This window comes from Equus przewalskii, chromosome 10 (assembly GCF_037783145.1).
Source record: "Equus przewalskii isolate Varuska chromosome 10, EquPr2, whole genome shotgun sequence".
Taxonomy (NCBI): domain Eukaryota; kingdom Metazoa; phylum Chordata; class Mammalia; order Perissodactyla; family Equidae; genus Equus; species Equus przewalskii.
This window is the reverse complement of record NC_091840.1, coordinates 17283002-17859717: the sequence shown is the minus strand read 5'-3', so window position 1 is coordinate 17859717 and position 576716 is coordinate 17283002. Positions and strand designations below refer to the sequence as shown.

Below are 576716 nucleotides of genomic sequence, written 5' to 3'. Positions count from 1 at the left end.
GTACCTGCCTTGTGAGAGGGTTGTAAGGATTAGATGAGATGACGCATGTAAATGTTTACATCATTCCTGGCAAAGAATTAGTGCTAATAAATAGCAGCTGTTCCAGTCTTTTCATTCCATCTTGGCATTAGATTCACTTCTGTGCCTTCCATAGCGTTCTGTGTGATATGCTTAGCAAAGTCAGACGCAGAAACCCAAGTGGAAGATAGAGGGCATTCCAGGCACGAGGAAAGATTGAGGAAAGGCCCTGAGGTGGGAATGATGGAGCTGTGATGAGATGTGGCTCTGAGGACCCACTCAAATGCCACCAGCCCTGCTTGTCTCCTGCCTCCCAGGACCTCTCCCCCGCCCCTAGCTCCTGGGCTCTGCTCCACTGCAGGTGGAGTTCTCACTGTATCCTGTTGGTTTGGGAACATGGCCTCAGTGTGAGGACAGGCATACCATTTACATTGTAGCCCCCATGGTGCCTACGACCCTGCATGACACACAGTAGGGATAGCCAGTCAGGCTGAAGAGAAAGTGACTTCTAATAAACAAGTAAGAGAGACAGGGCAGGGAGGGCGGAGTCAGGAAGGCTGAGAAGCTTCCGTTTGATGCAATGGGAAACAAGAAGCTGTGGTTGGACAAGCAGGGACTTGTAAACAGGAGCCTCCCAGGGGTTCCTGGGGACCCTGTACTGTTATGTACTGCTCTGGGAGGAGAGGTGCCTTGCCCTTGGCTGGGATGGCAGTGCTTCCCTACCCATCACTGTCACACCCTTCCTCTCCTCCCCCACAGCTTGCAGTCCATCCCCTCGCTCACTGCCAAGGCTGGGCCTAGGGTGCCTGAGGCCCTGGCGGCCGCTCTGCCTGACAGTGCTGGGCAGCCTGCCCAGGGCCCGGGGAGGGGTGCGGAGGAGAGGACAGGCTTGGGAGAGGCCAGGGCTTCTCTGTGTCCTCGCACGCTGCTCTCTGCAATGGGAGAGCCAGTGGGCCCGGAAGGGAACCGGTGCAGTCGACTTGGGGTCTACCCAACGAGGCCAGAGATGATCATAACTGCATTCAGAGTCCTGATGTCACCCTCTGCATCTGTAATAACCAGCAGAAGAATGTGGACAAAGTGCTTCCCTGTGACTTGTCTCATTCAGGATCTCAGGCCGTTCTCTTAACCTTGTTGGTTACTTTCTCCGGGCTGCGAGATCGTTTCCCAAGTGGGCCACCCGGGGAAAAGGTGTTGGCTTTTCAGCTGGTGCTAATGGGCCCTAACGTACCCATGCCTGACTTACCCAATCAAGATAAAGAGGGCAGAAGGGCCCCGGTCCCCTGGCTCTCCTGTGGTTCCCCCGGGATTGAAGTGTCGTTGGGGTGGGACATGGAGCATGCTGTGTGATTTTCCTCCAGGGCTGCAAACCCAGCCTGGGGGTGCCACTCATTCTCTGAGCTTTAAGGCTTGTCCCCCGCCATGGACTCCCTCCCTGGCTAGTGTCCGCTCCATCCTCAGTCCCCCTTGGGTGGAGAGGCTGCGGGATCCGTCTGGATACAGACAGCGTGGGATTGATGTGCTGTTTTTAGTTCCGTGGGAGAAGTCACAACACGGGGTTGTAATTTCTCTGCAGTTTCTCTCCTCAACAAGGCATCTGTGGAGTGCTACAAGGAGATTCTCATCCAAACAGACAGGGCCTGTGACTGGAGCCAGCCTCATGAGTGTGCCTGGGCCCCGTGGCCCCTTCCGCCTCCCAGAGGTAGTTGGCTTTGCTCTGAATTGGGGAGTCCTTTAGGCGCCTGTCATCTTCTCTCCCTCCATCTCTGGCTGACTCACACACCCTGAGTGGCACCTGTCCACGCCTTGGTCACCTCTTGTTTCATGTTCTGTCTGAGCTGACTGGTCTCCTCGATGCCACCCCTGATGCCCAGCACATCTGGTCAGCTCAGTCACCACTGTGACCCTGTGCCAACTCCTGTGCTATGTCTGCAGATCCAGAGATAAAGAGGGTCACGCCCTGCACTTGGGAAGCTGGCTGCCCGGACAGGAGGGGAGGCTCAGAGACTAACACGGGATGCTTGCTCTAATGGCAGAGCACCCACAGAGGGAAACCCTCATCTCCTGGGGGAGTGACTGGCACAGCTGGAACTCAGATAACTGGGGTTTTGCCCTAGACCAGCCAAATATAGAGAGGGCGACATTTGGGGAAAAAATGCTTTTAGATTTTGTAACGAAAAATGTTGCTCAGTTTACCTGATGATAAGACATGCCTTCTACACAGCAAGATGCTAATAGGAAGAATGATTATTTAAAATAGGATGCTTCCAAGTACCTACTTAGTATCCAGCTCCTCACTCCCCCAGCCACCGTAGGCACTACCAAGCCACTCCCTGTCCTTGCCCTGGACATCAGGACTGCCAATCACAGCTCTGGTGGTCAAGCGTGCTCCAGCGTGCAGGTGCTGCTGGAGCTGAGTCTTGATGGGCCGGCAGGACTTCACCAGGCGGGTGAGGGAGGGAAGTGGAGGGAGACCCAGCTGGCGGATGGAGGCGTGAAGGTGTGCACCGTATTCAGAAGAGTATACATGGTTTGGCCGGGCAAGGGGGACTGCGTTCTTATTTTGCACTCTAGGGACCTTCCTTGCCTCACCCTAGACCTGGCCCTGCTCGGGAGAAAGGTCACATTCTGTAAATCTTTGTATCCCTATGGCCTACAACAGTGTCCACCACAGTAGATCAGTAAATGCTTATTGAATGAATGAATGAATGAACGAATGAATGCTTTTTTCTCTGGATTGTGCTTGCCTTCCTCATGGCCAATCAAGGTGTGTCATTTCTTTTACTGCTGGCCTCTTCCTTGCAGCCCCTCCAGATAGCCCTCTCTGAGTCCTCAGCTCTTACATTGTGCACGTTCCATCTCCCAAACAGATCGTGTTGTTCTGTCTTGCAAAAAGATGTAGACACAGTCAGTGGTCACAGTGGGGGCATAATCAAACCTCAGAACCCTCCCTGGGCAGGCTCAGTAGTTCTAGAATATCCTGGCCCCTTGGATGGGAAGGACCAGCTGCTGCTGCTGCTGCTGAAGTTTGGGGTCTCCTTCCTTCCCCTCTCCTTCCTTCCTTTTCAAGGGGCCAGACTCAGAGAAGGTTTTGGAGGCAGTGTCGCCAAACTGCCCCTCCACAGTACTGCCTGCTTCCCCAGCCTGCTTCCCCTGCTCATGATCTTTGGACCATTCCCTGCTGGCTGCTGCTCATGCAATTACTCCAGAGGCCTTCTGATATACCCATCCCTCCCCGCCCTTCCCACTGACGGCACCACTCCTCAGCGATGTGGAACCCATGGGGTCTCAGCTAAGAAAGGAGGTTAAACATGAAACTTGCTGGGCTCTTGGAGCTGGAGGACCATTAATGATGCTACTCAGGAAGGGCGAGACATTGTGCATTTCTGTCCGGCAGAGGCTCTATTCCAATCAGGAAGTTACTCTTGCTGCCCAGAGAAGCAGATCAGTCCCCTCCCACGCTCACTTCCTGCCGAAGGGAGGCCGGGCTCGCAGCATTGTGTGGGCAGTGCAATCACAGAGCACCCAGGTGGGAGAGCTGAGTGGGCGCACCAAGAAGGGGGCTGCTGCCCCGCATACCTCAGGAGCTGGCGTCCTGCAGACTGCGTCTCAAAGGGCACCAACCTCTCAGGAATGTTGTTGTTGACGCATCTGTGCTCAGGTGAACTTTGAGCAGCTGCAGACAGAGGATGAGACGATGTGCAAATAGCAACAAAGGGCTGGAGACAATGCCAAGCCCCAAACCTCCTGTACAGTGAAAACAGCACGGGGCCTCAGGAGAGGCCCAAGATTCGAAAAATAAAGAAAAAATTCTGCTTCAATCGGGAAAGAACTGGAGGATTCTGTTAGCCAGTCATGACCATAGGTTTCTTACTAGCTGCTATGGTTGTTAATTGCGCTTGAGGGGCAGTGTAGGGTACCAGCCATGAGCTCTGCCATCTTCCAGCTACTTAACCTTGCTGGGACTTAGTTTCTTCCTCTGTAAAATGGAGGTAATAACTGTATCTAGCCCATGAAGTTGTGATGATTAAATAAGCCCTCAGACGAGGCCTGGCACACAGTGGATGCTGGGTAAGTATTGGCCAATATTGACAATCAAAATATTTTCTGCATAAGTGATTGTGTTGACCTCTCATTCTAAGCCTGGAAGGGTTCAGTCACTTGAAATATCAGTTCTTTGTCCTTTTCATGAAGTCCAAATTCAAGAATGTTTCTAGGTGTTTTGGATACTTGGGCCAAGTGGGCCCTTCCTGACTTTGAGAGCCAAGATTCTGGAGCCTAGAAAGGCAGAACCAGGTAAGCAGCACCCCCTCCTTCCTGGATCCCATCCGCCTGACAGCCGTCCCTGTGTACTTGGTTCAAGTCACACAGACAGAGCCCACCCTGGCCTTTTGGACCAGGCTGAAGGCAGCCGTGGACCCCACTGGGAGGACCCTGCGTCCCAGTTCTGAGTGTCTGCTTCTCTTAGTGATGGCAGAGAACTTCATCTCCCCTGCTGTGGGCACTGGCAGAGTGAAAAGAAGGAAAGTTCCATATCCGGCTGGGATGTGTTTCTTTCCCATTCCCCTGTGCAAGACTGGGAAGAGCAGGCTCAGGATGGATTTCATGTCCTCACTGCTCAGGGTCTCGGAGCCAGGGCGGCATGGCATTCCTGCCCTGCCTGGCAGCTGAAGGTGAGAACACAATAATCAAGCAGCTGCTGGAGGGGCGGTGGGAGGAGGGGCAGGTGGGGATGGGGTGGTTTGAAGAGCGGGTCTGAACTTGATCTGGGCCCTGCTGACCCTGGCCAGGGCAGCAGCTCTGTAAGAGCAATCTGCGAGTAGCCAGGACGAGCTCCCCCTCCTGAGTACTTGCACTATCGTCCTATTTGTTGTATTGTAACTGTTGGTGGAGGGATGTGCTAGATTGTGGGGGTTACTGATTGAGTCTGCCCCCAAAGGCTTCCCACCCTCTTCTTCACTGATCGGACTTTGCTCTCCTGGCCACAGGAGGCCCTGTGCACCGCATCTCATCCCCTTGGCCCAGTTCTGATTCACCTGCTGCCGTGTGGACAGTTCTGTCCATCTCAAGTGGCTGCCACCTTGCCTTGAAGCCCTGGGAGCTGGCTCAGCCCTGGCATGGGGACAGCCTGGAAGGGTAGGGAAAGGGAAGCAGCAGTCCTCAACCACTGGGGGACAAGGATGGGGGAGAAGTGCTTCAGCCTCCTGTCCTTCAGGGGTCAATCTTGTGATGTACTTTACATGGCCTCAGTGCTAACCAGCTGGGCAACTCACCCTGCACTGGCTTTCCCACACGCCATTTTACTCTCCCGATTCTTGCTTCCTGCAGCCCCCTCCCAAATGAATTACCTGCATCTCAGTTGTCCCCAGCTCCAGCTCTAAATGCGAGCGCATATAGCACGTGACTACCTATCCTGGCAAAGGTGATTGGTCCAAAAGGTGGGCGTGTCACCCAAGCAGGGCCAATCAGAATCCTTGCCTGGGAGAACATGAAGCTCTCCTCTGTGAAAGCTACAGAGGTGTTGCCAGGGTCAAGTGCCCGGACCTGACCGTGGAGAAAGCTGATCTGCTCTGTGAGAGACCGAGGCCCCCGTGAAAGGAGGAGAGAGAGGCAGAGATGAGAGAGGGCTGGGGAGAGTCTTGCGGTTTTGAGCCTCTAGTGTGAACTCCGGAGGTTCCATTTCCTGTCGCTGATCCTCAGCGCTGGGAGCCAGGAGCCTTCCCAGCAACCGAGGCAGTAAACGTCCCGGCGCTGGTGTGAACTGGGCTTCTGTTCCTTGTAAGTGGAAGAGGCCTGGCTAATAGAAAGATTCTGTGTCCTCCACGGGAATGAGAGCTCCTTGAGCTCCTGGAATCTCCTCCATCGCTAAGATCCCAGCACAGGGCCTGAAGGCATTAGGTGCTCAGGAAACTGGGCTGAATAGCTGGACGCCCAAATGAGCGTGGGTCATCACAGATGCCCTCGCTGTTCTTTCTCCCTGCCTTCAGTGGCCCTACCTACAACAGCCTCTTTTCCAATGAAATGAAACAAGATAATTAGGCTTTAGATTGTGTAGAAATTGAGTAAAAAATTGAGTAAATGATTCAGGTGCCTCGTAGAGCAGAAAAGGTGGAGTTAAGGAAGGGAACTAAATTTACTTACTATTTACTACAAGCTGTTCTCAATACATTATTTCATAAGATGTTGACAACAACCCCACAAAATGGGCGTTATCACTATCTTAAAACCGTGTAAACTAAGGCACGGGGTGGTTAAGCATGTTGCCAGAGCTTTTGCAAACGGTAATCAGTAGACCCAGTAGGTATCTGGTGATATCTTGTGGTTTTAATTTGCATATTCCTAATATTGAGCATCTTCTCAAATGTTTATTTGCCATTTCTATCTCTTCTTTGTTGAATGTCTGTTCAAATTTTTTGTCCATTTAAAAAAAAATCGGTGGTTTGTTGGGTTGGGTTTTTTTATTGGCTTGTTATGAGTTTTGAGAGTTCTTTTTATATCCTGAATACCAGTCTCTCATCACATACATGCTTTGCAGATATTTCCTATAAGTCTTCTGCTTGTCTATTTTCATAATAATATCTCTTGAAGAACAGAAGTTTTTTTATTTTGATATAGTTTATCTTACCAATTTTTCTTTTATACTTGGTCTTTTTTGGTGCCCTGGACCCAGAATTTGCACCCAGATCTGTGGGCATCAAAGTCCTTCCTCTGGTTACATTTAATGCAGTATTTCCTCAAAATCTATCCTCAGTCCAGTGCCAGGAGGGTACCACCAGAATCGCCCGAGGAGCTTGCTAAAAATACAGAGTCCTGAGTCCCCACCTGAGCAAATGTGCTTCTATGGGCTCAAGTACTCCTGGGAATCTGTATATTTGACAACTCCCCGGGTGACTGGGGACCAGCCAGGTGTGGAATGGGTTTTAGTGCAGGGCCCCTGGCAGCCCTGAGCCTGTAGACTCGGTTACTTCTTGGCTTCTAGTTGGGTCCTGCAGAGTGCCGCTGGTAGTGGCGTTTCTTGGTCTGTTTCTCATTGTGTCCCCTCCTCTTCGTTCTTCCCCATCTCCTTAGCACAATATTTAACATTCAGCAGATGATCAAGTCGTTCTTCTGAACTAACCAACCTACTCTCTACCCGTAGGGGAGAGAGGCAGCCCCGCTGCCCAGCTGGCAGTAAGTGGAGCCGAGTAGAAACCATGTAATTACTGACCTTGGTGTGAAGTGCTCATATGCAGGCCCCTGAGCCATGGGTGGCCACTTAAGCCAGTTTCCTCAACCTCCAGCCCAGCCAGAGGGTTCCCCACCCAGAGAGACTGTTATTTTAAAGTAGCTCCAAGATCAGCTCATTGGAGTTGAGAAGGACACTTCTGCAAGTGAACAATTGTGCCAGCCTCCAAATAAAAAAACCGTATTCATTTGCAGCAGGGGGTGGGGTTGGGGAAATGGAGCGTATTTTGGTTTAAGAGCAAAACAAGCATCTAGAGGTTTTAGCAACTTTCTCTGGCATGTCAGCTGTGACCTGCTTTCCCTGAGCAGACAGAGTTCGCAGGGGGCAGAAATGATGTTCTCCCTCAAACCATGGGTGCCCACAGTGGGTAGTGGGTAAGGAAACTAAGATCTGTTGAGCCCCTACTCTGAGCCAGGGCTTTTTAATCCTTCCAATAATACATAAAGTCAATATTATTATTTGTGTTTTACAGAGGGGGAAACTGAGGCTCAGTGAGGTTGTAGAACAGCCAGGAAATGTTGGCTTGAGGAGTTAGAATATAGCTGAAGCTGAGCTACTGTAATAAAAAGGCCTCAACACATGTGGCTTAAAGAATGTTGACTTTTTTTTTCCCTATAGAATAGCCCAGGTCAGTGGGAAAGCTCTGCTCCAGGCAGTCACTCAGAGACCCAGGATCCTGCCATCTGTGGCTTCACAGGTCCCTGCAACTGGAGTTGGCAAACTTTTTCTGTAAAGAGCCGTATAGTGAACATTTTAGGCTATGCAAGGCCTATGGTCTCGTCTTTACTACTCAGCTCTGTTGTGTCGTGAAAGCAGCCATAGACAATATGTAAATGAATGGGTGTGGCTGTGTTTCAATAAAACTTTATTTACAAAAGCAGGCCACGGGCTGCATTCAGCCCAAGGGCCAACCCTTACTCTAGAACAATGGTTCTCAAAGTGTAGTCCCAGGAAACCAGTAGTATCAGCAGCATCTGGAAACTCGTAAGAAATGCAACTTCTTAAGTCAGTCCCCAGACCTGCTGACTTAGAAACTCTGGGGGTGGGGCCCAGCAACCTGTATTTTAACAAGCCCTCTAGGTGATTCTTATGCGTGTTGAAGTTTAAGAACTACTATCGTAGAGCCCTGACTCTCAGCCCTGGCTGCACATGAGCATCACCTAGGGAGCTTTCAAAGCTCTCAATTCTCAGGCATATCAGGGACAATTGTATTAGATCCTTGGGGTGGGACCCTGGCATCAGCATTTGTAAGGCTCCTGGCTGATTCTAAGGTACAGCCAGTGTTGAGACGCACTGTCCTGGAGCACTGTTACCATCTGCACGGTCAGAGCTGCCTCGCCACCTGGTCTATTCCACACCTGCCTCTCCAAGGGGGACACCCTGTGCTCCCTAAGATCTGGGTTTTGGTCTCTTCCTTTGTCTTGCCTCCCAACCCCCCAGCACCCTGGCCCCTTCTTGGGGACCCCGTGTGGGGCTTCATGATATGGGAGGATCTTGGTTCAGTTTTGTTAAACTAACCGATCTCTGGCAGGAGTGGGGCGGGAGGAGGGGATGACTTTGTTGGGGGCGAGAGGATGTAGAATGGAAACAAACCAGGAGAAAGAGAACCAGGACTGGGAGGAGGGAGGTGTCAGAGCAGGAGGAAGAATTGGGTGGAAACACCCAGCACAGTGGCCTGTCCTGGGGCTCAGTGCAGGCCACGTCCCTTCCCCACCCATGCTATCGGGTGACAAAGAGCAGTCTCCGGGGATCCCTGAGACTTCCTCTATGTGGCGAGCACTTCCATGGCACTTCCTGTGTGCCTGGTGGTGCTCTAAGTTCTTCACATAGATTAACTCACTGCCTCCTCACAGAAGCCCTGGGGGGCAGGGACTATCATTACTCCCATTTTATAGATGGGGAGACTGAGGCTTTAAGGGGTTAGGCGACCTGCACAAGGTTACACACCTAGTGAGTGGCAGAGCTGGGATTCAATTCAGGAAGTCTGGCTCCAGAGCCGAGCGTTGGCCGCTATGCTCTGCTACCTATCTTCATAAGAGCCACAATGACATTATTATTCCCATTTCACAGATGAGGAAACTGAGGCCATGTAGTGTGCTCAAGGTCACGGAGCCAGGAGGTGGTGGAGGCAGGATCTCAACCCTGGTCTTTCTGCCACCAAAGCCGTTGGATTTGCCAATTTGCCCCACAGCCTGGTTTGGATTCCCCTCCCATCTTACTGCCATCTGTGCACCCGGCATATTCTGGGTTTGCACGTGTGGGGCTGACTCACAGGGGAGCGGGAGAGCCCATCCTCTGGAGTGAGAAGGCAGATTTTATTTCTGTTCAGAGCCATCTTGGGTTGGTGCTGGGAGAGCTGCCAAGCCCAGCTGACACATTTTCCCTCACCCAAGTTTCCAAGTGGGTGGGCAGCCCCAGGGGGCCCCGTGACACCAGCTCCTCAGATGAGTCTCAGCACCCGAAGGAAAGACGGGCATGCCTCTTTGTCTGCCTTAACTACAATCTCTTTCCCCGAGGGAGGTTACTGGTTCCACCCGCTGGAGTCCCTTTCACTGTTGTTTATTCCAGGCGTGCCTTTAGGCAATCAAGATAATCCTGGTTATTCCCATTTTACAGATTCAGTAATTGAAGCTGGCTGTGGCTCCTACTTGGATTGTCCTCTTTCTGTCAGCCCTACAGTTTCCCAAATGTCCCTGGTGAAGAGTCACCGGGGGCACTTGTCAACTGTCTAGATCACTAGTCCTCTGTTCTGAAAATTCTGACTCAGTAGGTGTCAGCTGGGGCCCAGGAGTCTGCCTGTTAGCAGGTGCCCCAGGTGATTCTCATCATCAGGGGTGATGGGAAATACTGGCAAAGTGGGACCCCTAATGGGTGCAGGGATTCTCCCCCATTTCAGGGGCAGGACCCTGACTGGCTCAGCCTCAGCTATGCTCAAAATTATAACAATTGTCCCTGAAACTTGAATGAGTCTTATGGGTTTGGCTGCTTGCATAGCAACGTTTTCCTCCCGGTCCAACTCAGGAAATCAGGAAGGGTTGGGGGATGGTGTGGGTGGTGCCTCCAACCTCTCTGGCCACTTCTGCTGTGTCCTCCAGAGGATGTTTGCTGAGGATCATCAGAGACCTCCCAAGTGTCCTCAGATGGATGAATATTTTATCCTTGCTTCAACCAAACCCTCCAGATGCCCATTTGTTTCTGGTCTATGTGGAAAAACCCAAAAGGCACTGGAGTTTGTTTCAAGGTGTGGTGATTTTAAAATACATATGCGAACCCTTTGATACTCCTCGCTGGAGAGGTGGAGGCTGATTCCTCTCCCCTCCAGTGTGGGTGGACTTAGTGACTTCTTTCTAATGCGTAGAACAAAGCTGAAATGGCAGTATGCGACTTCTGAGACTAGGTCATAAAAGGCACTATGGTTGCCTTCTCTTTCTCGGATTACTCACGCTGAGGGAAAGCTAGATGCCTGGTTGTGAGGACACTCAAGCAACCCAATGGAGAGATGGCCAGAAACTCTTGCATGGTGAGAAATGGAGGCCTCCTGCCAGCAGCTAGCAGAGAACTGAGGCCTTTGGCCAGTAGCCATGTGAATAAGCCATCTTGCAAGCAGAGCCCCCAGCCCCAGTCAAACCTTCAGATGACTGCAACCGGGCTGATGTTTGTCTGTAACCTCATGAGAGGCCTCGAGCCAGTACCCCCCAGCCAAGCTGTTTCTGAATTTCTGACTGCAGAAGCTGTGAGACAATCAATGTTTGTGGTTGTGAAATAATAGAAAATATGTATATTGGTCTCTGCCCCCAGTTCCTGGCACAGAGCTCCTAAAACCCTTGTAATTTCGTAAGTGATGAGAGCACTAGAAGCATCTTTTTTTCTGACATTTGGTCTCTGATCTTGTTTCCTAAATCTTGGAATTTCTTGGGTGATAGGAGTGTCTTTTGTTCTAATGAGGTGACTCTTGGTGGGGTCCTAGATAGTTTCAGGATGGGGGCTTGTCACCAGAAAGACCAGCCGTGATTAGAAGCTTGGTTCTTTCAGCCCCATCCCCATCCTCTGGGACGGGGGGAGGGGCTGGAGATTGAGTTAATGACTGATCGTGCCTATGCGATGAAAACTCCATAAAAATCCCCAAAATATAGGGTTTAGAGAGCTTCCGGTTGGTGAACACACCCATGTGCCAGGAGAGTGGCTTGCCCCAACTCCTTGAGGACAGAAGCTCCTGAGCTCTGGACCCTTCCAGACCTTGGCTTATTTATCTCTTCATCTGGCTGTTCATCTGTGTCCTTTGTCATGTCCTTTATTATATAACAAACCAGTAAACACAAGTAAGTGTTTCTCTGAGTTCTGTGAGCCATTCTAGCAAATTATGGAAGTGGAGGACCAAGAAGGGGGTTATAGAAACCCTGATTGATAGCCAGCTGGTCAAGAAGTATAGGTGACAACCTGAGACTTGCAATCGGCATTTGGATTGGAGGGGTGGCAGTCTTATAGGACTGAGCCCTTAACCTGTGGGGTCTGACAGTATCTCCAGGTAGTGTCAGAACTGAGCTAAACTGTGGGACACCCACCTGGTTTTGGAGGATCGCTTGAAGCGTGGAAACAGGCCCCACACATTGGTGAATGGAAGCGGAGTGTAGCGGTAGCATGTGAGAAAGAAGAAATGCAGGAGTGTTTTCTTACGCAGTTATTTTAAACTACTTTTGGACAATTTTTTAATAGAGAATAGCAATAGATAACTAACACGTCAAGCGAACGCAGGAAGCTTCATGAAGGGGCAGGGGAGAGAACCCGGGCAGGTGTGACACCCAGAGACCCACCACCACTTGGTAGACAGACCAGCATTTGTGGGGATGGCGCCCTGTGCATTCAGGCGTGCCCTTGCGTGTGCTGTGGGTGGTATTGTTCTCCTCGTTGTGCATGTGAGGAAATGGGCTCAGTAGGTCAGACCCTGACCAGGGCTGCAGGCTGGTAGGTGGTGGAGCCAGGACTCAAGCCTAGCTCGTCTGCCCTTGTCCGTGCTCTCCCACTCTTCCACGCCGCTTCAGTGATCTTGGTGACCTTGAGTAAGCCCCTGTCCTTCTGAGAGTTTTTCGCAGAACTCGAACAGGTCCCTTGCGTGTCCATGAGAAGACTGAGCCTCGTGCTCCCTGACCCTGGGTGCTCTGATGCAGGGACGTGAGCACTGCCCCAACAGCCTGTGCTGTGTCGGGTGCCTGGAACAGGGCAGCCCTGCGTGCTGAAGATGTAGTGTGCCAAGGATGAGGGCCTGCAGTTCGGCTTTGGGGGCCCCATGCAAACTTCAGAGCCCTCAGCAGCACTCCCCACACCACCCCTGCTTTCCCCGCTGGCCACACAGACGAACATACCCCGGCCTGCTTGCCATTATGCTGTCATCAGCAACCCTGTCCTTGGCCTAGCCCCTCTCTTCACCTCCCCCCACACAGATGCCATCACTGGGCATTTGTTCAAGAAACATTGCTCAGGGTGACAAATCAAAGTGATGAGCCATGCTGTCACCTGGAGCCTCAGGCGTGAGGCTCTCACCACTTACAGGGACATCATGTGGGAAGTACTGGCCGAGGGGCAAACCCAGCCCTGGGGTGGGGAGAGTCAGATCGGGAGCATAGGGCTGGAAACAAGGATCTGGAAAAGTCTTGGGAGGTTGGCTGCTTAGCAGTTGCCAGAAGTTCCTATCTGTTTCCTGGGGCCTTGGGCATCACTATTGACATCCAAACTCTTTCTTCCACACCTCCTTCTGCAGGCCAGGACAGATGCCACTCCGGAGTGCCTCCTCCACAGCTCCATCCAGGCCCTCGCTGGGACACTCCTCAGCCACATCTCTCTGATCCGCGGCTTCCATCGGAGCCATGACCCCAGCCCCCACCTCACTGCCCTCCTCACAGCTCATACGCAGGTAGGTGAGCTGCCCCACGGAGCTTCCTGCAGCTCCTCATCCTGCCCCACCCTCTTCCTGAAGGACTCCCATGGGCTCCTTGGTGCTCACCGTGAGACCCTCCAAATTGGGCCGTGTACTGCCTCATCCCTTTCAACAGTGGGCTCTCTCTAAGTGGTTTGAGTTGGGGGTGCCCAGACATCCTAGGACTAAAACCCTTTCCGTAGACACCCCCACTCCCCTGCACCCATTTCCACACCATGAGTAGAGGAAAGGCAGATGGATAAGGGTGTCTTCCCAGCTTGAGGGGCAAGGCGTGGGGACAGGCAGATAGAGCAGGCCCCAGGATGGACAGATGGACAAGGCATGCAGCTCTCCCCCATCCTGAATGGCCACGGGAAGAATGAGGTCGCCGCCCCACGCCTCTCACCGAGGTGCTGAGAGTGTGAATGAGAGCAGCTTGTGAGGGGCTCTGATGGGCACGGCCTGGGGAGGAGACCTTTTGTAACCTTCCGGACCTGGCACGGAACCAAAGGACAAGTCATGTGACCCAGGTTGCTATGCCCTTTTGGCCTTCCTGGTTCACGTCCCAAATGCCCCTACACTCTGCAGGGGCTCTTTAATCGGGGGAACACGTGCATTTGTCCCGGGAGGGGCGGCGGTCCTGGGATGCATAGTGGATGTTAAATCCTGTGGGTGTGTGCACATATACATTTTTTTTCCCTGGAGTGTCTGCAGCTTCTCAAAGGGGTCTGTGACCCATAATAGTGTCTAACTTGGTACCAGGCTATCCAGGCTGGACCCACATGGATGTTTGCTCCCAGCAAATCTGGTTTGCAAGTTTAAGGGCTGTCAGCATTCACCCTGAAGAAGTGCTCACCTCTTCACTCTGCAACCCTAACAGTTAACCTGCTTCGGGGAGGTTTGAGGTCAGAGCTGCCGGGTAGGTGCATCCTCCATCCTTCTCTTCCTCCCAGGCAGACCTCAGTGTTCCCGCACCTAAAAGTGGGCCACGCCCCAGGCTACAGGTGATGTTCTCAGCGACAGGGAAGCCATCTGCCTCACGCAGACATCCTGCGTCTGAGCAGTCCGTTCCCAAAGGCTTCTTAAAAAATTTCACTTAAATGAGTGAGCTTCTGCCTTGTGTAGGAGTTTTCATGTGTTTCCTAGAACAGAACTCAGCTTCCTAACATGACGTGCAAACAGAGTTGTTCACGTGCTCATGGCCTTGCTTGTGGCAAAAATGTCTTCTGTCTTGGTCTTGTCTAAATTTCTCCTCAATCCTGCTTTAACTTGAGGTCTGAAAGCTGACTGCAGGGTGCTCATGAGAAGCCAAGTGCTACAGACAGGGAGGTTTGCTCAAGGATTGCCTTTTCCCAGTAGAACTTCACCTTATTTTTTTACATGTAATAAGTTCCTGAAAGTGTCTATAAATATCAAATGTATCAAAGGTGGATGATGATCTTATGCAATACAAGAGGCAGTGTTGCCTGATGGTTAAGGACACGGACAATGACCCAGGGGGCATGGGCATAAATCCGCCACTTCTTGGTGTATGGCTGAGAGCTCTCTGTGCCTCAGATGGGAACCCTTGTTAGGTGCTTGTGCAAATTAAGTGATTTAATATATTTAAAGCACTAGAACAGATGCTCTTATGCTCTATCTGTGTTAACGATTATTGTCGTACGTTTTAAGGTGGGTTCTGTACTCAGAGAGCTGAAAAGAGTGATTGTCTCACTAATGATATTTTGCCTCTAAGACACAGTCAGTGACAATCCATTTCTAAGACTTTGTTTTCTTTTCCTCCCAAGTGAATCCAGTCAACCAGCTCAAGACCAATGAACACTTGGCTGAAGGTAAAGATTTGCCACTTTCAGTGTCCTAATGAATTTCATCTTAGTTTAAATTGTATTGTTTGTCAGAACTTTTGTTCCTTGTTACAAATACTTGCACTTTATTTTCCTGTTTTTGCTCATCTTTTCCATCAACAAACACAACTACATATCAAACAATTGCACCACCATATTGTATGGTACAGGCCAAATGGAATGGCAGAGCTTCAAAAATGGGACCGTTGGCTGGTGGCTTGTGTCACCTTATGACATCTCAATATGTTTGCTTGCTGATGTGCAAAAGTCCAAATTTGTTGAAGGAAAATCAATTTAGGGATGTCAAAGCCCAATGTATGATGGTGGCGATGGTTTGACAGCCAAAGGTCATTGAGGCTGGGACATATTTCTGGGTTCAGGTCATGATCTGCTTCTTGAAAGGGCAATTTGTTACCATGAAGTTGGAGACAGGCATCCTTCACTTTAATAGCGAGCCCTTCCAAGAGGGCTGGCTATAAAGCAACTGTTCATAACATGAGTCATATTTTTTCAAAATTCCTTTATGAAATTAAGATGGTCTGCTACAGGAAAATGGATGGCTTTGAAAAGTTTTGGTGATGGAGCCAGGTCTATGTCGTGCTGGGACTGTGGTGAGAGAGATCGGAAGGCACTTTTAGTAATTGCTGTTCCTTCCTGTGCCAGAAGCTTGAAAGGAAGATTCTTAAATCTTGAAAGGGGAGCCTCTTAAATGGAATTGTGGTGCATTCTGCTGTGCACTCTGCTTAAGAAGCTACTGGGAATAGCAGATGCTCAAGGCTGCCTCCTCACTGTGGCCTGGGGCCCTCCCCGCTTTGTTCTCCTGGAGGAGAGTGTCTTGAATTATAGCTGATAACTCTCACTAACATCTCCATTCTTTATCCCACATTTCTTTGTCTCCTTTCGATTGGGGTTAGTTAGATAGAGTTCTTCACTTTCCTTACAGTTCAGGTTTATGTAATCTTGGGTTTCTTCTTACCTCGATGGCTAGATTCTAGAAATTGGAGAGGACACTTGTGACTGAGCAGCATGTCTGGCAATGAGACATCAAGAGAGTCCTGACGCTGATGGAGGCCTTCACCTGTTGACAGGATGGCTCTGTGTCATCCCAGAGAGGGATGCCATCACCAGAGAGCACGTCATAAGGACAAAACACTACTTCCTTCCTTCTTCTCTCATGGTAATGCCCCCTGCTTTTTAATTCTAAGATGTGAGTTGTTTTAGTGGTGGTGGCTTGCTAAATTGACAGGGGTTGGCGACTGTTATAATGTCCAGTGGTGTTTGGACCTTACAAACATTTTTGAACATTTTTTTCTATTTCTATCCCCTATTCCTGTTATCCCAGTGGGCATATGAGGTCAATAATGCCTTTTAAGCTTCTAGGTCAGCCTGGCTGCCACTGTCCCTATCTGATCCTGGGGACTCCAAAAAGGTTTCAGAGACAGAGGAGAGTCCAGTCCTGTGGTCCTGGCCAGACGAGGATTTCACCATTGACCTTGCATCCTTATGCTTCTCCAGACTGTAAGGGTTCCTGCCGCCCTGGGAGACCTCAGCTGTATCCTCACAGCTTTCATGAACCTCAGGGGCTCATCAAGTTTTCAGATTGGGCGGTTCCAGGAACTGATGCCTCTCTCCTCTCTCCCAGATCCCGTGCTGTTGTCTTGGCTGGAAGCACAGGATGCCATGTCACATTCCACTGTGGGAACAGGCATTCAATGTGTACAGTGCTTCCCTTAACTCGAGAGTTCTAGAAAATAAACTATTGCCCACCTTTTTCAATCCTGGAAGCTCATATTTTAGTAAAGTTAATTTACTTCAAAGAAGTTGTGATAAAATTATTCAGGCCCACTTGGAAATCCACTACAAAGAGTTCTGGCATTTAAAATTTTTTATTATTTGCCTAATTATGAGGGTAATACATTCTCCTTGCAAAGAATTAAGAAAATACAGAAAGCTATGTAGAAATAAAATCTCCTAGAATCTTATCTCTCAGAAATAACCATTATTAGCTTTTAATGTGCCACCTTTTTCTTCTGTCCACAACTATTTATAAAATTAGGTGGTACTTTATATACAATTTTGCGTCTTGTTTTTTTCACTTTATACAACTGGAACATTCCCCAATGTCATTCTCTATTCTTTGAAAACACCATTTTAATGACTACATAATATTTCATTGTCTGGTTGCACCAGAATTTATATGGCCGTCTCTATTTTCGGGCATCTGAGAGTTTCCTAGTTTTCATCAGTATAAATGATGCTGTAGTGAATATTCTTGTCCAGGAAATCTTCATCTGAGTTTCTGAAAATTTCCTTAGAAGAAATTCTTAGAAGGGAAATTACGGAGTCTCAACTCCGCTGGCCCCTCTCTCCTTATGGATTCCTGAGGAGGCGAGTGGCTCCTGTCACCCCTTGACTCAGTGGTCATTGCTGCCTCTGAGGTCTGGACGAGAGGATCTTTATTTGTGCCGGAGGGAGACACAAAGGGGACCCCGCAGCCTCCCCAGGCTACTCCCCTGAACCCCTCCGTGCAAGGCAGAGCTTCCCCCGTAGGAATCATTTCATAATTAACTTAGAGACTAAAGCATATTTAATTAACCATGGAAACCCTCCCAGCCATCTGCCTCCGTTTTTATTTTGAGGCAAATGGAGACCTTTTTTTCCCTCAGCTCCCTCTTTTTGGGGCTGGAGCTCATTTCCAGCATCTCGGTTCTCATATGGAGCAGGCAGTGCCCCAGAGCGGCCGAGTCGGGGTTTAGCTGGAGGGGGCAGCTCAGGCCGCTGCCTGGGGGCAGGCGAGGCCAGGCAAGAGCAGCACCTGCTCCAGCAGAGCCCCAGCCATTTGAGGGCCCCAGCCTCTTCCTCTCAGCCGCTGTCCTAAAATCACAGGTCTGTGGATCGTTCGTATGGGAAGGAAACTAAGAGGAAAAGTCCTTTGCTCTCATGTCTCAGGGGAGGAAGCCGAGCCCAGAGAGGTTCAGGACCTGCCTGAGGATGCAGAATCTGGGGCCCCTCCTTCCTCCCTCCTCTGCTGCAACCTCCTGGGCGGCAGCCTGGCTTTGCTTTGAGCTGCCTTCCGTGGCCAGAGGATTAAATGGAATCCTAAGAGCTGCGATGGCCCACAGTGTCAGAGCACATTCCCAGATCACACCTCCTGGAGAAACACCTCAGCCCCAGAGGAGCATTGGAGGGAGACTCAGGGGTCACGTGACTCGTCTGTAGTCACACAGCCGGTGAGTGAGTGTTGAGGCTGAGACGGAAACAGTAAGTGCTTTGATCTGAACTACTAATATATGAAAATGCCCTTTATTTCCTTGGTATTCCTCAGAGAGCCCTGACTGGGCGCTCACTGAGCAAGGGTCCAACAGAACATTGGTCCAGTTATTTCCCGTGGCATGACCTCCTCCAGGAAGCCTTCTTGGGCCCTGCCCCCCAGGCTGAGTTGGATGGAGGATTGATCTCTGCCCCTTTGCCACCCCACATGTACCTCAGTGTTATACCCTAAGGCTCTAAACCTCGTGCTGGACCCTCCTTCCAGCAAAGGGCCTGACTTCTACTAGTTGGTCAATAAGTGATACTGAATTCGATGAGACTGAATGTGGACACAGGTTTGATTGCCTCAGCAGCCTCCCTTTCTCCTTCCCTTTCACTTTGGCAGGCGGTCATCTGCGATCCCTCTAGGGGGTGAATGTCATGTGTGCCTTGGGATGGTCCCCAAGGGTGGCCATATGGACCCACTTGTGCTGCCAGGCTGGCCATGTGCCCCAGAGCCTGGAGCTGTTGGCAGAGTTGGGGATCTAGCCCAGATCCCAGCTAGGTAGCATTACCTTTAAGAGATGTGCAGACAGGCCTGGAGGGGCACTGGGGACATCTGCCACCAGGTAGCCTTGTGCTTTTGTGCGATTCATTTCCACCCTCTGAGACTCACTTTCTCCTCTGTAAGATGAGGCAATTTGACTGGATCCTTCCATCCTGATATTCCAGGTCCTGTGACTCTATTTATAATGACCCCAGGCACGGGCCAGGAGTGGCAGGATGAGGACGAGGGCAAAAAGACAGAGGGTCAACTTCAGCAAGAGGTGGGGACACTGGGCCCAATAGCCAGGCTAACATGCAGCCTCCATATCAAAGGCTTGAGCAAAACAGAAAAGTGCGAAGCTTTGGAGAGCTCCTGGATCTACTTTCATGTTCCTGCCAGGCTGAAAATCTCTCTCCTTTTAAGATGTAAAAGATTTGCTCCCTGAGACTTGTCTTCAATCATTTTCAATCCCTCTCTGGCCACTACAGGCAGCAGCAGCGAAGGCAAGGGAATCTGTGGTGATGAATATTCCTCCAGAGCTGCGTGTGTTAGACCCAAAGCAGATCTGGGCTCCACTGAAATCAGATTAACCAAGAAAACCCCCTACGGCAGGGCCCTGGGTGTGCCCGCCGGGAGCCCGGCCGCAGTCCCCCCCGGCACCACCTGCCTCGGTGCCCTGCACCCCACCTGGGCCGGCTTTTCTCTGAAATACAGTGAAACAAGGGTGGAGAGCTTATTTTTTTCTATGAAGGGCATGACCCACAGAATAGAAAAATAAATCAATAGAGGAAGATGAAAGTAAAATGCAAGGAGCTTTAGGGCGAGAGAAATAGAAAAGGTTTCAGTCATTTGCTTTTGAAAATCAAGAAAGAGGAGCATGTGACTCTGTCAGGGAGATATAACCAGTAATAAAAATACGCTTTGGTTATATATTGTGGCCGGTTATGGAAGAGAGGCTGAAGGGGGAGGGGGAGAAAGGGGCTCAAGGAATGCGGGAGGGAGGGAGAAGCAGAGTCAGAAACAGGTGACTAGAAATAAGGAGAAAAACAAAACTCAGAGAGAGAGGGAGCACGGGGGCAAGAGATCCACACTGGAAAAAACAAAAATGCAGACAAAAAAGGAGAATCATGCACACACAACGCAGACACAGACACTCGATGTGAAGAGAGCCGGAGATGGAGAGGCCAGACAAGAGACCCATGAAGAGGAGCACGGAGAAGACAGTGGAGACGGCGGAGCCCGAGCTGCTGCCGGAAAACAGCTCCTTAACATAAGTGACAGAGCCGCCAAGGGTTGATTTTTCTAAGAGACAAACATTACCAGAATTACTTGTTCTTTTTTCAGAATTATTTTGTAATGTGTTGTCGTTCCCATCTAACTTGAGAAGCACAGGCATTCTTCAGAATCCGTTTTCCTCATTTGCCAAGGCAGGAGGCCTCATGCGGGGGGTTCTGGAAGGAAGACGTCACACCTCGTGTGGTAGCCTTTTACGACGATGCCACTGAAAACCTTTAATCTACTTTTGTGTTTTCACAGCTGCAGCTTGGGGGTCCCACCTTTCGGTGCAGCTAAATGGCCACGTTCAGCTCGACCCTATGTGACCCTTGAAGTGTACCTCCTTTGTTCAGAGACCAATTCGGAATCGGGCATGATCCGACCCTGGCCAGAGTGACCGTGCCACTCTGCTTGGCGACAGAGTTTGCCCATCAAATGAGTAATGAAAATAAGGTGGCAGCAGACGTGTTGAGTGAATGAAAAGAACGAGTGCCAGGCACGGGCCGCATCGCATGGGCAGCAGCTTCCCGAACCTGCCAAGCCCTCTCCCGGCTCGCTGGCAGGAACGCCGCCTCTCTCCTCCGTGCCTCGGCCTGGTAAAGTCCTTCCTGTCCGTCACTCACCAATCAGTCCACACGTATTAAGCGTCTCCTCTGTGAACAGTTCTCCAATAACCCCTTCTCCCTGGGGGTTGATCATCTTCTGTTGGTCCCGTCACCACCACTGGCTGTTGCAATGCTGTGGGTCTTAGTGAACTCCATTACAGCAGGCTTTCTCAACCTCGGAACTGTTATTTGGGGCTGGGTACTGCTGTGTTGTGCAGGGCTGTCCTGTGCATTGTAGGATGTTTAGCAGCATCCCTCATGTCTACCCACGAGAGGCCAGTAGCCCCATCACCCCAGCTGTGACAACTGAAAATGTCTCCAGTTATAGTCAAGTGTCCCTGAGGGGGAAAATCGCACCCAAGGACACTGCATTAGATTGAGCTGTTTGGGTGTGTCAACCTTCAGAGAGGGTGCACCCTCTGGACCCTCAGTGCTAGAATGGTGCCTGGCACAGAGGGGGCCCCTGGATTCTGTGGAGGAAGAATCTAGACACTTGGACTGTGCCCATAGGCAGGCAGACATGAATTGGCCAGTTGCACATATGGGCCATGTTGATCATTGAAACAGGAGCGTGTTGGCACGTGAGGTCTGTAACCACATCCACAGGTCTCTATTGAACGCTAACCTTCTATGAGCTGTGGGCCACATGCACGAGGAATATAAAAGAAAGCTTCTACGTTTAGGGCACTTGTGATGATCTAGTTTGTCAGAAAAGGCCTGCGGCCACGGGACACTGATGCAGGAATCCCAGGCAGCTTGGAGTGATGCTCTGAAGCAGGTGGGCTCCTCCATGAGGGGTTGGGGTTTGGAGAAGGGAAGCCAGAGTTGGCTGCTCTTCCTGTGGAGGGCTTAGGGGCGACATAGAACTCGACCTGGGCCTTTACAGAAGGTGGGACTCGGATGAGCACAGTGGAGTGGGGGTAAGTGTGGTGTGGCCTGAGCAGGGAGAGCCCACCCCGTGGGGCAGATCCAGTCCGCCGGGCCCAGGAGTTAGGTCTTGATTCAGGGAGGCCAAGCGTCTCCAAGTGTGTCCTGAATAGCCTTCGTCAGGGTCACCTGGGATGCTGGTCACAAGTGCCGATTCCTGGACCATCCAGGCTTAGGCATCAGTTTCCCTGGGGGGAGCCCAGGACTCTGCCTTTTTCACACACCCGAGATGACTCCGGTGCTTGGTGAAGTTTGAGGCCTACATCCTTGGCGGGGAGCATGGAACTGTCCCAGTAATAACTTCAGTCTTCCGCTGTGTGCGGTGTGCAGGGTTTACACAGTGGACCAGAGTGGTCGAGCACACAGCCAGTGGAGCCAGACCGCCAGGGTTCAAACCCTGGTTCTGCCATTTCTAGCTGTGCAGCCTTGGGCAATGGAAACTTCTGCACCTCAATCTTCTCATCTGTGAAATGAGACAATATCCCTGCCTCATGGGATCTTTGTGACGATTAAATAAGTCAAAACATACAAATGCTTAGAGTGGTGCCTGGCAGATAGGAAATGCTTGCTCAATACACGTCAGTTGTCATCATCGTCATTATTGTAGCATTTGATGCTTGCCGAAGGTTTGAAGGGCCTGAAGTCATCTTTCTTTAAAACATGATCTGTCCCCCGCAGTCCTGCTCTGCTCTGTCACTTTACTTCCAGTTACTCCCAAACCTGAAGTTTGATGGGCCCCTCCCTCCCCCAGGAGGAAGGTGCCCGAGGCTCTCTGAGTGAGGGGAGAGGCTGTATTGGGACGCAACGGAGTGTCCTGGCAGGTCAGTCCCTCTCGGTCTGCACCTCTGAGAGGAGATAGTTCTTGCCCCTCCAGCTCTGCGGTGGACATATTGGAGGCCCAGAACCTCCTCTTGTCATTGCCAGATGGCAGTGTCGCTCCTCAGCAACTCTCTCCCTGAGGACCCCTGAGCTGGAGCAGACAGGAAGAGAGGGCAGAAAGGGCTCCATCTGTATGAAGGGCCATGGCCCCAGCCGGCCTGTTTGTAACGGCATGGTGCTGGGTCCAAAACCCGGCACACACGGCCTCCCCTGAGCCTCTCGGTGACCCTGCAAAATGGGTGGGGAGGCCTTGCCCACCCCATTTAAAAAATAACAGCTTTATTGAGCTAAAATTCGCACACCATTCAATTCACCCTTTTGAAGTGTATAATTTAATGATTTATAGCATATTCCAAGAGTTGTGCAACCATCACTACTACCTAATTTTAGAACATTTCATCACCCCAAAAAAGAACATTTTCATCACTCGCATCCCCTCCCACCCCCAGCCCCTGGCAACCACTGATCTCCTCTCTGTCTCTATGGATTTGCCTGTTCTGGACGTTTCATATAAATAGGTTCCTACAACATGTGGTCCTTTGTGTCTGCTTCTCACTTAGCAGCGTGTTTTCAAGGCTCACCCATGTTGTAGACGTATCAGTACTTCTTTCCTTTTTATTGCCAAATAATATTCCGTTGTGTGAGCACACCACATATTGTTTACCCATTCTTCAGTTGATGGACATTTGGGTTGTTTCCATTTGTTGGCTGTCATGAACATTTATGTACATGTTTCTGCGTGGACATACGTTTTCGCTTCTTTGGGTAGATCTCTAGGAATAGAATTGCTGGATCACATGGTAACTCTATGTTTAAACTTTTGAACAATTGCCAGATTGTTTTCCAAAGTGGCTGCTCCATTCTGCACTCTTTCCAAAGCATTTAAGGGTTCCAATTTCTCCACATCCTTGCCAACACTTACTATCTGTCTTTGATTACAACCATCCTAGTGAGTGTGAATTGGCGTCTCATTGTAAGCTCTTCTCACTTTATAGGTGAGGAAATGAAGGCTCCAGGAGGTGAAGCGACTTGTCCAAGGACTCAGGTGGCTGGAGGTGAAGTCAAAAGTCAAACCAGGCATGGCCCACTCCCAAGTCCAAGTGTTTTCCTGTTACATCAGGCAGCCCTCCGACAGGACGACTCTGTCTGGGCCTGCCCAGTCCCTGAGTCCAGGTGGTCTTGGGGTTCACCTGGGTCACAGGACAGGGACACTCTGGCCATGAGGTGGTCATCGTTCACTTTTCCAGCCAGTCTACCGGCCAATGCTCATCAAGCTCCCTCCTCGGGCCCAGGCCAGGGGGTGTAAACAGCATCCAGAAGGCACGATTCCTGCTCTCAAAATGGACCGATTTCTCAAGATGCTTCATCAAATGAAAGACGGGTTTTTTAGCCTCTAGATTTACAACGTGCCAGCGAAGGGCTGCAAGCTGGCCCGGCGGACACGCAGGCAAAGCAGAATGGGAAGAGACCCCTGGCAGGAGGCTTGCGGGACGATGGTCTGTGCCCGTTTGAGGAGGATTCAGTGCCAACACTGAGGGGCATGGCCAGACAGGAGAGGGCCAGGCTAGAGAAGCAGGTTGGACTGCTTTCGAGGGTGGGGTTTGGCAGGTAACTGAGGAGCGATTAAGAGGGAGAAATAAAGAAGAGTGTCAGAAGGAGGAGGGGAGAAAGAGTGAGGGCTGCTCAGTATAATACCAAATAGATACCTTCCGTCTAGCAAGCACTCCAGGGCCAGGCACTGTGATGAGGGTTTTGCATATCCTACAAGGTAAATGTTAATATTCTTATTTTACAGATGAGGAAACCAAGGTTCAGAGAGATTAAGTACTTCAGCTGAAGACACACAGCTGGTAAAAATCAGTCTGACTTCAAACCCCATCCTCTTAACCACTGAAATATCTGCTGAGTGAAGAAGTGAGAGATCTTGTGGCGGAACGTGCTGTCAGGGGTGCTGGAAATGGGAAGCTGGCTCCACCTCCCCTCTGGACGGCTGGTATCTTTGGAAATAGAGATGCTCTGGAGCTGATGGCTTTTCCTGTAATGGTTTCGGCCTGTTTGGGCTTTCACACTTCAGACTACAGCCTCAGCCACTGATGTTTGCTCACTTATCTACTCTTTTTACAGGAAAAATGCCAATGAATTTTTAATCAAATTGAGCTTGAGTGTTTGACCAGTGAATCAGAAAGGCTTCCAAGTCTTAGGATGGTGGTGGTTGTGGGGGAGAAATTCATCCCCATCTGCCCGGAAGGAGGCGGTGCTGCCCGGAGTGGGCTCCTGGGGCTCCCCCCACCCGACACACACCTCCAGCCCCACCCTAGGGTCTGGCACAGGAGGGCGGACCCATCCCACAGGCCTTCCTGGAGGCTCGCCCAGCTCTCTGGGTAATCGTGTCTCTCAGGGGGCAGCAGCTGGTGCGGGCGCTGCTGGGGGACAAAATCCAGCTGCATGAGGATGGTCTGGCCCGAGAGGTGGTCACACTTCTCCTGTGAGGGGCTCTGTCCCGTGCTCCTGCCCTCCTCCGTCCCCTCCCCCTCCTCTTTCTCTTTCCTTTTCTTCTTGTCCTCCTCCTCCTCCTTCTCCTTCTTTCCCTCTTCCTCCTCCTCCTCCTCCTTTTCCTTCTTCTTCTCCTTCTCCTTCTATAATCATGGAAAAATATAAAAACCATTCTTTGCTTGTGGGCTATGCAAAAAGAGACTGTGGGCCAGATTTGCCTGTGGGCCGTAGTTTTCCAACCCCTGGTCTAGATGTATTTTGGAAAGTCGCTTGGATGAATCCCTTAACCTCTCGGAGCTCCATGTAATACATTTATTGAACACCTACTGTGTGCATACCTTCACACCAAAGGACATTCATGTTCTTTGCAATGGAAGCAACATGAAGATAAATTAAGAAGATTAGGTCTAGTCGCTGTGGGTCTGAGGCAGGATGGACAGCAGTGGGCCTGGGGTGAGAAGTCCTGGGTGCCTGGCCTAATTTGGTCCCCAAGGAACTGGCAGTACCACATCTATAAAATGGGGACAGTAATGCATCTTTGCAAGATTAGATAAGCTCAGGAGTAAAATAATTTTGAAAAGCATATATAATAGCTATATTTAGAGAGTTGGGGCTGCACATCCCGTGAATGGGGTTAACTGATACTACAAAGCTTGCATAAAGCTATAATGCCAGAGATGTCACACGCTAGCAGAGAAAACAGATTGACTGAGATGCTAGCGTTTGGGATTTACTATGCCAGGCACTTTCACCAGTGTGAGTTTGTGAACAATTTAGGTACTGTATCAATTAGGATTGGGTTTGGCTACTTCCTACAGGAAACCCAAAGTAACAGTGGCCTAAAGGAGATAGAAGTATGTCTCTCTCTCATTTACACTGCAGAGACAGGCAGTCCAGAACGTGTAGGGTAGTCCTACAGCAGGATATTTCTCCTTTTGCTCCATCATCCTTGCATAGCTCTCATTTCATAAGATCATCTCATGGTCCCAAAGGGCTGCTAAAGCTCCAGCCATTACGTTTGCCTTCCAGACATGTGAAAGGAAGAGGGAGCAAAGAGGAAGGGGGCTAAAGGACACACACTAGCAGCCTTTAAAGGAACATTCTCGGAAGCTGGCTCCAACTACTGCTGTTTATATCTAATTGGCCAGACCCAGCAGCAAAGGAGGCTATGAAAATCAGTCTTTACCCTGAGTGGCCAAGTGCCCAGCTAAAACTAAGAGGTTCTGTTTTTAAAGGAGATAATGAATACTGGGATATGCAACTAGCTATGGCTACCAAAAGTAGCAAGTTCACAGAGAGGACAGGTGCCTGGGTGGCCGGATCAGGGAGGCCTTCCTCAGGGCGCGAGATTGAGCCTGGCCTTCAAGAAATACATTGTGTTCTACGTGGTAGGCCTGAGTGGAGAGGGCGTTCCAGGCAGGGCAGTGATGGAAGCAAAGGAGAATCACTCAGTATGGTGGAAGATGGTGGGCAAACTAGCCTAGCCTGGAGCACTCTGGTAAAGGAGATTGGAGAATTAGCCCTGGAAAAGATAATAAAAATTAATCAGTCGGGGACCCTACCACCTTGGGTGACGTGCCACTCCTGAACCACTGTGTGACTCCTCAGAAGCTCCTCCCTTCATCCTCCCCTCCCTTTAATATCACCCACGCAGCCGCCTTCTGCCAAGGCTGCCTTCCCCCAGGAGGTGGTCCTCAGGGCCTCTTGGGAGGGCCCTCTCAACACAGCTCTAGTCTGTCCACCTTCCCCTGCATCCGCCCAGTCCTCAGAGAAACTTGGTACCTCTGCCCCACCAACCTCTACCTGTGGGGATTGTTCCCTGCTCGATGCTCTCTCTCTCTCAGCTACTGACACAGGCTGCTCCGGTTGGTCTCTTGACTTTAGACTTTTACAGGGGTGAATTGAGTTCTAGTCTCTGTGTTCTCCCAGCTCTGGGGGTCACAGGTCAGGTTTTCCCAAGATATGCCTCATTCCGGCACCATGGTGGTGTCCAGCTGCTGGAACCCCCTCACTTGGCTTGGGGAGATAGAGACAGGTAGGCCTGGCATCACCCCAGCCCTCACCATTAGCTGAGAAGTCGAAGAAAACCCAGCTCCCTCCAGTGGCCTCGGTCACCCTCTAGTCTTTTCTTCTGCATAGGCTGAGATGCGTAATGGGGCAGGGGTTGCAGAACAGCTTGGGGCCAGTCTTAGCAGGTCCTGCCTAGATGGTCTGGCATCTCCCTTCAGAATGTGTGGGCATTTCACACCTGGATTTCTCAGCCTTGGGGCCTCAGGTGAGATCCCAAAACAGCAGGGCAAGTCCTCAGTGACCCTCCTGTTCAATATGTGACATTTATTGACAACTAACCATGTGTCAGGCACTGATAGCCCATTACCCATGAGGCTGTTACAGGTGAAGAAACTGACAGTAGAAGTGAGTGAGGACTGGAATACCCTGGAAAAAAAAGTCATGAGAAATGAGGCCAGAAAAGAGAGGTGGGGCCCGATGGCAGAGGCTTTAGCGCCTGGCTCAGAAGAACTGGGCTTCTCCTCTGAGCGTGTGCAAGGATTTTGAGTGGGTAGTGATGTGGCTGCAGTTGTTTTTTTTTTTTTTTTTTTAAAGATTTTACTTTCCCTTTTTCTCCCCAAAGCCCCCCAGTACATAGTTGTGTATTTTTAGTTGTGGGTCCTTCTAGTTGTGGTGTGTGGGACACCACCTCAGCATGACTTCATGAGAGGTGTCATGTCTGTGCCCGGGATCCGAACTGGCAAAACCCTGGGCCACTGAAGCAGAGCACGTGAACTTAACCACTCGGCCACGGGGCTGGCCCTCAGTTGTGCTTTTGAAAATTCGATCTCAAAGCAAAGTGTGGGATGGATTGGAGAGAGGGACAGTCTTCCTCTTAGAGTGTGAGTCCTGGGAAGGGCGGGGGTATGCGAAAGAGGAGGAAGAGAAGGAGGGAAGGTAGAGGAGAAGAGAGGAAGGAGGCAGGAAAGGGGACAAGGGGGAGGGAGAAGAAAGGATTTGGCACTCCATTTCTTTCTTCATTTGCTTGGTGGGAATCATGCAATTCCTGAGCTCCCACCATGTGTGGGAGGGGCTCATAAAAACAATGCAAGGACCACCCGAGGTCCTTGCAGGAGCTCACGTAGTGGAAGGGAGGAGAGTGCCAGTGGACAAATGCAGAGCCCTTTGGGCTTACAAGGGCTTTCGTAAATAGTATCTCACTTGATCCCTACGCCTGTCCTGTGAAGTAAGCAGGACAGATAATCATGCCCATTTCATAGACGAGAAAACTGAGGCCAAACAGGTTCACTTGCTCACAGTCATACAGCTGGTGGGGGCGGGGGTGGAGGGCAGAGCTGGGACTCAAATCCAGTGCTCTTTCTGCTACATCAGGCATGTACAGGAAAGGCACCCAGAGCTCTGGGGGACATGGACCTCGGCAGAATGGTTAAGCGCTGGGTTCTAGAGTCGGACTGCCTGGCTCCATCTCCAACTAGCTATGTAAACCTTAAGAAACTTAAGTAAATTTCTTAACCTCTCTGTGCTTTAGCTCCTGCATCTGTAAAATGGGAAGACCGGTGCCTGTTGCTTAAGGTTCACAGGAGATGCTGCATGTAAAGTGCTCAGCACAGGCCTGGCCCAAAGTAAGCAGTCTGTGAGCAGTTCTACCATTACTGTCATACTTTGAGGTGGGTGGGACAGGCAGGGCACAGCAGGCAGAAACAAGCAACCACCTCTGAGGGATGTGGCAGGGACCAGGCCACTGTTAGGACCTCCTTTCTATGTCCAGACCCCCTATAATACCCTGTACCTAATCTTTGCTTCCTCTTTTGCATCCTTCTCCCATCCTCCTCTTCCTTTCCCTTTCTTTGTCCCATCAATTTTTCCCTTTCTTCCCTACTGCTCCTTGCTCAGTTTTGCTGGGAGCCCTGGGGGCTAAAGACTTTGCTGAAACCTCCCCACCCCCTCCATGTGACTGTGGGCCAAGAGCCAGCCTTCCAAATTGCTTCGACATCCACTGAGGAGCACATTCCAGAAATATCAGCTGTTCACCAGGTCTGCTAAAGGACATGGCCGGAGCATCTGCCTTTTCCTGGGGGGAGAGGCTTCTGCAGGCAAATATCTCCTCCTCCTTGTGCCAGCTCTCCTGATCCTTAGTCCAAACGGTCTTCTTTTTATTAAAAGGAGAGACAGGGGGAGAGGGAGAGAGGGGGATATTACTACAACCTGCACCCTGGTTTCACGGAAGGTAATCAGGACAGAGATGAAGGGAGAGCTGGGCTCTGTGGTTATCAGTGCTATTAGTGGGGGAGTATTTGCTCATCAGCCTGTAAAAAGTTCCCAGCCTTGGCTGAGGTAATTATCAGCCTACTTAGCTGGCCAGTTTGGGGCACAGGGGAGGTGAGGCTGTCATTTCCAATTCACCAGCCTCCATTTGCTGCTTGGTCAAGGGGTTCAAATAAAAAGGTTAATTAAGAATCAGGGGATTTGCTCATCAGGGTAAGTCATGTATACACAGCACAAAGGCCGTGTCTATACATGATAATTACTTCAAAAAACCAATTCAGTTCTACATGCATTTATTGACACAAGCATCACCTCCTCTACCTCCACCCCCAACACAGTCCCATCATCTCTGGACCAGGTGTGTGCTAGGCTTCGTTTGTTCTGGGGCATAGGAGAGCAGGTGAGGCAAAGGTGCTGCCCTTTTGGTGCTTGCTTGGGAAACGGGGCTCACACCACAAACCTGTGGGCTCTTTCCACACTAGCCTGCTGTGTGTCTCTGGGCAAATCACCTCCTTTGTCTCAGGGCAGGTTCGGTATATCAGCAATATTGAATTATGATGGTCTGTGGGACCATCTTGGACAACTCTTTAAACTATGTCCCCTCTGATTCTGATATGTGCCCTAAATGTCATCCAAGTTTGTTGGTACGTGTAGTAGATGTTGTGGGATGTCACCTCGATCCCTCCTTCAGGACCAAGGTCCTCATTCCTCTAGCTGCTGGGAGTGTTGGCAGATGATGACTCTACGCTGAGTCCTCTCCAGGAATTGCCCTCAGCCAAGACAGCCATCTCAGCCAAGGTCACGCCACCTTCCTGGGGGCAGCCAGCATCCAACTATGGATGTTAGGGTGTAAATACCTATCCCTTTTGCCTCAGAACAGGACAGCTCAGAGGGGTCATGCCAGCTCCAGAGCTTTCTGTAGGACTGGCCGAAAACTTTGTTGAGACTTCACCCCAGTTCATCTCCTTTCTCTGCCCAGTCCCATTTCCTTCACTCTCCTCCCCCTCCTTCACTCCCAGTTGTTGATGCCCAAAGCACCCTCAATAAATTTCCCTCATGCAAATCTCCATTTCAGAGTCTGTTTCCCAGGTAACCCAACCTACAGCAGTACAAAAACCTCAAGGATCACCGGATCTGACTATCACCAGGGCCAGCCATCCATTCAGCAAACAAGCATTTGGTACCTATGACAACTCCAGCCCTAGAAGTCTCCTGGATGAGGAAAGATTCCAAGTGGACCTTGAAGGGGGAGCAGAATGTGGAAGGAGGAGGAGAGGCAATGAACTTAATGGAATTGTGTGTTTTAGTGGTCACTATTGTTCTATCTCAGCTTCTGGAGCATCTACCACAGTGGAGATACAGAAAGTGAGTGAATTTTTAAAATTATCATGAATTGCCAAATTCACTAATTCCAGCTCTGGGGTGGCACTATCTGACCTCTAATGAGTGCAGGATTATTGCCCGTTGAAAATTCTATCTTGTTCTTGCCACAAGATGTATCCCATTGGCACCCTGCACTTTCAAAGTGTTGACCTGTCTCCACCCCACAGCCAACATCAAACAAGAGGAAGCTCTTAGACCCATGGTATTATTTGCAGCCTTTGTCTTGAACCCACCACATCATTGTGCTTTGAATCTTCTCTGAATTGTCCCTGGAGGCCTCAGGTGCTGGCCCCTTGCCCTGCCCCTGACCAGGGCCTTGCAGACTCTCCTTGACTCTGATGATTGATATTGCCCTCCCAACTCTCAGCCTTTGACTCCTTCCTCATTTACAGCCCAGCCATGGTCTTCATCTCATCTGTTTCCTGCCATGCCAGGGTCTCCCCAGCCCAGCCCAGCTCAAGCTCTGTCCCAGCATTGTCCCTGGTGGCCAACTGTCCTGCTGGCCTAGAACCCAGTGACCACAGACCAAGTTCAGCATTATTAGGAAGGGTATCTTCACTTCTTGAGGGAGCTGGGGACTGTGGCTCTGGCTGGGGCACATGACTGAGATGATCTCATTCTAAGCACAACAAGAAATGCTGTAAAGTCCCCTCCTTCCCAGAGTCCTTCATCTCTGCTCCCACCTGGCATGGTTTAGCTTCTGGCTCCTGCTGCAGTTCCCCCAAGAGAAAGGCAAGTTTTAGTGGAGCAGAGCCCTCAGTGAGACAGCTGGAGGCTTTGCTTTGAAGGAAATCAGGAGGGAGAGATGCGAAATAGAAAACAGCCTGGGAGGAGGAGGAACGGGAGGAGAGGTTCTGTCCATGGTGCTGAACAACAATCCCAGCAATAATTAGTTGCTGAGCTTCTGTTTGAGGCTCAGCACTCAGCCATGTACTGTAAAGAATCCAAAGGACGTATGGAACTCAGCTCCTGTCATAAAGGGACTTTAAATCAAGTTGGAGACAATACAACACCCATGTGAGAGCACACAGGAATAATCCTAAACAGTCCATATAATGATGGGTCCCAGAAAACTGCTCAGGGGAAAATGACCTGGCTGTCTTGACAAAGGGGTCCCTGAGGTATGCCCCAGTTTAGGGTCTGTGCCCTTTAAATATAAAACAACTTTATAAGGAAATGTTCTTTCTTTAGTCACCATATCATTCCCTAGAGTATTTAAAGCCTAAGGGTCTTGGATATACAACTAGTTGATCTAACTGCAGCCTTGCAGCAGTGTAAATTTAGGTGCTAATGCTATGTTTGAGATGTAAGCATGTGACTGGCTTTTTAGTTATGTCTTTAAAAAGGATTGGTGAGTAATTTTGTCTGGGTGCCCATCCCCAGACCATGTGGCTGTGGTCTCTCAACGCCTGCCTGTTACAGTTACTCCCAGCTGGCCCTGTAGGCAGGAGGCTCCAGAGGCTCACTGCTGAGGGGGTGCTGTCCCACCTCGGTCTCTCCTCTGCCCTCAGTGCTCTCAGGACCGGAGCCTGTTGGGACTAGGCATATCCTTCTTCTCTGCTCTCGGCACGTGCCCTCCTTTGCCTTGAATGAGGAGAGGCTGCGACTTTGGACTCCCTCTTTAGCTAGGGACCTCCCTGCATTTCACACAAGGTCTCAGGAGGGACAGGAAGCAGTAGCTTGCCTGTAACTTCATCCAGACTGTATCTTTTTGAAGGTCCACTACTCACAGAGGAAAGGAATTTCTCTCATTGAAATTGGAAAAATTACTATTTCATCAGAGCAATGCACTGATCCCTGACTAACTTGCTGTATGAGGGGCAGGTCACATGTCTATTGATCTCAGTTTTTCCTTTAAAGCAAGAAGAGCTGACTGGATGGTTGAGCAGTGTTCCTGCTGGCTCATCCTCACAGTCTCTGAATCAGAAGGTGTTGGCTGGATCCTTACTTAGCTTGGACATATATGCACCTCATCCATCCACCTCACTTCCTGAAGTCTTAACTCCCTGAGAGCTAATACTCATGGAATTCTCCATCCATGGGCACACTATTCTCATGTGAGACTGTTGCTTTCAATTTTATTTTGCTTCTTACCAACAGAGCTGGGATAGACAACATGGACCCTAGAGGAACCCTTCACCCATCTCTCCTCTGAGACCTTAAACAGAGCCAGACTCACTAGTAAGGTCCTTCTTTAGTTTCCATTAACTCTCAAGAGAAAAGGCAGGGGGCATGACCAGCTCCAAAGCCTTACCACCTTGGAAGGAGAAAAGAAAAGGGAGAAGAAAGAACAGATTTTCATTCCTCCAGACAAAGATTCAATCTCAAGCCTTCAGGAAGGGACAGGGTGATACCAAGAGGAGGCTGGTGCAGATGCGAAGGTGGGGATAAGACAAAACCTCAATTTAGTGCATGATAAAGATTCCCAAGAAGGCTTCTCCAGAGAAGCTTTTAGAAGAGGTTTGAATCAAGATTTGCAGAGATGGGGATAATCCTATGTTGTCAAGACAGAAGCAGTAACTGGAAAGTTGAATGTTTCTAGGGGAGAAGAGAGCTCAGTGGGCTCCTGCAGGCCAGCTGAAGGGAGTGTGAGATGTGTGTGGTGAGATGCAAGGCTGTGGGGGAGAAGACGACCAGGGCTTTTCATGCTGGAGTCTAGACTTGCTTCCATAGGAACAAGAGAGATATTGGTCCTGATGCTGGGTCTCTGTAGGTTGAGTTTTTCTCTTGGGACTCCCAAACTTGGGGATACTTTAGAGCTCAGACATTAGTTGGTATGAGTGTGTGAATATGTGTGGTGGAGATGGTGGAGATGGAATTCATTTGGGTCATTATGGCTTGATCCAAATTAGTTTTAATTTGGTCAAGACTATTAATTCGCTGTTTATTAGTAATTGGTAATTAGCTCCAACTCAGTGCAGGCCCCAGGGACCGGTTGTCAGGCTGCGTAATTGCTTCCCTGCCAGGAGAAAAGAGAATGGGCTTCAGCGTTTGGTAAATACCAGGTTGGGGAAGAGAAATGGATTCTTTTCTCTTCAGTCCATCAGTTTTGTTATTCTCAATTGCTGTCCCAGTAGATCTTGCATCCTCCACACATCCCTGAAAATTCTGTCACATCTGACATGGCTGGGGACAGGAGATGAAATGCTGGGAGGGGTACCTGGAGGAGAGTCTGGGGCCCTCCTTAGAAGGAAGTTCACCCATATCTGGATGGGCAGTGGGACTGAACCAGCCATGTAGATCCAACCATCTCTCACATCTTGCCTCCAGCCCCAGTTTCTATCTTACTTTCCAGATGTTATGTCACCTTTAGCAGAAATCCAAGGCCCCCCCCTCCCCTTTCAGGGGCTCCAGGGGCTTCCTTTCCAGGTCTCCCTCTTGCTCCCTCCCCAGCAGTATCAACACTGGAGCCAGTGCTGGGTTTCACCACTCCTTGCCCCTACTAGTCTCATCTGCACCAGGGGCCAGTCTTGGGAGCTGCAGGAAGGGTGGGGAGAGCATGTTGGGTTTGTTGACATGAGTGAGTCACTCTGAGTGGGAGTGGATGACAGAAAGACTATGACTCAGTGAAGGGAATACAATGTGGGTGCAGGCAAGGGGGTTGCACATCTTTACCGGACCAAGGAAATATGAAAACTTGGGGGCCTTGGAGTGGGAGCAGCTGGTGCCCATTGATGCCATGTTGGCTTGATGGCCCTGCCATTCTCAGGTCTTTCTTTGAGTCACCCATGTGTATGGTATTGTCTTCCTGATTTTGTCCCATCTGCATTCTTTGGTGCATCCCTGTGTATTTTGTCTTGGTCCCTTTAGCCCTTCTTACCCAATGAGGTTGGTGAACAGAAGTTTCAGAGAATCTTCAGCCAATGGCCTGCAAGTTACTGGGTCTACATCCATCAGAGGGGGATGGAGCTAGTGGCCAGTGTCCTGGACTGAGTTTTGGAGCAGAGTCTGCCATGTGGAAAGACTCTTAAGGGTCTGTCTTAGTTGCTTGACATGGCAATGGCCTGTGTGGGCCTCTCTTTTTGGAAAATGGAGGGAGGGATATTATCCTAGCTGTCTGGGCTGCTGCTTTCCTTCTGTGGCCAGCATCTTGAAAGGAGCAGGAGGGCAAAGTGGTCTGAGGAGGCCAATATATACAGTGAAAAAAGCAGGGAGTGCTGCCAAAAGCCACACAGGACTGGCAATCACTTGACTCAGGGCCTTTGCACATGCTATTTCCTTCTCGTGGAAGGCTCCTCCCCCATATATCTGGATGGCCAACTCCCTCACCTCTTTTAGTTCTTTGCTCACATATGACCTTCTCAGTGAGGCCTTCCTGACCACGCTATTTAAAAATGTCATCCTGCTCCCAGCATTTTCTGTCCTCCATTCCTGCCTTATTTTTTCCATATTACTTATCACCATCTAACATATGGTATCTTTTACTTATTTACTATGTTTATTGGATGACTCCTTCCACTAGAATGCAGGCTGCATGAGGGTCGGGATTTTTGTCTGTTTTATTCATTGCAGTATCTCCTGTATCTAGAAAAGCACCTGGCTTGAAAAAGGTGCTCACATAATCTCAGCTGAATTAACGAATCAACAAAGACAACGCTGCGTGCTGTTAGGACGGGTTGTGTGCCCGGCAATGGGTTACCCCCTGTAGGGGAGGAAGTGGACAAGATCTCAGACTAGGAGTGGGGAGAGCTGGGCTCGAGCCCCAGCCCTGCCCCTCACCAGCAGGAAAGTGGAGATTGGGCAGCCCCTTCGCATCCCTCCAGGGAGCTGTGAAACTCAGGCCAGGTAATGGAAATAAAAGCACACCGTGAATTACGAAGGGCCGCCCCTCATGGCCCTCCCCATCCTGATTCTACCATTTTGTCCGGGGATGACCCAAGTGACAGTGTGGTCCGTTGAGGCTGGTGTAACTAGAGATTTCTTGGAGAAAGTGAGTCCTGAGCTGGGCTCTAAATGTACAGGGAACAACACTGGCAAAGGCCCAGAGGAACAAGGAATTTGGGGTGGGGGAGGCAGAGCCTCTCTGGAGATCGTTTCTGATGCTAATTCAAGACACAAGAGCCCAGGGGAGCTTCTGCCTGCTGTGGCCACCACTTCTCAGGACAGTTGCCCTGGCTGAGCTGTATTCTACTCAAAGCGTGCTTGTCACCAGGAACTGGGACCCACCGCACTGCTGTGGTGTGTCGCCGGTTGGCAAAGATAACAGGCAGCCTCCAGGCAGCGGAGATTGGGCCTCAGAGGCTGGAGCTGGAGGGTCAGGGACTCCAGCCCTCTCCTGGGGCCTCACAGCTCACCCACCTTGCACAAGGGCCAACTGAGCTGCTCCCGCCTTCTCCCCGTGTTACAGCTTTTTGGTTCAGCCCCTTTTCCTGACTACAGTTTCTAAGTGTCTTAGTGACACATAGCATTTCTGGTGTCCTTGAATCAGCCTAGGGACGGAGCAGTCACTTGCCTACCCCACATCCAGCCCCTGTGGCCAGGAGGGGACCAAAGTCACGTGGTCACAGTGGGAGTGGGGTCCCCCTCTGATGTCAGGGGGCAAGGAGAATTGATCTAGAAAGGCAGTTGGGCAGGGAAGGTCAAATGGCTGAAGTTTGAGTACAAGTCTTCAATACCATCTTGCAGGCTGGGCCCCTCAGGGTGGATTCTGGGAGAAAGAAACAGGCCCATTTCCGTGGGGACCCTGCCTGAACGGTAAGCTTTTCCTTCACTGTCGCTTCACTCACTCACCAACCCCCAATGCCCACCGCTGCCCGCGCCGTCTCCCTGCCCGGCTGTCTTCCATTGATTCAAATCCCACCCATCCTTCGAAGCTCAGACGTGCCCCATCTCCTGCCAGAAAACTTCCTTAATCACTCCAGCCCTTTGGTCTCCACGCCCCCCCCCCCCCCCCCGCCCCTTCAAGTTCATTCCCAGCCCCAATGGCCCTTAGTGTGAACTTTCTGGTGACAGATGGCCTTGTAGGGCCATCTTGTATTGCTCTTTAATTCTAGGAACTTTTTATGCCTTATCTTTACAATTGGTGGGCAGCATGACTAGCATGCACCCCACCCCCAGGCCTTTGCTGGGCACACAAGGATCCTCATAGAAGTGCACAGTCATTTACCCTCAGGGCTGGGAGGGGTCTTAAACATCTTCAGGTCAAATCTCCCCATGTTAGAGACGAGGAAATGGAGGTCCAGAGAAGAGGAATGTTTTGCCCAAAATCACATAGTCAGGGGCAGAGCCGGGACTGGAATTCAGGTCTCTTGACTCTTCGCCTAGGCAAGAAGGATGGTAAGGAAGGGGCTTTGGCTGTGAAGTTGGTACCACAAGGCTACAAAGTAGACCAGAGCCAGGGTCGCCAGCAGCAGTCGGAGAGGCCTCACGCATCAGGGAGTAAGTGGCTGCCCACCTGGGGTGACGCAGAGGCCGCAAGTTCCCCTCCTCCCTGCAGGAGCCGGAGCCTGGTACCCTATCAGGAGCCGTCTGCACCTTTGTGGACAGGCATTTCTGCCCCATTTCCTCTTTTAAAGTGCAGACCCTGAGAGATGGGCTGAAGGGCACAGGCTGGCAGAGAGCTCCTGGCAAGGAAAGGGAAGGGTGGCAGTGGAGGAGCCTTACAATTTCCTCTATTTCTCAACCTGGCTCTGGCGGTGGCCATGGTATGTGTTTCCTGATTGATGGGTGATCCAAATAAAAGCCAGCGGGGGGATCCGGGGAGAATGTGCTCCAGTGGAGTGTCTCTGAGCTGCATTCTGCTGCTCTGTAAGGGAGACGCAGGATAAGCTGACAAACAGCAGGCGAGTGGGCCTGAGCTTTTCCCAGCCCCCAGGGAGCACTGAGCTTCAGGGCCTGATGCTCCAGGCCTCCAGGCAAGGGCACCGCTGCAATCCTGTCTGATCTCGCCCTGTTTCATCTGCTCCCTGTGGAGAGCTCCCTGGAAGACTTGGAGGAGAGAAGGGATGTGTGACTACCCCCATTTGCAAGTGAGAAGAGTGAGACCCACAGCGGCTAAGTGGGTGCTGAGAGAATGTCGAAGCAGGAGAGGAGCTGGATTGCGATTTGGACTCTGGTCCAGGCTCCACCCTGACAGGCTGTGTGATGTTGTCCAAATCTGTAACCCTTTTGGGGTTTCTTCACTCAGTGGTGGAGGTTGGACCAGATCAATGAGTCTCAGACGATTTTTTCCATCCGTGACCGTGCATGTGCTTGCCCTTTTTTGTGCACTACTTCAGGACCGCTCCAGGGTATTGCGGGCATACCCTTGCACCTGTCCTAATTTATACAACAAATCAAAGCTTCGGCCCTTGATGTTTAGGAATGAATGATCTGCCCAGCACCTGGGTCACTGTCTTGAGAAAGTCCAGTCTTCCCAGGTCCCTCTGCTCAGGGACTAAGACACCCTGATTCTGGGTTTCTGGGTGTGCCTAAGGACTCATCCACTCAGCGGGAGGCAAAGCTGGGTCAGGACTGTGTGTCTAGCCTCCATGCCCCTCACCGATCAGGGGCCGCTGTGGCCCCTATCACCACCTTCCCTTTGCGTGGACACCAGGTGATGGTTGGGAAAAGGAGTCAAATGCCCAGATTGCTCCACTTGGCTTAGGCAAATCCAGCCCAGCGCGCTCCACAGTCCTGCTCCCTGGAGCTCTGAGCGCATCTCTCCACATCTCCGGGCCCCTTTCTCTGTGTCTCCAGTGAATACTGCCATACAGGGAGCCTGATTTACCATGGCTTGCGGAGTCAAGAGATGCTAATAGGTCCCCTGGGGCTGACAGGCTGGGGCGGAGGCTGGCACAGGGAAGGCAGACTGCACTGTCTCCCACCTAAGCGCTGAGCACTGCTGAGACCCTTGATCAAGGTCACTCCTGCCTCCGAAGGACAAGCAGGGCCAAGGGCACTGCTGAATTGCCCTGTGGGGGCCTCTAGGCAGCACAGAGGGCCTCCCCTTGAACCAGGGTTGGGAATTCTCGCCCAATCCAATACTGATTTCAGAGTCTGAATGTGGCAGCTGCAAGTGCAGGAGCACCATTCTGATGGAACCTGAAGCCAGAGGAAGAAGGAAGAAAATTACCACTTCTTAGGACCTAGCGGACGATGGTGACTTCTTCAGGCATCATCTCATTTATTCCTCACCTCCCAGCAGCCCTGCGCTGCAGGCAGCAATGCTCCACTTACAGGCACATAGACTGCAGCTCAGAGAGGCCAAGCAGCTGGCCCAGGGTTACACAGCTGGCAGGAGGCAGAGCAGGAATTGCACCAGGCCCATGGCCTAGGTGGGGGTGAAGAAAGCCAGGAATTGGAATCCAGTTTAGGGGTAGACAAAACGGGGCCCTGTTTCTTCCTTCCCTTGCCCTGGGTGGGTGAAGACCCTTTTCCTGCACACCCCCCCCCCCCGCGCCCCGCCCCCCCGCCACTTGCCTCTCCTCCTGAGCTCTCAGCCAGGGCAATGCCTTTTCTGTTCTAGAAGGAAGAGAATCCTCATCTCTTGCCAGCAGAAATCAATAATTTATGAAGTACTGCTCCAGCCAGAGCAGAGAGCAATTTTTTTTAATGCTTCTTAAAATACAGTATTAACAAGTCTTCTAAAGGGTGAAAATATTTGAGTTAGGGTAAATGAATGTTTTATGAGCTGGCTGGGGAGCAGTCTCCTGAGATGGGCAGAGGGGTGGCTGAGGAGGCAGGAGAGAGCCTTGCATTCGAGCTGGCTCAGTGTCCTGAGGTTCTGGGCCCAGGCCACTGGTACTTGTCAGGGGATGGCCACGTGTGCCCAGGTCCAAGACTACTGTGAATCTTAAATTCTGGCCTCTGGAGACCTGCTGCCCTAGAATGGTCCTCCAGGCCTCCCTGCGCAGCTGGCTGTAGGCAGACTCACCTTCTGCGGTGGACTGTGAGACTGTTCAGTGAATATTTACTCTCCCCTCCTTGCTGCACGGCCTTGTATCTGCGCTGCCCCTGGATTCTGGCTTTGCCGATGGAACGTAGGGGGACATGACTCATGGCTCATCCAAGCTGAGGCTCAAATGTGCTCTCGTGAATGGCTTGCCCTCTTGGGCTCCAGCCCTGCGCCCTCATGCAGCCGCTCTTCCTTCAACCTGGGCCCTGGGATGAGAGACATGTGGAGCGGGGCTGTATCCCACCCTCAGCAGGAGCCATCACCACAGCCAGCATGCAGACGCAGGAGCTCACTGTTGTAAGACCCTGAGATTTGGGGGTTGTTTGTCACACAGCATCCATAGAAAAGTAGACACGTCCTCCCGGCCCCCCGCCCCCCACCATGTTGAAGCATCTCATTGCCCCTCATCCAGGGCCCCCACTGTCAGATTTCTTCTCTCTGAAGAGTGCCTGCTTTCCTCCTAGACATGCTCCCACCACGGAGGACAGAGCAAGCCCCCCAGCTTGTTCCATTATGAAAGCCCTTTTACGGCATCGACCCACGTCTCAGAGCTCCCAGGCTCACGGTTGATTGGGCCCAGGTTGCAGGGAGGGACACAGTGACTTAAAAAAAGCAACTGTAGAATACTAGTCAGCCATAAAAAAGGATGCAATCGTCCCATTCACAACAACATGGATGGACCTGGAGGGAATTATGTTAAGTGAAATAAACCAGATAGAGAAAGACAATCTCTGTATGACTCCACTCATATGTGGAAGATAAACATGTAGACAAAGAGAACAGATCAGTGGTTACCAGGGGAAAGGGGGTGTGGGGGGTGGGCACAAAGGGTGAAGTGGTGTACCTGCAACATGACCGACAATAATGTACAACTGAAATTTCTCAAGGTTGTAAACTATCATAATCTCAATAAAAAGTTTTAAAAAAAGCAACTATGAATTCGTTACCCTTTGAAATTGATGATATTTTAATGCACGTTTTATCCACTGTAACAGGCGCTGACAAACATTTGAAAGCAGGATACAGACGTGAAAGGTGTAGCATTTATTCTACTACTGCCTGATGCACTGTGGATCTGAGGATTCCTTGCAACCCAAGACTCTGAGGCCCTGAGGAGAGCGCAGGGATTTTGCTGTAGACAGACCGTTCCCAGCAAGCTTCTTAAGCTGTCTGGAACTCAGTTTTTTCTTCTGTAAAATGGTGATAAACACACCCAGGCTGCAGGGTTTTCGTAAATATGGAGGTAAAAACACGGATTTGCACTTGGCGGACGTGGGAGTTGATCCTTCTTTCTGTCCTGTCTTCGCTGCGAGCTCGGGCCAGATGTAATGCTGACTCTCGGCCTCAGGCTCCTCGCCTGCAGAATGGAGAGCAGGACCCCGACCTCAGAGCACTGTCGGGGGCGGGTCCCGAGTCCTGGATGTGAACGAACCTGGTGCACAGCAGGTACTAAAAGAATTTTCTCCTTTCTTTCTTCCCTGCCATCCCCATATATCTTTTCTCATGACCACGTGCAAGTCATACCTTCTCCAGACAGCTTTCCCAAGACCCCTACTCAGCTCAGGAGCCCCCTTAAGACACAGCTCTCCTCCAGGAAAGCATTGGTCACAAGCTAAAGACCCAACAGCTGATGTCAGTAACAGAGAAGACCTAATCGCAAATTAATTTCAGATCCTGTTTACACGGCTCAGCCGTGATCACGGACTCCTTTGACCTACCGTCCTGCCCCTTAATTAAAGCAATTAGCGCACTGCATTGAGTGACAGTGGGGATTTCTCAGGCCTCTGCCAGTTTCACACTCGCCTGCACACCCCGAGGACAGGCGGGGTCAGCCTGTCCACACCTGGCATTCGTGATGTGGCCAGGCTCTTGCCTAAGCGTCTCGATTACTCTCCCTAAGGGAACTGGAAATAGATTCCCACCAGGCAGGGACAAAACAAGGCAGGAGTGTGTTTGGCTGAAGCAGGGAACATACTCTTTTTAATTTTTTTTAGCAGAGACTTCCTATTTTCACATCAGTCCCTTGGCCACGGTGACCCACATCTTCTCCCCGCCCACACGCCCTTGCCTCTACCTTCTTGCTGTGGACACGGCTCTCTGTTCTGAGGACAGCGGAGGGATATGGCTATTACTAACAGCTAGGACTGGCTGAGCATCATTTGTGCTGGACACAGCACTGAAAGGCGGTTTCAGGGTGTGGAGGAGAGCTCCAGTCCTGGGCTTGGGTTCCAACTCGGCTGTGACCTTGGACAAATTATTGAACTTCTATGAGTCTCAGTTTTCTCATCAGTATAATGGGGCTGCAATAGGACCAGCTGGTAGATCTATTGTGGGGGCTAACGGAGTTAATTAATGCTTGTAGAGTGCTCAGTGCAGTGACAGGCACATCAGAAGAGCTCAAGAATTGTCAGATATCACTATGCTTTGATGATGAGATGACTTCTCCCAATAACCCCATGGAGTAGCTGACCTCATCTTCCTTTTACAGATAAGGAAATGGAGACTCAGAGAAGTTAAGTAACTTGCCCAAGGTCACACAGCAAATGAGAGGCATTGAGCCCAGCTCTGTGTAGCTCCAAAGCTCTTGCTTGCAACTGTAGGTAGAAAGCCACTCTGTGTCAATGAAGAAACAAGTGCCTCTTGGGTGTCCACAGTGGAGCCCCGTCCGATGCCTATTGTCTTCAGTGGCTCACACTGAGGTGTGAGGCCCATGGGGAAGCAGTGGGGCTGTGAAAGGACTGGGTTCAGAGCCACATCTCACGGGGTCAACCGACCAGCTCCCTGCCTCGCTGACTTTGGGCCTTTGCAAGTTCTCGGCATTCCTCTGCCTCAGGTTCCTCCTCGGTACAATGGGTGTGAACGACGCCCACCTGTGACGAAGATTACAGGACACTGGGTGCGAGGCCGTGCAGCACAGTGCGTGGCAGAGTAGACGCCCAAGAAGCGGAACTCCTCTTTCTGCTCCACTCAAGGTTTTGGAGTCGTGGGTCCCTCCAGTCCCTCTCCACCTGGGCCACCTCCCACTCTGCTGGCGCATGGGGCTGGTCCAAAGCGAGTCCAGCAGTCCATCGGTTCCCGGCCCTTCTGCAGTGTCTTTGCTCTGTGCTTGATCTTCACGCAGCACGGGCTGGAGGTGGGTGACACTACCAGCTCCTCTCTAGCTCTCTGGGTGGCCGTGGTAAATCACTTCTTCTCTATGGGACTCAGTTTCCTCATCTGTCCCATAAATGGCTTGGCCTAGATCAGGGACCTCAGACAGCACCTCTTGGATAGGCTGCATTAGAATCATCGAGAAAAATATTTTAAAATATGAATTAATATGTAAAATATTAACAAATAAATAAAACATTTAAATAAATATTTAATAAAAACAAAATATTTAAAATGTTAATTAATTCATACGAAATATTAAAATATTTAAAAATATATCCCTGGCCCCACGCTCTGGAAGATCTACTCCAGGAGGTGGGAGGGGCCAGGAATCTGTATCTTTAAATGTTGCCCAGGTGATTCTGACGCTCAGTCAGGCTTGGGAGCCATCAGCCTGGTCTCTAAGCTCCTTGTAGCCCCCTAGGCTGCCATTCCGTGTGGGGACCACGCTGCCTGTCTCTCTGTTCTCCCCTCCCTCTGGCAGCACCACCTCGCTCTGCCTCCCAGCCTGGGCCAGTTGGAAGGAAGAACGACTTTCCGAGAGTCTAACAGGAATCTTGCCAGAAGCCTTGAGGCGATCACAAGCTCCATGGGAACTGCTCCCATTTTCTACTGGGGACGAGGCACTGCTCAGCCGGGGAGATTCAAGCTGATGTGGTTAGATTCCCTTTTTTCATCCTGCCCAGACCTCCCCCCCCCCCACACACACACACAGAGGAATCTAATCTGACGTGTTCAGGCCTTCGTTTTGCCCACACTTTGAAACAGCTGGGCGCATGGAAGTTGCTGGGATGGAGTTGGGGGAGGGGACAGCTAGACTTTTCCGTTTGTGTCCAGTGGGGCGTGGCTTCCTGTACCTGCTATGGGGGTGGGGGGAGCGTCTCATAGGAAATGTGCGCTTTTTATTTTTTGAGTAATGGGGATGGACCATCAGAATGGGCTTTGACATAAGAAGAGCAACACATGATCAGTGAGAAATGAGGGTCAACTATGACAGGAAAAAACTGTTTTGTTGTTTTTTTAAATGATTTTATTTGTTAGAATCAGAACAAAATCCAAAATTTACATAAGGGTATCCTGAGAAAATGCCCCCTTCACTCCACACACTCAGTCCCGCCCCGCAGGCAACCACGGCTCCGGCTCCGCTTTCTTACAGATCCTTCCAGATGGGCTGCGTGGATAGACGCATACACGAGAAAATTACTTTTGTTCTCCTTGAAAAGGTAACATACTATAAACTTTTTTGCCCCTGATTTTCCCACTTTACTTATCTTGAAGATCTTTCCATATCACCACATAGAGAATAGCCACATTTTTTTTTTAAGATTTCATTTTTTCCTTTTTCTCCCCAAAGCCCCCCGCTACATAGTTGTATATTTTAGTTGTGAGTCCTTCTAGTTGTGGCATGTGGGACGCTGCCTCAGCATGGCTTGACGAATGGTGCCATGTCCATGCCCAGGATCCAAACCTACGAAACCCTGGGCTGCCAAAGCAGAGCTCGAACTTAACCACTCGGCCACAGGGCCAGCCCCCAGCCACACTTTTTAAACAGTTGCTGGGATTCCGCTTTACAGACAATTTATTTAATTAATTCTCTATTAGCCATTTAGGTCATTTTCCAACTTTTTCTCTTACAAGAGGTGCTTCAATACAATAGCCCTGCAAGTCCGGAAGTCTATGTTGAACCCATGGGATAAACATCTAGGAGTAGCATTTTGGGGTCTGAGGACACATGAATTTTTAATTTTAGAAGGGCCAAATTGCCTTCCTCAGAGACGGTACCAATTTACACTCTCCCCAGCAATATGTAAAAGTGTTAGCAAATATTTTCTATCTTTGCTGATTTGATAGGTGAAAAAAAATGCTATCTCCTTGTAGCCTAATTTGCATTTCTTTGATGAGTGAGGCTGAGCATCTTCTCACGTGTCTGAGAACCATTAGACCTTCCTTCCCCGTGAACTGTCTGTCTATATTGTTTACTTGCTAGTTCTGCATCTGGATTGTTGTTCCTTTTTCTTACCGATTTGAGGAATCTTTACATATTGAGAAAACAATCCCTTTGCCCTTGCTAAGAGAGGCCAGTTTGTTGTTTACTTAGAGTATTTTTTCCATGGAAGTAATTTTATATAGTCAAATCTGTTAGCCTTTTGTTTATGGCTTCTAGTTTTCGTATCATATTTTAAAAGGCCTTCCTACCCCCCAAGTTAATTTTTTAAATCTTTTAACAGTATTTTTATGTTTTCATTTTTTATGTTTACACCTTCGATGCTTCTGAGACTTATTTTCGTGTGAGGTGTGAGGCAGGGATCACCTTTGTTTTCCAACTGTTCCATGCCAGTTAACAGACAACCCATCATAGCCCCAGTGATTTCAAACATGATCTTCCCCACACACCAAACTTCTGTTACTATTTGTTTTCATTCTAGAGTTTTTTCTATTCCACTGATGGTCTGTCTATTCATGTGGTTTTAATCACCATAGCTTTATACTATTTTAAATATCTGGTAGGTCTAGGCCCCTCGCTATTTTTTTTAGAAGGTTTCTGCCTATTCTTGCTTGGTCATTTTTCTGTATGAACTTTAGAATGAGCTTAACTAATTACGAAAGGAGGACACTCAGGCCGTGACCTGCCGGGCAGGGCACACCTCCTGCCTCCTGCCTCCTCTGGTCCCAACACCTCCAGCAGAGAAGGCGAGATGGTGCTGGGCAGTTACAGGTGACTTAAGGATGTTCTCTCCCTCCTCCCCCCGTAATCAAGGAGGGCTTTCTGGAGGAAGAGGAGGTGAAGAAGGCAGAGAAGGGGGAGAAGGAGTAGCATTAAAAGGAAAGATGGAAGAAAATCTCGCAGCAAGGAGGAAAAGAGGCCTCTTGGTGGAGAGGGTTAAAGACACTTCTCTCAGGGGCAGAAGAGACGAGCGAGATGAGGCCTTTTGGAAGAAGAGCCCAACCAAAGCTGCAGGGAGGCGTCCTTGTGGAGACGGGAGAGGAGTGGGTGGGCGAGGAGGTGGAGGCCAGTTGGGAGGCCTGAGCCCGGGAGGCCAGGGGTGGCCTGGAATTGATGAAAGACGCGGTTAGGAGACGGCTGGCCTGAGTCCCGCCCTCAGGGCTTTGGGGAGCAGGCTGCCCGGCTGAGTGGAAGACAGGCAGAATGCAATCAAAGCCGGAAAGGCCAATCGTCCCCCCAGGCCTATGGGTTCCCAGAGACCCCGTCTCATGTTCCTTCTGGTGACCAAGGTCCTTCCCTCCTGGGGACCCACGGCATGGGGTTTTGACTTGACTGCTGTGATCAAGTGGATGCGTTTTCCCAGGGAGGGGAGTCAGAAGCCGGCTTCCGGGAAGTCATGATGCAGTTGTGCATCCTGGGCTACAAGAGAAGCATGGTGGGGGTGTTGCCGTTTCATTAGCAGGTGCAATTCTCCAGACCAAAGAAGGCGGCAGGAGCTCAGTCCTGAGAACAGCGAGTGTAGAGTCAGGGAATGCGTCCCGATGGGGAGATGACTGTCACTGGGGAAAGAAAGGAGAGCTGTGTGTGTGTGTGTGCCGGAGCTCGGCGGCACTCACAGCCTTGTCAGATTCCAGAGAAGTGGATGAAGGAAATGAGTGCGTGGGTGAAAATGAGCCCGGAGGCTTCTCTATCTGCCCAAGGCCTCACTCCCCCAGCTGGAGGAATTCTCACCCCAGGAAGATGTCCCTGTGTGAGGACCCTCTCAGCCCAAGCAGGCCCGACCACACTGCTGGCAGACCACGTGCCATGAGCCACTTCTGCCCCGGGCGCAGCGCCCACCTTCAGAGCCCCCGTATAGAGTGGCTGAGACCCTCTCCTTCCCCTTCCCACCCTAAAGCTGGCTCTTCTCTCTGCTTCCTCCCGGGCTGGGCTGACCTGGGAGCAGGATCCCGACTGCCTGCCTGCCAGAGGACTTGACATGTTTCTTCTCTCGGCAGTTCAAATCACGGAATGTGATCAGTCTGACCCCCTCTGGAACTTTCCACCTGAAACACAGAGGCTCAGAGAAGGCACATGAGGTTGCCCCAGCCACACAGCAAACAAAGTTATCAGTGCAACCAGAATCCAGGTGGCCGGCCTCTAGCTGCAGGTCGTCCACCTGCTCTGACCCTCCTCCTCTGTGCTGTGGGGCACATTCAGCGTCCCAACCCTGGGATCCCTCCTCCTCCTGGAGAAGTCTGCCTGCATGAGGCCTGGGGTGGGGAGGACCTTCCTCCTGCAGCCGGGACACCCTGGTTTTAATAAGCTCAGGGGTCAGCGTTTTGAGGGGCTGTGTGTGTTTTCAGTGAGATTGGACAGAATGTTTGCTTTTTTAACACAAAATACATGCCACAGCTGTGAGGCCACCAATACAAACCTATAGGGAGCTAGTGGGGTTTGTAGAAAGTGTTCTTGCTGAGGAGCTGAGACTTAAGCTCTATCTGGAAGTCACTTCCTCTCTGGGGGCCTCAGTTTCCCATTCTGTAAACTGAGGGGGTTGGATTAAGGGGTCTCCCAAGGCCCTTCCTGCTCTGACCTGCTCTGATTTTCTTAAAGGGCTATAACGCCCATGAGACTGTGTCCCAGGCGCCCCCAAGGCGATGCGGTGAGGCCCTCAGAGCCTTTTCCCAGGGATGGGGGTTGGCTGGCGTGATTGGCATGAGACACTCTCTGGCCTCCCTAGGGGCCACCCCTGCGCTTCTGCTCAGCAGGTCTACCCACCAGGCACTTCACACGCATCTCATTCTCAGCAGGAATGTCGCTGCTGCAGAGGCTCCGGGGACCCAGCGTGAGGCCCCAGTCCAGCAGGGCAGACAGCACGGGACGGAAAGGGCCAGGGCAGCCGAAACCCTCCTCAGGCCAGGCCTGCTGGGCTCCTCCTGCCCCCAACACCTCCCTCCGTCGGGGAGCAGGGAGAGCATTTGCCCTCTCAACTCCTCAGAGGCAAAAACATGCTTCATGGCAGTTAGAAACATGCGAATTGTCAGAAGTAGATGAAATCAGTAACATAAGTTATGAAACAAAAGTCAAAGTTCCGTTTGTGATGAAATAGTGTAAAAAAAAAAAAAAAACTAAGAAAAACTATGAGCCCTGCAGCATAACACAGGTGACAATGACACCTCAACGATATCATCTCGGACAGACCTTGCAGACGCTCATGTGGACTTTTGGTCCATGTTAGTTTTGCAGAGCTCTGCGTTGTTAGGCACACGTATTTCTGACTCTCCCTCGATTGTAATCAGCTGTGTTTTTTCCTTGGTGTATTAGTTAGGAGAAGCTCAGGCTGCTGTAACAAAGAGACCCAACGATAACTCAGAAGATAGAAGTTTAACTGTCTCCTATAATGAGGAGAACATTCCAGGTTGGTGGGCAATTCTTCACACAGACATATAGGGACCTGGATTCCTTCTGTGGTGTGGCTCTGTTGACCCACAGCCTTGGGGTCAGTAGTCAAGGCTGGGTTTCATGGGGGCACACCCCTGTCATAGGGTCCCAGCCTGGAACTGAGCCCCTTTCTTTGCTCACATTCTACTGATGGACACTTAGCCCCAAGATCACACCTAATTGCAAAGGAGGCTGGTTAATGTGGGCCCTACCTAGGCTTTCATGTGCTCAGATCCAACTTTATTACTGAGGGAGGAGGGGATGTAAAATACGATGGGTCACTGGCAGTCTCTGGATCTTTGAAAACTGCCAAGCCAAGAAGTTTATATTTCCCTCTGACAGTCCCTTCATGAGATTATGCCTTTTTAGCATCATCTGTCCATTTATTACCGTCTCTCCCTCTTCTTTGCTCTTCCTTCCCCTCCCTCTCCCTCATCCCATCCCTCATCCTCATTCTTTCTTCCACCTCTTCCCTCGCCTGGCACAGATCTCCTAGGATAAGCAGGATGGAGCTTCCAGGTTCCGTGGGTCAGGGTGCACAGCTATGTCCCAGAGGGGCGGAGCTAAGGACAATGGTGTGCATGCCTGTCTTCTTTCCCACACTAGCCCATGACCACTTCACCTATGCTGAGCCATCCCTGGTCCAAGTGACCCTGGAGGGTGCATTTGAGAGACAGGTGGACTACACAAGAAAGAAGCACTGATTTTTCAGGCAGGAGACCTGGATTTCACGTCCTGACTCTGCCAGTTACTAATTCTGTGATCCTGAGCAGGTCACCTGGCCTCTGCTCTGAGTCTTTATCAAAAACACAGAGCAAATGCAACTTCACCTGCATACCCCAAAGAAGTCTTATGAGGCTGAAACAAAATACTGTTTGGGGAAGAGCTATGTATCTTTTTAAGTATTTTTCTTTAAATAACTTAAGCATGCTTGTTTATAGTCTGAATTTGATAATTCCAACATCTGAGGTCCTCTGGAGGTCTACTTCTGCTGTTTGTTTCATCCGCTGATTTTCACTCATGGTGGCTTATTTTCTTGTGTATCCTGTAATTGCAGGTTGTGAGCTCATGTTCACGTGGGCTTTCATTATCATTGGGAATCCAGGGAGGCCTAGGTTAAGAGTGTCAGCCCCAAAAAGGATTAGCATTAGCACCCCAAGGTGCTACTAATCTGGCCCCACTTTAGGTAAATTTCCCAGTTTTGGGTTTTCCAAATTACATAAGCAATGTACATTTGAACCCCAACCAGCAGAGGAGAGGAGCCTATGATTCCAAATTTTCAGGAGAGACTAACTTTTTTCAGCTCAGAGCCCAGTCCCAGACAGCCGTGTTTCCTTCAGTCTCTCTTTGCTGATGGGGACATCTTTTCACTCCAGATTTAGGTTTCATGCTGGGATCTCAATTCCAGCTTCCCACCTTGCTTGGGTCCCCATGTGGATTTTAAAATTCAAGACCCTATGTTAAGGAAGTGGGCTAATGCCCTGAGGGAAGCTGCCACCTTCGATGTCTTCCTAGCATTCCTACCTCCTGTCCTCTCTCATTTGGGGCCCCTGAGGACTGCCCTCACCTGCTGGGAATTCAGTGCTTCAGTGAAGGGTGTTTGTTGCATCTTGCCCAGCGTTTCTAGGTGTTGTCACTGGGAGAGGTTTTCTGGATAGCCAGTGACTCTGAAATCCCCCTGTCTTTCAGACTTTTTTTTATCCCCTTCTCCTCCCCTCTTTCCTTTTTTCCTCTTGTCTTCCCCCAAGTCTTTCGCTCCTTCTTTCCACTCTGAAGCTATGCTTGTCTACCAGATCTCAACTGTTTTCTTCGTGTGTCCAAAGGGAACATTCTGGCAGGTTTTCTTCAATGCTCCTGGTTGACCCTCCCCAGCTCCTCCTTTTGGTTCTCTAGCTCCAGCCCCTTAACGTGGCCAGTGAACAACCCCAGACACTCCCCTGCCACAGTGTGTGCCCTCGGGCTTTGTCTTCTGCACAGACTTGTCAGAATCCCTCTTTATTAATTCAAAGCTCTTCAACCCATCACTATTCAACATGTCAAAATGTGCTCAGCCAGAAGCAGGTTTAGGTCAGAGCTTTTTATAATCTCTTTGCAGCTTTTCTCCTTTGAATCACTGTGAACATTACGCATCAGAAAAACTCAGAGTTTTGATCCTTAGAGATTCAAATGTCAACACCCAGCCTTCACTCCCAGCTCTTCGCACTGGCAAGGTCCTAGCCTGTGAGGGCCAACTATGAGCTTGGAAGGGCCAGAATTTGGCCAACTTCTCCTTCTTGGAATGGATTCAAGGAATGTGAGAGAATTCTGGGGTGTGACAGTAGGCAAAATTACCCAGGAGAAAAAGAGGATCTTAGGTCCTAATTTGAAGGTCATTTTTCTTCCTGTTGGCACTCCTCTCCCTACAGACTGGGCCCTGGGACCCTCATCTAAGCAGGATTCTGGGGAGGGTTTGCAGAAGCCAGACCCCCAGAGGCAACTGACAGGGACTTTGGTGCGTGTTGCCTTTCCCAGGGGACTTTCCATGGTGATAGGAGGCAGAGCCTTAAGCCCAGGGGACAGGATCCCAGGCTTCCAGGAGAAGGAAAGCCAAACACTGGGGATCAGGGCCCTCTTCCCAAGGCTGACAGAACTACATCCAGAAAGTGGGCCCTGGATTATCCAGTGCAGTCACTGTGCCCCAGCACCACACTTCATATGCACTGTCTCATTTAATGCTCATGACCACCCTATGAGCTATGTGACATTATTATCACCGTTTTGTAGGAAGCTAAGGCTGAGTGAAGTAACAGAGGTCCTGTAACTGCCAAGTGCAGAGCTAGCATTCGACCCCAGGCCTGACTTACTCTGAAACCTGTCCTCTACCTACGGTGCTGAACTGTTTCCAGGAGGCCGAAAGACGGGTGGACATGCTGACTACTACAACAGTCCAGGTAAGAGCTGACATCTGTTCGTCACACCTCAGGAGGCAGGCAAACCCAGGTGTGAAGCCCAAGGGCTCCGGAGTCAGACTGGTTGAGCTTAAACTCCAGCTGTAGCACTGAACTAGCCAAGTGACTTATGGCGATTCTCTACTCCAGCCCCCACCCCTCGCCTCCCCTCCTCTGCAGTCAGAGTGAGCCTTTAAAACACAACTTGCATGATTTCACTTCTCTGTTCTCAACCTCCAAACAGCTTCTCATACTTACTTTCAGAATAAAATCCAAGCATCTCAGCAAGCCCCAGGGCCGAGGCAGCCAGCGCTCACCCAGCCCTTCATTCTCCTCCTGGTCCCAGACTCACTGCTGCAGGATCCTCAGGCTCCTTGTAAGGGTGGGGGGATGTGTGACGGTTCTTGCCAATGGAATGCGGTGGAGGTGACATGTGTGGCCAGGGGTGAGGCAGTTGAGGGGTGTGCTCTCTCCCCACTCTTTCCCCCTCTGCCAGCCAGATGTGGGGGATCCAGTGAGGCCTCTGAGAAGATGGTACAGCCCCAAGATGGAAGGTCCCTGGGTCCCTGGGCATGTGGAACAAAACCCCTCTACCCCAACTCTGATGACACTAACACAACTGTAACATAAGCAAAAAAAATGAACCTCTGTTGTATTAAACCATTGAAACTGGACTGCTATTTGTCATAGCAGCTGTAAGCAGGCTTCCCAACTAACACAAGGCCTCGCATGGTCTGGGCCCACTCCAAACTCACTCTCCTCCCTCCCTCTCCCTCCCTCTGCCCCAGCCACTCTGGCCTTCCTGCTGTTCCTAAGACACTCCAAGCCTGTTCCCGCCCCAGAGCCATGGCCACGCTTTGTTCCCTCCTCTTGGAATGTTCTTTTCCCCAAACTTTGCATGATGCTCTTTTTCACTTTATCCAGGTTTCTGATCATATATTACTTCCTCAGAGGGGGACCCCCTGACCACCCTTTTCAAGCCGTTCCGCCATCACTCTGCATCCCTGACTCTGCTCTGCTTTTTCTCCAGAGCAGTTGTTGTTGCTTAACATTGCATTGTGTGTATTTCTTTGTTGACATATCTATGATCTATCTCCTCCCTGTGTCTGCTGTCCCTGGTGCCTAGGACAGTGACTGGCACAGAGTAAGCATTCAATCTACCTTCTTTGAATGGACAAATGAACACTTTTCTCTCTGATTCTTTATCTGTTTCATTCTCCATTTCCTCATCCATGCAATGGCGGCTGTGTATGGAGGCCGGCAGGAGACAGTGCAGGTTGAGTGTGGAGCGCAGTGCCTGGCTCACAGACACCCCAGGAAGTACAACTTCTTTGTCCTTAGGAACCAGATGGCGGAGGCTGCAGAAAGAAAGGCTTGAATGGCGCAATGGCAGTAGGAGACCCAGTTCCTCCTCAACTCTCAAAGTTTTATGCATGCCCGCCCTCCACCCCTCTCTTGTCCCCTCCCCATGGCCATCAGAGGTCTGGAGCCTTGAGGCAGAGGTGAAGAATTCAGGTTAGACCCAGCACAGGAGGACCAGGCCAGCGCCATGGGCTGCCTAGAGCAGAGCCAATGAGGGTGATTTAGGCAGGAAGATTCTAGTCGATGCCCTTACAATAGAGGGAATGGGGCCAAACCAGCTAGCTCTGGATCCTTGGGCTGGCTGCCAGCCACCAGAGCCGCCAGCTGTGTGGAGCTTCACCGGCAGGTCCTTGAACTAATGGAGCGAAGTGATGGGAAGACCCAGGTTAGGCTGCACTTTGGGTGATGAGCCTCGGAATTGGCATCTGAGTGGCAGTAGCCATCGGGGTCAGGAATCCACCTGCCAGCACTGCAGCCTGCGGGAGGAGACCCAGGGGCCCCTGCACTTGTGGCCTGAGGGAGAGGGATGGCTTCTGGGGTGCCCTTGGGTGGGTGGAACTGGAGGAGGGCTTCCAAGGAGAGAAGAACACACACAAAGGCCAGGAGTTGAGAGACAACAGAAGAAGAGTGTGCAGGCCAGTTAGGATGGCGAGAGGGAGATGGTACGGGTGGCCTTAGGGTGATGGGTGGAGTCAGGACCTCACAAAAAGCCACATGTGGGGAAAGGTTGAGCACTGGGCTAAGAGCCAGGGGACCTGACTTTCAGATCCCAGGTCTGCCACGAACTGTGTATCCCCGAGCAGTTCATTTACAACCTCTGTGCCTCAGTTTCCTCATCTGTTGAACTGAAGATCGTACCCCTCACATGAGGTGAGGAGAAGAAAAAAGAGTGGATACCTGGCAATTTGCAAATTGCAAATTCAGTTCAGTTCTATAAAGTGGACCTCAGGGAGAGGTGGGGAGAGGGGAGGAGCTGGAAGTGGCTCAGCAGGAGACCACATGTGGCCAGTGGACAAGATCTTTGGCGTCTCAGGGCAGATTCAGTCCAGACTGGGTCCCTGTGCTTTTCAGTGGGCTGTGCACAAATATTCTGGTGTTCTCTCCAGAGAACATGGAGGTACATGGCAGTGACATCCTCCATGCCTTTGACGTTCTGCATGGCTATGTGACTTACTGTGGCCAACGACATGTGAGTGGAAGTGATGGTGTCCTCTTCCAGGTGGAAGCCTGAGGAGCCAGTGCCGTGACTCACGGTGGAGGCAGACTCCATCAGTGCCCCACCCCCAGCCCCTGGATCATCCTGCCAACTTCCACCTGCAGTATCTGTATCTCTGTGTCTGAGGGCTTTTTCCAGACCACAAAAGACAGCTCTGCCTCCATGCACAACAGGCTGGAAGCACCAGGGCATCACATCCCATCACCCCCATCAGCCCTCATCAATGACCGGGTAGTTGAGATATAAATACCCCAGCTCTCTCTCCCCTCAGGTGGGCTCACCTGTAGCATGTGTTCCTCACCACGGCCCTGGGATTTCCCATGGGATTAAGTTCATTCACTCACACTGGCGGCTACCTTGATATGCATCCTTTCTTGCTGCTTTCCTTCCCCTGTTGCATTTTCCAACTCCACACCAGTGTTCCTTGTCCCTCCCAGATAAACTTTTTTCACTCACAACATTGTTTCTGGATGGCCATGTTCCTCTTTCCAGCTGTCATGAAAACCCACTGGCCAAACAACTGGCAATTTCCCAGACAGTGGCTGCTGTGTCATCCCAGGCCTGGGGTGAGGACGACTAGAAGCTGAGCCCCCAGTGGACTCACCGTGGACAGGCAGTGGGAGCAAGAAACTCACTGAGATTTGGGGGCTGTTTGTTACTGTGGCATAACCCACTCTAACTGATACAGACCCCGTCTCCTCCCCACACACTGCAGAGACACACCTAATTCAAGGCATCTTACGAGAGAGAGACCAAGATAAAGAGAAAGCACACACGCATACATTTGCTCACAAGAAAGAGACAGTGTGACAGTGTGTGTGTGTGTGTGTGTGTGTGTGTGTGTTGGGGCAGAATGGAAGGGAAAGGGAGCGACCAGTTTGAAAGGAAGACTGGCGCAGGAAAAGAGGTGCTCAGGACCCTGGCTTTGGAGAGGCAGAGTTAGAAAGGATAAAAGATCAAAAGTGACAAGGGTCAAGGGTCACATGGCAAGTTGACGGCTGAACTAAGCCTAGGATTTGGGCTTCCTGACTCCAACCCAGTGCTCTTCCCTGTGAGCCCACTGCCTCCTCTAGGAGGCCAGGCTGGCACGTGCCTTCTCTCAGGCTCCCTGGGATTGCAGGAGAAGCACTCAGCAGGTGGCTCACAGGCTCCAAGCACCTCATGTCTGGAGGACGGAGGCACAGCTGCATTCAGTTCAGGCTACAGGCCGGCCCCCGACGGTGTGTGGGAAGGAGCATGTAAGCTCTTTTGCTTGGAAGCAACACAAATGGACTTTTGCCAGCTCAAGCCAAAAGGAGGAATGAATTGGGGAGATACTGGGGCTCCTAGCTAACAACATGGGCCTTGGGAGGAAGAGCAAGGAGAGGAGCATTGGGGACCGTGCCCTGTTCCACAGACTTTCTTTCCAGGGGGTCACCATTTATGCCTCCCACGTATTATTCCCTGAGGTAAAAGTTCAAATCCCTGGCAGAAAGAACCTGACTGGTTAGCTCCAGTCAGGTGTTCTTTGCTCCAATTAGCTAAATCCAGGAGTGAGGGTGAGCGGGGAGCACTCTGGGGCCCGAGCCTGAGGACGGCCAGTTCCTGGAGAAGGGGGGGCGTGGCGTGGAGAGCGGGGCAGGCTAGGGGAGTCAAGTTTATAGACGTAGTGCTCTCCTGACGTCAACTCCCACCTCTCTCAGAAGGTCCAGCTCTTCACTTTTCCAGAGAGCAAGGGTCTCGTCACTCATTCAACCCTCACTGAGGCGAGGCTCTAACTGCCGTCTCACAGGCACCTGGTGAAGCCCACCAACCTCAGCAACACAAGGCCGAGGGGCCTGGAGCCTCGGGAGAGCCCAACTGTGGGGGGGACCCATCACTGTGGGCTCCATATCTTGTCTCTTCCCCCAGCCAGGGGGTGCTTAGGAATGCTCAGCCTGAGCCTGTCAGCACAGTCACATGTGGACGGAAAGTGCCAGAAGGTGTTTTAACCTGCTCCCCAAGTTCCTGTGTGGAAGGCTTCAGGTTTGTCAGGCATTCCAGAGCTGGATTTCATTGACTCCTCATCCCCGAGGTTCTGTCGGGAGCTCTTCCTGGAGAGGGAGCCTGCCCTCTGACTCAGTGCAGAGCTGCCACCGCGGTCCCTCAGCCCCATCTCTCCCCCTGCCCGCTCCTCTCTCCGGGTGTCTCCATAACAAAACATCCCCCTGCTCCTTGAGGGAACCTGACCAGAGGCCCTGTTGTTATTTTCACTGCTGTTCTCATAACAGTCCCTCTGGAAGGGAAGAAAAATGTCACCTAGATAAAGACACAGAGCGTAAAGAAGAAAAAAACCAAAGGGTGACATTTGGGAAAGTTTAGACAAGAATGGCCTGGGTGGGGCTGAGCCTGGGAGGCGGGAGAAGGTCAGAGCCTGGGGGATTAGGGACGTCAGAAGGCTGACATGGTGACAGGAGATGTCTGGCCCTGGGCTCCTCTTTCATAATGATCATAGGTCACCCCCTGAGCTCTGTCAGAGCCCTTCCTATATAAGAAAGACCTTCCATCCATTGTCTCGCTTAAGCTACAGGACTACCCTACAAGGTCACTACTATTATTAACTGAAATGGAAGACGGGGAAACTGAGGTTCAGGGAGGGTAAGCAACTTTCCCAGGGTCCTATATCCAGCCTGGACACTGTCCCACATCCATCTGACACCAAATCCTGACCACTAATGTTTGCTGGGCGGGCCCCTGCTGCCCAGGACCCATGTGGTTTGTGGTTCAAGCAGCTGGGACATTGATGGTAAAAAGCTTTGGGTAATCTTTATCTAAGCAGATGAGACTTGCCAAGAGAGAGAAACCCTTGTGCTCCTGGAGAACAGTGTGGCGAACTGGAAAGAAACTAGCTTGGAAGTCAGACACAATTGAGTCCCAACCCAGGCTTTGCCTCTCACTATTGTGTGACCTTGAGCAACTTACTTTACTTTTGTGCGCCTCAGTTTCCTCACCTGTAAATGGACTAACATGCCTACGCTGTAGGGTGTGCATCTGGCACAGCTCATGTACTCAGTACACGGGAAGACTGTCCCTACATTACTGCTTCCTCAGCATCTTCTCCAGCGTGCAGGGTTTCAGAGCCTCAGCACAGCCCCTGATGACTTTTTCTGCCAGGGTCCATCAGATGGGACAGAACTTTCTGACTGGGAACCAGCTGCAAACCCACACAAGCCTCCCCCTCCCCCTGATACAGACTTAGCTTTGCTCCAGCCTCTGGAAAAGGGTAAAGAGGGCACTTACTGGCTCAAGTATCCAAACCACTGGCTGGGCAGGAATGCTGCCCGCCTCAGGGATGACTAGAACCACGGCCTCTGCGGCCACCAGGCCTCCCTCCGACTATCTTATCTCGGATCCTCTGGGAGTCCGCTCTGGCTCAGACAGCTTCTCCCACGCTGCTGTTCTAAGGCTTCAGATTCCCAGTTTGACCACTGAAAACCAAAACTCTTCTCTCCAATTCCAGTTACAAACAAACAAATAAGGAAAGACTCCAGTTGGGTAGGCTTGGGTTATCTATCACCTTCTGGACCAATTATTGAGACCGTGGTAGAAAAGTACCGTAATTGGCCAGGCTTGAATCAGGTGATCACACTTAGACCAATCATTTTTAGCAACATGGCCACTCCCATTCCGATACCCTAACTAGAGCAGGAATGGCAGTGCTTTGCTCAGAAAAAAGGGGGAGAAATGTTTTGGGCAAATTAATAAATATCTTTTATTTTTTCAAATCCCAGTTCTTTCTGCTTCTAGTCGTTTGCATCCAATACTGACGTGCCACTACAGAAATTTACATTCTGCCTCCTATCCTGGTGCCTAGGTTTCTGCTTTCTGCCCGCTGGGCACAGCTGGCATGATGAATCAGCCAGGTTTACAGGTCTGATGGGTTTTCCTGACTTCAAGGAAGCCCTCCCTTACTCTGAGTATCTTAAATGTCTTCCCTCCTCTGTGTGCTGTGTTAGCAATTTCACTATTAGAGATTCACTTTTTAGCTTAACTGGACTTGTTCCCATTAAAATCCACATCCTCTAGTGAGCAGGCACTCACTATCTGAACAGTTATCTATGATTTGAAACTAGAGGCTGTATCAGCTTTTTTCCATTTTGGCAGGAGAAAGAAGGGAGGGGGCTGGAGAGGACTCGCTCGAGGCTGTGTTGGAGAGAGGAAGAGACTGGATGCAAAATGAGGAAGCTGACCATTCTCCTGATTCAACGAGTCTGTTCTAGGTGAGTCCAGGTGCCTGTCTGGGAGCCTTGGCCATTCGTATTTCATCTTGGAGAAGCAGTAGCTGTTTCCCTTTTTTTCTCTCTCCCAAGTTTAAATTTACTTATTTAAACTTTTGTATTTTGAGATAACTGTAGATGTACATGCAGTTGTAAGAAATAATACAGAGAAATCCCATGTGCCCTTTGCCCAGTTCCCCCAACGGTAACGTCTTGCAGAACTACACCATAATCTCATAACCAGGATACTGACATTGATGCAGTCAAATACAGCACACTGCCGTCACCAGGGGGATCTTCATGTGGCCTTTTAGAACCACACCTACTTCCCTCTTGACCCTTCCCTCTCTTTCACTGGTGGCAACCACTAACCTGCTTTCCATTTCTATAATTTTGTCATTTCAAGGATGTTATACAAATGGAGTCACACAGTGTAACCTTTGGGGATTGGCTTATTTCACTCAGCATGGTTCTCTGGAGATTTATCCGGGTTGTTGTGTGCATCGATGGTTCATCCCTTCGTACTGCTGAGTACTATTTCATGGTAGGATATGCCACAGTTTATTTAAACACTCCTCTGTTGAAGGACAACTGAGTCATTTCCAGTTTGGTGCTGTTACAAATAAAGCTGCTATAAACATCTGTGCAGAGTTTTTTGTGTGGACGTAAGTCTTCATTTCTCTATGCAAAGGACCTGATACTAACTATTCTAAAATGATTAAAAATTATATATATAATAATTTGTCCAGCATCCATTTATGATAAAAACTCTCAATAAAATAGGTATAGAAGGAAAGTACCTCAATGTAATAAAGGCCATATATGACAAACCCACAGTCACTGTCATACTCAACGGTGAAAAACTGAAAGCCATCCCTCTGAGAACAGGAACAAGACAAGGGTGCCCACCCTCGCCACTCTTATTCAACATAGTACTGGAGGTTTTAGCCAGAGCAATTAGGCAAGAAAAAGAAATAAAAGGAATCCAAATTGCAAAGGAAGAAGTGAAACTCTCACTATTTGCAGATGACATGATTCATATATAGAAAACCCTAAAGAATCCAGTAGAAAACTATTAGAAATAATTAAATACAGCAAAGTGGCAAGATACAAAATCAAGATACAAAAATCAGTTGCATTTCTATATACTAATAACAAACTAGCAGAAAGAGAAGTCAAGAATACAATCCCTTTACAATTGCAACAAAAAGAATAAAATACCAAGGAATAAATGTAACCAAGGAGGTGACACATCTATATGATGAAAACTATAAGAGATTCTTGAAAGAAATCAAAGAAGACATAAAGAGATGGAAAGATATTCCATGCTCATGGTTTGGAAAAGTAAACATAGTTAAAATGTCCATATTACCTAAAGCAATCTACAGATTCAATGCAGTCCCAAGCAGAATCCCAATGACATTCTTCACAGAAATAGAACAAAGAATCCTAAAAGAAAAAATAAACAAACAGGACTACATCAGACTAAAAATCTTCTGCAAGGTAAAGGAAGCCATCAACAAAAACAAAAGACAATCCACCAACTGGGAGAAAATATTTGCAAATCATGTATATGATAAGGGGTTGATTTCCAAAATATACAAAGAACTCAGACAACTCAACAACAAAAAAATAAACAACCCGATCAAAAAATGGGCAGAGGATATGAACAGATATTTTTCCAAAGAAGATATACAGATGGCTAACAGGCACATGGAAAGATGTTCAACATCACTAATTATTAGGGAAATGCAAATCAAAACTACAATGAGATATCACCTTGCACCCATCAGAATGGCTATAATTAAGACAAGAAATAACAAGTGTTGGAGAGGATGTGGAGAAAAGGGAACTCTCATATACTGCAGGCGGGAGTGAAAACTGGTATAGCCACTATGGAAAACAGTATGGAGATTTCTCAAAAAACTAAAAATAGAAATACTATATAATTCAGCTATCCCACTACTGGGCATTTATCTAAAGAACATGAAATCAACAAGTCAAAGAGATTTATGCACCCCATGTCCATCGCAGCATTAGTCACAATAGCCAAGATGTGGAAGCAACCCAAGTGCCCATCAACAGATGAATGGATAAAGAAAATGTGATGTATACATACAATGGAATACTACTCAGCCATAAAAAAGGCAAAATCATGCCATTTGAGACAACATGGATGGACCTTAGGGTATTACATTAAGCGAAATAAGTCAGAGAGAGAAAGACAAACACCATATGATTTCATTCATATGTGGAAGATAAGTAAACACATGGATAAGGAGAATAGATTAGTGGTTACCAGAGGGGAAGGGGGTGAGGGCAGGGTGAAAGGGGTAAAGGGGCACATATGTATGGTGACAGTTAAAAACTAGACTACTGGTGGTAAACACGATGCAGTCGATACAGAAACTGATATATAATAATGTACACCTGAAATTTACATAATGTTATAAGCCAATATTACCTAAATAAAATAAAATAAAAACTTATATATAATAATATATAATATATTGTATGATATAATAATAAATTATACACATAATTTTTAATCGTTTTGGAATAATTTTAGATTTACAAAAAAGTTGCAAGAATAATACACAGTTCCCTGATGCCCCTCATCCAGTTTTCCCTGAGTAACATCTTCCATTGCCATGGCACATTTGTCACAACTAAGAGATGACATTAATACACTACTATTAATTAAACTCCAGACTTTATCTGGATTTTACCAGTTTGTCCACTGATGTCCTTTTTTCTGTTCCAGGAGCCATTCTTGGATCCCACATTGCATTTGGTCATGGTTTGGTTTTGTGGTTTTTGCACTAAAGCCTCAGGGATGTGGCAGAAAGCTAGAGTGGAGGTGAGAGAGACTTTTAGAAAACCTATGGTATAGTTTACCTTTAGTAGAATTCAGCCTTTATAGTGTACAGGACAGCGGGTTTTGATAAATGCACACAGTCATGTAGTCGCCACCACTATCATGATACAGAGCATCTCACCCCCAGCATTCCCACCTGCCCCTCAGTAGTCAACCCTTCCCCCGTCTTCAGCCCAGACAACCGCTGTTCCATTTTGATAGTTTTGCCTTTTCCGGAAAGTCATATAAATAGAATCACACAATATGTAGTCTTTTGGGGTCTGGCTTCTTTTCCTTATTAAAATGCATTTGAGATTCATCCTTGTTGCTGTTTGTATCAGAACTTCGTTTCTCTTTAGTGCGGAGCAGTGTTCCATTGTATGGATATGCTGGCTTGTTTATCTGTTTACCAGTTGAAAGACACTTGAGGGGCTCCCGGTGTTTGACAATTGTGAATAACGTCTCTACAAACATTCCCACACAGGTTTGTGTGTGTACATAGTTTGCCTTTCTCTTGGGTGAATACCTATGAGTAGGATTGCTGGGTTGTGTGGTGAGTGTATGTTTAACTTTATAAGAAAGTGACAAATTGTTTTCAAAACTGGCTGTACGACTTTGCATTCCCGAAAAGCAAGACGCATGAGTTCCAGTTGCTTGACTCAGTCAGCACTTGTTATTGTCAGGTTATAATTATTGCTGTTGTTGTTGGTATTTTAGCCATTCTTTTTGGTGTAAGTCTCAGAGTTTTATAGCCTTTCTTTCTATCTCTGCTGTCTCAGGATTCTCTGGGTACTAGAAACTTCAGGACTGCAGTTTTTAGGAAGGGTGACTGTCAGCAAGTGTGTTGAAGAGAATCAGGACAAGGCAAAGGCAGGCGGGCACTAGGGCACGGGGCTGGCAGTGGAGCGCCTGGGGGAGGCATCCAGGGTGGCAGGACCTGGAAGACCTGGCCTGTCCACTCAGGGCTTGTTGGTAGTGGGAAAGGGTCTCTCGGGGCCCAGGAGGAGGCCCCACTGCCTCGGCACCTCCCCAACCTTCCAGCCATTTCCCACAGAGAGAACGGCAATCTCCTGGGATCCCCACAGGCTTGAGCGGGGAGGAGGGGCCTGGGAACCAGAAGCCTGGCTTGCGGCCCAGTTGTGTGACACCTGAATCTTGGGGAGGGTGGCTGAGGGACCAGGTCCCTGGAGCCTCCAGGGACAACTGGGGACAGGGAGGGGCAGCTCAAGTTTCATCACTGCTTGGTGTGTGACCTGGGCTCTGACTGGGCAGCAGGATGATGCCAGGCCCTGGCCCCTGCGAAGAGACACCTTTCACCAGGAAACCACCGTCCTTTCCCAGCTCCACAGGCAGTGCCCCGGCCCAGACTTTAGGTCCTGTGGTCTAGAAGTGAAGGGACCAGAATTCAGTCAGGCCCCAGGACGGGAGCCTGGAGAGTTCAGGCGGGGGAGTGTGGGGTGTATGTGTGCCTCTGTGTCACAGGCGTCTGTGGCACCGGGAGGGTGTCGTGGAGGGACCAGTAATCTCCAAATATTTGTTTTCAGTTTGTGAGCTGTGTGACCTTGGATAAGTAATGTAGCCTCTTTGGGTCTTGGTTTTCCTTATTTTTGACTCAACGGTTTGGACTTGCATGATTTCCAAATTTCACTGAATATCAGCATCACTGGGATTTGTTTTAATAAACTACAGATTCCTAGACTCCACCACAGACCTACTGAATCAGCATCTCTGGGTCTGAGGCCCTGGCACGAAGGAGTTTAACAGTCTTCTCAAGTGCGTTTTCGAGAGGCCAGCAGGGAACGGACATCTCTCGAGAACCACGACCTAGAACTGCGCTAAATCCAGCCTGGGGCAGCTTGTGGCGGAAGTTACGGAGGCTGGTCCAGGGAGGTGGGAGGAGCCAGAGGAGGGGAGCCAATCAGTGACCTGACCAGGAGGGAGGCGGAGCCAGAGGGGGACCCAGTTAGGAGAAGGAGATGCAGCAGGCCTGGGATTCATCTTGTGAGGGAAACGCGGGGCGTATTCTGGTCAGGGAGAGAGGTGGGCTGGCGGCCAGGGAGAGAAGTTTCTGAGAAGAGAAGCCAAAGTACTTTGGCAACTGCCATCTGGATGTGGCTGCTTGCACCATGAGGCAGTGAGAAGGGCATCACGTTTGGGGTTCGGGAGGAGGAGGAGACAGTGGGGACAAGGGAAGGGGATGCGGGCATATGCCGTGTCTGCGTGGAGCCTCAGAGCAGGTCTAGGAGAAGCTGCCTCTGCCTTGAGGGGCACCATAAGCCCTCCAAACCCTGAATCGCTCCTGGGGATAAATGGCCTCTCGGGCCCTGGCTGGTCCACCCCCACTGACCCTGGCTCCACTTTGAGGACCCGAGTTCTGGTGTGCTGCTTCCTGGCTGTATGACTGAGGGCAAATCCCTCAACCTTTCTGCTTCTGTTGCCTCGTCTGTAGAATGGGGATAATAATGACACCTGCCCTACCCCTCACGGAGTTACTGTGGACATCACTTAAGATGAGGGAGGTGACAGTGCTCTGCCACCTGCAGCATGCTGTACAGTCAGCTGGGAGTGGACACTGACAGAACCCCAGGAAGGAGGGGTCCATGTCCCTCCTCTGCCATAGCTGCAGCGTCGGTACTTAAAGCCACACAAGTGACTCTCCTTTTAAGTTGTTATGGTCACAGATAATGTCCCTTTGGTGCCTCACCTCACTTGAGAGGGAACAGCTTTTGGGTTGATCCTTCCACACTTAAAATTTTTTTCACATGTATGCATGGGCCCATGGAGAATATGTGGTATTTTGTGAGTGCGAATGTGTGTGTGTGTGGCTTATTTTACATAAAGGGTATCACAGTAACATATCATTCAGCCAAATGCTTTTTTTAAACTCAAGACTTTATGTTTGAGATCTAACTGGGTCATCCTTTTGTCTATCCACCGTGTGTCTCTCCCATGTCCTCTGTTTTGCCAGATGTTAGTAGTTTCAAGAGCTCTTTTGTGCCTTTCTCGCCTGCGGCCATAAGCCTAGCAGGGTCAGTAGGAAGCCTGAGGCTGTCCAGGAAGCCTGAGTGTGAGTCAGCACCTCTGAGCCCAGAGGGAGCTTCCTCTCTGCCTGGCCCTGCATGCGTGGTTCATGCACACCTGCGGAAAGGAGAGAGAGAACAGGAGGGTGCCGCCCTGAGCTGACCTCACACCTGTCTGGGAAAAGTGGAGGGGGAAGAAGGAGGTGGGATCCCCCTCTTCTCAGGGAAGGGAACTGAGGCCCCTGCTGCCGGAGAAGACCTTGGGTGGCTATCCTCCCGGAGTACTAGCCCTGTCCCTCGGCCCCCTTCACCTGGAGCTTAGATCTTTGTCCGAAATGAGGACAGGCTATGTAATTTGCAAGGCCCAGTGCGAAATAAAAATGCAGGGCACTTGTTTAAAAGTATTCAGAATGCATTAAGCTGAAGACAGGCTCCTTCTAAGCGTGGGGCCCTGTGTGACTGCACAGGTGGCATACGCATGAAGCTGGAGCCGCCTGAAACTGTCCCCCTGGGGGGTGTGCTTAGGGTGGAGGGTGCAAAGGTGTGCCAAGGGAAATTGCTGTCATTTTTGAAGTGCTTGGGGTCTTCAAAATCAGATTGGAAAGCTCTGATTTGTCCTAACAAATAGGCCCCCTCACGACAGATAGGCCTCCATTCCTAGGATGGAGGCTGGAGACCAGAGAGGCTGCAGAGCCAGCAGGTAAATCAGAAGGCCGGGAGTGGATCCTCCCTCTGTCCCTGCTAAGCTGAACGAGGGTGGGTTTGTTGCTTAGCTTCTCTGTGCCTCAGTTTCTTTATCTCTGATAAGGTCCCCACTTCACAGGCTTAGAACAGTGCCTGGCTTGTGGGGAGGGCTTAGTCAAGGTTAGACATTCTTTTCTAGAAAGACAGAATTGGGAGTGGGGTGGACAAAGATGGAGAGCACTGGATCTAGAGTCAGGAGCCCTGGGTTCCAGCTCCGGCCCCACTGCTGACCACCTGTTGACCCAAGGCAGGCCACTGTCCATTCCGAGTCTCCCTTCTAAAATCCAAGGGTGTGTGAGTTGGTGGAAGGGGGATGGCTTGTCCCTTCCAGTTCCATGATTCTGTTTCCAAGGGTGTCCACCCGTCCCTCCCACTGGCTAATTCAATCACTTGTTTTCTCTGGGATGCAGGAAGTTCTTCCTCCCGGCTGACTGCAGATCTTTCTGCTTTAAAGTCCGTTTCTCCGAGTTCTGCCCTTCATGTGAAAACAGCTGGCCGGTGACTCATTTTATAGACTAAGAAACTGAGGCACGTGAGCCATCTGCTCTCCAGATGGAACAGTCCCCGTCCCCATCTTCGATTTCCCCTTTCACTGGCCTTTCACTGTACCGCCTCCCCTGGGAATCTCCGCCTCGGCCCACAGTTAGAGACCCACACAGGTCATCCCGCCAGCCAGGTGTGGAGCTACATCCTTCACGTGTGTCTCCCTGTTCAATCATCTCCTGAAGGGAAGCAGGTCTTGCTAATCTCGCTTTACAGCGGGAGAAGCACGCTCCTGGAGCCCAGCCTGGGAGGGGCCTTCGTAGGTGACTTACAAGACCCGCTTATGCAGTGAGGCTGAGCCCTGACCCTGTGGGGCCCCGCCTTCCCTGGAGAGAGCCTTCCCCTCAGCAGTCACAGCCTGCTCTCCCTGCTGCTGACACGGGGGATGTTGTCCCTGCTAAACCCGCCCCTTGGGCATGCACAGCTCTGGCCCGATGTTGTCCCTGCTAAACCCGCCCCTTGGGCATGCACAGCTCCGGCCAGCCGCTGCCGCTCAAGAGGAACCACGGGGATGCAGACAAGAGCCAGTGGCCTTGCCAGGGGTCTGAAGCCATGCCCCTCCCACCAGACCAGGCCAGGGCTCTGATCGCTCCAGCACTTTCACAATCCAGTTCCACATTTATTTACTGGGATTATTTGATGTCCATCTCCCGGCTAAAGCACAACTCTCGGGGCGGGGCCGGCATGGCTTGTTCACTGACGCAGGCCCAGCGCCTAACACGCCGCCTGGCACGTGGACGTGCTCAGGAATTTTCCACGGGTGAGCCAACAGATCTCCTGTGATTTCTTTAAAGTAAATGGCTGTAGGGGCTGACCCCGTGGCCGAGTGGTTAAGTTCACACGCTCTGCTTCAGCGGCCGAGGGTTTCGCCAGTTCGGATCCTGGGCACAGACCTAGCACCACTCATCAAGCCATGCTGAGGGGGCATCTCAAATAGCACAACCAGAGGCACTCACATCTAGAATATACAGCTATGTACTGGGGGGCTTTGGGGAGAAGAAGAAGAAGAAAAAAGGAAGATTAGCAACAGATGTCAGCTCAGGTGCCAATCTTCAAAAAATAAATAAGTAAAGTAAATGGCTTTAAAAGTGTATTTACTCTTTTTAACAAATTCCTAGACACACATCTCTCCCAGGGTCACCAGGAACTTGTACGGACTTGGAAAAGCGCTGTCTTGTGTATCGCGTTGCGAGGACGCAGTTGTTCAGTCAGTGAGTACTGAGCACCTGTGCTGGGGCTAGAGCGGGAGCCCAGCCAGGGTCCCTGTGCTCATGGAGGTCACTTCCTAGTGGGCAGACAGGTAAAGAGCAACACAGCTCACAGCTACACGATAATGTTGAGTGATGCTTTATCCTATGGAGAAAAAGCAGGGAAAGAGGAGGGAGAAAAGCGGGTGGGTGGGCTGCGATTTTAGACCCAAGGGTCCCCAAAGCCCGGCAGAAGAGCTGGTACTTGAATAGAGGCTGCCACTGAGAGGGAACTGGGGACTTGGGGCATCCCAGATGGAGAGCAGGATTCAGAAGGAATTCCTCGAGGTCTCAGGCTCCTCAAGGACCCAGTGGGGACACAATTGGCTCCCATCAAAGTGAGTTAAAAACGCATCTGGCCCAGAGCCTGTGCCAGAGTCATCGGGCTGCAGTGGCCTCTTTCAAAGAGAGTTTACCAAAAAAAGAGGGCCGCACAGCATCCTGATGAGGACAGGGGGTTTAGAGTTTTAGGCAGAAATATGTTGAAATCCCAGCTCCAGCAGGATGAAAGTTCGTTTCTTGATCACCCCATGCCTCGGTTTCTTCATCTGTGAATGGAGATAACAGTAGCGCCTCCCCGATAGGGCTGCTGTAAGGATTCAAAGAAACAGCTTGTGTAGACCGCTCAGCATGGCGCCTGGCATGGAAGGAGAGCTGGGTACACGGGGGCCTTTACTCCCCTCGAGGTCTCTTGGCTCCCGGTGGGGCTCTTTGCTTCTCACTCATTCACTCCACAGTTATTCCACCTCCTGGTTGCAGGTACCCAGAGGAGGAACACCTGAGCTGTCCAAAGGCGGGACAGAGAGAACACCAACCCGAGAGGCAGAGCCGTGGGCCTCCATCTGCCCTTCCCACCTGCGTGAACTTGGCTGTGTTGCTTTACCTCATTGGGCCTTAGTTTCCCCAACTGTTGATGGAGGGATCTGCCTGGCAATCGCTAGGTGATTCTGCTGCTGAGCTGCTGGGCTGAGGCTGGGGTACCACCAGAGCAGCCCTCTCCAGGCGACTGAGCTGCAGAGACCCTGGCCTGGCCTGCTTGCCCGATGCTCTGCTGGGAGTGGGGTTGGGCAGAAGCCCAGGTCTGGGAACGAGCCACGGTCACTGCTGGGGCTGTCCCCTCCAAGGACCACCCATGTTAGCCAAGGCCCCTCCTGGGGACAGGAGGGAGCAGCCTGCGCAGCAGGGCAAAGGGTCTGAATCCACCTTCACGGGAAGAGGCTGTGTGGGGAGCCTCGCAGGCGCGGAAGGCGACAGCGATTGTGAGGGGGGCCGTTGAAGGAGGAGGCCACTGTGGAGGTGCTCCAGTGGTGCCAGATTGAAGGTGGCGCCAGAGAAGGAGGACCTCTGGGAGAAGCGGCTTGTCTCATTTCCTCCCAAGTCCCGTTTTCACTTCCAGCTCTGGCAGTAATTATCAAGCTTGTCTTGGGGCCCCCGCACCTTTGCATGCCCTCTCCTCCTTCCCAGCCCCCTCTCCTCCGAGTGCCCTGGGCCCTGGTACTGTCCCCTTCTAATTCCTTCTCCTTCCTCCCACATCAAAACTTTCCCTCGGGGCTGTGGGGAACTAGGCTCTAAATAGTGTTAATGCATTTATTCCGAGAGCTTTTCATGAGTTCTGTGCCAGGAACTATTATTTGGGCGCTGATGACATAGTTGTGAACAAAACAAACAAAATCCCAGCCCTCTTGAAGCTTGCATTCTAGAAAGATAAGGGACAATAATGAGGTGGTGCAGCATCTTGTTAAAATGCAGATTCTCATCCAGTAGATCTGGGGTGAGGCCTGAGATTCTAACAAGTGATGCCCAATGTTGCTGACCACAGTTTGAATGGTAAAGATTTATGTGTTATCACTCTCAGGGGGTTAAAGTCTGAAAGAGAACTCCTTGAGATGGAATGACTCATCCAAAGGAATGACTACCTAATAGCGGAGCCCTGGATTGGTATAAGTGGTGGTAGGCGGGTACTTGAGGGCAGTAGGGCCACTGGACTGGTCTTCTGGGTGGCTGCTTTCTTTGTCTATGTATAAGGCTGGCTCAGCTTTCCAGCTTTGGCTCCTCAGCTCCCCATTGCTCCTGTTCAGCCGGGCTGTGGGTGAAAACATCTGGAAGGGATTCCCTGGAACTGGAGGGGATTTCCAGGCAATGAGGCTCTATGAGCCCAGCTGGGAACACCTGCCCTTGCCATCTGCTCCAGACGTCATTACAGAGTCTGTGTGAGAGGAAACCAGCAGTTCCAGCTCCTCCAAGGGAAGATCCGTGTCCTGCCCTGGGCACGTCAGGGGACTGCCCCTGCTACAGCGAGGGGCCTGCTGGGAGCCCAGGTTCCTGAGTGCGTGAAACAAGTGCCTTCCCGGTCTTTCTTTCTCCCTTTCCCTCGCGGGACGTAGGTGCCTTGGAATTCCAAAGATGCTCCGAGGGTCTTTCCAAGGACAGTGATGGAGGGGGAGGCTGCCCTGGTTGTCAGAAGCAGTGCCATCAGCCCAGAATTATCTCGTCTTCATTAGGTAACGTTTGTCCGACGCTGCCTGTGCTCTGCCCACGTGACATCTTAGCAATACCCGCTTCTGTGTGCTGATGGCCCTGTGTACTGGTGGCTTTACAGCTTGACCTCACTTGATCTGTCGGAAACTCTCTGAAACTCTTCTTATTCTCACCTTCCTACAGATAGGCATGTGGCAGCTCAGAGAGGTCAGGTTACCTGTAGGAAGTGGCAGAGCCAGGATTTACACCCAAAGTCGCCTGATACCAAAGACGAGTGTTAACCCTTCAGTGGCATTGCTTCCCTCCCTGTTCTCCTCAGAGTGGGCACTGGCCGAGATGGACGGCAGGGCTGGCCAGGAGCTCGTTCAGCTGAAAGTCTTGCCTCTCTCTCTTCTCCATCCCCACAGGTAGCTCCTTGCCCAGGGTTTAGGGTGGGCGTATCCAGCCATATTTGTCACCTGCACTGCAAAAGATCAGGCAGCACCTGTTAACAGGGGTGACGAATGACTGTCATCGAGTCTGGAAATAATTTAGAACCAAGGATGGGTCTCCTATTGTGACATCCTCACTGGCAGCAAATGCCAGAGCTGAACACCTTAGCCCAAACCGGGAGGCCTGGGCACTCACTTGGGAACTCCCAGGGAGTCCCGGGAACAGCTTGCCCAGTCACAGGGCAGAGGGGTGGGAGAGCCAGGGGTCTGCTCTTGCTGGGGGGCTCAAGCTGCAGCATCTCTACCCTCCATCCCCAAGCCCTGCTGCCATCTGGGGATATGGGGTGGGGGGCGGGTATCACCTGATGCTAAAGCTGGTGTTTATCCCTCTGCTATTCTGTCACGTTGCCCTCCTGCCACCTCCGCTCCTTCCTCCTAGCAGGGGTGCCCCTGGGCGCAGAGCCCTGGCTGAGTTGGCAGGTGGATAGCAAGTCTTGATGGGTAGAACTTGTGCCAACCACAGTGGGACAGACCCCCCCGCCCCTCCCAGCTGGCTGGGCCAGACCGCAAGACTAGACAGATGACACAATGGCTCTGTCTTCACCTGCTCAGCTGCCCTTTTGTCTGCGGTGCCCTCAGCTTTAAACCCGAAACGAAACAGGCAGGTGTGACCAGGGAGAGAGGGCTCCTTGACCATGATTGGCCGAGAGATTAAGGGCCCCTGAGGAAGGGCCTTTGTTTCTGTATTTTGGTTTCACAGCCTGGGGAGATAGGAGATAGCACACATTCCCCTGAGCGGACAGGCTGTGAAAGGTCCCATGAAAGCCAGTCCATGGACTCTTGCCCATGACTGGGAGGACAAACACAGTCATTTTAAGGGGATGCACCATCTCACCTGTGGGGGTGGAAAGAGAAGACAGGCTGTGGTCTCGCCCCAGGACGAGGCAGAGCCCGACGAGGACAATGGGGCAGGGAACGGAATCTCAGGATGCTTGCAGACAGCTGCTGGCGGTGGACTCGCTGAGTGTCTCCAGGCCAGCGAGGCACCCCTCTGGTCCTTGGATCTTGTGGAAAGAGGGAGGGAGTGATTTCAGAAGATGAGGGTGCAGAGTGTTGGTGAGGGAAGTAGGAGTGTTGGGGAGGTGGCCACAGGGTCGGGGGAAGAAGGAGGGGGCCGGGAAGTAGGTAGCGGGAGAGAGACAGGACAGGCCCGAGTGTGCTGTCCTCAGAGGCTGACAGGCCCCTTTCCACGGGCCTCCACCACGGCCTCCCGCTCCCTCCTCCTAGCCTGGGCACCCCTGTTCGGGAACTGTGCTGAGTTGGCAGGTGGATTAAGAAGTCTTGATGTGGAACTTGTGCCAGTCACAGTGACACAGACCCCCCAGGCCTCCACAGTCCCACCTGTCTCCCCGCTCTCCTGGCACTGCCCCCCACCAACCCACAACAGGGCTGTGAGGCCTCCACCTGCAGCATCCACCTCCCCAGGCTCTGCTTCTGATCCTTGTCCCAGACTGAGAATTTAAGGGGTCCTTAGACTCAGCATCAAGTGGCCTGCCATCTTCTTGGTCCCACTGGAATCCAGCCTTCGCCCTGGGCCAACTTCTAGTCATAGGTTTGGATCCCAGCTCCACAGCCTTGAGATCTGCACCTGCCTTCTGCCCTGAGTCCAAGCTCCCTCTTTTGTGAAATGAGCATAATGGTGCCTCGTTCCTAGTGCTCTCTGAGGATTAAATGAGCTCCCAGAGAAATGCCCAGACAGGGGAGGGGCTCCATGACTTGGATGGTTTCTCCTCACCCCTCTGGATCAGCTCCCTCAGGTCTTGCAGCTAAATGGGCTGTTTACAAGGGCCTTGGCCAGACAGCCCACCGCTCAGGTGCATGGAGCGATCGCCCGCTAGCACCATCAGCAACAAAGGTGAGGGGTGACGGGAGCGGGCCCTGCCTGAGTGCTTCCAGAGGGCCAGCCCCTTGGCCTGCAAAAGCTGCAACCCTCACATCGACCCCACGAGGAAGGGTTGTTGTCCCTGTTTCATAGATGAGGAAACAGAAGTTCTTGCTTCTTAAATATCCTGCCTGGGTCCCACAGCTCTTGAGTGGTGGAGTCTGCATTCGAATCCGGCCCCTGTTCCTGAGCTGGCTGGGCTTTCCCCATCACTGGGCTTTGTGAGACACAGTGTCACTCAGGTGATGGGTGGCTGAAGGCTGATGGGACCAGATGAGGAGCACTGATTCTAGAAGCAAAGTCCCCAGAATGCCAAGGCCAGGGCAGCGAGGAACGCTCAGGGGGACACAGAGACCAAGAGCAAGGCAAGGCAGGTGGCCCCGGGGACCCAGGACCTGGTGGGTTGGAGGACAGGCAGGCAGAACCCAAAGCAAAACAGTCCCCCAGGACACAGCTACGACTGCGGGGTGGCGAACGCTGGAAAGCTGGGGCCGCTGGGGCCGCTGGGAGCGCGGAGCAGCTCGTGCAATTCCTTCTGGATGACACTTTCTTTCCCAATCTAACAGCAGCCAATAGGAAAAACTATTTACTCTACAAAAATCCAACAGATAGGCAGGACCTTCCAGCATTTCACAGAGCCCTGAAACTCCATCATATTTTCAAACCAAGCTATTTCTCCCAGAATCCCACAAAAGGGCCAGGCACAGGGGTAACGCAGACTCGCCCAAGGTCAAAGACGCTATTCCAGGTATGAATTTTATTGCTGACCAGGCGACACTTGAAGAGGCTCAGAAATCTGGGCGAGAAAAAGTCCCTGGTTGTTATTGTTTCGAACGGCCTGAGAGGAAGAAAGGGCTCTTTGTGGAGCAATGGAAGGGATCCAGCCAGAGGCGAGCCCCTGCCCTCCTGGGTAGGAATCGTCTTTTCCATCAGCAGTTTCTGCTTTGCAGGCCCGTCTCACTGTTGGGCAGCATTCTGCCAGGGGCAAGAACACGTTTAGATGCACCCCTTTCTCAGCCCAGGCGCAGGTATTTCCACACAAGGACCTGAATGTTGATCTATTCCAGCCCATTCTAGCCATCGTTAGTTAGAAATATTTTGACAAATAGTTTCTTTAAAAGTACTATTATTCCCTCCCCTCTTTGTGTTGTTTCTCTTTTTTTTTCCTCCCAGAACAATGTAATTCTCTAACAAAATTTGCATGTGTAAGGCCACAACAACGTTAAATTGAAATGCAGCACTGGGTCCTCCTAGACACGGATGGCATGCGTGCGTGACAAGAGTGTAAATCCAGGTGGCCACCAGCACCTACGGCTCCTCCAGATCAGGCCTGCCATGGTCACGGCCCCCACGGTCACTGTCCTCCGGCTCTGTCTACCGCACACCTGTGTCTTCTTTCTCCATCTGTCCCAGCCCCCGAGCTGTGGTGTGAGTCAGTGAGACCTCTTCCCAGGCTGGGGGGCCAGGGGCCAGGATGCTCAGTAAGGATGTTCCCAGGAGCACTGAGGGGCCAGCGGCGGAAGGCTGATGGGACCAGCTGAGGAGCAGCGATTCAGAAGAGAAGCATCCAAATTGCTGAGGCTGGGGCAACAAGGCGTAAAGGGACATCTCAACTCTTGAGGGCTTCTGGCTAAGGAGGTAAGATAAGCTTTTCAAAGTGTCACTGAGGCTGTGGCCTCCGTGCAGAATGCAGTGACAGTGAGAGAAAGGTTGTTGGGTTGGCGAATGTGGGAGACTGTCCATTCCCTCCTTTTCTATGTACGCTTGTCAATCTCCCACCGAGAGGTGGAACCGCTTCCTGCCCTCCTCTTGCACCTGGGCTTTCCTTGGTGATTTGCTTGACCTGTAAAAGATGGTGGAAGTGACACTGGGGATTTCTAAGGCCAGATCCTAAGAACCTTGCTGCTCCTGTCTGAGCCTCTAGGGACTTGGGGCCTTGAGCTGCTGTGTAAGACCGACTTCTCTGAGGCTGCCATACAGTGAGGAAGCTCGAGGTGCCACGGGGAGACACCAAGCAGGGAGAGAGATCTGCAGCCCACCCTCCATCGGTTCCAGCCCCCAGCCATTGGAGTCATCAGAACTGCGGCCGCAAACCTCCTGGAGCAGAGTTGCCATCCCCTCCGTGCCCTGTCCAAAGGCCTGACCCACAGAATGGTGAGACATGGTGACAATTCCTTGTTGTTTTAAGCCACTTAGTTTTTGGGTTTGTGTCACGCATCAATAAATGAGCAGAACTGGGGGAGGGGCATGTGTAAGTGCCAGGGATCTCTGTTGACACAACCCATCCCTTAAGACAGTACCCGCCTTCTCTGTTCCCCTAGGCCTCCGCCACCATGGCCCTCCTAAGCCCTGGCAGTCCCATCCCCAGGCCAATCCCCATTCCTATCCAGTTTCCTTCTAGAAGCTCAGGTGGGGAATGAATTTGCTGCTTGATGGAGAACGAGGGAACACTGAGAGAAGGGCAAAGATTCCATGCAGCCTGTGTCTGGGGAGGGTCCTGGTGGCCTGGCTGGTGTCGGGGAGGGAGTGGGAGCCTGCGTGCTCGGTGGCTGTGAGACTCCTTCCAAGGAAGTGATGTTTTGAACTGAAGCTCGTTCCTGCCTCCCTTCCAGAACTCGTAGCCAGGGTCTCCAGCCATCTGCTGGACTCTGCTCAGAACCTCCCTCACGCCCCTCAAATCCAGCACATCCCAAACCAGAGCCTTCTCTACACCCACCTTAAGGCAATTTCTCATCCTCCCTTATCTCGGCCAGGGGTGCAGCAGTCACTGGGCCCACACAGCTGTGGACAACCGCCCTCCAAGGACAGAACCTGCCCACCTGAAGCTGGGGCCAGCGAGAACTTGCCCAAGTGGCTGGAGGTTGGTTCTAGGGGCCCCAAGTCGGGGCGGGGTTTAGGGCCCTCCGGGTAGGAGCCGAGGTGGAAGGATTGTGGAGAAGGAGCTGGGCAGATCCCAGCCCAGGTCGTAGGCAACCCCAGGGTTCCTCCTGGAGAGGAAAGTGGTCCTGAGGCTGAGTCGTGGGGGCTGGGAGATGCCCCCAGGAGGCTAAAAATTCCCGTCTCAGAATGCCCTCTGCCTCTTCCCTCCCCCACCTCCCACTCCCTCGTTTCTGGAGCAGCCATCAGGAAAGGCTGTGGCTTCCTGCTTCTTGGGTTCCTCGCATCCCTCCTTCCTTTTCTATTCCCTGGTCAGACCTGGCTCAGCTTGTCATCTTCTCATCCCGTGGCCCAGCCTCCCTCTGTTACCGCGCCAGGTTCATTTTTGCCCATTGCCTGGAAAGCCAAACACGGAGATGACAAGATGGCAGGAGAGAGAGGGTTAATCACAAGGCAGCCATGTGAGGAAACTGGAGAACGAGTCTCAAATCCACTTCCCCAAAAATGGGGGCTCAGGAACCCTCACGGGGTGGGGGGCAAGGTGGTCTGAAGTATGGAGAGAGGTGATTGGCGGCAAGGAACAGTGAGGTGATTGATGATCTGCGTGCGCAAGCGCAGTCAGACTCCACGCCTCTTCATAGCGCGCATGCTCACAAAATGGTGGTGTGAGCATGATCTGAGGGGGGAGTTTTTAGCCTCTTGACGTCAAAAGGTCACTCATCGGACACCTGTGTGATGGGTTGGTGGTCTCAACTGGCCTGAAGTGGACAAGAGGGTCCTAATTTCTGAAAAACAGCTCACACACCCATTACCATGGTGACCCAGGCTCCAGGGAGATGTTGTCTGTAGGAGCCTAGTGGGAGTTGGGTAGCATAGTCCCTAAGCAGCATAGTTAACAGTGGGTAAACAGCTAAAAGCTGTAATCAGTAATTGCAAAAAGGAAAAGAAACTTTAGTTCCTAGCTACTCAGTCATCAGTGGCTACCTGTTCACCAGTTTCCCCTCTAGTCCCGTCTTCACCACCCCCCTCCCCACCCCCCCGCCCAACATCACTCTTCTGAAGTCCCCTCTCATCACAGCATCCACCTGCCTGAAGACCTCCAGGTGCTTCCCACTGCCTTGGGATGAAGCCCCTCCGTGGCCCAGTGGCCCCAGACCTTTGACCCTGCCCATCCTTCCCACCGGGCCCCAGCACGAGCTCCTGGCTCCCGCTGCTCTGGCCTCCCCATGGGTCCCAGACCTCCTCCTCCGTGCAGTCCTCCTCTCTGCCTTTGCTGACCGCAAGTCTGCTGGGGCTTTCAGCTTCCTGTCCAGTCTGGTAGCCAGTTGCCCCCATGGTTGTTGAGCCCTGGGAATGTGGCTAGTGAGCCTGAGAAATAAAATTTTCATTTCATTTACATCAATTTAAATGTAAAAACTGATACTCGATTCAGTTATTGGAAAACTTTTAAATATGTTTGGAGCCATTTGAATGTGAACCTACCTTTTCAACTGTAAATTTAATGAAATCCAAAAGCAGATCTAATATATCCAGTGAAAAATACTTGTGTCTGAATGTAGCATCCACATTGAGATGTGCCGTAAGTGTAAAATACACGCTGGATTTTGAAGACTTCATACAAAATTAAAAAGGCATAAACTATCCAACAATTTTTATCAACTACATTTTGGAATAACCATATTTAGGATATTGAATTAATATAGACAGCAAAGAGCAAAAATATATCTTAAAATTAATTTCATCTTCTTTTATTTTTTACTCTTTTAATGTGGCTACTAGGAAATTTAAAATTATATGTGTGGCTTGAATTCCATTTCTATCGGATAGCACACAGGTAGACCACTGATTCAGCCTGTGATTGACAATTCAGCCCCGCTCTGTCCTCACCTCCCCAACACCCTCAGGCTCAAAAGCCGGCGTCTTGGGCTTATGTGTGGCCCATACCTAGCATGCTGATCTTGGGGTGACACGTGCATGTTTGTAAGTACATCTGTGTATCTGTGTGGCCTTGTGCACATAGGTCCCTACCCACACATGCGTGCATGTCTGCATCCAGACCTCTCCGTGTCTTCAGTGTGTGGGCACCCAGAGGGGCCCCCTGCATGAAGGCATGCACAGGCTGGTGTCTGAATGGAAGCCCAGTGCCCACGGGAGTTGATGTGGGGACAAGGCCTCAGGCTGGTTGTCCACCCCCGGGGATGCTGGAACAGACAGTGTTTCCTTGCCAACTTGATGACAATGTCATGTAGGACAGAACCAACAGCTTCCCTGAAATCAAGATAGATGACAGCTCCTTGTCGCCCCTCGCCGATGAGGCCCGTCATTCTATCACTGGGGAGGAAATTAAATTGGTCTGGCACAGTTTGCTGTTCCCAAAGCCAATTTGGTCATGGCTGTGTAGTGTGTTATGCACTTCTGGGTGGTGCCTAATTGATCATCTGGTTTACTGATAAATTTCCGAGGTATGGTCTGTAGAGCTAACCACACCACAGGAAGTCAGGAGGATGTCTTTGTTCCTTTTCTAAAGATAGCAAACAACCCATCCATCTCTCATCCATCCATCCACACATCCGTTCATCTGTTGAGTCCTTCAGTTATTCAGCCAGTGTATACTGAGCACCTACTGTGTGCTGGACAGTGTGCAGAATAAAAACAGCTGTGGGGTGAAAGTCTGGAACACCGGATTCCAACAGCAGTCCTTGGGCAGGTCTCTGCTTTCCCTGGGCCCCGGGTCCCCTCTGTAGAATGAGGGGGTTCACTGAAGATCTCGAGGCCCCTGCCGGCTCTGGCACCTCAGAGCAGGCCGATTTCCCGGGCAGAGAGTTCTCATTTCCAGGCAGTGGTCCTCTCCTAGACCCCGGCGCTGCTTGGGCGGTATACTGGCATGAGGGGAACACAGGACTCCGGGGTCTTGAGCACCGCTCCCTTCCACAGGCTGAGAGCCAGGAAGGGGGTGACCTTGAAACACAGAGGGTTCGGATTAAGTGGGTATTTGTGAGTTTGGTTGGACCTCAGAGCTCTGGAGGGACCAGGCTGAGCAGCAGTGGCTTAGTCCATTTGGGCTAAAACTATAGACTGGGCGGCTTACACAGCATTGATTTCTCACAGTTCTGGAGGCTGGGAAGTCTGGGATCAAGGTGCCAGCCAATTCTGTGTTACACACAAACATCGTCTTGCTGTGTCCTCACAAGGCAGAAGGGGCGAGGGAGCTCTCTGGAGTCTCTTATAGCGACTCTAACCCCATTCACGAAGGCTCCCAGAGGCCCCGCCTCCAAACACCATCACGTGGGGGATTAGGTTTCAACACACGAATTTTGGGGGGACAAAACATTCAGCCTCTAGCGAGCGGAACCTGGAATTGGTGCTTTGGCGGCTGTGGCTTGTGCCGTGGAGTCCCTCAGCCCCTGGAGCAGGCGGGGTCGCCCTTCTGGTTCCTAACCCTCTCCACAGGCAGCGTGTGTGTCTGGGCAATTCCAGGGCTCCTCTCCCTGTTACTGAATAAGCCCTCACCATTTGGGGCCCTGGCCTTCCTGCCTCGCGGCTGCCCTGCCACCCTGGGCTGGCCTTGTTTCTGCACCTGCTTCTCAGCGCCCTGCCCGTTGGCTGGAACGCCCACCCCTGGGGTTCTGGGGCATCTCATCCAGCTGGCTGTCCTAGGCCCCCGAGACCCCTTCCAGGGCCTCCTAGGAACCTTTTCCTCAGCCTGGCTGATGGGTGCAGAGTGATGGAGCTGTGCTGATGTGGCTATCGAGGACTCTAAATTCCTACCGCGAAAGTCAGACACAGCAGAAGCGTCCTCAGACCCGGCCCATGCTCATCAGTCTTCGTAATGAAGGTGCCTGATTGCAGGCTGTCTGGGTCGTAGTCGGGCGGAAGCAGAGGCGCAGGACGGGAGACGGGAGAAGCTTTGTCTCTGAGCTGTGGCTGCTTTGAAGCTGCCTACAAAGAGCAATTTCCTCCCGCTCCTCCTTCAACATTCAGATCCCTGCCGCCAAGCTCCCAAACTCGCAAACCAAAACCAAACGATGATGGCATGTTGGAAGGTCCCAGAACTCAGGAAAAGGGATAGGAGGAAAAGCGGGTGTTGAGAGCGTCTATACTTACCTCCCAGAAAACCCCTCTCCCAGCTAACCTCCTCTCCTCTGTAATTTAGGCCATGAAAGGCCTCTGATTTCTGCTGTATGCCCCGAGCCTACCTCAGTGTCTGGCATATAGTAGTTGCTCAATAAATACTGTTGACTAAGTGGATTTCCAGCCCAGGAATCACTCTAAGAAGACTTCTTGGTAATAAACCAGTTCAGGAGTGGCTGAGAGATCATCTTTTCATTCAATGAGCATTTGTTAGGCACCTGTGCCAGGTGCTAAGGGCAGAGATGACTAGACAATGAAGCTCTTCAACAATATGCACTGAGCTCCCACTGTGCACCAGGCATGTGCTGGGTTCTGGACAGAGAGGTGAATAAGATGATATTCCTATCTCCACAGAGTTCGTATGCTCCCCTCCACTGGACTTGTGTAAGCAAGTACACAATTAGTAAGCAAGATGATTCTAGATCATGTAGGTGCTCTAAAGGAAATATGTAGGTGTGGTGATGGAGAGCAATTGGGTGGCCTCCTTTCGATAGGGGCAGTCTGGGGAGGGGCTCTCTAGGACCTGAAGACCCAGGAGAAAGGACCAGGAGCCAGGGACTAGGAGCCAAGAGAGAGCATAGCAAGTGCAAAGGCCCTGGGGCTAGAAACAGCTCAGTGGGTTTGAGGACCAGAAAGAAGGCCAGTGCAGCAGGAGTGCAAGGGGGACAGAAGTACAAGATGAGGCTGGACAAGTCACTGCCCTCCAGTGGGAGAGGCAGACAGCAAACAATCAGAACAGAGTGGTAAATGCTGCAGTGGAGGCGGGAATGTGCAAGGAAGCCCTGAACTCAGCCTGGAGGAGGCAACATAGGCACCAAGTCTTGAGACGGCGCTTGAAACTCTCCCTGTGGTCCAGTGTGGCCTTCCATCCTTCTGTCTCCATAGACTTTGCCCCAAGACTCCTTCCTTTTCTCCGGCAGGAGCAGAGGCTCTGGGCTGGTGCCAGCTGCCCCTTGCTCCAGCCCAGAACTTGCCCCGACGACTTCCCTGACGTGAAGCTTCTCATACCCTCCTCTGATGCCACAGGAAGCTGCTGGGTGGTGGTGGCTGGAGTTCCCTGGGGTGAGCGCGTTTGGCAGATGTCACTGCGGCAGGGTAATATCACCAACACGGTGAGTCCCTTCCTTTCATCTCCCTGGTCTCCCTGGAGCTTTCGCTATCAGTGAGCCCAGCATCTAGCAAATAGCCTCATTGCTGCCTTTCGTCTGGCTGGCTTTCAACTTGAGACGCACTCTCCAGGGGACCTGCCTGGCCACAGCACTCTTCAGAACCACAGCCCTCAGAGCGGGCTGTGCCAGGTGTTTGAGTAATAAAAATAATAGCTAATGATGCGATAATAACTGTAACATCAGCTCCTCATTTACTAGAGTTCTGGGCATGCCAGGAGCTGTGCTAAATGCTTCACATGCACCATTTCATGTAATTCTCACAGCGTCTTATAAGGGAGGTGGTGGCATGAGGCTCAGAGAGGGTAGGTAGCTTGGCCACATTGCACAGCAAATAAATGCTGGAACTGACATTAGACCTAGGAAGGTCCAATTCCACAGACTCTTTCCTCTGTATAGTGGATCCCAGGTCCCAGCTGGCTGCATGGGAGTCATCAGGGGAGCTTGCTAGAAATTAAGATTTTTGGTCCCTCACCCTCAGAAATTCTGATTCTATAGGTTCGGAGTAGGGCCCAGGAGTCTGGTTTTATTTGTTTCTTTGTTTCTATTTTAACAGGTTCCCTCAGGAGATTCAGGTACAAGACCAGGTGTACACAGGTACACCTCCTGTGGGTGGATACTTAATCTTTGTGGGTAGGAGGCAGAGAGAAGAGGTGGGCTGGGGGAGGGGACGTCTCCCTGAGGGGCACAGCTGACTCCCCGCCCTAGTCAAGAGCTGGAAGCTGAACCTTGACCTTCCCCTTCTCGAACTCTCCTCTTTCTCCGCAGTGGGGACCAGCAAGGAGAACAGGGCTGAGAACAGACTGAGCGAAAGGACTTTCAGCGAACACAGGAGAGGCCTGGGGAGAAGGTGTCTAAAGTTGGAGGCCAGCCAGATGAAGGCATGAGAAGAGGTGGTTAGTGACCTGCGGGGTCTCTGGTGTGAGTGTCCCCAGATTAAAACACTGAAGAACCATGGTGACGGTAGACTAGCGTGACTTTCCAGTCATTGAGCAAATAGTGATTAAGCAGCAGTATGAATTGATACTGCCCTGGAAAGGTGTCGTATGGCAGAGAGGAGCATCCTCTTTGTCCTTGCCCCAAACCGCCATCCCAGCACCGAGCATTCTCCTCGGTATGGATTAAGCCTCCCACACAATTTTGTCAAATGAATGAGGATCTTCAATTCTAGCGAGAGGGCAAATCCAACATCAAGAAATAGCAGAAATGACCATGGGACGACATCAAATTGAGTGTTAACACACGCTATAGCAGGGATGGACCTCGGGGACACTGTGCTAAGTGAAACAAGCCAGTCACAAAGACAAAGACCGTATGATCCTATGATTCCACTCTCACAAGGGACTTAGAGTCAAATTCACAGACAGAAAGTAGAACGGCGGTGGCCGGGGACTGGGGGGTGGACGAGGACTTGTCTAATGAGTACAGCGTTCCAGTTCGGAAGATGGAAGGAGTCCTGGAGATTGGTTGCACAACATTGTGAGTGTGCTGAACACTACTGAACTGGACACTTAAAAATGGTTAAGATGGTAACTTTCGTGTCATGTGTATTTTACCACAATTAAAAATTTTTTAATTTTAAAACATAAATAATTGTGTCACATTGTATGGGGGTGGTAGAGATTGTTAGTTTTCCTTGATATCTGTTCTCCCTTTTTTCGGTAGAAATAGAAACCATAGCTGGGTGCAAGGCCACCCCAGAATGAAGACTACATTTCCCAACATCCCTTGCAGGTAGGTGTGGCAGGTGAGTGGAAGGGTCCTGTGAGAGCTTCTGGGACTTCCTTAAGAGACACCTTTTATGGCTCCTCTTTGTCCCTTCCCCCACTGGCTGCCAGGAGCATGGGTGCTACCATCTTGGATCATGAAGTTGGGCATCATGAGCTCGTGGAGGTCACACCTGGTAGAGAGTAAGGTGTGAGGTCCTGAAATGGAAACACCATATCAGCCCTATCTCCCTGTCCAGACTTCTGTGTGAGAGAGAAATAGACTGCCGTCTCCTTCACGCCACAGCTATTTTTGTTTTTTGTTGTTTGTACCCAAACTTCATCCTAATGATCACAGAGGGGTAGAGTGAATGATGGCTGGATTTCAAGGAACAGAAAGGACCGTGATGGTTAGAGCATTCAAGGAAGGCCACAGATGGGGTTGGAGCCGAGCTGTCCTGATGGATGAATGAGGCCTGGTCCGCGTCCTCTAGGAGCTCACTGTCTAGTGGGAGAAATGGACATTTACACATTCTCTGTAGCCAGGGCTACTCCATCAGCAGACATCTGGGAGCCCTTGCCATGTGTCACGTCCAGCATGTGGACTCATATTTAATCCTCAAAACAGCCCTATGAGGTAGGTACTATTCTTATCATCCCCAGTTTTCAGGGGGAAACAGGCTTGTGGAGGTTAAGCAGCTGGTCAAGGTCGTATAGAGAAGTGGCAGAGCTGGGATGGCGACCCAGGCGGTTTGATCCTCAGCCACTTCACTAGGCGAGTGTGAGGGAACCCAAAGGAAGGGTGTTCATGGTCGTTTGTAGGGTTCTGGAAAGCTCCATGCAGAGGTGACGTTTGTACTGAGCCTTGAAGGAGGCCCAGTGGGGAGGGCGTTCCACAGCGAGGACATGGCAGAGGCGGCAGTGTGGCGGGGAGCAGGTGAGGCCGACCCAAGAGGGGTGAGGTGGGAGACGGGACGGGAGGAGAGAGGGCTCACCTCCACGCAGAGGGCTGGGAGGAAGCCGTCTCTTGGGCTCGAGGATTTCTGGCTGAAAGGCCTGATTTACAGGAGACTGTGTACCTGGGTTGATGGATCTTCCAGTTATATCATGGTGATTTTTTTTTAAAAAGGCCTATTGTTTCTTTTTTTTTTGAGGAAGATTAGCCCTGAACTAACTGCTGCCAATCCTCCTCTTTTTGCTGAGGAAGACTGGCCCTGAGCTAACATCCGTGCCCATCTTCCTCTACTTTATATGTGGGACGCCTGCCACAGCATGGCCTGCCAAGTGGTGCCATGTCCGCACCAGGGATCCCAACCAACTAACCCCGGGCCGCCAAGAAGCGGAACGTGGGCACCTAACCGCTGCACCACCAGGCCAGCCCCTGTTTTTTCTTGAGAAGAGAGAATTGGAAGGTGCAGCAGGGAGAAAAGCAGGTGAGTTCCTGCCCAGAAAACGGGCCTCGGTGGCTCAGTTAGCGAGGCAGGTGAGGTCCCGAAAGCCTTTTGTAAAAGAGGAATTGCAAACTGCTTGTAAATGTCTATGGATAGTTCCAGACCATGAATTTTGAAAACCTAAAGCATTTCCAGAGAAGCCAAGGGAGAAGCCAGAATTAATTGAAGTGGAGATTGATAACAGCTCTGAGGGACAGAAGGCACCCGTCTATACTCAGGGGTTGGGGTTTCTTTTAATCTTGCTCCAAGCGAGAGTTTATTTTAAATTTAACAGGCAAAAGAGGGGAGTTAGATGTCATTTGTATTTGTATCATTCTTTTAACGTCTCTGTTTTATGAAAATAAATCTAGGGGCCGGCCCAGTGGCCGAGTGGTTAAGCTCGCGCGCTCTGCTTCGGTGGCCCGGGGTTTCGCTGGTTCGGATCCTGGGCGCGGACCTGGCACCGCTTGTCAGGCCACGTTGAGGCTGTGTCCCACATGCCACAACTAGAAGGACCCACAACTAAAAAGAAAATATATACAGCTATGTGCTGGGGGGATTGGGGGAGAAAAAGCAGCAAAAGAGAAAAAAGATCGGCAACAGTTGTTAGCTCAGGTGCCAATCTTAAAAAAGAAAAGAAAAGAAAAGAAAAGAAATCTACTTACAAATAGAAATGCATGAATTGTGGCAGTTCCTGAGCAATAAACAACCACTCTGACTTATGCCCTGTAGGGGTGGCTACTTGATTTGGGGACAGGTGGCCAAAGAGAAACTAACCAGCCCCTCTGGGCCCCACTAAAGCCACCCCGTTTCAGGAACAGAAAATGACTAGGACGTGGGCAGGAGATGGAGAGCGTGTGAGCGAGGGAGGCATCTGACAGAAGCAGGTGGCCCGCAGAGGGCTGGGAACCAACAGCCCTTCACCCCCTCCCTTGCCTTTGGGGGAAACTTTTAGGTTCTGCGAAGTGCGTTTATTTTCTGTGACCACATTTCTGTGGAGGATGCACAGCATCCACAAAGTGGCTTTGTCCCTGTTTTGCAGGAAAGGTGGGCCTCAGAGAGGTGACATGGTTTCCCCACACATGCGGCTGCCAGGTGGTGCAGGAAAGGCCCCCGGTGGCAGACAGAGGAATGTGGTGCAGGAGTCCCAGCACAGGCACAACTGTGGAAGAGGCATCTGCTCCAACCCAGAGTGGATTGTGGGAGGGCAGGGAGTGGGCAGGGACTGAAGTCTGGGGGACCTTTCTGACCCCTGTGTCTTTCTTGTGGCCCTCGCCCACCCCCAGCACCCTCCCGCACGCAGTGGAGGGACTACCCCTTCCTGCAGGGGACTGTGCTCAATTGCCCAGAAAGAACCTTCGTAGCAAACTTTTCACTGCCCAGCTCCCCATCTCCACAGGCATCCATTCTCATTCTTCTTTTTTAAAAAATTAGAATGAAATCTTATTAAACGAAAGTCAATACCCATGACGTGCCCTGCAGCAGACAAATCAGAGAAGCTCATGGTCACAGTCTTAGTGCCTTTTGCAAGGATTCCCCAGTGTCCCTTCCACTCCCTTGGCCAGAAATCTGTCTGTCATGGGGTCTTCGATGTGCCACTTCTGGGAAGCCATCCTCACCCTCTCGTCCTGCCAGCAGCTTTGCTCAGCGACCCCTTCTCTCCACCCATCTCTTCTGTGTTCTCCATCCTGGCTGATCCCCCAGCCCCAGCCAAGCCAGCCCTCTACAGGCTCACTCTTGCCCCTCAGCTTGGCCCACTGGCCTCTCCTGCCCATCCCTTCCTTCAACACCTGCTTCCGTGTCACCTCTTCCAAGAAGCAGGCACTTTGGTCTCCACTCTCTCCTGTGTGATCTTGGGCTCACTGCATAACCCCTCTGAGCCTCGAGTCCCTCATGGGTAAGAATGTGGACAACACTATCACTTTCACTGCATTCTGGGGCCCAGGAAATTACCTGCTCACTGTTTCCCAAATGCTTCCATCATGGGAACTATTTTCTTGAGGTCCCTAATTCACGTGTTGCAGATACTAGTGTTTTGTAGGATGGAGTTGGAAAATGCTGCGGTGGACTAGGGAATAGAATTTTGGCACTGGAATTATTGAAAAGGTCATGGAGGTCCCTCTGGAAAACTCCTACCCCTCCTTTGAAGCCCCCTTCAGATGCCCTCGGGCTCTCTGTGGTGCTTCCCTACTGGGACGATTAACAGTCGGTGGTTCCCCATGACCCTCACACGCCACTTTCTTCTCTTCCTTTCACGCGAGGTTGTTTGCTTGTGCCTGTCTCCGCTGGACAGAAGGCGCCTTGAGGGTAGGAACTGCATGTCGCTCAGCTTTGTCCCCTCCCCCCTACCGACTAGGTGCTCGATGCTCCTTTCTCAGTGGAACCGAGTACACGTCCTTATTTTACACAGAAGTGCGCTGAGCCCTGGGGAGGAGCAAGGCCATGTCGGTGTTCACCAGCAAGACTTGGGGGTGCCAGCCAGGCTTCCGGGGTCCCCCGAGCCTGCCCTCTCCCCTCCCTGACACTGAGCCGGTTGCTGCGAGTGCTGGGTTTTCTCTCCTGCACTTCTGTTAACGGTCAAGCAGGAAAAGGCCTCCGCAAGGCAGAGGCAGAGGCCGTAGCTCCGTAGCTAAAACCCCGCCCCCCCTCCCTCACCCCGGGGGTTCAGCAGTTCAGCAGCTGTCAAGGTGGCCGCTTCTGCTCCCCGGGCGGCCGCAGGACTGAGGCGAGGTCTACCGGCCCTGACCGGGTCCACCCTGAGCCTGTTGGACACACTGTGCTTCCTCTTGTTCTTTTGCATCTGCGGCTGACTGCTCATGTCCTGGGGGCGAGTGGCCGTCAGTTCAACAAGCTGGATGAGGCACAGCATCCTGAGGGCAGGCAAGAGGCCCGCACAGAACAGCATCAGCACCTGGGGGGGTTGGGGACCGGGCGCTGGGGCACCGCCTCTCTACAGTCTTCTTCGAGGGCCTCTGGTGGGTGAGCAGAGCTCTGCATCAGCCTGTACAGGGTGGGGAGTGCAGGTGGAGGGAGCAGGGACAGAGGGGAGCGTCCTGGTCCTGTGCCAGCGCCTCCTCCTGCCCCTAGCCTGCCCACCTGCCAAGACAGCGCCCTGCCTGACTCCGGGTGCTTCTGTCTGTGTCCTCAGTACGTGGCCTTGCCCCTCCTTGGGGCTCACTTGCAGGGTGTGGGCTCCAGGGAACAAGGGCACAATCTAATCTTGGGCCAATTAAACAACTGTAGAGGGTCCAGCCCCGTGGCCGAGTGGTTAAGTTCGTGCGCTTCAGTGTGGCGGCCCAGGGTTTCGCCGGTTCAGATCCTGGGCGTGGACATGGCGCCAAGCCATGCTGAAGTAGGCGTCCCACATGCCACAACCAGAGGCACTCACAGCTGGAATATAGAACTATGTACTGGGGGCCTTTGGGGAGAAGAAGAAGAAGGAAAAACAAAAGAAGAAGAAGATTGGCAACAGATGTTAGCGCAAGTGCCAATCCTTAAAAACACACCAACTATGGAGCGGGCACATTCTGTGCTGATGCCAGAGGTGGGGCCAGGCACAGAGGAAGCACAGGGGTGGTCTCCTGTGAGGGAGCTTAGTGTCTAGTTACCCCAGATGTGCCTCTGGACTTTCTCCAGGGCCCGGCCACAGGAGGGGCCCTGCCAGGGCAGAACGATCAGGGGTCAGCCTGGGATGGGGCAGCAGGTGGGCACCCCCCCGGGCTGCAGGTGCTAGTGTGAGCCCTGCGCAGGGCGGGCTGTCGGAGGGAGGGTGGGCTTTCATGAGAGACACGTGCTGCCGGAGAAGGTTGGGGCAACAGGACACCCAGGTTTCTGGAAGAGCCTCACCCTTGTGCCCCCACTGGGATAACTCTGAGGCCCGCGTCCTACAGGGGCTCCCTAAGTTTCTCAGTGGGATTCAGCTCCAGTCACGACAGGGGTGACTTGCTGTGTTTCATTTCCTCCCCACCCTCCTCCCCCTCCCCTACTGAGGCGTCCTGGAATCACCCCCTCAATAAACCACCTGCTCTTGAATTCTTCTCCTAGGGTCCGCTTCTGGGGAAACCCACCCTGAGGCTGTGTAAATTGGCACAATCTATCTGGAGGACCATTTGGCAATAAGTGTCAAAATTATAAATGTGCACGTTCACAGGCCAGCAGTTCCACTTCTGGGAATTTATCCTATAGATATACTCTCATATATGCCAAAAGGTTTATGAACAAGGTTATTTTTTTTGAAGCACTGCTTATAAGAGCCAAAGGTTGGAAACACCTAAACACTCATCACTGGGGATAAACTAAGTAAATCATGGTTCATCCAATCAGCGGAATATTATGCAGCCATTAAAAAGGAACAGACGGGGACATTCTTTACTGACTGATTGGGAACAATCTCCAAGATAAACGGTTAAGTGGAAAAAAGCAAGGTACAGAGAAACAGTTTGTATGAAACAAAAAGAACATACAGCCATAATGGCTTGTTTATGTGAAGAGACAGACTATGTCTGGGAGTGAGCATACCAAGAAACTGATACCCTTGGAGCCTCTGGAGAGAGGACTCGGGCGGCTGAGAGCAGGAAGAGAGGGAAATTTTCAGGATATATCCTGTGCACTTTGTGATTTCTGCATCATGTGCAAGTTCCGTGGTATCTATTTAAAAATATACACAACTTAAAAATAATTGTAAAGAATAACCACATACCTGGGTGCCTGATCACAGAGTTTGCTATAATGATCAACCCAATTTTGTCTCGCTCCAGAAAGTTGAACCCATGGCCAGCGGCGTTCAACCTTCCTTTTCTCATTTAGCATCCCCATAAGGTGGTTCTGCATCGTTACTCTGGGTTTCTAAATAAGGAAAGTAGGCCTGAGTCCAGCCTTCCCCCAAGATGCTAAAAGTCCAAGCCGACCTTCCCCATCCCTGGATACCAGAAGCTTCCTAAATCTTCCTGACACAGGCCAGCTTGCAGCCCTTCCTTTGCTGAGCCATTTGAAATGCAGACCGCTGTCTCCGGAGAGGATGAGATGAGGCACGGCTTAGAGGAAATGGCCGCCCCACATGAGCTCCTGTCGCTGGGCGCCATGTTCCATCTCTATGTTCCAGGGGCCTGCTGCAGAGCCTGACACATTTGTTGGATGGAGGGATGGATGGATGTCTTTTTGCCCCAGAATTCCAGGTGTGAAGGAACACGAGGGAAGAGGAGCCCTCCCGCCAGCTCCTGGCATCCTAGGTCGGGGAGAGGTGGTGAGAGATCTGGTATTGGACATATTCCGCTTAAAATCCTGGCTCTGCTCTCCTGGCTGCCATGTGACCTTAGGTGAGTCTCTTCACTGAGCCCCGTTTCCTCATCTATGCAATGGGCTCAGAGACCCCCGGTGCAGAAGATTACGTGAGACCCCATCAGGGTGCTGCCCAGTGGGCCTGGCACACAGAGAGCCCTGCTGGGTGTCTGCTCGTCCCCCTCCCCTCCTTTGGGTAAAAGGATGCCCACCACCGAGACTAGACACTGTCCCCTCTTTGCCTCCACCAGTCACACTCACATTAAGGAGGTCCTCCTTTTGCCTGGCTGAAAACTCTCCTGCTGTAACCCAAGTCCGTGGCCTCCTGTGCCGTTGTCCACAGGCAAGAGGAGAAGCTGTCAGCATGGTCCCGCGGGAGCCCCTTCCAGATCCGCAGGCACAAAGACAGTCAAGGTTGAGTCTTGCCAACTGTGGGCCCAGCAGCCCCAGCCCCTCCCGCTCGGCCCCCAGTTCAGCCTCCATCTCCTTTATCCTCTCTGCCGCTCCTGGGCTCCAGAAGTCTCCGTGCAAGGGCAGCTGAGAGTCGTCCGGGGTCCCAGGGCACAGCGCCTGCCCCCTCTCCACCCCACGCCCTTCCCCTCCACCCAAGGAATCAGCAAATAGCTCAGATCCTGATGACAAGAAGATGGAGCCCCGGGCACAGCAGCGCTGACAAGTTGCATCTTATAATAAATCCCCGCAATTAGACCCTGCAAACAGCACTACCCGTCGCTTCCCTGATACACGGCAGGGAATTAGCTTAATGTCCCTGGCAACCAATTCTTGGACTAAAAATAGTCGGCTTGTGGGTTCACCTATTCCTGCTCAACATCCAGTCTGTACCGGGGCCGGGAAGAGAACGGGTCTGGGGTCCTGCCCTGGTGCAGCAAGGGTTAAGCCAGCTTTAACTAATGTGACTGTCAAGGAATTAGCCAGCAGGGTGGGGGCGGAGGCCGCCTTCTGTGGGGGAGGGGAGCCTGGCTGAGCGGTTTTATTTTAATCCTAGAGGTTTTTGAGTAGGCAGCCACGTTCCAGGAGGACTCCCTGGTTGGCCTCCCGAAATGCCACCTCTTCTCCAGCGGGCAGGGCCCCACCCGCCCAGCAGCAGCACGCTGTCACATGGGAGTCCACGGGGCTGGGAGTGGGCTCTATCTCACTTGTCACCTTGGGACGGTCACTTCCCTCTGGTTTGCAGTTTCTCACCTGCCAAAGGAGGGACTAAGTGAGTCCATCTGATTATGCAGTGGATTTTCAGACATTGTAGACTCACAATTTCCAGTGTTTTGTTCCAAATGACCTCACCAACATCAGGGTGCCTGGAATGCCAACACATCAGACCATCAGGCAGCACGTGCAGCGTGACAATCCTTCCTCAGACCCTGCATGCTAATTTTCCCCCGAAAATAAAAATCACTTTAAAGTTACCTTTATTCAGCTCTAAAAATTCCAAAATTCCTCTGTCCTAGAGCCACTTGCCCACAGTACAACACCAACCATCCCTGTAAAACAGGTCTTTCATGAAGTCTTCTCTGTCAGTTACATCTTGGGATAAATGAGTCTATAAAGACCTTTCCTGGAAGAGGAGGAGTTTGGAGTCTTGGGTCCCTCACTGGGGCCCATCGTGTTAGGGTATTGAAAGCCTCGCTGGACCCCACAACCCCTGTGAGAAGCCCCCACGTGGAAGCCAAGGGCCCGCACCAGCTGTGGCCCCAGCCCATCTTGCCAGTCTCAGACCCTCCCAGCCACACCCTGCTCCAGATTCACAGGACTTCTTCCTGTTCCCCAGACAGACCAAGCACGGTGCCCCGGGGCCTTTGCTCATGATGCTGCCTCTTCCTGGAACGCCGCTGCCTCTTCTCTCCTTGTCCCCGCCTCACGTTTCTCTGTTGGTGGAAAATCCTACTCGTCTTTGGAAGGACTGATTCCACCATCTCTTTTGTGAAGCCTTTCCTATACCATGGCTAGAAGGAGTCCCTCAGGGCCCGTCTTCTCTTCGAACAGCCTCTGAAACCGCGTGGTGTGAGAGCCAGAGGAGCCCCAGGGACCGTCTACATCAGCCTTTCCCCAGATATTTTGGCTGTGATGCATGGTAAGAAATCCAGTCTCTATTGTGACCCAGCAAACACGCAAAGAGACACACACATGCATAACACACACAAAAACATGCATGCAACACTACACAACACATCACACTCAAGCATGCACATGAATGGATACACATGCAAACACACACATGTACACACATACCCACAAACAAAAGAAGTTTCTTCATGTAAGACTTACTGCTCCTGTGTGCTGTGCTCTGATAAGGTGCTCTTTTTTTGAATGCTGGTTCTGACTCACTAAATTTATTTCACCATCTTGTAATAGATTGCAAACTGCAGTTTGGAAAATGCTGGCTTAGTTCAACTCTTCATTTTCCAGGTAGAAGTACCAAGGTCCAGAGAGAGGAAGGGAGTAGCATGAGGTCACACAGCTGGCTGGTGGCAAGACCCAGACGGGACACCAGTTCTGTTGGCTTCATAGTGGCCACCTCTCCTCTCACGCACAGAGCCCTGTCCCTTGCAGGTGCTCCTGGGAGATTACACCTCCACAAGGAAAAGGGCCGTGTTCCTGGCACCCCCTCCCCGCTCCCATGAAGGCCTGGCCCCTAGTAGGTGAGTTGGGCTGACTGAATACTGGTGAGGAAGTGTTTGGGAAGTCAGCGGTGGCCCTGCGGGAGTGAGGGGTTAATATATGCAGTGCCTCGGCAGGAGACAAGGTCAGCTTTGCTCATTAGTGGGGCTGCGCTTTCCGGGGTGAGAAACGCTGAAATTCACCGGGGAGCAGAGATTCTACCGCTGAGGGGGGGGTCATGGGGGAGGCAGGTGGAAGAGAAGCGGAGCCGCTCAGGGAGGGGACGTTGGAGGGAAGGCAGGCAGGGGCCGCGTGTCGGGTCGTGAGTGGGGCTGTGGCTCATTGAAAATCTGAACAGACTCCAGAGAGAATGGAGCTGGGTCTCTGGGGTCTCCTTCTGTCTTTCTGGGAGACGCGGCTTGGCAGGGATGTGCACAGGGTGAGATGAGAGACAGCGGAGTCTCAGAAATGAGCAATTTCAACACAGCTCTGCCCAGTTAATAGCAGAGGCGACGCTGCTCAGGGGTGGCCAGGAGCCCCTGGAGGCCTCCCACAGCCTCCTCCCCCACCACTGCCACCCCAACTCCACCCCAGAGAGCCCAGGCACCCTGGGAGTGGCACCTCAGGGAGGAGCCAGTGGCTCTTCCACCCACCAGGGCACCGCCCCCCTCAAGGCCCTCGGCCTTGTGGGCAATTAGAGCTGGGGGCTGGGCAGCCCCGGAGGGACAAACGCTCATTCACTGACAAGAGGAACAGCTCCTTTGCCCACCCCATACCCTCCGATGGAGAGAGACAGAGTTGGCAAGCACAGGCTCCTCCGGCGCCATCCCCTGCAGCCACCACCTGCACCCCCTGTGCACCTGTGATGGGCGCAGATGCAGGAGGTATGAAAGTAGACGAGCAGGGTGGCCTGGCAGGAGCAGGGGCCTGGCCTTTGGTTCATTGGTTCATTTGACAAGTATCACTGAGTTCTGCTGGGTGCCAGGCCCAGGGCTGGGTGTGCTGCGGTGCAGCTGTGAAGAGGACATCAGCTTCGGGGCAGCGGGCAACGCCGACTTTGGACGAGGCTGTTCTGAGCAGGAAAGAGAAGCCCGCAGAGCTCACCTGGGGCACCGTGCAGGCTTCCTAGAGGGAGGGAGGTTTAACGAAAAGTTTCCAAAGATGAAGTGGAGGAGTCTAGAGTCCTGATGGGGAGCTGCAATGTGACAGGTGGCCTGGGGAGCCTCTGGAGTCTGCGGTTTGGCAGGGTCTCCTCAACCCTGGGTCTCGGCCTTGGCTCTGCAGCCTCAGGAGCTTGGTTATTTCTGCTACCTCCGATGGGCTAGAGCTCAGTGAGGCTGACTCACAATAAACAAACCTTCCAGAGACTGAGTCATACATCAAAATGCCAATTTGTTTTTCTGTAATGGCAGTGTATTTGGCAAGCTGAGCCTCACTGGCAGCCCGCCTTAGGATTAGAAACCCGGGGTGTGAGTCTCAACGCCACATCACACCAACTAAGGAACTAAGGGCAAACCTTTAGTCCTCTACGAGTCCTGGTTGCCTCATCCGAAAGTAGGGATAACAATGGCTACTGAGGGTTGCAATGAGGATTAAGTGAGCCATCGCAGGTACAATGCCTCATTTCTCTATGAGAATATCTATACACAGGTTAGTGATTTCGTAAATTTGTATTTATTTTTTAATAGATAGTGAATGCACATGGTACAAAATTCTGAAGGGACCGAAGGATATAAGTTGACAGGAAATTCTCTGCCCTGTTCCTCACTCTTTCCTCAACCCTCAGCTACCTTGTTCCCCTCCTTGGAAGCAACAAACTATTATCATCCTCTTGTGTATGACTTTTTTGAAAAAAAAAAAAAAAAGACTTCCTTTGTATTATAAAAGTAGTCATGGTTTCTTAAAAATACAAAACGAATAACAAGGATTACAATGAACACTTTTTCTTTCTCCAGAACCCCCAGGCTCACACCCCAGAGGTAACTGTGTCGATGGTCTCCTGTGTTCCTGTACAGGTTAACTGTTCCCGATGTACCTTTCCGGGGGTCGTCTGCTCAGGGGACCAGGTTACAAATGAGATCGTACAGGATTAATCAGGCAGAGGGCAGAGGCAGTAGGAAGTTCCCAGGGGACATTTCTATCAACGTAGGGCAATGGAATGAATTGCCTTTCTCCACTCCAGGGAGATTTATCAACCACCCACCCAGCCACCCACCGACCAATCCATCCGTCCAGCCCTTCCTGGCCGGGCCTCTGTGGGCGATAGAAGATGAATGAGTGCAGCATGCCCCCTTCTCTTGCATTATCTGTCAGTGGGACAAAGGACAGGGATCCATGGATTTATGCAAGTCTGAAAGGGACGGGAGAGATCCCCTAATACACCATTTACCACCACTACGCTTCACAGACAAGGAAACTGAGCTCCAGATTGAAGGGGTGACTTGCCCAAAGTCACACAGCAAGTGGACAGCTGGACCAGGACTGGAAGGCAGGTTTGGGGACACAAACCTAACGTCTGATGAGAACTGATGCAGGAGAGAAGTGGGCCTTGAGTGCTGCGGCCCAGGATAGAGATTCTAGCCGTCTTAGAGAGGGGGTGGGGCACTCCAGGCAGCTGGCAGAGCTTGAGAAAAAGCGCCAGGGCAGGACCCTTGGGGGCAGGATGTTTACAGGGGAGGACCCAGAGTAAGGCTGGGAAGGCAGCTTGGGCAGGAGATTCTCGTCCGGCTAATGGGGCTCATCCTTGGGAGTTCAGCAGCCACAGGTCCCGGGCCCCCAGGGCACCTCCCGGGCCGTGCAGTGCACAGCCGTCTCTATCAGCACAGCTGGGGAGGCACGGGCAGAGCCCGGCCTTGCTGCTCTCTGTGCTGGACCCCTCTACCTCCTGCCTCCCCTGCCCACAACAGTATCCTCCCAGTGAGGTTTGGAGAGAAACCCAGGTCTCCTCCTGACACCTCCACCAACCATGCCTCCAGCCGGATCCGCTCCACTGGGGTCTCTGCTGTTTGTTTTGGGTTGCCTCACATCCTGCCTTCTCCTCTTGCCCAGTCTGTCCAGTCAGGGCCCCAGAGGAGGCCTCCCCATTCTTCCAGTTCACTGAGGTCACATGCAAGAAAAGACTCATTGTACACTCACATTTGCAGACTCAGCTTCTGAGCAGCCTGCATCGACCAAAGTCTTAGAGGAAACGAATGGCCTGCTTGAATCAGATAATTTGAGAAGGGGCTTATTAAAAGAACTGTTTACAAAGATTTGCACAGAATGGGGAAGCCGCAAGGGGTCATGCAGCATCCTGAGGCCGGTGTGAACTGACAAGCCTTAGATCCAAGGGATCGAGGGGAGGAAGAGCTTACCAGAACCCTGAAGGAAAATCAAGGAGAGAGGCCACCCTGAGATTGGCAGGGACCCTCAGTCAAGGGACACAGCCAGCCCATGGCCATCCCACAGGGAGAGAGCTGGTGGGATAAATACCCCAGCTCACTCTCCTGCCTTCAGCTGATCTACAGCCAGGGCTTCCTATTGGCTGAACCCAACAGGAAGTGGGAAGGTGAGGGAGCCCTTTGGTACAGCTCACACCCGTCAGCCCTGGGGCACACAGCAGGTAGGGGAAGGTGGAAGACGGATGTGGAGGGGCAAATGGCGGGTCCCCTGTACAACCACCACGAACTCCATCACTGAAATGCCCAACCTTCCTTTGCACCCTCACGAGTCCTACTAGGTTCTGTCTCCTGTAAATGGACGCCTCACCTGTCTCACAGGTAATTCCCCTCTTCTTTCCTCTGCCCCATGATTCGGGAGGCCTCTGTGCTTCTCCCCCACCAGGCCTGCAGATGGGACAGGATAGCTTCAGCCTTTATTACCCCCTTGCCTGGACCACATAGGGATGGAACAGTCTGGCCAGCCTTAGGCCAGTCCTCTCACACAGGAGGGACTCATGCCAGCGTGAGGGAAGGGGCGAGCATGAGGCCTTCCTCTTCTGGAATGAGCTGCTGCTGTGTGGCCAAGGAGCCGAGCCCTGGTCAGCATTTCTCTGGCTAAGGCATGCCTGGAGGTGCTGGCCCCCATCCAGCTGAGCCACTGGGGCCTGGCCAGATGGCAGCCAGAAATGCCGAGGCTGGCCCTGAGCCATGGGCCTGGTTTTGGAAATCAGGCAGTGAGTGGCCCACAGGAGGCAGCACGCTATCGGCACCACACAGAGGGGTGGCAGGGCCCAGCCTCTATCCAGCTGTGGCTCCCTGGACCTAGGCCTCAGGTCCACTGAGTCTGGCAGGGGCTGTGGGGCCTCAGCCAGGCCTGAGAAAGGCAGTGCGGTGCAGTGCAGAGCACAGGAGGCCGAGGGTCAGGAGGCTTGGCTCTGCCCAGCTCTGCCTGGCTCTGCTCCAACACACCTGGTCTTGGAAAAATTGCTGCCCTCTCTGGGCAGAGCCCTTTCCCCAAAATGAAGTCTCCTGTAGAACTCCAGCACATAAAACTGGTTCAAACAAAAGTGCAGCCTCAGAGCCCCCTCCCCAGGCTCCCCATCAGCACTTCCTCCCCCCACCCCATCTCTAGTATCAGTCCCTCAAGCATCTCTTTGGAATCTTGGGGTTCCATCGAAAATGGTTTGGAAACTCTGGCCTATATGCGCCCTAAAGTGGTCCCCGGCAGTTCTCATGTGCTGTGAATTTCTTAAGTGCATAAAGATAGGCAAAATGTTATCATAAACTCCCATGGACCCATCCCAGATTCAACGATTAACAGCTCCTGGCCAATCTTGTTTCATTAATATCCCCGCCCACTTCCTCTCTTCCCGTATTACTTCAAAGCAAATCCAAGACATCATGTCATTTCATCTGTAAATATTTCAGTTTGTGTCTCTAAAACGTAAGGACTCATTTTAAATACATAACCACAATGCCATTACCACACTTTTAAATATCTAATCAGAATTCACATTTCCAAATGTTTATTTATAGGTCTTTTTTTCGATTTGTTAGAATCGAGGTCTAAATGAGGTCCACATATTGCAGCTGGTGGCCATGTCGCGTCAGTCTCTCTTTGTCTTGTTCTGTGAACTGTAAGTGGCCAGTGAAGGGCAGGGTGGCCCGTTTGCATGGGCTTCACTGGGGGCAGTGAAGACATTCCCAGGAGCTTGGGGGGAGAATCTGTTCTCCCCTGAGCCCTTTTTTTTTTATGAGGAAGATTGGCCCTGAGCTAACATCTGTTGCCAATCTTCTTCTTTTTGCTTGAGGAAGATTGTCGCGTCCCCGGAGGCCTTTTTAAGGCCTGAGGGAAGGGGAGAGAAGGAATGAAAGCCAAGAGGCTCAGTGCTGTGCTTTCCCACTGGGAAGCTGTAACTGTCTGTTTTGGGGGGTCCCCTTCTAGGGCTTCGTTGAGGTCAAACCCCAGAAGAGGGGGTGCCTCACTGGTGGTGAGAAGGATTCAGAAGAAGATGGGCGCCTACAGAGCACACTGCCCTGGAGGCAGGAGCCTGCGGTGGTCGAAGCTGCTGGGAAAATGGACCGTTAACTGCAAACATTCATCCAGCGTCTGCTGAGGCCAGGGCTTTGCCAGAGACTGGGACTGCGGGGGAGTGTGGGAAGCAGTCTCTGCCCTCCAGGAGCTCACAGCTCTTCAGGGAAACAGATAGGCACATTGTATATTTAACTGCTAGACTTCAACCTACTGACCTGTGAAATGGAAATAATAGCTCCTTACCTATTAGAGCAGCAGGTTTCTACGAGAGCCCTCCTAGTTCTAAATGGGATTTTTATGAATAGGGAAAAAGGGACCAACTATAGCCATAAAAGAGGTGGAGGAGGGCAGACTGGGCTCCAGCCCAGGGGAGGGGTGAGGAACATTCACAGAAGACCCCAGAGTCCTCATGTCCTGGCTCCACCAACTACCAGCTGGGCGGCCTTAAGCAGGATGCCCCCACCATTGGTGTTACCCCAGTGCCTTCCCTGGATCCTCAGTGGGTTGGAAATAACGGAGTTCAGGAAATGTAGGAAACCCTTGCTTTTCTGTGATTTTCAGACAGAATAGAATGTCTAGGCTTGGATCATAGCCCCACGGAAAGCCCAGGTTTCTGCTGTCCATGGTACCAACTGTCGTCTGGGCTGCAGTGCCTCAACCTTGCACTACGGGTGTGTTGGGCCAGATAGTTCTTCGCCATGGGGGCTGTCCTGTGCATTGGAGGATGGCTAGTGCATCCTGGGCCTCTATCCACTAAATGCCAGTAGCTCTCTCCGAGTTGTGGCAACCAAAAATGTCTCTAGACGTTGCTAAATGCTCCCTGCAGGACACAAGCACCCCAGGTTGAGAACCGCTGGTCTGGGCTAGAGAGGCTATTTCTCTGTGAAGATATATGAGTGTGTGCCCTTACTTGCAACCCTGCACTTCTGGACGGCACCTCTGATCTGTTTTCTCTTCCAGAATGTTCCCAGGATATCAACCCTTCTTACTTCTGTGCACCTTTAAAAACTTTTCTTGAAAATAAACAACTTCGTTGGCTCTCTTGGCCACACTTAATAAATGCAAAAATATGGTAATTGTGCCCCGGGTAGGCACACTTTACCTTGATTGGTACAGACTCAGACTCAAGGAGAGGAGAAGAGGTGAGCAGATCACCTGAGGGGCCCACCCTTGCCTGCTGTCACTGCCAAGCTCTGTCCCTGGTTTGCCTCTGCCCCTCCCTTTTGTCCCTCCACTGGGATAAGACAAAGGGAAGACTGGCCCTGGAGCATCGTTTTCCTGGAGCCACCTCTCTCTCCCACATGTGATGGCACAGCTCCCTGCGGGTCTAAGCTCAGGTCACCTCTCCTTGGTACACTGGAAAATATCTGCAGCGGGACATCGGGCTGGAGTCCTGCCTGTGCCAAAGCCAGCAGTGTGACCTTGGCCAAGGTATCAACCTTGGAGCTCAGCATTCTCATCCATAAAGTGAGGCCATTAATCCCTCTTTCACAGGGTTGTTACAAGGATTAAATGAGAAAATATTTGTGAAAGAGCTAGGTGGCACAAACTGCCACACAAATCCTAGTCAGTATTGTTGTTATCTGTGGTCTAAATGAGAGAGTGAATAATATCAAGCCCCTTATCCGAGGAGGTCCTCAGCCTGCCGCTGTCCCCCGCCGACTCTGCTGAGCCTCACCCGGTCACCGCGCCCCCACTGCTTGTCCCCATCAGACCAGTCTCCTTCCCTGCCCCTCACTTGTTCCTCTGGCTGTGTCTCTAAGGGGCCCTTCTGCCTTAAAGGCTCCCTGTCTCTTCTTCACCTGGCCACACCCATTTCCTTCAGTTCACAACTCCCAACTCACCTGCTGCAGAAGGTCTTTCCTCTGACAGAGGGGGTGGGTCAAGGCCAGTTTGCCCTCTTCCCCCAGCTGAGCTGCCTACAACCCCACAAGCCCCAGTCAAAGTTAGGCACAGTGCTGGGTAGACGGGGTGGATGATGATGATGATGATTTATACAATTTAATACAAAAACAGCTAACACTTTTGAAGCACTTGCCATGTGACAGGCACTGTGCTAAACACTGTACACGTATTAACTCGCTTATTGAGTGCCGGCTGGCCATATGGGATTGATCATCTGCCTGTCTGCCTCCAGACTCCAGCACAATATCACTTCCTTGGTAGAAACTTCCCTGTTGGCCCCGGGGCAGAGATGATATTCCTGCCTCTATGCTCATGATGTCCGGTCTATTATTGACCTAACTTCGCTGGCTTTTAATTATTTATCAAAGTCGCTGCCTCCCCTTCCAGCCTGTGAACATCTTGAGGGCTAGGGCCCTGTTATATTGATCATTATTAGCTGTGGCCTCCAACAGTGACCGGCACATAATTGCTGCTTATTAAATGTTTGTTAAACGAATGCACAGATGAATAGAGTAATTAACACCACCTCCCCTGAGGTTCATGAGATTTTATGAGCTGCTCCCTCCAGGAGGTCATTTTCCTGACCTCATATTTCAGAAGCATTCTAGACCAGTGCTACTCCAAGCATAATCTGTCTGCAAACTATTTGTTGCCGGTCCGTGACAAGCTAAGTGCAGATTTTTAAGCAATTTGACAGAGTAGTTTTATGTCCATTGGATCTAATAGTTTTAAAAATTGGGCTTTTATTTTGAATGTCTTTATTTTTTATTTCACTTTTGTAATAATTCATTCCCATTCTATTTTGCAATAGTATCAGTCTGCAATAGTTAGAAATTTAAAAATCAAGAACTGGTTCTTGGGCACAAGTAGTCTGAGAAGGATGGTTCCAGACCATCGACCTTGCTGGGATGAGACCCCACAGGCAGAAGGGGCCTCCTCCCTCCCTCCTGGGTCCCACCATCACTACTTGTTCTCACATCTGTCTCTCCTACTGTTTGGAAGGATGTGGAATTGTCTTTTATTCCTGTTTGGGTTCCTCATATTTCTCCTCTCTTCCAAATTTGGTTCTACGAATGAAAGCTGACTCTGATTTAGGCCTGGACAGGAAGAGGAGAGAGTTTGGGAAGGGTCAAGCTGGGAAGAGAATGCTGGAATGGAGCAGGAGGCTGCCCTGAGGAGGGTGGAGAAGCTGCCTAGGGGGACCGCCCTGACCCTCTGGCTGGTTGGCTGGAGAGCTGGGGCTGAGGGGGAGGGCACGGAAGCCCTCAGCACTGGCACCCTCACCAAGCCCAGCAGCCTAGGGCCGGGCTTTTGAAGGTGGAAGGAAGCAGTTTCAGGACAAACGAAAGGGGATATGGAATGTTTTTACAGGGAGGGTGTTAAACACGAGGTTCTCATCCCTCCCGCATCCCCCAATTCCCCACACCCACAAGGTGGTCAAAGCCAAAATGATAAATAAGTAGGCCCTGGAATGATACTGAAGCCCCTCCTGCCACCTCCGGGCCAGGGTAGGGTGCAGTGGGCAGGTGGAGGTTAAGTCAGCAAAATCAACACAGACCATCAACACCAGCGGGCTGAAATGTGCCATCTGTAGGTGCCCCTTTAGAAAGAGAAGGTCTGAATGTGAGGCCAAAAAGGCAGGAAGAGCAAGACTTGATTACAGCCTAATCGATGGCATTAGCATATTTAAAGATCATGTCAAGGGGAAGAAGATGGGGATCAGAAAGGCAAAATATTAAGCAGAGAGAAACAGAATCTAGAAATCTGGAGCTGTCTGGTTCCTGGAGAGTCAGCGCCAAGGTCGAGCAGGGCTGGGGTGCAAGGTCTCTGCAGCGCCTGCGCAAACCTCCCTGAGGACCCGCCAGCTTCCTCTGCTGCATTCCACAATCCACTGGGGCTGTGGCCTTCTGATCAAGAATTCTGCTTCCCACAGAGAATTGTCTAGAGGGAGGGACCACACTGCCCATACATTTGAGTATCTGGTCCACTCGATGGTGATGATGATGATGATGTTGATGATGATGTTGATGGTGATGATGATGTTGATGATGATGATGATGTTGATGGTGATGATGATGTTGATGATGATGATGATGTTGATGATGATGTTGATGTTGATGATGATGTTGATGGTGATGATGATGTTGATGATGATGATGATGTTGATGGTGATGATGATGTTGATGATGATGATGATGATGTTGATGGTGATGATGATGTTGATGATGATGTTGATGGTGATGATGATGTTGATGATGATGATGATGTTGATGATGATGTTGATGGTGATGATGATGTTGATGGTGATGATGATGTTGATGATGATGTTGATGGTGATGATGATGTTGATGGTGATGATGATGTTGATGATGATGTTGATGATGATGATGATGTTGATGATGATGTTGATGATGATGATGATGTTGATGGTGATGATGATGTTGATGATGATGTTGATGGTGATGATGATGTTGATGGTGATGATGATGTTGATGATGATGATGATGATGTTGATGGTGATGATGATGTTGATGATGATGTTGATGGTGATGATGATGTTGATGATGATGATGATGTTGATGATGATGTTGATGGTGATGATGATGTTGATGGTGATGATGATGTTGATGGTGATGATGATGTTGATGATGATGATGATGTTGATGGTGATGATGATGTTGATGATGATGATGATGATGTTGATGGTGATGATGATGTTGATGATGATGATGATGATGTTGATGGTGATGATGATGTTGATGATGATGTTGATGGTGATGATGATGTTGATGATGATGATGATGTTGATGATGATGTTGATGGTGATGATGATGTTGATGATGATGATGATGTTGATGGTGATGATGATGTTGATGATGATGTTGATGATGATGATGATGTTGATGGTGATGATGATGTTGATGATGATGATGATGTTGATGATGATGTTGATGGTGATGATGATGTTGATGATGATGATGATGTTGATGGTGATGATGATGTTGATGATGATGATGATGATGTTGATGGTGATGATGATGTTGATGATGATGATGATGATGTTGATGGTGATGATGATGTTGATGGTGATGATGATGTTGATGGTGATGATGATGTTGATGGTGATGATGATGTTGATGGTGATGATGATGTTGATGATGATGATGATGTTGATGGTGATGATGATGATGTTGATGGTGATGATGATGTTGATGATGATGATGATGATGTTGATGGTGATGATGATGTTGATGGTGATGATGATGTTGATGGTGATGATGATGTTGATGGTGATGATGATGTTGATGGTGATGATGATGTTGATGATGATGATGATGTTGATGGTGATGATGATGATGTTGATGGTGACTATAGCTAACCTTCATTAAGTCCTTGTTGTGTGCCAGACACCTTTCCAACTCATTGACAAATATGAACTCGTTTGAACCTCCCCACAGCCCTGTGAGGTAGGTATTCCTACCCCCATTTTATAGATGAGAAAATTGAGGCACTGTCAAATAATTTTCCGGGTTTATACAGCTTGCAAGTGGAAGAACCCAGACTCAAACTCAGGCTGCCTGACTCCAGAAGCTGCCCTACACTAAGCCACTCTGTGTTTAGTTTTTGTTGAGAATAATAAATTGTCCATCTGGTTGGTGCATCCATTTCTTCTGGTTGGGGTTAGTCCGTGGGCCATTTCAGCATGACCAGCTCTGGGGCACTAGCCTAATGGGAGTTTTGCAAGACTGGAGAATATGTGCATCATTTAGAAAGGGCCTCCCTGTGTGGTTAAGCCAGTGTGACCGGCTAGCTTCCTGGGCAATGGCCCTCCCCGCTTCAGAGCCCCAAACCCCATAGGGCCCAGCCCTCCGGCACTTTGAGCTGGAAATCAGGAGGCTGAGGACTAGGCTTACCAGATACATGACTCTGGACAGATCACCATCTCTCTGTGTGCCTCAGTTTCCTCACCAGTACACTGTGTGTGTTGGATCGCAGGACCTGTTACAGTAATTCCCTTTCTAAACGAGGAATCAGTTGGACTCATGGCCGGCTCTTGCCCAATGTGCTGAGAAGCGGATGGAAGGGAGGAGGGGGGTGCATGAGGCAGGGCACAGAATCCCGGGCAGTTGGGTTCAGAGTTTGATTTCAAAGCCGGTCGACTGCCACTCCGGGACCGTGCTCCGCCCAGAGTGCTCCCGCTTCCTCTGGCGGGGCTGCAGCTGGCGCTGCAGGCCGAGGCTCTGCCGGTGGAGTGATTTCTCTACCTCCCTTTTCGGCACTGGCAGGAGGAAGGAAGAGGTATAAGGAAGCCAAAAGTTTAAGGGTCTGGAAGAGACGGGAGCTGCTTTCCAGACCTGGGATTGGGAAGGGGAGCTAGAGAGCCAAACTGGGTGAAGACCCGGAGGTCTGGCGGGGCGGCTGACCCCTACCCTGAGAGCTCGGCCGAGAGGGGGCGCTGTGGCCTCCTGCACGCCCAGCCCGCTGGATTCCTCACTGCTTTCCCCGGCTGCAGCGCCATGCGCTCGGCCTTCCCCGCAGCGGCATTCAGGCGTCCGCTAGTCCTGCGGGGCACTGCCGTCTCCCGTGCATTTTGGGGTTCCCAGGTTCAGCCCCTCGCCGGGACCAAATTGGGCAGGGGCTTAGTTCGTAGAATGAATGAATGGATGACAGAACCAATGAACGAATGAATGAGAAGTGTTCCTCCCGCAGAGCTTTTGCGTCTCTGCGCGCACCTGGGATGTCAGTGCCAAAGGCGCTGGGTGTCGGGCCCAACGCCCAGGCCTTGCTGAGGTGGGGGCGGCGGGGACCTTCTCCTGGCCGGCTGCAGGGCGGGAGCTGCCCAAACGCAGTGCCCAGCTTCCCCTGTTTTCCATGGAGGCTCTGCTCACTGGGGGCTGCTCTATTCCCCAGTCTCCAATAGCCTCGCTCTCACAGATTCTCAGAGCCCCCCAAGCGCCCCCAGACTTCCCTGGACTCCCCAGGCCCGGACCTCAAGCGGGCTGGAGCTGGGAGGCTGCCTCCTCTCCCGCGCCCCGCTCCCCATCCCCGGCTTCTCCCTGGGCTGCGGCGGCCGCCACCGCGGCTAGTGCGCCTCGCCGACTGCCGCAAACCGGGGCGCAGGCAAAAGGGGTCAGCGCGGCGAGGGCGCGAGGAGCCGGCCCGGGGAAGGGGAGGGGACAGGGTAGGCGGGGTGGCGGAGGGAGCAGAGGGGCGAGGCGCGGAGGAGGGACCGAAGGGGAGGGGAGGGGAGAGAGAGAGAGGGGAGGGGACGCCTAGGCGAGGCGGCGGGGAGCGGAGGCGAGGAGCGCGGACCCAGGGGGAGGCGGCGGGGGCGAGGCGGGCTCCCGGCGGCGGCGGACCGGGCTGAGTCAGGACCCGGCGGCCGGACTTCCTCGGGCAGGGGAGAGCGAGAGCCCGCCGGGCCGGGCCGGGCTGCGGGGCCGGGGAGCGCAGAGCCGGGCACCTCGGCGCGGGGCAGCGACAGGGGAGCCAGGCCGCCCACCCCGCGCCGCCCGGCCCCCCTGGGATGTCCGAGCGACCCAGGCGTCCAGGACGGTGACGGAGCGAGCCCGAGGATGGGACGGCGCCCGCAGCTCCGGCTCGTCAAGGTAAGAAGAGCCAGTCGGCCCTCGAGCGCGGGCGCCCCCAGCCCCGGGCCGGCGCGGGACGCGCGGGGGCTGTGGCTGTGATGGGGGTCACCGGGTAGAGCTGTGCACAGGTCTGGGGGCGGCCGAGGTTTGAGGGGCAGCCCACTCCCTCTCCCCGGACCTTTGGAGCTGGTGCCGGGTGGGTGGGTGGGTCGTGGGGGGAACTCAGGTGGAGAAAGAAATCGTGGCGAAGCTGCCGGGATGTTGGCGGCGGACGAGGTCCGCCCACCCGGGTGACCAGCTCTGCGCCGAGAATCGCGTTAGGCTTTGGGAATCGGAGCTTGGTTCCCCCCTCACCCCTCCCATGCAGATCCCAGAGACGCCTCTGGGGTTGGGATCCCCCAGCCCCAGCACGCTGTCGTCGGCTCCCCTACTCCGCACACCTCGTCCTGTCCCCGGGAGCTCCTTCCTACCCCTTCCCCTCCGCGGAACGCCGCGAGTCCGCGGAGATCCACGTCGCCCGCTCCTCGGAGCCCCGGATCCATATGGCGGTCTCCGGGAGGAGGCGGTCCGCGCCGCGGCGGCCGGCCCGCGGGAGCGCTCGCCGCCTCTGCCCTCGGGGGCCCCGCGCCCGCGGATCCTGCCCGGGGCTGGCGGCGCGATCCCGGCGCCCGGAGTTGGAGAAAGTCGCCCGGCCGCGCGTCCGGCGTCTGCGGCTGAAGTTCGTGCGCCAGCGAAGGGCCGGGGGTCGCAGCGGGCCCGCCGCTAGTGACAGCCGCCACTTCCCGGGGCCGAGCGCTTCCCAAAGCGATTCGGGTTGCTGGGTGTTGGCACGAAGGCAGCAGCCGGAGGGAGAGGTGGGGGGCCCGGGCGCCCCCCACCCCCCCGGGGAGCCCCGCGCGGCTCTAGCCGGAGGACCCGGACTCCGCAGGGTCGGTGTGGACCGCCTGAGCTGCAGACACAGACACCAGCTTGACTGGGGTCAGAGCATTTAAAAGCGATTACATTCAAAAGAAGCGAATGGATTTGGGGGAGGCGTGCGGCTTGACCGGATTTCATTTTTCCATCAGTTATTAAACCGTCTGTACGTATAGCAGCTCGCAAAGCGGTTTGAGTTAAACCACCAAGACTCTAAAATGCAGTTGCTGCCAGTTCGTCAGTAGAGACGTTGCCAGTTACTGGGTTTTCTCCATCCTCTCCCTCCCTCTCCCAGATATTTATAAGCTGTTTTTAAAAGTGACTGCGCGTTAGTCTGACTGAACCCATATCCCCTCCCGGCCCCATCAACTGAGGACCCGAGGCACCCCGAGATTATTTTCTGGGCGATCGAGACGACCAGGGGAGGGAAGAAGGAAGAAAAACATGCGGAGAAGTGGAGTAGATGGCACTGAACGGGAACATTTTCCACAGGCTTGTGTGTACCGAACCTAGGTCTAAATTCAAAAATCAGTTCAATGGAATTCAATCTTTTAAATGGATTCAAAGCGTTGAACTGTAGGGTTTGGGTGGGTTTTTTTAGGTTTACATGGTAATAGGTAAATGTTCTTTCTCTGGCCTTTCTTAGAATCATGCGCAAACCTCTGCTTAGAATTATTACATTTTCCTAAAAGGAAAAAAAATATTTTCACTGTGTTGTTGTGTGTGTGTTTCCTCCTGGATGGTGAGGTGTGCATCCCTTATGTCTGGCCTAATGAACTCCATAGGTGTTCAATAAATACCGAGTGAGCGACAGGAAATGAATGAATGGGCAGCTAATGCTGGTTTCAATTAAATAATTACTTTTTTCTTTTATTTATGCAACATGTACAACTTGCTGGGTGTTGTTCTACCTGCTTTGCAAATGTTAAGTCATTTAGTCCTCATAACAGCCCTAGGAAGCAGGAAGTATTACTGAGGCACAGGGAGGCTAAGTCACTTGTTCAGGGTCACACAGCCAGTGAGTGATGGAGCCAGGGTTCAAACCCAGGCGCTGTGGCTCTAAGGCTTTGTTTTGTTAGCTTTCACCAGAAAACATTCTGAGCCATTTAGATCTCACCCTAGAGCTCTGCCAGACAAGAGCTCGGGTAGTTTTGTCAGTATGAAAGTGTGGACTAGGAGAGTTGATCCAAAATCCAGCTCTGTCCCCAAAGAGTGAGCCAGGGGCCCTTATTGTGGGCCTCGCACTGTACTGATTATGAAGATCTGGAGGCGAGTGTGTAATTGTGTGTGAGAAATGTGTGTGAGTGTGCATGAGAGAGTGGTCGTGTGGATGGATGAGGGAGAGATGATGTGTGCCAGTGTGTGTGAGAGAAATGTGTATGAATGCGTGAGTGAGAAATGTGTGTGAGTGTGCATAAGAGAGTGGTTGTGCATGTGAATGAGGGAGAGATGACGTGTGTGAGTGTGCGTGAGAGGGTGGTCGTGTGTGTGAGTGAGATGATGTGTGAGAGAAATGTGTGTGAGTTGTGAGTTGTGTGTGTGTGCAAGAGACAGTGATTGTGTGTGAGATGTGTGTGAGTTGTGTGAGAAATGTGTGTGAGTGTGCATGAGACAGTGGTTGTGTGTATGAGTGAGATGTGTGTGAGAGAAATGTGTGTGAGTTGTGAGTAGTGTGTGTGAGTATGCGTGAGACAGTGGTTGTGTGTGTGAGTGAGATGATGTGCGTGAGTGAGCTGTGTGTGAGTTGTGTGAGAAATGTGTGTGACAGTGCATGAGACAGTGGTTGTGTGTGTAAGATGATGTGTGTGAGAGAAATGTGTGTGAATTGTGTGAGTGGTGTGTGTGAGTGTGCGTGAGAGAGTGGCCGTGTGTGTGAGTGAGGTGATATGTGAGGGAAACGTGTGTGAGTGTGTTAGGGTGGCGGTGTGCAGGGAGACCGAGTGTGGCGAGTGCTCCTGAGTGTGAGGGGAAGGCGAGGCCTGGGCCGGCCCGTGGAGGGAGAGCGCCTTCTGAGGAGGGAGCCGGCTTCATTGCTGTCGTTACTGTCATGGAAGCCATCTAGCAGCCTTCCACAAAGTTTGGGGACCAGAGCAGGGAACCATTGCAGGCTCGCCTCCTCACACAGCCCCTGTCCCCATGCCTCAGACACCCCCGCGGGCCTGGCTCAAGTGCAGCTTCGGGCTCAGCTGTGGCCGTGAGGCACGCCCGCTCACTTACAGTGTCCTGGTCCACGTCTGTCCCAAGTCATTCTCGAGCCTCCAGAGGGAGGCGGTCAACACTGCATGTTCCCCAGGAGCGGGTGCTCTTTGCCGTCCCTGTATCTGTGCACATTTGGGCCATTGATTCTTTGACAAACAATTCAGAGCCAGGCTTTTGAGGGGAGCATTGGCAGGAGGGATAATGAAGGATAAAAGTGAGCCCAGGATGGGACCATGGGCTGCCATGGGGCGTGGGGTCAACTAGCTTGGCCATGACCAGGAGCAAAGTAGGAGAGGGGGCGCTGAGAGCCAGGCCAAGCCTTCGGATTGGATCTGTCCAGCGCGGGGGAGGGGCATGACTTGGGGGAGGCCAAGCGCTCAAGGTGGGTGTCGATTCATGGAGAAGCAGGACGCCGACCCAGAGCCAGCGAGGACGAGCTCAAGTGGAAAATCCACTTCTCACCCTCTCTGACACTGGCTCCTCGGAGCTCATCAGTGGCCAGCCGGGTTCAGCTGCTCAGAAGAAGGTGTCAGAGCGTCCGAGGTGCCCCTTGGCAGCACCCCAAGTGCCCACAATGCTCGCCAAGCCCGTGGGCCTGAGCCCTGGCTGTTGTGTGGCTTAGAAGGAAGGGGTTAGGCACAGGGCTGGTCATTTCAGCAGCTTTTGGGGTGAGAAGATCATCAGCCGGGAGACGCAAACCTAGCCTTGGTCCCAGTTATGCCTCTGATCAGCTGTGTGACTTTAGGTGGGGCATCCTACCTCTCTGAGCCAGTTTCTCTGCCTATAAAGACATATTGAACTAGATTCCTTGGTACCTTTCCTGTCTCTGGGAAAGGTCTTTTTCCAAACACTCCTTAGGGTCATGACCTCACACAGGAAGAGTGGTGTGCAGTAGATTCGATTCCCAGCCCTGCCCCTTCCCAGCTATGAAAACTCGCTATTTGGTACTTGGATCTAGCATCAGCATCCTCAGCTATGAAATGGAGGCAACCTAACTCATGAGGCCAAGGTAAGGATGAAATGAGTTAGTACATGAAAAATGTCTGGAACAGCATCCAGCGCAGAGTTTGTTTTCAGAAAAAGTTGCAAGGCGGCTGCTCTTCAGAGGAAATGAGATCACGCAGGAGAAGCAACTAGCAGCTATGGGACACACTATTTTGGAGTCTTTCACCCTTCACAGCACTGGACCTAATAATCAATTGCACATCTTAGGCATTTCACAAACGTTTGTTGGCTGAATAGATGGCATTATTGTTGCTTCCTCCAGTTGGTCTCATGCAATCCAGCCGACCCGTCGCCCTTCCCGCGAGATGCAGATGTCATGTCCAAACAGAGAAGGCCGAGAGATGCCAAAACCACCCCAGGAGAAAAGCCATCTCTGATGCAGAAAAGACTGGAACTGCCCCTTAAACCCACTACGGTTTTTTTTTTTTTTTAAGAAAGCAGCAAACAGCCGATGCAGCACCCAGGGATCTGGAGAACCCATTGAGGGTGGAGCGTGGCTGCTGAGGCTCCAGTCCCTTTGTCTGGAAGAGAGCAGGCTGGGAGCAGGTGACCTCAGGCCTTCCTTGCTTCCTCCTCGGAGAAGGGAGGGGGTGGGTTGCTGTCTCCACCTCCGACTCTGCCTAACACCTCATGGTATCAACAAAAAGAAGAGTGAGACCATCTTGGATCGAAGGCCCAGGCGAGATTTTAGCTGCAGTTTTATATTCAAAGAATGCATTTGTTCATTACAAACGACTCCTGTCTACTTAGATTCCCAGGGGCCCCTGTCAGCACAGTCCTTGGAAGTAGCACCCTCGAGACCTTTTTAAATGCTTGTCTTTGCGCCGCTTGCTGTTGGCCAGCTCTCCCTCATTCCACCCAGCGTGGCAGTCTGCGTCTTCTTGTATGAGTGGGAGCATCAGGTGAGGCAGGCCTGGGCTTGATCCTCACTCTGCTACAAAGCTTGTGGCAAGTTAGGTTGTCACTCTGAACCTCAGTTTCTTCATCCGTAAAAGGGGGAAAATAGTCCCTACTTCATGGGATAATGAGAATTCCTCCATGAGTCTGGCACATTAGTAACTGCTTGATAAATAGTAGCTCTAGTAGTTATTTAATAAATCGTACCGAATTTTATCAATCCAGGGAAGAACAGTAAAAGGAGGAGTGGTGAGGGGCTGGGGGTGGCGCAGGAAGGGTGCGTGACAGTACAGAGTCTCCTGCCCCGGGGATCTCTTCACAGTCCCCGGGGAGACGGGATGGTGCCACTTGCCGTCAACCGAGTTCAAAAGTCAGAGGACAGAGGTGCCTGCAATTGGCCCCCTGAACATCTCTGACGTGGGAAAACTGCCGACAATAAAAGTAGAGCCTGTAGGGAGGATAATACAAAATGATTAGCTCACTGGTGCAAACAATTATTTAGAAAACAACTAGCTGGGTTCTATTAAGCAACAGATTATTAACCATTTCTTTTCGGAGTAGTTGGTGTCTGTCTCAACAAACTTGAGAGGCTGGAAGGCAGGAGAGAAGAGGAAGGCTGGGGGAAGACGGACGCACGCTTCCTCCTCTGTGAAATGGGCGTGCGGAGATGCAGTTCTGGGGAGACGGTCCCGTGTACTCAGAACCGCCGACTCAAGGCTTTAGCCAAATGCCTCCTTTGGCAGTGGTCCACTCAGCAGCCGTGAAACCGTTTCTAGGAAAAATGGAGATGTTTGTGGGTGCTCTTTCTGGGCTGTACCCACAGACGGTTTCACGATCCCACCCAGGGCCCTGCTGGGCTCCAGGGAGCAGCCCCAGTGAGGGGCTCACAGGTGGGGTTTGTGGGGTACACACCTGCCACCTTCCACCTGTCAGTCGTTCCCAGTCTCCAGCCAATCTGGCCGTGAGCCAGGGCGCCCAGGTCAGAGCCCAGGACAGAAACTGACCAGACTGGTCCAGCTGCTTTGGAGGCTGAAGAACCAGGCAGGCTGGGGTTTGTTCCAGGCTGACTGACTACAATTTGGAGTCTACTCGCCTGCGAGTTTTGAGAGGTAGTGGGGCCAAGGTGAGGCGCAGGGCGAGACAGCTGCACCTTTAGGCTCTGAGCGGCCAGGCCTTCAGGAGGCTGGGGCTGCATCCTGCTCAGTATCCCTGGATGGTACGTGGAGCCCAAGAGCTGGAGGGCAGCCTGCCCGGAGTGACAGGCTAGGGCAAGAGAGGGCTGAGACGCTTCCATTCACAGCAAGGATTTTCCCGGCTTTGATCCATGTTTCCCCGGCCTCCTTGTCAGGGTGTGTGAGGGGCTCAGGAGTTTCCAGGAGTACCAGCCGTTCCTGGAGCAGCCGCACCACGGCGGAGACGGAGCTGGGCGGGGAACCTGTGGGCAGAGATGGGGAGAGGGAGGGAGGCCCAGGGTGAAGGGCTGGGCTGTGCAGGCTGGAGAGGAAACCGGGCCCAGCAGGGGTGCAGCTAACCTAGGGAAGGGTGGAGGGAAAGCCCTGGGCTGGCCAAGGCTCGGTCCTCACAGCTCCAGGCTCCCCCGCACTGGGGGCCCTGACCCACTGTCAGGAGCAAAGCCCCAGCTGAGTGCCCACGGGCTGCTTAGGGTGGATGATTTTATTGTTATATAAGACGTGGGTGTGCGGACAGACAGACAGTGACAGAGAGAGACAGAGAGAGAGACTAAAGGTGGTGCAGAGAAGAGACCACTGGCTAAAGCTGGCATGAGAGAGATCAGGGCAGAAAGGCCTGGAAGAAAGAGGGAAGAGGAGGGAGGGAATGAAGAAGGGAGGGCGGGACGAGGGAAAGAGAGGTGTCTTTCTTCTACTTTCTCCCTGACACCTGAGAGAATGCGCACCCCTGGTTCTGAGGCCAGAGATGGCAATTCTTGGAAACCCCCTCCTCCGTTTCCTACCAGAATCCACCCCCACCCCCCATCCCTAACCTGCCACTTGGAGCTTCCTCAGCTGTCAGGAGAGCCCCAGGGAGTAGGGACGCTCTGAGCCTGCTGTATGGAGGCTGCTGAGGCATGTTGGCAGGGAGGACCTCCCCCCCAACACAACCCTCGCTCCATCCCCAGGGCTGGGTTCCCCCCACCGAGTTCAGAAGGAACAGAGCCTGTTGCCCTTTGTGGTCCTAAGTGGCCCCTAGTGTGCAGTCTGTCTTTCTCTCTTTCTTACACACACACACACACTGGGACCCTCGGGGCGTGAGCCACTTTTGCAGCATTTGTAATCGTGTCCCCCATCTGTACCCGCCTTTAGATGCATGGTAGGCCACCACCCCCTCCTCGCCTCTAAGCACAGTCAAACCAGCGAGGCAGGTGGGCAGCACCCGCCAGCTCCAGCCAGGGCTGCAGGACTGACTCCCAGAGGAGCAGCAGGGCACCCGGGGCCTCGGGGTCGGCAGTGGGAGTGGAGGCAGGTTGGACAGCCCCCACAGCCGTTCCCCTGCCACACATGCCTGGCTGGAAGCCTGAGAGGCTGCTCCTCGGAAAGAGGCTGCCGCCTGGGCTTGGTCCAAGCCCTGCCTTTCCCCTGCTCCTGCCCTTCCCTCCACTGTGCCAGCTTCTCTTGGCCAGATGCACCAGTTACTGCGCTGCCTCTATGCAGGGCCCACACGCATGACCCCACTGAGTCCTCCTGTCCCTCTAGAAGTGAAACCAGACACACCCTGAATCTCTCCATCCTCAACTCTGGCCTTCTGCCTCAGTCGCACTGTCCTTCTTCCTACCCAGAATATTCATTTCTGCCGGCTGCCCTGCCTTTGGCTGTGTTGTTCTTCCTTCTGGGGCTTCTGTGCCCCAGTCTCTCTGTATTAATCCTCTCTGTCATGTCCACCAAAGGCTTCCTGAGCCATCCCTACCCCCTCCTCCAGGAAGCCCTCCAGTCTAAGTCCATCTCTCACTGGTTGTTCCTTTGCTTTCTCTGCCTCTCCTGCCTGTCATGTGAGCCTCTAGCTCACGTTGGAGCCTGGGCTCTCAAAGACCAGGCAGCCCTCCAGCTCTTTGATGTGTCCCCCACAGGATGCTCAAAACATCCTGGGGTCACTATCACTTAACCCAAGCCCTTGTTCCCACCATAGATTCTGAGCTCTGCCTGGGCCAGGAGGACCCCCTTAAAAATAAAATCGGAAGACCGTGTCCCCAGCACCCAGTTCAGGGTTCCTGGCACAGTAGGCGCACAATAGGTGCTGAATTCGATGGGGGGTATCTCCCTGCTCCTGCTCTCTGCTGAACGTCTGTCTGTGCGTGGAGGTGCTATGGTGACAGGAGACATGGAAATGACAAGCTAAACAGTCCTCTGCCTCTGCGTGTGGATTTACGACTCAACAGCTTATCGAGTGCGGCGCTGTCAGCCCCACTTAGGAACATTTAGCGCTTCCAGTCCTGCCAGTGTTCCACGCCGGTCCCAATAGCACTGGGGGTGTTTGTCCACCTTTGAGAGCAGGGGCAGCATATTGTGTCACGAGGGTTCTGGGAGGGCTGGAGGGAGAGGTCAGCAGAGGGACGTTTGGAGCTGGGCTGAGGACAAAGGTGCAGGAAACTTCTCAGAACCTGGGGTCATAATAAAACAGGTCCAGGACACACTGGTCCCCAAGCAGGGGCTGGGGAGGGGGCTTGGTGGCAACCTGGGGCTCCCTCCCCACGGCTGCCCTGGTTCTGTTGTTTACGAGGCAGGAGTAGCCAGGTGAGGCAGAAGTGGGTGGAGGACCCCCTTGGGACAGGGTGAGCTGTTCTTGGCTCCCTCCATGGGATCCTGTCTCAGTGCACATCACTACCCTCCAGCTCCCTACGGGCAGTGGTGGGGCAGCCTTTGGTGTCCTTCTCTCCAGATTGCTGGCCCTAGTGGCCTCACTGCGAATGCTGCTGCCAGGCTGTGAGACGTGGGCCCATGCAGTGGCAGGGTGCGTGTGCACGCCTGAGAAGCAGAGCACCCCTGAGCAAGGAGCACTGCCCCGGAACCTGAGGAGATGGGATGCCTGGGGTTGGAGCCAGGTCTGCCACTTCCTGGCTGGGTGACCTTGGGCAAGTCATGCAACCTTTCTGTGCTTGGTCCTCCTCTGGACCATGATGGAGAATAAAAGACGAAATGCCTATGTAGTGAGGGTCCTGCCCCTACTGGAGCTCAAAGAGTGGGACCTGCTGCTTGCACCGGTGAGGTCCCTCCCCTTGCCCCCATTGCTTCTCCCCTTGATGCTGAGCCCAACCATCACTCAAGACCCTCCTCCTCCATGGGGCCTTCCCAGATGAGCTAGCTGTCTTGCTCTCTCCTCAAGCTGAAGCTGAGCCTCTGAAACCAGCTGTAGGAAAGTGTCACGTGGGTTGTTCCAATCCGTGGCAGACTGGCCTGTGGTCCTATTGCGCGTGATGACTGTGCGGTCTCCACTACACGACTCCCCTGGAGAGTTGGACAACATCTGAATTGGTCTAGACCCTGTTCAACGAGATGAGTCTCTTGACAACATGCACGGATGTCACGGCAAGGACAAATTCACATCAAAGTTTCCAAGTGCTTACTCTCAGTAACTCACAGTCCCGACCCGGCACCAGTCCCGACCACCTTTTGAGTAGCACTGGGCTAAAGCCCTCCTTTGGGGCCAGAATTCATGGCCTGGAATCCCTGGTCCACTTTCCAGGGGAGTCTGGCCGCTGGCCGTGCTCTGCACCTGCGCGCCTCCCCTGAGCGGCCTCTGTTCTGCAGTGGCTCCTTCTGGCAGTGGGTGCGGGGTCACCTGGAGCAGGAAGAACCCGTGGCCAGGAGGGCATAAACCTATGGTTTGCTCAGAGCCCTGGCCCCTGGCAGCTCTGGATGGGCCGTTCCCCCTCCGTGCTCTCACTCACCAGCCGGCACATTGTCGCTGAGGTCGGGGGAGACTCATGACCTCCAGTGGGCTGCAGCACCTCAGTGAGGAAGGGAAGCCCTTCCTCTGTGGTGGGCTCGCCCCAAAGCTCACAGGACTCAGCCCCACGTTGGTTCTAGCCCTTGTCTCCGGGCTCGCCCAAGATCAAGGAGCCCGACTCCTCCAATGCTCCAGGACCCAGCTCTGCCTCCTGCCTCCCAGGGGACAGGACACTCCAGAGCCTAGGATGGGTGAGCCTAGCTCACTGGCTCTGGGGAGACGGCTGCCGTGCACGCCTCCCAGCACTGCTCGCTCCCCAAGTTGGCTGCATCCCCAGGCCGCAGGCACCTTCCTGCTTGTCCCTGCATCTCCTATGCCAACCCCAGGAAGGCCAGGAGAGGTCACTCCAGCTGGTCCCCTGCCTGCAGACAGAGGCCAGGAGGTGGGCGAACCACTGGTCCAAGGTCCCACAGGGCGTTTGCTAGACAGGGGGAGAGCCAGGCCTCTTTCTGTCTCGAAGGCCCCTCCCTCTGTCCTCCCATTCTTTCCAGGGTTCCCTTGCCCCTCCCCGTCCTCCTTCCCGCATCTGGACTTCCATGATGGCTGGCTAGTGAGTGTTTTCAGAGCTGGGAGGAAGCTGCTAAACCTTCCAGCCCAGGGTTTCCCCATCTCGGCATTGCCAATGTTGGGGGCAGGTCATTCTTTGTGGTGGGGGCCGTCCTGTGCGTTTGAGCACATTGAGCAGCATCCCTGGCCTCTTGTCACTAAATGCTAGCAGGACTCGTCCAGTCATGGCAACCAAAAATGTCTCCAGACATTGCCACATGTCCCCAGGGCAGCACAACCGCCACCAGTTGAGAACCACTGGGCTTGTTCAGTTCCCGTTGATTCTGGTGACCCTTCGGAATCACCTGGAGAGCACTGAAAACAGAGACTCCTGAGTTTCCCCTCAGGCCAGCGGGCCCTGAGTCTCTGGGGTGAAGCCTGAGAAACAGAATGTTCTAGCTTCCAGATGCCCAGTGCTGCCAGGAAACTTCTGATTTTGTCTAATTCACCTCTTTTATAGCAAATAAACAGGGCCATTGCCTGTCTTATGGACAATTATATGGTTATTCCTGGTCTCTGCCCTAAAATCTTCCTGCTCAGTGGGGTCTGGTGGCCCAGCAGCCCCCTTCAAACCAATCTCTCTCAGCCTGGGAAGGCAGTGCTTCTCCAGGAAAAACAGCCTCAACCCCTTTAGGCTCCTCTCGTAGAACCTCATTTCCAGCTGTCAGTTCTGCCTCCCTGGCCCTCTTCATATCCCTTTTAAACTGCCGCTTCCTAAAGGACGTCCCTCTTCCGCCGACACTGAAATCCCCTCGCTTTACACTTGCCAGGGAGCAGGCTGAGTGAGAGCACAGCTGAGAGCCGCACCTGCGGAGCTGGCATCCCCCCCTGCCTGCAACACCTCGGTCTGTCTCCCCAGCAGCAGATGCCTCTTCCGCCCCCTCAGGGACGGCTCCCCAGTGTCTGGAGCCGTCACAGCTCACGGCTGAGCAGCTCCCAGGGGCAGGCGCTGGATCAGAGCCCCAGGGGAGCCCCACTCCTCTGCGAGAACCAAACTCAGCCCTTCCTTGGTCCCCCACTGACACGTGTCTGTCCCCCAATTCCCATTGCCAGCTCCTGGGGAGCCAGGCTGCAGCCTGGAGCTAGAGGTCAAGAGGCAAAGGAAACCTGTACCTCCTCTTTTGTGGGGTTCGTGCTGAGGGGAGGTAGGAAGGGAGGCAAGATAGGCAGGGAAAGAGGCTGCCTGCCCAGGGTATGACCCCAGGATTGGAGCACGCCTCCACCCCAGGCCCTCTGGGTAGCGTGGTGAGTGACCTTGGGCAAGTCCCCATCTCTGTATGCATCAGTCTGTCACTGGCACAGTGCACAGAGGGTAAAGGCTGCAGCTCCTTGCGGTTGAGAAGGATTAAATGAGAAAAATCTCAGTCTGGACTGAGCAAGCCTTTCTTTCTTTAAAGAGAGAGAAAGAAGAAAATGGAGGCAAGGGAAGACCAAGAGAGGTGGAGAGATTGAGACCAGGAGAGAGGAAGGTAGGTCCGGGGGAGGCAGTGGGCTGAGAAGGAATGAGCTGTGAGAAAATATTGAGTGAATCCGAGAGCGAATCATACCAGGAATGACCATGTGAGAGGCAGAAAAGGAGACGAGGCTGGGCCGGGAGGTCGGCGGCGCTCAGCGCAAGGCCCCCCTTCCCCGTGCCCAGCAAATCCCCATCATCAACAGTGAGGCATACTCCACTTTCGCAGGCGGCCGCAGGCCTCAGCCCCCAGGAACACAGTGGCCGTGGGAAGTGGGTGTGCGCGCCTGGGTGGGCAGGGGACCGGTCAGGGAGCGCTTCTGGGGAGAAAGGCCAAGTCCGGAAGGAGGCGACGCACACATTGTCCAGTAACAGTAATCACAACTGTTTGTTAACTGCCTGCCCTGTGCTCAGCCCCCTGCTGTTTTAAATGCACCACGTTGTTGAATCTCTCCAAGAGCTTTGGGGTGTCAATGTTTCATCTCTATTAGACCTGTTTACTAAGGGGGAAACTGAGGCTCAGAGGAGTCAGTGATTTGCCCAAGTTCACACAGGTAGGAAAGGGTAGAGAAAAGATTCCAGTGTGGATCTCTCTGGCCCCGAAGTTAGAGGCCTTGAGTCTCCACTGTCCTGTCTGCCCTGGACTCAGAGCCTATTCAGGCCTGGAAAGGAACGTATGGAACACACTGCCCTCCTCATTTTACAGATGAGGAAACTGAGGCAGGGAGGTGGGCGAGGGACTTGTCCACGGCCACAGAGCAAGTTTGTCAGAATCAGAACAGGGTCTCAGCTCTGCGCTTCCCACCCCAAAACACGGTTTCCTTCAGCACTTCTTCTGGAGCCCAAGGTGGGGATGGATGCAGAAAGCAAGGACCAAGAGAAAGAGAGAGCTCCTGGTGGGCACGAGGAAAAGATATGCAGGAAAATGGGCACTAGGAAGTGAGCCCATCAAAGTGTTGGTGTGAATCATTATGGGACCCCATGGTCAAAGGGGCAAAAAGTGAAAACCCATCTGTTCATTCATTCACTTGGTCAGTCAGTCATTTCGTCATGCAACAAACATGTATTAGGGCTTACTCTGTGCCAGGCCCCAGTGAGGGTACAAAAATAGCCAAACACAGACCCTGCCCTCAGGGATCTTATCACCCAACCAGACAATGTATCTGGGCCTCTTCGAGGGGCATGTGTAAGCTCAGAGCTGGGGTCTTACAGGTCCTCGCTGCCCTTGGGGTGGGTAAAGAAGGCAGCCCACTGCTTTCAGCTCTGCTGTGGGGCCTCATTAGGGTAGCAGAAGAGCGAAGCCGCAGGGAAGAGGGCAGGGCTGGGGTATGGGGGGACAAGCAGGGCACATGCTGAGCCCAGGGCCCCCAGGAGAAGGTGTGGAGGCGGGGAACACCAGGCGTGCCCCCTCCCTGAACTGTAGGCAGGAGATTTTCCTTTCCATTTTTTCCTCTCTGCACAACAGCAATTTAAGTTAATTAAATGTAACAATAAATTATTTCTCAACTGCCTAGAATAATCTTTCCCTCTCACCCACTGCGGCGGGCGGGGGGGGGGGTGGGGGGTGGGGGGGGGAGCATGATTCTTTGCCTTGAGGTGGGGACAGGTTGCCGCTGTTGCAGAAAGAAGCTGTGGGGAGGAGACCTGGCTGGGGCAGGAAAAGGCAAGAGGCTGCTTGGGGCAAAGCCGTGGGCCGTCAAGGGGACTGAGAAAGGCCCTCTGCCTCTGCCCCAACACCGGTTCTGCCCTGGCTGGTCTTAGCACCTCTGTGCAGATGAGAAAGAGGCCCTGAGGCTGCCAGCTCTGCTGGTGCACAGCTGCACTTCCAGCCCCAGGGCCCCTCCGCTCGGCCCCTCCGGGCAGGGCAGAAACTGCACAATAGCCAGTGGCCCTGCCCCTCCCCTATTGTCAGTCTGTAGCGACACACATATCCCCTGCAGGCACAGACAGGTTCACATGTTTTTATTTCTGCAAACTGGATCCTTGTTTTTAAATGCAACCGGGGAGCCAGCTTTTTAAAGGAATCCTGGTTTATCACCCTTCCGCTTTTTCATATTTAGATTTTCTCCTCTTGGCTTTGCTTAAAACAGTCTCCACCTTGCAAACCACATATCCAATAAGGGGCTAATATCCAAAATATACAAAGAACTCATACAACTCAATAGCAAAAACACCAAATAATCCAATTAAAAAATGGATAAAGGACCTGAATAGACATTTTTCCAAAGAAGACATTCAAATAGCCAACAGGTACACAGAAAGGTGCTCACCATCACTGATTATCAGGGAAATGCAAATCAAAACCACAATGAGCTATCACCTCACACCTGTTAAAATGGCTATTATCAAAAAGACAGATAACAGAGAGATAACAGATGCTGGTGAGAATGCAGAGAAAAGGGAACCCTTGGGCCCTGTTGTTGGGGATGTAAATTGGTGCAACCACTACGGAAAATAGTATGGGGGTGCCTCAAAAAATTAAAAATAGGGGGCCGGCCCAGTGGCATAGTGGTTAAGTTCACACACTCCACTTCACTGGCCTGGGGTTCATGGGTTTGGATCCCAGGCGCGGACCTACACACCATCCATCCAGCCATGCTGTGGTGGCGTCCCACATACAAAATAAAGGAAAATTGGCACAGATGTTAGCTCTAGGCCAATCCTCCTCACCAAAAAGAAAGAAAGAAAGAAAGAAATTAAAAATAGAACTACCATATGAGCCAGTAATTCCACTTCTGGGTATGTACCCAAAGGAAACAAAATCACTAACTCGAAAAGGCATGCACCCCCATGTTCACTGCAGCATTATTTACAATAGTCAAGATATGGAAGCAACCTAAGTGTCCATTGACAGATGGATGGGTAAGAAAATGCAGTGTATACATGTGTGTGTGTGTGTGTGTGTGTATGTATATGTATATGTATAAAATGGAATAGTATTCAGCCATAAAAAGGAAGGAAATCCTGCCATTTGTGACAACATGGATGGACTCTGAGAACGTTATCCTAAGGGAAATAAGTCAGGTAGAGAAAGACAAATACTGTATGATCTCACTTATATGTGGAATCTAAAAAACCGAACTCATAGAAACAGAGGACAGATTGGTGGTTGACGGCAGGGGGTGGGGGTCGGGGGTCGGGGGGTGGGGGTGGGGGGTGGGGATGGGGAGGTGTATGGGGTGGGGGTAGGGGGGTATAGGGGGTGGGGAGGTGTAGGGGGTGGGGGTGGGGGGTGTAGGGGTGGGGTGGGGGGTGTAGGGGGTGGGGAGGTGTAGGGGGTGGGGGTGGGGGGTGTAGAGGGTGGGGGTTGGGGGGTGTAGGGGGTGGGGTGGGGGGTGTAGGGGGTGGGGAGTTGTAGGGGGTGGGGTGGGGGGTGTAGGGGGTGGGGAGGTGTAGGGGGTGGGGGTGGGGGGTGTAGAGGGTGGGGGTGGGGAGGTGTAGGGGGTGGGGGTGGGGAGGTGTAGGGGGTGGGGGTGGTCAAAAGTTACGAACTTCCAGGTGAAGGTGAGTAAGTTCTGGGGACATGATGTACAGCATGGTGACTCTAGTTAACAGTTCTGTATTGTAATTTGAAAGTGGCTGAGAGTAATCTTCTGTAAATCTGGCTCCTCGGATGTAGAACCCTAGTCCAGCAAGGGGCTTGGTGAGATCACTTAATCTGGTGGTCTAAAAAGACAAAAGACAAAAACAAAACAACTTTCCTTTTAAGCTGAAGAACCCCTTCCCAAAGGAAAGCTTACAGAGAAAGCAGAACTGCTGACTGACCCAGAGAGCATGTGGGGGAGCGGGCCTGCGTCCTGCCTGCGTCCTGCCTGCAGCCCCTCCCCCAGGGCCTGCTCTCGTCCAGCCCTCTCCGTAACCGAGAAAGATCCCCGGCACAGAGCATCCAGGTTGTGATAACGACCCCATGGACACCCGTAGGGGACTTTAGATCTCAGAAAGCCTCTCTCCTCTCCTCTTCCCCCAGGTGGCCCACGTCGTCTCTGTGTCGCAGGTAAGAAAGGCCTCATTGCCAGTGGGGCCAGGTGACCCCACTGAAGTCGTACAGTCAGTGGCAGGACTGGGCTCAGAACTCAGCAGAAGGCGGACGCGGCCTGCTGAAGGATGGCTCTCAATGCTGCAGCAGTGGCTGTGTCAGAGGGCCTGCTCAGCCCTGGGCCCTGAGAGCGGTTCTCCCGGGGCCTCGGGGGCTCCCCAGGCCGAGCATCAGCGGTAGTTGTGAAGGGGAGGGAAGGTAGGCCCCCTTCTCCTCGTTCCTCATGAACTTTTGGGGGGAGGGGGCCACCCCAGGTGCCTCCAGGCCACCCCTCTTCTCCCTCCAGTGGCCCTTAAGGACGTTCCCTAAAAGGTTAATTACCACATCATCCTATCAAAGGAAATTGCACTTTTCTGCCCTAAAGACCAAACCGAGCTTCAGCAACATAGTTATTTATGGTCTCTAATAAGCATTTTCTGGGTGTGATTAACCTTTATGCCAAAGTCACACTGGGAATTGGGATGGCAGCTTCCATTCCAGCCACGCTCTACCCGCTCTGCGCTGGCCTGGGGGCGGAGATGTGGGCAGCAGCTGGGGCAGGCAGCTGTCAGACTCTGGCCCTCCCGCTCCCCCTCTCCGGGGGCCCCTGAGCCCTTCCCTCCCCTCTGCCCATCGCTTCTGCCAATGCCCTATCCTGACCCGGGCCGCCCCCTCCTCCATCTTTCACCTCCTTGAAAGACAGACCCGGGTTGCCTGTTTGCTCAATCCCAGTCCCCACTCAGCCGCTACAGACAGTTCCGTGACCTTGGGCGCCTCAACTATCAACCCCTGTAAAATGGGGGACATGAGACTGCCCCGTCTACCTTCTGCAGGGCAGTGCCCCTCCCATGACGGGACCCACTGGGTCCTTGGACACTCATTTTATGTGATGCTGTAATCAAGCTCAGCACACCCTTGGCCTTCTCAGATTTAATGTTCAAGGGCTCTTTGGCAAGTGGTGAGATTTGTAGCTGAGGCGCAGGTTTTATTTGGGGCCTGGGGGCTACCAGGCTGGCGTACAGAAGCAAGGTACTACCCAGTGAGCTAGCCTAGTGCCCCATCACCTTCCATCCTCAGTGCCATTTGGGTGTCCTCTGCCAGCTGTTGGAAAATGAGAAACCTCACAGTGTCCAGAAAACTTGGCTTGTCAAAAACGGTTCTGAAAGGAAAGCCAGCGGCTCGGGTTAATGACGGAGGAGGCAGCAGACGGAGGGGTCCAAGAAAGTGGGGTTCTCAGGCCAAAACCCCATTTGGTTTGCTGTAAGAGAGGATGACGTGTCCCATGTGGGGAGCCCAGGCCTCTTATGTAACCCATTCACCACATGCTCCGGTCGTATTTTGGGGGGGCTAGACCTCACTGAGAAGTAGACAAAGCTCTCCACCCTCCCCAGGAAAACGGTTCTCATTCCGGGCAACATTCTGCATTTAATTACAGGGTTTCCCGCCCCCTGCCCTTGGGTGTGTGGACCCCAGATCAAGAACTCTCTGCTTTAAAAGGAAACAAACAACATCCCTGAAACTTTGGGGGCCTGTTCCTACAGGGCAGTAAGTGCCTATTGATGGAGATGGAGAACCGTGGAGGACGTTGAAGAGGAGACCAGCATACGGTGGGAGGAGATACACAGGGAAACTCCAGGCTCTTGGTGGAAATGTGATTCAGGAAGAAGCCAGAAGCCTTCACAAACTTTTCCGCCGAGCCAGAAGTGACACAGGCACAGATTCCTGCAGAGCCGAGCTTTCCTAAGAGGAGAGGTTGTTGGGGAATTTTAAGAAGGCTTTTTCTTTGCATAATGCAAAACCAGCCCTCTATTGGTAGAAAGACTTTGTGAACCATCACGTCCAAGAAGGAGACGTGAGGGTCGGGGTTGTAGGCGGCCAGCCCAGCACAGGCCAGCCCTTCGCCTGTGGTGTCTGGTTGGTTTTCATGATGAATCTGGATTTGCTCTGCTCCTCCATGAACCCCAGGACATTAAGATGCGAAGCTCAGACCTTCTGACCTGTGTATTTGCCAGTTAATTAGAACCCTGGGGTGTAATTCTTTGTACAGAGGCGGTTTCATGCATTTGGGAGTAGCCTGAGGTCTCTGTTTGTGAGTGTCAGGGGCACCAGGGCGTACTGAGGCGACATGTGCACATTGATGGGGTGACTGAGTGACTTTGCTTTTGCATGTTGGGGAAGATGCTGCCCAGGACAGGGGCCCTGGAACTGGCTTTGGAGGGCTGCGGAGTTCACCAGGTGAAGGGGTGGGGTAGGGTGAGGAGGGGCAAAGAACTCCAGGGACAGGGGTGTACAGACACCAGCAGGCTCCCCGGGTGCGCTGGGGATGGGATAAGTCATTCCATGTGAGTAGAGGGTGGCGTGATTCCAAGGGGATCTGAAAGACCAAAGCAGGGATCATGGCGTCAGGATCAGAAGGATGACGGTGGAACGTCAGGTAGCAGGGCTGACATTTTCGAATAGGGTGTTTCCGGTTTTTTTAATTTGCCTGTGGCTGAGCAGGTTCTGGGAGCCCCACGCCCATTCTGTGTGTGCATGTGTGTTGGGTGGTGGCAGGGGTAGGGCGACAAGCTGGGGGCAGAGATTTCTAGTCCCCTTCCAGAAGGGGCCTCTGACCCAGCTGAGCAGCCCCCCTCTGGGGACCGCGCAGAGCTGGGTCCCTGCTGACTGCTGAGCTGAGCAGCAAAGGTTTGTCAGCAAGGACACTGCTGTCTGCTTAGCTAACAAGAGCCACTGGCTGGCCTGTGGCTTCCTCCTCTCTCTGCTTCTGCGTTTTCATTTGGAAAATGAGGGTAAAGATATTTCTCCATCCCTCTGGGGACTGTGAAGTGTAATTACTGATTAATAAAGTGTTGGAAGTTCCTTGGGGCCAGAGAGACGAACGGGTCTGTTCTAATCACTCCGGACTCCCAGGAGCGAGGTAGCTAACCCCAGAGCCATTTGCTGAGCATCCTGAGCACTGAGCACAGGAGGGGGTGCAGGGCGGGGGCCGTGCTCTCGGGACCCTGGAGCTTGGCCCATTAAGAGCAGGAAGACCCCTATGATGTGACAGGAGTGTGCCAGCGAGGGAATAGAGCAAACAAGCCCACTAAGGACTCAGGCACAGCACTGAGGGGACGATATGGGTGAACCATCGGGGTCTAGGGGGGCTTCCTGCAGGAGATGGGGGCGGGATAGGCTCTGAGCCAGAGTGGGGAGCGTTTGATGCCACCTTGGAATGTAAGGTGGGAAAGAGGGGAGCAGAGCCTGCCTTTGTCATGGGACAGGAGTGGGAAGGGGCAGGTACCGGAGAAGGTGGGTGGCACTGGTGGGGGTGGGGCAGCGTAGGAGAGGACATTCATGGCAGGTGAGCGAGGAAAGTTCTGGAAAAGAGTAGGTCAGTTTGCTTCTAAGGATTGGGGGAAGGTCCTGAGGTCCAGAAGGGGTGAGTAGGGAGGAGTCCAGGGGAAAGGAGGATGTTAAGCCACAGGGAGGGGTCAGATGGGGTGGAGTCCAGCTTAGGAAGAAGGCACAGGGGCGGGGACTAGGGTGAGGTGAGTGAGGCAGCCTCCTCAAGCACAAAATTTAAGGAGGTTCCCAAAATCTCAGTAACCAAGATACATAGTATTTAGTATTTTAATGTTATTACTGATTTTTCCTTTTACCCCACGCTGCAATATGGCCCAGCACTGTCACTGATCCTGATTTTTTTTTTGTTTTTGATATTTTGTTCATCATGGATTTTTTTGCGTTAATTTAGAGTTTTGAAAAATATTGCCTTAAAATATTGTCTATCTTGACTACTAAGTTTTTTGGGGTCCCCTTAAATGTTGCACCTGAGGTGAGTACCTCACTCTCCTCACCCTACTCCTGGCCCTGCACGTGATGGCCGTGTTCTGCTCCCGTGGGCCACCGCCCCAGCTCTAGGCTAAACTGGAAACTCGCTCACCATGGGACTCGGACAAGCTGCTGCCTCTCTCCCGATCTCACTTTCCCACTGTGAAATGGCTACGACAGCTTCTGGATCTACGTCTGTGTCTCAAGTTCTGCAGAGAATTTTGCAGACTGTGTGGAAATGAGCTAGGGCTGAGATGCCATGGCTGGGGGGCCCAAGAGAGGGTCCCAGCGAGGGGACCCCGGGAAGAAAGAGCAGGGGAGCAGGGGTGGCATGTGGAGACAAACCTCGATGGAAGTCAATGTCCCGGGAGCCTAGTCAGACAGACGGAGCTCTGCTGATCATCAGCCGCCCAAGTCCCCACAACTGGAGGGAGGGGCTGGTGACAAGGCCCCCTATCCCCACCCTCAAGCACTTCTCATCCCCTTGCAGATCAAATCCCAAGGGCAACAACTACCTGGACTCCAACCCACAGCTAAATAAAAATCACCAAATTCAAATCCATCCACGCAACCTATGGTAGACCTGAAACTCAACGTAGTTCATTACCGTGTTCAGCAAATCTGAGTGCAATGAACAAAACCAAACCCTGCCGTCAGGGAGCGTGCTGTGCTCCACCAAGGACGTCCACACACACTGCACGTGTGAGCCTGGGAGGGGGCTGTGATACCAGCCTGTGTCACTTGATGACGGGGGTCCATTCTGAGAAGCGTGTCGTTAGGCGATTTTGTCGTTGTGTGAACATCACAGAGTGCACTTGCACAGAGCACAGGGTGGAGCCTGCTCCACACCCAGCCCACATGGCATAGCTCCTGCTCCCGGGCTGCAAGCCTGTGAGCACGTGCCGTGCTGAATACTGCAGGCGATTGTAACACAGTGGCAGGTGTGTGTGTATCTGAACACACCTCACCACAGAAAAGGTACACTAAAATATGGTATAAAAGATCAAAAATGGGGGCTGGCCCCGTGGCCGAGTGGTTAAGTTCGTGCGCTCCACTGCAGGCGGCCCAGTGTTTCGTTAGTTCGAATCCTGGGCGCGGACATGGCACTGCTCATCAGACCACGCTGAGGCAGCATCCCACATGCCACAGCTAGAAGAACCCACAACGAAGAATACACAACTATGTACCGGGGGGCTTTGGGGAGAAAAAGGAAAAAATAAAATCTTTAAAAAAAAAAAAAAAAAAAGATCAAAAATGGTGCACCTGGCTAGGGCACTGACTGAGAATGGAGCTTGCAGGACAGGACGTTGCTCTGGTGGGTCAGTGAGTGAGGGTGAGCGAATGTGGAGGCCCAGGACACCACCGGACACTGCTGTAGGCTTTATAAATGCTGGACACTGAGGCTCCACTAAATCTGTAAAAATACTCTGTCTTTGATAATAAATTAACCTTAGCTTACTGTAACTTTTTTACTTTATAAACTTTAAATTTTTTTACCTTTGTATCTCTTTTGTAATAACACACTTTAAAATACAAACACAGGGGCCGGCCCCTTGGCCAAGTGGTTAAGTTCGAACTCTCCGCTTCGGCAGCCCAGGGTTTTGCCGGTTCGGATCCTGGGCGCGGACATGGCACCACTCATCAGGCCACGCTGAGGCGGCACCCCACATGCCACAACTAGAAGGACCCACAGCTAAAAATATACAACTGTGTCCCTGGGGGCTTTGGGGAGAAAAAGGAAAAATAAAATCTTTAAAATACAAACACGTTGTACAGATGTGTACAATGAAAACTTATAGACCGTTTACACAAATATTGTACACCAGCTGTGTACAAAAGAAAAATATTTTCTTTCTTTATGTCCTTATTCTATAAGCTTTTTAAATTTTTTTAATTTTTAATTTTATTTTTTTACTTTTTTTGGTAAAATCTAAGACACAAACACACACATCAGTCTAGGCTGACACAGGGTCAGGACCATCAATGTCACTGTCTTCCGCCTCCACATCTTGTCCCACGGGAAGGTCGTCGGGGCAATAACACGCACGGAGCTGTCACCAGCATCAACATGACACAGGAGTGATGTGTGGTACTACGTCATGGCTATGAGGTCACTAGGCCATAGGAATTTTCCAGCTCCCATATAATCTTATGGGACCACCATCGTATACACAGCCCATTGTTGACCGAAACATCATTACACAGCACATGACTGTACCTGTCTTTACAGGTGAGGAAACTGAGGCACAGAGAGGTCAAGTAACCTGCCCATGGCAACACAGTGATACCAGGTCTCTTTTGACTCTAAATCTGTAGGGAGGGTGGTGACCTCAAGGGAGGGGACACACGATTGGGTGGGGATGGGAGTTGAAGAAAGGCAGCCCTCCAGGTGTGAGGCCCATCCCATTCTCCTCCCAAGTGGGCTGAAATTCTGGAATCAGAGTGACATGGAGCCCCCGGTGAGGGTGAGGGGCAAAGATTCTCCCCAGAATAGGGCAGCCGTCTTTCCACACACATTTATCCCTTCAGCCCCTGGGCCTCAGTTTCCTCATCTGCAAACAGGGAGAGCCACACCAGCCCAGGGCAAATTAAGTGCCGTCACAGATGTAAAAGGGCTTGGTAACCGGTGAGGCACAGTTTGTAGGGACCCATAATTACCAGGCCCGGGATGAGGGCCCCGGAAGCAGCTCAACAGGCCCTGAGCCCTACAGCTTGGTGGAGGGGTGCGAACTAATGAGGCTCTTCTGTGAGCCTGTGGGTGTTCAGCAGGCAGGTGGGAGGGGGTGTGTGTGTGTGTTTGCGTGTGTGTGTGTGTGTGTGTGTGTGTTGGGACACAGCTGAGCCATCCTTGGGACCCCTTGGGGATGGAGGCAACTTCCTCAGGCAGAGCCTCCCTGGAGGCCCCCAGCCCTCAGGGAGAAAACTCACCTCTCCCTTGAGAACCTGGGCTCCTCCTGTTATCAGCCTCCCCTCCGGGCCCCTCAGCTCCAGACCTTCTGGGCAGAGAGGACACGGGGGAGGAGGGCAAAGAGGCTGGGGGGAGGGGTGTTTGGGAGGAGACATGCAAGGCGAGGAGAGAGGATGCAGGAAGCTGCAGCCAGGCTGCTCACGGCACAGTTTAACCATGCCCCTCGCCTCCCTGTGCCCACAGGCCCTTCTCCTCCTGGGGCTGAACCCCATCTCCGCCTCCCTTCAGGACCAGCACTGCGAGAGCCTGTCCCCAGCCAGCAATATCTCTGGTGAGTACCCCCACCAGCCTCCTGCAAGATTCCAGGTCCCCACAGGCCCCAAATCACCCCAGGTCTCCCAGGGCCTGCACACAGAGCTGTGCCCTAGGGCAGGAAGAGCAGAGGCATGTCCTCTCTAGGGCTCCAAGCCATTCATTGTAACTCCACGGAGTACTGTGTTGAGGAGGGTCCTGAGGTTGAGTGTAAGTGTGGTGGGAAAGAGAGCTGCAATTAGGGGACAGCATCTGCCACGGGCACCGCAGGGGCATGTGGCAAGTGTGCCAAGTAGTCATCTTCCCAGCTTTGGGGCGGGCAACAGGGGAAGTCGCCCCAGCCTTGCTGCATGAGAATCAACAGAGCGGAGGGCTGGGCTGTGACTCAGGCATCAGCAAGGAAGAAAGGCTGCTCTTTTCTCCGCTGAAAATGCCCAAAGCGTAAGACTGTGTGATGCTAGCCCTGTGCCAGGCCCTGCTGGGGGTACTGGAGGTACATTAACCCAGTTTTCACAACGACTTTCTGAGGTAGTGCTGTGATTCTCATCTTACACATAGGGAAACTGAGGCACAGAGGAGGATTAGTCAGTGCTGGAGCCACAATCTGAGCCCAGGCAGCCTGGCCTCCTGATATGTTCTTTAACACCCTGCTCCACAGCCTCCTCAAGAGAAAATACCGCGTGACTGCAAACGTTACTGACACTCGTGTAACCTCACCATTGACAAAGTGCTCTTGTACAATTATCTTAGTTCATGCTCACAAGTGTCTGAGACCCAGCATCTGTACAGACGAGGAAACTGAGGCACAGGAGAGTTAGGTCTTTGGCTTCCAAGACCAGACATTTCCCCACTTTGGGTGTGGTTTCTGACCCCTCACCCTGGCCCCTGTCACCAGGTGGAGAGGGTCCCCTGCACCCGAGGGTCCTTGGGGGGGCTCACTGTACTTGGGTGATTCCTTTTCCTCTTCAGGTCTCTCCAGATTCAACCTAACTCATTAACTGAGCACCTACTGTGCGCTGGGGCCCATGCAAGGCACTCAGGGGACAAAGAGGGGCTTGCAGTCTTGTCCGGGAGTCAAGACCACCAGCTCGAGTACTGGGAGGCGGCACGCAAGGCGTGCGCTGGCAGAGGAACGACCTGGGGCAGCAGGGCAGCTGACGCAGCAGTCTTGGCACCCAGGCCCGCAGGAGAGGCCTTTACCACTTGGAACTGCTGCCGCCAGGTCCGCCGTACCCTGCCTGGGGAGGCCGCAGGGAGAGGAATGAGCACTGCACTGGAGAAGGCCCACTGGGGTCCCATGCTCACAGGGGCACTCGATCTTGTCCTGTCTGCCTGAGGGGCCCCACTGGTAGCCACAAGGATGAGCATGCCCTTGACGCCCTTGAGCCTCACTTTGCCCAACTGTAAAAGGGGGTGGGGGCAGGAGGGGTGATGCCTGCCTCAAAGATCTGTTTTGATTGAACGCACTACATTTTATGGCGATAATTCACAAACTGAGTACTATCTATTATTGTTGGTAACATCACCAGGCTTTTAAAAGTGCTTACTGTATAGCTGGAATGAGGGGAAGGCACTTGCCATGAATTGCTGACTACAGTGGAGGTGGCAGGAGGTTAGATCAGGGGTGGTGTGAAGCCAGGAAGGCTTCCTGAAGGAGGAGGTTTCAAGGTGAGTCTCTGAGAGGCTCTGAGCATGGACCGGCAGAGAAGAACCAGTGCTCTGAGCCAAAGCTAGAGCTGACTGAGGGCCAGCAGGTGAGTTTGGTGGAAGGACAGGGGAGGGATGAGGAAGGAAGAGCAGTAAGCCTGGGGAGGTACTGGGAGCCCGGAGCATCTGGCTGCAAAGCTGGCTAAGCCGGGTCATGGGGAACAGAAAAGTTCTTGAGCAAGATTCTGGAGTTCTGGCAGAGAGAAACTGGGAGGAAGGAGACGTGCTCCGAGGCTGGGCCTCAGAGGAAGGGCCCGGCCTGCGGTCCCCCACGCACAGGGGCCAGGTCAGGCTCCATTAACTTGCTTGTGCTCCAGAGGAGTGACATCCCTGAGCCCACGCAGGTGTCACCTGTCCTTGGAGGCAACAGGCCGTGATGAATGTCGTTCATTCCCCGATGGTTTGTACTCTGTGCGCCTGCCCCCAGCCCAACCCAGCCTGGCTGGCTCCATGACGCACGATCCATCACCCTCCACAGCAGCCTCTGATAATGCGCTATTTGTCTTCCGACACCGAGACCTACCATCTACTGACGGGCACTGGTAGAGACAGATGGTGAGGGTGGGGTGGAGGGACCAGGACAGATGGATGGGCGTCTGGCTGGGGTGGCTGGCACTGAACTGGGGCCTTTGGAGGGCCTCTCACATGCCAGGAGCAGGGAGGCGGGGTCCCCAGGGCCGAGGCTCCATCATGTGGCAGATCACAGACTTGGCAACTCATAAAATCATGGCATGAATACGACAATGCCAGAAAGTAATAGGATTATTGACTAATGACATCAGAGACAAGCGGAATGACATCGTTAACGAGGACCCAGGGTCATCAGTTCCCATCCCCTGTCTTACGGTCATGGATGATAATAATAATTCATGATAGCTAATATTTCTTCAGTGCCTACTATGTGTTAGACACCATTCTAAGTGCTTTAATCTCAGTGAAGCATCACAACGATACTGTCAGGAAGAATTTTTATCCTCATTTTACAGACGAGGAACCGAAGGCTCAGAGAGGTTAAGCAACTTGCCCAAGCATACACAGTTACTAAGCAGTGGCTCCAAGATTAGAATCAAATGGGCTTGATTCCAGACTTTCCCACCACCACGCATGTGACCACCCAGAGAGCCATAGTGCCCAGGGCCCGGTGTGGTCAGTCATCCAGGAGCGCAGAGTCATCTTGCAGTTTCCCTCGCCCATATTGGGTTGGCACACAGCCCCCAATTTTCCTCGGACCTACTATGTGCCTGGCACTGTACTAAGTGCTGAGAATGCCAGAATGAAGCCCACAGACCCACAGGGCAGGAGGCTCCCACCCACCTGTCCTGATGAATCAGAGGCCTTACAAAGGTATCTTTCCACCCCGCCTAGCCGAGGAGGAGCCCAAGCACAAGGCAGCGAGTGAAGCGCAGGACCCCCTCCCTGCCCTCTGCCGCCCTCTCCATGCCAGGTGACCCAGGCAGAGCCCCCGCCCATCCATCGCAGCAGCACCTTCCTCTGAATGGGCGAGATGCGTGTTCGGAGGCCGCCCTCGGGCCAGCTGGCTGCTCCCGCTCTGGGCGGCCTTGGCTGAGTCCTTCTCTTGGGCTTAAACCAAACGGGGGGATGGGTTTCTTAGCTGCAGGGCTGCTGCCAAGCGCCCACCTACGCTGGTTCCTTCAGAAGCGTGTGATGGGAGCCCGGACAGAACTGGGGACAGGAGCCAGGTTCCGGTTCCCCTCTGAAGTTACCGACCGCGGAAGGATCTGCTGAACACACATGGACCCTGAGTCTGATGGGAACGGAACTATGTCATCCACCTGGGGGGAGAAACCGGTGCCAGACTGTGCACAAGCATTAAATGGGCCACCTTCAAAGCGTTCTTCTCCGTTCATTAAAGCAGGCCCCGGGACCCTGACTGAGCAGGGTGTTTTCAGAGGCGGGTGGCAGCCCTCCACACTGTTCCTCTCTCCTTTCCCCCCATTCGCAGCGATTTGGTGCAGTCCCACCACAATGCTCCCAACAGCAGTCGGAGGCTGGGCCCCGTGCGTCTGCTCTGCGCATGTGTGGGGAAGGAGGAAGCCACCAGCCCAGGTCTATGCGTTACTTTAGTCCATTTGACACACACACACCCCTACCCACCCACTCTTCCTAACCACCCCCCCCCCGCCCCCCACGCCAAAGACCCTGAAGGGATCTAGCTGACCTATGAAAGAGGGGCTGAGCCACCAAGTGATGTCAACACCTCAGATACACTGAGCATACACCTGCCTCAGGCCCTTGGTACTTGCTGTTTCCTCGGGCTAGAAGATTGCTGGGCCTGCTCCCTAAAACCACAAGGCCAACCCCCCTATTGAACTTTCTTGCCGTATTTCCGAGCCTGAGTTCCGCCGCCACTCCTGATTGGCCCTCTACCTCTGGCCACGCCCCATCTGGCTCCACCATGCCCTCGACCCGCCCCCGCCCCCCATTTGTCTCCTGACTGCTTTAGTTAAGCTTCTCTTCTCTCCTGCAGCCTCTTCCTGTCTCTCACACAGACTTTCATTCCCTCCAGGATTTTCTGGGCTCTTAATGTAAAGGTCGCGTTTGCGGCAGTGTCCCGCGCGCCGCCTCCACGCAGCCTTCTGTGCAGGAGGAAGGGAGGGAGGGGGGCACGTTGACACGGAGGAACCCCGGGCGCAGAGACAGGTGCTACCAAATGCTATGAGGACCAGTTGCCCAGACCCGGGCTGTCTGTGGTGCCCTGGGAAGAGCACTGGGCTGGCGTCAGAAGACCAGCGTTCAAAACCCACTTCTGCCTCTTAGTGTCTGACTGCGGATAAGTAATTTGACTGCAAAACAGGAAGAATTAGCGCCCACGTTGGCAGGTGGTGTGAGACCCATAGTGGGTGCTATGGAATCCTAACCCATACAACAGACTAGGGGCAAATGGCATCTGCCCTGTGCACTCCCACCCCCATATCCCACGAGCAGCTGTGGGCGAGGTCAGGGCTCTGGGCAGGGGCTGGTACCTGGTCCCCAAGGCCAGAAGGGCCACCCGCTCAGTGGCCGGTCCCTGCCTTGGCTCTGGCCTGGTCCTGGCTGTTGTTGGTGCCCAGTCCTACCCTGTCCTCTGTTCTTTGCAAGAGGGGCTCTGGGGAACTGTCCAGGGCAGGAGAGAGAGGGAGGGAGAGAAGGCAGAAGCCATGCTGACTGACGGGGTGTGGTAGGCCGTTCCAGCTGCTGCCCCACCGGATATCCCATTTAATCTTCCCAGTGCCTGGCTCGGGAGATGCTGTGCATGAGTGAGTGAGTGAATGAATGACCAGCCTCTAAGGAAGGTACGATGGTGTCCTTAAAAGAGATGGTGTACGCAGAGCACCTTGCACGTGCCTGCACACAGTCAGCCCTCAGTAACTGCTGCTCCCCTCCCCACTGCCTCCTTGATGTCCCCTCCCTCTGTTGGCACACCACGTGGTGTAATGGAGAGAGCACTCAATTTAGAGTCCAAAGCACCCGATCCTGAGTCTCGTTCCTTCACTCATTGACTCGTGAACTTGGGCAAGTCACTTGACTTCCCGAGGCCTCAGTTTCCTCACCTGTAAGAAGTGAATGCTGACATTACAGAGCAGATGAGGATCAAACAAAATATATGAAGAAGGGCTTTGAAAAAGCTGAGCACAGGCCACAACATCCCTCCCTCCCCGCGGCCATGTGCCTCCGGCTCCCCACCTCCTCTGGACTCCGCACTGGCAGCATGACCCAGGACAGATTAAAGTCCCAACCAGGTGCGCTCTTGCCACGCACGGCCCTGCTTTCCTGGCGTTCCGGCCCCCACCACTGTTCCCTGAGGCGTTCTTGGAGGCTCTGCGGTGGCAGAGCACCAGGGCTTGGCCCACCCCAGCTGCCAGGCCTGCCGGCTCCTCGTGTCCATTAAGCCCCGGTCCAGATTTCTTTCTCTTTCAATTAAACCACTTGGCCTCAAGGCCTCTGCCCTTGAGCCCTGATTTGCACGAACACCCTCTGAATAGCTTTGATTAGAAAGAAAAAGCAGCATTTGGTACAAGTGGTGCTCAGCGCTGCCCTGTGTCCAGCAGGGAAAGGAGGCCAACTGAACCCAGGGCTGTTTCCTGAGAGACTGGAGTCAGGCTCATCTGGGGAGGAGAGGGCAGGCGGGCGCCAGCCAGGGTTTGGCAGCTGCTCATGCCCAGCCCTGAAGAGGCTGGCCCCACTGGTTCATGGCTCTGCCTGGCTTGTCTGTGCATTCCTGTGCCAGTCCCAAGAATTACTCACCCTCTCCCATCATGATGGGCACACTGGTTCTTACAGGTCCCGTGTGCCAGCCTTACACAGGAGAGGGGCATCCAAGGGCAGAGAAATAAGGGGCAGCATCAGGGAGGGGAATGCCAGGACTGTCCTCAGCCCAGCGCCCACCTGTTGGAGACCAGAAGCGCCCCCCTGCTCTCCAGAAGTGTTAGCATGGCCTCAGCTCTGTCCCAGCATAGGCACACACACACACACACTCCACTCCAAAAAGCTTTTAATTCAGGGCAAATATTTGGAGGAGGACTTTGACATTCTCTTTCCGGTTCAACTGTGTACATCCTTTTCTGAGTCACAGACCCCTCTGAGAATGTAAGGAGAGCCTTTCCCAATTAAAATACATGTATAAACCAAATTTTTCATTTAATTTCCAAGACTGTGAACCCTTAAAGCTTCCAGTAGACTGAGATTAAGAATTTCTGATCAGATCCAACCACTTCATTTTGTTACAGATAAAGACACTAAGGCCCAGAGAGGACAAGCAACCTGCTTACGGTCGCACAGCAAATTAGTAGCACAGCCCAGTCTGAAGCCAGTGTTCCAGACTCCTAGTTCAGTGTCCTTTCTACTCCCCCAGATGGTGTCTTCCCCCTTTTTCTTCCTATAGTCCCCTCCTCAGTCAGTCCTCTCTTAGGGCCCAACACAGATCAGAGTACAAACAGTGTATGTTCAGTAAATGCAGTTTTCAGGCCAGCTGGAAGGTGGGCTAACTGGTTCCTCCCTTAGCTGGGTCCTCCCTGCAGGCCAGTGCAGATGTGGTTTGACTCTAGAGTTGTGTGAGGGGGCTGGGTTAAGGGTTGGCTGGGTTTGTTCCAAGCTGTTCCAGGCCATGAAGTCAGGGCAGGGGACCTGAAGCATGTGCAGCCTTCCTCTAAGTGCCAGCCAGGACCTCAGCTTTTGCCATCACCTCCAGCATCTCTGTCCTCCTCTGCTCTGGAACCTACATTGGCTCCCTAGTGCCATAGCCTTGAATTTAGATTCCCTCCCCCGGTGTCTCCTCTGCATAGGATGCATCTCCTCTGCATCTCTGCTCTGGGGTCATTGCTCCTGCTCTGTCCTCAGCTGGCATGCGAGTCTGGGCCAGTGGGGAGTGGGGTAGGACACTGGAGTGGGGCTCTCGCTCTGCCTCACCTGCCGTCTCTGCCCCCAGGACTGCAGTGCAATGCATCCGTGGACCTCATTGGCACCTGCTGGCCCCGGAGCCCCGCGGGGCAGCTGGTGGTTCGACCCTGCCCTGCCTATTTCTACGGTGTCCGCTACAACACCACAAGTAAGGGAGCGTGTGGAGGGCGGGCCACGTGCCGGGAGGTGGGACAGGATGGGGACAGCTTGGGACTCGTTGGAGGTGGGGAAATAATAATGATAATGACAATAACAATAATCACAACTATACCTCTCATGGGTACAGCTACCATTTACCAAAGGCCAGATCTGTACTCTGCTGGGCGCTGTGTGCTCTTTACTGCTGACTCATAGCGCCCCCTGCAAGACCCTGCATGGAACTGTGTAGTGCTCAGCATGCAACTAAGGCCTCTGAGGCTGAGAGAGGTTAGAGAACTTGCTCGAGGTCACCAACCGGTAAGAGGGGCAGCTGGAACTGCATCCAGGTCTGTCTGACACTTTCTTCTGCAGTTGACAGACTGGGCCAGTCAATGTGACCCCACGACACCCCCTGAGGTAGGGCAGGAATCGTCAGAATAGCCCCAACGTGGCGGACGAGAATCCTAGCCTCAGAGAGGTTATGAGGCCTCCCCAGGGCCCTCCAGCCAGGAGGTGCGGACTCAGAGTTTTAGATCCGAGGCAGGGGCCTTGGCCCTGCGTGCAGGCCCACAGGTGGGTGGGGCGGGAGAGGACAGACCCAGGGTCAGTTTGGATACTCGATCCCCATATAAACACCTCGCTCCCTGGGGCCCTGTGCCTGCCCCTGAGGGCTTTGCAGCTCCTTGCTATACCACCTGCCACCCACAGAATTAATTTGCTCTCCCCCGTCAATGACTCACAGCCTCTGCTTATCAAGAGAGCAGCAGCTGCAGGCCATGGGCCCTGAGCTATCTGAGGGGTGGGTGGAGTCCCTGGGTGGGCCCTTGGGCTCTGGTGGGCCGGAGCTCAGAGCCCCAAGAGGGTCCCGAGGGTGACCAGTGACACGTGGTGGTTCACTCCAAGACTCACTGCGTGACCTTTAGCACAGTTCCCCCTCTTATGCCTCCGGCCCCTTGTCTGAGGACGGAGAGGGCTGGTTGACATGGCTTCTAAGACTGTCCAGCTCAAACTCCCAATTCTTTCTCCTGCCCCTCTCTCCTTTATCAGCTGGAGGAAGGGGCTTGGGCTTGGGGGCTGCAACCAAGGAGGGGTGGGAGAGCCCTGGGGAGCTGTTGAGCCTGGGCAGGAGGCGGGAACAGCCGGAGCACGCATTTTCACATGTCTGCAACCACATCCTGGACCCCAGAAGGAGAAGAAAGACTGGGCGCGGAGAGAGGAGGAAACACGGGCAGGAGGACCTAAAAGGAGATTTTGGAGTACACAGCCCACCAGCCTCCAATTTAGCAGGGCCCATTTTACTGTTATGAAATGGAGACAGAGAGGCTGGTAGCTGACGGAGGTCACAAAGCTTGGAGGCGGAGCCAAACCTGGAAATCAGGGTCCTCCCAGCGCCCCCTTTGCGTGCTGTGCGCCCACTGCTTCTGGGCTGGGGCATGGGCGGGGGGGTGGGGTGCTTCTAGGAGGAGGCCCCTCTTTCATGACAGCACTAGGTCCTGTCAATTCCACCTGCAAAGTGATCCTCGTGTCTGACCCTCCATCCCCAATGCCGCTGCCCCGTCTGAGGTACCCCAGTGTCTAACCCTAGTTCCTCATCTGACCCTGTCACACCTGTGCTTGGAGTCAACCCTTCTGTGGCTCCCCACTACCTCCATGTTCTAGTCCGTACCCCTGAATGGGGCCAGCCAGGCTTCCGATGGCTACGGCCCTGCCTACCTTTGCAGCCAGCCTTGGCCATTCTCCACGAGCTCCTCCACTTGTGTCCCCAAGGGTGAACTGACAGGCCCCAAATAAACTTTTAGTGCCTGGGCACATGCTGCTCGACTTGCCAGCCCGGCCTTAAGTGGAAGCCGGGAGTCCCGGGTCCCAGCCCCAGCTCCGTCTGTAGCTGGTTAAGAAACCCTCGGCACTGGCCCTCTCCCAGCCTCGGTGTCTCCACCTGCAGGATGGGTGGGAGATTTGGGTGAGGTGCTCTCTCGGCCCCCTCGACCTTCCCTCTGTGTTCCCAGGAGAGGAGCTTGGGAGATGGGTCCCTGACGTGGGGGCAGGGCTGGAAGCCTCCCCAGTTCCAGGTGCCCCCAGAGCCAGAATGATGAGGAACACACCCGTAAAATCAGTAGCAACTGGGAACCCAGAGCTGCACCTAATCATTAGGCACTAATTAACCCATTTACTGATGAGGTGCTGCCAGGCCTTCTAGGCCTTTCCTTAATGCCCTCCCTCCTGCTGCATCTGATCTTCAAATGGATGGGAAGCATTTCCAAAAATATCCATTTTCCCGTGATTCTCCCGGAGGACTGCTCAGCTCAGCAATTAAAGACGAGGAGGTCACCTCCTCCTTGGTAACGGCTCGCTGCTCGTTCCTTGGGCCTATTTTCTTTCAGGATCCCCTGCCCCCCTTCCCAACAAAGCCTGCTTCCCCCCTACCCCAGCCCATGACCCGGCCTGGGAGGGACTCCAGGCTCTCACCCCAGTGAGGGTGCGAATATGGGGCTTGAGCCAAGGGGGCTCCTCCCATAATCCCCACTTGTACCCCCTTTGATAGAAATAAGTGACATGCTCTGAATCTTATGTAAGGTTGTATAAGTACAGCTTCAAGACAACAATAATCAATATCACAGCCCCCACCACACGCCAGGTAGAGCTCCAGCACTCCGCTCGGGTTAACTGAAAATGTTGAACGAGGAGCCATTGTTAAGATCGTTTCCATCCTGCAGATAAGGAAGCTGAGAGGTTGAGTGACTCGCCCAAGGTCACACGGCTAGCAAAAGGTGGTGCCAGGATTTGAACCCAGGCTGTCTGGGTCGAAAGCCATTCTCTTAACACTACTTTGTCCCGCCTCTCCTAAGGCAAGAGACCCCCCTTCGCCCCCGACCCACGTGCCCCTTCCAACCAGCTCTCTGCCCCCAAGCCCCTTTCTTTGCAGACATTCCGGAGCAGCTTCTGGCCCATGGCAGACACACTGGATTCCCCTGGTTCCTTGCCTCCCCCACATGTCCCTGAAAACCCAGTCCTGAGCTCTTAGCCCCCTGGTAGCTTATCCCTCATTTAGCAATTAGGAGGGAATCAGCCGCATCTTCGTGAATGCTGCCCAAGGGCTCAACTCTGCCGAGACTCAGGCCTTCTGGCAGGGAAGCTGCACGGAGCTTTAAAAATCCATTTAGCCTCATTTCCCCACTGGCGTGCTGCGGCGTGAGTAGAGGGCCCGGGAAGCGGGATTAGAGAGGAGGCCTCCGCATGGGAGCCCTGGAGGCCAGGCCGTGGCTCCCACTGCGGGGAGGCAGCAGCTCCCCTCCACTGCCCCCCGTCGTCTCCCTCTAGGCCTGATGCTGCCAGCAGAGAAGAGCGCTGAGGCTGGACAGTGCCTTGGGGATCAGCTGGTCCAGCCCTTCCTCTTACGAATGAGGAGAGGGGCCCGAGAGGCCGCTGGCTGAGGTCGCTGCCATAGTGCAGTGGCACTGAGCTGGGCCTAGGGCCCCGCCTGTCTCCCACGCAGTGCCCTGTCCCTGCCCTGGGACTCAAGCAGCTTCCCCAGCCCTCCTCCTGCCCTGCTGGGGTGGGGCTGTGATGTGAGGGTCACCGGGAGCCATGGAGCCTGCAGTAGGGCAGGGGGTTCAGTGGAAATAGCTAAGGACTCAAATTCTCTTCTAGCTAGAACTGCCTGAAGTCAGGGCCAGAATTAACTCAAGGAAACACATCTAGAGTCACTGATGTCAGAGAGGGGCTTGGGGTAGGGCAGGGCGACCGCTGCCAGCAAAGGAGAAAAGACTCAAGATTCGGAACCCCCTTGGTCTTTCCCCTCTGGGTTTCAGGGCCCTGGTGCCCCAGGGGCAGGCAAGACGCAGGGGCGCTCTGTGCAGCTCCAGCCATCCCAGAGCCCTGAAGCCAGGCCTCAGTTCAGACCACAGGGCACCTCCCCACCTCCTTAGAAGGTGACAGGTTCTGGGCTGCAATCCAGGCTGGTGACTGCATGGCCCCCCGCCCCTCCCCAGGCCACTCTGCTGTCTTGTCTCCCAAGTGCCATGTGCCAGGCTGGGAGCCAGTTGCAGCAGACCCTAATAATAAGGTCCCTGCTACATGTGCTACATGAAAGCCACCCCCTGTGGCATCCCCCAGCACACTCCTACCACCTGTCATTTTCCATCCCAAGAAACCTCCACCATGGATGTCCCTACAACATGACCCTCTGGCATAAGGCCTGCTGTAGGGAAATGCCACCATGGGGACCTTCCCCAACACCTGCCCTGGGAGCCCCACCCCATGCGAAACCTGCCATGTAAGGAACCCCCACGGGACACCTCACCACAGAGAGTCCACCATACGAAGCCCTGCCATTTCAGTGTGCCACGTGAGCTGTCACCACACATCCTTCCGCCACGTCATGCCCAGCCACGTGAATGAGAACTGACTCATGAGATCTCACCATTCTTTTTGCTGCCACGTGAGACCCCAGAATGGGAGATTTCTCAGAAGGGCACCCACCACATAATCTGCCACGACATACGGGCTTGCGTGGTGAACTGGTCAAGCCTGCCCTGGGCCAGTCCCACGGGCATGACCGTGCCAGCTTGGGTGGGCAGAGCCGTGGCCCTATGGGCAGGTGTTAGGGTCACCACTGTACCCCTGTTGGGGGCCAGTGGGCAGGAGGGTGGGGGTGGCAGGGAAGCCCCTCTCCCCACTTCACCCCACAGCTGCCCAGCCAGCAGGCCCTTGTGCTGGCCCAGATGGATGGATAGATGGACAGACAGATGCCCAGGCTGCTCTTCGGGAGAGGAGTCCAGGGTCACTCTGACTCTCTCTTCTTTCTCCAGACAATGGCTACCGGGAGTGCCTGGCCAATGGCAGCTGGGCTGCCCGCGTGAACTACTCCGAGTGCCAGGAGATCCTCACCGAGGAGGTGAGGCAGGGCCCAGCGAGGCTGCCCATGTTGAGGGGTCTGTGCCTGCTGCGAGGCCAGGGGTGGGGGTGGGCAGAGGCTGACACCGAGGCCTGGCCCAAGGGAAGCCGACTGGGGAGCCAGAGCTCACGCCCGGAGCAGGCATCCCCCAGGGGAGGGTGAGCCAGACGCGCAGTGGGCAGGCTCTGGCAGGCATGAGTTGGGCCTTTGTCCCTTCCTCCCCTCCTCCTTCACTCATTGGGTCGGGTTCTCATCCGTTTTCCACCACATCCACCTGTGTACCACATCCAGGTCCAATGGGGGCCTGTAACGGAGTGAGGGATGGGGTGAGGGGAGCAGTGCCGTCAAAAAAGCCCTTAGAGAGCTTTTTAAATCTTCAAATGTTTCTGAGAAGATATTGCTTTTGCATAATACAAAATTCAAAGATACAAATGGAAATACAGAGAAGAGTCTCCCCCCCTGCCCCTCCCGCCCCCCTTCCCAGCCACGGGTTCCCTCCCCAGAGGCAACCATTTTGCAGCTCCTTAAGTGCTCTCCCAGAGACATTCTCTGCGCATGTGTGTGATCGTGTATATATATTCTTTTTTGTTTTTGCTCAAATGCTGCATATTACACACACTCTTTGGCACCTTGCTTTTTTGGTGTAATCATCCATCTTGGAGATTGTTCTGTATCAGTCCATAAAGAGCCTCTTCATTCTTTTCTACATTTGCATAACATCACGTTGTGCAGATGTACTGTAATTTATTTAACCATCTTTATTCTCAGTCTTTGGTTATTACAGACAGTGCCGCAATGAATAATCTTTTAAGGGTGACATTTAGCAGATGCACGGGTGTATCTATCCTCCTGGTGTTGCTGCCGCCTCTGGGCCCCTTGCCCCCTCCCCGGCATCTCCACCCACCCCTCAGTGAGTGCTGAGGAAGGTGGGGGTCATGTAGCTGGAAGAACCAGTGAGAAGAAAATGAAGGGCAGAAGGGAAGATGCCCCAAGCCGTCCGAGGGCCCCAGGTTTCCAGGGTGTGGAAGAGAGGGGCTGGTCCAGGCAGTCCTGAGAATTCCAGCACCTAAAAGATATGAATCGGGAGGGAGGTTGCAGACGCTCCATCCCATCTTGTGGTCCCTAGACCTGCATGGTTATAAGAATCACCCGGAGCCCTTGTTCAAACATAGGTCCCAGGGCTACACCCAACACCCAATACATCAAACTCTCCAAGGATGAGTTCGGGATCTGTATTTTTAACAAGTGCTCCGGGGGAGCCTTCTGATGGGGAAAAAGTGAGAAGCTCTGATGTAGTGCAACCCATTCACCTCACAGACGGGGAGACTAAGGCCCAGGAAGGGGGAGTGACTCACGCAAGGTCACATGGCCAGAGTGAGTCAGAGCCTGGAACCGGGGGCCTTGGGGTCCAGCTGTCCTTTGCCCACCGCCAGGTACTGGGTGTGAAGCGAGGTGGGTTGTGAGAGGACAGCTTTCTACCCCTAGCACCCTACCCCGTCCTGAGCGCTTTGTTAGCCCCTCCCCCAGGCTGCCTGACCTCACGTCCCTGAGATCTTGGGGCTCTGCTGTCTCCTTCCAGAAGCTGCAAAGAGAGGGTGAAGCTTAGTCTGAAAAAATAGTGCTGCTTTGGCAGGATGAAAAGGTTCCCTGGGATGCAGGGGGAGAGGCTCCCTGGCATTTCAGATCACACAGGCCAGAACATGTGGCCCACCCAGGCTGGGGTAGCCTGGCTGGCTCCCTGACCACCTGACCTCAGCAAAGAGAGCCCCCAGGTTGCTAAGCATGCACACAGTGAGCCCACTGGGAAGTCCTGGGGTGGGGGATGAGGGCACTCCCTAGATGGGGGAGGGAAGTGGGGTTCCAAGTCAGGAAACAGTTAATCCAGAAGAGCTGGGCTTGGATGGGGTGGGGTACTGGCAAGAAGACCACTCAGCAGGGTGGAGAACTCCTTACCTGGCACACAGTGGGGCGTGGGGAGGGCGTGGCACGGGAAACGGGGCTCATGCTTAGAAAGGCAGATCAGTGCAGTCGGTGACTCTTAGGACCACAGCTGATGCCCAGAGAGGATGGTAGGAGGGAGGGATGGCGAAGGCAAGGAGTCTTCAGCCCCACCACTGCACCCCACCTGGTGTTCTGAGCGTCCTGCTGGGTCTGCATGAGCCTGAGGCAGACAATGTATCTCCAACTGGATGTATCTCCAGTTGAGGGTCTGGTCTCCAGCCTCCTGCCTTAGGACAGACACCCCTGCCCCCACCCCAGCAGAGCAGGTGTCTGTCCCCTTCCTGGACAGTGGCAAAGCTGGAGATGTCGCAGCTGCTCCCAGCCTCGCTCCCTGCACTGGAGCCTCCTGAATGTCAGGGGAAGTTCATGGTTCACCCAAAGCTCTCCTGCTCTAATTTAAGCCCTTTTCTTGTAGTTGGCTGACTGGCGGCTCTCAACAACCTGCCTTTCCCCCAACACCCTTCAAACTCAAGGTCTTTGACAGCTGCCCTCAGCCTTCCTTTCTCCTCGTCCTGCAGCTCCCATCCCTTCCACCGGGACAGGGGTCTCTCCCTCTCTCCACCAGCAGGGTAAGGGCCAGAAGGATGGGGGAGCACCAGCTTCTCATCAGTCCCCTCTTGGGCAGTATCACAGAACAGCGTGAGCTTTGGAGGGGGACGGTTTGGGGTTTGGATTCTGGTTCCAACACTTGTGCTGTGCGACCCTGGGCAGGTAATTCAGCCTCACTAAGTCCCAGCTTCCTTGTCTGTAAAAGAGCCGAGAGTAACACAATCTCTGCCTCCTGGTAGAGGGAGGGTGGGGTCCGCCTGTGTCTTGGCCTGTGGAGTGCACTCCATCCATCTGCCACTCCTCTGCCTCTCACCTCACCTGGGGTCAGGGGAAGTGGCAGTGTACACCTGGGGTGGGGGTGGGGGTCATCCATGAGGAGACCACAGGTAACATGGGCACCCCCTTCTTCTGGTTACCGACAGGATAGGGGCTGCCACCCCCATCCCAGCCTGCCCTGCCTGGTTTTGCCACCCACCCCCTTCCCCCGCAGTCCCTGCCACCTGGTCGCCTAGCACTCTGGATAATCAATTAATTTAATTAGTTAAAATGCCATCCCCTTCTGCCAGCTGCAGCCTGGCCAGACCCCTCCCCACTCCCAACACTCTCTGTCCTCTCCCGGAGTCACTGCGAAGAGGAAAGTCTCCAATTAATGGAGCAGCCCCGTTTCTCAGCTCTGGGCCCAGGCTAAGCCCTAATTAAGCACCAGCACCCCAAGGGGATTGCAGATAATGGATTCGCAGGACGGCTGCCTGTGAAATGGGACTTGTGAGGGCGCCCAGAGGCCAGGCGGGGAGATCTGCTGACAGCCATCACCACCAGGGATGAGCCCCCAGAGAGGGAGCTTGGCTTGTGCATGGCCCAGCCCCTAGGGATGGCACTGACCCCCCAGCACCACCATACATGGGCCCCTGCTCCCCGTATCAGCACCCCCGCGCGCGCACACACACATACACACACACACACACACAGACACACACTGTCTTTTCCACTGCAGGGACCTCCCGACTGCCCCAGACTCTCCCCTCCCCCGTCTCAAGAACCTTGCACGCTCTGCTCCCCTCCCCCACACTCTGCTGAGCACAGGGAGCCTGGGTCTTAGGCACATCCTGGGAGGGCACACCGTGATGGGACATGAAAGGGACTCAGGGGCATAGGCTTGTGGGCCAGGGTTCCCTGCTTACAGCGGGGGGTTGTTGGACCAGGGCTTCTGAAATGCTTTGGAATCATCTGGGCTTCTTGCTAAAATGAAGATTTTGACTCAGTGGGTCTTGGGTGGGGCTTAAGAGTCTGCCGTTCTTAAGATTTCTGCAAGCTCCCAGGTGATGCTGATGTTGCTGGAGTGCCCACTGGTGGGGTGAGGGAGTAGCTCAGGAAACCCAGGTGGAAAGGAAGAGCCACAAAGTGGGGCCAGCTGGGGATGGGAGAGAGCCCAGGCAGCGGGGACTCTGCCCCATCCCGAAAAGGCTTCTAGACAGGTCTGACACTGCTGCCGTTTGGGACAAGATGTGTCTTGCAGAGAGTCTGGTCAGAATTGACCCAGCACTAATTACTTATTGGATTCTGGTCACTGGGGGTGCAGCAGAGTGGCCTCTGCCCAGTGCCACACTGTGCCACCTTCCTCAGGGTAACTGCCAGTCTTAGGTCTCCAAATTGGACAGGGACAGAGTACTGATCAGGTCCCCAGAGATTGGCTGTGTCCGTTTGTCCTTCAAACACCTAGCTGCGTCTGCAGTGAATGGTGGCTTTCTCTCAGGAGGTCACTGATGTCTCTTAGGGTGTCATTAGGGTCTCTTGGAGTGTCACTGGGTATCTCTTACGATGTAGCTGGCTGTTCTTTCTGGTGTCACTGACCGCCTCTCAGGATATTGCTGGCCATCTCAAAGGGTGTCTCTGGCTATCTGTCCTGGTGACTCTGGTCGTCTCTTGGGGTGACACTGCTGTCTCTCCAGCAGTCTTCTCGGCCTCTCTCTGCACTGTAACTCCCAGCTGACTCGCTGTTTCTCAGCTTGCATCACACAGCTTGAGTCACGCAGACACGGCACCCCGAATGGTTTGGCCGAATTCTCCCCTTTGAGCCTCGGTGGAGAAAATCCCTGTGGAGCCCCATCCTCCTGCAGAAGCTCTCCGAGGATCCTGGGCCAGGATGGACAGAATGCCTCTGTCTTCAGCCCCTCCTTTTCCCCCAAGAAGTGCACTGTGGGGACAGGGCACGAGAGTCTTTAAGGTCAAGCAGACCTGAATTCCAGTTGCTGGCTGGGTGGCTTGGGCCAGTTATGCAGCCTCTTCAGCTGGAAAAAAGGACAGATGGATAGTCTCTGAGGGCAGCAGCGACAAGGAAAAGCAATGACGTCTGTAAAGTGCCTGATGCAGTGCCCAGTATACAGGAGGTGCTTAATAAATGACCCATCCCACCCTAAAGCAAATGACCCAGGCATGGCCTGCTGCAGTGGCCGGGGCGGGGGGCAGCTGATGGCAGGTGGTGGCAAAGGGCCTCCCTACACACTCTGCTGTCTCGTCCACCTGAGCCTGTGAACAGAGCGGGGACACCACGCGGGTCTGGGCTCCCACAGACGTTGTTACTACCCGGGGGCTTCACAGGGTAGATTATGGAAAATTTAATAAAAGGAAATGAGGCACCAGCTGCAGACAGGCTGGATGTGTGCACGTCTTCTGGAGTCTCTGGATTTGGCATCTATGACAGCCAGGCACTCAAGGACGCTCCCCATTTGCGTGGCTGTGATGACTACCCTCTGCCCTCTGCCCTCTCTCGCCTGCCTCCATTTACAGCCCCCTGGGTCTCGCCCCTTCTGAGACCTGAGTTGCTAATGTGATTTCCTGCTATGCTCCTGACAGCCTCTGCCAGGAAAACCAGGCCCTAGCACAGAGCTCCCTGGGCCTCCTGGACCCCAGAGCTTCTTCAGTGAGGACGCCCCTTCAGAAGGGATGCGGCGGGGGCCAGGGAGAGCAAGGAGGGAGGGCTTGGCCCCTTCTCAGATGCCTGCTGGGGTCCTGCCGCAGAGGCGCATCCCTTGTCCCTGGGTGGGTGAGTTTGGGCCTCAGTTTCCTCACCTGGAAGATGGGTGGGGCTGGATTTGATCCCTTAGGACTAGCTATGACATCCGTGGGCTCTCTAATTCTGACAGGAAGGTCCACGGAGAGCCAGGAGCTCTTTGGTGGCTCAAAAAACACATAAGTCCTCTGTGAGCTCACCTTTTTGTCAATACTGGCCAGTTTCTGTGCATCATCATTCCCTAGCCCCACCCCAGAGCTTGGAAAGGGTAAGGGAGGGGGTGCTAACAGGGACTTCTCTTTGAAAAGCCGGTTGTTTTCCAACATCCACACTCTGGTTCTCTAGCCCTGCCCTCACAGGACCTAGAAAAGGGTGAATGGGGGTTTTGCTCTTGGGGAGCAGGAGTCTGCATAGAGCCGGGCACTGGGGACCACCAGCCCCCCATTATTGGGTGGGGACCATTTGCAGCCTGAATACCTTGTGCAGGTAAGAAGCGGTTTGAAGTTGAGTGGCCTTGAATGAGTCAGCATACTTCTGGGCCTGGTTTTCTGCAAAGTAAAGTCCACACCCCTTTCAGCTGTTCCCACGGGGTTCCTTGAGGGGTTGAGAAGATAACAGATATGAAATACTCTGTAAATAGGAAGGCTTTGTCACTCATGGAGCTTACATTGCTTGGAGACGGGACCACGATGTTTCCAGCTTCCTTCAGTGTATGAAATGAACTAATAACACTGGAGACTCTGTTAGAGTCCCGGGTCAGGACCCTGTTCACTTCGAGCAGACCTCCTGGGCCAGGGGTGGGACCGAGGAAGCGAGTTATGGCCCCTAAGAGATTTTCTCTGGTTTTTAATGATTCTCTGGATGCTGCTCCACAGCGACCACCCTTCCTCTCCTTACCTATAGGAGCGGCCTCAACTGCGACAGGAGGGAGTTAGGGCTGATGGAGGAGATGGTGGGTCAACTCAGAAATGGGTGCAGGAAGGAAGTCCTAGAGGTCTGCACCCCGAGGGCCCCCCGGTGCTAGGACTAAGTGGGAATGTGAGCGTGAGAGCACAGCTGTGAGCTGTGCACACGCGTTTGTGCACGCAGAGTGGGGAACCCTGCGTGATGTGGAGACTCAAGGTCACGGATACTTGTCTGACAGCACAGAGCAGTGGACAGAGCGTGGGATTCCAGGGCAGAGAGATACCCTCAAATTGGACGCCGCTGCCCTCGGCAATGCTTGACACGGGTCGGGGCGCAGGAAGAGGGATAGCTTTGTTACCATGATCACTCTGTCCCGGCCGCCCATGGGGCCGTCCTCACACGTCCGTGAGCGCAGGGGTGCGGCTGTGTGGGAGCCTCACTACTGCCCCTCTCTCCCACCTCAGAAGAAGAGCAAGGTACACTACCATGTCGCTGTCATCATCAACTACCTGGGCCACTGCATCTCCCTGGTGGCCCTCCTGGTGGCCTTTGTCCTCTTTCTGCGGCTCAGGTGAGAAGGTCCCAGCACTGTCCCTGGGCCTTAAGCAGGGTGGAGAAGTAAGAGGCAGGGCAGCTCTGGGCTGCGGCTGCTGGGAAGGGGGATCCTGACCCCTCACCTCAGTGGGAGGGGTGACAGATGTAGGAGTCCCAAGTGTCTTGGAACTCCTGGGAGGGGCGCTTCTGCCCCTGACCAGTAACTGCTGGCGGGAAGATGGGATGGCCAAAGCCCAGGCTCACCTGTATCACCCACTCCCAGACCAGTTGCACCCATTTAAGAGACCAGGATGCTGGAGCCCCTTTGGGTTTACACCTGCCTTGGTCCAGCACTACTGCCAAGCATGCCAGTGGCAGTGCCAGGCAGGTCAGTGCCAGGAATGGGGGGGAGGGAGCAGAGCTGAGCATGAGGCTGAAAGCTGGGAGTGAGGCATCTGCTGGAAGCCTTTGATGTTTTCTGGCCCTCAAACCTGGAACTATAGGGAGCAGAGGGGCCCCCGGGAGAAGGGGCATCTCCAACAAGTAAGCAGCCCCTGGTCCCTGGAGCACCACCTAGGTGCCAGGCTCTGCCCCAGAGCTGGGCAGGCCACAAGTAGGAAGGGCCCCATGGAGCATCAGGAGAGCCTCTGCTACCACCTCCCAGTGTGACCTAGCCAGTCAGCTCCTTGCTGAGCCTCAGTTTCCTCAACCATACACCTGGGCTGGGGTGATGCTGGCAACTTGTCCCTCATCCTCTCTCTCCTCCCCTTGCTTCTATCACCCACCCTCCCTTGCTGCTCCTAGGAGCATCCGATGCCTGAGAAACATCATCCACTGGAACCTCATCTCGGCCTTCATCCTGCGCAATGCCACATGGTTCGTGGTCCAGCTCACCATGAGCCCTGAAGTCCACCAGAGCAACGTGGTGCGTCCTGAAGGGGCAGGCCCAGGGTCAGAGGAAGGGAGAAGGAGGGCCAGGGGCCAGGCCTTATGGTCCATAGAACAGGAGTGGAGCCTGGGGGGTGCCCCATCCTGCCGAGAGGAGGCCCAGGCAGAGGGTCGGTGCTGCTGCTGCCCCCACCCGTGCCCTGGCTCATCGTCATCTCTGATGGGGGTGGGGCTGCAGGGCTGGTGCCGGTTGGTGACAGCCGCCTACAACTACTTCCACGTGACCAACTTCTTCTGGATGTTTGGAGAGGGCTGCTACCTGCACACGGCCATCGTGCTCACCTACTCCACTGACCGGCTGCGCAAGTGGATGTTCATCTGCATCGGCTGGGGTGAGCGGGCCAGCCCCCTGCCCTGGCGGGGCTGCCCTCTCCTCCCCCACACTCAGCCCAGCTGGCTGGGCGCCTGAGAAGTTGAGGCCAGCTTGGGGTGGGGGTATGCGCCACAGCCCTCTGCCCCTACTTGGGGGTTGGGGGTGGCGGGGACATCTTGAAGGGGGCATGTGGGCGTAGAGTACAGACTCTACCCCAGGGAACCACTGCCCGCCTCTAGGCCCTGGGCTGCACGGGGGGCCTCCAGGCCCTGCATTCCCCAGACCCCACCGTCAGGCTCTGGGACAGCCGGTCTCTCCCCCAGGTGTGCCTTTCCCCATCATCGTGGCCTGGGCCATTGGGAAACTCTACTACGACAACGAGAAGTAAGTCACCTCCTTCCCGTCACCGCCCTCAGGGCCCCTGAGCCCCGAGGTCCAGGCTCCCAGCCCAGCTCTGCCCGACACTCCCCAGGGGCCTGCAGCCACATCACCTGCCCTGTCAGGGCCACAGTTTCTCCATCTATAAATGGAGGATGCTGGGGCTGGTCAGTCCGGGCTCCCGACTAGTGCTCTGCCTGAGCTGGGCTAAGCATTTGGAATAGTATCTGGCACATAGTAAACGTCATATAAATGTTTTCTATTAATATTAAGATTGACTTAACAAAAGATTCCATGGATTTAATAGAAATTGATCCAGACCATCTCAGAGGCTCCTTCCAGCTCTGCAGTCCTGAGGTGCCTGGATAAATGGAGGAAGGTGTTCCCAATCACCCCCAAAAACTAAGTTTCCGCTGCGGTGGGTCTCGGCCTCAGCTCACGTCAGAATCACCCAGGAAGCTTACAAAGTACTGGCGCCCGGGCTTGACCTCTGGGTAGTTGAATGTAATTGGTCTGGAGTGTGGCCTGAGCACTGGGGTGTCTTTTAACTGCCCAGGTGACTCTGATGTGCAGCTAAGATCGAGAACCACTGAGAGAGACAGAAAAAGGGCACATGGACAGCTGAGGGAGGGGCCAGGATCTTCTCTGCCCAAGTGTTCTCAGGAACCCACCATCCGACTGAGGTGCCAGGCACCTCCGTCACAGTGACAATTCTTCCCCCCACATAGAGGGGAGCGGGGGCCGCCGCAACCTCACTGGGCTCGACAAGGAGCCTGGAAAATGATATTCATGTTTATCAGGGTGACTCTTTCCTGCCTTGGGCCCAGCTGGCGCTCACGCCTCTGTACAGCTGTTGGAGCTGGGAGGGTGGCCAGCTGACAGACAGAACTGGGGGCCTGGCAGTGATGCCCAGAGTGGTGGCCTGCACGGTGGCGCCTATGCCTGGAGGTGTGCAGGTGTGAGTACAAGGGAGGAGAGGAAGAACTGCCCGGTGTGGGTGTCTGTGTGTGTCTTGGACGGAAAAGGTTGCCTAAGCTGAAGTTCCTCCGAGCGGCTCTGGAGCCCCACCTACTGGTAAGATGCTGACACTGCAGCGAAGGGATCCAGGGCTGAGACATCAGAAACAATCTTGACAACCAGAGGCCAAGGCCTGGACCTGGCCCTAGACAGCTTGCGTTTGGTCTGCACAGTGTTTTTTGAAAACTTGAATTTGTTGCCAACCTTTAAAGAGTCAAGAGGTTTCACATAAAAATCTCAGTTCTGGTTTATGGAAGCATCATGAGATCTAGGCACATGCACGAGTCTGCATATCCCCGGGGCCATGGTCTCTGGACAAGGACATGGGACCTCCCTGTCCCTGACCACCCCCCAGACCTCCCCAGAGCTTGCTGGAGGGAAATGCAGGAAAATGCAAAGCGATTCTGCCTCTCCCAACAGGTGGGACCTGTGGAATCTGCCTCAAGGTGGTTCAAGCCGCAGTTAAACGGCTTTAGGGATTGCTAGCTGTTGGGTGCCCACTGTGTGACAAGCTGCAGTGCAAGGCACCACATGGGCATGTGCCAGAGCCACAGTGGGGACCGAGGGGAGCAGTGGTGTGTTGGGCCCCTGCCTGTTCTGCTCAGTGGTCTTTCCCACAATCCCCTCCTGCCACAATTCCGTGCCTTCAGGTTTACACCTCCTAATAGAGGATGCTATCCATTCTGCAGGTGGGATAGCTGAGGCACTGTGGTGGGGTCAAATGGCTTGACCTTCTGCCAAGGTTGGAATTGGGGCCCCCAGAGCCTGGCTTTCAGCCCCAGTCCTACCCACTACCCCTCCCTGTGCCACTGAACTGGACCCACATGACCCTCCTCTCGCCTCCCCTCTGTGGCCTTCTAGGTGCTGGTTTGGCAAAAGGCCTGGCGTGTACACCGACTACATCTACCAGGGCCCCATGATCTTGGTCCTGCTGGTAAGAACCTGGGCAGGTGGGCAGGAGAGAAGGGCACAGGCCGGAGGGGCCATCAGCGCCTCCCTAGCCAAAGGATCCCTTTGCCTAGAGGTGGGACATGCAGGGCCAGGATGTGCCAATGTGAATGACGACAAGGGAACCAAGACCAGACCTGAGATGGCTGAGTCCCTGACCTGTCGGCCCAACCTCCTGCCCCTAACATTTTGCACTCATACATGCCCACACCATCACACCGTGTGCTCAAATTGCAGATCAATTTTATCTTCCTTTTCAACATCGTCCGCATCCTCATGACCAAACTTCGGGCATCCACCACGTCTGAGACCATTCAGTACAGGTAATTGGTCCTGCTTCCCCCACCCATGGGGGCTTCGGAGAGCCTAGCTTCTGAGCCAGGGTCACCCCCCAGGCCCTGCAGTCCCTCCTGAAACCCCAGCTCCCCTGTCTCAGGCCTTCCTGGGACCTGCCACCCACCTCCCCCAGACCCGGTCCTGTTCACCAAGCCAGAGGCCCCAGCCCCATCCTGGGGTGGCCTGTGACCCTGGGCCTCCCCACCCCTGGCACCCTCCTCCTCCAGGAAGGCTGTGAAGGCCACTCTGGTGCTGCTTCCCCTGCTGGGCATCACGTACATGCTGTTCTTCGTGAACCCTGGGGAGGACGAGGTCTCCCGGGTCGTCTTCATCTACTTCAACTCCTTCCTGGAATCCTTCCAGGTACAGCTGCCCCGCCCTCACTCCCCCCCCCACCCCCACCCCCGCGTCCCCTGCCCCTCCTTGGGTGGGGATTCTCCTAGGCAGAGGCACAAAGCTGGGGAGAGGAGGGGGGCAGCCAGAGGCTGGGGGCGCCACACCCACCCCAGGCCCTTGACCCGCCTTCTCCCTCCACCCCAGGGTTTCTTCGTGTCTGTGTTCTACTGTTTCCTCAACAGCGAGGTAAGGACCCCGGGCTGGGCCCAGGAGGGCAGGAGGCCTGTCAGACCAGAGCTTGTCTGTAGCCACCTCCTGCCCTCCACATGCAGGCTCTCTCCTCCCTGCTCCCAGGTCCCTGTCGGGATGCTGCTAGGAGCCGAGGAGGGCCCCTGGCCCCCTTTCCACACTGCTCCTGCAATAGCAAGCCCACCCTCTTTGTTCTCATAGGCAGCTGACATGGGGGGCGGCACAGAAGCTGGGGCTTCAGTCTCATCAATGAGTCTATGAAATGGCTTATTTAAACTCAGGAAGCTGAGCTCTCCAGCAGGGGATTCTTGTGGGCTGAGGGTAGGGGTTCTTCACGGCAAAGGCCCTGTGGCACTTTTGTGTGAATTTAAAAAAAGCACCCCTACCTCAGAACACTTGAGAAAATTGTCCCAACAGATATGCAAATCAATAATGTTGATGATGTGAATGTCGCCGCCTCCTATGTGGCCCCCTATGCACCTCACACCTGTATACTGCTCACCTGTCCCGCTGCTCACCTGTGCAGCTGCTCTCCTGTGCAGCTGCTTACCTGTATAGCTGCTTGCGGCAGCCCTAGGGGAGGGAGGAGGGTCCTGAGACCCAGGCTCAGACCTTATGCTCTGCTCTGCGCCCACAGGTCCGCTCTGCCATCCGGAAGAGGTGGCACCGATGGCAGGACAAGCACTCCATCCGTGCCCGGGTGGCCCGCGCCATGTCCATCCCCACCTCCCCCACCCGTGTCAGCTTTCACAGCATCAAGCAGTCCACGGCAGTCTGAGCTGGAGGGCCAGGGAGCAGCCCCCGAGATCTATGGTTGGGAAGATGATTACCAGGCTCAGCCGGCCGCCCCGTCTGCAGAGGGACCAGCTCCTTCCCACACGTTGTACCCCCAGGAGCAGCTGGTACTGAGAACCTGGGAGGCCCCCCCAACCCCAGGCTGGGCAGCAGTTCTAGACCTGAGAGCAGTCTGGGCCACGGGACGACGGACAATAACTGATAGTACCAGGCTGGGCCACAGGGCCCCTGGAGAATAGGCTGAGCATGGCGTGGAAATGGGGAGACGGGAAATTTAAAGCAGCACATGGGTCCCTCTGAGAGGAGTCTGCTCCCAGAGCACAGAAAGGTCAACCCACCAGAGCCCTGGGGCCATCCTCAGCAAACGTCGGGCCGCTTGCTGCCCCAGGGGCATCACAGGAAACTCCTGCGACAGCATTCAACATGAGATGATGCCCCTGGGCCTTAGCAATGCCTTCCAGCACCACTGGGAACCAAGGCCACGTTGTCAGAAGCCCTGGTGACATCGTTAGAAATCGGGTGACATCATCAGACATCAGGCCACATCACTAGAAACCCTCCCAAGCCACCAGAACTTCATCCAGCACTGTGGCACTGCCCCCAGAAATGCCCTGTCTTGCTGCCTTGCATCTGTGGACCTTTGCTACCCTGCTGGCCACAGGGCCCCCCCCCCCACCCAACCACCAACAATAATCTCACCCTGATTGCTGTCACTGCCCGCCCCAGGGGCATCCCTTTGTGAGAAGATGGGGGTGGGGGAGTGACGGAATGGCCTGTGAGCAAGAGCCAAGGGGTGTCTCAGCCAAAGCCAGCCTCTCTTTGAGGGGCAGAGAGTATTTGGGGCCATCATCCTGCTGGCTTCAGGGGCCCAGCCTCTGGGGCAACCCCTCTGCTGGTCAGGGAGCTCATGCCCCTGGATGGCTTCTGGGACAGCATCATTAGCTAAGCAAAGAAAGGAGAAGGGATGGGTGCTCAGCACCTCTCTGCCCCCAGTGCCCCAGAGCTGGACAAGTGGCTCTTGGGGCAACCAGTCAGTGGACCGCTTACACCCTGGGGTGGACTGGCCCAGCACCCCCTGGACCTACCCATGTCCAGAGGTACTGGACAGCCAGAGCAGAGCCTTGGGGGTACAGGGCTGGGAGATGAGGGTGTTGGCTGTGAGGTGGGTGGTGATGTAAATAATAGTATTTATCTTTTCAACCAGCATTTGTGAAGGTCTGGACTGTGCTGGGGCTGGGTGGAGAGGGCCCCCAAGAGAAATGGAGGCCATCTCAGTCTTCAGGGATGCTGTTGGCTGGGAAACCTGGTAGCACTCACACACTGTCAAGGATGGGGTGCTAGGCGAGTCCCAGAAGGCTAGTAGAGGACTTAGGAGAAGGGCAAGGGTCTGGCCAGGCCCAGTTAACAAGGTCAGCTCTGTAAGCGGGCGACCTATAGGGAGAGAAGGGCCAAGGCCATGGGTGAAGGGTGCAGGTGAAGGACACCATGGGCGGGGCACAGCTTGAGCAAAGGGTGTGGCCATGGGGCCTGGGGAGGAGCTGAGCTGGAAACAGGAAGCAGAGTTAGGAAGCTGGGGTGGGGGGCTGAACAGGCTTGAATGCTGTCTTAGCTTGGGCTCCCCAGAAGCAGACTGGAGCACAGGGATCTGGTGAGAACGTGAGGCCAGGAAAGGAAGGTGGCGAGGAAGGGTGGGTGTGGCCATAGGGCCACCGCTGTGGGCAGCTGGAGCTTAATCTTGCTGGAAGCTTGGGGACCCAAAGTGGGACAGACACTTCCATCATCCCACCCAAAGGGTGAGGGCTATTTATCCACCAACTCCATCAGTCACGGGTGAAGGCTGCACCCAAGGGGCATTAATCCCTCTGCACTTCCAGTGGCCACATGGGCCACAAGGAGGCCAAGAGAGCGCGCTCAGACACAGCAGTATGCGGTGGAAGCCAGCGTGTCCTGTGACCTAAGGGGTGGGGGGACACCAAAACTCCACCTCTGGCACATACCAGGACTGGGGCATCCCTGTCTTGCCTCTGGGTCTCCGACCAAGGAGGAGAGCCGTGCAGGTGTAAGTGTGTGCCCAGGACACACAGACCGAGACGACTCGTGCTGAGAGCTCTGAAGCTCCTACTGAGGGAGGGACATCTGATGGGGGAGGGTCTGGCCCCAGGGAGGGGCTGGGGGTGTCCCTGAAGGCTGTGTTGGGTACCCTGCTCTGCCAACTCCCCTAGCTCTGTCCCTTAAGTAGAGAGATGGGGGGACCAGCTGAGCAGAGGTAGACGTGAGGAGGGGACTAGGGGACACCGGGATGGAGATAGGCTGACAGCTTCCAGAGCAACTTGGGGGTGGGGGAGGAGCCCCATAAAGGGTCCTGACTGACAGGAGGGACCAGAAGTGACCAATGAGTCTCAAACGGCCACAAATTGAAGTATCTTTCTCAACTCACCTTTCACCCAAGGAAGGAAGAGAAGTGAGACAGCGAGGCTGTTTCTGGACAATGACACAAAGAGGGGGCAGGGGCATCCCAAGGAGGGAGGAGCGGGGGCACTCTGTGAGGGGTTCGCGTAGACAAGGGGTCTTGAGGGGGCCAAGCCGGGGCAGTGCCCCACTTTCCTTCTTGTGCCTCTTCGTGGCTTTAGCTGATGGGCTCCCTCCAAGCGCCTACTGTGCGCTCAGCACCCCTGGCCCCTGAGACGGGGACAGAGATGAGCAGCTCCCCGGGACCCACACCAGCAACCGACTGTAAAGCTCAGAGCTGCTGGCTCTGGAAGGTCATCAGAGGACACCCCCAAGACCAGGCTGGTGGTCATCAGAGAAGCTGTAGGGGATCCCTGGGCAGGCAGGGGCTGGTCCAGATGAGCCTTGGGACCCCTTCCATCCAGGGATTGTGAGGGTGGAGGGGCTGCTTCAGGGCCAGCTGGGAACATCTGGACCCCAAAGAACTTCAGCCCCTCCTGCCTGAGGCAGGTGTCCAAGGGTTAACCCTTCCACGGCTGGTGTGTGTTCTGGGCTCTGGTGGTGGGGTCAAGGCACACCCCACCTCTGCCCTGAGGTTTGACTTGTGGGTGGGTGGGAAGAGGACCCTCGGGGGTGAGTCTGGTGTGATGGGCCCACAGACACACGTCACTACTCTGCGGGGAGGGGCTGGACAGCTGCAGGGTGGGGGTCACTGTGGGACAGGCTGCTCTCTCCAGCCTGGAGGACTTCTTCTCCACGCCACACCCAGAGGCTGCAGTCCCCTAAAACGCCCCCCGCCTGAGCCCATTCCTCCTTGAGACCCTCCCTCATGGGTACAGATCAGCAGTGGAGGAAAAGCCACACTGTGGAGCATTGTTTTCCAGTTCAGGCTCCTCCTGCCTGCCTGAGTAGGACAGCAGAGCCCATGCCCTGGGGTCCTGAGCTTCCCCTCCAGGCCTCCTCAGGCCCCCTGCTGCTGATAGGCAGACCAGGACTGGGGACGGAGTCAGATCTGGGAGCGAGGGAGGTCTTGGAATCTGGATAATAATACCTTAATTGTGGGCATTTGTAGATTGCTTTGCAATCCACAAAACCCATTATAACATTTATCATCTAATCCTCAACTAGCCCACGGAGGGAGGAACCAGGCCATTTTACAGCCGAGGAAACAGGTGTAGGAACTCCCCTGAGATCACAGGTTTTCTGGCTCCAAGTCCAGGGCTCTTTCCAAGCGCTCGGTTGACTGAAGTTATTGAGCTTGGGTTTTGGGAGGCTGCGACTAATAAAGTAGCTCCAAGGGGAGGCAGCAGGGAGGAGGCCTCAGGGTTTCAGGTTGTCTGTTTGGGGACATGTCCCAGGGGAAGATGGGACCACCCAAAAATGGCCCAGCTGGGGTCCAGCTGCTGAGCCTGGCTAGGTGGGAGCAATGAGGGTTGGGTACATCCATCCTGGCACCCAGCAGCCTCTTCCACTCCTTCCCAACATCCTCCACCCTCTACTCCTTAAAATGATGCTTAACTGTAAACAGTGCAGCCCAGGCCACCAGAAGCCTCTGTGGGTCTCTCTGCACCCTGCCCAGACCATGCGAGGGTGTCCCTGGCCTCCAGCTCAGGGGTCTCTCAGGCTTGTCTCACCTAGCCCCCTGACTTCAAACTCAGCTGCTCATCCCTGGTCAAAACAGAGGGGGTGCTTCCAGCATTTCACCAACAGCTCTCCTAACTGTCATTGACTGAGTGCTTCCTGGGCTCCAGGCGCCGGAGCCCCTCATGTGTGGATCTCACCTACTCTTCGTATCGCCTTATGAGGCCGGTGAAGCTATCCCCACTTAACAGATGGGGAAAGTGAGGCCCAGGGATGTGCACCCAGGCTGGCCGCACTCAGCCTCCAGTGTTTAACCCTTCTGCAGCAGGAGTCCTTTGTAGGGTGCCCCTCCCTGCCCCACTGCCCCCCTAATACCCTCCCTAAGGAAATTCTTCACTTTCTCCAGTTTGTGAACAAACAGCATTCAGAGATGAAGCTGGATTTAGGAGTCTGCAAAGCATGGGGCTCAGAGGCCCACTCCCTGAACCCAGCTCAGCCTCCAGGCCAGCCACCAGCTACCAGCTCCCCAGCATCCTCAGCCCTGTCCCTGCTCCATCTCAGAGCATCGCCTCCTGGTCCCTACCCTCTACAACCCGCCAACCCCTGCAGATCCCGCTGGGCAGGCTCGGGGTCAAGAGAGGCCTGGACCATGTGTATTTTTCAAAGCTCTCAGTGTGTTGGAAACACCAGTGGGATCATCATTTGGGGATAACTCCAGAGACCACCTTTGGTCACCAGAATGTCACCCACTCCCTCTGCCCCTCCAAGGAGTCATGGACAGATGCCTGCTGCCCAGCCTCATTGCCCATTGGGCCAAGGCAGGGGAGAGCAGGAGCAGGAGCAGGGTCCGGGCACTCAGTGCACCTAATAGGAGACTGGGAGAGCACAGCGGGCACCTGACTAGGGTGGGAGGGCATGGGACCCGCCAGTGCGCTCCTGCCTCTCTCGCCTCCTTTACTAGGGTAGTGGGCGAGAAAGCAGATGGCAATCCAGTCCCTTCTCAGCATCTGCACCATCTCTAGAGCATGCAGCTAGGAAGACACTGGGCCAGGAAGTGGGGTCAGTGACTGGGCCAGGTGAGATAGGCACCCTCCCCATCCTTCCTGAGCAGCCACCCTGGGCTGAGACCCACTGCCTGGGGTCTGCTGCCCTCACTGCCCCGAGTGGATGAAGAGAAATGCTCCAGGTGCCACCTGCATCCCAAAAGGAAGGCAGAGACATTCCCCTTGGCCTGCCCTGGGTAGCAATCCTGAGAGCCCAAGCCATAGCTAAGGGGGGCGGCAGGAGGGAGCAAAAGCTGCAGATTCAGGGGACGCCCTCGAGGAAAGGGATGGAATCTGGGGGATGTACAGGTGGGTGCTGCAGAGTCTTGGAATAGCAACAGACTTGGGGAGTGGGCCAGAGCCCCAAAGGGCATCGCCCACTTGTGTGACCACACCTGCCAGGGCAGCACACACCAAGCGGCCCTGGAGAAGAGCAAGTCCAGGGCTGCTGGGTCGGGGGCTTGGGGCTGGTGGCAGGATGGGGAGATCTGAGGAAGCAGCCATTGCACAGACACCCAAAAGCCTTCAGTGAGCTGGGTCCCAGCAAGAGCCTTGGAGGAATGAGGCTACAGAGAATCTGAATTCAGGCCACTAAGAGCCCAAGGGTAGATGTTGGAGGAAGGGCAGGAGCAGGCTCTGTTTGGGGTGCTCGTGTTTTCTGAGCCCCAAATCAGGTGACGTGCTCATCTGACAGTTCCAGAGGAGCTAAAATGAGGCCTCTCCTGTGCACAGTGCCCCTGGAGGGGACTGGAGTTGGTCCTTGTTTTGTTCTTTTTAAAATGTGGTAAAATACACATAACTTAGAACTTACCTTTCCAACCATGTTAAAGTGTACAATTCCGTGTCATTAAATACACTTGTGCAACCATCACTACCACCCAGTTAGAGAGCTTCTTCATCAGCCTAATGGAAACCCCACACCCATTAAGCGGTCGCTCCCCACGCCTCCTTCCCCAGCCTCTGGCCACCACGAACCTGCTTTCTGTCTCGATAGATTTGCCTATTCTAGGGATTTCACAAGAGTAGAATCATACCATATTCGTCCTTTTGTGTCTGGCTTCCTTCACTTAGCATAAAGTTTTCAAGCTTCAGCCACATGGTAGCCAGCATCAGAACTTCTTTCCTTTTTATGGCTGAATGATGTCCCATTGTATGGGTCCACTACACTTTATTTATCCGTTCATTGATTGAAGGACATTGGGTTCTCTCCACCTGTTCCGAGTTATTGTGAATGGTGCTGCTATGAACATTGGTGTACGAGTTTTCATTGGAACACTCCTTTCCAGTTCTTTGGGTTACGTGCCCAAGTGTGCAATGGCTGGGTCACACGTTATCTCTGTGTTTATCTTGTTGAGAAGCCGCTAAACCGTTTTCCACCGTGGCTGCGCCATTTTACATCCCCACCAGCAACATGTGAGCGTTCCACTTTCTCCACATTTTTGCCAAAACTTGTTATGATCTCTGTTTTCAGTAATAGCCACCCCAGTGGGTGTGTTTGTCCTTGATTTTTAAAAGACCTGAGACTCCCTATGTGGAGAGCAGAGCCCTGAGTGATGATAAAGGCTGAACATAAGCAGTTGGGGGGGCCAGAAAGAGTTTTATTATCACAGCGCAGAGTAAAGGGCTGGCGTGCCCTGCTGTGCCTAGCACCTAGGTGCTCGGACACAGAGAGGTGCACCCACTCTAGACGCTGCTATGATCTGATAAGAACTGCAGGGGCCGGCCCCGTGGCCAAGTGGTTAAGTTAGTGCGCTCCGCTTCGGCGGCCCAGAGTTTCGCCAGTTCAGATCCTGGGCAGGGACATGACACTGCTCATCAGTCATGCTGAGGTGGCGTCCCACATAGCACAACCAGAGACACTCACAACTAGAATATACAACTATGTACTGGGGGCTGTAGAGAGAAGAAGAAGGGAAAAAAAAAAGATAGGCAAGCGATGTTAGCGCAGGTGCCAATCTTTACTAAAAACAAAAACAAGAACTACATAAGCTGCCCCCTTCCCTAACCAGCCCTGACCAATGCCATACTGAAGGGGCAGCTGGGAGGCTCCTCCCCGGGCCTGCCAGCTCTCTCCACATCAGCTGGGGGTGCGCCCCCCAGTCACTTGACTTTGTTTCCTAACACATTTCTGACTGTTACTTGTACTTACTGTTTGTAACCTAATTAAATGTTACAGTAATGGATGAAACAGAAGGACACAAGGAGAGATGCTGTTTCTTATGAAAACGCAGTCAGATGCTTTGAAAGACATAATCTGTGTCATGTAAAAAATTAGCTGTCAAATTAGGTGCGGGTGAGACTAACGTAAATAATTGGGTGGGAGGAGATTGTCAAAGTCTACACGGCTCCACTTGCCAACCCCTTGTAAGGTCCTTCCCAGCTCTCCCTCTTCTTCAAAGAATCCAAAGCTGGACATTGGAGATGGCTCATGGGTGTGGATTTCACAAGGAAGGCAACTGCTCCTTAAGGAGGGGCCTTAAGAAAGATCAGTGACCGGATGCTTACTCCTTGGAAGTTAAAATAAAATGTGTTTTATGGGTTGCATTGTGTTTTCAAAAATGATATGTTGGAGTCTTAACCCCCAGTACCTGTAAATGTGACCTTATTTGGAAATAGGGTCTTTGCAGATGAAATCAAGATAAGGTCATTGGATGGGCTCTAATCCAATAAGACTGGTACCTTATAAGAGGACCAGAGACACAGAGACACAGGGAGAACACCATGTGACAAGAGGGGCAGAGATTGGAGCGAGGCAGCTCCCAGCCAAGGAGAGCGAGATCTAGGGACTGGGGCTGGGCCCACTGGGTGGGCCTCTCTGAGCCTCAGTTTCTCTCACCCATGAAGTCGGGGTATGGGGGGACGGTTAATTGCTGGAACAGAGGCCCACAGTAAGCCAGTGGCTTAAGGAAGTCCGCAGTGAGCATCCCACACCACTGCTCCGTGCAGACACCCGGGGACCTGGTTCCTTTCACATCCTTTCTCCTCGCCCCTTGGGACAACGTCTTCCTCTCCACAGTCAAAGGCCTGCCCATGGCTGACTTGTGAGAAAAGGAAAGAGATGAACAAGGAGCCCCACAGTCTCTGTCCAGGCCCCTGACGGGCTCACATCATTTCTGCTCAATTCCATGGACAAGAAATGGCCACGTGGCCGTTCCTAACTCCGAGAGAGGCCAGGAATGAAATTCTGCTCATGCGCCCATAGAAAAGGGCATGGATTTTGAAGGACTGCTTGCAGCCCCAGGCTGGGTGGATATAGTAACATCTCCTTGCAGGGGTGCAATGAGTATAAATAAAGTATCTGGCACTTAGTAAGTGCTCAATAAAAGTGTGCAATGTCATTGAGGTCAGGGCTCCCAGAGGTCTTAGAAACTCTCTGCTCTTACGTCCTCATTTCTTTGCAGCTAAAGAAACAGGCACAGAGAGGAGAGGCACCCGCCCACGTCACCCCATGGGCAACTTTGGTCCAGAATCCTGTCTGGGATCCTCAACCCCTCACCCTCCCAGCGCTTATTTCAAATTACCTGGTCCCGCCCCACTGGGGGCTGGGCAGAGAGCAGGGACCCAGAGGGCCTCTCTACCTGGAGTCAGGACTGGGGGACAGGATTCTGAGAGTGACCCTGTGCTCCACGACAGTGCCCCGGGCCCAGGCTGCACAGCTTTATGACTAGATAGGTGTGGCTCTGGTTTCCTGGAAGGGAGGCCAAGCTGCTCTGTGACAGAGGGCCACACCCACTCCCTGGGAGGGGGAACTGGGCTGTGAGCAGCTGCGACATTGGGATGCAGCAATAGGTGCCTGAGGAGGATGGCGTGCCTGGGTTTCCTCCTCCTCCTCGCCAGCACTGTGGCCCAGGGGGAGTACGGTGTGGTCCACGTGGTGTCGGAGAACTGGAGCAAGGACTACTGCATCCTCTTCAGCTCCGACTACATCACCCTACCCCGAGACCTGAGCCACGCCCCACTGCTGCCCCTGTATGATGGCACCATGGCACCCTGGTGCCCAGGCGAGGACTCCTTCCACCAGGCCCAGCCCAGCTCCCCCAGCCAGCGGCCCCTCCGCCACACCACTGCCATGGTCATGAGGGGCAACTGCAGCTTCCACGCTAAGGGCTGGCTGGCTCAGGGCCAAGGTGCCCACGGGCTGCTCATCGTGAGCCAGGTCAGCAGCCACCAGTGCTCAGACACCACCCCGGCGTCCCAGGACTCCCACCAGCCCCTGCCAGACCTCACCATCCCAGTGGCCGTGCTCCGCTACACTGACATGCTTGACATCTTCAGCCACATCCGTGATGGCGCCGTCGTCCGCGTGGCCTTATATGCGCCCCCAGAGCCCATCCTTGACTACAACATGGTGGTCATCTTCGTCCTGGCAGTAGGCACTGTGGCCATGGGCGGCTACTGGGCCGGCATGACTGAGGCTGACCGGCAGCAGCGGCACCGGGCCCGAGGAGGAGGGGGGCCTGGCGGTCACCATCAGCAGCAAGCAGTTGCAGCCCAGGGAGGGCAGGAGGAAGAAGAGGACACCCCAGTGGACTTCACGCCGGCCATGACGGGCACAGTGGTCACCATGTCCTGCTCCATCATGCTGCTACTCTACTTCTTCTACGACTGCTTTGTCTACGTCATGATCGCCATCTTCGGCCTGGGCGCAGGCACCGGCCTCTACAGCTGCTTGGCACCCCTGGTGTGCCAGCTGCCCCTGCAGCAACACCAGTGGCTCCTGCCTGGCCGCCAGGCCCGTCTGCAGCTGTCCCTGCTGCTGCTGGCCAGCCTGTGCACAGTGGTGACCATCCTCTGGGTGGCCTACCGCAACAAGGACCGCTGGGCATGGCTCCTGCAGGACACGCTGGGCGTGGCCTACTGCCTTTTCATCCTGCAGCGCGTGCGGCTGCCCACACTCAAGAACTGCACCTCCTTCCTGCTGGGCCTGCTGGCCTTTGACGTCTTCTTTGTCTTCGTCACGCCCCTCCTCACCAGGACTGGCGAGAGTGTCATGGTGGAGGTGGCCTCGGGCCCGGCAGATTCCTTGAGCCATGAGAGGCTGCCCATGGTGCTCAAAGTGCCACGGCTGAGCTTCTCAGCCTTGACCCTGTGTGACCAGCCCTTCTCCATCCTTGGCTTCGGTGACATCGTGGTCCCAGGCTTTCTGGTGGCCTACTGTCACCGCTTCGATATGCAGATCAGCTCACGCCAGGTCTACTTCATGGCCTGCACAGTGGCCTACGCCGTGGGCCTGCTGGTCACTTTTGTTGCCATGGTCTTCATGCAGATGGGCCAGCCTGCCTTGCTCTATCTGGTGTCCAGCACGCTGCTCACCAGCCTGGCCGTGGCTGCCTGCCGCCGGGAGCTCACCCTCTTCTGGACTGGCCAGGGCAGAGCCAAGATGCCTGCCCGGCCTGTGGCAGGGCTCTGTGGTGCCCCCTCTGTTGGCTCTGAGCAGAAGCAGGGGGATGCAGCAGATGTCCACACAGTCAGCAAGTTTGAGGGGGCCACCAGCCACCTGTCAGGGGATTTAGACAGCAACCTTGAGGAGGACACAGCTGAGATTGTCACCATATCTGAGGATGAAGCCACCAGCCCAGAGAGCCACAGTGATAGCTCTGAGGGCTGGAGTGACGCCAATCTGGATCCTGATGAGCTGCCTTGTGCCTCCCCTGGGGCCTCGGAGGAGCTGATACCAGTAATGCCGATGGCCATGCTGATACCACTGATACCACTAATGCCCCCGCCCTCGGAGCTGGGCCATGCCCATGCCCAGGCCCAGGCCCATGATGCCGGCCTGCCCTGGATGGGGTTCCACAAGAGGAAAGGCTTGAAGATAAAGAAAAGTATGTCGACTCAGGCCCCCTTGTGAACCGGGGTCCCGGGACGTGTGCCTCTGCAAGGGCACAGAATATCAGAGCAAAGTCATGCGTGGCAAAAAGTAATCAGGGCATTAAAGATATTGCATATCTACCCAAAGGAGCCTCTGTGTTTGTTAGGACTGTAAGAAAGCAGCGACCACGGAATAAGTCCATGCGAGGCCCAGAGGGCCCTTAGGATAGGCACCATCACCAAATTGTGCAGAGCAGGAAACAGGCTCAGAGAGGGCACGTGACTTGCACAGAGCTATTCAGCAAGGTCAGGATTTGCCCCCAGGGCTTACTTGGCAGTGACTCCCCTCTCCCTGCCTGCACAATGCCCCCCACAAGCCAGAGTGCCAGCCCCTTAGCCTGGTGGACAGGTCCCATCCCGTCCCTGCAGCCCCACCTCAGCCTCATTGCCCATCTTTTCCTCGTGCTCAGGTCCAACTGAACCATTACTGCTCCTTGATCATGCCACATCCTCTCCCTCTTTCTTTGCACATGCTGTTCCCTCTGGCTTGGATGCCCTTCCCATCCCAGACAGAAACTCCCCAACCCAGCTCCCTGACTCACTATAAAGCATTTCTAAGCATCCTTCAAGCATCAGCTGACATCCATCCTTCCCTGCTCAAGACGTCCTGGACAGCAGCACCCAGCCCAGCACGTTCCTGCACTCATCCACCTGTCCATCCACAGACACCGAGTGTGCACCTGCTGTGTGCACTGCCCTGTGCTGGGCACCGAGGGAGGCTGCTGTCTAGCTGGGGGATGAGTAGGGGTGGAGAACAGCCAAGAAACAACCTGAGAATCATCTCGGATGGAGAGGTGGCAGCTGGAGTGGAGGAATTTAGGAGACCACACTCTGGTTCCCTTACTGGCTCTGGGTAATGGACAAGCCTTTTAACCTCTTTGGGCATCAGTAGTCTCGTCTTCAAAATGGGACTTACAATACCATGTCCACCAGGAGGCAGGGGCATGGACAAGATGACCTCTTGAGGACCCTACAGGTTTTCAGGCCTTATGGTGTGTTTATATGTTACTTAAGCAGAGTAAAAAAACTCTGGGGTGAGGGAAGCCTTCCTGGAGGAGGAGTGTCGGAGGTGAGGGAATCATATCCTGAGAGGCAGTGTGGTACAGTGGTTAGGGCTCCAGAGCCACCTGCCCTGTGAATTCCAGCTCTACCACTGACCTGTAGTGTGTCATTGGGCAAGTGACTTAGCATTTCAGTGCCTCAGTTTCCTAATCTGTAAAATGGGATATCAATGGGACCTGTAGATATTGTAACGGTTTGGGGAGGTTTGAATGAGTTGGCTTATGTAAGGTGATTGACACCTGGTCCTGCACGCAGGACGAGCTATATGAGTGGTAACTCTGTTTATATTACTCCCCTTCATGAAGGCCTTTCAGAATCAAATCCATCTCCTACAAGGACTTCGAGTTCTGGCTCCAACTTCCTCCCCTCCTCTCCTCCACACTCAGCATTCCTGTCCTGACCACCACCAGCGAGCACACACTGGACCCCACCACAGGGCTTTCTCACGGACTAGTTCCTCCACCTGGAACTTTCCACTCCTCTCACCCCCAGAATTGGGCCTAGCTGCCTCCTTCTTCTAGCCCCATATCACATGTCCCCTCCTCGGGGAGGCCCTCCTTGATGACCCCTTCTAAAGTACACATTACTGTACACCCTGTTCACTAGTTTTCTCGTCCCCCGTCCAGCACCAGCTTCGTGAGGCATGGACCTCTTGAGCCCATTAGCCTGTGTAGTTCCGGGCCGGGCCTGGCATGTAGGAGGGGCTCGACTGTGTTTGTTGGAGCAATGAACGAATGAATGAATGAATGAGGAGTCAATCCAGCCTGGTGTGAACAGGAAAAGGGGCACCTCGAAGGAAGGCCCCACCACCCAGGCCACTTCCCTGGGTTCCTGCAGGGATAGACTCAGAGGGGTCTGGTTGGGCTTTGGGGTGGGGAGAAAAGGAGGAAGGTAATGGGCATCTCAAAGAGAGCCCCCCTCGCTGGACCCCTCAGCAAACGGCACCTGAAGGCCTGGGCCGGACAAGGGCAGAGTGAGGAACCCAAGCCAGGACGCTCACCGGAGGTGTTGGAAGCCCCTCCCACTGGAGCCAGAGGCCATCTGGCCTGGACAGAGGGGCCTCCGCAGGCCCTGGCTTGTCCCCAGCCTGGGCAGCCTCCCCACTGCTGACCTGCGTCACTGGGCCTGCCAGGGGTGGGCTACACCCCTCCGCCAGGCTCGAGGGCAAGGACCGGACAGAGCCAAGCCTTCTTGACCCCCTCACTCCCCCAGATTGGGGGACAAGGAGATCCCTCTCTCCCAGGAATTGGCAGTCAGGGTGGCTCTGAGGACGCTGGACTAGAGTGCCCTGCGGTGGGGCCGGGGCCTGCCTCCAAGGAGAGGGCTCTCAAGGGGAGGGTCTGAGGAGGGCCGCTCCCTTGGCTCTGTCCACCCAGGGGCCTAAGGGGGAGGCAAGGGCTGGCGTGTGGTGTTTGGGCAGCAGGAATGGAGCGTCCACATGGGTCCTGAGCCCAGGCCTGGGGTGCGCAGTGGATACTGGGGTGTCCAGACCCTGTCCTCCGCACAGCCTGACAGCTCTGTTCCTCACAGGGTAATCGTCCTGGTCACCCAAAGCCTGGACGCCTCCCAGGGCTGGCCTTGCCTGGTCAACATGAGGGAACCCATCTGAGGGGCGCCCCAGCTCCAGAGCTCCCCCCTGAGCTCTCTGAGGCCTCACCCAGCCTGTGCCCCTCACCCCCCGACAGGTGTCTCCCCTTAGAGCATTCCCCATGTATCTCCCACCCATGACTCTCCCAACCCCGGAAACCCAGGACATCTGACGTCTATGTGGGAAGTGGAAGAACTGTCTAGATTCCCCACATACCGCCAACAGCTCCCGTTACGCTCCTCTGTTCTCCTCTGGAAGGGAGGGTGGGGGGGCAGGAGATGAGCCAGGACCTTTCTTTTCCTTCCGAGAACACTCTGCAGCCAACGCACCCATTTTACAGATGGGGGTGGATTCTGGGCCTAACAGACAGTGAGGTGTGTAGACGATAGTGCCCAAGCACAGCCACATGTCAGGGTCCCCTGGTCACCTGCTGAAAACAGAGAGTCCTGGGCCCTAGCCCCACAGATTCTGATTTGACAGGTCTGGGGCGGAACCAGGGGCTGTGGGACTCCTGTCCCCACCCCAGGCTGAACACCTGTGGAGTCCGCCCCGTCTCTCACCTCAGCAGGGCCAGGAGGAGTTGGGCAGGGGGGACCAGGGATGAAATTGCAGCACCCACCTCCCACCCTGACACACACCTTCTGCTGGGCCTGTCCCCCTCGCCCTGCGCCCACCTGGCCACACCAGAGGCTCGGCCGCCACCCCTCGCCCCGGCCAGTCACTGTCTGAATCAGGAGGAATTGAACCAGCCTCACCCACCCACCAACCCCTCCTTCAGACCCCCGTTCAGAGAGGGCGGCTGGCCGACAGCCTCCTCCAGGGCTGCCTCTGCCTTCCAGCCCAGGCTGCTCTTGGGGACATGGGGACGGGAGGCCAGCTAATGACTGAGCAAGACAGCGGTGCCAGGGCCTGGCCATCTCCCCAGACGCGGGCCTCCCCCAACAGGCAGCCCCTGTGCCCGAGCCCCCCGGGCTGGTGGAGGCAGCGGAAGACCTGCACCCCACCTGAGGGCGCCCCCTGCCGTCACCTGCCTCCTCCTCTTCTCCTTTGCCCTCCCAACTTCATCTCAGCACCTGCTTCCTGCTTCCCAACCTGTGACAGGTGACACCTAAGATGGGACCAGGGCAGGAACAGACTCCCTGAGGCCACGCTCAGGGCTCCGGGGGACCCAGCCTCGCCTCTGGGGCTGTGCTTCGCTCAGGCTGCCCAGCATTTCTCTTCACGGCTTCCTTCAATCCCAGCTAGAACCCTATAAGCTGAATAGTCACAGCCCTGGTTTTTTTTTTTTTTTTTTTTTTTAGTTAATGAAAGGAGTTTGGTGCTGGAACTTCTGGTCTCCCTGGCCAGTGAGAACCAGCAAGGACCTATGAAACGCTCTCATCCATGGCGGAGGGAAGGAAGGTTCAGAGAAGGTTGGGAGCTGCCCAAAGTTGCACGGCAATGGGACAGCAGAAACAGAACGTAAGTGTGGTCTCCTGCCTCCCAGCCCAGCAGCAGGACCAGCTCTCGTCCCCAACACCCCTCCCCTCCACACAACCCAGTCTGTGAAACAAGCCTCCCCCAGCAAAACTCAGTCTACCCACCCCTTTGTCCTGAGCCCTCAGTAGGCCCAGCCCTCTGTTCTCACTGAGAAGTAGTTGTGTGTGCTGCATGATAAGGAAGGTTTGTGACCAGCACTGAGCGTCTCCTCAGCTAGAGCAGGAGGACACAGCTGGACTCAGTCACTGAGACCTGGATTCAAAGGCTGGCGTTGCTATTTGCTTGCTGTGTGACCCTGGACAATTGAAGTCAGCCCTCTGTGCCTCCGTATGCTTGTCTGTAAAATGGGCTGCTAAGATTTGCCTGGCGAGCTTGTCGTGGGGATTTTTAAATGAGGTATGTGTATAAACAGCTAATATTCGCTGTTTATACTAGAAACAGAAACAGGCACTAGAAACAGGCTAGATATATGCGTTAGCTCATTACATAATGCCCAGGTTTTAGAGCCAAAGTTTCCAGAACAGCGCTTGGCATTCCCCCAAAGGCCGCATTTCCCGAATCAGCTACAGGTCCTCGGGGTTGAACTCCCAGAGGCGGGGTCATCCTCTTCCCTTGGTCTCCCCAACCCGGGCCCGGTGGGACGTGAGATGTGAGTGGGCGGCTGGCCGGGAGCAGGGGCTCCGCGGCAAGCCAGGAAGGGGTCCCTCTGCCGTTAGACTGAAACGTGGAGGTTTTGTGCCTTTTTCCTGCAACCCTGAACTTTGAGCGCTCCTGTGCTGCCACCTGCTGGAAGGTAAGATAAGAGCAGGCGGGATCGCCCTAGGAGCCCAGGCGTTCCGTTAGGGAACTTCTGAGTAACCACAGGCCCTGGTGACCTAACCCACCCAGCTCCTAGCGGACCCAGGGTTAACCCTTTAGAAGCCGGTCGTGAAGACAGAGGTGTCCCGGAGAAGGGTCTGAGAGAACTTCAGTATTTTACGAAGTGAAGCAGCCCCAACACAACGTCACCGAGTGTCCCTAACGCTTGAAGCGTGTCCACGACGATGCTTGTCCCACCCCACAGAATCAGGCCGCTGTGAATGAGCGTTCGCAGACCCCAGCACTAGGACCGCTTCCAGGAGGGGGCACTGTCACCCCGAGGCCCAGACCCAGCGCTTGTCCTCTGGGCCCACAGATGGCCCTTCCCGCACTCACAGCTGCAATTGTGCATTTTGCTTGGGAGCAAGTCCCCGCCCACCGCTCGTCCGCTCTCCAAACGCTGCGTCCCATCTTTAGGAGAAACTCTCCGCGGGACCTTCCCTCAGGCCTCTAGGACTCTCATCCAGGGCTCTTCCAGGCATGTGAGTCTGAGCCCAGGTCCCACACCTCACTCCTGAGCCCATCTAGGATGAGGGGACATAGTCTTAGAGAGACCCCAGGGAGGAGGCGGGAAAGGGAAACTGAGGCTGCCGGAAGAAACTTGGCCTGTTAAATTTTGAGGAGTTGTTCTGAGAAATGCCTTTAAGCAGCTTCCCCAGCCTCTTAAGGACTTAAATGGTGGAGAAGATGGGGGGGGGGGGGTGGGAGGGGGGAGGCAGTGTGTAAGGACCGAATGAGGGCGTTGGCAGAGCCTCCAGAGACTTCCAGAACTCTCCAGAACTGAGGACAGAGAAGGAAAGCAGCCTGCCCGAGGTCACACAGTGAGCTGGTGACAAGGCCAAGGCAACCAAAAACCTAGAAACTAACTCAAGAATCCTTGGAAAACAGGAGACCCTTTCCGGAATGCAAATGCTTGCCTTTCAGGGATTGTCTCAAGAGGTCCCAATTTACCCCACCTACTCGGTCTTCTTAAAGCAGGAGGACCCTGGGTCTAAAGAGAAAAGAACTACTCTGGGCAAAATCCTTGGCCCCTCGTAACCCGTGCTGGGTGAGGCCTCGCCACTGCCACAGTTCTGACCCAGACAGTGAAGTGGACTCAAGCAGGAGGGCAGCCCTCCCGAGGATTCTCGCCCATCACTGCTCAGCTTGCCTTCCAGGCCACACTCTGCCGCAGTCACGAGAGTGAAAGCCAAGGGCGGGTCTGGTCTGGACGCACCTTGCTTAATCTTTAAAGCTGGTTGTGGCCAATTGAATGATGTCCCCCAAAAGACATCTAAGTCCTAATATCTGGAACCTGTGAATGTTACATTATATGGAAGGCAAAAAGGACTTTGCAGATGTGATTAAGTTGAGGATCTTGAGATGGGGAGACTACCCCATATTAGCCATGTGGGTTCTAACTGTAATCACAAGGCTCCTTAGAAGAGGGAGGCAGAGGAGGATTACACGCACAGAAGTGGAGGAGGCAGCGTGATGATGGAAGCGGAGACTGGACTGATGAGCCACAAGCCAAGGATTTTCGGCAACCCCCAGAAGCTGGAAGAGGCAAAGAAGGGACTCTCCGCTGGAGCCTCCAGAAGGAGCCCTGGCCTGCCGACCCTCGGTTTCAGCTCCGTGACACTGACTCCAGACTTCTGGCCTCCAGAACTGTGAGAGAAGAAATGTCCGTTGCTTTAAGCCCCCAGGTTTGTGGCGATTTGTTACAGCAGCCGAGACATCCACGGCACAGGCTGCCAGTGTGCCCAGCGCAGCGCTTGAGAATTAAATGTCTCACTGAGCAGGAAAGACAGAGACACAGCGAAGCACCAGAACTCCCAGTCTGCCCACGCATTGCTTCCTGCTGGGGAGCCAGGCACAAGGGAGTCAGCGAACGAGGAGCAGGAATTGGGGTCTCAGGTACAATAGCCAGTGAGTGGGTTCTCAGTTCAGGCTGCTCTTTCAGGCTCCTGGGACTTCTTTGTACTGTATTTTATTGTGCTTTGGAGAAAAAGTAGAAAGTACAGAAAAGTAGGAAAAAGCACAATTACTGCTAAACTTCTGGTTTATTTCCACCAGTCGTTTTTCCCAGGCATAAGTTCTCATTTGTGTGTTCCATTTACATAATAGTTACAATCACACTGGATACATAAATTGGCATTTTGCTATAGATATTCTATGCGCTCTTTGAAACTTTGTTTTGAACGGCCTGTGTAGTTCTCCATGGCAGGTGGAGCTACGGAGATTTCACATTCTCTTCTTGGGCGTTTGGTCTGTTTCCTGCACAACATGAGGAATGTCTTGGCTTTGAACTACTTTATATATTTTAGGAGATTTCTGTAAGACACATCTAGTAATTTTATTTCTGGGAAACTAGGGATATGAAAATCTTTAAATGCTGTAATGCATTTTGTTAAATTACTTTCCAAATCATGTTTGTGTCAATTCATCCTCCGTAAATGCTGTCAAATATGGAAGTGACCATTTTACCACGTCCTCACACTCTTTGCTAATTTGATATGATGAAAAACAGCATCTCTTTCAATTTTCATAGCTATGATTAATGGTGAGGTTGGAATTTTATTTCCATATTCTGGTTTATTAATGGAATATTCTCCATTTCGGGGCTTAGCACAATGTCCAACCAGTTACAATTTCCTGTCGATTCTACACTAGGAAAATCTCTGGGATCCCTTTTCTCCTTCCCGTTTTTACAGACTTATTTCAAGATGTCATCTCTCACCTGGGCCATTAGGATCCTTGTTAAAGAAAAGAGCACAACTCTTCTTGGTCGTACCCCTTGAGCTGAAAGTCCTCAGATGCCTCCCTACTGCCTGTCAAACCAACCCCAACTCTGTGGCCTGGTGTTGGAGGCCGTCCACGATCAGCCTTCCCTACCAGCCGACCTTGCCTCCTACTAGCCCCCAGCGCCCCGTGTGTGCAGTTCTCCACACATGCTCCTCCTCGCTCCACGCCTCTGCTCTGTCCTTCCACTCACCTGGGATGTGCTTCCTCCACCTTTCCTGATTCCTATGCACATGGTATCCACCAAGACGCATTCCACACTCTCCAGCACGCCTGTTCGGGGCCCTGTCCAAGGTCCTGGAGATGAACAGTAGACAGGAGGTAGTTCTTGACTCGGAGGTTTTCACCATCCGGAGAAGGTGGAGGAGGTCACATACATCCTGATTAAGTAAGGCCCTTTTGGCTTCAAGGAAAAAGAAACCACTCAAAGTATCTCAAGAAAAAAGAGGAGCTTATTGGAAGGATATGGGCTTTCTCAGAACATAAGGGCAAACAGCCCAGTGGGGCTCATGGGAATTGGGAATGAGAAAGCTGTCAGAAAGCAATCCCGCCCTCTGCCTCGCCGGGCTGCATAGTCTGCGTGCATCCACTTCCTCTCCTCCTCTCCTGAAGCCAGCTGCCCCTGCACACTCATTTTGTTCTTGGCCCATTGTGGTACTGGCCCCAGCTCTACATCATGGTCTCTCAGCCCAGGGATCCCCACCAATGGGCAATGGTCTCTATTCAGATGCCACTCAGAATCTCAAGAGAGAGAACTGACTTGCTTAGATTGACTCTACTTGCTCAGGTCCTGTCATCGGCTGTTGGTGAGCCCACAGTCCCTTCTCAGGCATCGCACCGTGGTTCAATCAGCTGTGGCTGGAGATGGAGGGTGCGGAGAGCAGGGTCAGACAGTAAAAGAGTTGTCAGAATCTGAATTTTAACAAAATCCCCCTTGGGACCAGGTGATTCACGTGCTTATTAAAGTTGAAGAAGCTCTGCCCCAGAGCAGTGTTCTCAAAGGCACATCCCTCAGGCAGCAGGATCGGCATCACCTGGAACCTCGTCAGAAATGCCCCTTCTGAGGCCCTGCCCCAGGGCCTGGAGGGGATGCTTCACACCAGTGCTCAGAGCGAGCCCCACCCCCGCCCTCTGTTTTCCACAGACAACCCGATGAAGAGCCAATATCTTGCTCTCTACCGTCACGTGTGGGGCTGGCACAGAGACACTACCACCCAAGCTGCTGTGCGTCCGTGTAACACACTGAGGTTCGTTTACGCCGGTCAGAGGCAGGTCAGCTCCCCCTGTGGCCGCACTTTCCTATTCAGGCAACAGCGGGGCAGCCGATGTCTTTCGTCCCTTCAAGGATTCTGGGTTTTCGTGCCCAGGTCAGTTCCCACCTGTATCAGTTTCCTGTGACTGCTCTAACAAATTAGCACAAACCAAGTGGCTTAAAACAACAGAAGTTTATTTTCTCATAGTCTGGAGGCCCAAAGCCTGAAATTCAGGTGGCATTAGGGCCAGGCTCCCTCTGAAGGCTCCAGGGGAGAAGGCTTCTTTCCCTCTTCCAGCTTCTGGTGACTCCAGGCTTCCTTGGCTTGTGGTCACATCACTCCAGTTTCTGCCTCTATCTTCACATGGCCTTCTCTTCTCTGTGTGTCTCACATCTCCTTCCACCTTTATCTGATGAGTACACTTGTCACTGGATTTAGGGACCACCTCGATAACCCAGGATGGTCTCATCTTGAGGTTCTTAACTAATTACATCTGCAAAGACCCTTTTTGCAAAGAAGGTCACATTCACAGGTTCTGGGTGGACACATACTTTGGGGAGAGGGACACCATTCAACACACTCGACTACCGTCCCTGACAAATGTTTGGGACCAGATTGGGTACAAATGGTGTCCCTGCCCCATCTTCCTCCTTATCTAGAGTAACTATTAATGGCAAGATTTCTGCTGAGCCCCTTATTAGAGCCAGAGGGAGAAGAATGTCAAAGAAACAAGGCACAGCCCCTCTCCTTAAGGAACTGATGGTTGGGTGGGACCAGAGCAGCCAAGAGGGGTGCCACGTTTGCACCCCGCCCATGGCAGTGCCCACCCCTGCCCACCATCTCCTGTCAATTTCCAGAGCTGCAGCTGGAGGATGAGAGAGTGCCCTGATAGGGGGCCAGAGCACCCTGGATGATGTTCTGGGAATTGCAGGGCCCCCCACATTCCCAAGATGTGCACGCCCTCCATTCTGCAGCTTCCGTTCTGCCAGTGCAAGAGGTTTTACAATTGCCAGGATGGCAATTAAGGAGGAGACGATCAGCCAAATGGTTCATTCTTGGGCCTTTGCAGCCAGCGTTCTGTGCGACCTGTCTCAGGGCCAAGGGAGATGAGATTTTCCAGAAAGCGAGCTGGTCTCCAGAAAGGGCCCATCCCAGATGGCCTCTAATGTTGTTAATCCAGTGGTGATAAGTAAAATGAGGATGAGCAGCCCCAGCCCCACTGTGCTTCTCTGAGGGATGCTGGTAAGAACGTAGTCTGCCAGCTGGGAACCACTAAGTCTGGACCGAGGGAGAAAGGGAACAATTGAGAGGCAGGAGAACTGAGGACAGGGCATTTATACAGGAAATAGGCCATTAGGTGTGACTCAGTTCTCTTCAGCTCGGCCACTAATTGGCTGTGTGAGCTTGGAAGAGTTCTTACATAAAGAACCTCTACAAGTCATTAGAAAAAGACAAACAATCCAAGAGGGGGGAAATGGGCAAAGAATCTGAACAGGCATTTTACAGAAGAAACGCAGATGGCCAAAAAACATATGAAAAGATGTTCAATCTCTCTAGTAATTAGGGAAACAAAATTTAAAACAACCAGAACACAAGCGGGAAAATTAGTGAACATCTGACTAAAGTCTGCAGTTTAGTTCACAGCATTGTACCCATAATTTTGATCATTGTGTTACGGTGATGTAAGATGCTAACATTAAGAGAAGCTGGGTGGGGGGGTCTATGAAAATAAGGGTCTATTTTCACAACTTTTCTATAAGCCTATACTTATTTCAAAATAAAAAGGTCAACAACAACTGCTACTCAGCAATAGCAGAAAACAACTGTCTCCCCAACAGAGGGGCAAGAATTAAAAAGATGACTAAGATCCAGCATTGAAGGTGGGGTTGTAGAGGAGAGGCAGGTTGTCTCACGTACTGTTGGTGGGAGGCTGACTTGATGCCACCTTTTTGCAGAGCACTTTGGGAGCATCCATTACAATTTCATCATGCATGCCCCCTGATCCAAGAATTCCACAGCTTGGTATCTACCCTCCCAAAATCCTTGCACTTGTATTCAAAGAGGTGTGCCCGAGGGTGTTCACCATAGCCCTGTTTGTCATAGAGCAACCCAAATGCCCAAACAGAGGAAACGCACCAACAGAGGTTCAATGATATAGGGCATCTAACCACGGAATACTATGCAGCAGGCAAAAAGAAGGCAGGACATCCACATAAACCGAAAGGAGAAGTTTTCCAAAGTAAACGAGTAAGTTGCAAAACAATATATAGAGTGTGAGCTCATTGATGTAAAGGAAAAACTTGAATAAAGCCATACATTTCTAAATGGATGGATACAGATGTATATGCCAACCCCCAAGTGAGGAAAGATACCCTCCTGACTGGCTGAAGCTCCCTCTGTGGAGGTCGGTGGGACAGGATTGGGGTGAGCACAGTGTGTAGGATGGTGCCAAAGGAGATCTAGCTTTTTCTGTATTCTTTGAATCTTTAATTATAAGGCTTTCATGTATTACTTGTGCAGTTTTTTAAAAATAATTTTTTAAACAGGTGCTAACCTTCTCTGACTTGCAGTGTCCTTATCTTTAAAATAAAGGAGTTGGTAATACAATGTTATTTGTCAATTATATATCAATTAAAAATACATAAAATAAATAAAGGAGTTGACTGAGAGCCCCTCAGAGGTGTTTCCCGCTCTGAATTTCTTTAACTTGAAGCTGAGGCTGGGCAGTAGGCTGACCCCTCTCCTCCCCGCCCCCACCTGCTTCTCTCTGGTCCTCACACTTTCCAGCTCACTCTTGACTTGGGGCCTTTGTGCTTGCTGTTCCCTCTAGCTGGCACACTCTTCCCCACATCTTCACATAGCTGGCCCCTTCTTGTCACTTATAGCTCAGCTTAATGGTCACCTCGTCGGGGAGGCCTCCCTGACCAGCCAAGGTAACAATGAGGGAGGAGAGAAAGTCAGGGCCAGAGCAGAGAGGGCCTGGGAACCAGGGCACGGAGTTAGGATTTCAGCTTTAGGCAGGTGGGACACCTCAGGAGGGTTTTAAATGGTCAGGGGGGAGCAGTTTAAAGTGGGGAGTGGGGAAGGGGGAGGGGTGGCGTGAGGATGACCCGGTCATCAAAGCCAACATGAGTCTGATCCGATCTTGGTAGAGCATAGAACACAAAGTAGCATGTGTCTTGAACCAACTGGGGGTTGTCCCAAGGTAAACAGAGCTGAAGAGAAGTGAAGAGTCAGAGTGAGTCTATTTCAACTGAGTTTCCTGGTAAAGGGAGTTTACACTCGTAGCAGTGTTTTTCCACCTCCTGGATACCTCATGCTCCTCCTAAGTTGACTCAAGGCACAGAGTGTCCTGTTTCGACCCCTTCACAGATCCTTGCACTGAAACCCAAATTTATCCTCGAAAATGTCTATCAGCACAACGGTACATCACCCCTTCCTGCTTTTTCTTTTTGTCTCTGTCTGTCTCTCTCTCTGACCACTGTTTTCCACCCACCTTCTTTCCCCTAAACTTCCTAAGACTTTGGCTATTTCTCTCTCCCTCTCCTTTTCTTTCTTTCCTCATTGAGTGAGATTTGCCATCCTTCGATAAATCCTCTTCCCAGGGGGATTTCATTGCTAGTCCTGCCTGTCCTTCCCGAGTGGCCTTGAGCTGCCCTCATCTGCCGTCACTTTGGCTCCACTCACCTTCCAAGGCTGGATTCCCCAGGCCCATCACACAGAAAAGCTTCTAGGACTTCCTCCCTCTTCCTTCTTTCCCACAGGTCCAGCCTCACAGGTTGCAAATGGTTAACTGCAATTCACCCGGGTAGAGAAGGGAAGTTGTTGGTTCATAACAGGCTGCTGAGAGGGCAGTAAAAGGTCCAGCCAGGGACTCAGACCCCCTCAGGCCTCTCCCCTACTTGTTTGTTTCTAGAAGGGAATTTCCCCACGAGGCTAGGACCCTGGCCACCAGAGGAGAAGGGGGCCTCTTCCTTCAGTCCCAACTAGAAAGAGCCTAGGGGTCAGCCCCACTCAGATCACCTGCCCACTCGCACAACCAGAGGGGTGGACACCGTCACAGGGGCCCCTGATCCAAGCCACAAGGTTCGCATGGCCCCATGTTCAGCCCACGGCCTGGCTTTGACCTATATGAAGACTGGTTCCTCCACAGCCAGGGACGACCTTGGGAGACCTGGCCGGCACTGCCAGTCGCTCTTGCTTTATCCCCTCACCCAGCTGCTGCCATCAACAGCACGGGCCCAGAGTGCACGAGCTCCTGGCTCCATCAGCCGCTGCTCAAGGCGTGCACCTCTAAGACACCGAAAACCTTGACTGCTGCCAAATCTGACTTTTTCCAACAACCAGCATATCTGGAAGAAAGTTATTTTAGATTTTAAAATGTCAGATCCGGGGGGTCAATTATCTCAGAAAATGCACTATTTGTACACAAAGGATGCCCCATGCTTCTCTCCAGGATAGTGCTTTTCAAACAGTCAGATTTTTTTAGAGCTAAGAGACCCCTGCAGGTCTATTCTAACCCCTTCATTTTACAAAAGAGGCAAGAGGCACAGAGAAGTTAAGCATTTTGCCCAATTATACCAGCTAGTTAGTAGCATTGGTGATAAGGGAATCCTAAAAATCAGTCAACTCTGGGGGTTTCCACCTGATGTTTGCAAACCATTTAAGAAAAAATGTGGTAACAAAAAGTTACCCTGGACAGGCATGCCTCGCTTTTTTTTTTTTTTTTTTTTTTTAAGGCTTAAAGTTTAAGCCATAGATTTTTTTTTTTTTACCTACGTGACTAGTAAATCTAATATTTCTCCTCGGTGCATTCCTGTACAAAATGCTTTATCTTTACATGTCTCTGATCCTCACTGGACAGTGAATCTTAGCTTTCCATTTCTCTGCCCTTCACCTCCACCTCCCATGACCTGTAAGCAAACACTTCCGGGCACCAAGGGAATTAGACACAAGAATTCTTCGCAAAAGAGTTGCTTCGATCAGTCAGTCTTCCTGGATCTTCACATTTGTCTTCCTTAAAGAGACATATACCCCTATATTTATAATGTTTGTACAATTTTTCTTCTTTACTCTGTTCATGAGTTTTATTCCATATCCCAAACCCAAAGTCATTGGGCCGAACTTGCGAGAGAAAGCAGCTATTGTGGATGAACAAGCAAAGCACGTGGGCTCTGAGATGCTGTCGCTGGGCACAAAGGCCCCTCTGTGACTCCGGGAGAGCTGATCCCCACATCACACAGCACAGGAAAAAGGGTGCACACTGTGCTCACGCTCTGTTTGACCCCCTTGAATTTGTAAACAACCGAAAGATAACACAAACAAGTTATTTTTTTTTAGCTTGCTGGTGTTTTTAACTCAATAAAATGTTTGTTAATTAACTTCATGAGCTTTTTCTAACCCCAGATTATCTCTTCATCTGAATGGACTCCACTGGCTGGTTTGAATCGGATGGTTTTCTTGAATACGCCCGATCTATTTCTGCGTGTGTGCCTCGTAGCCGTCAGGATGGGCTACAGTGCGGTGCAGTAACAAATGATACCCATTCTCAATGGTTTGACAGAAGTTTGTTTTGTGCTCATATTACTCGTCCTGTGAGGATCAGGAGGGAGCTTGGAGCTTTAGTAATCACGCAGGGACCCTGACGTAAGGAGGCTGCATCCTGACGTGCTTCCACACTCATCTCAGCAGCTGCAGAGAGCTCTGGGGGGAATTGCACGGCAATCAAAGGCTGCAGCCGGGAAGCGGCACCTGCCACTTCCCTTCACAACTCATTGGCCTGAACTGGTCACATGACCCATGCAACCAGAGGGGGCCAGGAAGCTCAGGGCTCCGTGTGCTCCCCGGGAGGGGAGAGCAGCTCTCTGGCCGCACTCAGCATATACACACATGGCTCCAAAGAGCCCCACCTTCATTCCGGGTCCAGGAGAACGCCTCTCTGAGGAGAGCCCAGCGCCAAATTCAGTGGTCAAACACTTAAGTCCCAACTACGGGCATGGCCTGAACCGGACTGAGGCGTAAGGAGTAGGAATTCGGACAACCAAAGTCATAGAAATTTTTCACCTAATTTTATGGTATACAAGTTACATCTTAATGATAAAAAATAAGTTCACCTGTTCCTCTATGGGGTGGGGGAAAGTCATAGAGGTGCTACTGGTGTCGAGTGGGCAGAGACCAGGGACACTGCTACACATCCTACGATGCACAGGACAGCCCCCACGACAAAGACTTCCGTGGTCCAAAACTGTGCCACCGTTGAGAAGCCCTATACTAGAGTAATGCAAAGTTCACATTCTGAAAACAAAGCAAAACAGAAAACAAAAACAAACCCCCAAACCAAAACGAACAAGGAGTCTGCCTTGGGCTCCGGCCCTGCACGTTGCATCGCCGTGAGGTTGTTGCTCCACCTGCAGGAGGCCTGCAGGTCCGTGTGTGAGGCAGGCTGCCTTGGGTCCCGTGCAGGGCAGTGACCAGGTCCTACCTCTGATGACTGCTTCCAAGGGGCCTGGACTCTCCAAACACCAGTAGCTCTCCTTCCCCATCAGGCAGTGTCCGGGGCAATATCTCCCCCAGTGGAGAACCCTGTTCCAACACGGCTTCCAGGTGGGCCGAGGGTACCGTGTCAGTTGCGCTGCAGAGGAACAAACCCTGAACTGGGATTGTAAGGCCTGAGTTTAAGTCCAGCCATGCCATTAAGTCACTCAGTGCCTTCCCTCTAGGGGCCTCAGTTTCCCCATCTGTAAAATGGGAGGATTGAGCAGGCCAATTCCTAAAGTTGGTTCAGAGTTTCTAAGGCTTTCAGGCTCCAGTTCTGGAATTTTTCATTCTAACACTGTTCCAGTCACAGCCTTGCCCTCTCCCCAGAGAGGCGTTGGAGTGAGAATTCAGCTGCACAGCAGGACAGCCCAGATGACAGGAGGGGGCTAATGAGGGGACCATGGAGTGTGGAGGTCTGGCCGCCAGTGGGGTGGCTGGGAAAGAGGAGGATGGGGAAAGGGCACCAGCCGTGGATGTCCTGATGACCATGTGCCTCCCCACTCACGAGTCACCTGTGACCTAAGGAATAAGAGGAGGTGGACAAGGGGCTGGGAAAGGGTTTCTGAAGGAGAAGTTAAGAAGATAAATAGCAAGCAATGTACACAGAGAAAAGAGCAATGTACCCAAGAATGGGCAGGACCTCTGTACTTGTATGTGTGCATGTGACTCTGCTGTATCCTTGCTAATGGCAAGAGAAACTGAACAGTTTCAATTCCACTTGAATCTGCCTGTAAGCTTAAAAAGAACCCCTATCACAGGATGATTAGGTTTGCTGGTCCTTTATTGGCCTCTTGACTCTTGTTCAGCTGCAATCAAAAGATATGTGCCAGAGGAGGAAAAGGAGCCATGCTCCTGCTCCTCACCACCCACATCTCCTCCTGGGCCATCGCAGCACCCAGTAAAGCTTGATGGTGAACTTGAAAGGGAGCGAGAGGTATTCAGCAAAAGGCTGTTGAGTCTAAACCATGACTCAGGACTTTTTGAAAGCCGGAAAGCTGAACGGTCTTTTTTACGCTAGGTCCCCAAAAAGGGCTTATGCCTACCTTTCATTTGTGTTAGGTTTGTACCTGTTTGGTTTTTTTCAACCACATTAGCACTTTTCTAGATTGCTAATAAACAGCTCCCAGGTTAACAGTCAGCAGCTGTTTCTCAGAAAAACTTCACCCAGTTGTCCTTTCTCCATCCAGTCTGCCAGACACGCATCAGCTGTTTATGAAGCACCCACTGTGTGGCAAGTACTGTGTTATAGGCTGAGGGTACAAAGGTGGATGAAATACAGTCCAGGCCTTCCGGGGCATGACACTCTGACAGGCAAAGGCATGTACACAGGCGATCACGCCCCACTGTGGTAAGCGGGACACCGGGGTGACAGCTGGCCCTGAAAGGGAGGCCTTGGGGGCCCTTCTGAGAAAGGGGTATTGAGCTACACCTTGAAGGACAAGTAGGAATTATTCAGGCAGAGATGAGAGAATGATCCAGGTTTATGAAAGGCATAAAAGCAAGAGAGAGTTTGGTGATTCATTGACCTATAGAGTATACTGTGATTGGAAAGCAGTTTTCAGAAAGGAGATGGCGAGGAATATGACCAAGCCGGCTGACCCACGTCTGCCATGCCAGGGAGCTCTGCCCTGGGCCTCTGCCCTCATTACCAGTCTATCGTTCTCATTATTCACAGCCCCATTATTCACAGTAGTTATGTTCTGCAAAGTCCCCGCACACACTGAACTAGCAAATACCGAACCACGGCTCGAGGGGAAGCACAGGCCTTGCTTCCCGCAAGCCTCTGGTCGCAACATTTTCGTCAACTGGACAACATAGAACCTTGTTTTATGTGTGTTTCTCTTTTAAAATTTAATTTATATTGCTGATTCATTAACGTTGTGCTCACGGCCAACAGCCGTGTAACATGTGTCTGAACGACGCTTATCTAACTCCGTGAGGCACATCACAGCTTCTTGTGCCTAGAAACACTCGACAGCCATTTTAAACATCGAAATCACCAACAAAAAACACGAGAATGCAAAAAGCATGGCACTAAATAGACCACAGAAAGGACACTTGCTTACAGGATGAGAGCTGAAACCAGAGGGCGGGGCTGGTTTGACCTCAGGAATGCGCGCAGGGGGACCACTCTGCTCATATTTGTGAACAACACAGAAGTGCCACGAGTATTGATTCAGGGGTTACAAATACCTTTTAGGGAGTAGGCAAATTCACAAATAAGGAATTGTGAATGATGAGGATAATCTGTATTTCCAAAACCTAAGTACAAACACCCAAACTCTCAGCACTGCCAGTGACCACTATATTCAATAGAAGGCTTGGATTCTCTCCATTTGATTTCTCCTAGAATGCAGGAGAAAGGCATGAGCGAATTCAGAGCTAGCTATGATCTATCCAAATCTATCTATGAGCTATGTAAAGATCTGGGAACTCACGCGAAGCTGCATTACATGCCAGCAGTGCTTAAAACAGACCATCCTGCGTCATTCTAGAAGGACAGCCTGTCAGAGGGTGACTTATAGCTCATTCCCTGACGCCAGGGAAGCCAGACTACTCAACTAGCAGAATCATTCCTGACCAGAGCAAAGCAGAGCGCCCCAGAGCCCCAGAGGGCTTCTCTGCTATGTCCACTGTCAGCATCGACGCTGTCTGTCTTCATCTGTGGAAGAGCATCAGGCAGTCAGGTGTCCGGGGCCTGCCAGCTGCCGACAGAGTGTGAAGGCTTTGCCCAGCACTCTGTTACGAGAATAGTCTGCACAGCCTGGTGCTTCAGAATTTTCTTGGACAGAGTGATAAATAAACTCCTTGAGCTGCGAAGTCCCAGGGACCCTCCCAGGGCAATTATTTATTCGAAATGCTAGACAGGGACTGACAGGTTTTACTCAATATTTTGAAATATAGGCAGTCTCTTATATAGGAAAAGGAAGTTCTAGAACACAGTTCCTCAGAGTCTAATCTCTTAGTTGACCCACTGACTTCATCAGGGACTTTCCTTTACCACTAAAGAGTATAATCATTACTTAGAATTTGACTTTTAAAGAATGTGTGCTATAAACTGCCCAGGTGGTATCTAACACCAGGGTTTTTTTGAATTTCCTCTGTTTTTTATTTTAATTTTTAAAAGATGGACTTTATTTTTTAGAGTACTTCTAGGTTCACAGCAAAACTGAGTAGAAAGTTCAGAGAGTTTTCAATACCCCTTGCCCTCACACACAGCCTTGCCCATTATCAACATCTGGCACCAGAGTGGTAGCTTTGTTACAGTCCATGAAGCTACACTGACACATCATTGTCACCCAAAGTCCACAGTTTACATTAGGGTTCACTCTTGGTGTTGTACACTGTATGGGTTTTGACAAATGTATAACAACATGTACCCACCATTACAGCATCATGCAGAATGATTTCACTGCCCTAAAAAATCTTCTGTGCTTTGTCTCATTCCCCTAACCCCTGACAACCGCTGACTTTTTCACTGTCTCCATAGTTTCGTCTTTTCTAGAATGTCATACAGTTGGAATCATACCGTATGTAGCCTTTTCAAATCGGCTAACTCTGAATGTGTAAGCTCAATATCAGTTAACAAGTCACCTACAAATCGCTATGCTGTGAGCAACTTGCAGTCTTGGTCATCACTGCATTCCCAGCACACAGCAGGCACTCAAATGTTTGTTGAAAGGATCAATGGATGCTTCTCTGATTAAAAAAAAATCAGAACACTAATAACAGTCAGTGGTAGAACTTCAAACTTACTATTACTTAGAAAAAGAAATGGTATTGATATTTACTATGAATAAAGAACAACTTGTAAAAAATAAAGTCAAATACAAATACAAGACCATCTCCTTACCTATATAGATCATGAGATCTGATTCAGATCTTAATATTTTAGTAAGTTTTAGAATCCTGACATCTTCCGTAGAGTGGGATTTCGCAACTGATGGCAGGGTTTAAGTGAAAGGAAAAATTCTCCTCAACTTTTCCAAGTTTTGTACTGGGGATTCCTCTCTGAGCACTCCCCAAATTATCTGACACTCCCTGAGGTGGGGATATCCAGAGTGTCCGGGCAAAGCCAAATATAAGGAGAGGATGACCTCATGCATCCGTTATGCCCTGTCCCTATTTCTGGGCCCCAGGATCATCTTTGCTTTTTTGACAATAGAGCTACGCTGCTGAGTCATGTGTAACCAAAGCCTCATCTGCAGTTCCTCCCGCTTCTTGCCAGAACCCAGGAAACGCGGACGAGGGGCATGGCATCCAGGGCAGTGGAGGGAGGGAGAAGTGGGTAAGAGGCACTCAGGAAGCATGAAGACAAAAAGGAAAGCTTGAGCCTAAACAATAATTAGGGAGCGGAGCGGTAAGTTGAGAGAAATTAAGGCATGGATCTGCCTCACTTTATAGAATTGAGATGTTTACAAATTTGCATGTAAATCAACTCACATTTCAACCGCAACAGGGAACTGACATTTAGGAGAATCTAGTGATGGCTCCTTTGGTATAGTGAAGCATTTGTCTGTAAGGTTCATAGTCACTTCCTGATGTAGCTCTATTATATTGATATTTCTCTATGTTGACTTTGAGAAAGGACTGTAGGTGTCCCGTCAAAGCAGCTTACCTAGCAGACAATTAGGCGGAACAAATACATTTGAAGCTGTCTAAATATGCCGTGAATCTGGGCCTCTGACTTTATCACTGAAAATAAGGGAACGTTGGTCTTGAAGGCTGTCATCTGTCTCAGTAGAAAATGCCTTGTTATGAAGAGTATTTTCAGGAAACTATGTCAAAGAGACAGAATAGGGTGCTCATTCATGGCTGGGGGAATTACCAAGTAAGATGGCTTCTTAGCATTATCGAGGCTGTTACTCAGTGTCCCCACCTCCCTCTGTAGCTGGTATTTAGCTGGCCACAAGGCCCTCTCAAATAAAGACTACATTTCCCAGCCTCACTGGCAACTATGTGTGGTCAAGTGTAAATTCCGGCCAATAGGAGATTAGCAAGAATGTTTTGTGTGACTTCCAGGAAATGTCCTTAAAGGATAGAGATGCTCCCTTCTTTATCTCTTCCTCCCCTTTGGGGATGTGATGCCTGGAGCTCAAGTAGCCACTTTGGACTATGAGACAGCAAGCTAAGGATGGTAGAGAAACCCAGTAGATGGATACGAGAGCAAAGCAAAGATTGTGTTGGAGTTTCTAAAACAGCCCTTGACTCCTATTTCTGCACTTCTAAGTAAGAGAGAAATCAAATTTTCTCTTGTTTAAACCACTGCTGCTTTGCATTTTTTGTCACTCAGAGTTGAATCCAAGACTAACTGATCCAGTCATTAAGGAAATACTAATTTCATCTCATTGTAGCCTTTATTTCATACAACTAAATGGACTTATTAAACCCTGTTATATAGAAAAAGAAGATAAGGATTCTTAACCTGAGGGTCCATGAACTTAGAAGGGAAAAGTTCATCTTTATTTTTACAACCTCTACTGGAATTTAACATTTCAGTAATGAATGAGTATTAACAGTACTTGTGACTTTTTGTCATTAATAGATATTTTCATATCACAACACATGTGTTATAGATATCTCAACATATCATTTATATCTATCCCTATTTGAAATTAGAAAAGTCATTAAATCCACTGCTAGATTTTGTTATTTAATGCATTAAATTAATGAAGATGCAGCCTGGGTTCTCTAGGAAGCAGATTCTGAGACAGAGGTTAGCATGTGAGATATTGAGGTAGTGCCCTTGGGGTCAACACCATGGAAGGGAGAGGAAGAAAGCAGATTGTACAAAAGGAGAAGTCAAGCTGGGATGCAGGCCCACCAACAGCCTCAGCTGACCACATAGGGATCTCTGGGGCTAAAATGGACCATCAGAGTTGCCCCATGTTGACCATTTATCAGCCTGCCTGGGTCAGCCATTAGATGGGGGGCACCCCAGGAAGGGTGTGGCCTTGGAGAAGGCAGCACTCTGCCACTGAGGCCATCCCTGAGAGGTATGACAGCTGAAGGCCGTCAGCTGCAGCACAACCAGTAGCTTTCAACAAGTCCTTCCCTAGAGGGGATCTGGACAGTACACCTCCATGGCCCCCGAAGTCCACCCTTTGCACTACTCAGATCCACCTTTCCATATACGATCAGGAAGTAGCTTTTTCAATATTCCAGTAGGCCTCTCTTCTTGGAGGAAACTTAAAACAGGAAGGTTAGTTCTCCCTATTAACTCTCAGCCCTCCATGGCTGTAAAGGTCTTGGGGGCCATAATTGATACTCATTGTCTCCCTTTTCCACTATCCATTCTAGATTCCCCTTGTCCTTAGCTAGCATCTCTGCTGGTCTCAGGGCTTACCATCTTCTCTGAGGGGGTCTATGACCTGGTCACCATGCCCTTCTGCAGTAAGCACAATAATGCCCCACCAAAGATATCCATGTCCTGATCCCTGGAACCTGTGACTGTGTCACCTTATATGACAAAATGGACTTTGAAGCTGTGATTAAATTACAGATCTTGAGATGGAGAGATTATCCTGGATTATCTGAGTGGGTCCAACGTAATCATAAGGATTATAAGCAAAACAAGGAGGGAAGAGTGTCAGAGTCAGAGAAGGAGATATGAACCATGGAAACGGTGACTAGGTGGGGGTCTATGGACCCAGTGGACTCATTATCAGTCAGATCCTGGCCAGGCCTCCATTTATTACTTGGCTTTCAGATGCCCCCACTCTAATGAGGGTCATGATGATACTTCAGGTCTCTGGGTACCAATGTCAATTCAGACCCTGTGTCCAACAGTCCTCAAAATATTTGGGTATTCCTCTTTCCCCAACATACACTTGCTACAGTGTTGCAGGGTGCTTCTTAATGGAGATAGTCAAGTTTCTTTTCAATTAATTGGTTCTGGATCCAAAAACTGGCTCAGGTCTGAAAATTGGCATGGGAGTATGACTTTTTATTGAGGGGACTGCCTTAGCTTCCTGATCATTCATCCTTGATTTCTTCTGATGGTACAAGTTGAATGATACCCTTTCTGGCTGCCCACCTCTTTTGCCCCCAGGGATTCTGTGTTCCATTACCCAGTTCCCTAATTCTCTGTAGGTCAGGTCCCTCGCCTGCCACCCCAACTTTACCAGTCATATGATAAATGCATCCATCTACCTGGCCTCTGATGGTGCACGAGTTACGCCTCTTTGGATGACTGAGAGGACTTACAAGACTCCAGAAAGTACACTCACTTAAGACATTAATAAAAGTAAAGGAAATAATACAGCAGATCAAGAAATCGCAGGCAAACCTCAGAGAAGTCCAAGACGTCCAGGTGCAGCTTCCTGTCAGTCACATATGATGTACTTCATCTCAGGATTCTAAACCACCAGGGCATGTGCAGAATGCCTTGGTCTCAGGGAAGCCGCAGTCTCATCTGAAGCTGTATCTCTGGTATCCTTCTGGTCACGTAGCCAAAACCAACCTGTATGATTGGGTTCAATAACGGAAACTAAGATTACATAGCAGAAATCAGGTGCAAACAATCAATCTGTACATTTTCCATAGATGATGGTGACAAGCTGGTTCAGGCTGTCCCTAGTATTTTTTGGACTCAGCACAGAACTACATTAAAATCACTAGTTTGTAAATTCCATTCTGGATAGGTCAAGGGTCAGCACCATTTCTTTAGGGTCCCCTGAAGATCAGCTCAGGGCTGCAAAAACCAGGAAAAATTAAGCCTGTTCCAACACACGTAGTTAAGGGCCACACCCGGCCTCTGTGGTTTTGGGTTCTATCATTCCCACTGCCCTCAGCAGGCCCAATTCTGTAAGAACCTCCCCTGTGCCGACCTGGCCTAGAGGAGAGCTACCTCTGAACTTCTTACTGGTGCTGGGGTCCCTCTTATCAGCACGTTCCTTATGGTCTTGATACGATCGTCCTCTGCTCTTGCCTGTGGAACCTTATCATCTGGTGGGTTTTCTGGACCTTACACAGTTTATCTACTGCCCTTAATCTTTTAACACCTTCCTTCACTGTCCACCATGGCAATTCTGGCATTTCTATCCCACTTAGCGTGGCCTTTTGGTTTTTCACGGTTCTAGGATGAGTTCATACCATCTCTGGGAGTCTTTGCTGGGATGTTAAATTCCCAGTCCCCTGATCCAGCACCCTCAGAATCCAGTCCCACGTGCACTCTCCAGGTTCTTGCTGGTACATGCTGCTCAGGTCTTGCAGCTCCTGGGGTATAGCTCCTCTCCTCCCTTATTATACCCATCAGGCCTCTGATTGAGTTAAGTCCTTGACTGAATTAACCTTAGTTATGTTTAGTGGCCAAGAGGGGAGGGGAGGGGACATCCTGAAGGGGTTGCATGTTGACTTGTGGGAAGAAGATGTTGTGTTTTCTTCAAGCAAGGGGGAGGGGCACTTCTGCAGGCTCAGAGGGTTCACAGGAATCTGGGAATCCAAGATCTTCACGGGTATCAACTAAGATGTCCCCATTTCATATGTCAGAACCCATCCTTTTCCAACAAGGGCTCCAACCTGGTCATAGCAGGCCTGCCTTGGCTGGAAGTTTAGCCTTCTTTGGAGCATGGCTATTCAATTGAATTTAGCAATAGTCACCCAATTACATTGTCCTTAGTTACAATTTCCCCCACATTCCTCGAACACTTGATATATCACGCCAGCTAATGTGTTCTGTTTCACCAGCTTACCACCCCAATCTACCATTTTAATATCTGGACCCACCTTGTGCCAGGGGCTATTTGTGCTCCACTCACCACCAGCAATGAGGTCCCATTGACAGCCAAGTGGCAAATGATCCAGTTCCAAAACCCCATCTTATCTTCTGCTTTCTTGAATCACTTCTGACACCAACTGTCCTGGGTTGAATCCCCAAGAACCAGACAGGGATTAGGATACAGTATGTTTTTTAGAACACGCAATCAACACCTGAGGAAGCAGGAGAAGGAAGCAGGACTGAGCAGAGGAAGAAGCTCAGTTATGATTCAGCCCCATAACAGCCCAGTCGGCCCCATAGGGAGTTCTGGAGTTGAAACAGCCCATCAGACTTATCTGGTGTGGGGTCAAGATGACGGGGCCTTTATATTGCTTACCTCGATCAGTCACTGGACGTGGGCTTCCCTAGAATGGAGTGACTTACAGTCGTGGCAATCCCTGAAGGGACCAATAGCTGCAGCCTGTCTGCCGACAGCACTTCTGAGAGCAAGAAAAACTAGCCCTTCCTCAAAGGGCGATCTGTGCAGCATGGCTTCATGTCCATCACACACTACATCACAGATGCTTAAATATTTTCATAACGGTACATAACGGGTTTTCTTTGTAATCCTATGTATTTTGTTTTGTGCATTTAAATATGTTCTTCAGAGAAGGGGTTTCATCAGACTACCAAAGGGTTACATGGTGGGAAAAAGGTTAATAACTCTCTGAAATAGAGGTATACAATGATGTCTTCTCTCTCGGGAACTTAATCTGAAATTTGGCTTTCATCTTTTTCTCTAGTTACCCACCACCCACTTCAAGGTCTGCTGACATATTCAAATATGTCAGAATCACACAATAGATAAGTTCAGGTTCTTTTCCTAAGGGTCTTTTTCACCCCCATGTAAGTCAAGGTGTGTATGTGTTAACTTCCACCCAAATCCTCTCTCCTTTTCTTCCTTGGCACACAACTCTCCTACATTTATTGGTCTCCTTGCAGTTAGGGATGGCTGTGTGACTATATTCTAACAGTAGAATATGATCAGATGTTAATTCCAGCCTCTACAATCGCCAGTGTGCTTCTGCCATTTGTTCCTTCCCGTTCTGCCAGTTGGACCCTGTATGTGATGACCCAGCCTCCACCAAGCAAACATCAACAGGGCTCTAAGGAGTGGCAGAGCCACAAGATGCAAGCAGCCTGGGTTCTCAAATCTCAAGTGAAGGAGGCCACCCACCCACCTGGAACCCTCCCTGCTAGACTGTCAGGGGAATTGTGTTTGAGCATTACATTTTGGGGTCTGTTACAACAGTTTAGCTTACCTTGACTGAAATAGTATGTGAATAGATTTGGTAGCAGAGTGCCCAAATTCTACGGGTACCTGGATCTTAGTTCCAGTGCCACCTGGGACACTATTACATAAAGAAATTGAAGCCCAGAGAAGTTAATCAATTTGTCTAAGATCACACAAGATGGCTAAGATTAGGACCCAACTATTTGCTCTCCCTGTGTCTTTCTACCTTCTGTGGTTCTGTATGGTGGGCATGGTGTGCTGAATGTGGTCGTGAGATTTCTATTTCAGCAAAAGGGAGGGGCAGGGAGAAAGGGAGGGGATACATTTTCTTGGCCTGAGTTAGTGAGCCCTTAGTACCTACAGTGATTAAATTATCTGGAATGAACACTCAGAACTCCACATTACATACAGTTAGATGACAGATCTGCTTAAGATTGTTTCAAGCATCCATTACCTCACTTTAATGTACGCAAACGTGATCATTCAGTATCTGGGGACCACAGTGTCATAAGGGCCCTGTCAGTTCACAATTATCCTATATCTTAAAGGAAAGAAACTGAGAAATTTGAATGGAGGATAGTGTTAATTTGACTACTACAGTTTATTTTACATATAGAAATAAAATAACGTGTAGCAAAAGCATTGATAATGAAGATGATGTTGAAATAAATAACTACTATTTATCATTTAACGAGTGCCCACTATTTGTCAGGCACTGTGTAAGAAACTTTACACACATGTGCTATGTAAGAAATTTTCATATGTATATAAATGAGAATTTGTATATTCTCATTTAATCCCTGTATCAGTCAACTTTGCTGTGGTGACAACCAATTTTCAAAATCTCAGTGATTCCTACAGTAAGTGTCCACTTCCTGCTAGTGTGATATGTACTTTCTCGTGTTTTTTCATTCTGGGACCTAGGCTGAAGGAGCAGCCCTATAGGGACATGCCATTCTGGTGGTGGCGGGGAAGAGTAAAAGTGGTAGGAACTCACAATGCCTCTTAAAGCTTCTGCTTGGACAATCTACAAAGACCATCACACAGCCTGGCCAAATCTCACTGGGGGAGTGGAGACTGGGAGCAATGCAGGTCTCACCAAAATAGGCCAGGACATACAATCCCCATACAGGAAAAGGAGAAAGGCAACAATTGGGGACAGTAATAAAACCTCAGTCCTGCAAGACTGATGTTAATTCCAGTGCCCTCTTCACTTTCAGAGAGATGAGTAGCTTTGCTAAGCTCCTGCCAAAGGTTGGAAACATCCATTCCAGTTGGGGTGATTAGGTGAGGCTTTGGTAAAATTTGAGCTACAGTTTGAAAGTTAGCTAGGATATTGGTGGGTGGGGAAAGAGCAAGGACTTCTGAGGCAAAGAAACACAGTAGAGCTGGGGAAGAGTTGCAGACAAGCTCAGGTGGCTGCAGAGTAGATGAGAGATCAAAGTGGAGAGGACAGGGAGTCAGGGGATGGGGCAGGCGGTGTTGAATGCTGGGGAGTTTAAGGCTAAGGAGGTGAACCTCACTTGGGGGGCAGTTAGATATTTTTGAGCAAGAGAGTGTCGTGATTAAAATCATTGCTTCTGAAGTCTGATCTGACAAGGGGGTGCAGGGTAGGCTGATAGAGGGAGAAACAGAGAGCAGGGAGACCAGTAAGGTCACTAAATGTCCAGAGCCAAGATAAGGGTCTAGGATGGCGGCAGTTGGAATAACAACAAGAACAAAAAGGTCAATTCCAGAGACTCAGAACCAGTGGCTTAAGACATTAGCCCCCATCTCTATCATCCACCCAGTGCCCCCAATAATAATATATTGAACCCGTGTGAATAAAACATTTTTAATCATTTGCTTTTTGTATTAAACTATAACATACAATTTTTTTTAAGACTATAGTAAGAGCTATGCAAATTAAAACTGATAGAAGTTCCCATCCCCTAGGACAAGACGGCTGCTCCCACACCCTCAATCGTGTGAAGCCTCCCACCTCCAGAGCTTAAACGAGACGTTGGGGAGCCCCAGCCAAGGCCAGCGGGGGAACTGGGTGACCGGGAGAATGAAGGCCTCCGGTGAGTTTGTCTGAGTTGTGTTATCCGAGGGAGAATCCCCAGCAGGCGCTTAGAAATTCAGATCTCAGACTCTAAAACTTACAGTATAACGGTGTTTCAACAAACGAGGTAAAAATAACTGTCTGTGAAAATGCTCTGCAATGCGATAAGCGCCATTTAAATCTTCGTCTAATTTAAGATTTTATTTTAGAGTGGTCACAGTTAGATAGATTCGAACACTCCTTGTTATAAAAAAAACCTGCACTACCGTATGACAACTGAGTCAGCCTGTTTTGAGTGGATTTGTTAAGAATTCACCTTGGTCAATAACAAAAAAGGTGAAAAGCAAGCAGGTTGAAAGGAAGCAGACGGAGGGAAAGTGATCTCCAACAAGGCGGACCCTTTGGGGAAAGTCGGGAGGGTCAGGGCGTCCGGCTAGCGGTAAGCAGGACGACCTGGGGTTGGCCTTGAGGTGCGGGGGTAACAGACTGGGGAGCCGGCCATGTGGAAACCCGCCAGGGACCTTTCCCAGATAGGACATCATCCCGGGTCGACGGGAAGGAAAGGGGCAGCACATCTGGGGGTGGAAAACCCACCCTCTTTCCGACCACAGAGGGTAACGAAGCCTCCCTGCGGAGGGAGGAGACCCCTCAAACAAGACAAAGGCTCCAGCCGCGGGAGGAGACCCAAAGTGCGCGTGCGCCATAGATCGCGCGTGCGCGTGGCGGTCAGCGCCGGGCCTGGGGCGTGGGGGGAGGGGAGACCCGGGAAGGGAAGCGCCGAGAGGACCGAGGCAGGAGGCAGAGGAGTGCCGAGCGGTGGGGCGCTCGCGCGCGCCCACTGGTGGCCGGAGGAGAAGACGTCCGCGGAGGCCTAGCTGCCCGCCCCTCCCCTGGGGAGGCTCGCGCTCCCGCTGCTCGCGCCTGCGCGCCCGCCGGCCTCGAGAGCGCGCCCTCTCGCTGGTGCGCGCGCTCGCAGTCTCCGACACCCACCAGCTCCGGCACCAGCAGCAGCGTCGCCGCCGCCGCCCACCTTCTGCCGCCGCCACCACAGCCACTTTCTTCTTTGCTTTCCTCTACTGTCCTCGCCCTCTGTCGACTATCAGGTAAGCGCGAGGCTCGGAAATCTGCCTCCCCGTCCGCCCCGCTGCACCCCCATGCCGCCGCCCCTCGCCCCCGCCTCATGAAGTGGGCATTGGTCGGGGGCAATGGTGGGGGCCCCTCCCTGCGCCCGCTGCGCTCCGGGGCTGGTACCGGGCGGTTTGGAAAGGGACCCATGCAAGGGATGCACGCGCGCGTGTGACTGTGTGTGTGTGTTGGGGGGGGGGTCCACAGGACCCGCTTCGCGCGGACCTGGGCACAGGTTGTGCCCGCAGGGTGGGGTGCAGATGGCGGTGACCTGGGGGAAGGGGCTTCTATGCGCTCTCGGTCGCCGCCTTTTGCGGCAATGGGCGTATGTCTATGTGTGTGTGTGGTGGGGGGAGGTTCAATGACGACCCCCGAAACCGAACCTGTTAGCCGATTTCTCTGTCTCGGTTTGCAATCAGCCCTAAGGAAGGTATGGATCAGGTTCTAGAAAAGATGACTCCCTGCCAGCCCCTCCTTACACCTCCCCGGCAGCAATTCCAGCCGGGTTTTCGCTGCCCATGATTTAAGGCGGTGGCCCACGCCCTCCCCGTTTTCCTCCTTCAGAAACCCGCAGGGGACATTTGGGGGCTGGGAGTGGAATCGAGGAGATGGGGAGGGGTCCAGGCGCTGTCACTTTAGTTGCCCTTCCCCCTGCGCGCCCCTGGCACCAAGACTCGAGCAGCGCCGTGCCCGAGACGGTAGTGCGCGGATCCCAATGTGGAGGCTCGGAAAGGCAGGGGTCACCTGGCCTGGCGAGGTGGAAGGACTCGGCAGCGGCCGACCCCTGCTCGCGGGCGCTCACAGCCGCAGCCCGGCACAGACGGACGCGGGGGCTGCAGGTGCATTTCGGGGCGGGCCCCTTTCTCTGCGCTCGGCGCTGTTCGCTCGGCCCCCGGCGTCCGGCGTGAGCGCTCCCTGCCGGAGGCGCGGGGCTGGCGCGCAGGACTCGCCCCTCACTGCGGCAGTGGGTGTGGACCCTGGTGGGCGAGAAGGGGGAGGGTAGGTTGTGCCTCCTCCCACTCCCACCCCCGCTTTTTTTTCCTCTCCGAACGCGAGGTGCCATCTTTTTGCGGTGTGTCACCTCTTTACAGTACCATGCCAAGCCGGGTGGCTGGGTTTCGGAGGACAGGGCCGAGACTGTCATTAAAGGAAAGGAGGGACAATCGGCAATGAAATCTTGGCGTTTTGCTGCTGCAGCCTTGAGCCCCCGGAGCGTTCACCCGGGATCTTCCTCGGGGTCTCGCTGCTTTGTTTGTCGGGCTTACGTGACCTGCGTTGCCAGCCCTGGTTTTTTGGCTTTTATTCTATGAGGGTGTTTAACCAAGGCTCCCGCCCCTCCCCCCGTTTTTCGCCCCTCGTTTCCGAGCCCTTTGTTAGATTTCAGGGCTTGCTGGGGTCGAGGAACTCGAGTCACAGCCCGGGGGGCACGCCTGGAACGGGCGCGGCCCCCCTCCCGCGGGGCCGAAGGGGTGGGATTCGAGGTCTCCGCGCGCTGTGCGGATGGCCGCAGAGGGACGACGCCCCTCCCCACACCCAGAGCTTCCTGGGGGCCACGCCCTACCAGGCTGCAGACCAAGGGTCACCGGCGACCCCCGGGAGGTGGGGGGTAGTTTGCAGGCGGGGCCGCTCTCCGCTTCACGCCCTGTTGCTTCGCCAGGCAGGAGAATGCGAGGAGGGGGCCTGAGGTTTTCTCCGGTGCTGCAGGCCACACCCATTTTTCCCGAGCGGACTGGAAGGGGGGCACTGAGGGGAGGTTGCCATGGAAACCACACGCGTCCGGTGCACGGACTTGGGGGGGGTGCCCCGCCCCTTCCCAGCAGAGATTGAGAATCCTGGGGTAGGCGGGGCCGCGCCCCCTCGGCTTCCTTGGGGGAGACCCCTCCCCGCAAACCCTGAGCCTGTGACTCTTCCCAATTGGCCTCCGGCGGCCGCAGCCGCCCATATAGGCGTTCCTCATGTATTTTTTTTTATTGTGGCCCAATATTATTTCAGAAACGTGCGGGATTTTCACTAAAAAGCCTGAGTTCACCGACGCCCTTGAAACCGGTGGGGAGGGAGTATTGCCGGGGCTGCGGGTACCGACCTCTGGCCAACAAGTCCGAGCTTCGCCCTCCTGCGATGAGCCAGGTCCATGCGGCTTTCTGGTTAATTCTATCGCTGAAAACTGGTGCGAGGACGCAGTTGTGAGAGGGATGAGCATTTTAGGGGCTTAACCATCCACGCGAGCCGCGCCGATTGAGCTGAAGAAATGGCTCGGCTCGGGATCGAGAGCCTGCCTGGGGCCGGGCCGAACCGCCCCGGCTGTGGCTTCGGGGGTCGGAGCCGCGGCGCTGCGAGGCCTCCCTGCGGAGCTGAGCCCGCCGCGGGTGGGTTGCAGGAGAGCCTCAAGGACCGATTCGAGTATATTCTCCTCTCTCTAAAACCCCTTCATAAATCTGGGCGCAGGATCCTGGTTTCAGAGAGCGAGGGTCTCGGAGCGGCCCTGGGAAGCGGAGCTCGCGCTGACCGCGGTGTGGGGCGACGGACCGCGGGCCGAAAGGTCCCCTCCTGTCGGCTGGGCGAAGGGGAGTGCGGCCGGGGCGAGCGCGTTTAGCCCAAAGCCGGGAACAAAGCGCCATCCAGGCCTCCGTGATTTCGCTCCATTTTGAAATGTATTGGCGGTTTGGTGGGGTTCTCGGGTCGGCAAGGCCTGGGGGCTGTTAATGGAGGAACCGCGGGGGCTGGGGGATGGTCCTTCGTGCGCAGATCGGAAACGCCATGCCTGGCTCTGCGCGCGCTTTAACGAAACAGCTTCCCCTCAGATGTCAAGGGATGCAGCGCTTGCGCCCGTGCTCTGACGGTGCAGCGCTGAGCCAGCCGCCGCGCCTGAGGATATGTCCCGGCACGGATCCGAGGGCCATCGTCTCCTGTCCCCGAATCCCCAGCAGGCAGAGGCTCTTGTACGTCCGGGGAGATTCTACTTGGCGTCTGGCGCTCAGGAACCTGTAACTCCATGCCCAGGTTCCCGACTGGTCCGGCTTGGGATGGATGGTGGGACCTGGGACAGCGACTGCCCGGCCCACCCTTCCAAGGCCACCTCGCTCAGCCGGACGGCTTTGAGTTTTCTCTGATCCCCGTCCCTCCAATTGACCCGTCCTGCAACAGAAAGAGAAATGCCTTCTCTACCATAATTAATTAAGGTATTCTTTTGCATTTTAGGATGCTGCTTATGTTTACCACATAAGAATTCCTTATCCATTCCCCCGTCTCCAGACCCTCCCTCTAAACGAATAAATAAATGACACCCCCTTCCCAGCGCGCGGTCGGGAGTGACTCTTCAAGCTAATCAATTCCTTGGCCTGCGTTTGCTTCTCTAACAGGTGTGTTTACTGCAATAACCTGGCTTCAGTCGTGGGTTTGGTCTTCGGACAATTTGGGGGAAGGGTTTCTTGGCTTTGCTGTTTTTGGATGAGTGACAGTCCACGATTGTGTGTCCCTGCCCTGCGCAGACCTCGTCTGCACAGGCCCATTGCAGAAGGGCGTGGCTTTTAAGTGGTTTCCAGTATCAGCTCCCCTGACAGGAACAAAAGAAATGGATTATTCCTTCGAATTGCAAGAAGCAAACTTAGAGTGGGTTAGGTTGAGGCAGGGTCACGTTTATTCCAGTTGGGAAGAGCGCCTTCTGTTGAACACCCCTTTGACCCACGTGCCCTTGATAGGGCAGTGCTGGCCTGGAATGTAATAGGATTGTGGTGCCCTTTGTTTATGCTGAATTTTCCTTCTGCCCTTTTAACATCAGTTCATGAAGCCCATTTGTTGAAAATTTTAGGAAACTGTGTTTTATTCCACCTTTCCTCAGCATTTACGTATATGGTTTGAGTGGCCTTACAGCTGCATGTATTAACAGGTGTTAGTTTCCTGATTAAACACATGATGGTTTTCCAACTAGACTGTCCCTTCTATTCAGTTAGATGGTATCTTCCTTACTCCCACCTTGAAAAAGAATCACTCAAAAGCACAAACACCCTGAGGGGCTTAGTACAGTGCTGGACATCCGATAGGGATGTGGGCCATACTCATCTAAGAAATGAATAAAATGAGGAAATGCAGTTCCAAAAGGTGGTGAAGAGGAAACAGAATGGGAGGAGGGATTTATTCAAGGTCATGGCATCAGGAAGGTTTGGGGACAAATCAAATCCAGTTTGTCCCCCGCTGTGTCCAAATGACACCCAGAAAGCTGCCTGAGCTTCTCAATGCACCACGGCCCTCCCTCCCTTGCCTCCACGTCTTCTGCCTTCCCACTTCCCGGCTTATGGCCCCACTGCCTGGTCCCCACTGCTCACCTCACTGCGTGGGCCAGAAGGGCACAGACACGAGGAAAGGACAGAGACCACACTCCACTCCGGGGGAGGAAGCCCCTGCCCTGCCACCTTTGGGTCGCGTGCTCCACCTTTGCCACATGCTCCTCCTGCAAGAAGGTCAGAAGGATGAAGTTGGGAGACCCCATTTGCCTTTGCTCCTTCCCGTTCCTCCCACCTTGCTTTTCTCATCCTCCCACTTCAGAGACCCCCCTCCCATGCCTCCACATTTCCAGAAATGCCCACCTGACCCACCACTCTGAACTTGACGCCCTAGGTGCTTCTGTCAGTGACGTGGAGCTAGTGTTGGGGAGGCACCTTGGCAGGCATGGGGAAGAGAAGCCCCCAGCCTCACCAGCTGCACTGCAGCAGGGAGAGGAACCCGATGTTCCAGCTGGGACTCCCAGCTGTTTTCCTGTAAAACAGTGGTTCTCAGCCCCTGGGGCTGTGGAGATGTCTAGAGACAGTTTGTATTTTCACAACTGGGGGAGGATGCTACTGGAATCTAGTGGGCAGAGGCCAGGGATGCTGCTAAACATCCTACGAGGCACAGGACAGTCCCGCACATCAAAGGATGATCCAGCCCCAATGTCACTCGTGCTAGTGTTGAGAAGCCCTGCTCTAGAACCGTGGTTACTCTGGCACTGCTATCTTAATAGGGTTCACAGGCACTGAGTGTCTGCTAGGAGGCACTGTTCTAAGTGCTCCCCAGAGGTGATTTCATTTAGTCCTCACAAAAGCCCCCTTGCGTAGTGGGTCCTCTTATTATCTCTGCGTCACTTATGGGGAAACTGAGGTACAGAGAGGTTTAGAAGCTCACTGAAGGTCACACAGCCAGTGAGTGGTGGAGCTGGGTGTCTGGCATTAGACCACTCCCTCTCTCACTACATGTGGGCTTAATAGGCTTTTGTGGGCTAGCCTGGGAACCCAAGCGTGATCTGTAACATTGACCCAGTGGAATATTCTGATTCCAAAACCACTTACTCACAAATGAACATTTGCAAGAGTCTGTAACTGGGGCACAGTGTAAAGCTTGCAATTTCCCTTCTTGCCTTGACACCTGGAACAAAGGACTTCACGTGACCTCTGTGCCTCTGTTTATAAAAAAAAGAGAAAATATCCCGGGGACCCTAAACCTCTTCCCCCAAATCCAGGACTTCAGGATCGCTGTGTCATAGAAAGGAGCAGCTGGGTCTGAGTGGCTCACAGAGGGCTGGAAATCAAGACTGGGGGATCATGACATAGACTCAGCTGTGGTCAGGGTCAAATCACTGAAGTTTTAGGGACCTCGGATCCCCATCTTACATTCTGCACCTCAGAGAGGTTGAAGCTTTGGCAGCCACTGATGGGACCCAGCTCTGTCCCTGTGGGTGTGAGATGAGTTGGGCAGGCAGACGAAGGACCTCATGCAAGAATCTCAGGTCTCCCTTGGCAAAGGTGGGCCTGGAGGCCTCTCTTGCATCTTGGGGCCCAGGCTCTGCAGTAAATATTCCATTATACTGTGGTATTGAAAGACTGCCTGGAATCCTCCGTCCACAGGATCACTGCCATCCACCCAGGCGAAGGTGCGAGGCGGCCGCAATTCAGCCGCCTCCTGAAACTGCCTGTGTGGACGATGGGACGTAAACCATACACACCCGTCTCGCCCCTCCTACCTTGCTGAAGGGGTTGCTGTCCAAGAATTCTTTTCCTGTCTCCAGGCGCCGTGCTGGTGCCACCTCTGCCAGGTTCCTTTCCAGCACATATGGCCCCGATCTGAGTGTGGGAAGGCAGTGTGAGGCTGGCTCAGGATGGTTTTTGAGCTTTTTGGTTCTTTGATTGGGAAACGTTCTGTAGCTGTGCAGATGGAATAGGCTTCCACTAAATGCAAACGTGAATGACTTCCAGGTGGATTATCTTAAGTTTTTGGCTTTGTTGGTATTTCGATGGGCTCTGTGCTTGCCTCAATCAGAGACACTATAGAATTCATCCCCAAGAAATGTATTTGTGCCTCAGCTATTCAAGGAGGGTCTGTGAGTGCCTTGAGGGTAGTGTCCTGCAGGTAGAGGCGTTAGGTTTGGCCTAATGGTAAGGGTGTGAGCTTGAACCAGATCTCCTGGGCGCAAATCCCAGCTCCTCCACTCAAGGGGGACCTCAGCCATGCTGTTGAGCCTCTTGGAGGGTTTTTTGTTGTCTGTAACTTGGGGTCTGACCGTACCTCTTTCACAGGCTGCTGTGGGTTTAAACGGGTGATGCAGTGCTTGGCCCAGGCCCACAGTAACTGCTCAGGGAGCGGCTCACAGGCAGCAGCCGCTGGATCGACACCTGTGACTGGATGAACGTGCAAGGCGGCTAGTGGCCCTGGTGACAGAATCAGCTGGAACAGATAAATCGTTACACTGAGTAGGGGTCAAGATAGAAGAGGGCAGCTGCCCAGCTCATCTGGAACCAGGCGCTGTTGTTTGGGTGGGTCGGATCCCCCCAGAAGATTGCACACACCCATGTTTAAATGTACACACAGAACTCTTGTCACGGGTAAGCAGTGACTTCCCACCTGTTGTCCCGGCTTCTGTCCTCTTCCTTCCTGAAACCCACTCCACACCAGGAATAGACCGCGCATTCTCCACACCAGCCTGAGCCGAACCACCCCCCTCCCACCATCCTGGGGCTGGTGACCTGGCTCAGTGTGTTGGGTTCAGAGATCTAAGTAGTTTACTCATTGAATAAACAGTGAGCACTGATGAGATTGAGAAATAATGGAAGCAGTGGAAGGCCGTGGAGAAGAGACTTTACAAATAAAATAATTAAACAGAGTGTTGAAGTTGGTGAGCTGGCAGGCAGGCTTCATGGTGGACAGCTGAGAGTGAAGTAGAAAAACATTAAATAAAGTAAACTCAGCATATTCTTAGTCCGGGGAACTCCAAGCATCTACTAAGGATAGTCATATCTGAATTAATAAATTCAGTTTAAGAAGTCTTCTTATCCGTGAAATGAAGACTGAGAGTCATAATACATCGGTTTAAAAAAAGTCATTAAATCAGAAAATTGTAAAAAATGATACATGTGTATTTCAAACATTTTACTTTAACTTAAACCAGATACATGCACATTTATCGCCCCCTCTTTTGGTAGAGAGCCCAGGCCTTCTCTTGATCTTTGGCTCCGCTGGTTGGAATTCATTGTCCTTTTGGCATAAGCCGTACTCGTAATGCACTGTCTAGGACTTCCCATTTCAGTTTCTTAGAACAAGGACTTACACTGCTGAGTAATCAGAATGCAGAATCCCTCTAGAGTTTTACTGTTTTTCTCATGATCTTTAATATCCCATTTGACAGTAAAAAATTACTCACCTTTATGAAGTCTTTCTAAAGCATTCAACTTGATTTTCTTAAAATCAATTAATAATTTTAAGAGTTCGTGTTTCATTTAGCACTTGCACTTGGTCAGTTTGCACCTTGTTTAGGTTATGTGGTTATTATAACAAGTATGTTGGACCTAGAAGGTTGGCTGTGGTAGGAGGAGGCCTTGGCTGTGGACATCAGGCCCTGTGGGCCTAGCCTTGAGTATTTGCAGTCCTTCATTTCTGCTTCTTGAATGGTGTCTGAGGGCCTGCTGTTGAGACCTTTGTATTAAGTAAGTGGGGGCATCTTCCTCCTATCTCTACGCCTGTCTTCCAGGCCCAGGAGGACACTTTGAATTCATTCACCAAGAATCCCAGCTGCAGGAGGTGTTGCAAAATTCTCCCCATGGGGGGCTGGCCCCGTGGCCGAGTGGTTAAGTCCGTGCGCTCCACTGCAGGCAGCCCAGTGTTTCGTTGGTTCGAATCCTGGGCACGGACATGGCACTGCTCATCAAACCACGCTGAGGCAGCATCCCACATGCTACAACTAGAAGGACCCACAACGAAGAATATACAACTATGTACTGGGGGACTTTGGGGAGAAAAAGGAAAAAATAAAAAATCTTTAAAAAAAAAAATTCTCCCCATAGGACTCAAAATAAATTTAAATTCCCTTTACTGAATTAACTCCCCTTAGTGAAGGAATTTTAGATCAAGGTCCAATAATTAAAAAACTGTTTTAAGTCAGCAAGTTAGAATTAAATCTGAAGCCATTGATAATGATGTTTCATTCATGGCCCTCCCTTTGGTCCTGTCTGTTCCACTGCTAAATCAGGCATCAAAGTGAGAAGGAACATAAATTATCTCTGGTCCCAGCTGCTAGTTTTCCTTCCAGCCTATGGCCCAGTCTTCTGGTTTCCTGGGAAGGCTGGGTGATGCTCTCTCGGGACCTAGTCCGCAGTTGTACAACACACTTTCATCCTCGTGTCCTCCTCCCCAGGACACCAAGGGTATTAGAAGACCCCTGGGTCCATAATTGCCTGTCATGTGATCTACAGCCAACACAGAAGGCCAAGAAAGAAGTGCTAAGAAGGACCGATTTGTGGACAGCTCCTCCCCCTGAATTAGAACCAGTGGTCTAAACTGCGTGTCAACTTCTCTGTCCTGGATCAAAGCCAGTTCTGCCATTGATTTACAGCTCGTTTCAGAGGTGCTTATTTCTAGTTGTTCTTAATTGGATGGTGGCACCGAACCATTGTCTTACTTCGCTCCCCCTCCCATGGCCTGCCCCTCAAAAAGGGGTGCTTAGTGGATAATTAATAATCTAAAGCCAAATCCTCAAATGCCCAAGGGAGGGTTACAATCTAAAGAACCTCCTTGGTTTAAAATAATGTACATATAATGTTATATGTAATATATATTTATATAAACATAAAATATATTTAAATGTGAATACTCATTACCTTGTTGGTTGTATGTCTAGATTTTTCACATTGGATTTGCTGAAAACCTAAACAGCTTTCAACTTTCGTATTGATAATATATCATCAGAATTTAAATCAATGTATGTTAATAAGCTGAGCAAAGGTTGTACATACGGATGGAATAGTTGCCTATAAACGTGCTAATTGGGGTATGGTAATAATTGTGGTGTAGATTCGTACGAACTTGTCCCTTTCAAAGCTGCCCATGGCCAAGAATCTCCAGGAATCTCGAAGAGTCACTCGCCCTCCTGCCATCCATCTTCTGTCTTGTCTTCTCCCTCAGGACAGGGACATTCTATGCTGGCCCTAACCCGCGGTACAGCGCTTCAGCTTCTGCCTCTGCTGTCACCATGAGGCAGCTTAGAAATGAAGGATTTCGCAGAACATCCCTAAATCCGCTCGAATAATGGAGTGATCATTCACAGACTCACCTGAACCTTCTTTAAACCTGTTTAATCTTTTCCCCGGGGTTAATCCCGTGGGGATACCATACCTCCTGGGCGTCTTTCCTCTGGGTTCAGTTCTTCCTTCTTTGGTTCTGAACTCCTCCCTGCTTGGCATCACAGCAGTGATGGCTATGCTCTGTTCCCTGCAGAGTGTTAATAAAAACTGAATTAATTGAAATAAATCCCTTTCAATGTCACTAAAGTGCTATAGATAATTGTGAACCAGTGTTTGATGTTTGATGGGAAATGCAGGATAAACAATTTTTTTAACTGATAGGATTCATGTCATAAATTGCCAATCTGGGCCAAATTAGAAAAAAAAAATCTTTAAAAAAGATCTCCGTATCATTTATTGCTGACAAGACTGAATTCCAGAAGGTAGCCACCCCAATTTTGTGGGCCTCTGTCATCACCTGCTGCTTGGGCTTACCAAGCCCTGAATTTAATTGCAACCTTCCTGTTTACCAACTGAGAGACCTGTGGCAAAGACTAAGACTTCCCATACCTCCATTTTTCCATCTGTCAAATGAGGATCATGTGCTCTCCCTTCTCAGAGTAGAGAATAGCTCGTCTCTCTTCTCACTGAGTAGTCACAGAACAGAAATAAAACAATGTATGGGAATTCCTGGAGCTTCTCAGGAGATGAGTGTCACAGGGAGGCAGGACACCTCTCGGGAGGCGCAGTCAGGTGCCCGGTCTGAAGTCTCTCGAGCTGAGTGGAGCCTGCCGCCTGAAATAGTCGGCTGCCTGCTGCCACCTCGCTCCCTTAGAGCCAGCCAGACAGTGCAGGCTGGTTCCCAAGGGTGAACACCTGCCGGGATGGGTGGACACATGGCCACAGTCCAGCCTGTCCTGTCTTGTCTGTCCCTTCTTTGGAGCAGAGGCCTAAAGCCAGGGTGTAGGACAGTGCGGGGGTGGGGGGCCTTTAGCGTAACCTCAAGTGATATCTTGCCCGTGCATGTGCCAGCGTCTCCGGAGAGGGGCTGGGACTTGCCTGGCTTCTGTCGTGACCCTTGGATGGAACTTCCTGGGAGCCTTTCTGTTTCCTTGGGGTCTCAGTTTCCTCCTAATCAGACGGGGATTTGGTGCAGAATCACATTCTCATCTTGCCCAGCGGCAGCCTCTTCCCACCACTCACGTTTAGCGGTGTATTGGGAATTGATTAAGGCCAGAGTGATTAAATTAAAGGCTGGAGTTGGCTTTGATGGTATAATATTCTGATGGCTCTTCGGTGGTGAGAGTCTCATTAACTGAACCACTTGCACTTGGAATTTGAGTTGAGCTGGAGCTGGGCTACTGTCTCTCGACCTTTGCCCTGGGAATGGAGGGTGTCTCATGGGCCTGGGTGGTGGGAAGTGTTTCAGGGCATGTGTGTCGCCCCACCCTGACGACAGCCCAACCGCTTGACGACCCTGGGGCTGACCTTGAGCGCTGAGTGTCAAGTGGCCCCACATCTTCAACCCTTGCTTACCCTGCTCTCTCTAAAGACGCCCTCATTATACCCTGTTCCCCTCCACTTTGGTCACTGGAACCAGCCATCTTCCAGTCCCCACGTGGCAGACCTTGAAGTCTTCAACTCTTCTTCCTCCACATCCTGGAACAGAGCTAACCATCAGTTTCTTCCTCCCAGAATCGCCTGGATTTGCCCCCCTTCCCAGGCCCGTGCTCACCAGTGCTAAAAGGAGGTTAGGCCTTATCACCTCGCCCTTGGATCATTATATGGGAACAATAATAAAGCATTCCCAATTTCAGTTCCAAAATTCACATCCAACCCATTTTTCAGACAATTGCCAAATTCTTCCTCCCAGAGCAGCCTTGTCATCTGCTCTGGCCTTGTCTAAGCACAAGTCCGTGACTGGGTTCTCTGTCCCTTGCTAAGCCAAACCCCATCTGGCACTGCCTGCCCAGGTCCCCATACCTCTGCCTCCCTGTCCAGTCCCACTGCTGGCCAGCCTGTCTCCTCGGTCCTTAATAGACATCATGCTCTCTCTGCCGCTTGCTCACCCATGGTACCCTCTCCCAGCCTCCCCGTTTCAGTCACCCTGACCTCCCCCAGTCTCTGTCCTCCCTGAAGCCTTCCCTGGCTTTTGTGCTCAGGAAGAGCTGGCAGCCTCTGCACTGTTCATCTCTCCCCAGTCACCAGCACTGCACGGGTTAACGTGTAATTGTTTCCCTCTTGCCTTGCTGTGTGTGCAGGTCTCATCTCCCTGTGGGCTGTACCTCCTCTGAGTGCAAGGCTTGTCTCTTATATGGCTTTCCTGCTCCCTTGGGTGTCTTGCCTGGTCACAGAGCAGGGCACATACGTAGCTCAAAATAATTACTCTTGAGGGGCTGGCCCCGTGGCCGAGTGGTTAAGTTCGCGCGCTCCGCTGCAGGCGGCCCAGTGTTTCGTTGGTTCGAATCCTGGGCGCGGACATGGCACTGCTCATCAAACCACGCTGAGGCAGCGTCCCACATACCACAACTAGAAAGACTCACAACGAAGAATATACAACTATGTACTGGGGAGCTTGGGGGAGAAAGAGGAAAAAAAATAAAAAATAAAATCTTTAAAAGAAAATAATAATTACTCTTGATTCATGCAGTTGGATGCTAATAAATCAAACAGGCTGACATCAGATGAGTTTTACCTGTTTAAATAATATAAGTTCTCTACTTACTAGTACACGGTTCTGTTGCTCCATATACTTGAAAATAAAAATCACATTTCCTTTAAGATATTCTATAATTGTTGCTTTGCCCTACTTCAGACCAACTTAACACACTCCCTGTTGGTCTAGATTGATTTTACTGTGTGAAGAGGCTGATAATAATGGAAGTAGCAGGTTGCATTTATTTTACTAAAAACATTGCCTCATTTAACCCTCACTCCCCCGCCAGGTAGGGATTATCATCCTCATTTTGCAGAGGAGCAAACTGAGGCCCCGAGATTTCACAGCTGGGGAGGGGGCCGGAGCGTGCTTTCCCTGCCCCCTGTGCCTTCCTGCCTCTGCGCCCGCTGCGCCTCCACTCTGGTTCCACCATCCAGGCCAACAGACATGTCTTTAGTACTAATGACCGGAGAAGCTGTGCCCTCAGCTCCTATGAATGGATCGTGGGTAACATGAGCCTGGAGAAAGTATGTTAAACCGAAAGCTAGCCGCTAAACTGGGCTCCTGCTTCATGTCGCCGGTGACGGCAGAACCAAATTTAGCGTCCTGGGCAGGTCCACGCTTATCAGGTAGAGAAGCTCATTTTATTTCCAGCTCATACAAAGCATGAAAAACGTTCTCACCCACCGCACTTCCATGGAGGGTATGTGTGACCGATGGCTGGAAATTGTGGCCAAGAGGAGCCCAGTGTGTGAACTCAGGGAAGATGATGTTCAGGTTCCCAGGCAGTGTCTACGGGAAGAAATGGAATTCAGAAGGGTGGGTTCCCTGAGCAAGGCAGGCAAGCAAGCCCCTGCTGTTAGGGAAAAGGGTCACAGTGTGGGGGGTCAGCCTGCGTCCCCCAGCCTCCTGCGGTACTGCCCATCCCCTTTACTCAACAATCCACTTTACTTCCCCCATGTCTACAGCACTGTGGCCCGCACTCCAGGAGCAGAAGCACGGGGAGTGATGGGGAGCCGAGAAGCGAGGGGCTCACACAGATGAGGCTGGGGTTATGCATACTGCATTACTAGAATCTGCAGCCTCACTGGGCTCTCTTATGGTATTGAAATACGTTTCCCACAGCCACTCTTCCATCTAACTAAAACAAGAGTCAGTTCTCAGTTCTCTTCTTGCCTCTCACCTTCTCCCCCAACCTTTTTTAAAAACCCACCGACTATAAAGCCTGGATACCGTATATAAGAGCCCGCCCAAGAGTCTGTTTTGTTGGATTTGGGGTGCTGGGTGGGCAGGGATCATTTCAGTCTATAAATTGTATTTAGGGTGAGTAGTTCTTCAAGAAAATTCTTAAAAGCACCCCAACCTGACGGAACTGGAGGAACATTGTTGGTCTCGGCACTGAACACAGGCCTGCTGAGCTCCCGTGGATCCAGGCGTGAGCTGCGGGGTGTGCACACAGCCCTGGATGCAACTGAGGACCATAAGGATGCTGGGCAGGGGCAACTCTCTCAGTCGCCCAGTGGACAGCCCAGGGCATGCTGGCCGCATCTGTGCCCCCGGGCGCAGGGACCTCATCGTCAAGGGCTATGGCCACACAATGGACACCGGATCCCACATCACTGGGTCTCCACTACTGAGTCTCCTGGGATTGCCACCCTCTGGTGGAACAAACTCTGTCCCCAGTGGGCCCAAAGTTTACAAAGAACGCTTGGGACAGCCTGGCTTTCTGGATACATTAATATTGTTCTAATTTGGACTAATTAGGGAATGGTCAGTCTCAATTAAAAATCTGAGCTACTTTAATGCTCTTATTTGGACATCAGCCTCTAGGTGTTTGGGAGAGGGGAGTGGCATGGGAGCACTTTAAACACAGGCACGGGGGTGGCCCCACATTCGGGTAGCTACATGGGGTGATCTCAGGATGCTGCGAGATCTCCTCATTCCCCAAATTACTAACAAGCAGGTAGTACTTTACTGTTGACGTTATCTCCTTTAATTCTTGACACGAACCTGTGAGTTAAGAACAGATTAGGAAACTGAGGTTCAGGGAGGTTACGTGATGCCTGAAACCACATGGCTAGTCTGAGGCCGACAGGGGATTCGAACAGGCGACAACTTCTGCTTCTCAAGCCTGGGCTGCTGCTCTCCAGGGCAAGCTTCACCTGGCTTTTCCATTCATTAGCCTGAGGGGTCCTGCTGTTTGTTAAACTGCCAGTGCCTGGGCAAGGGGGAAACAGGAGACGCTGCTCTCTTTCTCCCAAGGACAAAGGAAAAAGTTTTGGATTTTTTTTTTTTTTTTTTTTTTTGATAGGGCAGAGACCTGGAATTTCTACCTTGAGGTCTTATACCTTACGATACATAAATGAACAGATTCCTTTTTCCTCTTAAAAAAACCCTCTTCAGCATAAGATGTATTTGGGGGAGAGGACATAATTTGTGTGCATTCCCTGTGCCCTAGGAATGGGGAGCAGGAGGCAGCCACAGGTGAAGGGAGAGATGACTGAGTCAGGCAGCCCTGCTCTGGGCTGAACCGGTGGGCTTGCCCTGCCAGGTCTCCCAGGAGGTGGAGGCCCCAGAGTGTGACTGCTGGGGCCAGAGGACTTGTCTCCCCATCACCCCCATTTCCAGGGATCCAGAAGACCTGGAAAAAGGAAAAATCTCCATCATGTTAAGGCAGACCTGGCTAAGTAACACATTTTGTAATGCAAGTTATTTTTTCCGTAACTATAGGCTAAAAATGGTTGCTAGAATTTAAAGATAATTAGTGAATTAGTTGGGTTTCTCTCTATACCACTAGTCTCTAAGCAAATTGATTAAAATTTTCTGCTTTTACCTTAGTAGCACCCATTATTTTGTGGTTAATTTCCACAACTTTATCTGATTCCACTATTTGGGGCTTCCCCAGGGAACCACGCTCCCTAAAGCATCCATCTGTTGGGCGATGTTTTATTCATCTTTGTATCCTTAATGCCTGGCACGGCACATGGCACATTCTGTAATTGTTTAGTGACTGAATAAATGGGTAAGTGAATTCAACACTGATTAAAACTTAACGCCTTTCTTAAAGAGAGTTGAGAACAGAAAGGGGAACAGGTACGTAACTTGTATGTTTGTTCATCCTTCTCCTTTCCTGGAGGGTGGAGGGGTACAGGTCTGCATTTGGAGTTTCCAGTGCCAAAAATGGAAATGCATGCACTATTTGTCATAACCTTTTAAAAAGTTAAATCTTCAGATCAATCCAAACCTTTAGATTCTCCTGAAAACTGGAATGCCACTGTATATCATGAGCCCCACTTCAGAGACAACAGATTTTGATGATGAGACTTGAGTCTCTGGCCTGGTCCCCATGCACATACCAGGAAGGGTGGTGAGCAGCTGAAGACACACCGTTTCAGTCCCTGCCATCTCAAGAGGCTCAGGCTCAGGCAGTGCTGTCAGAATTAGCAAAGTAAAACAGAGGATGCCTAGTTAAATTTGGATTTCAGATGAACAATAAATTTTTTTTTAGTATAAGTATGGTAGTCAATATAATGTCCCCCAAAGATACCAGCTCCTAATGCCCAGAACCTGTGAATGTGACTTTATGCAGAAAAACGGTCTTTGCAGATGGGATTAAATTAAGGATCTTGGGATGAGATTGGCCTGATTTATCTGAGCAGATCCTAGATGCAGTCGCATGTATCTTTAGAAGAGCAAGGCAGAGAGATCAAAAACATGGCAGAGAAGACGACGTAATGATGGAGGCAGACATTGCAGTGATGTGGATGCCAACAACCACCAGAAGCTGGAAGGGGCAAGCAAAGGATTTTTTCCTAGAGCTTCCAGAGGAAGCACGGCCCTGCCAACACCTTGATTTTGGCCCAGTAATACTGATTTTGGATTTTTGACCTCCAGAGCTATGAGAGAATAAATATCTGTTGTTTTAAGCAACTCAGTTTGTGGTAATTTGTCACAGCAGCCACAGGAAACTGATAAGTATGTTTCAGGCAATCTTTGGGACATACGCTAAAAAATTATTTGTTGTTTATCTGAAATTCAAATTTAACTGAGCGTCCTGTATTTTATCTGGCAACCCTAATTTCTAGGGCTAAAGAAAGGGACTTTTGAAATTTGCAAGAAAACTGGTTGAGGCTGTCCGAAAGTGGACTTCCTTATGCTAGGAGTCTTTGTAAGCACAGTTCAACTGAACCGATTTGAACTTTACTAACTACCCTCCGGACAAAAGAGGGGGCAATTAGACAGGTGTTAATGATTTATTCTTTCAGCAGACATTTGAGCATGTCCTATAAAACAGAAGCTCAGTATAAGGGTGCAGGAGTTAGCTATTAATCGCATATATCTAGGCGAGGTTACAAACCATTCCAGATAAATCACGTGAAATAGTGCCATTAACAGAGCTCGAAGGATTCTGCAGTGCATTTCTGATACCTGAGCTGCCCCTGGGAATCTTGTACCCTCTCACTGCAGGGTGGTGGGGCCCAGCAGGACAGCTGGGTAACTCCTGGTTGCTGAAGGAAAGGACTTTACAGCAGATCTGAAAGGGAGCTGCGGGCGGAAGATGTTGCAGGAACAAGCTGGCTCTGGAGGAGCCAGGAGGAGCTTTCCATGGAAGCAGATGCAAAATGTCTTCATCATTTCCTGTCGCATCATGCTCTAAGATGAGTGGGACAAGGGGCAAATGTTACAGACAGACATGGCGTACTCTCCCATGCAAAGAGGGCTGCCCCTCGTCGTGTGCCGGGACATCAGTCTTGTAGGCTCGGGCTCCACGCAGGGCTGCGTTGCCACTTTCGTTGCTGTGTTGCTGAGGGTTTCTATCGTTGGGCTCTCTGCAACCTGAACATCCCTGGACCCTCGGGCTTTTAATGATGGTCTCAGAATCCACAGTGTTAGAGCTTTAAGTGACCTTGGGTCATCCAGAACAGACAAGGGGTCCTAGGACACACCAGAACTGCCCCCAGATGCTTTACCAAAATATCCATGCCTGGGAAAGAGAAAACAGGTAGTTTACAGGAAAAAAAAAAAAAAGAAAAACTAGGGGTGGGGGCCTAAACATGAAAAGATACTTGACATCACCCATAATAAAAAGACTGCTGAGAAAACCACAGCGAGATGCCACTGTTCATGGATCAGATGGCAGGGATCCAGGGGGGTGGTAACCCACGCCGGCTGGGCTGTGCTCCCAGTGGGAATGGAAAACCACCAACTCTGCAGAGAAATGTGGCCCGTAAATCAAATGCCCTTTGGCAAAGCATTGCTGCTTCTGAGAATTTACCCCTTTCTATATGAGCAAAGGCATATATATGGGATTCACTGGGGAATTGTCTGTTATGCAAAAGTCTAGAAATAATTGGTATGGAACTGGTTAAATATAGTGTGGCCCCAAATCAATGCAGTGGGTCCAGACGACTGCTGTGGTTGTTCCCTCAGATGCCTTGTTAAGTGAGGAACAAGGTGCGTATCGTGTGTTCCCACTTGTGTGACCGGAGGGAGAGTGCGTGTGAATGAGTGCGCATATATGGAGCCTGACTCTGGAAGGAAAGATGAGAATCAGGTTTTGATGGTGGCCTCTGGGGGGAGAAATTGGGGGTGGGGCAGGAGACTTCTTCACTCTACTCATTTCTGCTATTAGTTTTTTTTGCCATGTGCATATATTACCTTTACTTTTTTTTTTTTAAGATAAATTCATATGTAGGCTCAGGCCCTAGCATACTTCAAAAGGATAAAAGTATCCGGCAGAACGTTCTTTCAAAGGCTTTCCAGGTGATGCAGGCGTGCATGACACCCCGTGATAGAGGAGCTCACATCTGGCCTCGCCCTCTCATTGCACGGAGGGGACTGAGGCTCTTTTACCACGCCTTTGTGGGCGAGCCTGGGCACTTCGCTGCCTTAGACAGAGGAACCTTCCAGATGAGCTGTAGGAGTAGAACTTAGCAGGGGCACACACAGCATGTGTGTGAAGCGTATATAAAGTGTGTAATTGAACAGAGGGCACCTTTCGGAGTCCCTTGGAAGCAGAGGTGGGTGGGGGAGGGGGACAAGGGGAGGCCAGCTACCGTGTTAACTGTCTGATCCTTGTCGTGGTTTATGACAACCCAGACTAGCCCCATGAGCCACCCTGGTCCCCACAGTGCCTGGTAACCTGCATTCCAAGTGAGAACCCCTTGGGCGCATTTCCCTGTGGCCAGGCTGGGCAATGCAGCACTTTATGATTTTAATACCTAATCCTTTTATGTCAAAAACAACCTCAACACTATTTTTTCTCTTAGTCCTTTCACACAAATGACCTCGTTTCATCCTCCCAGCCACTCCAAGCTCAGTGCACTTCCTGTCCGGAAGGGGAAGAAATGGAAGCTTTGGTTCTAGGTTCTTCCATGCTAGAACTTGGGCCCCTCAGCGGTGGGGACTCGGCGTGACCCTCTCTGGTCTGAGCCCTGCCTTGGGGCAGGGGAACCGCTGCCTGTCTCTTCTGGAGCAACCACCCCTGCTCCACAGGCCTTCCAGGGTTCCCCCAGAATCCCCCACGTTGCCTGAAGCATGAGAGCACAGCCCCGAGACCCTGCTCTTCAGGGGCGCTCCCACACCCAGAGGAGCAGCAGTCCTCAGAGCCGTTCCAACCAGCCCTCCAAGGGCCTCGTTTCCGTTTTCGTTACCGTGCTGTCCCGTGGGCTCGCTCCGGAGGGGCTGATGGGCACGGCCACGGCAAGAGTGTTAGTTTCCCAACCCCAGGCCAGAGCATCTCTCACTGTTAGCTAGGTAAAGGTCACTCCGCTTGGCCTGTAGGATCCTGAACTCCCAGAACCCTGGAGGTGGAAGAACCCCCCAGAGGGCCCCTGGTCCCACCTCCCACCCCTGCCCGAACCTCCTCTTCTGCCTTCCTGACAGAGTCACTCCAACTTCCCCCCATGATGGCTCCCGGCTTCATCACCATCTGGCAAGGGGACTGGAGGGGAGGAAGGGACCTTCCTTCTCCCCACACCTACCCTGCTTTGTGAGGTCACCCTGAGAACAGTCCACAGAGGTGCCAGCACAAGGCGTTAAGCACCACAAGTTTGGCATTGTAACAGATGCCCGAGCCACTTGAGAAATGAGGTGAAAGCCCAGAGAGGTGAAGTGACCTCCTCAGAGTCACACAGTGAGTTCATGGCAAAGCTGGGCTAGCACAGGTCTCTTCCTCCCTACGCAGATCTCCTCCCGTGCCCCACGTCACCTCGCTCCCATGGCTGGGGCACCTGGAGGAGGACCCTCAGACCCACCTGGCCAGCAGGGCCAGTCTGTAGTGGAGGCCCGGCCAGGAGGCACCAACATTTGGGATCCCAAGAAATGAAGGTGATGCAGGCCAGTTGCTGAGAAACGTGGTCTGATTTATGGATGTGCCCCCTCAGCAGCAGCTTTCCAGAACATTCCCACTTCCTTCCATAGCGTGAAGACCTCTCCTGTGCTCTGCTTGTCTCCTCCCGGGGTCCCTCGTGTCACTGATTTTGATAAATCGTTTCACTCTGCAGAGTATGAGCTCTGCCTCGGAGGGACGGTGTCGGCCTGGACTGAGTCACCGACACTGAGGCCGAGCAGTGACCCCTCCGAGGAGCCAGGACCAGGCGCTCGCGCTGTCTTATGCCTGGTGACTAGGACTTGCCCTCAAGGAGAAAAATAAAAGCAAAAACCACAAAAAATACACCTCTCAAAGAACAGCTCTGAGTGAGGTAAGTTTCCTGTCACTAAAGCAGCCTGGCTGGAGTGTCTGCCCCTTTTGGAGGGAGAAGCGTACAGCCTGTTGGAAACGATCGCTGTTTTCCTAGAGAATGTCTGCAGTTCCTGGAGGAGGCCTGGGTGTCCCCGGCGGAATGGTCTTCCCCTCGGCGAACAGCCATTTGCTCTTCCCTTGGTACTTAAGTAACAGAAGCAGCGTTTATTGCTGCAAAGTATCAGTTAGGTGAATGAGGTTTTTCCCGTCCACGGACATGAAGCCGTTCCAGTGATGGACACGCCGTCCAGGAAGCAACCGCAGACCTGCCAGCCTGCTCGGCCCACTCACGTGGTGGACCCAGGAGATCCTGGAGTGGGCTGACTCTGGAGTCCTTCATTTTTCTGTCTACTCCAGCCATTTCCTTCCTCACTAGAGTGTCCTGGAATCACTTTCCTTTTCCAGAGTCAGCCCATCCCACTATTAGGCTCCTCAATGCTCATCTCTCCTGCACCTGCCTCGCCTGTTCTCAGCCACTCAAACAAGTTTCCCCAAGTATCGTTTCAATCATTTTGTCGTTATCATGTTTTACTCAAGAAATGGATGAGATGCAATTTACCCACCTCTTGTTGCCATCCTGGATTGTGGATGAGATGGGGTGGAAAGGGCCCAGGCCTTGGAGGAGGGCTGACCAGGGTTGACTCTTGGCTGCCCCCTCCTCGCAGTGTGACCTTGGGTAAGTAGCTCAACCTCTCTGAGCCTGGTTCCTCATCTGAAAAATGGGAATAATAGCACTTCTCTTTCAGGGCTGCTGTAAGGAGTGGCGGTGATGTGTGTAAAGCACAGAGCACAAAGGGTGACTTGTTACTCTGCTGAACACCTGCCATGATAGCCTGTCATCACGGTCGACCTGCATGCAGTGACCCTGAAACGTGCACGTGCTTTAGGACGCTCTAGAGGGTGGGCTGTGGAACTGAACGTGGGTTGTAGAGGGACTCTCATTTGCTGCTTTCTGTACTTACATTTTTTTCCAAATTCAATAGGTCCATATTTATTTTATGTGTCTGGCTAAAATTTATTATTATTATGCAAGTAATACATGAATAGAGTCTCATTATCAAAAAATTCAGGCAGCAGCATGAATTCCTTTTATAATCAGAAAAAAACCACAGATATCATTTTGAAAAAATTCATCTCATCAACTGCATTTTCCACCTCCTGGTGTTTTTGAGTCTTTGCTGCTCCCTCCGCCTGCCAGTGACACTAACACTCCAGCCCTGCCTGGGGCCACCTCCCCACCCTCGCCCTGGCCATGGGGCGCCCCCCGGAGCGTTTCTTCCCAGATTGATTGTGTTTCCGCTTAGATCAGACTCGCCAGAACTCACTGAGAACTGGAGAAAAATGCAGTCCCCCCGCCCATCCTCCTCCCAGTGCACCCTCACCTCTGCCGAGGCCAGAGCCCTCATCCTGCCCCCTCACCTGCCCCTGCCTGAGGGGGACGCTGAGCTTTCCTCAGACTGGCGCAGAGAGCTCAGCCCACGGTTAGTTCCCGTGGCTGGACCCACAACCAACCTTGTGGGAAATGGTGGGTTCCTAAGCAGAGCTGGCTCTCCTTTCTTCCCCTCCCCACTTTCCCCGCTGGTGGGCTCAGGAGGAGGCAGGTGGGGCTTAAAGCTCAGAAGGGTTTAAAGGGGCTCAAGATGGGCCTGGCTGCTCAAAGTTACTTAGGTCTATCTCAGACACATGCTGTGTTACTAGGCCTTTATGGGCTAGCCTGGGCACCTGGCTATCTTAGACAGAGGAACCTTCCAGATGTAGGCAGAGAACACAGATGCCTGGAATGTTCTTCCTGGGTTCTTCGCCCCTGCAATACAAGGTGTGGTACACATGCTTTATACAGATCCTAGGCTTCGGGCTCCTTTTTTGGGTTTGTGGGGCATAGATTTGGCTTTTCCCCAGCCCTCTGCTCTCCTGTCACCTGTCTGGCACTGGATGCTGCTGACCAGCTGCCTGGCAAGCTGTAGGGTGCCTGCAAAGGCCCCGTCACCTGCAGACACCTCCCAATACCTGAGAATCCATGGACAGGCCCTCCTCAGTCGCCCCTGACCCACAGAGGAGATATCTGAAGGCCCCAAGACACAGGGCTGGCTCTGCAGGATCCGGCTGCAAGGCCTGGGAACTAGTAGCTGAGCGGATGTATTAGCAGCTGACACGGAGCCTTCATCCGTCCCGCCTCTCATCTGCCGTTTAGCACCTGGCACACTGCGGGTACTTAATAATAATTAAATTCATAATGAACATCGAAAAGGCCAGCAGGTGGTAAATGTATGCATCTTTGCACAGTTGTTATACAGCAGGCTGAACGAGCCGTTAACAGTTAATCAGGAACAAATCTGAATGTGAGAAAAATCTGATTGCAGAGATTTTTACTCCTTCCTCCCCTCCCCAGCTTTTAAATGAAAGTTTAAGGATAGCTTCCCTTTGGTTGTCCTCGTAGTAGGATTTATAATGAAAAGAACTGGGATAAGAACCTTAACGTGCCTCTCTGTTTAGATTTGGGCATAAATTTGGAGTGTGTCTCACTCGGTGAGAGCTGGTGCTGAGCAGGCCTTGGGAAGTTGTCTGGAATGGGCCGTCAACATCCCTTGCAGAAAAATTCTCTTCTCCAGACCCAGATCCGATGCCCTGCAGCCATTTTGGGGGTGTGTACTGAAGGACAAACTGAGTCAGAGCTTGCAGGCTGCTCGGCGTTCTCAGTGCCCACCCGCCAGCTCTGAGGGTGCGGGACACTGCGGCCCCTCCTGCCTTAACAGCCCATCAGGACAGCATGGCCTGGAGGGAGCCTGAGGGGTTCACGGAGGGCTTAGTTAGATGGGTGACAACAGATCACTTGTTACCCCAAGGGACAAGGCAGAGAGCCCAAAGGAGCACCATGTCACCAAATGCCCACATAGGGGTTTGTGCTGGGGAGAACCCCCAGCCAATGACAGTGTCTTGTGGGAGTGTGCGCCCAGCGTGGCCAGATCATTCCAACTTTTCAAAATAAGTCAGAAATTGTACTTTAATTAAATATCCCTATTTTCAAGTGTGGGTTATTCATTTAGAAATGTAAAAACTGTTTTATGCTCATGGGCCATTTTGTCTGGTTTAAAGTCTGACTGGAAGAATTCAAGCTGGACAACAGGAAGAACTTCCTGAGGTGGGGATTTTGAGACCTTGGGGAAAGGGGTGTGGTGTGTCTCTGGGGTATCTGGTGCCATCCTGATGGAAGTAAGGAGCGGGGACTGGAAGATTCCCCCGGGGAGGTTCACAGCACCTAAGCCTAGGACCCTCATCAAAAGTTTTTTGACTGACGGACATGCCCCGAATCCTGTCTCTGGCTCTGCCTAACGGCTGACGCTGGAGTCTGTGGCGCTCATTCCTATGGCCTTATATTTTGCTCTTTGAGGGTTCCTTTCATCTGATGCTTATTGGTTGCCATCTTTTAAACAGGGATATTTTGCTAATTGCCCAGCGCAAGTGTCCAAATGAGTGATGCCTCCAAGTTTGAAAAGGTCCAGCCTGTCCAGCTGGGTGCTGCTACGTGCCAGGTGCCAGGCTACTTGGGAACCACTCAGTCCTGGTGCTTGAGAAGCCCAAAGCGAAGAAACAGAGGCGCGCATGCGCACGCGTGCACACACACACACACACACACACACACACACACACACACACACACTGGTCTTAGAAGACGGTTTTATATTTTACCTGTGTACAGTAAAGGTATTATGTTGAGGCATCTTGATATATAAAGACTCTCTTAAAGGAGAGGACATCTAGAACAGGTGTCACCTGAAGCCTTCTGTCCAGCATTGACTGTCTTCTCTCACAACTCAGGGTTTTTCACTGAGAATGGGATGGGAACATGGTCCAGAGGTGGGGCTGACATTGGGACTGGATCCCCACCAGGAAGTTAGGTCAGGCTAGGGCAGGTCCCAGGAACTATCAGGAAACACTTCTGGGCCAGAAAGAAAGAATGGAGTTAAGTAAACTCCGTCTCAAATCCGGAAGTGCACTCAGGTCAAGCAAGATGACCAAAGAAGTCAGCAAAGGGCAAGTCAGAGAGACTGTGGCTAAACCAGCAGACGCGAATGAGACAACATGCCTGCCCTCTGAGAGCCTTTGAGAATCGGAGAACTAGACACAGTTGCAGAACAAAGGGACGCAGGGTCTGGATGAGGTTTTGGCAGAGCGCCGAGCCAGAAGCTCTCCAAACTCAGTCTGGCCACCAGCAGGTCAGCAGTGGCCCCTCCATGGCTCGTTTAGCCCGGAAGCCCCATAGGGTTTACTCCTGATTCAAGGGCACGTGTCACGCCCAGAGAAGGGCAGCTTCCATGTGGTCTGGCCGTCCCGGGCTTACGTGTGGGCAATGGGGGAACACCCGGTGCCAGCCAGCCCTCAGGCTCTTTGTGGTTCTGGGTTCCTCCTGTAAAAGGTAGCCACAGCCTTTCTCATTAGAGTCTTTCTCACCTCTGCAGCGCAGGTGACAGCTGCTCATTGTCTGAGCCAGTGTCACGCAGGCGTGGGATCTTGACCTACCCACTTTAGTCTTTAGTATGAATAATACACACTGGTAGGAACTAGAACTCAGCTCTGACCCCCAGGAGGGTTATCTGCCTTGAGACAATTTGTCCTACAGTTTCATTGGCTGTGAGGTTTCATGAACACGCTCTAGAGCCAGGTGGCCTGGGTTCGAATCTCTGAGGTGTCCTGGCTGTGTGAACTCGGGCAAGTCACTCAACCTCTCTGTGGCTGAGTTTCCTCCTCTGTAAAATTGAAATAATGATAATACCTACCTCATAGGGTTGTGAAGAGAATTAAATCATTCGGATTTGTAAAGTGCTTACAAAAGAGCTTTGCATGTAGTAAGTGCTAGCTGAGTGTTTGGGTCCTTAAGTACATTCTCTGTGGATTCCACAAGCCCTTTGTTGTGCATTTCACAACCAAGCCCTGTCTCCCTTGGAATCCAGCTGTAGATCTGCTTCACACTTGTGAGACAGGCCCCGGCCAGTCCGTGTGAAGAGGAGAGAAAGCCACCCCCAGTCCAAGATGGTGAAACCAGGACATAGCCTCCTACTCGCCACCCCGTCAGGTGTTCAAAGTCTGGAACCTCCAAAGCCCATTTCCAATGCAAGTGTAGAGCCACGTGGGTTTCAAGTCACCTGTCACTCTGAAGCTCCTTTGCTCAGTTCATCATCATTAGCAGAGGTCGTGGGGAGTAGGGGGGTGCATATTGAATAGTGATGGGCTGGCTTCCCCTGCTCTACTCTTCTCTGCCTGTTCATCTATCACTTCCTCTTTGAAGGCAAACGAGACCAAAAAACAGCGCCCAAAGCAGAAGAAGGGCCCTGGAACCCCGCGACTTCACAGATCAGGGTGACTATGATGTCATGCCTGCCCTCTCTAGCCGTGTAGCCTCTGGGAACCCCTCAGCCCAACGTGTCAATTCCATCACACATGTACGCCTGTGTGTTCCCATAGCCTCCTGCAGGCCCCACTCAGCCCATCTCAGCCAATTGGGGCTACTCCTGCCCATTGGGAATTGGGGTGCAACCAGGAGTTGCTTATGAAAAATCAGCCCAGTGGAGTGACAGCAGGTCTGCTGCAAACCACTTCAAGTCTCTGGGGCCGAGAGCTGCCTTTCACCTCTGTCGCCCAGGCCCACTCTTTCATCGGTCCTGGCAGAGAAGCCGCAGTGAGAGGCCCAGCTTTTCCTTAGGTAATGTCACTGCCCTTTCCTGGGCAATGCTGGGGGCTGGCACACCTGACTCTTCCTCCCGCGTCTTCCTGGCTGCCTGGATTTGGGAGCTAGATTCAGCTGGGACTGGGGCTGTGGGAGAGGGCGGTCTGCAGATGGTCATCGTAAGCAGGGGTCAGAGTATCCTGAGAAAATTTGACCTTAGGAGGCATTTAGTTTTGACGCCGGTGTGCCTCTTGACACGTTTCATCCCATGATCCCTCGCTTTCTTTTCCTTCGCTCTCCTTGTCTCTTGTGTTGGACGCGTGATCAGAACGCAGAAACACATGGTGGTGGGTTTGTTTACTGTGCGGCAGCCATTTCTCCAGCGCCTGCAGCGCCCCATCCCCTGGTTTCCCCTGTAAGAGGTGATCTGTGAAGTGCTGTCCCTTCCAGGGCCACACCTATCTCCGTCTGTGCCCCTCCGTCCCTCCCCAGTTCAGCAATAGCGTCTACTCAAGTCTGCTCCCACACAGTGCTAGTGGGAGCAAAAGTCTGGACACATTTCCAGGGAGCAGTTTAACAGGATGTATAGAGAAGCTTAAAAATGTTGCTACCCTCTGACCCAGAATTTTACTTCTAGGAATCTGTCCCAAGGGAATAATTGGAAACATGAAAAGGATGTATGCAACGAGACATCCATCAAAGTTGTTTATAATAGGAAATCTCAGAAGCAGGCCACACGTCCAATCTCTGGGAAATGGTTGTGTAGGTTAGTGTGTAGACATTCGAAAATGATGCCTATGGGATTTTAAGTGACTCGGGAAAACACTCCTGACCATAATAAAAGAGCATGGTACAAATTGTATATTCAATATAATCTTGACTGTGTTTAAAAATCCATAGTAAAATCCAAAAAGGAAATATGTGAAAATATTAATAGTGATGTCTCTGGTGGTAGGATTACGGGTAAGTACTTCTTTATTTACACTTTCCTCTAGTTGATTACATGTGCATATGTTGCTTTTATATAAGAAAAATATTAAGCTTAAAACTAAATTATAAATATATGTATAATTATACATATACATACAGAGAGTGACAGAGAGAATGCAAATGGTGCAAATCTGAACAATGGGTGAGTCTAGGAGGATATGTAAGTGCTGGCTGTATTATTCATGCAGCTTTTCTGTAGGTTTGAAAATTTTCAAAGTAAAAATTGCTGGGGGGGCATGCGTTCCAGGCCACCCCTGAGCTCTCCTCTGGAGTGCTCGAAGTAGAACCAATGTGATTTGACAGTTTGATTTGTTCTCTGTTGTGGGCAAAGTGTCCTTCAGTGTTGGGGGAGGGGGCTACGGGATCTGGTAGTCTTGGCGAGGAGGAAGCAAGTGTCGAGATCCTGGGAGATCAAGGAGCTTTGCTCTCCTGACCCGTGTGGGAGGCCCCGAGCGTCCCCCATGCTAATTCAGCACTGTTCTCTTCTCGGCCAGAGTTCGCTCTGTGGGCCCCTCCCGGCAGCTCTTGGGTGACTCTGCTAAGGCCGGGCCTTCCCCACCCCATGTCCCAGATTCCATCCCTCCACCTCTCCCACTGCTCAGGAAGCTGGCTCAGCCTTTATTTTTCCCCTTCTTCTGTTTCTGTCCTCTCCTTCTCTTCTGACTTCTTCCTTTAGGAGGTTTAAGTGATTTCTCTCTTTTAAAACGAAACAAATGTCCCCTTCGGCCGACCACTCCAGCTCTCTCCTCCTCTTCCCAGCCAGACTTTTTTTAAAGCATCATCAGCACTTTTGCAACCTCTGTTTTCTCTCAACATGCCCACCCTCCTCAGCTGAATCCAGGCTGGACTCAGCCCCCGTCTTTCTACTGTAACCACTTGTATTAGTCAGCAAGGCCAGGTTTATGCTGCAGGAACAAACCAGTCCCAAATTCCAGTGGCTTCACCCATCTGACACCACTGCTTCCCTCACCTTCCAGCCCCAGGGGTCATCTTTGAGTTCCTTGAAAACTCTCTGCAGTTTCCTGGCATGGGGCCTTTGCATATGCTATCCCTCTGCATGGGATGTTCTTCCCTACCACCTCCCTTTCACCTTGCTAACTCATACTCATCCTTCAGGTCTCAGCATAAACATCACTTCCTCAGGGAAGTTTTCTCCAACCCTCAGACTACACAGTTGCCCATCTCACTTTTTTTGAAAGAATAAATAAATCTCTGAAAACTTAATCTTCCCAACCTCCCCTAAAAGAGGATGGTAAAGATCTTTTCCCAGGTGACAATATGTCAATTTTATATTTCATTACATTTCACATTTAATTCCAGCCAAGCTTTATTATGCGCCTTTCCGGGCGCAGGCCCCATGCCTGGGAAGGGTGATTATACCCTTCGTACAGATAAGGAAAAGTTACTTTAGGTGAGGGGGGCACAAATAGGCAGTAAAGGAGTTCAGGGTTTACCCGGGGTGTGTTGTCTTTCAATTGCAAGTAACAGAAGTCCAAAGAAACTGGCATAAACGCAACAGGTAATTTATTGGTTTCCAGATTTTAAAAAGTCAGGGATGGATGTAAGTTCAGGTACAGCTGGATCCAGTCACTCAAATGATTGTCACCAAGAACCTGGACTGCACCCTCTCTTGGCTCCACTTTCTCCGTGTAGTCTTTCCCCAGGCGATGGTGAAAATGGGCATCGGGGCTTCTAGGCTGGTGTCCTATTTAGCAGGAAGATACGGGAAGAGCTCCATAAATGTTAGCTCCACAGCAAAACAGAAACAAAACCTTCATCACTTTTTAAATCACAGCTTAGACCTTCCTTCTTCCCTGTCACTCTCTCCCACTGCAATCCAGTCCCCTAATTCCTCGGTCTAGAGCATTCTGGGGATTTATTCCTCATCACCCGCGGTTTGCATGTGTTTATTTACAATGCCAGGATTACCTGGCCTTTGTTTGCTGCTAACAGATCTGTGAAGCACAGGCTCCCAGAGGAACGGGTAATGAGTGTCCAGCCCCTGCTGGCAAGCTGTCTGCCCTCTGGCAAGCCAAGGTCCTTCCCGGATAAAGTTCTGTATCCTCTGCATTCTTAGAGAAGTTTCTGTGCCTGAGGCAGCCCTGAGGGGGTGCATACGCCTCATGAGGCTTTGGCTCTGTCGGCATATTTTATGTCACTGTTGAAAACTAAAGGAGAAGGAACTAAGATGTACCAGGTACTCAGAGCACATACACGGTTTTGCTTCATCTCAGGACAACCTTTCGAGGTGGGTTTATAGCCCCACATTACAAATTAGGAAACTGAGGCTCAGAATGGTTAAGTCACTTCCCCAAGATCACACAGGCAGTAAATTGCAAAACCAGAATTTGAACCCAGATCTTTCAGCTCTAAAGCCTGTGTTCTTTCCACCACCTCCTGATTAATTTTTTAATTTCCAAGATTAGACTCTTCCTGTATCCGTGACACCTGCCTCACATCCCTAGAAAAAGGTGAATGCTGTTCAGAAATTTTTGTAGCATGGGCTCACTCCAAATTTGCTTAATTTTGCTTTGTCACGCCTGCCCAGTTCCCGGAAGAGCAGGAAGTAGGTCAACGGCTGCAGGGACCACACACTCTGGCTGCTGGGAGAGCCAGCCTCTGGTTTCAGGCCTGGGCAGGGGCCAGACGCTGCCCGCAGCACCACCCACTGCGGGCCCTGCTTGGATTTCCCATCCCTGGCCCTGAGAAGTCATCATAAACCTTCACATTGTTGAGCTTTACGTTCTAGAATTCACTGTCACTGTGGCTGCCATGTGAGGCCGTGTTTGGAGAAAGGAGCATCGGGCATTAACAGCGAAATCGATGGTCTGGGGAAAGAGGAATCCTCATCCTCTCGCACATCTGTGGGTGACTGATACCAGCAGACTGTGGCGAGGGTTTGCTCAGTCATCACCTGCCACTTCACAGAACAGTGGGACCAGCCCCTTGACGCCCAGTCATTTAAACTGTCCCCCTCTTTTACATGACGAAAGTGTCTTCAGAAACAGTCATGAAATGTGAAATGATCATAATAATGGTCAGAAAAGAAACACGGGGTAAAATGTTTGTCTTATGGAACTCTATACATATAACTACACAGCTTTTTAAAAAATAAAAGTAAATCTTATAGTACAAAAAAGTAAAAACACAACTATTTATTAAATCGCTTTTATATCTACTGAGTTTTAGTGCTATGGTTGCAGCCTGATATAATGATATTTTATGTAAATTGTTCAGTTACTAATAAGTGAACTTTGATAAAAGTAAGACATCTGCCAAAGTTACCTATAATTTAGCAACTGCTAAATCACGCCACTGATCTACCGCTGTATGTTCTTGCTTAATTCTGTAGTTTTAAACACTATAACTCACAATTTAAAAAGAAATTTTCGTTAAAAAAAAATTCAAACTCAGTAAAAGATAGCATATATGAGTAAAAGTTGTGCTTCCCCAGCAAAAATATTACACTTTGCAGTTCACACTCGGTGTCTTAAATTTTAAACACAAATAAAAACTCCAAGTGGCTACGTGGAATTGAATTATGGAATAATGGAATTGAAGTAACTCAGCTTCCTTATAATCCCTGCGCGGCCGCTGCTCAAGCTTAGGATCTTGTGCTTCAATGCAGGAATACGTGGTCCCACAGGGGTTGGAGATGCAAACGCACCTGAAGCAAGTCAAAATGCTGACCTGTTACGAACTTTCTCTCGAAGCCACTGGGTGTAACGGACTCCACATATGTTGGGGGTGACTATGTAACTGGAGTTCTCCGAATAACCTGCACGGAGAAAACAACGTTTATTAAAGGATACATTTGTAAAGGTGCTGATTTGAACCTTACGTGTGTGTTGTGAACGCTCGACAGCAATGGCGCGGTTGGTTATAACTTAGACCGGGAAATATTGTCGGGGGAGGAGGATTTTATCCTTGTTGGAGGTGGCCGCACGTGATGCTCGTGAAAAGCAGGCTGGCTCCCAGTCGGCTTTATTACTGTTTTGGCTCCGCTCCAGACGGTCCACCCCTTTGTCAGCTTGCTGTGCAGCAGCCGCTCCCTCCACCCCACTCTCGCTCCCCACATTGTAGTCCAGGCCCTTGTCCGGGTGGAGCTGAAGGGAGACTGTAGAACGGCTCTGGCAGTCCTCCCGGGACTGAGGAAACTGAGGCAGGACCTTGTTTGTTCAGGGACGATTAGGGCACTTGCTAGATCCCGGGTGCTTTGACCGTCTTCCTGGATGGAAAGAAGCAGCTCTGCGTTCCAAGACCCGCTCTCTCCCAGTGCTCCCAGGTGTCCCTGCTCTTTAAAATGTTTTCTGATTGGGGGCCAGCCCTGTGGCGCAGCGGTTAAGTTCCCACGTTCCAATTCGGCGGCCGGGGTTCCTCAGTTTGGATCCAAGGTGCGGACATGGCACCACTTGGCAAAAGCCATGCTATGTTAGGCGTCCCACGTAAAGTGGAGGAAGATGGGCATGGATGTTAGCTCAGGGCCAGTCTTCCTCAGCAAAAAGAGGAGGACTGGCGGTAGTTAACTCAGGGTCAGTCTTCCTCAAAAAAAAAAATGTTTTCTGATGGAATTTTTGGTCTGTTATATTTACTTCCTTTAAAAAAACAACAATCGATAAGCAATAAAATGTTAGGTTTGAGAAGGTTGAATGAGCAATTGGTCTGAACTAAATTCTAGCAGGTTTTTCTTAGGAGGAATGCCGTCATCTCCTGCCACTTGCAATCAGTTTACTCTGAATTCAGAAAGAGGCTTCCATTTGTTGTCTATACTTTGCATTATTGGATTGTTTTGTTAAATTATGATCATTAGTGGTCATTAGGATATTTAAATGGGATATGTGGGATCTAAATGATGCACATATTTATTCTTTTTTTTTCAGAGAATAGTTTATATTGTGGGTTTTAATTTAATTTAAAAAACCCTTCTCTTGGACAATTGCCCAAATGCCGTCATCAGCCATCGGTTGAGAGTGTGCATCCTGCTGGCAACGCAGTCACTAGACTTTTGCTTGCTGACGGCCACTGGCTAGAGACTGGTCAGGACTTGAGCACATAGTCAGGCTGATGAAAAGTCAGCAATTCTCTGGAAAACGGAAACCTGCTTTCTGAGACTGTGGTACAGCCAAAGGCGTTCCCTGCTCTCGGGGGCGGAAGCTAATTTCTTGTCTTCCTTTGCTGTCGACTAGCTGGGCAACTTTGGGCAACCTGCTTAGTGTCTCTGTTGCCTCCTCTACAAAGGGGAGTAATCTCCTTACCAGACAGAAGGGGGACCTGAGCCAAGGCTTTTTGAGTTTTCCCCCTCTTAGAAGGACCTGTGACCCTACAGCTATTTAATAACCGCGGTTAATCATCGGGAGAAGAAAGGGAACACTTCCGTTTAGACAATTATGTGTGTTTTCGTCCTTCTCTGGCTGGAAGGATGTAAGCGGGACGGGGGAGGCCTGCGGTTGCTGCCTCCAGGGCAAACCTCTCTGGGGAGGGTTGCTGCTTCCAGGAGCCCGGTCACCTGAGTTTGAGAATCGACTGTGGTGGGGTCGGCTGACTTGGATAGCTGATGGTGTGCTGAGAACTGTCCCTCCAAAGAGGCTTTTCCATTCCCTCAGGAGACTCCGGGCCTCCCCTCCTGGACCTGTGATGCTGTCTCCTCCCCCAACCCCCCACCCCAACTGTTCCCCCTTCTTCCCTCCCGGCCCCCCTCATTCGCCTCCCAAGGCTTTATGCTGCTGCAGCCTTTTCTAATGGGAAAGTTCTGGCCAAGACTTCTTCCCAACTTAATTATGTAACTTGCTGCTGCTTCTGGTCCAAGGATCACCCTGGAAAGGTGGTCAGAGGTGGGCACACAGCCAGGGCCATTTTAGTCACCGTCCCCACCCCCTTGGAACTCAGAGGCGGTGCAGGAATTTGGACTCTGCAAGAATTTAACAGCTCCACCACCAGCCCCAGAGTCAAACCTGCATGATGCATGCTCTTCATTCTTTGTTAATTTCCAGCAAACAGGACTGTCACACAGAGAGCCTGGTGACTGCTCTGGCTCCTTAGGGAGCTGTTCTCCTGACGTTCTCAAGCATTTTAGCTGGTGGCTGGCCTTAAGCCTCTGATCTGGGCTCCTCCAAAATGTCTCATCTCCCAAGTCTCACCCCTTCAGCCAATGACGCCCCTTTGCCCGGTGATGACCCTGTCACCACCCCTCTCCAGCCTAGAGGAAGGAGTTTGTCCCCCAAGCCTGCCCTCCCTTCAGGTCTTAGCTCAAGTTCACCCTCTTCCCAGAGCCCTCCCGCCTTCCCTCCCTCCTCTCCTTTCAGCTGCTCTTGCCCCATTCCATACTTAGCTACAGAATCACGGGCTCTTGGGGCCCAGTGCAGCCCTCTTTCTCTTTTCTGACCTACGGCCTCGGACTGTATTTCTCTCTTTGTCTCCCCTCCCAAACCAGTCCCTGAGAGGGCAGGGAGCACGTCTTCCATCCTTTGTCCAGCCTGGAGCCCCTGCGCATGGTAGGCGGCATTCCGCAAATGGAGCCGGCCCTGGGGTCACTTTGCTTTGGAATTACCCCTGTGTCATTCAGTATTTGCGTATGTATCTCCCTGGCCAGATTGAACACATCCAAGGGCAGGGACCACATCTGCTCCTTTTTCTGGGTCCCTGGTGAGGGCTGGCACATACCTTCCTTGTAATCTGCTCACTGCCCTGGTCCCTGAGGTCTCCCCAGCTGCTCAGCCAGAGCTGGACCAGTGGGGTTGCTGTTTGTATCATCCTCTCCCTGCCTGGCCCACTCTCCTGCCCCCAAGGATCCTGGGACCGCCTGCAGGATTAGAGTGTGGGTATGCACATGCGTGGGCATGGTACACACACACACACATACACAGCCTCTAAGCACAGCATCAGTAATGCATTTTGTGCACAGAAAGCTGCTATAAACTTTCTTTATTACACAGCTTACATGTCTGAATCAGCTCCCAAATCCACCTCCAAGCGTGTGGTGATGGCGAGCCTCTCGCTTAGCAGTCCACTTATCTCTCTCTCTCTGAATAATAGATGCTCCCACAGCCTCAGCTTGGCAGCTTTGATTTAGAAGTGATCTTAACTGAAAAGACTAATGGATAGGTCTGAATCTGTGCCTTTTAAGAGCAAAACATTGCTCTTAATTAACCAGATTCTATCCTTTGATTGGTAAAAGGCCGTCCCCCCGTTGCATCATTCGCTCCCACATGTGGACAGCTCCAAAGCGGAATCCTGTTTCAGGCTAATCCCAGGTGTGTTCCCAAAGGCCCAAGAGACTGCAAGAGCCACATGTGCAGCCTGAGTACACAGGGCATGCCTGCCCATGGTTGTAGAGCAGTGTGACAAATCCAGAGACCTCCATTCCATCTGTCCCCACCTGGGAGAGGGGGGTTCTCCCAACTAATTTCCCGTCTGAGTGGACGAGGAGCCCTCGCTCTCCTGCGTGTGCCCACTCTAGTCTGCAAATCCATATGCGGTCTGAGAGCACGTCGGTTAGCTGTCATCAGTGTGACTCATGGGTCAGACTCCCCTCCTGATTTACTGCCTCCAGCACAGACCAAGGTGCCTTGTACTTCTTTCTTTGTGCCCCTCTGATGGATGGTGCGGAGGTTGGGCCCGTAAAAGGACCAGAGCTGTCGGGAGAAGTCCCCTCCCACATCCCCCCTGGTCTCCAGCCCCTCTCCCTCCAGGAAGCTGGTGGGTGCTGACATGGGAGAGAAGGGAGGAGGGGGCCCAGGAAGGCACGTGAAGAGGATGTGGCTGCCATTTTGGGGCCGTCCATGAGCACAGTTGGATAGAGCAGGCCCTGTGGCCTTTTTGCACCATTTAGCTCGAGTGGAAAGGAAGGCTACACTGTAGAAGAGAAAGTGCTCTGGAGACTAACAAACCTGCTCGCAGCCAGGCTCTGGGCTTCACCAGCTGACGCCCTGGACAGGCGCTGTCACCTCGCAAGAGTCAGAGCAGTCAGCTGCGCGATGGCGCTGTCAACACCTGTCGCTGGAGGATGGGGGAGACTGAGTGTGGCACCCGCTGCAGGTCTCGCACGACGCCTGCCGTGCAGCAGGTACACCATCCAAGCCCATTCCTTTCCTTCCTGTTCCCAAAATCAAGTCGTCATTAAAGTGCTGGTCCACATGAACGAGCAGACTTACCGAAATTAACTGTAGTAGTTTCTATTTGCTTCTGTAACAAACTGCCACAAACTGAGTGGCTTAAACTGAAACAAACGCTTTATCTGACAGTTCTGGAGGTGTCAGAAGTCTGACACAGGCTCACTCGGCTAAAATCAAGGTGTCGGCAGGGCTGCGTTGCTTTCTGCAGGGTCTGAGGGAGAATCCTTCCCCATGCCTTTCCAGCTCCTCGAGCTGCGTGCATTCTTGCCTCGTGGCCCCTTCCATCTGCAAATCCAGCAACGACTGGTTGGGTCTTTCTCGCAACACATCGCTCTGACACCAGCTCTTCTACCCGACATTGTCCACGTGATTGGACCCCTGTGATTACATTGGGTCCACCCGCCAATCCGGGATCAATTGTCTACCTTAAGGTCAGCTGATCCGCAGCTGATCCATCTGCAGCCTCAATTCCTCTTTGCCACATGAAGGAACATACTCATAGGTTCTGGGGATCAGGACGCGGGGCATCTTGAGAGGCCGTTATTCTCTCTGCATAATTTTACTTCATAGAAGATTTAATAATCTTTTCAAACAAGATCTGGAAGAGGTGAGAGAAGTATCTAAATTAGGATACAAATAATCTGAATCATATTTGGTAATATCTTTGGTCACCTCACACTTTTTTTACCAGATTTTCCTAAGTAAAAGCAGCTTCTTTTGCAGCCCTGTTGCCGCATCTTATCTCATTTTGTATTTTTACACCTAGAGCAAGCCTTTAAATCACTGGCTTGAGGTGTTTAGACATTCCTTGTTCCTTGAATATTGCTTATAAATCAACATTTCGTGGCTCCCTGGAAAATGCTGTGCAAACAGTGAGGCTCACGAATGAAGAGGAAATTACGGTGCTCTTTCATTGTGAATGATCTTTTATGAGGAGGTTTCTAATTACTCTGCTCTTTCTCTTGAACTAGGAATGGAAGTGTGGGTGACAGATCATCATATGATGTGGCTTCACCCTCAGCCCCCAAGGATGCAGTCAGAGAGCAGGGACCCCCACTCCCAAAACATCCCTGGGGCCACATCTGAGGAGAGCCCTGGATTTCGTGTCCGGCCTGCACTGGCGAGGGTTTCTCTTGACATAACGTGTTGCCTCTGAGCATGGTACAAATTCTGATGCCCTTGTCTTTCCTCAGTGGGACGAGGCATGTTCTCTGTTCTCAGGGAGCTCACTTTCTCATATTCGTGTTCATTGTTTGTGTAGCTTGAAGGAATCTGATCATTTTCCTCCTCCCTAATAAGAAGCACAGATGCCACATCCTAGGATTGTGGTGGGGACTCAAAGACAACCAAGAGTAGTCAAATCGATGAAAAAGGACAAAGATAACCTGTTTACTACAAGTTTCTATTTTTATGGCAAAGACGTGGTATTTTCTAAATAAACAAAACTGTAGTATCAACTGCATGGATTTGATGCTGTGGAAAATAATGGTTTTCTTCCTTATCTAGACTTAAGTTTGAATCCTGGCTTCATTGCTGACTGGCTGTGTGATCTTGGGCAAGTTACTTCACCCCTCTGTGCTGTTGAAAGTCTCTCTCTTTAAGGTCCTTTCCAAGCTTGAGAACTCAGGATTATATGAATCTGTTCTGGCCAAGCAGGGGCACCCAGACAAACACCTGGAGAACAAGTCTGTTTGCGGAGGAGGAGGAGAAGGAATCAAAATGGGAGAGACCTTGACGACAAAATGACAAACTCAGGGTTATTCCTGGTTAGCCCAACACCCAACTGACACAGCAGTTATATCTCATTTGTTTTGGTCACTTGAGGCTTACAAAGAGGTGAGAGAATTTGAGCTCCCTCCCCCATCACAGAGGAACATTCTCTCCAACGGGTGTTAGAGCTACGGTGTTAGCCAGGGGCTTGGGTGGCCCTCTCAAGAGAACAGGCCGGCTGTCAGATTTGAAACAGACTGTGAGCCATGAGCTTGGGAAGGGTTACCGATGAATGTCGTCACATCTCCTCCACCATCGCCCCAGAACCCATCTCCCCGCCCCCCACGCTCATTGGTTCAGCAGCATTTCCTGGGGACCTTCCTCCTGCTGGGTGTGGGCCAGGTGCTAAAGACACGATGGTGAAGGGTGGCGTGGCTTCCCATCCTCAGGGCATTGACGTCCCAGTACCAGGGACAAGTAACCAGAGAACTAAGGCGCCGTGCAACACGTGTTCATTAGGGACACACAAAGGGAGTTTGTCAAGGGCTTCTCGAAGCAGTGGCTGCTTTGGTGAAAGCTGAAGCTTGAGTAGGAGTTCACCAAACAAAGGGGAGGGAATGTGGAGGAGCTGGCTTTGCTGGCAGGGAGACCAGCACTTGCCCAGGCCTGGAGGTGAGAGAGTAGCAGCGAGGGCAGCGTGCGTCAGGTGATGACCTGTGAGGAGTGGCTTTCAGTTGACATTCATTCTTTCATTCATCATTTGTGAAGGTACATTGAGCACCTACCCCAGACCAAGCAGTGGTTTAAAAAAATACAGTTATACATCCCTTAACCACAGGGAGACATCCTGAGAAATGTGTGGTTAGGGAATTCATCGTTGCAGGAACATCATAGAGCGTACTGAAGGGAACAAGATTGCCACACCAAAATGTGTCTCTTTAACATGAGGATTATGTTAGACTCGTTATTTTTAAGAAACCAAAGACTCAGGGAGTTTTTCTTATTACCTCCCCCATAAACTGCTTGAAGAATTCAGATAAAAAAACCTGTCTCAGGAAGCGAGCTCTCACCTTGGCATCACATGGACGAGGTGGTCGACAGGCAGGAACCTAGAAAAGCCTCTGTGTTGAGCTCTCCTCTGTGTTCTTCTGTTTCTATGTGGACAAACACTTGTTTTTCAGACATTTGCTCCTTTTCCCCTCCCTATGAATTGCCTTCCTTCCCTTTGAAGTCCCTGACTCTCCCCACCCCCAACATCTTCTTTTGTCTTTAGCTGATGATGGTATTTAAGGTGAGGACTTTGGCCATTTTGGTGAGTTACTCAGATTTCCTGGATTTCTCCCATGTGTACATGTTATTAAACTTTTGTTTGTTTTTCTCCTGTTATTCTGTCTCATTCAATTTAATTCTTAGACAAGCCGGAAGAACCTAGAAGGGTAGAGGAAAATTTCTTCCTCCCCTACAGTACCTACACAAACCTAGATCATATAGCCTCCTACACACCTGGGCTATCTGGGACTAATCTTATGGGACCTCTATTGCATATGCAGTCTGTTGTCGACTGAAACGTTGTCATGTGGGACATGACTGTGAGTACAGAAGTCCCTACCCTCAGGGAGCTTACACTCTAGTGGGCAGACTAATGGGGTTCGATTAGAGTATGATGTGACAGGTACAACAGGAAAGCTCAAGCGTCAAGAGAGGGAGGACGGGGAGGTCCTGTGATTCCTCTCCCTGTCTCAGGAGTGCATGAGTTTCCAGCCTAACCCCACAGAGGTGGGATCAGGGAGACGAGTGGTGAACTCTTTGGAAGTGAGAGAGTTGCGGTGGTTCTGTCTCCCGGAGATGCCGGGTGTGTGTGTATGAGCCTCCGCAGCAAGCCCTGCCCCCTCTCGGCCTTTGCACACCCTGAGCTTAGCGGGACGGGATGGTGACTACTGCCTGGGCCTGTTGGCTCAGAGAGGCCCATCAGAAACCCACCCTCCATCTCTATAGCACAGGAGCCTTCCCAGGTGAACATTGTCTCCTTTTGTTCTTTTTCCCTGTGTGTGTCCGACTCCGTGTGATAATGGGCTTAACCCAGGACCTGACATCGTACCTCTCCTGCAAAGATGTTTTCACCTGCCACAGCTGTTGGCCCATCTCCCTGGGAAGGGACCCTTTGGCCCAGGGATTTTCCTTGCCCCCCTCTGCTCCCTGGTGGGCTACAACCCCCATTCGAGCAAGGCCAGGACCTCTGCTCTTCCCACAGAAGGAAAAGCGTCTGAGAGCATACAAACAGTGGGAAGCCACCTTTGAGGTCTATCCAGGGGGTTGGATCTGAGCCAAAGCCAGACTGAACAGCAAAGAGCAGGTTTGGTACAAGCCTCTTAATCTCAGCCGTTCCTCAGATGAGCCCCTTTCTACCGGCTCCAGAGAGGGCTTCGACCCTCCCACCCGCAGAGAGACGCAAGGGCATCTGTGTTTTCAGATTTAGCAAGAGAAGATACATTTAATTTCCAGCCTCTTTTGCAATGTTTTAAAAACATCTTTATTGAGATTGTAATTCACGTACCGTAAAATTGACCCATTTAAAGTTACAATTCCATGGTTTTTAGTATTTCTTTACGATTTTGGTTTGGGTGGTAATTCCTGAGACACTGGGAAGACTCAGGAGTGGCTCAGACCCGGCCTGGAGACAGCCCATGCCAGCTCGCCCCCTCCCCTTCCCCTCTCCCGCCTAGTGACTTCCCCTCTCCCGCCTAGTGACTGCCAGGCATGCAGGGTCTCCCCTTGCTCCCCCCACCCAGGGTGTAGTGTTTGGTCATTTTCCAAGTAGAATTTCATTTCCTATTATGTTTCTAAGTTCTTCGTCCTTTCTCACCAGCTTTTCCTCTTCTTTCTGCTCACTCTCTCTTCCTTCCTCCACTGTAATTTCTGTTTCTGAACATAAATGTCGTCCAGGCCTTTCTGCTGGATAACGGACATTTTGCAACAGATAGAGCCTGCCTGGGCTCTTTCCGAAATACGTTCTTGTGGTCCAGAATCTAAATGTGTGCCCCTGGCTTTGATTTCCTGTCTCTTTCTGATCCAGATTTCTGATGTGTCGATTTTAATTGCTCCAGATATTTGCACACCTGGATTGGATCTGGTTCCAAAGTTGTGTTGAAATTCTTTTTTTCAAGATAATTTCTTCCCTCCATACAGTTTTCTGTTTTCCCCAGCTGCAGCTGGATACTCCACTTTGTCAAGCATAATTATTTTATCCAAATAAGAGGAATGTCACCCAGGGTCTCCGTGCTGGGTGATATTTGCATTTCCTTATTCTAATTTAAATGAGAGGTCTGATTGGTAAATATTGAAACTATTTTGCTAACTTCAATAGTTGCAGCAGAATTGTCTGGCTTCCCCTTTATCTAAAGAGCCTTTATTGTTATATTCCAACGTGGCCATAGGCCCTTATTGCACACGTTTCCTTTCGGAAGTTCAGTTTTCTGGGGCTTCGGAGGCTGTAACTCCAGCTCGGGGGGGCTCCTCACATCCCTGCTTCTCTAAGTCCCTGTAGTTACAAGGTGGCTATAAATACCTGAACAGTTGCAGCTCTCTGGAGAGGTTAGCGCGGCACCCTTACCCTCACTAGATCTTTGAGATTCACGCTGGGGACAGCCAAGGGTTTGTGACACCAGAGTGCTAGGTCCAGGTGTCCGTGGTCTCTGCGTAAATGTGGACCTGGAAGGCTGCGTGTCAGCTGTTAGCAAACCCGATGCCTTGGTCTCATTACTTTTCTTCCGGTCTGTTAACCTTTCTCTTCCAGGGGCCCCACTGGCTCCATGTCAGGTACCTCTGGTGGTGTCCCTACGGTCCCCAGTAAGAATCCCACACACACATTGTCGCCCTAAGTGGCCTCTGTCTCCATGATTGTGGCCCTGATGCCTAGAATCAATGTGTCTTAGCCACCATGTCCCACCATCCATGCCAGTGGCTGCAGGCGGTTCATGACGTGAATAAAAGGAGCAGAGCACCATGGGACAAATCCCTATGCCAAAATGGGAATGGATTGATTGCTTTTTATCAGTTTATAAACATAGTAGATGTTTATAAAAACAGCATAATAAAACAAAAATGCAGACACCAACAAAAGAAAGTCTCCCTAACTCCACTTCCATTCCCAGAGAAAACCTCTGTTGAGCACACGTCCTTTAGGATTTTTTGTCTGCACATATACAGATAGATCTGTTATTTTCTTGTCTACAGCAATTCTGTGCATGCACATCCCTGAAACTTCTTCTTTTGCTCAGCGATACAGGATGGGTCTCTCTCTATGCCAGTGTGTTTGTTTCTCCCCCATCCTTCTTACAAAGGGGGCAGCCTCACACAGGGTGCTCCAGGACACGGTTTTGGCCCTGTCTCCAGGCGTCACGCGACCAAGGGATGATCTCACCGGGTACACCATCTGCCCTGCCTGGCCGGAGGCTGCATTGCGAGGGCCAAGGGGGCACCACGTGTCATTGGACCCAAAGCAGGATGGGGCTCTGTGCCCTGAGAAGCTGTTTAGTCCGAGAGTACAAACGGGATATAGAAAGGTTTGGCTAAAGTAGCAATGACACGGTTTCCATGATAATAACCACAGCTGGCACTTAGATAGCGTTGACAGAACCAGCAACGGTTCTAGGCACTTGACATCTACGAACTCATTTAATCCCCACATTTTACAGACAAGGCAGCAGCGGCTCTGAGAGCTTGAGTGGCTCGCCCAAGGTCACCCAGCTGTACGTGGAGGAGCTGGAGTAGAACCCAGGCAGCCTGGCCTGCGCAGGTGCTCGACACCCGCCCCCCCCCCCCAAACTGCTCTGTCATTAACTCTGGCCCTGATGTCACCACAAAGAAGTGTCTGGGCACCTCTGTCAATGAGAGATTCAGGGATGGTGGGCTTGACCTGCTGTGGTATTTCTTCCGTGTGTTCAAAGGACACTATTTATTTTCCGCCTCCCCAGACCGCGCTGAGTTCAGGTCGTTCATTACTGAGGGACAAGTGCTGATTAGCAGAGACGCCAGCCATCCTCCTCTCCCCCGTGTCTCTCAGAGTGTGTCCTCAGACTCAAAAAATAGAAATGAAAACATCTTAACAACTACCGCCTTTCCTTCCTAATTCTCCTCTTCCCTCCATTTCTTCCTGTTGTTCCCATCTAATGAAATGTCATGGCAAAAAGAGCCCATTTCTGGTCATTCCCTGTGGCCTTTCCAGCTCCCCCCTCCCTCCCTGCTCCTGGGCATCTTCCCAGCAAGCTTAGACTCTGGAGCTGACGGTTCCGGGCCCTCTGTCCCGCCCCACATCCCCTTCCACGTCCTCTCTGTGCTTGCCCGTCGCCTTGCCTGGGCACCGGCGGTGGGAGGAATGGGGAGCAAAGACTCCCCGGTTCTTCTGACATTGACCCGCACTCCACTACTTCCGAGACCTTCCAAGAAGGACGCCCCTCTTCTCTCTACAGCTGACACCAAAGCTGTTACTCCCCCTCCTTCAGGGCAGAAGCACAGACAGAGGCCCTCCTATTGGCCCCTAATTTAACCCTTCAGGTTAAGCCCCCCTTCCCCATCTTCAGATATCTCCTCCTTCTCATAACTCACGTGTTATGACAGCACCTTCCATCAGTCTAGAACACTACAGTTCACTAGAGTGCTATCTCTCACGTGCATTTTTCATTGACCCTCAGAGGCACGCTGTGAGACAGGTGTCATCATGCCCATGTTACAAATGAAGAAGCCGTAGTTCAGAGAGGGCAAGTGACTGGCCCAGCATTGACCAGCAAGTGAGTGGTCCCCACTAAGCCTTGAACCCAGGGCTTTTGACTCCACACCAGGTGTCCTTCAAACCCAAATCTATGGAGAGATCTGAGCCAAGAGCAAGAGTCCTTCAGGAAGATTTGGAGCCAATGCCTGCACCTGGGAAGCCAAGAGTTCAGGGAGTCCAGCCATTTGCTCACCTGCCAAGGCTGGATTTGGTACATCCCACGAGAGGAGTTGAGTTTGAGTGGCCTCTGGTGCACCTGTGGGGCCAGATGCAAGTATGGCGTCTCCAGATCACGAGACCCTGCTCCACGGGCGAGCCCCCGGTCCAAGGGGAAGTGAAGCAAGGGACCCTCCAGGCTCACCTTTGGGCCCAGGGTGGAGGGGGCAGGAGGGAGGCTGCCTCCCCAGCCTCTGCCGTGAGGACAAGACCATGCAGCGTTGGCAAGGGGCCTTGGGAAGGGGCCGTCTCAGTGCTATTCGTCAGTCTCAGGCAGGCTAATGGAGGAGCAGGTGCTTCCGAGAATCCACAGTGCTCTTTGGCAAATGGCCCGAGGGTGCCTCTGAGAGGCTTCCCAGCACCCGAGGCGCTGCTGAGGCAAGAGCCTGACTGAGGAGGCCCATTCATCATCCGTTATGGCCGTCTTCATGTCTGCGACATGGCTCCACCCGGCCCACCATCAGGTCTGGCGCTCGCTGCTGGCAGACTTCCATTCCTAAGCTGAGCTGTCCAGCAAATCAACACATGTCAGACTCTGTCCCCAGCTCTGCCACTATCTCTAGGTCCCCTTGAGGTCCCTCAGCCTCTCTGTGCCTCAGTTTCCCCAGCTGCAAAAGGGAGCTAAGATGACCCGTGTGCCTCACAAAGGTGTAGTTGGGGTGGCTCCCCCTGCATTAGGGCTTTGGCGTGGGCCTTCATGATTTGGTGATGGAGGTCTCCATGACCCGCCCGGTGTCACACTGACGCTAGGACTGCAGACTAGGAGCCACGTGCGTCCTCCCTCAGCCTGGGAGCAGCATCAATGCGTAAAGTAGGAATAATAAGATAGCATTCCCTCCTTCACACAGGTTGTTGTGAGGATTAAATGAGAGAAAATGTCTAAACAGTGCCTGGCTGTGGAAATATTTACTCCTATTAGGGGGAGATCATGCCTGGCTAAGAAAGTGGGGGGACTTTAAAAAGCCCCCCAGCACATTTTAAGTGTAATGTTGTGTTGGTTTGTGGATCATTTGCTGCCTGTTAGAGCTGGAGCGCAGAGACACAGCTGTGATGCTAGAAATTAGATCCACTGAAGATCGACTGGAAATTAAGATAAAGCTTGCTCATACCAGCATATTGTTAAGTGAATAAAGTAGCCCACAGAACAACTGCCGTAATATGGGCTCATTTAGGGAAAATTATATGTGTACATAGGAGAGGTGTCTGCGAGGAAGTTCCCTAGATGTTAACAGTGGTTATTTTGCTGCTTTCACATTTTTGTATTTGACTTTCTAATAATGACTATGAATCACTTTTACAAAACAATAAATTCTCTCTACCTCTCTCTCTCTTTAAGGATTAAGAGTAGTTTGCCCCAGAAAGCAATTTTTGGCTCTCGATTTCTTGGCTTTGACATCAGAAGAGACGACTCCTTCTCCATTTGGACTCTGAGTTCAGGGCATTCATCTCGGGTAGAATTAAAGTGGTGACCAGGGACACTGGCGGACCTTGGCGGTCCCTGAGGGGACAGAGGCTCAGCAGCTGGCCTCTGCCACCCATCAGGGTGTCACATGACAGCACTGTGCCTCCAGAGGCTAACTGATCAAAAACTTATGAAAGAGGGGGATTGGAGAGAAAACTGCAGTAGTTCTGAGAGGAAAGGCCTCCCAAGCATGATGTCCCCTCTCAGATGTTGTAGCGCCATTTGGCGATCCCAGCGGTTGCAAAGGAGGAGAGGAGGTTTTAGTCAAAAAACAAAACAGAAACCTTAAGCTTAAAACCAGAATTGTCCTCTTAACACAATCTGTGAATTTTCTCAGGGTGGTGGACATTAGCCAGCTGACATCAGCCATGACACATCGTGTGCGCTCAGCAGCACCACCTTCCTGAGAAGAGCAGCCTTCATTCATGCTTTCCTACAATCGTTGATTGTTCTCTTTGGATTGAGGCCCAGGATTATTCCAGCTGCTTCTCACCAACATAAGTCTTTCCTGTCTGTGGCTCCTTTATCTTTTCTCCACTTAATTTGGCAGTTCTGCTTGAAATCTGGATATTATTATTATTACACTTATGTGCCACATAACGATGTTTCAGACAACAACAGACCGCGTATCCAACGCTGGCCCCATAAGATGAGTACCGTATAGCCTAGGTGTGTAGTAGGCTATACCATCTAGGATTGTGTAAGCGCACCCTGTGATGTTCCCACAATGACAAAATTGCCTAATGATGAATTTCTAAGAACTTATCCCCGACGTTAAGCGAGGCATGACTGTATTCAGATTTTCTTCTAGAACATTCTGTGGTACACTGTGATGTGATGTGACCTTGAGGTCACACGTGAGAGCCCCTCTCTGTTTGCCAAGCTGTCTTCCCTCCAGCAAGTCTTACTGAGGACTTTCTGTGCCTGCTCCGTGCTGGGTGCCACCGGTGTGGGGGGAGGGGCACCCCAAAAGGCAGTGCAGCTCCTTTTCAGAGCAGCGCCTCCAAGTTGGGACCAGCTGTTAGTGAAGAGCCAGCCTCAAGGGGGTGTTTGCTTAAGCCCTGGAAGCTCTTTGTCTTCCTTTAGGGACAGTTGGCTCTCTGCTTCCTGAGTAGAGGGATTTCCTAATGACCTTGGCCCAAGACTTCACCCCAGCCCAGAAGACTAGCAAGCCTGCCCTTTCACTGATCTTTCTGTCTTAAAGTGAAACAGCTGGACCATAAGTGCTCAAGAATAGAGTGTAAATACAAAGAGAAAGTTCTCGAAGGAAACAAAGGCTGTAGCTCAGTGGGGCGTGTGTCCTTACTTCCTAAACTGGCATCTCTGTCACTGCTTGATTCCATCTCTGTTATCAGTGGGCTTAACGAGGTCAGATTCCGGTGCCAGGCTGCCTGGGCTTTGAACCCTGACTCCATTACAGGCCTTCTGTGACCTTGGGAAACTTACTCAACCTTCCCAAGCCTCGGTTTCCCCATCTGTAAAAGTGGGCATAATAACGGGCAATTGTGTGAATTAAATGAGTCAATACCTGGAAATGCTTGAAAGGTGGTTCCTGTCCTTACGCGGAATCCTCTTTTCCCCCCAATGCACTGGCAAATTCGCGATGGTGCAAAAAAAAAGGAAGCAGAGCAAAGGAACAATGGGATACAGGAGTCAAAAATAACCTTGGAGGGGCAGGCTCCAAGGCCGAGTGGTTAAGTTCGTGTGCTCCGCTGCCGGGCCCAGGGTTCGGATCCTGGGCACAGACATGGCACCGCTCATCAGGCAACGTTGAGGCAGCGTCCCACATCCCACAACTAGAAGGACCTGCAACTAAGATATACAACTGTGTACAGGGGGAGTTTGGGGAGATAAAGCAGAAAAAAAAAAAAAAGATTGGCAACAGTTGTTAGCCCAGGTGCCAATCTTTAGAAAAAAAAATAAATAACCTTGGAGAACAAAGTTCATTTTAAGGTTCTTTTTGGATTCTAGGTTTATCTCTGCTTGATCTTCAGCGATCTGAGAGATCCATTTAGGGTGTTTGTTTTTTACTAACAGCTTTATTACGATGTGCCAGATGCCATAAACGTCATCCTTTGGAAGGGTACAATTCACTATTTTCAGAATATTCACAAGGTTGTGCAATTCCAGTTTGGGTTTTTAACCTGAGGGGTCTACGGGCGACCCTCCTTTCTCTGGACAGCACCACCGGGCTGGCGGCGGTGATTCCGCTGAGTCACGGCGGCCCCCCACCCCGGCCGGGCGTCTGCTGCCCCCTAGCGACGGCTGCCGCCCCCAGAGGCGGACTGTCGGACCCGTTTGATTCAGACGCCTGGCGCTGGCGGCAGCGTGGACGGCCAGGCAGCCAGGGCGCGGGACCAGCCCCTGCCGCGGGGTCATTTCCCCGAGTCTTGCGGGGAGAAAACGGCTGTGTTTTTTTTAACTTTCTGTTGGGAAGGCACCAGGATGATTCAGTACCCTAGAGATGGGTTTTACCTCAAAAGATCAGAGTTCACACCCTTCTCTGCTGCCTACCAGCTGTGTGACCCTAAGCAGGTTTCTGAATCTCTCTGAGCTTGTTTCCTTATCCAGAAAGTGGGGACGATAATTCCTCTCACGAGGTTGTAGAGTTATGGAGAGATTCTCTCTCTCTGTCTCCCCCATAATTGTGCCTGGCTCCTAGTCAGGGCTCAAATAAACAGATGCTATTAATATTACAGAACTGCCAACAGGGTGTTGAGTATCACCCTGGTTTACCCAAGGAGCTTTCTAGAACCTGAATTACTCATTACCAAGATGTATTACCATGAATAAGAAAATTAGAAGGAATAGGAGGCGTGGCACTGGGTGTGTGAAGGCTGTTGGGTGTTCACCTCCTTCAGGTAGAGATTGCTCCAGGCCAGCTGAAACCTACAGACCCCCTGGAGAACTGTGCCTGCCGGGCAAAGCCTGGGGCTGTAGGTTAGCAACCCCAGGGAAGGTCTGATAGGGAGCAACTGGCTTTTGTTAGCTGGAAGAGGAAGTGGAAATCCTGGGGGCTCAGAGGCATCGGAACCCAGGCCTGGGCTAGGGGCCCCCTGCTGTCCTGCACTGACACCCAGGCTCCCAAGCCAGAGGACACAGGCCCAGTGGACCCACTTAGAATGAAATGTCAGAGCAGGAAGTGAGCTCAGGGGTCACCAAGTGACATTTTGTGGGTGAAGAAGGTTGAAAGAAGTGAGTTGGGCACACAACCGCGGTGTGTGAGTCCTGGACAGTGCTCCTTCCACACCCCAGACCTGTGCTCCCCAGAAGGTTGGGGAATGTTTTATGGTCCAGGATGGAAGAACTGGCAGTGAGGGGCAGATGAGCATTCTGTCAGGACACAGGCTTTGCGTCCTGGCGCCACGTGTTACTGGCTGTGTGACTTTGGGCAGATTACCTCCCAGATTCCTCATCTGTCCAATGGGAATCGTCAATGATGATGATGATGATGATGATGGTACTGCCCTCAAAGGATTGCTGTGAGGGGTCAGTGGCATGCCTGTGAGTTGCCCACACGGAGCAAGTGCTCGTCTGACAGGGGCTGTGGGAGCACCGACTGTGTGCCAGGCCCTGCGGCTACAGCGGTGACTCATCCAGGTCCCCCCACCAACAGAACTTGCGTTCTCCTGCTCAATCAGTGTTTGTCTAAGACTGAGAGAAGAGTTACTTCATTTTGCTCTCCAAGGACAACCACCTTCTAGGTTCTATTTCCTGCTTATGTCCAGTAGACCCTCAGGGATGCTCCAGAATGCAGACTTGCCTCTCGTAATGTGGACTGTAGGTACCAAACGCTAGCGCGGGGTCAGGTGGCCTGGCCCAGCCGAGTTGAAGAGACAGCTTGTTGAATCTGAGGTCCATGAAGCGAAGGGCGTTTGCTGCCCCGGGATTGGCAGGAGGAGGCGGGAGTGGTGAGGGTTCTTCCCACGAGTTCCACTTTTCTCCCCAAAGGAGAATATTGGCCCTTGAGAGCACACGCTTTATTTATTTCGCATAGTGAATAGTAGCCTGTGTTTTTAAGGATGATTTCATTTCTCCAGCGGCCCTTGTAATTTGTTCAGCTTCCTCTTGGTGGGTCTGACTTTGTCCAGCTCTGCGGGGCCAGTGCTGGTGCTGGGGAGGGGGCGGAGGGATCATTGGAAGCCAGGACACTGAGACCCATCGCCCTGTCATCTGCTCTGTGGGGCTGAACGAGCAGCCTGGCCGCCGAAGGGCTTGTACGGTGGATGCATGTCCCCAGTCCCCAGGACAGTGGGGCACTGGCCCAAGTACTGGGAATGACCCTTAACTCTCCTGCTCCTGACTTGGAACCTGTGGAAACTTCTGGAAGCCGCTGAAGAAAACCTAACATCAAAGGCAAAAATCTATACCTGAGAATATAGGAGGTGACCAACTGCACAATGCTTCTTGCTAAGGCTTAATTAGATCTTTTTTTTTTTTCCACTATTGAGAGAGGAGAAGAAATAGTGGAAAAGCTGAAGACAGGAGTCTGTAAACTGTGGCCCACGGGCCGGATCTGGCCCTGAGCCAAGAATGGTCTTTACATTTTCAAATGGTTGAGAAAAACAAAAACAAAAGACAAATTAGATTTCCTGACCCATGGAAAATTATATGCAATTCAAATTTCAGTGCCCATAAATCGTGTTACTGGAGCAGAGCCACCCTCATTCATCTGAGTGCCCGTCATCAATGGGTACTTTCTTGCTGCAATGGCAGAATTGGGTAGTTAGGACTACGTGCCCACAAAGCCTAAAATTTTTACTGTGTAGCCCTTTCCAGAAAAAAGTTGCTAACCCTTGATCTGAAGCTAAAGTGAAATACTGTTCCATTGTAGATCCATTTTTTAAAAATCCATAAAAATACTTTAAATTTTAAATTATAGTGGAAGTCAAGAGGGATAGCAGAATATGTTTTCTAGGGCTTATTAAGTCAAATGAGTCACCAGTTAGTAAAATGCAGTGGGAGGAGTCTTCTTTTGAGCAGGACCCGTCCTTGTCGACCAGCTGCCTTCGCTCCTGGTAGTGTCCCCTTTGGCTGTTACCCCCGCTCCCATTTGCCCAGCCATCCGAGCCCCCACTTCTAGTGTAATTCTGGATTCTGATCTTTCTCCCCGACCCCAACCGAATTTTGAAGCCCAGTCTAATCTCTAAAGTATATTTCTTGGGTCTGTCTCTTCCTTTCCATCACCTCTGTCTCCACTCTAGTTCTGGCCTTGTGACCGTATGCCTACACCAAGGCAGTCACCTCCCTGCCAACAGCCCTTTCTTACCCATCCAGTTGGCCTGCCTACTGCTGCCAAATTTACCTTGGGGCCCCTCTTAGGTGCCGCCCCTGCTTGTGCCTGTGAACAAAGTCCAAACTGGCCACCTCGCCCACCTCCAGACTCGTCCGAGAGAGGAGCAGACACCAGGTCATGTGTTTACCCCATCCATCACCAACCTGGTGGTCATGCAGATGGGTGGAGAAGGGCCGACCGCGGCCACAGCACGAGCAAGCCCTCTGAACTGGACATAAGCCTGGGGTGGTGGGGCCTGCCTCTGAGAATATGATGTAAGTCCAAAGGGAAAATGGCTCGTGTTGCACAAACACGACTTCAACTTTAATTTATGCCAAATTTGCATAAGTACTGTCTAGACACATTTTAGGTAACTAAGGTCTGCTTAGAGTTCACGCTAATCTTCAGGCCCACGTTGAGCCTGGCCTGCCACATGGCGCATTTTATCTTCTCTTGCTTTGTGCAAAGGAATGAGCGGACAGATAGGGGAGCGCATGCAGGGCAGTGGGGACGCTCAGAAGGACGGCTGGGGCTGGCAGCACCAGGGAACCAGAGGAAGAGAACTTTAATCAGGGAGCCTGTCTTTTCAGGGCATAATCGGAGGGTGGGCTCTGGGACTTCCTTGATTTAACGATGAGTAGAGCGTGGTGAGCCACTGAGCGTGTGGTTCCCTGGCTTCTCACACCTCCCAGGCTCCTTTGGAAGAGCTGCTTTCTCTAAAACCCATAATTTTTTAAAATATGAGCAACCACAGGATTGGGGGCAAGCTGCCCTCAAGAGTAGAGATAAGAGCAGACCCCACGCGCACATTCTTCTCCTGCAGAACCCCTCTCAATCTCTGTCAGCTTCTTTTCACAAGTTCATTGAGTGAGAGATTTTCTGCTAGGGGACCGCATCCATCTGATAAAGAGAAGCCTAGAACATGGTCCTGAAGTTCATTCCTCAAGGGGATCCCACCACTGCTGTGCCAGTGGCAGCAGTGGAGCTCCAGCCATAATCACCTCTGCCGTGGAAACCCAGAGCCCTTATTAATAGATCCTCAACATGATACAGGGGGGTGTCCCACTCACAAAGATAACACAAAGGACAACAAGGCATCAAGAGGGACCTCAGCAAGAAAGGTGCAGGACTGAGAGATTTAGAGACTAGAATAAATGAGAAAACATACTATGCTCTTGCGTGGGGACACTAAATATTATGAAGAGAGCAATTTTTATCCTTCTGGCACATAACACAATTCCAGCCAAAATCCCAATGGAATTTTGAGAATTTTAGAAGCAATGTTGTCAAGTGCATCGGGAAGAGAAAATATGTGGGAAGGTCAACCAATTTTGAAAAAGGAAATGAGAGTGTCTAAGCCCACCTCCAGAATAAGACTTGAGATCCAAAGCTTAAATCGGTGCCTCTATCACCAAAAGGGACAGATTTTAGAGCAGAGTTATTCACCTGGGAAAGAGGATTGATTGTTCTTTAAATAGGGCTGGGCCCATTGGCTTAGCTATTATATTTGGGGGAAAGTTTTTAGATTTTCACATCATACACCTAAATAAATTCCAGATGAATTAATAAATATAAAGAATTAGTTCACTAAAAACATAGAAAATATTGATGATCTTTCTGTATCATAGCACAATAACATAAATCACAAAGGAAAATAGATAATATAAAAATTAAAACCCATCTGTCAGAAACCAAAATCAAAGACAACTGACTGGAGAAATTATCTGCCACAAATAGGATAAAGACTTAATATTATTCATACACTAAGAGCTCACTCAAGTCGGTACAATGAGACCCGAGACCTGAGCAGAGAAGCAAAGGATATAAATGGGCATTTTATCACAGAGGCAGCGAACACGTCAGATTTTTACTTTGATACCTCCATCCACCTTGTTCCAGGAGGGAAAACCTGGTCATTGAAAGGAATCCATCAATTCTAAAGGACAAAACCAGAGAGCTCGTTATACTTCTTAGTGTTGGCTAAGACTTTAGCTGCGGGTTGAACGGGGTGACCTGAGTTGGCTGGCCTGGCCCGCCTGGGGCGCGTGTAGTGTCTCCAGCCAGTCTGGGACGCCTCAAGCTTCGGGGCTCCAGGACGGGGGTCCTGGTGAGTCAGCCAGATGAGGTGGCTGGTCCCAGGGCTGAGCAGTCGGTCAGTGACCAGGGATGTCTTGAGAGAGGCTCCGTGAGGAAGAGAGGCGCGTTGCTGCCCAGAGCTGGGTGGGGAGCAGTAGCTGATTCTTGGATAGTGGAACCGCTTCCTCTTGGAAGAGAGGCTCTTACATTTGGGGACTTTCTAAGGGAAGCAGACTCTCAGCATATCTCAAGGTAGAGAATAGCACCGCCAAATCCTAAGCCTTGAAGGAGGAAGGGGACTTTGACCTTCCAAAAACAAAAAATCTTGCTCGTCCTTGGGGAGACGTCAGAGGCTGGGAGACACTCAGCCTCAGACGCCGCTCCTGAGGGTCTCTGAGGGACGAGGGTCTCGGTGAGAGTGAAAATGTGCCCCTTCTCTATAGACAGTAGCCGCCTAAGTGGAGCCAGGCCACCCACCCTCTGCCTGGCCCAGCAGAGGTCCCCCTGACCTCGTTCTTAAAACCCTCCTAGACCATCCCAGCTCTCTCCAGCTCCTTATCCTACATCATGGGTGGAGAAGAGGCCTCAGACACCAACACCAGCGTGTCCTGCCTAGAAGGGAGAGGAACGAAGCTGGGCATGAGTATGCCAGTGGCCAGCTGCTATAACCACAGTGCCTGGCTTTCCTGCCGCCAGCATCAGTCTGGGAAGTGTTAGATCGAAGCTCTGCCCTAGGCAGCCGGCCCCTGTCACCCTGTAGCCCACCATGTATATGCCTTGCCCAACACCTGTCAGAGGTGAGACTATGGACTTTAGAACATCCTGCAACTCATAGCACAGTTAGAGAATGCGTGACATCAGGTGTGCCCTCTACACCTGGCCCGTGGCAGGCGGTCATTATTCATTGATCACAGAAACCAGAAAGCTGGATGCAGTGGAGGCAGGAAGGAGAAGGACCCTGTCCTCTCCAGTTTGTCTCATCAGCTGTCCCCTTGACAAGTGACCCATGCCTCCCTCCTGTGTGCCACTGAAGAACAGTCTGTGAAATGAAAACGGAAACGTAGGGGACAACTATTAACAAACTATAAAGGAAAATTAGAGATTTAAAGTAAATACTGCAAACAAAATTAGAATAAAGGTAAGAACATACATGAAAGGTAATAAAGAAGGAGAAATGGCAGCACAAATTTTAAAAATTAAAATCAAGACTAAGTTTAGATTAAAATTATGAAAAAATTATAAAAGTTACAATTTTAAAAAGGGAAGGTGATGGGCCGGCCTGGTGGTGCAGCAGTTAAGTTCGCATGTTCTACTTCAGTGGCCCAGGGTTTGCCAGTTTGGATCCCGGGTGTGGCGGAAATGGCCTGCTTGGCAAGCCATGCTGTGTCAGGCGTCCCACATAGAAAGTAGAGGAAGATGAGCATGGATGTTAGCTCAGGGCCAGTCTTCCTCAGCAAAAAGAGGAGGATTGGTGGCAGATGTTAGCTCAGGGCTAATCTTCCTCAAAAAGGATAAAGGAAAGATGAAAGGAAAATAAAAGCAACCTAAAAGGTTAGAAAGATGGAAGGTAACATCGGGAAAATATATCTTAAAGGGATTTCAAAAAGGTTAAAATTAACTGCTGTAAGTCTGTAATTATCTCAAAGAAATTAAAACATTAATTAATGAAAGACTAAAATAAATATAGCGTAGAAAGTTTTAAGTAAAAATAGTGAAACAATATAATAATATAAATAAATATATGTAAAATAAATCAATAAACATGTAAATAATGTTTACATATATTTTATTACATATATGTTAATAAATATATGTATTATATAAACTTATATAAATATATAATATATTATATAGTATATATAATATGTAAATATATGTACATGTAAATATATATAATAAATAGTTAAATGTATGTAAAATAAATCAAAACATAGACAGCTGAGTTTTTTAAAGGTTAAAAAATAAAAATGAAGACCAATAATTATAAAAGTATAAAAGGAGGAAGTGAAAGCAACTAGAACAGGGGAGTTTCAAAAATAAGCATAAAAATAAATATAAAGTAGAAAATTAATAATATGAGATAAGTAGATCATTTAAAAGGAAGATATCAAAGTAAAAGACAGGAGACTCAAATTACAGAGATAAAAATGTAAAGCATGCAATAATCCAAAATAGCATGAATGAACCAGAGCAAAATGGCACTCTTAAAAGTCCAGAAATTCAAAGTTGTGAGTTATTTTTAAAATGAAGAGCCAGATATTCTTGATAAAGATGAGGACACAGTACTAGTGCTCATTTCTCGCGGGCTCTGTGGAGCAGCCGCAGCCGCTCAGCTGGGGCTTTGCAGGTAAAGGGGGGGGCCTGTCGCTCTTCAGCTCCACAGCCTGGTGTCCCCCGCGGGGCCCTGGTAGGGGCTGCTCAGCCCGGCCCGTGGATGCACACCTTAAGGGTCGCGGTGGGTGCCAGTGAGGTGCGTGGAGACCACAGCCCTGACCTCCAGGGGCTGCCGGACTCGGAGTCGGGGAGTCAGGACACCCAGTCAGGAGGTGGTTCCGCTGGGCAGTTGTGGTGATGGGACAGTCACATTGCTTCTCTGCGCCTCATTTTCCTCACCAGGAGGCCCTGTTGATGCCTTGATCCCTGTTGATGGCAGGAGGATCCCTGTACACCCTTCCCAACAACCAGACACCCAACCTCATCCCTCGCTCCTGTATTCCTGCCAAAGCGTTATTTACATGTCTGTGCACTTTTAATTCACCAACATCACATCAATTCATATTCAAAACCACCAGGTGTGCAGGGTCAGCGGGGAGGAGGCAGGGTGACCAGGAGGTGCCCTGGGTCTGCCATGAACTGGGGAGGTGGCACCTCTCTCCCTGCCCCCACCCCACCCCCAAGCACTTAGCTTCGGCTCAGCATCCCAACCTCATCCTCCCATCTTCCTTCCCCAGGTGGGCCTTGAACCAGGATGGCTGAGCCCCGCCAGGAGTTCGACGTGATGGAAGATCATGCTGGCGCGTATGGGCTGGAGGAGAGGAAAGAGCTCCCCTCCCAGGGGGGCTACACTCTGCTGCAAGACCAGGAGGGTGACATGGACCACGGTCTGAAAGGTTAGTGCATAGTCCTGCACAACAGGCCCGGTGCCTGGGGGATCACCGGCAACCCACTTGCTTTGGAAAGGGTTGGCAGGAAGGGTTTACATCCAGATTTTTAAAGGAATTTTAAATACTTTATGGTGTTAAATTTCCCATAGAGTGAAGCCTCATAATTTGAATGGACCAAGATAACTCAAAATGTGAGCCTATTTGAAAATGTACCTTTCCAAAGGAGAGTTTGCCACATAAGTGGATGTAGTGTGACAAAGATTGCAGGGGGTTTGCCAGTCTAATTAATACAGGGTACTCTCTTGAGTCTTTCCCCACACCTGTTAACCTATAAATCAGCAGTATTGGTTAGCATGCAAAATATGTGGCTTTATACATTCTCTCTTCCTTGCAGGCCTGTCTGGGCCCTGTTCAACAAGAGTTTGTTAGCTCTGGGATTCCTACTATATCTACATTAATAAACTGCATCAACTTCTAAATATTCTAAAATACAGTCTTTTGGCCAAATTGGCTAGGCCTCCTCCTCTCCCCTTCCAAACAAATGTGTTTCATTTCACGTGATCTTCCATCACGTCCCCAAGTTTGGGGAGCCCCGTGGAGCACACAGAGCCCTCTCTCCTGCTCCCCATGCCAGCCCCTGAGTCGCTTTGGGGAGCACCAAGCTGGCCCCAGTGTAAGAAGGATGTCATGCCTGCCCTCCAGACCCATTTCTAAGGACACAAAATAGCAAACAATCTACTTATCTCTTTTAATGCTAAACATCAGAGAAAGACTTTGCAGCCTGGGGTGTCGGGTAGTGGATCAAAGTGGTGGAGCTCCCAGGTGGGAAGTGCCCTCTTCTGGGTACATGTGTCCAAGAAGTTCCCTGGAGGAGGCAGGGTGACCAGGAGGTGCCCTGGGTCTGGGAAGCATGTGGCACAATGATCCCTACCTTGGAGAGGGTTCAGGACTTGTTGGGGGGACCTTGTTTCAAAGGCTGACTTCTCTGTATCTGTTTAAGGAAAGAATGTGCTGGAGTCGGAGCAGCTTGGGAATTAGACAGCGGGCTCCAAGTTAGAGGAGGTGGGCGTGCTGTCCCTGGGAGCTCAGGGGCTGCCCTCTGGCTTTTTTAGGATCCCAGCCAGCCTGAAGCTCTGGGTGAGGGGAGTGGGGGAAACGCCCGCTCCAGCCAAGCGTTCCCAGTGAGCCCAGACCTCCCTGCCTGGTGTCAGGCACCACGTGGTAGCAAGAAATGTGCATTCGGACTCTCCCAGGCCATAGCCTGGCTCCAACCGGAGCTGCTAAGTTTCAGGTCCCCACAGAGGGCAGCTGAGCTCTCATCCGAGGATCTGAGCCCACACATCCCCGCACGTGTCTGTTCTGCGTCATTGTTAGTACTGCTGCTTTCACTTTCAGGGGTCCCGATTTGGGTGATAAACTATATGGCCACCCTACTTGTAAGGGAACTTCCTTAAGGTGATAATTGAGGCATTTTGTAGAACTCTACCAGTGGCAAAGGCTTTCACCACCAGTGTCTCAGGTGATGCTCACAATGAGGGCTGAGAGCAGATGTTCTTGTCCCCAGTTTACAGATGACAAACAGGGTTTCCTCTCGGAGGTCATGGGGCTAGGATATGGCGCTGCTTGAGCAGAACCTCCAGCTCCAAGGCAGCTGCCTCTGGTCACTCTCAGCCACGACCCCTGAAACTTCACTTATTAACCTCTCATGGGTGGGATCGAACCTAGAATCACAACATCCTGAATTCTGCCCCGTATGAACTGTGCCAATGACACTCTATTAGGGTAGTCTGGTTTAAAAATTGAGTTAAAAATATACATTATGTTGCAACAAATGTACCATCATGATGTGGGATGTTAATAATTGGGGAAACTGGAGGTGGGATGTAGTCTCTGTCGTATCTTTGCAATTTTTCCATAAATCTAAAACTGTTCTCAAACAATAAGTTCATTTTTTAAAAAAGCCCAGAAAATAAAAAGTGGTTTTTACCACTCCTAGTTTTTGACAGGGAAAGTAAATTCTATTTGTAAAGTAAGGATAAGTTCACCAAGTTATTTTGTGTCTCAAGTTGCCTAATGTTTACTAAAACCATTCAATTTTTTAACATAAAATGTGACCAGAAGGTCTATGCTAAAACATGTGTATATGATATATACATATATGCAAATTTTAAGTTGCTGATCTTTTTGTCACCACTGGGAAAGGAAAGCATTTGAAGATAGTTTGCTAACCTGAAGAATATACCCCCCAAGAAAGCCGGCTGGTGGTGCAGCGGTTAAGTTCAGACCTTCCGCTTTGGCGGCCCGGGGTTCGCCAGTTCAGATCCCAGGTACGGACGTGGCACTGCTTGGCAAGCCATGCTGTGGCAGGCGTCCCACATATAAAGTGGAAGAAGATGGGCACAGATGTTAGCTCAGGGCCTATCTTCCTCAGCAAAAAGAGGAGGATTGGCAGCAGTTAGCTCAGGGCTAATCTTCCTCAAAAAAATAAATAAAAGAAAAAAGAAAGAAAGAAAGTGATACCTAAGAGATTTTCATAGTTCTCAACAAATTTATTCTCGGTGCTAAGGATTTAGAATGAGTTATTTTTGTACGGGGAGTGAGGGCTGTGACTTGGCAGAAGGTGTCACTTTACTAGCAACATTTGAGATAAGTGACAGAGACTATTTTGAATAATGACAAGAAATCACATGTGAAATACTAGAACAAAGAGCGTCTAAGTGGATGCTAAAAGTCGGAATAGGACTAGGTACAGCCAAAGAAAGCTACAGAGTGAGTGAAAGTTGGTTAACTGATGAAAGAATGCACCCTGATGAATTAAACAGTGCTACAGGTTATACCTTCCAGATAAGACGTTCAAAGAGGCTTCCTCCTCCTCCCTCCCTCCCTCCCTCTCTCCAGGAAATTTAACAAGGATAATGCAAATAATGAGACTTGCAGACTCGGGGTGGGTTAGGGGAGGGGGAGTTTGGGGAACAAGCTTGCTTGGGGTGCCATCACGCCCACCTGCTCTGTGCTCGGACAGTCAAGCCTGGTCAGTAATAACAAGGCTCAGCAGACAGTGTGCGTGACATCCCTCACGTTTGTCTGCAGGCGTCTTGAGGCTGTCTGCAGGTTTTTGCAAGCTCCAGGACCAGGGAGCTTGTTCGGCGGAATTAGCCCTTCTTTGGCTGGATGGGCGCGGCCAGGGCTGGTGTCCAGGGAGGTGTTTTAGCAAAGGAGCCTGGTGTCTGATCTCCAAGTGCCCTTGAACGCCACTTGGCTTTTTTCATCTCAAGGTTCTGCCTCATGCTCAGAACCAGCCCCCCAACCCCCATCCTGAAACTGACTCCAGGGCTACCCCCGGTGGCGTGACTTTGAGTCTACCGGAAGCTTCTTGGCTTCGGATTCTGAAAGGACAGTTTTCTTGTAGGTAACTGTTGCTGACATTTCAGGCGTCACTCAAGGCTTGTTGGTCAGTACTTGGAGAGCTTCCTGTGAAAGCAGCTGGATGAAGTCCAGACACGCAGGCAAATGTGCAGTTAGAAGGCACGGTGTCTGCCCGGAGCTAACTCCTTGTCAGAGTGTTTTTCCAGGTGTCTACTTGTCATTAATTCATGGCAATGATCTCCCATTAATCTCCCAGTAAGAGAGGACAAAGCCCCGGGTTTCTCCTGCCTTAGCTTGCTGGTATCCGCTGCCTCTGTGTCAATGTAAGAGCCTTCGCCTCAGTTGGAACCACTAGCTGATTAAAAGGCAATTTCTCCTCTCGCCCAACAACAACTGTGCCTCACCTGCTACTTTGCCTGATGACCCTAGTGTGTGGGGGGGGGCAGTTGTGTTGGGTGGGGGTGGGAGTGGTCCCCTTTATGGTTTCATCATGCGGCATGTTCTGTCCATCTGGGTTCCGTACTGGGTATTTTTCAGCTCCAGAGACACTACTCCAAGTTCCTCCTGAGGTCAAAAGGCGAGGGTGGGGAGAGGCAGCCATTCTGAGGGGCTCACTGTGTATGTTCCAGAATCTCCCCTGCAGACCCCCGCCGATGATGGATCTGAGGAACCAGGCTCTGAAACTTCTGATGCTAAGAGCACTCCGACCGCGGAAGGTGGGGCCTCCCTCCTCTCATTACTTCGTGCAGACAGCTCCCTCCGTGCCTCCAGCCTGCGCTTAGCCATGCTTTGAGCCCATGCGTGCCACCCTCCTGGCTGCATGTGCTGTTGGGTCTCCCTCTGGCTGAGAGATGTGCTCGCTCAATGCTTTGCAGGACGGGGCTCAGGCCCCGGAGTGCTGTGGGAGCCAAGCCCCGCTTTGTGCCTTGCTCACTAGTGCCAGGGATGGACACCTTCATCACGTGTGTGCTTTGAGGCAGACACACTTGAAGAGGCTGGGGTCTGTGACAAAGCAGGGCCGAGGCACAGCTCCTCAAAGCCCCTGCTCCATGTCGCTTATCATCCCCAAACGCCCTCAGAAGTCCCTGCCCACCTTGTTCTTCTTTCATGAGCCACCAGGTCCCGGCGCAGCCATTTGGCTGAGGACAGGGGGCAGGTCAGTGCGTGTCCCCAAGCTCACACTTTGGGGCTGGTCTTGGTTTAGTGTCCTTCGTTTCTTGCACTCTGGGCTTGGCCTGGGCCCCTGGACCTCGGCCATGGTGTTAGTTCCAGCCCATCTTCTAACCTCTCCTCTCCGGACATTGGGTGTCTAGGTTATTATAAGGCTCCTCACGTATTTCCTAAAGTGCTCCTGGGTCCTGGTCTTGACCACCCTCTCTTGCTTCCCATCTACATCAGTCAAGACTGTGTTTGATTCCACGTGATGGAAAACCCAACTAACTGTGGCATAGATATGAAGAGGTTTACTTGCCTTACATAATAAGATGTGTAGACTTGGGCAGCCGCTCCCCAGTGTCGCCAGTCTTCTTCCCTCTTTATCTTCTGCCGTCCTTAATGGTTGGATTGTTGCCTCATGGTTACAAGATGGCTGTTGCACTTCCAAGCATCACATCTGCCTTCAAAGCAAGAAGAAAGTAGCAAAGCAAAGCAGCCAAAAGGGCCCTGAAACCAAACGTGTCCCCTTTTTATTAGGAAAGCAAGAACCTCCCTGCAAGCCCCACCTGGCCAACTTCCACTTCTGTCTCATTGGCCAGAACTGGATCTCATGGCCACCCCTGGCTGTAAGAGAGGCTGGCACATTGAGCATTTTGCTTTTCAGCCCCTTTAGTAGGAGAAATCAAGGGAGAAGGGCATTGGGAATGGCTTATGAGTAACCCGTCTGCGGTATCTGCCCCTCCACCTCCCCATCCCCCAACCAAGAAGGCTCGTGGTTCTGTTCTCAGCATTTCTTCGGGCCCTGCCCATTACTTTGGATGCTGTGTCACAGGGTGAGAGCCTTGCCCCAGCGTCTCCCTTTGAATGAACTCAGAAAGCAGCTGTCAAGGGCCTGCCAATTGCTTGGAGTGAGGGTGCATCCGCGGAGGATACAGTGGGCATGGCCCTTCCCCCATGGCTCTCAGCCTAGTGAGGAGAAGACCCAGGCCAAACGCTCTTCATCTCCTCCCTAGAGCTGGTGACACAAGACGTTTCCCACTGATCTTGTTAGGGCAATTTTGCGAGTTGCCTACCACCCTGAGAAAGTCCTGGGACACCAATGCCAGAGTTCATGCCAGCCTCCCAAATCATGGTTTTCAGTGCTCCATCAACATTATTCTGGAAGAGTCTTCTGGCCAATCTTGCTGCACTCTGGACTCTGTACACGTGTGGACCCCACGAGCTTCAGCTTCGCCCCATAGGGAAGGGCCTGCTGGGCTGGGTGCTGCCGGGCAGCTCCGCCTGTTCCCAAGACTGTAATTAGAATGGGCTCCTTTTGACTAAACTGACTCAGGCTCTTGGAAAGCTTTCAAAGCTGGTGACTCCTTATTTTTTGCCTGGAGCGGCCCGGGAGCGTGCCAGGGCACTGCTGGGGAGGAATGCCGACTGGGGAAGTCCACCTGGATGCGAGAGCCCAGCAGCTCCTGGTGGTGGTCTCTGCCTCCGGCCACTGCTCTGAAGGCAGACCCATCTGCAAGCCTGTTGTCAGGCACCCGACTCTGGACAACACCCAGGGGAGTCCGGGCTTTTCAACCCTGGGTCATGGGCTTGGGGGAACAAGGGGAATAGAACTGGAGGAAAACTCGGAGGTCACCTGGTGGTGATTTTGCAGATGAGGAAACTGAGGCCCAGAGAGGACAAAGGACTTGCCCAAGGCCTCACAACAATTGTCTAGTTTTCAACATTTCTTCTTTAGAAACACCTGGGGCCATCCCCAGCAGTCTCTCTCACTGCAGTGTTGACATGGGTACTGTCTGTCCCCGGCTTTCCTGGCAGGTGGCCTGGGCATCCCACTGAGGCAGAATATGAATTTGCTTCCTGGGGGGCCGTCAGGCAGGAGCACTGCTCGGGCCCTACTTTGTGTTGCTTTTGTGCATGCGGCTGAGCTCTCTCCTGCCTCCCCGTCCCTCACTGCCCCCTACAAGAAGCAAAGGGGAGGGGCTGGCAAGGCTCCTCCTGGCCCCGCAGGTGACTCTTGGTGGTTTCCAGACGTGACTGCACCTTTAGTGGACGAGGGAGCCCCCGGCGAGCAGGCGGCCGCTCAGCCCGACTCGGAGATCCCAGAAGGAACCACAGGTGAGGGTGGCTCCCAGGACTGCGTGTGACAGGTGCCGCCGGGTGCCCAGCTGACCTGCTGGAGGAGTGGGTGGGAGCACGGGTTATGCTCGTCTCTGAGGGAGGCAGGAACGTGGGTGGATGCCGGCCTCTGGGAATCTCGGGTTGTTCTGGGCTTGATGCCTCACTGGCCTGTTGCTTCCGTGGCTGCCTGCCAGCCTCCCAGAGGCTCGAGGACCTGCCGGATTCCTTCTCACTTCTCCTCTCCTTGTCTCAGTGGCACCTCACCTCCAGAGAGTTCTCTGCAGGGTTCTCTGAGGTAGGCGATGGCAGATCCTGCCTTCCTCACCCCTGAGGTCTGTCTACCCTCCCAGTGGACGCTGCCCAGCAACAGGGCCACCTCCCAGGGGACAGTTTACCCCCAGGAGTGCCTGGTGTGCAGCAGGGTGGTCCAGATGACTGACCCCACATTTGGAGGGTCTTAATCGGACAGCCCCTGAGGAACACAGCGAGGTGATGCGGCCTCCGTTTCTAGGCTTATCTTTTCAAACGTGTCTGCATAGGACAGGCAAGACAAGACTGTCCTGTCAACACGGATGATGGGAAATAGCTCAGACAAGGCGCTGGCCAGAACCAGCCCTGGCGTCGGGGCACCAGAGTCTCTGGAGAGCCGCCCAGGCCCTCAGGGGACCGGATGCTCGGCTGCGCTCCTGCTGCGTGTCCTTCACATTCCCTTCATGGGGCTCACAGAGGGACTCCAGCCGCCAGCCTGATGATTTGGAGGGTGCTCAAGCAGAAATGCAGGGTGTCGCCAGCAGTGGAGAGGGGGGTACATGTCCCAGGCGGGAGTTTTCTTTCCCTCCTGAAGATGGTGCTCCCGGCAGCCGTTTGGGATGCCCGCAGCCCTTCCTCAGGGCTCGGCGAGCTGAGAGCGCCCCTGCAGAGGCCGGACAGCGCCCCCCACTCCGTCACAGTGGGCTCTGCTCTGCCGCTTGGTCTTCTGAGAGGGGTGGAGGGGCGTTCTCAAAGCCAGGCAGGCCCCATCCTTGAGAGTGAAGGTGGTTTGAAGACCCCGGAATGACTCGTGGGGTGACATCATGGGTATCTTGATTTTTGTCTCCCCCTGTCCCTTGACAATTTATTTAGTGACGGACCCCTTTCCTGCCTGGGATGAACACTTTAGCTGACTCTTGACTTTTCAATCACTCCTAGGTAATCAAATTGCTTTCGTCTCCATAGTCCCAAAACACAGCCTGCAAATGCTAATTAGAATGCCCAGCCCACGTAGCAGTGGAAGCTCAGTGGGGCTGCAGCCCCGGCCCAGGAGGGGAGAGGAGGCGGGCAGGAAACTTCTTGCTGGACTGGCACTACCGAGAGCTGGCTTCACACTCTCTGCAGTGTTTAAAGTTGACTCTGTCTCTTGTGGGGACCTGTTTTGAATTTTCCAGACTCCCCCATGCCAGTTGTCCCCCCTGAAGCTTGCTCCCTCTGCACTTGATTCCGGCAAGCACTTCCTCTTTCCTCAGCTCCTGGGAGTCTGAAGATCCGCCCCCCCGCCACACCTCTGCTGAGGTCGGCTTGATCCTGTTGGTGGCCTGCTGGACATGGTCTAGGTGCCCCCACATTATTGCTGCCCTGTGCCCACGTTGGCTCCTTGGGAAACACACGAGCGTTCTTTCCCCAACAAATTCTGGGTATGCGGACTGACCACAGGGCTGTCACCACGCTCCTTCGCTCTGCCACCAAAGCAGGTCCAGCCCGTCTCCTCCTCTAGCTTTCCCAGGTGGGGTTCTGACAGAGGTCCACCATGTTGCTAACCATAGGGGACACGTGTGAAGTGTCTCCAAGTGGCACCTTGAAACCCTTCATTGGGACTGAGATGGGAGGTTGCCATGTGGTCACCACCAGCCCTCCAAGCCACTCTCTCCAAAGAAATCCTCAAAACTTCTCTCCCCTTCGCCCTCTCCACCCTTTACAGCCTCTGTGAGATAGAGAGCTTTTAGAGTCAGAGGGACATTTTTTTAGCTGTTGACTTTGACAATATGTACCTTAGTTTAGCACCTCCCTTTGGCACGTCCTCTTTGCTGTATCTTGATGCTCCATTGGGACTTCCCATTTGAGGTCCAGTTGGGGATGTGGTGTGGCCGCCCCACTGCAGAAATCCCTGCCTCCCTCTTGGGGCTCCAGGGATGTAGAGAGGCCATATAGTGATGTGACGGCCTAGCCACTGTCGCACAGCCAGCCTCCCTCCCTCCCTGTGGCTTCTCTGAGCTCCTCTCTTGCTGGGATCAGGGAGGGCATCAGAGCTATCACCAGCCTCCAATTTCTGACTGGTGCCTGGGCCAGGATATCACAACTCTGCGTTGGTATGCGGAAGTGGGTCAACTTCCCGGTGCCTCGGCAATGATGTCAGCCCAGAACGTCTCCTCATGTTCTCTGTCTCCAGGACTCTGTGCCATTTTGCTGGACTTGCTGTCATTCTGAACCTTTCTTCCATGATCTTGTCAGAAACTCAGACCAAATCTTTACTCGGAGCTGTGCCTCTCGGACAGTTGGCTGTTGTCAGATGATGTGGAGCTGTCACCAACAGACCTCATGGGCTGCACAGACTCAGCTTGCAGGGGATCCAGAGGTGTTCGTGCCTACAGGCTGGCAGATGGGGACTTCCTGAGCCCACTGCAGCCCCGCTCCCACCCTCAGCACGGCTGCCCTGGGCCAGCCAACAGGCCATCATGTAGCTTCCAGCGGCCCAGGGAATCTTTCTTTTCCCTCATCCATGCTCTCCATGATATGGTGGCCGGTGGAGGCAACTGGGCATCTCTGTTTCAGGTGTGGAGAGGGAGTCATCGCAAGTCTGGTGGCCCAGCCAGCAACCTGTAGGCATTTCTCAGGGCGGTGGCCTCTCTGTCACTGTCCATCATGTTGGTTCTGGGGTCGTGAGGTCGGTGCATGTCAATGTGTGGCCAACTTGCCTTATAGACTCTTTCTTCTGGACGGTTGTATCCATTGTCCTGTAGCAATATCCTGATTTTTTCATGATGCAGAAATTGGCATTGTATGAAAGCTTATTGATTTCAGTACTGTTGGTGATGCGGTCAGAAACTTTTCTCAGTCTTTGGTGAGCTGTCTTTGGTGTCTTGGGTGAGCTGTGGCTCCCTAAGCAGGAGCCCGAGACACAGAGTTGCTCCCTGGCACTGCTGGTCTCCTCTAACGAGGTAGCACCTATTCTGGGCATGCAGTTAAAGGGGTTTGCCTGGTAATTTGGAGTTTTGGGGCTCCACATGCCGGGCCCTTTGCTAAACACGTTCACACAAATTCTCGTGTTAACCCTCACCACCCTCCTACAAGACAAACCGGTATCGTCACCTTGGGGTTCCAGATGAGGAAACCTCAGAGAGGTTAAGTAAATGGTGACACCTGGGCGGGAACCCCAGCCTGACTCCACGCCCACACTGAGTCCTTCCCCGCACCTCGGGGGCCCCCGGAGCACTGGTGGGGCTGGGAGTGCAGCTGCCACACAGACCTGGCTCCCCTGGCAGTGGCTGAGCAGCGAACTGCTCCTCTGACCTCACCCATGCTGTGCATCTTTGCTGAGCAGGGTGCTCAGCACCCCAGGGTCCCTGTGGAGTTCTTTCCTCCTGGATTGTGGGCACCTGTAAGGTGTGTGGGTGTGTGGGGTTTGTTTAGTGAGCTGTTTCCATCCACATCCCGGGCAGTGACGTTTGCAAAGAGCCAGAGGTGCAGCCCCAGCCCCCGTGAGGTGCGCCTTGCCTGAGTGTCTTCAGCGAAATGCCAGAGCATGCAGAGAGCTTTGTTTCTAGCAAACAGTAACTGTCTCTGCTTTTATCTTCTTTATTTGCTGACGCATAAACCAGCTGAAGAAGCAGGCATTGGAGACACCCCCAACTTGGAAGACCAAGCCGCTGGACACGTGACTCAAGGTCAGTGGGCTGGGGTTCCCTCCCACGCTCGGGGTTGAGAGGAGGGAGGCGGCAACTCTCAGATGGACTCGACTCTGAAAAGAGAATTTCGGTGTGGGCCCTAATTCAGAGGTCCAGGAGATTTTTAGGAGTTAGTTCTTATCAAAGTGGGCTGTTCAGATACAGAAAGAGCTCCAGCGTTTGGTTTCCTTTTTTAAAACTATTTCTGAGTCATTGCTAAGGCGGTTAGTGTTCTGGAAGAAGCCGGCCGTGTCCAGCCTCGGGATCCAGAATGAGTGTCCAGCAGACACACAGTTATGTGTGGTGGGCTGGTCTCCCTGCCGGCTGCTTCCTGGGAGCAAGGCCTCAACCGTGTCACCACCGAGCTGTTTCTTTTCAACTTTCTTCTGTGTAACCTTCAAACCTTATTATAATTTTCTTCTTAGGGACCAAAATGGCTGTGTTCAAGGAAAGCAACTTTCTATAATTGTATATTGTAAATGTTTTAAGAACTTAATTTTTAAAATCCTAGAGATTCGTTATCTTAGGAAGTGGAGACCTCTGATACAATGTAGGCTGGGTTTGTTTTCTACCTTTTGCTGCATAAATGAACTCGAGAGTCTACGTATAATGTGGAAGCTTCTAGATTGCAACAGAGCTGCAAAGACACTGTTCTTTTCTCCAGAAAGTGATATGGGATTTGTCTATCGTTTAGTGCCGCACTGGGACCTTCTGGCTTTGGGAAGACAGCCTGAGGAGATGTCTCATGGAGGGTATTTTGAGGCCTGACTACACATTCCTGTGCCTGGAAGGATCACTGCCCCCGAGTGGGCTAATGTTTCTCATCTCATATGGCACAGAAAGTGTGTTTTCATTCTTAGGCTTACAAAGAGCTTCAGAAAAACGTTAGAAGAAATAGTCAATATAAGCGGGAACCTCAGTCTATGTGTTAACTAGAATCCTGCCTCCTGTTTTGTTCTGTTTTTTTTGAGGAAGATTAGTCCTGAACTAACATCCACTACCAATCCTCCTCTTTTTCTGAGGAAGATGGGCCCTGAGCTAACATCTGTGCCCATCTTCCTCTATGTTATATGTGGGACACCTGCCACAGCATGGCTTGACAAGCAGTGCCCTGTCCACACCCGGGATCCGAACCAGCGAACCCCGGACCACTGAAGTAGAGCATGTGAACTTAACCGCCGTGCCACGGGCCGGCCCCCTCCTGTTTCTTTAAGGTCATGATTTTCAGCTTAGGTAAAATTAGAGGCTTTTATAACCTCTGGAAATGATCATTTATTTCCGTAAAAAGAAGTGAATTTGATTTTTTTTCTACAAATTTTTGTTGCAGGCTGTGTCTACATGCCCCTAAAATGTATTCCTTGCAATGAAAAGATAAGGCCAACGTCTTTTCTGGAAACTTTACTTTTGCACTAACTGAATTCTTAAATTTTCTGACAGTAGCCCGGAATCATGTAGCTAAAAGGTGTACACACCTGCAATGGGAAGTCGGCCCCCAGTCTGCACATGTGAGGTTTCTCTCTCTGCCCTCAGGCCGGCATATTTTAATGCCTTGCCTGACACCTCTGGTCTAAATTCCCATGCCCGATTCCCTCCACTGAAACCTTGTGAAATTCCCACACATTGGTGATCCGCACACACTTTCTTTGCTGAAGGCCTGCAGCAAATACTATTTAGTACTAAGACAATCCAAGTTAGGAAGAGCCATGTAGACGAAAGCACAGTTATTAGGTCTCTTTCCTGCTGCAGGAGGAAAACCTCCGGCAGCCTCAGTTCGTGACGTACCTAAGATAGAAAAAGATGCTTCAGGATGGCGCTGCAGGGCGCTGAGATAGATGGGGGAGGTCGGCCCGTGGTCTGCTCGCTGTCTTCTCGAAGTGTCATGAGGAGCAGGCCTTCTGAGGGGGCGCGGGGGACAGTTTCTCCGGATTCCTGAGGCCATCGCAGTGTTTACCTCGGACCTCCCCACCCCCCAACTGCCGGTGATTGCGGTGTTTACGGAGCACTTCACAGTGTCCTGGAGACTGAACAGAATGTCCTCGCAGCCTGGCTCCTTCCTCCAGGAGTGTCATTGCATTGTGTTAGGTTCCTCATGGATCCACACGCCCGCACACTGTGCGCTCATACATTGATGACTTCTCAGGGCATGTTGACCATTTGCATCTGGGGCCCTGGTCTCTTTTTTAGTGAGGGTCTTTTCACGTCTTGCGGTGTATCAGAGTCCGCCAACATCCCGATCAAGAGCAGTGTCTGAGGAGCTCTGCGAGGACAGCTGTTTCAGGAAGGCAGCAGAGTGGGGGCAGGCCCGCTGGGGTAGGGGGATGACCGGCAGCTCCCGCCGCCTCTGCTCTGTTGAGCCCTCGGTTGGTGGGAGTCCTGGCGCCAGGGCACCTGCTCAGGTTGCCTCCCGTGGCGCGCGTTTCCTGCCTCTCTGGCGTTTGGGCTGCTCTTCCCAGGATTGGCCAAGGGCCCCATCAAGGCACCTGTAGAACCTGCAGAAAGCAGAAATCAGCACGTTTTCCTGACACCAGGTCATCCACGCAGGATTCGTTTATTGATCGCCTGCTGTCTGGCAGGCACTGGGGTCAATGCCAAGAACAGGAAATGAATGAGATCGTGAGCTGGAGGCCTGACGTAAGGGTGGGAGGGGAGGGCGAGCCATGGCCGAGCTTCTTGTTAGCAACCAGCGGGCACCTACAGTGGACTCCTCCGACTGGGTTGGGGAGAGAGAGCCGGTCACATGTTCCCTGTATGTCTCCACAACTGCACACGTGTGTGGACACACGCGGCATCCTCCCACCCCCTCCCCTCACCTCATCCAGTCTTCTCCTCCAAGCCCCTGAATCCTTTGGGGTTCTAGATTTTGAAGTGTGCCCTCCATCCACTGGGTTGGTACACAGCAAGTTGTGTGACTAGGTGATAGCAGTGGTCCCCGTGGGCTGGCAGCGTCTTAGCCATGCAGGGCCCTTTACTGCCACTGTGGTTTGCCCCACTTGATGCAGGAGGCCTGGCCATGGCCGATGACCAGGATAAATCTGAGTCATGTTACTCTTTGTAGGAATCTTATGGTAGGTCTATTAGTGAAGACTCGAGCCCTGATGATGATAAATTTTGGAGTTCTCAAATCTATGAGAACATGGGCTTGAGGCAGGCTTGGTCTGTGGGCACCCTCTGGTTTCGCTTGTCAAACCAGGGAGGCGAGAGAGAGGGAGAGGAAAGGGGATCCTCGCTGGAACCAAGCCAGGTCGCATCTGGAGGCCAGAATCTCCAGGAGGCTCAAAGTCCCTGGGAAGGAGAGCCTCTGTGGCCGAGTGGAGTAAGTGCGAGGCGGCCCTGCGGCAGGGGCAGCAGCCTGCACTTGCCCACGTGCTCTGAGCCTGCAACAGGCAGAGGGATAACATCGGTGCTAGACGGGCCTTGGAGGTCACCAGGTCCGAGCCCCCCTTTTGCAGATGAGAAAACTGAGGCCCAGAGAGGGGAGATGCTCACAGCGAGTTGGTGGCAGATAGACCAAGAGAGCTTTCACTCTGAGCAAACAGAAGCAGCGAGGAGGAGCCAGAGCGCACGCGCCTTTGTCTTTGTTGGTTGGGCTTGTGATGCCCTTCGAATGTGCTTGTCTTATTTCAAGAGTGTGTTCCAGCTCTTAAATAATTGATGCGCCCTTGCTAACCTTTTGCCACCGCTGCCTCTTCAAACCCAGAGGAGTTGAGAGTCCCAGGCCAGCAGAGGGAGGCACCTGAGAGGCTCCTGGCCAGTGGGCTTAGCTCTCAGGCCCAGCCTGGACTCAGCGGAGAAGCTCCTGGGGTCTCCATGCTGCCTCTGGGGGCGACACAGCCAGAAGGTCCCGTCCCGGTGGTCTCTTGCCTTCCTCAGCATCGTCCCATCTGCCAACTGCCTCCTCCAACAGGAGGCCCTCAGGAGCCCCACCAGGAGTGGGGACCAAAACTAGGGGACCAGGCCCAGGAGGGTCTGGCCCTTCCGAAGCTCACCTCCCCTGTATGTCTCCAGACGGAGCCTGGGAGTGTCAAGGTCGTCCAGGAAAGATTCCTCAGGGAGCCAGGGCGCCGCGGAGGTGAGGTCATGGACCCGAGAACCCTGGGTCTGACCCACCAGCACGCATCCGACATGCCTGGGGCTCCCATCCTGCCCGAAAGCCCCAGGGCGGCCACACACCAGGCTTTGGGGACAGAACCTGAGGACACAGAGGGAAGCCACCACGGCTCCGAGCTGCTGGAACGCCAGCTTTGGGGAGAACTGCACCAGGAGGGGCCTCCTCTGAAGGGGCTCCAGGGCAAAGAGAGGCTGGGGCACAAGGATGTCGACGAGGACCGCGACATCGATGAGTCCTTGCCCCAGGAATCCCTTCTCTCCCAGGTGTCCCCAAGTCTGCAGAGCTCCCCAACCCAAGGCAGGCCACCCCCCCAAATAGTTTCCAGAGCAGCCACTGGCACCCCTGGTTTCCTAGATGAGGGTGCCAGCCCCCTCCCTGTCAATTTCCTCTCCAAAGTTTCCGCAGAGACCCAGGTCTCAGAGCCCGACAGGCCCAGCGCAGGGCACCCCCATGTGCCCCCTGAGTTCGTGTTCCACGTGGACATCAAAGCCAACGTGCAGAAGGAGCAGGGACGCTCAGAGGTGGATTTGGAAAGGACTGCACTTCCGGGGGCCCCTGGAGAGGAGCAAGAGCCCCAGGGCCCCGCTGAGGGAGAGAACACAAAAAAGACTGACCTTCCAGAACCATCTGGAAAGCGGCCTGCAGCTGGCCTGCCGGGGAAGCCCGTCAGCCGGGTTCCTCAGCTCAAAGGTCTGTGTCTTGAAGGTCTGTGTCCTTCGCTCCTTCCCGGTGACCTCATGTGCCACCCGGGCTGTGGGCACTGCCACTGAGCTTCCAGCCCCCCTCGACTCCTGCTGCTTCCGAGGTCCCGAGGGACAGCCACCAGGCCACCGCCGGCCTGCCGCTCACCCACCCGCGGCCGCCTCCTGCCCTCAGGCTCTGGTCACACGCTGCTCTCACGCTTGCCCACCATCTTGCATGTCACCAACACCCTACCCGGCGCTTTCTGCCCTGTCTGTTTCTCCAGTTACTCGATTTGTCCACGGTGGGCCATCAGCTCACTGGTGACAGGTCAGTGGGCCACACTCCGCAGAGAGGAGGACATCTGCTCCATGTCTGAGGGCTTATTATGTGCCTTAAATTCACTGTCTAGAACCCTCCCGCCCTCCCGAGGGAGCACAATTAGCCCCACTTTCAGAGGGGGAAACCGAGGCACAGAGAGGTAAAGTACTTGGCTGAAGGTCACCTAGTAGTAAGTGACAGAGCCAGGTTCAGAATCCAGGTAGGTCTGCTCTGAAAGGCACGCCTTTCACTGTACACCACAGTGCCTTCCAGAAGGTACTGAAGGGTACCGCACAGCTCAGAGAGTCGGAGGGTGGGAGCCTGTCTTCTGCTGCTCTTGTCAGTGGACAGCACCTCACACGCAGCAGGTGACACACACACAAGCATTTGGAGGTAGCGAGGAGCCCACGCCGAGCCTTCGGCCCAACAACCCCCACCCCACATGGCCTCACCTTGTGACAGGAAAGACTACAGCAGAAACAGTAGTGTCCTGTCCAAGCACCTCCTCGTCCCTCAGCGAGCCTGGGGCGTCCCTGTGCTGGGGTTGAGGGGTCTCAGCCCGGCCCCCTCGGGAGCCCTGGGAAACATGATCACAGCAGCCCCTTTGCAGCTGGAGAGGTGGGAGGGGAGGCTCCCAGGTGTCGGGGTCTCTGTGTCCTGTCAGGGAGAGGACAGGTCATGTCCTGGATGAGGCTCAGGCCGCAAGTTGGGCACATTCACACGTTAGGACCCTTGGCATTTTGGAATTATCTGAGGCCCAGAAATTGATGTTACTTAACCTGTCAGTTGCAAATATTTGTTAAATTTTGATTAGCTTCTACCTGTCAAGAAAACTTTGAAATGTTGTAGATAAAGGCACCTGTATTTAAAATTTAAGATAGAAAAAAAAATCCTCTAGCCTATTTTAAAATATCCTAAATTCCAAAATAGTAGGGGACAAATAACTGTGACTTGACAGATGACAACAGTGTTTCCTGAAATGGTATTTCATTGAATACTGGTCCACTGGATGTTGATAGATGTGTCCAGGGAAAAAAGTTCCATGGTCCAGTAAGTTTGGAAAAAACAGGCTAAACAAAGTTAAACAGGGTTTGCCGCTGCAGGACTTGTCAGGTCCTTTAATATTCTAATGCACATTGTGACCCTCTGAGAAGGATACGTAGTATGAATTTCCCAAATTCCTTTCATCCCACCTGCTAATAGCTGGAAGAGGGCTTGTTCCGTGGTACCCGATTTGGGAAATGCTGATCTAGCAGATGCTTTTGTTGTGACATGGACGATGCTGGTTGATTTGGGCAAAGGATGGGAATCAGGTCCACCTGGGGCTCAGGTTAGAATGCAGATTGCTGTGCCCCATGCTAGGCTTACGGAGTCTTGGGCTAGGCCCAGGAATCTGTATTTTAGCAACTTCTCCCGCTGATTCTGCTGCACAGTGAAGTTTGAAGACCTCTGGGCTAGGTCATCAGTGCTGATCTCTCTAGAAGTCCAGTGTCCAGTGGCCAGTGAGACAGTCAACGAGGCCCCATTGTCCTTGGGGCATTGGAAATACAATATTGAAACCAAAGACGAAAATCTATAGTCAGTTTTCAACCACGAATGTCAACAAAAGAGAAGATGAGTTAGAGGTGAGCCTGGCAGACAAGTGGACGCGTTTCACCTGTCTAAAGGGGTGTGGCTTTCTAAACACAAAAGCCATCAATGGTTTGGTCCGAAAACCCAGAGGTTGTCTGTAAGATGTTCAATGGTAGCTAGTTTGAGGTAATTTGGGGAAACGTCAAGGCCTGTCCCCTCAGGAGGGCCTGTAGGTGGTGAGACGACTTTCCAGGGCTGGGTCAGGGGTGAGATGGGCTCGTGGGAGAGCAGCTGGGCCTGGAGCGGAGCCCCCAGTAGTGAGGGGCAGGCTCTGGAAAGACCACCCATTCACCCTGCTCCTTGAGTGACAGCATGAGCAGGGAGGGGTCCCGCAGGGGGCCGGAGCCGGGCTGAGCTGCCCCATCCATGGCCCTGGGGCTTTCAAATGCCCCTCCTTGGAGTGGGGCCGGCCCCATCTGGGGGAGACTGACCCTGGCAGAGACAGAGAGGGAGCCTGGGAGGGGGCCTGCACTGTCCTCCTTCTCTAACGGCCCATGCCAACGTGTGCCCAGAAGAGTTTCCGCTGTGTCCCCTCTGCATGTCCCCACCCTCGGCCAGCCTGCTGCCCCCTCCTGCCAGGGTGTTCTGAGCAATGGCCCCAGTGTGCCGTGTTGACACTAACAACGTGAGACCTAACAGAGTCACGGGGAAAGAAAGTCAGCTGGGTTTCCGCCAAGCCCAATGTAACAGAACACGTTGCTCCCATCCCCAGAAATCAGCTTAACTGCATCAGGCTCCTTCCGTGAGCTGTACAAACAGGTGTAACGTACTTTCTCATTTCCTGTTTTATCAGCTCGCATGGTCAGTAAAGGCAAAGATGGGACTGGAAGCGAAGACAAAAAATCCAAGGTAAGCTGACGAAACTCGCTGCCGCCGTCAAGCTTATGGGGCGGCCATGCTTTACGTCTGAGTAATTGTTAGATATAATGTGGGGAGCATTTGTCACAGAAGCACAACTGTCATTCAAAGTGCTTTGTGCTTTTCTGCAAACTTCTCAAATCCCAGCATTTATCCATTTTGATACGTATGCCAGGGCGGGGCAGGCAGCCGGTGAATGAATTAATGTTCCTAATTGCAGCTGCATTGGCATAGTTTAAATGAGACGTTTACAGTAAATTAAGGTATGTTTGAATTGTCTGCAATAAAGTTTGAATTTTGCACATCTTACACTTCCCACCACAAAACTAGGCTCAGCAAACACACACAGACACACTCCCATGTTTAAGATACATGGAAGATTTTCTTTGGGGCCTTCAGGAGTGTTGATCAAGGAGGTGCTCTCCAACCTAAGGCAGAAGGTTCTGGAGAGGTCCTGAAGAGAGGCAGGCTGTGAAGAAAGTGGAAAGGGGCGTTGGCGAGGCAGTGGTGGGAAAAGCCATTCTGAGGCATAGGAACAGCAAAGACCAGAAGCATGAAGAGACAGTGTGTTCGAGAACCCTAAGCAGATCGGCCTGGTTGCTGTGGAGCGGGCGGGATGGCCCCTGGAGGAGGGAAACCTGGCACGCACCCTGAAGGCTAAGGGGACAGGTGTGGCCAGGGCACAGGAGATGCCATCTTGAAGTCTTGCCCAGACGGCGACTTGACTTACACTTCAGTCAGTCCAGAAACCAGCCAGAGGAAGAGTCCTCGAGCAGCCTGCTCGCCACCAGAAGTGTGTCCAGAGCCACGCCCGCCCTCACTGCCTCCTTTCAGCTGTAGTTTACTCCCTTAATGTCTTCGCATCTTGGAAAATTCTCTTGTAAATGCACAGTAGGGCTGTCCCAGGAAAATCCCACTGTGGCCCAAGAGAAGGACCTATTTAACGTCATCTCCAATTTCCAATACAAATTCTGCGTGAAGCATCTGGGTGTTAATCGGTCCTGGAGCCCTGATGGAGTCCGCGGGTGCAGACGGTAGCTCTGGGAGTTTGGTAGCGCGTGTCGAGGGCCGCTCCCCAAAGCGCCAGCCGCCCTGTAGGAAGTCAGGGTTCGCCATCACTAGACCCTGGTGAGGCAGCTGAGGGTCCTGCAGGGCCTTGGGAGGCTCTGCCCTAGATGCTTGAAGCCGTAGCAGTGGCTGCTTGCCAATCGTGATGCACCTTTAGGGGAGTCCCAGCCTCGTGCATGCATGTATTCCGTTCATTCATTCGTTCGCACATGTGGGCACGACCTCCCTGTCCTGGAGTTGCACACAGCCTCCCAGCGAGCAGTCACATCTCACGTACCTTGGCCAGGTGGGAAGCAGTGCCGGTGGAGGGGACCTTGTGCAGCTGGGGAAGGAGGAGTTGCTGGTACCCACCCCAGCTTCTCCTGTCACCGGCCCCAGAGCCTCAGCCTGCCTCCCTCCCCTCAGACCCCTGCTCCATCCTTGGGCCCTCCTTGCCAAGGCCGGCCGGCCGCCGAGAGGGCCTCAGCCACTTCTGGGGGAATCCGAGGGCAATGGAAGCAAACCCAAGGAGCCTGAGGAAGTCTCCAGTCAGGACCCTGCTCTGTAGCTCTGACTCCCTCCATGGAACGCTCTGGATTGGCCTCTTGGTTCTATTCCTGAAGGCACGGCCCCTCCCCCTCCCAGACCACCCTCCTCCACTAGGGCCACGCTTCCAGGTCAAAGTCCCCCAGAGGCAGTTAGAACAGACCCCAGGTGTCAGCCGCCATCCATCAAGTGTCCTTGTCTCAAGGGGGCAGCTCTCGCTGTGAGGTCTTCCAGCTCACAGATGCCTGTCCCATTGGCCGCCGGCCCCACCCAGGCCATTTCCTTAGGTGGAATGTGCTCAAGAGTAAACACTGGCCAGATTAGGATCCATCAGATAGTATTTTGTTTTATTTCAGACTTTAATCAGAAAGCATGCGTGCGTGTGTGTGTGTGTGTGTGTGTGTGTGTGTAACCTAAGTGGCACGAGGGAGAATCTTTCAGGCTTGAGGCAGGCACAGTCCTGATTTTAGCAAGTATGAGGCTGTCTGTGCTGGAACAGGACCCAGGGTTAGCGGGCCAGCATGAGTTCCTCCCCCAGAATTGAGCAGAAAGTGGGACCCTTCTGACCCATAACACATTGGGGATGTTTTCTTGAAAAACATCCTAAGAATCACATACTTTGGTGATCTCCATTGATTCTGGGGGCATGAAACACCTTTAAACCAGTGGTCTCCAAAGTGGGGAGCACAAGAAGATCCGATGGGCTGGAGAAAGAACATAGTGGAACTACCATCCGGTTTTCATCTTCTCTTAAAAGTTCTGTCACGTGTAAGTTTTCTGATGTACATCGTATATTGGCATCAAGGCATCTGTGTTAACTGCTAAGGACCTTCAAGTCCGTGAGGGGCCCGGTTACTCTCTGTTCTTCTGGTTGGAAGGACTGATGTGGGTACATGGTCCAGACAGTTTGGAGACCCCTGCTTTAAACCGTCACCTGCCTTATTTATTTTTACTTACTGTCCTTTTTCAGTTTGCTCCCCTCCCCCATGTGCTGACTTTTATTTTGATTTTATTTATGTTTATGTTTAAGACATCCACACCTTCCTGTGCTAAAACCTTGAAAAATAGGCCTTGCCTTAGCCCCCAACGCCCCACTCCTGGTAGCTCAGACCCTTTGATCAAACCCTCCAGCCCTGCCGTGTGCCCAGAGCCATCTTCCTCTCCTAAACACGTCTCTTCTGTCACACCCCGAACTGGCAGTTCTGGAACAAAGGAGATGAAAGTCAAGGTAAGGAAACCGCCTTTGAAAAGAATCAGGCCGCTCTAATGTGGTTTTCAATTTTTTTTTTTTTTTCCTGGCTGCAAAGACCTTTCTTCAAATGAGCTCTTACCCACAAGCATCATGCAGAACAGTTAAAATTCTGGTTGAACCGGGGAAAAGGGGTTTGGTGCCCTCCTTCTCAGTTCCCCGGGTCCCTCAGAGCAACAGCCCCTAGGGCACCTGGTGGGAGCCTGGTTTGGGCATCACCACCCAGCTGGGTCCCTTTGTCTGTTCCTGGCCTTGGTAACTGGAGCGCTCCCAGACTGCCCTCCTCGGGGCTCACAGCATCGCTGTGCAGCGACACCTGGCCCCCTAGTGCACTCCCTCCTGAACCACCTTATGGTCCTTGGTTACCCTCAGTTTCTTTTTGGAGTTTGTGTTATGTGTCAAGGTCATCTTCTGGGTAAACAGACCCAGTAACTGCCCCCGATCAGCACACTGTGCTTGTGTAGACTTGCTCTCAACCTGTGGCCAGTTTGCTAATTGATGCTGGTGCTCACCCCCAGGGCTCCTAGCACACCTAAGGGTTACTGACACCTAAGGGTTGTTTGAGAGAGAACAAAAAAATACCACCCAGCTCTGTTGGCTCGTTAGGTTCAAGAGCGTCTCCAAGGACCTCTGGTGAAACCAACCACCATCAGTCAAATAAATCCCTGAGGAGAGTCAGAGAATGGGTGTCCGCATAGGAGTGGTCTACTCATGTCCTGCCCGTCGACACTGGGTAGATGATAGCCTGATGGTGGCTCTGAGCTCTGTGGCCTTTAGTTAAATGCAGTAGCACGACTCATGCTGATAACTCCTGTAAACAGCTCCCCTAGAAGGAAGTGGTAGTCAGAGAGCTTGGCGATTGGGTGGGGCTGTGGGTCGTGTGCCCAGCACACCTTTGTGACTGAGAAGACATTCGCTGCGTCTAGTAGGCAAAGGGTCACCCCAGTCGTAGCCTCATTTGAGTCAAGGTGGTTGAGTGGGGCTGGCATGGACTCTGGGTGACAGTCACCTTTCCCGATCGTAAAAACCACCCTCCGGTGCTTCTGTTTACAGGGGGCAGATAAAACTGGAACGAAGATTGCCACACCCCGGGGAGCAGCCCCTCCAGGCCAGAAAGGCCAGGCCAACGCCACCAGGATTCCAGCGAAAACCACACCCTCCCCGAAGACCCCACCCGGCTCTGGTAGGAAGAATGTTCCCTGGACTCCCCGCCTGGCGGGGTTCAGGCTGTAGCGTCCTGTGTCTGCAGGCCTGACAGTTAACAACCCCCGGCAGCTGATGGACGCCTGCAATTCACTAAGCCCCGGAATGTTTGTTTTCCCTCTCGTCCTTTTGACAGTTTTCTGAGGGAGATACTGAAGGCTTTTTGTCAGTGGAGACACCAAGGCTCTGAGAGTTCACACGGCCAAGGCTAACCGGCTCATTTAAAGCATGAGGAAAGTGCAGCCACGTGGCTAATAAGTGGCAGGAAAGAGGCTTCTCTGAGCTTCTCTAACCCAAGTCCAGGGCCCCAGGAGGTGTTTTTCAGCCCCTAAATGATCCTGGGCGCCGTCTCTCTGCAGACAGAGCAGCCTGGATGGGTCACTGTGGGTGACCTCGCATGGGGTGCAGCCCCTGTGCAGCCTAACTCACTGGGGACGTGGGGGACCCTCTGACAGAACCGGAGGCCCATCCCGCTGGGCTCCTGTGAGTGAAACCCAGTGGGTTTGAGCACCAGGAAGCTTCAGTGAGCCATCTTGTTTCCAGTGATGCAATGAAGAGTGGTCGTCCTCTTTGGGGACTGGGGACAACCCGGCTGAGCTTCCCCCCTCCACTGCCCAGGCGACTATCCCAGCCAGCCGGGTTTCAATCTGTACAGCTCAGGCTGTCTGGCCTGTGTTGGCTCCAGGTGGTACTCAGGGGCCTGTGGGTCTTGTATGGGGGCTGCATGGGGTCTGGGCTGGTTCGCTGTGTCTCTGCTGCTCGTTGGCCCGAGGGGACAGTCAGAGCCCCTCGTCTGCTGCATGGTTTTGCCATGGCGTTGAACCCAAGTTTGCCAGAGGGCGGTGCCTGCCAGGACGGCCACTCGTTACAGACTGTTGGCTTGTCTTCCCTCATAGTGTTTTTTCTCATGTGTATAATACATAGGATTTGGGGTAATTAACAGCACTGTGATTTTTATGGATGGTTTTGATCTTGGTTTTTTTCACTTAACATTATGCCAGCTGACTCACACAGCTGGAGTCATAGCTAGAAACGGCGCGTGCATTTCTCTTCGGATCTTACCCACTCCTACGTGACAGCTGCAGGTGGACTGATCCCCCCTGTGGGTCCCCTTGACCTTGTTTCCTGCCAGACAGGGCCTCTGCTCCCTGAACCCATTCCCTGCCTAGCTCACCTCTGTGGGCTGGCCTGGCCGGATGTGGCTTAGTGTCCACAGCGTGAAGAAGAGCTCATGAAGGCCCCGTTTAAGCTTGGTTATAACAAGGCTGTCTGTGGATTTTTCTTTTAAGCTACCAAGAAAGTGCAGAGAAAGCCACCCCCTGCAGGGGCAAAATCTGACAGAGGTAATTTGGAGCCTGCTTCGCCCAGGGGGTCGCCCCCTTTGCGTGTGCGGCTGTTCGCTGGCTTAGGTTTTAGAGCTGGGAGGACCTGCTTCTGAAACGTGGGCTTCACACGTTGAGCCTGAAGCTGGAACAGTCGAACTCCTGCTCCTCTCCTTGCGTGTGGTTTGTGGGATGTGTCTGTCTGAAGGACCTTTATAGTCCTGCGTGTGCTCACTTACTGTTGGGGCGGGCCAGGGGAGCATGAGCCTCGGGCAGGGTGTGGGTGCTGGAGGTGTGGACCGTGCCTGCCCGAGGTTTAGGTGTGAGATTCCCGCTGGCATTTATGAGACGCGCACCCTTGGAGCCCCAGCCGCTGTGCTGGACGCTGCACCTGCTACAGCATCCGTCTTCCAAACACAGCACCGTGGGCCACAGGCCGCTCTCCCCATTTGTCAGACGAGGACACAGGCTGACGGAGGTCAAGTGACTTGCCTGAGGTGGCAGTGTAATTAAGTGTCACAGAAAGGATTGGAAGCCACCGCCAAGTCCACTGGTCAGCCTGGAGTCCATAGAGGCAGGAGGGGCTGTGGAACGGAGGGGCCGAGCCTGCAGGCCCTGTCTGTTGTCTCCTTATGTGAAAAAGGAGAAAAGGCTTCATTTGTCCTGTTGCCACAGATCTTGACGACTTTAGGGATGTCCAACAACAAAGAAATTCAAACTCTAAATTTGGCCGCGCGCAGTCTCCCCTTGACATGAGTCGCCGCCCTCTCTGTGCAGGCGCTTCAGCAGAGAGCCGGCGCCCTCCTCCAGGCCCGGCAGGTCCCTGTTCGCTGTTTGGTGCAGATGGTTCCTGGGGCGCGTGCAGGGCGTCTCTGCCGGAAGCTTGCAGACAGCAGCAGCCAGACGCCTGGAGCTGGAGGAAGCTCAGCCGTCCCCTGGCACGGCACCCAAACCTGGGCCTTTCAGAGTGGAGTCTGCTCCAGAATCCTGGGGAGCTGGGGAGAACCAGTTTTACAGGCCCCACCCCTAGAGATCCTGTCCTCTCAGGTCTGGCTGGGGCCCAGGAGTCTGCATCTAACAAGTCTGCCCCCTCGTTGGGGAGGTTCTGATGCAGGGTCCCTGGGCCACACTTGGAGAAACACGGATCCGTGAGGCAGACGAAGTAGTAAACTACTGAAGAGGGGACCTGAGACTTGCAGGAACAGAAGTGTGTGGGGAGCACAGGCTGAATCTGTTGGGAGAGGAGCCGTCCCTGGTCCTCCCTGGCTGGTTTGGCTCCCACATCGTATTTGCAAAGGTGCACTGGCACTTGCCACGCGTCATGGGGGGAAGGGCGTTGCTGGGGAGGGAACAGCAGGGCAGGGCACGCGGCATAAAGTGGCATGGCTTGTTTGGAGAGCTGGGGGCAGGTGGGTATGAAGCTGGCATACCCTCTGGAACCTAGGTACACAGAGGAGTCGGGGAGGGACGGCAGGGGTCTGATGGGAAAGGGGCCTTGAACTTGGTAAACAGCTTAAAATTCACCCTGTGGATAAAGGGTCCATTGGATCCAGATGAGGGCAGCCCCTGGGTCCTCATTCAGGGAATAGGCCGAGTGGAATCGCACGAGAGTTTTACGCACATTTTCACGCATCCCCGCCTGGCTTCCCTCACTGCAGGCATTATAATTTTTTGCATTTTTGAGTTGAGGTCCTTGAGCTCAGAGAGGGAAAGTGACTTGTCCGAGACCACACAGCTCATTGGTGCCCATCTCTTGACCGCAGGGCCATGGGGCAGAGTCAGTCCCCCTGGGGAAGGGGTCGTGGGTGGCCCTTGATGGCTATTCTGTTGCTTCCCTGGAAAATGGGGTGTCTCTGTCCCTAAGTGACAAGGGCAAGAAGAGAAGGCATTTCTCTAGAAATGGCTTGAGGTCAGCCTATTGCTGGTTTGGCTGAGTTTCCAGCCTTGTTCCCACCTGCGTAATCCGGCCCCGAGTCTGGGAGTGGACCTCAGGACAGGCAGCCCCAAGGGACTTTCCAACCCTCACCCGCCCCAAGTGCTGGCCTCACGCCCTCCTTCCTCTCCAGGTGACTCGGGGAAATCTGGGGATCGCAGCGGCTACAGCAGCCCTGGGTCCCCGGGCACTCCTGGCAGCCGTTCCCGCACCCCATCGCTGCCGACACCACCTGCCCGGGAACCCAAGAAGGTGGCAGTGGTCCGCACTCCACCCAAGTCGCCGTCTTCAGCCAAGAGCCGCCTGCAGACGGCCCCCGTGCCCATGCCAGACCTGAAGAACGTCAGGTCCAAGATCGGCTCCACTGAAAACCTGAAGCACCAGCCGGGAGGCGGGAAGGTAAGGGCGTGCAGGGGCTGGCTGCTCGGGTCCCCCACACCGGGGCAGAGGCGAGCGAGTGACTCTGCTCCCCCGCCTCACATGGCACCCAGGCCCCTCCAGGACCTGGTCACGGAGAGACAGCCGGGTTATGGTTCACTTCTTTATTGGGGTCACTGCCATGCCATGAGTGCCCTGCTTAGGGGAGAGAAAGTACCGGTTCTTTCCTTCTCCATTTCACCCCTGCTGAGAGGAGAGGATCAGAGAGGACAGGGTTATCTGGTCTCTGTGACCTGGGGGTCCTCGGAGGCAGGGCGCCCACACACGTGCCCCCCGCGTGCCTCGTGTTTAGAACATGACACAACCAGTCTGCAGGTGGCGTCTCTGGTGTTCGCTGGACATTTGTTTAGGTGAGGTGTCTCTCTAACCCTCAATTCTGGGGAAATTCGGGGTTCCATTTTGGGTCTCCTAAAGGTGGAGAAACGTGAGCTTCTGAGGGCCTGAGGTGGCGGGAAATGGGGACCGGCCTGGACTCCCTTCCTCCTCTTCTTGTGCCCCATTGGGTGAGTTTCCTGGGGCTGACGTCCAAAGTCCCACAGATGGGGCAGCTTGTAAAACAGAGGTCGATTCCTCACAATCCTGGCGGCCGGACGTCCACGGTCAAGGTGTCGGCAGGGTTGGTTTCTTCCGAGGCCTCGCTCCGTGGCCTGTTGGTGGCCGCCGTCCCTTCGTGTCCTCACACGGTTTTTCTCTGGGTGTCTCCCAGTCCTGACCTCCCCTTCTTATGAGGACACCAGCGATAGTGGATTAGGGGCCACCCTAATGAGCTCGTTTTAACTTCATGACCACTTTAAAGACCCTCCATCCAAATACAGCCCTATTCTGAGGTGCTGGGAGGTGGCTTCAGCATATGGCTTTGGGGGACACAGTTCAGCCCATAACAGCCCTCCCCCCAGCACACAGAGGGGAACAGAGAGGGAGGAAGAGGAGGCGTGTGTGGGGTGCAGAGGACCACAATTCCGCTCGAGACCACGGATGTGTGGGCCTTGGGGCTGGGCCGTCTAGGGGGCAGTGAGCCTCCTGGTGGGCTGGGGGTGCTGTACAGAACCCTGACCTGATGCTTCCCTTTCATACAGGACCACTCGCCTCCCCTGACACAGGGCGCTCTGCACAATTGACGTTATTTATTACTCTGGGCCGCGGCCTGGGTCACGGCGGAGGGAGGGCGTCTCCGAAGGCCTTGGGTCCATGCGGGCGCCTTCCCTGAAACCCTGCACTTTGCAGGGCCTCCTGCTGGCCTTTCCCATCCTTGTGGCCCTGAAGGAGTAGAGCCCCGTCTCCCCGCTGGTCTGGGACCAGGGGGTCGGCCCTGGGCCCTGCAGCGCCCACCTGTGCTCCTCTCCATAAAGATGCCCATCTCCTTCCAGAAGGGGCTCTGAGACAGCCGTGCTGGGCGTTGGCTTGAAGTTGACCCCTCTGTGAAGCTTCGGGGGCAGAGGGACCCCCAGGGAGAGGGTTTCCAAGGTGGTGGGATGTTTCCCACTCGCATGCGCACCTCTCCCTCGGCACTGTGAGTGTCCTTTGTGCACCCTGTTTTCAGAGCACAGAGTGACTGTTTGCCCCCGTTTTGAAAAATGAGAAACAAAACCCCGCACAGCCAGCTCTGCCCCATTGAGACGATCCAGCGGCTGTGACCAGCTGGCTCATGACGACACATCCCGGCGAGAGGGAGGCCGTGATCATCAGGTCTCCTGGCCTGTGGGCTGTCACACACCAGCAGACGCCTCGTCTTCCCGTGGGCGCAGGCTGTGCCCCTCCAGCTGGAGGTCATCTGAGGTCGGCTTGCAAGGTTTGGGCCAGTTTGGGCCAGTTCTTGCAGCCCTGCTGAGAGCAGCTGTGACAGGGCTGAGCGGGAGGAAGACCTTCCACTGAAGGCCCTGCTCAGGGCGGACCCCACCCCACGCCCAGGGCTGCCCAGCCTGTCTGTGCAGGGAGAGGGGTCCGGCTGGGGGCCAGTGACTTGATGCTCAGAGTGGAAAGGGGGATGGTGCCCCAGGTTACAACCTTGCCACGCTGGGCGCAGGCATGTGTCCGTACCTCCTGAAGGGTTACAGGAGACAGAGTGACCTTCTGTGGCCCTAACTGGGGGAGGGGGTGTGGGAAAGCTGCAGAGGGGGGAGTACCAGCCTCCCCGTAAGTTCCATGGAAAACCTGGGAAATTGAAACAAAGAAAACCTCAGCTGTAACAACAAAGATCAACACGTTAATCTCCAGGAAAAATGAAAAAAAAAAGGGTAAAAGAAGGCACATGCAATCCATGGAGAAGACCTTTAAAATGACTAGACTGACGGCTCTGAGGGGCCTCCTTGAAATCTGGATCCCTGTGGCCTCGCGTGGCGCCCGACATACAGTAACTGCTCCATCAGTGTTTGTTCGGGTACAAAACGGACAAGGCGCTAAGTCCCAAGAAGAACTCACTCCCTGACTAGAGGATGGGTGGCACTGAAGGAGGAGGAGCCGGAGGTGGCCTGTCTGTAATGGCAGCGTGAAGAGCGCAGCAGGTCATTTAAATCATCGGGGAAAATGTCAAATGGCTCTTTTCCGCTTTGTCCTCTTCTCTGTTTTCCTGATTTGCCACAGTGAACATCATGGCTTGAAGAGTCTGAACAAAAGTATTTTTAAGGGGAAATGCAGATGATCACTGGCCACTTCCGCAGAACCCGTTGGATCCACCAAGGGTGGGGAGAGACGGGGAGGAGGGCCCGCAGCCCGGCAGGCCAGCGTACCTGCTCCCTGCGCAGCAGTTGGCCCACAGCCCCGCCCGCCGAAGACAATCACCCGCGGGGGGTTCCTTCACATCCTAGTGCCCGAGCCTCCCCCAGGCCTGTTAGACTCTCCAGCAGGGCCTCCCAAGTGTTCCCCCGCGTGGTCCAGCTGAGACTCAGAGCCCCCAAATTCTCACCTGCTGGCCTCTGGCCTCAACCCCAATACTAGCTCATCCCATGCACCCTGGATCTGGTGACCGATTGTCCTCTTTTGGTCCTGACCCTGTCCCCATTTTCAGATTCCATGCACCTGGCTCCTCAGACAGCTCAGAGGCAGCCCAGGCCAGTCCCTGCGTCCTGCACCCCCTCCCCAAGAGTTTGTCCCAGCCCTGTTCCTTAGAGGGGGCGGGCGGTGTTTGGAAACAGAGACAAAGAACCAGCATTTAAAACACATTAAAAGGGGCCGGGAGGCCGGCCTGGTGGCGCAGCAGTTAAGTTTGCACGTTCTGCTTCGGTGGCCTGGGTTCACCGGTTCAGATCCCGAGTGTGGACATGGCACCGCTTGTCAAGCCATGCGGTGGCAGGCATCCCACATATAAAGTAGAGGGAAATGGGCACAGATGTTAGCTCAGGGCCAGTCTTCCTCAACAAAAAGAGGAGGATTGGCGGCAGATGTTAGCTCAAGGCTAATCTTCTTCTTCAAAAAAAACACATTAAAAAAGTAACCTCCCCACTGAAGGTTGGAGTGATGTGGAATTGCCAACCTTACATCCTGGGGAGGGCGTGAATCAGGACAGTCCTTCTGGGTATGACAAAAGAATGTTCTTAGCTTTCACAATTTAATTCCACTAAATCAATGATCTGTCAAAGGGCCTGCTGTCTCCTTCCTCTGGGCCAGCCTGAAGGTCACCTTGAGATCCTTGTGTCCCTGTGGACTCGCACACAACTCGATCTACAGTAGGTGCTGGATACTCTAAATCCAGGAAAGAACGAAAACCCAAAATTCAGAAAAAGATTTTAAGCACAAAAACGTGCATTGAGCTTTATAATTGAAAAACAAAACAATTTAAATGTCTAACAATACAGAGAGAATGGTGAGGCCATACTATAAATGACGTTGCCATTTAAAGTTTATCTTTGAAAAGGATTTTTATAATTATAAAAAATTATAAATGTTATACTAAGTTAAAATTGCATACATCATATACGTTATGCCTACGATCTATATGAGAAGCAGGGAGAGATTGTGAGTGATTCTTTTTCTCTGTTTTTCCCTTTCAAGGAAAACATTCTAATCAGAAAAGAGAAATGGATAGAGCAAAGCGAAGTGAAGCCGGGCCTGGCACGGCGGGGCGCGCCGGAGGGGCGCGGTTAGGCCGGAGCTTTGTCGTTTGCAGGAGAGCTAGGGACAGTCAGCAGCTGCTAGAGGGAGGTCCCCGCTGGGTGCGCCGGGAGCCGGGGGGCGAGGGCCCGGACAGGACCAGATAGGATGGAGAAGAGGCGGGGTGCCGGGGGCGCCGTCCCCAGGGAGCCTCGTGGGCGCGGGGCTGGGAGGCCGGCTGAGCTGCGTACGAGGGCGCGGGAGGGCTCCCAGCGGTTGCGGCAGCGCCCAGCTCAGCAGCCCTTGGCGGGGTCAGCGGGGCGCAGACGGGGAAGCACAGGGGACCGTCGGGCTGCGAGAAGGAGCTCGCCTGGGGCCGAGGCTGCCTGGTCAGGAGAACTGGGGGCGCCTCTGGCTGCCACGGGTGAGCAGGGATGTGCAGAGTCACGGCCAGGAAAGGGCCCAGAGCCGGAGCGTGGGGCGGCCTGCTTGGCTCTGAGCACGTGGAGCTAAAGGCCCTTCCCCCGAGGGGGTCCGGGTCCCCCGGCGGGACAGACGCCGGCCAGACCGGGAGGCTTGGAAAGCCGGGGGCTGCAATATTGCAAGTGGCCACAAGATGGCGGTGGAAGGCTGTAAGCGTCTGTCTCGGTTCTGGAGAACTCAAGTATTTTAAACTCATTATGTGTATAGACAGAGACCCAGTTATTTTTAAAAGCACACGTGTAGAACATTTATGTGGAGTAAATGCAGCGAATTTGTACCGAGGATAGGTTGCCTCTCCTGAGCGGAGGTGCCAGGCCCTGCAGAGGGGACAGCCCTGTCACTCCCAGACCCTGCTTGGGGCAGCCACTGTTAAAGGAACGGTGTAAATGGTTCTAAAGGTGACTCCCCTGTCATTCGATCTCTTCTTTGGCGCTTGACTTGACAGGACTTAGAGAAGTCTTCCCGTGTCAGTTCTCAGGCTGACCACCTTGGACTTGAAGAGAAGGCTTGCTGTGGGTGTCCAGGCCCCCACCACCACCCCCCACCCCGGGGGTTCAGTTCCCTCCAGAGCACCCCAGGCCCCAAGCCTCAGCACTGGACCGGTTGGCCAGGCAATGCTGGAGACCGGCCTCACCAGGGACAGTCCGAAACCCGGGCCAGCCTGGGAGCTCCTGGGGGAGAGCTGGCCGTCTGGAGCACCTCGAGAGAGGCAGGCCCAACCGGAACCAGCTCACAGCTGGTTGATCTGGTTTGGGACGGCTTTGGGTCCTCCAGGAAATGGATTAAACCAAAGTGGGCCCACCCCTATCTCCACCCCACCCCAGGGTCAAACCCTGTCCACAGGAATTTCTCCCTTGACTCGAGCCCCCTGGATCAAAATTAGGAGCTTACAAAACATTGTTCTTTCCCTTGATGGATATTTTCAGTGTCTGCCCAGAGCCGAGCCTCAGTATCACACATGTTACTTCAGCTGAGAAATTAAGGATTCCCATTTCATAATGCCAACCATTACCCTTTTTTCTCCTTTGTATAAATCTAACATCCTGTAAAAGGTGTGGGCTTAAATTGACAGCTAACAGATTCAAGTTTGCTTTGTAAATATCCTTATGTCTGTTGTCAAAACCCACAGAAGCTTGTTGCCTTTTTTTGTTAGATTGGAACAAGAAGAAGCCATAGGGAGAAAACATTTCTACGTATTTTTCAGATCTTGTTATTGCTTAATGTCTCTTGATTCTTTGATGAATTTCTTGTATGGACTAGTACAGAAAACAAGGTTATCTCCCTTGAAAAACTGGTAAGTTTTCTTTGTCAGATAAGGAGAGTTATATAACCCATTAGGCTTTCCCTTTTTACCTTGGCTTCCAGGAAGCTCAGAGCTAAATGTAATGATCCATCTTATCACTGTCAGTCCTAAACACCTCCCCTTTTTTTACCATTATCCTTTAAATTTTCCTGTTTTATTATGTTGTGTGTTTGTGTGTATGTGTGTGTTTTCTAACTCTAAACTCCAATTCCTTTGTGAAAGCAGGCAAATCTGCTTCTGGGACTTATCCAATAGAAAGTTATGAATAAAAAATTATCCCCAAAGAAGGAGTTCATGTGGGACTCCTTAAAATCTAAAGGTGGCACGAACTGATTCAAAGATATTATGCAGAGAGTGCCAGCCACTGCTTAAGAATCGGTGTGAGAAAGCCATCTGGCCTGCTCCCAGCTCGAGCCTGGGCTTGAGGCCCCATTGCAGTCTCTCCTTGCTGGCGGGGGAGAACGTTCATTTGGTTCATGAGAACAGGCTTGAGGACAGCTCAGGCGGAACTTGGTTGTCACATAGGTAGCCTGTGGCTGCAGAAACACCCAGGTCTAGGTTCCTGTGTGGGTTCTACCACTGACTTGAGAAGGTTGCTGAACCTCTCTGGGCCTCACTGGCCCCTCATCAGAAAGCTGGGGGGCAGGGCGCTGGCCCGGTGGTGCAGTGGTTACGTGCATACGTTCTGCTTCTGTGGCCCAGGGTTCACTGGTTCGGATCCTGGGTGCGGACATAGCACCACTTGGCATGCCATGCTGTGGTAGGCGTCCCACACAGAAAGTAGAGGAAGATGGGCACGATGTTAGCTCAGGGCCAGTCTTCCTCAGCAAAAAGAGGAGGACTGGCGGCAGATGTTAGCTCAGGGCTAATCTTCCTCAAAAAAAAAAAAAAAGAAAGCTGTGGGAACAGCAGGTGAGGAGGGCGATGTGGAGGTAGATACTCATCCCACCTCTAAATGAGGGATGGTTTTTACACTTAAAAACCGGAGCAGACATGCAAAGGAAGATTTTGAGTATCTAAAAAGGTAGACATTTATATGTTAGGAAAAAATACACCTACCAGCAAGAAGGGGGCAAAGGAGCAATTTTAGTAATAATCAAGAAATGCAGAATAAGCCAACAATGCAGTCCCATTTATTTGAGTCAAAGAAATAAGCAAAATAATTTTTTAAATGCCCCAAACTGGCAGCAATATGATGAAACTGACTTTCTCAACAGTGCTTACAGGACAAATTAATCCGACCCTTTTAGAAAGCCATTTGGAGAGCTGTATTGAGAGTTTGTAGAATATTTATAACTTTGACCCAGAAATTTGACTTCTGGGACTCTATGCTATGAAAATAATCCATAATATGGAAAAAACTCCTTGCAGAAAAATGTTCATGGTGAGGCTGTTTACATTATTTAAAATGGAATCAGTACAAATATCTGATAGCACAGATTATCACAAATGGAATATGACATATTGTTTAAAATAATGCTTCTCATAACCATAGAACGAATGCTTAGGATATGATGCTACTTGATAAAGGAAGATATAAAATTGTATGTACACAATAATTACTGCCATTTGTATGTATAAGATGGTAGTTTTCTTTATATATATGTGAGACTTTAAGGAAATACAAGAAAATGCAGTAGTGGTTGTGTTAGGTGACAAGAAAACTTTAATTTTTGCATTTTTTAACCTTTATTTTTCAAAATCATGTTAATTACTTTTCTAATGAAAAAATACATAGCTTTTTATTTTAAAGAAACATAAAAGAAAATAAAAAGGTGGGTTAAATATGTACTTTGCGGGTTTTTAGATTCACACCAGTAAAATTAAGGAAAGAAACGGGGGTCAGGGTCTAGAGAAGATTACTATATTTTTATTTTGCTAAGTTAAGGACGTCTAAAAATAAATATTATTTACTATCGATGTAACTTAATAATTAGTAATTTAATAAAGGAAAGGCCATTTTAACACCAAAAAGTAGGATGGACACATTTTGCTATCATGTCCTCATTTCCTTGTTTTGCTGTGGGCCCCCTGATGGTTTGGGGGACCCTTCTCCCCGCATGAGCCAGGCAAGGGCTCCCCCGGACAGTCCCCGCCGTCCTCCCAGACCCTGGGCCTCTGCAGAGCCGCCCCCACCCAGCGATCCCAAAAGCAGCCCTGAGGTCTCCGCGCCGTTTCCAAAATCCTTCAACTGGGACCTCCAGTTGGCGGTTGCCTGTACTGTGATTAATAGGAACTAAGGCACAGTTTCCAAACTCGGGGCTCCTGAGGGCCAGGCCACCTGTGATGAAGACGTTGCCGCTGCTCCAGCAGACAGAACTCAGAGCTTTTCAAGGCTCCTTCTCCGGGTCATGCTTGTCTGTGTATTTCATAGTTTTTAGACAAAAGGGATAAGAAAATTGTTCCCTACCCCAACATTGTCGCTATCGCCCCCCCACCCCCGGGGCTTGGACCTGTGGCCGCAGCGCCGCCCCTGCCTGCCCTGGGACAAAGCCCGCACACCGAGGGGCGTCTGGGTTTGTCTTCTCCGTGGCGCCATCTGTGTCCTCCCTGCGGCGTCAGTGGTTCTCCCCTAGCCGAGCATCCGAAGAAGCACCGAGCCCCAGGTTCTGATTCCAGGTCGGGGTGGGGCGTGGGGTTTTAAAAAACATGTCTGCAGGTGGTTCCCCGCCTGGCAGGCTTGAGAAGGGCCGCGTCGAGGTCTGGGTGGCTGAGCGGATGGGTCTGGGTGGGGTGTGAATGACGACACAGATGGGCTTGTTATTCTTTCACTAAGATCGCTGAGCACCTGTGACTCCGTGCCCCCCTGGCGGACACTTACAGGCTTCAGCGGGGCTCTCCCAGGGGCTCCGCGCGCGGGTCCTTCTGCAAGGGGAAGAATTGCCTCCCGATGGAGCTGTTTTCAGAACCCAGTGTTGGAAGGTGGGGTCCACCTCAAACCACTCACGGTTCTGGAATGCCTTTGTGGGGAGCTCCCCGGGAGGAGTGACCCAGACCTGCTGCCGTCGCCGGGGCCTCCTCTCCCCGCCCCGCCGCTGGGAGAGCGGAGTGTGTGAGCACAGAGCAGGCCGATCTGGGTGTGGTGTGTCACTCATCCTTTTTTCTGGCTATCAAAGGTGCAGATAATTAATAAGAAGCTGGATCTTAGCAACGTCCAGTCCAAGTGTGGCTCAAAGGATAATATCAAACACGTGCCAGGAGGCGGCAGTGTGAGTACCTTCACAGGTCCCGTGCGCCCGCTGTGGTTCCGGTTTTAAGGAGTGGCATGAGTGGATGTACTTGCAAGACATTGCACAGAATAAACCGTCCTCAGGCTCAGGGTCTCTCTGTGTCCACAAGTAAATGCAGCCCAAACCCCCCACACGTGTGCCCACAGTTGTAGGGGGGGAGCCCCAGCATCCGCAGGTCCCCTGGCCTGCGCTGACCTGCATCTGGAGGCCGGCCCGCCCAGCATCCTACCCCGCCCACCGTCAACAACCCAACTCACCGCCCAGCAGGAATCCTGGAAGCCCCACAGCCCTTTTGAGGTTGGGCTGAAGGCGACAGTGCCTGAGACTGGGCTGTCACCTCCTCCCCCATCACCTGAGCAGGTTCACTTTGAGTGGCTCCACTGTGGACAGCTGGTCTGTTTGTTCTGAGGAGCAGACACCAGGGTCTTCCTGTCCCCCCTCAGAGCAAGAGCAAGAAAAGGCTCCCTGCTCACGTTTGTCTTCTGCATTTTCCGGGGAGGAGCTGATTCCTAAGCCTCTGGCTGTGCTTCAAACCAGCTCCCCACCACACCACCATCACCACCACCAGGGGACCTGCCCGCAGCCAAGGGTTGACAGAGAAATGCTGCTTTGGGCCCTTTTAAATTTGGCCCCCTTCAGATGTCCCTGGGGACTCCCTGTGTCTCCAGTGGATGTGTCCCCGAGATTTGGGGATAGCATCCTCACTTCTCACCTCCCCACTTGGTCAACTCTGCCGTTTCCCTCCCTGCTGGTCCTGATAGTGGGTACAAACTCGCGTCCTGAGGCTCGGCTCCCCTTCTCCGCAGCCCCCTCTCCACTCCCCCAGCCTCTCTCCATCAGCTGTAAGCAAACGTTTAAGCACATTGGGGAGTGGAAGCTTCGAGACCCTTTTGAGGTCGACCCCTGGGAAGGGGGATGGTTTCTGAGAGCAGGCATCTCGCTTCCGGCTGGCAACACCAGCTCCTGGCTGGGTGACGGTGGTGAACCCCGGTGGGCTCTCTCCAGAAAACGCCCAGCCTGGGCCCACATGTCATCTGCATCCAGCCCTGAGGGTTTATTCTTGCAATGTGCGGCTGCCTCCTGCCCTGGGCATCTGGATCCTGTGGTCCTGCTCTGAGCCCCCCTGTGGTCCCCGGAGTAGCGGGCACTCACCCGAGGCTGCTGCATGGCGCTTCACTAACGCTTCCTCACCAGTGTGTGCTCTGTGTCTCCTCTGTGCCCCCAGTCCCTGCTCTCCTGTCCCCCTGCCACCTTGTCTTCTGCTGAAAGAAGGGAAGAGAAGGTGTGGGGACCACCCTCACCTCCTGCCCCGCCCGTGATCATGGGCTCTGAGTGCTGGGGGCTCTTCTGGCTTTGACTCCTGGTTCCCTAGCTTCACTGCGGATGTTGGGCTCCAGCCAGAGGAGGAAGGCCACGTGCTTTCTGGTTTAACTTGTGTCTGCGCAGCTGGTGGGGGGTTGTGCAGGTGAGGCTGAGGCTGGGGGTCCAGCGGGCCACAGACAGCAGACAGCTGCTCCAGGCAGAAGCTGGGAGGAGAGCGTGCATTCCCACTGCTGATGGAGGTGCCCAGGACATCAAGGGACTTCCTCGGGGGACCGCCCCTCTGTCCTGCACTCTGCCTTTGCCAGCCTGTGGGCTAACCTGTGACCTGGCGATGAGCCACAGGACATCCTGGGCTGGCCCTGAGCACTGGCTTTGGCCTGTGGCCACTGCTTGTTTGTAGTAGGAGCCTTCACAGAAAGTTCTTCTCCTGGTGAAAGGTGGCTGCGGGGGCGGAGATGGGGGTTTCCAGCCCCTGCTCAACCTCAGCCGCAGGTGTGCGGGGGCACTGGGCCTCTGGCGTGGCCTCCGGCCTCTGGCTTGCTGCCCTTACCTCTCCAGCCTGGAGGTGACTTCCCAGCAGGCAGGCCCTGCCTCTTTCTCCACCTCAGGGTCCTGCCTGCCTCCAGGCTGGCTCCCGCTTCCACTCCAGGGCCTGGCCTCCCCCCCTCCCCTGGCCTCTAGTCCGCCTGCCCCCTGCCCCCCTGCCATTCCAGGTTCCGCCTTCTCCACAAGCCCACCTCCTCCTCTCTCACAAGCTCCCTCATCCAGGCAGAAGGAAGTGGAAGAAGCCTGGGTCACAGTAGTGTTCACCTTCCCCCCGCCTTGCCCCTCCTCCTTCAGTGCTCCCCCCAGAGCACTGGCCGTCTCCCAGACCTGTTCCGAGAACGCTCTCAGATGGCTTATTAGCCCCCCCATGCACAGGTGCAAGCTGCCGCCCCCGTGTGCCCCCACACCTCACTCCACGCACTGACTCGCAGGTCGTGTCCGCCTGTGGCCTCAGTCAACTCTCCGTCAATAAACTGCAAATGCCAACGTGATTTTGATAAATCATTTGGGATTGTTCCAGATGATTTACACCTAAGTAGAAGCCCCTCTTTTTCTGGGGTCATTGTTAAACCCATTCTCAGACACCAGGCCCCTCTCTCCTGGGTAACCCCGGCGCAGGGAGCAGGAGCCATTGACTCCATGGGGATTGGCCTCTGCACCCTCAGGTGACCTCACATGGGGTCGCTGCTGGAGGCCCTGGGGAGTGACCATCCGGGGACCTCCTCACAGCCATGGCTTTGTAGAGACTTCCTCCAGGAGACCCATCCAGTGTGGGGTCCCCATGGCTGTGCTTCTTCCGGGGAGCTGGTTCTTGGGCTGAGATCAGCCGGCAGCCGGGCCACATGCTGGACCCTGGGCAGGTTCGGAGCCCTGGAGCCCTCGGGCCGCCCATCTGTGTATGAGTCCGAGTCTGCTCCAGCACCGAGATGCTAAACCTGTGGGGTTCTGCTGTGCCGCCTGCCCATCCTGCTGGTGTCGCTTTGCTCCTTTTGGTAAAGAACCGAAATGTCCAGGACACGTGTGTGCCCGGGCGCCAGCTGGTTCTTGCCTCCGAGTCGCAGAAGTGCTCTGGGTCCTCCTCACTGACCGTCGCTGCTCTTGTTGCGGGGGGCTGGGGTTTGTGGAAGCTTCTCCAGGGAGAAAGCCCGCCTGGCAACCCCACACGCCCGCTCCTCTCTGAGGCCCCATGGATGCGGCTCTCGTGCTTTCCCGAGCTGTTTCAAATGCCGCACAGATGGGTCGTGTCGATCCCTCCTTTATGTCCTCAGTGGATGGGACCTGTCAATTTCACGTCAGGAAAGAGGGTGACTTTTTTATGTGTGTTCGCTAAACAATTAGTGTGCGCCCTGCACGATGACAAAGTGTCCCTGTTTTTCCCCGGGGGTCCTTGTCCTCGAAGTGTCTTCAATCCCACAGTTGTTTTGTGAAGACTCAGCTCCTGGGGCAGGGTTGGCGGGATTCCCACAGCACGTTTTCCCACCGTGACTGGGGTGTGCTCCTCGTGGCAGACAGGGAGCGCTGTCCCCGCGGGGCCTGGGCTGACACAGCTGCTCTTCGTCGTGCTGTGCCCATAATAACGTAGTCCTGTTTTATTCTCTTTGTCTCTCTCTTGCTCGTCCTCTCTCACCTCCAGGTGCAAATAGTCTACAAACCAGTGGACCTGAGCAAGGTGACCTCCAAGTGTGGCTCGTTAGGCAACATCCACCATAAGCCAGGTAGCTCCTGCGGAAGGCAAGGACAGGGCGGGCGGGTCTGGGGGCAGGGCAGGACTGTCCGGGTGGTGCCCTCTCCTGAAGTGGCTGGAAAGGATCGATGGGCTGTCAAGGAGAATGGTGACCGTGGAACTTGCTGGGGCCTGGGAGGTGTGGCTTCCCCATCTTGCCCCCGAGCAGGGCCATGCTGGCCAGGACAAGCGAGGAGAGGGGGCAGGTACGGCTCCTAAACCCTGACCCCTAGTTCCCCAAGCGAGCTGCACACGGGGCCTCTAGGACTGGGGAAGGGCCTTATCTGGCCCCTGGAGGCTGGCTATGTGGATGTCCCGGTCTGGTCCCCAGCCGACATGGGGGACACTTTACCGGCTGCACCAGCTGCAACATGGGACCTCTGGGCCATTGCCATGCCCCTGCCGTGACTTGATTTCAACAGGAAATGACCCTGTTGGCGCTCTCCCGTGCTTAGGTTCCCCTCCCCTCCCACACAGCATAGAGATCAGTACTGTCCGTAGGTCTTCCCGTGGCGAAGGAAATGTGCTGTGCCTGCGCCGTCCGGCGTGGTAGCTACGAACCACTGTGGCTGTTGAGCACTTGAAGTGTGGCTGGTACAGTTGAGGAACTGAACTCATTTAATTCAAATTTAAGTAGCCACCTGGGGGCTGGTGGCTACCATATTGGACAGCAAAGGTCTGGATTCTAACTCCCGCCTGGGAGTCGAGCCGGGACTTCTGCCCGAGGCAGGCCCTGGTCAGAGTAGAGGTCCTGACTTGAACCATTCCTGTAGGACGAGAAGGCCATCAGAAGCATAGTCCAGAATGTGTCTATCCTCTGGTTCCCTAGGACATTTTATGGGAGGTTAGTCTCTCCTGGCGAAAACTATCCCACAACTGGCGCCACCAATCTACCCCACGCTGAGAGCAACCTTCCTGGGCGGCTTCATCCTTCCCAAGGAAGTAACATAGGCCGTGTCTCCCGTGCTCACGCATGACATCAAGTGTCCGAGGAGGGAGAGAGGCTCCGGCCCGTCCTTATTTAGGGTGCATTTTGCCGTTTAGTGTCATTTCAAGGTCTTGGAGGGCTGTAGCTTACAGGATGTTGACATACAAGGACCTCACTCTTTGGAAGCTAACCAATTCAGGATGTACAATAATCGCTCCCGGGCCGAGCTGTCATTGACCTCTGCATTTGCCAAGGCGGGAGAGCTTGCGGAGTAAATCTGTGATGCGCATCCTGCTTCTCTAGGGAGCTGAAGCAAACTTGTCAAGCCCTTCAGAAGGACTGACTTGTGCCCAAACCACATTCTCAATACAGGATAGTCTTATCTGCTCCTGAAGGCCGGTGTCTTCCTGGGGTCTCCCGCTTGGCCCTCGCTCAAGGCACGGTGCTCTTTGTGTGTTGTGTTCCAGGAGGCGGCCAGGTGGAAGTGAAATCTGAGAAGCTGGACTTCAAGGATAGAGTCCAGTCGAAGATCGGGTCCCTGGATAATATCACCCACGTCCCTGGCGGAGGGCATAAAAAGGTAAAGGGACAGGGCGGGAGGAGTTATTCATCGAGTCGGGTGGACAAGGCTGGAGGACAGCTGTGGAGCCGGTATTGACTGGCTTGATGTGGCTTCTCAGCAACCACCAGCATGGCGGGGCATGCCTCAGCTGCCCACTGCAGTCTCCTGGGAGCTTTGATGTGCTGCTTGGGATTCTAACTGGTCTCAGGTGCAGCTTGGGCACCTGGCATTTTTAAAGCCCCCAGGTGATTCTTCAATGCAGTCACAGGTGAGAGCCAGTGTGCTAGGCCCTGTGGGCAAGCATCCACAAAAGGAAGTAGCCGTGGCCATCGCCAGCCCTAGTGCACAAAGAACAAGTCATGGGAACATAACCTAATTTTCTAAATGGGTCAGTAGGCAGTTAGAGCAAAACAACGATGCTGAAACCCAGATTTCAGCGAAGCCTCTGCCAGCCTGTCATGGAAGTGCCCCTGCAGGCTGCTGGACCGAGGACCTCGCATTCCCGCAGTCTTGAGTCTCCGGGTCTTGCTGTGGGTCGCTGTCTGTGGGAGCATGGGGGGTGGGGACACCAGGATGTGCAGCCCTGAGCAAGCTCCCTCTGGGCCCTCACCAGGTGCAGTCTTGTGGCTGCACTTTTTCTCTTTTGCACAAATGCAGCCGAAGCGCCCTCTGGGGCGGCCCACGTGTGCTGCCCTGAAGCTCTGGAAGGGGCTCCCTTTCCAGGCTGTAGCGCCTCCCAGCAGCTGACCGAGGCGTGGCGGAGGGAGAAGGGGTCCCAGAGCGGGCGTGGAATCTGTGACCCAGCCGGGCGCGCCCTGCTGGTGGGCGTGTCCGCCGGTCCCCGTCCCCTCCGCCTCCTGCCCTCAGGCCCTGAACCGGTGTACCTCGTCTTGCATTTGCGGTGAGAACCTGCCAGTGTAGTTTTAGAAAGTGGGGGCAGGGCCCAGTTCTCCGGGGAACTGGAGAACATTCTCTGCAAAAGCCAGCGGCTCTGCTTGTTTCGGTGGCTCCCGGCCCTGGCCAGCGGGCCTCCCTGCCCTGGGGGCTTTAGCGACACCCACGCCCCACCCCAAGAGAGCCTGACTGAGTGGATAGGGCCTGGGCGTGGCTGAGTCCCTGGGTGAAGGCAGGTCTCTGACCCTGTCTCTGGAAGCTTCTATGTCCTGAGAAAAGCTCTGGGCTTGGCTCTGCTTGGAGGTGTGACCTGAGCAAGATCTGCAGATACTCTCAGCCTCAGTTTCTCTTTCAGCAAAACAGATAGAAATATCCACATCCCAGGGTAGTCGTTGAGACCCAAACGAGACAGTGTTCTGGAAGGTTCATGGTGCTTTGTAGTTGTCTAAGAACATGAGTTAGAGTCAAGTCTGAACTCCTTCTGTTTGACCTCATCTCTGTGATGGCGCTGGAAGGGTGGGCCCTGCCATGCCCACCGCTCAGAAGACTGTCTTGGTCCCAGAGGACCCCCTCCTGTGCAGGCCCCCAGTTCCTCTGAGATGAGCAAAACTGCTGACTAGCAGTGGCGTGCAGGACCCCACCACCTGAGTTCATTTTAGTTTGGGGGAATTCTTGGACATTCCCAGGACCCTGTCACTTTTTTCTTAAGAACAAAGCTTTTAAAAAACATTAACATAAATGTTCTTTATCAAAGCTTGTGTCAAAGTGGCCTTTCAAATACAGTAATAAGGAAGGGTTCCGTTTTCAAAGCAGTAACCCAAAATGGGCAAAATGAGCAAACAGCTTAAGTGGGAGCCTGGTATTTCTCTACACCCACCTTCAAGCCCCCTGCAACCGGGGCTCTTCTCCTGGGGTCCACAACGTCCTGAAATTGTACGGACGACTTGGGACGTGTGTGAGCATGTGCACGCGTGTGTACGCGTTCTTATGACCTCACCAGATGCTCAAAGAGGTCTTAGGACCCAAAAAAGGTTGAGAACTACTGTGTCCATTACCTTAGGGCTCCTCAGGAAAGAACTGTTACGTACTCCTCGCGTCTCTGCCTAATGCTCTCTGAATCTCCCAGGTGTCCTTTGGAGCGAAGATCTCTGGGCCTCCTGGCTGTGTCATCATTTTTCTACTTTAAAAAGGTCTTGCTTTCTAGCACACCCACCAGGGCTGCCCACAGTTGTTGTCACCCTCAGACTCATCAGTCACTGGCAAAGGGGAAGAATGTGTGTGGCTCGTGGCTAGGCAGCAGTGGCTTTGGGGATGTCCCTTAATCCTCTCCAGCTTCTCTTTCAGCACTTTGATTTGCAATTGGCAATATCCATCAAAATAAAATGTGCGTGCCTTTTGACCTACTAGCAGTGCCACTTCTAGGACACATGTGTGTGAAATGATGTGCGTACAAGGTTATTGGGACACAACATTATTTGTGATAACAAGACTGGGACAACCTAAACACCCGTCCATAGGGGAGTGAATAAATTTTGGTACATCTGCTATGATGGAATACCACGCAGCCATCAACAAGCACGAGGGAACTAGGTACTGATAACGGAAGATATTAAGTCTGAAAACCAAAGTGCAAAGCATGTGGATAATTATCATATGTACAAAAATATAAACGTATATTTTCTATACTCACACCTACACCTGTTTGCATGTGGGGAATGTCTCTGGGAGGGCACACAAGAAACTTACAGTGGTCACTGCCTCTGGGGAGAGGAACTTGGTGGCTCGGGGACAGGTGACAGAAGCACCCTTCACAAGTATTCGCTACTGGAAAACAATAAACACCAAAGTCACCGCCACCTCAGCTGCCTCCCACCCAAGGCCACTTAGTTGGCAGGGCTTGCCCCCCTTCCTCTGCTCTTCATTTCTCCCTCCCTCTCATCCTCTTCTGCAGATCGAAACCCACAAGCTGACCTTCCGCGAGAACGCCAAAGCCAAGACAGACCACGGGGCGGAGATCGTGTACAAGTCGCCGGCGGTGTCCGGGGACACATCCCCGCGGCACCTCAGCAACGTCTCCTCCACGGGCAGCATCGACATGGTAGATGCCCCGCAGCTTGCCACGCTAGCCGATGAAGTGTCCGCTTCCCTGGCCAAGCAGGGTTTGTGATCAGCCCCCGGGCGGTTGGTAATCGTGGAGAGAAGAGAGAGAGAGTGTGGGAAAAAAAAGAATATCGATCCGGCCCTTCGCCCTCTGTCCTCCCCCAGCTGCTCCTCACAGATGGGTTAATCGGTTAATCATTTAACCTGCTTTTGTTGCTCGGCTCTGGCTTGGGACTTCAAAATCAGTGATGGGAATAAGGGCAAATTTCATCTTTCCAAATTGATGGGTGGGCGGGCTAATAATAAAATATTTTTTAAGACATTTACAAAGATGGCCACACCCAACATTTCCTTGGGCAATTGCTTTTGATTTTTTTTTTTTCCTCCTCTGAGTAGAAGAGGATGAAGGAGAGGCTCTGAAAGCTGCTTCTGGGGGAATCTCAAGGGACTGGGGACACCCCCTCCTCTGGCCCCATCCTGGGGGTGTCACAGAGGCAGCGGCAGCAACAAAGGGTTTGAAACTTGGTGTGTTCGTGGAGCCACAGGCAGATGTCAACCTTGAGTGAATGGGATGGGGTGGGGATGGGGAGACACAGGAGAGGCTGAGGCAGAGGGAGAGGGGGACGGGAGAAGGGCAGTGCGAGAGGGAGGGCGTGAGAGGGAGGACACTCGGAGGGGAGGCGCAGCTCCCTGCCTGGAAGGACAGCTGGAAGGGCAACCAGCCTCCATTGCTACCTGCAGCAAACTCGGACCCAGTGGCCAACTATGCTTGGTGGCCCGGGATGTGCTGCAGGTCGGTGTGCCACCCTCTAGAGGGCAGCCTGTGGGAGAAAGCTCCACTACCTCCCATTCCGTGAAGGGACAGTGGGCAGGAGAGGGACGGTTGGCCGGAGGGTGGCACCCTGTGGATTACTTCCTGAGAAGACTGACCTTGATGTCCTGAGTGCTGGCCTCTTCCTCCCTCCCTGCAGGGTGGGGGTCCTGAGCTGAGGGGCTTCCCTGTGCCTCGCAGAAAACCCTGTCTTAGTGAGTTCTGAAGGTTGGAGCTGCAGCCACGATTTTGGCCGCAACACAGATCTGGGACTTAGGGCTAACCAGTTCTCTTTGTAAGGACTTGTGCCTCTTGGGGGACGTCTGCCTGTTCCCAAGCCTGGGCCTCTGGCATCTCTAGAGGTGTGCGGGGGTCTGAGAGGAGGGTCCCGAGCCTCCCAACCCTCTCAGGGCCACTGCAGCCACCTGTCTGCCCCCGCCACGCCTGTGTGTCTGCCGTGGGGAGCCCAGTCACTGCCTGTACACCTCATTATGTCACACACTGTCCTGAGTTCCCAGCCTTACCACCCCTCTTCTCAGTCATGGACATTGTTTCGACGTGGGAGGCACCAACCCTAAACAAAGGGGGGAAGTCAAGGACAGGAAAGTCCAGGCACGAGGTGGGACCTCAGTCTCTTGGTCTAAGTTACACTCATCCAACTGGCGTGTCCCCCACAATGAGCCTGATGGCCTTATTCGGTTCCCTGCCCCCACCTCCCAGCACAGGTGTGAGCCAGGGTCGGGCTCAGCAATGACCCGGGATGTTTGTGCCTGGTTGACTTGGAGAACCTTTTGCTCCCAGAAGGCCTGGTCCCCTTCCTGTGTTGAGCTGGCAGCACGTTTTCTGTCCTGGCTGCCAGAGATGGCCCTGGGATGGGCACGCAAGGCCCCCAGGGCAGGACCAGACTCCCTCTGTCCCCCACTTCTGCCTCAGCTCATAACTGCCAGCCTCTCAGAGAGCCCACCGCTGCTCAAGCCCAAGTGCATATAATCAGCCCTCCATACCCCAAAAGGGGAACTTGCCCCTCTTGGGAATGGTTCTTCCCCAGTCCCAGCTGGAAGCACTGCTGTCTGTCCTGCCGGAGCAGCTGAACATATCCATAGATGTCGCCCTTCCCTCCCCGTCTGCACCCTGTCGCGTTGTAGTCGGATTTGTCTGTTTATGCCTGGATTCACCAGAGTGACTATGATAGTGAAAAGAAAAAAAAGGACGCATGTATCTTGAAATGCTTGTAAAGAGGTTTCTGACCCATCCTCATGGGGGTCCTAGAGGTCTCTCACCCCCCACGCTGGGACTTGGCTCCAAGAGGCTGGTGTGGCTCTACCCCGTTGGGGCCTCCCAGTTTTCGAAAGGCTTCTGTCAGCATCTGGGACCCAACCGAGACCAGATCCTTTCCACTAAGAACCCTCAGCTGTGAAGAAAGCCTGAAGCACAGGATGAGGACAGAAGCTACGGTGTCCCCTCCTGGCCCCCCAGGGCTTCCCTTTGTCAGGGCAGAGAGCAGTGTGTCTTGTGGCTGGCCTGGTTGGCAGCATGAAGATGACCCTCTCTGGTCACAGCCTGGAGAAGTGCACAGCAGCCCTGCTCAGAGAGGGCCTTAGAACTCCCTGTACCACGAGAAAAACGAAGCCAGTGCCAGCTGGGAAAGGTCTGCAGCCCACCCTCAGCCTGGGATCCCTCTCCAAGCTCTTCCCCAGGAGGGGCAGCCCAGGCCTCCCCACTGAGGACCCAGGGTGGTCGCCTGAAGAAGGATGACCAGTCAGGAGACACCCTTCCCAAAGCCTTGGCCAGAGCTCCTGCTGACCTTGCACAAGGAGAACCTTGCTGTTTAAAGAAATGTGGCACCTCAGGCCCAGCTCTGCCCCTTCCAGTTTGGGTCAAGGGCACCCCTAGAGTCTGGGTGGAAGGAGTCTAGGGCCTCCCCTCTAGGGCTGGAGGCTTCATTTGCAGCCAGAGCTCTCCGTGAAAGGAATCATCCGGGCCCAGAACGTGCCACCATGAGGCTCCCCACTGTCCTCTGAGACCCAGCTGTTCTTAGAAGGGTTCTGAGGAAGAAAAAGGAAATGTGGTGTAAAGGTTTGGTAGCTTTTAGAGATGTAGCCCCTCATTACTGCCACTGACTTTGGCTGCATCTCTTCTTGCACGTCTTCTGGCTTCCTCTTCCTGCAGTTCCTGTGCCCTGCTCTTCAGCACCTTATTCCGAGGGGCTCTGGAATCTCCCTTGTGTGGTGGGCTACTGGGATCAGCCTAAGGATCATGGTTTAGGGTGATGAGCTCAGTGCTGGCAGGGAGATTGCAAAGGGATGCTGGCTTGTGACCTTAAATGAGGACAATCTCCCTAGGGCTAGGCACTCCCCCACCTCCAGAGTCAATGTCCCTTGAGTGGGCTAGATAGGATTTGCTATGCGCCCGGTCCCTTCAAGCTCTCCACTCACTTTATCAATAGTTCCATTTAACCTGACGTCAATGGTGATTTGCGATTGCTTGTTGTGCTATGGGGGGAGGGGGGAGGAACCTGTAAGATAGTTACCATGGGCAAAGGGAAGTCTTGGAGGGCAGCAGTTAAACCACCTTGTAACCCTTTTCTTCATGTCAAACACATGTGCTAGAGGTCCCTGGGGTTTCGCCTCTTCCTTGACAGGTTTCCCGAGTGCAGCAGGCTGCCAGCTGGTTCCCGCCTCTTTCCCAGCCAGATGCAGGCAGTGAGGCTTGTGGAGGAATCTGGAGATACAGCTGCTCTGGCCTGCTGCCTTCTTGCAGGGTCCCAAAGCCCACAATCATGTCTCCCAAAGACCCTGGCATCCTTTCCTCTAAGCTGTTGGCACCCATGTCACCTTTCCCACCAGCTCCGGACACGCATCCTACTTCTAGCAGCTGCCAAGGTCTCTCCCTTCACCCTCCTTTATCTTTGTCCTCCAAGTAAAGCCAACAGATGGGCATGAGGGCAGAGAGGAGGTCATCAGCCTGCCCCCTCTGCAGATCTGTGGCTTCATGACTTCTGCTTTCTCTTCAGCTTTGAAAAGGGTTACCCTGGGCATGGACCCAGTCTCACCTCCCAATGGACTTAGCCCCATGAATTTGCAGTGTTGGGCAGGACAGTTTCTGGCACTTGCAAGTCCCATGATTTCTTCAATTTTGAGGGTGGGGGGAGGGACATGAAACCATCTTAGCTTAGCTTCCTGTCTGTGAATGTCCATATGGTGTATTGTGTGTTTTAACAAATGATTTACACTGACTGTTGCTGTAAAAGTGAATTTGGAAATAAAGTTATTACTCTGATTAAATAAGGTCTCTGTGCATGGATTCAAAGGATGAGAAAATGATATAGGATGTATGATTTGCAAGTCCTTTCCCCTCCTTAGAAACTTAACTCAAAAGAGGTAATGACAATATTGTTAAAACCTGGATGTCAGGATCGACCACCTCTCTCTGGGGCCCTGACGGTGAGAGAGAGAGCGCACACTTGTTCCTTTTCAGTTCATTTCTCTCATTCTGGTGCAATGGCACCCACCATTTGGTTGAGCTCACAAGGCCGCACTGTTTGTGAGGCCTGTATCAGTGTAGTCAAACCTCAGAAGGCTGGGGTGGGTGTATGAGTTCTTTTGACCCTGGAAATGAGCCTAGAGGCCTGAAGCTGAAGCAGAACACTAGGCCAATCAGCTGAATGGATGGCGTGGATTCCTTCCGGCTTACAAGCTGCCCTCCTCTCTCCTTTGGAGCCCCATTACAGATTAGTGAACGTGTGCTCAATAAAGATGGGGATTCCAGAGGACTCCTAGCAACGCCACAAAGGAAAACAGAATAGTAACCCATCATATTATTGTTCCTTAGTAAAATGAAGTCAAGGTCCTAACACTGAACCCTTAGACTTTCACAGTTTCAAACTATTACTCTTCTCAGCTTTTCCTGGTGCACATTAGCCACTGCAGAAGCAGCAACAAGGAAGCCAGAAGGAAATGCTACCTCAGAACTTGTGGCTTTCCCAGATAGGACAGGCAGCCTCTGTGGCTGTTCAACTTGACTGCTGGGAAAAGGAAGGAAGAGCGAGAGAACCAGGCCCGCCCAGTTATTCATCTTGTACAAAGAAAATCAGGCACTTAGCCGCCTCAGCCAAGAGATGCTATAATCTCAGGTAGCAGGCAAGGACCAGCTCAGGCTCCACGCAAAGTACAGACATTCTCATTGATCCCAACCCCAGAAAGTCAATGGTAGGAAGCGAAATCTCCATTAAAGAGCAATTCAGAACAGATATGTCACACTGCTGGCCTCACTAGAGAAAGGGACCTTTAGAGGTAATGGGTCACTTACTTACATCCAACAAAAAGAAAAAGCAGACACCTACGCAAACCCTCCCTCCTCCTGGTTCCCCTTACGTCCCCCAGCTGTGAAAACCACCGCCGCCTCTCTGGTGACCATCAGGTGACCCTGCCAGGTGCCCAGAACAGAAGGGAGACTTCCCAGGTTCAGAGCAGGTCAGAGGACCTCAGAGAACTGCTCCAGCAGGGCGGGCTCCTAAGCTGCCACCATTACCATTTACGCCCAGTCCACTATGTCAAGAAAGGCCTGGCACACAACATTCTGTAACTTTTTTTTATTTTTTTCAATTTTTCCTTCCTTTTTTTTAAGCACTAGTTTGTGCTTTGCGAACAGAATCAAGACATTAACAAAGATCAGCTTCTCTGAAGAAAAGCATTTCTATAGAACAAAGACAGCTACATGTTTCGCTGCCATTACACAGCTCAAAGCAGGAAAAGAAAATATTTACAAAATACAAGGTTTTTTTCTTTTTTTTCTTTTCTTTTCTTTTTTTTTTACAATGCTAAAAGGGTTATTCAGAATTTTCAACCTTATAAATAGAAGAAGCACTTTATGCATAGGGATACGGTGCATTATTGTTTTTTAAAGAAACAATGACAAACCTTTTAACTTGCAAACAGAATCAAAAAAAATCACTAATGTTGAAAATTGTGAAAAAACCCCAACCATTAAGCAGTTTGTCTACTATTTTTATACGATTACAAAATGGCAAAAAAAAAATAAAATAAAATAAACAAGTTCTTATTGCCCCCCTTTTTGGTGATGTGATCATACATGAGACAGGCACAAGGTTAACCAAAGCGGGTGATGGGGGAGTGATGGGAACCACAGCTAGGACCAGACGATATTCCACAGGCAAGGGGAGCTTGAAAGAGCAAGGGCCTAATTGACAGTGACAGGCGACTGGATGGGAAGGAAACATGACTAAATGAATTGGTCAGTGAAAACAGAGGATGCAGGGCAGATGGCTGCTCATTTCCCCAACGCCCGCATTTTCAGAAGAGTGGGAGCAGAGCTTAAGTAGTCCTAACCCTCTTCATAGACCAGGATAGGTGGTAAAAACGGTCCAAGTGGAAGGACTGGTGTGTGGCTGACGTGGGGAGCAGATGAGGGCAGACAGTCAGAATGGGGATGTGAGCAGCCAAAGCCAGGTTATTGCAGTTAAGGTGTCAAAATAGAGATGACCAAATGCAGAGGAAACCCAAAATAGGTCTCCTGGATCTGGATGCCAAGGGGAAGCCATTCTGTCAGCTGAGAGCTCAGTGAGAACAACTGGCAGTGATGGCCAAGAGGCTCTGGTGAGGGTGCTCCAGCACAGACGACCAAGGGGGACCCAGCCAGGAGGGCCAGAGCTGAGCCAAGCCACAGACGGGAGGGGAGGGAAGTAAGAGCCCAGAGGGTGCTGCTCTCTCCCACCCTAACCTAAGGGCCACACTGAGCTGGAGCTTGCCATTCCACCTGCCCACAAGTGTGAGGGAGAGGGGTGATCGTCAAACAACGTTAAGTCCAGTGATTCAACAGTGCAGAGGATGTGTCAGGACCAGGCTGGCAGGGACTTATCCTGAACTTCTGTTTGCCAACTGGAGGAAGTGCTCAGGTGTGTGACAACAAAACATGGAAACCAAAACAAAAACAAAACAAAATCAAAACAAAAAAAAATACCGAAGTAGAATCTAAATTCCTTAAATTCACTAAAAACTGTGAAAATTTCCGGCATATGATGTTTGAATATCAAACGCAGAGATTTCTGAAGCTTTAATGCCAATAGTTAGTGAGTCTTTAGATTCTCATATCCCGCTCATCTGTGAGTTGGACGCTGAGCTGTGACTGTTGCCGCCAGATGCCGACTCTTGAGAGGGACAACGGGAGGTGAGGTGGGCGCCACCTCTGTCTCCCGGCCAGTCTTGCTGCCTGAGGTGCGCCGAGTGCAGCGAGCTGCCCGTTCCTGCGCGTCCAGTGGGTCCTCACACTCTGCCTGGGGACTGCACGCCAGGGGGAAGGTTCGCCGCTCCCAGGGCTGCACGGACTGCGGGCAGACAAGCTGCTTGGTGAGGACCCAGTACCACCCAGCCTGCCTCCCCACAAGGCCCTGCCCCAGAACTGGAGTCCATGACCAGTCTCTCTCGAGTTCTTGGGGTGGTCCGGAAAGACCCCTCACAGAGCGGGCACACCCTGTTAACAACGGCCAGTTCCATGGTACCTTCAGAAGGTCAACGTTAACGACAACCCCTTGTCCCCTTCAAAATGGGGAGAGGGAGTCCTAAGATGAAGATCCATCTTCAGCAGGCGTTGTCCCTTCCCAGTTCCACCCCCCACCCACCAACCCCGTGAAAGGCAGTGCCCCTCACCTGTTCATCCAGCCCCAGCTCTGGGGTGGAACAACGGGTGTCTTCACTGGCTAGGTGTCGTAGAGCGTCCCGAGCCACAGGGGTGAGGGGGGCCGAGTGCAGTTCCGGGCTAATGGGGCTCCTAGGAGACTGACCATGGGAGAACTCCGACAAAGAGTGGCTACTACTGACATCAGGAGAAGCGGGCTGGGGGGTGGAAGGATTGGCACTGCCCAACTGGGGGGTTGTCCGACCGTCTGATGACCTGTAAGACCTGTACACCAAGGAGTACACATCTGAGTGCCTGGGCAACAGGGTATTTCTTACATGTTTGTTTTTGAGGGTTGGGGAGGAGGCATGAAGACAGCATCCCAGTCAGAGAAGCCAAGGTAGACAGACACCAGCAATTCTTTCCTAGGAACCACAAATCCCATTTCTTCCCACTGCTGGCATACAGGGGTAGGCACACAACATGACATCTAAGAACTGTGTACACCTATCACCCCAAGAGAAAGCCGTGGCTGAAGAATGCCAGGGGCCAATCCTGGCACAATGCCCAGTGAATCCACAGAGGAAGGAAATTAGTCTGGACTTTGAAAACTAGTCAAAGAAAAAAAGCAAAACAAGAGGCCTAAACCTTTCCATCTGAAAATCCCGAGGGCTTCTAGCACTGGTAACAATAAATGCAGACAGGGTGGGCTAGCTCTTTCAAGCAAGACCACAAAACTACACTCCACTGTCAAAGGAAGGTTAACTTGTGGTGAGGTCCCAAATATCACAGACAGCCTGCTCCTGGAGCCCAGGAGTTCACTCGAGTTTGTCAGAATTGGACAGTCAGCACTCAGCAAGGACCCAGCATCTGAGTGCTTACACTCTCATTAGTTCCAACAAACACCAGGGAACGTCTGCACTCTTGGCCAGTGCCAACGATGAGTATGAAGGGCAACACCCTGGACACAGTTAGGGCCCACATTCCCTGTCCACCCTCCCTCCACAGGTCCTGGGGTCCCTGTGCCTGTCTCATTACCTGCTGCCCCGCCGCTGGGGTGGCACACTCGTGGTCCACAGCCACCGAGCCCTCTCCATCTCTTCACATTTGGCATGCAGGGCGGCGAAGGCTGCGTCAGAGAGGTCCTCGATCTGCAACAGAGCAGCTTCATTGATTCCTCTTTCCTCCAGGAAGCCGAGTTTAACGATGCATAGATGAATTTTAGAACCAACCCCACCCCATACTAGGCTCTTCCTGGTCAGGAGAGAAATACAAGGAGCTTGCACTTGACATGCACAGATCCTGAGGCATCTGGAGTGTGCGCACCCACGTGTGTGTGTGTGGTGTTCTAAGAGAAAACGACCATGCTGTTACCTCCTCGTTCTCCTCGTCAGGACTCCCCTTCAGAGACCGAAGATCGACCTCCCGCCAGCTGCAAAACCAAGAAGGGACAATCATGAAATGGCAAGCAGTCTGCGGCAGGATAAATATGTCCGTGCAAGAATGAGAGCCCTGCACCTGGGAGTGACACTGCTCTCTGCTTGGCATGCTCTGCCCTTTCACTGCTTGGCCTCCTTAGCCCTGGAGGCCTCTAAAAGAAGCCCCACACTCAAATGTCCACAAGGGCCAGAAACAGGAGAACCAGGATGAGGGTGGGACTGGAGTTGGGAGACTGACAAACTCAAGCAAAGCAGACTGTTTAAAGGGCACTGCTACTATTCAGCACCAGCCAACTGCTACCATATGGGAATGCATACACAGGGTTGCCCGATCTTCTGATTTGTCAACAAAAGCTGGAAATAAAGATTCAAATGTGAAATCCTACTTTTTTTTTTGAGGAAGATCAGCCTTGTACTAACTGCTGCCAATCCTCCTCTTTTTGCTGAGGAAGACTGGCCCTGAGGTAACATCTGTGCCCATCTTCCTCTACTTTATATGTGGGACGCCTACCACAGCGTGGCATGCCAAGCAGTGTCATGTCCGCACCTGGGATCCGAACTGGCGAACCCCAGGCCGCCGAAGCAGAACATGAGCACTTAACCACTGTGCCACCAGGTCGGCCCCTGAAATCCTACTTTGATGCTAACAACAAAGTCAATATCTTAAAACATACTGTATATGTCAAACAAACATGTCTGTAGGCCAAAAACTGTCAGTGGCCTGCCAGTTTGTGTGGTCTGTGGTCTGGTTGGTGCTCATACAATGGAATGAGAGAGAACTATATAAAGAAAATTTTCATTCCCACAAGGCAAGACTTTCTCTTAAAGAGAGGACAAAACCCAAGGCTAGGGTGCAAAACTCAATGACAGGAGAAGAGGGAAAAAGAAGTCACAGGAAGAACGGGGCCGGGGGGGGGAGAGCTGATTATCTAGAGCCTCTACCTGGGAGTAAGGATTTCCTTGTATTGTAGTTTCTCTACACGGGTTGTTGCAGCAACAGACATTGGGATGACAATGTTGTTAATATCGAATGAGCTCTCTCCCCTTCTCCTCCTTACTGGCTGCTGTAAGACAAAGGTAAATTTAGAAGGGAGGTACAATTCTACAAACATTAAATCATACTCCTGAGACTTAAAACAGGATCACCAATAACCAGGCATCTGGGTCCTTGGGTGAGGGCCGGGCAGTGACTGCACCAGATGCCTGGACCTGAGATGGTTTCCCACAATAAAGTCCTCAGGAGAAATCCTAGGTGGTCCTGAGGAATATCTCCCGTTCACAAGTCTCGCTGGACACCCTCTTCCTTCATGGGCTCATGTGAAAAGAGACTTCCGTTGAACTTTCCAGGGCTGCGTATCCTGGGGCCTTGAGTCAACTGCAGTTCCTACTCCTCCATACATACCTTTACTACACCATCCCCCCTTTTAAATCCTCCTGTTTTTCCCTTTTATCCCTGTCTATGACTTAGACCTGTAGCGACCCTCTAAAAGCAATGCTTAAGCCTTGTAGTGACTCTGGATTAAAAAGATGAATTCTCTTATCCTGAAAGATGCCCAAAGGACAGACCCAGTTCAATAGATCATCTAACCTTGGTTGCCATCACAGCATCTTCTTCTCATAGATCTGAACTCTGTACCCACCATCTGCTCAGCCCTTATGTAATTTCTCCTCTTTCTGGCTATTATTCTTGGGGAAAGAGCTGACTGAGTGCTTTCTAGCTTATCAATGAAGACAAGTGGAGGGAAACTGAAGAAGAGGACATAGCTCACACTCCTGGAGAAAGGAGATTCACTCTATAGAAAGTTGAGAAGATCAAGCTGTTGGGAAAGAACACTAACAAGGATCCAATATCAGAGGAAGAGGAGGAGGGCATCTACAGCAGCTGGGAGACCAAAGGAATAAAGCAGGGAGCCAAAGGGCTTGGTTTCTTAGATGGAAGAAAAAGTCCACTAGCTGCTTGTGCCCAGATAGCAAACACCCTACACTGAAACAGACTGGCAATTGAGCTGTGAGAGGCCAGAGGGAAACAGTGGGATGACAAACATGCTGCCATGGCGACAGGTGGAAACACCCAAGAGGCTGCACTCAAACCCAAACCACCAAGTGTGGTCGGCCCAGAGGGACAGGGCCAGTGGAGGAGGGTGAGGAAGAGGCTGTTTCCTGCAACTGGCCACTCTACTCTGTGCCTGGTAGGTGATAAGTGACTGATTCATCCCGTCATTTCAGGACATTCTCAGAGAATGTTGGGCCAGGACTTTAGATGCTGTCGCCTATAATTTCAGGTTATCACAGTATCTTTTTAACCTTAACTTCCTTCTCTCTCAAATGAGAATAGACTGTCACTGACCTCACAAATTTAGGGTAACTGGTTAACCAAAATGGCTAGAGAGACTTCTGCCAGTTTTGCCTGGTTGAGTTCTGCAGCAGAGGATCAGCGACCTTATATCCAAAGGCCTCTGCCACTGTGACATCTCTACTGAAATTCTATGTCTCACTCTAAGTACACCTTAAGGAAGCCTCAGGAGATAGTTTCCCTCTATCTTGGTCAAAAATGAATGTGACACCGTTACAGAAACAGGTATCTATTTTCCCTGAGTCTTCTTGGGCCTGCTATCAGTACCTTCAAGGGAAAGAGAGTAGGTTGAGGGATTCTTCAATGGGCTGGAGCCCCCATTCCATCAGGCATTAATTCGGCCTAACCTAACCACTCTCTCCTGTTCAGAGCCAGAGGCAGAGATCAGGTGACAGAAATGGAAAGCGGTTCCCAAACCTGTCTGCACATCAGAGGCAAGATGAGGTGTTAAAAAAAAAAAAAGGTTCTTGGGTCCCCTCCCTCTTCTGACTATCAAATCAGAATCCTCTTAAAGCCACTGAGGTGATTCTGACGCATCCAGCGGCTTTTGCGAAGTGTTGCTCTACACAGCACTCCCACCCCCACCGCATTTCTCCGGTGTCCTCTAGCTTCTTTACCTTATTTTAAGTATCTGGCCCATCACCCTTCTCACTATTAAATAAATCTTTGAAAAAATTTGGCAGCAAGAGCTCTAAGAATCAGCCTTAGTGTTATATACAAAATTTGTACCCAATAATAATAAGTAAAAATTCCAGGCTTAACATTCTCCAGACACATGACGGCTGGCAGGTAAGAAAATACTGAAGTCTCACCAGGTCCTAGATCTCAGAGTCCAGATTTTCTACCATAATTAGACTCTCTTTGAAACCTTTGGTTAGCTGATGGATAACTGAGTTTGTGATAGATACTACACACCTATTTAGACAAAATTTGTGGGTGTGGGAGGTGAAGAAGGAGGAGGAACAAAGAGGTAATTCAGAAAAGACTGTCCAACTTTTAAGAGCAAAGACAGAACAACATGAATTCCTACCTGCTCACAGGAGCCTGGTGAGCACATTTTATGGGCTTAGAAGTTTCCTGATGTAATAGCTGTGAAGGGGCAGAAGTCGCCTCTGCTACGCCCCACCCCAGGCTGACAGTGCACAGTGTAGTGGGAAGAGCACTGGCTCTGCAGTCAGGCTGCCTGGGTTTGAATCACAATTCTAACTAACCCTCACAAGGTGCCTCGCCTCGTGCAATTTACTTAACTTTGGAAAGCCTCAGTTTCTCTGGCTACAAAATGAGAATCTTTAATACCACCTACAGCTCCAAGGGCATCAAAGGACTGAATGAGAGAACACATATAAGGCACTTAGCATGGACACAATAAACATTATAGCTGCAGTATTTTATTATTGTTATCACCATTACTATTATAATTACTATCTAAAGTACACTTTAGTGGGCACAAAGCAGCTACAGGTATTTGTGTTCAAGGAGGCACACCTTGAGGAATTAAATGCTAGAATGAAATTAATGTAATATGTGTCCATGCAAACAGTTTCTGGATGGAGCATGGTACTCTAAGAGCTGATATGGCAGGGGGGTGGTGTGGCAGTGGCACGGGTGTGTGCCAAGTAGCCTGCCGCTATGCAGGTACTACATGGAAGTTCTGCTGGATCTGAATGCTGGCTCTGCACACCTAAAAAGCCTGAGCATTGCCTTCTCCCATCCCTTCCAGGCGCCCTAACAAACACTGTTGATCCTCAGTACTCCAGCTCCACTCACCAGCGGAGTAAAAACAAGGAAATCAAAAATGTTTCCAACGCCCACAGGCAATCCTCTAGACCTCCTCTCATGTTTCCTCTTGGACCAACAGGGTTAGAGCCATGGTACTGTTGAGTCCTGTGTGAAACTTAGCCCCACAGATCTTGAATATTCACAGACCACCTTAAGAATTTGTTTCTGCATCAAACTTTCTAGGGATGGCTCAGCAAGATCATCTCTACTACGTAAAAACTAGGAAAACAACTTAACAGAAGGTCAAATACCACCACTTTGACTTAAAAATGACACACATCAGGATGAGCTGAGTCCCACAATTGCCGTGGGCCTCACAGCCAACTCGCTACACTGTCTTCCAGAGCCACCTGAATGAAGTGTAACAGCAGAGGGGCTGCCCAGCCAACTCTATGCAAGTACTTACAGATGTGCTGGTTGTAACCTGTGGGCTAGAGCTGGCAGGTGCAGAGGTGTCTGATGAAGTGGAGAGCTGTCGCACCAAGGGACTGTGAGGTGGATGGTGGGTGGCCGCCAAATAGCTCGAACTGCTCATGTCTGTGTGATGCTTCAACACTGCAGAAGTCAACAGAAAAGAGAAATACATGGCAACCTCAGCCAGTTCTACTTCTAGTACAAGCTAGGAATGCCAGTAATAGACAGTGAAGGCAAAAATGCTTTCTAAGCCTAGAGGATAAAAAGGTGAAGCAAACTGGATGACGGAAGGTAGGGGACTGGGCAGAGGTTGCTGCAGCAGTAAGTGACCTGAATTTAGAAGCAGTAGGGTCCCTCTATGCTGCCTTCCTAGAGAATAAAGGACAAAGCTAGGGGCAATTAAGAGAAGCAAGCCCAGGCTGCCCCAGAAAGCCCTGAGCAGGTGCAAATGCAGGTAGAGGTGCCGGGCCTGGCCCTACCTTCACTTCTCTCAGATGAATGGTCTCGCAATCTCATTTTGCTGTGGTTTGGGTCATGCACAGGTGGCGGTGGGTTGAGCAAGCGCTCTGCTTTTGGCGCTGTCACTCGCTCCACCATAGGCACGGCCCCCACATCGTCTAAGTGCTGCCTGTGGGTCCTGTCAGGCCGGGTTTGGTGATGGGACAGCTCTGAAGAGGGGAACAGAAAAAGAGCTGTGAAATATCTTCTCTGAATCTTTTCTTATTTGAGTTCCAAGCTCTTGAGTTCTCTCTAGGCCAATGATAGACACCCAGGGCAGCAGGACAGTCCTCTGGGACAGAAGCTTCTAGCAAATAGCACAATGGCCAGGAGAGGGACAGGGAGCCCACAGGGCTCTCAACCAGTGAAATGTGACACTAGGCTATAGAAGATAGCCTGCCCACAGATGGACCCAATGCCATGCCACTGTTGGCTATTCGCTGAGCATTTTGGGTCTTGCCCCAAGGTCCACGGTGTCTCAAATACCTTTCAATGTCCATCTGAGATCACCCAAGACACAGAGAAGTAGTGGACTGTGAGCTGAATTTATATTAGTTAATTGCCTCTCCCAACCCCAACATACTATCATAGCAAACCAGGAACTTGAGACTATTAAAGGAATAAAAAAATAACTGGAGGACTCCCTAGTCCCCTGAAACTTACTGGCTGTTGTTAGGAAGGAATTGACCAACTTGTGCCTGTCTTTACGAGTTGGATCTGGCAGACTGCCTGGCATGGGTGTTCTGTGCTTAAGCGAAAACTTTTTGGGAGGTTTGATTTTGTCAAAAGGCTTGTTCTGCCACTGAGATTTCAGCATGCTCTGGAAGTGCAGGCTTGTGGGAACATCTGCAAGAAAGACACAACACTGCAGGTTAGTCCAGACACCTGGCCTCTGGCCTCCTCTCTCATGAAACGAGGCGGTGTTCACCAGCAACTCTGGCTCTCCAGCGGGCAAGACCTACATCACACCCTTTTTTCATTCGCCCAGTGGCACAATGACCCAGCAGGGCAAGCACTGTCCTGTGGAAGACCTGTTTATCTGACCTTCACTGAAGGTCATTCTTCCATTCACAAGCAAGTCACTTTTTTTTTTTTTAAATGAAGACTGGCCCTGAGCTAACATGTGTGTCCATCTTCCTCTACTTTTTTTATATGTGGGATGCCTGCCAGAACATGGCTTCATAAGCAGTGCATAGGTCCATATTCAGGATCCAAACCAGCAAACCCCAGGCTGCCAAAGCAGAGCACACAAACATAACTGCTGCGCCACCAGGCTGGCCCCAAGAAAGTCATTTTTACCTTTTATTTTTCAAGTAAAAAAAAAAAAAACAAAAAAAACCCAAACCTAAAATACCTTTTGTTAGATTGACGGAGTTTTCTTTGTTCATGTATTCCACTAAGCTGTTAACTTTATTGGTTTGAAAGATTGATAAACATCCTGTTTCTCTTCTTCCAGAGATTTTAAAACATTTAAACCTACGTCTATTTGAACATAGTTAAGCAGAATATACTCATTCAACAAATCTTTACCATCTACTATGTATCAGGCACTGTACTGAGTATTACATCTTTACCATCTACTATGTATCAGGCACTGTACTGAGTATTACATCTTTACCATCTACTATGTATCAGGCACTGTACTGAGTATTACATCTTTACCATCTACTATGTATCAGGCACTGTACTGAGTATTACATCTTTCTCCCAAATAAGAACTAACATTCTTCCCCCTCCTTCCTCCACAGTCACATCACCTCCCACCTTGAGATCATCTAGGTTTCTTAGCTGATTAATATTCAATATCACAAATTAATCTTTTAGACTTAAGTATAATTTTTACTTTTTCTGTTTCACTATTTCTTGTATCTTTTAATTTTCTTAGATTCATTTTTTATTTTCCTAAGAATGTGTCCTTGAGTAATTTATTTAGAAAAAGTATTTCTGAATTAAAACTATTTTCCTCTCAGGCCTTAACAGCTATTACTCCACTGTATTCTAACTCCACTGTTACAGATGGAATCTGATTCTTATTCAAATGCAGGTGGTATGTTTTCTTCTTTTAAGTTTTGGAAAAAAAAGCTTGTCGTGGTATTACACTGACTCTATAGGTCAATTTGGGGAGAACCGCCATCAATACTGAGTCTTTCAATCCATGAACACGGTATATCTCTCCAATTATTTAGGTTTTTTCATTTTCTCTCAGTAGTGCTTGGGAGTTTTCTTTGTACAGGCCTTATACATATTTTTTAATGTTTATTCTTAAGTATTTCATGTTCTTTGATGCTATTATGATAGCACTTTAAAAACTTTCTATTTATAATTGTTCATTGCTAGTATTTAGAAATACAATAAAATTTTTTTTTTAAGTTTTTTTCTTTCTTTTTTGAGGAAGATCAGCCCTGAGCTAACATCTGCTGCCAATCCTCCTGTTTTTGCTGAGGAAGACTGGCCCTGAGCTAACATCCGTGCCCATCTTCCTCTACTTTCTATGTGGGACGCCTACCACAGCATGGCTTGATGAGCGATGCCATGTCCACACCTGGGATCCGAACTGGCGAACCCCAGGCCACTGAAGCAGAACATGTGCACTTAACCACTGTGCCACCGGGCTGGCCCACAGCTTTTTATATTGACTTTGTATTCTGTGATCTTGCTAAATTCATTACTAATAGTCTGTTGTTCTTGCTGTTGCGGATTCTTCAGGATTTTCTACATACACAAGGAGAGACTGTTTTGCTTCTTTCCACCCTGTATGCCTTTTACTTCTATTTCTTTTTCTTGCCCTATTATTCTGGCTAGAACTTCTAGTAGTGATCTGAAGCTTAGACTTTCCTTTTTATAGTCTCAATATTCTCAAATTTCACCAACCTGGATACAGGTGTGGGTCTTTTTTCAGAGTTCTGAAAAGCTTTCCAGGGTCCTTTCAATTTGAAGACCAGCACATTTCTCTTAGCTCCCAGTTCCTCCGGGAATCATTAACCACCTGGGACATACTCAAAAGTTCCAGCTCCAGAGTCCATACCCACTGCCGCAGCACAGAATGAAACACCACTTCTTGCTGGAAGCAGGCACTGGTGGGGTCGGAGTACGAGAGGGGAAACTCCAGCTTAGCTATTCCAAAACGAGCCCAAATTTATCATCCAGACAAAAGTCTAGGTCCCATCCCCACTTCTCTGTGTCCTTTTCAATTGTGGGTGAAGAACCTACCCGTAACAGCTCCTACTCCACAGGACTTTATTCCTGCATGTGCCGTGGGCTACTTTTTTCTTAAAAAAATCACTCCAAACTCTGGTAACCAGAGGCATGCCTCCTTTTTCACAACTATTAGAGATTTATTCTATTTAATACATTTTCTAAACATTTATGGAGTTTTGATTCCCAGGGAGGGTAGAGGATATGCTCAATTAGAGCTAGCAGTAGGGGACAGAAGAGAGGAGAATAAATGAACATTCACTGAACCCATTATGTGGAAGGCATTACGTGTGTCTACCACCATGCATATATCACTTATTCTTCATAATAATTCCATCACTGTGCTCTTTTTAAAGATAAAAAAACAAGTTCAGAGAGGTGAATTAACTGTCCAAGGTTACAGAGTTAAGTAACAACCAACATTCAAACTCAGGTTTGTACAAGCCTGAAGCCCATATTCTTAGCCCCTACACCATGAAATTTTTTGGCCCAGAGAATGGAAAGGTTTAATTCTGAGATCAAATCTGCTATTTCTCAAAACATTCCCAAAGAACTGGAGAATACGGGATATTTTTCAAGGGAGTTCTGCACTGTCAAAAAATTTAGCCACTACTTCCTATAGTGTAAGACCATGGAGTTCAGGACACTTCAAACAAGTTTGAAGATGAGGTCTTTCAGGACTGGAATGAACATATGTCTGAGTGAATAAAATAATTCCATTCTCAGGGAAGATTTTCCCCAATGGGCAAGCAGGCTCAGCACCCGACATTATTTTCCAGTTCTGAGAATGGACTACTGACCCCTTGAAGCAGTGAGACAAATTAGGAAAACTATTAAAGTTTTAATGACAGTAAGTATTTACTACACATTCAAGTACTGAGACACAGTCTGTGAGGGCAATGCTGTCTTCTGAAAATTTTTTCCATAATCATTCTTTCTTTCCCACACTTAAAAGCAAATTCACCTATTCCAACTCTTAAAATAAATGTCTGCTTTCGGTGACCTCGAAGTTGGGGAGATCATGGCCAGGCCAAGGACCACACTGTGCTCCCAGCTCTTCAACCCCTTTCATCAGCCCCCTCAATAAAATGGTTTGCTCCTTCCCCTCAAAAAAGTCCAAGACGTTTAAAAAGCAACAACAACAAAAAAGGGGGGGCCAGCCCCGTGGTGCAGCGGTTAAGTTCCCATGTTCCGCTTCTCAGCAGCCTGGGGTTCACCGGTTCAGATCCCAGGTGGGGACACGGCACCGCCTGGCAAAAGCCAGGCTGTGGTAGGCGTCCCACATATAAAGTAGAGGAAGATGGGCATGGATGTTAGCTCTGGGCCAGTCCTCCTCAGCAAAAAGAGGAGGATTGGCAGTACTTAGCTCAGGGCTAATCATCCTCAAAAAAAAAAGATTCCTCATTAATCAACAATCAAGAATTGAGTTTACAGGTATTACTGGTAAAAATGGTAATTCCGAGTGGTTGGGGAAAGGGGTGTGTAGAAAATAAAGCATCGTCTAGAGGCATTCTGAAAACTGAGCTGAGCTGGAACGTAGAAAGAAGGCTCAAGAAAGGGGAGAACACTTCTTTTACATCCCACGATACCCCTTTGTCAGAAAAGTTATTCCCACCACTTGGCAACAGCTATGGAATGGGACTACGAAAAGTATGGCAATTTCATTTTTTCCTTTTTATTTCCCCCAGTCACTGCTCTCCCAAACCTGAAAATTATGCTAGGGAAAAAAGGAGATAGGGATATCAGAGACCTGGTTATAATGGAAATAGCAATGGAGTGGAAATAAGTAGGCCCGAATTTGGGTCCTGGCTCCATCACTGAGTAGGAGGAGAGAGCAAGAACAAAGCACTTAACTGGGCTTTAATTCTTCATCTGCAAAATGAAGCAGCAGGATGAGGGCTGAGAACATCCCAGCATACCTACTCTCGCCCTCCTCTCCTCTGTCTGCTGCAGACATAAGCTAACCTTTCCTGTCATACCTCAAGACCTCGGATTCTTCTCTGAAAATTAATTAAATCCTGACAGCCAATATCAATCATTTCGACTAAGCACAAGAGAGGACATCTATTTGTTATTGCTAAACTAGAAGGCCGCTGAGTCTTTCAACTCTAACACGTTAAATCAATGACTCTTCAACTGAAATTCTACTCCTAATATCCTCCCTTCATTTAAATGCTCTGAAGTAGAATTTAGAACAATTGCAGACCACCACCTTGTGCCCTGGAGTTGAGGTATTACCCAGAATCATGAACAACTTCCCCTATAAACCCAGTGAATAAGCAGTAAGGGATAGTAACAAATTTTGTTCAAGAATCTCAGGCTGCTACACTTTGCTAGAAGTTTGCTGTGTTTTTTTTTTTTTTAAAGATTTTATTTTTTTTCCTTTTTCTTCCAGAGCCCCCCAGTACATAGTTGTGTATTTTCAGTCGTGGGTCCTTCCAGTTGTGGCATGTGGGACGCCACCTCAGCATGGCTTGATGAGCAGTGCCAGGTCCGTGCCCAGGACCCGAACCGGCGAAACCCTGGGCCTCAGAAGCAGAGTGCATGAAGTTAACCACTCGGCCACGGGGCCGGCCCCGAAGTTTGCTGTGTTTTAATTGCTTTCATTTAAGAGTGAACAGGAACTCAGTTAAATCTCCCAGTGACCAAAAACGATCTCTTCGGAATTGCTGGTCTGAGTTCATGCTCTAATTGAGTATGTAATAACACCGGGGATCCATGCAGAGTTAAAACTCTGAAACAGACTGGATATAGAGGACCTGAAAGTAAGCAAAGAAAGTGATACGAAATGGAAGAGAACACAATAGGGAGCCTTTCAGCTAGACGACTTCACACATTCCATACCTGCACAGACAACGGGGCTAAACTGCTATTGTCAGAGAAGAGGATGCAGACCCTCGATCAGGTCAATAATAGGAAAAAGAAGTGATTTAACTGACATTATCTCATTACTATTTCCTCAAACAAAATGAAAAAACCTTGACTTCAGGCCCATGAGGGTCTGACATTTCATGATCCGCTTGACTGTTTTGCTCATTACTTTCCACCATTTTCTCAAGCACACTTTCTTGGGGTATTGTGTAACGCTCATTTCTTCCTCCTGCTGGTAAGTTGTGGTAACCTCACAAACACAGTTAATTGTCTTGGCAAGCTCTCTCAAAACAACATAGATCTTCATGGCCAGCAGGTGGTGCTCTCAAGCCCAAACCTAAGCTAACATTCTTCTCCCTAAATTATAAATCCTCTACATTTTCAGCTAAGGATTAACTGGTTTGATTAAGTGAGGTGAAAAGGAAACAAGACCCTCCTTCTGGAGTACTAAAGGGTTATTATCACACCCTAGTGCCTCCATCTTCCAGCCCAGCAGACAGTTCCTCAAATTCTATCATTCCCAGCCACACTGAAGGGGAGTGGCTGAGATGTGGTCAAGATTGGAGGAAGAACTCTAGGATTAAGAGGTGCAGTTGGTTCTCATCCTAACAACTTACACAAACTGGTTAGAAACGAGTAAAACTCTACTTGAAAATGAAAAGTTTGGGGCTGGCCCAGTGGTGCAATGGTTAAGTGTGCACATTCTGCTTCAGCAGCCTGGGGTTCGCCGGTTCAGATCCCGGATGCAGACATGGCACTGCTTGTCCAGCCATGCTGTGGTAGGCGTCCCACATAGAAAGTAGAGGAAGATGGGCACGGATGTTAGCTCAGGGCCAGTCTTCCTCAGCAAAAAGAGGAGGATTGGCAGCAGATGTTAGCTCAGAGCTAATCTTCCTCAAAAAAAAAAGAAAGAAAAGGAAAAGTTGGAAATCCTGCCATCTTTAAATATCTTCTAGAGAAAAGGTGCAAAAGGGTGGTCCAAAGGTCAGGTCTGGTACACATGTTTGACCCACACAGTATTATGTTGGCTGCTCTTCTTCACTGTTACTTACTATTCTACACAATGATATCTGGGGAATCTCAATACTTTAGGAGGTGCTATAAACATAGAATAATGATGCCCTATGGAGATGGGCATCTTTGTGGCTCTGGGAATCTTCCAGTTTACAAATAGACTGCCTCCTGAATGTGGCAATTATTTGGATCAAAGCAAAATTATCCCAATAGAAACAATATTAGATAAAGTAACTAGGTCCCCAGGTCAACCCACAGTAAGTTTAACTTATCCTTAGGCAAATATGTTCATACCTCCTACTCGAGATAGTAAAATACATATATATACTCTCTGTTATAGTCTCATAAGGAGAACTTATTGATCAATTCTCTTGTCCAGACCCCAGTGTCACGATTAGGAGCTATATGTGTGTGTGGTGAGACAGAGAAACAGTATTTAGAGGCAGGCAGGAAAATGAAGATGATAAAGACTATAGAAATGGGTGCTCCATACACCCCGCCGCTACCTATAATCGCTTGGCATGGGATGGAGGAAGGAAATGGAAGGGCAGTAGTCAGATCTTTGGATATAATGAAGTCAGAAGAACAGAAGGTGTTAATAGGGAATGGGTATCTCCTAGTAGAGATGATGAATGACAGAACAGAAGACGTCAGGCAGGTGGTTTGGGCATATTTGATTGGGGGCTGGGGGAGACAATCCACAAATGTACATTGTAATACTGTTGACAAAAGAATGATCACCGTGTTTATCAGCTGATATTCAGTGAATATGGAAAAGCCCTTATCAGAATAAGAATACAACTACACGCTTCAGGCTTCTTTATTCAAATACGATACCATGCAATTCAACACTGCAATCCTGACATAGTAACCCTAGAAATGTTTCCAAGTCTTCCTCGAGGTTCCGTCTGCAGTCAGAATCTGGAAATGGGTAGGAAGCTGACTTCGCTTAATAACCTGGCTGAGAAGGAACATGGAATAGAGTGAAATGAAGCACAGGCATCAGATGATCTGGGTTTGAGTTCTAGAGCCATCTAAACTCACTAGCCATGTAGTCTGAGATAAACCACAACCTGCTTCTTGATCTGTAAAACTGAAGTAATACCTTACAAGACTAATGAGGGAAGTAAATGAGACAAGTATAAGAAAAGTACTTTGTAAACCTAATATCAAGTTAAATGAGCTATTATTCAAATGGCAAGAGAAAGTAAAAGCCAGTGACTCTGGAATCTGAAGCACGGAAGAAAATGTCTTAGTTTTCCCACTCATTATGTTCTAAAGTTTATTTACTGCTCCACCACTCCAGCCCTAAACTTCTGCCCCTGATTAGCTTGCTATTCATATACTCCAAGTTCTCTAAATTTTTCTCCTCCTACCAGAAGTCACGTACAGCAGGAATATTACACCATGCTCTTCCTTATATAGTCAGGGGGAGTTTTGATAACAAGGCATGGAGCAGTTACAGGTCTTAGTGGCCAAGAAAGGATTCAATCATTTGAAGAACAGGGGATTCTCTAGGATAGCTAACAGCAAGGACTGTTTTTATAAATAAAGTTTTATTGGAACACAGTCACGCCCATTTGTTTACATATAGTGGAAGGCTACTTTTGTGCTACAGTGGCAGAGTTGAGTAGTTTTCACATAGAATAAACAGACAGTATGGCCTGAAAAACCCAGATTATTTAGCATCTGTCCCTTTAAGAAAAAGTTTATACATCCCTCATGCTAAACACTTTTTTTTCTCTTATACTCCCAAGTAAATCTTACATCCCCCGTAATTCTCATTCCTCAGACTCCTATTTCAATTATCCTCCTTTCAAAAACTTGTACAGACTATCTGTAAGGTGTTATGATGACAGAGTAGGAAGAAAAACATGGTTCCTTATCCCCAGGGAGCTTAAAATTTAAGCAATGGAAAATAAGTCCATAAATAGCCATAATATAAGCCATAACATAGAGATAAAATACCACAGCAATTTGAGAGGAAGTGCTTACATTCTGTAGGTTGGGGCCAGATCATGAGATTATCTGAAAATCAATGAAACCAATCCAGATTACGAAAGTACTGGCTTCCTGTCGTCTCTATCTAGAGCAGTATATTTTTGCTCATATACAACCCAACATTTGAGATGTGATGTGTTTAAAAAAGTCATGGACAGTTGTAAAGGTATTTTTTCAGAATACTACATATGCTTTAAAAATATGTAAATCAACACCTTGGCATGTAAATATATTTAGGTTAATTAACTGAAGGAAAAATCTTTCTTTTAAACCTACTTAAGTCAATCAGTCTTTAGTCAGAGTAAAGCCTAACTTCAGTTATTAATTCTCAATATTTATTCTAAGATGACAGACATACAAGGCACAGAATTTTTCCATAAGCTATATTCTAAACAAAATAAGGTTCCTACATCTTCATTAATTTTTTTATTCAAAACTCTTTTTTACGTAACTCCCATGGGATTCTTCTTCAGAAGCCATGAACTCCCTTGGAAATGGTCCCTTGGGTGTCTCTATTGCCCAAGGTTTTGTTTTGTTTTTGAGGAAGATTAGCGCTGAGCTAACTACTGCCAATCCTCCTCTTTTTGCTGAGGAGGACTGGCCCTGAGCTAACGTCCGTGCCCATCTTCCTCCACTTTATATGTGGGATGCCTACCACAGCATGGCTTTTGCCAAGTGGTGCCATGTCCGCACCCGGGATCCGAACTGGCAAACCCCAGGCTGCTGAAAGTGCGAACTTAACCACTGTGCCACCAGGCTGGCCCTGCCCAAGGTTTTTATACTCTGGGTCAAGACCCACAATGAGACTCAATATGGTTAAGAGGAATGACTGTCTTTTCTGAAATTAGAGAAGAGCAATTCTGAAAAGGGAGGCGGAAAAGGAAAACTGGGAGACACAGAGGCTTATCACGTAGATTAACTTTAGAAAAATAGCACAAATTAACATTGAGGATCCAGGTTTATGTACACCCTGGAAAGCTGTCACATACCCACAGTAATATGTACACCCCCAATATAACGACATTCGCCCAGAATAGTGCTGCCTATCCTATTTTACATCATGACCCATGCAGACAATACATTTTAAAAAATATCCCGGGCTACAATGGCCTAGGTTGTTTGTGGCTGGAGGCAACTATCCCCATGCCCCGCCCAGTCACTTGAAGAGTTAGGGTAAAATCTCTCTCTTAGCAAGCTGCAATCTTTTAGGGCACATTCTGGTCTGGTGGATCTGTTAAACCCTATTCACAAAATTTTAAGAGAAGACTTTGCTGATAGACAGTGATACCTTGATTAATACCTGCGTTGTATCAGGATCCTGGCAGCCTTACTTTCACTTTGAACCCTTTAAATCTCATTCACTAGACTTTATAATATTCTGTGCCCTTTCTTACCATCTGGAAATGCTAGAACCGGGTGAACACACGAGTCCAACTGGGAAAGGCGTTCCAACAGAGGGGCTTCATAGTGGATTTCTGGAGGCATGGTACTGGCGGTGCCTGAGCCACACAGTGCACAGGAGGGGTTCACGTCGCAGCCAGAGCGCACTGTGCTGTTCCGGTGAACCTGTGAAAGGCAGACAAAACTGACAGTTCAGTATGTGATAAAAACCCAGCTCCCCACTCATTATCCCAAAGATTCAAAAGGCCCTTCTAGATACCTACATGACACCGCTAACAGAACATTTGATTTTTTGTTTGTTAAAAGATTTTCATTTCTCCAACACCCTAATCTTCAAAGGGATTAAGCGTGCTTCTTTTTCAATAATGAAATGCAAGTTCTTCAAGTCCTAAGTGCTAACCCAGGTATCTAACTTGTGATAGTTTAAAGCTACTGAAACTGCTTTCTGAAAACACTTTATAAAACCTGCATGTTTCCACCACCTTGACGGTTTTCAACCGGCTGCGAAGGTGAACAGCTGGCTCCTGAGTCCCAGGTGGGACATGACTTGCTCTCTTCAGCAACTTCATCCACCAAAGAGCCTTAATAATGAACCATACCTCTCCTATTTCCACACCTCCTCCTAAAAACATTTTTGGGTGGTCTCTCAAACAAAATGGCATGTTTCCCTGGACCACACAGAACCCATTAACTATTCTTTAATCTAGCTTAAAATCCAATGCTATAAAACCCATGCAGAAGTAATGAAAATAAATTTGGTATGGTGAGTGTTAGATTAATTCAAAGGGGATAGAAATTATTTCCACTAAACTTCCTTTGTATACATGTGAGCAGGATAAGAAATAACCTCTCCAGCTATGTCCACAGTGAAATATAATCTGTCTTCAAAAGATGTAAAAAAGAGAATTTTTACAATTTTATGCTTTGAGGAGAAAACTTCAGGTCATGCTGAATGCAGGATCCCTAGGTTCTAGTGTTAGTATGAACAAGTCTGGCACGTGCCAAAGCATGACCCATAAAAAGCACTTGGGCAGCATGCAGTTCTCGAAGAAAGGACTTGCCTGTGGAATGGGGCTATGAGATGGGATGCTAGGAACAAGGGTAGTATCGTAATAAAGACAAAACGGTAGCATCAAAACTCTGCTAGCAAAAACTGTAACAACAGCTAGCGCTGCATTTCTTTTCAGAACAGACGTCTCTTGAAAGCTCTTTGCCTTTACGAGCACGTATAAGAAAGATAAATATGAAAACAACGTGGTCTTATCAACATTCCCCAATTGCCTCTGTCTCGCAACCACATAAATGGGTGGCATGTAAAGAAGGTCCTGTGAAGCTTAGACTGAGCACCCTGCACTGAAGGGAAATTCTATCAACTAGACACGACGCTTCTGTGTAAACAGTATTAACTGGTACTGTTCGGGGAAAAGAATATCCCTTGCACCTTAATTAATCAGGGCTGGTTTTCTGGAGGAGATAACATTTTCAGGTAAAGAGAGAGGGGCACAAGTTGGCAGAGACAAAACCCAAAAAGGTATCAAAAATCAAAATAAGAAATCTTAAAAGGGAAGTATGTTTTTTCCTCATAAACTGACCCATGGTATCAACTAGCTCTCCATATGGGATAATGAACGACATTCCATTTTATGGCTAGAGTATACCCCTTAAGTCAACAGTCAATAGACTGGGTGTAGAGTAAAAAGAATATGGCAAGAAGAAGAAAATAAAACTAAGAAAAGGAATTAAGACAAAAGCTGAAATTACCAAAAGAGGAAATACATGCTGGAAACAGAAAATTTAAAAGCTGTTCTTTCCAAGTTTTTCTTTGTTTCTTCCCATACCCACCTCAAGGGCAGGATGGACAGGAACAGACCAATTAATCAGATAAACTATAAGACTGGCCTAATAAAGAGAAAAAGGAAAAAATGCAAACAGTACATATAAATATATATACACACGCACATATAAACGGAACATTCTATTGCAGCCGTTTGTAAGCATAAAGCTAAGTTCTCTATAAGCTAGCTCTATAAGCTAACCTGAAGAAATAGCCAAGATATACTGCCAAGCTAAAATAAAAAGTCTTAGCATAGTAATATTATCCAAATAAAACATTTATAATATGCAGAGAGGAGGAGGATAGAGGAATGTGCAAGAAACCACTGCTGTGGCTATCACAAGGAGGAGGGGGGTGGGGGGGAGATTAAGGAAGGCTTTCATTTTCTGCATTACGCATTTCTATAATGTTTAAATGTTAAATATTTTTGTATTCCATCTAATGAGGGAATACAATATGCACACCTAAAAAAAGGTAGGGCCTCAGACTAGAATAAAAACATTAAAGAACAGATAATTTCAATTCAAATAAAATGGCTGATGCTGGCACAAATAAACTAGAAAGAATGCTATAGTCCTTTTAGCAAAATAGAATGCTTCCTAAAAACCTGACAAAGGGTAGCACACATATAACTTAAACATCAATCTCACTTTTGAATGAAAAACTGTAAAGTAAAATATTAATAAATAGAACCTAGGAGTATATAAAAATATCAACACAATTTATTAAAAGACAAACTTTTGGAATTTTTTTGAAGGACAGTTTGGACAACTTTAAAATTACTTAATTCATACCTGCTTTGCACAAGTCCACAGCTAGAATTTATCCAACAGATATACTTCTTAAGTACACAAAGGCACACACACAGAAAGAAGATGCCAATTATATGCATGAGCCCTTTTATGTTTTTTAAAAAATCACAACAAATATAAACAACCTACCATGAGAAGTGGGAATTTATTTCTGGATATCAAGATTACTCAATATTAGGAAATAATTAACATAATTTCAGACTTGTATATTTAACTACCCACTCAACATCTCCACTACCCACAGCTGACTAACACAAAAAGTGTTAAAAAGACAAGACAGTATGTGTCTTCTGAAGCAAGAACATAAGCTACCTTTTGTCTTTTTGCCAAAACTCAAACCTAGTTTTAATGTTCAAGTCTTTATATCCAACTACCAATTTTCAGGAAATGCCGGAAACAGAGGAACATCACTGACTTTTAAAAGCACTACCAATAAGATAGATTTATGAATGGATAGAAGGATGGATATGTGATAAAATGCAGTAAAATGCTAAAGCACAGTAGACTCTAAGGGGTAAATATACAGCTGTTCATTGTAAACGTCATTCAACTTTACTGTGTTTGAATAATTTCATAATAAAATTTTGGAAAAGAAAACAATGACTTCTTCTGGCCATGATGGAGTAACAGTGATCAGATTTATCCTTTAGCCACAAACTAGAAAACTGGACAACGCACAGCTTAAGACTGAGAAACCAATGAGGTGGCTTCTGTGATTGCTCTGGCTTATGGCACAGCAGGTAGAGAGATTCTATGCAGATTTTGATGGTTTCACTGAGGTGAGGAAACGAACTCTCAGAGAATGAAGGTCAGAGGCTCAGGTGATTAGAAACTGTGAAGCAGAATTCTCAAGAAGAGGAAGCCATATGGAAAAAGAGCTCCAGAAATCTTCATGAGATTCCCCTGAGTTTTCACTGAATACGAAGAAGTCCACGTACAGGGTGAAATTCCATGAGGTAAGGCAAAGAACAAGTGAGGAGCTGTGATCTGAATGGTTCCCAGAGCTCACAGAGGCAGACAGGGTTTCGAATTGTGACTAGCCAAGTGGCATGGAGCATTTAAGAAAGACTCTAAAAGATCCTGACATATTAGTGGAGTTAAACTATTAAGTAGGCTATACTCTGCCTAATAAAGGAAAAAGTGAACCTCAAGTGACTTATCTGCCAACAAAACAAAGCCTCTTTAAAGGAAGATAACATGATCCATAGGCTTCAACCATGTAAAATTAAATGCCCAGCATCCAATAAAACACTGCTAGATATGTCAAGAGGCAAGAAAGTAACACTACAGAGATATAATCAGAAAAACGTAAGTCACAGGATACAAAAGAATAAATAACCCAGTTTTCTCAACAAATAAATTACAAGGAAAAGGGGTATAATGGATAGCTGATAGCAAACTAACACTCTCAGAGTAACTAGAAAGGCCAGATTTAAAAGAAAACAAAACAAAACTTTAAGATGTGAGAGAAATGCTAAAACAATGACAATACTGAGGAGTTTAAGATTCCAGAGAGGGAAGAATCACAAAAGTTTGGAGCTGCTTCTTTCTGGGGACAATGGATGATTTTGGAAAACATCCTTAGAATTTGGTGCCTTGGGAGAAGGGCTCCTTGTGGGGACAGAGAAATAAGCAGAGCTTTTGACAATGGTTCTGTAGGGCTGAAGAGACAATATTAGAGACTTGAGGAGACAAGTTCCCAGTGAAAAGAAAGGACAGGAAACTAAGTATGACACATGTCAGCTACTCACCCTCGTAAGGCATTTGGCAAATTCTGAAGCTGTGATGGGTAGGAGGCTAAAGTTAAGCACAAAGTCTCCGAAAAATAGAGAATAGCTTGTGGCAGTCTCACTCTGAGGAGGAGACTAGAATCAGAGTTCAGGATATACTAGGAGAAGGGCACTGGTCAACATATCAGGCTTTCAGCTGAAAGCAGGGCTGAGAAACAAAGCTATGCCCTAAGAATGGACCAGAGAGAAACAAAGCCTTACTAAAATAGTAACCCAGCTGCAACTTAGCCCTGTCCCTAATTGTGTTCAAGTTTTCAGCCCACAATCTACATTCTCCTGAAGGTGAATCTCCTCTGGAGAGCGAACATCAGAGCTGCTAAAATCTATAAAATATATACTATCCAACAGTGACTGAAAACAAAACAACAGAAACACAGCCCCCAACAATTCAGATTATGGAGCCAGGAGACAAGGATTTAAAAATAAACGATTATTACGCACAGGGAAATATGGAGAAGAAAGATGAAAAGATCAAAAAAGTCTTAAATATATACATAAATGAATCAAACGGAAACTTAAAAATCCAATAGATGAATCTGATATTATATTAGACACAAGAGAAGAGAGGATAGGATAACTGGTAGATAGGTTAATAGGAACTGTATAAATTAAGAAAGCGAGGAAGGGCCACCTGGTGGCGTAGTCGTTAACTTCATGCACTCTGCTTGGGCAGTCGCTGGTTGAGTCCTGGGCATGGACCTACACATCACTCATCAAGCCATGTTGTGGTGGCATCCCACATACAAAATAGAGGAAGACTGGTACAGATGTTAGTTCAGGGCCAATCTTCCTCACCAAAAGAAAAAAAAGAAACAGAGGAAAATAGAGAAAAGAATAAAAGGGCACACAGAGCATTGTGACAAAGTCCAGTGTACTTGTAATCTGAGGCCCAGAAGAAGACAGAGAACGGAGCAAGAGCAATATTTGAAAAGATAATAGCCTTGTTTGTGCTAAAAACTGATTAAAGACATGAATTCACAGATTTAAGAAGCTCTGCAAAACCCAAAGCAGAATGAAAACACAAAGAAAACCACATCTCAACATATCATAAAACTGTTTAAATTGCAAGAAAAAAAGAGATGAAGGGGAAATCTATAAAATGAGATTTAAAAGACTGACCAGAATGTATGGACCTTATCTGGATATCTTGCTTCAAACCAACTTGAAAAATCATTTATGAAAGAATCTTAGTAATCTGAACAGAGTGGTCTCTGATAATAGTAAGAAATCACCATTTAAGTTAAAAGCATTACCGGCAGCAACAATCAACCATAACACTGAAGACGGTACTACTTGATTCAATCTTAAAATAGCCTATACAGAACTAATAACAACAGCAGACCTTGAAGAAGTAGTTTAAAATGATAATGGAATAAAATAGGAAGATTTTGAAATTTGTGCAAAATGCTCAAGGGTCACCTAGTATATGAAACTGGAAAATGAAGTATGGAATTATGGAATGGTGAAACTGTGGCATCACTTCATACGTGGCATCTAAAATGCTAAGTACTACTGATATTAAGAAATATGTAGGGGCTGGCGCAGTGGTGCAGCAATTAAATGCGCACGTTCTGCTTCGGTGGCCCGGGTTTTGCTGGTTCAGATCCCAGTTGTGGACATGGCACCACTTGGCACACCATGCTGTGGTAGGCATCCCACATATAAAGTAGAGGAAGATGGGCACGATGTTAGCTCAGGGCCAATCTTCCTCAAAAAAGAAAAAAAGAAAGAAAGAAATATGTATATGCAACTTAATCAAAAATATATGTACACAGCAATTAAAACAATAAATGTTAAGTGCATCAAATATTGAAAGAAAATGTGCAATCATTTGACTGATCACTTATTTTCCTGTAAACAAACTATATCTGAAAATAAAATGGAACCAGTAAGTCAATGCTGGGGGCTGGCCGTGTGGCTGAGTGGTTAAGTTCGTGTGTTTCGCTTTCGTGGCCCAGGGTTTTGCCGGTTCGGATCCTGGGTGCAGACATGGCACCACTTGTCAGGCCACGCTGAGGCAGTGTCCCACACACCACAACTAGGGGAACCCACAACTAAAATATACAACTATGCACTGGGGGGATTTGGGGAAAAAAGCAGGAAAAAAAAAGGTTGCAAACAAAGTTTCTATATTTACATTTACTTTAAGATATTCAAAAACATCTACTCCATCTATTCAGAATTTTACAATGAGATTTTAAGAAGTGGAAAATGTTGGTGAGTCAAGGTTTCATTTTTAAGCTTTTTATTTCAGTACTGGCAGGTATACAGACATGACCTACAAAGAGATTACTGAGCAGAAAGCAGATGTTCTGAAAGGTTTCTCTTGGAATCCCAGTAGTTCACGAGGACGCTAAATCAGTATTACTTTACAGAGGTTCCCTGGTCAAATAAGTTGAGGAAACTAAAACACTTTCTTCTTTTTTAACAAAAGACTTAAGTCTTTAACATCTGTTATGACTCTCCGAGGATATGGCATGAATTGCTCTCCAAACTGATTCACCAATCACATTACAGTGCTGGCAGGTATCTTTACGCTCATCACTACTTGAAAATCATGATATTTATTAGACCTGCTGCTAAATCTTGTTGTTGCAGTGCATTAATAAAGAAGTACATGTTACTTACACCAGAAAAAAATTTTTAATAACCATTTCAACATACTTGGTTTCCTCTATAATCCAATGTATTTTATTTTATGCATTAAAATTTTAATTCTGAGGAGTCCATAGACTCTATCACACTGCCAAAGGGTCTATAACTTGAATCAAGAGCAGGAAATTCCAAGGTGCAAGCAACAGAAAGAGAACTCAAAGTCAAGGTAATAATGAGAAAGTCTTGGTCAAGCAGCCAGCAAAGTGGCAAGGAAGTTTAACATCCACCCTGGGATCTTAGTGGAAAAAGTCACCTGAAAGAAAGTGAACGACCAGTCCTGACCTATGTTCAGATAAGTGGTCCAAATTCATACTACCTGTGTATGTGCAGGGACCTTAAAGCTAAGAATTTACCACTCAAAATTCACCTAGATTCCTAAGGTCTCTTCAGAAGCTGACAGAAAACTGTGTTTCAAACACTTCCACAGCCCAGGGAGCACAAGACTCCTACAGAAAGCATGCCTCTCTCACTCCCGCCCAGATGACCTCACAGTGAAAGGTTACAAATCATACAAGAACACACACTGATGAGGCAGTCTACAGATGCAAAATGGAAAGAATCTGCCCTCGACAAACTAGAAATAGAACAATTTGAAAGCAAGTCATAAAACATGAACACAAAGGATGAAAAAAAGAGGATGCTTCTATAAGAAACCACGAACAAATTCTGAAGAAAGGAAATTAAGAGAGCTTGAAGAGAAAATGAGAAGATCTATAATAATCTAACAGACAGACATTCCATACAAAAAAGGGAAAGAAGTGAAGAAAAGAAAAATTTAAAGAAATAATGACTAGAAATTTTTCAAAACTCAAAACAAGACCTCAGTACGAAGGTGCATGCCAAGACCCTAAGTGGCTAAAAACTAATTCATACATCTACATATGTCCCCTGATACTGTAAAACATACAAAGAAAACCAAAGCTGTTGGAGCTGGAAGACTTAAGCTACCAGAGAGAAGACACAGATAACCTATGAAGGAAAGACAATTAAACTGACATCAGAACTTTCATCAACAACAGTAAGTATTCGAAAGCAATGAAATATCGTCAAAGTGCTGAATACAAAATTTTACACGAAGTTAAGCCATCATTCAAGAATAGAGGCTGGGCTGGCTCCGTGGCCGAGTGGTTAAGTTCGCGCGCTCCACTGTGGTGGCCCAAGGTTCGGATCCTGGGCACAGACATGGCACCGCTCGTCAGGCCACGCTGAGGCGGCACCCACACCCCACATCCCACAACTAGAAGGACCTGCAACTAAGATATACAACAGTGTACAGGGGGAGATTGGGGAGATCGGGGAGATAAAAAGCAGAAAAAAAGAAAAAAAAAACCACAAAAAACAGAATAGAGGCAATCTATGGGCCGGCCTGGTGGTGTAGTGGTTAAGTTCACATGCTCCACTTCAGTGGCCTGGGGGTATGCACTGCTTGTCAAGCCATGCTGTGGTGGCATCTCACATACAACATTAAGAAGATTGGCACAGATGACAGCCCAGGGCTAATCTTCCTCACACACATGCACAAAAGAATAAAGGGAATGTATAACTGCCTTTGCATTCTGAAATACATATATGTATACATACACACAAAATATAATTCTGTGTATTTTTAATATATAAAGATTGATTTTACAACTCACAGACCATTGTTGGAAGGATACTAAAGGGTGTATTCAGCAAGAAGGATGAAGTGGGAAGCAAGAAGCAACCATGAACAAAAATGGCAAAAGTCATGGTAAATGTAAATAAGTATGAACTTAAAAATGACTAAATTAGGGAGGGATTTAAAAACAAGGTAACTAAAACAATAAAGATAAATTATAGATAATGAGAAGGAAAGACCAGAGTTTTAAGAAGAGGCATTCTAAAGGCCTATTGTTCCCAAAGCTGCTACAGATGAACATTCAACTAACCCAAAAAATAGCAGACAAGACATAAAAACAAGGCAAGGATTAAAAAAAGTTATGGAAGAACTAATTCAAATTTAAAAGTAATCAGAGTAATTGTAAATGGATTTGATTCACCTCTTAGAAACACATTAAAACAAATCAACATAGAAAAATTCAAAACAAAAGAGATGGAAAAACATACATCTAACAAGTACTTAACAAAGAAACCTATCTAAAGTATTAATAGAGATCAAGAGGGAAACAACACAATAATGAAAGGAATGACAAAGATATAATAACCACCATGAACTTGTACGTACCTAACCAGTCATCCTGGAAATATATGAATAAAAAAACCAAATAGAAACAGAAGGTAGGGAAATAAGAGAGATGATGCTTAAGGGTACAAACTTACAACTGGTAGATAAATAAGTCCTGGAGATCTAATACACACTACAGTGATTACAGACAACAACTGTACTATATAAACTGTATTATATAAACATCAAATGTACCAAGAGACTACATCTTAGTTATTCCCACCACAAAAAAGAAATGGTAATTATGTGACACAATAAAGCTGTCTAAGGCTATGATGGCTATCATATTGTAATATAAATGTATTAAATCAACATGTTGTATACCTTAAACTTACACAGTGTTACATACCAAATATATTCCAAAAACAAATAGAAAGCAGACTAAAGGAGAAAAGATACACATACAATTAATAAGCCCAAGATATGAGTTAAATTTAGAACTCTGAACTCAACAAACAGGATATGGATATACAAACACCCACACAAATATTGTCCTTTTTTTTTTTTTTTTAAGGAAATGTGGACTATGTACAAAAGCTAAAGTGAAATTATATACATCAACATGGAGATCTTGAGGCATAACAGTAAATTAAAACAACGACAACCACCACCGCCACCACCAAGTTGCAGAATACGTACACCATGAAGGCACTTAAAGAAGCAGGTAAGGGGGATAACAGAAAATAAAAGAAACACTGTTATCCGTAATTTTCTCTTAAATATTAAAAAAAACCACAAGAAGTGGGCCAGCCCGGTGGTGCATCGGTTAAGTTTGCACATTCCCCTTCAGTGGCCTGGGGTTTGGGGCTTTGCCGGTGCGGATCCCAGGTGCAGACCTACACACCACTTGTCAAGCCATGCTGTGGTAGGCGTCCCACATATAAAGTAGAGGAAGAAGGGCACAGATGTTAGCTCAGGGCCAATCTTCCTCAAAAACAAACAAACAAAAACACATGAAGTAAAAATATGTCAAGGTATTATCATGTAGGGTGGTATGTACATAGACGTTTGTTACATCATTTTATACCTTACAGAACTTAAAAAAGAAATCTATGGGAGGAGGCAGATAAATTTGGTAAATTTTTCTGTACAAGAGAAACTGAAGTACTTCACACAATAAATTCAATAATGCAGAAGAGCCCCAGAAAACTGGCAGTGGGAGTAAAAGGAAGTCCAACTATTACAAAGGTATGCTAAGTATGAAGGTTGCTGAAACCTAGGAATTGAACGGGGAATAGCACCTATCCGTCTGTCTTCCAGATTTAGAATTGAGAAAGGGATTCAACCACCACACCAGTTGCAGAGACAAGGACCAAGGGGCAGTGTACTGAGCAGAAAATTATCTCTTCCCCAGACCCCAGCCCGCAAATTCATATCCACCCAGAACAAAGAATGTGATCTTATTTGCAAAGAGTCTTTGTAGATGTACTTAGTTGAACATGAAGTACTGGATTAGGGTGGGCCTTAAATCCAACAACTGGTGTCCTTACAAGAAGATAATGTGAAAACACAGAGAGACAGACACAAAGGGAAGATGATCATGTGAAAACAGAGGCAGAGACAGGAGTAAGCTACCACAAGCTGATGAATGCTAAGGACTAGAAGCAGGAAATGGTAAGAAAGGATGCTTCCTCGGAGCCTTCAGAGGCAGCAAGGGACAACATCTTGATTTCAAAGATGACATAAAAAAGGAAATACAAAATCTGGAAAGAAAAAAGAAAAGAAAATCTTAACCCATAATAGCAGAATTAAAACCTACATAAGAGGAACTATAGGTCAGAAGCAATGATAGAGAAAATTAAAATAGGATGTGGGCAACAAACTTGTCTTTTTCTCCTGCACTATAGGAGAACCAAACAGATGAAAACAATGAGAGAAAAGTTAACAGTCAACATCTGAATACTTACTATGTGCAACCAAACTGTGCCAATCACTCTCATATCTAATTAATGATCACAATAATGTTGTGGAGCAGGTAGCAAGAGGTTGATAAAAAGGATAGAAAATAACATATATATAATTGGCATACTTAAAGAGAGGCAGTACAAACTTAAGGGATCAAAACCCAAAAGTATTACAGACAAAAACTTGACAGATCTATATAAAAACTCTGTAGTATTATCCACTGTAGTTATGCAATGATGGAGATGTTCCATATTTGGGGGACTAAATATGGTAGCCAGTAGTCATATGCAACTGTTGAACACTAGAAATGCGGCTGGTACAAATGAGGTACTGAATTTTACCTCAGTTTTAAATAGCTATGTGAATAGTGGCTACCATAGTGGACAGTACAGAGTAGAATCGGTTACCAACATAAAGAAATGAAAATAAGATTGGCAACAGTCTAGTTCTATGCCAACACAAAGCAGAACAAACAACCGTCTCCCTCCCCGACCAAAGGACAGTGAAAGAGTTTCAAGTGACAAAGGTTATGATCTAAGAACTTGAAATGTGGTCAAATTGTTGCTCTAATCACTGAAAAACTACAAATCCAAATTAGGAACTCAATAAATGCACATATAAAGGTATAAAAAGGACTCTCAGCAAACAATGGAACGTTACAATCAAAATAAGCCTTTAAATCTAGTTTGCAAACTGAATATAAAATTAAAAACTATTCTCTACTTAATAAACTCCCTATTAAAATCAAAGACTTTTAGGAGATTTAAAAAAAAAAAAAACCTAAATCTGCTTTTATGATGTTTCAAAAAACATAGAAAACAAAATGCTAGAAGTAAATGGATGATAAAAATGTATACACTATAACATTAACATCAAGAAAAGTAGAATAGAATGTAAGGCAAAAACAACTACTGGAGACAGGAGCCATAAGTCACTAAGAGGCTATAATTATATAAAACTATATATATATAATTATATATAGCTTATATATATATGTTTATATATAAAACTAAATATATATAATATAATAAAAACTATATATAATTACATAAAAAGAGGATATAATTATATAAAAAATAAAAATACTAGACATTAATGAAAGTTTTTTAAAAACATCATAATAGACTACAAATACAAGCAGAAAACACAGAAACATTATTTTGACCAAAATGCTATAAGAATTAGTAACTAATAACAAAAGGCTGAAAAAGAAAAACTGAACATTTAGAATTTGGAAACAATTCCTCACTCTTGGAAAAAGAACTCAACAACTCAAAGGAAACTTACAAATAGCAAAAAAGAACACTTCACACATCAAAGGCTGTGGAATGCCATCCAAAACTGCACTTGGAAGAAAATTCAAAACGTTAAATGCTTTTATTATTATGTAAGAAGGAACAGACAATAAATTAACTAAGCATTTGAATAAAGGCGGGGGGGGGGGGGGGGGGACCCAAGACCAGAGGAGGAAGGAAACAGCAAAGAACTAATCTTTGAAATGATCAATAGAACAGAAAAACTACTGACAAGATTAATCAAGATGAAAAATATAATTAAGACTAAGAAATGGACGTAACCACAGATACAGGGATTTAAAAATAAGAATTTTTTTTGGTGAGGAAGATTATCACTGAGCTAACATTGGTGCCAATCTTCCTGTTTTGTATGTGGGACGCCGCCACAGCGTGGCTTGATGAGCAGTGTGTAGGTCTGCGCCAGGGATCCCAGGATCCAAACCCATGAACCCCAGGCCACTGAAGCAAAGCATGTAAACTTAACCACTACATCACCAGGCTGGCTCCAAAGAATGTTTTCTATAAAATATTTGCTGGTCTCAGATCGTTTTACCTTAGATTCCCGCAAACTTTAAAGAAATTGGTACTTCCTCAAAAATCTTTTCCAGAGCAAAGCAAGTGACAAATAGTGTCCTAATTCATTTTAAGAAGTTATCCTACATCAAAATTAATAGTGAAATTTTTTCCCCCTAAAGATACGCACCTGAGCTAACAACTGTTGCCAATCTTCTTTTTTTCCCCCCTCTTTTCTCCCCACATCCCCCCAGTACATAGCTTTATATTTTAGTTGTGGGTCCTTCTAGTTGTGGCATGTGGGACGTTGCCTCAACGTGACCTATCGAGCAGTGCTATGTCCACGCCCAGGATCCGAACCCTGGGCCGTCAAAGCAGAGAGCGCGACCTCAACCACTTGGCCACAGGGCCGGTCCCAAGAGTGAACTTCTAAAAGTACTACCATTAAAACCAGGAATGAGATGCCTCCTGTGACCAACTATTTAACACTGTTTTAAAAATGCATCTAGACAAGGCAAAGAAATAAGTGTATAAAGAGGTGTCAAACTGTTTGCCCATGACAGACAGCCTACCTAGAAAATAAAAATAATCAACCAAAGCACTGTTCAAGAGTTCAGAAAGTGTTCAATTACAAATAATTATCTAAAAATCAACAGCACTCATAAAATAACACGAACAGAGAAGATCTCATCCACAAACAAAAACATCAAGAACGTACAAAACATAAGAACTGAATGAAAAGATAAAATACTTGGATACATGGAGAAATTCTATGTTCCCTTAATACTGTAATTAATTCTCTCTGAAGGAATTCCACTATCGAAGTAATGCTCTATTCATCATTTTCTGTTAATCACAGAATATTAGTTCAAAGCATTAAAAGAATTCTTTTGGCTTGAGGACAGTTTATAAATAAAATATTGGAGCTTCTATTTCTATTTATTTTATCTCAGTGTTTCAAAATTTATTTTGTATGTTTTATAATGCATATATAAATCACTTTCATACAAGTTTAGAGGTTAGTGCTCTTAAGCACTCTGTGATTTCTGAGTACTCTTAGAAGCTTTAATTCCTAAGGAACTACAATTTTCCACATGGCACTCCTGCAGCTTCCCAAAAGTTTGACTGTATTGAAAACTTGGGCCTCCAAAGTCTATCACAAGAACCCCCTGTCAATAAAGAATGTACCCCATTTGATATCAAATAATTCACTGTTAATACTGACTCATAATCCAATCACAATGTCATGACACTAGGGCTCAAACGAATGCTCTGTATGTCCTCAAGTGTGGGACAAAAGGAAGAAGCAGAGGACCACCAGGAATTCTACACAAGCCAACTTTAAAATTTAACCCAGAGCAATCCCCCCATATAATTACACTCCAACACAGACTATAAAATTCTAAAATCATGCCAAAACATTTGAGAAGAAACGCTATTTTTTTAATTAAAAAGAAATGCTGTTAAACCCAAACAAAAAATGTCAAGGCATGTTATTTTTTCAAATACTACCTGTAATATGATTTCTAAAATAACTTTATTGGACAAAATAAAAAGCAACCCTATATTGGCCCAAAATTTATTTTAAAAACTTCATTGATCTGAAATCTTAATTTTTAAAAACTGATGTTTTAGATTAATTTATAAATATGTACCTCATAGAAGCAGCAGGGCAGGATATAAACATAATGACATATACTCTAAAAATTTCCCACTTGAGTGTTTCTTCACTGGCTTAGCTAATTGCTAACTTCCACTATATTAGACCCCCTAAAGTGATGAAATACGAAATTAACACCAATACAGGCAACTTGTAATAATCTGTCCTAATATTACAATGAAATCGTGATACAGGCTACAGGAAAGTATGCCTTTGTCCTCCCAGGGTTTACTGATCTCCATAGAAGATAACTTCTCTCTCCCATTCTCAAAGTTCCAGATCTGTCCTCCCAATTCTGATCTTCACTTACCATGCCCCAGTGATCCTTCCTTATGGCCACTTAAAAATTTATTGCACCTTCAGAGCTTTAGAGCCTTTAGACTATTACGTCCTCCAGGATTACTACTGTTAGTCTATCTTTCTGCATCCCATCTGTGTTGTGTCAGTCCACTCCAAACATAAACCACCTGCAGATTTATCTTCTAAAAAATGGCTTACGATACTTCACTGCTCAACACTCTAAAATTCTCTAAAATCTAGAGGATAAAACCCAAATCAACAGTTTGGACATTAAAGGCCTTTTACTATTTACTGACAGGTCTCATTCTCTTACTGAACCCTTTTGTTGTAGTCACTGTTTTAAGACACCAATGACAATAAAAACAGCCTTTAGGGGCAAAAAGAAATGTGCTACTATACTAAAAGTACATCTCAATTGTAACATATATTCTAATTTCAGAAATGCTGGTAAAATTTGATGGAATAAAATTCCAGCCATGATTCAACTAAGATGATAGTCCCATAAAACGCAGTAACTGAATGAGTTCCCTAAAGTGAGTTTTATATTTGGTTCTGGAATGCAGCAGAAAAAATTCAAAATGCAGGTAAGCCAAGAATATTGACATTAAATTTTTTTTTACATTCTATACTATTTTTTGAAATATTTTTTATTTATTTAATTTTTTTTGGAGGAAGATTAACCCTGAGCTAACTGCTGCCAATCCTCCTCTTTTTGCTGAGGAAGACTGGCTCTGAGCTAACATCCGTGCCCATCTTCCTCTACTTTATATGTAGGATGCCTACCACAGCATGGCTTGCCAAGCAGTGCCATGTCTGCACCTGGGATCCAAACCAGTGAACTCCAGGTCACCGAAGCAGAACGTGTGCACTTAACCGCTGTGCCACCGGGCCGGCGCCATACATTCTATGCTCTGAAAGCAAATCTTATTACAATAAATGTGGAGTCATTGCCATTTACAAACATCAGAAAATGATTTATCTGTTAACTTCTTTGCTATCTAGCTCTGCCACTACAAAGCAAGCTCCATGAGAACAAGAACTTTTGTTAACCAATGAAACCCAGGTGACCTGAAGAATATCTGGCACACAAAAAACTGCTCAATAAATTCACTTGGCAAATCCAGCACCTCAAGATGACAGAAGGCAAGATGCTTGCTCAATAGCAAACATCACTGAGCAAGGAGCTGTAGGAGACACAGTGAGCAGTCAAGACAGACAGAATGGCCTTTGTCTCCAATTTGGCAGAACTCTAGCATTTCTGCTATAACCAGCAAATGGTTTATTTCCCAAACTCAATTTATTTCTTTGTCTTATTTTCCATGTAGCTTACTCCTGCATGTCAAGATGATAATGTTTTAGAAACTGGCATTGGAACCAACGGGTCTTTAGTACACTTAATGCATCCTAAAAATTTGTGTGTACCTTCAAAAGTACATTAGTTTTTAGGCATGGAGCAGAAGAAGCAGTCAATAGCAACAAGGAACGTTTGCCATTTTACATACAAAAAAGAAAAAAAATCTAGGTGGTCACTCTATACTTCACAAATTCTTTATAACACCTCTAGATATCATAACACAGTGGCTAGCAAACTGCCAAAACAAAGGAAGGACACTACTTCCCCATGAGCTTGTTTGGGTTTTTTTTTGTTTAACCAAAAAAGGGCATGACCAAAAACTTTCTTATACATGACAGTAATATACTTTTTTGCTTTCCCAACATCAACTCTTCAGCCTCTCAGAAAATACTTTAGATTTGTATGACTTAATAAAAAACTAAGAGACCCAAATGTCAATAAGAGAAACCTGCCAAATATCTTATTCCTCTCTTTCCCAGTATTTTGGTAATTTAGACAATTTGAGGAATAGATGAGAGAGAAATGGTACACAGCCTGATAATCTTCACTTAAAATACTTTAAAAAAAGATTGTAGCAAAGTTATATGGTCCAGTTACGTACTATAACAAACCAAGCACTGAAAATACACTGCCCAAAATATTAATGGTTCCAACAACTGTCTCCTCTCCCCACTCCTTTGTCATCACTTTTCTCATCAGCAAATATATCGTAATAGCTCTATCTTAAGAAAGGTTCCCCCTTCAATCAAAACAGGCTATTTTCCCCCTCTCCTTTATAGAAACATTCTTTGAAAGTGTTACCTATAATGGTTCCCTCAATTTCTTTCCTCCCATTCTCTCCTGAACCTATTGAAATCAGAATTTCATTCTTCTCCCTCTAACAAAACTACTCACAAAGGTCTCCAACAACCTTGGCTCTCCAAATCCAATGGTCAATTCTCAATCTTCATCGAACCTGACCTATCTGCAGCATCTAGCACAGATGATCACTCCTTTCTCTCTGAAACAGTTTCTTCACTTGCCTTCCACAAACCACTCTAGTTTTCCTTCTACTTCACTAGTCACTCCTTCCCAGTCTCTCCCTTGTTTTTCATATCTCCAAGCCTTAGAATGCCAAAGCTTAATTCACATACCTCTTCTCCACCTGAGCTCCCAAGCACTCCCCACTCCCTTCCTCTAGTGTATTTTTTCTTTCCAGCACTTAACACTCTAGTACATCATAAACTTCATTTATTATTTTATTTTCTATCTCTACCCACTAGAATATTTCATAACAGTAAAGAGTTTTGTCTGTTTTTGTTTAGTGTTGTATTCCCAATGCATAGAACAGATCTAGCTCATTGTAGGAGCTCAATAAATATTTGCTGAATGAGTAAATAAACAAACAAAAACAAAAGCGGTAACATGCACTTTGGACTAGTAATTAGTAGCCAGAGACCCCAATAAACAAGTTACATACATTTCATTTAACCCTCAAACAACCTTAGGAGATCTCTGAGGTTTCGGGGGTTGGAGGGTTGGGAGTGGTGTTAACATGCTCCAGATCACAAAACTACTAAGTGGCAGTACCATGATTCAAACCCAAGTTTATCATCTTCAAAGTTAATGCTCTTAACCACTGCATGGTATTAATTTTACTGAAGTATCGTTCATTAGTTTTGGAATAAATCCAACTCTATTTGAAGAGGCAGCAATCAAAAGTTTTCTGCAGTTGTGAATTCATCTCCATTTTCTCTGTGAAGGCAAATATTTGTTTAATAACATGAATTTAAAATTTTAACGGAGATTCTTATTGAAAAGGAAGCATTCCACATTGGCATTTTTAGTGACAACAGTACCAATGAGAAGGCACATCACTCTCCTTCCAAGTGTTGATGGTAGCAATTAAACTTCCTCTCTCCCATTTCTATTAGAGCTCAAGTCCATGGTTTCTAGACCTGGCTGAAGAGTCACCTAGGAGCTTTTTGTTTTCTGAAAACAGGATTCCTAGGCCTAACTCCAGAGCAAGTGAATCAGAATCTCTAGGAAACAAGGCTCAGGAACCTAGTATTTTTTAAAGCTCCTCAAGAAACCTTGGTGTTTAGCCAAGTTTGGAAAAACACTAGTTAAACAAACCAAAGTTGGCAAGAGACTAACACCTCTATCTGAGCATCTGGCTCACTGTTTAACAATGACCAAGTCTCACTGGTACTGACCTTCTTGGAAAGAGGAACAATGCTGTTGGGTCGAACAAGCCTCCGTTTCTTACAGCTCAGTACAGGACGTGTTCGGGCTGCCACACAGGTGCCATCGGTTGATGAAGAAACTAGATTCAGTCGTTGCTTTTTATGTAATTGCTCCTCAGCATCAGAGCTGTCACCTGGAATGTGGTCTGCCAAGACAGGCTGAAGACTACACAAGGGAAAGAAAGAACATACACTTCTCAGAAGACACAAGGAAACAAAGCCTCTAATACTGGTTCAACTTTTTCTACCTGCAAATGTTCACAGACACAAACAAGGATTCTAGAGCAGAAGCAGGTCATCTCTTTGATGCTGATGTCTGCTAATCTAAGTGTGTATGCAGTGTCTGTGCTTATTTGTAAGGCTCTTGGTAGACATTAACTCCTTCGAGTCTGAAAAGTGCAAAAGTCAATAAGTGAAGAACTCAAGATCTAGCGATTAAGTTCTCTTCTACAACAGAAATGTTAATAAAGTCTAGAAAACTGCAACTGGTAAGTAAATGATGAATTTTGTAAACATTAATGAGCTGCCTGAGAATCAGTTCTCCCGTAAAACTCAACTTTTAGGGATGTGTACACATTGTTCGCTTGTAGAGGGAGTCCTTGAACTTCCATAAATACAGATTTACAAACATAGCCTTTAGGGATCTGATCTGTTCTAGAGTAGAGGATTTTACGTAAACACTTCTAAGGAATTCTACCAAGACTAGGACCAATCGCAGTGGTTCACAATACCTGCAGGACCTTTTATTTTCTTCCAAGCTGAGTTGATTTCAGGCCACAGTAAGTAAAAGGGAAATACATTAGTATTCTAATTAAAATATACTTGCTACAGTAGGAGGCATGCAAAATATTATTAAGAAATAAGGCTTCTGCTTCTTTAACCCAGGGTTAGTCCCGACTAGGGAAAACTCAGAGCCCCAAACTTCTATCTTTTATAAGCCTACTGAGAGTAAGAAGTAGAAGACATAAAACCTACGTGTTAATAACTCCATTGACAGGTCTCAATGCGCCGCATGATTTGGTAGACAATGACTCTGAAGTATGACCAGAGACACCATGGTTTTCCAGTGGCTGAGAAACAGACTCGATCTGAATTGGAGAAGAAAAATAAAAGCACCTATCAACATTTAACCAACAGCAACCAGACTGAAAAGCAGTACCATCCATTTCACTTAAATGAAACACCTAAAATTTCTGATAACCAACTTGAAAAACAGAATCATATGACTGTGGAAAAAAAATAATTAAGAGAATTAGCTTTTGCACTGGGGAGAAGTGGGGTAAAGAACTAAAATATTTAACAAAGTAACAAGTGCCTACTGACAGGGAAATGACCTAATGATTCCACAGAACAGGAGCTTAGCAAAACACCTACATAGTAACAAGAATCTCCAACCACCTCAAGGATACATAAGTTCAGCATCAAGACAACTAGGAAATTTAAATATAGTTAGTATCTGCTTAACTTCACAGTGTATGCTGGAGGCTTGTTTCAAGAAAACCCTATTTTGTTAAAATATATCCATGTATTCCTGTAATAAAAGAAAAACAATTAATGAAACCTCAGTGAATAACTAACTAATCACACAGAGTCTCTGAGGTATTTAAAAAAAGCCATAGATGCAGTTATCCCTCAGCTCTGAGAACTGCTGGAATACCACAGAAAAGCTGGGGTCTTTGTCTCCTTACACTCAGACTGACTTTGGGGTGTTCTGAAGTTCTCCTTCCTGTCACCGCTATCAGTGCATATCAAAGCCAATATTTCCAGGCTGAAATCATATTTATCAGTGTTGCTGAACTTCTTTTTGATCTTTACACCCTCAAGGAGCAAACACCAAAGGTTCTGCAGACCCGAGAATAGTCGCAGATGAGTATCAAGAAAGAACAATAAAATTAGGAAGCTAATCAAAAAGTTTAATACAAATTATCCAAAAAGCTAGATCAAAGTACATAAACAGACAAGACACATAAGTAAACTACAATGAGTGAAGATTAGGGAAATATTCTGCCTTTCTAAGATACCCTGGTAGATCTACTAAGGTATCACAAATATCCTGAAAAATTATATTCATCAATGCTGCCAAAATTACAGTAAATTTGGCACACATACTCACTGCCTTAAAGACTACACTGATTTCCTCTTGGAAAGTCATGTGGTATTAAACAACAAGAGTCATAAACATGTTTTTATCCTTTGACAAAGTATTTTATTCAATCCTAAAAATCTATTTTAAGGAAATAACAGGGCTGGCCTGGATGCTCAGTGGTTAAGTTCGCACGTTCTGCTTCGGTGGCCCAGGTTTTACCGGTTTGGATCCCAGGTGTGGACATGGCACAGCTTGGCAAACCATGCTGTGGTAGGCGTCCCACATATACAGTAGAGGAAGATGGGCACGGATGTTAGCTCAGGGCCAGTCTTTCTCAGCAAAAAGAGGAGGACTGGCAGCAGATGTTAGCTCAGAGCTAATCTTCCTCAAAAAAAATAAATAAAAGAAATAACAAACAGATCCCCCAAAATCTTATACACAAAGGTGGTCACTGCAAGAGCATCACTCAGTAACCTAAATGCTCAACATCTGAGGTACAGTTAAACTGTGGCACATCAAATCAGAATATTAAAAATAAAGGATACTTGTTCCTTTGGGCCAGAAGAACATTTTAAAGATAAAAAATAATATGGTCTTTGAGTATAAATGATTTTGGAAAAGAGTTAAATTCAAAGTATTTTAAATTGTGACTAAAAATGCATACATAAAACAAAATAGTGTTATAGAGGTAGAACTATTTTGAAATTTTTTTAATTTAGATAACATTTTTACATTAAAAAAATAAACTCAAATATCCTCCTGAATGCTAGTGAGGATTTACTATTAAGAGGGAACCTCAAAAAGCCCAAACAAACATTATGGTATGACAACAAACTGGAAAATCAAAAGGATTTAAGATTCAGGTTGGCATTAACTAGCAGATAAGTGACTTCAGGCATGTTACAGCTTTCCTAGATTTCAGAAGTTCTGGGTTAGATGAAGAAGTTTCCTTTCAACATGAAAATGCTGTGACTATGAACTTTTTGGTAGTATATTCATCTTAAGAACTTCCGTCAATTTCGCATTCACTTAAAATAACAGCTTTTATAGCATTAAATTATGGCAGAGATTTGATTTATATATCTACATGCTCTATAAGGTGCCATGTTTAAGTAACAGGTTGACTGCTCTCCATTTGATTAAGGTTTATTTTGTAAGGATTATGGGAAAATTAACTGCAAGGATATCTGCTAAGACAAAATGTTGCCCTTCTTTAACAAAATCTCATTTCCAAACCATTCATCTTGTTTATAAAAAAGAGAGTCCAAAGAAGAAAAAGCACAACTCACCAGTAATCTCACCACCTACAGCTAACAGTCTATCTTGTTTTTCATGCCTACAGAGATATATATATGTATATATATATATATATATATATATTTTTAAATGCTATTAATCTTCAATGTGAATTTTATTTTCTTAGAGGAACCTGAACTTTCCTGGGGGTAATTCAGCCCCCAAATTGAAACTGAAGTCAATAGGCAAAACATTATTTGACACAGAAATGTCTGTCAAGGATATGTAAGCAGACAACAAGCAAGAGCATGATGGTCAGAGAGGGACTGTGCCTGAATTCCAATCCCAACTATACAAGGAGGCATTGAATATTCAGGAGGGATCTGCCTAGAGACCTTGGTATATCCTGTAATCACAATGAAATCCAAAAGCAGGGCATTAGGACATGTAGGTTCATCAGTCATTCTTAAACGCAAAGAGCTTAAAATATTAACCCCAATCCTCCAATAGCGTTCAATCTGAAAAAGAAAAACACAACTCACAAACACACGTGATTTTACTTAGAATGCCTTAAATGCATTCACACCGCCTTAAGACAAAGTGAATACTCCCTATCCTGCAGTCCAAAAAAACAAAAAAGGCTGCAAAGACAGAGGGCAGAGAAACATTAACAAACACTCTGCAAACGTTAAATCCACACACTAACTTGAGCTTGATCATTACTACTGTGGTGGTTTACATCATAAGTATTTTCAGGAAACTAAAGCATGACTCAGATATCTATCATCCAATGGAAAACGGATGAAAGAATTTAAGGCTCTCTCATCCAGAAAGTAGGAGTTATTATAGAGCTTCTCTTGAATTTTACTTGCTGCTCAGATACACTTCGAGGGTACATGTGATCTGTAGCCAGAAAGAAAAAAGCAGAAATGCTCAAGTGGTAGACCAAGTGCTTCTATAATCCCTCTTTTTCGAAAACCGAGCCCCAGGGATTACCCTTTGGGGCACTCTTAAGAGTTAAAGGTAGCAAGAAGGGCTCCTGAAGTGATTTTTCCCTTACTAAAAGGACCAGTGCATGAAATAAAATGATTAATACAGTAATGACATTCAAATTTGTTATTCATGCAATGTAGGCACCTGTCTGATTCATTACCCTACCCTCTTGGCCAGACCAATTAAGTGACAGGGAGCCCTTACAGAAAAGCTAGATTAAATTAAGAGGTCTCACGGGGTAGATTCTTCTGGGGTCTAAGAACCCATGTCCACTGGATTTATTTTATGAAAAAAAGCAGAGAAAGTAAACGGGTAAAAACCAAACGGCACACACTTAACACCACATAATAAAATTAAACTCTACCTGCAAGATGTGTGTGTATTTTTGCTTTAGTCATTCAATTAAGGCCATGTCATAACTGCTTGAGATACCACTTTCTTAAATGAACATTCGTTTGTCTAGAAAATTTAACAGTTCAGTTTGGGTTAGTTATTGCCTTTCTGACAAACATGAAAATGGGGGGCTCGCCCAGTGGCACAGCAGTTAAGTGCGCACGTTCCACTTTAGCAACCCGGGGTTTGCTGGTTCAGATCCCAGGTGCAGACGTGGCACTGCTTGGCAAGGCATGCTGTGGTAGGCGTCCCACATATAAAGTAGAGGAAGATGGGCAGGGATGTTAGCTCAGGGCCAGTCTTCCTCAGCAAAAAGAGGAGGATTGGCAGCAGTTAGCTCAGGGCTAATCTTCCTCAAAAAGAAAAAAACAAAAACAAAAACACGAAAATGGAAAGAAAAAGCTAGCTAAGTGTAAGGAATTCAATTTTTATTCCTTGGTAAAAATAAATTAGTTTTTCACTTTATATGAATTACTTCATGTTTCAATCTATCTCAATGATACTCAGAATGGTCTTGCTTAAAATCACCAAAATACTGCCCATAAGTAGTACGACAGTCATTTCCATAAACTAGCATCACGACTAGGAAACTGTGCTAAATTGGGAGCAGAACGTTCTGCAAATTCCACTTCCACCAAGTTACTTACCTAGGCTTCAATTTCTGCATATGTAAAATGGGATGACGTCCCTTATTTTCCTGTGTTTCTATGTTGAGGTTAAAAGAAAATCTATACAATTATTTGAAAATAATTTTGAGTTATTTATTCCCAAAAATTTCAACCAGCATAATGCTGTTACAAATCCAAAGGTGACTAAACGTAACATTTTTTACCAATCCCATCAGAAATATCCATCTAGACTCTAAAGAGATACAGTCATTGCAAACATAGTCTTATAAATTCCTACTGCTCAACTTACCCACAGCTCAATTTATTTTAAAAGCCCTAAGTGGTATCTTTTTAATACTATGGATCAAATATTTAATAGCCAGTATCTATCCCTCTACTCTCTATCTCAAAACCCTTGTTGAACCAATGCTCCACTCACTGTCCCTGGTAACCACAAGGGACAATGACTTGAAGGAAAAGAAAGTTGTTTCTGCTTAACCAATGGTGGGAAGATTATACTTTGGATTGTTTACAAAGAAAAGGCAGTAGCTTACACTTCGAGCTTGCCTTTCTTCTGAGAAAGCATCAGTCCTTCACCTAGTTGTTCACTTGTTACCCCATTACTTCCAAAAATAAGGAAATGGTAAAAGAGCAAGGCTTATTTTACAAACAGAAACAAACATAAATAATGAATTTGTCAAAAGCCTCAGAAGCAATGCTTTTGCTAAAACGAAAAACCCCTCTTCACTTTCCAATCCAGTCTTCTAAAAAATGATTACCCACTAATTACCTTTCCTAAAAGAAAGAAGGGAATAGAAAAAAATACACATATATTTGCTCATTTATGCAAAAGAAGTAAACGATGACCAAAAAACTAATGAAACTGACTAGCGATAGGAGGTGGGAACCAGATGGAAAGAAGGGGAAAATGGGCACAGGATAGTAGGGATGACAGCCTTTTATAGAGCTTTAACTCTTACAACTGTAGTAACGTTTCACATATTCAAAAAATAAATAACAAAGATCAACTGTTCTCTGTGCGTGTGTGTGTGCTGGGGGGAGTAAGAAGTGGAATACTTGGGGTTGGCCCCATGGCTGAGTGGTTAAGTTTGCACGCTCCACTGCAGCAGCCCAGGGTTTCTCTGGTTCAGATCCTGGGCGCGGACATAGCACCACTGGTCAGGCCACGTTGAGGCGGGGTCCCACACGCCACAACCAGAAGGACCCACAACTAAAATATACAACTATATACTGGAGGAGTTGGGGGAGAAAAAGCAGAAAGAAAAAAAAAAAGAAGTGGAATACTGTAGCAACAAAAGAACCTAAATGTATTACAAAACAATTACATACTCACACTGTAAGGCATGAGGAAGAAAAGAATTAACCTAAGTGTAACTTTAGAAAACAGTATTTTGACCGTATTTTATAGGGATAACATATTCTACACAATATTGTACTCTGGTTAGTAAATATACTTCTCATAGGGGTATGAGTTGGCAATTACGAAACTATTTTATGTGGTACTAGGATTGAACAAGTAAAGTATCAATAAGAAAGGAGGAATGCTCTGGTGTTAAGACTGGTATTAGTATGAACTCACGGTTTTTAATATATACACAGATGGGTAGATAAAGAAATACTGATAATTGTATGCATGTGTTAGCATACATATATATGTTTCCAAGTCTACCTGTTGAGAAGTCCTGGAAACAATGACACCAAGTAGCAATGAGCACAATTAGTAGCCTGATGGCTTCTAAATCCTGTTCTCCAATAAAAAGAACCAGGGCTGGGGCAGGTGAAGTATGAGTCTGGAACATCTTGTCATGTCAGAAAGTGAATGCTCAAAAAATGAGGGGGGCATGTTAAAAGGACACAGGAGCCAAATTTGAAGGAGGTCCCAATGCTGAAAGTTGAGAAAACTGAAGCAACAGAATGAATAATAATAGTAATAAATTATAATCCATAAAATATCTATGAATCCATTCTGATATAAACAACTGAATGACTGACTAAATAAATAAATAAATGGAGGGAGGGAGGAAGACAGCTCTTCCTAACAGAATTCCAATTAACAAACGTAGAAAACAGAAAACCACCATTTGGTAAACACTACAGTAATAATTGTTGCAGGCAAAACCCACCAGTGGATGATGAAAGTGCGAATTAAAGTAAAATGAGCAACAGAACACTGTCATTCACTACAAAGGGAAAAACGCTAACTTTACAGTGGAGGAACCTGGTAGGCACCACCTCAACCAAGTGAAAACAGCTACCACCACCACCATCATGTACGCCCAATATCGTGGACTAAGAAGGGCACAGTATCACTTCTGTGGTATTACTGCAAAAATGCATAACTTCTAATAATGAGAAAACATCAGGTGACTCCAATTTGAGGAATTTTATGCAAAATAACTGACAGTACTCTTGTATCAAGGTCATGAAAGACAAAGACTGAGGAACTCCCACAGATTGGAGGAGACTTAAAAATGAGTGAAATTTGAGTTAAATCTGTATAGTACTGTAATCAATGTTAATTTCTGGTTTTGATCATCGTACAATGGTTATGCAAGCTGTTAATACTAGAGGAAGCTGGGTGAGGCCTCTGTGTACTACTTTTGCAACTTTTCTGTAAGTTTAAAATAATTTTCTTAAAAAGAAAAAAGAAAAATTTACCCAGCATTAATAAATAAAGTAAATTTCATTCATGTACAAATCTGGTAACAGTCTGCAACTTCCTGTCACCTACAGGATAAAGTATAAGCTCATTAAGATAAAGACAAAATCCACTATAAATTGGCTCAATCGCCCAATACCCCATCATGGAAAAGTATTTGTATTTCCCCTATAAGCCAAGCTCTCTCAAATTATACACACAGTACCCTCCCCTGCTGGAACTCACTCCCTACAACATCCTTCAGCAAGTCCACAGGACTCGGCATAAGTAAATCCTTCCCTATGAAGCTACCTTTCCCGACCTCCCTTAGAAAAACCAAGAATTCTTCCCCACTCTATTCCCCCGCTTATATGACCAATGGAAGAACATGAAGCCCTCAAAAGAAGATATCTGGTTCTGCTTATAGGTGTTTCCTAGGCACAGTACGGTCTGGGACGACAAAGAGCTTTTACCAAATGTTTATTACAGGCTGAACACTGCCATGAGCACATTACACTTCTTCAATAGTTAATTATCAATAACACTGAAGAGGTAGGAACAGAGCCCACTCTTCCTCAAGACCCTTAGAGGGCAGATGGCTGTGGAAATTCATAGACTTTTAAAAGTCACACCTTGCACATAGGTAAGTGCCTCAAAAATCAAACACAATGTCAAAGTCAGACAACATACAAAAGAGTGAACTGTAATGCAAACCATGAACTTTGAGTGACTGTGATGTTCCACGGTACACTCATCAATTCTAACAAATGTACCAATTTGGTGGGAGATGTTGACACTGGGGCACTATGCATGTGTGGGGCAGGAGATGTATGACAAATCTCTGTATCTTCTGCTTAATTTTGTTGTCAACCTTAAACTGCTCTAAAAAATGTCTTAATTAAAAAAAATCAAATACATTAATATTCCTGCTTCAAAATTACGGATAATTAAAAATAAAAACAGCCTTATAAGTATTACTTCAGGTCAAATTTTGCCACCAAATGAGTTTGACGCAGAACTTGGGGGGAAAAAAAACTTCTGGTTCTGAGAGATCTTTAGATTTTAGAAATGCAGATAACGCACTAAAAACTTGTATTCTTATTCCTATTTACACAAGAAGGTATGTATGACAAGTGTGGGGAAAAAGGTCAGTCAGGTCAAGGAGATTGGTAGTGTTGTTTGGATCTTTTACATCTTCACTGATTTTTTTGTTTAGTCCTTATATCAATTACTGAATGAGAAATGTTAAAATTTCCAAACACGATTATGGATTTCTCTGTCCCTTTAGCTGCACATATTTTGTGTTTCGTGTATCTGAAGCATTCACCTTTATGACTGTTACGTCTTCTTGATGAACTGATCCCTTTATCATTGTAAAATGTCATTTCTGATAATTCTTGTCCTAAAAACTATTTTGCCAATATTAATATACCCGCAATAGCTTTCTTATGCTTACTGTTCATAAAGTATACCTTTTCCTGTCCTTTTATTCCCCATAGATCTGAGTTTCCAATAGGTATTATTTGCCTTCAGCCTAAAGAAATTTCTTTAACATTTCTTTCAGTGCAGATATTCTGCCAACAACTTCTCTCAGCTTTCTTTCCTTTACCTAAAAATGACTTCATTTCATCTTTATTTTTAAAGATTTTCTTGTTGCTGTGTATAGATTGAGTGACAGGTCCCTCCTTCCATCAATTTTAAATATCTCATTCCATTTTTAAATATCTCATTCCATTGTTTTCTGCCCTCCACTTTCTGATAAGTTGTTATCAATCATTATCAATGTTCTCTTATATGAAATTTATCTTTTTTTCCTCTAGCTACTTGTAAGATTTTTCTTCACCTTTGGATTTTCACCACTTTATATTTCTCATGCTTACTACTCTCTGAGTTTCTTGAATCTGTAAATTGATCTTTTTCATTCAAATATCCAGCCATTATTTTCTCAATTTTTTTTCTGTACCATTCTCCCCCCACCCCTTTAGAATTCTAAGTACACATATTTACTGTTTCCCAGTACCATGTTCAGTCTTTCTGTTCAGAATGGATAATTTCTACTGATTTGCCGTCATGTTCATTGTCCCTTTTTTCTGTAGTTTTCAATCTGCTCTTAAGTACGACCAGTAAATTTTTTATTTGGATACTGTACTTTTCAATTTTATAATTTCTGTTCTACAAGTCCCATTTGTTTCTTTTTCAGTTTTCACCTCTCTGCTGAGACTCCCTCATGTTTACTTGCTATCTTTTACTTTAAATCTTCAAACATTTTTATTAGTTGCTTTTAAGTCTTTATTTCCTAATTCCAACTGCTGCGTCACTTCAGGATTAGTTCTATTGGTTATCTTTTCTCATAACTAAGGATCACATTTTCCTGTTTACTGATATGTCTCATAAACTTTTATTGTATACAGACATTGTGTATGATATGTTGTAGAGACTCTAAATTCAGTTAATTTTCCCCGAAGCACGTTGATTTTTGCTCTAGCAGGCAAATTTCTGATTGGTTAGACACCAAATGAACCTTGATTTTGTGGAGCTGGCTTTTACGCTTTCATAGAAATATACTGAACGCTATTTTGGATTTCTCTTTAATTTTATGGTGAATCCCTCAGTCTTGAGGAAGTCTTTAACTCCTACCTCCCTTCTTTGGTTTCAAGGTAAAGCCCAAGGTGCTTACTAAACCTTGCTGGGATTAAAACCCATCAAGGAGACTGCAGCTCTCTATTTCAGTTCTAGAAACCCTGTACCACATGGACTAAGGAGGCCCTCATCTCCGAGGACACTTTTTGTCGGAAATTTTGTTGACTTTCTTTGGTAATTTTAAAATGCATTCTTCATCTACCTAGCAATATGCATAGGTTCCACGTTAGCTCTTTTCTACTCATTAGTCCTCTTTCCTCCAATTAAGAAAGTGTAATTAATCAGAGGAAGGCGACTACTATTTATTCAAGAGAGGAAAGGGGGTGGAGGAAGAGGTAAAGAACATGTTTCAGAACACTGGAGAACAACTCTCAGTAGTTTTTTACATTCCTTCTTTCCAAGGACACATCCTCTTTGTTCAGAAAGCCTTTTATTTCATATCAGAATTTATCAGTACACAGCTGATTTATCAGTACACAAACAGTGCCTTAGTTTCTCTCTTCCAACTACTCTCACCTTTCACAAACTACCTTCGAGTTAGAAATCAAATTGAAGGAGTTAAAAAACAAAAAATTTTAAAAATGTATTTTCTAGGAGTTTCTCCTTAGATCTTCCCTTCTTCTCTCCTATACTCTATGGTATAAAAACAGAACTCACCTCTCCATCTTAGGGAATATTCCTTGCTGTCTCCATGGCTCAAAAAAGGCTCACCCATTATCCAGTGTCCCATGTTTTTGGTTACATGTTGGGCCCCTTTAGAATAACTTAGTTTCAGCAATATCTGTACCATGCTCATAACCAAAGCAGATATATATTGGTTCTGTTAAGAAACAGTCATTCACCTTGAAATACGGCAAAAAGATGATTGTGTGTCCTTTCAGTGTAGCACTATCTACTATCTAACAAGCCCACCTAAGGATCATATGACTTTCCATAAATTATTTAACTTTGTTTTACCTAATATCTATAATTGATTAGGGCCCAGATGCCTTAAGTCGGACATTTACTTTTAGAATACTAACGAGTTAAAATTAATTTGTGTCTAGTTGAAAACATAACTCCAAAGGTTAAGGCTTTATTCTTTTCTGTAGGATATTAATAAATTTTGTATGAAAGTGAGTAATCTTATTCCAGCACTCTTCCTTTCAATGATCATATATACAAATCAGTATCTGGCATCAAGATACTGTTGCTGGTTCTGCCACCATCATGATTCCCACCTTAATCAGTAGTCACTATATATCTATTTGAGAATTACGTCTAACTTCTTGAAACTGTATTTGACAGTTTAGAAAATTTTCTTTGTTTTTTGTTGTTGTTAATCCCAGTGAGTTTCAGAAATGAAAATATAAAAATGAACACAATACAAGAAAAAACACCTCTCACATACTTATTTTTAAAGCACAAGTCTTCACATTTTTTTTCTGAGTAACCAAAAAAGGGCAATAAATACTTCCATGTTGGAAAAAGAAACTAATAAACAAAAATGGAGAATACAGTGGTTAAATGTGTATATGAAAATTGACAATGGCACCTGTTAAGTGTGACCTAAGATTTTTTTAAAGTAAAACTGAGAAGACAAGGTATAAATCACTTTTCAAAAAAAGAAGCTGGACAATAAAAAAGCAAAATTAAATAGTGCCCTCCTACAATGAAAAATTCCCCTGGCAACGGACATTATTAGGGACAGCTTTGTAAATATTTGGCATTTTAAAAATGGTGAAGGACCTTTAAGTTACTTAATGGCTTTTAAACAATACATGCTTTGCAGCCTACTCCACCAATACAATAAACAGTGGAAATGTAGTGCCTTTCTGTTTACTTCAGAAAGTGAGACACTTTCTGAAGATTTTGCAGAAAGCATGTATAATCCACAAGAAAGGGAGTGGTTAACCTATCCTTGAAGACATAGTGACAGTGTATACTTACTCAATTGTTCTCATAATCATTATTTATTTTACTGAATCCAAAAAGCATTCTACAGTACACTGTGGAAACGACTATGGTCAACACTATGAGGAAAATGGTCTCAACCTTCAAGAATCTTACAATCTAGTATAGGCCATACACTTGCAAGTAAATGGCGGGTAGGGAAAGCGACAAGTTACTACGGGGCATGCATCTATACACATAAGTGAATGTGTATTAACATTAACAATGAGAATCAATACCACAATGACAGTCTGTTATGTCCTATCCTTCACAAGCGCTGAAGTGAGAGAAAATGTGACTATAGGAGATTACCCCCCAATTTTTGGAATCCCTAAATACTGTTCATAAATATGTAAATATCTATAGAAAACTTACTCCCAATCGCATTTGCTGCCTCAAGTCTCATGTTTCCTGTACCTATCATACCATCAGCACCAGCTGACCTTCCAACTTACCCATGTTTTCTCTTCACGTATAACAATTTTTATCCTGGCTAGGGCAATCCTAAAACAGTTTCACAAATCAGGTACAAAAAAATCTGTAGATAACATATAATTAACTCATATTATGCAACTGAATAGTGGCACAATTTGTCATTCTGTTCTTTAATTTATTTAAAACTAATTCCCAGTTAAGAACCATCAATCTCTTAACGTCTTCTGCATTTATCCCTAGTATCAGCAGCTGGCTTTCTGTAAGATCTCTCATTAAGAAAGTTAGTTTCCACCATATCATATGAGTCCCTGCTAACAATGATAATAATAAAGGATAACAAGCTTTATTGATTTGCAGATACAAGGAGACTAGCTGGTTTAATGCACAACTTAAAGAACCAGCACTGCTCACTAGCCTCTCAAACTACTGTCATGAGACTTTGGTATTTCCAACAAATGACTTAAATCAAGAAATGTTAATATTCATAAAAGCCAGTGACCTTCGGGGGAAACTAAAAGAGTGAAAGAAAGAAACAAAAAAGTGTTCTTGAAAGTCAGAAGGAAAAGAAATTAATTTCGGTGTTGAGAGAAATAGGGAAAGGGAATGAATCATGGAAGAGGGAGATCTGAGCTAGGCTCTAAAGATACAGAAGATTACAGAAAATGACAGTTTTTTCCTTATTATATAATTAAAGGGGGTAACTCATAGCATTTTCAACATCTTTGTGAGTTAAACCTCTAGTCCAACTTTTTCATTTTATAGTGGCCCAAAAAGGTTACCTTTCTTGTCAAAGGCGTCAGAGCCGCAGGGTCTCCTGATTCCCAGTAATACTCCATAAAGCCCATACATGATCTGGCTGCAGTTGTCTTGAGAACTAGGAGCTGCTTTTAAATTCTGAGTTCAGCTACACAAGCTGAAGGAGGGGCCCTGTGCTGCCCTAGTGGGGAATTCAGATCTTGAAATGCCAGAAGTGGTAAAGGCAATACAGTCCCCTTCCTTCAGCCAACGCAAGGATCCTTGTCACAGAGGATAAGCTGTATGTGGACACTACACCCTGAGTTCTCACTCATTTCCCCTTTTGTGTCTTTTATACTTACCAATTTATCATTCCCATGATCTGTCTTCACCTCAGAACTAAGTGGAAGAAATAAGTCTGTTGTATGCTCTGGGGGAGGTGCTTCCCCAAGAACTATCAACCCCTGCAGAAGAGAGAGAAACAGCATAAGTGAGCGGTATTATGAGTTATACATTTAATTTAGGAGTTAATATCAAAAGAGTTAAGGCAGGGGACTGATTTACCAGAGGCCTTTTCCCTCATCATATGGTTCTGAAACAAAATACACCACACTAGCAGCTTTGCTTTCCCAAAAATTATTTCAACAAAAAGCCTAACAGTAGCCATGAGTAATGCCTAAGACTCAGACCCAAGCTTCCTCTTTCTTGCACTTGAGTGCTCTGACTTACATAGATTGTTACCACTAAGCATCTTTTATTCACATCTTCCAGATCTGGAATCGTTATAAAAGTATGGTATTTTAGACTATATTACCAACTAGACTATACTGTATTAACAGCAGCAATGCAGTTTTTCTAGTTAACTTGATCACAAATGTGGCTTAAGGATTACCAAACTGCAAGTGTTACAAGTGTAAATGATGAGCTAAACCAACTGTATCTGAACCACCAAAACTACCAGCTGAAAGGCGGAACAGTCCCTACAATAGACAGAAACCAAGAACTTAAACAACAAACCAAAACAAAACCAAAAGAACTGTTCCAAAGGCATGTGTTTCTCATAAGCGTAAATATTACTCTAGATTTGGTTCCTGCTTGACAATTTCAAATTCAGATCTCACATTCATCACAGGAAATAAAAAGTGTAAAAAGAAATTTAAAATGATCCCACAAATCCTCTCCACAGTCAGCATGGGCCCAGCTTGGTAAAGGCAGAAGTTAGTTTACTATGAACAACCAACCACACAAACGAGTCCCTCTATGAACGCACGGAGAGGTGACTAAATCAGGTTATGACACTGTGCAACAGAAAGACTGGGATGCAAGTGACCAGGGCTTTATGTCTTTGGTTCTCTTTCTCTGGTCTAGAAAATAAAGAGATCTGACTGATAAGAAGCTCTTAACAAAATTTTTTTATTAGAATCATCTGTGGAATCTTATCAAACTATACCTGCCCAGGTCCAACATCAAATCTACTCGGAATCTCTGGAGGAGGGACTGGGTATCCTATGTTTTTAAAAAGTTCCCCTGGTAAGCCCTAATGCAAGCTCTAAAGTGAAAAATACTAGACTTGATCAGTCTTGACTCAGCAACAGAATTTCCCTGGGAACATCCTAAAATATAGATTCCAGGGCCTAGAGATTTTGACTGTATCAATTTGAGCTCCTTAGGCCATTATGACATAGGTTGAGCCAATGAACCAGATGACCCATCCCTGGGTCTTTTCTAACTCAAAATTCTCTTTGAAATAGGGGATGCAAAGAGACAAAAAGGTGGGGGACATTAAGGAAGGACAATGAAATTTTACCTCAGTACACAAGATTAACTAATTAATTAAAATATAGTCACAAGTTGCTAAACAACAGAGATACGCTCTGAAAAGTGCATCATTAGGGGATTTTGTCGTTATTCAAACATCATAGAGTGTACTTACACAAACCTACACGGTATAGCCTACTATACACCTAGGCTATATGCCAAACTTATGAGACCACTGTCATACATGTAGTTTGTTGTTAAGTGGAGCATGATAGTACATCTTTTTCTCCTGAAAGCAACAGACACAACACTTACCCATTCTGGAATAAGAATACAAAAATTCAGGGGAGACTCCTCAGAAAAAAGGGGAAAGGTCATTAAGAAAGCAAGAAACATTTGCCTTAGTCTACAAGATAAAATATCCCTGGCTAAAAGAACTACTGCTGCAAAACATTTTCTTGCCTCAACCACAAGCACAAAACAGATCTCACAAACTTCGCCATTTCAAAGTAAAAACTATTTGTAAACAGTGGCTATTTTGCACACTAGTCCCTTCTCAAAATACTGCATTCTATATCTTCCCTGCTTAAGAGCCCAAACCACCTCCCCATTTCCTTTATAAATCTAGCCCAAACTCACCTTGGCATTCGAAGTCCCCCAGTCCCTGTCCCTAACTTATCTATTTCCAACTACTTTCTCCAAGTATTGTTACACCTACCTCATTACCTCCTAGAAAATATTTGAAAGTATATGAAGTTGTTGTTTCTGTTGAGACGTGGGGGCTACTACAAAGGAGCAGGTAAATGAGTGCAACTAAATGTTAAGAGCTTGTCAAATGCAAGTCCCACCTCCTTCCAAGAAAATGTCCCTGGTTAACTGAGCCCCCACTTGCTCTATCCACATTGCCAGATTTCCTAAAGCATCGTGATTGTGCTAACATTCTGTGTATTTAAATCTCATTTCCAGGGCAGAACCTTAGGCCAAATTATTTATCATTGTCTCAATTTGTTATTTAAATGTGAACCAATGGTAAGCTCCTTGAAGACTCAGATAAAATACAAATATATGTGAATCCTCCCCGATATTCCCAGAGTCATACACCAAAAAAGGAAATGCATAACAATTATTTTTTGAGTTTTATGTTAAAAAATGTTTTCCTTGAACAGGAAAATATTAAGTTTATATTAATTACAGCCAGAAGCCTAAATAAATCCAACTATTAGGTATAAAGTTATCCCCTCAATTTTTCCAGGTGAGAAGGTAAGTTTTCCAAAAGGAAAATTTTTTCCTTAAACTACTAAGTAATTTCTAAAATACACCTCTCTGAGAAACTAGACACCCTCCTGAGAAAGCTTCATACGACCTGATAGGAACCATTTATTCCTCATCATTTTATAGATCCAGAGAGATACAGATCAAAGGTCGTGTCAATAGGCCAAGCCACAGCAGAACTAGGGCTAAAGGCTGGGTCTAACTACCCTTCTGTTTTTTCTATCATTCGTTCAAATCAAACCATCATTCATCCATTCATCAACATTTTTTTGGTGCTGGGGATAGAGGAAAGGAGGAGAGACATATCCTTTTCTCAACCCCCCAACTCACCTATCCCTACCCAAACCCACCCCAAAAAGTGCTTACATTCTAATATTGAGGCAAAAACAGACAACAAACAGTATGAGTAAGTAAATTTTATGTAGTACATTTTTTGTTGTCAGTTTCGTCAAGGCAACACTGACTACTAGTGACCCTATGTACAGCAGAGTGGAACCCTGCCCAGTCTAGCGCACCATCCTTTCACTTTCTGTATTAATTAAAATACAGTCACACATTGCTTAACGACAGGGACACATTTTGAAAAGTGCATCATTAGGTGATTTTGTCATTATTCAAACATCATAGAGTGTACTTACACAAACCAAGATGGTATAGCCTATAGGCACTGTATCAGACGATGCTCTACTACTATTCATAGGGCTTTCATGGCCAATTTTGTCAGAAGTGGATGGCCAGGTCGTTCTTCCTAGCCTGACTTAGTTTTGAAGCTCTGCTGAAACCTGTCCATGGGTGACCCTGCTGGTATTTGAAATAGCGGTGGTATAGCTTTCAGCATCGCAGCAACACGCAGCCACCACAGTATGACAACTGACAGATGGGGGACGTGGTTCCCTGACCAGGAAACAAACCTAGGCAGCAGCAGTGAGAGCGCAGAATCTTAACCACTAGACCCCAGGGCTGGCTATGTAGTACATTAGAAGGTGTGAAATGATAAAGTGAAAAAATAACGGGCAGTGAGAGGATTAAGAAGTGGGAGTAGGCACTGTTTCCCATTAGGCAGTCAGTGTAAACTGTACTGAGGAAGTGATATCTGAGCAAGTATTTGAAACAACATGGGAACAAACTTTGGGAATATGTGAGGAAAGAGCTAATGCAAAAGTTGCTAGGTTGGAGCCAGCTTCATGATTTTAACAAGTGCAAGGAATTTGGCATGGCTGGAGTAAAATGAACAAGTGGAATTTATGGTAGGAGCTGATGCCAGAAGAGGTAAGGGGAGGTACGTAATCTTGCAGGGCCTTGTAACTCATTTTAAGTATTTAGGCTTTTATTTTCAGATGGGAAGTCATTGGAGAGTTTCAAGCAGAAGGGGAAAATGATCTTATTTATGGTTGAAAAGGATCAATCTAGCTATTGTGTTGACATGAAGACTAGTGGGTGGCAAAAGGAGAAGCAGAGAGAACAGTTGGTTGGATCAAAGTAGCTGGATTCTGGATATATATATATTTGAAAACAACCAATTAGCTATGCAAATATGCTTCTTGGGATGTGAGGGAAGGGAGCCAGAGACCAAGCCAAGGTTTCTGGCCTATGAGACAGCAAGAACGGAGCTCCCATTAATCTGTTCAAAAGTCTTTTCAATGCATATTAATTTTAATCAAATCTGTTTTTGCACATATGTGCTAAAGTGTTATGCTGACGCAGCTAACGTTCATCTATGCATTGTTTCCCCACCAAAAATTAAGTTCACTACAGTGTATAATACCAACCAATAGATCATTTATACTTTATCTCATATCAAAAAGGATGAAAGCAACTAAAAGGAGGATCAGCAAATAAAAAGCATCAAAACAGCTAAAATTCATTCACTCAGGTGACATTTACTGAGTGTCTATCATGTGCTATGAAACCCTAACAATAAGAAAATAAATACAGGCATATCTCATTTTATTACACTTCACTTTATTGTGCTTCGCAGATATTGCATTTCTTTTCTAACAAGACCCTCCACCAGCAAAAAGATTACAACTTCCTGAAGGTTCAGAATATAGTTTGCATTTTTCAGCAATAAAGCATTTTTAAATTAAGGTATGTACATTGTTTTTTTAGACATAATGCTACTGTACACTTAACAGACTACAGTCTAGAGCAGAAATAACTTTTATATGCACTGGGAAACCAAAAAATTCATGTGACTTGCTTTTACCGCAATATCCGCTTTATTGTGGCAGTATGGAACCAAACCTGCAATATCTTTGAGGTATGCTTGCAAAATACATTCCACTCATACGGAGCTTATCTTCATCTACCTTGGACAGATAGGTACACAAAATAGTATAATGACAGTGCTGTCACAGAAGTTCAGAGAAAATTACCGTGAGAGCAGAAAACAGGTAGAGCCTAAGTGAAGAGGCTGATGGAAGTGAGACTTCACAGAAATCTACACGGTTACTTAAAATTCCCTAAAATGTACTCAATAAAGTTAATAGTCATGAAAGGAAAGATTATTATTAGCAAACAAAACTTCCTAAAGGTCCACTCCACATCTGTCATGTCAAACCCAAGCTAGGTTTCCCTAGCATTCTGGATTTACACTGACGGGTCACTGCTGCGTGGCTGTGGCATCAGCCTTGTGGGGACATAACCTCAGGGCTGTTGCACTGAAAAACAGACAGCAAGTGGCAGAGGCCAAGATAAAAAGGCCGGGTGACTCTCCCCATCCTTCACCACCACTCCTGAGTCAGAACCAGGATCATACCCAGGCTGCCCAAGCCTAGAGAACTCCTACATAAAGACCAAAAGAATTGGGATGGGTCACAGTTGCATGCAGTCATAATATATCTTTGTAAATTATTCCTCTGTGGAAACACAAAGCTGTCCTACATAAGTCAAAAGAAGGAAGAAAAAAACAGTAAGAACCAAAACTAAAAAAGGAAGAGACAGTAGAAGGAACTGTGCTAAGTAAGCCTGATTACAATACAGGGCAAGCAAAAATAAAAGAAAAGAACTAAGTTGTATATTTGGGTTAATTGCTTCCCCTTTACCAATTTCAGATAATATATGGTCAAAGCACAAGATAAAGAAAACATCACCTCTTAATTTGTAATACAGAATTATGATGCAATTTCACATACTCACTTCCTATTTCATTCTGAGTAGATCAACCTTCCCTACCCATAAATTAGTAAGCTCACCGTAGACTAGTTCCACAGGAACCATCCTGGGCTACTGAGACAAGACACAGCTGTCCACAACGCCTTATGACTCTATGAAGACGGGAACTTCAACTGCTTTATATCAATTTTGAAGACAAAGTTATTTTAGGGTTCTCCTATTCCCATTCATCTCCTTTTCCATCCAGAATCTATGTTAATGTATCTTTGGGTGAAAATTCCATTGCTCATTTGTTATACGGGGTTACATAATGTCCCTCCAATATTTCTATCATGCAGAACTTATGAATGTGACCTTATTTGAAAACAGAAGCTTTGCAGATGTAATTAAGTTAAGATGAGGCCTTTAGTATGGGTTCTAAATTCCAGTATGACCTGTGTGCTTATAAGAAGGAAATCTGGACATAGACACAATGATAGAGAAGATGGCCATGTGAAGACGGAGGCAGAAACTGGAGCGATGTAGCTATAAACCAAGGAACACCAAGGATTGCCAGAACCACCAGAAGCTTAGGTAAAGGCAAGGAAGGATTCTTTTCTAGAATCTTCAGAGGGAGCAGGGCCCTCTCTACAGCTAGATTTCAGATTTCTAGCCTCTAGAACTGTGAGAAAATAAATTTCTGTTGTTTAAGTTTTACCACCCAATTTGTGCTCTTTGTTATGGGAGCACCAAGAAACTAACACGTTTATTTTAAAAAGACATCCTATAAATATTTAATAAAGTTGTGAATTTTCTTGATATATTACTTATTGGGATTATCATTCTACTTTTACTCTTCCTGTCAGAATTTTGTAACAAACACTGCATTCAGACTTCAGACAAAGAAAACATACTATATCTAGAATGCCTTACTTTATAGTCAAGACTGAAGCTCAGAAATGTTCAGTGACTTTTCCTCCCAAGGTTACACAGCTATATGGTAGCAAAGCTAGGACTAGAACCAAAGATTATCTAGTCCAAGTCTGATGTTTCTTTAATATGCTACATGCCCTGAATGATAAAACCCTTGGATAATCAACATATACACAAAATTCCAGAATAACTACTTTCCAGGTATTTAGAAATATCTAAGACTTCTGAAAGTTCCCTAAAACTGCTGTCATCACTTGCAGAGTTATGAGCTAAAGAATAAAGAGGAACCAAAGGTGGACAAAGAATATCTTCTTGCACTAGTGAGACTGTAAACTGAGGCATACTGACAAAATACTTCTCTGGAGTATGCATCAAGAACATAGAAGTAACCATGTTGTGACTTAGATGAATATGTTCATTATGGCATGCTTTATAATTTTAATAAAGAGCATAATTAAAATAGTCAACCAGGAAAGGTAATATAATGTAGCCAATAAAAATATTTTCCCGGAAAACGTTTAGGGTCCACATGTAACATGACAATGTTTAAAGAAATTATTTACATGCATAGAAAAAAAACAGTGGAAGAAAATACGTCCAAATGTTCACATGAGTTAATTTTGAGTTTGGGTTTTGTTTTGTTTTTAAAGACAGTCTCTTTTTTTTAAAGAGCAGTTTTAGGTTCACAGCAAAACTGAGAGAAAGGTACAGAGATAATCTCATGGTGGTTTTTTCCCCTCCTCTTTCATACTTCCAGTATTTTCCAAGTTTCCAAGAACTGATATACAGTATTTTATCAATTCTAAGACATGTTTTTTCACATCTCAGCATCTTTTATATCAAGATGCATCTTAATTGATGGTATGTCTTAGCTTAACTGAAATAATTTCTTAGTGGTACACAAAACAATAGTGCATCTTACAAGCAAGAGCATCTTTGGGTTGATGAAACGTAATAATTTTATAGTGGAGAACTAATATAACATAACATATACATAAACACACAAATATTTATGAATGTATATAAAAGAGAGAAAGCAACAAAAATGACTACCATTGTACTAATCTCAGTTGTTACTAACAGACTTAGCTCTCAAATATGGAAATTTCCACTTAACTATTGGCTATAAAAACTACTACTGGCCATAATAACCTAGAAACAGACACTGAAGAGGTGTCCCTGACAGAGCAAGAGTGCGTCTCTCTCCTCAGGATAGGCATATCCAATCATCTCCTAGCTATTCTTATCACCATTCCAGCTCATGTTCTAGAAATCTCAACTTCCTGTGTGAAGAAGAGATAAGGAAGGCTAAATATTCACCACCCTTGGTGAATGATTTTAGTTTTCATTCCTTATTTGCCCCAGCTAATTTTTAAAGAAGTTAGTCATAATTTAATTTGTTCCCTTAGGATAGGGATAATTTAACAAATTATTTTAAAAAAAAGGAAAAACAGGTAAATCCTCTGGACTTTGCCCTCAATTATAACACACTCTACTGAACTTTTAGAGATTTATATATAAACCCACTTTGAAAAGAAACTGGAAGAAGCTCCAGCGGAATTTTTGGAATAAAAGCTTAAATGATATATACAGGACGCTGTCGAACTTTTACTTCAAACTCTTATAATTTTGTTCACCTTCTCAGTTGGTCATCCTTTAACTTTTGGCCTACTAATTAATTTAATGCATAAACCTCACAGTATAGCAATTTTCTTGACTTTGACCAGCACTAAGGCAGGACAAAAGTGTCGTGACACTTATTTTTAGGAGGAGTAGATTCTTTATCTAGACCCAAGTGTCCAGTCAGGCAGCTCAACTGCATCGAGCTAATAACAAAAAATACCTTGCAAGAATATAAGCTCCATGAAATTAGGGTTTTTATTTACCACTGTGACCCTACTAAGGAGAACAGTGCCTGCTACATAGGCACTATTACAGGCACATCTTTTACACGCACGTTTATCCTTCAATCAAACCCAAACTGAACAGAGGACATCTTTTAAAGTTGATTTTTAAGAAAAGAAAACTATAACACAGTGTTACTGTCAAAGATAAAATCTGTATGGTAAGAATAAGTCCTCTGCAGATAGGAGGACACAGGAAAATAAAAATCCTACTTGCCAATGTCTAATTTTCCCTAAACGCCTTTCAGGAAAAACGCTATTTTTTCATCAAGAAAGCAATGGAAGCTTAGTGGTAAAACAGAAACGCATCTAAGTAAAAAAAGCAAGATGAAAATCCTCAGTCATCACCGCTTTTCCATAAATACAACAAATGACAGTTGCAGTCAATGGCTTACATTATATAGTCTCTTTTTCTTATGTTTCCTGTTAGTCCAGATATACAAACTGTTTCGTTTTAAACACATGTTCAATTTAACATATTCTAACAGTGTTGTCTGCACTATACTAAGCAACATCAGGCTCTTAAACAAATTAAACCACTCTATCAGATCATATTAAACCATTCTCTTTGATATAGGTAAGATTAATTGAGAGATGGGAAAAAAAGGATAATAGTAGTTTTTAGCTAGGCTGAAAAAGACCAGACACTTATCCCTTACCTTATTAGCACGTATCTGTTTGTAAATGTCTGTTTGCTGCCGAATTCGATATTCCAAGTCAGAAACATGAGCCTGAAGCCAGTTCCAGCGGCTGACAATAGCTGCTCGGTCTGCAGCCCATCTCCATTCTGACCTGCGCCTCCTAAAAGGAAATAAACTGAGTGAAATCCAAGAGTAGCAGCAGCATTTATACCAAATGGGGGTGGGAAGGTTTTAACACCTAAAGCCCCTTATACTGATCAACTCTAGTGCCAAGAAAAATCCAAGATTTTATATATACACATCTGTCCATCACAGGACATACATGGGTAAAACTCTTCACATACAGATACTTCCAAAATTAACTAGGTGAAATTGCCTTCTAGTATCCTGATCCTGTGGCACACAATTTGTCTGAAATTGTTTTAATTTTTCAGGGGATAGAAATATTCTATACTTTAATATAAGACATATATAAAGAATAAAGATTATCTACATAGAAAATCCAAAAGATGCCACAAATTATTAAAGCTAATCGAGAATTCAGTAAAGTTGCCAAGATCAACATATAAAAACTAATAGTGTTTGCATGTGCTAACAAGCAGAAAATATTCGTTTTTTTTAAAGCACTAATCACACCACCAACAAATGCTAATGTTATACACAAAAGATCTTTACAGAGAAAATAAAACCTGAAAAACATAAAAGACCTACATAAATGGTGAGATACATATGTTTTTTGGTGAGGAAGATTAGCCCTGAGCTAACATCTCTGCCAATTTTCCTCTATTTTGCAATGTGGGATGCCACCACAGCATGGCTTGATGAGCAGTGTGTAGGATTGTGCCTAGGATCCAAATCCACAAACCCCAACCCACCGAAGTGGAGCATGCGAACTTAACGACTACACCACTAGGCTGGCCACGAGATACATTTTTTTTAAGATGGCAATTTTCATATATATATCTCTCTATAAATTCAAATAAGCTCCAATCAAATTTCCCTACAGAGTTTTTAATGGAAGCTGACAAACAGATCCAAAAATTTACAAGGCAAAAAAGGACCAACAGTAGAGAAATTCTGAAGAAAGCATGATGGAAACTCACACTACAGACTTACTGTAAAGCTATAATAATTAAGGCAGTCTAGAAAGACAAAAAGACCACTGAGCCAGAATAGAGAGCCCCCAAACTTAGAACTGGATGTATAAAAGAGATGGCATTCATATCAGCGGGGAAAGATTGAACTATTCAATAAATGGTATTGAAATGGACAGCTCTTTACAGAGAAAAAGTAAAATTAGTTCCCTTCCTAGATATAATTTTAGAATTCCTAAATCTGAAAAGCCAAACTAACAAAGAAGAGTACCTTTTGGACGTCACAGCAGAGAAGGATTTCTTGAATAAGAAGAAATAAATTTAGCTAATTTTTAACATACAACAAAAGATACATTGCCAGTAAGAATAAAAACTGGCACCATCACTTTTTGAAGCGTAAGTTGGAAATATCTGGCTAGGTGGAAGACATGCATATCCAACCATCATGCAATTCTATTTCCGAGAACATAACCTGCTCTTCTGCATAGAGAAATAGGTTGGACCATTTCACAATGAATACAAATGTCAAATCACTATGTTGTACATCTGAAACTAATAATACCGTACATGTCAATTACACCTCAATAAAAAAAAAGAAACAGGTTCATTGCCATAACTAAAAATATACTAAACAAAAATAAGTACTATTATAGATACATACAAGTAATAAAAGAATTTAAAGAAATACTGTTTATCAATTTAATTATTACTGTATATATTAACATGACTAAATCTCAACAATGTGGAATGGAAAAACTATATGAAAATTTAAAAGGAATAAACATACAATAATAAAGATTGTTACCAATACACAAATAGTAAATGCAGAAAAATATGCATAGAACTGAGTGATACACAACAAATTCAGTTATCAGGGTCCCCATTATCTCTAGGAAGGAGAATGGAGAGGTTGAATTTTAGCTCTACCTGTAATGTAATGTCTGACTTCTCTTTAAAAACAAAAAGTCTGATAGAAATATAGCAACAATTTAACATTCCCAAATAGAGGGGGTACATGGCATCTAATATATTCTATAATTATAATCTTCCAAAAAATTCTTTTTCAAGAAACAAAAAGCCATCACATGCCCTTAGCCCCACCCCCAATCAGGATATATATACTCACTACTAAAAATTTTAAGTGACTGTAAGTGAACTTTAACCTAGTCCACTGATAGGGTGAAATACAACATAACATCAATAGTAAAAGAGAACAAATCTGATCACAGTAGGGTTAGAAATGAGTTAATACTTAACCATACCATAATAATTAAGACTAAGAGTAGCAATGGTATTTTACTAACTTTTATATGGCCCAAATATAAGCCATTCAAGTCAACCACTGTGAGAAGCAAGGCATTTTGTAGTTCCTTAATCTTGACGGAATCAGTACAAGATACAAAGATATTTTCTTTTTTTAAGTATAATTATCTGGTTCAACGTTGGCTGCAGGTCTAGTTACAGCCCAAATTCAGGAAAGAATCTCAAGAGGTCAAGTACAACCTCTGGATTATTTCTGAACTATAAAATGTCCTCCTCTTTTCCAAAAGAGGCAAAGCTGGTTAACCCTCATAACCTATTTCCAACTTTCACTGCTCTCCAAGGATCACCACTTTCCTATTCTGCGAAATCTCTTGGTTTTACAGGTTCATTTCTGAAGCTCCTACAGCATCAAGTCCTCGTCTACCACCACTGGGCTACTCCAATAACCTCCTTAGATACTGCTCTTAACGTAAGTCACATACTACTTTTCCTAATTAAACTCCCCTCAAACCTTATTTCTTCCTGTCTCTCTTATGTGTAAGGAACCAAAGAGAGCCTCTGCTTCTTTTCAAATCCTAAGTCTTCAAGGAAATAAAGTAGAAGGGGAGTCAAACATTGTAAAAGACAGCAACTGGAAGCCAAGAAGTGATTAATAAAATTAACATGACATCCATTTAATGACAGTTTATTCACAAATTTGTTTTAGCAACTGAGAATGGCTAGCCAAAATAAAATCCTAATGTTGAAAACCAAAGCAAGGGACAGATGATTTCTTGGCAAATTTACAGTACTTCCTCCTTAGTCACCCTTGGTGGACAAAGAATCCTGGCAGTCTCTCCCAACGTTCCTGAACTTAGCTTATAAGCCTTCTCATGACAGCGTTCCAGGACACCATGCACTCTAAATTGGCAGGAAAGAGGAAATCTATTTGTTATCTCTGAATTTAGACATATCTTCACCAAAAGAATTTTCTTTCTTGTTTGGCATCAATGAAAAAAAGAAAAAAAAAGAAAATTTGTTATACAGATAGTCTGTTAGTCTGAGAATACAAAAGGAAAAGAAAATTACTTAAAATATTTCACTTCACAAGAACTTTGATGAATAAATACTTTTTTCTTTGATATTAAGGAATGGCCCCTTCCTTTCAAGTTTTCTAAGGTCAAAACTAACAGGCCTACTATACAGATATTCTTCTAAATACAAATATAAAACTGAGCCTCTTGATAACATTTTTTGGAGACTGGCTAATTAACTAAACAGAGGCAGCATTAAGGGAATACTAGCAATCCCCAGTTTATGAGCAGGTTTCATTCTACAAATATATTTTTCATGACAGTTTAGAACTGCAAGTGATTTTCAATAGACAGTTGTCACAATGTTGTAATTTAATGAAAAATGGAAAACTCCACCCCAAGCGGGATGTTCAAAAAACCAGCAATATGGGCATAAAGCTGAACTGTTAGCAAAGGTGAGAGGTGTACAGTTAACAAGTCTGTGTTGAGCTATGAAGATGTTACCACATCCCAGTGGCAGAGGAGAACACCACAAAACATTACTGCCACAGTAAGAGCTTCACATCTTATACACTTTTTTCCTTAACAAAAACAACATGCCACAGAAACTCAGTTTACCTGAGGTAGAGGTGGGATTCCCCCCTAACATTCAAAAGGTAAATTTATTACTGTGATAATTTACAGCTCAAAAACAAGAGACACTGATTTATTATTAGAGACAAGTTTAAATATAGACTTCAAAAGAACATGTAACTAAGGTTGCAGAATGATACTTATATAATGATCAACTGGTTTCTGATGTGGTCATTATCAATTAGGAAGGAAAAGATGTGGATTCCAACACTGATGAGTCTTTCAACTCATCCTGTTGCTTACTTTGTCCTAACTAGGGAAATAATTGCTTTAACTGTGTGTCTGCGCAGGATACTAGAATGCCTTCTGAGATATTCTACTGTATACTTTATCCCATTTGGTACCAAAGTATTTGTCTACACGTACTGGGCTACTGCCTGAGTGGGAATTGATTTTAACTCTTATTTTGCTCCTGGCTTTTATAAATGTTTTATTGGTAAATCTTTTTTGTCTGTGTTCACTGTATAAAAACCCATTAAAATTTTACACTACGAATTGCTTTTTGCTTACTCAAATGCAGGAAAATATAGCACCAATATTTGCTTTTGTAACACTACATGAATACTCAATTTTAATGTTGCCAGCTATGTATCAATATTTATTTGTATAGAACAGTATAAGCTGGATAAATAAATTTCTTTTTTAGCTATCTGAACTTATGCTTTGGTAGTTCTTTTTACAAGGTTAGTAGAATATTACCACATATCCATAACGTAGGATGTTCTATGGGATCCAAGAATACAGAATATTTGTTGTATTTACTTGAACAAAAAAATCATTTCCTCTAAAAGAGCTCCTATATTTATAAACACTTAGAAACTATACAGTGGAAAGTACTGGAAAATTCATGGTTCAGTTTACAAGTTGGGCAATGTGGGGGGGGGGAGACTAACTTTTGTTTTTTATTCTTTAAAAATCATCTTGAATGGTAATGTTAATGGAAACGTTTCATTAGAAGAGGACAAACAGATCAACCCAGGCACTTTTATGTAAGGAGATTTAACTTCTATGAAATGTAGGGTCCAAGCTCCTTCTGTTTTTACTACAAATTAGAAATTATACATTGAATCCCCAAATGTGTCACTGATAAAAGCTTTTCTATTGCACCACAGAGATAACGATCTGAATCACTTAATTCAAGAGGTGATCACCACTAATTTTGCTAAAATAAAACCTTAGACTAAGGAATGTAATTTCTGCTAACACAGAGAAACATAAGGATTTACTAGACTCCTTACTGCCAACTTACTGTCAGTAAGTTCAACAGAAGAGATTACTAATACTTCAACTCTGGGCATTTGACTTCAATGTCTACAGCACTGCCACAGACAGCAGAGCAAGAGACAGCAGTGGTAGTTACTTCCTTTTTCTCAAAGGTAAACTACAGCAAAAGATGACTTGTCTAAAAGTAGTGCTAAAAGCTAAAGCATTGAACCACGTGAAACAGCTGACCTAGCTCTGCCTTTAAGTCAAGTCATCTGGTTCTATTCCAAGACGGGAAAATCTGTCAGTCAAGTAGAACAGTGCTGGCAGATTATACTTTTCCCTGATCTAGAAATTTTTTGAAATCTCATGAAAGTAACAACGAATATGCTGGAAAGACCTTCTTTGATTTTGATTTCCGTCCTATCTCCAGTTCTTCCCTTATTAAGCAAACAAAGATTCTATTAACAAATTAAAAGTACAATTGTCACAGCAAGTTACACAGTACTATGTTTCAGCCAAAAACTGGCAGATAAATTATCCAACAGAGCTGTGTGCTACTTCCAAGCACACAAGAAAGTCTGAGACACCTAAATTCTGAAATCTCCAAATTCTTTAGATGACTTATAAAATCAAGAGAATTAGAGTAAGTAAAATTGATATCATCTCCGAACATCCAGAGCATACAGTTCCTAGATTCACAGTATCCAGGGTAAGAGTTAGGGGCCCTACGGAACAGGAATAGAAAATCTTGACATTACTGACAGTCACATTAAAAAACCCCAAATGTACATACAAGTATTCACTACCGAGCTCAAAAGGAGCATGAAACGAGTAGAGGAAAGAGCAGGAAGAGAGAGGTTCAAGCCAAGATCTCACTTTTATTTACTTTATATGATCCGAGACGTGTAAATTGACCCTGGAAATAACAGCAACATCTGCCTCGCAGAACTGTCGCAGTCATAAAATGATGTAATACTAACTGCAAAGTACAATATGTGTATTAGAAAAGAACACCTATTTAATAAATGTAACCTTGGATTTCAATTCCTTATAAAAGATGCCAAAGAGGAAGGGAAAAGAGGAGAAATAAAGAGATGAAAAGAAATCTCAAAGAGGCAAACAAATGCAAGCAACAGGTGTTTTCACAGTCAGCAACAAAACTGAATTTCTTGAGGGTCAGTCTTCACAGTCATCTAAAGGAAGTTCCACTCTAAACAGAAAAACACAAGCATTTCCTTAGAACAGACACTGTAGTCAGCCACAACTTCAGTGACATTACTCTCTGCCCAAATTTAAAGAAATGAAAGACATAAAGTACAGGAGGAAAAAAAGAACCAAACTTTCTAGCATCAAATACCCCACATTTTAGCTGTAAAGTAAAACTTAGATGATAATAGCTTAAGAGACAGTTTGCATCTGTCACTCTAAGTGGGTTACATCAGCTTTCTAGAGAGGTTTGTAGTAAGAGGAAACAAATGTACCAGAGCCAATTCTAAACTGCAAATTCATCCTGATAAAGACTCTGGGGGGTTGAACATTTAACCCTGTGTCTTACTGCTTAAACCAGATTACCTCTGAAATTGAAATGAGATTTGTGTATTTTGGCAGATTATTTCAACCAAGCTTTCAACCCACCATGAACTCTTCCTCCTGTCCCCACTCCGTTTAACAAATTATTTAAGCACCTACTATTTACCAGGAATTATACTAGGTGCTGAGATATAATAACATCAAACAAGAACTGTGGCTCATTAAGCTTAGAATTTAACGGAGAAGACAAATGTTAATAAACAAACAATCACCCAAAATGTAAGCTAAGAGATCATAACTATGACTTCAGATTTACATTGGGGGATCTGTAAGATGTCTCTGTAGCATACACATTTAACTGAAGCTCCAAAGATAAGTTAGGAGTCGGATAGGCAAACTTGAGGGGTTGCGGGGTAGGGGATGTGAGACGGAGAGAGAAGATACTCGGGACTGCGGTGTGTCTTAGAAGAAATGACACATATACAGGTCATACAGCTGGAGCTCAGAAAGTGAACAAAGGGAAGAAATCGTGGAGGTGACACTGGACATAGGTAGGGGAGGCCAGATTACATAGAACTCTGTAATCCATGTTAATTTTATGAAACAATATAAGCAGTCCTTATCTTGGCCCATGTTCATTTACTTTAGACTCTTTTTAAATGAAAATTTTCAAACACAAGCTAAAGGATAATGAACTCACACGTAACCATCAACTAACCTCAACAACTATCAACTCTTGGCCAATCCTTCCTCAATTATAATATTAACCTCCCATCCTCACGGATTAATTTTGAAGCCACTCCCTGCCATCAGATGATTACATGTGTATATATTTCCATATGTATCTCTAAAAGATAAATCACTTAAAAATATACATATATATTCTGTCATAACTTAAAAAACAGTAATTCCTTACTGTCAAATATCCAGTTATTGGTCAAATTTCCTGGACCGTCTCAACCGGTTTGTTCAAGTCCAAGTCAAAAAACATCTACATATTGCATTTGGTTAATATATCTCAAATTTGCAACAGAATTCCTTTTTTTCCTTGCAACTTATTTGTGGAAGAAACAGAGCTATCTGTCCTTTAGAATCTCCCACATTGTGGATCATACTGAGTAAATCCTTGTTACGAAGTCCACACTTTTGAACTTTATAAACTGACACTTCTACTACCTTTAGTTTGTTACTTACTATTCTGAAGATCAGCTGATAAATTATTTGTACTTTTGTATACTCAGTTTCCACATGTTCATGGGTACTAAAACACACCCAATTTTTAAAGAACTATTTAAGGTACTTCAAACTCCCCTCAACGCCCACATGTCCGACTTATAATTTTTATTTCTTTTCGCTGAGGAAGATTCGCCTTGAGCTAACATCTGCTGCCAATCTTCCTCTTTTTTGGTATGTAAGTCGCCACCACAGCATGGTCACTGACAGACAAGTGGTGTAGATCAGCAGCCGGGAACTGAACCCAGGCCACCCAAGTGGAATGCACCGAACTTACCACTAGGCCACTGGGGCTCGCCCTAGACTTTTCTTTTCCCCCGAGGAAGATTAGCCCAGAGCTAACATCTGCCAATCCTCCTCTTTTCTCTGAGGAAGACTGGCCCTGAGCTAACATCCGTGCCCATCTTCCTCTATTCTATATGTGGGATGCCTACCACAGCATGGCTTGCCACGCAGTGCCATGTCTGCACCTGGGATCCGAACCAGCGAACCCTGGGCTGCCAAAGCAGAACAACATGCTCACTTAACTGCTGGCGCCACCGGGCCGGCCCCTGCCCTAGACTCTTATTAAACATGATAACATATACATAATATATAATCTGCCAAGTACAATACACCAATCTGTCATACCCCATTCAAGTCTCCAACCTGAACGGTCCAGGGGTATCTTATATTCCTAAAACTCACCTCTCTCTGGGAAAGTCTTTCTTGGTGAACTGTATCTGACGATTCATTACTTTGTATTCTTCACACTTAGTGTGATCCTCTTATCTTGTTATGTATGTGTTCTGTATTCCCAAGTCATACCACACACATGATTGATCTTCAACTAGATTACCCATGCCTTCTTATGGGCACTACCATGTGTTTCAAGTGTAGATCAATTTTCAATGATATCTGCATGCATGTAGTTTACAAATAAGGAATTCTTGGGAAATATTGAAAAATGAGACTTATTTAGCCAATGGCTTATCCTACTTAATCTTCAAACATCTAAGTGAAGCCTGAAAGACCCAGAATGCCTTAGACACAAAGAAGTGTTCTAATGGAGAAAAATACAGCACAACAAGAAAGGATGGAAGTGGCTTACAGTTCTTCTTGGCTGGCTATAGCACTGGACATGGAATCTGAGCATGAAGATTTACCAAAAAACACTGGCCTAGTTACTTTGTCTTTTTTAGAGAACAGAACTCTGTTATGTTTCAAGAATAAAGCAAAATGACAAAGTAATACTGAAAGGCTCTCAGTTATTCAAAGAACAGCTACTCCAGAGTGGCCTCTCAAGGGTGAACCAATCAATTTCCTGTCTACTTCTCTGCCTAGAGTCCATCTTTCTAGAGTGGATTCCATCTTAGAACCTTTCAAAAATCAGACTGAGGTCAGAATATTCAAATTCTGTATGTGTACTAATTGCTCCTTTGAAAATCTTTAATAGTTAGATAATCCCATTCACTCACAAGCCCTAAGTATAAGAGCAGCTATTATTTGATCCAGATCTCTCACTTAAGCAAGAGGCTGACAAGGATCACATCTTACAACTTAAAGAAACTCTTGTAAGCAGCAGGGGACTTAGAAGCTTCTCACAAACATCACAACTAAGACTGAAAGAAAAAAAACTATCCACTTCTCTTCGCCATTCCCCAAGTCCCTAGTCCTGGGCTCCTTAAAGGAGAGTGGAGTAGAACAGTACAATGCACTGACAGGGAGGAGGGTGGAGGAAGGGGAAGGAGGGAAGGGAGATGCCAGCACTTTTTATTCCATGGGGAGAACTTGTTTCTTGCCATCTCTAGAACCATCAAAGAAATCTTTGTATTTAGCCCAGTAGATTAACTGTATAATAACAATTCCTATAGAGAAATATTTTTTTCCTCATTTTAAAAATAGATAAAATACAGCTTGTTCGAAAGAGTATGGTTGCGGAATCAGTGAACACTAAGTGCCAAATCCTAGTGCTGCCACTTAGCTAGCTACCATCACTGAGCCAGCTAATTCAAAGATGAAAGAACAAAAGTGCTTATCAATGTTCAACCTCCAGGAGTGATGTTCCAACTTCAGTGTGTACAAGAAATATCCAAGAGTTTAAGTGAGTCCTAGGGATCTGCATGAATAAGAAGTCTCTCAGATGGTTCTTCTGTAAGAAGTGTGCAAGATCTTATCTTCAGAAATATGACTCAGAGCCACTGAGGGTGAGGAACAAAGGATACATCTACAAGAAAAGGAAGCTGAATCAAAAATCAATCTTTTAATTTATCAGTTCTTAAAAATAAATACAACTTCTGGTCCAGGCAAGAGGATGTAGACTCCTCGCTCCCAGCTCATCCCTGCTAAACACAACTATAAACCCTGGAAATAAAACAAGAGGCAGGCAAAGAAAAACTGAAAGGCGGAAAGAGGAAGGTGGACTGGTTAGGGACCTCAGGACTAGAAGAACAACATAGTCACAAGGCATCTAAAAATCACACTCAACAGAAGGTAACCTGGTGCTTTCTGACTTCCAAACTAGCCAAAAAAAAAAAAAGAAAAAAAAAAAAAAAGGCAGCCCAGTCAGGCTCCTGACTCTCCCACCCACCATACCAGGTGAGCCCTGCAGCAAGAGCAAAGGCAATGAATCGGGAGTTCAGCTAACAATAAGAGGCCAAGAGAAATGTTATTACTCCTTTTCCTCTTTCCTTTTTACAACAAATACTCATTATATCTAATTTCTCTCCCCCATTATCTCCTAAATCCCAGTTCCCACCCCTACTACTGCACTGAAACTGCTAGTCAAGGTCACCAATAAACTCCACTGTGCTATCCAATGCCCAATTCTCAGTCCTTATCATCGGTGACCTACCAGCGGTATTTAACACAGGTGATCACTCTCCTCCTCAAAATACTTTCTTCACTTGTCTTTCAAGACATCACATTAACCTGGTTTTTCTCTTGCCTTTTTGAATTCCTTCTAAGACTCCAAGTGCCCACATCTCCAAATGTTTTTTTCTACACTCACTTCCTAGGTGCTCTTATCCAATCTCATAGCTTTAAGTATCATTTATGTTTCTGACTCTCAAATTCTTATCTCTAGCAGAGACTGCTCCCCAGAATTCCAGATTCCTCTGCCTATTCAACATCTCCACTTAAATGTCTAAAAAGCATTTCAAACTTACTATGTTAAAAACTGGTACTCCTCCTTCCCCATCCCTTATACTATACCAAACCTGCTTCAACTGGATGGATCCGATCAGGACAAAACTTGCGTTATCCTTAACTTCAAACCCCTTGTCGCCCCCTTCCCCAAACACACCACAATACAACACACACACCCCTTACATTCAGTCTATCAGCAAATCTTACTGGCACTATCTTCAAAATACATCTAATATTTAACCACTTCTTGCCACCTCAATGTTATTGCTTTGGTCAAAACCACCTAGATTATTGCAGTAGCCTCCTAAACGGTCTGGTTCTCATCCTTGGCCGCATTCAGACTACCCAGCATTAATATAGCAGCCAAAGTGACTGAGAAAGACAAACACCATATGATTGCACTCACATGTGGAACATTAACAAACACATGGACAAGAAAACAATTCAGTGGTTACCAGGGGAAGGGGGGACACAGGGGGTGAAGGGGAGCACTTATATGGCAACAGACGTCTAAGAAATAACATACAACTGAAATTTCACAAAGATGTAAACTATTATGAACTAAAAAAAAAAAAAAAAGCTATTTGAAACTACTCCCATTCAGTTTAGAAGGATTAATAATGACAATTTTTTTTTTAAATTTCAATCTTACTTCAAGTTCCTATCAACAGATATAATATTCAAGATCTAATCTAGAATTATAATATGGCAATGCTTTGCTGATATTAGGTTAAAAATAATACTTTGAAGAGGAAAAGAAACTGCAAGCCTTCACCTTTCCCCAAATACAAACACACTGTCAGATACGTACTACTATTATTATTACCCCACTTTACAATGAGGAACTTAAGCAAATTAATACAAAAAGGTTGAGGAATTTGTCCAAGGTCACACTGCTGATAAGAAGCAGAGCCAGCACTTGACCTAGGCACTCTGGCCCAGAGCTCTTGTTCTTAACAGTTGGGATATACAAATTTAAAAGAGTACTAGTGCCCAAATAACTTCCTCAGAAATTATGTCAAAAAGGGGGAGGATGCTTAATTTACTGAGGAAAGATTCTGTGAAAGGATGGTGAAATAATTATTTAATTGTCAAATATACGAAATTTAGCAAAATTACCCACAAAGAACACTGTAGTCAAAGAAAGGATCACAGAAGTACTTGTGCTGAATTCTGAAAGACGGAAGGATAGAAATGAAGTTGGGGTAAGGAGTGGGAGAAGCAAGTCAAGCAGTACTAAGAGCATAGGTAAAAATGCAAAGGCAGGAAAAAAAAAACTATGACCTGGACGTAGAAAAGTAGCAATAGGTGGTAGGAGTAGTGTTAGTAATAAAATATCAGGCACTTAAACCCGTAACTGAAAACTTTTGCGGGTGTTTTGGCTAATAAGCCACCAAAGTCTTAAGGTTCTTTCATAATCAGATGAATGGCAAGGGAAAAGTTCAGGCTGTGACCCAACTTTTTTTTTTTGAGAAAGATTAGTCCTGAGCTAACATCTGCTGCCAATCCTCTTTTTTGTTGTTGTTGTTGCTGAGGAAGACTGGCCCTGCAGCTAACATCCATGCCCATCTTCCTCTATTTTATATGTATATATATTATATGTACATATATATATGTATATATATTAAAGTCAAGTAACCCACTAAACTATTAGAATCTTTTCTATTAAGGCACAAAACATTAAATCAGGAAGGAGCAGTAACTCAATTCATTTTCATCCTGGGACTCTTCTGTTCAGCCTCTACAGTGGCTCTCTTCACCCCTAAGTACAATGCAATCTCAATTTTACCATTAAAAACCTTTCATTATTAGTCCTCCAACAACTTCTCTGCTATTCTCCTTAGAGTTCAAAAACTGTTCTAACAGCAAGTAAAATTCTATCATTTTTCTCTTTCACAGCTTGGTACCTGGCAATTACTTTATACACAGAACAAAAAATCCATAGGTCTACAGCTTCTAAAAGAGCGCTGAAAATATTTTTTAAATGGCAAAATAATTTCAATAATCAACAGCAATGCTGTAATAAGGTTTAAAATTACATTTTTGAAAAGTGTAAACTGGTACATCTAACTTTGAAAAAAATTGTATTATGGTAGTTTTAAAAGATGGCTGCAAATTCTTTGACACTTCTCCCATGGAGAGGTGGCATTCTCTGTCTCTTCCCCTTGAATCTGAGGGGGCTTGTGACCACTTGAGTCAGTAGACTACAGGGGAAGTGATGCTAGGTGACTTCTCAGGCCAGGTTATAAATGAACAGGTAGCTTCCACTCTTGTGTGACAAACAGAGATGCCACTAAGAGGTCTGACAACTTGAGACTATGATATTGAAGATGCCAAGTGTAGGCGCACTTGGCCAAGGGTCCCTGCTGAGCAAAGCTCTAACAAGGTGCCACACGTGTGAATGAAGAAGCCATCTTGGAAGTAACTCTATAGTCTCAGCTGTTTCAGTCCCCAGCCTTTGAATCTTCCCAAACTGAGGCCCCAGACATCCTGAAACAGAGACAAACCATTCCAACTTTATCCTGAATTCTGACCCACAGACTCTGTGAGAATAAAACAAACCCCATCTTATGCCTTCAGTCTGAGGTGGCTTGTTAAGCAGCAATAAATAATAGAAACAGTATTCAGTAAAGTTGAACATTTGCATACTTTACTACCCAGCAATTCTATTCATGGGTATATACCACCCCCCCAAAACCTTTAGCACACATGTACCAGGAGGCATGTTCAAGAATGTTCGGAGTAACAGCACTGGACATTATTTATGAAATAAAAAAACCTGAGGGAAAACTCAAATGCACACCAAAGGAGAATGGATAAATTACAGAATTATTTGCTGAATGGAGCAGTGAAAATGAATGAACTACAGCTACATGAAATAACACAAACGAATTTTAGTAACAAAATGTTGAAAATCCAAGTCTCATAAGACAATTTATAGTATACTCTTTTGTAAAGTTTAAAGATAAACAAAGTAATCTAAAGATCCCTATGGAAGCTTTAAAAACTGTGTGTGCATGTTTTGTGATTGCCTTAGCATTTCTGCCCCTCCAACAAAGATTCTATCTGTTGGTTTCCCTATAACTTTTTTAGGTAAACAGAGGTATGTGATACAACTGAAAAAAGAAGAAAACAAGAAAATGTTAATTTAGGATAGAGATTGGGGGTGGATCTCATAATAAGCTCTTGGTAACAGCAGCTGTTGAGTTGGGCAGTAACGTCACAGGTATATATTATTTTTAAAATAAAGCCATACATGAACCAATAAAAATATTGTCATAAGCCCCAAAGTCCAATTAAAAAGAAATAAATACACACACACACAGGAGTAAATAAAGTAGGAAGATATGCTATGACAGGATGGGGGAACAAGAGTATCCACATGACCATAAGGTTAAGAAAAATCCTTTTTCTAGTTTAAGACAGTAGTTATTGAAATCCAATTTGCACTCCACTGACTTCCCTTTAAATACTCATAGAAATCAGAATTTTAAAGTTTCACAGAGCTAGAAATTAAGAATTCTGGTCAATCTCTGAATATCCAAAGAAATTTCCAATAACCCAAACTGAGAGGCACGAAGACAAAAAAAAAAGTAGGGACACATCCATTCCCAACCACTTTATCATATACGGAATCTTCAATCACCAAAAACAGTGAAGGCATCGACTGACAACCCCTTCAGCAAACCTGAAAAACATGGAGCTCATTTCTTTTCTTAATTAAATTTCAAATAATGAAATGAAAGCTAGACAAAAGTAGATAGAAAATTGTGTTTCATATCCAAGGATATTTAGTTGGCAACAAGAAGAGGCTGAAGCTGATAAAATGATGGGAAGTGGTATTCATGACTGTTTCTAGCAAGGAAAGGACTACAGACTGCATCAAATTATCCACAAAGCAACGCTAGTCATAATGGGAAGGCAACGTGACATAGATCCCGCCTCAGACCAGCACACCTGAGCCCCATCAAGTATCAGCAAGTTGGCCAGAGGCCGCCCTCAGTGAAACTTATAAAGCTGAAAACAGGCATTTTAAGGTAAGAAGGTGGACAGTGAAAGGAGTCCATCAAGTGCTTTACCTGCAAACACCAAAACCTTTGCAAAGGCCTTTCCTCCTAGGCAACATAACTGTCTATCTTAAAACCTCAAGAGAAAAGAAAAAAACAAAACAAAACAGGGAAACTATCAGAAGTAGAGTTCACAGCAGAGGCTACAAATGTGGCCAGATATTAAAGTAAATGTCCCAAAACTAAAATTCTTATATCCTTTCAAAAAGGATGTTTTTGAAAGTCTTCCCCTCCTCTGTAAAACACACACAACAAAGCAACAACAAACAAAATAGTCTCCTTCCAGTTCCTCAAGCTAAAATAACTTATTTTCAACTCCTCTCTTTCTCTCACAATCTTTAATCCATCCAGAAACTCTTTTGGTTCTACCTTCAAAATACTTCTAATCTCAGACTACTTCTGACCACTTCAACCAAGCAACCATCAACTCTCACCTGGAAATGGCATCAGCTTCCTGAGTGGTCCTCCTGCCTGTCACTCTTCTCAGAACTTTTCCACCTAACCCAGAGTAAAAGTCAAAGTTCCTATAAGGTTCCTGACTATTTCTTATCTTTCATTCTCTGACTTAAACTGATTTGTCTGGGAACACTTTCTTCTCCTAGATATCCTTGGGCAATGTTCCTTTATCTCCTGAAGGTCACTTTATCAAAGAAGTCTTCTTTGACCAACATAGAATAGTAAAGCTGCTGCTGCCACCACCACCTTCCCTGTTTTCCACAGACCTCTTGACATACTATGTATTTGTTTGCTTATTGCCTCTAGTCCTCTGCCACTGTAAGTCCCAACAAAGCAGGAATTCTTATTTGTTTTACTCACTAATGCATCCCCACAAACACACAGTAAGCATTCAATAAATGTATGTTGAATGAATACTGGTGATGGTGGAGGTGAGGAAGGTATGCCATTAACCTCAGTGCACAGCAGCAACCATGTGAATGCCTGGAAATTAGCCAAAAATCTTTACTGAGGCTATTGGTTTATAGCTTCAATCTAATTCCAATTAAAATCCCAGCAGGATTTTTTGAAGGAATTTGACAAACAGTGATGGATTTGACTATATAAATTTAAAATTTCTATAACTCAAAAAACATACAAATTAAAAGGTAAATAAAAAGCTAGGAAAAATAATTTGTACTTATAAATCAATTCAAAAATACATACAAGCAAATGATTATAGAAGATTTATTTATATAAAATATATAAATGGCCAATAAATACAAAAGCAAGGGTTAAACTACATTAGTAAAACAATAAAAAATTTACAGGATGCCTTTTTGCCCACCAAATTGATAAAGTCTTTAAAAACTATCTAATATCTGCTGGGTTTCAAGGAAACATTGCTGATGAAAAACCAGTTTCATTTTGGAGAACAATATAACATTTATCAAAAACCTTAAAACGGTCCTTATCCCATGACCGAAAACAATTTCCACATCTAGAAATTTAACCTAATAATCTGTAATATGAAGCAAGCTTTACTCACAACATTTTTAAAACTCCTACATACGAGATCACAAACTTAGGTCACATTCCTGAAATTGGTTTTATTTGCTTGTAATTGAATTTTCTTCAGCCTCCACGAGAGTGTCAAAATTTTTTCAATTCACTGCCAGCACTTCAAAATCTATTAAAAGACAAGATCTGCCAATGCTGGGTCTGCAAGTCTCTCAATGACCATTAACTAATAGCAACTGATCTCTTCAGATGTGGCACATGATCCGCAGTTCAAAAATCACACCCATCCTGAAAGCTTGATTTATTTTTATTATATGCCTGATCTCCGGAAGTTACCTGAGTTGGAAACCCTAAACTAGAAGTCAAACTTTAAGCCTGCAGGGCTTTCTAAATACATATTGTTGGGCTCACCTCCAGAGTTTCTGATTCAGTAAGCCTAGGTGGGGTCCTAGAATTTACATTTCTAACAAGTTCCTAGGTGATGCTAATGCTGCTGGTCGAGAGACCACACTCTAAGAACCTCAGACTGATAAAGCTTCCTTACTGGAGCCAGAGAGGGGCCCAGCCGCTCATGAATTACACAATTACGAGTACTTGAACAATATTGGGGATTCCATTAATAAAGAGGGGAGGGCAGGTTTAGAAAAGCTGATGGATAAACAACCAAGTCATTGCAGATTCCATAGCACCGCCTCCCCCTAGTTGTCAGAGGTGGAAAATCATTGCTCTACACTAAATTTAGGAATAATTCTAGATTAAATTCTCAGTACTATTTTTTTATGAACATTCTTCCTCATGGGTTTTATGTATTCTCAAAGTTTTAATTACCTCTTCTACACTTCATGTATAAAATAACACAGGTTGCAAATAAAGACTGTTATAAAAGATACCTTATAGTTCCAGTATTTCATGACCAACAAACATGTATCGCCAGCTCTAATATCTTCTACTGAATTTGATTCCTTTCTCCAGCTGGAAACTATGTACAGTAGTTAATGTACGTTGAATGCTTCCTTTATTCTAGGCAATACTACACACTTTACATGAATTCCCTGTTATCTAAACAGGCCTTTGACCCAAAGGCAATGAGAAGCACGGTAGCTTTGGTTGAGGGGAAAGACCAGTTATTTTAGAGACCAAGTAAAGGATGACTAAAGGACTTTTAGGTCAATTGAAATAAAAAGAAAAAGGACAGGTGTGAAATGTAATAGGACTTAATTATCACAGGCACTTAATGATTCTGAGCCTGAGAGGCAATATTCTCACCTTTCTACCCAGCCTCTCAGGCTCAAAATCATCAAGTGCCTGCAATAAAGTCCTATTACAGTTCACATCTGTCCTTTTTCTTTTTATTTCAATTGACCTAAAAATCCTCTAGTCTTTCCCCTCAACCAAAGCTACTGTGCTTCTCACTGCCTTTGGGTCAAAGGCCAGTTTAGTTAACAGGGAATTCAATTCAAGGTCTTTACCTACCTCTTGGACTCATTTCTCTCACTGTTTCCACATACAGGTAAGACCTGTACTTAAACACACCACACACCTACAGACCTTTCTTTATTTCTGAGGCAGAAGAGGAAGGGATGGAAAGTAAAAACCTCAAGGAGAAACAATGTTCAACCTAAAAAAAAGTATCATTTCCAAGTGTAAGGCTACAAGTTTTGAAACCAGAACATTCAAATATCAAATCCTTCTTTTACAAAGCCATTAACAGTTAAAAAAGAATCCTTACGTATACCTTAAACTTACACAATGTTATATGTCAATTCTTTTTCAATAAAACTAGGGGGAAAAAAGGAATACGTACACTGTTGAGGATCTCAACACAAAATCTGAATGTCTAAGCAAGTTTCACCCTAGGGTCAGCGGTGGGCTGCAGCTCTTGAAACAGAAGTTTGAGAGACCCTGTAAAAATCTCCTGTTTGAAACGAAAGAAGTCTGAGCTGTTTGTTACAGGGGAACCATGTGTCTTTCAACCTGAATGAAAAGAGCACGGTATTCTAAAGTGTATTTATATAAGCCACAGTTTCACACAATATAATAGTGCACCACCAGAGTCCTATCTGACCAGTCAGATACCAGCAGCTATGTTTAAAGGTAATGTAACAGGTACATATCTTAAACAGATAAAATGTGAGAGAGGCAATAGTTTCAGGAAGAGCAAGCAGAGGTTCTTTAAGAAACCAGCTAACTTCACACAGTTGTTACAGTGATTCAATGAGACTATGTTTAATGCCCCTAACTCGAGACTACAGGCAATAGAAGAACAGTATTAATAGCCTCCTTATCCTATCATCTAATGTGTTAGTGTTAACTGGGCAATGGGATTACCAGTAATTTATTCTTTTGCTTCCTGTGTTTTTAAATGTTTTTAATAAAAATTATTTTCATAATAAAAATTTTTAAATTTGTATTAGAAAAAGAGAAAAGACAACCCCAAATATCTAATGTTTTATTTCTCAACACTTTTTCCCTGCCTCTACAACATGCACATGCATAATAAACTTTCACTATAAGTTAAATCTCACATCATAAAAAGCAACTTTCAATTAAAGACAAAGTAAATATTCTCAATATTGCCATTGTTTCTACCCCAACACACCCTAAAGCTGAAAATCACTAAAAGCAACGCAATTGATATTAAAAAAAAAAAAAAAACCTTGAAATTCTTGCAGCAGTGCTATTTCTCAATTTTAGAAAAAAGCAGACACTCCACTATAACATTAATGACACTGTGTGAGATACACAAAAACACCTTAGTCCCCTGCCCTTAAGGTACACCATTCAAAACAAAATGATATCCAATTCACCCTAGACTCAGCATCCACACAGAAAGACATAAAGATGCAAAGTCAAGAACCTGCTCGCTGTAATTCCCTTTGAAAGCACCATCAAGAGTGGTCTACAAAGCCCAGTAGAGTCTAGGATGTGTAAACAACCCTGCAAGGCAAAGGGAAGACGCAGACAACCAAGTGAACAAAAGAACAAAAGAAAAAGATCAGTGAAATCATGTTTTTGAGTCTGCTGACACATATGGTTCTGCTATTTTTTATACATGTCATTTACTGTTAAAAACCACTTACTGAGCTGTAATATATTGGCAATGTTCAAAGCAAAAAACTACGGCAAGAATGCTAAGAGGGACAATATTTACTTTGCTTAAGGAAAGAATTCAGAAGTAACTGAGCAGAAGTAACAATAGAATGGAAAAGAGGTCTACTCTGGGCATCTAACTGGTATGAAATTATGTTAGCAACAGATCTGAATCAAGGCGGAAAGGCAATTTGACATAATATTGCAAAAGAAAAAAAAAAATAGGCCTCTGCAATGAACCAGAGACCAAGATCAGATCAAAGATGATAGCACATATCGGCGTGATTGCTTTTTTTAAAACTAATAAAGTTTTTAGAGTAGTTTTAGGTATACAGAAAAAGTGAGCAGAAAGAAAGTAGAGTTCCCATATACTACCCCCCAGTTTCCTCTGTGATTAACATATTGCATTAGTGTAGTACATTTGTTACAACTGATGAGCTAACTGATACATAACTATTAAAGTTCACAGTAGGGTTCACTCTTTACTGTGGGTTTTGAGAAACTTATAATGACCCGTATCCACCATTACATGTTTAATATGTAATACCAAATTCAAAGAGAGCGATGTCCTAGCATCTCAATATCTTTATTACAGTTAATTTAAATTGAACTCCTAATCCCACCCCTACCCTCACTCACTTGTCCCACTCTTCCTCATCTAAGAGCGACACCTTCCTTCTACTGCCTGAGACCAAAACACTCTCTTTTTCACAGCCCACACATCCAGCCCATCAGCAAATCCTACCTGTTCTGCTTTCAAAACATATCCAGAGTCTAAAATTACTTCTCACAAACTCTGCCACCACCATACTGACCCAAGCCACCATCTTCTCTCATCAGGCTATTACAACAGCCCCCAGTCTAACTCATTTCCCTGCTTCTGTCCATAGCGGTCAGTGTTTCTTTCAAACTAGGTCAGATCAATCACTCCTCTGCTCAAAGGTGACACTGGCTTTCCAACTCACAGTAAAAGCTACAATCCTTATAATAATCTACTAGCTTCCATACAACCTATCTCCATCTACCCCAGCTCCCTTTTACCCGCCTGAACTTCACCTCCTACTATTTCCTTCTCACTGTTGAAGCCACACTAGGTTCCTCACAGTAAACACTCCAGGCAGGTTTTGTCCGTGGGACTTTCACACCTGCTATTCCCTTGCCCAAAACGTCTTCCCCACATATGCCCATGCCCGACTACCCTTTACTTAATGTTGCATCCCCTCCTTCTTCCCTGCACTCCTTTATCCCTCTTGTCTGCTTTATTTTTTCTCCACAGCATTTACTGCCATTTAACATAATATATATTCTATTTATTTACTGTCCTGACCCCCAAATAGAAAATAAGGGCAGGGATTTTGATCTGTTTTATTTTCTGTAGCATTTACAAAGTGCCTGGCCTTCAACAATATGAAATGGGTCCTGAAGGTGATATAATTGAGTACTGGTAGGAAATTGAAACCAGAACATAGCTGCTAACACCTACAGTCTAAACAGACAAAGTCCCAATTCTCAACAACTCAGTGAATGATTCTGGAAGCACAAAAGTTCCTTTACTCTCTTAAAGGCTTCAAGTTCCTCTATTAGAAAAAACACCCATGGTCTGAGAGGTTGGGCTTCCACCCTCAGGGGACTTCTCCATCTATTATCTAGGCCCTGACATAGCCACTAAGTATACCAGACAGGAAAAGACTTCTAAGGAAGGAACACAAACATATTTAGGCTGCTATGATAAAAAAGAGGCATTTAGCCATAAATGCTTAAAGATAAATATTTACATTCTGAAACACAGAATATTTCTAATTAAATTCATAACAAAAGTGCTGTAAGGTTAACTGGCTGAGAAATATGGGGGGAGGAATCTCACTAATTACAAGGATGGTTAGAAACAGTGAATTTATCCAACCTGACCAAACAACTTATACTAAGTATCAAGCTTTAACGTGAATAAAAGTACTTCTAAACCTAGAGTTCTAGATCTCATATACATCTGCCTAGAGAGGGTTGCTACCCAAGTCCTTGGAGGAGGTGAGAGAATAGTGGTGGTGAGAGAGGGGAGGGCAGAGCCATACAATACCATGTATTTAGTAATACATCTGGTTACTCTTTATGTTCTGCAAGACAGTTATATTCAGTGAAAATCTCTCATAAAATGGGCAGAATAAGGAAACTGCTCATTAATACAATAAAACCAGGGGCCGGCTGGTGGCACAGTGGTTAAGTTCACACGTTCTGCTTTGGCGGCCCGGGGTTCGAGGGTTCATATCCCAGGTGCGGACATGGCACCACTCACCAAGCCATGCTGTGGAACGTGTCCCACATATAAAGCAGAGGAAGATGGGCACGGATGTTGGCTCAGGGCCAGTCTTCCTCAGCAAAAGAGGAGCATTGGCAGTAGTTAGCTCAGGGCTAATCTTCCTCAAAAAGATGAAATAAAAAATAAAAAATAATAACAATAAAAATACAATAAAACCAACCCTTATATAAGAGTGTCTGACTAGGAAAAGATGGATTAAAGAACAGTGCAGTTAAACCAACAATTTCAGCCTTTCAGATCAACTTGCGATTGTGTTCACTAATATCAGAGTCTAACCATCACTAATATCCACGTAATTTCAGTTTCCAGGCTTTAAAATCCCAAAGGATAGAAAGAGATGATACAAGCTAGTATTAGTAACATTAAAAATAGCCACCAATGGGGGCCAGCCTGGTGACATAGTGGTTAAGTTTGCATGCTCTGCTTCAGCAGCCCAGGGCTCGCAGGTTTGGATCTCACACGCGGACCCACAAACCACTCATCAAGCCATGGTATAGCGGGGTCCAACATACAAAATAGAGGAAGACTGGCACAGATGTTAGCTCAGCAGCAATCTTCCCCACCAAATAAATAAATAAATAAATAAGTAAATAAAATCTGTCCTATTTTAACTAGTGCCTGGCTTTGTTTAAAAAAAAAAAAAGTAGCTACCACTTATTGAAACCTGAAGGACCTAGTACTTGACATATATTGTTTTCTAATCTTAATAACCTAACAAAAATATATCGCACTCCAAGGTATCAGAGACTGAACATTTTGGACAAAGTCACACAGCTAATCAGTGCCAGCAGGATTTCAAACTGGGTCTGACTCAAAAGTCCGCATTCTAAAGTATACCTCAATAAGGCTGTTTAAAAAAAAAAAAAAAAAGTTTGCATTCTCTCTGCTAGACCACACTGCTTTTCTGAGTCAAAACTGAAATCCTTATGACACATATATAAAGCATATTGGATTCTTCAGGACAATATTAAGGAGTTCTATCAGTACAATATTTTAGTGAAATAAATTAAAGGAAAAAGGGCTTAAAATCTGAAAATATTCACCTAGAAGAACTGCAATACTTTTGCCCAACTTCAAATTAAATGAGTTTTAGGTCTCAGCTTTCCACAGTCCTTTCCTCAAAGACATTTGAGTACTCTAAAAACAAATACATAAATAGCCTGGATATTCATTTCCTCTGGTAAGTGGAAAAAGGTAATGTGAAAATGTTTCTGGCTGTACTACTTCAACAAAAATTGCCCAGCAATACGGAATCTTTCCTTCAAAAATTGGTCATGGTCATTATCCAGCCTCTAAGCAATACATTCAACTGGATTATCATGCTACTAAAGGAAACGAGAGGTAAGCCACAGGAAATTCAAGAAGTCATCTATATATAAACGGGCTCTCTTCAGACTCACGGATGGGGTCTGCTTAAGAGGTCAGGTGGTATGATGGAACTATGGAAGCTAGCCACAACCATTTTAACAAAACGTCTTTTACAGGACACCAACACTTTCCCCATAAGAGAGTTCAAAAGGTTTTTTTCACTCTTCACACTGACACTAAGCATAAGAAAGCCAATCACAGCTCAGAGTAACCAGATTTTCTGAAAAGGAATTCAATTCTATGTTCTCTTCAGAATCTTCCTTTCTCAATAACGGGGATAACTAAATTTCACTATGAATCAAATTGAGAGAAAAAAGAAAATAGAAAACGAGCAATAAAATCTAAGCACATCACCTTCAAAAGAGCATCAAATAAAATAGTGAGAAAAAGTAAAACGCTGATGACTGAACACAGCACTTCTCTCTCTATAAGGCACTTCTCAAGTCAGTTACTAGTTGAAGTATCTCATAAGAGTTTAGAGCTCACTTCACACTTCGCCCTTATCTAACTCTGAATTTAAAACAGAGCACCACAATATCCACATCAAAGATAGACCAAAAAAAGCCCTTCCTTAATTCTTAACAGGGACCAAAAGGCCCTGCATGATCTGGCTCCTGCTCGTATCATCAGCCTCTCTAGGAACCACTCTCAAAGCCTCTCCTTGTTCTTTTATGCTCTGGCCACACTGGCAGAGACCAAAGAAGAATTCCTGGGCAGCCCCTCCTACAGAACTCCTATCTGTCCTTTGCTATACTCATCATAATTTTAATCATTAGATTCAAGCATTTTGGGTGATGTTTATTTTATGTTTCAAAATATCTTTGTTACAGTGGTGAACACGACAAAATCCCTAACAGGAAGAAATTTACATACCAGAAGAGGAGAGAGATAATAAGCTAGTAAGCAAAAATATATGTGTGTGTGTGTGTGTGTGTGTGTGTGTATGTTTATAAGAATGTCATTTGTGACGTGAAGTTGTCCTTTTACAGCTGATGGTCAGGAACATCTCTTTAAAAAGTGGCAGAGACTTGAATAGGATGAAGAACCAAACCAAGCTGACAGGATATCTGCAGAAAAGCTTTCCAGGCAGAGGGAATGGTAAGTGTACAGGCAGGAATGCACTTCGACTGTAGAGTAACAGTAACACGACCAGTGTGGTTGGAGCACAGTGAGCCAAAGAAAAAGTAGTAAAATGATACCAAGGAGGTAAACAGAAGCAAAGAGAACTTGGATCCTGTAAGGCCTTGTAGGCCATAAGGAGTCTGACTTTCAGTCTGCGTGTGATATGAAGCCTTTGGAGAAATCTGAGCAGGGGTACAACGTGCTATCATTTACATTTTTAAGCTCACTCTGGCTATTGTGTGAAAACACTGTGGCTGACCAATAAGAGAAGCAGGGAAACAAATTAGGAGGCTGCTAAGGTTATCCAGGCAGAAAGATAAAAGCTTGGACTACGGTGATAGCATTTGAAATGGGGAGAGGGTATTTATATTTAGAATGTAACATGAAGGTAGCAAACAAGATTTGCCATGGAACAGAATGTGGAGATGAAACAGAAAAATCTGGTATCTGTGTCTCCCCCATGAGAATGTATCTGACCACCAGGAAAGCAGGGGCCATGTTTGACTTAGTCAGGTCCTCAAATACAGAAACAGTGCAGTATGTTCTAGCTGAATGAATTAATGAATGATCTATTACATTTCTCAAAAGAATAAAAATACAAGCATTTACTTTCACTGGCAAATAGTGGTAGGGTGTCAGGCATGGAAATTAAAAAGGAGTTAAAAGTTTCTCAAATCAAAGAAACCAAAGACCCATGTTTTACTGAACTTGCAAACTCACCTCAGGGCACCTCCTGTCTGAAAATGGAATATATATTAAAATGGCTCATTTAGGAAAATAAATCACAGTATCTGAGCAACAGTGCTTTTTTGTGAGTTAGAAGATTGGCTATATCATCTGACAGGATTACTTAAATTGACAGCCTTGCTTCACCAAGTAGAGCTAGAGGTCCTTGGAGTCCTGTGTTATCAGGAACCTGGTAAAGCAGTCATGAATCAAAGTGTGTCGAATTTTTTTTAAACAAAGACAAAATAAGCTTAGCAAGCAAAGTCTGTTAAAGGAGAGACTGATTACAGGATTAAACTTCTATGCTTTTAAATAAGATTCTGATTTGACATTCTTAATCTCTTTCTGTAGGAGCTACAGAGGATGCGGGGTGGGCAGGAACTACTTTCCTCCAAGAAATATATTGGAGTCTCTAAAAACAGAACGTAAGGCAGTATTTCCTTAATGCTGTCCATACATTAGAATTATCTGGGGAGGTTTCACAAACATGAATACTGGAGACCCACCCTAGATGAATTAAGTCAAAATTTAATTGGGGGTGGGGCCTGGAATTTTTCCTTAAGTGCTTCCCAGGTGATTCCATTTAGCAGCCCAAGTTCTGAACCGCCAACTTATAGCAATAAAGATTAAAGTAGAGGGATTTAAATTAAAAACTCTTAAAGAACCTCAACATTTTCTGAGTCAACAAAGTTGAGCCCTCCTATTAACATGTGGTTCACAGTGTACATTTTGGAGAACAGATAAAAAGGACTGGCTTGGAATGGTAAAAGGTTTTGTTTCACTCAAACATACTCAAACAGCTCAGGTAAGGACAGAACAGAATTAAAAAAGAAAATAAGAGAAAAACTGGGTAACCCCACCCACATTCTTTCCCAAGGCTTGCATTTTTCAATTGTAACATTACTAGAGCAACAAAACTAGAGACTCAATTCAAGGTGTCTTCTTCCTGCAAGGCTGCCTTAAGTCTCTGGAGAACAGCAGTTACTGCTGCACAGCTATGTGTGTCTCCAGCCAAAGAAATCTTTACCTAGAAAACAGAAAGTAACAACCTAGTCTGTCCCTCCCTTTTCCTCATCATTCATCAAGAGCTAACTTTGAATAAAGAGCCCCTGGACTCACTGCACCATTTCAGAGTACAGGTCAGTGAAATTCCCAGTCCTTAGCTACAAAATAAACATATTTCTTTAAGAAATTCTATAGAGTACATCCTTAGTAAACTGACACCTTCCCATGCTCCTGAACACACACGAAGAAGACAGTTTCTTTTTCAATTACATTCTAAAACCCCCTGTCCTAGTTTTAAAGCACAAGCTGATCTTTGCCTCATTACAGATGTTCAAACTGCCACCAGTTTTATTCCTAAGTATCAGAGAAGTGACAAAATTCGATCTATGATCAGTGATAAAAGAGAAGGGAAATTTAGTCTTTTTAACACTGATTCAGACCCTGTATAATGAATTAATTATTCAAACTGACAAGTGGTTACAAATACAGATAAAACATGGGAATCATTTTAAGGCATAGTATTAGGCTAAAAGGATCTACAGAATTTCCCTTATACATCTGGTTTTTGGAAAATTGAAATCAGAACACAGGACCTTTCATTTTGGATTCATATTTAAACTTCAGCTAACCAATTAAGTTATTTTCCTCACTAAAATTACTTAATTAGTGTTGTCTTATTTTAATCATGTCACAGCAGCAAAGTAGGAAGGAGCTTAAATGACATGAAGATTTAAAATCAAACTGGAACACCCTATGCTAACTTGAGTGCTTAATGGGTTCCTGTCAAAATGATCACAGTGACAATCCATTATCTTCATCATCTGAACCACTACAATGTGAACAGCAGCATTCTGCTGAGCACAATATAATAATCAAAAGACGGAGTCCACATCCTCAAGAAGCTTATAAATTTGAGTGAGGAGATAAGGCTGACAAAAGCAAGACCATAATAAAACACAACAAGGGCTTAAACCAGGCAGGACAAAGTTCATTTTGAGTAGCAATTCCCAGGCAGCGAGCCTCAGACATGGCAGCAAAAAAATTTGTTGGTAAGCCAAATAATCAAGAAGTGGAAGTATATACGGGAGCCCTAAAAACTTGAGAAGCCAAGGTTGGAAGCCATTCACTTGGTCAAGAGAAAGGTAGTTTGTGTCTGTGCAAGCAGATCAGGACAGTCTTACCTCTGCCATTTCCTGGCTGTGTGAACTTTAACAATTTACCAAACCCTTTAAAAGGATAATACCTACCAATCCCCATGAGAACCAAACAACATAGTACGTTTGCACAATGCCTGGCACATAGTCTCAAATATTGGCTATTACCATCACTTCTGTTACACAACAGTAAAATCCTAGTGCTGCCAGGACTATGTGATTATCAAGTGCAGAGGTTCTCAAGGCGTAGCTCCCAGACCAGCAGCATCCACATCAACTGGGAACTTTTTAAGAAACCCACATTCTAGTAGGCTTCACCCAGGACCCCCTAAACCTTAAACTCTGAATTTCAGGCCCAGCAATTTGTGTTTTAACAGCCCTCCAGGTGATCCTGATGAGCACTAACTTTGGAGAACCGCTGCTCTAGTCAAATGTCCTAATTTTACACATAAAGAAATAGAAACCTGAAGATATTAAGTGACTTGCCCAAAATAACAATAATGGAGACCATTTGTCTAGGGCACATAAGCGAGATACTATGCCAGCTACTTTACATTTGTTATCTCAGGTCTTCATCACAATCAAGCCAGGTCCCCATTCAACAGAAGAAAAACCGAGCTTCAGAGGGGTAAAGCAATTTGTCAAAGGTTGCTCAATTATTAAGTGGTGAAGCCAACATTTAAACACAAGTATGCAAACCCAAAATCCTTACCAGAACTATGACTACTGACTAGTGTGAGGCAGCAGTACTAAGTACCCTAAGATTTCTTCATTCAAGGACATGGGTCTTTCACTCTATCACACCACTTTAGCTGCAATAATTTTACTATGAAACATAACCAGAAATCACCACTATTTTAAGCAACTCTCAGAACAGAGGTGGTAAACTGTTCTTTACTCCAACCAGAAAGAGAAGAACATACTACAAAACCAGATACGAGATGGGAAGAAGCAGAAGTCAGGGCATGGAGAAATGGAGATGGGGTAATTTTGCAGCCATACATGTACAAAAGAACAATTTGCTATTCAGTCTCCCTGTTCTCCCCGTTCCCAAGAGCCTGGTACTACAAGTTAAGTGAGTTTAGTGAGTTATCAGCTCACTAAGATGGCTACAGATTTATAAAAGCTCAATGAAAATAACAAGGTGCTTTTAATCTAAAATAATTGCTAAAAATTTTTTTAATTCTAAAACTTTTAAGTAAATGTATCAGGTAACTGCCTTCTTCATCCTTCAATCCCAAATTAATTTAACCGAGTTGAACAGTATCCCTTCTTCTGCATCCTCCAGTATCATTGGTAAAAGGAACCAGAAGAAAACAGAAAAACAAAATTCATCATTTATTTCTACCTTCTCTATTTTCTTGATTCATACAATATGTACTGTCTGCCAACCCTGTGTTAGGCACTGAGCTACACAGAGTAAGTATCATAATGGAGCTTACACTGTAGTGGGGAAGAGACAAAAACAAGGAAACAAATACATAAACAACATAATTACAAATTATGATTAGTGCTATGATTTGTACCATCAACTGGGTGATGGTAGAAAATAACTGGGGAAAGACATCTCAGAAAAGGAGGTCAAGAAAAGCATCACTGGTATATTTTAAGTTGTTTCCTGAGGAAGAGAAAAGACTAAAACTGCCATGCTTAGTAAGAGCTGAGGAAAGAGTGCTAGAGGGAACAGTGTGCACAAAAGTGCAGGAAAGATTTTAACTGGTTCAAGGAAAGAAGGGCAGAGTACCATAAGGCAGAGAATAGTAAGGGATGAAGCTGAAAAAACAATCAGGAATAATGGCATGTAAGGCCTGAAAGGCTATGGCAAGGAATTTAGGTTTCATTCTAAAAGCAATGAAAAGTTTTTTCATTTTTTCAAGGAATTATCATGATACATTTTTAAATGACCACTTGAGCTGCAATATGAAGAGCATACTTAAGAAGAAAAAGTAAATACAAGGAAACCAGTTAAGAGATTACTGCAGTGGTTCAAGGAGAGAGACTAGTGGCTGTGGAGATGAAATCAACAAATCCCAGACACATTGTGGAGACAGAACCAGAAAGTCCTGTAGAAGACTGGCAGTAGGAGTGATTAAACAGGAATCAAAGGTCACTAGGGACTGCATGTTTGTGTCCCCCCAAATTCATATGTTGAAATTCCAACCCCAAGGTAATGGGATTAGGAAATGGAGCCTCTGGGAGGTAATTAGGTTATGATGGTGGAGCCCTTATGAATGGGATTAGTGCCCTTACAAAGAGAGACCCTGGGTGAGCTCTCTAGCCCTCTCTCCTATAATGAGAAGTATGAAGAATGCAACTCAGAAGAGAGCCCTAGCCAGAGCCAGACCATGCTGGTATCCTGATCTCAGATGTCCAGCCTCCAGAATTGTGAGAAGTAAGTTTCTCTTGTTTATAAGCCACCTGGTCTATGGTACTTTGTCATAGTGTCCCAAACTAAGACAAAGATGGACACCTACACTTTATTACATATTATAATGGAAGGTGGGGTGGGGAGGCGAAGTAGCAGGTGGTAAGAAGGATGCTGATCACAGTGGAATAAGATGGGTTTTCAGAAAGGGGAATTAAGAATTTCATTTTAAACATATTAAATTTGAATTACTTACAAGACAGACAGTTGGATATGAATCTGAACTTCAGAAAGGAGATACAGCTGGTCTAGGGATATAAATTTGGAATTATTGGTATATGGATGATACTTACAGGACAGGACTAAAGATCACCCAGCAAGAGTACAGCTAAAGAAAAGGGGAAAAAAGTTGAAAACTAAACACTGAGACACTTTATCATTCAAAGGGTAGGAAGAGAAGAGGGGCCAGAAATCTGTAAAGAGGCCTACAAGACAGAAGGGAAAAGGAAAGAAAAAAAAAAGCACCACTTCTGATAATTACATGAATTCTAGTTGATATCCCCTTTATGGTTTTGGGTCTACCAAACCTCTTCTCTTCTGAAAGTCAAATATCAGTAGGGTGTAATTTCTAGGTATTTTGTCCTATCTATAATAGTTTCTACCTCATTCCCTCATATCTTTTTCAACAAAGAAATATTTTTTAAAAATGAAAAAGATGGGGAGAGGGCAGAAAAAAGCTTTTATCTTTTAGAGACAGATTCTGAAATACTTACAGATGAAATAATGTGTGTACAGAATGGGCTTCAGAGTAACAGACATGTATGGTGTGTGTGTGTGGGGGGGGGGGGGTGGGAGTCTAGATAAAACCAGAACAACTATGAGTTGATGCCTATTGTAGCCAGGTGATACAAACATGGAGGGTTTACTGCAGTGCTCTCTCTACTCGTATGAAGGCTTTTATTTTCTACAATAAAGCATAAAAGAGAGGTGGGATGGGAGGTTGGCAAACAGCCGCCTGAGAGAAACCTCTCAATTTTATCCTGAGTAAAGGGAGATACAACCAAAGATCCACAGGGTAGATGCAGACATTCTAGAAGATTGAAGGCACACCAATGGACTTTAAGGGTGCAAGAATTTTTCCTAAACTAGTACACTGTTAATCTTACAATGTCTCACACACGCTTAAGTCAGGCACAGACCTACCAGAGCAGTGACTCAACAAATCTCCAAAGGGATATGGCAAAATAGATTCTACTCAACACCCATTTCTTAAGACAGCTACTTGAGCTTAATAAAATTCCATCATTTCGAGAATCTCTTATGTTAGCTTGGGAAGCTACAGAAACATTCACACATAACTGAGTAAGCATCAAGTGTTCCTACACTAGTTAAAAAATCACTCATCACACACACTATGTGAGACGCACCAGGCTCAATAGCTGTTAACCAGTGAGAAGTTGGACGCCGCATTCTCTCTCTGGGTCATAACCCCATACATACACTAGTCAATTAGAATACTGTATTTGAGAAAATAGTAATCCACAGTAATCTTCACATAAAAGATCCCAATTTCAAAATGAGAATTCCTAATCTACACATTCTTTAAATACAGTATTACTTTCCTTTGAACATTATATAGGCTGATATAACTTTCCTTAATCAAAACTTTCTTGGGGGGCCAGCCCCGTGGCCAAGTGGTTAAGTTTGTGCACTTTCATCGGTTCGGATCTTGGGTGTAGACATGGCACCACTCATCAGGCCACGCTGAGAGGCAGCATCCCACATGCCACAACTAGAAGGACCCGCAACTAAAATATGCAACTATGTACTGGGGAGATTTGGGGAGAAAATGCAGGGAAAAAAAAAAAAAAAGATGGGCTACAGTTCTTAGCTCAGGTACCAATCTTTAAAGAAAACTTTCTTGGGGCCAGCCTTGTGGCACAGTGGTTAAGTTCACATGTTCTTCTTCAGTGGCCCGGGGTTCACCAGTTTGGATCCTGGGTACAGACTTACGTACTGCTTACCAAGCCACACTGTGGCAGGCGTCCCACATATAAAACAGAGGACGATGGGCACAGATGTTAGCTCAGGGCCAATCTTCCTCAGCAAAAAGAGGAGGATTGGTGGTGGATGTTAGCTCAGGGCTAATCTCCCTCAAAAAAAAAACAACAACTTTCTTTCTCGAAACCTACGGTTATTTTGAATTCACCACCAAGTTTAGATTAAACTTTACACATACACATCAAGGTTCACACACCTGTAATCATCCCTCTTAGTAGTAAACAGAGATGAACCAAGTTTCTACCCTATTCTGCTAAAATAAAAACTTCCCCCTAGAAATGCTGAGGACTGAAATGATCCACAAAAAATAGAATCAATATCAGCAATATCAGTACTCACACTTAAAGTTTTATTTATTTATTTATTTTGAGGAAGATTAGCCCTGAGCTAACTACTGCCAATCCTCCTCTTTTTGCTGAGGAAGACTGGCCCTGAGCTAACATCCACGCCCATCTTCCTCTACTTTATATGTAGGACACCTGCCACAGCATGGTGTGCCAAGTGGTGCCATGTCCACACCCGGGATCCGAACCGGCGAACCACAAGCCGTTGGAGCGGAACATGCACGCTTAACCACTGCGCCACTGGGCCGGCCCCTAAATTGAAATCCTCAATGGGAAAGCGCATGACATATAAATGTACTAAGTAGACTGGTTGCCCAAAGACCAGTCCCTCCTTATTTCTTACTGACATTCATCAACCAAATTTGCAGGCCTTTCCCATTGCCTGCCCCACTAAGGTTCCGTTTCCAGAAAGTTCCATGCAGATTCAGGAAGAATCAAACAGGGAAGGAGAGTGTTTTTGTTCTTTAGGGTCAGGATACAGTAGAGCTGGAGTACAGTAGAAGAAAGGAATAGAAGGCAGATGCAAGCCAGCCCTAACAGCCTAATGGTTAAAGTTCAGCATGCGCTGCTCTGGTGGCTCAGGTTCAGTTCCTGGGTGCAGAACCACACTACTCATCTGCCAGGAGCTGTGCTGCGGCAGCAGCTCACGTAGAAGAACTAGAAGGACTTAGAACTAGAATATACAACTATGCACTGGGACTTTGAGGGGGTAAAAAGGAGAGAGAGAGGAAGATTGGCAACAGATGTTAGCTCAGGGTGAATCTTTCCCAGCAAAAAAAAAAGGGGGGGGTGCACACACGCGCTCGAGAGCAGACACTACACAGGAAGAGTATCAAAACCATTCTCCCAAGTAATTGTGCTATTTCTGCTTTTGGGCTTCTGTTCACACTTATTCCCTTGGCTTACTTCTGTCCCCTGACCCTTCTTCCCCTTTTTACCCCTCTTACTTATTCTCTACCCAACCCCATCCTCTCTAATACTGATAGTCAAAATAGTATTTCATGCTGAAGCATTCTCTGAAATATTTCCAGATATTCTAACCAGATGGCAGCTCCCCTTTTCTCTAAACCTTAGAGGCTTATTATAACATTTTTTAGAGTGCATACCTATTTCTGCCCTGCATTTATCATAGACAACTACTTACTTATTGGACCTTGCATCTTTAGTCAAAGTTTAACCATAGCATGTTATCCTCAGAGCCCAGCAAAAAATCCTTGTAATATAGCAGATAATCAATATTTATTGGAAAAAGAGGTGAATTCACCCCCCTAGATACAAACAACTATCATAAAAGTTTTCATTGTGCACCTAAACAATTTGAAAATGTGGCTTCCATCTTCCTCTTTTGAAACTGTTTTACAAGAATGATTTATCCTTCAGTGGAAAAATCCAGAAGAAAAGGTGGCTAAAGTGTGTTATAATCAGCTTTGCAGCCTCTGGAGCAGTCCTCAGAAGTGAACAGTGGCTAAGTACAGCCGAGACTACTTAAGCAATCCGCCCCAGGTAGAGCAAGCTGTCCAGGAAGAGAATTCACATTTCCTGACTCCTGACTTGACTTGAGGAGAAATCTGTTCCCACACAAGCAAATACTAGCCTTCGGTTCCTAAATCAAGAGCAAGCCTGGTTGTTTGGATATATATTTTCTAAAAGTCCAAAGATCCTTAAAATTACTGAGTCTAATACAAAGATGAGGTAATATTTTGCACCTGATCCAAAGGCCTCACCTGTCAGCAAGAACTGGAGTCAAAGGATCATCATAATAACCCACCAACATACTGTGCTCACAAGGTTAGGAGAACTCACGAAACAACAGAAATACAGGACCCACACAGATTTTACCTCTAACCAGGAACCCTATGATAGAACTCATTAAACCTATTCACACTCAACTGTCCCCAGTGACTTAAGAATCAATCCTAAAGGCACCAGATAGAGTATTACCACTAAAAGTTTCTAATTTGCTATGAAGGCTTATGTTTTGAGTAGAAACTAGGGTCTATTTGGTAAAAAGGAAAGCAGAGGTAAAAGGAAAATTAGAAGTCTTTCTTTACTTCTCTATCCCCCAAGCTAGAGCAAGACACGGGACATCACAGGAATGTAATGTTTATTTACTCAATAAAGGAAGGAAAACCTCTTCATCTTTAAAATTAAAGTGAACTCACAGTATTCTCATTATTTCCTGTCCTCTTACAGTACCTGACCCAAAGTCTGGAACCAAGCTTAAAATCATTCATAGGCACAGAAATGTATTATGCTGAACATGCTCTGGACACTGTGGCAAATACAATTAAATACTTGCTCTCATCAAGTTCAAAAGTCTTAGTTCCCTCAAGTTATTTTACCATTTCCATTATTAATCTTCTTTTCTTTTCTCTTTAACATCTATTTCTCCATCAGGATCCCTCTACCCATTATATCACTGATCTATCTACAGGGGCATATGCTTATCGAAGCATTCAATGAACAGCTTACTATGTACTAGTCAGCACAGAGAAAACCTAAGCTTTGGAGTGATACAACCCTGATTCTAGTTCTTGCTTTTAAGGGGTTGTGTGACGGTCCTAAGTCATTCATTGTGTCTAGTACTCATTTTTCCTAGGTGTAAAAATGTGAAGGATTAATACATATAAAAAAGCATAGTGTCAATGATAAACACTACATGAGTGTTAGCTTCTTTCCCCCTTCCCTCTCCCAAAGTAGCACCCTCTGACTTTGGAAACTATCACTCCAGCAATAGGAAGCATTCTTAGAAAACACTGCCCTAAAAAATCCAAAACACTAAAATTACATAAAGCACTTTTGGCCCAGGTCTAAAAGCTCCCATAATTTAAGCAAATCAGCATAATCAAGAGAGTCAATCATTTTCTACTTTAATTACAAAAAAAAAACCCCTCAAAATAAATTTTCAAAATATTAAAATAATAAATGAAAGTCATCATTTCCCCTTCCTCTAGCCCCATCCCATCCTTCAGAACTAATCACTGTTAATATTCTGGTGCCTATAAATTTGTTACCAAAGTTCTGTTACAGATACTTGGGAAATAAAGAATAGCATAAAGAAAAAAATACAACCACCCAAAATTTCAAAAGCAAGTATATTTCCATTTTAAAATTACATTCATTTTCATTTTAAATCACATGATGGGGAATGAATGGCCTTTTCAATTGATGCTAGGACAACATGCAAAAGAATAATTTAAACCCCTACCTCAAACCATATACAAAATTAATTCAAAGTAGATTATAGGCTTAAATGTAAGAGCTAAAACTAGAAAACTCCTAGAAGGAAGTTTAAAAATTCCTTCCAAAATTTAAAACTTTTGTGCAATGGACACATCAAGAAAGTGAAAACACCCTACAGAATGGGAGAAAACATCTGAAAATCATATAGCAGACAAGAGACTTTACCCAGAATATATAAACCACCATTCAATAATTAAAACAACAAATAGCCTACTTTAAAAATATTTCTCCAAAACAATATACAAATGGATAGCATCTGAGATATACAAATCACCATCATTAGTCACTAGAGAAATGTTTAAATCAAACCACAATGAAATAACCACTTTGCACCCATTAACATGGCTACAATTAAAAAGACAGACAGTAAAGAGTGTTGGCAAGGATGTGGAACAATTGGAACCCTCATCCATTGCTGATGGAAATGTAAAATGGTGCAGCCTCTTTGGAAAACTGTTTGTTGGTTCCCCCAAAACTTAAACATAGAGTTACCATATCACCTAGCAACTTCACTCCTAGGTACAAACCTGAGAATTGAAAATACGTCTACAAAAAAACTTGTACATGAACGTTCACAGCAGCTTTATTCATAATAGCCAAAAGCAGAAACAAACCAAAGTCCATCAATGGATGAATGAATAAACAAAATGTGGCACAGCCATACAATGGAATACTATTTGGCCATAAAAAGGAATCAAGTACTGATAACATGCTATTATCAAGAATAAACGTTGAAAATATTGTGCTAAATGAAAAAAAGCCAGATGCTAAAGGCTACATATTGTATGATTCCATTTATATGAAATATCCAGCATAAGCAAATCTACAGACAGAAAGCTTAGTGGTTGTGAGGGGCTGGAGGAAGAAGGGGTAACGAGGAATAGGGAGATGACTGCTAATGTGTACTGAGGGATGATGAAAATGTCCCAGAATTAGACAGTGGTGAGAGCTGGACAACTTCGTGAATATACTAAAAACACACCGAACTGTACACTTTTAAAGGTGAATGTTACAGTGTATGAATTATATCTCAATTTTAAAATAAGAAAAATCTTTAAAAATGTATTGACTCTGCATTGTGTCACACCAAATGCGAATTGGTACCTGGCAACTTACAAAATGCTTTAACACTAAAATCTTCCAGTTCATGAAAAGGAGGATTCTACAAAGATGTTTAAAATAACTGGAAATGTAGCATGTTTTGTTTGACTTAATTTTTTCTTTTTTTCAACTTTTAATTGTGGTAAAATACACAAAACATAAAATTTACCATCTAAACCATTTTTAAGCATACAGTTCAGTGCTGCAAAGAACATTTATACTGCTGTGCAATCACCACCACCATCCATCTCCAAAACTCTACTCATTTTGCAAAACTGAAACTCCAGACCCATTAAACAGTAACTCCTGATTCCCCCTTCTCTTCAGCTCCTGGCAAACACCATTTTTATACTTTCTGTAACTACAAATTTGACTACTCTAGGTACCTCATATAAGGAGAATCATATAGTACTTGTCTTTCTGTGACTGGCTTTGAAATAAGTGAAATCTTAGTGTAACACCCTCAAGGTTCATTCATGTTGTAACATGTGTCAGAATTTTCCTCCTTTTTAAGGCTGAACAACATTCCATTTTATGTCTATGCCACATTTTGTTTATCTATTCCTCTGCTGAAGGACACTTGAGTTGCTCCCACTGACAATTTCCATGTGATCAATAGAATATCTGGAGTAAATAAATTTATTAGGAAAAATCAGATTGTGCTGATATTTGCAGAACTCTGTGCATACACTAAAAGCCAATGAATTGTATACTTGGAATTATATGACATAAAATATTATCTTGATAAAGCTGATAAAACAACACATGAAGACTCTCATACATACTGAATAAAATGAAATACAGTCTAGCACAGTGCCTGGACACATGAAAATAATGTGTTAGTTCCTCACCCACGTAATCAGTGGGAAGTATTTCCACTGCCAAAACATTGGAAATATCTGCTATCATTTTATACACTTCCTCTAGCCAGTATTCTGAACTGGATTAGGAATGAAAATCTTTAGCAAATGATCGAGGAAAAGGTTCCATTAAGGAAGGGCCACTCGGGACAAAAATCATCCAAAACCTCATCTTCCTTCATTAATGCTAACAGTAAATTGTTTTGACAGTCTAAAATTATTTTTGCAGTTTAAGAGAAATGAAGAGCAATCATAGCCTTTACACTAACAGTGATAGCCTTTACACTAGCAGTGAAAGGGACACACACAAGTCATGATTTTCCATTAATTATATACTCTATCCCACTCCCTTCCTTCTGAACTTCAGATGCTTAAATAATTCAGATGAAATAAATGACATCTATTCTTTGCTTTAAATCAATCATTCTCAAAACTTGGTCTTGCACCAGAATCATCTGAAGGGCCTGCTTGTTAAAACATAAACTGTTAGGCCCCATCCACAGAGCTTCTGGTTAAGGAGGCCTGGGGATTTGCCTTCCTAACCAGGAATCTCTAAGTTCCTGGGTCATGTTCATTCTGCTGGTCTGAGGACCACACTTTGAGAACCACTGTTAAAGTTAAGCTTAAAGGCAAATTTAAAGGTCTAGATAAAAATAAAAACACTGGTATTGTTATTATGGCACTTCAGTGACTATTTGGGGCGGAGAGTGAAAGGTTGAAATTAGAAGGTTTTGCCTGTAATTTTCTTTAAAAAAAAAAAAAGCAACATTTGTTTAGAGTTAAACCATGTAAATCAGTGTTTAGTTGAAAAGAAGCTTAGCTTCTCAAAATCTGTAATTTTGATACAAAATAAATTGCTTTCATTGGTGTCCCTCCTAAAAAAGAGCTTACACACAGTAACAATTGATACAAATAGTTCTCACTAGGAAAGTATTTCACAGGAAATCAAAGATGAATGCAGAAAGGCCTACAAATCAAGGGACACTGGTAATTTTAGATAGTTCTGGGGTAAAGTTATCTATTGTTTTGAGTGTTACCATAATGAACTATTTGCAAAATGGTTTTTAACTGCTTGTCTTCTGTCTCCTTCTCTGTTCTAGTAAGTGCATACATCTGTGAGACTCTTCATCTTAAAACATCAATTTTATTATGTCAGAACCCTGACCAAAAACGTTCCTACTGTTTAAAGCATTCTAAACTCCTCCTCTCAAGCCCTTTCACATCCTCCACAATCGCTCCAGCCCAGGTGTTTCAAGTAACCTCCCAAGTGCCCTAATACAATTCAATAAATGGCACGGCAGCTCTCCAATCCAGCCGTTAACATTAACGTGCCATACGAAGGATCAATGCCACAAACACCAACACCACATATTTGGGCTAGGAAAAAGGAAGATATAATTCTACACCAAAAGAATATTTTTATTTCCTGACTAAAACTAAACTAAGTCAAGTAGGCAGCTTACCAGGTGTGAACGAGAAATACTACACTTTCTGGTCACATTCCATTTCCTGGGAGACTGCTTGATTCCAACTCCCAGCGACCCTGTGGTACAGCAGAGCTGAACCTTACCCATCTCCTCAACTTCTGGCACAGAATCAGACAATGTTCCGCTGCTAATCATATGGTTTTCACGGCCACTTATTTCAGAAGTGGGTGGCCAGGTCCTTCTTCCTAGTCTTAATCTGGAAGCTCCACTGAAACCTGTCCACCATGGGTGACACCCTGCTGGAATATTGGTGGCATTGCGTTCAGCATTGCCGCAATATGCAGCCAACACAGTATGACAACCGACAGATGGGTGGTGTGGTTCCCTGATTGGGAAATGAACCCGAGGCGCGGCAGTGAGAAGGCTGAATCTTAACCACAACGCCACGGGGGCTGGCTACCTATACCTAGCTAAAACCTATCTCCCTCCTCACACCAGGAACCTAAGCCAGAACAATTTTCAAATTATAAATCTACTTTTCAAGACTAATAGGTCTTGGGATATGGAAGATCCACATTTAAACTCAGAGGTTATCCCATGGAACAGAGTCCAAACTAAAGTCTTGCCACTAGCAATCATTTCACAGAACACTAGATTTAGCTACTCTTAGAAACAAAAAGCTGCCAAAGTGTCCTCCTCTTCCCTCAAGATTGTCTATACACCAAGGTCAAGTTCACTGGAGGGAGGAATGGGCTCTTTAAGGGTCTAAGGGTCTAAGGTAAATAAATACTTCCACACAGTATCTTGAGTTCACAAAAGGTCTCTCCTGCACGAAGCTCAAAACATCCCACTGGGCTACTGTGGAAACACTGGGTACAAAACGAGAAAAAGGCAATTTTCAGTTGAGATTTTAAAATACAGAGTATAATTACAATTGTGGCTCTTTATTGTTAGTTTTGTTGTTTTAAACTACATGAAAGTGTCAAAAAAGAGTAAGCTTTAAAAGCAAAACATCACTTTCCAACGCTTCCCAGACCCTTTATGGACGGACCATATTCTCCCAACTAAATTAAAATTTGAAGAGATGGCTACAAGGTCTTTAAGAACACATTTAATAAAGATGTTGTATCATCAGGCAGAAGGTCCTCACAGTTGCACCGTCTTATAGAAAGATAACGACCAGTTAAAGAAAATTAAACTCATCAACTGTAAATACCTATTAAAGGAGAGTCTTTAGAGTTTATGGATAATCTATGTTTCTTCAGTTGGGATCAAGAAGCCAACTGAAGAAAGACCAAATGGGGAAGACCATATGTGGGAAAGACAAAGATTTAAGTTGAAAGCAGGCTGGACAAGACTGCCAAACCAGCTGAAACTGCAATAATAAAAGTATTGCTATCAGAATAGGGGTTGGTGATAGGACCACTAGACTCTGTAATACTAATCAAGCCACCAGACAGCTGTCTCAAAGAGGGATCTAGATAGAAACACAAAGAGAAGTAACAAGGATGGTCCATTAGACCTAAAAATGGTTAAAATAAGGTATATTTAGACAGAAAACAAAAGCACGTGACATTTATTAAATGAAATTATCCCAGGTTAAAAGCGTTTCATAAAGTATAATAAGCTAGTGAATCGTCAGTCCATAGGTAAAGAGCAGCTTTCTAATACTTGGGCAGCTGTCATGAGAAGACCTTCTATGAGGGGGTAGAAGGAACAAAACTAGCACCAACACAAAAGTTGCAGGAAGACATTTTTTCTCCATAGACGTGGTAAAGCCTTTTCCTGTTGTCCAAAAAGTGGTGACGTCTTCTTCATTCAAAGCAAGTATGGACAACCCTTTTGGGAGAGTTTCTATAGAGGGAAGTATGAGTGAGTCTGTACTACATTCATGATTTTAGTTCCTAGTCTGAAACTAACAAGCTGCAAGACCACAGGCAAGTAAATTTATCTAGAACTCAATTTCCCCATCTACAAAATTAAGAAGGTAGCCCAGATACCATCCAAGGCCTTTTAAAACTCCTAGCAAAATTCCATGGCTCTAAGGTCATTGTGTTTGTAAAAGAGGAAATAAAACTATTTGCATTAGAGCACATGGATTAACTAGATTTAATTCTCATACCATAGAACTATTACAAAAGCAAGCACGGGCAGTATTTTAAATATGTATGGATAAATTTTACCAAAAGCAAGAGCTCATAAAAGTCTTATTTGAAGAGAAATGTAACCACACCACTGTAAGTACCTACTAGACGGTAGGCGGTGATTTCCACTTATATTCCCTTGTTTAACATTTTAAAGATGTAGAGAAATCACTATTAGGCTTTTTGAAGGTTTCATAAGAATCTAAATCACCAGCATAGTTTTAATTTAAAATATCACTTATCCTGCCATTACATCTTCAACCTACTGGAGAGGGGGGTAGAAGGAGCCATGCATACATACAATTGTAAATTGCTTGTCAAAATGAATTATTTCCTAATACTACTTTACTTATTTCTAGGTTTTTGAAGTAGGTAAGATACCAGATAAAAGATGCAAAATTTTTTTTCAGTATTTAGTACTTTTTAAGTATTTTTGCTATCTCCCATAAGTAAAAAATATCTAATGAAAGAGATCCTAATTCATAAAAGCATTAAAAAATGCTCAAAAATATCCTTATAGACTAAATGAATACAAAGAAAAGTAGACAACCCATATTCTGGATGGACAGACGTTCTTTTCAAATTAACATGTAAGTTTAATGCAACTTCAGGAGTCGCAAAGGAAAGTAATATAAAAATAAGTAGTTTAGCGGCCAGCCCTGTGACCTCTAGTGGTTAAGTTTGGCACGCTCCACTTTGGTGGCCTGGGTTCAGTTCCCGGGCGCAGACCTACACCACTCGGTGGCCATGCTGTAGCAGCGACCCACATACAAAATAGAGGAAGACTGGCACGGATGTTAGCACAGGGAGAATCTTCCTCAACCAAAAAGAGGAAGATTGGCAACAGATGTTAGCTCAGGGCAAATCTTCCTCAGAAAAAAAGAAAAAGAAGCTTTTGAGACATTAGTTAGTTATTTGGGAAACAAGATGAAGAGGCCTTATTTAGATCTTCACAGCATAAAACAAAAAATGTTTTGATCTCGAGGCATCAAGCTCCCTGATTTCAAATGATATCACAAAGCTATAGTAATCAAAACAGTAAGGTACTGGCATAAAAACAGACATGTAGATCAACGAACAGAACAGAGAACCCAGAAATAAACCCACCCATATATGGTCAATTAATTTATGACAAAGGAGCCAAGAATATACAACGGGGAAAGAACAGCCAACACACTTCAATAAACGGTGCTGGGAAAACTGGACAGCCACGTGCAAAAGAATGAAACTGGACCACTATCTTACACCATATACAAAAATTAACTCAAAATGGATCAAAAATGTGAATGTAAGATCTGAAACCATAAAACTCCCAGAAGAAAACACAGGCAGTGAGCTCCTTGACATTGCTCTTAGTGATGATTTTTTGGATTCCACACCAAAACCAAAGACAACAAAAGCAAACAAATCAGAGCACATGAAACTAAAAAGCTTCTGCACAGCAAAGAAAACCATCAACAAAATAAAACGGCAACCTACTGAATAGGAAAAAATATTTATGAATCATTTATCTGATAAGGGGTTAATATCCAAAATATATAAAAAGAACTCATACAACTCAATAGCAAAAAGATAATTAGATTAAAAAATGGGCAGAGAATCTGAATAGACATTTTTCCAAAGAAGACGCACAGATAGCCAACAGGTAGATAAAAAGATGTTCAACAACACTAGTTACCAGGGAAATGCAAATCAAAACCACAATGAGCTATTACCTCATACCTGTCAGAATGGCTATTATCACAAAGACAACAAATAAGTGTTGTTGAGGATGTGGAGAAAAGGGAACCCTTGTGTACTGTTGGTAATAATGCAAATTACAGCCACTATGGAAAACGATATGGAGGTTCCTCAAAAAATTAAAAATAGAACTACCATATGATCCAGCAATTCCATTTCTGAGTATTTACCCAAAGAAAATGAAAACACTAACTCGAAAAGATATATACACTCCCATGTTCATTGCAGCATTGTCTACAATAGCCAAGATATGTAAATAACCTAAGGGTCCATCAATGGATGAATGAATAAAGAAAATGTGGTACACACAGTGGAATATTATTCAGCCATAAAAGAGAATGAAATCTTGCCATTTGTGACCATATGGATGGACCCTGAGGGCATTATGCTAAGTAAAATAAGTCAGAGAAAGACAAAATACTGTATGATCTCACTTATATGTGGAATCTTAAAAAAAATAAGAAAGAAAGAAAACAAGCTCACAGATAAAGAGAACAGATTGGTGGTTGCCAAGGGTAGGGGGAGCCAAAACGAACAAGTGAAGGAATCAAAAGGTACAAACTTCCAGTTCTAAAATAAATGTAAGTCACGGAGATGTAATGTACAGCATGGCAACTATAGTTAATAATACTGTATTGTGTATCTGAAAGTTGCTAGCAGAGTAAATCTTAAAAGTTCTCACCACAAAAAGAAAAAAATTCTCTATGTATGGTGACGGATGTTAACTAGACATTGTGGTGATCATTTCACAGTATACACAAATATTGAATAGTTATGTTGTACACCTGAAACTAATATAATGCTGTATGTCAATTACACCTCAACAAAAAATAAAAATAAAGTTCTGATGGAGTAAAGGGCTGATTTCTAAAAATAAAACCACTTACAACATCTAGAAAAAAACAGGAAAAAATTCTATTAACATCTAGAAGGATGAAGGATTTCTACTCTTTTCAGTTGAAGGAAAAAGTTCAAGAGAAAAGATCAACAGACAAAAGTTTTATTTATAATTTGCATCTTATCCAATTTTGAGTTCTAATATTTTCAACAAAGGATTAATCTCTCTACTATATCAAAGAATGATAAAATGGATGACTACCTTTAAAACGTTAATTAAAACATAAGAGAATGTTCAACCTCACTCATTATTTTTAAATGCAAATTTAAGTAAAGATGTCGTCCTTCACCTATCAGTTTAGCAAACAATTTTAAAGACTCATTCTCCACACTAATTGGAGTATGGTTAAATAAACAACCCAACACACTGCTAGTATGAATGAATACAACTGAGAGAACCTTTTGTTTTTTGGTGAGGAAGATGGGCCCTAAACTAACATCTGTTGCCAGTCTTCCTCTATCTTATATGGGATGCCGCCACAGCAAGGCTTGACGAGTGGTGCTAGGTCCATGCCTGGGATCCAAACCTGCGAACCTGGGCCGCCGAAGCAGAGCACACAAACTTAACCACTATACCACCAGGCCAGCCCTCTTAGAGAACATTTCTGAAAAGCAACCTAACAAGATATACCTGCAGTCTTCTGAATCGGTTCAAACCCTCTTTTACAGATTCTGAGAACCTAAAAGAATGATACAAAAAGCAAAAGCTTTGCGCACAAATATCAAACATTAGAAAAGTCCATCAAGAGAACAGCAGAACAAGTACATAGCAAAGGAAAATTTTACATCTTCCTTTTTCATACTACCTTCAATCTAATGGATATCTAAAAATCACAAATTTATAAAAATCCAATTCTTTAAGTACGCCACAAAGAAAAACACATGCATATAGCTATAAAACACCCAAACTAAAAAGTCCTCAAAGGTCATGAGAAGATGAAATGGAAAGAAAAGCAAAAGCAGGGTGAGAATATTCATTTAAGAGTCAATACCATATTACGGTACTCATACATTAAAATTCTCACAGCAATTCTGTGAGGTTATTGTCTTCCCAGAAGAAGAGATGGGAATACTTGAGGTCCAGAGTTGTTGAGTGATGTGCTGTGGACCACAGAGCTAGTAAAATGATGGAACTTGAACTTGAAATCTAGCTGATTCCAAATCATTTGTTCTCTACACTACCCCAACCAAAGGGAATGTTTTCTACAGTGACACTACAGCAGACCAAGTAACATTAGAGGTAAAACGCTTCTGGTCCTTTGCTTTTTATAAGGAGTTTATTACAGTACTTTGTCATCAGAGAGAAAGACAATTTTTTTAAATCGGCCTAAGGAAAATAAAATAATACAACTATCATATCAAAGGAAAGAAAGGTTTACTTTCCAAGTCCTTTCAAAATTCCTATTATTTGCAATAGGAGGTACAGATCATACAGTTCTAGATTTCCCATCGTGTGCGCCAAAACTCTAGGGATAATCAAGAAACATTTGTTGAATGAATGAGCAAATGCTAATTTAAAATAGAACAAGAAATTCCAGATTTCCATCTCAGTACAAGAGGGTTACAACAACAAACTTCCAAAATATTAGTCGACTACTAATTGTACATTCAGATTTAAACCAAAGACAAGTTGAACCAACTCTGCCAATTCCTGTGGCTATCTAAATACACTCAATACAAAAATTCAGACTCAAGCATTCTAATCATTTATGAAAATAAAAGCATGTAAGGACAGGTTCTAGTGAACCTCTATAAGCAGCCATAAATTGCAGCTATACATTACCAGATATATAATCTGTCTAAGATAATTTGTCTATGGGGAACACCATCTAGAAAATAAGAGGCCTTCCCCCCTCCCAAAAAACATAGCCAAGGCATACTACATAGCAAAAAATAAATCCCAGTAATGATATTAGGAGCCTGTAGAGTAGTTGCTGCTGCTAATTTTGCTTTTGTAACCTCCTCCCCTCAAAAGGAATGATGACACTGGGCTTCATTTGAGAAGATAGAGAATATTAACCCTTCTAGGCCAAATTTATTGCTAACGTGTCTTTTTCCACATAAGATGGATGGCACCTCTTCTAACGCCCCAGATTATTTAAAATTATTTAGATGGCACATCGTAGATGACGAATAAATTTAAAAAATTAGTATTTACCTTGATACTTTAAGTTCACTAGGAGTTGGATATTCTAAATTGGGTTTCTAATTCTTAATAGTGGGAACAAGGTCAAACACCAGTAGGTGGTAAAACAAGGGGATTTAGCTAAAAACAGATCTGTTAGGACTGACAGGTACTACAATTCCATTATCCTACCCCAAAATCTGCTTCTTATATTCTGCTTTAAACCCACTCTACACAAAGAAAAGCCATGGGCAGTGGTTTCGCATGAAAGTAAAGATCTTTTCTAACATGAGGTAAGAGCAATAGTGAACTCAGGAGTCCACATTCACATATTCTCACGTTCCAACTCACCCTCTATGGGCCCACCTCATATGTCAAATACAGACCCCATCACCTAGCCTTTCTTATTTCCTACGATTCTTAGGAAGTCAAATCTACTGATTTACACAACAAATTTTCTATTCCAACTTAACCAATTTGATAACGTAGTATCTGGAAACAGTTTTAAATTCCCCAAACCTCTATCATCAGGAATTTTGAAAAGGTAATAGCTATCCAGAAAAGTTACCTTCCTGAAGAAGACTTTTATGCTATGCTGAAACACAGCCTTATTCTCAGGGCTAAGCAAGTACCAAGGTCTGAATTTTCATGCAATAAATAGCTCTGTAAGATTTTTCTTTTAAGTGAAAAAAGCATAAATTGCCAAGCTAGTACAGCTTATAAAACTCCTTCTGTTATGAACGAGGAAATCAAACTACAAAACTTATCTAAAACACGTCCAAAATAACATCATAAGCTCAAAGTGAAATAATAAGCATGAAGGTGCTTCATCCATATTAGGTTCTCTAAAGCCTTTTTGGTCTCCATTCTGGACAGCTAACAACATCTCCTAAAGAGATAATCAGTGTACCTCCATATAACCCATCAGGAAGCACTCATTAGTACGAGACTAAATTTTGAAAAGTACTACAGTAAATGCATCATTTATCCACAAGCTTCTGAAAATACCACCATCTCATATTTAAATAGGCTTTTGGTTTTCACAACTTTTTACATACTCATTTGATCAAAACAACACGAAACAGGATAAACCACCAAGCCATGTATCATCTCTATTTAACAGATAGAGAAACTGATCAAGAAAGGTTGTATGGCATAATCAAGGTCATAAAGTAACTAATCGGTAGAGTTGGTACATAGTCTTTTGACAGTCCAGGGCTCTTTCCTCTATAGTGATCCTAAGTGTAAAGTTGAAAAATATCTATCACAGGAATTTGACATGCCTAAGATTTTCACATCTAAACTTTCTTCTTTTAAAAAGGTAAAAAAAGATCCAATCGATTGACTAAGAAATGTGTTGCTTCAAATTGGAATGACCTGGAAAAGCCACAGTACTTGAAAAAATATGATCCAATTAAAGAAGTGACTATGCACAAAGTACAATAGAGAAGAAATCAATATATGTATTTTGTATTACTGGTTTAAAAGTGTAGAGAGTGAAAAACCTCAACTGGTAAGATACTACATAATCATATTATCTCTTGCTTAACCATGTTACCAAATATTTCAAAATGTTTATAAAAAGTAAAAACTTGGGTCAGTGTGGGAATAGGTTCGGGGTAAAATTTAGTTGTTTTCCATATGAGGCAACATCTGGTAAAAGAAGTCTGTATGGCAGTGGTTTCTCCAAGTTAGGTACAAGGATCACAAATATTAGAATTACCTATCAGGCAAAAATCCTTCGCAGAAAGACCCAGGAATCTGTATTTTAAAAGTGCTGGAGTGATTCTAATGAACATAAAATTTAAGAACCACCAGAGTACAAACCAAGGGTGAGTTTAGGGGAGAGAGAACTTTGGCTTTGGTAGCTGTATAACTTGAACACTGACTTACCTGGAGCCCTGGTTTTCTCAATGGTAAAACAGGGATGGTAGGGACACAATCTTCCTACTTCACAGAAAAGTTCTAAAGCATTAAAGGAGATGGTTTATATAAAGTACTTAGCACACAGTTTTGATACATAGTAAGCAATACACGGCACAACTATGGTGGAAAACTTCCTGTATTTATAAATATTTAACACTTCTGACATGAGCAAATAGTGTTATCAAGCTTTCTGTACTGTTCTCATCCTGCTCCTTCCCCTACAACTCCCAAAGAAAACAGCATTTTAAAAATGAGTCACATGATTTGAAGAGAATGGATGTGTGTGTGTGTGTGTGTGTGTAAATGAACATTCTTTCCCTAAAGTTTTAAGGACAACTGGAGGGTTGCCACATTTTAAGGATGAGAATTTAAACACTACACACAATTTGCTATACTTTCACATATATAACCATCACCTGGTTAGATCACGAGAAAAATCCACTCCTAATCATAAACAGGGAGTGAATATCTGTTTATCAAAGTTGGAAAACATCATACTTTCAAAGATCAGAGCTCTGAACCAATATTTAACACAGTCTTTTTAAAGAGCACAACACATAGAATGGCTCACAATTATAACCCTATTCCATCTCAAAAATACCATCCTCACTTACATCTTAAAATTTCTTTTTATTCCTTCCTCTCCACAGATGTCAGAATCTAATCAATTGCCAAATTCAATAAATTCTTCTCTATCTCATCCATTCTCTTTTTCTACTAGGGCTATTGCAATTCTGGCCTTCATTTCATTTGACATATATGCACAGGTTTAGACCCTAGCCAGAACAAGACTGAAGAGGATTTCTGCCTCCACCCGTCTAATTCAGGGGTTAGCAAACCTTTTCTTTCTAGGGCCATGTGGTAAATATTTTAGGCTTTGCAAGTCATGAAGTCTCTGACTCAACTACTCAACTCTGCCACTGTATAACTAAAGCAACCACAGACAATATGCAAATGACTGAGCATGGCTGTGTTCCAATAAAACTTTACCTATAAAAACTAACCTTGGGGAGCTTTTGGCCTACAGGTCAATTTGCTGAGCCCTACTAATCCAACCAACTAACGTAAACTTTGCTAAATTCCCTCACAGATCATGTGATTTCTGGTCAAAAAGTCCCTTTTCTTACAAAGAACTCAATATTCCTTAGCCTAATACACAAAGGCTTCCTCCATATCTGTCTACTCTTCATTATCTATAGTTATTTCCCTTCCCCCACCCTACATTATAGACAAATTGATTTCCCTGACGTGGCTCCTTTTACTTTCCCAATTCCAAGCTTTTACTCAACCTGTATACAGAACCATCTTCCTTCTTTCCCTCCCTCTAAAACATCTACACCTCCCTTGCTTTCCCCACTCCAATCTAAGTCTAAATCCTATCTGTCCTCCAAAAAGTCCCCTTCCTTTTACCAAGAAACTCTTCCTTGGCAGAACTCCCATGGCCCTTTTTATCATTTGTGACAATGATTGCTTTGTATCTTATACCCCAGTGAATTATGTAAATATCTTAGTTCTCCTAAGCCTGTGAACAGGATTTATGACTCATCTCTGTATTTCCCAAAGTACTTTACACTCAACAAATATTTAAGATAAGAAATGATTATTGTTTCAAAGAAAATATTCCTACAATTAAAACCCTGCCCATAACACAGCACTTTTAAGGGAATAAGCCTGAGGTCCTCTTGTTCTGTATTAATAAGGTATATTGCATAAAAACTAATGACACTGGCTTAACAAATTATGCCTTCAAAAATCAGTCTCAATCTCATTACTCAGAAGGTAGCATGGTAAAGTGGGAAAAGCAAAAAAGGCCTGGATTCAAATCGTGGTTCAGCCAGTCGTTGAGTCTCTGCAACCTCTCTTGTAGAATAGATATTAACTACCTACCTGGGGAACTACAAGTAACTATTAGCACATAGCAGGCATCCTGTAAATTATTATGCATTAAGATTTTCATACAAATTTAAGAACACCTGTCTAAGTGACTGCAAGGTCCCTATTCTGTCAAGAAAAATTGTCGAATATCTTCTGTGCTCAGCAATATAAACATAAAGAAAAAAGACATGGATGGTTCCTTCTCAGAGAAATTCAGTCTCACGGAGATCCTTTCACAAACAAGTAACACAACATATTGAGTGCTAACCCTCCAGCTAATTCTGAAAAGATACAAGTTGAAAATTATTTCAAAATTATTTTAGGCATACAGCTAAGCATTTAACAACAGTGAGTTAATTAAGTTCCTATCAAATTGAAATTAAAATGTCAACCTTCTTACAATGGCCTACAAGGCTTTCTGATTTCATCTTCTACCACTCATTCTACACCTGGATCACCATGTGTGCTCCTGCCACCCTGGCACTCCGGATGTAAATCCGGCAAGCAGAGCTCAGTCCCACCTTAGGGCCTTTGTACCTATTCTCTTCAGGGAATGCTCCTCCTCAAGATCTTTACAGGACTTCCTCTCTCTCTCATTTCATTTTTTTTTTTTTTTTTTAAAGATTGGCACCTGAGCTAACAACTGTTGCCAATCCTTTTTTTTTCTTTCTGCTTTATCTCCCCCAACTCCCCCCGGTACACAGTTGTATATCTTAGTTGCAGGTCCTTCTAGTTGTGGCATGTGGGACGCCGCCTCAACATGGTCTGACCAGTGGTGCCATGTCTGTACCCAGGATCCAAACCAGCAAAACCCTGGGCCACCGCAGTGGAGCATGCGAACTTAACCACTTGGCCACGGGGCCGGCCCCACTCTCTCACTTCATTTAGATCTCAGCACAAACGTCACCTGCTCAGGGAGGCCTTCCCTGACCACCCTATTTAAAATAACCACCTCCCTCAGGCAACCATCTCTTTCAATCCTTACGCTGTTTTAGTTCTCTTTATAGCTCAATTGTTAACTGGCCTTTGGTCATTTACTCATATCTGTCTCCCATATTAGAATAAAACATCACGAAAACAAAAATTTCTTAATGGCAGTTATCTCTTGCAACTAAAATAGAGCCTGGAACATACTGAGTACTTGATACACATTTGTTGTCTGTTAAACGAATGACGAGTGATGAGGAATATTACTCATCATTAGAAATTACACAGCTTCTTATACTCAAGTGCTTCCAATCAAATCTAGCACATCAAGGGTGATCCTAGGACAGGGGTTGTTAATCTGAGGCTTCAGGGAGTTATTATACCCATTTTCCTGGAAGCTCTACAGCTTTTCTTTAAAGGGTCCCTAATCACAAAAACATCCTAGAAACAGTGATTCACACCTTTGGCTATACCATGAAATCCCCTGAAGAATTTTAAAAATACAGACACTTGGGTTCCACCCCAGAGATGATGTTTCACCTGGTCTGGGGTACAGCCTTAGGATCAGGACTTGTTCTTTTCTTTTAGTTACCCAGCTGATTCCAGTGTACAGCGAGAGTTGAGAACTATGCAACTTGGAAGCAACAGATGCTAAACGGATCAGATTTCTCAAAGCCACCTATATATGGAAGAATTCTCACCTCTAGCAAATATTTATAATACAAGTGCCTGAATAATTCAATACCATAAAAACATTTTAAAGATTAATATCTCTACCTCCACTTAAATACTAATCTGATATTGAGATTTTAGAGCTTACCCTCAGAACATAAATCACATTTTTCATTTAAAACACATATTTCATACCCAAGTTGACTTGTTAATAATTTACTAGATTATAAAACCTAAGTATATTAAGAGAATGACAAAATAATTTAGAATACTAATCAAGGAATACAATTATGAAGCCCTTTGTAGTTTTATTGCTAAAAACTTCTTGGAAGCAACATTATTTCCACCAATTAATGTCCTCATTTAGCCTCTACTGTGATACAGGATGACAGACAGTGGATTTAGGTGAGACTAATACTGACAACACACACAAAAGGAGAAAGAAGAGGGAAGGGGAATTTCAGAGATTTATTTAGATCATGCCAAAAAGGATTTGAAAAGAGCAGGTGTCAGACTGACACAGGTGGTAGGTTTTTGGTTTTGTTTTTTTCTCTTAAGTCCAACAAGAAAACCTCAAGTAACAAGCCAGTTCACTGTTACCAATCTAGAGTATCACGGGTTACTGGTTTTTACACCCTCACCCAAGTAGCCCCTTTTAAAAAATGACTGGCAAGATAAAGAGAGCAAAGCAGCAAAATGCTAAGTATTTATAGAATAAATAAATTCAGAGACGCTCAAGTCCATAGTGGTAAATAATTTTAAATGTTACGATACTTAGAATCACTAAGGAACACACTCCACCTCTCCCTCTGTCTTGACTCTTGACTGTACAGAGATACTTGCTGACAAGCACCAGGTCATGAGCCTACCCGATAACAGAACATCAGAAACTTAAATCAACAGTTTTTAAATCTAAAAGGGCTTTGGGGGGCTAGCCCCATGGCCAAGTGGTTGAGTTCGTGCTTTGGCAGCTCAGGGTTTTGCAGGTTCAGATCCTGGGATCAAGCCATGCTGAGGCGGCATCCCACATGCCACAACTAGGAGGACCCAAAACTAAAAATATACAACTCTGTACTGGGAGACTTTGGAGAGAAAAAGGAAAAAAAAATTTTTAAAAAAAAAGGGCTTTGGGGAAGAAAGCCAGACTCCTAGCTATCAAGTCTCCCTGGCTTGACTTCTTGGTCATATTGCAATTTTTATCCTAAGCATTATTCAGCTCCCTTGTCAAATAAGTAAAGTAAATTTAGTGACAAAGTGCAAACAAAGAGACACATGCAGGTACACAACTCATCAATTCATTTTAGTTGAAGAGACTGGGAAGAGATGGAACTTGCACAGAACAAATGAATAGATGTAAAACTATCAACAGCTGGAAAATTCCTCCTTAAAATTTCTCTTTGACAAACATAGGCACAGGGGTAGCTTTATGTCATTTTACTCTACATAGAACAGTCCCCTCTTATTAGTAATCTTCTCTTATATCAAGAGCCTATGGAAATAAACCTTTTGGGATTAACTAGTAAATCGATAAATGAAGCCATAGATACACATACCCAAGATGTGGGCTGGAAAGGAAAATAAAGCAGCCAGGCATATAAAGTTCATTGGCTGTTTACAGAATATTTTCATGTACATGAGTCTCTCATAATAGGAGCAGAACACTACCAGCATAGAGAAGGACAAGATGAAAACTACATGGACAGGCTATCTGGAGATAGAGGAGTTGAAAACCTTATGAAACATCGAGAGATCAGCTCATTCATTCAGTAAGAGGCTATCAATCCAGAAAGCTTGTAACCCACTGACTCCTTTTAATTTGGTGAGACAAGAAGAAACAAAATCAGTGGGAAGAACAGACGAGAAAGCTGAGAAAATCTGATGCAAAAGGGACTGCAAGGTGGAGGAAAACCCAGTCCCAGGAGTTAATTAGTCAGAGAAGGTAAGAGAGCAAAAACTGTTCAACAGTCCAACAGACTATCTCATGACAACTTCAGATGCCTCGATACGCAACTGCTGTTAAAGAGGCTGCTTCAGTGTCCTGTTCTTGCAGCCAGATAATACTGCTCTGAACGATATCCTCCCTAAATCAGATGCTGCATCTTGAAATCAGCCCCATTTCCCTTAACTCTTAACTTTTGAAGTAGAGGCTAATGAACCCACCTGGATAGAAAGATATTTAGTTTTGTTTTTGTTTTTTTTTTGGAGTGGGCGTATAACAGTGATGAAGAAGAGAAGAGTAGAAAAGGAAAAGGGACGAAGACTAGAAAGAACAAGCAGGGGCTCACAACCTTTTCTCTACCTCAGCTTAACTGAGAAAGGTTGACTGGCATACGACGACATGTTTGAATCATATATAACCGGAAAGGTGGGGGGCTAATTGATTCTGACTTGTCCCTTGTGGGAATATTCCTCCTCATGACTGTCCTTTAAGAATTTCTACCTTAGGGGAGCCAGCCCCATGGCCGAGTGGTTAAGTTCACACACTCCGCTTTGGTGGCCCGGGGTTTCGCCGGTTCGAATCCTGGGAGCGGACATGGCACCGCTCGTCAGGCCATGCTGAGGCAGCGTCCCACATGCCACAACTAGAAGGACCCACTACTAAAATATACAACTAGGTACTAGGGGGGATTTGGGGAGAAAAAGCAGGAAAAAAAACCCACAAAGATTGGCAACAGTTGTCAGCTCACGTGCCAATCTTTAAAAAAAAAAAAAAAAGAATTTCTACTTTAAAGGTGTAGTCTGATTCATCAATGTCCATCTTCATTGCAAAGCCTTACACACTACTGGGATACAGTTAAAGTATATTCTTTCCTTAGGGTTGGTGACAATGGAAAGTGAGGGGAAGGAGTAAACAATCAGAGCAGAAGTACCCATATTATATGGTTTATAAAGATGCTTTCTCAAGATTTAACCTGAACTTTACTTTCTTCACCTGTAAAACAGACAAAAGCTTACTACATAACTGGAGAATGTTATAAAAAGTGATATAGCTATATAAACTGCATTCAGTATGAAAGTTGACGTTAGCACCCTTTCCCTTGCAAAAAAAGGTAACAACAACCAACCCAGTAGTTTTCAACCAGAGGTGATGTTGTCTCCCAGGACTCATATATTTGTTGTCAAAACTAGGGGGGAAGGAGGGCACTACTGATGTTTAGTAAGTAGAGACCAGAGATGCTGTTAAACATCCTATAATGCACAGAACAGCACCCCCACAACAAAGAGCTATCTAGCACAAAATGTCAATAATGCCTACGTTGGGAAACTCCTGCCTAAACAAATTCATTTCCAGAAAACTACACAAACAAGGAGGAAAGAGAGTCTATATAGTTCCTACAGCCTATAAGAAATCTACTTAAAAGGTAGTCTAAAAACAATCCTACCTTATGGCAGTTATTACTCAAATGACAAATGAAAATTTCATGAATGTCAGAAAAATAGTCTGTCCTTCCAAGCAGTATTAAAAAATGCAGATAAAGTATGATTGAGAACCTATTAAATTTATTTTTCTAAATAACTGTAATAACATTCAAACCTGTGCCAGTTTAACTTCTGCACTCAATGAGAGCAAAATGAAGTGACACTGCTCTCTCAGAAAGCAATCTGGGGGTAAAAATAGCCATCAAAATGATGATATTCTTTGATCTCAGAACCCGACTTAAAAGAAAGAGTACAATGTGCAAAAGTATTCACTACATAATGTTGTAATTATGAAAAACTGACAGTAATGTCCAACAGTGGATACATACTCAAAATCTAAATACCATTACTATTATGTATGTGCCAGACAATGGAATAAGATATAGGCATTTTACATACATTATCTCCTCTATCCTAACAAAAACCCCATGAGGGAAATGTTATGAGTCTCACATTACAGAAGAAACTAAGGTGCAAAGGTCACAGAACTAGCAAGCTAGAAAGCCTAGATTTAAATCCAGGTGGACCAGACTCTATAAAACTTCACCCCACTGTGCTAAACGGAATGCAATGAGTAACTGATGTAAAACTTTGATGGAGTATTATAAATCTAGTAAAAATAATCATGACTATGTATTAAAGAATTTTATATCTAAACTGAGAATATAGACTTTTCAAATACCCATAAAAGGTTTAACAACTGACCATGTAATAGGTCACGAAGATAGAGCTCAAATTCCAAAAATCAGAAAGGATACAGGCCACCTTCTTTGAACACAATGCTACAGGACTAGAAAGCAACATTTTTTTTAAAGGCTGGCCAAAAAAAAAGACAAATTAGACTGGAAAATTTAACACATCTTTCTAAATAATTATGCTGAAGACAAACCAAAATTGCTCTTATTTAGAAATGAACAATAAAGATATGACACACCAAACTCTTAGAATTTGGCCAAAGAACTAACTCAGAGAAAATGCTATAGCTATTAAATAAATGCTTATTTAAGAAAATAAGACAGATTGAATAAATGACCTAAACGTATAACTTAAAAAAAATCCCAAAGTAGAAGAAATGAATAAAGATAAAAACAAAACCAATGAAATGAAAACTGTAAACAAAAAGGTAAATTCAATCAATATAATTAAAAGTTATTTTTTGCAAATCACTAACTGATAAAGCAGAAAACTTTGTATCCAAGGGGGAAAAACCACTAGAAATGAAAGAGCAGATACAACAACAGAGTTGCAGCAATACAAATAATAGACCTATGGGAAGATTTTAAGAGATTACTAGGCAGAATTTCATGCCAGTAAATTTGAAAATCTAGACAAAATGAGTCATTTTCTAGGAAAATGTATTGCCAAAACTTGGTCATGAAGGAAAGAGGCTAAAAACCTTAAACCAGTAAACCATAGAAGAAGTTTAAAATATAAGCAAAGATCCCCTCATAAAACTAAAACGGCAACTAGCTCAAGTCATTTTAACTGTCAAGTTCTATCAAAACGTCAGCAAACAGATAATCCTTCTTAACTATTCCTAAGCACAGAAAAAGACAGGAAGATTCACCAAATCAGTCGGAGCCTACCATAAGCAGAGCCAGTCAAGGAGTAAACTATAAGCTGTTCCGAGTTATAAATGGGGGGGGTGGAGCGCTGCCCTCGGCCCAAAAAAACACTTAATAAATCCCATCTGACATAAGCTAAAATAATAATCCAGATCATCCAGACAGTCAATATCTGATGGTGTCTAGCCTAAGAACTCCCCACTGGAATGTAAACTCCAGAGACAGCAGAGATTTTTGCCTATTTTGTTCACTGCACTATCTCCAGTGCCTTGAAGAGTTGCTGGCAAATAATAAGCACTCAATAAATATTTGTTGAATGAATTCAAGGTCAATCAACATCAGGAAATAATTTAAAGGCTCTAAAGGAAAAAAAACCTACTACCTCCACAGATACTGCAAAAGCATTGATAATATTTCAATATTCAGTTGAAATAAAAATTTTAATTGAGTTAGAAATTAAAAGAACTTTGCTTGACCTAACAAAGGAGAATTATTGCAAACCCATCGCACAAATCACACTCAATGACAAAACATAACTTCTCCAGTGAAAGTCAGGACGCAGGTAAGAGAGTCCTCTACCTTTGGTACTATGCAACCATGTACTAGAGGGTTCCAATGTGTGCAACCAGACAAGAAAAACAAATACAAAGTCTAACAACTGAAAAGGAGAAAACAAAAATGTCCCCATCTGTCACTAGGTGACTATCCACCTAGTAAAATCAAACAGAAATACCTGAAAGAATTGCTAAGAGTAGGAAAAGTCAGTAAGGCGCCAAACAAAAAGTCAACATATAAAAAGCGACAGTTTTCCCACACACCAACAAAAAATGCTATCATTCTTAATAGCATTAGAATCTGTAAAATACACAGAAATAAACATAAAAGATGTACAAGACCTATAGAAAGAAAAGTGTAAATTTTACTCTAGACATAAATGACCTCAGAGAAAAATATGACAATTTTAGAAGACCTAAAGTTGTCAAGATGTCATATCTCCAAATTAATGTACAGTCACAAAACAATCCCAGTTGAAACTCCAATGTGATTTAAAGGAAGCCGATAAACTCAAACAGAAGATAATGAGCAACCAAAGTACCCTCACAAAAATATATATATAATTTTAAGAAAAAGGAGAGTGCAGTTACTCTATCAGATATTTAAAGCTATGGCTTTTTTATATATATTTATATTTATTATATTTATTAAAGTAGTATATATTATATATGTAATAGTATAGTATATATTATAAGTAGTAGTATATATTATAGTATATATTATAGATATATATCTATATATAGTAGCGTATATTATAATAGTATATATTATAGATAGTATGTTGCATACATTATATCATTTAAAGCTTTAATAATTCAAACTGTGATTTTTGATGCAGGAATTGACATTGGATCAATTAAAGAGAAGACAACACATTAACAGATGTGTATATGGATTCAGTTTACAATAAAAGTGGCAATTCTAATCATAGTAAAAGGATGATCTATTCAATAAATTGCTTGGGGACAACGGGTTATCCATGGTGGGGTGGAGGATAAAGTTAAAATCTTACCTCAAACCAAACACAAAAAATTTTAATAGCTAAACAAAAACTAAACAGTCATTCCTCTTAGAGAAACTCTTCAACAAAAGCCTTTCACTCCAAATAATTTCATTTCATTTCCTTCCCTCTCCCCAAACAATGACATCTCTTCTTGCTTCTCCTAGTCCTATCAATATTCTGCCAACTTTCTAGGACCAAAATCCAATCACATCACCAAGTTTCCTAAAGCGTTTAATCAATGAAATACGTTAGATTTGGAGTCAAGAGCTCTAGTACAACCTTGACTCTCATCCTAATCAACTTTAGCACAGTCACTTGACCACTCTGTCCCTAGGTGTCTCATCTGTAAACGACGAATTTGTGCTTATCTCCAAAGTGAGCTCTAAAATTCTCTATTTCATCAATCTTGCATCTGGACCTTACTTTCTCTTCCACGTCCACTGCCCTGGTTCAAAAGACTTTTATTAGGCTACTTGCTTTTAAGTCATGCCCTGCTCCAAACCATCCTACACCTCCAATCCATCCAGCCACATCACTATCAAAGACTCTTTTATGAGCACTTTAATCATGCCATTCCATGTTAGTGAATCTCCACTTATCTTAGGATAAAATCCAAACGTACTAGTCTGGCATTCGAAAACAATGTAATCCCAACTTACCCTTCCAACCTCACCTTCCACTTTCTTGAACTTTTTCTCTCTGGCAGATAGCTCTCTTCCCTGTGTTAATGAACTGTGTTAACAACTGACCATGTAACAGGTCACGAAGATAGAGCTCAAATTCCAAAAATCAGAAAGGATACAGGCCACATTCTTTGAACACAATGCTACAGGACTAGAAAGCAACAATTTTTTTAAAGGCTGGCCAAAAAAAAGGACAAATTAGACTGGAAAATTTAACACATCTTTCTAAATAATTATGCTGAAGACAAACCAAAATTGCTCTTATTTAGAAATGAACAATAAAGATATGACACACCAAACTCTTAGAATTTGGCCAAAGAACTAACTCAGAGAAAATGCTATAGCTATTAAATAAATGCTTATTTAAGAAAATAAGACAGATTGAATAAATGACCTTGAATAAACATCCTTGGACCTGAAACACCCTATTTCCTCTTAGAAACCTAAGTGTCATCCTTGATCCAAATTAAACCTCCATCTTTTCTCAGGTCTTCTGATCACTTTAGCCCATAGTAAACACTCTTTCTTCCTAAATTTCAGCATTTAATGCCTGTACCATGTATCTAGTACTGAGCGTACACTGCCTAATTCTAATGCTTCCTTTTCTACTTGAAGGTGGGGTGGGGGGCGGAAATCAGTAACATAAATTATTTCTTGAAGGTAGAAACCAAGTTCTCAATTCTTAAACGTTTTCATGATTCCTTATTTTACTATCAGAGAAGGGTTTTCTTCCCTTTTGGGGGCCAGGTTAATCTTGATGATAGATGTTCCTGAAAGGCTAGCCCCCAAATAATTAAGTTACCTTGAAAATGTTTCTATTTATTACTCTTTGCTCAGAGAATTCTGGATCTCCTTTTCTGGAATTTCCATAGAGACACTTTTGACTATCCTTAGTGATGATACACCTTCGCTTCTACTCAGACTATCAACTATGGTAACTCCTCTGAACACTGCTGAAAGACCATCTACTAAAGGAGTATAAGCTGTAACTCTTTGAAGGCTGGTCGGCCAGGAAACATTCAAAGCAATACTGTGCCTTACCCCTCCATAAGTTTGTCAGCCAATCTAAAAATTGATGGATGAAATTAAGGAAAGTCATCTCATCTAGTAGTACCATCACACTATTTAGAGTAAACCATGGAAGTGTAAATAATCTAATACTGCTTTGGACATTAATGAAAACAATAACTTCCCACACTTAATAAAAGATCAAAGTCACTCACCTCCCAACTCTTGGGCTCTGAGACCTACTTATTACCAAGTTACCATTTAGAATAAATTATGAGAAATCTCAATCAGGAGGACAACCACTGCACCAAGAAAACTTCCTGCAAATACAAAATTAGTCTTTCCACTTAAACTTCCAAGTCAAACTACTCCTGTAGAATGCTTGAACGTTTCTGCGTAAGTGAACAATTTCAAATACAGCTGGGTAGAAGCAAAGTCAGTCTCAAGCACGCCTGACTGTTTTTGTCTTACAAAGAGAAGTTCGGCCTGTCTTCCAGCCTTGTGAACAAAGATCTTGTAAAATTCACTACGCATAGGGTGTGCCCAAAGAATACTTGCTGGAAAAATCTGCTGGGGGAGTGCCAGTTGAAAAAGGAAAACATTTTCAGCCAGTTGGAAATCTAGAGAAACAGTGGTTGCAGCAACTGAGCTGAAAATCCTTAAGATCTGAAGGAAAATTTGTTTTAGGAAAATCCCAGATCTTTTCGTTCTCGGAGTAAAATTCTATGAAAGGCAACTAACTAAATGAATCAATGGAGGATTCAACTACATTACCTTTACGCATCTAAAAAGTAGTAACTGAAATTCTGCCTTGGATATGTGGAGCATCAGAAGGCAACCAGTCCCTTCTTTGTTCAATATAAATGAACTTTACAATCGGTAATATTTTTTAAAAAACGACGATGAAAAGTTTTTTAAATTATTTTGCTTATTTTGGGAAAAAGGGAGAGAGAGAGATGACTGTTTTCCATCAGAGATATTTACTTCCAAAGGATAACACTCCAACAACAGCTTTTTTAAGCGAAATACTTAGGATATCCATCTGGTAAAAGCCCTTGTCTTTACTCTCTCACTACTCAAAATCCTCAGGATTCATAGTTTGTAACCTCACTTTCTTCATTGCCGTAAGTGGAACACAATCAAAAATAAAACAGTTACTACAGGCACATGCAGGCACCAGGCTGCCTCCTGCGAGAACAAGTGAGCAGACTGCCGCAGCTCTGCCGCTGATTCCCTGATAGGACCCAGGCTGAGGGTCCCCTATGGAAATGCAGGCAGTGGGAGCTACATGGGGGGTCACCTGGCCACTCAGCATCCCTCAGCAAAACAGACAGTAGGCCTAACAGCGAGAAAAGCCTTTGCCATCCCAGCCTGGGTCTCATCATTACAAAACAAGAGACATCATCTTTCAAAAAGGTACAATCCAGATTTTATAAGGGAGGAATTTAAGCCTAGGAAGACTAAAAGAAAAAACTAAAAGTAACAATTCTCAATAGTACTCCAGAACTCTTTCTACTACACTGCTCCCTCTTTAGTACTAATCCCACAAACGCTAAGAAAAAAAATAACCCCCAGTTCAATCCTTCAGATTTTCTGGTGATTATCAAATCAATAAAAATAAGATATCAAATGTTAACCACAAATTCCATATTCAGGCACTGAAATGACACAAATTCATGTAAGCGGGTGGGAAACAAATCAGGATATTCAATTTCTATTGCATGCCTTTCCAGTTCTTATAGTAACCAGATTTACCAGAAGAGGTTTCTTGGGGGAAAATACTTTAATAAATTCTAAGTACACAGTTACAATTCATATATCAGCTGTAAGCACAACGGAAAGCTAAAGGAGAAAGAACATAAAATACTTTCATATCATAAAAGATTTCTTTTTCCACCAACTGGGGAAATAAGAGGATTTTTCCACATAAATTAAAATATAAATCACCCCTTTAGAATGTCAGAAATGTTTATTTTACCCATTTGATGGGGGGGAAATATGAAACAGGTCACTTCTCTGGATTATTTATTACAGTAAAAGAAAACTATTTAACATCATTCCTCACGGTCAATGCTACGCCCATCAGTGTACTGTGCCGTCAGAGAGGTGTTAAAGAGCTATGCGCCTTCAGGTTGCTCCATTTCTTGAAATAGAATCTTCCTTCTGCTCCCTCCCAATCAGTTCAGGAGAAAAATAGTAGAAAGAACTAGCTTTTATATTCACCATGACCTCAAGCAAATTATTTAATGTATCTACAGTCTTGGGTCTCAACTACAAAATGAGGCTATCACCTTCATCACATGAATATTTTAAAGAATAAGGATACTAAATGTAAACCACCTAATATATATAGAAGGTGTGATCAACACATATTAATTCCCTTGTTTCCTTCTCCTTTCTAAAAATCAGTCCCGTCACATTTCCTAGATGCTATGTCTGCCCTATTGAAATGGTCCTCAACCCATCCGACTTCTATTTCACAAAAGAAATGAGTAACAGGGTTTTGCAGGCTAAAGGTATAATTTGTTTAAGTTACAGACCATTATACTTTTCCTCAACTACTTTGTATTACTATAATGTCTCTTTCATATAAAGTTAAATGCCATATTTTACATAATGTTTCATAGATCTTTTTTCATCAACCAAGTCAATTTGACACTGTTTCCACTGAGCTAGCTAGTGTTTATACCCAGGCTGTGGGTAAACAGCCCAGATTTCTTATTAGCTGTGTGACATTAAGCAAGTTACTTAAACTTTTCATTTCTGAGGCCAACTCTGCAAAACCAAGATAATATTTGCCTCACTGTACTGTGAGGATTAAATAAATTAATGCATGTAAAGCACTACCAACCTCAAAACATTCAACAAATGTAGGCTATTATTTTTTCCCTATCAACATGTCTCAACTCTGTTGTCTGATTAGGCAAAGTTGGTTAAAAATGTTGTTTCCTAGCTCAACCAAATCAGTTCAGTCAAAATCGTCCTGCAGCTCTGTGATCTCCCAGGTTTCAGGTTAATTTAATCCCAACGGTCCTCAGCTCTGTCTCCCTCAGTTTCTATCTTCCCAGGATGCATCCCTCAAGTACTAGAAGAACAAATAGGAAACAAGGAATAAAGAGCGAGCAAGAAAATGGCCACTATACATATACAATTATCATTCAACTCCCTGGCTCATGCCCCTTATTCTTTTAAGCAAAACTAAAACAACTTATAAGAAAATGATTTAAAATAGAATATAACCCCTCTTCCTAGTTACCATTCCTCAATCTCCACTTTCCTCCCAAAATAATTTTCTCCACAAGTCCTCTTATCTGAGTTCTGAATATATCTATATAGCCGCTACAATGCTACTAAATAGGTTGCCAGAGCAACCCACAAATTTACAATTTAACAACTTTTCAGTATATTCTGTTTGAGGAATAGACTCTCCAGATACTTTAATCAATTGAGATTGATTTCAAAGCAATTTTGTTTACCACTTTGGTGCAAAAACTTTTCTTCATAATTATACAAATATAAAATCAAACAGATAGGTTAAAGTTGCCACAAAGCCTTACTTAATGGGAATCAAAATTAGTAAGATTTACTCATTATATTATATACTGATCCCCTTATACCGGTTCAAATTTACAGAAACTCAATGCTCTCTTTACAATGAATATATGAGCACAGTTTTCCGAGATACACAGTGGGAAATAAGAAAAAGACAATGAACTGGAAGACATGAAAGGACATGACGTTAGGCATGAATTTCTGCCTCACTCACAAAATAATCTAGTCCATTCTGGTCTTCCTTTAGGAAGAGGTTAGAGAAACTAAAGTACTATTTATTTGAAATAAATGTGGTCCCAAGCTTTTCCTTTTCTAGTAAAACAATTTATTTTATCATGCTGATGGAATCTAATAGGGTGCTCTGCAAATAACACTGAAACCTCTGGGTATAACCAACAGCCAAAAATGTTAAAGAAAAATTAGTGAATGCCCAGTGCATTCAATAACCTCCCCCACCTGCTCCTTCTCCATCTCAACATATCCATCCAATTCTGCCAAAATCTGTGAATCACCCATAATACCTCTTCCCTGTCTCTCAACGTCCACTCACCACATCCAATCAGTCACAAGTTCTAGTCACCGCACTTCCAATATTCAATTCTCTCATTCTTCCCTGTCAAAGGCTGAGTCCACCGTTCTCTCTTACCTTGCTTACCACAACAGCCTAACCAGTCTCCCAAGTCCACATCCACTCCACTCTTCACACAGTAAGAGGGATCTTAAAAAAAAAAACCAATGGGGGCCAGCCGGTGGTGTAGTGGCTAAGTTTGCACACTGCGCTTTGGCAGCCCAGAGTTCACAGGTTCGGATCCCAGGTGCAGACCCAGCACTGTTCTTCAAGCCATGCTGTGGCGGCATCCCACATAAAATAGAGGAAGATTGGCATAGATTAGCTCAGCGACAATCTTCCTCAAGCAAAAAGAAGACTGGCAACAGGTGTTACCTCAGGGCCAATCTTCCTCACAAAAAACATAAATAAAAAATTTTTAAAACCCTCAATAATATCCAGACCCTGTCAATGGCTTCATAATAATTTTAAACCTGAGATGCCCTACAAGGTCACCTGTTATGATCTAGCCTCTGGCTACCTCTCTGGCCTCCCTGCTCAACACTCTCCTTACACTTTGCTCTGTTCTTGAAACGATCAAGCACCTCCCATTCCCAAGGCCTTACCACATGGTGTTTCCTCCGTCTGTAACATCCTCCCCTTCTTCACCATCAACTGCTTTTCATCATTCAGGTCTCAGCTTCCATGTTACTTCTTCAGGATACTCGCTATAACATCCCCACCCATCTTAATGAGATGTTCCTCATATGCACCCTCAAAGCACTCTGAACTTCACTTTTGTGGCACCCACAACCACTGTAAATACATCATTAACTATGTGATTACTTGCTTAAATAATTAATCTCTGTTTCTAACCTATATTACCCATGAGGGCAGGGCAGGGATTATGTCTCTCTTACCACTATATATCCCTGGGATCTAGCACTTCCACACATAGTAGGCACTCAATACATCTGATAAATGAATTAATCAAAGTCACCAATGTAAGACTTTGAGGCCTCTCTGTATAGGTCAACTCCTTCCGTCTGTTTATACAGGATTGCTTGGAAGCCCATTTCCTGATTCTTACCACTTGCTGGGACTTAAAAGGAATACAGAAACCTTCATTTTGAAGATACTGGCAGAAAACCCAGACTTTCGTGAGCTATTAGAGTTATTTTGTAAACTGAATTCTTATAGTCACCCAAACTCGAAACTTCAATCATCTATGATGATCCCTCTTTCACCACCCCCATACATTCACTGCTACTAAGTCCCATTAAATCTACTTCTGCATCATCTCTGGAATTTTCCCCTTCCCTTTTTACACTACATTCATCACCCTTACCTATAAATTAGGTCTCTAAAATATCCCCACTTTACCCACCAAAGCCCCATCCCTTTTAGCCTCTGTCCTCTCTGTATATGCTGTGCCTTTGACCTATACTGACATACCTCAATAGGCCAAAACCGAGAGAAAACATTGTCAAAATCCTAGCCACCCTTCAAGGTTCATTTCTAATATGGCTTCTTTCCAATTCCATCAACTATCTGTGATCTCTTCCTATTTCATTTGTATCACAAGTATTTACCTTCTATTACTATGGACCAGGCACTCTTCTAAGTATTCACCTTTGTCTTACCATGTCTCCACTCCATATAAAAACTATAAACTTCTTGAGAATAGAGAATCAATTAATTCACCTGTGGCATTTACTGTGTCTTACACACTTGCTCATTCAATGAGTACTTACTGTATGATCACTTTAACATTATCATAAAAGAGTACTTTCACTCAACTTCAAAGAATGAAAACACCAGTCACAAGACAACAGAAAACATTTGTAGCAACTAGATCTGCAAATGGGTAACTCCCAAATTCCTCTTGCCTCACTTCCCTCCTTCAGAATCACATAAGAAGCACCAAGAATAATTCTCATTACTTACGTATCTTCTCAGAAAAAAGAAAAGGGGAGGGAAGAGGGAGAAAATACAGAAGTTCCTATTTCTGCCACTTGATGTTATATGCAGGCTAGCAGATAAATAAGGGGCATTAAATCAAAGTGTTCAGCAAATAAAAGTCTACTCAGCTCCGAAGTAACTTCTATAAGAACACAATGGGAACTATTCCCATATGTGTATCCCATACACTAAGAAATACAATAATCACTTTAAAAGAGTATGAGAAAGAAAAATAAAAACCTAAGGCACTAAAAGAATCAAAGCTCTAAGTCACAAAAAAACTGTTTCGTTTCAAATTACACCAGTGATTTATAAGGACTTTTTGCCTCAGCTTCCCCAAATGCAAAACAATGGTGCTGAGAACAGCTCCATAGATGTTATTTAAAGATAAGAGTAGGGGCCAGCCCCATGGCCAAGTAGTTAAGTTTGCGCACTCTGCTTTGGCAGCCCAGGGTTTCACCATTTCAGATCCTGGGTGTGGACCTGGCACCGCTCATCAAGCCATGCTGAGGCGGCATCCCACATAGCACAACCAGAAGGACCTACAACTAGAATATACAACAATGCACTGGGGCGCTTTGGGGAGAAGAGGAGGAAAAAAAAGACTGGCAACAGATGTTAGCTCAGGTGCCAATCGATAGAGTAGTCACAATTCAAAGTAGTTTGAGCCCTAGAGATCATCTAGTTCAATTCCCTCATTTTTATTAGAAAAGTGGTTACATAATTAGCCCTACAGCTAGTTTATAGCAGAGAAGGGTTAGATCTTAGGTCTCTTTACGAGAGAGACCTCTAACATTCCTCGCACTCCATCAACCTGTAAAAGGATAAGGAATAGGAAAATAAGGACAAATCTAGTTGACTGCCACCTTTGGCAACATCATCTGTGTATATTTAATAAACTCAAGTAGGAGCTACAACACAAAGCATTCCAGACTACCTAAAAAATCAAAATCTACAAACAGACTAGTAATTAATTCATTACACCCTAAAGTCTTCATTAACAACTCCAAGAGGGTAAAATTCCCCAGAAGGAAAGGGAAGTCACTGCAATCAAGACAACCCAAAATTCAAATAACTTCTTCAGAACTGAACATCTGGTTTATTTTAACCCAACCTTGATCTGAAACAGACTCCAGAAGGCTATCAGATAAATAAAACATAGGTTAGCATAAATTAAACCAAAAATAAAAACATGAAAATAAAACAAGAACAGGGATAACAAAATGAAGCCAAGAATGAGGCCTACAAAAAGGTAATAATAAGCCCTACAAGCTTCCATCTAAACTTCCAAAAGTCAACAGGAAAATAGAAACCAAGTGAACAATACAAATATATAGCGTCCAAGTAATAAAAACAGACTAAAAGCTTAGGAAAAAATATAATTATTCTTGGTTACATATCTTTCTCCCTGAGGTCCTTATAAAGAAGACATTCTGTAATACAAAGAATATTTAAAGTGTATAAAAGAACATATAGTATGCTCAGTGGTCACAATGAAATGTTTTATGGGATTACTTTTATACTGACCCTCAAGATAAGCCTATAGTAACAGTTCAGAAAGAAAGAGAAGACAGGCATACATAATGTCCAGGTACCCAGAAGGTTGCTGATCTAAGAACATTAACATTTAAGAGAATAAATGGAAAAAATTATTTTCTTAACAGCAAGTACTTACTATAGAAGATTATAAGCCACAAGGGCCAAGAAAATGAAAACCAAATTTAGCAAAATGAGATATGGGTCCAGGAATCCATTAACAAAATAGCATAACAAAACTCTTAGAGGGAAAAAGAGAAGGAACACAAAGAAAAACTAAAGTGAGAAAAAGAGTGTGTGCACAGAAGTACACACACAAGCACACACTCAACAGTTATATATTACATACATATGAGCTGATAACTAAATGCTTTTATTTCTACTTCTACAATTAAGAATTAAACAGTAAGGTATTTATTGAAACATACAGCCTTCTTGCTAGTCCCTTGATCAAGGAGAGGTTTAAATTCCTGCTTTGTCAAGTGATGTTACTAAACACTTAATACAGGTCAAACCCAGTATGATGCAGAATTTCCAAAGAAGCAGATACGCGTACCAAGACAGGAAGATATATAAGACATTTGAGGAAGATCTTCCAAAAAGAGTTTAAAATGAAAAGATGTAACAGTTTTAAACTAAACATAAAATCAATTAAAAAATTAAGAAAAAAAGAACACTTCTTTAATATGCCTCATCTAGCAATATAGAATTTACTAATTAACTATAAAGTATAATACAACGATAAACGCAGAATTTCCCAAAAATTCAACAACATAAAAATCAATCACTCTGCTACTGCTAGAAAAAAGAAAAACAAAGGAATTCTTGATGAAAGCTTGTAATTTTCACAGAACCATTCACTTGTAATTTAAGCAACATCATTTAAAAACAATTCATTTCAACTCTCCTCTACCTAATATTTTCACCAAGGCTGCCTAGACTAAATCTAGCAAGTTTATCTCTGGCAGAAGTAGTTCAGCAAAGGAGTGAAATATTAGGCTACTCGAAGGAAGAAGAAAGTTAAACTTCATCAGCTGGGTCAAGCTCCTGAAGACTTAACTAACTTCTTATTCTAGGACTGAAGAATTATAAATGTGATTATGAGATCTGGGAGGGATTATTAAATTACAAAGAAAGGGCTTCACAGCCTCCAAAGAACAACTTCCCTTTTTTATTCTTTTTTAATCAAAGCAATGCCTCCAATATCACTGTCTGGCCAACTGTTGAAAACCTTTAAAATAGTCAGTCAACAAATACCTGGCTAAGATATCAGTCTTAGGAGTCAATCTGGTGACCTTGCTCAACAAGAAGTATTTATGCCTTATTGGTGGTTTTAACTTAATTAAATTCAGTTATATCCTAAGGAGCAAAAAGTATATTTTTACTTGACAGTACTGTTAGTGCCAAAATTTTCCTTACTTTAATATGATCTGATGCATGGAAATTCAACATCTTAAAGCATTATTTAGCTGACTTAATTGTAAGAGGACTTAATTGTAAGAGGACTCAACTGATCCCAGAAAGTTTCCTAAAATGATCCCTTACCTGTCCTTAATACTTCACACCCTTGCGATCAACAAACTGTTATGTGAGAAGAATGCCCACAACTAAGCAATGAGTGAATGGACTAAGAGGTCTTTGCGAATCACTAATTATCCCACAGAGTAAGAACAGTTCTCTTAGATATTCTGATTTCACTGAATTGCAACAGTTACCCACAACATTACCAAAACTTAGAAATGTTTTCAATACAATGTACCCTGAAAACAAGAAACTTACAGATTCTAGATGTTCTTTTTCTCAAATAGACAAGGTACACAAAATAAAATGCTTCAACTACAGTTATTTGTTATGTGAAATTACTCCTAAACACAAAATATTCAACGTTAACCGAGATTTTTTTTTTTCCCAAATGAGATGTAATTTGCTTGGTTTTTTTAAGGTATGCTTTTTGGTGAGGAAGATTGGCCCTGAGCTAACATCTGTTGCCAATCTCACCCCAACCCCAACATTTTTTTTCTCCCAAAAGCCCCAGTACATAGCTGTATATCATAGTTGTAAGGACTTCTCTAGTTCTTCTATGTGGTATGCACCCACAGCATGGTTTGATGAGAGGTTACGTAGGTCCAAGGCCAGGATCCGAACCAGTGAACCCCACGCTGCCGAAGCAGAGCACAAACTTAACCACTAGACTACCAGACCGGCCCCAACCAAGATTTTTTTTGAAGCAGTGGTTTATGCAGCAAAGTCAGTGGGCATAATGCCACAAATATCGGCAGGCTGATTTAAGCTATTAATCCATTTAACTAAAGGTAACTATGTTACAGCAGCAGCAAGCCTCTGAAATATATTTGCTTTAGATCTGAATACAGAAGTGGGACTCTTGAGTACACAGTAAACTAACAAATGGTAATGGAACTAGGTCTACAAGGAAGAAATTCAGCAAAATTATCCAGACTTTTTCTCTCAAAATAGAAACACAAACCAAAATTTATGTTTCAGATAGAGTGTTATCCACGTGGATAACATAAACAAAACCAAAAAAAAAAAAGGAAATTTACTTAAGTTTAAAAGCATAGCTGTCTCAACGTCTTCAGTAAAAATCTTAGCCACTTTTTACTGTAGACAAGGAAAAACCAATTATTCAAACATATCCACCTATTTCAGCCTTTACCAGTAATCCAACCTTTCCAACATCCCTACCTAAAGAGGAAACGAAAGACGATCTACTAGTCAACTCTCCTGCCCCTCTTCTCCAACTTCTCATAATTCTCTCTCTCCTAACACTTACAAGTAGATAAACGTAGACTGATTTATCTTAAGGAGATATGCTGTACTGCTTTGTTTATCTGTAAGGAGCCGAATGCAGGATTAGGAGAGACAAACTGGAGGAAAGCACCTATGGCTCCACCATGCCATTTGGAGTGCCATGCAAGGCTCATTTAGAATTCTCCTCAAACCAACAGATTTGGGGAAAAAACCAGTAAGAATTTATCCCAAATGTGTCAATATATTTAACTGAGAGACAATAAAATCTAAATCTGATAAAGATGGGCTCTTTTAGGAAGAGAATCAAGTTGTGAAAGTGGATTGTGCTTGAAGGCAACCTATAAAATACTCTGAAGCATTTTCTGATTATTAGTCTTTAAAATGTAAGGAAATCTCAAGTGTTAAAATTGAAGACTGGGTACATTCTCTGCTGAAAGTTCAATTAAAAGCAACTATAGGGGCCGGCCTGGTGGCGCAGTGGTTAAGTGCGCACGTTCCACTTCGGCGGCCTGGGGTTCACGGGTTCGGATCCTGGGTGCAGACATGGCACCACTTGGCAAGCCATGCTGTGGTAGGCGTCCCATGTCTAAAGTAGAAGATGGGCACGGATGTTAGCTCAGGGCCAGTCTTCCTCAGCAAAAAAGGAGGATTGGCAGCAGATGTTAGCTCAGGGCTAGTCTTCCTCAAAAAAAAAAAAACCAACTATAAATTCCAGGGACATTAACTAGGTCAACTAAACTTTTGTCCCCATTTACTAGTAACAAAATTTGAAGTCAAGCCATAGAAACTTACAAAAATATCCTATGTACAGCTTCAAAAGAAAACAATTATTCACTCTGAAAGAAGTATGGGTACAGTTTTACAAATAAGATGTTGTCTAATTTTTCTTAATAAGATTTCAAAAGGAAATTAGCAGCTATTAGCCTACGGCAACACAACACTATACCAGAAACAGCTCTCATTTCTTTACTAGCAGGTAAATGTACCCACCTATCTAAAATCAGGGAAAAGACAAATGTAACTTAGGCACCTGTATACAAAGAATCCCATTCTCCCCGTGATAAGAATTCATCAAGTCTTTTTCCCTTGTTCCAACATTTCTCAAGAATGACATTATGTGTGGGTTCTACTCACAGGGGCACATGGCGCTGCTCAGGATCAGCCCTGGTCAGTTCTTCCTCTTCAACATCAGACTCTCCTCCTGAACTACTGTCGGTGACATCTGAATCAAATGCTTGTTCACTGCACCTCAAGTTGGCTATACCACTGGCTGTAAACCTCTCCAATTCTTCTGAAATTGAATCGCTTTTCAGGAAGTTGCTAAGTCCCTCTGAAGTGGTGGTCTCACTGGCAGCTTTTCTCAATGCAGCTTCAGCCTTTCGAGTTAGCATCAACTGGCTCCGGGGCCTCAAGGATTCCAAGTTTGGCAGCTTGCTCAAAGTTTTCTCTAAAAATCCACCCAGTTGATGCTGTATATGCCTCTCCACTTGCTTGGCTTGCACAACCTGTAAACGCTTCTGTAACCTGCGGGCACGGCTCTCAATATCAGCCTGCCGCCGCAGTAAAGCTGTTATCCTTGTGTCAGAATCTAAAGCACTGAAAAGAATGGAAGACAAGGGAGACTTTTTACCCTCTAACTTGACACCCCCCAAGTTAGAACTGGAGTCTGTGCCGGGTGATAACCTACTGCTTCCTTGAAGTGCTGGCTGTTCCATGGAATTTACAGAAGATTTGTTTGCAGTGCTATTATTGCTAAATATAGTTGTGTGTTCTACGTCAAGGCTTCTATGTGGAAGAGTGCAATTGGTCATACCCCCCTTCAAGTCCCCAGATTCAGACGCCACCACTTCACCCCCCTGAAGAGAAGATGAAGTGAGAGCTCGTTTTCCCCCATGGAGAGGAGTGGAATTGTCATGATCAGAATGTGTTGAACTTTTAGTCAATTTCTTAGCCAATCCATTTACAGGTGCTTGTGGCAGAGCTGTCTGACCACTTGTATTCATGGTTCTAAGATTTTCTAAGGAAAATTCCAAAACTGGCTGTCTCCCCAACAGCTCAGCTCGGAGTTCATAGGACTGAGATAAAAGAGGGTGAGATTTAAGGACTGTCTGCTTGCTGAAGACTCCTTGCAATTTCAACGACTCCTTTGAGGGAACAGATGTCACATCGGAGCAGAGATAAGATGCCACCAGTGGTTGCAGCTTTCCCAAGTCTTCCTTGGTAGGGTTATTTCGGAAGTCTAAACTAGGATCCTCTGCAGCAATGGCTTTTCTTTTGGTTCCGTTGGCAGCAATAAGGATGTTGGCGTTGCCGTTATTTTCGGCACTGCCAGGGGACAAAGTGGAGGATGGGGGAGCCAGTTTGAACCGGATATGGTGTGCTTCAGCTGCTGCGTCAGTGAGAGCGGGCGCCATCGCAGCCATTCAGCACAGAGAGACAGGAAGTCCAGCCTCTCCCGGTGCCGAGGCCAGCTCCACGGCCCCTTACTGCCTCCCCAGAGAACAGACTAGAAGAGAAAGAAGAAAAGGAAGTTAGAAATACAAGCACATTAAAAAACAACACACATGTTTTTAATACAAACACTACTTGAGGCTGTTACCCAAACTCTGCCTCCAGAAAGAAAACACTCTTAACCATTCTGGAGACTAGAATATCCTTTGTGAAGAGGAAATGGGGAAGGAGGAGGGGGCAATCCCTGCACAAGACAAAGAATTCCACCCTTCTCTTTTGTCGCTTGTTACCATAGACTGAAAGTAGCCAAAAGAGAAGTTCCATTCTGAGAGAACCGCAGATTGTTAAAGTTAAATCATCTGCATTTAAAAGAAAAATCTCTTTAAAACTTCTTGAAATTAGTGAATTTAAGGCAAATGTGTCAAACTAAACACTTAGCAATTAAACAGAAAACAATTAGTAAGGAGCGCTCTCTCATCCCTACCAAAAAGTTTGTATGCCAAATGTCATAGGTCTGTGCATTTTTCTGGCCAGAGAATCCAGTGTTCAGCAGCTTCTCACTTCTCAGCAAGACATATCATACGAGCTTAACTGTATCACACCAGTAATACCAGTTTGCTTGATCAGTTTTCTTTCACCGTCCTCAGTAAAACCCACCTTTCAAATTAATTGCCCAATGTGTCTCTTTTTCCCTTTTCCCCAAAACTTCTTGAAAGAATAGTACAAATAGCAGCCTCTGCACTTCCCTCTTCTATAACCTGGCTTCTACGCCTACTGCTCTGGCAAAGGTCACCAGTAATCTTAGCATCAAATCCAATGGTCAAGTCTCAGTCCCCATTCTATTTGACATCTCTGGAGCGTTAGGTAGTGCTAACCACCCCATTCTTGAAATTCTCCTTTCCTGATGTCCTTGACACCAAAGGCCCTTCTTGTGCCCTCTTCTCTCTCAACTCACCTCCTTAGCAACCACCACTACTAAGTACAGTGAGGCCTCCTAATACTGGGAAAAAACTTGCTGAGCAGCACTAATCAATATTCCCACCTCTATGTTCCTCAAGCTCCCTGAAACTCAAAATTCACTTTCTTCTTGCAACACACTTACTCCTCATGCCATTTTATCATCTCAGGTAATGGCACTGCTTTCATTTAGTATTCCAAGCTAAAAACCTCAGTCATTTGCCTCTTCTTCATCCCCTTTGGTTTACTTGGTCTGAGAGCAAAAGGAAATCCATGTAAAGAACTAAGCCAGCTGTTCTTCAAGTGTGGTCTGTGGACTTCTTGGGAGCTCAAAAACCATTTCAGGGGTCCACAGGATCAAAGTTATTTTCATAGTAACACTAAAACATTATTTGCCTTTTTTCACTGTGTTGACATTGGCAGTGAGGATGCAAAAACAAGGCTGAACAAAATTGCTGGGACCTTAGCACAAATCAAGGCAGAGGCACCAAACTGTACTAACAGTCACTGGTGATTGTATTCTCTACTTATTTACAGGTTAAAAAAAAAAGTCAGTCAGTTCCACTTAACAATATCCTTCATGAAACTACGAAAATTTTGAATTTTATTAAATCTCCACTCGAGTACGTTTTTAAAATAGTCTGTGTGATGGAAGGCAAAGTACCCACAAAGACGTTTAGCTGTTTTAAGAAGTCTGAGTAAAAGCACTTGTACGACTGGGCTGCAAGGTGAACTAGAAACTTTTCTCATGGAATATTATTTTTACTCGGCAGAACGAATGACAAACTACTGTTATTCAGACTTAAGTTAGCAGACATATTCTCAAAAATGAATAAAGTAAACCTGTCACTTCAAGGAAAACCACTGACAATGTCTGCTGCCAAGCATAAAATCTGAGTTTTCAAGAAAAAAATAACTATTTTGAAAACATGTATCCACCACCATGAACTTGAATATTTTCCCAATACTTAAAATGCCATTTCTCACTCATAACTATCACAACTAGAATATACAACTATGTACTGGGGTGGCTTTGGGGAGAAGAAGAGAGAGAAAATGATTGGCAATGAATGTTAGCTCAGGTGCCAATCTTTAAAAAAAAAAAGCCATTTCTGATTAAATAGATTACTGTTGATATTAATGAATTTTTGATACCGTATAATTAAATGGGTCAACATTTGGAAGATCTGCATAACTCAGTGAATGAGCAATGCACGTTAGAAACTCATGCATGGGTAAAAGCAAGTGCAAGATGTAGACCAACGGATTTTAACGGAATAGAGTACAAAAAGTTCATTAATATGGTATTAGATTCCACATTGGAACTAACCTTTATGAAACGACTACTCGTATTGTCAAAGAATATCAACACTTATCTGAAAGGGCTATTAAAATACTTTTCTCTTTTCCAACTACATATCTGTCTGAGGCCAGCTTTTCTTTACACACTTCAACCAAAACAACGTATCAGAATAGAACGCAGAAGCAGATATGAGAACTCAGCTCTTTTTTATTAAGCCAGACATCAGAAAGATTTGCAAAAATGTAAAACAATGCCACTCACTAAATTTTTTTGTTCTGGTAAAAAGCTTTTTTTCATAATATATAACAAGTTTGTTATTTTAAAAATGAATTAGTAAATAACTCTTGAAAATTTCTTGAAGTTTCTAATACATCAACTATTGATAATAACCCATAAAAGCTCTTGATGGTTCTCAACATTTTCTAAGAGTGAAAAGGGGCCTTGAGACCAAAATGTTTGCGAATCACTAATTAAAGCAACATCTTCCCCCCTTAAAAAAAGGAGAGCAATTTCCAATTTGGTCAAACATTTTTATCTTTAGATCAATACCAACATGGTAGGCCCTATAGGACTACACTAAGATTCTTTATTCTATGACAATTCAAATCAATGATATCAAAATATTTAAGTAAATGACAAAACATCCATACAAATACCAATACACTTACAGGACAAATTTGTTTACTGTCTACATAACTGCCAAAAATTTCTTGTTCTAAGATTGTATTTTAAAGAAAATCCTATGAAATAACTAGATCTTCTGGGGCTGACAAGTTTTATCCTTATGGACTTTCTGGCATATGGCATCCTGTGTGACACAAACTGTTCTATGTCCACTTTTCCTATTTCTGATTTAAAATTTAGTAATAACTCCTAGTATAGTATAAACAGTTGTGTCACAAACCAATTGACAGATGAACCAACCTAAGTTATTTGTTGAAAGTACCTTGAGTCAGTTTTATAATTCACAAGCGTTTTCTCCCATAAAAAAAAAAAAATCACTCAGATCTTTTCCATCAATTCAATCTCCTCTTCTTTTGAATTGATATCAGTACACAGTTGACACTAGCAATCCAGGGAGGCCTATTGTCAGAGCCAGATGATTAATACAACATGTAAGAAGAGTAGTTGTAGCCTCTACCCAAGAGCACTGCAGTTAGGTCTCAGCAGTGGCAGGAAACAGCCTCTCTCTGGAGACCCAGGCAAGGACACAGATGTTACACAGCTTATACAAAACTTACTCTGGAAAACCCAGGCTCAGCCAGCACAGATAAAAAGGGATTCATAATTAACATCACACCACACCTAAGCAGTAAACATTCCAAAGTTATTTTAGAATCATTCAATTCTTTAAAGTTCACAACTTAAAGAAAAATCTGCTGGCTCAAGTCCCATCTCTTTCAAGAAGATTTCTCTGACTCTCTGAAAGTACATCTGTGAATGCAACATCACATACATCTCAAAGGCAAGAGTTTATTTTGTTTACACACTCTCTCCTTGGTCTCAATATGCCCAGAGGATACACTGCAGAACAGTTAACTTAAATAAGTAGGGAGCAGAAAAAGGTGACAAGGGGAAAAAGCGACCTCTTCAGAAAAAATTCCGTTCCTAACTCCTGTCTTTATCTTTTTATACCAAAACAACACTATTGTTAAACAAAAGATTGAAACTGACAGCCTTCTCCCTTTGTGGACTTGAAATAATGCTATGCTGAGATTCAGTATTACCCCCAAAGGGTAATACTCACAGATAAGGGGAGCAGGTCATATCCTAGGCTCTACTCTCATTTAAAGTATTTAACTATTCTGTTGCCCCAATTTCCTCACATCTGCAAATAACAGAGCCTACCTAACAAGGCTACCGTGTTGATTAAATAAAATTGAATTACTTAGCTTAGTGCCTGGCACAAACACCCAGTATTTGCACTATTATTACAACCTATAGACAAAAAGCAAATATAAAACGAATAAATTTTGATAAGACTTCTTATCAAGAAAAGGAAAATATATATAAGGAAAAATATAAAGCAAATAATTCTCTAAAACATTCACTCTACTTGAGGACTCATGCACACAGGAAAAAGAAAGCACATACCAAAAGACTGGGCACAGAAAATCTAGTTAGCACTCAATATTAGCTATAATTGCCATAAACCACCGCCTAAGCTTAGGACTTATTTTTGTGCTTTTTTAATACTCTCACTGTATGTCTAGAGTTACTTTTATTTTAATATTTCATGTTGCTTATAATAAAAATAAAGCAAACCAAATGCCCAACAATTTAAATTATGAAATATTCATACAATGAAATATTATGCAAGCATAAATAACAACAATGCAGAGCTATATTTACTGACACGAAAAAGTGTGTGCTTCACTGTTGAATGAAAAGTAAAGTTTTTACAAACCAAAACATACACTATGACCTCATTTTTGTTTAAAAAAGTAAGTGGTAAGATTCTTTCGTCTTGGGGCCCGCCCCATGGCCAAGTGGTTAAGTTCTCATGCTCTGCTTCTGTGGCCCGGGGTTTCGCCGGTTCGGATGCCGGGCACAGATGGTAATGGTACCGCTCGTCAGGCCACACTGAGGTGGCATCCTACATGCCACAACTAGAAGGACCAAAATCTAAAATATATAACTATATACTGAGGGGAAGGGGGGAGAAAAATTAAAAAGAAAAAAAATATATATACATATAAGATTCTTTTGTTTTTTGTTTTCTGGCTTATATAACGTCTCCACCATAAGCACATATTACTTGTATAATAAAAGAGAAAGAAGCAAAAAGAAAATAACGCAAATTCTTAAAGAGCCAAAACATCTGGGTAAGGCAAAATGTCACGACAACATTCTTAAATTTAATGTATTGAGCAGAATGCTGATTAAAGCAATGATTCCCATCCCACTTGAATCCCAAAAGCTCCACTCTTCAAGAATTTAAAAGCAGAGAAAGACTGTCACGCAGTTTGACAAAAACAGTACAACAGTTTATAATCACCTTTCTCCAAAGAATACAAAGCATTAAAAGCTATAATTTATTAATCCTCATAACAACCTGGGCAGTAAGTTTGGGGCTGGGATTATAATTTCCAATTTACTAGTGGGAATAGATAATAAAAGTTACATGGTACATTCAGAATAAAGAAACCTAAAATAGCCCAATTTTTAGTTCATCTAATAAACCACAATCTGACAAATAAATACAGATGGACCCAATGGACCTGCTGTCATTGACACAAATTAAGATTCTGCAGAAAGCTTGCAGAGACAAAAGAAAGGGGCCATCTAATCAAGGTCCTTTAAAAGGCTATAAAAGGTTGGGCAGGTAATTAACGGTTTCTCTCCCAGTTCCAAGGAAGCTTTTTGGGGCCTGGAAGACGTCAAATGAGTTCAGCAGGCAAACACATTTGGGAAGGATTTCCCTGATGGAGATTCACAATGTATTTCATCATTCTGAACAAATGTTTGCCTTTACCAAATTTACATAACAAATAAGCATTTTTTTTTTCCATTACACCTATTAATATCTTGCAGAACACTGTTCTGAGGGATACAAGCTGGGATCAAGTTCAAATATGTGACACCTCTAGGGTCCCTTCCTGTGCTTATGATTCTATTATTCTAAACTGCAACACAGGTTAAAAGGCAGACTTCCACCTAACACAAGTAGCACTTGGGAAGCACAAATATACCCCTTGGGCAGAGTTCCTCACCCCCAGTACTACTGACATCTTGTGCCGAATAATTTTTTGGGGTTTTTTTTTTGTTGCACTAGGCGTCTCTCCTGTGCATTGTAGGACCTTTAGCAGCATCCCTGGCCTCCACCCACTAGATGCCAGTAGCACCTTCCTACAAATTATGACAACCAAACATGCCTCCAGTCATGTCAAATGTCTCATTAGGGGGCAAAATCACCTCCCAGTTGAGAACCACTGCCTAGAAATACAGATTCTCTCTCTATATATTCTTTCCAGAAAGCAAAACATATCCAGCTGCTTCAAAAAAACTGCAAATCAGAACTAACTCCACACCTACAAATGAAAACCGTGCCTTATTCCTTTTAAATTCTCAGGACAGGACTTCAGGTATACAAGGATAATCTGGAGCATCCTCCTTGCAAAAATGTTGATAAACTGCAGAGACCCAAGGGGAAGAGTTTGGCCATTTGGCTAACCGCACTTTCACTGAAAACAGAAGCAAAAATCAGATAGGGAAGAAAAGTTTGCCCATAATGTGGCTTCTACTAACCTATTCCCCACCATTACCTCATTACTCTGCACAAAGGAAAGAAAGAAATAGGAGGAGGAAGGATGGTTAGGGAAGTATCCGTGAAGCCGTCAAAATTTCAGCTGAAACTTGAAAATCATCTAAAATTTCATTATGTAAAAGGCTATGGCAAGAGAACAGTAACGTGGCATTCCAGTAAGAGGAAATGGCATGGGAAAAGGCAAGGCTGTGGGAAAACAGGACATCCTGCAGGTTAAAAGAAATGATCAACTTGCTTGAAATATAAAGTATATTTTAATGGAGAAAACATATAGAAAAAGGTGGAAAAGGAGTTTGAAGCCAGATGATTAATGGACAACCTTGAACAGACAGCCTTTACCCAGACTTAAAGGCAGAAGAACATCATTAAAGGTTTTTCAAATGCAGAGTGACACATCAAAACAATGCTTTAGTGAGAACAGTTGGCTAAGATAAAAAGAAAGTAAAAAGGCAAAGAGCAATGAAGAAGCTACTGCAATAATCCAGACAGGATGCAACAAGAACCTCAACTAAGGTGGTCACCACAGTAGAATGGTCATTCTCCTCCAAGCTTAAATCCAGAAACTGGAAGGGGCTGAAGTCTGCAGAAGGGCCAAATAAGTGACAAAAACAAAATGTAGAGGCTCTTAAAGACTGAAGAGGAGGCTCTTTTTTCCTTCATAACTCATCTCCTTTATGATGAAATTCTTCCATTTATTTCTCATAAAGCTGTTCAGGTTTGGTATATCCTTTCCGTTCCTAATACTACGAACCCAAACCCAGGCCACGTCCTCATCAGCTCACACCGAAATTATCTAACAGTTTTCTAACGCCTTAGTCCTCCAATGCATTCCATACGTTTTTATCAGCTCATTTCTCTACTCTAGATTAGCTCCTAGTGCCTTTTTCACGAGCCCAAATTCTCCAAGATGAAACTTAAAATAATATCAGAGCAAGTGCACATGGTAGCATGGACCCAGAACTCACCCCAGATTACCAACTCCATAATCTCTGCCTGTGCTGCTGCTTCTACCTGGAAGGCCCTTCTACCCCTTAGTCCCAAAACTTAATCAATCCTTCAAGACACAGCATCTCCACAAAAACTTTTCCAGACTATTCAGATTCACATCGCTTTCTTCCTGTTTAAATTGTACAATGCAGCTAAAGTCACCATGACTCAATTCAAATTACCCGCATGTTCCCTAATTACTGTCAATTTATTAATTCTATTTCCAAGACAGGCAAAGTTCTTTAGAATCCTTCTTTTGCATGCTCACTAACTTTATCTGGAGCTTGGTACACAGTAAGCACTTACTGACTGGGACAGAACAGTCAAAAGACCTGGTGAGGTAGGCCTATCAAGTATAAGTTAAGATTTTGCTAAGCAGAGAAAGGTGAGGAAATTCTAATCAAGAAACTGACACAAACAAAATAATGGGGAAGAATATGGGAGATGACCCACAGAACAACTTGGATGATCCAAGTAATATATGTACAGCTTCTCAAGAAGAGGAAGAAAGCAAGCAGCTATGTAGTGATTTTGCCATCAAGCGCTAGAAGCTACATTATGGGACACACTGGAAAGTATTTCTTTTACATGGAAACAAACTAAGATTTGTTACGGAATACAATAGGAAGTGGGAGGCAAAATTTTTATTATGAAAAAAAGAATGTGGGCCACGCCACCCCAGTCCCTAACACTTTCTTATGCCAAGAGGGCTTCTTAACTAAAAAAGTTTTGTAATTACTAAGAGAATCATACCTCTTACTGGAGGATAGGTTATTATTATGACTACTACTCACTAACATTAATTGACCTTTTACTATGTCAGTCACTGTGCTAAGTGTTTTTACACACATGTTCTCAATCTTCACAATAACATTATAAGGCAAGTACTCTTATTCTCATTTTATAGATGAGGAAATTTGATGTTCAGAAGTTAAGCAATGTGCTCAAGATCATGCAACTACTAAACTGCAGAGGCAAACTTCCAATTCACATCTCTAAGTCTAAAGCCCATGCTTTTAACTTCTATACTAGGTAGTTTAAAGGTAGATTTAAACTGGAAGGGCCTTAACTGCTAGATTTCAAAGTTTAGTCTTTAGAGGAAAGTCACTGAGGGAATACCAACTGATTATCTCCAATAAACATTTTATTAAAATGCCTACAGCATTCAAAGCACCACACTAAGTGCCTACAAGGATGACAAGGACCAATAAAGAGACACCACTGTGATCAGGGAATTGGGTGAGGGGCACATCAGGAGACTAACACAGGCTGAGAGTGGGTGGCGTCACACAAGGCTTCCCAGAGGAAATAAGATCTAAGCTGAAAGCTAAAGAATAAGTAGCATCTAGCATCATCCAGACAGCTACCTCTGGCATCCCATATCCAAAACCTATTCCCTGCCCCCAACAACAAATCCAAAACAAACTCCTGCCTCTCAAGATTCCCTATGTGAGTGAATCCTGATCCCAATCACTGATTTACCATCTATCATATCTCATTTAAACATATACTAATGCCAGAAAAGAGCAAGAGAAAAACTACAGTTCATGGTCTAATGTTGGAGACACTAAGAATTAAAGCAGTTTCATTAATGCCAAAGATAAGTAGAAATTAGGTGCAAAGGTGAGCCCAGGTGATAAAGCACTGTTTTGCCTTGAAGGGTCAAGGGAGGCTTCCAGAAAGAGATGACATTCTGGCTGAATTCTGAAGGATGAATAGGGAGGATTTAACAGGTTGAATGACAGGCACATTGACTCCATCCTTAATGCCACTACCTTAGTTCAGAGCCTCATTATGTACTACAGTAATGCAGGAAGTAGTAATCTCCCAACTGTTCTTCTTTCTTCCTGTCTCAGCAAGCCTTCAATCTAGCGTCCACTACCAAAATGACTACTAGAAAGGAAGCAGGAAGAGAGGGAAGGTGGGGGGGAACATAAATCTGACCATGTTATGCTCCTACTTAAGATCCTTCAGTGACTCTAGGGTCAGTAAGAATCCAAACTCCCCACACAGCATATACCTACCCTCTTTTTACACTCGGCTTCATCTCTAACCTGTCCCCATTTCAGCCACCTGAATCTTATTTATAATTCCAGGCCCTTCCATGCCCTTGCACCTTTGCTCATGCTGAACTTTCTTTCTAAGGTTCAGCTCCAAGGTCACATACTCTTTCAAGTACTCCCCCTTCATGCCAGGGTGAGTTAGGGGTCTCTTCCTCTCCAGGGTCTTATCTGCACTCCTATGACACCCTGGGCAACAGCTCATAATGTAATATGAACTCAATTTTGTCCGTCCTCCCCTTCCCTAGACTGTATACTTCTTAAAAGGAGGGTTATGGCTTATTTTATCTCTATCCCCTAGATGTAGCACTGTGCCTGGCAGACAGTGGACCAATGCGTATTAGTTAACCTGAGTGTTCTACGTTAAACGCATCGGATGGAGATCCATTCTGAAGTTAATGAGGATGCTGGTCATAGTGATAACAACCTAACAAGAAGCAGGCATCAACTGAATCTGAATGACGTAGACTTCATCTACCTCAAAAGTTCCACTCATTTATATTGCCAAGCACCTGCACTCTGAGAAACTTTTTAACTGTACTTTTTAAACTATTAAATTTGGTTACATAAGCCTTTTGAAAGCATTATCTATCAAAATTTTAAATGCAATTACCCAAACTTTTACCCAGTAACTGCACTTCTAGGAATCCATCCAACAGAAATATTTTCATAGATACATAAAGATATACACACAATTCTTTCAGTAAAGTATTGTTAAAAAAAACACCCTAAACTTAAAGACACACTAGAATATTATGCAGCTATTTGAAAAAAGAGAACTGTATATGTTGATGTGAAAAATCTCTATGATATATAGCTAAGTGGAAAAAAAAAAGATTAAACCACATAACAAGTATGATCCCATTTGTGCTTAAAAATAAGCAAATTGTTTAGAAGGATGACTACATATCAAAATAATCATTAGTGTTTATCCTAGTTCTAGCCTATCCTATTTCTATCCACTGAATTCAAACTTCCTACCAGTCTAGCTCACAAAAGGCTAAAGAGCAAAAGATGTATTTTTATCCCATCTCTTTCTAACAAACTCTAATACAAGTGTTTCTGAACAATCCTAAAATCGGAGGCTTCTTGAAGAGTCCAAGCAAGTCAAAGGGAAACAGGTTATTCTTGGCATGGGGGGCAGCAGGGAGTGGGAGTGGAGGGTCCTTGACCAAATCCCACAGATCTCACTGAAACCTACCTTGTCTCTTTAGAGTACTGAATTAATGATTAAAAAATTAATTTTTCCAAAGCCAGGGAAATGTTAAAGTTAATACTAACATCTTTCTTTCATTCTCATGGGAGGCCAAAGGGGAAACTAGGAGGTAAGCAGTAAATCACTAACTGCAAAAACCAGCACTTTTTTTTTTTTGATATATGCTTACGGTCTTCAAACATCCTCAGTTCCGCCATGGTAATATATGAACAGTTTAATGAAACTTTCCTGACAGTTCAACTTATCATACTAGTATTTCTAAAAATCCCCTATACTAACACAGATCAGAAACTAATTAGCTTTTTGCCTCTATCCTTTAAGTATTTCTAAAAAGCCTCTATACTAACAACAAACATCAGAAACTAAACTAATTAGCTTTTCGCCTCTATCCTTCACACCCTCCTCCAGTGGAGGTGCTAAAAGGAATTACAAAGGCCAAACAGCAAGCGGCAAAAAAAAGTCTGGATATCAGTTTTTAACAATTTTCAGTTTAACATCCTAACAACAAAATTGTTATTCATCTTTTTTATTCCCCAACACTTCCCCTCCAACTGAATTTAATCAGGTCTGACCTAAAGCTGCTCCCTTTCAAAAAGGGAATTAAAAGGTGAGGGACTCCATTAAGTTTGATGCCAATCAAGCAACTTTTTCCAAACAAGGGCAGAATCTGCTGTACTTAAAATTCAGAGTGAGATCTCATTTGGGATTCCTGGTTCAAGTAACAAGAACCAAAGTTTTTGATAACATTTAGATAAAACTGCACTGAATTTACCTCCACCCTACATTTCCTGACTTGCAAAAGCATGGAAAGAAACTGTAATTCTAAAAAAATTAGAACTAGAAGAAAAAAGGGCAACTTTACAGTCAACAACAATAAAATATACAGCTTAACAATTCTCAGTTAATTAATTCCCTAGTAGGCCAGAGCATTCAAATGTTAAAATTTTACGGAGCTAGCTTAAAATCTTGAAAAAGCAAGTCTTGCATAAAGTAACATTTATTAAACAGGTATTATTTGCCAGACACTGCTACCTAATGGAAAAATAAGAATTTAAAAAGTCTCCACCTTGAAGAGCTTCTTGGCATAAAGGTTTAAAATACTCATATACAATCACTAAGTTTTTCTTTCAGACTACCCAAGTTTCTTCTTCATTCATAAATGAATTGTGCTCTCTACTTTGAAGTAGGTTTCCTCATACTCTACGTTTTAGCTTTACCTTTATTCTACCAAAGACAAGAAAAAGCTTAACACATAAAGAAAAAATATCTATTTCAGCTCATCTTGGAGTCCAGGCATTTTGATAAATCATATTTATTGGCTTATTTTCTCCTAGACATTTTACCTCACATCCTAAAGGACAGGCACATGGCATAATGTAGGAATAAATGATAATTGAATTAATAACTAATAATGATTCTACTAACCATTCAGACTGATCTTTTCCTTATGACCCACAATTCTCCTCACAATCTGCAAGTGACACCCAAAGATACCACGTACCTACCACTTCTCCTGGCCTCCGAATGTTGGTGACCTCTAGTGGAGTGGGATATTTGTCTTTTCTAATCCATATTGTCTTCTCTAACCATTATTGTTGTTCACTGAGGTTTTTTTGGGTTTTTTTTTAGGACGATTAGCCCTGAGCTAACATCCGCTGCCAACCCTCCTGTTTTTGCTGAGGAAGACTGGCCCTGAGCTAACATCCATGCCTATCTTCCTCTACTTTATATGTGGGACGCCTGCAACAGCATGGCTCAACAACTGGTGCTAGGTCCACACCCGGGATCTGAACCAGCGAACCCCGGGCCGCCGAAGCAGAAGGTGCAAACTTAACCGATGCATCACCGGGCTGGCCCCATCGTTGTTCACTGAGTTTTGATCTCCCATTTTGGGAAGTGGGAAGTGCTGATGAAAGAGTCTTATTTTGTGTTATGAATAATTACACTCTAGAAAGAATATTTTTGCAGAACTTTTAGTATGTCTAGAGGCTAATATGCAATTTATTAGGATAAAAACTATAATTTAAACATAAATCCTCAGAAGCAACAACAAGACTCAAAAACCAGTCTCAACACAGATTTCCAAGAAATAGTTAAAGTCCTATTTCAGGGAAAGGACATGGTCCAAGTACTCTCTGTGCTGACACAGTAGGCAGGCTGGGTGTGTGAGGCCGTTTTCTCTAAGACGACTGCACTGTACTCCTTCATCAAGTGGTTAAGTAAAAGTGCACTACTGTGAAAGATGCTTCCTGAGACCTGGAACAGTCTAACCAAAGGCAGAAACTTAAAACAGAGGAGGAGGGCCAAGAAAAGGTGCTTTAAAACTCTAAATAAACCACTCCATGATGAGCTGTGCTCTGAGGCAATCAAATCAACTGAAGACCACATACTTAGTCTGCACTGGTCTCTCCTTTCCAAACTCAAGGCAATGAAGAGAACCTTTGGGGGAAAAAAAATCAATTAATTTAAAAAATCTCTCTCTCTTCAGGAAGGAAGTCACTTAATTTCCGTGTCTTAATGGCCTCACCAAGAAGAAAAAATAAGCACTACCAAACCCAAGGAAGCTGACTAAATATAAGAAGAATAAGCATTACTCTTTAAACGCAGTATTTCCAACTATTGTATAGAAAATCCGATATGGATTAGTACATTTTCCACAACATTTAAAAATTGCTTTTCCAGTATAACAAAGTAGCAAAAGTTCCTGACTAGAACCGCTCAATACTAGAATACCTTCTCAAACCAGCATCACCAATCACAATGGTCCTATGTTCACAGACTACGTGAGTCAGGTTACACCAAACAGAACAAATCTAAAACTTGCTATCCACTTTAAAATACAATTAAACTCTGTGGTCAATCTAATAAAATCCAGAGGCTGTAGAGACACTGGCTATAGTGTAGCATCACTAGAGATGGAAGAGTACTGGCAGTGTCTGAAGAAGAAAAAAAAATGGAATAGAGTTGTCTTCCTTTCTTCTCACCTTGATAAAAGTTCAAAAGTGAACTAAGGCTTACTCATTGCTAGCTTCCAGAATTTTCCTCAACAGGATAATGATAAGTCAGCTAAGAATCAAAGAATTCTCCGCAGGTTTAACACAGAAATAACGTGTGTAGGTAGGAAGAAAGAAAATCAGACAAAAATTTAACATCTTACTTTGGTAAAGCACAAAAGTCAAATACTAATGTTCTGAACAAGGCTTTCAGGAAAGATGCAGGAACACTTCTAAATACTTCACGTCAACAGATTCACACAGGTGGAAGGACCAAAACCCCACCCCACCTCAAGGCTCTATCAATACTTAATTGATCACTCTTTCAACTGTCTACAGACACAGATCAAAAATACTTATTTTATACATATTTAAATGAGGCAGTCAATACACACCAACTATCTTCACCATAATACAGATGTTAAGAATCGTCCTCACACCTAATGTTTCCCTCCAAGTAGTGCACAGTTGAGAAATAAAAAATTAACCACCTCAAATGAGATCACTAACAAATACAACAAATATGCTAAAGGTCAAAGGAATTGCATATTTTGTTGGATAAACCTGGTAGAAATCAAAATCAGAATTCCACGACTGAGGATACTTATCCCACATTTACAATACATTTTTTAAATTCCCAAAGGGTGAGAATTTTTACCTTGCCTTATTTTTAGAACTACACATCACACTGCACATATCACATGACATGATGTAACTGTTAGCAAAGAAAAAGGCCCAAACCATTGAAAATATACATGTTAAGAGGAACTGAATCACTGCATACTTAACAATCGCTACATTTCATATTTACTTTTTTTTTTAATGTTTCTCAACTCACAATTTTTTCTTAATTGGAAAAGTGACTAAAAACCTATGTAGAAAGAACAGAGAAATGTGCTTGGCATTTTATAAAATATGAATTTACTCAATTACTGGGAAAACTGGTATGAAGAAACAGATAATAGAACAGCATTCTTCTAAACCTATAGGATTAAGAGCAAAAATTCTCCACACCAGAAACGTAATGAAACAACTTTAGGTAGAAAAACAATTACTCAGAAGTAGTCACTGTCGTTAGGAGAAAAGAAAAACAGTTTTAACTGACAACGCCTGCAGACAATTGAAAATTTCTAAATTGGTCAGACACGATGTTAGAAAAGGAACCAAGTATATCCTATAGAAGGGGGGAGGGGAAAACACACCCACTTAAGCCTTTGTAAATAGTGGTACTTTAAACGACCTAAAAAGCAGGGAAAACAGAAACTACAGACTATTCAGAAAAATGGAACACACATTCCAATGTACTACTTTCCATACTTCAAAGTGCTTTAGAGATGAAGTTCAGTAACAATCTATAACTATATCATGATTATGCAAGGCAAAGATTATGTAATTTTATCGTTTATTATAAACGTTCTCCGACTCTAAAACTAAAACACCTAAAACGTTTAGATCTCTCCAATGGGGAGGGGTAAGGCTCTTCTGGGCTACAATTAAAAAATATAAACACACACCCCAAAACAAACAAAAAAACACGATTGCTAGCCACGTGACAAAGGAGATGGCAACACCAGGATTGTGAATGGAGGGGAGGGAGGCGAGGCAGGAGGATTAGGGAGATTTCTCGGAACTTTGGGGACCTCAGGATTCGAGTCTCCAGACCCTTAAGGTCCCAAACTCTAGCCCTACGAGTTGTACTGTTAACAATCTTAAGTACAGTTTTATTAAGAGGTCACGAAAAATGCTCCAGTGACCTCCACAATAAAGGAGAAAAAAACGGAGGAGGAGGAAAGAGAGCAATTTAAAGTGGCGCCATGTCACCCCTTCTCCCTTAAGGCAATCAATAAGCGATAGTTAAGTAACGTGTTTCTCCCAAAAAACCACACTGGGATCCCGACAATGGAAAACAAAAGGGTTTTTAAGTAAAACATAAGGATAGGGTTTGTTTATCGCAGGGAAAACAATCTAACTATTTGCTGAGAATCAAAAGACCGTCAGCCGGAAAACAGGCCCCCCAAACTCACTTAAAAGCAAATAAATGCCTCTTCCTCTTTAGTTAAAAAAAAAGAAAAGAAAAAAACACGTCCGCCTGAGAGAGACCATATCTGAAAAGCTAAGTGACCTCAATTTACAGGCAGCAAAAATAATAAATAAATGAAACAACCATCTCACTACACAATCAGAGTTGTGATACACACCGTGAAACGCGCAAGATGTGTGTTTCGAGCAGAGAAAGGCCTTTTGCAGTCAAGAGAAGTTCAAGGCGAGAGCCAGAGTTTGTTTTCGGGTTTTTTTTACGGGAATAAATGGTGTTAAGGCCGCATTTTTAAATAGAACGCCAAAGGAAAAGCTGGCGAAGAAGGCGGCAGCTGGTGGGGAAGGGCCCCCGCACACCCCCGCCCTTGGGGCGACTCCCAGCCCCGGACCCGCAGCGGGGAAGCCCGGAGAGGCCATTTAAAGTTCCGGAGAATTTTCCTGCCCTGCCCTGCCTTTCCAGTTACAAGTAACAAAGAGAGGGAGAAATGGGAGCCACAGAAAGAGCGAGGAGAAGGAGAAAGGGCAGCGGGAGGAGGAGGAGGAGAGGAGCAGCAGCAGCAGCAGCACCTACCACGTGATGGAGGAGCGTAGCCCGGGCGGATTCAGCCCCACAAAATGGGCGCAGTTTGCAAACAGCCCCCGGCTTGGGCGCCGAGGGCCGGCGGCGGCGGGCGGGGGCGCGCGGCGGCGGCTCCGGCCCGGGCCCGCCGCTCTCCTCCCCCCCGGCGCCCGGAGCCGCCCTGACTTTCCGGGCGGGGGGGGCGAGGCGGAGGGGGAGGGGAAGGCGGCGGCGGCAGGGAGCGGCCGCTTTTTCTTCTCTTTCGGGCCCTTTCTCCGGCCTTCCTCGGCTCCGGTGGGGCCTGGGCACGGCGGGGGACCGCAGCCCGGCCGGGAGGACGGGCGGGCGGGGGCAGAGGGTGAAGCCGCCCCCCCGCCCCGCACAAACAAGCGCCGCCGTCTGCAGCCCGAGCCCGCACCCCGGCCGCCACCCCCGGACGCCTCTTCCCGGCCGGGGAGCGCGCTCCGGCCGCCCCCCGCGCCGCCGCGGCGAGACGAGTCGGCTTCGCTACGGTGCTCGGTTCTCCCGCCGGCTCGGCGAGCGGTGGCGGCGGTGGCGGCGGCACTGGGAAAATGGCGGCCGAGCTCCTTTTCCCTCCCCCCCTTTAATCTGAAGCGGAGGGAGAATGGAGCGAGCGAGCGAGCGGGCGAGCGCCGGGGACACGGGGAGGAGGGACAGCAGCGCCTCCGCCGGCTGCGGCTGCGGCGGCGAAGGGCCGCTCCGCCCCGGCGCGCCGCCAGGGGGCGCCCGCCGCGCCGCCCCCGCGGGCCGCCAGGAGGCGCGGCCGCCGCCGCCTCAGTCATGGCTCCTCGCCGCCGCCGCCGCTGTTTCTGCACCTCCATCTGCGGAGGCCGCCGCGCCGGGCCCCAGCTGCTCCCGGACGCGCGGCGGCGGCACGCGGCACTGCGGCAGGCGGGAGCGGGCCCTTGCTCATGCCGGGGTGAGGCTAACCTGAGGCACTGACGCCGTCACATTCCCTCCGCGCCCGGGCTGGCGGGACCGCGCGCCCGCTACGAGGGACAAGACGGGCTGGCGCGGCGGAGCGAGAGGACGTGAGCGAGGAACTGTGTGCACTGTGTAGTGAAGAGGCTACTGCCGCGGGTGCCAGACTACCAAGCTAAACGTGCGCTGAGGCGGGGGCAGGCTCCCTGACCAGGGAGGCGCTCTCCGCCGCCCTTTGTCCTAGCAGCCTGCCTCTGTACACTGCAGCATGCCTGGGCACTCGCCCCAACCCCGCGCTCCGCAGCCGCCAAGGTAAAAAAAAAAAAAAGGCGCACGTCGTTGTTGCGCAGGCGCGGGCCAAGGACCGCGCCGGGCCAGCCCGGGAAGGGAAGGGGCAGCCGGTAGCGACAGGGGAAGTGATGGCCCACCAGCGCCGGGCCCGCTGGGAACTGTAGTTTTCGGTAAGAAGCATACGTCTTGTCTTGGGTGTCAAGGCTTGGCAGATCCGCCGAAACAGGCAAATGGCATTACACAATGAGTATTTATGCTTCCTGTCGCCACCAAAAGGAAGTTCACTGCCATGCTAAAAGTTTAACAAAGAACTCCATAGAGAAACCCAAATCTCACAACAAAATCAAACTTCCCACTTTCCTACCAGAGTTGATTTAAAGCGGTGATACTATCGTTCCTCATGATCAGTGTGTCACTACAGTATTTTATTCCTTTCCCAAAACGGAGCTTTAAAATAATGAAACTTTCTCTAGATTAAAGAAATTCAGCAATAAAATACAAAGTGTAACATTTACACAAATTATAATTCCACCATCCTTTAAAACTAAAGAAAAAGTTGCCAAAAGATGAATTCAGTGCTTTGATTTAAAAAGGAACTCTGGAATTCATGAAAATATTACCTTAAATGACTGAAGAAAAAAAGTTTCCAACGATTAAATCATCAAATTCAGCAGATGAAAAGGATATGTTATACTACCAAAAAGGAAGATGAGAAATGCTCAATACTGTTTTGTGGCTTACCAGAACCAATATCCGGTGGTATGCGTCACTTCTGCTAGCCAAAAAAACACCCTCACAGTTTTAGTCCTCCCACAAAGTTACACTAACTCCCCAGCTCTACAGCATCTGCACCTATATTTCCGTGAGTTTTCATTTGTACTCTTAAAATCACACTCTCAATCATAGTTATGGTTCTCAGATATCAAAAGCAAGCAAGTATACATATTTGTATACATATCCAAAAGAGATCCTAGTCTTTGCTTTTTAATTTATAATTCTGGGGAAGAAAATTTAGTTAATTAAAAAATGTACACACACATATCTCCACATAAATAGTAATTCTACAAAATATAGCAGAAGAGTGTTAAACACACAATTCCAGGACCAACAGATGGCGAACTAGAGCCCTAATCTGAGGATTCTGAAATCTAAATGAGCAGAATGAAAACACCAAATAAGGGAAAGCCCTTTGCAGTATACACTTAAATATTATGTTCAAAGAAACCTACCACAAAATAATTAATGTTACTACTGCCTCGACTCTTAAAACTCAATGGCCAGATTTAATTAGGCCCCCAAATAACCAAGGTTATAAGATACATTTTTTCAATGGTTTAGGAAAAAGGTGGAAATGCTCATTTTAAAACATGCATTTTGGGGAAAAATAGATTCAAACTTTCCCTTTCTCTCACTGCTCAGCCCAAGAGTCAGGAGTTCACAGTGTTTATGGCACTTAAATCAGTCAACCTGTTTTACATTCTTATCTCAAATCAGATGTCTTTCTGCTTAGGCATCAATTTTTACCAATAAGGGCATACAAAGGTGAGCCACTAAAGAGACAAAAATTTTAGGGAGAGAAATAAACACTTAGATACTACTCACTTTTCCTATCACTCTTGGAATAGCCATTGTGGGTGACTCTCCAATATCGACTCTATCCTAATGGATTAGTTTTAACCCACTCTCTCTGCCAAGGATTGGTTGGGAATGGGCATGGAACCTAATCCTGGCCAATGAGACATGAGCAGAAGGCCTCCAAGAGAGAACTGTGAGAAAAACTTCTATTCTGAAGAGGAGACAAGGAAAACAGTGCCTCTTCCTCAGACAGTGCTGAGCATGGCACCTCAAACTGCTGCAGTCACCTTACGGCAAGCCTGAAGACGCCACCAACATCAAAGCAGGCAGAGTGGAGAGTTGGCAAGAACCTTGATCCTTGGTGACAGCATTAAGCCATTATATCACACAATCCTGATATCTACAAAACTTCTAGACTTCCAGCTACATGTAACATGTAATTGTTTAAGCCAATTTGAGTTGTTTCCTATACCTGAAGTCAAAAACATACTGATTAATTTCTCATATTTTAGAGTATTTGTATTATATTACTTTATGAGTCATATTTTATATAAGCTTATTTATTCCTCAGAAAGGCCCTTCCCTCCTATACACAACTCTATACCCATCCGTGTCTATCTATGTCTTCTTTCTACCTAGAAAAAGAGGACCATCCCTCTTCACCATTGTTCCTTGTTCATTCCTCTCCCCCAATCCACCTCCAACTTATTTTCCCTTCCAGATATGTTCCACCACACCACCATTATTATTTACTTGCTTCACTTAACAACAGTGTTGATAACTGGCACTATATTACCCTCCTCTTGGTTAAATGCTCTCTGTAATTCCTCTGAGATTGTTTTCATAGATCAGTCTTACCTCCTGACGCTGGCCTCAAAGTGCTCAAAGGCAGGAACTATGGTTATTCCAACTTCAGATTTACTACTCTAGTTTATACAATAAACACATTCCAAAAAGGCACTCTCTAACTGCACCACCATCAACAAGCCAAGTATTTCTAAGTAGAATATTCTGTCACAAATTCAGTACTTCAAATGTCCAAACTAATCACAAAAGGACAAGGGATTATTTTGTTTTGCACTTAAAAAAAAAAAAAGCAATTATTATATTAACTCAGGAGAAAGTCCTAAAGCCAAAACTATTTAGTTTCAAAAGGACAGGGACGCAGTTTTTGTTCTTTTTGCATCCCAGGGACTTAGTCCAGAGCCTTACAAAAGGAGACACTTCATAAGAATTTGCTGAATAAATGAAAAAAGGTATAGTGTGAGAATTAAGAGTATGAGATCTGAGGGTAGCCCTAGATTTTATCCTGCTTCCATCATTTAACCAGTTGTGTTACTTTGCAAAGTACTTAACCTATAAGCTTCAGTTTCTGCTCTGTGAAAATGAGATAATAATAATGCCTACCTCATAAGTTATTATTATTAATTAAGCTATTTTCCAAAGTTCAATAATTGAAAGGTTAAAATACAAGGTAAGTAAAGGTCAGCACCTCTTTCCTAATTCAAGCTTCAAATTCCGATCTACAGACTCCAGCAAACAATGTTTTTCATTCATAAAATCAGATAACACTCTACATAAAAATACTTGGAGCTCCCTAAAAACATACTCTAATTCTGAAAAGGATTATTTACAATCATAAATCTAAAGCCACATTTAAAAATATTTAAATGCATTTATTCAACAAAAACTTACTGAGCACCTATTAAGCTCAAGACCCTCTTCCAGGTATCATAGAAATGAACAAATTAATCTAAGACAATATTAAAATTATATCGTAAAAAATCTTGACTGAAATTGATGCATGCTCTCATGTTAATATTTTACTAGCTAAATATTAAGTAGAAAGCCAAAATAAACTGCACCAAAGTTAATAAATTTAAATCAAAGAATTTTGGATGTAGAAGGAATATGGAAGGCCATCTAGTTCAACCTCCAAGTTTTATTAGTGGGAAAATGAGGCCAAGAAAGAAGAGTTAGGAGACTGCCCAAAGCCTCAAAGCTAAAGGACAGGCTGGGATCAGGGTGTCAGCCTCCAATTCTCACTCTTGCCACTGCATCACCTGCCTTCCAGGGTTCTATCTTCCCAGCAGAAACATGCTACTCACTTGGCAAATAAGAAGTGCAAACAAGATAAAGGCATGAAACCCGCACAATACTACCTATTTCACAGTTTCACAACTGTCAAGGTTTGGCCAAATGTAAGTAAAAGAAAATCCTCACACTGATTACAATGACTATAAAGCTCAGAACTATTTTTTTCATTAAATGGAGGTATCAACAGATTCAAAATACCATATATTCTTAGGTACTCAGTCCAGTAGCAACAAAGTTTCAATAAGATTAAATAACTTCAGGCATGTGAAAAACTTTTGTAAATGGCAAAGTATTATAAGAATGCATGGTATTCCTTAGTTTCAATCCCACCTAAAAACAAGATAATTTCTTCCTCATACTAGAGATACAGACTCCAGAATTTACATAAAGATATTATCATACCATCTCACCACAGAAGTGATCCCATAACTCAATGAAAAGAAAAACTAATCTTAGGCTTCATGATTTAACTGTGTTAGTAATGAGAACAATAACTAAAGTTACAGGTTAACCCTGAAAGCACTCCTAAATCTAGAAATAATTTATTTGGGGATAATTCAGAAGATAGCACTAAAATTCAACTGAATACAACTGTATCACTTAAAGAAACAAGTCAGGTTCTCTCAGGCTATCAGCTATGTTAAGATCTAACATCCAAGATTGATGGTGTTCTCCTCTGCAGTCCCAGATTTCAACGTAGCTACATAAGCACTGACTTCCAACGCATGCAGTTTAACCAGGGCTCTATATGAATATTTTAAAAGTTTCTCAAGGAGTTAAGTTAAATGAACAAACAGAAAACTATACTGATTATTTAGGTGGATTTTAATTAATTCTAATACTTTGAACTTTAGTATAGAACATTTCAAAATTCTCAAATAATTAGAATTAATCAAAAAAGTTAACTGACCAAACATAACAAAAGGAATGCTCTTATATACTGATTGTGCAGATGAAGCAACGTCAAATGAAGCAATCTGCCCCGGACCTAAACACTGCATCAGATAATAAACTTGAATGTCAGAATTTGCCCCAAATTTACCAAGAAACTGCCTGACTCCTTTTCCAAATGAAACTTAAAGGTAAACATGCAGAAGAATTTCAAGGCAGATATGAGGAGCCAAGTTGTGGAAGGCCTGATAAAGAGAGTCAGAGGGAAAAAACTTACTCAAAGAGAAAAGGAGGCAGCAGGAGCACAAGTTGAAAAGCATTAAAAAAAAATTTTTTTAAGTCAGTTGCTGAGTCCAAAGTTAAGATGCAACTTCTAAAATCTTGCTCTGATGGCATAGCAAACCTAGGGATTTGGGAGACAGCCCACCTGTCCCCTCCAATGGAGAGGCACAGCACTCTTGGAACATTACTTTTTAATCCACTAATTCCTGGGTTCTTGAACTGGATTCTCATGTACACTCTGGAGCATACAACTATGGACTAGGGAGTAACTGGAACCACTGAGAAAATGAGAGAGACTCTGCTAGAGTGTCAGTTTAATCAAAGATTGTAGTAAAATCAGATACATTTTTGTTAAACACAAATATATTACAAAGCAAAATACAAAATTCTCATTTGTTCAAAATAGAGGAGTTTTCAGAGGAATGTCCTTTTTGTGACAAGCTGCTCTGGACAACCCCAAACCCTGAGAGTACTTTGTAGGAAAAGGTGGAGAAGCACTGCTTTAGGTCATTTATAGATAAATATGCATGCCAAAACCCCTGAACATAGCCCCTTTATACAGATAATGAAACCTGACAACATCTAATGTAAAAATTGTCATGGGTACAATATTGTAAATGAGACCATAAGCTACTGACAACATGACTGAAATTCAGGAAATGCTAAAGTCCCTGGCTTATCTCTGTCACTCATTTACTAGGAAAGCATATATAATTTTTTTAACAGTAATCTTTTTTCAGTTTCAAATTAGACTGACAAAAATAGGGCCAGCCCCGTGGCCATGTGGTTAAGTTCGTGCGTTCCGCTTCGGTGGCTCAGGGTTTCACCAGTTCGGATCCTGGGTACAGACATGGCACCACTCATCAAGCCATGCTGAGGTGGCGTCCCACATGCCACAACTAGAAGGATGCACAACTAAAAATACACAACTACGTACCAGGGAACTTTGGGGAGAAAAAGGAAAAAAAATATATATGTATTAAAAAAATAGAACACAATATTCAGTATTTTCAGTCATATTCCAAATTAATTCCCACAATCAAATTTTTAGACACAAATTTATCTAATAAAATTTTTCCCAAATGAACTAACTTGAACTAGCAGAACAAAAAAAATAAAATAACTAAATGAAACTATATCTTCTGTGGTATAAAGAGGGAAAAAACCTTCTGTGTAGGGAACTACTCACACTTTCTAGAACATGTATGGTGGCAATATCAAAATGTGATCTTGCTGGTAATATTTGGGGTAGGGCTTTAAATTTTTATAACTTGACAACAGTAACATTTGTAGTCCTGCCTTCAATCATTTTCTTTGATTTTCAATAAAACTAGATATCCCCTTAAAACCCTATCATTAATTCCCATTCATTCATAAACATTTATTGAGTGCCTAGTGGATGCTAAACACTGTAGGACTTCTGGAAAAAAATACTGTCACCATCATAAGCTATGTGGTAGCCAAGAAAAATCTCTTCTATTCATTGATATTTTAAATGATTAAAAATTCAAAGCTCATAAGTAATAAGAGAACAATTAGCAAAATTTTAGTGCTTTATACTTCCAATTCCACTCTCTTCTAGCCTTTTGTGAAGCTTGCCTAAACCACCCCAAGAATGCTAAAATTAGATGCCATCTACAGCATAACAGAATGAAGTAACAAAGCAAGTACCCCAAAATAAAACTAAAAGGGCCGGCCTGGTGGCGCAGAGGTTAAGTGCACATGTTCCGCTTCAGTGGCCCAGGGTTCGCCAGTTCGGATCCCAGGTGCGGACATGGCACCGCTTGGCATGCCATGCTGTGGTAGGCATCCCACATATAAAGTAGAGGAAGATGGGCACAGATGTTAGCTCAGGGCTAGTCTTCCTCAGCAAAAAGAGGAGGATTGGCAGCAGTTAGCTCAGGGCTAATCGTCCTCAAAAAAATAAATAAATAAATAAAATAAAACTAAGAGTAGAGGCTAAGGGAACTAAGTAGCGGGCAAGGATCTAAAGTGCTGGACTTGGAAGTTCTACCCAGAATGTCTCAAGATTGGCAAAAGATCTAGAAAGAGAAAATCTGTGGGGCTGCCCCATGGCCAAGCAGTTAAGTTCTCATGTTCTGCTGTGGCGGCCCAGGGTTTCACCGGTTCGGAGCCTGGGCGCGGACATGGCACTGCTCATCAGGCCACACTGGGGCAGCATCCCACATGCCACAACTGGAAGAACCCACAACTAAATATACGCAACTGTGTACCTGGGGCCTTTGGGGAGAAAAAGGTAAAATAAAATCTTTTAAAAAAAAAAAGAAAATTTGTGACATAATCCAATTGTATTTAATTCTGTATCCTCCTTTCATTCTCAAATATTTGCTATTGCCCTGTGGAGGAAACTTCTAGGTCTTCTGACTGCCACAAATTCAATAACACATCATCTCTTAAATATTAATTATCTTCATTCAGTAATTAGGCAATTAGAATTTATTATTGTCAAATGAATGTCCAAAGTTAAACCAAAATTATTTCAAGATGAAGTCAAGAGCGTATCTCAACTTCTTTGATAAGGCTATTATTACCCTGATACCAAAACCAAAGACATCACAAAAAAACTACAGACCAATATCCCTTAGGGATATAGATGTAAAAATTCTCAACAAAACACTAGCAAACAAATCCAGCAGCATATAAAAAGGATTGTATATCTTTGCTAAGTGTGATTAATCTTAGGAATTCAAGGTTGGTTTAATACCTGAAAGTCAATTAATGTAATATGGCTAAAAGCTACCCAATCATCTCAATTGATGCAGAAAAAGCATTTGACAAAATCCAACACCCTTTCAGGATAAAAACACACAACAAACCAGAACTGAAGAAAACTTCCTCAACCTGACAAAAGGTATCTATGAAAAACCCACAGCTAATATCATACTTAATGGAGAAAAACTGAGTACTTTCTCCCTGAGATCAAAAACAAAACAAGGATGTCTGGTCTCACCATTTCCATTCAACATTGTACTGGATACTCCAGCCAGGGCAATTAGGCAAGAAAAATAAATAAAAAGCATTCAGGTTACAAAGGAAGAAGTAAAACTACTTTTATTTGTACATGACATAATCTTGTATATAGACAATCCTAAAGAACCCAGAAGTAAACTATTAGAGCTATAAACAAGTCCATCCATGTCACAGGATACAAGATCACTACATAAATATCAATTGTATTTTGATACACTAGCAATGAACCATCTGAAAATAAAGAAAAACACTTCCATTTACAATAGCATCAAAAAGAATAAAACTTATAAATAAACAAAATAAGTATAAATTTATTTTAAAACTACAAAAATTCTGAAAACTACAAAAATTGTCGAAAGAAGTTAAGAAGTCCTAATTAAGTGGAAACAGATCCCATGTTCATGGATCAGAAGATGTAACATTATTAAGATGGCAATACTCCCTAAATTGATCTACAGATTCAATTTAGTCCCAGAATACCCAAAACAATTTTGAAAAAGAAGAACAAAGTTTAAGGACTTGCACTTCCTGATTTTAAAACCTAATTCAGGGGGCTGGCCCTGTGGTGTAGTGGTTAAGTTTGGCATGCTCTGCTTTGGTGGCCCGGGTTCAAGGGTTCAGATCCCAGGTGTGGACCTATACCCCTCGTCAGCCATGCTGTGGCAGTGACCTACATATGAAGTGGAGGAAGACTGGCACAGATGTGAGCTCAGGGCTAATCTTTCTCAGGGGGAAAAAAAGCCTAATTCAAATCTATAGAAATCAAGACAGTGTGGTACTAGCATAAGGAGAGACATAGAGATCAATGGAATAGTTGAGAGTTCAGAAATGAACCATCACATTTACAGTAAACTGATTTTTGACAAGAGTACCAAAACAATTCACTGGGGGGATTGGGGGAGGGGTAGTCTTTTCAGCAAATGGTGCTGTGACAACTGTATATTCACATGCAGTAGAATGAAGTTGGACCCCTATCTCACAACATACACAAAAATTAACTCAAAATGGATCACAGACCTAAATGTAAGAGCTAAAACCATAAAGTTCCTAGAAGAAATGAGTAAATCTTCATTATCTTGGGTTAGGCAATGGTTTTTAGATATGACACCAAAAGCACAAGTGGACAAGAAAAAATAAGTAGATTGGACTTCATCAAAATTCTAAAATTTTTTGCATTAAAGGACCCCATCAATAAAGTGAAAACATAACCCATAGAATGGGAGAAAATATCTGAAAATCATATATGACAAGAGACTTGTATCCAGAATATATAAAGAACTCTTACAACTCAACAATAAAGACAATCCAGTGAAAACAAGGGCAAAGAATTTGGCAGACACAGACATTTCTCCAAAGAAGATACAGAAATGGCTAATAATCACATGAAAAGATCTCATCATCATTAGTCATCAAGAACATAAATTCAAAACCACGAGATACCACTTCACACCCACTAGCATGGCTATAATCAGAATGATAGACAATTACAAGTGCTGACAAGGATGTAGAGAAATTGGAACTCTCATCATTGCTGGTGGGAATGTAAAATGGTGTAGCAGCTTTGGAAAACAGTTGGGTGGTTCCTCAAAAAGTTAAACAGAGCTACCATATAACCTAATAATTCTACTCCTAGGTGTATACCCAAGAGAACTAAAGAGAGATGTCCAAAAAGAACTTGTACAAGAATGCTTCTAGCAGCATTATTCATAATAGCCAAAAGATGGAAACAACCCAAATGTCCATCAACTGATAAACAGATAAGCAAAATGAAGTGTATTCATACAATGGAGTATTATTTAGCTATAAAAAGGAACGAAGTACTGATATATGATAGAAGACAGATGAACCCTGAAAACAAGCTAACAAAGAAGCTAGTCACAAAAGAGCAAATAATGTATGCTTCCATTTCTATATAACATCCAGCATTGGCAAATCATAGAGACGGGAGGTAGATTAGTGGTTGCCAGGGGCTGGGGGACAAAACAGAGTAGGGAGTGACTGCTAATAGAGACAGGGTTTCTTTTTGGGGTGTTGAAAACATTCTAAAATTAGATTGTGGTGGTGGATGCACAACTCTAAATGCACTAAAAAAAACCACAACTGTGTATTTTATTTTAAATGGGTATATTTTATGATATGTGAAATATATCTCAATAAAGCTGTTTAAAAAAAAAAGGATGAAGCCAAAATAACACTCAATTTCTAAACAATTTCACTTTGCAAAAAAAATGTTGGGCCACTTGTAAAAATGTCAGGAAAAGACAAGCCATAACTCTGCCATGTTTTGATTACCTCAGAGCACTAATTTGCTTTCATGTTACATTTGCAAACTCATTGCCAGTAGTATATGTAAACAAAAATTAGGTTCAAACTCAAGTTACTCTCAATTACTCTATGTGAGAATGAAATGAGGAAAACCCAAGACGTCATCGACACAATCAGTCATCTACAGGAATGATACAAACTAGGACATCAGCAAGTGAGTGAAGAGTTTAAGGAACACAAAATCCTATTACTGGAAGGGTTGTCTTCAGTGAGATAGGAGTGGAATGTACTATTATTTTAGAAGCTTAAATAAAAGCAACAATATTATACTCTGCCCAAAGAATATTATAACAGATAGTTGGCAAGCTTTCTCTATAAAAGGTAGTTTAAAGAGAAAAAATCTGACATTGTGAGCCCAGCACTATCCAGAGTAGAAAGAAGATGCCCTGATCACAAACACAGGATCTGAGAGGAAGAGCATGTGCTGAGCAGAGAAGAATGCACTGATTATTCAACTCATTTCCAAGCCAGATGGACCATTTGATTTTTCCCCCATAAATGAACAATTCTTTTTTGTTTGCATATGGTCCAATGTAAATGTGATGAGCATGTAAGTCTATCCCCAAGTAATCACTAGACTGATATAATTAACGCTGGACTGCCATGCAAAGTCTAGCTCCACCACTAAGTAGCTTTGTGACTCTGGGCAAATGATTTCACTGCTCTCAGTTTCGTCACGCAGAAAACAAGAGAGCTTGACTAACTTAAATCAAGGTTTCTTTTCAACTCTAAAGCTCTATGATTCAGAAACCTGAAAACTACAATAATAACAATAATGTGTGGTTCCACTATCTATGTGTTTAAAAACACAAAACGTCTTTGGGAGGAAACTGATATAAAATTTTAAATAATACAATAAATGCTTTCTTGAAAAAAGTCAGAAATTACTAAAACATACACACAGAACTTGGTTCTAGGGCCGGCCCCATGGCCGTGTGGTTAAGTTCGCGCACTCCGCTTCGGTGGCCCAGGGTTTCGCTGGTTCAGATCCTGGGCATGGACATGGCACCGCTCATCAGGCCACACTGAGGCGGCATCCCACATGCCACAACTAGAAGGACCCACAACTAAAACATGCAACTGTGTACTGGGGGGATTTGGGGAGAAAAAACAAAACAAAAAAAAAGATTGGCAACAGTTGTTAGCTCAGGTGCCAATATTTTTTTTTTAAAAAAAGAACTTGGTTCTAAATTATAAGCAGAAACTGGCATATATTACCCACTAGTAATAGAAATAAAAAACACACTTAACCAACATTCTGTTGAGTCAGGAAAAACTAAAAATGTATTATATATGGTTACCCAATTTTAGAAAAGAAATCTAGACGTTAGGTGAAATTAAAACTATGTTTAAAAAGCAAATGTGTAATACGAAGCACAGAGATGGACTTTAAAATACTTTACTGAATGCAAGAGATCAAAAAGTCAGGTGGTCAACCAAAATTTTTAAATTGCCAAGTGGCATGGGGGTGGGGAGAAGAGAAAGAAAACAACTTTTCTCAAAATAGAAAGACTACAAAAATGAGGAAAAGCAATAAAAGACCATAAATTGCAGCATGTAGGCAAAACAACAATTAAAACCTTGCAAGAAAATGCAAAGCCACAAAGAGGTGGTTTAAACATATAAAAAGCCAGATGCCAAATAAATACTGGAGGGGTCACTTGATAAATAGGGTATAAACAGTGATAAAAGCAAGACAGCTGATGGGCCTAACTTTAATCTGCTTCAATATCTACTGAGGAAGGTATGAGGAAAAAAACCTATTTCTAAATTACTCTTTAAAGCATTCAAATCACTAATAGTGAATCAAATTAATTCATCATTAAACAAAGAAGATGCTTCCAAACTAATACATTAGATGTTAGGTAGTCATGGAGTCCCAAAGTGTTCTCTGTATTTTCGAAGAATTTAAGTACAAAATTATAAAACTGCAGGGAAGAACCTACTGGCTGACAGTCATATGAGAGGAGTGATTGCCTATAAGCCCCAGGTGGGGATCTGTTTCCTTTATCAACAACATTTACGCAGCCCCTTTCCCCACTCCTGACATAGTTACGCACTTAATAAATATTTGCTGAACAAAAACATGCCACCAACGTAACTCCCATCTATTCAAGAGAAGGGCTCTGGCCTCGAGCTTCAAATCAGCTAACTGTCAAATCTCTGAGCGAGGATGGGATCAGAAGACATATCAGCATGAATAACATTCTGAGGAAAAAACAACATAGCTTCTAAAAGAGAAAATCATGCCACACCAGTCCACCCAAATTCTCTGAGGAGAAAGTAAGTATGTGGATACAATTTATGCAGGCTTTTATAAAAGTCTTGATAGGAATCTAAATAAAAGGCTATTTTTTAAAAACCTGAGTGACCACAAAATTGAGAATATTTACCATAGACGGAGTGTGATTTAGACAGAAAATTACAAGTGGATGCTGAAGCAATACCCTAAATGAAGAAGTATAAGCAAAAGATTGATGTTAGGTAATGTTTTGGAAATGCTATATTTAACACTTTAATAAATTATATGAAAGATATACAGCAAATTCCTCATTCCTAACAGTAAAATACTACACCGAGTTAGAAAAATAAGGAACTGAAAGGTGGAAAGGATTTTTAAGTGTATCAAATGAGAAACATTTGCAAAAACTAGGATTTATTTTCAGCTTAAAGAATACTTTGGAAAGCGTGAAAGTTGTCAGTTCCTGTGTAGACAAAATTAGGCCCAAAGTGGAAATTGCAGAGAGGTACATTTCAACTCAACATAAGGTCCAGCTTTCTAACCATCAGACTGAACTAACAAGGTGATTCTTTCCCTGAATTACCTCTAAGAGCCCAGTGAGATACAAGAGGCTGAAATACTGCAGGTAGGAAAATGGCAGGTATTACCGCATGGACAAACAAAAATAAGGCATTTACAGGAAAAAATCTAAGTTGTACCTAAAGGATTCATGACTTGCTTCCAGTCAAAAAAGGAATTTTTGAATAATTATAGAATGTTCCCTAAAGACACTGTGATGGTCTATGCAAAAAGGGGGAAAATAGTTGCAAATTCTATTGGTAACAACAAGGAAAAGACTACAAATAGAATATATTTTCCTGTTCTTCTAACAAATCATAATTTAGCTATATCTGAAATGCAGTTCTGATTGGTTACCACAAATCCAGGAAGGCAAAACAATGCTGACAAACATCCAGAGACGTGTAAATGGAAGCACTAAGAGGCTGAAGGAGGTTTTACCGGAGACCACATTTTAAAATCAATCATCTTCATAAAGAAACACATAGACACAGAGAACAGACTGGTGGTTACCAGAAGAGGCACGTGGGGGGAGGGCAAAAGGGGTGAAAGGGCACATCTGTATGGTGATGAATGGCAACTAGACTCTTGGTAGTGAACATGATGTAGTCTATACAGAAGTAGAAATATAATGATGTACACCTGAAATTTATATAAGGTTATAAACCAATGTGACCTCAATATAAATAAATAAAAATGATATTCAATTGAGAAACATGAAAGCCAAGGGGCACTATGATCAAAATCAGAAAATGTATCAATACTAGTTTATTCATCAAATCTCGGTACAACATATTAAGCTTTTAAACTTGAAAAGGTAGAGTTTTTCCACAATAGATAAAAAGAAACTTGTGGAATGTGTTATCACCAAGAGGTATTTAGAATACTAAAGAAAAGATATGCATAAATGTATCTATATTAAGTCCATTCTGGGTTCCTATAGGATAGTAGTGATGTCTGAGGTGAGGCCTTAAGTTTCTGAGGCCTCTTAGAAGATAACATCTTCTAAGATAACAATGCCTCACCTCAAAACACCCCTTGGTGCCTACTGAGACAGAACAATTGGCTGATAGCCCCGTCTAACAGACTCTGCGACTCTGCGAGGCTTGGGGGTATAGTTCCTTTCATTCTTTTATCTATGTATGTATGTATGTGTTTTATATACACACATATATATATATACACACACATTCTTTATCTTTGATACATTTAAAATCATCCTTATATAGCTCTCCATCCTGAAATTTTAATTTATGATATACTCAACATTCTAAGACATTAAAAGTTCTTCCAAAATATTGTTTTATGGCTATAATTGACCACCTTTAAATATGCCATAATTATTATCCATTAATCTTGCACCTCACTTAAGTTGATTCTCACTTCTCACTAGTATAAATAATGCTACAATGACTATGTTTGTTCACAAATCTTTCTATGTATCTCTATTTTTTTCTTCCGTAAGATAAATTCCTACAAGTGGAATTATTGGGGTAAAAGGACATCTTTAGATTTTTCAATATTTGTTGCCAAAATACTTTCCAGAAAACTTGGGCCAATGCACACATCTACCAGCAGTTTGGGAAACTGCCCCCTAACTACCTTTGACAGCATAGTTTAACTGCCAATATGATAGGTTAAAAAAACTGTACATCATTTTAACCTGCATTCCTTTGATTACTCATCAGAATAAAAATCTTTCTCATATGGCTCTTGGTCATCTGTATTTCTTTTTTGTGAACTCTGATCATGTCCTGTGTCAGCACAGCTCTTAGCTTTCTTCTGGCTCTAACAAAATTCTGAAAACCAGGTGAGATGGAGCAACGTTATCAGGAACTTCTGCTCCCCCTGCTGGCCAAAAAGTTACTACCACAATCAAGACCTAGATAAAAATAAACTGTAGGCTACAATCAAGCTGGTCTGTTTTCTGGACTGTTGCTGCATACACAATTTATACATGGTGACAAAAGACAAAACATTATATGTATAAACTCATACTTCACAGAGCTGTCATGAAGAAGAAGAAATGGGACACCTGATCACTACTATATCAGAACTAACGTCATAAAGAATTCTAAAATTATAATCAGTTCACTGCCAAATACACTACCTGTATCACAAGCCTAAATAACATTCATTTCCCTATACTTTATTCTAATAATGTGAAAACGTTCCAGCTACCAGATGACACTGGGTTGTTGGCAAACTGGCTCTCTTTTTCAAAAGCAAACATAAGAAAACAAAAACACACATTGCCCTTCATCATACAATGCAAGATTATTAAAAAAAAAAAAAAAAAAAAAAACGCTTTGTAATCCTTATTCCGAAACTTACACTGAACAAAGTGGGTCTATAGTTCCAAAGGGTAAGGTCAGGATTGGCAAATGGATATGACTAACTCAGCTTTTCCACTGATACCCTTCTAAAGATGTACTTCACAGGTTGGGCAATACAGCCTTTAGGCCATTCATTCAACACATATTTCCTAAGTCCCATCACATGGCAAGCAGTGATGATAAAAGACAGGACACAGCCCCTACTCTCAAAGAACTCAGACACTAAGCTGGTAAGAGATGCCAACCTGTAATCACTGCACAAGAGAAGTGGTGCTAGGTATGCACACACTCGAAGGCAATGCCTGGATACACAGGAAGCTCCCAGTGTCGGCTACTGTTGTTACTGTTATTAACATCACTGGTATTAAAGAACTAGGAGGAGTAAGCTTCTAGAACAAGGTGAAGGGCATTTTAAACAGAGGCTACACTTGCTTGAAGGCCCAGAGGCAAAGGAGCAACAAGGCGCACAGAAGCAACTGCAAGCAATTCCGCACCAATGAGTGCAAAGCGCTCAGGAAGGAGTAGAGATGACCTGGCAGGGCCCGCATCGCCAAGGGCCTAGGTGCTTGGCAAAAGCATTTGAACTTGAAAGCCAGGTAAGCCGCAGGGGAGGAGGTGTATGATCATATGATGAGATCTGCACTATACAAGGATCACTTTGGCAGCAACTTGGAAGAAAGAAGGTAATCAAGAATGATGAGCAGGCAACTGAAGGTCGTGCAGGCAAAGGGTGATGAAGGGCTGAACTCAGAAGGGAGAAGTGGGGGTGAGTAGGGAAACATTACGAGCTAGGATATCAAGAACTTGGTGACTAATTTGCCACAAGAAGGAATCCTGACTCCACTGACTGGGTGGGTGATGGTACCATTCACCAAGACATGAATAGAGGAAGAGGTCAGACTTGGGAAAACAGATGATGAGGTCATTTTGAAATGAACATGGGGCATGCAAGCAGAGATGTCCAAGAGGCTGCTGTGTGTATGGGACTAGAGATCAGGAGATCATGCAGAGCTGGAAAAGCATTTGCAAATCATCAGTATATGGATGCCATGTGAAACACAAACTTACCTAAGATATCTCCCAGGAACTGCACAGGGTAAGAGGAGAGAGGGCAAGACAACGCAAACACTGACATGAGTGAGGAAAAGAGTCTGCAAAGAAAAGTGAGAAAGAGCAGCCAGAGCTGACAACGATGACAGAAAGAGCCAGCAATCACATCACTTGTACCTCACTGTGTGCCAGGCACTCTTCTATGTGCTTTTCATGCATTAATTCATTTCTTCCTCACAACAGTTCTGTGAGGTAGGTGCTATTATTTTATTATTTCCCCCAGTTTTTGGATGAAGTAACTGAGGCACAGAGAGGTTAAATTACTTTCCCAAGGTTGCACAATTAAGCGGTAGAACTAAAATTTGAATCTAGGAGTCTGGCTCCAGAGTCATGTTCCGTATCACTACTCTACAATGCTCTCAGAAATGAAGACAACAGGCCAGGAGGGACCACCACCACCACAGTCAGGGGGAATGGTCCACAGTGTCAGAGACTACAAGGGGCCTCAGAAGGCAAGGCAGAAAAGGAGCCTCTGAATTTGGCAATAGGGATGACTTTTTAAGGGCAGGTTCAGTGGAACACGTAGGTAAAAACTGGACAGGGACCAGTGGTTGCAGTTTAAGGGTTCTGTACTCTTAAAAAGTGAAAGAGATTTGAGTGTGTTATAAGCTAAGGAACAAAAGCCAACAGGAATAGGAAGTTGAAAATTGGGTGGGAAGAGACAAGTGAACAGTGAGAGGTCCCTACAAGGAGGAAGAAAGCATAACGTTAATTTATATTTTGTATTTGATTCTTTTACCCCTGTTTTCACTCTCATCTGGCTGTCTCACTTATTAAACTATGCTCTAGGTTGCAAACATTTCACAAGATGATTTCTAAGCAAGAAAAAAATCTAACAAAAACTAAAATTACTAGACTGTTTACAAAAAAGACTTTTTTTAAAAGATAGTATTTTTCGGGGCCAGCCCAGTGGCGCAGTGGTTAAGTGCACATGTTCCGCTTTGGTGGCCTGGGGTCCGCCGGTTCGGATCCCCAGTGCAGACATGGCACCGCTCATCATGCCATGCTGTTGTAGGCGTCCCACATATAAAAAAAGTAGAGGAAGATGGGCACGGATGTTAGCTCAGGGCTAGTCTTCCTCAGCAAAAAGAGGAGGATTGGCAGTAGTTAGCTCAGGGCTAATCTTCCTCAAAAAAAACAAAAGATAGTATTTTTCAATTCCTTCAAATCAAATACCTGAATATATTCTCTGAGCTTCCTGAACTTACTATGGCTACTCCCTTTATCCTCTGGAGCAAACCAGCCAACAACACCCAGAACTGCTCTCCTGCCCACCACCTGACTTCTCTCCTCCACTCCAACCTGTACCACTGGTGCTCTGCCTCGGCCTGCTCAGCACTCTCTACGGCCTGGTCGAACAGCCCTTCCTTCCACAGCCCAAACAATTCCCCACTACTAAGAACTTCTTCACTTCAGGATAGGGACACAGGAGAAGGAATCTGGGAACTAGCCTCTGATGACAACTGACAAAGCAATTTCACAATACATATGTATCTAGAGCAGTCCCAGACCACTGCAAAAATCTGATGAGAGCAACGGACCCTTCCTCTCCATAAAACGCACACAAGCAAAACCACATCATTTTGCACTGAACTGCCAAAAAGCTGTCATTCTCCACATATTTTATCCATAGAAAAGTCCCTCCAGCCATCACTAAAGATTCCTCCTTGGCAAATAATTTATATAAGCTTAGTTGGCTGGTATCCTAACCTACCACAGAAAGAAAGTATTAAAATAGAGGGCAGAGCTGCTGGAGGCTGGAACAAGGACAACAACAGCCTGACACTAAGGTAGGAGATCACGAAAGTAGATAATCACAGACAAGAGAATATAAAAAATAGCCCAAGAGTATGTAATACATACACACTAGTCCACTAATACCGTATATTTCCTGGTTTCCAAAGGTATGTGATATTTCAGCATGATACACTAACTGATGGGCATAGTGAGGATCTTCAATAATTCTGGATTATTATTAAAAGATAAAATTTTGCACAGGCTGCTTTCTTTAAGGAGGCAGAGAAGCAGGTAATACCTTTTAGAAAGATTTTCACCTGAATTATAACCTTTTTAAGTCTCAACACTAGAAGTTTCTGGAAAGGAAACCATCAAATAAAGGTACATAGAGGCCAATGGTGAAAGGTAAGGTTTAAAAACAAAACAGAAAGGTCAGCAGCAGCCAGATCATCAGGGTCTACATTTTATATTAAAAAGTCTGAACTTTCGGGGCTGGCCCCATGGCCGAGTGGTTAAGTTTGCGCGCTCCGCTGTGGCGGCCCAGGGTTTCACCAGTTCGAATCCTGGGCACAGACATGGCACCGCTCATCAGGCCACGCTGAGGTGGTGTCCCACATGCCACAACTAGAAAGACCTGCAACTAAGATATACAACTGTGTACCGGGGGGATTTGGGGAGATACAGCAGAAAAAAAAAAAAACTAGCAACAGTGGTTAGCTCAGGTGCCAATCTTTAAAAAAAAAAAAAGAAAAAAGAAATGGTGAGCAAGACTGAAATCTTGACCTTAATTTTTCAAATCAAAATTTTACTGATAGCTAAAAAAAAAAAAATCTTACCTTCCAAAGTTTTGATTTTATATAAATCTCAAGTTTCAATAACAAAAATCTATACATATCAAAGATAAATACATGAAAAGCCTAAAGAAATAATCTACTTCTTCAAATCATGTTAACCAATTTGTACTAAAATCTTCATTTCCTACATATAAGTGCTGAGGGTCTGCCACCCATGATGAGTGACATATGTGTACAAGGCTACTGGATGTTGTTATGGGTTGAACTGTGTCCCCTCAAAAAAGATATTTTGGATTCCTACCCCCAGTACCTCAGAATGTGACCTTAGTCGGAGATAGGTCTTCACAGAGGTAATCAAGTTACAACGAAGTCATTAGGGTGGGCCCTAATCCAATATGACCGCTGTCTTTTACAAAGGAGAAATTTTGAAGAGAGACACACACAGGGAGAACTCCGTGTAAAGACTGGAGTTACACTGCCACAGGCCAAAGGACCACCAGTAACTAGACGAAGGCTGGGGACAGTTTCTGCCCTGGCACCTTCAGAGGGAGCACACTCCTGCCCCCAGACTTCGAGACAATAAATTTCTGTTGTTTAAGCTATTCAGTTTGTGGCACTTTGTTACAGCAGCCCTAGCAAACAACCATCAAGAAAATTAGCAGCTCCTGTTTATTGAGCACATACTAAGAGTTATTCTAAGCACTTTGCATCAACAAACTCACTTAGTCCTCACACAGTCCACCCTAAGATCTAGGTACTGTAATTATTCCCTTCTTACAGATGAGGACACCAGGGCTCTCAGAGGTTACGGAACTTGCCAACCATCAGCCAGAACCCCCTCTCTTACCACAAGGCTATAAGGAACTATTACTAACAGTAATTATTATAAGAACAGTTGCAGTTCACTGAGCCAGACATTATGTCCTCTACAGATATAATATACACAACAATCCTCTGAAGTAAATGTTAATATTATTTCCAGCACAAAGGAGGACCCTGAATCTCAGACAGATTAAAAATTTGCCCAAGATCACACAACCAAGAACATGACAGTGTCTCTAATTGCTAACTCAGGGGAACGAATAAACAATGAAACTCTTTTTGAACTAAAACTTAAAAAGCAAGTAAATTTTTTAATGCTTGACCTTGCAATTCAATACTAGAAATATACATCTATAAATTCTAACTTCTTCAAGAGGCCAGGAGAACATGCGTCCTACACTATGGTACCCTTTGTGTATGTACCCCTTCAACCTCTGCTCAAGAGCTCTCTGCTCTCTCAGTGGTGGCCCCTTGCTGTTTCTGACTTCAAGATACAAGAGGAGAAGAAAAGATGGAGGGACTGAGATACTGTTTTTTAAGGTTTTTTAAATTTTGTATTTAATTTATTGATTTTGATACAAACATCACAGAGTATAAAAAAATATAATACAGTGAGAAGTCTCCTTCCCACTGCTTCCTCTACCTGCCCAGTTCCTAGGCTTAACAGGCAACCACTGTCACCATTTCCTTGTTTATTCCTCTAAAGTTTTTTTTAATGCATATACAAGAAGCCAATACAAATTTTCTTTTCTCCTTTTTATAAAAAAAAAAAAACATAAAAGGCAACATATCATACATGCCATTCTGCATCTTGGTTGTATCACTTGACTTTCTATCATGGAGATCTTTCCACATCATATTGAATATTTTAATTGTCTTTTTGTTCGTCAAGAATAATTTTTAATTCTTTCATCACAGTCCAGTCTAGCATGTAAGGCAACCGGCAGTGCCTAACAGCTGATGGTGGCACCACATCACACACCAAAGACCACACATCTCTTCGCTCTGCCTCCTCATCTTCACTTTGCTCTTTTCTCCAACTTGCCCAACTCTCCTCCTCCTCCCTTCCTCTCCCATCTCACCCATGCCCCAGCCCCGAGAACCAGCCCTAGAAACATCACACATCACTGACATTGCTTAGTCAGGGCTAGCAATAAAAAAGCTGTAGACCCCTGATACAGAGAAAAAGGGGTAAATAATTTTCATGGGAACTTCTAATTAACAAAGACGCCTTATACTGAGGAGTTTTTTGCAGTTATTTTTCCTTGGTATTTGGGTTGTGAAAAGGGTGAGCATTAGCACTATTTTCTACAAGCAGGGAAACAAGCGCATGTTCAGGTCTAACATTTAAGTAACGCCCGACAGAACTAGAGTTCATTCTGAAATAAGATAATCAGAAACAAAGAGTAAGAACTAGAAAACGAACATTTTGGCTCCAAAGTATACATTTTAATTAGCGTGCCATTCTTTTTTTACTTAAAAATAAGTAGCTATAATCTGAAAATACACCTCAGAAACATTTTAAGGACATTCACCACTGAAAAAGAGAACAAAGCTCTCCCTCTCCCTTTTTATTTTCTGTCCTATAAATTCTATGCTATCCTCTTCCCTCAAAAAAGTGCCTTTTTTTCCTGCCCAGATCAAACGCTACAATTTTTAAGTTAACAAAAGGAGAAGGAAATGTTAGCAAATAAAAAATTGTTTAGACTCAGAAGAGGTCTTCCACTGATCAAAGGGTTGGTAGGGAACATAAAATTAAAGGGGCCACACAACTACATTGTTAAGTAGTTAACAGGTGGTAACTCACACAGTATGGAGCACTGACTTCCATTCTGTATTCCTGCCACGCCAGAGGCCTTTCATACAACTTCCGGGGTTACTGTGGAGCTATAATACCCCAGGTTCAGAGATTTAGAGGAAAAATCTTAAACATCATTTATACTTAAAAAGCAGGCCTCTATGTACCCTACATTAGTTAAAACCAAGGAAACTGTAAAATAAAATCCAATGTATTGATCCCAAATTCCTTGGATTTCTAGAGAACCAGCACCCGCTGATATCCCCTTGCTTGCTTCCTAAAGAGGACAGAGGCCACCAGCTCCTGGCACTAAACACTTGGTACCAAAGAGAAATACTTTTGTGCAAGGTCCTCCAATTCCTACGGGTTCAGGACTTCTGGCTGGGTTCCCCATGCAAGCCCTCCAACCCTACAGGGATAATGGCTGGAAAAACTGTGTCATTTTGGCTTCCTTTATACTAACATAAGCACTCACTATCCAACAATAGCAGCTGGAACAGAAGTGAAGATGAGATCTCAGTCTGCATTTACCTAAAGATTTCCCACGGTCCAAACAGTTAAGTGACATAGACTGTATTATTCTCTGATTTATTCACTGCATTAATCTGAAATTCCACGGGGCAGATTACTACACAACAATCTTACCTACGCTAGTATCTAGCTCCAAAGAAAGGCAACGTGTGTCGCCTGGTGAAGCTGCTGGAGGGCTTCCATCACTCCTTATCTTTCTCCATCCTTCCTCCCACTTTCCTCCCTATGTACGTCTTAAGCTTTGCCCTCTGCTTACTCCTAACGGAGCGTCCTTTGGCCACCTATGTACAAGAGATTAGAAAGAGCCAAGAACTGGAGAACCACTGTATCAACAAGAGCTTTTTCATCCAAAGATCATCTGTCCACACTGCCCAAAAGAGGTTTATCCTGTGAGATTAAACTTGGCACAAAGTGCTACCTGTTGAGAAAAACAGTGTAAATTCTCATGCAAAGGACTAGGGAGCAGCCGGAGAACTCTGCACGAGTTGTACATGTAAACCAAGAGATCGTAGAATGTTCTAACATACTATCTGAAGTTTCAGAGTAAACAAATGGTTAATGACACATCTTTTGTAACATATGAATCAGCTACACATTCGCAAGAGTGGGACACACCCTAGTACCTTTGACTGAAAGTGGACCTGGATGTCTGAATTGCCAATCCATCCTCCTGAGATTGGAACAGAATTGTACAACTATGTAGGTTGTCCCAATTTAAAGTTAAATAACAAACACATCATTATAACAAAGTTAATTTGAGAAATTCATTAATATTTTAACACCAATCATCAAAAATAGTAGCAATACCAAGTAAGGAGTAGCTGAGCAGTCCTAGAAAGCAAACACAACAGTAGTTTTTGAGGGGAAAAGAGTGTCAGAAAGAGGGTTGAAGAACTGCAAATTTAAGAATTAGGATATTCTCAATTCTAAAAAAAAAAGAAAGAAAATGAGGCCTTTAGTTTAAGAAGTTAACATGTCTTACCTTAAGAGGCACCCACATAGCATTCATAGTGTCAGGAATAGTTCAGACAATACTCAGAAATAATCAAGAAGGGAGTCTTAGTAATCCTTCAGTCACCAAGGATAAGCAGGTAGGAAAATTTTTTGTTTCAAGAAGGTATCTGAAAGAGAGGATTTTCATTTAGACTAAAAACTAATCAAGAACAAGCAAATAGTTTAAGCTATCTAGAAACAGATTTGAAGTACTACTTGCCTCACCATCCAAAAAAGATGTACAAAAAACAGTCCCCTTCGGAAAAGGGCAAATGTGTGTATGTGTATCCCCATACATATGCAGAAATATATTTACATAAAAACTGTACTAAATGTCTAACACATATTTTAGATAACACAAAACTGCTTACCAAAAAATTAGAAAACCAAAATCCCAGACAGAAAAATGATTGTCCAGGGTACTTCAGAAACACTATCGAAAAGTCATTTAACTGACCTTTTAAGAAAGACCCTTGCCACGTTTAATTTTATTTACTAAATTAAAACCTTTCTGATCATTCCAATTCTCCTAAAATCTATTAAGCTTAAGTTTCAGAGCCAATTCTATGTGAAAAATAAAATCTATTCTTGACTGAAGTGCTAGAAGCAAATAAAAGACCCTTCTTTCCCAGAGATTTTTAAAAACAGACCAAACAACTTAATTTTGAGGATTAAGTTTGCCTGGAGGTAGGAGGACGGCTTAAATGACCTCTTGTAGAATCCTTGTTCAAGTCCTCGGCCTGAATGAAAATTCCAGCTTAACCAGTTACTGCTTCGCTTAAAATGGAGGCTTGCCCGGGTAGGGACAAAAATAACAGCACCCACCTCTGTAAACTAAATTTCTAAAAATCGAAGACTACAGTACCCTCATTTTAAAGAAAAATTAAAAATAAAAACCTCTGGAGTGGATTTGTTCTTGCTATGCGTTTGTCACTTCGGCTTCGAAGACTTGGCATCACTTTCCTCACCGCTCGTCGGATTTTTTTTTTTTTTTTTTTTTTTTTTTGCGGGGTGGGGGGCGGGGTTGACTCTTGACCCGTCTCAGGAGGCTTTAATAGCTCCTCCATGATCCCCACCGCGAAAACCAAGGGGAGAGGAGAAAGGGGAGAGCCCGACTCCCCACCCCTCCCCCACCGTGGACCCCAGTCCCAAACCTACCCCCCTGCCCGCAGAGGGGCGACTCCTGCTGCCCCAACCCCATTGTTTGGGAGGGGGCGCGGGGAGCAGCGGGCTCCGGCAGGGGCGCCTGCGGCCGTGGTCCCGGCTCGCTTCAGGAGGGGCGGCCCGCGGGATGCAGCTTCCCTTCCTCTCGGCGTCGGTCCGTCCCACCTCGGCTCGGCCTGGCGCCCCGGACTCTGCTCGGCGCCCCCGGCCCGGGGCCCAGCCCTGCTCGCCCCCCGGGGCACCAGGCCCCTGGCCCCTCGGCCGGCAGTCCGCGGCCCAGGCCTGCGGGTGGGCGCGGGGCGGGGGTACCCGTGCCCCACACACGCGTCCCCGCTCCCCCAGCCCAGCCGCTTCCAGGGCCCTCGGCGGCGCCCGCTCCCCGGGCCCTTCGGCCCCCCGCCTCCCGGCCGGGCCGCCCCCGCAGGCTCTCCCCGTCTGGGCCGCCTCCCCTTTCCCACCATCACCCCTACGGACTCGCGCCCTCACCCCCCGGGGCACCAGTGCCAACGGCTGCTCCCCCGGCCCCGGACCTACCTGCACGGCTCAACCAAGCCTAGAAGTGGGGGCGGGGAATCTTCCGCCCTCCTCTGTCTCTCATTGGCCCTTCCGGGGCATATCGTGAGCGCCATTGGCTAATGGCGGATGTCCGTCAGAGCGGTGGGGCGGGACAGAAGGGGGAGAGGGATGCTGGTGCCTCGGCGTCTCTGTCTCTGTATATCTCGCTGTCTCTGTCTCTGTCTCGGCTCTTGGAAGCGAGAGACACTGGGACGAGAGGACTGGGAGGGGCCCGGAGATGGGAGGAATAGAAATAGGAATCCTGGTAGAGCTTCTCACCAATCTGTCACTCCGAACCCCCTACCTAAGTCCCCTTTAGATCCTCTTCTCCATCACCCCCAACCCCGGCCCCTCACCCCTGTAGGTTCTTCATCCAGGAAGCGACGTGATGAAAACTCAAGCCGGAAGGCCATAGGGGGAGATTTTATATATGTGTATAAAATATACACATACAAATACTTACATATAAAGTCAACCAGAGAGAAGGTCACGAGGGCCTGGAAAGGAAAGGGCACACATCTCACAGACAGGGAAGGACTTTGAGATATAGCCAATATAAGAAGGAATCAAAAATTCCTCTAGGAGCTGGCAACAGTGGTTTCCTCCTGGGAGAGGAGCTGAGTGTGGAAGGGGCCTGGTGGGAGGAAGATTTTTATTTCACTGCATATCCTTTTGTATCCTTTGATTTGGGGGCCATTCACAAAGATTCCTATTTTTTTTAATTAGTTGATGTAAATTTTTAAATAATTCTAAGGCCGTAAAACCAGGGAGACAGACAAGATGGTCGTCCAGGCAAAGTGAGACAACACGCAGGTCTGAGGAGGAATCTTAGTTTTTAACATGTTCAGTTCCAGATGCCAGTGGTAAAACCAAGAGGAGGCATCCCAGAGGCCGCTGGAGGCATGGAACCGGGGAGAGGGTGAACAATCTGGACCAGCGGAGATTTAGGGTTCTGCACCTAAATATGGTGGTCAGTGACGTACTAAAAAATAAACTTCTCGTAGGCGTGCAAAAAAGACACCTACATTTACAGTCAGGAGGATGAAAAGAAACAGAAAGAGGGTCGGTGAGGTAAGAAAAACAGAATATTGAAGAGGCTTGAAAGTTAAGAGAGAAAAAGTCTCTGGAAAAGTAGAACAATAAAATTATGAGAGCCTCATGGTGTTGAGGCTCACTTCAGGGGCCGTCTTTAGGCTCATTCAATAAGAATGAAAGCCAAGAAAACACCCATAAAGCGGAGTTCTTAACTTTTTCACACCACGAACCCTTTTGGCAGTCTGGTAAAGCATATGGACTCCTCAGAATGTTTCTAAATGCAAAGGAATTCAGAGGAAACCAATTATATTAAAATACAATTTTCAAAATATTTTTTAAAGGGTGATATAGTAATATATGTGCTTTATATTAATGTATTAAATAGTAAGATATAATGGCAAGCCTAATGACCATCATAATTTTGAGGTAGTAAATGAGCATAAATAATATTTCAAGATATCTTCAACAACTATCATATAATAGGAAAAAATATGTATGATTTCTATTGGTGACAAGACCACAGAGACTGCTAATTCTACTTGGTTTATTGTCTCCATCTGTAATTGAAGGAAATGCTAATTTTCTGTTGGACTTGAGCAAAAATAAAGGCATATTACTTTTCCTGATCCAAGTTCATGGATTTCCTAATCTGTGGACCACAGGTTAAGAAACTTTACCCTAAAAAAATCATCCTTCTCACCCTCTACACACCCACGCAAGGATGAGACCCTGCCCGTCACCCCTCATCTCTGTCTCTCTCTTCCTCTTCCCCAGTTGCCACGGCACTCTCTGGTTCCCAGTCCTGCCACAGATGTCCCATGTCCCTGTGACACAAAGAACAAGGATTATGAATAAGGGTTGGAAGAAAGATAAGTACATCTTACCTTTCTTCAAAAAAAAAGAGAGAAATCTACAAGGTATGTTACAGGTCTGAGAAGATGGAAAAAGGAGCCCAGGATGGCGTATCATTCATTCCCAAGAAGGAAAAAAAATTATAAAGAGAAAACATCTTTGTCAGTTAAAAAAGAATCTTTTCTCTGAGTTTATTAATTTTGCTTAGATCAGCCCTTGAAAACATCTTCAACCCAGCTACTTATTTCATATATCTGTAAAATGGGGCAAAAAATAGTACCTGTCTCCTCGGTTTTTTGTGAGGATTAAATTAGATAACACCTATAATGGATTTGAAACAGTGCCTGACACAGTTTAAACACTCAAGTTTTAACTATCATTGTTATCATCTTTGGCCTCATATATTCCAGGGCATTCCATGAAAATGTCTGGTATGATTATTTGTATTAATGACATGTATAACAGCAAATTAAGAGCAATAAGAAGGCTAACCAAGAACACTTGGTATTCATTTAAATGCTTCAAAATTAGAATACTTTTTCCAGCTACATTTTCATTCCTTTAGGGTGAAAGAACATCAGTGCCTCTTTAAAGGGATTGTAAACTCAGAAAAAATTTTTCGCTGCTCATATTACAAAGGGCTAATTTCCATAATGCTGTATATAAGGACCTCCTAGAAATCAATAAATAAAACCCAGCAATCCTCGTACCTGGCTAGTGGGGGGTGTAAACTGGTACAGCCACTTTAGAAAAGACTTTGATATAATCTAATAAAATTTAAGATATGCCTACTCTATCTCAGCTGTCCCATTATTAGATATACATTATACTGAAATGCAGAATTTTAAGTGTCAGGATTACTGTACAAGAATATTCATGGGAGCATTGTTCCTCGGTACCACAGACTGGAAACATCCCAAATGTCTACCAAGCATAAAATGTTTAAATTGTGGTATATTTGTACAATGAAAATCAATAAACTATGGTTATATTCAACAGCATGAATAAATTTTGACGAAGGTAATATTGAACACCCACAAAAGAGCAAGATACAAAGAATATATATAGTACGATGCCATTTATGTAAAGTTCAAAAGCAGGCAAAACTAAACTATATTGTTTAGAGACGCATAGATAGGTGGTAAAATTATAAGGAAGAGGAAGTAAACACAATAAAAGTCAGGAGAGCCAGTGGACGGCCAAGGGAGTTTTGTTTGACTGGGAGTGGGGATTGTTCTTAGGGGTTGGCAGTGTTTTATTTTTTGATCAGGTGATAGGTACACAAGTATTTGCTCTGTACCGATTTATTAAAATATACCCAAAAAGTTTTATATATTTTTCTGTATATATGTTATATCTCACAATGAAAATATTTTTTAAAAACAGCAACTCTGTAGAAAAATGGACAAAAGACATGACAGAAATTTCACAGAAAAATAAGAATGTCTTTTAGGGGCCAGCCTGGCTGCATAGTAGTTAAGTTCATGTGCTCTGCTTCGGCAGCCTGGGCTTCACAGGTTCGGATCCTGGGCACAGACCTACACACTCCTCATCACGCTATGCTGTGGCAGCATTCCACATACAAAATAGAGGAAGACTGGCACAGATGTTAGCTCAGGGACCATCTTCCTCAAGCAAAAACAGAGGAGGATTGGCAACAGACATTATTTTAGGGCCAATCTTCCTGACCAAAAAAAGAAGAAGAAGATTGGCTCTTAAATGAATGAAAAGATGCTCAATCTCACTAAGACATGCATTTAAAACTCTCCTGAGATACTATTTTCATCTAACAGGTCATGAGGATAAACAACATTTGCTAACACATTATATGGCGGTGGAGAGGGGAAATAGCCATTTTTATACATCACTGGTGAAAATATAAGTTGTTCTGATATCTATGGAGGGCAGTTAGGCAATAGCCATCAAAATTATAAACGCAAATACCCTTTAATTCAGCAATTCCATCTTTAGGAATTTATTCATTCATTCCTCAAATATTTATTGAGCACCTACTCTGTGGCAGGGACTATTTTATGCCCTGAATTTATCTTACTGATATATTCTCTGAAAAATCTGGAAACATGGAGCTGTTTATTTCATTCTTATCCTGGAGTTGTTCATGAGGAAGAAGGCTTGAATGTTAATCAGAGAATATAGTTAAGATTATATCAGAGCATATTTTAACAGCATAATAAAATTTTTAAAGTATAATAAATATTCCCCTACTTCCAAATTTTTAGATAATCTCTATGTACATGGTTATTAGTTTGTTTTTCAACAAACATTATTTGTAATATCAAAAGATGAAGAAAATAACACCTGAATGCACTTCGTTATAGGACTGGTTAAATAAATTATGATTTGAATCCTGATCTGTCACCAGGGCTAGCTTCATGGGCGTGTGACCTGTGTAGTCACATAAGGCCCCACACTTAGAAGGGCCCCATGCTCTGCTGTTGACATCTTGAAATTCTTAGCAGTTTTACTTTTGAACTTGGGCTTTGTATGTGAAGGGGCGATGGAGCAAACGCATGCGCGGAGGAGATATGCACATAGAAGACAGAAAAATGTTTAATTTTTCTTTCCTTAGATGACATTAAATAGCAAATAAAAAACACCATGACAAATCAAAACAGAGACCATGAAAGAAACAAGAAAGCTTTATATTTTTAGTACCTGTAATGGTACTTTCTCCCTGCGCACATTTTCATTTTGCACTGGGCCCTTCTAATTAGGTAGCTGGTCCTGTCCATCACTTACTAATTTTGTGACATTGGGCAAGTTATTTAAATACACAGTGCCTCAGTGACCATCTCTGCAAAATGGGAATAATAATCCTACCTATCTCATAGTATTGTTGAGGACTAAACATGCCAATGTAAGTAAGACTGTGAGAATAGTGTTTAGCTATGACGTAAATATTAAATGTCATTATCATTATTGCTGTGTTGCTATTCTCAAATATACAATGGAATAGTATTTGGCTGTAAAAAAGAAAAAGAAAATCCTACCTACCTGTATTGCTAGAGAGTGATCTCCAAAACATTGTTAAGTGAAAAAACAAAAAAAGGTATCAAACAATGTTTTTGACGTGTTTCCATTTGTGTAAGGAAGGAGAGAAAAAATGTTTGTACATATATACTTATGTACACTTCAAACATGTTTCTGGAAGGGTATGAAATTAAATAATCCTGGTTGCTTCCAAGAAGGGGAAACAAGTAGCTGGAAGATGAGGTGAGAGGAGAATTTTTCTCTCTTTAAGCTTTTGAATCATGTCGAAGTATAACTAATTCAAAAAAATTTTAACAAGTTAAACATTTTAAATGTCTCTAGATTTATTTTACACAATGCACTGCCAGGCACAGAAGCCTGGATAAATAATTGTTGGCTAAAATATTTCTTAAAAATTTCAAGTGGATAAGATCAGTCATGAGCTCTTTTTTCTAAACCAGACATAAAGGTATCTAAAGTGACATTCCAAAATAAGGACAGGAGTTTAAATTCTAAACTACAGTATCTAAAGTAAACTTGAACTTTCCGTCCTTTTTTTTTTAAGTTCCATACATAGAATCCTGTATGGTACTTTACAGAGAAACTAGAGAAAATCTTGATGACTAGACAGACCGGCGAGGTTAGGGAGTTTGTGCTAGTCTCAGATTGGCTTGTTTGGGATTAAATTGGTGACTTCCACCTGCCAAGCGCTGTGCTGGAGGAGCCTCAGTGAACGGGAAGACCAAACTCTGTCTTCACCAAGTCATTACAATACACTGTGATGAGAGTTAGGGCCACAGAGGTTCAGGTAACACTGGGTGCATATCTTAGGAAGGCAGGCAAATTCTCTCCCCAAGTTCTACTGTCCCAACAATTGCATTTAGATTGCATGATATACTAATAATGGCTCATGTTTTCTAGCCAAAGATAATACAACTGAACCATTATCAAAAGACTTGTTCCTGGGGGCTGGCCCCATGGCCGAGTGGTTAAGTTCGCACGCTCCACTTCGGGGGCCCAGGGTTTCGCCGGTTAGGATCCTGGGTGTGGACATGGCACCACTCATCAAGCCATGCTGAGGCGGCATCCCACATGCCACAACTGGGAGGACCCACAGCTAAAACAATACACAACTATGTACTGGGGCTTTGGGGAGAAAAAGGAAAAATAAAATCTTTTTTTTTTAAAAAAAAGACTTGTTCCTTAAGTTTGGGTGATCCACTCACCTGCACCTTGTGGGCCTCATTGCGACCAATCGGTGAACGTCAGGGGTCAGGATATAATCTGGGGCCACGTAACTCACTAACGGTAAATTCCAGTGGGAGTGGTTTTACCATGTAGAATCTTAGGCAAATATTTAATGACTCTGTCTCCCAGTGTTCTCAGTAATGATGTCTACTTCCTAGGGTGGTTGTGAAGATTAACACGGGTAAAGTCTTACACATAGCAGGAGCTCAATACAGGTTGACTGATACTATAGTTGTTATTGCTCAGTCCTTAGGACTCTGACCTTCTGGATTAAAACATGAGAGGAGATGAGATACTGAGGTGTCCATACTGCTCCCATGTCCATTCATTTGTATTGATGTTCCTTTATAATATCCCATATTTATCACTTCCTTTCATTCCCACCTTCATCAATTTAGTTAAGAGACCATTGGGCAGTGATACTCAGTAGGGCTGGAGTAAAATGCAGTAGGTATACAGTGACTCTACTTATTCCTAAGTAACAGCACTGGTCACTGGGCTCTCCCTCATGAACCCCAGGAACTCAACACTACCTGCTTTTAGCAATTAAGTTTCTGTCAGTCTCAACCTCGATGTTATTAAGGAAATAGTTACCATTACTGATGTTCATTTTGATCATGTAGTTAAGGTGGTATCTGCTAAGATTCTCCACTATAAAGTTATTAATTATGAAGGAAAAATAATAAATATCTTGTGGGGAGATACTTTGAGACTATGTACATATCCTGTGTCTCACCAAACTTCTGCCTATTAGTTTTAGCATTCATTGATCATTCTGGCCTGAAACAATTATTACTCTGGTGGTTGCCAAATAGTGATAGGTATTGTTTTGTTTCTTACTTTTCTTTTTGGTAAGATTCACCTACATTTTTGTGCCTCATTCTAGTTTATACCATTCCATTGTTTGAATTATACCATTTATTTATCATTTTGTTGTCGATGGACATTCGGGGTGTTTACAGTTTTAGGCAATTAAAAAAATTCTGTAATGAACATTTTGTACATAGATCCTGGTGCATATAAGAACACACCATCTAGGGCTGTGCTGTTGAAGATGATGGCCACTAGCCACTTGTGGCTACTGAGCACTTCAGATGTGGTTAGTCCAAATTGAAATGTGCTGCAAGTATAAAATACACGTCACACTTCAAAGATTTAATGTGAAAAAAAGTAAAATATTTCATTAATATTTATATTGATTACATATTCATAATGTATTTTGGATATATTGGGTTAAATAAAATATATAAAATCCCTTTATGGGGATGAAAAAGGGGTGCTTTATCCAGAGTCACTTTCCCTTCCCGGGACAGCCTGCATGCAGTGACTTCTCAGCATGGGGATATGAAGGCCTGTCTCCCTTTCCCAACTCAGGAAAACTCTAAAGGGCCACCCAGTATGATGTTTATAAATATTTGTAAAGTGTGCTTTATTCCTCCCCCTAAAAGTCAACTTGTTTTGAGTTTTCTTCACCTTATTTTGTCAAATCGTAAGTGTTTTTCTTAAAAAAAATCATAAACATAATTATGTAAAACTTGGTTTTGAATATATTTTTGAGAAAAGTTTCTCAAAGGTGGAAAATATGTTTTCACCTGGAAATTGAGTAAGCAACATGTTTGTGTTCGTAAGGAAGCCAGTAGAATTACTCATGAGGATCTGTGCCCAGACTCCTGGGTAGTGCAACTCCACAGCTCCCCTGGTGAAAGTTTTGATACAAATGCCTGACCGCCGTGGAATCTGCGCATTGATCAGAGCATCTGGCTCTCACGATCTCTCAGAGACTGTCAGATCGCTGACTGTAGACTGTGACATCCAGATTAGACTGTTAGGTGGCTGCGATCTTCTTGTGCAGAGGGGGCAGAAAATTTTGCTAGCAGAAGCCACAGACATATTGGCTAGGAGTCTGCAGCAGCTGAGAAAGAGAGGGATTGGCTCTTCAGATAAGGTTACGTGTCCCTTGCACCTCTGCCCCTCTCTATTGGCTTGCTCCCTGCTTAACTTGTTGAAGGAAAATGAATGTAAAGTTTGCATTATACAAGTGTGGTGTCTTTAATAACATCTCTCGTATTGCCTACCATTTCACGTGCTAAACCTAAGGGTCTTAGGTTTCACTTTGAGTTAATGCTTCTAAAACATCCAGTTTCAGAACTGCCCAGAGTCGGCTGAGGCCCTCATTCAGACTTCATCATAGCTCACCTTCTCCTTCTGCTCAATTCTGCTTTATTTCCTTCTCTTCCATAGATGTTGATCCTAATAAAACCTTTGTACGTTAATCTTTGTTTCAGAGTCTGCTTCCAGGGGAACTCAGCCTGTGATGCCTCGCTTGAAGCATTTCTCAGGAAGCTCCACCAAAATGAGGGTATAAACGAAGGAAGAGGCCGGCATTGGATACAGAAACAGGAGGACCATCGTAAAGGAGGAGCGAAGGGAATCTCTAGGACAGTGGTAAAGGGAGATCTAATGATGACAGCTATGCCACAGAGAGGATGCAACCAGTCCAGACGGAAGAAGTTCTGAAAGCTACAGAAGACGCTTCAAGAAGGTGAAACTGATGGACTAATTGATATAGTTGACCACATTGAGAGGCGGTCAGGACAAACAGCAAAGAGTTTGGAGTTGAATTAATGGGGAGTATTTAAATGTTAAAAATGAGAAACAGGGCAAATAATTCCTGGGAAAACAAAAATTGTACAGGGAAGGACTTCATAGGTTATTATACGGCTCAGTTGTGAATAGGGTTGAAAAAGTTATGAAATTGTAAACCCCGAATATTGCTCTAACCGCAATGATAAGTATTCTGAAGGGAGGATGGGGAGCTTCTGTGCGCAGGGAGGAGCAAGGGAGGAAACACAGATCTTCATTCTCCTCAGTGGGCAGTCAATACACGGCTCCCAAAACTGAAACATCGAACACTGTATGTGGAGAATCGGGATAAATACTGAGAGAGCCTGGTAAACGAGATGCAAGTGATTCCCTTTCGGGAAGAGACTGCTCTTTTTTGCAATTTTGATGACCTTTTTCACTATTTAAACTATATGAATGTATATCTTTGATAAGAATAAAAAGTAAAAATACATTGTTTATGGAGGAAAATATACCTTGTCCTAAGAGGATTTATCGCAAATATGCAGGATAGTTCAACGTCTAAAAATCTAGCAATGTTATTTACCACAGTAACAGACTAAAGAACAAAAATGACATGATCTAAAAAAAAATCTTTTTATTTGGAGATAATTTCAAACTTTCAAAAAGATGCAAAAACATAAATAGTACAAAAAACACTCTTTACCCAGATTCACCTATTGTTAATATTGGCCTTATTTGTTCTCCTTCTCTCACTGTCTCTATGTATATACACACACACACATACATGCGTACATATCCTTATATATGCATGTCTATACGGTTAATTATATCTGTGTCTCTATATATAATTATATATGTGTGTGTGTATATAATACTTTTTCTGAAACTTTCAAGGGTAAATTATAAATGTCATGGCCCTTTACCACTTAAATACTTCAGCGTATATTTCCTAAAAATACAGATATTCTCTTATGTAACAACAGTACATAAATTTACAACTCATAAATGTATAATACTTTAATCTACCATCCATATTCTAAATTTGTCAGTTGACCTAATGATGTCTTTTAGGGTATTTTTTTTCCCTCCAGGACAGGATCCAGTCTAGGCTCAGGTATTGTGTTTAGTTGTCCTGTCTTTAGCCTCCTTTAACTTGGAACATTTCCACAGCCATCTTTTATGACATTAACGTTCTTGAAGAGTGTATTTCCCTGCCTCTGATGCTTTGTTCTGTTTTTTTTTTTTTGAGGAAGATTAGCCCTGAGCTAACACCTGCTGCCAATCCTCCTCCTTTGCTGAGGAAGACTGGCCCTGAGCTAACATCCGTGCCCATCTTCCTCTACTTTATATGTGGGACACCTACCACAGCATAGCTTGTCAAGTGGTGCCATGTCCGCACCCGGGATCCACACCAGTGAACCCCGGGCCGCCGAAGCAGAATGTGTGCACTTAACCGCTGCGCCACCAGGCCAGCCCCAGTTTGTTTTTGTTTTTTTAATAGAATATTCTTTATTTTGTATTTGTTCAATGCTTCCTTTATTTAAATTAAGGTTATGCATTCTCGGATGGGATACTGTGTAGGTGACGTGTTTTCAGAATATCACCTCTGGAGGTACACAGTAGTCCATCCGTCCTTCATTGCTGATGTGATTTTGACTATCTGGTCCAGGTGTTGTGCAATTTCTCCACTGCTAATTCTTTTTTCTTCTTTGCGATTAATAAGCTGTATGTGGGGAGACAATTCAAAACCATGCAAATATAGTGTTTCTCATCAAAATTTCCCCCTAGATTTAGCATCCATTGATGATTCTTGCCTGATTCAATCTTTCCCATCATGGTTACAGAATGAATCCAGCATTCCCTCCACATTTGCTAGTCAGCCTTTGGCCATGGGGATGACACTGCCACCCCAGTGGCTCTGGAAGGCAGCGCATCGAGCCAAAGAAGATTATTTCCAAGCCTTACGGTCTAACTAAATTTGACCCATTAGCTTTTTTACTTACTTGGGACCTATCATTCTTTTTCTTTTTTCATATTTTTCTGTTTTGGAATGAGAATGTATGTTCCACCATTGTATTTTGGAAGCACATAACTTCTTTGGTTTCACGGGTTCACAGCTGGAGAGGAATTTGTCTCAGGATGAATTGTACCTCAAGTCTCATCCATGTCTGATTTAGATGATATTTAGATGAGACTTTGGACTTCAGACTTTCAAGTTGATGAGGGAATAAGATGAGACTTTTGGGCTGTTGGGATGGAATGAATGTATTTTGCTTGTGAAAAAGACATGAATTTTGGGGGGCCAGGGAGAGAATGCAATGGACTGAATGTTTATGTCCTCCCAAAATTCATATGTTGAAATCCTAAGCCCCAATCTGATCACAGTAGGAGATGGGGCCTTGGGAAATGATTAGGTCATGAGGGTGGAGCCCTCACGAATGGGATTAGTCCCCTTATAAAAGAGACCCCAGAGAGCTCCGTTCCCCTTTACGCTACATGAGGACATGGCTAGAAGACTGCCGTCTATGAACCAGGAAGCAGGCCCGCATCAGACAACGAATCTGCTGGCATCTTGATCTTGAACTTCACAGCCTCCAGAACTGTGAGAATATTGTTTAAGCCGTCTAAGCTAGGTTTTTTTTTCGATATAGCAGCCTGGATGCCTTTCCTTTCTTTTCTTCTTTTTTTCTTTATTAATTATTTTTTTTTCTGTTTTTAACTGTTTTTTTTTATTGAGTTATTGATAGGTTACAATCTTGTGAAATTTCAATTGTACATTAATGTTTGTCAGTCATGTTGTAGGTGCACCACTTCACCCTTTGTGCCCACCCCCCACCCCACCTTTCCCCTGGTATCCACTAAACTGTTCTTGGTCCATAATTTTAAATTCCTCATATGAGTGGATTATCTTTCTCTCGCTGGCTTATTTCACGTAACATAATTCTCTCAAGGTCCATCCATGTTATTGCAAATGGAATGATTTTGTTCTGTTTTGCAGCTGAGTAGTATTCCATTGTATATATGTACCACATCTTCTTTATCCATTCGTCTGTTACTGGACACTTAGGTTGCTTCCACGTCTTGGCTATTGTAAACAGTGCTGCAATAAACATTGGGGTGCACAGGACTTTTGGGATTGCTGACTTCAGGCTCTTTGGATAAATACCCAGTAGTGGGATGGGTGGATCGTATGGTAGTTCTATTTTTAATTTTTTGAGGAATCTCCATACTGTTTTCCATAGTGGCTGCACCAGTTTGCATTCCCACCAGCAGTGTATGAGGGTTCCTTTTTCTCCGCAACCTCTCCAACATTTGCTGCTATTAGTTTTAGATATTTTTGTCATTCTAACGGGTGTAAGGTGATATCTTAGTGTAGTTTTGATTTGCATTTCCCTGATGATCAGCGATGATGAGCATCTTTTCATGAGCCTATTGGCCATCAGTATATCTTCTTTGGAGAAATGTCTGTTCATGTCTCCAGCCCATTTTTTGATTGGGTTGTTTGATGTTTTGTGATTGAGTTGCGAGAGTTCTTTATATATTATGGATATTAAGCCTTTGTCAGATATATGACTTGCAAATATTTTTTCCCAGTTAGTGGGTTGTTTTTTGTTTCCATCCTGTTTTCATTTGCCTTGAAGAAGCTCTTTAATCTGATGAAGTCCCATTTGTTTATTCTTTCTATTGTTTCCCTTCTCTGAGAAGGCATGGTGTCCGAAAAGATCCTTTTGATACTGATGTCAAAGAGTGTACTGCCTACGTTTTCTTCCAGAAGCCTTATGGTTTCAGGTCTCACCTGTAGGTCTTGAATCCATTTTGAGTTTACTTTGGTGAATGGTGAAAAAGAATGGTCAATTTTCATTCTTCTACATGTGGCTTTCCAGTTTTCCCAGCACCATTTGTTGAAAAGACTTTCTTTTTTCCATTGTATGCCCTCAGCTCCTTTGTCAAAGATAAGCTGTCCATAGATGTGTGGTTTTATTTCTGGGCTTTCAATTCTGTTCCATTGTTCTGTGCATTTGTTTTTGTACCAGTACCATGCTGTTTTGATTACTGTAGCTTTGTAGTGTGTTTTGAAGTCAGGCATTGTGATGCCTGCAGCTTTGTTCTTTTTTCTCAGGATTGCTTTAGCAATTTGGGGTCTTTTGTTGCCCCATATGAATTTTAGGATTCTTTGTTCTAATTCTGTAAAGAATGTCATTGGGATTCTGATTGGGATGGCGTTGAATCTGTAGATTGCTTTAGGTAGAATGGACATTTTAACTATGTTTATTCTTCCAATCCATGTACATGGAATGTCTTTCCATCTCCTTATGTCGTCATCCAATTCTCTCAGAAAGGCCTTGTAATTTTCATTGTATAGGTCCTTCACTTCCTTAGTTAAATTTACCCCCAAGGTATTTTATTCTTTTTGTTGCGATTGTGAATGGTATTGTATTCTTGAGTTCTTTTTCTGTTGGTTCATTACTGGAGTATAGAAATGCTACTGATTTATGCAAATTGATTTTATACCCTGCAACTTTGCTGTAGTTGTTGATTGCTTCTAAGAGTTTTCCAATGGATTCTTTGGGGTTTTCTATATATAAGATCATGTCGTCTGAAAACAGCAAGAGTTTCACTTCTTCCTTCCCTATTTGGATTCCTTTTATTCCTTTTTCTTGCCTGATTGCTCTGGCCAGGACCTCCAGTACTATGTTAAATAAGAGTGGTGATAGAGGACATCCTTGTCTCGTTCCTGTTTTCAGGGGGATGGGGTTCAGTTTTTGCCCATTGAGTATGATGTTGGCTATGGGTTTGTCGTATATGGCCTTTATTATGTTGAGGTAGTTTCCTTCTATGCCCATCTTGTTCAGAGTTTTTATCATAAATGGCTGTAGGATCTTGTCAAATGCCTTCTCTGCATCTATTGAGATGATCCTGTGGTTTTTATTCCTCAGTTTGTTGATGTGGTGTATCACGTTGATTCATTTGTGGATGTTGAACCATCCCTGTGTCCCTGGTATGAATCCCACCTGATTCTGATGTATGATTCTTTTGATGAATTGCTGAATTCTGGTTGCCAAAATTTTGTTGAGAATTTTTGCATCTATGTTCTTCAGTGATATTGGCCTGTAGATCTCTTTTTTCGTGGTGTCCTTGTCAGGTTTTGGTATCAGCGTGATGTTGGCCTCATAGAATGTGTTAGGAAGTGTTCCATCCTCCCTAATTTTTTGGAATAGCTTGAAAAGGATAGGTATTAAATCCTCTGAAAGTTTGGTAGAATTCCCCAGGAAAGCCATCTGGTCCTGGGGTTTTATTCTTTGGGATGTGTTTGATGGCTGTTTCAATCTCTTTCCTTGTGATTGGTCTGTTCAAATTGTCTGCCTCTTCTTGAGTGAGCTTTGAGAGATTGTAGGAGTCCAAGAATTTATCCATTTCCTCTAGGTTATCCATTCTGTTGGCATATAGTTTTTTGTAGTATTCTCTTATAATCTGTTGTATTTCTGCAGAGTCTGTTGTTATTTCTCCTTGCTCATTTCTGATTTTGTTTATTTGAGCTTTCTCCCTTTTTTTCTTTGTAAGTCTGGCTAGTGGTTTGTCAATTTTATTTATCTTCTCAAAGAACCAGCTCTTTGTCTCATTGATCCTTTCTACTGCCTTTTTTGTTTCAATAGTATTTATTTCTGCTCTGATTTTTATTATTTCTCTCCTTCTGCTGACTTTGGGCTTCATTTGTTCTTTTTTCTCTAGTTCAGTTAGGTGTGCTTTAAGGTTGCTTATTTGGGATTTTTCTTGTTTGTTAAGATGTGCCTGTATTGCGATGAATTTTCCTCTTAATACAGCTTTTGCTGTATCCCATATGAGTTGGTATGGCATGCTATCATTTTCATTTGTTTCCAGGTATTTTTTTATTTCTTCTTTAATTTCTTCAATGATCCATTGCTTGTTCAGTAGTGTGTTGTTTGGTCTCCACATCTTTGTGCCTTTCTCAGCTTTTTTCTTGTAATTAATTTCTAGCCTTATAGCACTATGATCTGAGAAGATGCTTGTTATTATTTCAATTTTTTTAAATTTGTAGAGGCTTGCCTTGTTTCCCAACATATGGTCTATCCTTGAGAATGTTCCATGTGCACTTGAGAAGAATGTGTATTCAGCTCTTTCAGGGTGGAGTGATCTATATATGTCTATTAAGTCCAATTGTTTTAGTTTTTCATTCAGCTGCACTATTTCCTTGTTGATTTTCTGTCTGGATGATCTGTCCATTGATGTGAGTGGGGTGTTGAGGTCCCCTACTATTATTGTGTTGTTTTTAACATCTTCCTTTAGGTCTGTTAATAGTTGCTTTATGAATCTTGGTGCTCCTGTGTTGGGTGCATAGATATTTATAAGCGTTATTTCTTCTTGATGAAGTGTCCCTTTGATCATTATATATTGTCCCTCTGTGTCTCTCTTTACCAAGTGGATTTTGAAATCCACTTGGTCTGATATGAGAATTGCAACACCTGCCTTTTTTTCCTTGCTATTTGCTTGAAGTATTGTCCTCCACCCCTTCACCCTGAGTCTGTGTTTGTCCTTGGGGCTGAGGTGTGTTTCCTGGAGGCAACAAATTGTTGGATCGTGTTCTTTAATCCATTTTGCCACTCTGTGTCTTTTTATTGGAGAGTTCAATCCATTCACATTGAGAGTGATTATTGATGTATGTGGACTTAATTCTGTTAATCTGTTGCTCATTATCTTGTTTTCCTGTGTTTCTTTTCCTGTGTGCTTTAGACTACCCATTTAATACTGCAATTTCTTATGCTGGGTTTCTTAGATTTTTCCTTATTTATGATTTGTGACTCTGTTCTGTACTTTATTTTAGTGTCTACCTTGAAGTTTGTATTTAGAATCTCGTGTATAATATAGTCTATTCTCTGGTGGTCTCTTACCTACTTGACCAATACTGATTTAGACCCTTTGCTCTTCCCCTCCTAAATAATTATTTTCATTTTTTATTCCAACTCGTCTTATTAATTTGTAGTTAGAGTGCTAAGATCGTCCTTGTTTTGGTAGTTTCCTTATTTTTACCCTAATGCTATAATTGAATATTTGCTATCCTGTTCTGGTTCTATCCATCGGTCTCCCTAGTCTGTGGTTTGTGTGCCCTTTCTCCCTTCTTTCTTTTTTGAAGTATGAGAGCCTTCTTGAGGACTTCTTGTAATGGAGGGCTTTTAGTTACAAATTCCCTTAACTTTTGTTTGTCTGGAAAAGATTTAATTTCTCCCTCATATCTGAAGGAAATTCTTGCTGGATAGAGTATTCTTGGCTGAAGGTTTTTATCCTTTAAAGTTTTGAATATATCACTCCATTCTCTCCTAGCTTGTAGGGTTTCTGTAGAGAAATCCGCTGACAGTCTGATAGGGGCTCCTTTATAGGTTATTCCCTTTTTTTTCCTTACTTCCCTGAGTATTCTCTCCTTATCATTCCTATTTGCCAACTTTACTACTATGTGCCTGGCAGTAGGTCTTTTTACATTGAGAAATCTAGGAGATCTAAAACCCTCCTCTACACAGATTTCTCCGTTGATCCCTAGATTTGGGAAGTTCTCTTCAGTAATTTCGGTAAGCACATTTTCTGCTCCATTTTCCCTTTCCATATTCTCGGGAATTCCTATGATCCTTATGTTCTTACTCCTCATTGAATCCATTATCTCTTGGAGATTTTCCTCATTTTTTTAAATTCTTAGTTCTCTTTCTTCCTCTGTCTGGCGCCATTCAGCCTGTCTGTCCTCGATTATGCTAATTTTCTCCTCTATGTTGTCTACACGGGCATTCAGGGAATCCGTATTCTGTTTTATCTGGTCCATTGTGTTTTTCATCGCAAGTCATTCTGTTTGAGTCTTCTTTATGATTTCAATCTCTTTTGTGAAGTAACTCCAGAACGCAGCTTGTTTCTCTATCTTTCTCTCTACCTCATTGAGTTTTTTGATTATAGCTGCTCTGAATTCATTATCACTTAGTTTACCTAATTCCAAGTCCTCAGGACTTAATTCTATGTTTTTATTGTTTTCCTTTTGGTCTGGGGCTTTTATAAATTGCTGGATGGTAGAGGAGCAGTTTTTTCTCATGGTGGTAGAATTCAGTTGCAGTTACAGCCTGTCGCCACTAGATGGGGGTCGAGTGCGGTGCGTTCTGAGCTCTCCGCCTTGGGGCAAGATGGCTGCGCCCACTGGCTTCGCTGGGGGGAAGGGGCTGTTACTCACACGCGCCGGTCTGGGTTCAGATCAGTTCTGTTCTCTGGTCTCCCAAGGCCCTTGATTTATAGGGTCCCCGCGGACGGAAGCTTTCCCCCCCGTCAGCGGGTCTCCACTGAATCAGCAGCAGGAGTCCTGGATGATCCTCCAGTCGCACGGCCCCTCCCCCGCACCTTCCTGACCCACGCCACAGTGATCACAGACTCTAGGGGAGGGAGCAATGTCCTCTCCTACCGTTCCAGCGCCTCCGAGGCCGTCTGCAAGGTTTATGATCTCCGCCTTCTTCGTATTGTAGGTCTCTAACGAGCTGGCATTATGTTTATTCTCTGAAATTCAGTTCTTCCAATCTTTTGTTGTATTTTGGAGGGGAGAGAATCCCGGGTCAGCTCACCCCGCCATTTTGCTCCACCTCTCCTCTTTCTTTATTAATTATTGATGTGGACTCATGATCCTATTTTTCTCCAGTGGCTTATAATTCATTATTGTAATTATTTGAGGATCAAATGTCTCAGGTTTGGCCAGTGGGAGCTCCTTCAAGTTGGCTTTTGTGTCCTTGTAACACACCTCTATGTGTTTTTTTTGGCCTTTCTTACTTTCTGGCGTAGCAAGCAAGACATATGCTTTCCCTGTCTCAGCCCTCAGATCAGCTGTTTCTCTGAGCCCTGGACTTTTTAGTGGGGAGAGGGACGAGACCAAGATTCGAGACTACATGTGCTCACTGCTACTGGAATGAAGTCTTTGCTTCAAGAAGTCTTTTGCTACAAGAAGTCTTTGCTTCTTGGTCTTTTCAGTGGACAGCCTTGAAAATATATGTATGTATATACACAAATACCTACACACACCTACAAAGATACATATAAAACATAAATACATGTGTACATAATGTATATGTTATGCGTATGCCTATATACACATATGCCTATACATATAACATATACATATACTTATACACATATATTAGAAATCATGAGTTCAAAACAATAATTTCAATTCCAATTAATCCCCACAGGGTTATTTCTTGCTTTCTTCATCTCCATGTTTGTATGCACCTTCTTCCACAGTGAGGACTCTCATCTCCAACGATATCAACATATTTATTCATTATTTCAATCCTGTAATATATCTAAAATAGTTTCCCAATTGCTCCACCCATACAACTAAATAAGCAAAAGTACTAAAAAGAGTTCAGGATTTGTTTGTACTTTTATCCCCCATCCCTGCCACAACACACACCCGACCCTGCCTGGGACTGAGGGTAGATAGACAAATAGCGTGCCCACAAGCCAGTTAGTTCTTCTTAGCCCTTCTCCCTGCCCAGCTTCCCAGAATGGTTACAGTACTCATTTGAAATACAGGAGCTTCATTTGTTTCAGTCTGATTTCCATTTTAGGTTTTGCCCCCCTTTCCATTCTTTTTCCCTTTTGAATATGTAGCATATTAATTTGCTCTCAAAAGTAAAATATTACAAAGAGGTAGACCAGAGAAGCGTCACTCCTTCTCAGATCCCTTCCACTCCATTCCTCCTCCCCTCTTACAGGAAACCAACTTCACTATTTCCTGGTTTACCCTTCCAGTGTTTCCTTTTGTGCTGATAAGCAGAAAGACGTATATTTTAATTTCCCTTTTTTTCCTATACAAAAGGTAGCATTATCTTTTGTACTTTACTCTTCACTTAACATCTTCTGAAAATCATTCCATAACAGCTCGTACAGACCTTCCTCATTCTTTTTTTTTTTTCACTTTTTATTAAGATTATGACAGTTTACAACCTTGTGAAATTTCAGTTGTACATTATTGTGAGTCATGTTGTAGGTGCACCACTTCACCCTTGTGCCCTCCCCCTCACCCCACCCCCCTTTCCCCTGGTAACCACCAATCAGTTCTCTTTGTCTACATGTTTACCTTCCACCTATAAGTGGAGTCATACAGAGTTCATATTTCTCTATCTGGCTTATTTCACTTAACATAATTCCCTCAAGGTCCATCCATGTTGTTGCAAATGGGACGATTTTGTTCTTTTTTATGGCTGAGTAGTATTCCATTGTGTATATATACCACATCTTTTTTATCCAATCATCTGTTGATGGGCACTTGCGTTGCTTCCACTTCTTGGCTATTGTGAATAATGCTGCATTGAACACAAGGGTGCATAAGTCTCTTTGCATTGTTGACTTTAAGTTCTTTGGATAAGTATCTGGTAGTGGGATAGCTGAGTCATATGGTATTTCTATTTTTAATTTTTTGAGAAATCGCCATACTGTTTTCCATAGTGGCTGCACCAGTTTGCATTCCCAGCAACAGCATATGAGGGTTCCCTTTTCTCCACATCCTCTCCAACATTTGTTATGTTTTGTTTGGTGATTATAGCCGTGCTAATGGTGTAAGGTGATATCTTATTTTAGTTTTGCTATGCATTTCCCTGATGATTGGTGATGTTGAACATCTTTTCATGTGCCTATTGGCCATCTGTATATCTCCTTGTGAAAAATATCTGTTCATATCCTTTGCCCATTTTTTGATTGGGTTGTTTGTTTCTTTGTTGTCCAGTTGTGTGAATTCTTTATATATTTTGGAGATTAACCTCTTGTCAGATAAATGATTTGAAAATATTTTCTCCTAGTTGGTGGGTTGTCTTTTTGTTTTGTTCCTGGTTTCCTTTGCCATGCAGAAGCTCTTTAGTCTGATGAAATCCCACTTGTTTATTTTTTTCTTTTGTTTCCCTTGTCTGAGTAGACATGGTATTCAAAAAGATCCTTCTAAGACTGATGTCAAAGAGCATATTGTCTTTATTCTCTTCTAGGAGTTTTATGGTTTCAGGTCTTACCTTCAAGTCTTGGATCCAATTTGAGTTAATTTTTGTGTATGGTGAAAGATAATGGTCTGCTTTCATTCTTTCCCATGTGGCTGTCCAGTTTCTCCCACACCATTTATTGAAGAGACTTTCCTTTCTTCATTGTATGTTCTTAGCTCTCCATTGAAGATTAGCTGTCTGTAGATGTGTGGTTTTATTTCTGGGCTTTCAATTCTGTTCCATTGATCTGTGTGTCTGTTTTTGTATCAGTACCATGCTGTTTTTATTACTATAGCTTTGTAGTATATTTTGAAGTCAGTGATTGGGATGCCTCCAGCTTTGCTTTTTTTTCTCAGGATTGCATTAGCTATTTGGGGTCTTTTGTTGCCCCATATGAATTTTAGGATTCTTTCTTCTATTCTCATGAAGCATGTCTTTGGGATTCTGATGGGATTGCACTGAATCTGTAGATTGCTGTAGGTAGAATGGATGTTTTTATTATGTTTATTCTTCCAATCCATGTGCATGGAATCTCTTTCCATTTATTTATGTCATTATCAATTTCTTTCAATAACGTTTTATAGATTTCGTTACATAGGTCTTTCACCTCCTTGTTTAAATTTATTCCTAGGTATTTCGTTCTTTTTGTTGCAATTGTAAATGGGATTGTATTCTTGAGTTTTCTTTCTGTTAGCTCGTTATTAGAGTATAGAAATGAAACATTTTTGTAAGTTGATGTTGTACCCTGTAACTTTGCTGTAGTTGTTGATCATTTCTAATAGCTTTCCTATGGATTCTTCAGGGTTTTCTATATATAAAATCATGTCATCTGCAGACAGTGAGAGTTTCGCTTCTTCATTGCCTATTTGGACTTTTATTTCTTTTCCTTGGCTTTGCTCTGGCCAAAACCTCCAGTACTCTGTTGAATAAAAATGATGAGAGTGGGCACCCTTGTCTTGTTCCTGATCTCAGAGAGGTGGCTTCCAGTTTTTCACCATTGAGTATGATGTTGGCTCTGGGTTTGTCATATGTGGGCTTTATTATATTGAGGTACTTTCCTTCTATATCCATTTTATTGAGAGTTTTAATCATAAATAGATGTTGGATCCTGTCAAATGCTTTCTCTACGTCTATTGAGATGATCATGTGGTTTTTATTCCTATTTTGTTAATGTGGTGATTTATTGATTTGCAGATGTTGAGTCATCCCTGTGTCCCTGGTATAAATCCCACTTGGTCATGGTGTATGATCTTTTTAATGTATTCATTTGGTTTGCTAATATTTTGTTGAGGATTGTTGTATCTATGTTCACAATGATACTGACCTGTAATTTTCCTTTTTTGTATTGTCCTTGTCTGGCTTTCATATGAGGGTGAGGGCCTTGTAGAATGTGTTAGTCAGAGTTCTGTCTTCCTAAATTTTTTGGACTACTTAGAGAAGGATAGGTATTAAATCTTCTTTGAATGTTTGGTAGAATTCTCCAGAGAAGCCATCTGGCCCTGGACCTTTATTTTTTGGGAAGTTTTTGATTACTGTTTCAATTTCTTTCTTGTGATTGGTCTATTCAGATTCCCTATTTCTTCTTGGTTCAGTTTTGGGAGGTTGTATGAGTCGAAGAATTTATCCATTTCTTCTAGATTGTCCAATTTGTTGGCATATAGTTTTTCATAGCATTCTCTTATAATCCTTTGTATTTCTGTGGTATACATTGTAATTTCTCTTGTTTCATTTCTAATTTTCTTTATTTGAGACTTCTGTTTTTTTCTTAGTGAGTCTGGCTAAGGGTTTGTCAACTTTGTTTATCTTCTGAAGGAACTGACTCTTTGTTTCATTCATCCTTTCTTCTGTTTTTTTTGTTTGTTTCATTTAAGTTATTTCTACTCTAATTTTTATTATTTCCCTCCTGCCGACTTTGGGATTTGTTTGTTCTTCTTTTTCTAGTTCTGTTAGGTGTAGTTTAAGATTGCTTATTTGAGATTTTTCTTATTTGTTAATGTAGGCCTGTAGTGCTATGAATTTCTCTCCTAGGACTGCTTTTGCTGCATCCCGTAAGAGTTGGTATGGCATATTTTCATTCTCATTTGTCTCCAGATGTTTTTTGATTTTTAAAAAAATTTCTTGGGGCTGGCCTGGTGGCACAGTGGTTAAGTGTGCACGTTCCACTTTGGTGGCCCAGGGTTCACCGGTTCAGATCCCAGGTGCAGACATGGCACTGCTTGACAAGCTATGCTGTGGCAGGCATCCCACATATAAAGTAGAGGAAGATGGGCATGGATGTTAGCTCAGGGCCAGTCTTCCTCAGCAAAAAGGGGAGGATTAGCAGTAGTTAGCTCAGGGCTAATCTTCCTCAAAAAAAAAAAAAATTCTTCAATGATCCATTGGTTGTTCAGTAGCATGTTGGTTAATCTCCACATGTTTGTCCCCTTCCCAGGTTTTTTCTTGTAGCTGGTTTCTAGTTTCATAGCATTATTGTCTGAAAAGGTATTTAACATGATTTCAATCTTCTTAAATTTATTGAGGATTGCCTTCTTTCCCAACATATGGTCTATCCTTGAGAATGTTCCATGTGCACTTGAGAAGAACGTGTATTCTGTTGTCTTTGGATGGTGTGTTCTATATATGTCTATTAAGTCCAACTGATCTAATTTTTCACTTAAATTCACTATTTCTGTGTTGACTTTCTGTCTGGAGGATCTGTCATGGATGTAAGTGGGGTGTTAAGGTCCCCTACTATTATTGTATTGTTGTTAATATCTCCTTTTAGGTTTGTTAAGTTACTTTATGAACTTTGGTGCTCCTGTTGGGTGCATATATATTTATAAGTGTTATGTCTTCTTGGCAGAGTGTCCCTTTTATCATTATATACTTCCTCTCTTTGTCTCTTATTACCTGTTTTGTCTTGAAGTCTACTTTGTCTGATATAAGTATGGCAACATCTGCTTTCTTTTGTTTGTTATTAGCTTGAGTATCATCTTCCATCTCTTCACTCTGAGCCTGTGTTTGTCTTTAGAGCTGAGATGTGTTTCCTGGAGGCAGCATATTGTTGGGTCTTGTTTTTAAATCCATCCCGCTGCTCTGCATCTTTTGATTGGAGAATTCAATTCATTTACATTTAGAATGACTATTGATATATGAGGGCTTAATGCTGCCATTTTATTGCTCACTTTCCAGTTCTTCTGCATTTCCCTTGTTTCTTGTCCCATGTATTTCAGACTACCAATTCAGTTTGGTAGTCTATGATGATTTTCTTAGTTTTCTATTTATCATTTGTGTCTCTGTTCTGACTATTTGTTTAGTGGTTACCATGAGGTTTGTATAAAAAATCTTGTGGATGAGATAGTCCATTTTCTGATAGCCTCTTGTTTCCCTAAACTAAGCTGGTTCCATCCCTCTCCTCTTTCCCTTCTAAGTTATTATTCTCACAACTTATTCCATCTTATATTGTGAGTTTGTGGTTAAAATGATTAGATTATATTCATTTTTGATGTTTTCCTTCTCCTTATCTTTAATGTTTTAGTTAAACGTTTGCTAACCTGTTCGGCTAGAGAGCTGCAATTTTCTGATTTTGCCTACCTACTTATCTCCTTGCTCAAGGCTTTGTAGACCCTGTTTTTTTTTTTTTTCCCAGGTATGAGGGTCTCCTTGATAATTTCTTGGGGGTAGGGTCTTGTGGTGATGACCTTCCTTTGGTTTTATTTATCTGGGAGAGTTTTTGTTTCTCCATCGTATCTGAAGGATATTTTTGCTGGGTAGAGTATTCTTGGCTGAAAGTTTTTGTCTTTCCGAATTTTGAATATATCACTCCACTCTTTCCTAGCCTGTAAGGTTTCTGCTGAGAAATCCACTGAAAGCCTGATAGGGGTTCCTTTGTAAGTTATTTTCTTTTGCCTTGCTGCCCTTCATATTTTTTCTTTGTCATTGACTTTTGCCAGCTTTACTACTATATGCCTTGGAGAAGGTCCTTTTACACTGATATAGTTAGGCCATCTGTTGGCTTCTTTCACTTGTATTTCCAGCTCCTTACCCAGGTTTGGGAAGTTCTCAGGGATTACTTCTTTGAACAAACCTTATGTTCCATTCTCCATCTCTTCTCCCTCTGGGATACCTATAGTCCTTATGTTGCATTTCCTAATTGAGTGGGATATTTCTTGGAGAATTTCTTCATTCATTTTTAGTCTCAGTTCTCTGTCCTCCTTCATCTTCACTATTTCTATATTTCTCTTCCAGACTGCTGATTGTCTCCTCCATAATATCAATTCTATTATTCAGGGAGTCCAGATTTTTCTTTATCTCATTCATTGTATTTTTCATCTCCAACATTTCTGATTGGTTTTTCTTTATAATTTCAATCTCTTTTGTGAAGAAGTTCCTCATTTCATTGAGCTATCTGTATTTTCTCGTAACTCATTGAGTTTTTTTAACAATAGCTATTTTGAATTCTCTCTCATTTAGATTACAAATTTCTGTACCTTCAGGATTGATTTCTTGGTGCTTGTTATTTTCCTTCTGGTCTGGAGTATTAATACATTTTTTCACACTGCTTGATGGCATGGATTTGTGCCTCCACACAGTGGTAGTATCTGGTTGCAGCTTCCACCTGCCACCACTGGGTGGGGGTCAAGAACTGTGTATTCTGAGCCTGCTGCAGCCCTGGCTCACTCCCTCACAGCTGCTGCTTTTCTATTGTATGCGCATGTGCTCTTGCCAACCTGCTGCATTGGAGTGCCGGGTGGTGGTAGGGGTGCTTTCTTTCACTTGTGCAATCCTGGGGGGTGTTCTAGCTCTGCCCTCGCTATCTGCTCTCCTGGGGCACTGGCTTGATGAAGATGCCCCTGCAATAACTTAGCCACCTCTGTGTGGGGCTTTCTCACAGGCTGTGAGGGAATTTGGAGAGTGAAGGTATTCCTGTGAAGGGCTGCCCCTCCCCCCTCTCCTCTCAGAGCTGTCCCACACCCTGGGTCACTGCCATTGGGGGAGGGAGAGGAGATCCCCTTACCTCCTTCCATCTCCTCCAGGGGATTTCAGTACCTCTATCTTCAGAAATATGGCTGCATGGGTCTCTCAGACATCTTTTTGTTGTATGAGTGTCCTCTGTTGGTGTATGAATGTCCTTTCTGTTGTATCGTAGGGGGAAGAGTTCACTCTGCCTTGATGCTGACATCACCTCACAAAAAGTGTGGTTTTTTTTTCTACTTTATCTCCCCAAACCCCCCCTGTACACAGTTGTATATTTTAGTTGCAGGTCCTTCTAGTTGTGGGATGTGGGACGCTGCCTCAACGTGGCCTGACGAGCGGTGCCATGTCCGCGCCCAGGATCCGAACCCTGGGCCACCGCAGTGGAGCGTGTGAACTTAACCACTCAGCCATGGAGCTGGTCCCACAAAAAGTGTTTTAATGTAGTTACATTTACCATCATTTTTTCTTCATTTCTTTTCTTTTCTAATTTAAGGTCACTTTTATCTCCTCTTGCACTTTTAAAAGGATATTTCTTCTCTTTATTTTCATGCTTGTTTTTTGGGGGAGACTTTTTCATCATCAGAAAGGCTTTAATTTACTTTTTCTGAGTTTTTGCAATAGTTTTTTTATGGACATGGACTACTACTCCCTATTCCAAATAATTTCGTGGACAGAATTCTTCATTTCAGAGCCCTTATCTGTTAGTTCCACCCATTTTTGTGCAGTTTAAGGATTTTGCTGGTGCGAGTGGGAAGAAGAGTTCAGGTGCCTTGTTTCTCTTTTCGGCTAGTCTTGCATTCCCTGTTTTTCCTTTCACCACTTCTTCTTCATATCTGATTCTCCACTCAGAAACACTGCTTCTGAGGCTGCCACTTTGATCTCATACATTTTCTTTTCTTTCGTTTGTAAAGATTTTATTTTTCCTTTTTCTCCCCAAAGCTCCCTGGTACATAGTTGTGTATTTTTAGTTGTGGGTTCTTCTAGTTGTGGCATGTGGGACGCCACCTCAGCATGGCTTAATGAGTGGTGCCATGTCTGCGCCCAGGATCTGAAGCAGTGAAACCCTGGGCCACTGAAGCAGAGTGTGCCAACTTACCATTGGCCTTGGGGCCAGCCCCGATCGCACACATTTTCAAACCTTTCCCTAAATCAAGGGCTATGATCTACCAAGTCCCAACCTGTGTTCAGTATTTTGCATTTATTGTTTCACTTTTTTCCCCTGTAGATTCTGTCTGTGCTTCTTTTAAATCCACTGCTCCATTCTGCCATCCCCTGGAGTGATTTAACCTCTTTCCTCACTCTCTATACCCACAGGCTTATGGTGGTGGTAGGAGCCCTACTCGAATTTTTTCCCTCTGTTTACAAGCAATTTGAAGTTACAGTATTTTCCTAGTAATGACGGAATGAACCTTGTGTAGTTTTTATTTGTTCTACTTGATTTTATGGTTGTTTTGGGAGTTTGAGGGGCAGATTTACAATCAGTCTACTGCCATTGTTTTCCAGCCCCAGAAGTCTCAATATACTTTTGTTAATAGAGAGATACATTTCAGCTATTAGCCATGATGAAACCCATTGAAAACTAGCAATAGAAAGGAAATATCTTAATTGAGCATCAATGGCTATAAATGGTTGTTGAAGTGGGAGTGAGTGTTGGGATTGGCAACGAGATAAGCAAAGGGAACGTATTTCATACTAGTGGCCTTAGATTGTATCACTGAGTTGAAAGTTTGAGAAAACTTTGAAACGTTTTCTTTAAGATTGGGAATAAGACAATGAGTACTTGCTATTATGGTTACTACTGCTCAATACAATATTGGTGATCCTGGCTATGGCATTTAAAAAGGAAAAAAGAAATGACGTATTTTATTTTATACAATGATTAACAAAGAATTAATCATTATTTGCAGATAATATAGTCTTAAATAGAAACCCTACAAATTCTTGGAATAAGAAAGTTCACTATAGGCATACATTGGAGATTGTGCGTTCAGTTCCAGACCACCACAATAAAGTGAATAGCATAATAAAGCAAGTCACATGAATATTTTGGTTTCCCAGAGTGTATAAGATTTATGTTTACACTATATTGTAGTTTATTAATTGTGCAATAGCATTATGTCTAAAAAGCAATGTATATACCTTAATTAAAGAATACTTTATTGTTAAAAGTGCTAACTACCATCTGAGCTTTCAGCCAGTGTTCTTTTTGCTGGTGGAGGGTCTTGTCTTGATGCTGACGGCTGCTGACTGATCAGGGTGGTGGTTGCTGAAGGTTCAGGCGGCTGTGGTAATTTCTTAAAATAAGACAACAGTGAAGTTTGCTGCATCGATTGACTCTTCCTCTCACGAATGATTTCTCTGTAGCATGTGATGCTGTTTGATACCATTTTACCCACAGGAGAACTTCTTTCAAAATTGGTGTTAATCCTTTCAAACCCTGTCACTGCTTTATCAACTAAGTTTCTGTAATATTCTAAACCCTTTGTTGTCATTTCAACAATGTTCACAGCATCTTCACCAGGAATAGGTTCCATCTTAAGAAACCACTTTTTTTCTTATTCATAAGAGGCAACTCCTCATCCGTTAAAGTTTTATCATGAGGTTGTGGCTATTCAGTCAATATGCAGGCTCCACTTCTAATTCTAGTTCTCTTGCTGTTTCCATCACATCTGCCATTACTTCCTCCACAGATGTCTTGAACATCTCAAAGGTATCCATGAGGGTTAGAATCAACTTCCTCCAAACTCCTGTTGATGTTGATATTTTGACCTCTTCCTATGAATCATGAATGTTCTTAATGGCATCCAGAATGGTGAATCCTTTCCAGAAGGTTTTCAATTGACTTTTCCCAGATCACCAGAGGAATCACTATCTATGGCAGCTATAGCTTTATAAAATTTATCCTTAAGTAAGACTTGAAAGTCAAAATTGCTCCTTGATCTATGTGCTGCAGCATGGATGTTGTGTTAGCAGGCATGAAAAGAATATTAATTTCATTGTACATCTCCATCAGAGCTCTTGGTTGATCAGATATGTTGTCAATGAGCAGTAATATTTTTTCTTTTTTAAATTGAGTTTATGATAATGTACAATCTTATGAAATTTCAGTTGTACATTATTGTTTCTCAGTCGTGGTGTAAGTGCACCACTTCACCCTTTGTGCCCACCTCCAAGCCCCTTTCCCCTGGTAGTCATCAATCATTTCTCTTTGTCTACATGTTTAAATTCCTCATATGAGTGGAGTCATACAGAGATTGTCATTCTCTATCTGGCTTATTTCACTTAACACAATTCCCTCAAGGTCCATCCATGTTGTTGTGAATGGGATGATTTTATTCTTTTTTATGGCTGAATAATATTCCATTGTATACATATACCATATCTTCTTTATCCATTCATCAGTTGATAGGCACTTAGGTTGCTTCCATGTCTTGGCTATTGTAAATAATGCTGCAATGAACACAGGGGTGCATGGGACTTTTGGAATTGCTGATTTCAAGTTCTCTGGATAGATACCCAGTAGTGGGATGGCTGGGTCATATGGTATTTCTATTTTTAATCTTTTGAGAAATCGCCATTCTGTTTTCCATAGTGGCTGCACCAGTTTGCACTCCCACCAGCAGTGTATGAGGGATCCTTTTTCTCCACAACCTCTCCAACACTTGTTAATTTTTGTTTTGGTTATTTTTGCCATTCTAATGGGTGTAAAGTGATATCTTAGTGTAGTTTTGATTTGAATTTCCCTGATGGTCAGTGATGATGAACATCTTTTCATGTGCCTATTGGCCACCCGTATGTCTTCTTTGGAGAAATGTCTGTTCATCTCCTCTGCCCATTTTTTGGTCAGGTTGTTTGATTTTTTGGTGTTGAGTTGTGTGAGTTCTTTATCTATTATGGAGATTAACCCTTGCTGGATGTATGACTTGCAAATATTTTTTCCCAATTAGTGGGTTGTTTTTTTTGTTTCAATCCTGTTTTCCCTTGCCTTGAAGAAGCTCTTTAGTTTGATGAAGTCCCATTTGTTTATTCTTTCTGTTGTTTCCCTTGTCTGAGAAGACATGGTGTCTGAAAAGATCCTTTTGATACTGATGTCAAAGAGTGTACTGCCTACATTTTCCTCTAGAAGCCTTATGGTTTCAGGTCTCACCTGTAGGTCTTTGATCCATTTTGAGTTTAGTTTTGTGAATGGTGAAAAAGAATGGTCAATTTTCATTCTTTTACATGTGGTTTTCCAGTTTTCCGAGCACCATTTGTTGAAAAGACTTTCTTTTTTCCATTGTATGCCCTCAGCTCCTTTGTCGAAGATTAGCTGTCCATAGATGTGTGGTTTTATTTCTGGGCTTTCAATTCTGTTCCATTGTTCTGTGCATTTGTTTTTGTACCAGTACCATGCTGTTTTGATTACTGTAGCTTTGTAGTGTGTTTTGAAGTCAGGCATTGTGATGCCTGCAGCTTTGTTCTTTTTTCTCAGGATTGCTTTAGCAATTCGGGGTCTTTTGTTGCCCCATATGAATTTTAGGATTCTTTGTTCTATTTCTGTAAAGAATGTCATTGAGATTCTGATTGGAATAGTGTTGAATCTGTAGATTGCTTTAGATAACATATGGACATTTTAACTATGTTTATTCTTCCAATCCATGTACATGGAATGTCTTTCCATCTCTTTATGTCATCATCAATTTCTTTCAGGAAAGTCTTGTAGTTTTCATTATATAGGTCCTTCACTTCCTTAGTTAAATTCACCCCGAGGTATTTCATTCTTCTTGTTGCAATTGTGAATGGGATTGTGTTCTTGAGTTCTTTTTCTGTTAGAGTATAGAAATGCTACTGATTTATGTAAGTTGATTTTATATCCTGCAAATTTGCTGTAGTTGTTGATTATTTCTAAAAGTTTTCCAAAGGATTCTTTGGGGTTTTCTATATATAAGATCATGTCATCTGCAAACAGCGAGAGTTTCACTCTTCCCTCCCTATTTGGATTCCTTGTATTCCTTTCTCTTGCCTAATTTCTCTGGCCAAAACCTCCAGTACTATGTTAAATAAGAGTGGTGATGGAGGGCATCCTTGTCTTGTTCCTGTTTTCAGGGGGATGGCGCTCAGTTTTTGCCCATTGAGTATGATGTTGGCTGTGGATTTGTCATATATGGCCTTTATTATGTTGAGGTAATTTCCTTATATCCCCATTTTGTTCAGAGTTTTTATCATAAATGGCTGTTGGATCTTGTGAAATGCTTTCTCTGCATCTATTAAGATGATCATGTAGTTTTTATTCCTCAATTTGTTGATGTGGTGTATCACGTTGATTGATTTGTGGATGTTGAACCATCCCTGAGTCCCTGGTATGAATCCCACTTGATCATGATGTATGATCTTTTTGATGTATTGCTGAATTTGAGTTGCCAAAATTTTGTTGAGAATTTTTGCATCTATGTACATCAACGATATTGGCCTGTATTTCTCCTTTTTCATGCTGTCCTTGTTAGGCTTTGGTATCAGGGTGATGTTGGCCTCGTAGAATGTGTTAGGAAGTGTTCCATCCTCCCTAATTTTTTGGAATAGCTTGAAAAGTATAGGTATTAAATCCTCTTTGAAAGTTTGGTAGAATTTCCCAGGAAAGCCATCTGGTCCTGGGGTTTTATTCTTTGGGATGCTTTTGATTGCTGTTTCAATGTCCTTCCTTGTGATTGGTCTGTTCAGACTGTCTGCTTCTTCTTGACTTAGCTTTGGGAGATTGTAAAAGTCTAAGAATTTATCCATTTCCTCTAGGTTATCCATTTTGTTGGCATATAGTTTTTCATAGTATTCTCTTATAATCCGTTGTATTTCTGTGGAGTCTGTTGTTATTTCTCCTCTTTCATTTCTGATTTTGTTTATTTGAGCTTTCTCCCTTTTTTTCTTTGTAAGACTGGCTAGGGGTTTGTCAATTTTATTTATCTTCTCAAAGAGCCAGCTCTTTGTTTCATTGATCCTTTCTACTGCCTTTTTTGTTTCAATAGCATTTATTTCTGCTCTGATTTTTATTATTTCTCTCCTGCTGACTTTGGGCTTTGTTCTTCTTTCTCTAATTCAGTTAGATGTAATTTGAGGTTTCTTATTTAGGACTTTTCTTGTTTGTTAATGTGTGCTTGTATTGCGATGAATTTTCCTCTTAATACAGCTTTTGCAGCATCCCATATGAGTTGGTATGGCATATTATCATTTTCATTTGTCTCCAGATATTTTTTGATTTCTTATTTAATTTCTTCAATGATCCATTGCTTGTTCAATAGCATATTGTGTAGTCTCCACATCTCTGTCCTTTACTCAGCTTTTTTCTTGTAATTAATTTCTAGCTTTATAGCATCATGATTGGAGAAGATGCTTGTTATTATTTCAATTTTTTTTAATTTATAGAGGCTTGCCTTCTTTCCCAACGTATGGTCTATCCTTGAGAATGTTCCATGTGCACTTGAGAAGAATGTGTATTCTGCTGTTTTTGGATGGAGTGTTTTATATATGTCTATTAAGTCCAACTGTTTTAGCTTTTCATTTAATTTCACCATTTCCTTGTTGATTTTCTGTCTGGATGATCTGTCCAATGATGTGAGTGGGGTGTTGAGGTCCCCTACTATTATTGTGTTATTTTTAACATCTTCTTTTAGGTTTGTTAATAGTTGCTTTATGAACTTTGGTGCTCCTGTGTTGGGTGCATAGATATTTATAAGCGTTATTTCTTCTTGATATAGTGTCCCTTTGATCATTATATACTGACTCTCTATGTCTCTCTTTACCTGCCTTATCTTGAAATCTAGTTTGTCTGATATAAGTATTGTGACACCTGCTTTCTTTGGTTTGCCATTAGCTTGGATTATCATCTTCCACCCCTTCACTCTGAGCCTGTGTTTGTCGTTGGAGCTGAGGTGTGTTTCCTGGAGGTAACAGATTGTTGGATCTTGTTCTTTAATCCATCTTGCCACTCTGTGTCTTTTTATTGGAGAGTTCAATCCATTTACATTGAGCGTGATTATTGATGCGTGAGGGCTTAATGCTGTCATCCTGTCACTTGTTTTCCGGTTTTCCTGCATTACCTTTGTTTCTTGTCCTGTGTGTTTTGGCCTACCCATTGACATCTGGAGTTTCTGATTTCCTTACTTATTTTTTGTGTCTCTGTTCTGTTTTTAAGGTTAGTGGCTACCCTGAAGTTTATATTCAGAACCTCGTGTATAACATAGTCCACTTTCTGGTGGCCTCTTATTTCCTTAGCCTAAACTGATTCAGTCCCTTTCCTTCTTCCCTCCTAAGTTATTCTTGTCATCTCTTATTCCAACTTGTGTTGTGAGTTTGTGGTTAAAGTGGTAAGATTGTCTTTGTTTTTGGTGTTTTCCTTCCCTTTATCCTAATGCTATAGTTGTATATTTGCCATCCTATTCTGATTCTATCTATTTGTCTCCTTACTCTGTGTTTTGTGGCCCCTTTTTCCCTTTTTTTCTTTTCCAGGTATGACGGCCTTCTTGAGGATTTCTTGTGGAGGGGGTGTCTCATGGCTATGAAGTCCCTTAGCTTTTGTTTGTCTGGGTAAGATTTAATTTCTCCCTCATATCTGAAGGATATTTTTGCTGGATAGAGCATTCTTGGCTGAAGATTGTTAGCTTTTAAAGTTTTGAATATGTCATTCCATTCTCCCCTAGCTTGTAAGGTTTCTGCAGTTAAATCTGCTGAAAGTCTGATAGGGGTTCCTTTGTAGGTTCTTTTCTTCTGCCTTGCTGCCCTGAGTATTCCTTCTTTGTCATTCTCTTTTGCCATTTGTACTACTATATGCCTTGCAGTTGGTCTTTTTACACTGACATATCTAGGAGACCTGAAAGCTTCCTCTACACATATTTCTCTCTCATTCTCCAGATTTTGGAAGTTCTCTGCTATTATTCCTTTGAACACACTTTCTGCTCCATTCTCCTTTTTGTCACCCTCCGGGATTCCAAATATTCTTATATTGCATTTCCTCATTGAGTTGGCTATTTCTTGGAGATTTTCTTCATTCCTTTTTATTCTTAATTCTCTCCTTTCCTCTGTCTGGAGCCATTCAGCCTGTCTATCTTCGATTATGCTGATTTGCTCCTCTATGGCATCCACACAGGCACTCAAGGAATCAGTATTCTGTTTTATGTGATCCATTGTATTTTTCATCTCTAGTGTTTCTGATTGATTCTTCTTTATAGTTTCAATCTCTTTTATGAAGTAACTCCAGAAGTCGTTGACTTGTTTCTTTATATTTTCCTTTACCTCATTGAGTTTTTTGACTATAGCTATTCTGAATTCATTTTTGTTTAGTTTACTTATTTCTTGAGTCCTCAGGGCATAATTCTGGGTGCTTGTTTTCCCTGTGGTCTGGAGATTTGATGAATTGATGGATGCTGGAAGGATGGGTCTTCCCCATGGTGGTATTATTTGGTTGCAGTTAAAGCCTGTCGCCACTAGATGGAGGTCAAGAGCTGCATACTCTGAGTCCTCTGCCTTCAGCCAAGATGGCCAGCACAGCATCGGTTAGGGGAGGGAGGGCACCTTCTGTCCCACGTAGACCCAGTTTCCTGATCAGCTCTCGCTATCTGCTCTCCTGGGGTTTTGGCTTGCTGAGGTCACCCCATGCGGAAGCTTTCCCCCATTAGAGGGCTTCCATCTGGGCTGCATGGCTGTGGGAGTTCTGGGTGATCCTGTGGATGCGCGGCCCCTCCCCCACTCCTTCCTGCTCTGAGCCTCCTGCGGCAGTGATCCCAGTCTTTAGGGGAGGGAGTGAAGTTCTCTCTTACCCCATTCCAGCTCCTCTGACAGGGGCTCCAGCCTCTCCGCCCTCTGTTGTTTGGTTGCTGTGGGTCTCTGAGGATTTCTGTGCTATTATGATCTTTTTGTGTTGGAATATGGTTGCTCTTTTTTTGTTGTATGTTGGAGGGGAAAGAGTCCCGGGCAAGCTCACTCTGCCATGACTCTGATGTCACCTCAAGGAGCAGTAATATTTTGAAAAGAATTTTTTTTCTGAGCAGTAAGTCTAAACAGTGTGCTTAAAATATTCAGTAAACCATGTTGTAAACGGATGTGCTGTTATCCATGCTTTGTTGTTCCATTTATAGAGCACTGGCAGAGTTGATTCAGCATGATTCTTAAGGGCCCTAGGATTTTTGGAATGGTAAATGAGAACTGACTTCAACTTAAAGTCACCAGCTGCATTTGCCCTTACCCAGAGAGTCAGCCTGTCCTTTGAAGCTTGGAAGCCAGGCATTGACTTCTCCTCTCTAGCTATGAAAGTCCTAGACGGCATCTTCCAATGTAAGGGTGTTTCGTTCGCAGTGAAAACCTGCTGTTATTGTAGCTGCCTTCGTTAGTTCTTAGCCAGGTCTTCTGGACGACCTACCACAGCTTCTACCTCAGTGCTGGCCGCTTCCCCTGCACTTTTGCGTTACGGAGACGGCTTCTTTCCCTAAACCTCATGAGCCAACCTCTGCTAGCTTCAAACTTTTCTTCTGTAGCTTCCTCACCTCTCCGAGCCTTCAGAGAATTTAAGAGTCAGGGCCTTGCTCTGGATTAGGTTTTGGCTTAAGGGAATGTTGTGACTAGTTTGATCTTCTATCTAGACCACTAAAACTTTCTCCATATCAGCAATAAGGCTGTTTCACTTTCTTATCATTCATGTGCTCATTGGAGTAGCACTTTTAATTTCCTTCAAGAACTTTTCCTTTGTATTCACAACTTGGCTAATTGTTTGGTGCAAGAGGCCTAGGTTTTGGCCTATCTGTGCTTTCGACATGCCTTCCGCACTAAGCTTAATCATTTCTAGTTTTGATTTAAAGTGAGAGACATGCTACTCCTTCCTTCACTAGAACACTTAGAGGCCACTGTAGGGATGTTCATTGGCTGAATTTCAATATTTTTGTGTCTCAGTGAACAGGGAGGCCCCAGGAGAGGGAGAGAGACAGCAGGGGAACAGCTGGTCAGTGGAGCAGTCAGAACACACATTTATCAATTAAATTTGCAGTCTTACATGGGTATGGTTTGTGGCTCCCAAGAACAATTACAGTAGTGGGGCTGGCCTGGTGGCATAGCAGTTAGGTTCGCACGTTCTGCTTCAGCGGCCTGGGGTTCGTCAGTTCAGATCCCAGGTGCAGACATGGCACTGCTTGGCACACCATGCTGTGGTAGGCGTCCCACATACAAAGTAGAGGAAGATGGGCACGGATGTTAGCTCACGGCCAGTCTTCCTCAGCGAAAAAAGAGGAGGACTGGCAGCAGATGTTAGCTCAGGGCTAATCTTCCTCAAAAAAAAAAAATTACAATAGTAACATCAAAGATCACTGATCACAGATCACTAAAACAAATATAATAATGAAAAAGTTTGAAATATTGTGAGAATTATCAAACTGTGACTCAGAGACATGAAGTGAGCAAATGCAGTTGGAAAAATGGTGCTGATAAACTTGCTCCATACCGAGTTGCCACAAACCTTCAATTTGTAAAAAACACAATATCTGCAAAGCACAAGAAAATGAGGTGTCCCTGAGGCATATCTTGGACATATTGTGGGTTTGGTTCCAAACCTTTGCAATGAAGCAAATTTTGCAATAAAGCGAGTCACCAATTTTTTTGCTTCCCAATTCATATGGAAGTTATGTTTACACTGTACTGTGGTCTATTGAGTGTGCAGTAGCATCTTGTCTAAAAAAACAATGTACATACCTTAACTAAAAAATACTTTATTGCTAAAAAATGCTAACCATCATGTGAGCCTTCAGCAAGTTGTAATCTTTTTGCTGGTAGAGTGTCTTGTAAAAAACACATTATCTGTGAAGCACAATAAAACAAGGTACGCCTGTGTTGTCTATGGCTGCTTTCTCACTTTAGCGAGAGTTGAGTAGTTGCACATAGACTGTATGGTCTACAAAGCCTTAATATATACTATCTGACATTTTATAGCGTCAGATATAGTGTGTATATAATTATACATGTAGTGCAGATTACACTGTACATACATAATCTGACCTCATAGTTTATATTTTGCAACTCCTGATCTATCACTTGCAGTTATATTGGCATAATCATCTGAATCACTCAAATAATGTTGTTTGAGGTGTTGGATTCTTCTCAATACTTTGTGAGTTAACACTTTACTGGACAAGGTGCTAAGAAGAAAAACTCATCAGGAGTTCTTAGTTTGTTAATAATGAAAAGACTTGATTGGGTAAAGATATTTCTTTGTATATAATGACACAAACTTTCTTGCCAGTTTATTGCACTTGTCCCAATCGATGCTACATTTGTGCCCACACTCATCTGCATCTCGAGTAACACTAGCACTTATTTGCTTTTTATTTAGCATTTATGGATCACTTTGATATGAGAATCTTCTTTCATCTTTACAGTCATATAAGGTAAGGCATGTATTACCTGCTTTATACAAGAGGAAACTAAGGCTTTGAGAAACCAAAGCATTTGCAAAAAGCAGAAAATCTTTCCCAGGAATAACTTGGCAGACTTTTGCTTACATATTATTGGCCAGGACTGGGTCATATAATCATCCCTAGCTGCAAGCGATCTTGGTAAATTTAGAATCTGGTAGAAGGGGATGAGTTTGCTATGACTGGTTTAAATAAATCATGATTATCACCTGGGGTTGGACATGGAAACTGAGCTTTTGTTAGGAAAGAAGGGGGGAAGGGCTGTTGGCTCAGCAGCCAAGGGCACCTGCCACACTGCCAAAGAGAAGTTATTGCTTTTTGTCAGTTGGTCATATATTCCACTTACTATACATAAACAAATGGGTATGGCTGTGTTCCAATAAAATTAAACAGCCAATGGGCTGATTTGCCCTGCAGGCCATAGACAATCCCTGTTCTAGATTAAAAGTTTACTATTCTCCAGTGAACTCCTCTCACAGGATCAAGTCTTGAGTTTTACATGTCATCTCCACTCTATTAACACCATTGTGTATTTGCACAGTGCTTTAGTTTTACAAAGCACTTCCATGATGATTTAACAGATTTGATCTTCAGTCCTCTGTGAGCTAAAAAGGATAGATCTCTTCTTTGTATTGATGAGAAAAACGTTTAAACGAATTGTTCAACATCACACGGCTACTGAGGGGCAAAATCTACGTTTCCTAGATAGTTTTTGATGCTTTTTAAAAATGCATCACTAGAAATCTTAATTCTCCTTCATTGTTCTTAGCTTCCACTGTTACACCTTTTCTTAGTCAAACTCTAGTGAAGCATTATGCATTTTCAATGACTTGAATTTTCTTCTTAAATTCAGCTTTTAACCCCAAATTGAAAATTCTATTTTGAGGGTGTTGAATATAAAAAGAATGCTTGTGATAGGGGAAATTGGTAATGAAGAAAATCTAGGAATTGAGAGGAAATTGAGGATTTAAAATTTCCTATTTTAAAGCAAATTCTAGTCACTCAAGGAGAAAGAACACACTTTCAACTTCAGTGTGAGAAGAAAAGTAAAGAGGCAGGATACAGACCAAAGCCCCATCAGAGGACTATGCAGATGACAGATCTGGATCTGTGGTTAATAATAAAGTTTCCTCTGCAAAACCCAAACTTATATGATACTCTACTATCAAAATGCTAGAGAAGACACCTACCAGGTAACATTACACATATTTGAAGCTTCCAGAGGAAGTCCAGAATTAAGTAAACGAGTCTGAACAGACATTAATGCCCAAAGTGTCCAGCTCTATCATCTAATAGCTAAGTCTCGGTTTTCTTTTCTGTAAAATGGAGTAATACCTACCTTATAGGGTCAAGGATTGGAAATATTGTACACAAAGCAGGTAGCACAGTACACATGGCAAGATCTCATTAACCAAGCCAAAGAATACTTCCTGGCTCCAATTTCTAATTGTCTCTGTGTGGCTGACAGTAAATGGCAGGTCCTGGGGAAGGTTATGAAGTCTGAGTCGTGTCTTCTGATCTGCCTAGCTCATCCTATTTCATGTATCTTTCTCTGTTGTTATGCTTTCTTCAAGTCTGAACAAAACACTTCAGCTCTCTACACTTTCTCCAAGATATCAAACTGGAGTAAAATTTAGTTTCCATCATCTTTTTTCAGATCTTGATTTTTAAAATAGATTCTAACTGGAACAAAAGGGCTTGGTGTCCCTTTTAAAGGAATTTCAGAAATCACATGATTAAAGAACAAGCAGTTGACCTGCAAAGTAGCAGCCACTGGCAAGGGGCTTCTGTAGTTGGAAAAAAATATATTCTAAAAATTGCCATTTTTTGTCACAGTATTTATTTTGAAATTCCAAATATTACTAAAAAATAATGTGTTTTTAAAAATATATACTTATATATATTAGAAGAGGATGTAAGTAAAAAAAAAAATTTGAGAAACATCGCCCTAGACTTTTGTGGAACATAAAACTGTAATCTTTCACTGTCTTGCTGTGCCTTACTATAAAAATACAGATGGCACAGCTCAGATATAGCTTTAACAACTTGATTAGAAATTGCTTTCAAAAGTAATTTATTTTGATTTTCCATATCTTTTAATGAATTGCAAATATATTAACAGAAAAGATCCCCCCCCAAGACTGTACAATTTCTGAAATAAGTCAGGAAAAGCAAAAAGAAGACAAAAAATTACATTGTTTCAATGCAAATAGAACACACACATCACACCCACACTTGCATTTTCCCAGGTTTTCACAAAGAAAACGGGTCACCATATTTCTCAGTGAAGACCCATACTATACTCTGGCTAATCAGAGACTTCCAAACTTTTTTCTTCAAAAAGAACATTTTTAATAGACTAAATACTGGTTATCACTGAGTTTTTGTTTAAGGTACAACAGCAGCATGGTTCAAATGTTACTTGCAGTTCTTAGAAAAAATAAAAACTTTAAAGTAATGAAATACAGAAAAAGAAGGGACCACCTTTCATTATTTTGAGTACCATTGTTCTCTGGAAAAAATATTTCCAACCTCTTAAAATCCCAGACTTAAGAACCATTTCCAAGGGGAAGAAAATAACCAATGCCACAACATAACTTCTGAACAAAAGTGTGTGTGTGTATATATATATATATATATGTATATTTGTGTAAAAAGCTTAAAGAGAAAAAAAATGTCAAAGTATTTAGTATTTTTAATTTCCTTCAAAGTAACTTGTGAAATTTGACGCAAATATTTTGCTTGATCAAAATGCATGTTCTCTTCTGGTTATTTGATCCCCATTCTATGCAGAGAAAAAAAAAAGAAAAAGAAAAAAGAAAGCCAGAAACAGTTACTAGGTGGGAAATAAGGCTTCAAACACCTAAATGACTTTGAAAGTAGGTGTGAGGAAAAATGAACTAAGGCCAAGCTCGGGCTGAGTGGCCCTCAGCCAGCCACTGCCATGGTGTGCCTTCCACAACTACCCTTTTATCCTTGGTCTCAAAATTAGTACCAGAAAGACTCTCACCTCTGGCACAGAACATAAATTCCTACTACAAAAAGGTAACTAACTATACATCAGCAAATTATGTTCTGAACTTAGCATTCTCCAGGCTTTGTAACATAGAGCTCAGGTTGAAGCTTTGTATGAAACTCTATATTTGATACTGTTACACAGCCAACTTATGATTTGCCAATTAAAAAATAAAAGAATATAAAATTAAATATTATAGAACTAATGGATAATAAAATGGGATTAGTTAGAATCTAAGTGCTAGCTTTGGGAATTCTTAATGATATTCATTTACTCCTAATCTTTCCTTTTTCTTATAAATTATTTTTTTAGGCAGCATATATACATAGATTTAGGCGAAATTTTGTTAAAGACCTCTCTGGCACCCAATACCTAATCTAAGACTCTGACTTGAATTAATTTATAATGGTATCTAATCCACATTCAAATGAGCAGATTAACAGTAAATGATAGAAAATTGCTGAATCTATAGGCTAAAATTTTTTTCACATCTTATGTAATCCACCTTATTTTCACAGCTTGACTAACAAATACATGTAACCAGGTAACCAGTAGATAAGTTTGTCCTTCATCAAATAATCCAAAATAATAACTGTAGGCCTGTCATTCATAAGAAACTATAATTTGTTATATTCTGATACTGGCACTTAATAAAATGTGAACAACTAAAGTTTCTGTAAAATTTCATTACAATAAAGGAGATACACAATTTAAGACTAAATCTGTTACTGTGGAATTCCAATCATTCTCATTTTATTATGCATAATTAGATCTTTAAAATTATGGCCATTCCCCAAAGACACCAACCTGTATTATGACAAATTCAGGAGAAAACTGATCTCCTTCATAAGAACGGGGGTTTTTTGCAGCTAAAAATTTCCAATATCCTAAACCCAATCACTCTTAGTAAATGTTTTGGTGACTCACACTACTGAAAATAATTTGAAGCAGAGAGCCAAAAGGAATGGAAATGACCCCAACCATAGGTAACTACACATTCTTGCTTCTGCTTAAACACTTAGAAAAGTCAGAGATACTGTCTTGAACAAATAAGATTCAAGGTTATGGTACAATTCTGATTGTATTAAGGCTTTCACTATCATGATCTCTTAAAGTCTCTCCACTTTAGTGTTCTCATTTTGATTCTTACGGTGAACTTAAATGGTCATTAAGGGCCTTGTTTTGACTTTTCAGTCAGCAACCACTCTATCGTCTCTGAATGTTAAAGGTGATCCCAAAGAGCTCAAAGAGAAGAGGCAATATGGTAAGGACCAACTTTAAAGTTTGCAATACCAAGACAACAATGATCAACACTCTGAAGCAAGATGAATAAATTAAAATTCTTGGTTAGACATTAAAGCATTCTTGCCAAGAAGAAGTGTACATTGTATGGAGGAATATTTGATTCCTACACATGAGTCCCAATATGCCCATCACATTTGTTTATGGGAGATACTGCAAGTTTAAGGTAATTTACATTCCTTGGCAATCAAGTTACTCTGTTATAGGCAATGTCTTTTATTGTTCCATCTGGCACTTGCTAACACCATTCTTGAAGAACCTAGAAATGAAGGTCATTCTGTTTATCAGGAACAGAACCAAATAAAAACAAATTTTTAGAAAAATGACCAAGAAATTCTGGTTTATCACTATTTTCCATATCTAATGGTTCCTTCAAGATAAAACATAACTCTTCCTTCCATGATAGCTTTCCAACAAAGGTAGATTAAAGAAAAAAAAGAAAAGAAAGGTTCCCACCCTACCCCCCTAAATTGTCATTCATACTGGTGAAAGAGCCAGTCTTGTTAGCAGCTAAATATTGCACTGCCTTTCATTTTGTGTACAGTCAGGGTCCAATGAAAGTGGCACACTCATGGTATAAGTGATGGATGATGACAATGCCGGCTCAAGAGTGAAGACTCAGTATATGGAAGGACAAGAAACATGTCAGCACTAGTCACACATCCAGTTGCAAAAGTCTGATTTCCAGAAGTTAAAATTCATCACTTTCAGCTGCATGAAGTTGTGTGTCATCCGCATCTGTCATGCTGCTCTCCTGGGATTCATCTGTTCCCACTTTAAAAATAAAACAAAAGCCTACAATAAAGTGTCTGACAAATATTTCTTGTTGGTTCATGAAAACAAGTAAGGAAAACTATTATATTCAGAGAGATGAAACCTTAAATAAAGACCCTTAAAAGTTCTGATATCCTTCAATTAAATGCAATTCAAGTTTCTTATTTTACAGCATGTCTGAGAAGATTAGTTTATTGCATTTAACCTTTAAGAGTTTTAACTACTAAAACTGCCTCTCCCTAATGAATTCCTTATTCTTATGCCAAGAATTAACACTAGTTCTCTCAGACATTAAAAAAAGACTGATATTCCCTCCAATTGTTGACTCTACTTTGGGGATAATCCTTGCTAGTCCAGAAAAATACAGAATATAACCTTCAGTTTAAAAACGGTTATTGGGATTATAGGAATTATAATTTCACCAAGCTTTCTGGAACAAAGCCAGAGCCATCTTAGTTTATCTTATCAGAAGTTTCTCAATTCTCTTATTAAAAAATATTGATCCTTTAAGTCTTGGTTCTCACTAGTTATTTTAAGACACACGCAATTTAGGGGTATTTACTGCCTTAAACTTATAATTCTTTGTTCTCTCCTTTCTTGATCTCTCAGTATATATATTAGCTACATTTTTGGATTTTGGATTTGCCAGAACTACTCAGAATTTAAATATCCACTACTACAGATCTGTCAATACTTTAAAATGTGCACAAATTTATTATTCATTCACTTAGCATACTGTCACATCTACCCTTTTCCCCCTACTATATTCCTATGAAGCAGATAGGACAGGCAATAGTTACACATTCAAACCTAAATTGAGGCACAGGTAAAAATCAGCAATGGATTTGTCACAGTCACACAGCAAAGCAGATCCAGAACTGAGACTAGTTACCTGACTCCATCAGCACTTTGTTATATCACCCTGTTCAAGCTTCCTAAAATTCCATTTAGTATAAAGAATATACCATGGTTAAAAAAAGAACATAAAGTGCAGCGCACAAAACCTTATGCACAAGGTAGCTTTCTAGATACTCAAAAAAATTTCCGTGTTTATTCTGTGTCACAAAGAAATATCTGTTCCATCTTACTAAGTCTGATGCGGTGTTTCACTAGCTCTCTGGTTTGAGTAACCACAAGTAAACCTAATTCACGTGAATAATACTCACTGATCTGTTCTTCTTGGGTTATTGGCTCCTCATCATCTGGAAGGTAGCGTTTATCAATTGCCTCTTTAATCTGGTTATTGGCTCCTTTAGGATCTAAATCCATAGCCCAAGAGAAATTCATCAGGGCGAGGTGCGTTTGACCTAACTTCTTGTAAACCTAAAAATAAACAGCAGCACTACATTTTTCATTAAGTTGTGAGCTTCAACTATAAAATCTTAAACATTTACAGTTTAAATTAGGCTCCTGATTTATGTGCTAGAAATCCATTCTGATGAGTAGGACATTGTCATCCTATAGAAGAACTCATACCAACTTTTGAGTCCCTTTTAATATATTCAGATAGTATTTTCAGAATTCCTTGCCTTTCTCACATAGTGAGCTTTCAATAAATCACACTCTGACTGGAACGATGACAACGGGAAGAAATGGACTATAAGCTGCTTGATTAGCATTCACTTATACAGATTTTAAATGGAGTTATATCAACTCTCAACACCTGTCCACCGTTCCCTGCTACCTTAACCAACTGGCATCTGGGACCCAGTCTTTCAAGTCCTGACCAATCTGGCCCTGGAAATCTTGGAAGCCATTTCTTCTAATTAAGACAACACAGTGCCATTCATTTTCTTCTTTAGGGGGATATCTAAGTATTTTATTGATAATTGGAAGTTAAGGGCTTTCTAAGACGTAGTCTCAGTTATGAATTCATTACTGGCCATTGGTTGCAAGTGCTAATATACTTCCAAAATCACAGCTAGGTTAGGATTATGGGGGGTTTTCCTGCTTCTTCATTAGGTTATCTTCTTAAATGTTAAAACTAAATCCACTCTTCATTCCCAGAGCATTTAATTCAGCACTCTAGTTGAATTTGCTCAATAGATGTTACACAATAAGTATATTTATTCTTTATAAGTTAATATTTGTTATGCAAGTCAGTTTAGGACCAAGGCCCCAATCTTTACCTTTCCTATTAAGAAGTAAACGAGGGATTCTTTGGGAACAATTTGTTTCAATTCTTCAAGTTCTTGTAAAGCAGACTGAAAAAAGCAAAGAAAAACAGAGTAGGAAAATTTTACCAAGTTTTGACTAAGCACGTGTTTTTATTTCATTTTCCAAAGCATCTTAACTAAAGCTTATTAGAACTTAATCAATGTACTTCCTTATTGCATTAATTCCTGTTGTTGTGAAAATAAAATGCATGAAAAATACTTATGAGCTAAGAAACGGCAGGAATTCACCAGAGTACATTGAAAACATACACACGCAGATGGTGACAACTCTTGTCACAATTTTATTTAAAATAACAATACTCCATCACACTGTGTGTGAAAGTGTTTTGAAGACTGGCTGTAGAACAAAACAATTCCAAAGTTCTGTTAATAGGCTTCTGCCATGATGTGAGCACTACAGCTTTGAAAACCAACCTGCCATTTTAACTAATGATGAGGAGCCTAAAATTTCACCCTGTGAATTGCATTAAAACTATCTAGTAATCTTTTGACCATTGCTAAAGGGTTAGGGAGACTGAGAAGAAAGATAGAGAATTAGATTTGTATTTAAAGGAAAGATATGAAGGTTAAAAATAAAATTGGCTCCCCAAATGAGGTACTATCCATTTTTCACCTAGCAAATGGACAAAAATAAAAATAATTTGATGTTACATAAAGTTACCATGAGTGAGGAGAATCTGATATTCTCATAACTGAGACTGGAACTGTAAATTGATGCAACCTGTTTGTGAGGACAATCTAGCAATATCTATTAAGTCAAAAACTGCATTTAAGCATTGATTCAGCCATCCTATTGCTAGGAATTTATCCCAAGGATATACTCAAAAAAGTTCACTAAGTCATCTTTATAAGAACATTCAACCCACCATGCTATTGCAAAACACTAAAGGCAATCAAGGTATGTCTAATCATAGCCTAGTTAAATAAATTATGGTCCATCCTCTATGGAACACTAGATCTGTAGGTGTGCAATTGTATGTTTAAAGAAAAAAAAGCAAAAGCAAGATACAAAAGAGCATGTACAGTGCTATTTCTTTTGTAACAAAGCATACATACCACACACAAACAAATACAGTTACGTGGGTATTCACATAAATATTTTATACATAGATTATGTGGGCATATGCATGAATTTTTTTTTCCGGGAAGAAATCAATATATACATGCCCCTAAACAAGGGAAGAATGGTTTAAGCTTTGGGGAGGAGATGACTGAGGGGATGGGGGAGGCTCCTATTTTTCACTTGGTAGCTTTCTCTACTATCTGAATTTTCTAACATTATAAATATTATACTTTATTCCCCTTAATGTCCACAGAGGTTATCTACTTTTTGTTTTCTTGTTTGTAGTAAAACAAAATCCAACGTAAGTTAGGTTAAAAAAAAGATAAACACCAAGTATCTATTCATGAGTGCTAAGTGAAGACAGCAAGTTGTAAAACAGTATGTGTAGTTGTATTAGTTTTCTTTTGCTGTCATAACAAATTACCACAAATTTGATGGCTTAAAACAAGACAAACTTTTTATCTTATAGCTCTATAGGTTAGAAGTCCAACACGAGTCTCACTGGGCTAAAATCAAGGTGTTGGGACGGTTGCCTTCCTTTCTGGAGGGAATCTGTTTCCCTGTCTTTCTCAGCATCTAGAGGCTGCCTGAATTCCTCGGCCTTGTAGCCTCCTCTCTCTGTATTCAAAGACAGCAAAGGCAGGCTGAGTCCCTCTCATGCTGGTTTCAACTACAGCTGGGAAAGATCCTCCAATTTTAAGGATTTATGTGGTTAAACTGGGCCGACATGAATAATCCGGGTGCCCTCGGCAACCCACGGTCCTTAGCCTTAATCACATCCGCAAAGTCTCTTTCGCCATGTAAGGTAACACACTCACAGGCACCCAGGATCAGGGCATGGGTATTCTTGAGGGGCCATTATTCTGCCTGCCACTATAGCATAAGCCTACTGTGTTAGGAACAATTCAAAAGTATACAAATAATGAGACAAAGATCTAGAGAAGTATGATCTGAGCTGTGAATAGTGCTCCTCCCTGGAGGGTGAATTTATGAGGCACATTCAACTTTGTATTTTTTGTACTTTTATATTATTTGGATTTTTTGGTAACAAGCATATTATCTTCATAAAAAAACCCCCACAAAGATATAAAGAATAAAGCAATGATCAAAGATAGTGGGCTAGTAAAGTATCACAAGACTATGAAATTTAGGTAACATAAGGGAATTTCTTTCTTCATCTATTGGTATAAGACTTTAGTTTTATTTCTCTAAAAAGGGTATAAAGAACAAGGAACTATTATAGTTCTATATTTCACAGTTCCAAAAAAGTTTAATACATTTTCCCCCCTTAACCTAAAGCTAAATGTAATTTCTTGGCTTTTGTAAAATTTTTATTGGCATTACCTAAAATAAAAGATTTGTCTAAACTCTTTTCATGGGAAGTAGGGTGAAAGCAGCTGGGTGGTAGGTTCACAGGGATTCTCATCATATTATATGGTGTTTGAAATTTTCTATAATGAAAGAGGAATAAAAAAGAAGACTGAAGGCAACACACACACACTTTTGTGGGCAGTGTTATTTGTTTAAATAAAATGCGATGCTTTTTACACAAGCATGTAGGGGCTCCGATGCATCCTTAACACTTCACCCTCTTCCTAACTGCTGGGAACCCAAGAGAAATAAACTCGAAGGACTACTAGGCTGAATGAGTGTGACAGTCACACCTGCATGTCAGGGAATGGAAGATTTATTACGTATGATAATTCTATGAGGTAGACTGTTCTTTTTTCCATCCATAGTGTTACCGATCGTAAAATATTTATGGAATAGAGTAGCAAAATGAGAGTCTGTGGTCATGGATGTTAGTTACTTAAAACTATTCAAGAACATTACTGAGAAGGACTGACGAAGCCTGTATCACAATGAAGAAGCTTGATGCTGATTTCAACACCGCAAAGCAGCAGATCTCATGCTTTTTGTTCTCCGGACCTCTTTACATTCTTAAAGCTTATTGAGGAACCCAAAGAGTTTTTGTTAATGTGGAGTATAGCTATCAATACTTACAATATCAAAAATCAAAACTTGAAAAGTTTAAAATAACAATAAACTCATTACATGTTAACATAGATAATGTTTTTTTAATGAAAAATAACTTTTTCAGAACAATAATAAGTCAGTGAGAAGAGTGGCACTGCTTAACATTTTTGCAAATATCTGGTTAACAGAAGACAGCTGGATTCTCTTATCTGCTTCTACATTCAATCTGTTATGATAAAGTCATGTAGCTTCCAGAAAATTCCACTGTACATTCGAGAGAGAATGAGAGTGAAAAAGGCAAATAACATTTAAATATTATTATGAAAGTAGTTTTGACCGTGTGGACTTCTTAAAAGGATTTTTGGGGACCCCACAGAAATTCCCAGAACATACTCTGAGAACCAATGCTTTAAAGAAATCTTAATCAGGATGATGCACCCCAACCCTTCTCTACTGCTATTCCACACACAGTTCAGAATGGATATGTTTCCTTTCTAGGAGAGGATGTTGTAATTGTCATCAAAATTTCATACATCTATCATGCCTCCTCCTCCCTCTGATAATCTACTTACAAAGACTCATTGAGAAATAGTGTCTAACATAGCATCAGAGCTCTCATTTTTGTCCCAAAAGACTCAAGACCTACATGATGAGATATCAACACAAACATGAAATAGGGTGGTGTCTAGCAATGTTTTTGCCACAGAGAGGTTGATGTAGCCCTCTAATACCATTTGATTTTCATTTTGGAGTCAAGACATTTCAGAAGCAACCAGTAAATTTTCCTTATGCTCCATTTTATATTATTTTAATATAGACATATTGGATATATCTATATCTAATCCATGCATCAAAGTAGGCCTTATAATTTAGCCAACTCCCAAACTGGTACTCAAAAACGGCTATAACAATACAGCTTGAACAACAGGTTAGATTAGAACTTAGGCTTCTTGAAGCAAGTACAGGGCTGATTTATATGGCATACGTGGTAAGTGTGTTGGCATTAAAATGGCTTTAAGAATACTAAATTGAATAAAATCCTTCAACTGATGAACCTCACCACACATCAATGAAGCAAAAACATAAAAACAAACAGTGAGTTATAATTACAGTACCTCAAACAGCAAGTTAAAAGTTGAAAAATGTTTGTTAGATTTAAAAGAGCCTTTTTTAAAAGGACAAAAACAGTAGGACTAGACATCTACTTCTTCATAAAGAAAAATACAGTAAGACTAGAGGAATTACTGACTAGATGACAATTATTGAATAAATTATACATTTGATCCTTTTATATGTCTTTACTAGCCCTGAAAATAGTTAAGACCTTATCATTGTTTTCGTATTTTTCAATTTCAGCAAATTTCAATGTGTATTGGAAGAAAAGATTTCTAGGGAAAGAATCTATCAAAATGGAACATTTGGCCCAAATTTTTCTCTGCACTTAAATTTTGGGTATTTTTCGGTAACTTTTTACTCCTTTTAGTAAGAAGAGCCTGAATTTATTAAAAAAGTAACCTGAACTTTAAATCAAAACTTTGGATTCATGGTTTATGATTGAGTAGATGATCATAAAAATCTCACGTCACTTTAGCCTCTTTTTCTCTTTCTCAATTTTCTTTATCTTCTTTCCTCAATACTTTTTTTCAGGCTACAGATCCATAATTCAAAAAACAGAGTGAGAGGTAAAGAAAGAAACACATCAGACTAGACGTAGTCTCCTTGATATAAGCTCTCATAACTCCCTATACTTTTCCTTTATAACTCAACATGTATTGTTTTTTGCTTATTTGCTTACTGTCTGTCTTCCCTCTGTAAGGGTACTAGATAGTAAGCTCCTCAAAGACAGGAAATGTGGTTGATTTGCTTGCTACTATATACTTAGTGCCTGACATGTAATAGGTACTCAATAAATATTTGTCGAATAACGCACACACATTCATTTGTCACCTGTTCACATATTTTGGTTGTAAGAGGACGGAAAAACTGTTTCCATATACAGAATCTTTACAAGGGATAACCACATATTCCTAAATATCCACACACCCATCCTTCCTATGAGTATTTCATGAAGAAATAAAATCATAAAAGAAAATGAAATAGCTTTTGAAAATGGGGAAAATGAACTATTTGAAATAAAAATTCAAGTATAAATAACTTTTGGTTTATTAAAAAAAGGGGCAAAACTTAAGCTAATACAGTGCCGAACACTATTAAGATATATATCTTACCTTATATTTTTCATTTGCAAATAAAACTGAGGCTCTGTGAAATTTGCATAGAGGGTTCTTGGGATCAATAACAATGGCTTTGTTTAGGGTATCCAAAGCCTTCTCAGATTTTTTCAGTGCATGCTGAACCTATAAGAAATAAAGATCCTATTAATGTTTCCTTTTGATATTTATAAAGAAAAGTGAGAACCAAATAATGTGACTCAAAACCAACATAAAGATAACAAAACTACTAGAGATAAGGTTGTATGGTTGAATTGGATGGTCCATTGGGTTAAGTGGACTTAGTAATTGATTTACCAAACTATCTCTAAAATCTCTTCCAATTCTAGTTGAAGAGAGTTAAAGATGAGAATACCGAAGTCCAGAGATGTTACATAACTTCCTCTAGGATCAGAACCTAAGTCCTCTAGCGCCCAATCCACCATTATGTAACCATAATGATAATCAAGATTCTATCTTCTGAGAGGTATTCAGTTATCTTTAAGTCTAAAAGACAAGAAAAATCTTGGTTTTCTCTTCACAAGAAAATCGCCACTGTTTAACTAGATGATACTCACATTTCAACAGTTTTATTATGGTCCTCTAAATATTAGGCTTTTCAAAATTGTCCAAAGAACACCTAGAGAATTTGGCTCTAAACCTTTACCAACCCTATTTCACTCAGAACAACTAGACTTTTACCTATTTTAGTAATTTACTTTAAAAATAATAATTCTGCTTTACAAATTTGAAAACCCTTGATCTGTAATACTGAGAAGTAAATAATTTAAATAACTTAAAATAAAAAAAAATACCCCAAGCCTCACTACTCATTCTCGTGTATGTACTCATGTTCTGCTGTGTTCCTCCTTGGACGAATTATATGTTAAAAATAAAGTGGAGTAGGGGCCGGCTGGTGGCTCAGCGGTTAAGTTCTCACGTTCCACTTTGGCAGCCTGGGGTTCGCCAGTTCAGATCCCGGGTGCAGACATGGCACCGCTTGGCCAGCCATGATGTGGTAGGTGTCCCACATATAAAGTAGAGGAAGATGGGCATGGATGTTAGCTCAGGGCCAGTCCTCCTCAGCAAATAGAGGAAGATTCACAGCAGTTAGCTCAGGGCTAATCTTCCTCAAAAAAAATAAATAAATAAAGTGGAGTAAATGTATGTGGCTGTGGAACTTTAAACAAATGTCACTAACAAGAACGTGAGAGTAGGTACTGCAAACATCTGGTAGCTAAATTCATCTAGGCAATGATCTTTGCAGAAGGTTATTACTACATGTGGCCAAATAGTCTGCCCACAGGACCGAAATCCTAACTACTAGCTCCCTAACAGAGAAAAGCATACTCTCTTATCTGACAACTCCAAATAAACCACTCAAAATTTTAAAACCATCTGTTCCACAATAACTTCAGAAGAAAGCCTATTTTAAAAAATGACCAACTTCACTAAAAGGTATCAAGAGATACTTAAGATTGATTTACTTAAGTAAAGCGATGAAAAAAATTTTAAGTACATATGCTTTCTCTATATTTTTTGCAGAGTACCTAACTATAAAAGAAAATTATAAAGAACTAGAATGCCTCCCCCAAAACGAACAGTGAAATTCCAAACTAACATAACTTCCTTGTATGCCCGTTTCCACAAAAGCCAAACTTGCTGAAAGAAAGAAAAAGGGGCAGGGGAGAGAAAGAGAGAGGAGGAGAGAGGGGTGGGAGAGCAAGAACAAGAACTTAAAAGTACCATGCTTCAGAGTAACTAACAAATCTTACCTTTTCTCCTATCAAAGTACAACCTATTATCAGATACATTTAAAAAATATAAACATAAATGTGCTCCTTATAAGAATTTTAATTAGTTCTGACACACCTATAACATTCAGAAGCTTAAACAGAGAACCATTTGTCTTGAAATATTAATTACTTAATTTAAGGAGCTAAACATTAACATGGAAAAATGATTTCGAAAATATGAAGTATCTTATGTGAGTCTTCTAACAACCCTCTGAGGTAAACAAGGTGGTATTTTTTGTCATTCATAAAACAGAAGCTCAGAGAAATTAAGTGACTTGCTCAAGGGATGAGGGGACGCCAGTGATTTCTCTTTTTGCCAAGCAAAAAGGTGATATTTTTGGCTGTAAAAGAATCCAGGATATTTTTTGAAGAATAACAACAATAGGGGCTGGCCCCGTGGCCGAGTGGTTAAGTTCATGCGCTCCGCTGCAGGCAGCCCAGTGTTTCATTGGTTCGAATCCTGGGTATGGACATGGCACTGCTCATCAAACCACGCTGAGGCAGCGTCCCACATGCCACAACTAGAAGGACCCACAACGAAGCATATACAACTATGTACCGGGGGGCTTTGGGGAGAAAAAGGAAAAAATAAAATCTTTAAAAAAAAAAAAAAGAGTAACAACAATAAACAAAAGCTCTAATTTTCATTATAGCAATTAAGCCAATAACAAACACATTTCAAAAAAGAGATTAAATGATCAATGTTTAGAAAGCTACTTACGACTCCAATGTGGCAAAGTAAAACTGAACTTTGAGGGTTGATATCCAGTGCTTTCTGGAAATGCATTTCTGCAAGGCTGAATTTTTCTTGCTTGTAATAAATCATTCCTAAACCATACCTGAAAGGATAAATAAAGTATAACTTTAGGGATGTGAACTTTCGGCTGCTAATTTAGTTCAACTAATAAAAGGATACGTATGGAACCGGACATTTTAAAAAACAAGCAGAAAAATACTGGTGGTCTTTAGGGGGCAAAAACTATTAGTCATGAAAAAAATAACCACAGTATTTTAGACAAGCCACTTTTACAAATACAAACAATAAATCAAATCAATCAAATAAAATTATGACAAAGGAGGAAAAAACAAAGTACACTGTTAAACCCACCACCATAATCTAGATTTAAGAGCTAATTTTTACTGAGTGGTTATTATACGTGTGCCAATAATTTTGTTAAACTCTTTATGTCAATTACCTCATTTAATCCTAGGAGGAGCCAAGGAGATAGGTACCATTATCATTTACATTTTCAGATAAGGAAACTGAGGCTTAGGGAAGTTGAACAACTTGCCCGAAGTTATACAGTTGTTTAAGGATTCTAACCAGATCCTTCCTTTATGATTCTAAACTCTAAACTCCTAACAATGCTGTTTCCATATTCTTTGTCCAAATGCATAGATATTTTATAGCATCACAATTACAGCATGCATATTATGTTCCACTTCCTCCTTCCCCACTTACTGTATGAAAAATATGCCTCTATAGACTGCAAAACCTATAGACTTCAAAATTATACTTTTTAAAGGCTTCAAATAGACTTCAAAATCACACAATTTTAAAGGCTATGTAATGTATATTAAGTTGATACACAGGTATTTCTCCCAAATTTTCAAAACATCAAGTGAGTATAGTGTGACTGACTTACATTAAGGAGGCCTCTCTTGACTATACCTAGATAACGACGATATGAAATAAGCACAAAATGAATAAGAAAATCTATCTGCTTTATTTGAGTGGCTTTCTTTATCATTATAATGGTGTTAGAGGTGAAGAAAAAGTATAAAAAGCTCTGTGCTAATAGTGGTGCAGGCAGGGATAACACAAGAAAGACTATCTACTTTGGAGTTGGAACAATCAATTTACTTAGTGTTTAGTTAGATACTTAAAGTTACCTAAATACCTCAATATTGAATTCTTCTCAGTAAAACCTTGCCAATCTGAATATTCCTCCCCTTCTCCAACTGAAACAATTATTTTTATAACATAATTTTTGATATGGTAAGCTTTTTAAAGAATGCAACTATTGCAATATGGCAGAACAGACCTCATACATTTAAAAAACAACATAAGTCCTCCTAAGAACTGAGTTCTTGAAATGTTACAGAGAGAACTTTCTATTTATGCGAAGAGAAGGCAGTGTTGGCAACGCTGACTGTTTAATACGTCAGCAGAAGCTAGCACCTATCAGGCCATCTTTCAGGCAATGCATCTACTTAGAAATGAGACATAACCCACTAAAAAACATATACACACAAATCAAAAAATATATTTTAGTAATGTAGTGCTTCAATAATAGAATTGATTCTATTATCAATCAGCAAATATGATAAAATTCAACTATAATGATTAACCCAAAAGATAAAAAAAAATCACGTCTGATATAAAAACTACCATAGAGTTATGTTATCAGAATTACACTTCTTGATATTGAAACTTTTAAGTTACTTGAGAAAAATACAATAAAATGTCAGCAGCAGATATAGTGCTGAAGTAGAAATAAGAACAAACTTTTCCATGTCTTCTTTGTTTGATAACAATATGAGCCAGATAGTAACTTCCTAAATAAAGACATTACTTAATAAACTGGAACACTGAGTTCTTAATAAGTTTAATAAATTAAAACCAGTACTTAATAAACCATAACACTGCCAAAAAGTACCAACTAGTGGATAGTTTTCAATGTTTATTTTCCATTATCCAATAGGTAAATTATACTATTGCTCTCCACTTTCTATCCTAATCACCATTTTAGTGTTCTAAGAAAAAGTAATAAATCAAGTAACAAAACCAACTATTTGCAAAAGTTTGGTAGAAGAAAAGGCTGAAACTGTTGAGTATGAGGATCTGATATTGTTTCATGATTAGTTAATTTAAGAGTTTGTTAAATGTGTCAATTTCACATAAAAAACATTTTGGTTAGAAGTTATCAACCAGTATGTACCATTCTTGAGTAACAGTAACCAAATTCATGACAATAGAGATAACTAACAAGAAAAATTACTATCAGCCCCATCAATAAGACATTGTCTTCGCACTTCATTAGCACTTACCATGCATTATAATGTCTAGGATTGACTCTGATAGCATTTCGAAAACAAGCCAATGCTTTGTCTAATTCTTCAGTTAACACAAACTCATGCCCTAACAGAGTATAGGCATAAGCATAATTTGGATCAACCTGGATAGCTCTCTGGAAGAATTTAATTGCAATATCATGTTCCCGTTGCAAACTGAAACAGTTCCCTGCAGCACACCAGGCCTTTAAAAAAAATGGAAACAAAAACCAAATGCACAATTAAAATTTTGTTTTAATTTTTCTAACAAAACCAAATCTCTGACTAAAATCAAGACTCAGATCACTTAGAACAGAGAGACAAAAACTGAAGAGTTTTAATAGATATGGCTGATCCTCATTATTCACGGATTCCACATTTGCGAATTTGTCTACTTGCTAAAATTTATTTATACAACCAAAATCAATACTTGGAGTGCTGGGGCTGGCCCCGTGACCAAGTGCTTAAGTTCGCATGCTCTGCTTTGTCGGCCCAGAGTTTCGCCAGTTCAAATCCTGGGCACGGATATGGCATCGTTTGTCAAGCCATGCTGAGGCGGCATCCCACATGCCACAACTAGAAGGACCCACAACTAGAAATACACAACTGTGTACCGGGAGGCTTTGGGAGAAAAAGCAAAAATAAAATCTTTAAAAGATAAAAAAAAAACAAACTTGGAGTGCTTTAGTGGTCATTGGTGGACCCAATATATGAGTTATCCAATAGGCATATTCTCAGTTGAGGTCGAAAAAGGCGACTCTCTGCCTTGTTTGAGAGGATGGAGACCATAGAGGGGCAGTGTAGTGTTGTACAAAAAGCTCCTGCTATGGGGCCAGTTGGACAGAGTTTGAATTCCAACTCTAGCACCTGTTTGTACTGCAGCCTCAGGCAAGTCTCCTTAACACTCTGAACCTCATTTTCCATTGTGTAAAACAAAGAAAACAGAATCTATCAGGATGAGTTATTTTAGGATTTAACATTATAATCTGTGTGAGAGATGTGTGTGTTATTTCCCCTAAGAGCAATGGTTCGGTATTTGCTAACTCAGTGTTCACAGAGACTACAGAACATAACTAACAGGAATAATGAAAATTGATTATTTTTAATTCTAAGTTTAAATATGTTACAAAATATTCTTGAGATGTACGGAAATACAATACTTACAGGATTGAAGCATGTAAATGAATTGTGCCTTTGTCTTAAAATGACAACTAAAATCACTATTTTACTTTAAATTAGCACGTTTGCCAATCTACATAATTTCTGCTTAATGACCTTTGATTTTGGAAACAGCAATTTTTTTCTTTTTGGTGAGGAAGATTCTCCCTGAGCTAATATCTGTGCCTGTTTTCCTCTATATTGTATGTGGGATGCCTCCATAGCATGGCTGATGAGTGGAGTAGGTCTGTGCCCAAGACCCCAACTCACGAACCTGGGCTGCCAAAGTGGAGTGCACAGAACGTTAACCACTCGGCCACAGGGCCAGCCCTCGTGACAGCAATTTTTACATATCTAAATCTTGATTAATCCTGAATGAAATATCTGCTTTGTGATTTTTTTTTTACATGTGAATCTGCACCATATATTCTAGGACCTTCTCGTCTTCTCTGAGTCCCTGCCTGTAGGGAAGTGTGTAAAAGTAAGTGTGAGTGACAATAAATGGTACTGGAATTATTTGGTTTATCTCCATTTAGTAAGGGTGATCAAAAGATAAGTATATAAACAATGTGTTTCACTTAACATACCTCTGGTGAATTTTTATCCATGTCTGTTAAGTCTTTTGAAAGAACTGAAAGAGCAACATCTTTTTGAAGATGCCAAAGTGTTGTAGAGTAGATCTCCATGCCTTCAACTCTGTAATTCTCAATCCTTCTAACCTCTGAGAATATTCTTTCAGCCTGAAATAAAAAAACTAGTAAGAGGAGAGTAAGTTGATACAATTTACAGACAGGTAGAGCACTGGGCACTGTTCTCATAGGACCTAAATGCTGCCTTTTTTTTTTAATAGTGTTTATGTGAATTAGTAATAACACAAGGTAAAACTGAGCAACCTTCCATGGTAGGTCAAATATTGATGTACTCACATTCACACTCTACCTAGTTTTTATACATAAGGCATGGTCAGAACATGCACTCTGAAAAGAAAATTTAAATTTCCACCAAAAAGAAGAATCATCTATACAAAGTTATAATTTAAAAAGGACAATTTTTTTTTTTTTTTTTGAGGAAGATTAGCCCTGAGCTAACATCTGTCACCAATCCTCCTCTTTTTCCTGAGGAAGACTGGTCCTGAGCTAACATCCGTGCCCATCTTCCTCTACTTTATAAGTGGGACGCCTGCCACAGCATGGCTTGCCGAGTGATGCCATATCGGCACCCGGGATCCGAACTGGTGAGCCCCGGTCCACCGAAGCAGAACATGCCAACTTAACCGCTGCACCACTGGGCAGGCCCCAAAAATGACAATTATTTTATTCTCAAAAAGCAAATTCCCAAGTTTTAATAATGGCTTTACAGAACAACTCTCTCAGGAAAGGTGAGAGGAGAATGACTTCTGTAGCACAAAACCTATTTTGGTAATGATTTTTATTAAGAGGTTGTGTTGAAAACTTTAGGGGAAAAATAGGTTCAGTTGGCCACCAAGCCTATGATGCTGAGCACTGAACATATCCACCAAAGTGGCACCTGCTGGGAATTGTAGTTGCTATCTAGTACTTCCCTTTTCCTTTGCAGCACTCTCCTGACTTTAGGGTCCCTCCTCAGCTATCAGGTCAAATTTTTTCCTCATGACACTCACAGCTCCCAGAACTGTGTTTCTCTCCCCCTGAAGTTTGAGGCTTTGGGTTACATAAAACCAATTAGTTCCCTAGTTTATCAGTTCAAAAAGTTCAAAATTCTGAAAGTCACGGTGAGTTTTGAATAAGTAGTATCTGGACTGTTCTTAATGAAGATGACAGAAAATATGAAAATAGCATTTCTAAAACTAGGACTTAATTCCAAGAAATGGGCATATACTGTCTAGGATTAGCTTGATGATTTCTAACTTCCCTGAATTCGTTTAAGAGTTACACAGGTAAGTTTTTCAAATAGGCATTGGTTTACAAGAAGAGAGACCCAACCACCAGCCAAATACAGGTTTTGGAAATTATTTGGTTTCAAACTTTACAGAATGTATCACTTCCTCTGAAAAGTGACTGTAGCATAGAGAAAAAGAAAAATGATAAAAAAAAGACCCTCACGAAATTAAGTTAAAACAAAGGCTTTAGTTGAATATCTGGGTCTCTGCTCTACACTTAAGTGGAAACAACAAAATTCACCTGTTTTAAAGTACCTGTGAAATAATAAATTAGAAATAATTTTGAAAAAGACTTGTTAAACACAGGTTTTACCTGTGTACCTGTAAAAGACCATAATCCAAACATGGGTCTTCCAGCAATGCATAAGGCTTTCTGTCTATAACTCTTTTCTGTCTTAGACAAAATTACACAAATATTTACCTTTGGTATTTATTCTCTACCTGGAAGAACACTTCACCCCTAGAACTTTGCATGGAGGAAGGAGTAACTTTCTATCTCCGAGGACACTTTTCAAAAAACAGCACCATACTTCACTGTCCCCCAATCTCTTTAACATCCTTCATCTTTCCTTCATATGACTTAGCTAGCTGTCCTTATACATTTATTGGTTTACAACCTGTCTCTTTTACTAGAACGCAGGCTCTACGAAGGGTAGCAATGATCTGTCTAGCTGTATCACAGTCTGGAAGAGAATCTAGGACATAACATGCACTGGAATATACACTGAATAAACAAATTGAAAGTAAATAGGGCAAAAAAAAACCTTACTATAAACTTTAAATAATTTATGTTAGAGGAACTTTACTATAATACCTAGGTTTCTTAAAGGTTTTTTTCTTTTAATGTTTAAGGGTGGAGGAGAAAATGCTTTAGAAGGATAATTGGGGAGAAAATTCAAATTGAAAATTAGAATTTTCCTTGGTTTTATGTTAATCATTCTCTCTTTTTCTGGTACGAACAGGTAACTTAAGCAATTAATGAGATTAAAATTAAAAGGATAAAAGCCTTTTGATAAGGACATTGCATCCTTGATTACATGTAATTTTCTTCATAGCATCCTCCAGTTTATAAAACATACTAAATGCCGAAAATTCATCCCAGTGAGAATTCTATATATGATAAAGAATTTTGATCATAAATATCTATTACATGATAAATATATATTTTCAGATGCACCTGAGTAGGGTATAAATATTCCACATAAGAATGTATGGATGACTTGGGTTCTCCACAAATCTATCTCAAGTAATTCCAAAGAATTTGTATTCCTCACCCCTTAACACAAGAAAGAATTGTATTTATAAATTATAAATACTGAGAAAATAAATATAAAGACATTTCATAATAAATATTGACCTTTTAGATCTAGGCTTCTTAAGCATAGGTATTTTAATCAAATTTAAATTATCTCTAGAAAGGCATATATAATTGTCTTCTATACTTACTTGCATGTACTCTGAAAGTTCAAAATAGGCCCTTCCAATTTGGCACAGTACCCAACCAGTATTGTAGTGGTGAGAAGGTAGGTGGCTCAAAATATTTATAGCTTCTTTGCAGTTGTATGAACACAAAGCTAAATAACCTTTCCCCATTTCACGAAGAAGGCTCATCAAACCTTCTAGGAGAAAAAAATATAGTAAACAAAGGAGAAAACCACAATAAAATAGTTTGTTTTTCTAGAAAGGCTAATTACAAAATAATTCGTTAAGAATTCCAACATCTATCTAGAAAAAAATGGAAAGCACCTGAATGAACATAAAGAAATTTACTTTAAAAAGACTGAATAAAATAAAATAGAGAGAAGATATTAAGCACTTAAAACAGACCTGCTGCTGCTTTCTGTAGATTAAATGCCTGGATCTGAGGTGTGATTGTGGAGATTTTCCCTTCTGAAATGATGGAAGAGTCCAATTTTGTAATTTCCAGGCTATCATTTATGTTAGGTTGAGTTATTCCTCCTTTATTAGTTTTACTCTTTGTTTTTCTGTTTGGGATTTTAGGTGGAAATTTCATTTTTAATTTTTTGCTATTCTCCTGTAAAAAGGAGGAAAATCCCACACTTGTTATACTCATATATTTTAGACTCCCCAACCCTTTCTCCAATACTAGATATAATATAAATGTACACTCTCTGATTCATATTTTTCTCAGAAGAAATTTTATAAAAACAAAGTCTTCTAAGTCATTTAATTTTAAATGCAACTATCTGAAAATAAACAGAATTAACCAGTATTTAAGATAAATCAGCATTAAGTATTGCTCTTTTCTGAAAGCGTATCACTTTCATTTATTATTTAGTAAGTGGATGCACTACCTAATTGTCTCAGAGCATTGTAACTGATAAAATCGTTGATCTGTATGTGTCCAAATTAAAGATTGTCTATAATATCTGTCAGTGGACCAAGAAAATTTACCAAAGGTATAATGAGGCCCTCTAATTGTGCACAGAAAATTTCCATTTACCCTTTCCCCAGTAATACCATCTGACATAACCATAGTATACTGTAAAATCCACAAATGGAATTAGTACAATACTATCAACTAAACTACAGGACTTATTTGGATTTCATTGTTTTTATATGTACTTTTTTTGGGGTGTGCATAGTTCTCTGAAATTTTATCACATGTACAGATTTGTGTAATCACCCACCACAATAAGAATACAGGTGTGTTCTACCACTACACAGAACACACAAAATTCCACTGTGCTGTGCTTTAGGAGTCACATCCACCCCTCTGCCCCCAGTTCTAACTTCTGGCAACTGTTGATCTGCTCTCCATCACTATAATTTTGTCATTTGAACAATGTTTTATATTTATTAAAGGACCAAGAAAATTTACAAACTTTATAGATAGTCCTACAAGTTAAAAAAAGTTAAAAAAATTTTACATACGCTCCTAATTTATTTATTAGCGATAGAGTCACTGCTAAACAGAAATTTTAGAGGTGATGCATTGAGTAAATGTGAGATATAGAAGTCTTTAAATTACCTTGGTTGTAGAGCTGTCACTAGTAAAAAGTCGTGAACTTCTTCGAGGCAGTGCATTTGGGGGGGATGTGATAGTGGGGCTCAATACCTGAGGTGTGGTGCTAAAAAAAATTACAAAAGCAGACATTTTTTTAAAAACTCAGTTTATGAACATTAACTGTTTCAATTCAGGTATATTAAAAAATATGGATTCATCATGTTTGCACTCTAAAGTTGATGACTTTGGTGAGCTCTCTTCTCATCCCTCTATGAAAACTCAGGATTTAAAAACTATTTGTGTTACCATAAAATGATAAAGATTACAAGACCAATTTTCACTCTATCTGAAATTGCTAATTTGAACTTAAAACAACCCACACAAAATTCTGTGTCAATAAATGGTAAACACATCTATAAACTATCTCTAGCCCTCATGTGCAACTATACCAAGTTAGAGAAAAAGGAAAAGATACTTGGACGTAGTCTAAATGCGCAATATTTGCTGACAAATAAATACCACTAGTACAACGGATATTTGAGAAGTTATTTACCTGTAAATTCAAACAGCTACATCAAGGTTTATTCTGTTTAGAGCAAGAGTCTAATAATTCCTTGCATACATTTTTTACTTTAAAGGAAAACTCTAAGATACAAGAATTCCATTTTTAGAAAGCAAGCAAACTTAAACCTAAAATTATTTAATTGAGAATGGCTATGGACTAAAACGGTTTACAGTTTCTACACTTCATGGGAAATCCTACTGGTTACCTAAGTTTGGGTCAAAGAGGCTTCTGAGAATAAAAGAGATGCTGACCAGTGAGTCAAGAATGCCCCAGCTGTGCTTAATCCTTTCAAAGGACAGAATCTCAATGTAGGGATTTCAACAAGTGTGGTCATTTGGATTGACCAATTAATTTTTTATAATTTTTTTTAGAGCAGTTTAAAGTTCACAGCAAAATTGAGGAGAAAGTACACAGATTTCCCATATACTCTCGGCCCTGACACATGCATAACCTCCCCCATTATCAACATCCCCTACCAGAGTGGTACATTCGTTATAGTCGACGAACCTACATTGACACCTCATAACCATTCGAAGTCTGTAGTTTGCCTTAGAGTTCACTCTTGGTTTTGTACATTCTGTGGGTTTGGACAAATGTATAACGGCATGTATCCATTATTACGCTATCATACACAATATTTTCACTGCCCTAAAAATCCGCTGTGCGCTATTCATCCCCTCTTCCCTCCGACTCCTGGCAACCACTGATCTTTTTACTGTCTCTACAGTTTTGCCTTTTCCAGAGATAAATTCTTTTTCTTTTTGCTTTTTCTCCCCAAATCCCCACAGTACACAGTTGTATATTCTAGTTGTGGGTCCCTCTAGCTATGGCATGTAGGACACCCCCTCAGCATGGCCCGACGAGCGGTGCCATGTCTGCACCCAGGATCCGAACTGGTGAAACCCTGGGCCACCCAAGTGGAGCGCGTGAACTTAACCACTCGGCCACTTGGGACCGGCCCCAAGACAAATTCATTTTTAAAGGTACAATATCCTTTATTTGGTAGGAACAACTACGGGTCATTTATACTACAAATGTAAATTATATTTAGTCAATAAGATTAGCTAATTATAGAAGAGTTTTGCCTGAGAAGTGAAAGGGGATAATTTCATAGCATGGAGCAGTTTATAGGGAGGACAGGACTGAGAAAGATGCTGAGATTGTTTTAAGTAGACAAAATGCTGCATGAGGGTAACATAAATCTTGTGGGGATAGAAGTGAAAAAAAACAATAAAAGGTTCTCGGTTTGGGAGATTAAAGACGACAAACTCTCCCTATATGAAATCTATATTTTCACGAGCATTCTGTTAGCTCCAAAGGGCTGTTTCACAAAAAACAAAGAAAAAGCCCAAAATCTGACAAGCACCAAAAAAATGAAGCAGGATACTGAATGAGTTTGAAACATTGGTTATATTGTATTAAATAGACATATCCATATATATGTGTGTATGTGTATATATCCTTATAACTTATATCTGTTTAATTAGGAGTACGACAATGAAAGGAGAGTGCTTCAGAAGCAGATTGTTGAGATTTGAAATCAGGTTCTATCACTTACTACCTCTGTGATTATGTGCCAGTTATATTAAACACTTTTATTTTTTTTTGAGGAAGATTAGCCCTGAGCTAACATTGGCTGCCAATCCTCCTCTTTTTGCTGAGGAAGACTGGCCCTGAGCTAACATCTGTGCCCATCTTTCTCTACTTTACATGTGGGACACCTGCCACAGCATGGGTTGATAAGTGGTGCACAGGTCTGTGCCCAGGATCCAAATCAGCAAACCCCGGGCTGCCAAAGCAGAGTGTAAGACTTACTCGCTCCACCACAGGGCTGGCCCTTACTGAACACTTTTTAAGAAAGTTTTGTAAACAGTATCATTTTATGGTTTTTAAATAAAATATGAAATGTCCTAATAATTATAAGAGAACGCCTTGGAAAGATTACAGAAATGATTTTTAGAGGCTAACATATGTGGAGAAAATGATGACGCACAAACTTTCTTGGGTGATTTAGGTAAGAGAAATATGCTATTCTAATCATCTCTGAAAAACAACTTTCTAAATAAAAGAACAAACTTCTGCTGCCAATTATGATGGAATAACATGAAGCAGATTTACTCTCCCATCTTAAACAACTATAACACAGAACAAAAGATATGAAACAGTATTTTCCAGACACTGGACAGCAGGCAGCTCAAGCCTGAGGAGAGCTCTAAGGGCGCAGTGCAGGGAAGGGGACACAAACAGAGCTCAGTGGTCTCCTTGTGCTGAGAAGAAAATGTTGAGAATTCAGGGAAGCGAAGGTAGCTAGAGTCTGCAGGTCAGAGTACTGGAAAGGAGAGAGCTCCAAAGATCCGCAGGAATCCTCCTAGTTGAAAATTTATCAGTGCAGGTGCTTGAGCATTGTATAATAAAGAATTTGTCTGGTCTTTGTCCCAGGTTCTTGGGAGAGAGCTTCTAAATCCTCAGAATTTGCCAAGTGATAGGAGTGTCTTTGTTATTCATAGTGGGCCCCTGGCATCACACTTGAGTTTACGTTCACGAAGTGATGGATGGTGGGTCAGGATTGGGGGCTGGGCATGCTGGAAAGATCAATTACGGTATTAGAGGGTTGGGACTCTGAACTAGGTGATACCAGCCTGACCTCCTCCAGGAAGTAAAGGGTGGTTGGAGACTGAGTTCAATCATGTGGCCACTGATGCAATTTATCATGCCTACATAATGAAACCCCAATAAAAACTCAACATCAAGGCTAGGTTGAACTTCCTGGTTGGTGAACACATGGATGTAGAGGCAGGTGACACATCTTGATTCCACAGGGAGAGGACAGAGAAGCTCTGTGTTCAGGAGCTTCCCAGACCTCACCCTACAAGTCTCATTTGTCTGGTCCTGCTTTGAGTCCTTTAAAATAAAACTTTAATTGTAAGTATAGCACTTTCCTAGATTCTGTGGGTTGTTCTAGCAAATTATTAAACCTGAGGGGGTAGTGGGAACCCTCAAATTTGTAGGGAGTTGGTCAGAAGTACAGGTGGGCTGAGGAACCCCTGAACTTACAATTGGCAAATCAACAAGACTTGACGACGGTCTTGGTGAGACTGTGGCTTTAGCCTTCAGAGTCTATGGTAAGTCTGGGTAGTTAGCATCAGAACTGCATTACAGCATTGTAGTAAGAAAACTACCCAAATCTGGGAAAAGAACTACTGGAAAGGAGCACACAGAACAACTCTTGGAGCTCACCATGAGCTGAGAATAGCTCACATTTTCAATAGCCAGAGTGAAAAAACCTTGGCCTAAACAGGCCATTGAGTAGAGTCTCAAAGGGTACTGCTTCAATAGCGGGGCAAAATTATTCCAGACTAAAGGCTGCTCTTCTCCCACCAAACAAAACTGAAAAAGTAAGACCTGAAAGGATCAAACTGTTAACAAGTAACTGCATCCCAGATCAAAACTTAAAAATACTTAAAAGAATACAAAAAAGTCCAGCACTCAACAATGTAAAATTTCCAGTAACTGGCATCCCATCAGAAAAATACTAGGCATACGAAGAAGCTGGAAAATATACCCTATACTGAAGAGAAAAACCAATCAATAAAAAACAGACCCAGAAATGACAGTAAGATTTAGTAGAAAAGATCATTAAAAGAGCTATTATAAATAGATTCCATATGTTCAAAAAGGTAGAAGAAAGTATGGGTATGTTAAGGAGAGAACCAAATCAAACTTCTAGAGATGAAAAATAGAATGTCTGAGATAAAAAAAAATATACTGGATGGGACTAACAGCAGATTAGACAATGCAGAAGAAAAGATTAGTCAACTTGAAGACACAGCAATAAACAGTATCCAAAATGAAACAGAGAGAGGAAAAAGACTGGAAACAAAAATAAAGAGAATATTAGTGAATTGTGGGACAACTTTAAACAGTCTAATATACATGTACTTGGATTCCAAGAAGGAGAGAAAAAAAGCACATGACAAAAAAATATTTGAAGAAATAATGGCCATAAATTAGTTAAATTTGATGAAAACTATAAACTCACAGATCCAAGAAGCTCAATGAATTTGAAGGCCAAGAAAGAAGAAAACTACACTAGAGCACCTCATAATCAAATGGCTTAAAATCAGTGATAAATCTTGAAATAGAGAGAAGAGAGAGATTCCATATAGAGGAACAAAAATGAGAATGATGGCAGACTTCTTGTCAGAAATAATAAACATCAGAAGACAGGAAAGCAACATCTTTAAAGAAAAAAACTGTTAACTAGAATTCTATATCCAGTGAAAATATCTTTCAAAAACAAAAACAAAGCTGAAATAAAAACTTTCTTCTGACATACAAAAGCTGACAGAAATTCATTACCAGCAGACTTGGACTACAAGAAATGTTAAAAGAAATCCTTCAAGATGAAGGAAAAGGAAACCAAATTGAAATGTAGATCTATAGAAAGAAATAAAGAACACCAAAAATAGTAAATATGTGTGTAAGCATAAAATCAACTTCCTTTTCTGATTTTAAAAAATCTCTACAAGAGTCAACTATTTAACGCAGAAACTATAATGATGGACTATGGGTTTATAACACATAGAAGTAAAATACATGACAACAATAGCATAAAGACTGGGAGAGGAGCATGAAAGTATATAGTTCTAAGGTTTTACACTATACGTGACGTGGTATGATATTATTTGGAGGTAGACTTTGATAAATTAAAATGTATACTATGAACCCTAACACAACTTTAAAAAGACCAAATAAAGAGTAATTGTTAATAAGGTAATGTTATAGGGTGAACTGTCTGTCTCCCAAAAAGATAGCTTGAAGCCCTAACTCCCCAGTACCTATGAATGGGACCTTATTTGGAAATAGGGTCTTTGTAGATGTAATCAAGTTAAGATGAGGTCATTAGGGTAGGCCCTAATTCAATATGACTGATGTCTTTATTAGAGGAAGAAAATCTGGGTACAGAGACACACAGAGAAGATGACCGTGTGGAGATGGAGGCAGATACTGACTTATGCTACCACAAACTAAGGAATGCCTGGGGCCACCAGAAGCTGGAACAGAAAAGGAAGGATCCTTCCCTAGAGGCTTCAGAGGGAGTACAGCCCTGTCAATACCTTGATTTTTGGATTATAGCTTTTAGAACTGTGACTGAATAAACTTCTGTTGTTTTAAACCATCCAGGTTGTGGTACTTTGTTAACAGCAGATGTAGGAAACTAATACAGGCAATAAAGGAGATAAAATGGAATCAATAATACAAAGAACACAAAATTATTAATAGTTGATGCTTATTACAGTTAGTGTATTTGTTTTAAGTGAATATAAACATAATTCAGTAAATTATGTTTATATTTTCTTTAGGATTAGCATATACTCAGTCTACACAATGTTGCTCTGCAGGACTTGGGCTCCTTCTCATAACTGAGTCCTCCAAGCAATCACTGTCACCTGTCTGTGAGCTGGCACTCATGTTGAGATTTACCATCTTGGCATTTTAGAAATATTGAGGCCTTTTATATAGTCAAGGTATATGCACATGTGTCCGGTGGTTTTTTTTTTTTTTTTTGGTGAGGAAGATTGGCCCTGAGCTAACATCTGTGGCCAATCTTCTTCTTTTTGCTTGAGGAAGACTACTGCTGAGCCAACATTTGTGCCAATCTTCCTCTATTTTATGTGGGATGCTGCCACAGCATATCTTGACAAGTAGTGCTAGGTCTGTGTCCCTGATTTGCACCTGTGAATCCCAGGTCACCAAGGCTGAGTGTGCAAACTTGACCACTACGCCACCAGACTGGCTCCCATCTGTGTCTGTTTTAAGATTTATGGTACATGTTCACGATTTTAGAAGGAGACAAAGTTGTATCTTTCTTTAAAAATATTAGCCATAATTTATTTTGAGTCCTTGAACAGGAAAAGAAATCCTATTTAACATCATTTCATTTCTGTGTGGGAACAGTTTCATTATTTGAAGATTTATTAGAAGATTAATTTTACAATGTGTTTATAGAAATGCATAACAGGGGAGGGGGAGAGTGAAATCTACGTGGTACGTGACCAATGGAGAAGATCACGTAAATAAGAAGAAAATTATTTTGGAGGAGTGTTCAGACTATCTAGTTTAAACAAATTCATGAGGCAATTAGAGTAAACTAAAAAGATATTTTAGCTAACTCTTGTCTTAACTGCATTCAACACTCAACTAAAAATAACACTAGTCTTTTCAGTAAGTGAGAAATTTCAAATTTGACATATTCAAAATTTATAAGAGTCATTCTAGAATTCTTGGGAGAATCAAAATCTGCCTAAAGTGAAGAAGTATAATCATGTTCTATACAAGAAAAGCTGAACAACATAAAATAATAACAGCATAATACATACCTTGTTTGTGGGCCAGAACTTTGTGTCTGTGCAACAAGAATTGGAGTTACCTCTCGACTATTTCCACTCTGTGAGAAGACAGACTTTGTTCCAGTTTGGCCGATTCTGGCAACAGACTGTAAAACACAAAAAGTCTAAGGTTTGTGAATTATAAATTGCACTGTGAATGAAAAAAGACACCATAATGCTCCCATCTACTTTTTCCCAATGCAAGATTTCATAATATATAGTGTCATCTGAAAACACAAACTATTAATATCATTATTAATGTTAATTATCGTTATATCAGAATGAACATCAGTCCATTTCCTCATTTTAACCTCAGTATTTTTATCGTCATACTATCCTTGCATCTTTCACTTTAGTTTCCAAGGAAAGGTTCAAAATTCCTGGAAGCCATTTATTACATACTTTTTCCAATTGGGGCTAAGTGCTAAAGAATTTTAAGACAGCTACAACTCTCAGGATTTACAATCTAACTTAGTACACATAAAAAAGTAATAATACAATAAGATTTTTATATCCTTTCTTTGACACTTAGTAAAAACAGTTCCATAGCAGTTCAGAGGAGTAGATTGAAAAGAAAGGTCATCTGTTTATTTTCTAAATTCTAAGGATATTGCACACAGAATTAATATTTCTTTTTGGTGTGTTCAATCCTTCATTAACTGCTCTCTGCTTCCTTGGAGTGGGAAAAAAAAATCTTTGCTTGCCCCTTCTGTCTTCTCTAATTTATTACCTTATTTCTATTCATCTTCATCACTTGGTTTCTTTACAATATGATCTATGACTATTGTATCAGTGGATACTTTTTAGTTTTTAACCACCAGATAATTTTCTTCAAAACTTACTGTTTCTTTGATAGCCACTGTACATAATTCTCAAACTGCACATTACCAATAATCACTAATAATCACTTTTTTACCAGATATTAAAGCCTTATATTGGCCTTTCCTGCATTCAACATCACTGATCATCCCCTCCCTTTTGAAACTTTGCATAATTTGATTATTTGCCCTACTACTTCACTTGCCGGTCCCTCTTCCTTCCACTGTTTTAAATTAAGTATATTCTGTTCCTTAGCTACATTCTCTTTCCCTAGGAGAGCCTGGCCATTTTAACAGCTTTAATTATTATTTCTACTATCAGGCCGCATCCTTTTTTCTATGACTAACTACCCACTAAATACTTTCACCTAATCTACCACACCTCAAAATAAAACTTCATAATCCCTCTTCCCCCTCCTTCCCCAAACCAGGACCTCTACATTCACCCAAGGGATAAAACTTAAAAGCAATTCTGGCCCTTCCTTATTTGACAAATAACTATGTACTGCACTCACCACTTGGTTTGATATTTTTAGTTGATACTGCATAGAGACCTACAAGGATAGCTTTTCTAGGAATGTCTTGTAACAGGCTCAGAAGAGAACAGAGGCAGGAGAGAACGAGACAGCAGGTGGCTTTTATTATTTGGGCACTGAAATCATGTACCTATTCACTGTCTAACTTGCCCTTGATTGCTATGGTTTGCCTGGTTTTGACCTACTTCACCTGGCACACTAACTATCATTCTACTACGTCTTCTCATAACTGTAATAAACTAATTTCTACAATTATATTTCACTCTTATAACAACACTCTTATAACAACAGCAGGTAGTTGCCAACATCTAAAAATCAGATTTAAAATAATCCACACATTAACTACTTTGCAGTTTGCTTTTTACCACTCTTGGAGCTCCTATTAGCACTTGTCAAGGAGCTATTATAGAAAACACATTTGCAGGCTCTAAGGAAGTTCAGGAATAAAAGAGTAAAAAAACAAGAAACATGTCTCGAGGAAGGTAAAGAGACTATATCAGCCACTCACATACTAGTATGACTTATTTAGCTTCCATTTCTTAAACATCTATTAAGTATGGCAATAGGCATTTTACATATATAACCTAATTTAATTCTCACAGAAGATATCCTGCACCACGGATGTTTTTTAAACAAATGGTACTTTGGCTGTACTGCCATAGACCTACATAAAAGAACAGTATAAAAAGAGTCTCAAAACTTGTTGCAGTATTCACTGTAAGGATGCTGTCAAATATTTTTCATTTTATTACACATTTACTATAAATTTACTACAAATCTATGAGGATCTACCATAAAAACTTTACTATCAGAAATAGCTGGCTTTATGAAAGTCAATTTTTTTTCCGGGTGATACTAGTACAATTAAAAAACAAACACAGGGGTGGGGACAAGTAAAACTATAACAGATATAATTTGTTATTTATATTCAGAGTAATAGAACAATCTTAACTTTGTTAAGGAAATTAAAAGTAAAAATCTGAATATGTTTGTTTAGCTATATGCTGAACTAAACTATACCAGTGAGTTATAATCCCATACGGCCAAAAAAGCAATCAGCTTTGTGTCTCCTACTATAACCAGGAGACTATGACAACGATGACCTTCTTTTACACTTAGATCAACAATTCTTAGGCCACAATTAAACAAAGTTAGATTCTCTCTGAAATTGCCTTTAACAGATTGGAATTTTAAATGAATTTCTTTCAACAATACCAGAACTGTATTTTACATGGAAAATACCTTTTTTGAAGGGGCTCCGGTGGATGGCACGTCAATTACAGAAGATGTATTAGTGTAGTTTTGTAAATAGGATCCATCTCCAGGACTTGGTGTTTCTAATGGCAAAATCCCAAAACTGAGAAGAGGTTGAAATCAAGGTGTCAAAAAGTCATCAAGGCATATATAAAGCAGCAGTATACTTAAATTAGAAGGTCTAAAAGGAAGAGAATGGCAAATCAGTCTTGGGGGCAGTGACGATCTGAGGGGCAGATTAAAAATAAGCTGTGAATGCAGACTATTCCACCCACCATAACTAAAAAAAACAAAACAAATAAGGAATTAAATTGAGCAGCAACTACCCATCTCAGGAGATTTATTAGAAATAAAGAAGAGTGGCTAAGATCCAAAAACCTAAAATCCAAATGATCAAATTACTTCAAATTCTTGGAATTTATGAGATTTAGACACTATTACAGAGAAAACGTCTCTCCATCTGTGGATTCAATGAGTTGCTGTAATCTCATGGTCAGGCTATTTGAGTAGCTCCCCGTCCCCGGGACCCAACGTATGGAGTCTGTTCTAGCATATAATTTGTTATTGTGATGCTTTCGGATATGTATCCTCTGGGCTGGGTTCCTGGATCTAAATATACATCTACATCTAATAATTTTGAGAAAATGTTTCATATTGATAGGTGTCAATCCTTCCTTCGTGTTTAACAATAACCATTGCTGTCACTGATTCTATCACAAGCATTCCAACAGTTCAAGAGGTTCACTGCTACTCAATGAAGCACAGTGGTAAAGACAGTATCTTTTAATGCATCTTCTAATACACTAGCTGAATAAGGCATATTTAAGAGTTTTAAAATTTTCTCTCACATTTAAATATTAAGTTTTTATCACAGGTACTGTATTTCTTTTACTTCGTTTTCTGAAAACAGAATAGGTCCATTACTGACTTAGTAAATGCCTCTATTTCCATAATGATTTAGAAGTTGCTGTTCATATTAATTTATATTACTAATAATATGAATTATTATAAGATTATTTAATATTATAGCACATTTTAAAGCATCTTTTGTTTGTCTTACCTTGGGGTTAATGGGCTAAGAGCAGCTGGTCCTCCTAATAAGCTTCGACCAGTTTTTGGTTTATTTTGAACCTGTTTAGATAATATGGAAGTTCCTGTTCCAAGAGGAACAGTATCTGGTGAAATTACAGCTGAATCAATATAAGACACTGAGGAATCCGTATTCAAGGAGTACTTTGAATTGGAAGATTCTAAATTCAGTCTGTTTAATTCCTGAAACAGAAAATTTCTACCATGTCATTTATGATACATTATTTAGGTTCAGATCATTCTTTTTCATTTTCATAATATTTTGAACACTAGCATATGATACTTACAATTGTATCCTGGGGTGTTTCTGTAAGAACTGTCTCAGGCTGTCTGTGAGATAAATTATGATTAGATACTAGCGTTGTGCAAGAGTTGGGCAGACAGTTGCTAAAGTTCTGTAAAGATGTTAATTTAAATGTTTGGTCAGGATCTGGCTTTTCACCTGTGAAGGAAAAAAATAAATGTTTGAGTCTGAGGAAACGAGGGTTAATTTTTTTTCAAGTACACATAATCAGCGGAAATAAGGCCTCATCCAGAATTTTAAAGTTCTCCTGTCTGTTTCAGCTACTCAAATTAACCTCCTTAAAGCCCATCCATCAATTTACTGTACAAGTTAACCCCTCAGACAAGGCTGTAAATTTAGGAACTAAACTGCAATGACACAGATTTAAATATAATAAATCACAGGGAAATGTAGATTTCTGTGTTTGTTTTATAGCAGAAAGCAACTAGATCTCATTTTGCTCAAGGTAAGGAGTGAGAGTGGAAAGTCAAAACCCCCTAGATACTACAGTGAAGTTTTAAGTACTTCCATGTATAGAGACACAACATTTTAAAAGATCCTTCATGCATCCTAGAGCATATATATGGAGACACTCTCTCCCCATATTCTCCTGGTCTTTTACATCACAGCTTCTGCTCCAGGCATTCTATTAACTTCTTATCCAGGAAACTATTTTGGCTAGTGATATACTCACAATACAACTCATTCTAGGGGACACAAGAAAGGCCACATTATTCCTGAAACATGATTCTACCTTATTTCTTGCTCTCAATTTTAACAGCCCTCAGCTTTGAAAAATATTTTTCTTGTCGATAGATAATTTGTATCACTCTCCAAAAATTAAGCAGGGGGGAAAAAAGAAGAGCAAATTGGGGAACCCTCGGCCAGCCACCCCTATAAACCTACCTATTTCACATAATGATTCAAAGGGGGACCAGAGGAAAGGATTTAAACTAAGGCTCTTTTGGTAACATTCTGATCCTTTGGCAAGCCGATCTGTCTTGCTGTAAAGACAAACAAACAGATTAGACAAGCTACAAAACCCGAAACATTTACTATAGAGAAATTTTTGGTATAGAACATTAGGTCAATCTCATATAAGTTCTGAGAGTACTCTTCTTGATAATTTCCTAAATTACCAAATTCCTCGTCTTACCATCTCCCAGTCTCTAATATTTAGGGCAGTTCAAGTCCAAAGTCAGATGAAAGCAAACAGAACACAAATTGAAAGGAACGCTAACAAAATAAACAAACTATCATTGCCTTCTTAAATATTACAATTACTTTTAATTTCCCCTCAGATACCAGAATTACTGAAGGAGATGTGGAAAACACCCAAATGTTTCAGCCTTATTCTTAATTTTTAATATAATATCCCGGTGGTAATTTCAAAAGTGACTTAAATGCTTTAAATACAGCATATTTAAATGATCAGATTTTCTAACAAAGTAGAGGTGGTAGCTCTTAATGAAAAGGAAAATTTATGCTTCTTTCTAAATCAGGGTATAAAGGCTTACATTGAGAAAGTAGACAAGATCTCTGGGACCATACATACTTGAAACAATACGTAGATTATTAGAACAGCATTGTTGCCTCCCTAGCTTTTAAATAGGAGGGAGGATGGGGTAGGGGGTTAGTGAGACTCATTCGAGCTTTCAGGTAAAAAATACTAATCACCTGCTCTGAGGTTGAAATTCTTCATTATCTAATGGAAAAAATTAAGATATAGCAATTCTTCCAAAATTCTAAGGTTTTATAAAGGACCAGAGGCATCTAACCAAGATTTTCAAAAGAACTCTCAAATGAAACTATCAGCGAAAACACATAATTTGTTTATGTGCTGTCAGTCTAATCTCAGAGAAGTGTGAAGAAGACTCTCTTGGGGAAATAGATATTAGTTTGCTTTACTTTCAGATTTTGCAAGTGAGTAGAAACTAGAATAAATGATGTAATAAAGAAAAGAAAATATCACCAGTTGAAGGATATCTAGCTTCCCAGTTACCTAATTTGAGCCAGTAAACACATGGACAAAGAGGGAAGCAGGAGTGGGAGGCAGACTTTCAGAAAATGTAAATAAATTTTATCAAACTAAGATTGTTTAGAAGAAATCTCTTAAAGGAAAAACTGTCACAAAAATGATATAATCATTTACCATTTAAAACAAAATATAGGAAACAAAGACAAAACATAAGAAGAACATTTTCTGAAAGTAATAGGAGTGGAAAGCGGCAAATCAATGCTTGGGAATTTTATCATAAGCACAGGAAAAGGAAAATACAGTGAAACCTCAATGTTTGAGGATTGCCATAAGCTTCCAACAGTTCTTATTGCTTCCCACCTAAACTGAGTCATGTTATACAGTCTCCTCATTTCTTAAAAAACTGACTATGGTTTGCCTACTTATCTTTCATGTGTGTTCTCTTGAAATTGATTATAAGAATTCTTTTTTTTAAAAAAAATTTTATTTTTTCCCTTTTTCTCCCCAACGCACCCCGGTATATAGTTGTATATTCTTCGTTGTGGGTCCTTCTAGTTGTGACATGTGGGACACTGCCTCAGCGTGGTTTGATGAGCAGTGCCATGTCCGCGCCCAGGATTCGAACCAACGAAACACTGGGCTGCCTGCAGTGGAACGTGCAAACTTAACCAGTCGGCCACGGGGCCAGCCCCTGATTATAAGATTTCCGATGACAGAAAATTAGATCTTTCTCATTTTTATATTCTCTCTTTCCTGTTTTCAAGTAGCCTTGCCCCCTTGCTTTGCTTGCAAAATGTAACATAAAATAGATGCTTTTATTAATAATTTTTAAAGTTGCATCGAGTAGACCATATGAATTATTTAAATGGCCAGAAAAGTGGTGGACAAACTGATTTAAGCAAAGATAAAATAATCTATTTAAGGAAAAATACTCTGGAAATCTAAGAGGTGATCTTCTGTGATGAAAATGCTGTATACATATTACTCTTATGCTGTATATATATTACTGGAGAAGAGTATTGTAATATTCTTCTAATTTAAATTAAATTTTCTTTTTACTTTAGCAAAAGGAAAATTCTCTTAAACTTTTGGTAAGTTGCCAAGGCTGATTTTTATAATAAGCCATGATCTGATTAACAGACCATAAAATAGAAGAAATTTAAAACAAAATTAGTGTCTGCTAAGAGGAGATTAGATACACACATACACAGATAGATATAGATATATGTATAAATAATATAAGAGCTAATGGGGGAAGAAACCAGGTGAGGAATTATAATAATCTAATATGGTAGATAAATCTCTAGAGAGATAAAAAGGGAAAACGATTTAAGAAAATTAAACTACTTGGAGCTCCAACTTTAGATGGAAGTTTTCACTAAAATTCAAAAAGAAGTTTTCCAGAGAACTAAGAACCAGACTTAGCTGTGTCCTAAACATAGAAGTCTCATGTGAATATGTAGACAAAAAGACCAATTAAGTGTCTAGCAAATACTGGAGATAAAAAAGATAACCTAACAAGCAGTAGCTACAAAACTGCGACACATATGTATCCAGATTACTGTGTGCAATTTTGGTCACAAGACAGGCATATGATGGTTGAAATGAAAAGCTAGTTTTGGGAGCAGGGTTGTCCCCGTTTGCATGCTTAACCTTTTACTCTTTATGATGAATAGAAATAACCCATCCTTATTCCTCCGAAGGAGGAGGAAAAAAAATCATCTTCATGGTTAGAACCTGATTTAACTGCACCTTCAAGAACCCATAATAATCTTGTTTTAAAATAATTAGTAATATATATACAGCATTTTTGTGATTTTAACACTTTATCTTGTTTTACTAAACTTTATTTTGAAATAATTTTAGACTCACATAGAAGTTGCAAAAATAGTACAGAGTTCCCATGTACCCTGCACCCAGCTTTCCTCAATAATAGTATCTGTCATAACCACAGTACAATTATCAAAACTGGGAAACTGACAGTAGCATAATACTGTAAACAAACCAACAGACTTTACTTGGATTTCAGCAGTTGTACATGCACTCATTTGTGTATAGTTTTATGAAATCTTATTGTGTAGAGATTTGTGTAACCACCACCACAATCAGGATATAGAACTGTTCTAACATCCCAAAGAAACTCCTTCAGCTGCCCCTTTATAGCCACACTCTTGCCCCCACCATTGATCTGTCTCTATCACTATAATTTTGTCATATCAATAATATGATATAAATGGAATCACACAGTATGCAAACTTCTGAAATTGGCCTTTTTCACTTGCCATAATGTCTTTGAAACGCGTCCAAGTTATTGTATCTATCAATAGTTTGTTCCTCTTTATTGCTGAGTAGTAGTCCCTTGTATGGATGTACTTTGTTTATTTACCCACTGAATTTGGGTTGATTCCACTTTTGAGCTTTTACAAATAAAGCTGCTATGAAAATTCATGTACAAGAATCATTTTACATTCCCACCAGCAATGTATGAGAAATCTCACTGCTCTGCATCTGTACCAGCACTTGGTACTGTCAGTAGTTTTTATTTTAGCCATTCCAATAGCTGTATAGTGGTTTCTTTTTTTTTTTTTCCTCAAAGATTTTTTATCTTTTCTTTTTCTCCCCAAAGCCCCCCGGTACATAGTTATGTATTTTTAGTTGTGGGTCCTTCCAGTTTTGGCATGTGGGATGCCACCTCAGCATGGCCTGTTGAGTGGTGCCATGTCAGCGCCCAGGATTCGAACCAGCGAAACCCTGGGCTGCCAAAGCGGAGAGCGCAAACTTAACCAGTCAGCCACAGGGCTGGCCCCTGTGTAGTGGTTTCTAATGGTGGTTTTTATTTGCCTTTCCTTAATGACTAACGATTTGGTACATTTTTTCATGTGCTTATTTACCATCCATATATATCCTCTTTGGTGAAGTGTCCATTCAAGTATTTTGCCCATTTTCTAATTTCTAGTTTTCTTATTATTGAGAATTCAAAGAAACAAAACTTTTTCCATCAAGTTTTTCTTAGTTACCATCATACCCCTCTTCTTAACCAGATAGACCTGATTATTCCCTCATTTGAACAAAATATTGCTCAAATTTTATCATAGCACTTTTACTGTGATGATAAAAACTTACAAACTTTTGTAATTATGTTAAGTGAAATAAGCCAGATAGAGAAGGATAATCTCTGTATGACTCCACTCATATGAGGAATTTGAACATGTGGACAAAGAGAACAAATTAGTGGCTATCAGGGGAAAGGTGGGGTGTGGGGTGGGTACAAAGGGTGAAGGGGTGCACCTACAACACGACTGACAGACAATAATGTACAACTGAAATTTCACAAGATTGTAAACTATCAACTCAATAAAACAACAAACAAACAAAAACTTATAAACTTTTGTTTACTGCTTCTCTATTCCTACTCTATCACAAACCTTTCGGGGTGGGAACTGTGAGTGATTTATCTTTACATTTCCAGTGCCAGGTACTGTCTCTAGCCATCGGAGATGGATCTCAGAAGCTCCTGAACACATGACAAGAAGCATCATAGCTGCATGAACTAGATTTATTACTTCAAGTCCTTCTATTAAGATAAATGAAGATATTGATATTATACTTTACTTACTCCTGTTCACAAAAGAGGGGTGTCATCTGAAAATGAGCCCCCAAATTCAGCCAAATAATTTATTCTGTTCAAAAGGGCATTTTCAAGGTTTTGAGAAACTACTATTCAAACTAGCCTCAATTTATCTTAAAACAAATGCTATCCTATTCTTCAGACAAGGATTCCTCAACCATTTCTCCCATGATAGGAGACAGATGACATTTACATATGAGGTGCACCCCCACAGGCAGTTGAACAATTCCTATTACCGAATTATATCTCTACCGCTTATTCCCTGACTCAAAGGGCATTTCAGAATAAAAATCAAGTGAGAACAACATTATTATAATAAAAACTTTGAACCACACTCACTTGCATTTAAAAGATTGAATTTAAATAAATGTAGATAAATTTTAAAATTACTTGCAAAATCACTATTATTTCAACTACAACTGTAGGAAATTTCTTATGACACACCTCAAAATTATTATGACATATCAGATGGGAATTGCTATTCTTTATTACTGAAACTTGCCCTCAAGCCTCCTTCTAAGGAGCAGCAGTGAAATTTAATATTAGAGAAGGAACTTCACTCTCTTCTCCTTTTACCTCAGTGGATCACACAAAGATATTCTCTTCACCCAAGGTAAAAAAAAAAAAACAAAACACACCTCATATGCACACTCAGTTGTTAAGCAGTGCTGCTGTAGCTATTATTATGAAGGCAAAGTAGACAGCCAAAAATGGGATCAACATCTCCACTATTTTACAGGCTTAACAAGGTCATTGAAATAGAAGACTGTGTACTACTTTACCCAATTACTATTTGATAAACACAGGTCAACATAGGTTTTTTAAACCACAAAGCATTCTAGTACTAGAAACAATTTTCTGGTAATTTGAATCATTGCTACTTACCAATATACATGTCCCAATAATGAAAGAGTAAAGCAAGCTGAATCACCAAACTCAGTAACAATATCATCATGGCTTTTCTGCTTATTAAACACTCCACCAGATAAGATCTGTTCCCCTTCTGCAAGCCTTTGAAACACAGATTTACAGATTTTAAAAAGTCAATATAAAAAACGCTTCATCACCAATGTACCTCTTACTATGGAGAGAAAGTAAAAAATTCATGGTACCTTTAGAATAGCAATAAATATGTAGTTAGAATCATTTGGGAGACTGGGAATTTACGATCTTAAAATTCCAGTCTCGCCTTTAAAAACAAAACCAGTTAAATTTAGTCTCTGTATGTACAAATCTAGTCTGGGCAACATACTCACTACTCATGTCAAAACAAATGGAAGACCATTATTCTGGGGGAAAAATATGAATGGTTCTTCATAAACAGATGTGGTGTTCTTAGTTCTCTAACTCCTTGTAATAGGAATTTGCAAGCAAATTAAACAAGACTAACATATTTTAATTAAAAATTGCCTCAGTAATTTCTAGGTTTATAAATGAAACTTGAATAGCATCTCATCTCTTTTTATTTGTCAGTTATGTTTTCTTGATATAGAAAATCACAAATGTTCCCCAAAGGAAAAAAATTTGCCTGATTTCACTATATATTTTTAGCATATCAGAGTTTGCAATGGTTTGTGTTTTAAAGTTTTTTCCAAATCATGATGTGGAAAACTCTCAAGTAAGTTTACAGAGCACATCCCAAATATAAAAGATCATATCTAAAGTTCTTTTACTGTCAGTGGGACTTCTAAAAAAAAAAACTATAAGTATTTGTAAGTGGGATCAGAAGGTCTAATATAAGAAGTGGCTTAAGAAACTGGCAAATTACATAAGTAAGTAGATTTTTAAGAATTTAACAGAATCTTTGGAGTAAAAATAATTCAATAAATATCTCATAAGTTTTATAGATATTTTAGCTAACTTTAATTTAAAAGTCATCAATTATACAATGGACAAATAAAATAGTTATTAATCAGGCTACAGAGACTTTATGAGGCTTTTTTGCATCCTTTTACCATAAATCTTCAAACTAAACACACATACAGGCTTTCACAACTGTCTAACTGTTTAGTCACTTTTACCATCACTTCATCTCTTAGAGCACAGAAAAGAGTTTAACAGAACATTACCTATATCTCTAGCTGCCTCCAGATTCAGAATAGGGACAGCTGACTTGCTTTAACTATAATATGCAAAAGAAGTACTCTCCTCAATCTGCTCCCTTGCTTCAAAGGGGTCGGAGTAGTGATTCCCAAATACAATGATCTTGAAAGGCAAATAATTACACAACTACCTAGACACAATGGAGCATTAATCCCAGGTGAACTGGTAAGTAGGTTTTCAGGCTTATTCTAATCGGTCTAACCAGGAAAGCAAAGGAAAAGGAAATTACACTTAGTATCATTTTAGAAAATGATACGAATTAGTTACAATTTAAGTTTCTCCAGAGTTAAATTCTATTATATCTTACCATAACAATAAAATTTCTCCATAATTTGCCACAAAAATAATAATGGCCTAGCTAGGAGTATAAACATTTCAAAAGTTACTGAAATAGACAAATCACTACTACCAAAAAGGGAGAAAGAGAGTCAATCAGTTTAATCCATCAAAAAGAATTTTATCCAAAATTCTACAGTGTTAAGTATAACAAAATTAGATTTAAAAACTTACTTGCTGAGATCAACACAACATTTTGCAAGCAGGTATTTACACTGTGGTGTAGTACAACTGTGTCCTTTCAAGAGTCTATATGCTTTGTATGCCTTTCCTGAGCGGTAGTAACAGGTTGCCAGTAAAAACAAGGCTTCTTCTGAGTGTACTAAGAACACATATGGAAAAAAAAGAGGCTATTATTTAGTATGTTGAATGGTAATTATTGTTTATCTGGTAATAAAAAAGTTTAGCAACAAAAAAATGAGGGATGTTATTTAATATAAAACAATAATTTATTAATACAAATTTGAATTAAGGAGAAATACTTTGCTGATAGAAAAGTTAGTTCCCCGAGTCCTGATTACCTTCTTCCTATAAGGAACCAAGGAAATAATACCATGAAGACAATCATGGTATTCTCTGTAAATCCTCAAGAAAAGCAAACACACACACCCATACCTTTAAATAGAAAAATATCACATAGAAACAAGATGTTTTACTGGTAGTCTAATAGACTCTTTGAGAGGATAGAAGTCAATAAACCTAACTGACAAATCTGGAATAATTTCTACATTAAAAGAGGACCAGATTGAAAAAAAACCCCACTTATTTCTAATACCAAGTAGACACAAAATTATATTTAAGGTAATTTAAGATAAAGAAAAAAAAATTCTAAATTGTGAATACCTATATTGTTTAAACACTCAATCAAGAGACTTGATACTTGTACAGTAACAATAATTAAACTGCTCTCCAAGAGCAAGAGCTGAATTATTCACCAGACTGTCGCCTATTCTCTACATTAGGAAATGCCCCTTCCGTCTCAGTTAATGAAATGTGGTATTTTCCCCCCTATTTACTCTCTCCCAAACTGAGTATCTCCTCATTTCTATCCTCACAACCAACCCAGATGAGAGTTTATAGAAGCAACAATGGGGGTATCAAGAAAGAGGGAAAATCACAAATCTGTGCTTCTAAAAATGGGTTATATAATAATCTCAGGCTGAGGGATCTCCTACGCAAGTGGTTCTCAAAGTGTGGTCCCCATACTAGCATCAGCATGACTTGGGAGCTTGTTAGAAATGGAAATTCTTAGGCCCCATCTCAGACCCACTAAATCAGTAATTCTGGGAGTGGGGATCAGCAATCTGTGTTTAACAAACCCTTCAGGTGATTCTGATGCATGCTAAAGTTGGAGAATCACTGTTCTAAAGTACAAGATAAATTCGCCACATCTTCTTGAAAAGCTGACTCAAAGATTTGGGATAAAAAAGTAATTTGAAATTTTACTCTCATAAAGGTTTTTCTTGTCATATATACGTACAAGCAAAAACCAACAGCAACCCTTCTTCTCTGCTCCATCTTATGATTTTTCATGAAACCTTACTATAAAAACAATATACAAATTATATGTAGTAAATGATAAGAAATTTTGGCACACACGTGTAATGAGATGTACAGTAGTACTAATGCTTCATAAGAAAAGAATGACTGGGGAGGTCTACTGCAGGTGGCAACAAAGTGTTAATTTCACTGAACTACAAGTGCTAATTCACATGAGTGAGAAAGTGTGATTTCTTCTAAATTCTGCAAAGGCCCAGTTTCTTGTCAACTTAATTAAATTTTTAAAAACTATTGATAACACCAATAAACAATGGCTCCCAAAAACTAGTTTAACTACCAGCCATAACAATGCTTTATCAAATGTTTTGCTTACAAACAACTGATTATGTTTAGGTCCATTTATCACTGGAGTAAAATTAAATGCAATAAAATATTAACATAAAGACAACAAATATTCTGTGTGTTTGGGTGTCTGTGGTTTTAGTGTCATACTTCAATTACCTTTGTGAAGTGTAGTAATTTAAAAACTATATTTTCAAATGGGAATATGGATTGGAAGTTTAAGCAACCCTTAAGATTAATCTAACTATAAGATAATGGAGTAAATCCAGAACAATTCGAAGAGTCGTGAGAGACATGGGGAGTTGATGCTCACGAGAAATAACCTGACAGCCCCAAATACAACTAGTGAACCAGTAGTAAGTAGCTATAATAAATCTAAGAAGCATAGAGTATTGACAAATAGATTTCATCTGGAACACTAACTCTGACTTGACAGTGGCTGCCTTAAGTGCTAAATTCAGAAAAATTCTAAAGCTGATCATGGCTTAGCTAGCAAGTGTGTAGAGGTCAAAATAACAGGATCTGCAAACAGTTATAGATGTCTGCGTGACATTTATTTTACTGTCCTTTACTTAGAGCCTTAATTAAAACACGTGATTTGGAATTATAAGGTCCATAACACATTTTATAATCAGGAATAAAGTGAGCACTGACTCCAGGAAGTCACCGTTTAAGTAATAAGAAATCAATCACGCACTAGTTAAATTATGGTACATCCACATGATGGAACACTCTATAGGTGTCAAAAAGACTGACATAGGGTCCGGCCCCATTGCTGTGCTCCACTTCGGCAGCCCAGGTGCATGGGTTCAGATCCCAGGCACACAACTACTCCACTCGCCAGCCATGCTGTGGAGGCATCCCACATACAAAAGAAGTGGAGGAAGACTGGCACGGATGTTAGCTCAGGGCTAATCTTCCTCAAAACAAAAAACAAAGAAAAACTGACATAAAAAGATTCCCAGAATGCACTGTGAAGTGAAAAAACAAATAAGAAGTTGCAGAACAATACTGAAGCTCCTCTTCTTCCAAACAGGTTAGGCTTCAAAAGTTGAAAGGTCATTTAAAGCAAGTCCAAAATAATTAAGAGGGGTTTAAGCTTGCACCCTCCAGCTACATTTCCCTTAAATAAGAAAGTGAATAGTCCTTCAGGGCTTTCAAACCAGACAGACATCTCTTCTTCATGTTGACTTATAATCTAAATGAGCAGCCTTTTCCAAAGTGGACTAGTTTTGGGAACACTTACAAGTTTGCTGAGGTGAGTGTTCTCTATTTAGCCTTGATAAACTCTACAAATATCAGAGTTTATCTCAGCTATTATCTACATCTAAGGTATAAATATCTTAGAGGTTAGATTCCTCTTGCTTCCCTGTCATGAACTTTGACGCTGTAAGTATTCAAAGGGCATAGAATCTATGGAATCATTTATGATTTGTGATACACGTTTCAACTTGATAATCTTTTAAGTTCTTACATCAACTACAGGCAGTGCAGCACATGGATCAGAGTACTGACTCTAGAGTCAACTGCTTGGGTTCAGATTCTGGCGCTACCATTTATTAGCTATGTGACTTAGGGCAAGTTAACTTCTCTGACCCTCAATATTTTCATCTGTAAAATAAAGACATAGTGACACCCACCTTTAAGGGTTGCTGTTATGATTAAATGAGTTCATGTATGTAGAGTACTTAGGATAGTGCCTGACACATAGTAAGAGCTATATTAGCTATTAACAAATTATTATTATTGGCCTTCTCCTAAATTTATGATACCTGAATAGCCAACTGATATTAATGTGGGGGTACACAAATGTGACATTGAGCCACAAGCTCAAGGAATTCCATTTCATCACTATTTTTTACTGACTGTTTTCAATTGCCTGGGTGCTGTGCTTTTCATACGTTGCATCCTTCTGAGTCATTTCTGTTCTTGAACACTTTATCTACATATACTACTTCAGTATTTGAATACTATTCCCAATTTTTATTTTCTCTACATTTGTTTACATCCTCAACTCCAGTACTAACTGGTTTTATATTTCTTGTATATGATGGGGTTAATAATGTTTTTAAATCCTTTGAAACCATGCTTGGAGTAAATATACCACAGATAAGAGGGCTGGAGGAAATTTAAAAAGGCTCCTTAATGTTTGAGGCGGGATACGGCAATACATGAGGAGAAAACAGATGACCAAATTGTGCATGGCTCTGCAAGCTGTGTAAAGATTTAGGATAGATCCTTACAGCAATTAAATATCTGTGAAGGGTTTTAAGAAGGAAAGTAAAGAAAATGGGTTGATTTCGGACAGGGAAAGGGAAGAGGCTGGGAAGGGCAGTCAGTTAGGAAGCTTTTCTAGTAAGAGAGAGTGGTGTCGTAGATTATGGTGGGAATATTATGAATCCAGCTTTGCATGCATTGAGTTTGATGTGTCTGTTTCACAAGCGTGAAACATCTAAGTTAGTGCAATGAAATAGTTCAGTCACGGATAAAAAGAAGTTCATTGGGAAGAGTAAAGTCTTAATTCATTAACACAATAAAAATGAAAACTATGAAAATTAAAAAAATATCATCTTTTTCACTCACAAGCATTTAACTACAACAGTAAAAGGACAGGCTAACAGGCCAGCCATTCTTTCAGTGCCCCCATAGCACAAAGTGACTTGAATTCTGAGCAACAAGATATATTTATCAAATTTTCCACCAAAAATGACCTAAAAAGGATATATTATGCCACATTTTAGTAGTAGTATAACATTTCCCCTCAATGACGACCTTAAAACAACCTGGTAGTTTTTTTAAATGTTGCCTTTTGTAGTCAAATATTTCTGTGAGTTTGGGCTCTCAATATCATGGCTAAGACAGAGAAGAAAAACAGATGCTGAACCTTTTACTCTGGTTCAGTTTTCTTCAACTGAGCCAAATTTACTGAAATTGATATATCCAATTCAATTTCTACATCTGGCCCAGTAATCATTAAGACAGGTAGAAAAGTGGTGAACAATTTTATAGTACCTTAAAATGTATTCATATTTAAAAATAAACATTTTGTAGTGCAGGATGCAAAATCTACATTAAGATAAAACACTAGGGCCAGCCCTGGTGGCCTAGTGGTTAAGTTCGGCACACTCTGCTCTGGTGACCCAGGTTCAGTTCCTGGGCTCAGACCTACACAGGTCTGTGAGCAGCCATGCTATGATGGTGGCCCACATACTAAAAAAAATAGAGGAAGACTGGCACAGATGTTAGCTCAGGGTGACTCTTCCTCAGCAAAAAAACAAAACAACATAAAACACTAGTTCAAACAATTTTGAGCTTTGGCCTGGGACCCTCAAAACAACCAAGCGAATACATGTTAACACAATGTCTTCAGCTATTTCTTTTTCTTTTCCTCTTCCCAGTTACAATCACCAGGCCCATATGATCTCACAGATAGCAATTTTTCATCTTTCCCCAGAGGTCCTGAGCACTTCCTTACAAAACACCATGTACCCAGGGGCTAGCCTGGTAGAGTAGTGGTTAAGTTCATATGCTCCACTTCAGTGGCCCAGGGTTTGTGGGTTCGGATCCTGGGCACAGACTTACACACCATTCATCAAGCCACGCTGTGGTGGCATTCCACATATAAAATAGAGGAAGATCGGCACAGATGTTACCTCAGGGCCAATCTTCCTCGCCAAAAAAACCCCCCAAAAAACAAAAAAGCCCACCATTACACAAAATTTACATCTCATTAGTTTTCTGAATATAAATAAATCATATCTATCTCTCTAAGGAACCACCATTTTGGTTGTATTAATGTATTCTTTCCCCAAAGAGTCTAAGATGGTTTCTATTTGTTCCTAATCATGTATTCTATTCATCCCTAACCGTTAAATATATATAATTACAATTAAAAACCTTACAGAATTTTAGAAGCACTATATGCTATCTACCAGAACAAGGGAAAAAGCTTTAAATCTATTTCCTGTCCAACAGTTAATTAATTAGCAATGGGAAAACACCTTGGTCAAGGAGATCAGGTATTGCCAGTGGAAAGGAAAAATAGGTGCTTATAATGGTGGAGGGGGATGTGGAGGGAGACAGATTAGGACAGTTTTTTCAAACAGCAAGTCTCAATTCACTAGTGGACTGTGAAGTCAATTCAGTGGGTACCAACTTGCACTAAAACAACAGACACTCAAAAAGAAAATATTAGAGTGCATCATATACAATAAGGGTAAAAAAAAAAAAGTCTGAAAAGCCACTGTATTAGGCTATGCTAGGGGAGAGAGTGAACTTGTAAAGGACTTTTCATGTGCCAGAAGCTACAGTAGATTATTATATTTAGTCCTTAAAACTATCTTGTTAAATAGATACATTTCTTCCTTTTTTTTCTTTTTGAGGAAGATTAGCCCTGAGCTAACATCTGCTGCCAATCCTCCTCTTTTTGCTGAGGAAGACTGGTCCTGAGCTAACATCCATGCCCATCTTCCTCTACTTTATACGTGGGACGCCTGCCACAGCATGGTTTGCCAAGTGGTGCCATGTCTGCACCTGGGATCTGAACCCGGGCCGCTGAAGCTGAACGTGCGAACTTTACCACTGTACCACTGGGCCAACCCCCATTTCTTCCATTTTTAAGATAAGGAAAATTAGGGTCAGAATTACTTCTCGCCTAAGATCATATGGCTCACGAATATCTGAGCTGACAGTCTCTCTTATACCAGTCTGCTTATACTACAGTCTTTCTCAGGCTATCTAGGAAACTCTTAGGAGAAAGACAAATGGGTGACAAGGAACTAGTGAAATTGAGAAATTATTTCAAGAATTTGACTTACAGAGCATGCTACCTATCAATCACTTTAGCCTCAAGCCCCGTTGGATGTTTTCCCTAAAACACAGGCGCTACCACTAGTGGCATAGGAGGGCACTGAGCAAAGGGGCAAATAGGTTACATCCAGCATACCTACTCTGGTCAACAAATACTGTCAGCCAGCAACACTGCGTTGACAAGAATTCTGAGGTTGGTTCAGTGGGAATGAGTACTGTGATGGATTAGTGATGTCTACTGTAAAGCAGAGAAGTGGCATGTACTTCTTATCCTCGGTAAAGTGGAGTCATAAAGATCTACCCACTTACAGCCACTGAACACTGATCTTAGTTTCTTCATTTCTAAAATAGCAATAACGTCTATTTTATAGGATTATTGAACACTAAATAAGGAATTAAGTACCTAGAGTACCCAGTACACAGTAAGAAGAAATCAATAAGCGGTAGAAGTTACTGTTGTTATTATTATTAACCTAGGATAGTATCTGCTCCTATGCACTTACATTCTAAGATCTTCCTTCATATAAATACAGTTAAACAGAGAGGTTAGGTTCTATATTGAGAGAGACTAATATTTACTGAGCAACTTTCCAAGTGTCAAACACTATATCAGACACAGATAGAAAGTGGATTAAACAGCTTTATGTGGATTAACCTGGAATCCTGCCTCAATTCTATATGAAAATCCAATCACCTGAATTTGAAATTGCTAAAGTATAATCTTTTGGAGCCTAACTAGTACAATAAACTAGAAACTGCCTAACCTTCAATAAACAAATTCAAAAAAGAAAGAAGTATAAGACAGCAAAACATGGAGGCTGCCTAGGTATTAATGAAAATATACGTAAGGAGATCATTCATAATAAACCTTGCTTTTACATAATTGAGCAGAGCAGGGCAATCTATTGTATTACGGGTTTCGCCCGCTAACCGAAAGCCCACTGCTATGAAACCCTTTGTAAGCTGAAATGGCATAAAGTGAAGAAACAATTACCTTAGGATATATCTTGCTAACAGATGCACAAAAAAAATCGAGATAAAGCACAGATCTCACAGACACAGTTCAAAGCTACAGCGGCTTGATGCTGAGCTACCAAGTGTAGTTCCCAGGGAAGGAGTGTGGTGGTGCCACTCTCGCTGCCCTGAGTGCACTAATGACCCTATAATGGCTGGCTGCAAAACAAACACTGAACGCTATTTTTGCTTTTCACCTTTCTTCGTAAAAACGAAAATCTTCAGTTTTCTTTCAGTTAGCAAAAACAGGTACTAATGCAGGTCATTCCTAAAAGTGAAGTGGCATAAACCGAACTTTCAAAAAGCAAGGGAAACCTGTATCATCTTCTTTTTTTTTTTCCTTTTTCTCCCCAAAGCCCCCCGGTACATAGTTGTATATTCTTCGTTGTGGGTCCTTCTAGTTGTGGCATGTGGGACGCTGCCTCAGCGTGGTTTGATGAGCAGTGCCATGTCCGCGCCCAGGATTCGAACCAATGAAACACTGGGCCGCCTGCAGCGGAGCGCGCGAACTTAACCACTCGGCCACGGGGCCAGCCCCATGTATCTTCTTCTAAGCCTCCCATTCTTCTAAATCTTTCATTGGGACCTCAGACACCTGCTCCACAGATCTTCCCTACTTTCCTCATTGAACCCCCAGACCTGACAGCACGCTCAAAGAGATGCTAACTCCCTCACTGGAGTGAAGGTAAGGTTGGTTTCCTCCTTGCTTCTCAAAACTATTTCCAAGCATTACTCTTTGCCCTTTTGTGAAATCCCCTGCTCCTGAGGTTTATACCTTCTCATAATTCTCAGCTACTAAATTCAGGACATTCTGCTTCATTAATGAAAGACTTTTACACCTGGTTCACAGATTTCCTCTCCTACGTTATTCTCATACATGTCTCAGTTCAATCTCATCTGGACTTCTGGTACCTCTCTTTATCCTCTTTGATTTACCCAGACCTTTCTGTGTTACCTTTCCTAGTTAGTTTACATTTCTTGGTCCACATCTTGTCTATATATATATTTATTTTTTGAGGAAGATTAGCTTTGAGGTGACATCTGCCACCAATCCTCCTCTTTTTGCTGAGGAAGACTGGTCCTCAGCTAACATCTGTGCCCATCTTCCTCTACTTTATATGTGGGATGCCTACCATAGCATGGCTTGATGAGCGGTGCCATGTCTGCACCCAGGATCTGAACCCACGAATTCCGGGCCGCCAAGGCAGAACATGCAAACTTTTAACCACTGCGCCACCGGGATGGACCCTTGTCTATATTCTTGATGTTGTTATCCCTTGTTCTTTTGTGATACATGCCTAGCAAACCCCTAATATCTACTTTCTTATGCTTGCAGTTATGCTACTGAGCACTTACTACCAGAGTAAAATCATACAACTGAGCAGAAACGTTCCACTATCAATTCATGCAGAAACACATAAAATACACAAAAATAAAGCTCAGGTACTACCATACAAAAAATTTTTGGTAAGTAATCCAATAGGAGATTATACAAACAGCAGAAAACTGAATTAAACAAATACCTGAGTTAAAAGAAGGAAGCACTGTTTCTGGTTGGGAAGGTTATATACAGTAAGATGTCAATACTTCCTAGATTAATGTATAGACTTATATACTTATGGGTCGGCATTGATCAAAATCTTTGTGAAATTTCAAAGCAATAATAAATGTATATGGAAAAATGAAAGAAAAAAAGGTAAAGATGTCTTACCAAACAATGAATTGAAAAGAAAAAAAAATGATGGGAGATAGGTCTTACTAAGTATTAGAAAAAAAGCATTATTTAATAAGTAATATTGAATAAATTAAGTAATAATACTATGATAAATTCTTCAAATTTTTTTTTTGCTGGGAAAGAGTCCCCCTGAGCTAATATGTGTTGCCAATCTTCCTCTTTTTTTTCTCCCCTCCCCAAAGAGCCAGTACATATTTGTATACATCCTACATGTAAGTCCTTCTAGTTCTTCTCTGTGAGCTGCCACCATAGCATGGCTACTGACAGATGAGTGGTGAGGTTGTGCACCTGGGAACCAAACTTGGGCTGCCAAAGTGGAACATGCCAAACATTAACCATTAGGCCATCAGGGCTGGCTGTTTAAATTTCTTAAACTACCAAAAACCATATATTTATTGTAGGTGTAGAAAGATGACAATTTTCCAGCTACTGAAGCAATAGGAGAAATTATAAATGACAAAGCTCATGAGTTACACCACATATAAATTTTAAATATAGAATAATAAAAACAATAGAATTAAGATTAAAAAGCAACAATCAGGGACAAATATGCAATACATAAAGATGTAGCTCACAGAAATAGGAATAAATTTAACACAAACACTTGAGAAAATACCCTCATAGTTATAAAAATGCAAGACAAGATACCTCATGATTCTTAAGTAAGCAAAAATACATTAAAGTGGCCAAATGTGATACTGATAGGACTGTGAAGGAAGTCCTCCACTGATGGTGACACTCCAGATTATTACACCTCTCTCTGATGGGTTATCAACGAAGCAAAAATTAATTTGTTGTAGGACTGATCACATCCTTTGACTTGTAAATTCCACTTCAGAGTACATAACCCAATACAATGACTTAAAGGAAAAAAAAGCTGTACATAATTATCTATATTAGCATTTTTGAAAGAGAAATAGAATAATTAATGACAGAAATAAAACATACATTGCCAGATGTTTACTGAGATTTTATTACCATGCCAAAGGGCTGTGCCAAGTGCTTTAAATACATTACCTCATTTCATTCTTCAATTCTATGAGGGAATTACTATTATCTTTATTTTATAGATGAGGAATCTAAAATACTCAGACATAAGTAACTTGCCTAAGGTATCCAACTGCATATTTAAGTGACAGGGTTAGGGTTTGTACGAAGGCTGCAGACTCTAAACTCAACCTCTTAGCCAAAGAATATAAACCATTCTAATAAAAAATCTGTCCTGAGAAAAACTAACAAAGCTGGAGGCATCACAATGCCTGACTTCAAAACGTACTACAAAGCCATAGTAAGGAAAACAGCATAGTACTGGTACAAAAACAGGCACACAGATCAATGGAACAGAACTGAAAGCCCAGAAATAAAACCACACATCTACGGGACAGCTAATCTTCGACAAAGGTGCCAAGAACATACAATGGAGAAAAGACAGTCTCTTCAATAAATGGTGTTGGGAAATCTGGACCACCACTTGCAAAAGAATGAAAGTAGACCATTATCTCACACCATACACAAAAATAAACTCAAAATGTATCAAAACTTGAAGTCCTGAAACCAAAAAACTGGAAGATAATATAGGTAGTACACTCTTTGACATGGAACTTAAAAGGATCTTTTCGAATACCATGTCTTCTCAGATGAGGGAAACAAAAGAAAAAATAAAGAAGTGGGACTTCATCAGACTAAAGAGCTTCTGCAAGGCAAAAGAAACTAGGATCAAACAAAAACACAACCTACCAACTGGGAGAAAATATTTGCGAATCATATATCTGACAAGGAATTAATCTCTATAATATATAAGCAACTCACACTACAAAAAAACAAACAGCCCAATCAAAAAATGGGCAGAAGATATAAACAGACATTTTTCCAAAGATTTAAAGACTAAAAATAACAAATGTTGGAGAGGGTGTGGAGAAAAGGGAACCGTCATACATTGCTGGTGGGAATGCAAACTGGTGCAGCCACTATGGAAAACAGTATGGAGATTCCTCAAAAAACTAAAAATAGGGGCTGGCCCCGTGGCCGAGTGGTTAAGTTCGAGCGCTCCGCTGCAGGCGGCCCAGTGTTTCGTTGGTTCAAAACCTGGGCGCGGACATGGCACTGCTCATCAAACCACGCTGAGGCGGCGTCCCACATGCCACAACTAGAAGGACCCACAACGAAGAATATACACCTATGTACCGGGGGGCTTTGGGGAGAAAAAGGAAAAAATAAAATCTTAAAAAAAAAAAAAAGAAATCTTTAAAAAAAAAAAACAAAAAAAACCCCTAAAAATAGAAATATCATATGACCCAGCTATCCCACTACTGGGTATTGACCCAAACAACTTGAAATCAACAATCCAAAGTAGCATATGCACCCCTATGTTCACTGCAGCACTATTCACAATAGCCCAGACATGGAAACAATCCAAGTGCCCATCAACCGATGATTGGATAAAGAAGATGTTATATATATATATATATATATATACACACACACACACACACACACAATGGAATACTACTCAGCCATAAAAAAGGACAATCATACCATTTGCAACAATATGGATGGACCTGGAGGGAATTATGCTAAGTGAAATAAGCAGACTGAGAAAGACAAATACCATATGCTTTCACTCATATGTGGAATATAAACAAACACATGGACAAAGAAAATAGTTCAGTGGTTACCAAGGGAAGGGGGGTGGGGGGTGAGCACAGGGGGTGAAGGGGAACACTTATGGTTGACAGAAAAGAAATAATGTATAACTGAAATTTCACCATGATGTAAATTATTATGAACACAACAAAAAAACCAAACAACAAAACAAAAAACGGAAAGAAGTACCTAAAGATTTGGAAATGATTAAGTAAACCATAGTGTAAAACCTGAAGCAACCCTACAGTCATTAAAAGCAGTACACAAGGGAACTACACAGATACAGGGAAAAGTTTTTATGAACTAGTGTCAACCATAAAGAAAAAACAAGTGATACCCAGAATCTTGTTACAGTCATAAAAAGTGATGGAATTCCATATATTTTATTTCATTTATGGTTCTATAGAAATGAATAGATTACAAACCTTCTGCATACAGTCGTTCTGCAAGGAAAACTGCATCTCGGTAAGCATAGTGGTTTAGTGCTTGCCATATAGCAGCCTGCAAGTGGAGGAAAAACAATATAAATATACAAACACATGCAATTTCAAGGTAACTCCTAACACAGAGCCTTGCACATAATACTCAAATCAACATCCCTAATTTAAGTGATAAAACGTCAATGCCCACAGTGCAAACTCCATAGTGTGTTAGATAAAGCTCTTCACAGTATGGCTAACATATCTGAATTTACTCACTCAACTCTCGATGGACTTTTAGGCCTTTGTCCCTTTGTATTCCTTTTCCTTCACATGGGGAATGAACTCACCTACCTCCTCTTATAAACTGCTCATTCCTAAAGACGCACCTTAAATAGCATCTACTGTTTAAAGCTTTCCTGGCTAGTCTCTAGCCATTTTTTGGGTAAACATACCTCTTCTAGTGAAGCATTCATATTATTTTACAGTTATTTGTTTATAGGTCTGCTTACCCCACTAAACAACACTGCTCTAAACTTATGGCAGTAGTTTTCAACAATTTTTCATGATAAACATGAGGGAGATGTTCAAATGTATGTCATCTTCCCACAAAAACTTCCCCACTGATTACCTTTAATGCTACCCTATTCTCACCCATTCAAAGAAGTATACTGGAATAGAAATAAGTAAAGCTATCATAGGAATAACATTTAATCTATTTGAATATATTTTTTCTTTTTTAGAGTTATGAAACATACCACAAAAAGTAATATATCAGATAGAAGGACTTTCTTTTTTGAGGAAGATTAGGCCTGAGCTAAAATATCTGCTGCCAATCCTCCTCTTTTTTGCTGAGGAAGACTGGCCCTGAGGTAACATCTGAGAACACCTTCTCTATTTTATATGTGGGATGACTGCCACAGCATGGCCTGACAAGTGGTGTGTAGGTCTGTACCTGAGATCCGAACCAGCAAACCTCAGGCCACGGAAGCAGAATGTGCCAACTTAACCCCTGTGCCACCCGGCTGGCCCCAGAAGACATTTTAAGTAACAATAAACCAAAACATTTAGACCTATGGACCACTATTCAGCTCAAGAAATAAAATATTACCAACATCTTTTTAGCTTCCTATGTCATTCACATAACCTCTCTCTAACTTAAAGAAGAAACCACCTCCCTGAATTTTGTTAATCTTTGAGTTTTCTTCAGTTTTTATACACTTGTATATATCATCCTTAAGCAATGTAATATTTAGCTTTTCCTGTTTTTGAATTTTAAATAAATACAAACATATTGTATATATTCTGCTATGATTTGCTTTTGTAACCCAAAATTATTTTGCAAATTCATCCCAGATGATGTGTATGACTGGAGTTCATTCATTTTGATTGGTGAATAAATAATATTTCCCTTGTATAAACACACCAAAATGTATTTTATCCAGTTATAGCATTTGGATATTTGGGTTATTGCTAGTTTTTTTTCCCAGTTATAACACTACAATAAGCACTCCTGTATTCGTCTCTTGGAGTACATGTTTAAGAATCTCTCCAAATTAGGATACATATTTAAGAATGAAATTATTGGGTTGTTGAGTATGTGCATGTTCATCTTTACTAGGTAATGTCAAATCATTTTCTGAAATTGTTGGTTTAATTTATACTCCTAACAACAATGTATGAGTTCCCATTATTCCACATCCTTGTCTACACTAATGAGTGTCAAACTCTTTAATTTTTACCAATCTGAAAGATGTTAAATCTAGTGCTTTTAATTAGCATTTCTCTGAATATTAAAATGAGGCTGTGTTCATTGGTAATTTATTTCGTGTTTATTGGTCTTTTAGCAAATGCCTGTTCATCTGTCATACATTTTTCTGTTGGGCAATTTACCTTTTCTTACTGTTTTACCCAGCATTTTTAGGAGGACCAAACCAGAGAAGTCTCCTTTAAGTATGTCATATAACATTAACTTTTAGTCTATCACATAAATTGTTTATATATATTTATGTTTTACTAGCATTTTTAGGAGCACTAAATCAGGAGTTTCTTTTAAGCTCTCTCAGTTTCTTTTAATTTTTAGTCTGTCATATTATAAGATATGAAAGTCTCCAATTAATTTTTAAAAATAAATCATTCATCAACAACATATTTTTAGTAACTACTTTTGAGATATCTCACAACTGATCATGATACAACAGAGATGCTATTTTTAGTATATACTCTAGCTCATAATTTGTTGAATGATTTAATAAAGTTACAATAAAACCAGTATGATGAGATTACCTAATGAAGATCACTAGCTAACATTATAACAGTAAATCTAGATTACATGATAAGTGATCAACATGCCTTGGATATAATAAAAATTCAAATACTTTAGTGAACAAGCAAATGTTTAATAACATTATTATGAATATTAACAAGTTTTTAAATTGAGTTCTTGTTGATGACCTACTTGCCTCAAGAGTGTAGTTTTCTATTTCTTCAAGAAAAAAGTGGTAAATTAACTTCATTTGAGGCCTCTAGAGGCTCTTGTTTAACCTTATTGTCTGTAGAGTCTAAATTTATAAAGTCTCAGGGATGTCTGAACTGACAATTCCCATCCAGACACAAGGGAAAGGAAGACGACAAGAATTTAAACTTATTTTTAAGTAAACTATACTAACACAGGGAGAATTTTTCCTCCAATGCTAGCATTTTTAAACTAGACATTTTCTGCTACTTCAAGAACTATCTAAAACTTTGCTACTCAAAGTGTGGTCCTTGGGGCAGCAACACTAGCATCCCCTGGGAACTTTCTAGAAGTGTGGAATCTCAGAACCCATCCCAGACCGACCAAATCAGAGTCTGCATTTTAACAAGGTCCCCAGGTGATTTATATGCATAGTAAAGTTTAAAAAGGACTGATCTAAAAGACTTAATCTAATTAAACACCTCCCTGCTCAACAGAATCCCCAAAGCCAAAGAAATTCTCATCTAATGTTAATTTAAGATATTATGAATAAAATAATTTCTAATCCTTCAGGCCATGTCCCTTTGCTTTAAAAGAAAGGCTTGGGGGCCAGCCCGGTGGCACAGCAGTTAAGTTCACGTGCTCTGCTTCAGTGGCCTGGGGTTCACCAGTTCGGATCCCAGGCACAGACCCACAACCCCTCACACGCCTGCCTGGTGTGGCAGGCATCCCACATATAAACTAGAGGAAGATGGGCATGGACGTTAGCTCAAGGCCAGTCTTCCTCAGCAAAAAGAGGAAGACTGGTAGCACATGTTAGCTCAGGGCTAATCTTCCTCCAAAAAAAAAAAAATAATTAAAAAAAATAAATAAATAAAAGAAAGACTTGAATTACTCAAGTTCCAAGATCTCTTGTTGGCCCTAACGCATTTCTTACGCCTACTAAAACATCCTACGTATTAATGGAAATAAATCGTCTCCTTTCATAATCTACCCAAATTAGTTGGGCTACAAAGAAATCTCCCTTTGGTATGAAATTTACTATCAACTACCATTTCACTCTACCCCCAATATTTTCAGAAGTAGTTGGTATATCCTCTAAGATGATTCCAACAGTGTACATAAAAATATGATTTATCTGCACTAAATAAGAGAAATCCTGCAATTTTCAGATGCTTATAGACACCATACTAAAGATATTCATTGCCAAAAAGCCTGATTTATCCCAATATTCCTACTCATAATTTCCAGAAGATAAAAGGATTCATATAATTGTAATTTTGCCATACTTCAGGTCTCTGCCAGCTGTCATATCTGCTTGTTTCTGGAAAACCTCCATATAAATTAATCCCACAATGACCCTCAATTTAACAGAAAGGAATACACATAATACTAAAATACCATACCACACTAAAAAGTCTCAGTACTTGGAGGAGTCCTCTCTATTACTCGGGGAATAAAGAAGATGGGAAGAGAAAAAAAAGAGAAGGCCATAAATACCAATAGGACCTCTTAGGAAGGACTGTTGGATCACTATATGATGCATCCCCAATTAGAGCCACCTAAATAAAAAAGGTACCCAAAACAAGCTGTCCTGAAACAGCCAGAACCCCCAATAAAATGTTCCATATTTGCTGCTGCTAACTCTTCCACATCCCATTAGCCAAAGATCTGAGGTTCCTATTCTTTACTACTCTTCGGCTTTACTTCTCTTGATAGCATGTGCCTGTGGTGGATATCAAAAACATACTTAGCTATTCGGAATACAAAGGTATGTACTATTATTGCTCGAGGAAACTTTTTTTTACTGATTCCAGCATGACTTACTGTGAATGATAAGGCAATTGGGGGAAGGGGGTGTCTTTTTAAACTTTTCTCAACTGGAGGGTTCTAGTAATCATTCATTCAATAAATATTTATTGAGTACCTACCACATACCAGGCATTTTCGAGACGCTGGGAGTACAATAACTAACAAATAATTTCCGTGTTCAAGGAGTCCCTTTAGTGTCACTTCTTTCAAGATCAGTGGCTAACAACCCTTGCTTGATGGTGCTCTACCTCAAATCCACTGACTCACAATCCCTGCAAGCTGGGACTGAGTTCAGATATCCTTATTTGTTAACCTTTTTACTGGTAAGAATTCAGGGTTCAGAACCATTCTTCTACTTTTCTAGATAAGTAGTTCCCCCTCCTTTTATAGCACACTCCTTTGAACAACACGAATGCTACGGACCTCCTCCCCAGAAAAAAGCACATGCACACACACAAAAAGTCTGTATACAGTGGTTAGGAGTTCACGGATATCCTGGTTCATCAAAAATCACTCGTCTAGCTGACGGGAGGCAGTGTTAGAGCCCGGTATATAGTAAGTGATCAATAAATATGTGTGGAATTGAATTTAGATATTTAAAAGGGGAAGAGACAGGTTACTGACCTTTCTCTTTTGCATATCAGAGACGACTACAGTCCTGGTGCCTTGAGGAGCACTGCTGCTGCCAGGACTAGGAAAGGTACTTCTTGTTTGAAACTCAACACGTCTTTTACCAATCAAAGTCACAGATGTTGGGTAAGTATACATGAAATAATGAATGCACTGGTAATTCAGTTTGGGTGCATTATGAATTTAAAAGCTTTTAATAGGCTGGTTAACGAACCTAACCATCATTTACAGAATTCCACTTGAAGAAAGGTACCTAGAATCTATCCCCTCTTTACTAGTCCCAGTCCACAACAAATCTTTCCTTTAAACTTTTGTCTCCTAAGTGGTCTTCCTGTCTGCAAGATGTAATGTTATCCAGACTGTCCTAGAATTACCTTCCTCAAACATATTATCACTGCTACACAAAGACAAAAGTGAGAGGCTTGAGTTTAAATCCACATTCCACAACTTACTAGTTCTGTGTTTTGGGCAAGTAACAATGTTTCTTAAGTCTTAGTCTCTTCATTTAAAACATAAGACTCCAGTAAAGAACATAATGGTTCCCACCACATACCTAATAATTACTCAACAAATTTTAGCTGCTGCCATCATCATTATCACCATCATGTCTTCCTCTCTGATCAAAACTTTCTAATGATTCCTCTCGGATAGCCCCACAAAGTTTACAAAACAAATATTTACAAAATAAAACACAAACTCCTTAGTAAACTACTCAAATCCCACCTGGCTTAAATCTCCCTTTTTCAGCTTTGTTTTCACATCTCACCAAAGCTACCTGTGGTCTAGCACCAGAAAAAGACCCCAGGGGTCCCTAAACATCCACTGTATCTTTATATTTCAGAGTCTTTGCCAATATTGTTGCCTCTGTTTGGGCTGTCCTTTGTCTTTAACTTCTATCTCCTGAAATTTTAGTCATCCTTTCTTCAAAATTCAGCTTACCTGTTCCTCTACCTTTCATGAAGCCTTCACTGATCTATCCCATGCACTATTGATTACTCTATGAGGTTCTAGACTATTTTGTTTATACTTTTTTTTTTCTATCAGGCCGTTTACCAGATTTGGTTGTATTACTTGGTTAACTAGGTTGCAGCTGCTTGAGGACAAAGACCAGATGCTATTTTTCTCTAAATTCTCCAGTTATCCTACTTAACTAGTTATTTCCTTAGTTATCCTAGATAACTGCCTTTAAACATAGTGAATGCTCAATAAATATTTGTTGAATGAGTAGTTCTTTTGGAACTCTGAATCCATTTTCCATTTAGTGACCTACAAACTTTTAGAAACCCAATCTGGAGGTAAAACACAAGTTAAGACATTCCTACTATAATTAACGTTTGCTAATATGAATAAAAGAGAACATTAAGGTTCACAATGTAAAACAATATAAAATAACACCTAGTTGTTTCTTTCTTGACACAATAAGCGAAACATTAAAAAGCAAAAATCTAGTAGGAAGATAGGGGTCACAGTCTGACAGACGGGTTGGAATAGATGAAGCTTTTGGGCAATAAATCTCTCAGTGGTGTGATCTATAAATTCCTGAAAGATATCCAGTCTTTCTTGGTTAATAGCACCCTAGATCATGTCATATACTTCCCTCCATATTACACAGACCATTTGCCTTATCATCTTGATGTGACTACCACTTTTGAAAGATATCATTCATCCATTCAATAAACATTTATTGAGCACTTACTTTACTTGCTGTATGATACTGATTTCAGTAAAAAAACAAATAACATAAAAAACCTAACTAACTTGAGAAAATCAAGTTCTTCAGGTAGGCTGTACAAAGCCTTAACAGTTTGGATTTTCAGGTCTACGCTGACAATAAGAAATTATGAATAAGCCAGGCATTATTCCATAGGCACCTATTAGATCACTGTCATTGTCATCACTGTGCTTTTGTTTTCGGATCAAACAACTGGGAAGTTGAACTTTAGAACAGAAATATATGGTGTTGGCAAGGAGTGACTATAAGAGCAGGTTTTAAATATACTACAGAATCACTGCTATCCAGCCTACATCTCCTCTATACTACAACATAGCAAAGAGAGAGATAAAAGATAAAGGGATAAACTATGAGTGTTCTCCTCAGACAATTTCAACATTTGGACTGCATAACTCAAAATACGTCATTAAGAAAACAATAGGCTAAAGAGTATTCAAATCTAATTTGAGTCGATAATTATTTCTTGAATGCTTAATATGATCTCCGCATTCCAATCCAGGACAGATAACGAGGCTCCCTCTGACACGTGCAAATCAAGATGACCTTGTCACTTCTCTGAGCTTTAGTTTTAATCATCTGCAAGATAAGGGTAAACACTTCCATCTGAGGTAAGTCTAGCACGCTGCCTGGCTAAATTCTAATCCCCCATAAGAACTGATCTGGTCTTCTGGTGTTCTACCAGACCATAAATGACCTAGGATTCTGGAACCATGCATACAGGTATCTTTCAAAATGATACTCATTTAAACTATGTAATACTGAAAGGAAGAAACTCAACAAACATTTACTTTTAGAGGCAGACCGTTTTTTCTCGGGATTACTTTAATAGTGTCTTATCTGGCCTCTGAGTTCTTTTCTATCCTACAAGCCATTCTCTCCCTTTGAGCTTGTCACAAATCAGATCTGATCATATTACCCCTTTGCTTAAAATCCTTCAGTGGCTTCTGTCCTTAATGATAAAAACCAAAGCCACCCAACTAGGCAGTGTGGTATAGTCCCTGCTTACCTCTCGAGCTCACCTTGTATCATGTTCTCCCCGCTAGCACAATGAACTTTGTTCAGCCCCTCACATCTGCCATGTTACCCTCCTGCCTCAGGTCCTTTAAACACACAGTCCTCTTTATTTGCCACACTCCTCCTTTCCTCCAAACTATGCAAATTCTAGTCATTCTCTGGAGTTCTTTCTCAGGGAAGCCTTTTATGGAACCCCTAGATGAGGTTAGGCATCCTTATTAGACACTCTAATAGCACCAAGTACCCCTCCTTTGTAATACTTCTCACTGTTGAAATTTTACATTTATTTAGGAGAATATTTGAGTAATACCTTCCTCACTATAATATAAACTCTAGAAAGGTAGGGACTACATCTGTTTTTGCTCACTATTATACTCCCAGCATCTATTAGGTACTTTTTAAGCATGTGCTTAACTATGTATGTTGAATGAATAAACAATCTTTGACTTCTGGCAGTCCATTGTTAGCATCTTATATATTAGGCTTAGTCTTCAGTTTCTCTGTATTTTCCTATGTCCAATAGTTAAGGATCTCTGGAAATCTCTATTGAAAGAAACTCTGTGGCACTTAGAAGAATTATTTTATAATGCAAATAATTACTACCTAATTACTCCATTATAAAATGTGGGGATTTCCTAAGAACCTACTTGTTTAATTTTGTTGTAAATGAAAGTAGAAAGTAGAAAATGTTCTACTCATCATGTGATGATGGTGAGTAGAAAGAATATGTCCAGAATTTGATGCTGGAAACCTGTGTTCAAATTTGTGTGCCAGCACTTCAATAGTGTGATTTGGGGGGAATTATTGAATTTTTCTCAGCCTCAATTTCTTTATCTGATAAATGGAGCTCTATTTCTCGGACTTGTGTGTGTTAAATGAAATGATACATATATATTGCTCCTAGTATACTCACTGGCACACATTAGGCACTTAAAATCTTTTCCTTTCCCATCAGTTAATATAAACAAACTCAATAAATATAATTTATAGTTTCCATTATGTAACATCTCCCACCCTATCTACCACAATTGCTTATTTTGTAACATTAAGCCACAAAAGACCCAAACGATTCTCCAGCTACCTTAGTACTACTGATCACCAGGAAAATTTGACACATATATATGTACCGTGGCCAGAAAGTCCCAAAATTCTGAATTTTTTTGTCTCCTTAAAATTAAAGAAATGAAAGAAAAATATTCAGTTCTATCCGTTTCAGATTTAAAATCAAGCTTTGCTCAGAACAACATTGTTCCTTTATCACCAATTCTTAAGAGGGTCAGAAACAGACAGTGAAGGCAGACAACTCAAACTCCCATATATCCCAGAAGTAAAACTTGCCTCTTGGAGAATCCCACATACAGCTTCCATCACCACTCTGCTCAAGCATCTCTAAGTTCCTGAGTGATGGTGTCTCTTCTGGAGAAATAGGGTGGAGAATGGACTATTCTCTAAGGCACTACAAATAGCTAAGATTAGCCCTCTGGTTATCCATCTACTCCTGCCCAACTGCTGGTGTGGAGCTGTGCCTAAAAGAATATTACTCAGTGCATTAGCTCAGGAGTTCTACAAACTAAAGCCAGATGGACGAAATGCTGCTAAGAATGAAACCAAACAGAGCAACACCCTTTGCCCCACCAGAAAAAGTTTAAAAGACAAATTATACTGATTAAATTAATGGGATAGTCCTAGGTTGCATTAATTTAAAAGATAAATCAACAGCATAAAAATTAAACGGCAAAGCTCCTTACTTACTTGCTCTTCTTAAACATGAAATATCATTTAAAATATAAGCAAACCTCTGTAAACTGTACAAAAAATTCAGACTTAAATGTGACCACATAAACTGCTCTGTTTTGTTCTTGTCAAAAAAGAAAATAGCTGCGTTTTTTTAGACCATAAAAGCTTCAGACAATATAAGAAAGTATAAGGAAAAAAATCACTGTGGAATTTTCCTATTAAACATTATAATCTAATTTCTAGAACTCATAATTTAGTTTAGTTCTACATCAGTGGTTCTCAATCTGGGCAATTTTGCCCCCCAAGGGACATTTAGCAATGACTAGGGGGCATTTTTTGGTTATCACAAATGGAGGGGGCATCTAGTAGGTAGAAGCCAGGGATGCTACAAAACACTACAATACCCAGGTCAGCGTCCCCCACAACAAGGAATTAGCTTGCCCAAAACATTAATAGTGCCAAGACTGAGAAACCCTGGTGTATATGACCATGTAACTGGATTATTCTATTAACCTGTATGTCTCTCAACTCTAGTCTTGTCCCTCCTTCCCAAAAGCGCCAGATTAATCTTCCCAAAGCAGTGCTTTCCTTACATAATTCTTCTGTTCAAAAACCTATAATGGCTATTTATTGCCAAAACATTAAATCTAAACTCCTCAGCCTGGATGTTAAGTCCCCTATAACCTGATTCTGCCTGGCTAGCCAAACCTTATGCCTTCCTGCTCTCAATTCCCATTTTATAATATCTTACTGTTCTCTTGTTCATAAACACCATACTCAACTTTGGGTTTTTGCTCATGCCATTCCATGCAAAGAATATTCTTTTTCTTCTTTACCAATTCAAACTCTTTTAATCTTCTAAAGCTTTAAGTTTTACCCCTTCAAGAAATCTTTCCCATTTTTCTGGTCTATGAGGATCTCTCTCTCCTGAATTTCTTTATCTGTGCAATCAATTACACACTGACTTATAACATGACCCAATTGTTCTTGTTAAGCATTCTTATTTTCCCAACAAGACTGGATCCCTCAAAAGATTAGAGGTTATGTCTCCACTTTTTTTTTTCTTTTTAAAGACTGGCACCTGAGCTAACAACTATAGCCAATCTTTTTTTTTTTTCTGCTTTTTCTCCCCAAATCCCTCCAGTACAGAGTTGTCTATTTCAGTTGTGGCATGTGGGACGCAGCCTCAGCGTGGCCCAATGAGCGGTGTCATGTCCACGCCCAGGATCCAAACCAGCGAAACCCTGGGCCGCCAAAGCAGAGCGTGCGAACTTAACCACTGGGCCACGGGGCCGGCCCCTGTCTCCACATTTCTAATGGCTGGTTTCACAAATATTTTCAATTGAATTTGTTCAAAACAGAATTCTTAATTGTCCTCCTTCAAACTGTCCCCCATTCAAAGGATTCTCCATTTATTAAATGGCACCACCAAAACAAAATCCAGGCAGCCGATCTTGATCTGCTCCTTGCCCCCCAATCAATTTCCATGTCTCATTGGTTCTACCTCCAAAATCTCTCTTGAATTTAGCTACCTCTTTCCTACTATTGCTACTACATTGGTTCAGGTTACCTTCATCCTAAGACTGTTTTTACTCTTGCCTCCCTCCTCCCATTACAGCCACATTGGTCTTCTTTCAGTTCTTCCAATGACAAATTCTGCTGTCTTAGGGACTTTGTACATGCTGTTTCCTCTGCATGTACTGCTCTTCAAGTTAATGATTCCTTCTCAACCTTCAAATCTCAGCTTCAATGTTACTTGCTCAAAAAAGACTTTCCTGACATCCTTTTTAGAGGTTTTAGAATGTCTTTTATATTCTTCTGTGTTTGGCACATAGAAGGTGCCCAACATTCTTTCCTGTTTGATTTTTTTTCATGGAGGCTGCTGCTTAACTTTTTTGCTGTTTTGCAGTACCTCCTTTGGTGATCCAATTGCAAACCAGACACCTGGGCTCTGGTCCGGTCCTTCCTATTATGTCTCTCTCCTAACACCCTATTTATAGTGTCCTTCTTATCACAGTTTGTAATTATTAATTTGTGATTATTTGTCTAAAGCTTTCTCTCTCTATAGACGATAAACACAAGAAGGGCTACATTAGGATACTAGTCCATAAAGGAATTAAAGGATTATGTATTTTCGGTGACTTCCTCCTCCACTCTCACTTCCCAAAGCTTATTCTCTCAGTTCGGGTACTATGTAGCACTGTCTTCAAGATACTATATTGTACCTAAATACAAGGTAATCTCCTATTTTCCAAAGGAAAATTTCATAAACAAATGTGTTTCAGCTAACTTGAATATATAAATTTTTGAATGAAGACCAAATAGTCAAATGCCTATTATCAATTTAGTTACACATACACTTTAAAAATCACAAAATATATTTAGAAATTTCATTTTTTTCTACTCTTCTTGAATACAGCAATTTTACTGAAACTGTTCACATAAATCTTTGACATCAGTAAAGCCATTTTTTATTTTTTTGGTCATCTAACACAATTTTCCTTAATATACCAACTTTAATTCTAAGTTATTTGAAATATTGTATCCTTTGAATCCACGTTAAATGCTGTTCCCGCACATCTTAACCCAAGCCAAAAGTATTCCTTCACTATCTAATGATCTCTAAAAGGATATTATGTGTATAGTACCCACTTACCACACTGCTTATTAAGGCAATTTTTATAAGACTTGTTTACAACTTCATCCAACACTTCTAACTGTGAAGTCCCACCCCCATGAATGATTGATAAATCTATTAAAATGTCTTTGCTTTTTTTATCAATTTCATCAGGTGAATTTTATAAACCTCCAAATTAGCACTGATTGAAGTCATTTAGGGTAGTGTGCCTTCCCCAGTTACATTAAAAATAACTGACAGAATTTCTGTCTCATAATAAGAGGGATTTTTGTAGAGACTCAAATATTAAGTAACACTTTTCTATGAGAGATAATTTGGAGGAGCTTATATTTAGCTTATGTCAGACTGGCTATTCCACATTAAAACTTTAAAGAAAAAGCAGCAGAGAACAGTCGCTCATTTTTTTCTCTCAATTTCTTCCTATTCCTAGTAACACCACAAACCCTGAGGCATCCCAAGAAAGGAAACAACTTTCCAACTTACTCTCATTCCTTTACAAATACACGCAATCACTTATTATAGTTTTTTTTTTAAATACAGTATCTTATTTATCAGTCCTATTTTTATTTTCTTCCTAATTCTTTCCCATTTTCAGTACTATCTCTAATCAGTTGATCTTTATCATTGTAGCCAAAATTGCGTGTTCTTCCCACTGCTCCAGATCTCTTCTTTCTTCTTATACTATGCCATATCCTAAAACTTCTTACCACCATCCCCAAATCTAATGGATAAAGGTAGTGTGGGAAAAAAAAATGAGAAATTTGACATTAAAGCCTTAAAAATACCTACCTGCATTACTGCTAAGAGTACTTTAAGGAAAAGAGGAAACCCGATGGGTACTACCTAGGAATAGGCTCCATATTTATTTTCTTCTCCATGCTTTTATATAAGTTGAAATTATTATAAAATAGTGGTTATAGGCTAGCAATACAACTAGTTTATCATTTTAGAAGTCTTTTGGGGCCAGAGAAGGCAAATGTAGCATTAAGACAAAACTACAAGACTATGAAACAGATATTAAACAACTTGAGTGATCCGCTTATCCATTTAAGAAGGTACAGATAGCATCTTCTAATTTCATGTTAAACCTCAAAAAAAAAATCTTACAAGAGACTCTTTACTAGTAAGAGGAATTTGGATGAAAAGAAATAGCTTTGGAAGCACTGGTACAACATACAAACAGGTAAATTTGCTAAAATAGAATCCCACGTTACATTAATTCAAACACTGACAGCTGCTATATGTAAAAAGTTGGAAAAGCAGCCAAACTAGGAGAAATTGGTATTTCATCCTGTGAAGAATTAAGCAAATAGGGAAGTAGGGATGTATTAAAATATTTACTATTTGATATCACAGGCCTATTAAGGGCATTATAAAGTAATTTTTAAAATCGGTTTGCTTTCTAACTTCAAAATAGAGAAAATCCATGACGCAATGACAGCAGTCGACAGAGGTCAACTCTCATCCAGTTAAAGATCAGACGGTGGGCTGCAAACCTCCCAGCCCTGGCTCATCAGCAAGGGACAAAAGATTCAGTTTCTTCAGGTGGCAAGGCGGAAAATGACTTGGCACTGCATCACACACTTAAAATCCAGTAGTGTTTCTTCCATGCCAGCGGAGCCCTGTGCGTCAAGGCACACCTTGGCGGGGGAAGGACAGTGAAGCGGATGGTAAAACCACTATCTGTCTTTCACTTCCTGAGCGCCTTACACACATGCACAATAAAACGCTCCTGGTCCCCCGGCACAGGTCATGGAAAAACCCAGATGTGCCGTTTCCACCCCCGCCCCTTGTACAGGTGCCTGCACCTCGGCGCTGGGCCTTGGAGTTCTCTTCTCAGATCATTGTCCAGTGGGAAATTCACTGAGCGAGAAAAGCAACGTGGGCTTCAAAGTCTGTTACCGAAATAAAAATTAGTATTAAAAACACCGATCTACCCCCCTCCCCCCTCACATACAACAAAAACAATCCCACCCCTCCCCCAAACTTGCCCCACCATTATGAGGATCGCACAAGCTCCGATCAAACGTGCTTCCCAGCCATCCCCGAGGCACGAGAGCACCTGGGGCGCGTCTTCGGCCCCTCAGCTCTCACGCCGGCGGGGCCAGGCCCCCGGACTGACAGGAGGGGCCGGGCGGACGCCGGCTCGGAGGGGGACCAAGCCATTCTCGCCGAACCCAGCTCACACGAGGGGTAGAAGCGACAGAGGGCCAAACGTAAGTCGGCGGGGGCTGCGGGCGAGGCCTCCGAACTGGCGAGAGGATAGGCAGGACCCGGCACAGGGGAGGCGGGAGAAGCCGCCGGGCCTAGGCCGCACCAGGCCGCGGAGTGGCCATACGCTGCTTCCCGACCGAGGCTGCGAGCCCAGCCTCAGAGAACGAGGTTCTCATTACCTGGACGGGTTCCTGCAGCACCGTCATCCTTGAGGCTCAGGCCCACTTTCTGCAGTGCCTCAGGCCCCCCCCGTAGCGGCTCCGGCCCGGCCAGCCCCGGCTCATTTAAACTCACCAGCGACCGTTACCGGGGGATGGGGGAGGCCGAGAGACTGCCGAGTACCTCCGAGCGGGACACGGAAATACCCGAAGTGGAGAGATACGCGCGGGAGCCAGACGGAAAAGTCCGAAGGAGGCCGGAAACACCCGAAGTGAATCGGCGGAGGAGGAGACCGTTGCCGGAAATTGTCGAGGATTACCGGAGACTACCGAGTCCGATCCAGAGCGTAGGTTTCTTTTCTCGCCACGCCTTCACTCACGCACGCCACGCCCACCCTGCCTCCTCTAGGCTGGGCCACGCCCAATCGGCTGCCAGCAGGCTGGGCGTGGCGTGCCGGAGCGGGCGGAGAGCGTTACGTGGCCTGGTCGCGGTTGCGATACTCCGCTCGGCATTTCAGCAGGGCTCGGTGCGCGGTAGATTAAGCAAAGGGTAAAACGTGAGAGTGTGGCGCGGACTTTAATTAATCAAGAAGTATTTGTTGAGCTTAGGTCATTCATCCATTCCAGAAATACCTATTCATGGCTCAAAGGGAAACAGGAAGTTTGGAGGGATTGCCACCCTCCAAAGATTTATATGGCCCGTGTCCTCAGAGAGATTATGGTCTACTTGAGGGAAAAGCAATGTAACCAAAAGTGCTACATTATGTCGTGCCCATTGTAAGTGATGTAAAAATTCAGAGGAGAGGGAAATCAATGGGGATTAAGATGAGCAAGGAAAAAGGGAGGGAAACTGGGCTTTGAAGGGCGAGTAGAATTAGAAAAGAAAGAAGGAGATTGTAAGTGAAGGGAAGCGGAAGTGAGATCACTCTGGTAAGAGTTAAGGCATTAACTGGAAATAATTACTTAGGTGACCAAATAATGGAAAATCTCAGAAGGCAGGCAGAAATTTTTATTCTTGATAGGGGAGGCATCATAGTAATTGGGAAATCCGGAGGCTTGATTTTGAATTTTATCTCTTGCACTAACTCGTTTTAGATCCTTAGGCAAGTCACAACCTCTCTGAACTTCTGTTTGCTTAGTCTGAAAAAAATGATTAAGAGAATTAAATGCATTAATCTTTGTAGCTGTGTCTAACACACATAGTAGGCTCTTTCAAATTTCTTTCCTTTCTCTCAAAAATGTGTGAACCAGGGAACTATTAAAATTTTCTTTTTCAATAAATGAGGAAAACAGTTTTGAAAGTTAATTTTCTAATCAGGACTTCTCTAGGCTAGACATGGGCTGTATATTGCACTGTGTGCCAGTTTCCCTTTCTGGTTCTCACATTTTATGGGGATGAAATCAGGTTAGAATGGGTCACTCCCTTCCTTTCGATAATGTTGGAGGGAAGTCTTTGTCTTTTTTAACACCAGTTGGCAGACCTACTATATTCTTCACCACCAAGTCGTCTCTAGTCACTGCTTATGTACTTGTAGCCCCAGAGAGGATAGGTGCTAAGTGATTCTTTGCTGTCCTGTGCCCTGTTCTTTCAGCAGAATTATGTTGGATGAATTAGAGTGGGAATAGTCTTCTATACTGTCCAATATGGTAGCCACCAGCTATTTAAAGTTTAGTTAAAATCAAGTGAAATTACAAATGAAGTTCTTCAGATGTGCTAGCCATTCCAAGGACTCAGTAGATACATGTGGCTAGTGACTCCCGTAATGGATAGCATGGGTATGGAATATTAGCATAGTTTGCTTTACTGGGAGACCCAAAGCTTTAATGGCAGACCCAAGATGGCTTTGCTCACACCTTTGAGGCCTGGGTGCTAGCTGTTGTCTGAGCTCCTCAGTTCTCCTCCGCATGACCTCTCTCTCAGCCGTGGCCTCTCATCAGTCAGTAGTCTAGCCCCAGCTTCTTGACTTGGTGGCTGGCAACCAAGAAGGAGAACACAGAAGCTGTGAGGTCCCTTAAGGCCTAAGCTTGTTAGTCAAACTCCATCATTTCTTGTTGGTTATAGTCAGATATAAGACCAGCTTGGATTCAGTGGGAAAAGAAATAGACTCCAACTCTAAATGGGAGGCTAGTGAAGTGACACTGCAAAAGTCATGTGCTGATGGGAATGAGTGATTGCTAGACCAACTTTGGAAACAATCTACCAGGTATGAGATGAGAGAATCTGGTAGTGGGAATGGAAAGAAAGGGATAGGTAAGAGATGTTACTCTTAAAATTTGATGCTTTTAGGGGCTGGCCTGGTGGCGTAGTGGTTAAGTTTGCACACTCTGCTTTCTTTTTTATTTTATTTTGAGGAAGATTAGCCCTGAGCTAAAATCCATGCCCATCTTCCTCTAGTTTATATGTGGGATGCCTGCCACAGCATGGCTTGCCAAGTGGGGTGTAGGTCCACACCGGGGATCCGAACTGGCAAACTCTGGGCCGCCATAGCAGAACTTGTGAACTTAACTGCTGTGCCACCAGGCCGGCCCCATCGCATGTTCTGCTTTAGCAGCCTGGGGTTTGCCGGTTCAGATCCTGGATACTGACCTACACGCTGCTCGTCAAGCCATGCTGTGAAGGCATCCCAGATAGGAGAACTAGAAGGACTTACAACTAGCATATGCAACTATGTGCTGTGGCTTTGGGGAGAAAAAAAGAGGAAGATTGGCAACAGATGTTAGCTCAGGGCCCATCTTCCTAAAAAGAAAAAAAAATTGATGGTTTTAACTGAATACACCACTCTCGATTTATTCTAATTAATTCAGAATGCAGTAGGACTATTGCTTTTATTATCTGAGAACTTCTATTGAAGTAGACTAAAGTTGTACTTGCATTTTTTATCAGTCACATGACACTGTTTGCTCATGCTA

General features: G+C 45.4%; 5 protein-coding genes and 3 long non-coding RNA genes across 48 annotated transcripts; 5 read left to right on the top strand and 3 right to left on the bottom strand.

Annotated features, from left to right (window-relative positions):
* The first annotated feature begins 12653 nt into the window (after positions 1–12653).
* On the top strand, positions 12654–24088 carry LOC103552913 (uncharacterized). Its single transcript, XR_545356.2, has 5 exons — positions 12654–13151; positions 14942–14986; positions 15987–16175; positions 20331–20665; positions 23476–24088. It is a non-coding gene; the product is annotated as an uncharacterized lncRNA (long non-coding RNA).
* An 18939-nt stretch (positions 24089–43027) lies between these two features.
* Positions 43028–58412, top strand: LOC139074184 (uncharacterized). Its single transcript, XR_011523721.1, has 6 exons — positions 43028–43313; positions 43813–43879; positions 47908–48001; positions 50788–50954; positions 57652–57767; positions 58171–58412. It is a non-coding gene; the product is annotated as an uncharacterized lncRNA (long non-coding RNA).
* A 44477-nt stretch (positions 58413–102889) lies between these two features.
* On the top strand, positions 102890–157935 carry CRHR1 (corticotropin releasing hormone receptor 1). 4 transcript variants are annotated; one of them, XM_070560282.1, is made up of 14 exons: positions 102890–103197; positions 115098–115169; positions 126133–126220; positions 133334–133453; positions 138252–138337; positions 145268–145374; positions 146142–146262; positions 146464–146617; positions 146922–146982; positions 148855–148927; positions 149179–149264; positions 149505–149640; positions 149818–149859; positions 150500–157935. In XM_070560282.1, the coding sequence occupies exons 1-14, from the start codon at positions 103165–103167 to the stop codon at positions 150638–150640; spliced, it is 1320 nt and encodes a 439-aa protein (XP_070416383.1). In that variant the 5' UTR covers positions 102890–103164; the 3' UTR covers positions 150641–157935. The 4 variants fall into 4 exon arrangements, with proteins under 4 accessions (XP_070416383.1, XP_070416385.1, XP_070416386.1 ...); XM_070560284.1 differs by lacking the exon at positions 115098–115169 and adding an exon at positions 119121–119147 and having other exon boundaries at positions 102891–103197; XM_070560285.1 differs by lacking the exon at positions 115098–115169 and having other exon boundaries at positions 102893–103197.
* A 1402-nt stretch (positions 157936–159337) lies between these two features.
* SPPL2C (signal peptide peptidase like 2C) lies at positions 159338–161684 on the top strand. Its single transcript, XM_008523212.2, has one exon. It carries the CDS (start codon positions 159532–159534, stop codon positions 161578–161580), a length of 2049 nt encoding a protein of 682 aa, XP_008521434.2. The 5' UTR covers positions 159338–159531; the 3' UTR covers positions 161581–161684.
* Positions 161685–189521: 27837 nt separating this feature from the next.
* On the top strand, positions 189522–291723 carry MAPT (microtubule associated protein tau). 21 transcript variants are annotated; one of them, XM_070560269.1, is made up of 15 exons: positions 189962–190297; positions 244461–244619; positions 248609–248695; positions 251163–251249; positions 255104–255169; positions 259674–259967; positions 262705–262760; positions 265393–265590; positions 266665–266794; positions 268104–268157; positions 270203–270468; positions 279436–279528; positions 283052–283133; positions 284537–284649; positions 287477–291723. In XM_070560269.1, the coding sequence occupies exons 2-15, from the start codon at positions 244478–244480 to the stop codon at positions 287690–287692; spliced, it is 1884 nt and encodes a 627-aa protein (XP_070416370.1). In that variant the 5' UTR covers positions 189962–190297; positions 244461–244477; the 3' UTR covers positions 287693–291723. The 21 variants fall into 21 exon arrangements, with proteins under 21 accessions (XP_070416377.1, XP_070416375.1, XP_070416371.1 ...); XM_070560259.1 differs by having other exon boundaries at positions 258867–259967; XM_070560270.1 differs by lacking the exon at positions 268104–268157 and having other exon boundaries at positions 189952–190297.
* LOC139073864 (uncharacterized) lies at positions 206734–209472 on the bottom strand. Its single transcript, XR_011522965.1, has 2 exons — positions 209359–209472; positions 206734–207480 (listed from the first exon to the last, which is right to left on the bottom strand). It is a non-coding gene; the product is annotated as an uncharacterized lncRNA (long non-coding RNA).
* A 1289-nt stretch (positions 291724–293012) lies between the features above and the next one.
* On the bottom strand, positions 293013–468541 carry KANSL1 (KAT8 regulatory NSL complex subunit 1). 6 transcript variants are annotated; one of them, XM_070560254.1, is made up of 16 exons: positions 468451–468534; positions 466742–466880; positions 424742–426113; positions 353920–354061; positions 344663–344764; positions 331559–331671; positions 330554–330749; positions 312028–312199; positions 302216–302398; positions 301534–301722; positions 301047–301195; positions 297451–297572; positions 296444–296501; positions 296108–296220; positions 295102–295354; positions 293013–294779 (listed from the first exon to the last, which is right to left on the bottom strand). In XM_070560254.1, exons 3-16 carry the CDS (start codon positions 426028–426030, stop codon positions 294552–294554), a joined length of 3309 nt encoding a protein of 1102 aa, XP_070416355.1. In that variant the 5' UTR covers positions 426031–426113; positions 466742–466880; positions 468451–468534; the 3' UTR covers positions 293013–294551. The 6 variants fall into 6 exon arrangements, with proteins under 6 accessions (XP_070416355.1, XP_070416357.1, XP_070416359.1 ...); XM_070560256.1 differs by lacking the exon at positions 468451–468534 and adding an exon at positions 467650–467937; XM_070560258.1 differs by lacking the exon at positions 301534–301722 and having other exon boundaries at positions 468451–468541.
* Positions 468542–506619: 38078 nt separating this feature from the next.
* CDC27 (cell division cycle 27) lies at positions 506620–574524 on the bottom strand. 13 transcript variants are annotated; one of them, XR_011522964.1, is made up of 19 exons: positions 573828–574524; positions 559423–559498; positions 547129–547276; positions 545401–545526; positions 539816–539913; positions 538914–539068; positions 538598–538809; positions 537526–537640; positions 534921–535036; positions 528000–528099; positions 526835–527042; positions 526454–526626; positions 523677–523829; positions 521929–522137; positions 519599–519716; positions 517100–517228; positions 511784–511858; positions 510821–510996; positions 506620–509654 (listed from the first exon to the last, which is right to left on the bottom strand). XR_011522964.1 is itself a non-coding variant. In XM_008535007.2 (19 exons), exons 1-19 carry the CDS (start codon positions 573852–573854, stop codon positions 509572–509574), a joined length of 2478 nt encoding a protein of 825 aa, XP_008533229.1. In that variant the 5' UTR covers positions 573855–574134; the 3' UTR covers positions 506620–509571. The 13 variants fall into 13 exon arrangements, 11 of the variants coding, with proteins under 11 accessions (XP_008533229.1, XP_070416350.1, XP_008533230.1 ...); XR_011522963.1 differs by having other exon boundaries at positions 534921–535054; positions 573828–573993; XM_008535007.2 differs by having other exon boundaries at positions 510821–510977; positions 573828–574134.
* Between the last annotated feature and the right edge of the window lie 2192 nt (positions 574525–576716).

Excerpts from the sequence above, each read along its gene's own strand:
- CRHR1 (XM_070560282.1), top strand. The coding sequence starts at position 103,165 with ATGGGACGGCGCCCGCAGCTCCGGCTCGTCAAG. Across the intron at positions 133,454-138,251 it reads TGTCCGCTACAACACCACAA|ACAATGGCTACCGGGAGTGC; the intron begins GTAAGGGAGCGT and ends TTCTTTCTCCAG. Across the intron at positions 148,928-149,178 it reads CCATGATCTTGGTCCTGCTG|ATCAATTTTATCTTCCTTTT; the intron begins GTAAGAACCTGG and ends CTCAAATTGCAG.
- SPPL2C (XM_008523212.2), top strand. The coding sequence starts at position 159,532 with ATGGCGTGCCTGGGTTTCCTCCTCCTCCTCGCCAGCACTGTGGCCCAG.
- MAPT (XM_070560259.1), top strand. The coding sequence starts at position 244,478 with ATGGCTGAGCCCCGCCAGGAGTTCGACGTGATGGAAGATCATGCTGGC. Across the intron at positions 244,620-248,608 it reads CATGGACCACGGTCTGAAAG|AATCTCCCCTGCAGACCCCC; the intron begins GTTAGTGCATAG and ends TGTATGTTCCAG. Across the intron at positions 248,696-251,162 it reads GAGCACTCCGACCGCGGAAG|ACGTGACTGCACCTTTAGTG; the intron begins GTGGGGCCTCCC and ends GGTGGTTTCCAG.
- KANSL1 (XM_070560254.1), bottom strand. The coding sequence starts at position 426,030 with ATGGCTGCGATGGCGCCCGCTCTCACTGACGCAGCAGCTGAAGCACAC. Across the intron at positions 301,723-302,215 it reads TTCCTTCCTAACAACAGCCA|AGCTGTCCCATCACCAAACC; the intron begins GTAAGTTTCAGG and ends TCCCCTCTTCAG. Across the intron at positions 296,221-296,443 it reads CTGACGAGGAGAACGAGGAG|ATCGAGGACCTCTCTGACGC; the intron begins GTAACAGCATGG and ends GCTCTGTTGCAG.
- CDC27 (XM_008535004.2), bottom strand. The coding sequence starts at position 573,854 with ATGACGGTGCTGCAGGAACCCGTCCAG. Across the intron at positions 545,527-547,128 it reads TGTTGTGTTGATCTCAGCAA|GCTTGCAGAAGGGGAACAGA; the intron begins GTAAGTTTTTAA and ends TGTGTTTCAAAG. Across the intron at positions 539,914-545,400 it reads TTATTGGGACATGTATATTG|CAAGACAGATCGGCTTGCCA; the intron begins GTAAGTAGCAAT and ends TTGTCTTTACAG.